The sequence below is a fragment of the Podarcis liolepis genome (genome assembly GCF_965112155.1).
Source record: "Podarcis liolepis genome assembly, chromosome: W".
Taxonomy (NCBI): Eukaryota; Metazoa; Chordata; class Lepidosauria; order Squamata; family Lacertidae; genus Podarcis; species Podarcis liolepis.
In genome coordinates this window covers 34,340,571-34,911,314 of record NC_139568.1, presented here as the reverse complement: position 1 = coordinate 34,911,314, position 570,744 = coordinate 34,340,571, and the positions used below count along the sequence as shown (strand labels likewise).

The 570,744-nt window shown below is 50.3% G+C and overlaps 2 protein-coding genes and 1 long non-coding RNA gene across 3 annotated transcripts; 2 read left to right on the top strand and 1 right to left on the bottom strand.

Annotated features, from left to right (window-relative positions):
• Positions 1–127,749: 127,749 nt before the first annotated feature.
• On the top strand, positions 127,750–302,380 carry LOC310697843 (putative helicase senataxin; the record flags this gene model as incomplete). Its single annotated transcript, XM_083484467.1, has 9 exons — positions 127,750–127,889; positions 180,706–180,883; positions 200,306–200,510; positions 202,597–202,706; positions 218,426–218,645; positions 219,518–219,637; positions 261,823–261,994; positions 299,112–299,202; positions 299,714–302,380. The coding sequence occupies exons 2-9, from the start codon at positions 180,707–180,709 to the stop codon at positions 302,378–302,380; spliced, it is 3,762 nt and encodes a 1,253-aa protein (XP_083340593.1). The 5' UTR covers positions 127,750–127,889; position 180,706.
• On the top strand, positions 300,755–421,546 carry LOC310697666 (putative helicase senataxin). Its single transcript, XM_083484343.1, has 18 exons — positions 300,755–302,580; positions 305,635–305,737; positions 316,352–316,510; positions 316,961–317,184; positions 328,623–328,790; positions 381,151–381,298; positions 382,166–382,267; positions 384,288–384,403; positions 385,045–385,116; positions 386,129–386,281; positions 389,069–389,176; positions 390,287–390,474; positions 391,508–391,600; positions 400,941–401,105; positions 415,458–415,556; positions 417,620–417,707; positions 419,886–420,039; positions 420,187–421,546. Exons 1-18 carry the CDS (start codon positions 302,440–302,442, stop codon positions 420,189–420,191), a joined length of 2,286 nt encoding a protein of 761 aa, XP_083340469.1. The 5' UTR covers positions 300,755–302,439; the 3' UTR covers positions 420,192–421,546.
• On the bottom strand, positions 372,167–378,929 carry LOC310697731. The gene is made up of 2 exons (XR_014521172.1): positions 378,602–378,929; positions 372,167–378,317 (listed from the first exon to the last, which is right to left on the bottom strand). It is a non-coding gene; the product is annotated as an uncharacterized lncRNA (long non-coding RNA).
• Positions 421,547–570,744: the final 149,198 nt, after the last annotated feature.

The following is a 570,744-nucleotide window of genomic DNA, read 5'->3' as shown; positions in this document are numbered from 1 at the left end:
CTCTTAAGCTGTGGCGGTGAGTGCAGGCTCCGCCCCCTAGGCCAGATGGAGTTGCCAGGCCGCGGAGCGGCCCACCCAGCACTCAGTCGACCAGCAGCAGTGTCCCGGAAGCCTTCCTCAGGCCTCTTAATCTGTGGCGGTGAGTGCAGGCTCCGCCCCCTAGGCCAGATGGAGTTGGCAGGAAAGGGAGCGGCCCACCCAGCACTCAGTCGACCAGCAGCAGCATCAGTGTCCTGGAAGCCTCCCTCAGGCCTCTTAAGCTGTGGCGGTGAGAGCAGGCTCCGCCCCCTAGGCCAGATGGAGTTGGCAGTTAAGAGAGCGGCCCACCCAGCACTCACTAAAGCAGCAGCAGCAGTGTCCCAGAAGCCTCCCTCAGGCCTCTTAAGCTGTGGCGGTGAGTCCAGGCTCCGCCCCCTAGGCAAGATGGAGTTGGCAGGAAAGGGAGCGGCCCACCCAGCACTCACTAGTGCAGCAGCATCAGCAGTGTCCCGGAAGCCTCCCTCAGGCCTCTTAAGCTGTGGCGGTGAGTGCAGGCTCCGCCCCCTAGGCCAGATGGAGTTGGCAGGAAAGCAAACGGCCCACCCAGCACTCACTAGTGCAGCAGCAGCTGTGTCCCGGAAGCCTCCCTCAGGCCTCTTAAGCTGAGGTGGTGAGTGCAGGCTCCGCCCCCTAGGCCAGATGGAGTTGGCAGGAAAGGGAGCGGCCCACCCAGCAATCACTAAAGCAGCAGCAGTGTCCTGGAAGCCTCCCTCAGGCCTCTTAAGCTTTGGCGGTGAGTGCAGGCTCCGCCCCCAAGGCCAGATGGAGTTGGCAGGAAAGGGAGCGGCCCACCCAGCACTCACTAGAGGAGCAGCAGCAGCAGTATCCCGGCAGCCTCCCTGAAGCCTCTTAAGCTGTGGCGGTGAGTGCAGGCTTGGCCCCCTAGGCCAGATGGAGTTGCCAGGCCGGGGAGCGGCCCACCCAGCACTCAGTCGACCAGCAACAGCAGCAGTGTCCCGGAAGCCTTCCTCAGGCCTCTTAGTCTGTGGCGGTGAGTGCAGGCTCCGCCCCCTAGGCCAGATGGATTTGGCAGGAAAGGGAGTGGCCCACCCAACACTCAGTCGACCAGCAGCAGCATCAGTGTCCTGGAAGCCTCCCTCAGGCCTCTTTAGCTGTGGCGGTGAGTGCAGACTCCGCCCCCTACGCCAGATGGAGTTGGCAGGAAAGGGAGCGGCCCACCCAGCACTCACTAAAGCAGCAGCAGCAGCAGTGTCCCGGAAGCCTCCCTCAGGCCTCTTAAGCTGTGGCGGTGAGTGCAGGCTCCGCCCCCTAGGCCAGATGGAGTTGGCAGGAAAGCGAGCGGCCCACCCAGCACTCACTAGTGCAGCAGCAGCAGTGTCCCGGAAGCCTCCCTCAGGCCTCTTAAGCTGAGGTGGTGAGTGCAGGCTCCGCCCCCTAGGCCAGATGGAGTTGGCAGGAAAGGGAGCGGCCCACTCAGCACTCACTAGGGCAGCAGCAGTGTCCCGGAAGCCTCCCTCTGGCCTCTTAAGCTGTGGTGGTGAGTGCAGGCTCCGCCCCCTAGGCCAGATGGAGTTGGCAGGAAGGGGAGCGGCCCACCCAGCACTCAGACGAGCAGCAGCAGCAGTATCCCAGAAGCCTCCCTCAGGCCTCTTAAGCTGTGGCGGTGAGTGCAGGCTCCGCCCCCTAGGCCAGATGGAGTTGGCAGGAAACGGAGCGGCCCACCCAGCACTCACTAGAGCAGCAGCAGTGTTCCGGAAGCCTCCCTCAGGCCTCTTCAGCTGAGGTGGTGAGTGCAAGCTCCGCCCCCTAGGCCAGATGGAGTTGGCAGGAAACGGAGCGGCCCACCCAGCACTCACTAGAGCAGCAGCAGTGTCCCGGAAGCCTCCCTCAGGCCTCTTAAGCTGAGGTGGTGAGTGCAGGCTCCGCCCCCTAGGCCAGATGGAGTTGGCAGGAAAGGGAGCGGCCCACCCAGCAATCACTAAAGCAGCAGCAGTGTCCTGGAAGCCTCCCTCAGGCCTCTTAAGCTATGGCGGTGAGTGCAGGCTCCGCCCCCAAGGCCAGATGGAGTTGGCAGGAAAGGGAGCGGCCCACCCAGCACTCACTAGCGTAGCAGCAGCAGTATCCCGGAGGCCTCCCTCAAGCCTCTTAAGCTGTGGCGGTGAGTGCAGGCTTGGCCCCCTAGGCCAGATGGAGTTGCCAGGCCGGGGAGCGGCCCACCCAGCATTCAGTCGACCAGCAACAGCAGCAGTGTCCCGGAAGCCTTCCTCAGGCCTCTTAGTCTGTGGCGGTGAGTGCAGGCTCCGCCCCCTAGGCCAGATGGATTTGGCAGGAAAGGGAGCGGCCCACCCAACACTCAGTCGACCAGCAGCAGCATCAGTGTCCTGGAAGCCTCCCTCAGGCCTCTTTAGCTGTGGCGGTGAGTGCAGAATCCGCCCCCTACGCCAGATGGAGTTGGCAGGAAAGGGAGCGGCCCACCCAGCACTCACTAAAGCAGCAGCAGCAGCAGCAGCAGTGTCCCGGAAGCCTCCCTCAGGCCTCTTAAGCTGTGGCGGTGAGTGCAGGCTCCGCCCCCTAGGCCAGATGGAGTTGGCAGGAAAGCGAGCGGCCCACCCAGCACTCACTAGTGCAGCAGCAGCAGTGTCCCGGAAGCCTCCCTCAGGCCTCTTAAGCTGAGGTGGTGAGTGCAGGCTCCGCCCCCTAGGCCAGATGGAGTTGGCAGGAAAGGGAGCGGCCCACCCAGCACTCACTAGGGCAGCAGCAGTGTCCCGGAAGCCTCCCTCTGGCCTCTTAAGCTGTGGTGGTGAGTGCAGGCTCCGCCCCCTAGGCCAGATGGAGTTGGCAGGAAGGGGAGCGTCCCACCCAGCACTCAGACGAGCAGCAGCAGCAGTATCCCAGAAGCCTCCCTCAGGCCTCTTAAGCTGTGGCGGTGAGTGCAGGCTCCGCCCCCTAGGCCAGATGGAGTTGGCAGGAAACGGAGCGGCCCACCCAGCACTCACTAGAGCAGCAGCAGTGTTCCGGAAGCCTCCCTCAGGCCTCTTCAGCTGAGGTGGTGAGTGCAGGCTCCGCCCCATAGGCCAGATGGAGTTGGCAGGAAACGGAGCGGCCCACCCAGCACTCACTAGAGCAGCAGCAGTGTCCCGGAAGCCTCCCTCAGGCCTCTTAAGCTGAGGTGGTGAGTGCAGGCTCTGCCCCTAGGCCAGATGGAGTTGGCAGGAAAGGGAGCGGCCCACCCAGCACTCACTAGAGCAGCAGCAGCAGTGTCCCGGAAGCCTCCCTCAGGCCTCTTAAGCTGTGGCGGTGAGTGCAGGCTCCGCCCCCTAGGCCAGATGGAGTTTGCAGGAAAGGGAGCGGCCCACCCAGCACTCACTAGCGTAGCAGCAGCAGTATCCCGGAGGCCTCCCTCAAGCCTCTTAAGCTGTGGCGGTGAGTGCAGGCTTGGCCCCCTAGGCCAGATGGAGTTGCCAGGCCGGGGAGCGGCCCACCCAGCACTCAGTCGACCAGCAACAGCAGCAGTGTCCCGGAAGCCTTCCTCAGGCCTCTTAGTCTGTGGCGGTGAGTGCAGGCTCCGCCCCCTAGGCCAGATGGATTTGGCAGGAAAGGGAGCGGCCCACCCAACACTCAGTCGACCAGCAGCAGCATCAGTGTCCTGGAAGCCTCCCTCAGGCCTCTTTAGCTGTGGCGGTGAGTGCAGACTCCGCCCCCTGCGCCAGATGGAGTTGGCAGGAAAGGGAGCGGCCCACCCAGCACTCACTAAAGCAGCAGCAGCAGCAGTGTCCCGGAAGCCTCCCTCAGGCCTCTTAAGCTGTGGCGGTGAGTGCAGGCTCCGCCCCCTAGGCCAGATGGAGTTGGCAGGAAAGCAAGCGGCCCACCCAGCACTCACTAGTGCAGCAGCAGCAGTGTCCCGGAAGCCTCCCTCAGGGCTCTTAAGCTGAGGTGGTGAGTGCAGGCTCCGCCCCCTAGGCCAGATGGAGTTGGCAGGAAAGGGAGCGGCCCACCCAGCACTCACTAAAGCAGCAGCAGCAGCAGCAGTGTCGCGGAAGCCTCCCTCAGGCCTTGTAAGCTGTGGCGGTGAGTGCAGGCTCCGCCCCCTAGGCCACATGGAGTTGGCAGGAAAGGGAGCGGCCCACCCAGCACTCACTAGAGCAGCAGCAGGAGCAGCAGTGTCCCGGAAGCCTCCCTCAGGCCTCTTAAGCTGAGGTGGTGAGTGCAGGCTCCGCCCCCTAGGCCAGATGGAGTTGGCAGGAAAGGGAGCGGCCCACCCAGCAATCACTAAAGCAGCAGCAGTGTCCCGGAAGCCTCCCTCAGGCCTCTTAAGCTATGGCGGTGAGTGCAGGCTCCGCCCCCAAGGCCAGATGGAGTTGGCAGGAAAGGGAGCGGCCCACCCAGCACTCACTAGAGGAGCAGCAGCAGCAGTATCCCGGCAGCCTCCCTGAAGCCTCTTAAGCTGTGGCGGTGAGTGCAGGCTCCGCCCCCTAGGCCAGATGGAGTTGGCAGGAAAGGGAGCAGCCCACCCAGCACTCACTAGAGCACCAGCAGCAGCAGCAGTGTCGTGCAAGCCTCCCTCAGGCCTTGTAAGCTGTGGCGGTGAGTGAGGCTCCGCCCCCTAGGCCAGATGGAGTTGGCAGGAAAGGGAGCGGCCCACCCAGCACTCACTAGGGCAGCAGCAGTGTCCCGGAAGCCTCCCTCTGGCCTCTTAAGCTGTGGTGGTGAGTGCAGGCTCCGCCCCCTAGGCCAGATGGAGTTGGCAGGAAGGGGAGCGGCCCACCCAGCACTCAGACGAGCAGCAGCAGCAGTATCCCAGAAGCCTCCCTCAGGCCTCTTAAGCTGTGGCGGTGAGTGCAGGCTCCGCCCCCTAGGCCAGATGGAGTTGGCAGGAAACGGGTGCGGCCCACCCAGCACTCACTAGAGCAGCAGCAGTGTTCCGGAAGCCTTCCTCAGGCCTCTTCAGCTGAGGTGGTGAGTGCAGGCTCCGCCCCCTAGGCCAGATGGAGTTGGCAGGAAACGGAGCGGCCCACCCAGCACTCACTAGAGCAGCAGCAGTGTCCCGGAAGCCTCCCTCAGGCCTCTTAAGCTGATGTGGTGAGTGCAGGCTCTGCCCCTAGGCCAGATGGAGTTGGCAGGAAAGGGAGCGGCCCACCCAGCACTCACTAGAGCAGCAGCAGCAGTGTCCCGGAAGCCTCCCTCAGGCCTCTTAAGCTGTGGCGGTGAGTGCAGGCTCCGCCCCCTAGGCCAGATGGAGTTTGCAGGAAAGGGAGCGGCCCACCCAGCACTCACTAGCGTAGCAGCAGCAGTATCCCGGAGGCCTCCCTCAAGCCTCTTAAGCTGTGGCGGTGAGTGCAGGCTTGGCCCCCAAGGCCAGATGGAGTTGCCAGGCCGGGGAGCGGCCCACCCAGCACTCAGTCGACCAGCAACAGCAGCAGTGTCCCGGAAGCCTTCCTCAGGCCTCTTAGTCTGTGGCGGTGAGTGCAGGCTCCGCCCCCTAGGCCAGATGGATTTGGCAGGAAAGGGAGCGGCCAACCCAACACTCAGTCGACCAGCAGCAGCATCAGTGTCCTGGAAGCCTCCCTCAGGCCTCTTTAGCTGTGGCGGTGAGTGCAGGCTCCGCCCCCTAGGCCAGATGGAGTTGGCAGGAAAGGGAGCGGACCACCCAGCACTCACTAGAGGAGCAGCAGCAGCAGTATCCCGGCAGCCTCCCTGAAGCCTCTTAAGCTGTGGCGGTGAGTGCAGGCTCCGCCCCCTAGGCCAGATGGAGTTGGCAGGAAAGCGAACGGCCCACCCAGCACTCACTAGTGCAGCAGCAGCATTGTCCCGGAAGCCTCCCTCAGGCCTCTTAAGCTGAGGTGGTGAGTGCAGGCTCCGCCCCCTAGGCCAGATGGAGTTGGCAGGAAAGGGAGCGGCCCACCCAGCACTCACTAAAGCAGCAGCAGCAGCAGCAGTGTCGCGGAAGCCTCCCTCAGGCCTTGTAAGCTGTGGCGGTGAGTGCAGGCTCCGCCCCCTAGGCCACATGGCGTTGGCAGGAAAGGGAGCGGCCCACCCAGCACTCACTAGAGCAGCAGCAGGAGCAGCAGTGTCCCGGAAGCCTCCCTCAGGCCTTGTAAGCTGTGGCGGTGAGTGCAGGCTCCGCCTCCTAGGCCAGATGCAGTTGGCAGGAAAGGGAGCGCCCCACCCAGCACTCACTAGAGCAGCAGCAGCAGTGTCCCGGAAGCCTCCCTCAGGCCTCTTAAGCTGTGGCGGTGAGTGCAGGCTCCGCCCCGTAGGCCAGATGGAGTTGGCAGGAAAGGGAGCAGCCCACCCAGCACTTACTAGAGCAGCAGCAAAAGTGTCCTGGAAGCCTCCCTCAGGCCTCTTAAGCTGAGGCGGTGAGTGCAGGCTCCGCCCCGTAGGCCAGATGGAGTTGGCAGGAAAGGGAGCAGCCCACCCAGCACTTACTAGAGCGGCAGCAGTGTCTCGGACGCCTCCCTAAGGCCTCTTAAGCTGTGGCGGTGAGTGCAGGCTCCGCCCCCTAGGCCAGATGGAGTTGGCAGGAAAGGGAGCGGCCCACCCAGCACTCACTAGAGCAGCAGCAGTGTCCCGGAAGTCTCCCTCATGCCTCTTTAGCTGTGGCGGTGAGTGCAGGCTCCACCCCCTAGGCCAGATGGAGTTGGCAGGAAAGGGAGCGGCCCACCCAGCACTCACTAGAGCAGCAGCAGTGTCCCGGAAGCCTCCCTCAGGCCTCTTCAGCTGAGGCGGTGAGTGCAGGCTCCGCCCCTAGGCCAGATGGAGTTGGCAGGAAAGGGAGCGGCCCACCCAGCACTCACTAGAGCAGCAGAAGTGTTCCGGAAACCTCCCTCAGGCCTCTTAAGCTGTGGCGGTGAGTGCAGGCTCCGCCCCCTAGGCCAAATGGAGTTGGCAGGAAAGAGAGCGGCCCACCCAGCACTCACTAGAGCAGCAGCAGTGTCCCGGAAGTCTCCCTCATGCCTCTTTAGCTGTGGCGGTGAGTGCAGGCTCCACCCCCTAGGCCAGATGGAGTTGGCAGGAAAGGGAGAGGCCCACCCAGCACTCACTAGAGCAGCAGCAGCAGCAGTGTCCCGGAAGACTCCCTCAGGCCTCTTAAGCTGTGGCGGTGAGTGCAGGTTCCGCCCCCTAGCCCAGATGGAGTTGGCAGGAAAGGGAGCGGCCCACCTAGCACTCACTAGAGCAGCAGCAGGGTCCCGGAAGCCTCCCTCAGGCCTCTTAAGCTATGGCGGTGAGTGCAGGCTCCGCCCCCTAGGCCAGATGGAGTTTGCAGGAAAGGGAGCGGCCCACCCAGCACTCACTAGAGCAGCAGCAGCAGCAGTATCCCGGACGCCTCCCTCAGGCCTCTTAAGCTATGGCGGTGAGTGCAGGCTCCGTCTCCTAGGCCAGATGGAGTTGGTAGGAAAGGGAGCGGCCCACCCAGCACTCACTAGGCAGCAGCAGTGTCCCGGAAGCCTCCCTCTGGCCTCTTAAGCTGTGGTGGTGAGTGCAGGCTCCGCCCCCTAGGCCAGATGGAGTTGGGAGGAAACGGAGCGGCCCACCCAGCACTCACTAGAGCAGCAGAAGTGTCCCGGAAACCTCCCTCAGGCCTCTTAAGCTGTGGCGGTGAGTGCAGGCTCCGCCCCCTAGGCCAGATGGAGTTGGCAGAAAAGGGAGCGGCCCACCCAGCACTCACTAGAGCAGCAGCAGTGTCCCGGAAGCCTCCCTCAGGCCTCTTCAGCTGAGGCGGTGAGTGCAGGCTCCGCCCCTAGGCCAGATGGAGTTGGCAGGAAAGGGAGCGGCCCACCCAGCACTCACTAGAGCAGCAGAAGTGTCCCGGAAACCTCCCTCAGGCATCTTAAGCAGTGTCGGTGAGTGAGGCTCCGCCCCCTAGGCCAGATGGAGTTGGCAGGAAAGGGAGCGGCCCACCCAGCACTCACTAGGGCAGCAGCAGTGTCCCGGAAGCCTCCCTCAGGCCTCTTAATCTGTGGCGGTGAGTGCAGGCTCCGCCCCCTAGGCCAGATGGAGTTGGCAGGAAAGGGAGCGGCCCACCCAGCACTCAGTCGACCAGCAGCAGCAGCATTGTCCCGGAAGCCTCCCTCAGGCCTCTTAAGCTGTTCCGGTGAGTGCAGGCTCCGCCCCCTAGGCCAGATGGAGTTGGCAGGAAAGGGAGCGGCCCACCCAGCACTCACTAGAGCAGCAGCAGCAGTATCCCGGACGCCTCCCTCAAGCCTCTTATGCTGTGGCGGTGAGTGCAGGCTCCGCCCCCTAGGCCAGATGGAGTTGGCAGGAAAGGGAGCGGCCCACCCAGCAGTCACGAGAGCAGCACCAGTATCCCGGACGCCTCCCTCAAGCCTCTTAAGCTGTGGCGGTGAGTGCAGGCTCCGCCCCCTAGGCCAGTTGGAGTTGGCAGGAAAGGGAGCGGCCCACCCAGCACTCACTGGAGCAGCAGCAGGAGCAGCATCCCGGAAGCCTCCCTCAGGCCTCTTAAGCTGTGGCGGTGAGTGCAGGCTCCGCCCCCTAGGCCAGATGGAGTTGCCAGGCCGGGGAGCGGCCCACCCAGCACTCAGTCGACCAGCAGCAGCAGCAGTGTCCCGGAAGCCTTCCTCAGGCCTCTTAATCTGTGGCGGTGAGTGCAGGCTCCGCCCCCTAGGCCATATGGAGTTGGCAGGAAAGGGAGCGGCCCACCCAGCACTCAGTCGACCAGCAGCAGCAGCAGTGTCCCGGATGCCTCCCTCAGGCCTCTTAAGCTGTGGCGTTGAATTCAGGCACCGCCCCCTAGGCCTGATGGAGTTGCCAGGCCGGGTAGCACCCCACCCAGCACTCAGTCGACCAGCAGCAGCATCAGTGTCCTGGAAGCCTCCCTCAGGCCTCTTAAGCTGTGGCGGTGAGAGCAGGCTCCGCCCCCTAGGCCAGATGGAGTTGGCAGTTAAGAGAGCGGCCCACCCAGCACTCACTAAAGCAGCAGCAGCAGTGTCCCAGAAGCCTCCCTCAGGCCTCTTAAGCTGTGGCGGTGAGTGCAGGCTCCGCCCCCTAGGCAAGATGGAGTTGGCAGGAAAGGGAGCGGCCCACCCAGCACTCACTAGTGCAGCAGCATCAGCAGTGTCCCGGAAGCCTCCCTCAGGCCTCTTAAGCTGTGGCGGTGAGTGCAGGCTCCGCCCCCTAGGCCAGATGGAGTTGGCAGGAAAGCAACCGGCCCACCCAGCACTCACTAGTGCAGCAGCAGCTGTGTCCCGGAAGCCTCCCTCAGGCCTCTTAAGCTGAGGTGGTGAGTGCAGGCTCCGCCCCCTAGGCCAGATGGAGTTGGCAGGAAAGGGAGCGGCCCACCCAGCAATCACTAAGGCAGCAGCAGTGTCCCGGAAGCCTCCCTCAGGCCTCTTAAGCTATGGCGGTGAGTGCAGGCTCCGCCCCCAAGGCCAGATGGAGTTGGCAGGAAAGGGAGCGGCCCACCCAGCACTCACTAGAGGAGCAGCAGCAGCAGTATCCCGGCAGCCTCCCTGAAGCCTCTTAAGCTGTGGCGGTGAGTGCAGGCTCCGCCCCCTAGGCCAGATGGAGTTGGCAGGAAAGGGAGCAGCCCACCCAGCACTCACTAGAGCACCAGCAGCAGCAGCAGTGTCGCGCAAGCCTCCCTCAGGCCTTGTAAGCTGTGGCGGTGAGTGAGGCTCCGCCCCCTAGGCCAGATGGAGTTGGCAGGAAAGGGAGCGGCCCACCCAGCACTCACTAGGGCAGCAGCAGTGTCCCGGAAGCCTCCCTCTGGCCTCTTAAGCTGTGGTGGTGAGTGCAGGCTCCGCCCCCTAGGCCAGATGGAGTTGGCAGGAAGGGGAGCGGCCCACCCAGCACTCAGACGAGCAGCAGCAGCAGTATCCCAGAAGCCTCCCTCAGGCCTCTTAAGCTGTGGCGGTGAGTGCAGGCTCCGCCCCCTAGGCCAGATGGAGTTGGCAGGAAACGGAGCGGCCCACCCAGCACTCACTAGAGCAGCAGCAGTGTTCCGGAAGCCTCCCTCAGGCCTCTTCAGCTGAGGTGGTGAGTGCAGGCTCCGCCCCCTAGGCCAGATGGAGTTGGCAGGAAACGGAGCGGCCCACCCAGCACTCACTAGAGCAGCAGCAGTGTCCCGGAAACCTCCCTCAGGCCTCTTAAGCTGAGGTGGTGAGTGCAGGCTCCGCCCCTAGGCCAGATGGACTTGGCAGGAAAGGGAGCGGCCCACCCAGCACTCACTAGAGCAGCAGCAGCAGTGTCCCGGAAGCCTCCCTCAGGCCTCTTAAGCTGTGGCGGTGAGTGCAGGCTCCGCCCCCTAGGCCAGATGGAGTTTGCAGGAAAGGGAGCGGCCCACCCAGCACTCACTAGCGTAGCAGCAGCAGTATCCCGGAGGCCTCCCTCAAGCCTCTTAAGCTGTGGCGGTAAGTGCAGGCTTGGCCCCCTAGGCCAGATGGAGTTGCCAGGCCGGGGAGCGGCCCACCCAGCACTCAGTCGACCAGCAACAGCAGCAGTGTCCCGGAAGCCTTCCTCAGGCCTCTTAGTCTGTGGCGGTGAGTGCAGGCTCCGCCCCCTAGGCCAAATGGATTTGGCAGGAAAGGGAGCGGCCCACCCAACACTCAGTCGACCAGCAGCAGCATCAGTGTCCTGGAAGCCTCCCTCAGGCCTCTTTAGCTGTGGCGGTGAGTGCAGGCTCCGCCCCCTAGGCCAGATGGAGTTGGCAGGAAAGGGAGCGGCCCACCCAGCACTCACTAGAGCAGCAGCAGTGTCCCGGAAGTCTCCCTCATGCCTCTTTAGCTGTGGCGGTGAGTGCAGGCTCCACCCCCTAGGCCAGATGGAGTTGGCAGGAAAGGGAGCGGCCCACCCAGCACTCACTAGAGCAGCAGCAGTGTCCCGGAAGCCTCCCTCAGGCCTCTTCAGCTGAGGCGGTGAGTGCAGGCTCCGCCCCTAGGCCAGATGGAGTTGGCAGGAAAGGGAGCGGCCCACCCAGCACTCACTAGAGCAGCAGAAGTGTTCCGGAAACCTCCCTCAGGCCTCTTAAGCTGTGGCGGTGAGTGCAGGCTCCGCCCCCTAGGCCAAATGGAGTTGGCAGGAAAGAGAGCGGCCCACCCAGCACTCACTAGAGCAGCAGCAGTGTCCCGGAAGTCTCCCTCATGCCTCTTTAGCTGTGGCGGTGAGTGCAGGCTCCACCCCCTAGGCCAGATGGAGTTGGCAGGAAAGGGAGAGGCCCACCCAGCACTCACTAGAGCAGCAGCAGCAGCAGTGTCCCGGAAGACTCCCTCAGGCCTCTTAAGCTGTGGCGGTGAGTGCAGGTTCCGCCCCCTAGCCCAGATGGAGTTGGCAGGAAAGGGAGCGGCCCACCTAGCACTCACTAGAGCAGCAGCAGGGTCCCGGAAGCCTCCCTCAGGCCTCTTAAGCTATGGCGGTGAGTGCAGGCTCCGCCCCCTAGGCCAGATGGAGTTTGCAGGAAAGGGAGCGGCCCACCCAGCACTCACTAGAGCAGCAGCAGCAGCAGTATCCCGGACGCCTCCCTCAGGCCTCTTAAGCTATGGCGGTGAGTGCAGGCTCCGTCTCCTAGGCCAGATGGAGTTGGTAGGAAAGGGAGCGGCCCACCCAGCACTCACTAGGCAGCAGCAGTGTCCCGGAAGCCTCCCTCTGGCCTCTTAAGCTGTGGTGGTGAGTGCAGGCTCCGCCCCCTAGGCCAGATGGAGTTGGGAGGAAACGGAGCGGCCCACCCAGCACTCACTAGAGCAGCAGAAGTGTCCCGGAAACCTCCCTCAGGCCTCTTAAGCTGTGGCGGTGAGTGCAGGCTCCGCCCCCTAGGCCAGATGGAGTTGGCAGAAAAGGGAGCGGCCCACCCAGCACTCACTAGAGCAGCAGCAGTGTCCCGGAAGCCTCCCTCAGGCCTCTTCAGCTGAGGCGGTGAGTGCAGGCTCCGCCCCTAGGCCAGATGGAGTTGGCAGGAAAGGGAGCGGCCCACCCAGCACTCACTAGAGCAGCAGAAGTGTCCCGGAAACCTCCCTCAGGCATCTTAAGCAGTGTCGGTGAGTGAGGCTCCGCCCCCTAGGCCAGATGGAGTTGGCAGGAAAGGGAGCGGCCCACCCAGCACTCACTAGGGCAGCAGCAGTGTCCCGGAAGCCTCCCTCAGGCCTCTTAATCTGTGGCGGTGAGTGCAGGCTCCGCCCCCTAGGCCAGATGGAGTTGGCAGGAAAGGGAGCGGCCCACCCAGCACTCAGTCGACCAGCAGCAGCAGCATTGTCCCGGAAGCCTCCCTCAGGCCTCTTAAGCTGTTCCGGTGAGTGCAGGCTCCGCCCCCTAGGCCAGATGGAGTTGGCAGGAAAGGGAGCGGCCCACCCAGCACTCACTAGAGCAGCAGCAGCAGTATCCCGGACGCCTCCCTCAAGCCTCTTATGCTGTGGCGGTGAGTGCAGGCTCCGCCCCCTAGGCCAGATGGAGTTGGCAGGAAAGGGAGCGGCCCACCCAGCAGTCACGAGAGCAGCACCAGTATCCCGGACGCCTCCCTCAAGCCTCTTAAGCTGTGGCGGTGAGTGCAGGCTCCGCCCCCTAGGCCAGTTGGAGTTGGCAGGAAAGGGAGCGGCCCACCCAGCACTCACTGGAGCAGCAGCAGGAGCAGCATCCCGGAAGCCTCCCTCAGGCCTCTTAAGCTGTGGCGGTGAGTGCAGGCTCCGCCCCCTAGGCCAGATGGAGTTGCCAGGCCGGGGAGCGGCCCACCCAGCACTCAGTCGACCAGCAGCAGCAGCAGTGTCCCGGAAGCCTTCCTCAGGCCTCTTAATCTGTGGCGGTGAGTGCAGGCTCCGCCCCCTAGGCCATATGGAGTTGGCAGGAAAGGGAGCGGCCCACCCAGCACTCAGTCGACCAGCAGCAGCAGCAGTGTCCCGGATGCCTCCCTCAGGCCTCTTAAGCTGTGGCGTTGAATTCAGGCACCGCCCCCTAGGCCTGATGGAGTTGCCAGGCCGGGTAGCGCCCCACCCAGCACTCAGTCGACCAGCAGCAGCATCAGTGTCCTGGAAGCCTCCCTCAGGCCTCTTAAGCTGTGGCGGTGAGAGCAGGCTCCGCCCCCTAGGCCAGATGGAGTTGGCAGTTAAGAGAGCGGCCCACCCAGCACTCACTAAAGCAGCAGCAGCAGTGTCCCAGAAGCCTCCCTCAGGCCTCTTAAGCTGTGGCGGTGAGTGCAGGCTCCGCCCCCTAGGCAAGATGGAGTTGGCAGGAAAGGGAGCGGCCCACCCAGCACTCACTAGTGCAGCAGCATCAGCAGTGTCCCGGAAGCCTCCCTCAGGCCTCTTAAGCTGTGGCGGTGAGTGCAGGCTCCGCCCCCTAGGCCAGATGGAGTTGGCAGGAAAGCAACCGGCCCACCCAGCACTCACTAGTGCAGCAGCAGCTGTGTCCCGGAAGCCTCCCTCAGGCCTCTTAAGCTGAGGTGGTGAGTGCAGGCTCCGCCCCCTAGGCCAGATGGAGTTGGCAGGAAAGGGAGCGGCCCACCCAGCAATCACTAAGGCAGCAGCAGTGTCCCGGAAGCCTCCCTCAGGCCTCTTAAGCTATGGCGGTGAGTGCAGGCTCCGCCCCCAAGGCCAGATGGAGTTGGCAGGAAAGGGAGCGGCCCACCCAGCACTCACTAGAGGAGCAGCAGCAGCAGTATCCCGGCAGCCTCCCTGAAGCCTCTTAAGCTGTGGCGGTGAGTGCAGGCTCCGCCCCCTAGGCCAGATGGAGTTGGCAGGAAAGGGAGCAGCCCACCCAGCACTCACTAGAGCACCAGCAGCAGCAGCAGTGTCGCGCAAGCCTCCCTCAGGCCTTGTAAGCTGTGGCGGTGAGTGAGGCTCCGCCCCCTAGGCCAGATGGAGTTGGCAGGAAAGGGAGCGGCCCACCCAGCACTCACTAGGGCAGCAGCAGTGTCCCGGAAGCCTCCCTCTGGCCTCTTAAGCTGTGGTGGTGAGTGCAGGCTCCGCCCCCTAGGCCAGATGGAGTTGGCAGGAAGGGGAGCGGCCCACCCAGCACTCAGACGAGCAGCAGCAGCAGTATCCCAGAAGCCTCCCTCAGGCCTCTTAAGCTGTGGCGGTGAGTGCAGGCTCCGCCCCCTAGGCCAGATGGAGTTGGCAGGAAACGGAGCGGCCCACCCAGCACTCACTAGAGCAGCAGCAGTGTTCCGGAAGCCTCCCTCAGGCCTCTTCAGCTGAGGTGGTGAGTGCAGGCTCCGCCCCCTAGGCCAGATGGAGTTGGCAGGAAACGGAGCGGCCCACCCAGCACTCACTAGAGCAGCAGCAGTGTCCCGGAAACCTCCCTCAGGCCTCTTAAGCTGAGGTGGTGAGTGCAGGCTCCGCCCCTAGGCCAGATGGACTTGGCAGGAAAGGGAGCGGCCCACCCAGCACTCACTAGAGCAGCAGCAGCAGTGTCCCGGAAGCCTCCCTCAGGCCTCTTAAGCTGTGGCGGTGAGTGCAGGCTCCGCCCCCTAGGCCAGATGGAGTTTGCAGGAAAGGGAGCGGCCCACCCAGCACTCACTAGCGTAGCAGCAGCAGTATCCCGGAGGCCTCCCTCAAGCCTCTTAAGCTGTGGCGGTAAGTGCAGGCTTGGCCCCCTAGGCCAGATGGAGTTGCCAGGCCGGGGAGCGGCCCACCCAGCACTCAGTCGACCAGCAACAGCAGCAGTGTCCCGGAAGCCTTCCTCAGGCCTCTTAGTCTGTGGCGGTGAGTGCAGGCTCCGCCCCCTAGGCCAAATGGATTTGGCAGGAAAGGGAGCGGCCCACCCAACACTCAGTCGACCAGCAGCAGCATCAGTGTCCTGGAAGCCTCCCTCAGGCCTCTTTAGCTGTGGCGGTGAGTGCAGACTCCGCCCCCTACGCCAGATGGAGTTGGCAGGAAAGGGAGCGGCCCACCCAGCACTCACTAAAGCAGCAGCAGTGTCCCGGAAGCCTCCCTCAGGCCTCTTAAGCTGTGGCGGTGAGTGCAGGCTCCGCCCCCTAGGCCAGATGGAGTTGGCAGGAAAGGGAGCGGCCCACCCAGCACTCACTAAAGCAGCAGCAGCAGCAGCAGTGTCGCGGAAGCCTCCCTCAGGCCTTGTAAGCCTTGGCGGTGAGTGCAGGCTCCGCCCCCTAGGCCAGATGGAGTTGGCAGGAAAGGGAGCGGCCCACCCAGCACTCACTAGAGCAGCAGCAGGAGCAGCAGTGTCCCGGAAGCCTCCCTCAGGACTTGTAAGCTGTGGCGGTGAGTGCAGGCTCCGCCTCCTAGGCCAGATGCAGTTGGCAGGAAAGGGAGCGCCCCACCCAGCACTCACTAGAGCAGCAGCAGCAGTGTCCCGGAAGCCTCCCTCAGGCCTCTTAAGCTGTGGCGGTGAGTGCAGGCTCCGCCCCCTAGGCCAGCTGGAGTTGCCAGGCAGGGGAGCGGCCCACCCAGCACTCAGTTGACCAGCAGCAGCAAAAGTGTCCTGGAAGCCTCCCTCAGGCCTCTTAAGCTGAGGCGGTGAGTGCAGGCTCCGCCCCGTAGGCCAGATGGAGTTGGCAGGAAAGGGAGCAGCCCACCCAGCACTTACTAGAGCGGCAGCAGTGTCTCGGACGCCTCCCTAAGGCCTCTTAAGCTGTGGCGGTGAGTGCAGGCTCCGCCCCCTAGGCCAGATGGAGTTGGCAGGAAAGGAAGCGGCCCACCCAGCACTCACTAGAGCAGCAGAAGTGTCCCGGAAGCCTCCCACAGGACTCTTAAGCTGTGCCGGTGAGTGCAGGCTCCGCCCCCTAGAGCAGATGGAGTTGGCAGGAAAGGGAGCGGCCCACCCAGCACTCACTAAAGCAGCAGCAGTGTTCCGGAAGCCTCCCTCAGGCCTCTTAAGCTGAGGCGGTGAGTGCAGGCTCCGCCCCCTAGGCAAGATGGAGTTGGCAGGAAAGTGAGCGGCCCACCCAGCACTCAGAGGAGCAGCAGAAGTGTCCCGGAAGCCTCCCTCAGGCCTCTTAAGCTGTGCCGGTGAGTGCAGGCTCCGCCCCCTAGACCAGATGGAGTTGGTAGGAAAGGGAGCGGCCCACCCAGCACTCACTAGGCAGCAGCAGTGTTCCGGAAGCCTCCCTCTGGCCTCTTAAGCTGTGGTGGTGAGTGCAGGCTCCGCCCCCTAGGCTAGATGGAGTTGGCAGGAAGGGGAGCAGCCCACCCAGCACTTACTAGAGCAGCAGCAAAAGTGTCCTGGAAGCCTCCCTCAGGCCTCTTAAGCTGAGGCGGTGAGTGCAGGCTCCGCCCCCTAGGCCAGATGGAGTTGGCAGAAAAGTGAGCGGCCCACCCAGCACTCACTAGAGCAGCAGCAGTGTCCCGGAAGCCTCCCTCAGGCCTCTTCAGCTGAGGCGGTGAGTGCAGGCTCCGCCCCTAGGCCAGATGGAGTTGGCATGAAAGGGAGCGGCCCACCCAGCACTCACTAGAGCAGCAGAAGTGTTCCGGAAACCTCCCTCAGGCCTCTTAAGCTGTGGCGGTGAGTGCAGGCTCCGCCCCCTAGGCCAAATGGAGTTGGCAGGAAAGAGAGCGGCCCACCCAGCACTCACTAGGGCAGCAGCAGCAGCAGTGTCCCGGAAGACTCCCTCAGGCCTCTTAAGCTGTGGCGGTGAGTGCAGGTTCCGCCCCCTAGCCCAGATGGAGTTGGCAGGAAAGGGAGCGGCCCACCTAGCACTCACTAGAGCAGCAGCAGGGTCCCGGAAGCCTCCCTCAGGCCTCTTAAGCTATGGCGGTGAGTGCAGGCTCCGCCCCCTAGGCCAGATGGAGTTTGCAGGAAAGGGAGCGGCCCACCCAGCACTCACTAGAGCAGCAGCAGCAGCAGTATCCCGGACGCCTCCCTCAAGCCTCTTAAGCTGTGGCGGTGAGTGCAGGCTCCGCCTCCTAGGCCAGATGGAGTTGGTAGGAAAGGGAGCGGCCCACCCAGCACTCACTAGGCAGCAGCAGTGTCCCGGAAGCCTCCCTCTGGCCTCTTAAGCTGTGGTGGTGAGTGCAGGCTCCGCCCCCTAGGCCAGATGGAGTTGGCAGGAAGGGGAGCGGCCCACCCAGCACTCACTAGAGCAGCAGAAGTGTCCCGGAAACCTCCCTCAGGCCTCTTAAGCTGTGGCGGTGAGTGCAGGCTCCGCCCCCTAGGCCAGATGGAGTTGGCAGAAAAGGGAGCGGCCCACCCAGCACTCACTAGAGCAGCAGCAGTGTCCCGGAAGCCTCCCTCAGGCCTCTTCAGCTGAGGCGGTGAGTGCAGGCTCCGCCCCTAGTCCAGATGGAGTTGGCAGGAAAGGGAGCGGCCCACCCAGCACTCACTAGAGCAGCAGAAGTGTCCCGGAAACCTCCCTCAGGCCTCTTAAGCTGTGGCGGTGAGTGAGGCTCCGCCCCCTAGGCCAGATGGAGTTGGCAGGAAAGGGAGCGGCCCACCCAGCACTCACTAGGGCAGCAGCAGTGTCCCGGAAGCCTACCTCAGGCCTCTTAATCTGTGGCGGTGAGTGCAGGCTCCGCCCCCTAGGCCAGATGGAGTTGGCAGGAAAGGGAGCGGCCCACCCACCACTCAGTCGACCAGCAGCAGCAGCATTGTCCCGGAAGCCTCCCTCAGGCCTCTTAAGCTGTGGCGGGGAGTGCAGGCTCCGCCCCCTAGGCCAGATGGAATTGGCAGGAAAGGGAGCGGCCCACCCAGCACTCACAAAGGCAGCAGCAGTGTCCCGGAAGCCTCCCTCAGGCCTCTTAAGCTGTGGCGGAAGTGCAGGCTCCCCCCCCCCAGGCCAGATGGAGTTGGCAGGAAGGGGAGCAGCCCACCCAGCACTCAGACGAGCAGCAGCAGCAGCACTATTCCAGAAGCCTCCCTCAGGCCTCTTAAGCTGTGGCGGTGAGTGCAGGCTCCGCCCCCTAGGCCAGATGGAGTTGGCAGGAAAGGGAGCGGCCCACCCAGCACTCAGTCGACCAGCAGCAGCAGCAGTGTCCCGGAAGCCTCCCTCAGGCCTCTTAATCTGTGGCGGGGAGTGCAGGCTCCGCCCCCTAGGCCAGATGGAATTGGCAGGAAAGGGAGCGGCCCACCCAGCACTAACAAAGGCAGCAGCAGTGTCCCGGAAGCCTCCCTCAGGCCTCTTAAGCTGTGGCGGTAGTGCAGGCTCCCCCCCCCCAGGCCAGATGGAGTTGGCAGGAAGGGGAGCAGCCCACCCAGCACTCAGACGAGCAGCAGCAGCAGCACTATTCCAGAAGCCTCCCTCAGGCCTCTTAAGCTGTGGCGGTGAGTGCAGGCTCTGCCCCCTAGGCCAGATGGAGTTGGCAGGTAAGAGAGCGGCCCACCCAGCACTGACTAGAGCAGCAGCAGTGTCCCGGAAGCCTCCCTCAGGCCTCTTTAGCTGTGGCGTTGAGGGCAGGCTCCGCCCCCTAGGCCAGATGGAGTTGACAGGAAAGGGAGCGGCCCACCCAGCACTCACTAGTGCAGCAGCATCAGCAGTGTCCCGGAAGCCTCCCTCAGGCCTCTTAAGCTGAGGTGGTGAGTGCAGGCTCCGCCCCTAGGCCAGATGGACTTGGCAGGAAAGGGAGCGGCCCACCCAGCACTCAATAGAGCAGCAGCAGCAGTGTCCCGGAAGCCTCCCTCAGGCCTCTTAAGCTGTGGCGGTGAGTGCAGGCTCCGCCCCCTAGGCCAGATGGAGTTTGCAGGAAAGGGAGCGGCCCACCCAGCACTCACTAGCGTAGCAGCAGCAGTATCCCGGAGGCCTCCCTCAAGCCTCTTAAGCTGTGGCGGTAAGTGCAGGCTTGGCCCCCTAGGCCAGATGGAGTTGCCAGGCCGGGGAGCGGCCCACCCAGCACTCAGTCGACCAGCAACAGCAGCAGTGTCCCGGAAGCCTTCCTCAGGCCTCTTAGTCTGTGGCGGTGAGTGCAGGCTCCGCCCCCTAGGCCAGATGGATTTGGCAGGAAAGGGAGCGGCCCACCCAACACTCAGTCGACCAGCAGCAGCATCAGTGTCCTGGAAGCCTCCCTCAGGCCTCTTTAGCTGTGGCGGTGAGTGCAGACTCCGCCCCCTACGCCAGATGGAGTTGGCAGGAAAGGGAGCGGCCCACCCAGCACTCACTAAAGCAGCAGCAGTGTCCCGGAAGCCTCCCTCAGGCCTCTTAAGCTGTGGCGGTGAGTGCAGGCTCCGCCCCCTAGGCCAGATGGAGTTGGCAGGAAAGGGAGCGGCCCACCCAGCACTCACTAAAGCAGCAGCAGCAGCAGTGTCGCGGAAGCCTCCCTCAGGCCTTGTAAGCTGTGGCGGTGAGTGCAGGCTCCGCCCCCTAGGCCAGATGGAGTTGGCAGGAAAGGGAGCGGCCCACCCAGCACTCACTAGAGCAGCAGCAGGAGCAGCAGTGTCCCGGAAGCCTCCCTCAGGCCTTGTAAGCTGTGGCGGTGAGTGCAGGCTCCGCCTCCTAGGCCAGATGCAGTTGGCAGGAAAGGGAGCGCCCCACCCAGCACTCACTAGAGCAGCAGCAGCAGTGTCCCGGAAGCCTCCCTCAGGCCTCTTAAGCTGTGGCGGTGAGTGCAGGCTCCGCCCCCTAGGCCAGCTGGAGTTGCCAGGCAGGGGAGCGGCCCACCCAGCACTCAGTTGACCAGCAGCAGCAAAAGTGTCCTGGAAGCCTCCCTCAGGCCTCTTAAGCTGAGGCGGTGAGTGCAGGCTCCGCCCCGTAGGCCAGATGGAGTTGGCAGGAAAGGGAGCAGCCCACCCAGCACTTACTAGAGCGGCAGCAGTGTCTCGGACGCCTCCCTAAGGCCTCTTAAGCTGTGGCGGTGAGTGCAGGCTCCGCCCCCTAGGCCAGATGGAGTTGGCAGGAAAGGGAGCGGCCCACCCAGCACTCACTAGAGCAGCAGAAGTGTCCCGGAAGCCTCCCACAGGACTCTTAAGCTGTGCCGGTGAGTGCAGGCTCCGCCCCCTAGACCAGATGGAGTTGGCAGGAAAGGGAGCGGCCCACCCAGCACTCACTAAAGCAGCAGCAGTGTTCCGGAAGCCTCCCTCAGGCCTCTTAAGCTGAGGCGGTGAGTGCAGGCTCCGCCCCCTAGGCAAGATGGAGTTGGCAGGAAAGTGAGCGGCCCACCCAGCACTCAGAGGAGCAGCAGAAGTGTCCCGGAAGCCTCCCTCAGGCCTCTTAAGCTGTGCCGGTGAGTGCAGGCTCCGCCCCCTAGACCAGATGGAGTTGGTAGGAAAGGGAGCGGCCCACCCAGCACTCACTAGGCAGCAGCAGTGTCCCGGAAGCCTCCCTCTGGCCTCTTAAGCTGTGGTGGTGAGTGCAGGCTCCGCCCCCTAGGCCAGATGGAGTTGGCAGGAAAGGGAGCGGCCCACCCAGCACTCAGTCGACCAGCAGCAGCAGCATTGTCCCGGAAGCCTCCCTCAGGCCTCTTAAGCTGTGGCGGGGAGTGCAGGCTCCGCCCCCTAGGCCAGATGGAATTGGCAGGAAAGGGAGCGGCCCACCCAGCACTCACAAAGGCAGCAGCAGTGTCCCGGAAGCCTCCCTCAGGCCTCTTAAGCTGTGGCGGAAGTGCAGGCTCCCCCCCCCCAGGCCAGATGGAGTTGGCAGGAAGGGGAGCAGCCCACCCAGCACTCAGACGAGCAGCAGCAGCAGCACTATTCCAGAAGCCTCCCTCAGGCCTCTTAAGCTGTGGCGGTGAGTGCAGGCTCCGCCCCCTAGGCCAGATGGAGTTGGCAGGAAAGGGAGCGGCCCACCCAGCACTCAGTCGACCAGCAGCAGCAGCAGTGTCCCGGAAGCCTCCCTCAGGCCTCTTAAGCTGTGGCGGTAGTGCAGGCTCCCCCCCCCCCAGGCCAGATGGAGTTGGCAGGAAGGGGAGCAGCCCACCCAGCACTCAGACGAGCAGCAGCAGCAGCACTATTCCAGAAGCCTCCCTCAGGCCTCTTAAGCTGTGGCGGTGAGTGCAGGCTCTGCCCCCTAGGCCAGATGGAGTTGGCAGGTAAGAGAGCGGCCCACCCAGCACTGACTAGAGCAGCAGCAGTGTCCCGGAAGCCTCCCTCAGGCCTCTTTAGCTGTGGCGGTGAGTGCAGGCTCCGCCCCCTAGGCCAGATGGATTTGGCAGGAAAGGGAGCGGCCCACCCAACACTCAGTCGACCAGCAGCAGCATCAGTGTCCTGGAAGCCTCCCTCAGGCCTCTTTAGCTGTGGCGGTGAGTGCAGACTCCGCCCCCTACGCCAGATGGAGTTGGCAGGAAAGGGAGCGGCCCACCCAGCACTCACTAAAGCAGCAGCAGTGTCCCGGAAGCCTCCCTCAGGCCTCTTAAGCTGTGGCGGTGAGTGCAGGCTCCGCCCCCTAGGCCAGATGGAGTTGGCAGGAAAGGGAGCGGCCCACCCAGCACTCACTAAAGCAGCAGCAGCAGCAGTGTCGCGGAAGCCTCCCTCAGGCCTTGTAAGCTGTGGCGGTGAGTGCAGGCTCCGCCCCCTAGGCCAGATGGAGTTGGCAGGAAAGGGAGCGGCCCACCCAGCACTCACTAGAGCAGCAGCAGGAGCAGCAGTGTCCCGGAAGCCTCCCTCAGGCCTTGTAAGCTGTGGCGGTGAGTGCAGGCTCCGCCTCCTAGGCCAGATGCAGTTGGCAGGAAAGGGAGCGCCCCACCCAGCACTCACTAGAGCAGCAGCAGCAGTGTCCCCGAAGCCTCCCTCAGGCCTCTTAAGCTGTGGCGGTGAGTGCAGGCTCCGCCCCCTAGGCCAGCTGGAGTTGCCAGGCAGGGGAGCGGCCCACCCAGCACTCAGTTGACCACCAGCAGCAAAAGTGTCCTGGAAGCCTCCCTCAGGCCTCTTAAGCTGAGGCGGTGAGTGCAGGCTCCGCCCCGTAGGCCAGATGGAGTTGGCAGGAAAGGGAGCAGCCCACCCAGCACTTACTAGAGCGGCAGCAGTGTCTCGGACGCCTCCCTAAGGCCTCTTAAGCTGTGGCGGTGAGTGCAGGCTCCGCCCCCTAGGCCAGATGGAGTTGGCAGGAAAGGGAGCGGCCCACCCAGCACTCACTAGAGCAGCAGAAGTGTCCCGGAAGCCTCCCACAGGACTCTTAAGCTGTGCCGGTGAGTGCAGGCTCCGCCCCCTAGACCAGATGGAGTTGGCAGGAAAGGGAGCGGCCCACCCAGCACTCACTAAAGCAGCAGCAGTGTTCCGGAAGCCTCCCTCAGGCCTCTTAAGCTGAGGCGGTGAGTGCAGGCTCCGCCCCCTAGGCAAGATGGAGTTGGCAGGAAAGTGAGCGGCCCACCCAGCACTCAGAGGAGCAGCAGAAGTGTCCCGGAAGCCTCCCTCAGGCCTCTTAAGCTGTGCCGGTGAGTGCAGGCTCCGCCCCCTAGACCAGATGGAGTTGGTAGGAAAGGGAGCGGCCCACCCAGCACTCACTAGGCAGCAGCAGTGTCCCGGAAGCCTCCCTCTGGCCTCTTAAGCTGTGGTGGTGAGTGCAGGCTCCGCCCCCTAGGCCAGATGGAGTTGGCAGGAAGGGGAGCGGCCCACCCAGCACTCAGACGAGCAGCAGCAGCAGCAGCAGCACTATCCCGGAAGCCTCCCTCAGGCCTCTTAAGCTGTGGCGGTGAGTGCAGGCTCCGCCCCCTAGACCAGATGGAGTTGGCAGAAAAGGGAGCGGCCCACCCAGCACTCACTAGAGCAGCAGCAGTGTCCCGGAAGCCTCCCTCAGGCCTCTTCAGCTGAGGCGGTGAGTGCAGGCTCCGCCCCTAGGCCAGATGGAGTTGGCAGGAAAGGGAGCGGAACACCCAGCACTCACTAGAGCAGCAGAAGTGTTCCGGAAACCTCCCTCAGGCCTCTTAAGCTGTGGCGGTGAGTGCAGGCTCCGCCCCCTAGGCCAAATGGAGTTGCAGGAAAGAGAGCGGCCCACCCAGCACTCACTAGAGCAGCAGCAGTGTCCCGGAAGTCTCCCTCATGCCTCTTTAGCAGTGGCGGTGAGTGCAGGCTCCACCCCCTAGGCCAGATGGAGTTGGCAGGAAAGGGAGAGGCCCACCCAGCACTCACTAGGGCAGCAGCAGCAGCAGTATCCCGGACGCCTCCCTCAAGCCTCTTAAGCTGTGGCGGTGAGTGCAGGCTCCGCCTCCTAGGCCAGATGGAGTTGGTAGGAAAGGGTGCGGCCCACCCAGCACTCACTAGGCAGCAGCAGTGTCCCGGAAGCCTCCCTCTGGCCTCTTAAGCTGTGGCGGTGAGTGCAGGCTCCGCCCCCTAGGCCAGATGGAGTTGGCAGGAAGGGGAGCGGCCCACCCAGCACTCACTAGAGCAGCAGAAGTGTCCCGGAAACCTCCCTCAGGCCTCTTAAGCTGTGGCGGTGAGTGCAGGCTCCGCCCCCTAGGCCAGATGGAGTTGGCAGAAAGGGAGCGGCCCACCCAGCACTCACTAGAGCAGCAGCAGTGTCCCGGAAGCCTCCCTCAGGCCTCTTCAGCTGAGGCGGTGAGTGCAGGCTCCGCCCCTAGGCCAGATGGAGTTGGCAGGAAAGGGAGCGGCCCACCCAGCACTCACTAGAGCAGCAGAAGTGTCCCGGAAACCTCCCTCAGGCCTCTTAAGCTGTGGCGGTGAGTGAGGCTCCGCCCCCTAGGCCAGATGGAGTTGGCAGGAAAGGGAGCGGCCCACCCAGCACTCACTAGGGCAGCAGCAGTGTCCCGGAAGCCTACCTCAGGCCTCTTAATCTGTGGCGGTGAGTGCAGGCTCCGCCCCCTAGGCCAGATGGAGTTGGCAGGAAAGGGAGCGGCCCACCCAGCACTCAGTCGACCAGCAGCAGCAGCATTGTCCCGGAAGCCTCCCTCAGGCCTCTTAAGCTGTGGCGGGGAGTGCAGGCTCCGCCCCCTAGGCCAGATGGAATTGGCAGGAAAGGGAGCGGCCCACCCAGCACTCACAAAGGCAGCAGCAGTGTCCCGGAAGCCTCCCTCAGGCCTCTTAAGCTGTGGCGGTAGTGCAGGCTCCCCCCCCCCCCAGGCCAGATGGAGTTGGCAGGAAGGGGAGCAGCCCACCCAGCACTCAGACGAGCAGCAGCAGCAGCACTATTCCAGAAGCCTCCCTCAGGCCTCTTAAGCTGTGGCGGTGAGTGCAGGCTCCGCCCCCTAGGCCAGATGGAGTTGGCAGGAAAGGGAGCGGCCCACCCAGCACTCAGTCGACCAGCAGCAGCAGCAGTGTCCCGAAAGCCTCCCTCAGGCCTCTTAATCTGTGGCGGGGAGTGCAGGCTCCGCCCCCTAGGCCAGATGGAGTTGGCAGGAAAGGGAGCGGCCCACCCAGCACTCACAAAGGCAGCAGCAGTGTCCCGGAAGCCTCCCTCAGGCCTCTTAAGCTGTGGCGGTAGTGCAGGCTCCCCCCCCCCCAGGCCAGATGGAGTTGGCAGGAAGGGGAGCAGCCCACCCAGCACTCAGACGAGCAGCAGCAGCAGCACTATTCCAGAAACCTCCCTCAGGCCTCTTAAGCTGTGGCGGTGAGTGCAGGCTCTGCCCCTTAGGCCAGATGGAGTTGGCAGGTAAGAGAGCGGCCCACCCAGCACTGACTAGAGCAGCAGCAGTGTCCCGGAAGCCTCCCTCAGGCCTCTTTAGCTGTGGCGTTGAGGGCAGGCTCCGCCCCCTAGGCCAGATGGAGTTGGCAGGAAAGGGAGCGGCCCACCCAGCACTCACTAAAGCAGCAGCAGCAGCAGTGTCCCGGAAGCCTCCCTCAGGCCTCTTAAGCTGTGGCGGTGAGTGCAGGCTCCGCCCCCTAGACAAGATGGAGTTGGCAGGAAAGGGAGCGGCCCACCCAGCACTCACTAGTGCAGCAGCATCAGCAGTGTCCCGGAAGCCTCCCTCAGGCCTCTTAAGCTGTGGCGGTGAGTGCAGGCCCCGCCCCCTAGGCAAGATGGAGTTGGCAGGAAAGCGAGCGGCCCACCCAGCACTCACTAGAGCAGCAGCAGCAGCAGTGTCCCGGAAGCCTCCCTCAGGCCTCTTAAGCAGTGGTGGTGAGTGCAGGCTCCGCCCCCTAGGCCAGATGGAGTTGGCAGGAAAGGGAGCGGCCGACCCAGCACTCACTAGAGCAGCAGCAGCAGTGTCCCGGAAGCCTCCCTCAGGTCTCTTAAGCTGTCGCGGTGAGTGCAGGCTCCGCCCCCTAGGCCAGATGGAGTTTGGAGGAAAGGGAGCGGCCCACCCAGCACTCACTAGAGCAGCAGCAACAGCAGCAGTGTCGCGGAAGCCTCCCTCAGGCCTTGTAAGCTTTGGCGGTGAGGGCAGGCTCCGCCCCCTAGGCCAGATGGAGTTGGCAGGAAAGGGAGCGGCCCACCCAGCACTCACTAGAGCAGCATCAGTGTCCCGGAAGCCTCCCTCAGGCCTCTTAAGCTATGGCGGTGAGTGCAGGCTCCGCCCCCTAGGCCAGATGGAATTGGCAGGAAAGGGAGCGGCCCACCCAGCACTCACAAAGGCAGCAGCAGTGTCCCGGAAGCCTCCCTCAGGCCTCTTAAGCTGTGGCAGTAGTGCAGGCTCCCCCCCCCCCCCCAGGCCAGATGGAGTTGGCAGGAAGGGGAGCAGCCCACCCAGCACTCAGACGAGCAGCAGCAGCAGCACTATTCCAGAAGCCTCCCTCAGGCCTCTTAAGCTGTGGCGGTGAGTGCAGGCTCCGCCCCCTAGGCCAGATGGAGTTGGCAGGAAAGGGAGCGGCCCACCCAGCACTCACTAGTGCAGCAGCAGCAGTGTTCCGGAAGCCTCCCTCAGGCCTCTTAAGCTGAGGCGGTGAGTGCAGGCTCCGCCCCCTAGGCCAGATGGAGTTGGCTGGAAAGGGAGCGGCCCACCCAGCACTGACTAGTGCAGCAGCAGTGTCCCGGAAGCCTCTCTCAGGCCTCTTAAGCTGTGGCGGTGAGTGCAGGCTCCGCCCCCTAGGCCAGATGGAGTTGGCAGGAAAGGGAGCGGCCCACCCAGCACTCACTAGAGCAGCATCAGTGTCCCGGAAGCCTCCCTCAGGCCTCTTAAGCTGTGGCGGTGAGTGCAGGCTCCGCCCCCTAGGCCAGATGGAGTTGGCAGGAAAGGGAGCGGCCCACCCAGCACTCACTAGAGCAGCAGCAGCAGCAGTGTCCCGGAAGCCTCCCTCAGGCCTCTTAATCTGTGGCGGTGAGTGCAGGCTCCGCCCCCTAGGCAAGATGGAGTTGGCAGGAAAGGGAGCGGACCACCCAGCACTCACTAGAGCAGCAGCAGCAGTGTCCCGGAAGCCTCCCTCAGGCCTCTTAAGCAGTGGTGGTGAGTGCAGGCTCTGCCCCCTAGGCAAGATGGAGTTGGCAGGAAAGGGAGCGGCCGACCCAGCACTCACTAGAGCAGCAGCAGCAGTGTCCCGGAAACGTCCCTCAGGCCTCTTAAGCAGTGGCTGTGAGTGCAGGCTCCGCCCACTAGGCTAGATGGAGTTGGCAGGAAAGTGAGCGGCGCCCCCAGCACTCACTAGAGCAGCAGCAGCAGTGTCCCGGAAGCCTCCCTCAGACCTCTTAAGTTGCGGCGGGGAATGCAGGCTCTGCCCCCTAGGCAAGATGGAGTTGGCAGGAAAGGGAGCGGCCCACCCAGCACTCACTAGAGCAGCAGCAACAGCAGCAGTGTCGCGGAAGCATCCCTCAGACCTTGTAAGCTGTGGCGGTGAGTGCAGGCTCCGCCCCCTAGGCCAGATGGAGTTGGCAGGAAAGGGAGTGGCCCACCCAGCACTCACTAGAGCAGCATCAGTGTCCCGGAAGCCTCCCTCAGGCCTCTTAAGCTGTGGCGGTGAGTTTAGGCTCCGCCCCCTAGGCCAGATGGAGTTGGCAGGAAAGGGAGCGGCCCACCCAGCACTCACTAGAGCAGCATCAGTGTCCCGGAAGCCTCCCTCAGGCCTCTTAAGCTGTGGCGGTGAGTGTAGGCTCCGCCCCCTAGGCCAGATGGAGTTGGCAGGAAAGGGAGCGGCCCACCCAGCACTCAGACCAGCAGCAGCAGCAGCAGTGTCGCGGAAGCCTCCCTCAAGCCTCTTAATCTGTGGCGGTAGTGCAGGCTCCCCCCCCCCAGGCCAGATGGAGTTGGCAGGAAGGGGAGCAGCCCACACAGCACTCAGACGAGCAGCAGCAGCAGCAGTGTCGCGGAAGCCTCCCTCAGGCCTTGTAAGCTGTGGCGGTGAATGCAGGCTCCGCCCACTAGGCCAGATGGAGTTGGCAGGAAAGGGAGCGGCCCACCCAGCACTCACTAGACCAGCAGCAGCAGTGTCCCGGAAGCCTCCCTCAGGCCTCTTAAGCTGAGGCGGTGAGTGCAGGCTCCGCCCCGTAGGCCAGATAGAGTTGGCAGGAAAGGGAGCGGCCCACCCAGCACTCACTAGACCAGCATCAGTGTCCCGGAAGCCTCCCTCAGGCCTCTTAAGCTGTGGCGGTGAGTGCAGGCTCCGCCCCCTAGGCCAGATGGAGTTGGCAGGAAAGGGAGCGGCCCACCCAGCACTCACTAGAGCAGCAGAAGCAGCAGTGTCCCGGAAGCCTCCCTCAGGCCCCTTAATCTGTGGCTGTGAGTGCAGGCTCCGCCCCCTAGGCAAGATGGAGTTGGCAGGCAAGGGAGCAGACCACCCAGCACTCACTAGAGCAGCAGCAGCAGTGTCCCGGAAGCCTCCCTCAGGCCTCTTAAGCAGTGGCGCTGAGTGCAGGCTCTGCTCCCTAGGCCAGATGGAGTTGGCAGGAAAGGGAGCGGCCGACCCATCACTCACTAGAGCAGCAGCAGTGTCCTGGAAGCCTCCCTCAGGCCTCTTAAGCTGTGGCGGTGAGTGCAGGCTCCGCCCCCTAGGCCAGATGGAGTTGGCAGGAAAGGGAGCGGCCCACCCAGCACTCACTAGAGCAGCAGCAGCAGCAGCAGTGTCGCGGAAGCCTCCCTCAGGCCTCTTAATCTGTGGCTGTGAGTGCAGGCTCCGCCCACTAGGCCAGATGGAGTTGGCAGGAAAGTGAGCGGCGCCCCCAGCACTCACTAGAGTAGCATTAGCAGTGTCCCGGAAGCCTCCCTCAGGCCTCTTAAGCTATGGCGGTGAGTGCAGGCTCCGCCCCCTAGGCCAGATGGAATTGGCAGGAAAGGGAGCGGCCCACCCAGCACTCACAAAGGCAGCAGCAGTGTCCCGGAAGCCTCCCTCAGGCCTCTTAAGCTGTGGCGGTAGTGCAGGCTCCCCCCCCCAGGCCAGATGGAGTTGGCAGGAAGGGGAGCAGCCCACCCAGCACTCAGACGAGCAGCAGCAGCAGCACTATTCCAGAAGCCTCCCTCAGGCCTCTTAAGCTGTGGCGGTGAGTGCAGGCTCCGCCCCCTAGGCCAGATGGAGTTGGCAGGAAAGGGAGCGGCCCACCCAGCACTCACTAGTGCAGCAGCAGCAGTGTCCCGGAAGCCTCCCTCAGGCCTCTTAAGCTGTGGCGGTGAGTGCAGGCTCCGCCCCCTAGGCAAGATGGAGTTGGCAGGAAAGGGAGCGGCCCACCCAGCACTCACTAGCGCAGCAGCATCAGCAGTGTCCCGGAAGCCTCCCTCAGGCCTCTTAAGCTGTGGCGGTGAGTGCAGGCCCCGCCCCCTAGGCCAGATGGAGTTGGCAGGAAAGCGAGCGGCCGACCCAGCACTCACTAAAGCAGCAGCAGTGTCCCGGAAGCCTCCCTCAGGCCTCTTTAGCTATGGCGGTGAGTGCAGGCTCCGCCCCCTAGGCCAGATGGAGTTGGCAGAAAAGGGAGCGGCCCACCCAGCACTCACTAGAGCAGCAGCAGCAGCAGTGTCGCGGAAGCCTCCCTCAGGCCTTGTAAGCTGTGGCGGTGAGTGCAGGCTCCGCCCCCTAGGCCAGATGGAGTTGGCAGGAAAGGGAGCGGCCCACCCAGCACTCACAAAGGCAGCAGCAGTGTCCCGGAAGCCTCCCTCAGGCCTCTTAAGCTGTGGCGGTAGTGCAGGCTCCCCCCCCCCCCAGGCCAGATGGAGTTGGCAGGAAGGGGAGCAGCCCACCCAGCACTCAGTCGACCAGCAGCAGCAGCAGTGTCCCGGAAGCCTCCCTCAGGCCACTTAATCTGTGGCGGTGAGTGCAGGCTCCGCCCCCTAGGCCAGATGGAGTTGGCAGGAAAGGGAGCGGCCCACCCAGCACTCAGTCGACCAGCAGCAGCAGCAGTGTCCTGGAAGCCTCCCTCAGGCCTCTTAAGCTGTGGCGTTGAGTTCAGGCACCGCCCCCTAGGCCTGATGGAGTTGCCAGGCAGGGAAGCGGCCCACCCAGCACTCAGTCGATCAGCAGCAGCATCAGTGTCCTGGAAGCCTCTCTCAGGCCTCTTAAGCTGTAGCGGTGAGTGCAGGCTCCGCCCCCTAGGCCAGATGGAGTTGGCAGGAAAGGGAGCAGCCCACCCAGCACTCACTATCGCAGCAGCATCAGCAGTGTCCCGGAAGCCTCCCTCAGGCCTCTTTAGCTATGGCGGTGAGTGCAGGCTCCGCCCCCTAAGCCAGATGGAGTTTGCAGGAAAGGGAGCGGCCCACCCAGCACTCACTAGAGGAGCAGCAGCAGCAGTATCCCGGCCGCCTCCCTCAAGCCTCTTAAGCTGTGGCGGTGAGTGCAGGCTCCGCCCCGTAGGCCAGATAGAGTTGGCAGGAAAGGGAGCGGCCCACCCAGCACTCACTAGACCAGCATCAGTGTCCCGGAAGCCTCCCTCAGGCCTCTTAAGCTGTGGCGGTGAGTGCAGGCTCCGCCCCCTAGGCCAGATGGAGTTGGCAGGAAAGGGAGCGGCCCACCCAGCACTCACTAGAGCAGCAGAAGCAGCAGTGTCCCGGAAGCCTCCCTCAGGCCCCTTAATCTGTGGCTGTGAGTGCAGGCTCCGCCCCCTAGGCAAGATGGAGTTGGCAGGCAAGGGAGCAGACCACCCAGCACTCACTAGAGCAGCAGCAGCAGTGTCCCGGAAGCCTCCCTCAGGCCTCTTAAGCAGTGGCGCTGAGTGCAGGCTCTGCCCCCTAGGCCAGATGGAGTTGGCAGGAAAGGGAGCGGCCGACCCATCACTCACTAGAGCAGCAGCAGTGTCCTGGAAGCCTCCCTCAGGCCTCTTAAGCTGTGGCGGTGAGTGCAGGCTCCGCCCCCTAGGCCAGATGGAGTTGGCAGGAAAGGGAGCGGCCCACCCAGCACTCACTAGAGCAGCAGCAGCAGCAGCAGTGTCGCGGAAGCCTCCCTCAGGCCTCTTAATCTGTGGCTGTGAGTGCAGGCTCCGCCCACTAGGCCAGATGGAGTTGGCAGGAAAGTGAGCGGCGCCCCCAGCACTCACTAGAGTAGCATTAGCAGTGTCCCGGAAGCCTCCCTCAGGCCTCTTAAGCTATGGCGGTGAGTGCAGGCTCCGCCCCCTAGGCCAGATGGAATTGGCAGGAAAGGGAGCGGCCCACCCAGCACTCACAAAGGCAGCAGCAGTGTCCCGGAAGCCTCCCTCAGGCCTCTTAAGCTGTGGCGGTAGTGCAGGCTCCCCCCCCCAGGCCAGATGGAGTTGGCAGGAAGGGGAGCAGCCCACCCAGCACTCAGACGAGCAGCAGCAGCAGCACTATTCCAGATGCCTCCCTCAGGCCTCTTAAGCTGTGGCGGTGAGTGCAGGCTCCGCCCCCTAGGCCAGATGGAGTTGGCAGGAAAGGGAGCGGCCCACCCAGCACTCACTAGTGCAGCAGCAGCAGTGTTCCGGAAGCCTCCCTCAGGCCTCTTAAGCTGAGGCGGTGAGTGCAGGCTCCGCCCCCTAGACCAGATGGAGTTGGCCGGAAAGGGAGCGGCCCACCCAGCACTCAGTCGACCAGCAGCAGCAGCAGTGTTCTGGAAGCCTCCCTCAGGCCTCTTAATCTGTGGCGGTGAGTGCAGGCTCCGCCCCCTAGGCCAGATGGAGTTGGCAGGAAAGGGAGCAGCCCACCCAGCACTCACTATCGCAGCAGCATCAGCAGTGTCCCGGAAGCCTCCCTCAGGCCTCTTTAGCTATGGCGGTGAGTGCAGGCTCCGCCCCCTAAGCCAGATGGAGTTTGCAGGAAAGGGAGCGGCCCACCCAGCACTCACTAGAGGAGCAGCAGCAGCAGTATCCCGGCCGCCTCCCTCAAGCCTCTTAAGCTGTGGCGGTGAGTGCAGGCTCCGCCCCGTAGGCCAGATAGAGTTGGCAGGAAAGGGAGCGGCCCACCCAGCACTCACTAGACCAGCATCAGTGTCCCGGAAGCCTCCCTCAGGCCTCTTAAGCTGTGGCGGTGAGTGCAGGCTCCGCCCCCTAGGCCAGATGGAGTTGGCAGGAAAGGGAGCGGCCCACCCAGCACTCACTAGAGCAGCAGAAGCAGCAGTGTCCCGGAAGCCTCCCTCAGGCCCCTTAATCTGTGGCTGTGAGTGCAGGCTCCGCCCCCTAGGCAAGATGGAGTTGGCAGGCAAGGGAGCAGACCACCCAGCACTCACTAGAGCAGCAGCAGCAGTGTCCCGGAAGCCTCCCTCAGGCCTCTTAAGCAGTGGCGCTGAGTGCAGGCTCTGCCCCCTAGGCCAGATGGAGTTGGCAGGAAAGGGAGCGGCCGACCCATCACTCACTAGAGCAGCAGCAGTGTCCTGGAAGCCTCCCTCAGGCCTCTTAAGCTGTGGCGGTGAGTGCAGGCTCCGCCCCCTAGGCCAGATGGAGTTGGCAGGAAAGGGAGCGGCCCACCCAGCACTCACTAGAGCAGCAGCAGCAGCAGCAGTGTCGCGGAAGCCTCCCTCAGGCCTCTTAATCTGTGGCTGTGAGTGCAGGCTCCGCCCACTAGGCCAGATGGAGTTGGCAGGAAAGTGAGCGGCGCCCCCAGCACTCACTAGAGTAGCATTAGCAGTGTCCCGGAAGCCTCCCTCAGGCCTCTTAAGCTATGGCGGTGAGTGCAGGCTCCGCCCCCTAGGCCAGATGGAATTGGCAGGAAAGGGAGCGGCCCACCCAGCACTCACAAAGGCAGCAGCAGTGTCCCGGAAGCCTCCCTCAGGCCTCTTAAGCTGTGGCGGTAGTGCAGGCTCCCCCCCCCAGGCCAGATGGAGTTGGCAGGAAGGGGAGCAGCCCACCCAGCACTCAGACGAGCAGCAGCAGCAGCACTATTCCAGATGCCTCCCTCAGGCCTCTTAAGCTGTGGCGGTGAGTGCAGGCTCCGCCCCCTAGGCCAGATGGAGTTGGCAGGAAAGGGAGCGGCCCACCCAGCACTCACTAGTGCAGCAGCAGCAGTGTTCCGGAAGCCTCCCTCAGGCCTCTTAAGCTGAGGCGGTGAGTGCAGGCTCCGCCCCCTAGACCAGATGGAGTTGGCCGGAAAGGGAGCGGCCCACCCAGCACTCAGTCGACCAGCAGCAGCAGCAGTGTTCTGGAAGCCTCCCTCAGGCCTCTTAATCTGTGGCGGTGAGTGCAGGCTCCGCCCCCTAGGCCAGATGGAGTTGGCCGGAAAGGGAGCGGCCCACCCAGCACTCAGTCGACCAGCAGCAGCAGCAGTGTTCTGGAAGCCCCCCTCAGGCCTCTTAAGCTGAGGAGGTGAGTGCAGGCTCCGCCCCCTAGGCCAGATGGAGTTGGCAGGAAAGGGAGCGGCCCACCCAGTACTCACTAAAGCAGCAGCAGCAGCAGTGTCCCGGAAGCCTCCCTCAGGCCTCTTAAGCTGTGGCGGTGAGTGCAGGCTCCGCCCCCTAGGCAAGATGGAGTTGGCAGGAAAGGGAGCGGCCCACCCAGCACTCACTAGCGCAGCAGCATCAGCAGTGTCCCGGAAGCCTCCCTCAGGCCTCTTAAGCTGTGGCGGTGAGTGCAGGCCCCGCCCCCTAGGCCAGATGGAGTTGGCAGGAAAGCGAGCGGCCGACCCAGCACTCACTAAAGCAGCAGCAGTGTCCCGGAAGCCTCCCTCAGGCCTCTTTAGCTATGGCGGTGAGTGCAGGCTCCGCCCCCTAGGCCAGATGGAGTTGGCAGAAAAGGGAGCGGCCCACCCAGCACTCACTAGAGCAGCAGCAGCAGCAGTGTCGCGGAAGCCTCCCTCAGGCCTTGTAAGCTGTGGCGGTGAGTGCAGGCTCCGCCCCCTAGGCCAGATGGAGTTGGCAGGAAAGGGAGCGGCCCACCCAGCACTCACAAAGGCAGCAGCAGTGTCCCGGAAGCCTCCCTCAGGCCTCTTAAGCTGTGGCGGTAGTGCAGGCTCCCCCCCCCCCAGGCCAGATGGAGTTGGCAGGAAGGGGAGCAGCCCACCCAGCACTCAGTCGACCAGCAGCAGCAGCAGTGTCCCGGAAGCCTCCCTCAGGCCACTTAATCTGTGGCGGTGAGTGCAGGCTCCGCCCCCTAGGCCAGATGGAGTTGGCAGGAAAGGGAGCGGCCCACCCAGCACTCAGTCGACCAGCAGCAGCAGCAGTGTCCTGGAAGCCTCCCTCAGGCCTCTTAAGCTGTGGCGTTGAGTTCAGGCACCGCCCCCTAGGCCTGATGGAGTTGCCAGTCAGGGAAGCGGCCCACCCAGCACTCAGTCGATCAGCAGCAGCATCAGTGTCCTGGAAGCCTCTCTCAGGCCTCTTAAGCTGTAGCGGTGAGTGCAGGCTCCGCCCCCTAGGCCAGATGGAGTTGGCAGGAAAGGGAGCAGCCCACCCAGCACTCACTATCGCAGCAGCATCAGCAGTGTCCCGGAAGCCTCCCTCAGGCCTCTTTAGCTATGGCGGTGAGTGCAGGCTCCGCCCCCTAAGCCAGATGGAGTTTGCAGGAAAGGGAGCGGCCCACCCAGCACTCACTAGAGGAGCAGCAGCAGCAGTATCCCGGCCGCCTCCCTCAAGCCTCTTAAGCTGTGGCGGTGAGTGCAGGCTCCGCCCCGTAGGCCAGATAGAGTTGGCAGGAAAGGGAGCGGCCCACCCAGCACTCACTAGACCAGCATCAGTGTCCCGGAAGCCTCCCTCAGGCCTCTTAAGCTGTGGCGGTGAGTGCAGGCTCCGCCCCCTAGGCCAGATGGAGTTGGCAGGAAAGGGAGCGGCCCACCCAGCACTCACTAGAGCAGCAGAAGCAGCAGTGTCCCGGAAGCCTCCCTCAGGCCCCTTAATCTGTGGCTGTGAGTGCAGGCTCCGCCCCCTAGGCAAGATGGAGTTGGCAGGCAAGGGAGCAGACCACCCAGCACTCACTAGAGCAGCAGCAGCAGTGTCCCGGAAGCCTCCCTCAGGCCTCTTAAGCAGTGGCGCTGAGTGCAGGCTCTGCCCCCTAGGCCAGATGGAGTTGGCAGGAAAGGGAGCGGCCGACCCATCACTCACTAGAGCAGCAGCAGTGTCCTGGAAGCCTCCCTCAGGCCTCTTAAGCTGTGGCGGTGAGTGCAGGCTCCGCCCCCTAGGCCAGATGGAGTTGGCAGGAAAGGGAGCGGCCCACCCAGCACTCACTAGAGCAGCAGCAGCAGCAGCAGTGTCGCGGAAGCCTCCCTCAGGCCTCTTAATCTGTGGCTGTGAGTGCAGGCTCCGCCCACTAGGCCAGATGGAGTTGGCAGGAAAGTGAGCGGCGCCCCCAGCACTCACTAGAGTAGCATTAGCAGTGTCCCGGAAGCCTCCCTCAGGCCTCTTAAGCTATGGCGGTGAGTGCAGGCTCCGCCCCCTAGGCCAGATGGAATTGGCAGGAAAGGGAGCGGCCCACCCAGCACTCACAAAGGCAGCAGCAGTGTCCCGGAAGCCTCCCTCAGGCCTCTTAAGCTGTGGCGGTAGTGCAGGCTCCCCCCCCAGGCCAGATGGAGTTGGCAGGAAGGGGAGCAGCCCACCCAGCACTCAGACGAGCAGCAGCAGCAGCACTATTCCAGAAGCCTCCCTCAGGCCTCTTAAGCTGTGGCGGTGAGTGCAGGCTCCGCCCCCTAGGCCAGATGGAGTTGGCAGGAAAGGGAGCGGCCCACCCAGCACTCACTAGTGCAGCAGCAGCAGTGTTCCGGAAGCCTCCCTCAGGCCTCTTAAGCTGAGGCGGTGAGTGCAGGCTCCGCCCCCTAGGCCAGATGGAGTTGGCCGGAAAGGGAGCGGCCCACCCAGCACTCAGTCGACCAGCAGCAGCAGCAGTGTTCTGGAAGCCTCCCTCAGGCCTCTTAATCTGTGGCGGTGAGTGCAGGCTCCGCCCCCTAGGCCAGATGGAGTTGGCAGGAAAGGGAGCGGCCCACCCAGCACTCAGTCGACCAGCAGCAGCAGCAGCAGCAGTGTCCTGGAAGCCCCCCTCAGGCCTCTTAAGCTGAGGAGGTGAGTGCAGGCTCCGCCCCCTAGGCCAGATGGAGTTGGCAGGAAAGGGAGCGGCCCACCCAGTACTCACTAAAGCAGCAGCAGCAGCAGTGTCCCGGAAGCCTCCCTCAGGCCTCTTAAGCTGTGGCGGTGAGTGCAGGCTCCGCCCCCTAGGCAAGATGGAGTTGGCAGGAAAGGGAGCGGCCCACCCAGCACTCACTAGCGCAGCAGCATCAGCAGTGTCCCGGAAGCCTCCCTCAGGCCTCTTAAGCTGTGGCGGTGAGTGCAGGCCCCGCCCCCTAGGCCAGATGGAGTTGGCAGGAAAGCGAGCGGCCGACCCAGCACTCACTAAAGCAGCAGCAGTGTCCCGGAAGCCTCCCTCAGGCCTCTTTAGCTATGGCGGTGAGTGCAGGCTCCGCCCCCTAGGCCAGATGGAGTTGGCAGAAAAGGGAGCGGCCCACCCAGCACTCACTAGAGCAGCAGCAGCAGCAGTGTCGCGGAAGCCTCCCTCAGGCCTTGTAAGCTGTGGCGGTGAGTGCAGGCTCCGCCCCCTAGGCCAGATGGAGTTGGCAGGAAAGGGAGCGGCCCACCCAGCACTCACAAAGGCAGCAGCAGTGTCCCGGAAGCCTCCCTCAGGCCTCTTAAGCTGTGGCGGTAGTGCAGGCTCCCCCCCCCCAGGCCAGATGGAGTTGGCAGGAAGGGGAGCAGCCCACCCAGCACTCAGTCGACCAGCAGCAGCAGCAGTGTCCCGGAAGCCTCCCTCAGGCCACTTAATCTGTGGCGGTGAGTGCAGGCTCCGCCCCCTAGGCCAGATGGAGTTGGCAGGAAAGGGAGCGGCCCACCCAGCACTCAGTCGACCAGCAGCAGCAGCAGTGTCCTGGAAGCCTCCCTCAGGCCTCTTAAGCTGTGGCGTTGAGTTCAGGCACCGCCCCCTAGGCCTGATGGAGTTGCCAGGCAGGGAAGCGGCCCACCCAGCACTCAGTCGATCAGCAGCAGCATCAGTGTCCTGGAAGCCTCTCTCAGGCCTCTTAAGCTGTAGCGGTGAGTGCAGGCTCCGCCCCCTAGGCCAGATGGAGTTGGCAGGAAAGGGAGCAGCCCACCCAGCACTCACTATCGCAGCAGCATCAGCAGTGTCCCGGAAGCCTCCCTCAGGCCTCTTTAGCTATGGCGGTGAGTGCAGGCTCCGCCCCCTAAGCCAGATGGAGTTTGCAGGAAAGGGAGCGGCCCACCCAGCACTCACTAGAGGAGCAGCAGCAGCAGTATCCCGGCCGCCTCCCTCAAGCCTCTTAAGCTGTGGCGGTGAGTGCAGGCTCCGCCCCCTAGGCCAGATGGAGTTGGCAGGAAAGGGAGCGGCCCACCCAGCACTCACTAGAGCAGGAGCAGCAGCAGCGGTGTCCCGGAAGCCTCCCTCAGGCCTCTTAAGCTGTGGCGGTGATTGCAGGCTCCGCCCCCTAAGCCAGATGGAGTTTGCAGGAAAGGGAGCGGCCCACCCAGCACTCACTACAGGAGCAGCAGCAGCAGTATCCCGGCCGCCTCCCTCAGGCCTCTTAAGCTGAGGTGGTGAGTGCAGGCTCCGCCCCCTAGGCAAGATGGCGTTGGCAGGAAAGGGAGCGGCCCACCCAGCACTCACTAGCGCAGCAGCATCAGCAGTGTCCCGGAAGCCTCCCTCAGGCCTCTTTAGCTATGGCGGTGAGTGCAGGCTCCGCCCCCTAAGCCAGATCGAGTTTGCAGGAAAGGGAGCGGCCCACCCAGCACTCACTAGAGCAGCAGCAGCAGCAGCAGCAGTGTCCCGGAAGCCTCCCTCAGGCCTCTTAAGCTGTGCCGGTGAGTGCAGGCTCCGCCCCCTAGGCCAGATGGAGTTGGCAGGAAAGGGAGCGGCCCACCCAGCACTCACTAGAGCAGCAGAAGTGTAACGGTAGCCTCCCTCAGGCCTCTTAAGCTGTGCCGGTAAGTGCAGGCTCCGCCCCCTAGACCACATGGAGTTGGCAGGAAAGGGAGCGGCCCACCCAGCAATCACTAGGGCAGCAGCAGTGTCCCGGAAGCCTACCTCTGGCCTCTTAAGCTGTGGTGGTGAGTGCAGGCTCCGCCCCCTAGGCCAGATGGAGTTGGCAGGAATGGGAGCGGCCCACCCAGCACTCACTAGAGCAGCAGCAGTGTCCCGGAAGCCTCCCTCAGGCCTCTTAAGCTGTGGCGGTGAGTGCAGGCTCCGCCCCCTAGGCCAGATGGAGTTGGCAGGAAAGGGAGCGGCCCACCCAGCACTCACTAGTGCAGCAGCAGCAGTGTCCCGGAAGCCTCCCTCAGGCCTCTTAATCTGTGGCGGTGAGTGCAGGCTCCGCCCCCTATGCGAGATGGAGTTGGCAGGAAAGGGAGCGGACCACCCAGCACTCACTAGAGCAGCAGCAGCAGTGTTCCGGAAGCCTCCCTCAGGCCTCTTAAGCAGTGGCGGTGAGTGCAGGCTCCGCCCCCAAGGCCAGATGGAGTTTCCAGGCAGGGGAGAGGCCCACCCAGCACTCAGTCGACCAGCAGCAGCAGCAGTGTCCCGGAAACGTCCCTCAGGCCTATTAAGCTGTGGCAGTGAGTGCAGGCTCCGCCCCCTAGGCCAGATGGAGTTGGCAGGAAAGGGAGCGGCCCACCCAGCACTCACTAGAGCAGCAGCAGTGTCCCGGAAGCCTCCCTCAGGCCTCTTAAGCTGTGGCGGTGAGTGCAGGCTCCGCCCCCTAGGCCAGATGGAGTTGGCAGGCAAGGGAGCAGCCCACCCAGCACTCACTAGAGCAGCAGCAGTGTCCTGGAAGCCTCCCTCAGGCCTCTTAAGCTATGGCGGTGAGTGCAGGCTCCGCCCCCTAGGCCAGATGGAGTTGGCAGGAAAGGGAGCGGCCCACCCAGCACTCACTAGAGCAGCATCAGTGTCCCGGAAGCCTCCCTCAGGCCTCTTAAGCTGTGGCGGTGAGTGCAGGCTCCGCCCCCTAGGCCAGATGGAGTTGGCAGGAAAGGGATCGGCCCACCCAGCACTCACTAGAGCAGCAGCAGCAGCAGCAGCAGTGTCCCGGAAGCCTCCCTCAGGCCTCTTAATCTGTGGCTGTGAGTGCAGGCTCCGCCCCCTATGCGAGATGGAGTTGGCAGGAAAGGGAGCGGACCTCCCAGCTCTCACTAGAGCAGCAGCAGCAGTGTCCCGGAGGCCTCCCTCAGGCCTCTTAAGCAGTGGCGGTGAGTGCAGGCTCCGTCCCAAAGGCCAGATGGAGTTGCCAGGCAGGGGAGTGGCCCACCCAGCACTCAGTTGACCAGCAACAGCAGCAGTGTCCCGGAAACGTCCCTCAGGCCTATTAAGCTGTGGCAGTGAGTGCAGGCTCCGCCCCCTAGGCCAGATGGAGTTGGCAGGAAAGGGAGCGGCGCCCCCAGCACTCACTAGAGTAGCATTAGCAGTGTCCCGGAAGCCTCCCTCAGGCCTCTTAAGCTATGGCGGTGAGTGCAGGCTCCGCCCCCTAGGCCAGATGGAATTGGCAGGAAAGGGAGCGGCCCACCCAGCACTCACAAAGGCAGCAGCAGTGTCCCGGAAGCCTCCCTCAGGCCTCTTAAGCTGTGGCGGTAGTGCAGGCTCCCCCCCCCAGGCCAGATGGAGTTGGCAGGAAGGGGAGCAGCCCACCCAGCACTCAGACGAGCAGCAGCAGCAGCACTATTCCAGAAGCCTCCCTCAGGCCTCTTAAGCTGTGGCGGTGAGTGCAGGCTCCGCCCCCTAGGCCAGATGGAGTTGGCAGGAAAGGGAGCGGCCCACCCAGCACTCACTAGTGCAGCAGCAGCAGTGTTCCGGAAGCCTCCCTCAGGCCTCTTAAGCTGAGGCGGTGAGTGCAGGCTCCGCCCCCTAGGCCAGATGGAGTTGGCCGGAAAGGGAGCGGCCCACCCAGCACTCAGTCGACCAGCAGCAGCAGCAGTGTTCTGGAAGCCTCCCTCAGGCCTCTTAATCTGTGGCGGTGAGTGCAGGCTCCGCCCCCTAGGCCAGATGGAGTTGGCAGGAAAGGGAGCGGCCCACCCAGCACTCAGTCGACCAGCAGCAGCAGCAGTGTCCTGGAAGCCCCCCTCAGGCCTCTTAAGCTGAGGAGGTGAGTGCAGGCTCCGCCCCCTAGGCCAGATGGAGTTGGCAGGAAAGGGAGCGGCCCACCCAGTACTCACTAAAGCAGCAGCAGCAGCAGTGTCCCGGAAGCCTCCCTCAGGCCTCTTAAGCTGTGGCGGTGAGTGCAGGCTCCGCCCCCTAGGCCAGATGGAGTTGGCAGGAAAGGGAGCGGCCCACCCAGCACTCACTAGTGCAGCAGCAGCAGTGTTCCGGAAGCCTCCCTCAGGCCTCTTAAGCTGAGGCGGTGAGTGCAGGCTCCGCCCCCTAGGCCAGATGGAGTTTTCCGGAAAGGGAGCGGCCCACCCAGCACTCAGTCGACCAGCAGCAGCAGCAGTGTTCTGGAAGCCTCCCTCAGGCCTCTTAATCTGTGGCGGTGAGTGCAGGCTCCGCCCCCTAGGCCAGATGGAGTTGGCAGGAAAGGGAGCGGCCCACCCAGCACTCAGTCGACCAGCAGCAGCAGCAGTGTCCTGGAAGCCCCCCTCAGGCCTCTTAAGCTGAGGAGGTGAGTGCAGGCTCCGCCCCCTAGGCCAGATGGAGTTGGCAGGAAAGGGAGCGGCCCACCCAGTACTCACTAAAGCAGCAGCAGCAGCAGTGTCCCGGAAGCCTCCCTCAGGCCTCTTAAGCTGTGGCGGTGAGTGCAGGCTCCGCCCCCTAGGCAAGATGGAGTTGGCAGGAAAGGGAGCGGCCCACCCAGCACTCAGTCGATCAGCAGCAGCATCAGTGTCCTGGAAGCCCCCCTCAGGCCTCTTAAGCTGAGGAGGTGAGTGCAGGCTCCGCCCCCTAGGCCAGATGGAGTTGGCAGGAAAGGGAGCGGCCCACCCTGCACTGACTAGTGCAGCAGCAGTGTCCCGGAAGCCTCTCTCAGGCCTCTTAAGCTGTAGCGGTGAGTGCAGGCTCCGCCCCCTAGGCAAGATGGAGTTGGCAGGAAAGGGAGCAGCCCACCCAGCACTCACTAGCGCAGCAGCATCAGCAGTGTCCCGGAAGCCTCCCTCAGGCCTCTTTAGCTATGGCGGTGAGTGCAGGCTCCGCCCCCTAAGCCAGATGGAGTTTGCAGGAAAGGGAGCGGCCCACCCAGCACTCACTAGAGGAGCAGCAGCAGCAGTATCCTGGCCGCCTCCCTCAAGCCTCTTAAGCTGTGGCGGTGAGTGCAGGCTCCGCCCCCTAAGCCAGATGGAGTTTGCAGGAAAGGGAGCGGCCCACCCAGCACTCACTAGAGGAGCAGCAGCAGCAGTATCCCGGCCGCCTCCCTCAAGCCTCTTAACCTGTGGCGGTGAGTGCAGGCTCCGCCCCCTAGGCCAGATGGAGTTGGCAGGAAAGGGAGCGGCCCACCCAGCACTCACTAGAGCATCAGCAGCAGCAGCGGTGTCCCGGAAGCCTCCCTCAGGCCTCTTAAGCTGTGGCGGTGATTGCAGGCTCCGCCCCCTAAGCCAGATGGAGTTTGCAGGAAAGGGAGCGGCCCACCCAGCACTCACTACAGGAGCAGCAGCAGCAGTATCCCGGCCGCCTCCCTCAGGCCTCTTAAGCTGAGGTGGTGAGTGCAGGCTCCGCCCCCTAGGCAAGATGGCGTTGGCAGGAAAGGGAGCGGCCCACCCAGCACTCACTAGCGCAGCAGCATCAGCAGTGTCCCGGAAGCCTCCCTCAGGCCTCTTTAGCTATGGCGGTGAGTGCAGGCTCCGCCCCCTAAGCCAGATCGAGTTTGCAGGAAAGGGAGCGGCCCACCCAGCAGTCACTAGAGCAGCAGCAGCAGCAGCAGCAGTGTCCCGGAAGCCTCCCTCAGGCCTCTTAAGCTGTGCCGGTGAGTGCAGGCTCCGCCCCCTAGGCCAGATGGAGTTGGCAGGAAAGGGAGCGGCCCACCCAGCACTCACTAGGGCAGCAGAAGTGTAACGGTAGCCTCCCTCAGGCCTCTTAAGCTGTGCCGGTAAGTGCAGGCTCCGCCCCCTAGACCACATGGAGTTGGCAGGAAAGGGAGCGGCCCACCCAGCAATCACTAGGGCAGCAGCAGTGTCCCGGAAGCCTCCCTCTGGCCTCTTAAGCTGTGGTGGTGAGTGCAGGCTCCGCCCCCTAGGCCAGATGGAGTTGGCAGGAATGGGAGCGGCCCACCCAGCACTCACTAGAGCAGCAGCAGTGTCCCGGAAGCCTCCCTCAGGCCTCTTAAGCTGTGGCGGTGAGTGCAGGCTCCGCCCCCTAGGCCAGATGGAGTTGGCAGGCAAGGGAGCAGACCACCCAGCACTCACTAGAGCAGCAGCAGTGTCCTGGAAGCCTCCCTCAGACCTCTTAAGCTATGGCGGTGAGTGCAGGCTCCGCCCCCTAGGCCAGATGGAGTTGGCAGGAAAGGGAGCGGCCCACCCAGCACTCACTAGAGCAGCATCAGTGTCCCGGAAGCCTCCCTCAGGCCTCTTAAGCTGTGGCGGTGAGTGCAGGCTCCGCCCCCTAGGCCAGATGGAGTTGGCAGGAAAGGGATCGGCCCACCCAGCACTCACTAGAGCAGCAGCAGCAGCAGTGTCCCGGAAGCCTCCCTCAGGCCTCTTAATCTGTGGCTGTGAGTGCAGGCTCCGCCCCCTAGGCCAGATGGAGTTGGCAGGAAAGGGAGCGGACCTCCCAGCTCTCACTAGAGCAGCAGCAGCAGTGTCCCGGAAGCCTCCCTCAGGCCTCTTAAGCAGTGGCGGTGAGTGCAGGCTCCGTCCCAAAGGCCAGATGGAGTTGCCAGGCAGGGGAGTGGCCCACCCAGCACTCAGTCGACCAGCAGCAGCAGCAGTGTCCCGGAAACGTCCCTCAGGCCTATTAAGCTGTGGCAGTGAGTGCAGGCTCCGCCCCCTAGGCCAGATGGAGTTGGCAGGAAAGGGAGCGGCCGACCCAGCACTCACGAGAGCGGCAGCAGTGTCTCGGATGCCTCCCTCAGGCCTCTTTAGCTATGGCGGTGAGTGCAGGCTCCGCCCCCTAAGCCAGATGGCGTTTGCAGGAAAGGGAGCGGCCCACCCAGTACTCACTAGAGGAGCAGCAGCAGCAGTATCCCGGCCGCCTCCCTCAAGCCTCTTAAGCTGTGGCGGTGAGTGCAGGCTCCGCCCCCTAGGCCAGATGGAGTTGGCAGGAAAGGGAGCGGCCCACCCAGCACTCACTAGAGCAGCAGCAGCAGTGTCGCGGAAGCCTCCCTCAGGCCTCGTAAGCTGTGGCGGTGAGTGCAAGCTCCGCCCCCTAGGCCAGATGGAGTTGGCAGGAAAGGGAGCAGCCCACCCAGCACTCACTAGAGCGGCAGCAGTGTAACGGAAGCCTCCCTCAGGCCTCTTAAGCTGTGCCGGTGAGTGCAGGCTCCGCCCCCTAGGCCAGATGGAGTTGGCAGGCAAGGGAGCAGCCCACCCAGCACTCACTAGAGCAGCAGCAGTGTCCCGGAAGCCTCCCTCAGGCCTCTTAAGCTGGGGCGGTGAGTGCAGGCTCCGCCCCCTAGGCCAGATGGAGTTGGCAGGAAAGGGAGCGGCCCACCCAGCACTCACTAGAGCAGCAGCAGCAGCAGTGTCCCGGAAGCCTCCCTCAGGCCTCTTAATCTGTGGCTGTGAGTGCAGGCTCCGCCCCCTATGCGAGATGGAGTTGGCAGGAAAGGGAGCGGACCACCCAGCACTCACTAGAGCAGCAGCAGCAGTGTCCCGGAAGCCTCCCTCAGGCCTCTTAAGCAGTGGCGGTGAGTGCAGGCTCCGCCCCAAAGGCCAGATGGAGTTGCCAGGCAGGGGAGTGGCCCACCCAGCACTCAGTCGACCAGCAGCAGCAGCAGTGTCCCGGAAACGTCCCTCAGGCCTATTAAGCTGTGGCGGTGAGTGCAGGCTCCGCCCCCTAGGCCAGATGGAGTTGGCAGGAAAGGGAGCGGCCCACACAGCACTCACTAGAGCAGCAGCAGCAGTGTCTCGGAAGCCTCCCTCAGGCCTCTTAAGCTGTGGCGGTGAGTGCAGGCTCCGCCCACTAGGCCAAATGGAGTTGCCAGGCAGGGGAGCGGCCCACCCAGCACTCACGAGAGCGGCAGCAGTGTCTCGGATGCCTCACTAAGGCCTCTTAAGCTGTGCCGTTGAGTGCAGGCTCCGCCCCCTAGGCCAGATGGAGTTGGCAGGAAAGGGAGCGGCCCACCCAGCACTCACAAAGGCAACAGCAGTGTCCCGGAAGCCTCCCTCAGGCCTCTTAAGCTGTGGCGGTAGTGCAGGCTCCCCCCCCCAGGCCAGATGGAGTTGGCAGGAAGGGGAGCAGCCCACCCAGCACTCAGACGAGCAGCAGCAGCAGCAGCACTATCCCAGAAGCTTCCCTCAGGCCTCTTAAGCTGTGGCGCTGAGTGCAGGCTCCGCCCCCTAGGCCAGATGGAGTTGGCAGGAAAGGGAGCGGCCCACCCAGCAATCACTAGAGCAGCAGCAGTGTTCCGGAAGCCTCCCTCAGGCCTCTTAAGCTGAGGCGGTGAGTGCAGGCTCCGCCCCCTAGGCCAGATGGAGTTGGCCGGAAATGGAGCGGCCCACCCAGCACTCACTAGAGCAGCAGCAGTGTCCCGAAAGCCACCCTCAGGCCACTTAAGCTGTGGCGGTGAGTGCAGGCTCCGCCCCCTAGGCCAGATGCAGTTGGCAGGAAAGGGAGCGGCCCACCCAGCACTCACTAGAGCAGCAGCAGTTTCCCGGAAGCCTCACTCAGTTCTCTTAAGCTGTGGCGGTGAGTGCAGGCTCCGCCCCCTAGGCGAGATGGAGTTGCCAGGCAGGGGAGCGGCCCACCCAGCACTCAGTCGACCAGCAGCAGCAGCAGTGTCCCGGAAGCCTCCCTCAGGCCTCTTAAGCTTTGCCGGTGAGTGCAGGCTCCGCCCCCTAGACCAGATGGAGTTGGCAGGAAAGGGAGCGGCCCACCCAGCACTCACTAGAGCAGCAGCAGTGTCTCGGACGCCTCCCTAAGGCCTCTTAAGCTGTGTCGGTGAGTGCAGGCTCCGCCTCCTTGGCCAGATGGAGTTGGCAGGAAAGGGAGCGGCCTACCCAGCACTCCCTAGAGCAGCAGAAGTGTCCCGGAAGCCTCCCTCAGGCCTCTTAATCTGTGCCGGTGAGTGCAGGCTCCGCCCCCTAGGTCAGCTGTAGTTGGCAGGAAAGGGAGCGGCCCACCGAGCACTCACTAGGGCAGTATCAGCAGCAGTGTCCCGGAAGTCTCCCTCAGGCCTCTTAAGCTGTGGCGGTGAGTGCAGGCTCCGCCCCCTAGGCCAAATGGAGTTGGCAGGAAAGAGAGCGGCCCACCCAGCACTCACTAGAGCAGCAGCAGTGTCCCGGAAGTCTCCCTCATGCCTCTTTAGCTGTGGCGGTGAGTGCAGGCTCCACCCCCTAGGCCAGATGGAGTTGGCAGGAAAGGGAGAGGCCCATCCAGCACTCACTAGAGCAGCAGCAGCAGCAGTGTCCCGGAAGACTCCCTCAGGCCTCTTAAGCTGTGGCGGTGAGTGCAGGTTCCGCCCCCTAGCCCAGATGGAGTTGGCAGGAAAGGGAGCGGCCCACCTAGCAGTCACTAGAGCAGCAGCAGGGTCCCGGAAGCCTCCCTCAGGCCTCTTAAGCTATGGCGGTGAGTGCAGGCTCCGCCCCCTAGGCCAGATGGAGTTTGCAGGAAAGCGAGCGGCCCACCCAGCACTCACTAGAGCAGCAGCAGCAGCAGTATCCCGGACGCCTCCCTCAAGCCTCTTAAGCTGTGGCGGTGAGTGCAGGCTCCGCCCCCTAGGCCAAATGGAGTTGGCAGGAAAGAGAGCGGCCCACCCAGCACTCACTAGAGCAGCAGCAGTGTCCCGGAAGTCTCCCTCATGCCTCTTTAGCTGTGGCGGTGAGTGCAGGCTCCACCCCCTAGGCCAGATGGAGTTGGCAGGAAAGGGAGAGGCCCATCCAGCACTCACTAGAGCAGCAGCAGCAGCAGTGTCCCGGAAGACTCCCTCAGGCCTCTTAAGCTGTGGCGGTGAGTGCAGGTTCCGCCCCCTAGCCCAGATGGAGTTGGCAGGAAAGGGAGCGGCCCACCTAGCACTCACTAGAGCAGCAGCAGGGTCCCGGAAGCCTCCCTCAGGCCTCTTAAGCTATGGCGGTGAGTGCAGGCTCCGCCCCCTAGGCCAGATGGAGTTTGCAGGAAAGGGAGCGGCCCACCCAGCACTCACTAGAGCAGCAGCAGCAGCAGTATCCCGGACGCCTCCCTCAAGCCTCTTAAGCTGTGACGGTGAGTGCAGGCTCCGCCTCCTAGGCCAGATGGAGTTGGTAGGAAAGGGAGCGGCCCACCCAGCACTCACTAGGCAGCAGCAGTGTCCCGGAAGCCTCCCTCTGGCCTCTTAAGCTGTGGTGGTGAGTGCAGGCTCCGCCCCCTAGGCCAGATGGAGTTGGCAGGAAGGGGAGCGGCCCACCCAGCACTCACTAGAGCAGCAGAAGTGTCCCGGAAACCTCCCTCAGGCCTCTTAAGCTGTGGCGGTGAGTGCAGGCTCCGCCCCCTAGGCCAGATGGAGTTGGCAGAAAAGGGAGCGGCCCACCCAGCACTCACTAGAGCAGCAGCAGTGTCCCGGAAGCCTCCCTCAGGCCTCTTCAGCTGAGGCGGTGAGTGCAGGCTCCGCCCCTAGGCCAGATGGAGTTGGCAGGAAAGGGAGCGGCCCACCCAGCACTCACTAGAGCAGCAGAAGTGTACCGGAAACCTCCCTCAGGCCTCTTAAGCTGTGGCGGTGAGTGAGGCTCCGCCCCCTAGGCAAGATGGAGATGGCAGGAAAGGGAGCGGCCCACCCAGCACTCACAAAGGCAGCAGCAGTGTCCCGGAAGCCTCCCTCAGGCCTCTTAAGCTGTGGCGGTAGTGCAGGCTCCCCCCCCCCCAGGCCAGATGGAGTTGGCAGGAAGGGGAGCAGCCCACCCAGCACTCATACGAGCAGCAGCAGCAGCACTATTCCAGAAGCCTCCCTCAGGCCTCTTAAGCTGTGGCGGTGAGTGCAGGCTCCGCCCCCTAGGCCAGATGGAGTTGGCAGGAAAGGGAGCGGCCCACCCAGCACTCACTAGAGCAGCAGCAGCAGTGTCCTGGAAGCCTCCCTCAGGCCTCTTAAGCTGAGGTGGTGAGTGCAGGCTCCGCCCCCTAGGCCAGATGGAGTTGGCAGGAAAGGGAGCGGCCCACCCAGCACTCACTAAAGCAGCAGCAGTGTCCCGGAAGCCTCCCTCAGGCCTATTAAGCTGTGGCGGTGAGTGCAGGCTCCGCCCCCTAGGCCAGATGGAGTTGGCAGGAAAGGGAGCGGCCCACCCAGCACTCACTAGAACAGCAGCAGCAGCAGCAGTGTCCCGGAAGCCTCCCTCTGGCCTCTTAATCTGTGGCTGTGAGTGCAGAGTCCGCCCCCTGGGCCAGATGGAGTTGGCAGGAAAGGGAGCGGCCCACCCAGCACTCAGACGAGGAGCAGCAGCAGCAGTGTCGCGGAAGCCTCCCTCAAGCCTCTTAATCTGTGGCGGTAGTGCAGGCTCCCCCCCCCCCAGGCCAGATGGAGTTGGCAGGAAGGGGAGCAGCCCACACAGCACTCAGACGAGCAGCAGCAGCAGCAGTGTCGCGGAAGCCTCCCTCAGGCCTTGTAAGCTGTGGCGGTGAATGCAGGCTCCGCCCACTAGGCCAGATGGAGTTGGCAGGAAATGGAGCGGCCCACCCAGCACTCACTAGACCAGCAGCAGCAGTGTCCCGGAAGCCTCCCTCAGGCCTCTTAAGCTGAGGCGGTGAGTGCAGGCTCCGCCCCGTAGGCCAGATGGAGTTGGCAGGAAAGGGAGCAGCCCACCCAGCACTTACTAGAGCGGCAGCAGTGTCTCGGACGCCTCCCTAAGGCCTCTTAAGCTATGGCGGTGAGTGCAGGCTCCGCCCCCTAGGCCAGATAGAGTTGGCAGGAAAGGGAGCGGCCCACCCAGCACTCACTAGAGCAGCAGAAGTGTCCCGGAAGCCTCCCTCAGGCCTCTTAAGCTGTGGCGGTGAGTGCAGGCTCCGCCCCCTAGGCCAGATGGAGTTGGCAGGAAAGGGAGCGGCCCACCCAGCACTCACTAGAGCAGCAGCAGCAGCAGTGTCCCGGAAGCCTCCCTCAGGCCCCTTAATCTGTGGCTGTGAGTGCAGGCTCCGCCCCCTAGGCAAGATGGAGTTGGCAGGCAAGGGAGCAGACCACCCAGCACTCACTAGAGCAGCAGCAGCAGTGTCCCGGAAGCCTCCCTCAGGCCTCTTAAGCAGTGGCGCTGAGTGCAGGCTCTGCCCCCTAGGCCAGATGGAGTTGGCAGGAAAGGGAGCGGCCGACCCATCACTCACTAGAGCAGCAGCAGTGTCCCGGAAGCCTCCCTCAGGCCTCTTAAGCTGTGGCGGTGAGTGCAGGCTCCGCCCCCTAGGCCAGATGGAGTTGGCAGGAAAGGGAGCGGCCCACCCAGGACTCACTAGAGCAGCAGCAGCAGCAGCAGCAGTGTCGCGGAAGCCTCCCTCAGGCCTCTTAATCTGTGGCTGTGAGTGCAGGCTCCGCCCACTAGGCCAGATGGAGTTGGCAGGAAAGTGAGCGGCGCCCCCAGCACTCACTAGAGCAGCATTAGCAGTGTCCCGGAAGCCTCCCTCAGGCCTCTTAAGCTATGGCGGTGAGTGCAGGCTCCGCCCCCTAGGCCAGATGGAATTGGCAGGAAAGGGAGCGGCCCACCCAGCACTCACAAAGGCAGCAGCAGTGTCCCGGAAGCCTCCCTCAGGCCTCTTAAGCTGTGGCGGTAGTGCAGGCTCCCCCCCCCCAGGCCAGATGGAGTTGGCAGGAAGGGGAGCAGCCCACCCAGCACTCAGACGAGCAGCAGCAGCAGCACTATTCCAGAAGCCTCCCTCAGGCCTCTTAAGCTGTGGCGGTGAGTGCAGGCTCCGCCCCCTAGGCCAGATGGAGTTGGCAGGAAAGGGAGCGGCCCACCCAGCACTCACTAGTGCAGCAGCAGCAGTGTTCCGGAAGCCTCCCTCAGGCCTCTTAAGCTGAGGTGGTGAGTGCAGGCTCCGCCCCCTAGGCCAGATGGAGTTGGCCGGAAAGGGAGCGGCCCACCCAGCACTCAGTCGACCAGCAGCAGCAGCAGTGTTCCGGAAGCCTCCCTCAGGCCTCTTAATCTGTGGCGGTGAGTGCAGGCTCCGCCCCCTAGGCCAGATGGAGTTGGCAGGAAAGGGAGCGGCCCACCCAGCACTCAGTCGACCAGCAGCAGCAGCAGTGTCCTGGAAGCCCCCCTCAGGCCTCTTAAGCTGAGGAGGTGAGTGCAGGCTCCGCCCCCTAGGCCAGATGGAGTTGGCAGGAAAGGGAGCGGCCCACCCAGTACTCACTAAAGCAGCAGCAGCAGCAGTGTCCCGGAAGCCTCCCTCAGGCCTCTTAAGCTGTGGCGGTGAGTGCAGGCCTCGCCCCCTAGGCCAGATGGAGTTGGCAGGAAAGCGAGCGGCCGACCCAGCACTCACTAAAGAAGCAGCAGTGTCCCGGAAGCCTCCCTCAGGCCTCTTTAGCTATGGCGGTGAGTGCAGGCTCCGCCCCCTAAGCCAGATGGAGATTGCAGGAAAGGGAGCGGCCCACCCAGCACTCACTAGAGGAGCAGCAGCAGCAGTATCAGGGCCGCCTCCCTCAAGCCTCTTAAGCTGTGGCGGTGAGTGCAGGCTCCGCCCCCTAGGCCAGATGGAGTTGGCAGGAAAGGGAGCGGCCCACCCAGCACTCACTAGAGCAGCAGCAGCAGCAGTGTCGCGGAAGCCTCCCTCAGGCCTTGTAAGCTGTGGCGGTGAGTGCAGGCTCCGCCCCCTAGGCCAGATGGAGTTGGCAGGAAAGGGAGCGGCCCACCCAGCACTCAGTCGACCAGCAGCAGTAGCAGTGTCCCGGAAGCCTCCCTCAGGCCACTTAATCTGTGGCGGTGAGTGCAGGCTCCGCCCCCTAGGCCAGATGGAGTTGGCAGGAAAGGGAGCGGCCCACCCAGCACTCAGTCGACCAGCAGCAGCAGCAGTGTCCTGGAAGCCTCCCTCAGGCCTCTTAAGCTGTGGCGTTGAGTTCAGGCACCGCCCCCTAGGCCTGATGGAGTTGCCAGGCAGGGAAGCGGCCCACCCAGCACTCAGTCGATCAGCAGCAGCATCAGTGTCCTGGAAGCCCCCCTCAGGCCTCTTAAGCTGTAGCGGTGAGTGCAGGCTCCGCCCCCTAGGCAAAATGGAGTTGGCAGGAAAGGGAGCGGCCCACCCAGCACTCACTAGCGCAGCAGCATCAGCAGTGTCCCGGAAGCCTCCATCAGGCCTCTTTAGCTATGGCGGTGAGTGCAGGCTCTGACCCCTAAGCCAGATGGAGTTTGCAGGAAAGGGAGCGGCCCACCCAGCACTCACTAGAGGAGCAGCAGCAGCAGTATCCCGGCCGCCTCCCTCAAGCCTCTTAAGCTGTGGCGGTGAGTGCAGGCTCCGCCCCCTAAGCCAGATGGAGTTTGCAGGAAAGGGAGCGTCCCACCCAGCACTCACTAGAGGAGCAGCAGCAGCAGTATCCCGGCCGCCTCCCTCAAGCCTCTTAAGCTGTGGCGGTGAGTGCAGGCTCCGCCCCCTAGGCCAGATGGAGTTGGCAGGAAAGGGAGCGGCCCACCCAGCACTCACTAGAGCATCATCAGCAGCAGCGGTGTCCCGGAAGCCTCCCTCAGGCCTCTTAAGCTGTGGCGGTGATTGCAGGCTCCGCCCCCTAAGCCAGATGGAGTTTGCAGGAAAGGGAGCGGCCCACCCAGCACTCACTACAGGAGCAGCAGCAGCAGTATCCCGGCCGCCTCCCTCAGGCCTCTTAAGCTGAGGTGGTGAGTGCAGGCTCCGCCCCCTAGGCAAGATGGCGTTGGCAGGAAAGGGAGCGGCCCACCCAGCACTCACTAGTGCAGCAGCATCAGCAGTGTCCCGGAAGCCTCCCTCAGGCCTCTTTAGCTATGGCGATGAGTGCAGGCTCCGCCCCCTAAGCCAGATGGAGTTGGCAGGAAAGGGAGCGGCCCACCCAGCACTCACTAGAGCAGCAGAAGTGTAACGGTAGCCTCCCTCAGGCCTCTTAAGCTGTGCCGGTAAGTGCAGGCTCCGCCCCCTAGACCACATGGAGTTGGCAGGAAAGGGAGCGGCCCACCCAGCAATCACTAGGGCAGCAGCAGTGTCCCGGAAGCCTCCCTCTGGCCTCTTAAGCTGTGGTGGTGAGTGCAGGCTCCGCCCCCTAGGCCAGATGGAGTTGGCAGGAATGGGAGCGGCCCAGCCAGCACTCACTAGAGCAGCAGCAGTGTCCCGGAAGCCTCCCTCAGGCCTCTTAAGCTGTGGCGGTGAGTGCAGGCTCCGCCCCCTAGGCCAGATGGAGTTGGCAGGAAAGGGAGCGGCCCACCCAGCACTCACTAGAGCAGCAGCAGCAGTGTCCTGGAAGCCACCCTCAGGCCTCTTAAGCTGAGGTGGTGAGTGCAGGCTCCGCCCCCTAGGCCAGATGGAGTTGGCAGGAAAGGGAGCGGCCCACCCAGCACTCACTAAAGCAGCAGCAGTGTCCCGGAAGCCTCCCTCAGGCCTATTAAGCTGTGGCTGTGAGTGCAGAGTCCGCCCCCTAGGCCAGATGGAGTTGGCAGGAAAGGGAGCGGCCCACCCAGCACTCAGACGAGCAGCAGCAGCAGCACTGTCGCGGAAGCCTCCCTCAAGCCTCTTAATCTGTGGCGGTAGTGCAGGCTCCGCCCCCCCCAGGCCAGATGGAGTTGGCAGGAAGGGGAGCAGCCCACACAGCACTCAGACGAGCAGCAGCAGCAGCAGTGTCGCAGAAGCCTCCCTCAGGCCTTGTAAGCTGTGGCGGTGAGTGCAGGCTCCGCCCCGTAGGCCAGATAGAGTTGGCAGGAAAGGGAGCGGCCCACCCAGCACTCACTAGAGCAGCAGCAGCAGCAGTGTCCCGGAAGCCTCCCTCAGGCCCCTTAATCTGTGGCTGTGAGTGCAGGCTCCGCCCCCTAGGCAAGATGGAGTTGGCAGGCAAGGGAGCAGACCACCCAGCACTCACTAGAGCAGCAGCAGCAGTGTCCCGGAAGCCTCCCTCAGGCCTCTTAAGCAGTGGCGCTGAGTGCAGGCTCTGCCCCCTAGGCCAGATGGAGTTGGCAGGAAAGGGAGCGGCCGAACCATCACTCACTAGAGCAGCAGCAGTGTCCCGGAAGCCTCCCTCAGACCTCTTAAGCTGTGGCGGTGAGTGCAGGCTCCGCCCCCTAGGCCAGATGGAGTTGGCAGGAAAGGGAGCGGCCCACCCAGCACTCACTAGAGCAGCAGCAGCAGCAGCAGTGTCGCGGAAGCCTCCCTCAGGCCTCTTAATCTGTGGCTGTGAGTGCAGGCTCCGCCCACTAGGCCAGATGGAGTTGGCAGGAAAGTGAGCGGCGCCCCCAGCAGTCACTAGAGCAGCATTAGCAGTGTCCCGGAAGCCTCCCTCAGGCCTCTTAAGCTATGGCGGTGAGTGCAGGCTCCGCCCCCTAGGCCAGATGGAATTGGCAGGAAAGGGAGCGGCCCACCCAGCACTCACAAAGGCAGCAGCAGTGTCCCGGAAGCCTCCCTCAGGCCTCTTAAGCTGTGGCGGTAGTGCAGGCTCCCCCCCCCCAGGCCAGATGGAGTTGGCAGGAAGGGGAGCAGCCCACCCAGCACTCAGACGAGCAGCAGCAGCAGCACTATTCCAGAAGCCTCCCTCAGGCCTCTTAAGCTGTGGCGGTGAGTGCAGGCTCCGCCCCCTAGGCCAGATGGAGTTGGCAGGAAAGGGAGCGGCCCACCCAGCACTCACTAGTGCAGCAGCAGCAGTGTTCCGGAAGCCTCCCTCAGGCCTCTTAAGCTGAGGTGGTGAGTGCAGGCTCCGCCCCCTAGGCCAGATGGAGTTGGCCGGAAAGGGAGCGGCCCACCCAGCACTCAGTCGACCAGCAGCAGCAGCAGTGTTCCGGAAGCCTCCCTCAGGCCTCTTAATCTGTGGCGGTGAGTGCAGGCTCCGCCCCCTAGGCCAGATGGAGTTGGCAGGAAAGGGAGCGGCCCACCCAGCACTCAGTCGACCAGCAGCAGCAGCAGTGTCCTGGAAGCCTCCCTCAGGCCTCTTAAGCTGTGGCGGTGAGTGCAGGCCCCGCCCCCTAGGCTAGATGGAGTTGGCAGGAAAGCGAGCGGCCGACCCAGCACTCACTAAAGAAGCAGCAGTGTCCCGGAAGCCTCCCTCAGGCCTCTTTAGCTATGGCGGTGAGTGCAGGCTCCGCCCCCTAAGCCAGATGGAGATTGCAGGAAAGGGAGCGGCCCACCCAGCACTCACTAGAGGAGCAGCAGCAGCAGTATCAGGGCCGCCTCCCTCAAGCCTCTTAAGCTGTGGCGGTGAGTGCAGGCTCCGCCCCCTAGGCCAGATGGCGTTGGCAGAAAAGGGAGCGGCCCACCCAGCACTCACTAGAGCAGCAGCAGCAGCAGTGTCGCGGAAGCCTCCCTCAGGCCTTGTAAGCTGTGGCGGTGAGTGCAGGCTCCACCCCCTAGGCCAGATGGAGTTGGCAGGAAAGGGAGCGGCCCACCCAGCACTCAGTCGACCAGCAGCAGCAGCAGTGTCCCGGAAGCCTCCCTCAGGCCACTTAATCTGTGGCGGTGAGTGCAGGCTCCGCCCCCTAGGCCAGATGGAGTTGGCAGGAAAGGGAGCGGCCCACCCAGCACTCAGTCGACCAGCAGCAGCAGCAGTGTCCTGGAAGCCTCCCTCAGGCCTCTTAAGCTGTGGCGTTGAGTTCAGGCACCGCCCCCTAGGCCTGATGGAGTTGCCAGGCAGGGAAGCGGCCCACCCAGCACTCAGTCGATCAGCAGCAGCATCAGTGTCCTGGAAGCCCCCCTCAGGCCTCTTAAGCTGTAGCGGTGAGTGCAGGCTCCGCCCCCTAGGCAAAATGGAGTTGGCAGGAAAGGGAGCGGCCCACCCAGCACTCACTAGCGCAGCAGCATCAGCAGTGTCCCGGAACCCTCCATCAGGCCTCTTTAGCTATGGCGGTGAGTGCAGGCTCCGACCCCTAAGCCAGATGGAGTTTGCAGGAAAGGGAGCGGCCCACCCAGCACTCACTAGAGGAGCAGCAGCAGCAGTATCCCGGCCGCCTCCCTCAAGCCTCTTAAGCTGTGGCGGTGAGTGCAGGCTCCGCCCCCTAAGCCAGATGGAGTTTGCAGGAAAGGGAGCGTCCCACCCAGCACTCACTAGAGGAGCAGCAGCAGCAGTATCCCGGCCGCCTCCCTCAAGCCTCTTAAGCTGTGGCGGTGAGTGCAGGCTCCGCCCCCTAGGCCAGATGGAGTTGGCAGGAAAGGGAGCGGCCCACCCAGCACTCACTAGAGCATCAGCAGCAGCAGCGGTGTCCCGGAAGCCTCCCTCTGGCCTCTTAAGCTGTGGTGGTGAGTGCAGGCTCCGCCCCCTAGGCCAGATGGAGTTGGCAGGAATGGGAGCGGCCCAGCCAGCACTCACTAGAGCAGCAGCAGTGTCCCGGAAGCCTCCCTCAGGCCTCTTAAGCTGTGGCGGTGAGTGCAGGCTCCGCCCCCTAGGCCAGATGGAGTTGGCAGGAAAGGGAGCGGCCCACCCAGCACTCACTAGTGCAGCAGCAGCAGTGTCCCGGAAGCCTCCCTCAGGCCTCTTAATCTGTGGCGGTGAGTGCAGGCTCCGCCCCCTATGCGAGATGGAGTTGGCAGGAAAGGGAGCGGACCACCCAGCACTCACTAGAGCAGCAGCAGCAGTGTCCCGGAAGCCTCCCTCAGGCCTCTTAAGCAGTGGCGGTGAGTGCAGGCTCCGCCCCCAAGGCCAGATGGAGTTTCCAGGCAGGGGAGAGGCCCACCCAGCACTCAGTCGACCAGCAGCAGCAGCAGTGTCCCGGAAACGTCCCTCAGGCCTATTAAGCTGTGGCAGTGAGTGCAGGCTCCGCCCCCTAGGCCAGATGGAGTTGGCAGGAAAGGGAGCGGCCCACCCAGCACTCACTAGAGCAGCATCAGTGTCCCGGAAGCCTCCCTCAGGCCTCTTAAGCTGTGGCGGTGAGTGCAGGCTCCGCCCCCTAGGCCAGATGGAGTTGGCAGGAAAGGGAGCGGCCCACCCAGCACTCACTAGAGCAGCAGCAGCAGCAGTGTCCCGGAAGCCTCCCTCAGGCCTCTTAATCTGTGGCTGTGAGTGCAGGCTCCGCCCCCTATGCGAGATGGAGTTGGCAGGAAAGGGAGCGGACCTCCCAGCACTCACTAGAGCAGCAGCAGCAGTGTCCCGGAAGCCTCCCTCAGGCCTCTTAAGCAGTGGCGGTGAGTGCAGGCTCCGCCCCAAAGGCCAGATGGAGTTGCCAGGCAGGGGAGTGGCCCACCCAGCACTCAGTCGACCAGCAGCAGCAGCAGTGTCCCGGAAACGTCCCTCAGGCCTATTAAGCTGTGGCAGTGAGTGCTGGCTCCGCCCCCTAGGCCAGATGGAGTTGGCAGGAAAGGGAGCGGCCGACCCAGCACTCACGAGAGCGGCAGCAGTGTTTCGGATGCCTCCCTCAGGCCTCTTTAGCTATGGCGGTGAGTGCAGGCTCCGCCCCCTAAGCCAGATGGAGTTTGCAGGAAAGGGAGCGGCCCACCCAGTACTCACTAGAGGAGCAGCAGCAGCAGTATCCCGGCCGCCTCCCTCAAGCCTCTTAAGCTGTGGCGGTGAGTGCAGGCTCCGCCCCCTAGGCCAGATGGAGTTGGCAGGAAAGGGAGCGGCCCACCCAGCACTCACTAGAGCAGCAGCAGCAGCAGTGTCGCGGAAGCCTCCCTCAGGCCTTGTAAGCTGTGGCGGTGAGTGCAAGCTCCGCCCCCTAGGCCAGATGGAGTTGGCAGGAAAGGGAGCAACCCACCCAGCACTCACTAGAGCGGCAGCAGTGTAACGGAAGCCTCCCTCAGGCCTCTTAAGCTGTGCCGGTGAGTGCAGGCTCCGCCCCCTAGGCCAGATGGAGTTGGCAGGCAAGGGAGCAGCCCACCCAGCACTCACTAGAGCAGCAGCAGTGTCCCGGAAGCCTCCCTCAGGCCTCTTAAGCTGGGGCGGTGAGTGCAGGCTCCGCCCCCTAGGCCAGATGGAGTTGGCAGGAAAGGGAGCAGCCCACCCAGCACTCACTAGAGCAGCAGCAGTGTCCCGAAAGCCTCCCTCAGGCCTCTTAAGCTGGGGCGGTGAGTGCAGGCTCCGCCACCTAGGCCAGATGGAGTTGGCAGCCAAGGGAGCAGCCCACCCAGCACTCACTAGAGCAGCAGCAGTGTCCTGGAAGCCTCCCTCAGGCCTCTTAAGCTATGGCGGTGAGTGCAGGCTCCGCCCCCTAGGCCAGATGGAGTTGGCAGGAAAGGGAGCGGCCCACCCAGCACTCACTAGAGCAGCATCAGTGTCCCGGAAGCCTCCCTCATGCCTCTTAAGCTGTGGCGGTGAGTGCAGGCTCCGCCCCCTAGGCCAGATGGAGTTGGCAGGAAAGGGAGCGGCCCACCCAGCACTCACTAGAGCAGCAGCAGCAGCAGTGTCCCGGAAGCCTCCCTCAGGCCTCTTAATCTGTGGCTGTGAGTGCAGGCTCCGCCCCCTATGCGAGATGGAGTTGGCAGGAAAGGGAGCGGACCACCCAGCACTCACTAGAGAAGCAGCAGCAGTGTCCTGGAAGCCTCCCTCAGGCCTCTTAAGCTATGGCGGTGAGTGCAGGCTCCGCCCCCTAGGCCAGATGGAGTTGGCAGGAAAGGGAGCGGCCCACCCAGCACTCACTAGAGCAGCAGCAGTGTCCCGGAAGCCTCCCTCAGGCCTCTTAAGCTGTGGCGGTGAGTGCAGGCTCCGCCCCCTAGGCCAGATGGAGTTGGCAGGAAAGGGAGCGGCCCACCCAGCACTCACTAGAGCAGCAGCAGCAGCAGTGTCCCGGAAGCCTCCCTCAGGCCTCTTAATCTGTGGCTGTGAGTGCAGGCTCCGCCCCCTATGCGAGATGGAGTTGGCAGGAAAGGGAGCGGACCTCCCAGCACTCACTAGAGCAGCAGCAGCAGTGTCCCGGAAGCCTCCCTCAGGCCTCTTAAGCAGTGGCGGTGAGTGCAGGCTCCGCCCCAAAGGCCAGATGGAGTTGCCAGGCAGGGGAGTGGCCCACCCAGCACTCAGTCGACCAGCAGCAGCAGCAGTGTCCCGGAAACGTCCCTCAGGCCTATTAAGCTGTGGCAGTGAGTGCTGGCTCCGCCCCCTAGGCCAGATGGAGTTGGCAGGAAAGGGAGCGGCCGACCCAGCACTCACGAGAGCGGCAGCAGTGTTTCGGATGCCTCCCTCAGGCCTCTTTAGCTATGGCGGTGAGTGCAGGCTCCGCCCCCTAAGCCAGATGGAGTTTGCAGGAAAGGGAGCGGCCCACCCAGTACTCACTAGAGGAGCAGCAGCAGCAGTATCCCGGCCGCCTCCCTCAAGCCTCTTAAGCTGTGGCGGTGAGTGCAGGCTCCGCCCCCTAGGCCAGATGGAGTTGGCAGGAAAGGGAGCGGCCCACCCAGCACTCACTAGAGCAGCAGCAGCAGCAGTGTCGCGGAAGCCTCCCTCAGGCCTTGTAAGCTGTGGCGGTGAGTGCAAGCTCCGCCCCCTAGGCCAGATGGAGTTGGCAGGAAAGGGAGCAACCCACCCAGCACTCACTAGAGCGGCAGCAGTGTAACGGAAGCCTCCCTCAGGCCTCTTAAGCTGTGCCGGTGAGTGCAGGCTCCGCCCCCTAGGCCAGATGGAGTTGGCAGGCAAGGGAGCAGCCCACCCAGCACTCACTAGAGCAGCAGCAGTGTCCCGGAAGCCTCCCTCAGGCCTCTTAAGCTGGGGCGGTGAGTGCAGGCTCCGCCCCCTAGGCCAGATGGAGTTGGCAGGAAAGGGAGCAGCCCACCCAGCACTCACTAGAGCAGCAGCAGTGTCCCGAAAGCCTCCCTCAGGCCTCTTAAGCTGGGGCGGTGAGTGCAGGCTCCGCCACCTAGGCCAGATGGAGTTGGCAGCCAAGGGAGCAGCCCACCCAGCACTCACTAGAGCAGCAGCAGTGTCCTGGAAGCCTCCCTCAGGCCTCTTAAGCTATGGCGGTGAGTGCAGGCTCCGCCCCCTAGGCCAGATGGAGTTGGCAGGAAAGGGAGCGGCCCACCCAGCACTCACTAGAGCAGCATCAGTGTCCCGGAAGCCTCCCTCATGCCTCTTAAGCTGTGGCGGTGAGTGCAGGCTCCGCCCCCTAGGCCAGATGGAGTTGGCAGGAAAGGGAGCGGCCCACCCAGCACTCACTAGAGCAGCAGCAGCAGCAGTGTCCCGGAAGCCTCCCTCAGGCCTCTTAATCTGTGGCTGTGAGTGCAGGCTCCGCCCCCTATGCGAGATGGAGTTGGCAGGAAAGGGAGCGGACCACCCAGCACTCACTAGAGCAGCAGCAGCAGTGTCCTGGAAGCCTCCCTCAGGCCTCTTAAGCTATGGCGGTGAGTGCAGGCTCCGCCCCCTAGGCCAGATGGAGTTGGCAGGAAAGGGAGCGGCCCACCCAGCACTCACTAGAGCAGCAGCAGTGTCCCGGAAGCCTCCCTCAGGCCTCTTAAGCTGTGGCGGTGAGTGCAGGCTCCGCCACCTAGGCCAGATGGAGTTGGCAGGCAAGGGAGCAGCCCACCCAGCACTCACTAGAGCAGCAGCAGTGTCCTGGAAGCCTCCCTCAGGCCTCTTAAGCTATGGCGGTGAGTGCAGGCTCCGCCCCCTAGGCCAGATGGAGTTGGCAGGAAAGGGAGCGGCCCACCCAGCACTCACTAGAGCAGCATCAGTGTCCCGGAAGCCTCCCTCATGCCTCTTAAGCTGTGGCGGTGAGTGCAGGCTCCGCCCCCTAGGCCAGATGGAGTTGGCAGGAAAGGGAGCGGCCCACCCAGCACTCACTAGAGCAGCAGCAGCAGTGTCCCGGAAGCCTCCCTCAGGCCTCTTAAGCAGTGGCGGTGAGTGCAGGCTCCGCCCCAAAGGCCAGATGGAGTTGCCAGGCAGGGGAGTGGCCCACCCAGCACTCAGTCGACCAGCAGCAGCAGCAGTGTCCCGGAAACGTCCCTCAGGCCTATTAAGCTGTGGCGGTGAGTGCAGGCTCCGCCCCCAAGGCCAGATGGAGTTGCCAGGCAGGGGAGTGGCCCACCCAGCACTCAGTCGACCAGCAGCATCAGCAGTGTCCCGGAAACGTCCCTCAGGCCTATTAAGCTGTGGCGGTGAGTGCAGGCTCCGCCCCCTAGGCCAGATGGAGTTGGCAGGAAAGGGAGCGGCCGACCCAGCACTCACTAGAACAGCAGCAGTGTTCCGGAAGCCTCCCTCAGGCCTCTTAAGCTGTGGCGGTGAGTGCAGGCTCCGCCCCCTAGGCCAGATGGAGTTGGCAGGCAAGGGAGCAGCCCACCCAGCACTCACTAGAGCAGCAGCAGTGTCCTGGAAGCCTCCCTCAGGCCTCTTAAGCTATGGCGGTGAGTGCAGGCTCCGCCCCCTAGGCCAGATGGAGTTGGCAGGAAAGGGAGCGGCCCACCCAGCACTCACTAGAGCAGCAGCAGCAGTGTCCCGGAAGCCTCCCTCAGGCCTCTTAAGCAGTGGCGGTGAGTGCAGGCTCCGCCCCCAAGGCCAGATGGAGTTGCCAGGCAGGGGAGTGGCCCACCCAGCACTCAGTCGACCAGCAGCATCAGCAGTGTCCCGGAAACGTCCCTCAGGCCTATTAAGCTGTGGCGGTGAGTGCAGGCTCCGCCCCCTAGGCCAGATGGAGTTGGCAGGAAAGGGAGCGGCTGACCCAGCACTCACTAGAGCAGCAGCAGTGTTCCGGAAGCCTCCCTCAGGCCTCTTAAGCTGTGGCGGTGAGTGCAGGCTCCGCCCCCTAGGCCAGATGGAGTTGGCAGGAAAGGGAGCGGCCCACCCAGCACTCACTAGAGCAGCAGCAGCAGTGTCCCGGAAGCCTCCCTCAGGCCTCTTAAGCTGTGGCGGTGAGTGCAGGCTCCGCCCACTAGGCCAGATGCAGTTGCCAGGAAGGGGAGCGGCCCACCCAGCACTCACGAGAGCGGCAGCAGTGTCTCAGATGCCTCACTAAGGCCTCTTAAGCTGTGCCGGTGAGTGCAGGCTCCGCCCCCTAGGCCAGATGGAGTTGGCAGGAAAGCGAGCGGCCCACCCAGCACTCACAAAGGCAACAGCAGTGTCCCGGAAGCCTCCCTCAGGCCTCTTAAGCTGTGGCGGTAGTGCAGGCTCCACCCCCCAGGCCAGATGGAGTTGGCAGGAAGGGGAGCAGCCCACCCAGCACTCAGACGAGCAGCAGCAGTAGCAGCACTATCCCAGAAGCCTCCCTCAGGCCTCTTAAGCTATGGCGCTGAGTGCAGGCTCCGCCCCCTAGGCCAGATGGAGTTGGCAGGAAAGGGAGCGGCCCACCCAGCAATCACTAGAGCAGCAGCAGTGTTCCGGAAGCCTCCCTCAGGCCTCTTAAGCTGAGGCTGTGAGTGCAGGCTCCGCCCCCTAGGCCAGATGGAGTTGGCCGGAAATGGAGCGGCCCACCCAGCGCTCACTAGAGCAGCAGCAGTGTCCCGAAAGCCTCCCTCAGGCCTCTTAAGCTGTGGCGGTGAGTGCAGGCTCCGCCCGCAAGTCAGATGCAGTTGGCAGGAAAGGGAACGGCACACCCAGCACTCACTAGAGCAGCAGCAGTGTCCCGGAAGCCTCACTCAGTTCTCTTAAGCTGTGGCGGTGAGTGCAGGCTCCGCCCCCTAGGCCAGATGGAGTTGGCAGGAAAGGGAGCGGACCACCTAGCACTCACTAGAGCAGCAGCAGCAGTGTCCCGGAAGCCTCCCTCAGGCCTCTTAAGCAGTGGCGGTGAGTGAAGGCTCCGCCCCAAAGGCCAGATGGAGTTGCCAGGCAGGGGAGTGGCCCACCCAGCACTCAGTCGACCAGCAGCAGCAGCAGTGTCCCGGAAACGTCCCTCAGGCCTATTAAGCTGTGGCGGTGAGTGCAGGCTCCGCCCCCAAGGCCAGATGGAGTTGCCAGGCAGGGGAGTGGCCCACCCAGCACTCAGTCGACCAGCAGCAGCAGTGTCCCGGAAGCCTCCCTCAGGCCTCTTAAGCAGTGGCGGTGAGTGCAGGCTCCGCCCCCAAGGCCAGATGGAGTTGCCAGGCAGGGGAGTGGCCCACCCAGCACTCAGTCGACCAGCAGCAGCAGCAGTGTTCCGGAAACGTCCCTCAGGCCTATTAAGCTGTGGCGGTGAGTGCAGGCTCCGCCCCCAAGGCCAGATGGAGTTGGCAGGAAAGGGAGCGGCCCACCCAGCACTCACTATAGCAGCATCAGTGTCCCGGAAGCCTCCCTCAGGCCTCTTAAGCTGTGGCGGTGAGTGCAGGCTCCGCCCCCTAGGCCAGATGGAGTTGGCAGGAAAGGGAGCAGCCCACCCAGCACTCACTAGAGCAGCAGCAGTGTCCCGGAAGCCTCCCTCAGGCCTCTTAAGCTGGAGCGGTGAGTGCAGGCTCCGCCACCTAGGCCAGATGGAGTTGGCAGCCAAGGGAGCAGCCCACCCAGCACTCACTAGAGCAAAAGCAGTGTCCTGGAAGCCTCCCTCAGGCCTCTTAAGCTATGGCGGTGAGTGCAGGCTCCGCCCCCTAGGCCAGATGGAGTTGGCAGGAAAGGGAGCGGCCCACCCAGCACTCACTAGAGCAGCATCAGTGTCCCGGAAGCCTCCCTCATGCCTCTTAAGCTGTGGCGGTGAGTGCAGGCTCCGCCCCCTAGGCCAGATGGAGTTGGCAGGAAAGGGAGCGGCCCACCCAGCACTCACTAGAGCAGCAGCAGCAGCAGTGTCCCGGAAGCCTCCCTCAGGCCTCTTAATCTGTGGCTGTGAGTGCAGGCTCCGCCCCCTATGCGAGATGGAGTTGGCAGGAAAGGGAGCGGACCACCCAGCACTCACTAGAGCAGCAGCAGCAGTGTCCTGGAAGCCTCCCTCAGGCCTCTTAAGCTATGGCGGTGAGTGCAGGCTCCGCCCCCTAGGCCAGATGGAGTTGGCAGGAAAGGGAGCGGCCCACCCAGCACTCACTAGAGCAGCAGCAGTGTCCCGGAAGCCTCCCTCAGGCCTCTTAAGCTGTGGCGGTGAGTGCAGGCTCCGCCACCTAGGCCAGATGGAGTTGGCAGGCAAGGGAGCAGCCCACCCAGCACTCACTAGAGCAGCAGCAGTGTCCTGGAAGCCTCCCTCAGGCCTCTTAAGCTATGGCGGTGAGTGCAGGCTCCGCCCCCTAGGCCAGATGGAGTTGGCAGGAAAGGGAGCGGCCCACCCAGCACTCACTAGAGCAGCATCAGTGTCCCGGAAGCCTCCCTCATGCCTCTTAAGCTGTGGCGGTGAGTGCAGGCTCCGCCCCCTAGGCCAGATGGAGTTGGCAGGAAAGGGAGCGGCCCACCCAGCACTCACTAGAGCAGCAGCAGCAGCAGTGTCCCGGAAGCCTCCCTCAGGCCTCTTAATCTGTGGCTGTGAGTGCAGGCTCCGCCCCCTATGCGAGATGGAGTTGGCAGGAAAGCGAGCGGACCACCCAGCACTCACTAGAGCAGCAGCAGCAGTGTCCTGGAAGCCTCCCTCAGGCCTCTTAAGCTATGGCGGTGAGTGCAGGCTCCGCCCCCTAGTCAGATGGAGTTGGCAGGAAAGGGAGCGGCCCACCCAGCACTCACTAGAGCAGCATCAGTGTCCCGGAAGCCTCCCTCAGGCCTCTTAAGCTGTGGCGGTGAGTGCAGGCTCCGCCCCCTAGGCCAGATGGAGTTGGCAGGAAAGGGAGCGGCCCACCCAGCACTCACTAGAGCAGCAGCAGCAGTGTCCCGGAAGCCTCCCTCAGGCCTCTTAAGCAGTGGCGGTGAGTGAAGGCTCCGCCCCAAAGGCCAGATGGAGTTGCCAGGCAGGGGAGTGGCCCACCCAGCACTCAGTCGACCAGCAGCAGCAGCAGTGTCCCGGAAACGTCCCTCAGGCCTATTAAGCTGTGGCGGTGAGTGCAGGCTCCGCCCCCAAGGCCAGATGGAGTTGCCAGGCAGGGGAGTGGCCCACCCAGCACTCAGTCGACCAGCAGCAGCAGTGTCCCGGAAGCCTCCCTCAGGCCTCTTAAGCAGTGGCGGTGAGTGCAGGCTCCGCCCCCAAGGCCAGATGGAGTTGCCAGGCAGGGGAGTGGCCCACCCAGCACTCAGTCGACCAGCAGCAGCAGCAGTGTTCCGGAAACGTACCTCAGGCCTATTAAGCTGTGGCGGTGAGTGCAGGCTCCGCCCCCAAGGCCAGATGGAGTTGGCAGGAAAGGGAGCGGCCCACCCAGCACTCACTATAGCAGCATCAGTGTCCCGGAAGCCTCCCTCAGGCCTCTTAAGCTGTGGCGGTGAGTGCAGGCTCCGCCCCATAGGCCAGATGGAGTTGGCAGGAAAGGGAGCAGCCCACCCAGCACTCACTAGAGCAGCAGCAGTGTCCCGGAAGCCTCCCTCAGGCCTCTTAAGCTGAAGCGGTGAGTGCAGGCTCCGCCACCTAGGCCAGATGGAGTTGGCAGCCAAGGGAGCAGCCCACCCAGCACTCACTAGAGCAAAAGCAGTGTCCTGGAAGCCTCCCTCAGGCCTCTTAAGCTATGGCGGTGAGTGCAGGCTCCGCCCCCTAGGCCAGATGGAGTTGGCAGGAAAGGGAGCGGCCCACCCAGCACTCACTAGAGCAGCATCAGTGTCCCGGAAGCCTCCCTCATGCCTCTTAAGCTGTGGCGGTGAGTGCAGGCTCCGCCCCCTAGGCCAGATGGAGTTGGCAGGAAAGGGAGCGGCCCACCCAGCACTCACTAGAGCAGCAGCAGCAGCAGTGTCCCGGAAGCCTCCCTCAGGCCTCTTAATCTGTGGCTGTGAGTGCAGGCTCCGCCCCCTATGCGAGATGGAGTTGGCAGGAAAGGGAGCGGACCACCCAGCACTCACTAGAGCAGCAGCAGCAGTGTCCTGGAAGCCTCCCTCAGGCCTCTTAAGCTATGGCGGTGAGTGCAGGCTCCGCCCCCTAGGCCAGATGGAGTTGGCAGGAAAGGGAGCGGCCCACCCAGCACTCACTAGAGCAGCAGCAGTGTCCCGGAAGCCTCCCTCAGGCCTCTTAAGCTGTGGCGGTGAGTGCAGGCTCCGCCACCTAGGCCAGATGAAGTTGGCAGGCAAGGGAGCAGCCCACCCAGCACTCACTAGAGCAGCAGCAGTGTCCTGGAAGCCTCCCTCAGGCCTCTTAAGCTATGGCGGTGAGTGCAGGCTCCGCCCCCTAGGCCAGATGGAGTTGGCAGGAAAGGGAGCGGCCCACCCAGCACTCACTAGAGCAGCATCAGTGTCACGGAAGCCTCCCTCATGCCTCTTAAGCTGTGGCGGTGAGTGCAGGCTCCGCCCCCTAGGCCAGATGGAGTTGGCAGGAAAGGGAGCGGCCCACCCAGCACTCACTAGAGCAGCAGCAGCAGCAGTGTCCCGGAAGCCTCCCTCAGGCCTCTTAATCTGTGGCTGTGAGTGCAGGCTCCGCCCCCTATGCGAGATGGAGTTGGCAGGAAAGCGAGCGGACCACCCAGCACTCACTAGAGCAGCAGCAGCAGTGTCCTGGAAGCCTCCCTCAGGCCTCTTAAGCTATGGCGGTGAGTGCAGGCTCCGCCCCCTAGTCAGATGGAGTTGGCAGGAAAGGGAGCGGCCCACCCAGCACTCACTAGAGCAGCATCAGTGTCCCGGAAGCCTCCCTCAGGCCTCTTAAGCTGTGGCGGTGAGTGCAGGCTCCGCCCCCTAGGCCAGATGGAGTTGGCAGGAAAGGGAGCGGCCCACCCAGCACTCACTTGAGCAGCAGCAGCAGTGTCCCGGAAGCCTCCCTCAGGCCTCTTAAGCAGTGGCGGTGAGTGCAGGCTCCGCCCCCAAGGCCAGATGGAGTTGCCAGGCAGGGGAGTGGCCCACCCAGCACTCAGTCGACCAGCAGCATCAGCAGTGTCCCGGAAACGTCCCTCAGGCCTATTAAGCTGTGGCGGTGAGTGCAGGCTCCGCCCCCTAGGCCAGATGGAGTTGGCAGGAAAGGGAGCGGCCGACCCAGCACTCACTAGAGCAGCAGCAGTGTTCCGGAAGCCTCCCTCAGGCCTCTTAAGCTGTGGCGGTGAGTGCAGGCTCCGCCCCCTAGGCCAGATGGAGTTGGCAGGAAAGGGAGCGGCCCACCCAGCACTCACTAGAGCAGCAGCAGCAGTGTCCCGGAAGCCTCCCTCAGGCCTCTTAAGCTGTGGCGGTGAGTGCAGGCTCCGCCCACTAGGCCAGATGGAGTTGCCAGGCAGGGGAGCGGCCCACCCAGCACTCACGAGAGCGGCAGCAGTGTCTCGGATGCCTCACTAAGGCCTCTTAAGCTGTGCCGGTGAGTGCAGGCTCCGCCCCCTAGGCCAGATGGAGTTGGCAGGAAAGCGAGCGGCCCACCCAGCACTCACAAAGGCAACAGCAGTGTCCCGGAAGCCTCCCTCAGGCCTCTTAAGCTGTGGCGGTAGTGCAGGCTCCACCCCCCAGGCCAGATGGAGTTGGCAGGAAGGGGAGCAGCCCACCCAGCACTCAGACGAGCAGCAGCAGCAGCAGCACTATCCCAGAAGCCTCCCTCAGGCCTCTTAAGCTATGGCGCTGAGTGCAGGCTCCGCCCCCTAGGCCAGATGGAGTTGGCAGGAAAGGGAGCGGCCCACCCAGCAATCACTAGAGCAGCAGCAGTGTTCCGGAAGCCTCCCTCAGGCCTCTTAAGCTGAGGCGGTGAGTGCAGGCTCCGCCCCCTAGGCCAGATGGAGTTGGCCGGAAATGGAGCGGCCCACCCAGCGCTCACTAGAGCAGCAGCAGTGTCCCGAAAGCCTCCCTCAGGCCTCTTAAGCTGTGGCGGTGAGTGCAGGCTCCGCCCGCTAGGCCAGATGCAGTTGGCAGGAAAGGGAGCGGCACATCCAGCACTCACTAGAGCAGCAGCAGTGTCCCGGAAGCCTCACTCAGTTCTCTTAAGCTGTGGCGGTGAGTGCAGGCTCCGCCCCCTAGTCCAGATGGAGTTGGCAGGAAAGGGAGCGGCCGACCCAGCACTCACTAGAGCAGCAGCAGTGTTCCGGAAGCCTCCCTCAGGCCTCTTAAGCAGTGGCGGTGAGTGCAGGCTCCGCCCCAAAGGCCAGATGGAGTTGCCAGGCAGGGGAGTGGCCCACCCAGCACTCAGTCGACCAGCAGCAGCAGCAGTGTCCCGGAAACGTCCCTCAGGCCTATTAAGCTGTGGCGGTGAGTGCAGGCTCCGCCCCCAAGGCCAGATGGAGTTGCCAGGCAGGGGAGTGGCCCACCCAGCACTCAGTCGACCAGCAGCATCAGCAGTGTCCCGGAAACGTCCCTCAGGCCTATTAAGCTGTGGCGGTGAGTGCAGGCTCCGCCCCCTAGGCCAGATGGAGTTGGCAGGAAAGGGAGCGGCCGACCCAGCACTCACTAGAGCAGCAGCAGTGTTCCGGAAGCCTCCCTCAGGCCTCTTAAGCTGTGGCGGTGAGTGCAGGCTCCGCCCCCTAGGCCAGATGGAGTTGGCAGGCAAGGGAGCAGCCCACCCAGCACTCACTAGAGCAGCAGCAGTGTCCTGGAAGCCTCCCTCAGGCCTCTTAAGCTGTGGCGGTAGTGCAGGCTCCACCCCCCAGGCCAGATGGAGTTGGCAGGAAGGGGAGCAGCCCACCCAGCACTCAGACGAGCAGCAGCAGCAGCAGCACTATCCCAGAAGCCTCCCTCAGGCCTCTTAAGCTATGGCGCTGAGTGCAGGCTCCGCCCCCTAGGCCAGATGGAGTTGGCAGGAAAGGGAGCGGCCCACCCAGCAATCACTAGAGCAGCAGCAGTGTTCCGGAAGCCTCCCTCAGGCCTCTTAAGGTGAGGCTGTGAGTGCAGGCTCCGCCCCCTAGGCCAGATGGAGTTGGCCGGAAATGGAGCGGCCCACCCAGCGCTCACTAGAGCAGCAGCAGTGTCCCGAAAGCCTCCCTCAGGCCTCTTAAGCTGTGGCGGTGAGTGCAGGCTCCGCCCGCAAGTCAGATGCAGTTGGCAGGAAAGGGAGCGGCACACCCAGCACTCACTAGAGCAGCAGCAGTGTCCCGGAAGCCTCACTCAGTTCTCTTAAGCTGTGGCGGTGAGTGCAGGCTCCGCCCCCTAGGCCAGATGGAGTTGGCAGGAAAGGGAGCGGCCCACCCAGCACTCACTAGAGCAGCAGCAGCAGCAGTGTCCCGGAAGCCTCCCTCAGGCCTCTTAATCTGTGGCTGTGAGTGCAGGCTCCGCCCCCTATGCGAGATGGAGTTGGCAGGAAAGGGAGCGGACCACCTAGCACTCACTAGAGCAGCAGCAACAGTGTCCCGGAAGCCTCCCTCAGGCCTCTTAAGCAGTGGCGGTGAGTGCAGGCTCCGCCCCAAAGGCCAGATGGAGTTGCCAGGCAGGGGAGTGGCCCACCCAGCACTCAGTCGACCAGCAGCAGCAGCAGTGTCCCGGAAACGTCCCTCAGGCCTATTAAGCTGTGGCGGTGAGTGCAGGCTCCGCCCCCAAGGCCAGATGGAGTTGCCAGGCAGGGGAGTGGCCCACCCAGCACTCAGTCGACCAGCAGCAGCAGTGTCCCGGAAGCCTCCCTCAGGCCTCTTAAGCAGTGGCGGTGAGTGCAGGCTCCGCCCCCAAGGCCAGATGGAGTTGCCAGGCAGGGGAGTGGCCCACCCAGCACTCAGTCGACCAGCAGCAGCAGCAGTGTTCCGGAAACGTCCCTCAGGCCTATTAAGCTGTGGCGGTGAGTGCAGGCTCCGCCCCCAAGGCCAGATGGAGTTGGCAGGAAAGGGAGCGGCCCACCCAGCACTCACTATAGCAGCATCAGTGTCCCGGAAGCCTCCCTCAGGCCTCTTAAGCTGTGGCGGTGAGTGCAGGCTCCGCCCCCTAGGCCAGATGGAGTTGGCAGGAAAGGGAGCGGCCCACCCAGCACTCACTAGAGCAGCAGCAGCAGTGTCCCGGAAGCCTCCCTCAGGCCTCTTAAGCAGTGGCGGTGAGTGCAGGCTCCGCCCCCAAGGCCAGATGGAGTTGCCAGGCAGGGGAGTGGCCCACCCAGCACTCAGTCGACCAGCAGCAGCAGTGTCCCGGAAGCCTCCCTCAGGCCTCTTAAGCAGTGGCGGTGAGTGCAGGCTCCGCCCCCAAGGCCAGATGGAGTTGCCAGGCAGGGGAGTGGCCCACCCAGCACTCAGTCGACCAGCAGCATCAGCAGTGTCCCGGAAACGTCCCTCAGGCCTATTAAGCTGTGGCGGTGAGTGCAGGCTCCGCCCCCAAGGCCAGATGGAGTTGGCAGGAAAGGGAGCGGCCCACCCAGCACTCACTATAGCAGCATCAGTGTCCCGGAAGCCTCCCTCAGGCCTCTTAAGCTGTGGCGGTGAGTGCAGGCTCCGCCCCCTAGGCCAGATGGAGTTGGCAGGAAAGGGAGCGGCCCACCCAGCACTCACTAGAGCAGCAGCAGCAGTGTCCCGGAAGCCTCCCTCAGGCCTCTTAAGCAGTGGCGGTGAGTGCAGGCTCCGCCCCCAAGGCCAGATGGAGTTGCCAGGCAGGGGAGTGGCCCACCCAGCACTCAGTCGACCAGCAGCAGCAGTGTCCCGGAAGCCTCCCTCAGGCCTCTTAAGCAGTGGCGGTGAGTGCAGGCTCCGCCCCCAAGGCCAGATGGAGTTGCCAGGCAGGGGAGTGGCCCACCCAGCACTCAGTCGACCAGCAGCATCAGCAGTGTCCCGGAAACGTCCCTCAGGCCTATTAAGCTGTGGCGGTGAGTGCAGGCTCCGCCCCCTAGGCCAGATGGAGTTGGCAGGAAAGGGAGCGGCCCACCCAGCACTCACTATAGCAGCATCAGTGTCCCGGAAGCCTCCCTCAGGCCTCTTAAGCTGTGGCGGTGAGTGCAGGCTCCGCCCCCTAGGCCAGATGGAGTTGGCAGGAAAGGGAGCGGCCCACCCAGCACTCACTAGAGCAGCAGCAGCAGTGTCCCGGAAGCCTCCCTCAGGCCTCTTAAGCTGTGGCGGTGAGTGCAGGCTCCGCCCCCTAGGCCAGATGGAGTTGGCAGGAAAGGGAGCGGCCCACCCAGCACTCACTAGAGCAGCAGCAGCAGTGTCCCGGAAGCCTCCCTCAGGCCTCTTAAGCTGTGGCGGTGAGTGCAGGCTCCGCCCACTAGGCCAGATGGAGTTGCCAGGCAGGGGAGCGGCCCACCCAGCACTCACGAGAGCGGCAGCAGTGTCTCGGATGCCTCACTAAGGCCTCTTAAGCTGTGCCGGTGAGTGCAGGCTCCGCCCCCTAGGCCAGATGGAGTTGGCAGGAAAGGGAGCGGCCCACCCAGCACTCACAAAGGCAACAGCAGTGTCCCGGAAGACTCCCTCAGGCCTCTTAAGCTGTGGCGGTAGTGCAGGCTCCACCCCCCAGGCCAGATGGAGTTGGCAGGAAGGGGAGCAGCCCACCCAGCACTCAGACGAGCAGCAGCAGCAGCAGCACTATCCCAGAAACCTCCCTCAGGCCTCTTAAGCTATGGCGTTGAGTGCAGGCTCCGCCCCCTAGGCCAGATGGAGTTGGCAGGAAAGGGAGCGGCCCACCCAGCAATCACTAGAGCAGCAGCAGTGTTCCGGAAGCCTCCCTCAGGCCTCTTAAGCTGAGGCGGTGAGTGCAGGCTCCGCCCCCTAGGCCAGATGGAGTTGGCCGGAAATGGAGCGGCCCACCCAGCGCTCACTAGAGCAGCAGCAGTGTCCCGAAAGCCTCCCTCAGGCCTCTTAAGCTGCGGCGGTGAGTGCAGGCTCCGCCCCCTAGGCCAGATGCAGTTGGCAGGAAAGGGAGCGGCCCACCCAGCACTCACTAGAGCAGCAGCAGTGTCCCGGAAGCCTCACTCAGTTCTCTTAAGCTGTGGCGGTGAGTGCAGGCTCCGCCCCCTAGGCCAGATGGAGTTGGCAGGAAAGGGAGCGGCCCACCCAGCACTCACTAGAGCAGCAGCAGCAGCAGTGTCCCGGAAGCCTCCCTCAGGCCTCTTAATCTGTGGCTGTGAGTGCAGGCTCCGCCCCCTATGCGAGATGGAGTTGGCAGAAAAGGGAGCGGACCACCCAGCACTCACTAGAGCAGCAGCAGCAGTGTCCCGGAAGCCTCCCTCAGGCCTCTTAAGCAGTGGCGGTGAGTGCAGGCTCCGCCCCAAAGGCCAGATGGAGTTGCCAGGCAGGGGAGTGGCCCACCCAGCACTCAGTCGACCAGCAGCAGCAGCAGTGTCCCGGAAACGTCCCTCAGGCCTCTTAAGCTGTGGCGGTGAGGGCAGGCTCCGCCCCCTAGGCCAGATGGAGTTGGCAGGAAAGGGAGCGGCCGACCCAGCACTCACTAGAGCAGCAGCAGTGTTCCGGAAGCCTCCCACAGGCCTCTTAAGCTGTGGCGGTGAGTGCAGGCTCCGCCCCCTAGGCCAGATGGAGTTGGCAGGAAAGGGAGCGGCCCACCCAGCACTCCCTAGAGCAGCAGCAGCAGTGTCCCGGAAGCCTCCCTCAGGCCTCTTAAGCTGTGGCGGTGAGTGCAGGCTCCGCCCACTAGGCCAGATGGAGTTGCCAGGCAGGGGAGCGGCCCACCCAGCACTCACGAGAGCGGCAGCAGTGTCTCGGATGCCTCACTAAGGCCTCTTAAGCTGTGCTGGTGAGTGCAGGCTCCGCCCCCTAGGCCAGATGGAGTTGGCAGGAAAGGGAGCGGCCCACCCAGCACTCACAAAGGCAACAGCAGTGTCCCGGAAGCCTCCCTCAGGCCTCTTAAGCTGTGGCGGTAGTGCAGGCTCCACCCCCCAGGCCAGATGGAGTTGGCAGGAAGGGGAGCAGCCCACCCAGCACTCAGACGAGCAGCAGCAGCAGCAGCACTATCCCAGAAGCCTCCCTCAGGCCTCTTAAGCTATGGCGTTGAGTGCAGGCTCCGCCCCCTAGGCCAAATGGAGTTGGCAGGAAAGGGAGCGGCCCACCCAGCAATCACTAGAGTAGCAGCAGTGTTCCGGAAGCCTCCCTCAGGCCTCTTAAGCTGAGGCGGTGAGTGCAGGCTCCGCCCCCTAGGCCAGATGGAGTTGGCCGGAAATGGAGCGGCCCACCCAGCGCTCACTAGAGCAGCAGCAGTGTCCCGAAAGCCTCCCTCAGGCCTCTTAAGCTGTGGCGGTGAGTGCAGGCTCCGCCCCCTAGGCCAGATGCAGTTGGCAGGAAAGGGAGCGGCCCACCCAGCACTCACTAGAGCAGCAGCAGTGTCCCGGAAGCCTCACTCAGTTCTCTTAAGCTGTGGCGGTGAGTGCAGGCTCCGCCCCCTAGGCCAGATGGAGTTGGCAGGAAAGGGAGCGGCCCACCCAGCACTCACTAGAGCAGCAGCAGTGTTCCGGAAGCCTCCCTCAGGCCTCTTAATCTGTGGCTGTGAGTGCAGGCTCCGCCCCCTATGCGAGATGGAGTTGGCAGAAAAGGGAGCGGACCAACCAGCACTCACTAGAGCAGCAGCAGCAGTGTCCCGGAAGCGTCCCTCAGGCCTCTTAAGCAGTGGCGGTGAGTGCAGGCTCCGCCCCAAAGGCCAGATGGAGTTGCCAGGCAGGGGAGTGGCCCACCCAGCACTGAGTCGACCAGCAGCAGCAGCAGTGTCCCGGAAACGTCCCTCAGGCCTCTTAAGCTGTGGCGGTGAGTGCAGGCTCCGCCCCCTAGGCCAGATGGAGTTGGCAGGAAAGGGAGCGGCCCACCCAGCACTCACTAGAGCAGCAGCAGTGTCCCGGAAGCCTCCCTCAGGCCTCTTAAGCTGTGGCGGTGAGTGCAGGCTCCGCCCCCTAGGCCAGATGGAGTTGGCAGGAAAGGGAGCGGCCCACCCAGCACTCACTAGAGCAGCAGCAGCAGTGTCCCGGAAGCCTCCCTCAGGCCTCTTAAGCTGTGGCGGTGAGTGCAGGCTCCGCCCACTAGGCCAGATGGAGTTGCCAGGCAGGGGAGCGGCCCACCCAGCACTCACGAGAGCGGCAGCAGTGTCTCGGATGCCTCACTAAGGACTCTTAAGCTGTGCCGGTGAGTGCAGGCTCCGCCCCCTAGGCCAGATGGAGTTGGCAGGAAAGGGAGCGGCCCACCCAGCACTCACAAAGGCAACAGCAGTGTCCCGGAAGCCTCCCTCAGGCGTCTTAAGCTGTGGCGGTAGTGCAGGCTCCACCCCCCAGGCCAGATGGAGTTGGCAGGAAGTGGAGCAGCCCACCCAGCACTCAGACGAGCAGCAGCAGCAGCAGCACTATCCCAGAAGCCTCCCTCAGGCCTCTTAAGCTGTGGCGCTGAGTGCAGGCTCCGCCCCCTAGGCCAGATGGAGTTGGCAGGAAAGGGAGCGGCCCACCCAGCAATCACTAGAGCAGCAGCAGTGTTCCGGAAGCCTCCCTCAGGCCTCTTAAGCTGAGGCGGTGAGTGCAGGCTCCGCCCCCTAGGCCAGATGGAGTTGGCAGGAAAGGGAGCGGCCCACCCAGCACTCACTCGAGCAGCAGCAGTGTCCTGGAAGCCTCCCTCAGGCCTCTTAAGCTGTGGCGCTGAGTGCAGGCTCCGCCCCCTAGGCCAGATGGAGTTGGCAGGAAAGGGAGCGGCCCACCCAGCGCTCACTAGAGCAGCAGCAGTGTCCCGAAAGCCTCCCTCAGGCCTCTTAAGCTGAGGCGGTGAGTGCAGGCTCCGCCCCCTAGGCCAGATGGAATTGGCAGGAAAGGGAGCGGCCCACCCAGCACTCACTCGAGCAGCAGCAGTGTCCTGGAAGCCTCCCTCAGGCCTCTTAAGCTATGGCGGTGAGTGCAGGCTCCGCCCCCTAGGCAAGATGGAGTTGGCAGGAAAGGGAGCGGCCCACCCAGCACTCACTAGAGCAGCAGCAGCAGCAGTGTCCCGGAAGCCTCCCTCAGGCCTCTTAATCTGTGGCTGTGAGTGCAGGCTCCGCCCCCTATGCGAGATGGAGTTGGCAGGAAAGGGAGCGGCCCACCCAGCACTCACTAGCGTAGCAGCAGCAGTATCCCGGAGGCCTCCCTCAAGCCTCTTAAGCTGTGGCGGTGAGTGCAGGCTTGGCCCCCTAGGCCAGATGGAGTTGCCAGGCCGGGGAGCGGCCCACCCAGCACTCAGTCGACCAGCAACAGCAGCAGTGTCCCGGAAGCCTTCCTCAGGCCTCTTAGTCTGTGGCGGTGAGTGCAGGCTCCGCCCCCTAGGCCAGATGGATTTGGCAGGAAAGGGAGCGGCCCACCCAACACTCAGTCGACCAGCAGCAACAGCAGTGTCCCGGAAACTTCCCTCAGGCCTATTAAGCTGTGGCGGTGAGTGCAGGCTCCGCCCCCTAGGCCAGATGGAGTTGGCAGGAAAGGGAGCGGCCGACCCAGCACTCACTAGAGCAGCAGCAGTGTCCCGGAAGCCTCCCTCAGTCCTATTAAGCTGTGGCGGTGAGTGCAGGCTCCGCCCCCTAGGCCAGATGGAGTTGGCAGGAAAGGGAGCGGCCCACCCAGCACTCACTAGAGCAGCAGCAGTGTCCCGGAAGCCTCACTCAGTTCTCTTAAGCTGTGGCGGTGAGTGCAGGCTCCGCCCCCTAGGCCAGATGGAGTTGCCAGGCAGGGGAGCGGCCCACCCAGCACTCAGTCGACCAGCAGCAGCAGCACTGTCCCGGAAGCCTCCCTCAGGCCTCTTAAGCTTTGCCGGTGAGTGCAGGCTCCGCCCCCTAGACCAGATGGAGTTGGCAGGAAAGGGAGCGGCCCACCCAGCACTCACTAGAGCAGCAGCAGTGTCTCGGACGCCTCCCTAAGGCCTCTTAAGCTGTGGCGGTGAGTGCAGGCTCCGCCTCCTTGGCCAGATGGAGTTGGCAGGAAAGGGAGCGGCCTACCCAGCACTCCCTAGAGCAGCAGAAGTGTCCCGGAAGCCTCCCTCAGGCCTCTTAATCTGTGCCGGTGAGTGCAGGCTCCGCCCCCTAGGCCAGATGGAGTTGCCAGGCAGGGGAGCGGCCCACCCAGCACTCACGAGAGCGGCAGCAGTGTCTCGGATGCCTCACTAAGGCCTCTTAAGCTGTGCCGGTGAGTGCAGGCTCCGCCCCCTAGGCCAGATGGAGTTGGCAGGAAAGGGAGCGGCCCACCCAGCACTCACAAAGGCAACAGCAGTGTCCCGGAAGCCTCCCTCAGGCCTCTTAAGCTGTGGCGGTAGTGCAGGCTCCACCCCCCAGGCCAGATGGAGTTGGCAGGAAGTGGAGCAGCCCACCCAGCACTCAGACGAGCAGCAGCAGCAGCAGCACTATCCCAGAAGCCTCCCTCAGGCCTCTTAAGCTGTGGCGCTGAGTGCAGGCTCCGCCCCCTAGGCCAGATGGAGTTGGCAGGAAAGGGAGCGGCCCACCCAGCAATCACTAGAGCAGCAGCAGTGTTCCGGAAGCCTCCCTCAGGCCTCTTAAGCTGAGGCGGTGAGTGCAGGCTCCGCCCCCTAGGCCAGATGGAGTTGGCAGGAAAGGGAGCGGCCCACCCAGCACTCACTCGAGCAGCAGCAGTGTCCTGGAAGCCTCCCTCAGGCCTCTTAAGCTGTGGCGCTGAGTGCAGGCTCCGCCCCCTAGGCCAGATGGAGTTGGCAGGAAAGGGAGCGGCCCACCCAGCGCTCACTAGAGCAGCAGCAGTGTCCCGAAAGCCTCCCTCAGGCCTCTTAAGCTGAGGCGGTGAGTGCAGGCTCCGCCCCCTAGGCCAGATGGAATTGGCAGGAAAGGGAGCGGCCCACCCAGCACTCACTCGAGCAGCAGCAGTGTCCTGGAAGCCTCCCTCAGGCCTCTTAAGCTATGGCGGTGAGTGCAGGCTCCGCCCCCTAGGCAAGTTGGAGTTGGCAGGAAAGGGAGCGGCCCACCCAGCACTCACTAGAGCAGCAGCAGTGTCCCGGAAGCCTCCCTCAGTCCTATTAAGCTGTGGCGGTGAGTGCAGGCTCCGCCCCCTAGGCCAGATGGAGTTGGCAGGAAAGGGAGCGGCCCACCCAGCACTCACTAGAGCAGCAGCAGTGTCCCGGAAGCCTCACTCAGTTCTCTTAAGCTGTGGCGGTGAGTGCAGGCTCCGCCCCCTAGGCCAGATGGAGTTGCCAGGCAGGGGAGCGGCCCACCCAGCACTCAGTCGACCAGCAGCAGCAGCACTGTCCCGGAAGCCTCCCTCAGGCCTCTTAAGCTTTGCCGGTGAGTGCAGGCTCCGCCCCCTAGACCAGATGGAGTTGGCAGGAAAGGGAGCGGCCCACCCAGCACTCACTAGAGCAGCAGCAGTGTCTCGGACGCCTCCCTAAGGCCTCTTAAGCTGTGGCGGTGAGTGCAGGCTCCGCCTCCTTGGCCAGATGGAGTTGGCAGGAAAGGGAGCGGCCTACCCAGCACTCCCTAGAGCAGCAGAAGTGTCCCGGAAGCCTCCCTCAGGCCTCTTAATCTGTGCCGGTGAGTGCAGGCTCCGCCCCCTAGGCCAGATGGAGTTGCCAGGCAGGGGAGCGGCCCACCCAGCACTCACGAGAGCGGCAGCAGTGTCTCGGATGCCTCACTAAGGCCTCTTAAGCTGTGCCGGTGAGTGCAGGCTCCGCCCCCTAGGCCAGATGGAGTTGGCAGGAAAGGGAGCGGCCCACCCAGCACTCACAAAGGCAACAGCAGTGTCCCGGAAGCCTCCCTCAGGCCTCTTAAGCTGTGGCGGTAGTGCAGGCTCCACCCCCCAGGCCAGATGGAGTTGGCAGGAAGTGGAGCAGCCCACCCAGCACTCAGACGAGCAGCAGCAGCAGCAGCACTATCCCAGAAGCCTCCCTCAGGCCTCTTAAGCTGTGGCGCTGAGTGCAGGCTCCGCCCCCTAGGCCAGATGGAGTTGGCAGGAAAGGGAGCGGCCCACCCAGCAATCACTAGAGCAGCAGCAGTGTTCCGGAAGCCTCCCTCAGGCCTCTTAAGCTGAGGCGGTGAGTGCAGGCTCCGCCCCCTAGGCCAGATGGAGTTGGCAGGAAAGGGAGCGGCCCACCCAGCACTCACTCGAGCAGCAGCAGTGTCCTGGAAGCCTCCCTCAGGCCTCTTAAGCTGTGGCGCTGAGTGCAGGCTCCGCCCCCTAGGCCAGATGGAGTTGGCAGGAAAGGGAGCGGCCCACCCAGCGCTCACTAGAGCAGCAGCAGTGTCCCGAAAGCCTCCCTCAGGCCTCTTAAGCTGAGGCAGTGAGTGCAGGCTCCGCCCCCTAGGCCAGATGGAGTTGGCAGGAAAGGGAGCGGCCCACCCAGCACTCACTCGAGCAGCAGCAGTGTCCTGGAAGCCTCCCTCAGGCCTCTTAAGCTGTGGCGCTGAGTGCAGGCTCCGCCCCCTAGGCCAGATGGAGTTGGCAGGAAAGGGAGCGGCCCACCCAGCGCTCACTAGAGCAGCAGCAGTGTCCCGAAAGCCTCCCTCAAGCCTCTTAAGCTGTGGCGGTGAGTGCAGGCTCCGCCCCCTAGGCCAGATGGAATTGGCAGGAAAGGGAGCGGCCCACCCAGCACTCACTCGAGCAGCAGCAGTGTCCTGGAAGCCTCCCTCAGGCCTCTTAAGCTATGGCGGTGAGTGCAGGCTCCGCCCCCTAGGCAAGATGGAGTTGGCAGGAACGGGAGCGGCCCACCCAGCACTCACTAGAGCAGCAGCAGTGTCCCGGAAGCCTCCCTCAGTCCTATTAAGCTGTGGCGGTGAGTGCAGGCTCCGCCCCCTAGGCCAGATGGAGTTGGCAGGAAAGGGAGCGGCCCACCCAGCACTCACTAGAGCAGCAGCAGTGTCCCGGAAGCCTCACTCAGTTCTCTTAAGCTGTGGCGGTGAGTGCAGGCTCCGCCCCCTAGGCCAGATGGAGTTGCCAGGCAGGGGAGCGGCCCACCCAGCACTCAGTCGACCAGCAGCAGCAGCACTGTCCCGGAAGCCTCCCTCAGGCCTCTTAAGCTTTGCCGGTGAGTGCAGGCTTCGCCCCCTAGACCAGATGGAGTTGGCAGGAAAGGGAGCGGCCCACCCAGCACTCACTAGAGCAGCAGCAGTGTCTCGGACGCCTCCCTAAGGCCTCTTAAGCTGTGGCGGTGAGTGCAGGCTCCGCCTCCTTGGGCAGATGGAGTTGGCAGGAAAGGGAGCGGCCTACCCAGCACTCCCTAGAGCAGCAGAAGTGTCCCGGAAGCCTCCCTCAGGCCTCTTAATCTGTGCCGGTGAGTGCAGGCTCCGCCCCCTAGGCCAGATGGAGTTGCCAGGCAGGGGAGCGGCCCACCCAGCACTCACGAGAGCGGCAGCAGTGTCTCGGATGCCTCACTAAGGCCTCTTAAGCTGTGCCGGTGAGTGCAGGCTCCGCCCCCTAGGCCAGATGGAGTTGGCAGGAAAGGGAGCGGCCCACCCAGCACTCACAAAGGCAACAGCAGTGTCCCGGAAGCCTCCCTCAGGCCTCTTAAGCTGTGGCGGTAGTGCAGGCTCCACCCCCCAGGCCAGATGGAGTTGGCAGGAAGTGGAGCAGCCCACCCAGCACTCAGACGAGCAGCAGCAGCAGCAGCACTATCCCAGAAGCCTCCCTCAGGCCTCTTAAGCTGTGGCGCTGAGTGCAGGCTCCGCCCCCTAGGCCAGATGGAGTTGGCAGGAAAGGGAGCGGCCCACCCAGCAATCACTAGAGCAGCAGCAGTGTTCCGGAAGCCTCCCTCAGGCCTCTTAAGCTGAGGCGGTGAGTGCAGGCTCCGCCCCCTAGGCCAGATGGAGTTGGCAGGAAAGGGAGCGGCCCACCCAGCACTCACTCGAGCAGCAGCAGTGTCCTGGAAGCCTCCCTCAGGCCTCTTAAGCTGTGGCGCTGAGTGCAGGCTCCGCCCCCTAGGCCAGATGGAGTTGGCAGGAAAGGGAGCGGCCCACCCAGCACTCACTAGAGCAGCAGCAGTGTCCCGAAAGCCTCCCTCAGGCCTCTTAAGCTGAGGCGGTGAGTGCAGGCTCCGCCCCCTAGGCCAGATGGAATTGGCAGGAAAGGGAGCGGCCCACCCAGCACTCACTCGAGCAGCAGCAGTGTCCTGGAAGCCTCCCTCAGGCCTCTTAAGCTATGGCGGTGAGTGCAGGCTCCGCCCCCTAGGCAAGATGGAGTTGGCAGGAAAGGGAGCGGCCCACCCAGCACTCACTAGAGCAGCAGCAGCAGCAGTGTCCCGGAAGCCTCCCTCAGGCCTCTTAATCTGTGGCTGTGAGTGCAGGCTCCGCCCCCTATGCGAGATGGAGTTGGCAGGAAAGGGAGCGGCCCACCCAGCACTCACTAGCGTAGCAGCAGCAGTATCCCGGAGGCCTCCCTCAAGCCTCTTAAGCTGTGGCGGTGAGTGCAGGCTTGGCCCCCTAGGCCAGATGGAGTTGCCAGGCCGGGGAGCGGCCCACCCAGCACTCAGTCGACCAGCAACAGCAGCAGTGTCCCGGAAGCCTTCCTCAGGCCTCTTAGTCTGTGGCGGTGAGTGCAGGCTCCGCCCCCTAGGCCAGATGGATTTGGCAGGAAAGGGAGCGGCCCACCCAACACTCAGTCGACCAGCAGCAACAGCAGTGTCCCGGAAACTTCCCTCAGGCCTATTAAGCTGTGGCGGTGAGTGCAGGCTCCGCCCCCTAGGCCAGATGGAGTTGGCAGGAAAGGGAGCGGCCGACCCAGCACTCCCTAGAGCAGCAGAAGTGTCCCGGAAGCCTCCCTCAGGCCTCTTAATCTGTGCCGGTGAGTGCAGGCTCCGCCCCCTAGGTCAGCTGTAGTTGGCAGGAAAGGGAGCGGCCCACCCAGCAATCACTAGGGCAGCAGCAGTGTTCCGGAAGTCTCCCTCTGGCCTCTTAAGCTGTGGTGCTGAGTGCAGGCTCCGCCCCCTAGGCCAGATGGAGTTGGCAGGAAGGGGAGCGGCCCACCCAGCACTCAGACGAGCAGCAGCAGCAGCAGCACTATCCCAGAGGCCTCCCTCAGGCCTCTTAACCTGTGGATGTGAGTGCAGGCTCCGCCCCCTAGGCCAGATGCAGTTGGCAGGAAAGGGAGCGGACCACCCAGCACTCACTAGAGCAGCAGCAGTGTCCTGGAAGCCTCCCTCAGGCCTCTTCAGCTGAAGCGGTGAGTGCAGGCTCCGCCCACTAGGCCAGATGGAATTGGCAGGAAAGGGAGCGGCCCACCCAGGAATCAGTCGAGCAGCAGCAGCAGCAGTGTCCCGGAAGCCTCCCTCAGGCCTCTTAAGCTGTGGAGGTGAGTGCAGGCTCCGCTCCCTAGGCTAGATGGCATTGGCAGGAAAAGGAGCGGCCCACCGAGCACTCACTAGGGCAGTATCAGCAGCAGTGTCCCGGCAGCCTCCTTCAGGCCTCTTAACCTGTGGCGGTGAGTGCAGGCTCCGCCCCCTAGGCCAGATGCAGTTGGCAGGAAAGGGAGCGGCCCACCCAGCACTCACTAGAGCAGCAGCAGTATCCCGGAAGCCTCACCTAGTTCTCTTAAGCTGTGGCGGTGAGTGCAGGCTCCGCCCCCTAGGCCAGATGGAGTTGCCAGGCAGGGGAGCGGCCCACCGAGCACTCAGTCGACCAGCAGCAGCAGCAGTGTCCCGGAAGCCTCCCTCAGGCCTCTTAAGCTTTGCCCGTGAGTGCAGGCTCCGCCCCCTAGACGAGATGGAGTTGGCAGGAAAGGGAGCGGCCCACCCAGCACTCACTAGAGCAGCAGCAGTGTCTCGGACGCCTCCCTAAGGCCTCTTAAGCTGTGGCAGTGAGTGCAGGCTCCGCCCCCTAGGCCAGATGGAGTTGGCAGGAAAGGGAGCGGCCCACCCAGCACTCCCTAGAGCAGCAGAAGTGTCCCGGAAGTCTCCATCTGGCCTCTTAAGCTGTGGTGCTGAGTGCACGCTCCGCCCCCTAGGCCAGATGGAGTTGGCAGGAAGGGGAGCGGCCCACCCAGCACTCAGATGAGCAGCAGCAGCAGCAGCACTATCCCAGAAGCCTCCCTCAGGCCTCTTAACCTGTGGCTGTGAGTGCAGGCTCCGCCCCCTAGGCCAGATGCAGTTGGCAGGAAAGGGAGCGGCCCACCCAGCACTCACTAGAGCAGCAGCAGTGTCCTGGAAGCCTCCCTCAGGCCTCTTAAGCTGAGGCGGTGAGTTCAGGCTCCGCCCCCTAGGCCAGATGGAATTGGCAGGAAAGGGAGCGGCCCACCCAGGAATCAGTCGAGCAGCAGCAGCAGCAGTGTCCCGGAAGCCTCCCCCAGGCCTCTTAAGCTGTGGAGGTGAGTGCAGGCTCCGCTCCCTAGGTCAGCTGTAGTTGGCAGGAAAGGGAGCGGCCCACCCAGCAATCACTAGGGCAGCAGCAGTGTCCCGGAAGTCTCCCTCTGGCCTCTTAAGCTGTGGTGCTGAGTGCAGGCTCCGCCCCCTAGGCCAGATGGAGTTGGCAGGAAGGGGAGCGGCCCACCCAGCACTCAGACGAGCAGCAGCAGCAGCAGCACTATCCCAGAGGCCTCCCTCAGGCCTCTTAACCTGTGGATGTGAGTGCAGGTTCCGCCCCCTAGGCCAGATGCAGTTGGCAGGAAAGGGAGCGGCCCACCCAGCACTCACTAGAGCAGCAGCAGTGTCCTGGAAGCCTCCCTCAGGCCTCTTCAGCTGAAGCGGTGAGTGCAGGCTCCGCCCACTAGGCCAGATGGAATTGGCAGGAAAGGGAGCGGCCCACCCAGGAATCAGTCGAGCAGCAGCAGCAGCAGTGTCCCGGAAGCCTCCCTCAGGCCTCTTAAGCTGTGGAGGTGAGTGCAGGCTCCGCTCCCTAGGCTAGATGGCATTGGCAGGAAAAGGAGCGGCCCACCGAGCACTCACGAGGGCAGTATCAGCAGCAGTGTCCCGGCAGCCTCCTTCAGGCCTCTTAACCTGTGGTGGTGAGTGCAGGCTCCGCCCCCTAGGCCAGATGCAGTTGGCAGGAAAGGGAGCGGCCCACCCAGCACTCACTAGAGCAGCAGCAGTATCCCGGAAGCCTCACCTAGTTCTCTTAAGCTGTGGCGGTGAGTGCAGGCTCCGCCCCCTAGGCCAGATGGAGTTGCCAGGCAGGGGAGCGGCCCACCGAGCACTCAGTCGACCAGCAGCAGCAGCAGTGTCCCGGAAGCCTCCCTCAGGCCTCTTAAGCTTTGCCCGTGAGTGCAGGCTCCGCCCCCTAGACGAGATGGAGTTGGCAGGAAAGGGAGCGGCCCACCCAGCACTCACTAGAGCAGCAGCAGTGTCTCGGACGCCTCCCTAAGGCCTCTTAAGCTGTGGCAGTGAGTGCAGGCTCCGCCCCCTAGGCCAGATGGAGTTGGCAGGAAAGGGAGCGGCCCACCCAGCACTCCCTAGAGCAGCAGAAGTGTCCCGGAAGTCTCCATCTGGCCTCTTAAGCTGTGGTGCTGAGTGCACGCTCCGCCCCCTAGGCCAGATGGAGTTGGCAGGAAGGGGAGCGGCCCACCCAGCACTCAGATGAGCAGCAGCAGCAGCAGCACTATCCCAGAAGCCTCCCTCAGGCCTCTTAACCTGTGGCTGTGAGTGCAGGCTCCGCCCCCTAGGCCAGATGCAGTTGGCAGGAAAGGGAGCGGCCCACCCAGCACTCACTAGAGCAGCAGCAGTGTCCTGGAAGCCTCCCTCAGGCCTCTTAAGCTGAGGCGGTGAGTTCAGGCTCCGCCCCCTAGGCCAGATGGAATTGGCAGGAAAGGGAGCGGCCCACCCAGGAATCAGTCGAGCAGCAGCAGCAGCAGTGTCCCGGAAGCCTCCCTCAGGCCTCTTAAGCTGTGGAGGTGAGTGCAGGCTCCGCTCCCTAGGCTAGATGGCATTGGCAGGAAAAGGAGCGGCCCACCGAGCACTCACTAGGGCAGTATCAGCAGCAGTGTCCCGGCAGCCTCCCTCAGGCCTCTTAACCTGTGGCGGTGAGTGCAGGCTCCGCCCCCTAGGCCAGATGCAGTTGGCAGGAAAGGGAGCGGCCCACCCAGCACTCACTAGAGCAGCAGCAGTGTCCTGGAAGCCTCCCTCAGGCCTCTTAAGCTGAGGCGGTGAGTGCAGGCTCCGCCTCCTAGGCCAGATGCAGTTGGCAGGAAAGGGAGGGGCCCACCCAGCACTCACTCGAGCAGCAGCAGTGTCCTGGAAGCCTCCCTCAGGCCTCTTAAGCTATGGCGGTGAGTGCAGGCTCCGCCCCCTAGGCCAGATGGAGTTGGCAGGAAAGGGAGCGGCCCACCCAGCACTCACTAGAGCAGCAGCAGCAGCAGTGTCCCGGAAGCCTCCCTCAGGCCTCTTAAGCAGTGGCGGTGAGTGCAGGCTCCGCCCCAAAGGCCAGATGGAGTTGCCAGGCAGGGGAGTGGCCCACCCAGCACTCAGTCGACCAGCAGCAGCAGCAGTGTCCCGGAAACGTCCCTCAGGCCTATTAAGCTGTGGCGGTGAGTGCAGGCTCCGCCCCCTAGGCCAGATGGAGTTGGCAGGAAAGGGAGCGGCCGACCCAGCACTCACTAGAGCAGCAGCAGTGTCCCGGAAGCCTCCCTCAGGCCTCTTAAGCTGTGGCGGTGAGTGCAGGCTCCGCCCCCTAGGCCAGATGGAGTTGGCAGGAAAGGGAGCGGCCCACACAGCACTCACTAGAGCAGCAGCAGCAGTGTCCCGGAAGCCTCCCTCAGGCCTCTTAAGCTGTGGCGGTGAGTGCAGGCTCCGCCCACTAGGCCAGATGGAGTTGCCAGGCAGGGGAGCGGCCCACCCAGCACTCACGAGAGCGGCAGCAGTGTCTCGGATGCCTCACTAAGGCCTCTTAAGCTGTGCCGTTGAGTGCACGCTCCGCCCCCTAGGCCAGATGGAGTTGGCAGGAAAGGGAGCGGCCCACCCAGCACTCACAAAGGCAACAGCAGTGTCCCGGAAGCCTCCCTCAGGCCTCTTAAGCTGTGGCGGTAGTGCAGGCTCCGCCCCCCAGGCCAGATGGAGTTGGCAGGAAGGGGAGCAGCCCACCCAGCACTCAGACGAGCAGCAGCAGCAGCAGCACTATCCCAGAAGCTTCCCTCAGGCCTCTTAAGCTGTGGCGCTGATTGCAGGCTCCGCCCCCTAGGCCAGAAGGAGTTGGCAGGAAAGGGAGCGGCCCACCCAGCAATCACTAGAGCAGCAGCAGTGTTCCGGAAGCCTCCCTCAGGCCTCTTAAGCTGAGGCGGTGAGTGCAGGCTCCGCCCCCTAGGCCAGATGGAGTTGGCCGGAAATGGAACGGCCCACCCTGCACTCACTAGAGCAGCAGCAGTGTCCCGAAAGCCTCCCTCAGGCCTCTTAAGCTGTGGCGGTGAGTGCAGGCTCCGCCCCCTAGGCCAGATGCAGTTGGCAGGAAAGGGAGCGGCCCACCCAGCACTCAATAGAGCAGCAGCAGTGTCCCGGAAGCCTCACTCAGTTCTCTTAAGCTGTGGCGGTGAGTGCAGGCTCCGCCCCCTAGGCGAGATGGAGTTGACAGGCAGGGGAGCGGCCCACCCAGCACTCAGTCGACCAGCAGCAGCAGCAGTGTCCCGGAAGCCTCCCTCAGGCCTCTTAAGCTTTGCCGGTGAGTGCAGGCTCCGCCCCCTAGACCAGATGGAGTAGGCAGGAAAGGGAGCGGCCCACCCAGCACTCACTAGAGCAGCAGCAGTGTCTCGGACGCCTCCCTAAGGCCTCTTAAGCTGTGGCGGTGAGTGCAGGCTCCGCCTCCTTGGCCAGATGGAGTTGGCAGGAAAGGGAGCGGCCTACCCAGCACTCCCTAGAGCAGCAGAAGTGTCCCGGAAGCCTCCCTCTGGCCTCTTAAGCTGTGGTGCTGAGTGCAGGCTCCGCCCCCTAGGCCAGATGGAGTTGGCAGGAAGGGGAGCGGCCCACCCAGCACTCAGACGAGCAGCAGCAGCAGCAGCACTATCCCAGAAGCCTCCCTCAGGCCTCTTAACCTGTGGATGTGAGTGCAGGCTCCGCCCCCTAGGCCAGATGCAGTTGGCAGGAAAGGGAGCGGCCCACCCAGCACTCACTAGAGCAGCAGCAGTGTCCTGGAAGCCTCCCTCAGGCCTCTTAAGCTGAGGCGGTGAGTGCAGGCTCCGCCCCCTAGGCCAGATGGAATTGGCAGGAAAGGGAGCGGCCCACCCAGCACTCACTCGAGCAGCAGCAGTGTCCTGGAAGCCTCCCTCAGGCCTCTTAAGCTATGGCCGTGAGTGCAGGCTCCGCCCCCTAGGCCAGATGGAGTTGGCAGGAAAGGGAGCGGCCCACCCAGCACTCACTAGAGCAGCAGCAGCAGCAGTATCCCGGAAGCCTCCCTCAGGCCTCTTAATCTGTGGCTGTGAGTGCAGGCTCCGCCCCCTATGCGAGATGGAGTTGGCAGGAAAGGGAGCGGACCACCCAGCACTCACTAGAGCAGCAGCAGCAGTGTCCCGGAAGCCTCCCTCAGGCCTCTTAAGCAGTGGCGGTGAGTGCAGGCTCCGCCCCAAAGGCCAGATGGAGTTGCCAGGCAAGGGAGTGGCCCACCCAGCACTCAGTCGACCAGCAGCAGCAGCAGTGTTCCGGAAACGTCCCTCAGGCCTATTAAGCTGTGGCGGTGAGTGCAGGCTCCGCCCCCTAGGCCAGATGGAGTTGGCAGGAAAGGGAGCGGCCGACCCAGCACTCACTAGAGCAGCAGCAGTGTCCCGGAAGCCTCCCTCAGGCCTCTTAAGCTGTGGCGGTGAGTGCAGGCTCCGCCCCCTAGGCCAGATGGAGTTGGCAGGAAAGGGAGCGGCCCACCCAGCACTCACTAGAGCAGCAGCAGCAGTGTCCCGGAAGCCTCCCTCAGGCCTCTTAAGCTGTGGCGGTGAGTGCAGGCTCCGCCCACTAGGCCAAATGGAGTTGCCAGGCAGGGGAGCGGCCCACCCAGCACTCACGAGAGCGGCAGCAGTGTCTCGGATGCCACACTAAGGCATCTTAAGCTGTGCCGTTGAGTGCAGGCTCCGCCCCCTAGGCCAGATGGAGTTGGCAGGAAAGGGAGCGGCCCACCCAGCACTCACTAGATCAGCAGCAGTGTCCCGGAAGCCTCCCTCAGGCCTCTTAAGCTGTGGCGGTAGTGCAGGCTCCCCCCCCCCCGGGCCAGATGGAGTTGGCAGGAAGGGGAGCAGCCCACCCAGCACTCAGATGAGCAGCAGCAGCAGCAGCACTATCCCAGAAGCTTCCCTCAGGCCTCTTAAGCTGTGGCGCTGAGTGCAGGCTCCGCCCCCCCCAGGCCAGATGGAGTTGGCAGGAAGGGGAGCAGCCCACCCAGCACTCAGACGAGCAGCAGCAGCAGCAGCACTGTCCCAGAAGCCTCCCTCAGGCCTCTTAACCTGTGGATGTGACTGCAGGCTCCGCCCCCTAGGCCAGATGCAGTTGGCAGGAAAGGGAGCGGCCCACCCAGCACTCACTAGAGCAGCAGCAGTGTCCTGGAAGCCTCCCTCAGGCCTCTTAAGCTGAGGCGGTGAGTGCAGGCTCCGCCCACTAGGCCAGATGGAATTGGCAGGAAAGGGAGCGGCCCACCCAGGAATCAGTCGAGCAGCAGCAGCAGCAGTGTCCCGGAAGCCTCCCTCAGGCCTCTTAAGCTGTGGAGGTGAGTGCAGGCTCCGCTCCCTAGGCTAGATGGCATTGGCAGGAAAAGGAGCGGCCCACCGAGCACTCACTAGGGCAGTATCAGCAGCAGTGTCCCGGCAGCCTCCCTCAGGCCTCTTAACCTGTGGCGGTGAGTGCAGGCTCCGCCCCATAGGCCAGATGCAGTTGGCAGGAAAGGGAGCGGCCCACCCAGCACTCACTAGAGCAGCAGCAGTGTCCTGGAAGCCTCCCTCAGGCCTCTTAAGCTATGGCGGTGAGTGCAGGCTCCGCCCCCTAGGCCAGATGGAGTTGGCAGGAAAGGGAGCGGCCCACCCAGCACTCACTAGAAGCATCAGTGTCCCGGAAGCCTCCCTCAGGCCTCTTAAGCTGTGGCGGTGAGTGCAGGCTCCGCCCCCTAGGCCAGATGGAGTTGGCAGGAAAGGGAGCGGCCCACCCAGCACTCACTAGAGCAGGAGCAGCAGCAGTGTCCCGGAAGCCTCCCTCAGGCCTCTTAATCTGTGGCTGTGAGTGCAGGCTCCGCCCCCTAGGCAAGATGGAGTTGGCAGAAAAGGGAGCGGACCACCCAGCACTCACTAGAGCAGCAGCAGCAGTGTCCCGGAAGCCTCCCTCAGGCCTCTTAAGCAGTGGCGGTGAGTGCAGGCTCCGCCCCCAAGGCCAGATGGAGTTGCCAGGCAGGGGAGTGGCCCACCCAGCACTCACTAGAGCAGCAGCAGCAGTGTCCCGGAAACGTCCCTCAGGCCTATTAAGCTGTGGCGGTGAGTGCAGGCTTCGCCCCCTAGGCCAGATGGAGTTGGCAGGAAAGGGAGCGGCCGACCCAGCACTCACTAGAGCAGCAGCAGTGTCCCGGAAGCCTCCCTCAGGCCTCTTAAGCTGTGGCGGTGAGTGCAGGCTCCGCCCCCTAGGCCAGATGGAGTTGGCAGGAAAGGGAGCAGCCCACCCAGCACTCACTAGAGCAGCAGCAGCAGTGTCCCGGAAGCCTCCCTCAGGCCTCTTAAGCTGTGGCGGTGAGTGCAGGCTCCGCCCCCTAGGCCAGATGGAGTTGCCAGGCAGGGGAGCGGCCCACCCAGCACTCACGAGAGCGGCAGCAGTGTCTCGGATGCCTCACTAAGGCCTCTTAAGCTGTGCCGGTGAGTGCAGTCTCCGCCCCCTAGGCCAGATGGAGTTGGCAGGAAAGGGAGCGGCCCACCCAGCACTCACAAAGGCAACAGCAGTGTCCCGGAAGCCTCCCTCAGGCCTCTTAAGCTGAGGCGGTGAGTGCAGGCTCCGCCCCCAGGCCAGATGGAGTTGGCAGGAAAGGGAGCGGCCCACCCAGCACTCACTAGAGCAGCAGCAGTGTCCCGGAAGCCTCCCTCAGGCCTCTTCAGCTGAGGCGGTGAGTGCAGCCTCCGCCCCCTAGGCCAGATGGAGTTGGCAGGAAACGGAGCGGCCCACCCAGCACTCACTAGAACAGCAGCAGTGTCCCGGAAGCCTCCCTCAGGCCTCTTAAGCTGAGGCGGTGAGTGCAGGCTCCGCCCCTAGGCCAGATGGAGTTGGCAGGAAAGGGAGCGGCCCACCCAGCACTCACTAGAGCAGCAGCAGCAGTGTTCCTGAAACCTCCCTCAGGCCTCTTAAGCTGTGGCGGTGAGTGCAGGCTCCGCCCCCTAGGCCAGATGGAGTTGGCAGGAAAGAGAGCGGCCCACCCAGCACTCACTAGAGCAGCAGCAGTGTCCCGGAAGCCTCCCTCATGCCTCTTTAGCTGTGGCGGTGAGTGCAGGCTCCGCCTCCTAGGCCAGATGGATTTGGCAGGAAAGGGAGCGGCCCACCCAGCACTCACTAGAGCAGCAGCAGTGTCCCGGAAGCCTCCCTCAGGCCTCTTAAGCTATGGCGGTTAGTGCAGGCTCCGCCCCCTAGGCCAGATGGAGTTTGCAGGAAACGGAGCGGCCCACCCAGCACTCACTAGAGCAGCAGCAGCAGCAGTATCCCGGACGCCTCCCTCAAGCCTCTTAAGCTGTGGCGGTGAGTGCAGGCTCCGCCCCCTAGGCCAGCTGGAGTTGGCGGGAAAGGGAGCGGCCCACCCAGCACTCACTAGAGCAGCAGCAGCAGTGTCCAGGAAGCCTCCCTCAGGCCTCTTAATCTGTGGCTGTGAGTGCAGGGTCCGCCCCCTAGGCCAGATGGAGTTGGCAGGAAAGTGACCGGCCCACCCAGCACTCACTAGAGCAGCAGCAGCAGTGTCCAGGAAGCCTCCCTCAGGCCTTTTAAGCTGTGGCGGTGAGTGCAGGCTCCGCCCCCAAGGCCAGATGGAGTTGGCAGGAAAGGGAGCAACCCACCCAGCACTCACTAAGGCGTCAGCAGTGTCTCGGACGCCTCCCTCAGGCCTCTTAAGCTGTGGCGGTGAGTGCAGGCTCCGCCCCCTAGGCAAGATGGAGTTTGCAGGAAAGGGAGCGGCCCACCCAGCACTCACTGGAGCAGCAGCAGCAGTGTTCCGGAAACCTCCCTCTGGCCTCTTAAGCTGAGGCGGTGAGTGCAAGCTCCGCCCCCTAGGCCAGATGGAGTTGGCAGGAAAGGGAGCGACCCACCCAGCACTCACGAGAGCAGCAGCAGCAGCATTGTCCCGGAAGCCTCCCTCAGGCCTTTTAAGCTGTGGCAGTGAGTGCAGGCTCTGCCCCCTAGGCCAGATGGAGTTGGCAGGAAAGGTAGCGGCCCACCCAGCACTCACTAGAGCAGCAGCAGCAGGAGCAGCAGCAGCAGCAGTGTCGCGGAAGCCTCCCTCAGGCCTCTTAATCTGTGGCTGTGAGTGCAGGCTCCGCCCCCTAGGCCAGATGCAGTTGGCAGGAAGGGGAGCGGCCCACCCAGCACTCAGATGAGCAGCAGCAGCAGCAGCACTATCCCAGAAGCCTCCCTCAGGCCTCTTAACCTGTGGCTGTGAGTGCAGGCTCCGCCCCCTAGGCCAGATGCAGTTGGCAGGAAAGGGAGCGGCCCACCCAGCACTCACTAGAGCAGCAGCAGTGTCCTGGAAGCCTCCCTCAGGCCTCTTAAGCTGAGGCGGTGAGTTCAGGCTCCGCCCCCTAGGCCAGATGGAATTGGCAGGAAAGGGAGCGGCCCACCCAGGAATCAGTCGAGCAGCAGCAGCAGCAGTGTCCCGGAAGCCTCCCTCAGGCCTCTTAAGCTGTGGAGGTGAGTGCAGGCTCCGCTCCCTAGGCTAGATGGCATTGGCAGGAAAAGGAGCGGCCCACCGAGCACTCACTAGGGCAGTATCAGCAGCAGTGTCCCGGCAGCCTCCCTCAGGCCTCTTAACCTGTGGCGGTGAGTGCAGGCTCCGCCCCCTAGGCCAGATGCAGTTGGCAGGAAAGGGAGCGGCCCACCCAGCACTCACTAGAGCAGCAGCAGTGTCCTGGAAGCCTCCCTCAGGCCTCTTAAGCTGAGGCGGTGAGTGCAGGCTCCGCCTCCTAGGCCAGATGCAGTTGGCAGGAAAGGGAGGGGCCCACCCAGCACTCACTCGAGCAGCAGCAGTGTCCTGGAAGCCTCCCTCAGGCCTCTTAAGCTATGGCGGTGAGTGCAGGCTCCGCCCCCTAGGCCAGATGGAGTTGGCAGGAAAGGGAGCGGCCCACCCAGCACTCACTAGAGCAGCAGCAGCAGCAGTGTCCCGGAAGCCTCCCTCAGGCCTCTTAAGCAGTGGCGGTGAGTGCAGGCTCCGCCCCAAAGGCCAGATGGAGTTGCCAGGCAGGGGAGTGGCCCACCCAGCACTCAGTCGACCAGCAGCAGCAGCAGTGTCCCGGAAACGTCCCTCAGGCCTATTAAGCTGTGGCGGTGAGTGCAGGCTCCGCCCCCTAGGCCAGATGGAGTTGGCAGGAAAGGGAGCGGCCGACCCAGCACTCACTAGAGCAGCAGCAGTGTCCCGGAAGCCTCCCTCAGGCCTCTTAAGCTGTGGCGGTGAGTGCAGGCTCCGCCCCCTAGGCCAGATGGAGTTGGCAGGAAAGGGAGCGGCCCACACAGCACTCACTAGAGCAGCAGCAGCAGTGTCCCGGAAGCCTCCCTCAGGCCTCTTAAGCTGTGGCGGTGAGTGCAGGCTCCGCCCACTAGGCCAGATGGAGTTGCCAGGCAGGGGAGCGGCCCACCCAGCACTCACGAGAGCGGCAGCAGTGTCTCGGATGCCTCACTAAGGCCTCTTAAGCTGTGCCGTTGAGTGCACGCTCCGCCCCCTAGGCCAGATGGAGTTGGCAGGAAAGGGAGCGGCCCACCCAGCACTCACAAAGGCAACAGCAGTGTCCCGGAAGCCTCCCTCAGGCCTCTTAAGCTGTGGCGGTAGTGCAGGCTCCGCCCCCCAGGCCAGATGGAGTTGGCAGGAAGGGGAGCAGCCCACCCAGCACTCAGACGAGCAGCAGCAGCAGCAGCACTATCCCAGAAGCTTCCCTCAGGCCTCTTAAGCTGTGGCGCTGATTGCAGGCTCCGCCCCCTAGGCCAGAAGGAGTTGGCAGGAAAGGGAGCGGCCCACCCAGCAATCACTAGAGCAGCAGCAGTGTTCCGGAAGCCTCCCTCAGGCCTCTTAAGCTGAGGCGGTGAGTGCAGGCTCCGCCCCCTAGGCCAGATGGAGTTGGCCGGAAATGGAACGGCCCACCCTGCACTCACTAGAGCAGCAGCAGTGTCCCGAAAGCCTCCCTCAGGCCTCTTAAGCTGTGGCGGTGAGTGCAGGCTCCGCCCCCTAGGCCAGATGCAGTTGGCAGGAAAGGGAGCGGCCCACCCAGCACTCAATAGAGCAGCAGCAGTGTCCCGGAAGCCTCACTCAGTTCTCTTAAGCTGTGGCGGTGAGTGCAGGCTCCGCCCCCTAGGCGAGATGGAGTTGACAGGCAGGGGAGCGGCCCACCCAGCACTCAGTCGACCAGCAGCAGCAGCAGTGTCCCGGAAGCCTCCCTCAGGCCTCTTAAGCTTTGCCGGTGAGTGCAGGCTCCGCCCCCTAGACCAGATGGAGTAGGCAGGAAAGGGAGCGGCCCACCCAGCACTCACTAGAGCAGCAGCAGTGTCTCGGACGCCTCCCTAAGGCCTCTTAAGCTGTGGCGGTGAGTGCAGGCTCCGCCTCCTTGGCCAGATGGAGTTGGCAGGAAAGGGAGCGGCCTACCCAGCACTCCCTAGAGCAGCAGAAGTGTCCCGGAAGCCTCCCTCTGGCCTCTTAAGCTGTGGTGCTGAGTGCAGGCTCCGCCCCCTAGGCCAGATGGAGTTGGCAGGAAGGGGAGCGGCCCACCCAGCACTCAGACGAGCAGCAGCAGCAGCAGCACTATCCCAGAAGCCTCCCTCAGGCCTCTTAACCTGTGGATGTGAGTGCAGGCTCCGCCCCCTAGGCCAGATGCAGTTGGCAGGAAAGGGAGCGGCCCACCCAGCACTCACTAGAGCAGCAGCAGTGTCCTGGAAGCCTCCCTCAGGCCTCTTAAGCTGAGGCGGTGAGTGCAGGCTCCGCCCCCTAGGCCAGATGGAATTGGCAGGAAAGGGAGCGGCCCACCCAGCACTCACTCGAGCAGCAGCAGTGTCCTGGAAGCCTCCCTCAGGCCTCTTAAGCTATGGCCGTGAGTGCAGGCTCCGCCCCCTAGGCCAGATGGAGTTGCCAGGCAAGGGAGTGGCCCACCCAGCACTCAGTCGACCAGCAGCAGCAGCAGTGTTCCGGAAACGTCCCTCAGGCCTATTAAGCTGTGGCGGTGAGTGCAGGCTCCGCCCCCTAGGCCAGATGGAGTTGGCAGGAAAGGGAGCGGCCGACCCAGCACTCACTAGAGCAGCAGCAGTGTCCCGGAAGCCTCCCTCAGGCCTCTTAAGCTGTGGCGGTGAGTGCAGGCTCCGCCCCCTAGGCCAGATGGAGTTGGCAGGAAAGGGAGCGGCCCACCCAGCACTCACTAGAGCAGCAGCAGCAGTGTCCCGGAAGCCTCCCTCAGGCCTCTTAAGCTGTGGCGGTGAGTGCAGGCTCCGCCCACTAGGCCAAATGGAGTTGCCAGGCAGGGGAGCGGCCCACCCAGCACTCACGAGAGCGGCAGCAGTGTCTCGGATGCCACACTAAGGCATCTTAAGCTGTGCCGTTGAGTGCAGGCTCCGCCCCCTAGGCCAGATGGAGTTGGCAGGAAAGGGAGCGGCCCACCCAGCACTCACTAGATCAGCAGCAGTGTCCCGGAAGCCTCCCTCAGGCCTCTTAAGCTGTGGCGGTAGTGCAGGCTCCCCCCCCCCCGGGCCAGATGGAGTTGGCAGGAAGGGGAGCAGCCCACCCAGCACTCAGATGAGCAGCAGCAGCAGCAGCACTATCCCAGAAGCTTCCCTCAGGCCTCTTAAGCTGTGGCGCTGAGTGCAGGCTCCGCCCCCCCCAGGCCAGATGGAGTTGGCAGGAAGGGGAGCAGCCCACCCAGCACTCAGACGAGCAGCAGCAGCAGCAGCACTGTCCCAGAAGCCTCCCTCAGGCCTCTTAACCTGTGGATGTGACTGCAGGCTCCGCCCCCTAGGCCAGATGCAGTTGGCAGGAAAGGGAGCGGCCCACCCAGCACTCACTAGAGCAGCAGCAGTGTCCTGGAAGCCTCCCTCAGGCCTCTTAAGCTGAGGCGGTGAGTGCAGGCTCCGCCCACTAGGCCAGATGGAATTGGCAGGAAAGGGAGCGGCCCACCCAGGAATCAGTCGAGCAGCAGCAGCAGCAGTGTCCCGGAAGCCTCCCTCAGGCCTCTTAAGCTGTGGAGGTGAGTGCAGGCTCCGCTCCCTAGGCTAGATGGCATTGGCAGGAAAAGGAGCGGCCCACCGAGCACTCACTAGGGCAGTATCAGCAGCAGTGTCCCGGCAGCCTCCCTCAGGCCTCTTAACCTGTGGCGGTGAGTGCAGGCTCCGCCCCATAGGCCAGATGCAGTTGGCAGGAAAGGGAGCGGCCCACCCAGCACTCACTAGAGCAGCAGCAGTGTCCTGGAAGCCTCCCTCAGGCCTCTTAAGCTATGGCGGTGAGTGCAGGCTCCGCCCCCTAGGCCAGATGGAGTTGGCAGGAAAGGGAGCGGCCCACCCAGCACTCACTAGAAGCATCAGTGTCCCGGAAGCCTCCCTCAGGCCTCTTAAGCTGTGGCGGTGAGTGCAGGCTCCGCCCCCTAGGCCAGATGGAGTTGGCAGGAAAGGGAGCGGCCCACCCAGCACTCACTAGAGCAGGAGCAGCAGCAGTGTCCCGGAAGCCTCCCTCAGGCCTCTTAATCTGTGGCTGTGAGTGCAGGCTCCGCCCCCTAGGCAAGATGGAGTTGGCAGAAAAGGGAGCGGACCACCCAGCACTCACTAGAGCAGCAGCAGCAGTGTCCCGGAAGCCTCCCTCAGGCCTCTTAAGCAGTGGCGGTGAGTGCAGGCTCCGCCCCCAAGGCCAGATGGAGTTGCCAGGCAGGGGAGTGGCCCACCCAGCACTCACTAGAGCAGCAGCAGCAGTGTCCCGGAAACGTCCCTCAGGCCTATTAAGCTGTGGCGGTGAGTGCAGGCTTCGCCCCCTAGGCCAGATGGAGTTGGCAGGAAAGGGAGCGGCCGACCCAGCACTCACTAGAGCAGCAGCAGTGTCCCGGAAGCCTCCCTCAGGCCTCTTAAGCTGTGGCGGTGAGTGCAGGCTCCGCCCCCTAGGCCAGATGGAGTTGGCAGGAAAGGGAGCAGCCCACCCAGCACTCACTAGAGCAGCAGCAGCAGTGTCCCGGAAGCCTCCCTCAGGCCTCTTAAGCTGTGGCGGTGAGTGCAGGCTCCGCCCCCTAGGCCAGATGGAGTTGCCAGGCAGGGGAGCGGCCCACCCAGCACTCACGAGAGCGGCAGCAGTGTCTCGGATGCCTCACTAAGGCCTCTTAAGCTGTGCCGGTGAGTGCAGTCTCCGCCCCCTAGGCCAGATGGAGTTGGCAGGAAAGGGAGCGGCCCACCCAGCACTCACAAAGGCAACAGCAGTGTCCCGGAAGCCTCCCTCAGGCCTCTTAAGCTGAGGCGGTGAGTGCAGGCTCCGCCCCCAGGCCAGATGGAGTTGGCAGGAAAGGGAGCGGCCCACCCAGCACTCACTAGAGCAGCAGCAGTGTCCCGGAAGCCTCCCTCAGGCCTCTTCAGCTGAGGCGGTGAGTGCAGCCTCCGCCCCCTAGGCCAGATGGAGTTGGCAGGAAACGGAGCGGCCCACCCAGCACTCACTAGAACAGCAGCAGTGTCCCGGAAGCCTCCCTCAGGCCTCTTAAGCTGAGGCGGTGAGTGCAGGCTCCGCCCCTAGGCCAGATGGAGTTGGCAGGAAAGGGAGCGGCCCACCCAGCACTCACTAGAGCAGCAGCAGCAGTGTTCCTGAAACCTCCCTCAGGCCTCTTAAGCTGTGGCGGTGAGTGCAGGCTCCGCCCCCTAGGCCAGATGGAGTTGGCAGGAAAGAGAGCGGCCCACCCAGCACTCACTAGAGCAGCAGCAGTGTCCCGGAAGCCTCCCTCATGCCTCTTTAGCTGTGGCGGTGAGTGCAGGCTCCGCCTCCTAGGCCAGATGGATTTGGCAGGAAAGGGAGCGGCCCACCCAGCACTCACTAGAGCAGCAGCAGTGTCCCGGAAGCCTCCCTCAGGCCTCTTAAGCTATGGCGGTTAGTGCAGGCTCCGCCCCCTAGGCCAGATGGAGTTTGCAGGAAACGGAGCGGCCCACCCAGCACTCACTAGAGCAGCAGCAGCAGCAGTATCCCGGACGCCTCCCTCAAGCCTCTTAAGCTGTGGCGGTGAGTGCAGGCTCCGCCCCCTAGGCCAGCTGGAGTTGGCGGGAAAGGGAGCGGCCCACCCAGCACTCACTAGAGCAGCAGCAGCAGTGTCCAGGAAGCCTCCCTCAGGCCTCTTAATCTGTGGCTGTGAGTGCAGGGTCCGCCCCCTAGGCCAGATGGAGTTGGCAGGAAAGTGACCGGCCCACCCAGCACTCACTAGAGCAGCAGCAGCAGTGTCCAGGAAGCCTCCCTCAGGCCTTTTAAGCTGTGGCGGTGAGTGCAGGCTCCGCCCCCAAGGCCAGATGGAGTTGGCAGGAAAGGGAGCAACCCACCCAGCACTCACTAAGGCGTCAGCAGTGTCTCGGACGCCTCCCTCAGGCCTCTTAAGCTGTGGCGGTGAGTGCAGGCTCCGCCCCCTAGGCAAGATGGAGTTTGCAGGAAAGGGAGCGGCCCACCCAGCACTCACTGGAGCAGCAGCAGCAGTGTCCCGGAAACCTCCCTCTGGCCTCTTAAGCTGAGGCGGTGAGTGCAAGCTCCGCCCCCTAGGCCAGATGGAGTTGGCAGGAAAGGGAGCGACCCACCCAGCACTCACGAGAGCAGCAGCAGCAGCATTGTCCCGGAAGCCTCCCTCAGGCCTTTTAAGCTGTGGCAGTGAGTGCAGGCTCTGCCCCCTAGGCCAGATGGAGTTGGCAGGAAAGGTAGCGGCCCACCCAGCACTCACTAGAGCAGCAGCAGCAGGAGCAGCAGCAGCAGCAGTGTCGCGGAAGCCTCCCTCAGGCCTCTTAATCTGTGGCTGTGAGTGCAGGCTCCGCCCCCTAGGCCAGATGGAGTTGGCAGGAAAGGGAGCGGCCCACCCAGCACTCACTAGAGCAGCAGCAGCAGTGTCCCGGAAGCCTCCCTCAGGCCTCTTAACCTGTGGCGGTGAGTGCAGGCTCCGCCCCCTAGGCCAGATGGAGTTGCCAGGCAGGGGAGCGGCCCAACAAGCACTCAGTCAAACAGCAGCAGCAGTGTTCCGGAAGCCTCCCTCAGGCCTTTTAAGCTGTGGCGGTGAGTGCAGGCTCTGCCCCCTAGGCCAGATGGAGTTGGCAGGAAAGGTAGCGACCCACCCAGCACTCACGAGAGCAGCAGCAGTGTCCCGGACACCTCCCTCAGGCCTCTTAAGCTATGGTGGTGAGTGCAGTCTCCACCCCCTAGGCCAGATGGAGTTGGCAGGAAAGGAAGCGGCCCACCCAGCACTCACTAGAGCAGCAGCAGCAGTGTCCCGGAAGCCTCCCTCAGGCCTCTTAAAATGTGGCGGTGAGTGCAGGCTCCGCCCCCTACGCCAGATGGAGTTGCCAGGAAGGGGAGCGGCCCACCCAGGAATCAGTCGAGCAGCAGCAGCAGCAGTGTCCCGGAAGCCTCCCTCAGGCCTCTTAAGCTGTGGAGGTGCGTGCAGGCTCCGCTCCCTAGGCTAGATGGCGTTGGCAGGAAAGGGAGCGGCCCACCGAGCACTCACTAGGGCAGTATCAGCAGCAGTGTCCCGAAAGCCTCCCTTAGTCCTCTTAAGCTGTGGCGGTGAGTGCAGGCTCCGCCCCCTAGGCCACGTGGAGTTAGCAGGAAAGGGAGCGGCCCACCCAGCACTCACTAGGGCAGCAGCAGTGTCCCAGAAGCCTCCCCCTGGCCTCTTAAGCTGTGGCGATGAGTGCACGCTCCGCCTTCTAGGCCAGATGGAGTTGGCAGGAAAGGGAGCGGCCCACCCAGCACTCACTAGATCAGCAGCAGTGTCCCGGAAGCCTCGCTCAGGCCTCTTAAGCTGTGGCGGTGAGTGCAGGCTCCGCCCCCTAGGCCAGATAGTGTTAGCAGGAAAGGGAGCGGCCCACCCAGTACTCACTAGGGCAGCAGCAGTGTTCCAGAAGCCTCCCTCTGGCCTCTTAAGCTGTGCCGGTGAGTGCACGCTCCGCCTCCTAGGCCAGATGGAGTTGGCAGGAAAGGGAGCGGCCCACCCAGCACTCACTAGAGTAGCAGCAGCAGCAGTGTCCCGGAAGCCTCCCTCAGGCCTCTTAAGCTGTGCCGGTGAGTCCAAGATCCGCCCCCTAGGCCAGATGGGGATGGCAGGAAAGGGAGCGGCCCACCCAACACTTACTATAGTAGCAGCAGTGTCCCGGAAGCCTCCCTCAGGCATCTTAAGCTGTGGCGGTGAGTGCAGTCTCCGCCCCCTAGGCCAGATGGAGTTGGCAGGAAAGGGAGCGGCCCACCCAGCACTCACAAAGGCAACAGCAGTGTCCCGGAAGCCTCCCTCAGGCCTCTTAAGCTGAGGCGGTGAGTGCAGGCTCCGCCCCCAGGCCAGATGGAGTTGGCAGGAAAGGGAGCGGCCCACCCAGCACTCACTAGAGCAGCAGCAGTGTCCCGGAAGCCTCCCTCAGGCCTCTTCAGCTGAGGCGGTGAGTGCAGCCTCCGCCCCCTAGGCCAGATGGAGTTGGCAGGAAACGGAGCGGCCCACCCAGCACTCACTAGAACAGCAGCAGTGTCCCGGAAGCCTCCCTCAGGCCTCTTAAGCTGAGGCGGTGAGTGCAGGCTCCGCCCCTAGGCCAGATGGAGTTGGCAGGAAAGGGAGCGGCCCACCCAGCACTCACTAGAGCAGCAGCAGCAGTGTTCCTGAAACCTCCCTCAGGCCTCTTAAGCTGTGGCGGTGAGTGCAGGCTCCGCCCCCTAGGCCAGATGGAGTTGGCAGGAAAGAGAGCGGCCCACCCAGCACTCACTAGAGCAGCAGCAGTGTCCCGGAAGCCTCCCTCATGCCTCTTTAGCTGTGGCGGTGAGTGCAGGCTCCGCCTCCTAGGCCAGATGGATTTGGCAGGAAAGGGAGCGGCCCACCCAGCACTCACTAGAGCAGCAGCAGTGTCCCGGAAGCCTCCCTCAGGCCTCTTAAGCTATGGCGGTTAGTGCAGGCTCCGCCCCCTAGGCCAGATGGAGTTTGCAGGAAACGGAGCGGCCCACCCAGCACTCACTAGAGCAGCAGCAGCAGCAGTATCCCGGACGCCTCCCTCAAGCCTCTTAAGCTGTGGCGGTGAGTGCAGGCTCCGCCCCCTAGGCCAGCTGGAGTTGGCGGGAAAGGGAGCGGCCCACCCAGCACTCACTAGAGCAGCAGCAGCAGTGTCCAGGAAGCCTCCCTCAGGCCTCTTAATCTGTGGCTGTGAGTGCAGGGTCCGCCCCCTAGGCCAGATGGAGTTGGCAGGAAAGTGACCGGCCCACCCAGCACTCACTAGAGCAGCAGCAGCAGTGTCCAGGAAGCCTCCCTCAGGCCTTTTAAGCTGTGGCGGTGAGTGCAGGCTCCGCCCCCAAGGCCAGATGGAGTTGGCAGGAAAGGGAGCAACCCACCCAGCACTCACTAAGGCGTCAGCAGTGTCTCGGACGCCTCCCTCAGGCCTCTTAAGCTGTGGCGGTGAGTGCAGGCTCCGCCCCCTAGGCAAGATGGAGTTTGCAGGAAAGGGAGCGGCCCACCCAGCACTCACTGGAGCAGCAGCAGCAGTGTCCCGGAAACCTCCCTCTGGCCTCTTAAGCTGAGGCGGTGAGTGCAAGCTCCGCCCCCTAGGCCAGATGGAGTTGGCAGGAAAGGGAGCGACCCACCCAGCACTCACGAGAGCAGCAGCAGCAGCATTGTCCCGGAAGCCTCCCTCAGGCCTTTTAAGCTGTGGCAGTGAGTGCAGGCTCTGCCCCCTAGGCCAGATGGAGTTGGCAGGAAAGGTAGCGGCCCACCCAGCACTCACTAGAGCAGCAGCAGCAGGAGCAGCAGCAGCAGCAGTGTCGCGGAAGCCTCCCTCAGGCCTCTTAATCTGTGGCTGTGAGTGCAGGCTCCGCCCCCTAGGCCAGATGGAGTTGGCAGGAAAGGGAGCGGCCCACCCAGCACTCACTAGAGCAGCAGCAGCAGTGTCCCGGAAGCCTCCCTCAGGCCTCTTAACCTGTGGCGGTGAGTGCAGGCTCCGCCCCCTAGGCCAGATGGAGTTGCCAGGCAGGGGAGCGGCCCAACAAGCACTCAGTCAAACAGCAGCAGCAGTGTTCCGGAAGCCTCCCTCAGGCCTTTTAAGCTGTGGCGGTGAGTGCAGGCTCTGCCCCCTAGGCCAGATGGAGTTGGCAGGAAAGGTAGCGACCCACCCAGCACTCACGAGAGCAGCAGCAGTGTCCCGGACACCTCCCTCAGGCCTCTTAAGCTATGGTGGTGAGTGCAGTCTCCACCCCCTAGGCCAGATGGAGTTGGCAGGAAAGGAAGCGGCCCACCCAGCACTCACTAGAGCAGCAGCAGCAGTGTCCCGGAAGCCTCCCTCAGGCCTCTTAAAATGTGGCGGTGAGTGCAGGCTCCGCCCCCTACGCCAGATGGAGTTGCCAGGAAGGGGAGCGGCCCACCCAGGAATCAGTCGAGCAGCAGCAGCAGCAGTGTCCCGGAAGCCTCCCTCAGGCCTCTTAAGCTGTGGAGGTGCGTGCAGGCTCCGCTCCCTAGGCTAGATGGCGTTGGCAGGAAAGGGAGCGGCCCACCGAGCACTCACTAGGGCAGTATCAGCAGCAGTGTCCCGAAAGCCTCCCTTAGTCCTCTTAAGCTGTGGCGGTGAGTGCAGGCTCCGCCCCCTAGGCCACGTGGAGTTAGCAGGAAAGGGAGCGGCCCACCCAGCACTCACTAGGGCAGCAGCAGTGTCCCAGAAGCCTCCCCCTGGCCTCTTAAGCTGTGGCGATGAGTGCACGCTCCGCCTTCTAGGCCAGATGGAGTTGGCAGGAAAGGGAGCGGCCCACCCAGCACTCACTAGATCAGCAGCAGTGTCCCGGAAGCCTCGCTCAGGCCTCTTAAGCTGTGGCGGTGAGTGCAGGCTCCGCCCCCTAGGCCAGATAGTGTTAGCAGGAAAGGGAGCGGCCCACCCAGTACTCACTAGGGCAGCAGCAGTGTTCCAGAAGCCTCCCTCTGGCCTCTTAAGCTGTGCCGGTGAGTGCACGCTCCGCCTCCTAGGCCAGATGGAGTTGGCAGGAAAGGGAGCGGCCCACCCAGCACTCACTAGAGTAGCAGCAGCAGCAGTGTCCCGGAAGCCTCCCTCAGGCCTCTTAAGCTGTGCCGGTGAGTCCAAGATCCGCCCCCTAGGCCAGATGGGGATGGCAGGAAAGGGAGCGGCCCACCCAACACTTACTATAGTAGCAGCAGTGTCCCGGAAGCCTCCCTCAGGCATCTTAAGCTGTGGCGGTGAGTGCAGGCTCCGCCCCCTAGGCAAGATGGAGTTTGCAGGAAAGGGAGCGGCCCACCCAGCACTCACTGGAGCAGCAGCAGCAGCAGTGTCCCGGAAGCCTCCCTCCGGCCTCTTAAGCTGAGGCGGTGAGTGCAGGCTCTGCCCCCTAGGCCAGATGGAGTTGGCAGGAAAGGTAGCGACCCAACCAGCACTCACGAGAGCAGCAGCAGTGTACCGGAGGCCTCCCTCAGGCCTCTTAATCTGTGGCGGTGAGTGCAGGCTCTGCCTCCTAGGCCAGATGGAGTTGGCAGGAAAGGGAGCGGCCCACGCAGCACTCACTAGAGCAGCAGCAGCAGTGTCCCGGAAGCCTCCCTCAGGCCTCTTAAAATGTGGCGGTGAGTGCAGGCTCCGCCCCCTACGCCAGATGGAGTTGCCAGGAAAGGGAGAGGCCCACCGAGCACTCACTAGGGCAGTATTAGCAGCAGTGTCCCAGAAGCCTCCCTCAGTCCTCTTAAGCTGTGGCGGTGAGTGCAGGCTCCGACCCCTAGGCCAGATGGAGTTGGCAGGAAAGGGAGCGGCCCACCCAGCACTCACTAGATCAGCAGCAGTGTCCCGGAAGTCTCGCTCAGGCCTCTTAAGCTGTGGCGATGAGTGCACGCTCCGCCTTCTAGGCCAGATGGAGTTGGCAGGAAAGGGAGCGGCCCACCCAGCACTCACTAGAGCAGCAGCAGTGTCTCGGACCCCTCCCTCAGGCCTCTTAAGATATGGCGGTGAGTGCAGGCTCCGCCCCCTAGGCCAGATGGAGTTTGCGGGAAAGGGAGCGGCCCACCCAGCACTCACTAGAGCAGCAGAAGTGTAACGGAAGCCTCCCTCAGGCCTCTTAAGTTGTGGCGGTGAGTGCAGGCTCCGCCCCCTAGGCCAGACGGAGTTGGCAGGAAAGGGAGCGGTCCACCCAGCACTCACTAGATCAGCAGCAGTGTCCCGGAAGCCTCGCTCAGGCCTCTTAAGCTGTGGCGGTGAGTGCAGGCTCCGCCCCCTAGGCCAGATGGTGTTGGCAGGAAAGGTAGCGGCCCACCCAGTACTCACTAGAGTAGCAGAAGTGTAACGGAAGCCTCCCTCAGGCCTCTTAAGTTGTGGCGGTGAGTGCAGGCTCCGCCCCCTAGGCCAGACGGAGTTGGCAGGAAAGGGAGCGGCCCACCCAGCACTCACTAGATCAGCAGCAGTGTCCCGGAAGCCTCGCTCAGGCCTCTTAAGCTGTGCCGGTGAGTGCACGCTCTGCCTCCTAGGCCAGATGGAGTTGGCAGGAAAGGGAGCGGCCCACCCAGCACTCACTAGAGTAGCAGCAGCAGCAGTGTCCCGGAAGCCTCCCTCAGGCCTCTTAAGCAGTGGCGGTGAGTCCAAGATCCGCCCCCTAGGCCAGATGGGGATGGCAGGAAAGGGAGCGGCCCACCCAACACTTACTAGAGTAGCAGCAGTGTCCCGGAAGCCTCCCTCAGGCCTCTTAAGCTGTGGCGGTGAGTGCAGGCTCCGCCCCCTAGGCAAGATGGAGTTTGCAGGAAAGGGAGCAGCCCACCCAGCACTCACTGGAGCAGCAGCAGCAGCAGTGTCCCGGAAGCCTCCCTCCGGCCTCTTAAGCTGAGGCGGTGAGTGCAGGCTCTGCCCCCTAGGCCAGATGGAGTTGGCAGGAAAGGTAGCGACCCACCCAGCACTCACGAGAGCAGCAGCAGTGTACCGGAGGCCTCCCTCAGGCCTCTTAATCTGTGGCGGTGAGTGCAGGCTCTGCCTCCTAGGCCAGATGGAGTTGGCAGGAAAGGGAGCGGCCCACGCAGTACTCACTAGAGCAGCACCAGTGTCCCGGAAGCCTCCCTCAGGCCTCTTAAGCCGTGGCGGTGAATGCAGGCTCCGCCCCCAGGCCAGATGGAGTTGGCAGGAAAGGGAGCGGCCCACCCAGCACTCACTAGAGCAGCAGCAGCAGTGTCCCGGAAGCCTCCCTCAGGCCTCTTAAAATGTGGCGGTGAGTGCAGGCTCCGCCCCCTACGCCAGATGGAGTTGCCAGGAAGGGGAGCGGCCCACCCAGGAATCAGTCGAGCAGCAGCAGCAGCAGTGTCCCGGAAGCCTCCCTCAGGCCTCTTAAGCTGTGGAGGTGAGTGCAGGCTCCGCTCCCTAGGCCAGATGGAGTTGGCAGGAAAGGGAGCGGCCCACCGAGCACTCACTAGGGCAGTATCAGCAGCAGTGTCCCGAAAGCCTCCCTCAGTCCTCTTAAGCTGTGGCGGTGAGTGCAGGCTCCGCCCCCTAGGCCACGTGGAGTTGGCAGGAAAGGGAGCGGTCCACCCAGCACTCACTAGGGCAGCAGCAGTGTCCCAGAAGCCTCCCCCTGGCCTCTTAAGCTGTGGCGATGAGTGCACGCTCCGCCTTCTGGGCCAGATGGAGTTGGCAGGAAAGGGAGCGGCCCACCCAGCACTCACTAGAGCAGCAGCAGTGTCTCGGACCCCTCCCTCAGGCCTCTTAAGATGTGGCGGTGAGTGCAGGCTCCGCCCCCTAGGCCAGATGGAGTTTGCGGGAAAGGGAGCGGCCCACCCAGCACTCACTAGAGCAGCAGAAGTGTAACGGAAGCCTCCCTCAGGCCTCTTAAGTTGTGGCGGTGAGTGCAGGCTCCGCCCCCTAGGCCAGACGGAGTTGGCAGGAAAGGGAGCGGCCCACCCAGCACTCACTAGATCAGCAGCAGTGTCCCGGAAGCCTCGCTCAGGCCTCTTAAGCTGTGGCGGTGAGTGCAGGCTCCGCCCCCTAGGCCAGATGGTGTTGGCAGGAAAGGGAGCGGCCCACCCAGTACTCACTAGGGCAGCAGCAGTGTTCCAGAAGCCTCCCTCTGGCCTCTTAAGCTGTGCCGGTGAGTGCACGCTCCGCCTCCTAGGCCAGATGGAGTTGGCAGGAAAGGGAGCGGCCCACCCAGCACTCACTAGAGTAGCAGCAGCAGCAGTGTCCCGGAAGCCTCCCTCAAGCCTCTTAAGCAGTGGCGGTGAGTCCAAGATCCGCCCCCTAGGCCAGATGGGGATGGCAGGAAAGGGAGCGGCCCACCCAACACTTACTATAGTAGCAGCAGTGTCGCGGAAGCCTCCCTCAGGCCTCTTAAGCTGTGACGGTGAGTGCAGGCTCCGCCCCCTAGGCAAGATGGAGTTTGCAGGAAAGGGAGCGGCCCACCCAGCACTCACTGGAGCAGCAGCAGCAGCAGTGTCCCGGAAGCCTCCCTCCGGCCTCTTAAGCTGAGGCGGTGAGTGCAGGCTCCGCCGCCTAGGCCAGATGGAGTTGGCAGGAAAGTGAGCGGCCCACCCAGCACTCACTAGAGCAGCAGCAGCAGTGTCCAGGAAGCCTCCCTCAGGCCTTTTAAGCTGTGGCGGTGAGTGCAGGCTCTGCCCCCTAGGCCAGATGGAGTTGGCAGGAAAGGTAGCGACCCACCCAGCACTCACGAGAGCAGCAGCAGTGTACCGGAGGCCTCCCTCAGGCCTCTTAATCTGTGGCGGTGAGTGCAGGGTCTGCCTCCTAGGCCAGATGGAGTTGGCAGGAAAGGGAGCGGCCCACGCAGTACTCACTAGAGCAGCACCAGTGTCCCGGAAGCCTCCCTCAGGCCTCTTAAGCCGTGGCGGTGAGTGCAGGCTCCGCCCCCAGGCCAGATGGAGTTGGCAGGAAAGGGAGCGGCCCACCCAGCACTCACTAGAGCAGCAGCAGCAGTGTCCCGGAAGCCTCCCTCAGGCCTCTTAAAATGTGGCGGCGAGTGCAGGCTCCGCCCCCTACGCCAGATGGAGTTGCCAGGAAGGGGAGCGGCCCACCCAGGAATCAGTCGAGCTGCAGCAGCAGCAGTGTCTTGGAAGCCTCCCTCAGGCCTCTTAAGCTGTGGAGGTGAGTGCAGGCTCCACTCCCTAGGCTAGATGGCGTTGGCAGGAAAGGGAGAGGCCCACCGAGCACTCACTAGGGCAGTATCAGCAGCAGTGTCCCGGAAGCCTCCCTCAGTCCTCTTAAGCTGTGGCGGTGAGTGCAGGCTCCGACCCCTAGGCCAGATGGAGTTGGCAGGAAAGGGAGCGGCCCACCCAGCACTCACTAGATCAGCAGCAGTGTCCCGGAAGTCTCGCTCAGGCCTCTTAAGCTGTGGCGGTGAGTGCAGGCTCCGCCCCCTAGGCCAGATGGAGTTTGCAGGAAAGGGAGCGGCCCACCCAGCACTCACTAGAGCAGCAGCAGCAGCAGGGTCCCGGAAGCCTCCCTCAGGCCTCTTATTCTGTGGCGGTGAGTGCAGGCTCCGCCCCCTAGGCCACGTGGAGTTGGCAGGAAAGGGAGCGGCCCACCCAGCACTCACTAGGGCAGCAGCAGTGTCCCAGAAGCCTCCCCCTGGCCTCTTAAGCTGTGGCGATGAGTGCAGGCTCCGCCCCCTAGGCCAGATGGAGTTTGCGGGAAAGGGAGCGGCCCACCCAGCACTCACTAGAGCAGCAGCAGTGTCTCGGACCCCTCCCTCAGGCCTCTTAAGATGTCGCGGTGAGTGCAGGCTCCGCCCCCTAGGCCAGATGGAGTTTGCGGGAAAGGGAGCGGCCCACCCAGCACTCACTAGAGCAGCAGAAGTGTAACGGAAGCCTCCCTCAGGCCTCTTAAGTTGTGGCGGTGAGTGCAGGCTCCGCCCCCTAGGCCAGACGGAGTTGGCAGGAAAGGGAGCGGCCCACCCAGCACTCACTAGATCAGCAGCAATGTCCCGGAAGCCTCGCTCAGGCCTCTTAAGCTGTGGCGGTGAGTGCAGGCTCCGCCCCCTAGGCCAGATGGTGTTGGCAGGAAAGGGAGCGGCCCACCCAGTACTCACTAGGGCAGCAGCAGTGTTCCAGAAGCCTCCCTCTGGCCTCTTAAGCTGTGCCGGTGAGTGCACGCTCCGTCTCCTAGGCCAGATGGAGTTGGCAGGAAAGGGAGCGGCCCACCCAGCACTCACTAGAGTAGCAGCAGCAGCAGTGTCCCGGAAGCCTCCCTCAGGCCTCTTAAGCAGTGGCGGTGAGTCCAAGATCCGCCCCCTAGGCCAGATGGGGATGGCAGGAAAGGGAGCGGCCCACCCAACACTTACTATAGTAGCAGCAGTGTCCCGGAAGTCTCCCTCAGGCCTCTTAAGCTGTGGCGGTGAGTGCAGGCTCCGCCCCCTAGGCAAGATGGAGTTTGCAGGAAAGGGAGCGGCCCACCCAGCACTCACTGGAGCAGCAGCAGCAGCAGTGTCCCGGAAGCCTCCCTCCGGCCTCTTAAGCTGAGGCGGTGAGTGCAGGCTCCGCCGCCTAGGCCAGATGGAGTTGGCAGGAAAGTGAGCGGCCCACCCAGCACTCACTAGAGCAGCAGCAGTGTACCGGAGGCCTCCCTCAGGCCTTTTAAGCTGTGGCGGTGAGTGCAGGCTCTGCCCCCTAGGCCAGATGGAGTTAGCAGGAAAGGTAGCGACCCACCCAGCACTCACGAGAGCAGCAGCAGTGTACCGGAGGCCTCCCTCAGGCCTCTTAATCTGTGGCGGTGAGTGCAGGCTCTGCCTCCTAGGCCAGATGGAGTTGGCAGGAAAGGGAGCGGCCCACGCAGTACTCACTAGAGCAGCACCAGTGTCCCGGAAGCCTCCCTCAGGCCTCTTAAGCCGTGGCGGTGAGTGCAGGCTCCGCCCCCAGGCCAGATGGAGTTGGCAGGAAAGGGAGTGGCCCACCCAGCACTCACTAGAGCAGCAGCAGCAGTGTCCCGGAAGCCTCCCTCAGGCCTCTTAAAATGTGGCGGTGAGTGCAGGCTCGGCCCCCTACGCCAGATGGAGTTGCCAGGAAAGGGAGAGGCCCACCGAGCACTCACTAGGGCAGTATCAGCAGCAGTGTCCCGGAAGCCTCCCTCAGTCCTCTTAAGCTGTGGCGGTGAGTGCAGGCTCCGACCCCTAGGCCAGATGGAGTTGGCAGGAAAGGGAGCGGCCCACCCAGCACTCACTAGATCAGCAGCAGTGTCCCGGAAGTCTCGCTCAGGCCTCTTAAGCTGTGGCGATGAGTGCACGCTCCGCCTTCTAGGCCAGATGGAGTTGGCAGGAAAGGGAGCGGCCCACCCAGCACTCACTAGAGCAGCAGCAGTGTCTCGGACCCCTCCCTCAGGCCTCTTAAGATGTGGCGGTGAGTGCAGGCTCCGCCCCCTAGGCCAGATGGAGTTTGCGGGAAAGGGAGCGGCCCACCCAGCACTCACTAGAGCAGCAGAAGTGTAACGGAAGCCTCCCTCAGGCCTCTTAAGCTGTGGCGGTGAGTGCAGGCTCCGCCCCCTAGGCCAGATGGTGTTGGCAGGAAAGGTAGCGGCCCACCCAGTACTCACTAGGGCAGCAGCAGTGTTCCAGAAGCCTCCCTCTGGCCTCTTAAGCTGTGCCGGTGAGTGCACGCTCTGCCTCCTAGGCCAGATGGAGTTGGCAGGAAAGGGAGCGGCCCACCCAGCACTCACTAGAGTAGCAGCAGCAGCAGTGTCCCGGAAGCCTCCCTCAGGCCTCTTAAGCAGTGGCGGTGAGTCCAAGATCCGCCCCCTAGGCCAGATGGGGATGGCAGGAAAGGGAGCGGCCCACCCAACACTTACTAGAGTAGCAGCAGTGTCCCGGAAGCCTCCCTCAGGCCTCTTAAGTTGTGGCGGTGAGTGCAGCCTCCGCCCCCTAGGCAAGATGGAGTTTGCAGGAAAGGGAGCGGCCGACCCAGCACTCACTGGAGCAGCAGCAGCAGCAGTGTCCCGGAAGCCTCCCTCCGGCCTCTTAAGCTGAGGCGGTGAGTGCAGGCTCCGCCGCCTAGGCCAGATGGAGTTGGCAGAAAAGTGAGCGGCCCACCCAGCACTCACTAGAGCAGCAGCAGCAGTGTCCAGGAAGCCTCCCTCAGGCCTTTTAAGCTGTGGCGGTGAGTGCAGGCTCTGCCCCCTAGGCCAGATGGAGTTGGCAGGAAAGGTAGCGACCCACCCAGCACTCACGAGAGCAGCAGCAGTGTACCGGAGGCCTCCCTCAGGCCTCTTAATCTGTGGCGGTGAGTGCAGGCTCTGCCTCCTAGGCCAGATGGAGTTGGCAGGAAAGGGAGCGGCCCACGCAGTACTCACTAGAGCAGCACCAGTGTCCCGGAAGCCTCCCTCAGGCCTCTTAAGCCGTGGCGGTGAGTGCAGGCTCCGCCCCCAGGCCAGATGGAGTTGGCAGGAAAGGGAGCGGCCCACCCAGCACTCACTAGAGCAGCAGCAGCAGTGTCCCGGAAGCCTCCCTCAGGCCTCTTAAAATGTGGCGGTGAGTGCAGGCTCCCCCCCCTACGCCAGATGGTGTTGCCAGGAAGGGGAGCGGCCCACCCAGGAATCAGTCGAGCTGCAGCAGCAGCAGTGTCTCGGAAGCCTCCCTCAGGCCTCTTAAGCTGTGGAGGTGAGTGCAGGCTCCGACCCCTAGGCCAGATGGAGTTGGCAGGAAAGGGAGCGGCCTACCCAGCACTCACTAGATCAGCAGCAGTGTCCCGGAAGTTTCGCTCAGGCCTCTTAAGTTGTGGCGGTGAGTGCAGGCTCCGCCCCCTAGGCCAGATGGAGTTGGCAGGAAAGGGAGCGGCCCACCCAGCACTAACTAGATCAGCAGCAGTGTCCCGGAAGCCTCGCTCAGGCCTCTTAAGCTGTGGCGGTGAGTGCAGGCTCCGCCCCCTAGGCCAGATGGTGTTGGCAGGAAAGGGAGCGGCCCACCCAGCACTCACTAGAGCAGCAGCAGTGTCCCGGAAGCCTCCCTCAGGCCTCTTAAGCTGTGGCGGTGAGTGCAGGCTCCGCCCCGTAGGCCAGATGGAGTTTGCAGGAAAGGGAGCGGCCCACCCAGCACTCACTAGAGCAGCAGCAGCAGCAGGGTCCCGGAAGCCTCCCTCAGGCCTCTTATTCTGTGGCGGTGAGTGCAGGCTCCGCCCCCTAGGCCACGTGGAGTTGGCAGGAAAGGGAGCGGCCCACCCAGCACTCACTAGGGCAGCAGCAGTGTCCCAGAAGCCTCCCCCTGGCCTCTTAAGCTGTGGCGATGAGTGCACGCTCCGCTTTCTAGGCCAGATGGAGTTGGCAGGAAAGGGAGCGGCCCACCCAGCACTCACTAGAGCAGCAGCAGTGTCTCGGACCCCTCCCTCAGGCCTCTTAAGATGTGACGGTGAGTGCAGGCTCCGCCCCCTAGGCCAGATGGAGTTTGCGGGAAAGGGAGCGGCCCACCCAGCACTCACTAGAGCAGCAGAAGTGTAACGGAAGCCTCCCTCAGGCCTCTTAAGTTGTGGCGGTGAGTGCAGGCTCCGCCCCCTAGGCCAGACGGAGTTGGCAGGAAAGGGAGCGGCCCATACAGCACTCACTAGATCAGCAGCAATGTCCCGGAAGCCTCGCTCAGGCCTCTTAAGCTGTGGCGGTGAGTGCAGGCTCCGCCCCCTAGGCCAGATGGTGTTGGCAGGAAAGGGAGCGGCCCACCCAGTACTCACTAGGGCAGCAGCAGTGTTCCAGAAGCCTCCCTCTGGCCTCTTAAGCTGTGCCGGTGAGTGCACGCTCCGCCTCCTAGGCCAGATGGAGTTGGCAGGAAAGGGAGCGGCCCACCCAGCACTCACTAGAGTAGCAGCAGCAGCAGTGTCCCGGAAGCCTCCCTCAGGCCTCTTAAGCAGTGGCGGTGAGTCCAAGATCCGCCCCCTAGGCCAGATGGGGATGGCAGGAAAGGGAGCGGCCCACCCAACACTTACTATAGTAGCAGCAGTGTCCCGGAAGTCTCCCTCAGTCCTCTTAAGCTGTCACGGTGAGTGCAGGCTCCGCCCCCTAGGCAAGATGGAGTTTGCAGGAAAGGGAGCGGCCCACCCAGCACTCACTGGAGCAGCAGCAGCAGCAGTGTCCCGGAAGCCTCCCTCCGGCCTCTTAACCTGTGGCGGTGAGTGCAGGATCCGCAACCTAGGCCAGATGGAGTTGGCAGGAAAGTGAGCGGCCCACCCAGCACTCACTAGTGCAGCAGCAGCAGTGTCCAGGAAGCCTCCCTCAGGCCTTTTAAGCTGTGGCGGTGAGTGCAGGCTCTGCCCCCTAGGCCAGATGGAGTTGGCAGGAAAGGTAGCGACCCACCCAGCACTCACGAGAGCAGCAGCAGTGTACCGGAGGCCTCCCTCAGGCCTCTTAATCTGTGGCGGTGAGTGCAGGCTCTGCCTCCTAGGCCAGATGGAGTTGGCAGGAAAGGGAGCGGCCCACGCAGTACTCACTAGAGCAGCACCAGTGTCCCGGAAGCCTCCCTCAGGCCTCTTAAGCCGTGGCGGTGAGTGCAGGCTCCGCCCCCAGGCCAGATGGAGTTGGCAGGAAAGGGAGCGGCCCACCCAGCTTCACTAGAGCAGCAGCAGCAGTGTCCCGGAAGCCTCCCTCAGGCCTCTTAAAATGTGGCGGTGAGTGCAGGCTCCGCCCCCTACGCCAGATGGAGTTGCCAGGAAAGGGAGAGGCCCACCGAGCACTCACTAGGGCAGTATCAGCAGCAGTGTCCCGGAAGCCTCCCTCAGTCCTCTTAAGCTGTGGCGGTGAGTGCAGGCTCCGCCCCCTAGGCCAGATGGAGTTGGCAGGAAAGGGAGCGGCCCACCCAGCACTCACTAGATCAGCAGCAGTGTCCCGGAAGTCTCGCTCAGGCCTCTTAAGCTGTGGCGGTGAGTACAGGCTCCGCCCCCTAGGCCAGATGGAGTTGGCAGGAAAGGGAGCGGCCCACCCAGCACTCACTAGGGCAGCAGCAGTGTCTCGGACGCCTCCCTCAGGCCTCTTAAGCTGTGGCGGTGAGTGCAGGCTCCGCCCCCTAGGCCAGATGGAGTTGGCAGGAAAGGGAGCAGCCCACCCAGCACTCACTAAGGCGGCAGCAGTGTCTCGGACGCCTCCCCCTGGCCTCTTAAGCTGTGGCGATGAGTGCACGCTCCGCCTTCTAGGCCAGATGGAGTTGGCAGGAAAGGGAGCGGCCCACCCAGCACTCACTAGAGCAGCAGCAGTGTCTCGGACCCCTCCCTCAGTCCTCTTAAGCTGTGGCGGTGAGTGCAGGCTCCGACCCCTAGGCCAGATGGAGTTGGCAGGAAAGGGAGCGGCCCACCCAGCACTCACTAGATCAGCAGCAGTGTCCCGGAAGTCTCGCTCAGGCCTCTTAAGCTGTGGCGGTGAGTACAGGCTCCGCCCCCTAGGCCAGATGGAGTTGGCAGGAAAGGGAGCGGCCCACCCAGCACTCACTAGGGCAGCAGCAGTGTCTCGGACGCCTCCCTCAGGCCTCTTAAGCTGTGGCGGTGAGTGCAGGCTCCGCCCCCTAGGCCAGATGGAGTTGGCAGGAAAGGGAGCAGCCCACCCAGCACTCACTAAGGCGGCAGCAGTGTCTCGGACGCCTCCCCCTGGCCTCTTAAGCTGTGGCGATGAGTGCACGCTCCGCCTTCTAGGCCAGATGGAGTTGGCAGGAAAGGGAGCGGCCCACCCAGCACTCACTAGAGCAGCAGCAGTGTCTCGGACCCCTCCCTCAGGCCTCTTAAGATGTGGCGGTGAGTGCAGGCTCCGCCCCCTAGGCCAGATGGAGTTTGCGGGAAAGGGAGCGGCCCACACAGCACTCACTAGAGCAGCAGAAGTGTAACGGAAGCCTCCCTCAGGCCTCTTAAGTTGTGGCGGTGAGTCCAAGATCCGCCCCCTAGGCCAGATGGGGTTGGCAGGAAAGGGAGCGGCCCACCCAACACTTACTAGAGTAGCAGCAGTGTCCCGGAAGCCTCCCTCTGGCCTCTTAAGCTGAGGCGGTGAGTGCAGGCTCCGCCGCCTAGGCCAGATGGAGTTGGCAGGAAAGTGAGCGGCCCACCCAGCACTCACTAGAGCAGCAGCAGCAGTGTCCAGGAAGCCTCCCTCCGGCCTTTTAAGCTGTCGCGGTGAGTGCAGGCTCTGCCCCCTAGGCCAGATGGAGTTGGCAGGAAAGGTAGCGACCCACCCAGCACTCACGAGAGCAGCAGCAGTGTACCGGAGGCCTCCCTCAGGCCTCTTAATCTGTGGCGGTGAGTGCAGGCTCTGCCTCCTAGGCCAGATGGAGTTGGCAGGAAAGGGAGCGGCCCACGCAGTACTCACTAGAGCAGCACCAGTGTCCCGGAAGCCTCCCTCAGGCCTCTTAAGCCGTGGCGGTGAGTGCAGGCTCCGCCCCCAGGCCAGATGGAGTTGGCAGGAAAGGGAGCGGCCCACCCAGCACTCACTAGAGCAGCAGCAGCAGTGTCCCGGAAGCCTCCCTCAGGCCTCTTAAAATGTGGCGGTGACTGCAGGCTCCGCCCCCTACGCCAGATGGAGTTGCCAGGAAGGGGAGCGGCCCACCCAGGAATCAGTCGAGCTGCAGCAGCAGCAGTGTCTCGGGAGCCTCCCTCAGAACTCTTAAGCTGTGGAGGTGAGTGCAGGCTCCACTCCCTAGGCTAGATGGCGTTGGCAGGAAAGGGAGAGGCCCACCGAGCACTCACTAGGGCAGTATCATCAGCAGTGTCCCGGAAGCCTCCCTCAGTCCTCTTAAGCTATGGCGGTGAGTGCAGGCTCTGACACCTAGGCCAGATGGAGTTGGCAGGAAAGGGAGCGGCCCACCCAGCACTCACTAGATCAGCAGCAGTGTCCCGGAAGTCTCGCTCAGGCCTCTTAAGTTGTGGCGGTGAGTGCAGGCTCCGCCCCCTAGGCCAGATGGAGTTGGCAGGAAAGGGAGCGGCCCACCCAGCACTAACTAGATCAGCAGCAGTGTCCCGGAAGCCTCGCTCAGGCCTCTTAAGCTGTGGCGGTGAGTGCAGGCTCCGCCCCCTAGGCCAGATGGTGTTGGCAGGAAAGGGAGCGGCCCAGCCAGCACTCACTAGAGCAGCAGCAGTGTCCCGGAAACCTCCCTCAGGCCTCTTAAGCTGTGGCGGTGAGTGCAGGCTCCGCTCCCTAGGCCAGATGGAGTTTGCAGGAAAGGGAGCGGCCCACCCAGCACTCACTAGAGCAGCAGCAGCAGCAGTGTCCCGGAAGCCTCCCTCAGGCCTTGTAAGCTGTGGCGGTGAATGCAGGCTCCGCCCCCTAGGCCAGATGGAGTTGGCAGGAAAGGGAGCGGCCCACCCAGCACTAACTAGATCAGCAGCAGTGTCCCGGAAGCCTCGCTCAGGCCTCTTAAGCTGTGGCGGTGAGTGCAGGCTCCGCCCCCTAGGCCAGATGGTGTTGGCAGGAAAGGGAGCGGCCCACCCAGCACTCACTAGAGCAGCAGCAGTGTCCCGGAAGCCTCCCTCAGGCCTCTTAAGCTGTGGCGGTGAGTGCAGGCTCCGCCCCCTAGGCCAGATGGAGTTTGCAGGAAAGGGAGCGGCCCACCCAGCACTCACTAGAGCAGCAGCAGCAGCAGCAGTGTCCTGGAAGCCTCCCTCAGGCCTCTTAAGCTGTGCCGGTGAGTGCAGGCTCCGCCCCCTAGGCCAGATGGAGTTTGCAGGAAAGGGAGCGGCCCACCCAGCACTCACTAGAGCAGCAGAAGTGTAACGGAAGCCTCCCTCAGGCCTCTTAAGTTGTGGCGGTGAGTGCAGGCTCCGCCCCCTAGGCCAGATGGAGTTGGCAGGAAAGGGAGCGGCCCACCCAGCACTAACTAGATCAGCAGCAGTGTTCCGGAAGCCTCGCTCAGGCCTCTTAAGCTGTGGCGGTGAGTGCAGGCTCCGCCCCCTAGGCCAGATGGAGTTGGCAGGAAAGGGAGCGACCCACCCAGGACTCACTAGGGCAGCAGCAGTGTTCCGGAAGCCTCCCTATGGCCTCTTAAGCTGTGGCGGTGAGTGCAGGCTCCGCCCCCTAGGCCAGATGGAGTTGGCAGGAAAGGGAGCGACCCACCCAGGACTCACTAGGGCAGCAGCAGTGTCCCGGAAGCCTCGCTCAGGCCTCTTAAGCTGTGGCGGTGAGTGCAGGCTCCGCCCCCTAGGCCAGATGGAGTTGGCAGGAAAGGGAGCGACCCACCCAGGACTCACTAGGGCAGCAGCAGTGTCCCGGAAGCCTCCCTCTGGCCTCTTAAGCTGTGGTGGTGAGTGCACGCTCCGCCTCCCAGGCCAGATGGAGTTGGCAGGAAAGGGAGCGGCCCGCCCAGCACTCAGTAGAGTAGGAGCAGCAGCAGTGTCCAGGAAGCCTCCCTCAGGCCTTTTAAGGTGTGGAGGTGAGTGCAGGCTCTGCCCCCTAGGCCAGATGGAGTTGGCAGGAAAGGGAGCGGCCCACCCAGCACTCACTAGGGCAGCAGCAGTGTTCCGGAAGCCTCCCTCTGGCCTCTTAAGCTGTGGCGGTGAGTGCACGCTCCGCCTCCCAGGCCAGATGGAGTTGGCAGGAAAGGGAGCGACCCACCCAGGACTCACTAGGGCAGCAGCAGTGTCCCGGAAGCCTCCCTCAGGCCTCTTAAGCTGTGGCGGTGAGTGCAGGCTCCGCCCCCTAGGCAAGATGGAGTTTGCAGGAAAGGGAGCGGCCCACCCAGCACTCACTGGAGCAGCAGCAGCAGCAGTGTCCCGGAAGCCTCCCTCCGGCCTCTTAAGCTGAGGCGTTGAGTGCAGGCTCCGTCGCCTAGGCCAGATGGAGTTGGCAGGAAAGTGAGCGGCCCACCCAGCACTCACTAGAGCAGCAGCAGGAGTGTCCAGGAAGCCTCCCTCAGGCCTTTTAAGCTGTGGCGGTGAGTGCAGGCTCCGCCCCCTAGGCCAGATGGAGTTGGCAGGAAAGGTAGCGACCCACCCAGCACTCACGAGAGCAGCAGCAGTGTACCGGACGCCTCCCTCAGGCCTCTTAATCTGTGGCGGTGAGTGCAGGCTCTGCCTCCTAGGCCAGATGGAGTTGACAGGAAAGGGAGCGGCCCACGCAGTACTCACTAGAGGAGCACCAGTGTCCCGGAAGCCTCCCTCAGGCCTCTTAAGCCGTGGCGGTGAGTGCAGGCTCCGCCCCCAGGCCAGATGGAGTTGGCAGGAAAGGGAGCGGCCCACCCAGCACTCACTAGAGCAGCAGCAGCAGTGTCCCGTAAGCCTCCCTCAGGCCTCTTAAAATGTGGCGGTGAGTGCAGGCTCCGCCCCCTACGCCAGATGGAGTTGGCAGGAAGGGGAGCGGCCCACCCAGGAATCAGTCGAGCTGCAGCAGCAGCAGTGTCTCAGAAGCCTCCCTCAGGCCTCTTAAGCTGTGGAGGTGAGTGCAGGCTCCGCTCCCTAGGCTAGATGGCGTTGGCAGGAAAGGGAGAGGCCCACCGAGCACTCACTAGGGCAGTATCAGCAGCAGTGTCCCGGAAGCCTCCCTCAGTCCTCTTAAGCTGTGGCGGTGAGTGCAGGCTCCGCCCCCTAGGCCAGATGGAGTTGGCAGGAAAGGGAGCGGCCCACCCAGCACTCACTAGATCAGCAGCAGTGTCCCGGAAGTCTCGCTCAGGCCTCTTAAGCTGTGGCGGTGAGTACAGGCTCCGCCCCCTAGGCCACGTGGAGTTGGCAGGAAAGGGAGCGGCCCACCCAGCACTCACTAGGGCAGCAGCAGTGTCCCAGAAGCCTCCCTCTGGCCTCTTAAGCTGTGGCGATGAGTGCACGCTCCGCCTCCTAGGCCAGATGGAGTTGGCAGGAAAGGGAGCGGCCCACCCAGCACTCACTAGAGCATCAGCAGTGTCTCGGACCCCTCCCTCAGGCCTCTTAAGCTGTGGCGGTGAGTGCAGGCTCCGCCCCCTAGGCCAGATGGAGTTTGCAGGAAAGGGAGCGGCCCACCCAGCACTCACTAGAGCAGCAGAAGTGTAACGGAAGCCTCCCTCAGGCCTCTTAAGTTGTGGCGGTGAGTGCAGGCTCCGCCCCCTAGGCCAGATGGAGTTGGCAGGAAAGGGAGCGGCCCACCCAGCACTAACTAGATCAGCAGCAGTGTCCCGGAAGCCTCGCTCAAGCCTCTTAAGCTGTGGCGGTGAGTGCAGGCTCCGCCCCCTAGGCCAGATGGAGTTGACAGGAAAGGGAGCGGCCCACCCAGCACTCACTAGGGCAGCAGCAGTGTTCCGGAAGCCTCCCTCTGGCCTCTTAAGCTGTGGCGGTGAGTTCACGCTCCGCCTCCCAGGCCAGATGGAGTTGGCAGGAAAGGTAGCGACCCACCCAGCACTCACTAGAGCAGCAGCAGCAGTGTCCAGGAAGCCTCCCTCAGGCCTCTTAAAATGTGGCGGTGAGTGCAGGCTCCGCCCCCTACGCCAGATGGAGTTGCCAGGAAGGGGAGCGGCCCACCCAGGAATCAGTCGAGCTGCAGCAGCAGCAGTGTCTCGGAAGCCTCCCTCAGGCCTCTTAAGCTGTGGAGGTGAGTGCAGGCTCTGCTCCCTAGGCTAGATGGCATTGGCAGGAAAGGGAGCGGCCCACCCAGCACTCACTAGGGCAGCAGCAGTGTTCTGGAAGCCTCCCTCAAGCCTCTTAAGCTGTGGCGGTGAGTGCAGGCTCCGCCCCCTAGTCCAGATGGAGTTGGCAGGAAAGGTAGCGGCCCACCCAGCACTCACTAGAGCAGCAGCAGCAGCAGTGTCGCGGAAGCCTCCCTCAGGCCTCTTAATCTGTGGCTGTGAGTGCAGGCTCCACCCACTAGGCCATATGGAGTTGGCAGGAAAGGGAGCGGCCCACCCAGCACTCACTAGAGCAGCAGCAGCAGCAGTGTCCCGGATGCCTCCCTCAGGCCTCTTAAGCTGTGGGGTGAGTGCAGGCTCCTCCCCCTAGGCCAGATGGAGTTTGCAGGAAAGGGAGCGGCCCACCCAGCACTCACTAGAGCAGCAGCAGCAGTGTCCCGTAAGCCTCCCTCAGGCCTCTTAAAATGTGGCGGTGAGTGCAGGCTCCGCCCCCTACGCCAGATGGAGTTGGCAGGTAGGGGAGCGGCCCACCCAGGAATCAGTCGAGCTGCAGCAGCAGCAGTGTCTCAGAAGCCTCCCTCAGGCCTCTTAAGCTGTGGAGGTGAGTGCAGGCTCCGCTCCCTAGGCTAGATGGCGTTGGCAGGAAAGGGAGAGGCCCACCGAGCACTCACTAGGGCAGTATCAGCAGCAGTGTCCTGGAAGCCTCCCTCAGTCCTCTTAAGCTGTGGCGGTGAGTGCAGGCTCCGCCCCCTAGGCCAGATGGAGTTGGCAGGAAAGGGAGCGGCCCACCCAGCACTCACTAGATCAGCAGCAGTGTACCGGAAGTCTCGCTCAGGCCTCTTAAGCTGTGGCGGTGAGTACAGGCTCCGCCCCCTAGGCCAGATGGAGTTGGCAGGAAAGGGAGCGGCCCACCCAGCACTCACTAGAGCATCAGCAGTGTCTCGGACCCCTCCCTCAGGCCTCTTAAGCTGTGGCGGTGAGTGCAGGCTCCGCCCCCTAGGCCAGATGGAGTTGGCAGGAAAGGGAGCGGCCCACCCAGCACTCACTAGAGTAGCAGCAGCAGCAGTGTCCCGGAAGCCTCCCTCAGGCCTCTTAAGCAGTGGCGGTGAGTCCAAGATCCGCCCCCTAGGCCAGATGGGGATGGCAGGAAAGGGAGCGGCCCACCCAACACTTACTATAGTAGCAGCAGTGTCCCGGAAGTCTCCCTCAGTCCTCTTAAGCTGTCACGGTGAGTGCAGGCTCCGCCCCCTAGGCAAGATGGAGTTTGCAGGAAAGGGAGCGGCCCACCCAGCACTCACTGGAGCAGCAGCAGCAGCAGTGTCCCGGAAGCCTCCCTCCGGCCTCTTAACCTGTGGCGGTGAGTGCAGGATCCGCCCCCTAGGCCAGATGGAGTTGGCAGGAAAGTGAGCGGCCCACCCAGCACTCACTAGTGCAGCAGCAGCAGTGTCCAGGAAGCCTCCCTCAGGCCTTTTAAGCTGTGGCGGTGAGTGCAGGCTCTGCCCCCTAGGCCAGATGGAGTTGGCAGGAAAGGTAGCGACCCACCCAGCACTCACGAGAGCAGCAGCAGTGTACCGGAGGCCTCCCTCAGGCCTCTTAATCTGTGGCGGTGAGTGCAGGCTCTGCCTCCTAGGCCAGATGGAGTTGGCAGGAAAGGGAGCGGCCCACGCAGTACTCACTAGAGCAGCACCAGTGTCCCGGAAGCCTCCCTCAGGCCTCTTAAGCCGTGGCGGTGAGTGCAGGCTCCGCCCCCAGGCCAGATGGAGTTGGCAGGAAAGGGAGCGGCCCACCCAGCTTCACTAGAGCAGCAGCAGCAGTGTCCCGGAAGCCTCCCTCAGGCCTCTTAAAATGTGGCGGTGAGTGCAGGCTCCGCCCCCTACGCCAGATGGAGTTGCCAGGAAAGGGAGAGGCCCACCGAGCACTCACTAGGGCAGTATCAGCAGCAGTGTCCCGGAAGCCTCCCTCAGTCCTCTTAAGCTGTGGCGGTGAGTGCAGGCTCCGCCCCCTAGGCCAGATGGAGTTGGCAGGAAAGGGAGCGGCCCACCCAGCACTCACTAGATCAGCAGCAGTGTCCCGGAAGTCTCGCTCAGGCCTCTTAAGCTGTGGCGGTGAGTACAGGCTCCGCCCCCTAGGCCAGATGGAGTTGGCAGGAAAGGGAGCGGCCCACCCAGCACTCACTAGGGCAGCAGCAGTGTCTCGGACGCCTCCCTCAGGCCTCTTAAGCTGTGGCGGTGAGTGCAGGCTCCGCCCCCTAGGCCAGATGGAGTTGGCAGGAAAGGGAGCAGCCCACCCAGCACTCACTAAGGCGGCAGCAGTGTCTCGGACGCCTCCCCCTGGCCTCTTAAGCTGTGGCGATGAGTGCACGCTCCGCCTTCTAGGCCAGATGGAGTTGGCAGGAAAGGGAGCGGCCCACCCAGCACTCACTAGAGCAGCAGCAGTGTCTCGGACCCCTCCCTCAGTCCTCTTAAGCTGTGGCGGTGAGTGCAGGCTCCGACCCCTAGGCCAGATGGAGTTGGCAGGAAAGGGAGCGGCCCACCCAGCACTCACTAGATCAGCAGCAGTGTCCCGGAAGTCTCGCTCAGGCCTCTTAAGCTGTGGCGGTGAGTACAGGCTCCGCCCCCTAGGCCAGATGGAGTTGGCAGGAAAGGGAGCGGCCCACCCAGCACTCACTAGGGCAGCAGCAGTGTCTCGGACGCCTCCCTCAGGCCTCTTAAGCTGTGGCGGTGAGTGCAGGCTCCGCCCCCTAGGCCAGATGGAGTTGGCAGGAAAGGGAGCAGCCCACCCAGCACTCACTAAGGCGGCAGCAGTGTCTCGGACGCCTCCCCCTGGCCTCTTAAGCTGTGGCGATGAGTGCACGCTCCGCCTTCTAGACCAGATGGAGTTGGCAGGAAAGGGAGCGGCCCACCCAGCACTCACTAGAGCAGCAGCAGTGTCTCGGACCCCTCCCTCAGGCCTCTTAAGATGTGGCGGTGAGTGCAGGCTCCGCCCCCTAGGCCAGATGGAGTTTGCGGGAAAGGGAGCGGCCCACACAGCACTCACTAGAGCAGCAGAAGTGTAACGGAAGCCTCCCTCAGGCCTCTTAAGTTGTGGCGGTGAGTCCAAGATCCGCCCCCTAGGCCAGATGGGGTTGGCAGGAAAGGGAGCGGCCCACCCAACACTTACTAGAGTAGCAGCAGTGTCCCGGAAGCCTCCCTCTGGCCTCTTAAGCTGAGGCGGTGAGTGCAGGCTCCGCCGCCTAGGCCAGATGGAGTTGGCAGGAAAGTGAGCGGCCCACCCAGCACTCACTAGAGCAGCAGCAGCAGTGTCCAGGAAGCCTCCCTCAGGCCTTTTAAGCTGTGGCGGTGAGTGCAGGCTCTGCCCCCTAGGCCAGATGGAGTTGGCAGGAAAGGTAGCGACCCACCCAGCACTCACGAGAGCAGCAGCAGTGTACCGGAGGCCTCCCTCAGGCCTCTTAATCTGTGGCGGTGAGTGCAGGCTCTGCCTCCTAGGCCAGATGGAGTTGGCAGGAAAGGGAGCGGCCCACGCAGTACTCACTAGAGCAGCACCAGTGTCCCGGAAGCCTCCCTCAGGCCTCTTAAGCCGTGGCGGTGAGTGCAGGCTCCGCCCCCAGGCCAGATGGAGTTGGCAGGAAAGGGAGCGGCCCACCCAGCACTCACTAGAGCAGCAGCAGCAGTGTCCCGGAAGCCTCCCTCAGGCCTCTTAAAATGTGGCGGTGACTGCAGGCTCCGCCCCCTACGCCAGATGGAGTTGCCAGGAAGGGGAGCGGCCCACCCAGGAATCAGTCGAGCTGCAGCAGCAGCAGTGTCTCGGGAGCCTCCCTCAGAACTCTTAAGCTGTGGAGGTGAGTGCAGGCTCCACTCCCTAGGCTAGATGGCGTTGGCAGGAAAGGGAGAGGCCCACCGAGCACTCACTAGGGCAGTATCATCAGCAGTGTCCCGGAAGCCTCCCTCAGTCCTCTTAAGCTATGGCGGTGAGTGCAGGCTCTGACACCTAGGCCAGATGGAGTTGGCAGGAAAGGGAGCGGCCCACCCAGCACTCACTAGATCAGCAGCAGTGTCCCGGAAGTCTCGCTCAGGCCTCTTAAGTTGTGGCGGTGAGTGCAGGCTCCGCCCCCTAGGCCAGATGGAGTTGGCAGGAAAGGGAGCGGCCCACCCAGCACTAACTAGATCAGCAGCAGTGTCCCGGAAGCCTCGCTCAGGCCTCTTAAGCTGTGGCGGTGAGTGCAGGCTCCGCCCCCTAGGCCAGATGGTGTTGGCAGGAAAGGGAGCGGCCCAGCCAGCACTCACTAGAGCAGCAGCAGTGTCCCGGAAACCTCCCTCAGGCCTCTTAAGCTGTGGCGGTGAGTGCAGGCTCCGCTCCCTAGGCCAGATGGAGTTTGCAGGAAAGGGAGCGCCCACCCAGCACTCACTAGAGCCAGCAGCAGCAGCAGTGTCCCGGAAGCCTCCCTCAGGCCTTGTAAGCTGTGGCGGTGAATGCAGGCTCCGCCCCCTAGGCCAGATGGAGTTGGCAGGAAAGGGAGCGGCCCACCCAGCACTAACTAGATCAGCAGCAGTGTCCCGGAAGCCTCGCTCAGGCCTCTTAAGCTGTGGCGGTGAGTGCAGGCTCCGCCCCCTAGGCCAGATGGTGTTGGCAGGAAAGGGAGCGGCCCACCCAGCACTCACTAGAGCAGCAGCAGTGTCCCGGAAGCCTCCCTCAGGCCTCTTAAGCTGTGGCGGTGAGTGCAGGCTCCGCCCCCTAGGCCAGATGGAGTTTGCAGGAAAGGGAGCGGCCCACCCAGCACTCACTAGAGCAGCAGCAGCAGCAGCAGTGTCCTGGAAGCCTCCCTCAGGCCTCTTAAGCTGTGCCGGTGAGTGCAGGCTCCGCCCCCTAGGCCAGATGGAGTTTGCAGGAAAGGGAGCGGCCCACCCAGCACTCACTAGAGCAGCAGAAGTGTAACGGAAGCCTCCCTCAGGCCTCTTAAGTTGTGGCGGTGAGTGCAGGCTCCGCCCCCTAGGCCAGATGGAGTTGGCAGGAAAGGGAGCGGCCCACCCAGCACTAACTAGATCAGCAGCAGTGTTCCGGAAGCCTCGCTCAGGCCTCTTAAGCTGTGGCGGTGAGTGCAGGCTCCGCCCCCTAGGCCAGATGGAGTTGGCAGGAAAGGGAGCGACCCACCCAGGACTCACTAGGGCAGCAGCAGTGTTCCGGAAGCCTCCCTATGGCCTCTTAAGCTGTGGCGGTGAGTGCAGGCTCCGCCCCCTAGGCCAGATGGAGTTGGCAGGAAAGGGAGCGACCCACCCAGGACTCACTAGGGCAGCAGCAGTGTCCCGGAAGCCTCGCTCAGGCCTCTTAAGCTGTGGCGGTGAGTGCAGGCTCCGCCCCCTAGGCCAGATGGAGTTGGCAGGAAAGGGAGCGACCCACCCAGGACTCACTAGGGCAGCAGCAGTGTCCCGGAAGCCTCCCTCTGGCCTCTTAAGCTGTGGTGGTGAGTGCACGCTCCGCCTCCCAGGCCAGATGGAGTTGGCAGGAAAGGGAGCGGCCCGCCCAGCACTCAGTAGAGTAGGAGCAGCAGCAGTGTCCAGGAAGCCTCCCTCAGGCCTTTTAAGGTGTGGAGGTGAGTGCAGGCTCTGCCCCCTAGGCCAGATGGAGTTGGCAGGAAAGGGAGCGGCCCACCCAGCACTCACTAGGGCAGCAGCAGTGTTCCGGAAGCCTCCCTCTGGCCTCTTAAGCTGTGGCGGTGAGTGCACGCTCCGCCTCCCAGGCCAGATGGAGTTGGCAGGAAAGGGAGCGACCCACCCAGGACTCACTAGGGCAGCAGCAGTGTCCCGGAAGCCTCCCTCAGGCCTCTTAAGCTGTGGCGGTGAGTGCAGGCTCCGCCCCCTAGGCAAGATGGAGTTTGCAGGAAAGGGAGCGGCCCACCCAGCACTCACTGGAGCAGCAGCAGCAGCAGTGTCCCGGAAGCCTCCCTCCGGCCTCTTAAGCTGAGGCGTTGAGTGCAGGCTCCGTCGCCTAGGCCAGATGGAGTTGGCAGGAAAGTGAGCGGCCCACCCAGCACTCACTAGAGCAGCAGCAGGAGTGTCCAGGAAGCCTCCCTCAGGCCTTTTAAGCTGTGGCGGTGAGTGCAGGCTCCGCCCCCTAGGCCAGATGGAGTTGGCAGGAAAGGTAGCGACCCACCCAGCACTCACGAGAGCAGCAGCAGTGTACCGGACGCCTCCCTCAGGCCTCTTAATCTGTGGCGGTGAGTGCAGGCTCTGCCTCCTAGGCCAGATGGAGTTGACAGGAAAGGGAGCGGCCCACGCAGTACTCACTAGAGGAGCACCAGTGTCCCGGAAGCCTCCCTCAGGCCTCTTAAGCCGTGGCGGTGAGTGCAGGCTCCGCCCCCAGGCCAGATGGAGTTGGCAGGAAAGGGAGCGGCCCACCCAGCACTCACTAGAGCAGCAGCAGCAGTGTCCCGTAAGCCTCCCTCAGGCCTCTTAAAATGTGGCGGTGAGTGCAGGCTCCGCCCCCTACGCCAGATGGAGTTGGCAGGAAGGGGAGCGGCCCACCCAGGAATCAGTCGAGCTGCAGCAGCAGCAGTGTCTCAGAAGCCTCCCTCAGGCCTCTTAAGCTGTGGAGGTGAGTGCAGGCTCCGCTCCCTAGGCTAGATGGCGTTGGCAGGAAAGGGAGAGGCCCACCGAGCACTCACTAGGGCAGTATCAGCAGCAGTGTCCCGGAAGCCTCCCTCAGTCCTCTTAAGCTGTGGCGGTGAGTGCAGGCTCCGCCCCCTAGGCCAGATGGAGTTGGCAGGAAAGGGAGCGGCCCACCCAGCACTCACTAGATCAGCAGCAGTGTCCCGGAAGTCTCGCTCAGGCCTCTTAAGCTGTGGCGGTGAGTACAGGCTCCGCCCCCTAGGCCACGTGGAGTTGGCAGGAAAGGGAGCGGCCCACCCAGCACTCACTAGGGCAGCAGCAGTGTCCCAGAAGCCTCCCTCTGGCCTCTTAAGCTGTGGCGATGAGTGCACGCTCCGCCTCCTAGGCCAGATGGAGTTGGCAGGAAAGGGAGCGGCCCACCCAGCACTCACTAGAGCATCAGCAGTGTCTCGGACCCCTCCCTCAGGCCTCTTAAGCTGTGGCGGTGAGTGCAGGCTCCGCCCCCTAGGCCAGATGGAGTTTGCAGGAAAGGGAGCGGCCCACCCAGCACTCACTAGAGCAGCAGAAGTGTAACGGAAGCCTCCCTCAGGCCTCTTAAGTTGTGGCGGTGAGTGCAGGCTCCGCCCCCTAGGCCAGATGGAGTTGGCAGGAAAGGGAGCGGCCCACCCAGCACTAACTAGATCAGCAGCAGTGTCCCGGAAGCCTCGCTCAAGCCTCTTAAGCTGTGGCGGTGAGTGCAGGCTCCGCCCCCTAGGCCAGATGGAGTTGACAGGAAAGGGAGCGGCCCACCCAGCACTCACTAGGGCAGCAGCAGTGTTCCGGAAGCCTCCCTCTGGCCTCTTAAGCTGTGGCGGTGAGTTCACGCTCCGCCTCCCAGGCCAGATGGAGTTGGCAGGAAAGGTAGCGACCCACCCAGCACTCACTAGAGCAGCAGCAGCAGTGTCCAGGAAGCCTCCCTCAGGCCTCTTAAAATGTGGCGGTGAGTGCAGGCTCCGCCCCCTACGCCAGATGGAGTTGCCAGGAAGGGGAGCGGCCCACCCAGGAATCAGTCGAGCTGCAGCAGCAGCAGTGTCTCGGAAGCCTCCCTCAGGCCTCTTAAGCTGTGGAGGTGAGTGCAGGCTCTGCTCCCTAGGCTAGATGGCATTGGCAGGAAAGGGAGCGGCCCACCCAGCACTCACTAGGGCAGCAGCAGTGTTCTGGAAGCCTCCCTCAAGCCTCTTAAGCTGTGGCGGTGAGTGCAGGCTCCGCCCCCTAGTCCAGATGGAGTTGGCAGGAAAGGTAGCGGCCCACCCAGCACTCACTAGAGCAGCAGCAGCAGCAGTGTCGCGGAAGCCTCCCTCAGGCCTCTTAATCTGTGGCTGTGAGTGCAGGCTCCACCCACTAGGCCATATGGAGTTGGCAGGAAAGGGAGCGGCCCACCCAGCACTCACTAGAGCAGCAGCAGCAGCAGTGTCCCGGATGCCTCCCTCAGGCCTCTTAAGCTGTGGGGTGAGTGCAGGCTCCTCCCCCTAGGCCAGATGGAGTTTGCAGGAAAGGGAGCGGCCCACCCAGCACTCACTAGAGCAGCAGCAGCAGTGTCCCGTAAGCCTCCCTCAGGCCTCTTAAAATGTGGCGGTGAGTGCAGGCTCCGCCCCCTACGCCAGATGGAGTTGGCAGGAAGGGGAGCGGCCCACCCAGGAATCAGTCGAGCTGCAGCAGCAGCAGTGTCTCAGAAGCCTCCCTCAGGCCTCTTAAGCTGTGGAGGTGAGTGCAGGCTCCGCTCCCTAGGCTAGATGGCGTTGGCAGGAAAGGGAGAGGCCCACCGAGCACTCACTAGGGCAGTATCAGCAGCAGTGTCCTGGAAGCCTCCCTCAGTCCTCTTAAGCTGTGGCGGTGAGTGCAGGCTCCGCCCCCTAGGCCAGATGGAGTTGGCAGGAAAGGGAGCGGCCCACCCAGCACTCACTAGAGCATCAGCAGTGTCTCGGACCCCTCCCTCAGGCCTCTTAAGCTGTGGCGGTGAGTGCAGGCTCCGCCCCCTAGGCCAGATGGAGTTTGCAGGAAAGGGAGCGGCCCACCCAGCACTCACTAGAGCAGCAGAAGTGTAACGGAAGCCTCCCTCAGGCCTCTTAAGTTGTGGCGGTGAGTGCAGGCTCCGCCCCCTAGGCCAGATGGAGTTGGCAGGAAAGGGAGCGGCCCACCCAGCACTAACTAGATCAGCAGCAGTGTCCCGGAAGCCTCGCTCAAGCCTCTTAAGCTGTGGCGGTGAGTGCAGGCTCCGCCCCCTAGGCCAGATGGAGTTGGCAGGAAAGGGAGCGGCCCACCCAGCACTCACTAGGGCAGCAGCAGTGTTCCGGAAGCCTCCCTCTGGCCTCTTAAGCTGTGGCGGTGAGTGCACGCTCCGCCTCCCAGGCCAGATGGAGTTGGCAGGAAAGGGAGCGGCCCACCCAGCACTCACTAGAGCAGCAGCAGCAGTGTCCAGGAAGCCTCCCTCAGGCCTCTTAAAATGTGGCGGTGAGTGCAGGCTCCGCCCCCTACGCCAGATGGAGTTGCCAGGAAGCGGAGCGGCCCACCCAGGAATCAGTCGAGCTGCAGCAGCAGCAGTGTCTCGGAAGCCTCCCTCAGGCCTCTTAAGCTGTGGAGGTGAGTGCAGGCTCTGCTCCCTAGGCTAGATGGCATTGGCAGGAAAGGGAGCGGCCCACCCAGCACTCACTAGAGCAGCAGAAGTGTAACGGAAGCCTCGCTCAGGCCTCTTAAGCTGTGGCGGTGAGTGCAGGCTCCGCCCCCTAGGCCAGATGGAGTTGGCAGGAAAGGGAGCGGCCCACCCAGCACTCACTAGAGCAGCAGCAGCAGCAGTGTCGCGGAAGCCTCCCTCAGGCCTCTTAATCTGTGGCTGTGAGTGCAGGCTCCACCCACTAGGCCATATGGAGTTGGCAGGAAAGGGAGCGGCCCACCCAGCACTCACTAGAGCAGCAGCAGTAGCAGTGTCCCGGATGCCTCCCTCAGGCCTCTTAAGCTGTGGGGTGAGTGCAGGCTCCGCCCCCTAGGCCAGATGGAGTTTGCAGGAAAGGGAGCGGCCCACCCAGCACTCACTAGAGCAGCAGCAGCAGTGTCCCGGAAGCCTCCCTCAGGCCTCTTAAGCTGTGGCGGTGAGTGCAGGCTCTGCCCCCTAGACCAGATGGAGTTGGCAGGAAAGGGAGTGACCGACCCAGCACTCACGAGAGCAGCAGCAGTGTCCCGGACGCCTCCCTCAGGCCTCTTAAACTGTGGCGGTGAGTGCAGTCTCCAACCCCCTAGGCCAGAAGGAGTTGGCAGGAAAGGGAGCGGCCCAGCCAGCGTTCACTAGAGCAGCAGCAGCAGCAGTGTCCCGGAAGCCTCCCTCAGGCCTCTTAAGCTGTGGCGGTGAGTGCAGGCTCCGCCCCCTGGGCCAGATGGAGTTGGCAGGAAAGGGAGCTGCCCACCCAGCACTCACTAGAGCAGCAGCAGTGTTCCGGAAGCCTCCCTCTGGCCTCTTAAGCTGAGGCGGTGAGTGCAAGCTCCGCCCCCTAGGCCAGATGGAGTTGGCAGGAAAGTGAGCGGCCCACCCAGCACTCACTAGATCAGCAGCAGCAGTGTCGCGGAAGCCTCCCTCAGGCCTCTTAATCTGTGGCGGTGAGTGCAGGCTCTGCCTCCTATGCCAGATGGAGTTGGCAGGAAAGGGAGCGGCCCACCCAGCACTCACTAGAGCAGCAGCAGCAGTAGTGTCCCGGAAGCCTCTCTCAGGCCTCTTAAGCTGTGGCGGTGAGTGCAGGCTCCGCCCCCTAGGCCAGCTGGAGTTGGCAGGAAAGGGAGCGGCCCACCCAGCACTCACTAGAGCAGCAGCAGCAGTAGTGTCCCGGAAGCCTCTCTCAGGCCTCTTAAGCTGTGGCGGTGAGTGCAGGCTCCGCCCCCTAGGCCAGATGGAGTTGGCAGGAAAGGGAGCGGCCCACCCAGCACTCACTAGAGCAGCAGGAACAGCAGCGTCACGGAAGCCTTGATGGAGGCCCTCAAGCTGTGGAGGTGAGTGCAGTCTCCGCCCCCTGGGCCAGATGGAGTTGGCAGGAAAGGGACCGGCCCACCCAGCACTCTCTAGAGGAGCAGCAGCAGCAGTGTCCCGGAGGCCTCCCTCAGGCCTCTTAAGCTGTGGCGGTGACTACAGGCTCTGCCCCCTAGGCCAGATCGGGTTGGCAGGAAAGGGAGCGGCCCATCCAGCACTCACTAGAGCAGCAGCAGCAGTGTCCCGGAGGCCTTGATGGAGGCCCTCAAGCTGTGGCGGTGAGTGTAGGCTCCGGCCCCTGTGCCAGATTGAGTTGGCAGGTAAGGGAGCGGCCCATCCAGCACTCACTAGAGCAGCAGCAGCAGTGTCCCGGAGGCCTTGATGGCGGCCCTCAAGCTGTGGTGGTGAGTGCAGGCTCCGCCCCCTAGGCCAGATGGAGTTGGTAGGAAAGGGAGCGGCCCACCCAGCACTCACTAGAGCAGCAGCAGCAGCAAAGAGCAAGATGATCCATGAGGATACGTGCTTCAAAAACATGTTTTTGGGCCATGGTATGGTCAGGAAGCCGTGGATCCATTTTGTTTGTCGTACAGGCTGTGCTCCTGGCTATGACGTGTGATTTTTACGATGAGTTATGGGTGGCCCAATGCAAAAAGCATGAGGATCCATGAGGAGCTGTGCTTCAAAACCCCCTTTTTGGGTCTAGAACGGCCAAGAAGCCATGGATCTGTGTTTTTTCTGGTGCAGGCTGTGCCCCTAGCTATCATGTGTAATTTGACGGTGAGTTTGGGTTGCCCCAATGCAAAAAACATGAGGATCAATGCGGATCCGTGCTTAGAAACAACGTTTTTGGGTCTATAACGGCCACATTTTTGGGCCATGGAGCAGCCAGGAAGCAGTGGATCATAGATTTTTGTGGTGCAGGCTGTGCCCCTGGCTGTGACGTGTGATTTGACATAGAGTTTGGAATGGCCCAATGCAAAAAGAGTGAGGATCCATGAGGATCCGTGCTTCGAAACCCCGTTTTTGGGCCATAGAGCGGCTAGGAAGTCGTGGATCCGGTTTTTTTGTGGTGCAGGCTGTGCGCATGACTATGATGTGTGATTTGACGGTGAGTCAGGGGTGACCCAATGCAAAAAGTGTGAGGATCCATGAGGAGCCATGCTTCGAAACCCCGTCTTTGGGTCTAGAAGGGCCGGTTAGCTATCATGTGCCCCTAGCTATCATGTGTAATTCGACGGTGAGTTTGGGTTGGCCCAATGTAAAAAGCGTGAGGATTCATGAGGATACGTGCTTCAAAAACATGTTTTTGGGCCACGGTATCACCAGGAAGCTGTAGATCCATGTTTTTTGTGGTATAGGCTCTGCCCCTGGCTATGATTTGTGATTTGACGGTGAGTTGGGTAGGCCCAATGCAGAAAGCGTGAGGATCCATGAGGATCAGTGCTTCGAAACCCCGTTTTTGGGCCATGGAGCGGCTAGGAAGCCGTGGAAGTGGTAGATTTCTGGATTTTTGTGGTGCAGGCTGTATGTATGATTTGACGGTGAGTTTGGTTTGACCCAGTTCAAAAAGCATGAGGAAACCATGTTTTTGGGCCATGGTTTAGCCAGGAAGCTGTAGATCCTTGTTTTTTGTGGTGCAGGATGTCTCCTGGCTACGATGTGTGATCTGGCAGTGAGTTATGCGGGGCCCGATGCAAAAAACATGAGGATGTATGAGGATCCATGCTTCGAAACCATGTTTTTTGGGCCATGGTTTGGCCAGGAAGCTGTAGATCCTTGTTTTTTCTGGTGCAGGCTGTGCCCCTGGCTATGATGTGTGATTTGATGGTGAGTTTGGGGGGCCCAATGCAAAAAACCTGAGGCTCAATGCGGATCCATGAGAATACGTTCTTCAAAACCATGTTTATGGGCCTAGAATGGCCAAGAAGCCGTGGATCTGAGTTTTCCGATGTGTGATTTCACGGTGAGTTGGGGTGGCCAATGCAAAAAGGAAGATCATCCATGAGGATACGTGCTTCAAGAACAGGTTTTTGGGCCATGGTATGATCAGGAAGCGGTGGATACTAGATTTTTGTGGTGCAGGCTGTGCCCCTGACTACAATGTGTGATTTGACCGTGGGTTTGGGGTGGGCAATGCAAAAAACAAGATGATCCATGAGGGTCCGTGCTTCGAAACCACGTTTTTGGGCCATAGAGTAGCCAGGAAGCCATGAATCCGAGTTTTCTGTGGTGCAGGCTATGCCCCTCCTGGCTATGATGTGTGATTTGATGGTGAGGTAGGGGTGTCCCAATGAAAAAAGCGTGAGGATCCATGAGGATCCGTTCTTTGAATCCACGTTTTTGCGCCTAAAATGGCAAGGAAGTCATGGATCTGAGTTTTTTGTGGTGCAGGCTGTGCCCCTCGCTATGATGTGTGTTTTGACGGTGAGTTATGGGGGCCCCAATGCAAAAAACATGAGGATGTATGAGGATCCATGCTTCGAAACCACGTTTTTTGGGCCATGGTTTGGCCAGGAAGCCGTAGATTCTTGTTTTTTGTGGTGAAGGCTGTGCCCCTGGCTATGATGTGTGATTTGACGGTGAGTTTGGGTTGGCCCAATGTAAAAAGCGTGAGGATCCATGGGGATACGTGCTTCAAAAACATGTTTTTGGCCCACAGTATGACAAGGAAGTGGTGGATTCCTAGTTTTTTGTGGTACAGGCTGTGCCCCTGGCTATGACGTGTGATTTTTACGGTGAGTTATGGGTGGCCCAGTGCAAAAAGCGTGAGGATCCATGAGGATCTATGCTTCGAAACCACGTTTTTGGGCTATGGAGTGGCGAGGAAGTTGTGGATCTGAGTTTTTTCTGGTGCAGGATGTGCCCATGGCCATGATGTTTGATCTGATGGTGACTTCGAGCTGATCTAGTGCAAAAACCATGAGGATCCGTGTTTTTTAACCATGTTTTTGCGCCATTGAAACAGTGGATGCGTGATTTGTTTGGTTCTGCCTACAGACTAAGATGTGGTCTGGAGTATCATGTTGTTTTTATTTTGTTTCAATATAAAAATCATATGAATTCATGAGGATCCATGCTGTGGATCCATGTTTTTGTGGTGCTGCAAAGTGTTGGATCCACGTTTTTTATAGTCCAGTCTGTATCCAGGTGTGATTTGACACTGGATTTGTTGGAGTTATTTTTTAAAAAGTGGAGGATCCGTGTAGATCCGCCTTTAACCCAGTCCCCCTACAGAGTAAGACATGGCCTACAGTATCATGGTGTTTTTATTTAATTTGAATGAAAAAATCATATGAATTCATGAGGATCCGTTTAAAATCAGCTGGATCCGCCTTTTACCCTTTTCCTGTGAGGACTCTGCCGCCCAATCACCGCCGTGCTCAAGTCCCGTATTCCCGCCTCGCTTTACTTCTGCCTCAGTCTAATCATATCGCGCAGCCGCAGTGTGTGAGCAAGGCATTTCCTAGATAACTCGGAAGTCTCGTCTCTAGAATGAGAACAATCATACATTTCTAAGTCTATGCAGAGTCCGTAAGGAGACCGAGAAGCGGGAAGCAGAGCCGGAAGTGGCTCCGGGGTTCTTCCTAATACTGGTCTAAAATTTACTCTTTCCGGTCAGAGGCGGGACAGAAGGAGAGCGGGGCCACCTCCTAGGATGAGTATTTTCTGTTGCGGAGTGGGATGGGCCACTCCGACCGGAAATGCCTGGAGGGAGCGAGGCAAAGCCCCAGAACAGGAGAACGGGCTGGCGGTGTGAGGGTTGGGAAGGAGTGAGAGAGCGCAGCTGACTGCCTCGGAGACTCCTGCCCGGAGAAGCAGGTAAGGGGCGGTGGTGAAGGGGGAGTACAAAAAAATCATCATCATAACAACAGTTAATTATCATGAATTATTGTTATGGGGTGCTGGTGCTTCTATTCTCCTTCTCTCTCAGCTACTCCTCACAACTTTTTTTTTTCTTCCTCTCCCGTCATTTCTATCACATCCCAGAAGGTGCCTTTGCTTCTCCTCTCCCCCATGCCAGGAGAGGGGTGCTCTCCTTATATATGGCTGTTTCTCTCCTGACTAGAGATGGGAAGGCCTGGGGGGGGGAATGGGGAAAACCCCCAGGTATTTTCTGTTTTTTCCCAAAGCCGCTTTTTCCGGAAAAATGGAAAAAAAAGTTTGATATAGGTTGAATATTCCACACACTCTTCCCCCCCAATTTTTTCCTGAAAAAAAATGGCTTGGGGGGGGGGACTGAAAAAAACTGTTCCCTCCCCCCAATTATCCCACCCCCCAGGCCTTCCAGCACCCACACTTTGGTGCCCCGTGCCAACTGACACCAGGCAGGTGCTCTCACTGTACTCTTTCTGGGTGCTGCTCAAAACATTTTCGTTAGGGCCAGCCCATCTGAACACGTAGAAGCTGCATGTCATTTACCACTGCTGACTTTAAAGATCTTTTGAATACTCTTAAATACCTGCTTTTAACTGTGTTTTATCAATCATTTTAATATTCCGTTGTATATTTTTGTAAACTGTTTAGAAAGCTCTCTTACCATCATGCAGTTTATAATAAAGGTAAAGGGACCCCTGACCATTAGGTCCAGTCGTAGACGACTCTGGGGTTGTGGCGCTCATCTCGCTTTACAGCTTCCGGGACATGTGGCCAGCATGAGTAAGCCGCTTCTGGCGAACCAGAGCAGCGCACGGAAATGCCGTTTACCTTCCCGCCGGAGCAGTACCTATTGATCTCCGCTAACCCAGAAATAGTACCTCGGGTTAAGAACTTTGCTGAGTGGGATGAGAACAGAAATCGTGCTCCGGCGGTGCGGCAGCAGCAGGAGGCCCCATTGGCTAAAGTGGTACCTCAGATTAAGAACAGTTTCAGGTTAAGAACAGACCTCTGGAACAAATTAAGTACTTAACCCAAGGTACCACTGTACTTGCACTTTGACGTTCTTTCAAACTGCTAGGTGGGCAGGAGCAGGGACCGAGCAACAGGAGCTCACCCCGTCGCGGGGATTTGAACCACCGACCTTCTGATCGGCAAGTCCTAGGCTCTGTGGTTTAACCCACAGTGCCACCCGCATCCGGTTTATAATATATAATAACAAATTCAATAAAAAAACCACAAAAACGCCTTTTCCTTTCAGAGTTTAAGCCGTAGTGCAACATACTATTCAGTAACTGGATGTTGGTTACTTCTTGGCCTGGCATGCAGAAAAATTGCCTTATGCTTTGCGCTGCCTGTGGTCAAGTAGAGATTGAAAGACCTGGGGGGAAACGGGGAAAAACAGGTGTCCCCCCATTTTTCCCCAAAGCCTTTTTTTAGAAGTCCATGAGAAAAATGACAAAGAGGAAGAGGAAGAAGAAATGGAAAATGATAGCAGTAGTTCAAAAAATGAGATAGAATAAACTGTATATGTTGTTTCTTCTGGTTTTGTTTTTGTTTTGGATTTTGTTTTGGATTATTTTTTTAAGCACTACTCAAAGGGTAGACCTTCTATGGAGCTTAAATACTGAGGTGGACCTTAAATTTATTTGCTGTTGGTTCTAAGGGGCAAATCTGATTATTTTTAATGTTGATGGTTTCTTGCTTTTTTTGTTGCTTTTGAGGAAAAGGGGTTGGTTACCTGTTTTATTGCAAGCATAATACTTTTATCTACACTGTGTTTTATGCAATTTGTAAAACTACTCCACACTGACCTTTTTTTCAATTTTTCCAAAATTTCCATTTCCCCCCCGGGAAAAAACAGAGGGGAAACGTTTTTTTCTCGTGGCTTCAAAATTTCCGGAAATTTTACATCTCTACTCCTGACGGACACGCAGAGACCCCGTCCCCCCACTGCATGTGTTTGACTTTTTGCCCCTCACCATGGGCGTAGCCAGGATTTATGGGGGGGGGGCGCGGAACCTCATCTAAGTATTTTGTATGGACTTACTTGATTTAGGGGGACAGCTGCCCCCCTTAGCTGTGCCTTGTTGCCTCGACCATCCACGTGCTACCACTTGTTGGAAACTGGCCCCCTTGGGAAGGCTGGCTCATCTTCCCAGGCTTGTTGGGGCCTGTTTGCCGGTGACCTACCCTGGCTGGCATCCCGGCAGACCAGGGAGATCTTGATAGGTGACACCTCCCTGATGAAAGGTGCACACCCCCTTCCCCCTTGCATAGCAGCAGGAGAAAGAAAACAGTCAGAAAGTAGACTATTTCATCTCTACTTTATTCATGACTGTACACTGTACAAAAAGCATGTCTGCTTACTCAGTCTCCTCCGAGCAACTGCGCTAGACTTCCTCGACACAAACAACAGGAAGGTCGCATATTAGACAGAGAACAAATCCCTGAGAATTGCTTGGAACATCCTGTCCCACGGTTAGACCCATCATGAGATGTAAACATCGAACTGCTTGTTCGCAGCTGCGTAGTACTCATATCCCAACAGGCTACGCCCATGCCCTCAACGGACATATTTTCTCACCTCATTTGTTCTCCATGCAACTCAGTTTCCCCCTCACAGCAGGCACACAGGAGCCCCCCTTTCTGCATTTTCTTCCCATATGATTGTTTTCCCCACTAAACAGCACAGAAGAGTCTCCCCGCCATTTTTTTTATCTCTCTTGCGCCCGCGCACACACACACAAAAACAACAACACCCCATGCACTTGCTGCTTCCCTTCTAATACACACCTGGGGAGAGCCCCCAAATATGTGACTTTCCTTCTTGATCTGCACACACACAGGAGAGGGGTCTTGTGTGTTTGACCTCCTATGACACATACTTCAACCCACCAGAGAACTGCCCATTTATATTTCCCCACCCCCATCCCCACTGCAACCACCTAGGCTGAAATAATTTCCTGGTAGAGCATATACAGTATTTCACATGCAGAAGGTCCCAGTTTAAATCCCCAGCATCTCCAGGTGGCCCTGGAAATGTCCTCTGTGTGAAACTCTGGATGGTTGATGCTAGTCTGTGTAAACAGTGGTCTGAATTGGTTTAAAGGAGAGCCTGATGGGACAGGCTATGACCCTGTCACTTGCTGGGGATTGGAGTGGGGAGCGTTTTAGATAGTGTCAGGGGTTTAGGAGCAGAGGCAAGGGCAAGGGAGGAAACAGAGAGCGAAGGGGAGGAGGCAGAAGAAAAGATGAGTGATGACGACGACCCGAGATCTCCGAGTCTTTCCAGTGAATCAGAGGATTCACAGAAAGGAGCACCAGTGGCCAGGGCAAGGGGGGAGTCTAGGGGGGCACCCCAGGAAGATAGAGCCAGAGGGGACTCAGAGGAGAGCAGTTGGAAATCGGGACCAGCGTCACCGCCAGAGAGCAGGGAAGAGGAAAGGAGCCAGGGGGCAAGCGCTGGCAGCTCACCACAGGAGGGAGGGCACGAGTCAGGAGTGGCCACACCTCCATCGGGGAGCGAAGAAACGGTTAAGCGGAAAATGGAAGGTTGGGCGCGCGCGCCAAGTTCAAATGCAGAGGAAGGTGGCGCAGTAAGCAGCCCGGAAAGGGAGCCAGGTCCTAAAGCCCGGCGCAAGGAGACAGGAGGGTCCGGGGGGTCAGCGTCAGAAGAATCCCGGAAGGAAGAGACCCCGGGGGGTAGAGGGACCCAGAGGAGGACAGTCAGGCGGAAAAGGTGGAGCCGGGCTAGGATATTAAGTTGGTGCACACGGGGCGGAGACTCAGACGGAGCTTCGCCGATCTAGCTACTAGACGTAGAGTTGCGCGCAGCAGCGTGAGAATGGAAACTGTAACTCAATAAAGACTTTTACTTAATGATCGCTGGCTAGCGTGATCCTCTGTGAGCTAGGATCTCCAAGCAGCTCTGACAGATAGTATCCTAAATACAGAGCTATATTGTATCGTTGCACAATTGGGGTTTTTTATACTGTAACTTAAGCATGCAAGGGCGTCTACTTGAATAAAACATGGGGGGGGGGTTAGCCCCACCACCAATCTTAGCAAAGGTAGTACCTAGTGCTGGTGAAGGTTTATTCCCTCCTCACCCCACTTTTTATCCACCAAACAGCTCTGTGAGATTGACTGGTCTCAGAAACAGTGACCGATCCAGGGTTACTCTGAATTTTTAAAGTTAAAAAGGGACTTGAATCCATTTCTCCCCATCTGGTTGCCTCCACCCCCCCCCCAAAAAAAAAAATCAACAAGGGTTGGCTGGCTGCAAAATTATGCATTTGCCTGCTTGGGCATATTTTTAGAAGCCACCTTATTTCTGTGACAGTAAATTGTTTCAAATTCCTTTTAAATAATTGTGTTTTAACTGTTGTAACAGTCCATGGACCTTGGATGAATGAATAACAATAATAGTCATTCCATTGGGGTCTCTATGCGGGTTATCTCATTTGACAAAATGATTGGCTTTTGTAAAATCCTTCAATTGGAACATCTTTATTTAATTGCTCTGACTCTTTTAATAATATTGGAAGGTCGAACTCTTGAAGAGTCTCCTGAGAAGAAACATCAGGTAGATGCAAGTTTTTCTTTTGGCCATGTAGCTGTTCTTGCCGAGCAGGAAATATTTGCACAGCAGTTTCTTGCTCACCATTCTCTAGAAGTTCTTGTGCCAGATATTTAAGGTTTGCAGATTCCTGATGCTCGCTGCTGTGGTGTGATTTGTATAACGTGCACAGGTCTACTTCATAGTCCACACAGCCTGTATGCATATGTGGTGTAAGTTCTTTCATGTCACCATTATGGTCTGTCTGATGTTCATCCGGGACTGTATTCAGAGTCTCTCTTAATAAATGCTCTCTATCTGAGCCAAGTTGAATTAGTGGATCAAGTCTTTCTGATGGTTCATCCACTGATGAACATGTGTGAGGATTCCAAGGTCAGCATAGAGGCAAAGGAGCAGCATGATACTACGTTATGAGCCTTTGTGCCTGTCAGTGGGAAGTTTTCCCTAAGTCCCATAGCTTCCACACTATCTGCAGCATCTTTGTTTTGTTGGTCCATCTTCTGTTCTAAGGACCGTTTATTCTGGATCTTTTTTGAAGTCTGGGGAGAGTCTTGTAAGTCTACTTACTGACTCCCTCAACTGAGTCATAGTCCCCTTTTTCTGTGAGGTATGTAAATCTGGTCTTGTTGCTATGGAGACGGAGCCTCTGTTCCTCTGGCTTTGCTGTTCTTGGCTGAGCTCTTTATCTCACCAAGGTCATTGCTTAAACACAAGTAGCTCTGGAGGGGAGGGGAGGTGTGGGGGTGGGCTGAAAAAACCAGCTGCTCTGCTGTTTTTTCTACAGCAGACCAGCAGACAATTTGCTTTGCAGCTCTTGCAAACAGTAGCAGAATGGAATCAGATTTCTTCTTCCTGCGTATCTAAAGGCTTCTTGCAGAGTGCCTTAAGCTCAACAACCTGGTAACAGGTTTTCAGCTTTTGTCCTTGCTCTTAGGGATGTTGCCCTTGCTGGAGATTTTAGTCGCAACATTGCAACAGGAAATCTAAACTTGGTTGCAAGGTGGCGCTATTGAATTGCAAAAAGCACGTGTTCGTTTTGAACCCTGGGCCGAATGTACCTCGACCCCAAGGAGTTGGCTCCAATGAGTGATACCCAAGTGAATGTGATATGGACATCAGTGCTTCTGGAGATGTAAGCCTTTGTAGTTTTCAGTGGTGCCCTCAGGGAAGTGGTTCAGTGTAGCTAATACTCTGCCCTCCAACATTCCACATCCTCACCCGTTCTCCAGCAGCCGCTATGAGCTACCCAAGGGAGGGGGTTGGTGGCGGCGGCGGCAATGGCCATGGAGAGTCCACAGGATGCTCCCTCACCGCCGCAGCTCAGGACAAGTGCCGGCTCCTCCCTGAGTTTGGTGGCGGCAGCACTGACACGGGGAAACAGGGACATTCCCAGATCAAATCAGAAGCCAGGATGGCTTTCGTAATTCTGGGACTCTCCCTGGAAAATAGGGATACTTGAAGGGTGTGCAAGGGTATGCAATACTGAGAAAGTTGGGCCAATGGTCCTCAGCAGCACAAGGCAACTTCCTATGTCCTCTCTGTCACTTATACTTCCAAACAGACAAGTATATGAAATTGAGCCCCAGTCCTGACTTGGTTTCTAGGTTGCTCCCCGCTGCCTCTGCGTATCTTCCTCTGCTACTGCATTCCCACCAGCCTCTGTCTGGGCTCTGACCCTCCTAACTACCCCCATAGCAGCAGAGCATGTCTCTCCCCCTCCCCTTCACCACCCTCTCAAGTCCCCTACGTGGGAAGCAGAATGCCTTCCAAATGTTGGTGTGGGACTCTGGGAGAAAAAGGGGGCCACTGCCTCCATACAAGGCAAGTGAGTGTTACTGTGGCACCTATAAAATTCCGGTGAAGCAGTGAGGTGGCTGCTCCTGTGTTCACCATCTGGATGACCCCTGGAAGATTGAAAGAGCAGGTGTGGAGTGGACAGTGGCAGCAGTAGCAGGATACTCTTGGTGATGGGCTCTGGGAAGCCATTCTGGGATGCTCTGCATGTTGCCTCTTCTCTGTACACTGCCCAAAGCAAAGGTGTGTGGCAGATGGGCAAATCCTTTATCACCTTTGTGGGAAGCTTTTGCTGCTTTGCCTGTCTGTGTTCTCTGTACAGTAAATCATAAATAACTTGTCTGCAAAGACAAAAAGATTTCTGGGGCTGGGTCTTCCAATCACTTTGCTACGAGATGGTGCTTGCTTGCCGGTGTAGGGAATCAGTCACTGTTTGTTCCAAACAAGTCTCCCCGTTACGTTACTTGCTCTCACTTACAGAATCTGGTTTTCTTTTCTTTAATGCTGCTCTCCCTTTATCTGTCCCCATATGATGTCTGCACTCTGTGGTGCCCATGCTGCCCAATGTGAAATTCATAGTTACACACAGCAAAGCAAGCTTTTCTTGAATGAAAAGTTTACTTTCTGTGAGGAATGTAGGAGGCACTCTGTATACACTAGTGGCCAAAATTGTGGAAACCTTTTGGAAAAAGTGTATCTCCGAGGTTTGATGGCTCATAACACCACTATTTTTTGGAGTAATACCATAAAATTATATATCAATGGAAAGATAATTTAATGAAGAAGGTAATGCAATAAATTTTATGAAGGATTATTTATTACAACAGCAGTCATCAAGAAGAAACATGAAACACATAGAAAAAATGAGATATACAAAAATTCTCACCATGTCAGTTAATACTTAGTTGGGTAACCTTTAGCTTTAATTACGGTCTTACAACGCCTTCCCATGGAGTGGACCAAGTTTCTTTAGTTCTGCAGTTATAATAATGTGAAACCCAGATTGAATTATTGCCTCTATTAATTGGGTTTTATTGCTGAGTTGCTTCTGACTAACAAGGTTCTTTAGTCGGCTCCATAGATTTTGGATTGGGTTAAGGCATGGGTAGGCAAACTAAGGCCCGGGGGCCAGATCCGGCCCAATCACCTTCTAAATCTGGCCCGCGGGTGGTCCGGGAATCAGCATGTTTTTACATGAGTAGAATGTGTCCTTTTATTTAAATTAATAATAATAATAATAATAAATAATTATTTATACCCCGCCCATCTGGCTGGGTTTCCCCAGCCACTCTGGGCGGCTTCCAAAAGAATATTAAAATACTATGATACATCAAACATTAAAAGCTTCCCTAAACAGGGCTGCCTTCAGATGTCTTCTAAAAGTCTGGTGGTAGTTGTTCTCTTTGACATCTGGTGGGAGGGCGTTCCACAGGGAGGGCGCCACTACCGAGAAGGCCCTCTGCCTGGTTCCCTGTAACTTGGCTTCTCGCAGTGAGGGAACCGCCAGAAGGCCCTCGGTGCTGGACCTCAGTGTCCGGGTAGAACGATGGAGGTGGAGACGCTCCTTCAGGTATACTGGACCGAGGCCGTTTAGGGCTTTAAAGGTCAGCACCAACACTTTGAATTGTGCTCGGAAACGTACTGGGAGCCAATGTAGGTCTTTCAACACCGGTGTTATATGGTCTCGGCGGCCGTTCCCAGTCACCAGTCTGGCTGCTGCATTCTGGATTAGTTGTAGTTTCCAGTTCACCTTCAAAGGTAGCCCCACGTAGAGCGCATTGCAGTAGTCCAAGCGGGAGATAACCAGACCATGCACCACTCTGGCGAGGCAGTCCGCGGGCAGATAGGGTCTCAGCCTGCGTACCAGATGGAGCTGGTACACAGCTGCCCTGGACACGGATTTAACCTGTGCCTCCATGGACAGCTGTGAGTCCAAAATGACTCCCAGGCTGCGCACCTGGTCCTTCAGGGGCATGGTTACCCCATTCAGGACCAGGGAATCCCCCACACCTGCCCGCCTCCTGTCCCCCAGAAACAGTACTTCTGTCTTGTCAGGATTCAATCTCAATCTGTTTGCCGCTATCCATCCTCCAACCGCTTCCAGACACTCACACAGGACTGTCACCGCCTTCACTGGTTCTGATTTGAAAGAAAGGTAGAGCTGGGTATCATCTGCATACTGATGAACACCCAGCCCAAACCCCCTGATGATCTCTCCCAGCGGCTGCATGTAGATGTTGAAAAGCATGGGGGAGAGGACAGAACCCTGAGGCACCCCACAAGTGAGAGCCCAGGGGTCTGAACACTCATCCCCCACCACCACTTTCTGAACACGGCCCAGGAGGAAGGAGCGGAACCACTGTATGACAGTGCCCCCAGCTCCCAGCCCCTCAAGACGGTCCAGAAGGATGTTATGGTCGATGGTATCAAACGCCGCTGAGAGATCCAGCAGAACTAGGAAACAGCTCTCACCTTTGTCCCTAGCCCGCCGGAGATCATCAACCAGTGCGACCAAGGCAGTTTCAGTCCCGTGATGAGGCCTGAATCCCGATTGGAAGGGATCCAAATGGTCCGCTTCTTCCAGGCGTGCCTGGAGTTGTTCAGCAACCACTCGCTCAATCACCTTGCCCAAGAATGGAAGATTTGAGACTGGGCGATAGTTGGCCATCGTGGCTGCATCTAAAGATGGTTTTTTAAGAAGCGGTTTAATAACCGCCTCTTTCAGCGGGTCTGGGAAGGCTCCCTCACGGAGGGAAGCATTCTCCACCCCACGAAGCCCATCGCCCAGTCCTTCCCGGCTAGCTTTTATAAGCCAGGATGGGCAAGGATCAAGGAGACAGGTGGTTGGTTTCACTCGTCCAAGCAGCCTGTCCACATCCTCGGAGGTAACAGATTGGAATTGATCCCACGCAATTTGACTAGACAGGACTCTAGCACTCTCCCGCCCCGGCCCTGCTCCCACGGTGGCGTCTACCTCTTCCCGAATCTGAGCGACTTTATCTGCAAAAAACTTTGCAAAATCATTGCAGGAGATCATGTGGCCCGTACTGGGCCCCGATGTAGCAGGTGGTTCCGCTAAACTGCGGACCACCTGAAAGAGTCTCCTGCTGCTGTTTTCTGCAGATGCAATAGAGGCAGCGAAGAAAGCCTTCTTCGCCGTCGCTACCGCCACTTGGTAGGCTCGACACTGAGCTCTAACCTGTGTCTGGTCAGCTTCAGAATGGGTCATCTGCCACCGGCGCTCTAGCCGTCTCAACGATTGTTTCATTGCCCTCAGATCCGTGGAAAACCACGGGGCTGTCCGGGCTCCATGCAATCGGAGAGGGCGCTTCGGAGCCAAACAGTCAATAGCCCTGGTTAACTCCACATTCCAGCGGGCCACCAGGGAATCAGCTGAAAGGCCATCAACATGGGATAAAGCATCCCCTACCACTCTCTGGAAACCATTTGGATCCATTAAGTGGCGGGGCGGACCATCCGAATCGGTCCCACCTCCCTGCAGAGGGGATGGGTCGCAGAGAAGTCCAGTTGCACCAGGAAGTGATCTGACCATGGCACTTCTTTTGTTTTGCTTTTACTTAGTGTCAGAACACCAACATCCATGGAGGTAAACACCAGGTCCAAGGCATGTCCGCGGCTATGGGTTGGGCCAAACTTATTCAGGGACAGCCCCATGGAGGCCATGCTTTCCACGAAGTCCCGAGCGGCCCCTTGTAAGGTCATGTCGGCATGGATGTTAAAATCCCCCAGGACAACCAAGCTAGGTGTCTCCAGGAGCATATCCGCCATGACCTGAAGCAGCTCGGGCAGGGAATCCTTGGTGCAGCGGGGAGGTCGGTACACCAAAAGGAATCCTGTACTGCCCCTATTGCCCAACTTCCAGAACATGCACTCAGAGAACTGGGTCTTCCCAATAGGACGCCTGGTGCAAACTAATGACTTCCTAAAAATCACTGCAACCCCCCCTCCCCGCCCACAAGGCCTGGGTTGCTGTGCGTAAGAGAAACCTGGTGGACAAGCAGCGGCAAGAACAGGCCCATCTGCTTCATCCAACCAAGTCTCTGTTATACAAGTCAGGTCAAATCCATCTCTGGGTTATTTGTGGGGCCTGCCTTGTGTTTTTACATGAGTAGAATGTGTGCTTTTATTTTAAATGCATCTCTGGGTTATTTGTGGGGCATAGGAATGCATTAATTCCTTTTTTTCAAAATATAGTCCGGCCCCCCACAAGGTCTGAGGGACAGTGGACCGGCCACCTGCTGAAAAAGTTTGCTGAGCCCTGGGTTAAGGTCTCTAGGCTATGTATTTTGGTGTATTTACATTCCCATTAATGATGCAAATTCTGCTCACACCTTTTGCTGTCACACAACCCCAGATCATAACACTAACTGGGTGTTTCATGGTAGGTGTAATGCAAGTAGGATGTAAATCTCCTCTGATTCTTCTCACATATTTCATGCCATCACTACTAAGCAAAGAGATTTTGGTTTCATCACTCCAAATAGCACTGTCCCATTGTTCCGCTGTCCAGTTAACATGGGTTTTAGCCCAGTTTAATCTTTTCAACCTTTGTTTGAGAGATAACAATGCCTTTTTAAAAAACAATGGTGACAGGGAGCGGCCGCCGAGACCACATAACACCAGTCTTGAAAGACCTACACTGGCTCCCAGTACGTTTCCAAGCACAATTCAAAGTGTTGGTGCTGACCTTGAAAGCCCTAAATGGCCTCGGTCCAGGATACCTGAAGGAGCGTCTCCACCCCCATCGTTCTGCCCGGACACTGAGGTCCAGCCCAGAGGGCCTTCTGGCAGTTCCCTCACTGTGAGAAGCCAAGTTACAGGGAACTAGGCAGAGGGCCTTCTTGGTAGTGGCGCCCGCCCTGTGGAACGCCCTCCCATCAGATGTCAAAGAAATAAACAACTATCTGACATTTAGAAGACACCTGAAGGCAGCCCTGTTTAGGGAAGTTTTTAATAACTGATGTTTTAATGTATTTTTAATCTTTTGTTGGAAGCCTCCCTGAGTATCTGGGGAAACCCAGCCAGATGGGCGGGGTAGAAATAATAAATTATTATTATTATTCCATGGAATTCTAGCATTTAGACCATATTCCTGTGAAGAGAACCTGAGCTTACAGGGTTAAACAGCTCAGAGTGTACGCCCTGCCTACTGTTGGGAGGAGGGAGACTGCGTCATTTCTGAGTCTCTCAAGTCTTTGTTTCTCTCTACTTTCGCTTTTGAGGAGAGTGGACGTGTTTTCACGATGCTGTTCGACAATGGATAGTCTGCTGTAAATAAAACTGCTTTTAGCTGCTAAGATCCTGCGTGGACTTTATTTAGCACACTGAAGAAAGCACTTAAGCTTACAGCTTTCTCTAACCGCTGCTGCTTAACTCTGCGTTTGCTCAGAGCATCGGAATGTGGCCTTTGAAGTCCGAGGCCTGGCCGAGGGGGTGCACAGCCGAAGCGGGCCGGACGCCAATCTGAGCAATAAATCAATCACCTTATCTAAGAGGTTATGGACGTCAGTTACTGCAATTAGAGAAAGCTTTGAAGTGCTGTGTGTAAAGGCTGTGAAGTTGAGAAGCTGCTGTTTTTTGCTGCCGGAGGAAAACGTCCTGCTTTGAGGCTCTGCCTGGGAGAAAGCAGGGAGGCTGACTGCAAGCTGTGTGCTGCAAGCTGTGTGCTGCAAAGGGACGCCGGAAGCCTATCCTCTGAAGCTGGCTGGTACGCGTGAGTACTTCAAAGCCCCAATGGGAGCACTGGGGGAGGAGATGGCTGAGCTCCAGGACTTTTATGATGTCCCATTTGAAAAACTCACAACCCAGTCCTGGGAAATCTGGGTTAGAAGAGTAAGGGGGTGGTTTTTGGCCACAGGGCTCTGGAGTATAGCCCAGAAGGAGCCGGCCCCACCCATGCCTGTTGCTGCTGAAGATGGCGCAGCAGACCTGGAGGCTGCTTTGCTGGAAGATAGAGAGCAGAGAATGCAAAGAGAGCTCTGCATGTTGAGAGCAAGCGTGGACGCTATGCTGTTGCCCCACCTGGAGGGCGTTGAGTCTGCTCAGGCCGCCTGGCAGGTGCTGAGGAGTCTGTGTGAAAGCTCAGCAGGAGCCCAGGGCCGGGAGAAAGCCGAGAGCAGGGAGGAAGCTGAGAGCCCAGAGGGGGCTGCTGGCCATGTTCCTGAAGTTACAGCTGGGAGTAGCTGCTTTGTCTCCGAGGGGCCGTGTGATGTTGAGGCCTACAACCAGAGTGCTGGGGAGCGTGCAGGCCCAGGCTGTGCACCCAAAGGTGGGGGTGCTGGGAACGCAGAAATGGCTGAAGAGGGAGCTGTGAGAGCTTTTGCTACACGTCGCTGTTATCGCTGTGGCTCCCCCTCCCATCTGGTGAGAGAATGTCCAGTGGAGGCACAGGAACAGCCGAAGGCCGTCTCCCGTAGCAACCAGATAAAGGGCTCTTCTTCAAAGTGTGGGAAAGGCAAGCCGAAGGCAGCTGGCGGAGACACTGAACATAAACATTTGGCAGCATCTATGGCTACAGTCAAGAGTTGTCAACAGGATGCTGTGCTGACTTTCGTCATAGACAGTGGAGCTTCCCATCATCTCGTGCCATCTGCAGGATTTCTGGAGAACTGCACCTCTGTAACTTCTGGGAAGACTGTCTGTTTAGCAGATGGGACTCGACACCCACTCACGCAGACTGGCTCACTGTTTTGTTCTTTCTTACAGGATTCAATCCAGGCTTTTGTTGTTCCAGGACTGTCCTGCGCATTGCTGTCTGTCAGCGCACTTCTTGCTGAGAACTACAGAGTGTGTTTTGAAGACAATAAGTGCTCTATTTCTAAGAATGGACAGCACCTAGTTAGTGTTGAATGTAAAGACAGGTTGTTTGTATTGAATGCTGCTTTTGCAGGTCCAGGTGACACGGAGGAGGCTCAAGCACAGTGTGCCAACGTTCCAGTTCATGATGCGTGTGCTCACCTCTGGCACAGACGCATGGCACACGTGTCCTGGGGGTCAGTGAAAAAGATCCCAGAGTGTACGCAAGGGTGCAAAATGAAATCATGTGCTAAGTTTCTAGATTGCAGAGCGTGCAAGTCCGCAAAGGTGAAAACGTGCACATACCCTAGGTCTGAGAGGGTGACCACTAGGGCTTTTCAGTTAATTCATGCAGATTTGTGTGGGCCGATGTCTGTGACCAGTATGGGAGGAGCCAAATATGCGCTGGTTCTGATTGATGACCATACGCGCAACTCCTGGACCTTCACGATCGGACACAAAAGTGAAGCTGCACCGCTAATCAAAGACTGGATTGCGGCTGTGGAACTGCAGTTTTCCACACGGGTGCAAAACTTTCAGAGCGATCGCGGTGGGGAGTTCACCGGGTCTGCACTGCAAAGTTTCTTCCGCAAAAAGGGGATTCAACACAGGTTGACTTCTCCGCACAGTCCCCAACAGAATAGGATTGCAGAAAGACGGAACAGGACTCTAGGGGAGATGTCCACAGCTCTTTTGTTTGATGCCGGGCTCCCACAGCATTTTTGGGGGGAGGCTTGGCGAACGGCCAACTTTGTTTTGAACAGGTTGTTCAATTCAGTGGTAGGTGACACCCCATACTTTTTGCTGCATGGAAAGCAACCGAAACTGCACTACTTCCGTGTATTCGGTTGTGAAGCGTGGGTTTTGATACCAAAAGCCAAACGCAAGAAAGGTGAACCCAAGTCCCAGAAGATGATTTTTTGTGGGTATGAGCCAGGGACCAAGGGGTGGAGGTTTGCGTATCCGTCAGGGAATCAGTCCAGGATTCTGCTCAGCAACAGTGCTGAATTCTGTGAGCAGAGTGGCTGGGCAAGGATACATGGGAATCCTGACATCCTGTCAGAGAGTCTGCTTGACTCTGCTGATGAAGAAGAGGAAGAGGTTGAACCTGCTACTGAGGCTCAGAGTCCAGACCCAGTGCAGGCAGAGGGGAGAACTTCTCCCAAGGCTGTGAAGATTGAGCAACGCAGTGCTCCATCTTCCCCCACAGGTTCGGCTGAGAAGTCCAGAAGGCGCAGTAAGTCAGAGGGGGAGCTCTCTGATGCCAAGGACGTTCTGGCTGGCCCTAGTGGGTCAGAGGGGGTTCCTGAAGTAGTGCTGCGTCGATCAGCTCGGACGACCAAGGGGAAACCTCCTGATAGGTTTGCCGTCACTAGCGTGTGGGTCGGAATGGCACAGTGTGAACCCGAGAGTTTTGAAGATGTTCAGAAACTGCCTCAGGAAGAAGCCAGAAAATGGCATGAGGCGATGCAGAAGGAAATGAACTCAATGGAGTCTCTAGGTGTGTTCTCCCTCACGAAGTTGCCGGTGGGCAAAAAGGCCGTGGGTAGCCGCTGGGTTTACCGACTTAAGCCCACAGCGACAGGAGAACCGCAGTATAAGGCCAGATTAGTGGCGAGAGGATTCACGCAGCGCAGGGGGTTGCATTATACGGAAGTTTATGCTCCCACCTGTAGGAGTGAATCTCTACGTTTGCTCTTGGCCATTGCTGCACAAAGAGGGTTGCTGGTGCATCACTTTGATGTGGATGTTGCTTACTTGAACTCAGACCTCCAGGAGGATTTGTACATGCTTCCTCCTCCAGGGTTTGAGGGCAATGAGCAAGGTACTGTGTGGAAACTTCACAAGTCAATTTACGGCCTGAAGCAGTCGGCCAGGAATTGGAACTTGTGCCTGAATGAAGCTTTGGAGAAGCTAGGTTTCAGGAAGAGTCTTGCTGACAGTTGCCTGTTCCTTAGAGGATCAGGAGACTCACAGGAACTGGTTTTGTTTTATGTTGATGACATCATCCACATTGGAAAGGCAGACAAACAGGTGCAGAAGTTTGCCAAAGAGCTTGGGAAGCGGTTTCAGCTCAAGAACCTGGGTGCAGTAAAGATCTACCTAGGCGTCCAGATAGCGAGAACTGAGGATGGTAGCTTCTTGCTCAGTCAGAAAGGCAAGATTGAGCAGTTGCTTGAGAAGTTCAGAATGTCCGATTGTGCAGGAGTTCGGACACCCATGGAGACGAACTTCGTGAAAGAGAGCCAGCAAGCAGATAGTGCCGAGTTCGAGAATGCTGAGCTCTTTCAGTCAGCTCTAGGTAGTCTGTTGTATCTATCCCAATGGAGCAGACCAGACATTGCCTTTGCTACCAACCTGCTAAGTAGGGAAGCGTCAAAGCCCAGTGTGAGTGCTTGGCACGGTATCAAGCGGGTACTGCGCTACCTGCAGCATACCAAAGACTTCTGTCTTAAGCTGCCAGCTGAAGGTGAGTCGAAGCTCACATGCTATGCGGACAGTGACTGGGCGAATTTGCAGGACCGCAAGTCTGTGTCTGGGTTGGTGGTAAAGTTTGGGAAGTCACTAATTGGGTGGAAGTCCCGGAAGCAAAGTCTCATTGCGCTGTCTTCTACTGAGGCTGAATTCAGTGCACTGTCAGATTTGTGCCGGGAACTAGAGTTCTATAGATGCTTGGTGCAAGAGATCTATGGAGATTGTAGCTTGCCCATCACGGTTTGGGAAGACAATCAACCTTGTTTGAAATTGGCTGAGTCTGCGCAATTTAAGGCCAGAACCAAGCATCTGGACATACGTTTCCAAAATGTGTGTCAGAGTGTTCAGTCAGGTTTGATCCGGTTGAAGTATTGTGCCAGTCACAATAACTTGGCCGATGGATTTACCAAACCTTTAAGCTTCCAGCGTCATGGGGAGTTTTGTGGTGGTTTGGAGTTGGGGGTAAGTTCTGTACATACTTTCCCCACAGTAGCGCAGGACGAGAGGGGGTGTGAAGAGAACCTGAGCTTACAGGGTTAAACAGCTCAGAGTGTACGCCCTGCCTACTGTTGGGAGGAGGGAGACTGTGTCATTTCTGAGTCTCTCAAGTCTTTGTTTCTCTCTACTTTCGCTTTTGAGGAGAGTGGACGTGTTTTCACGATGCTGTTCGACAATGGATAGTCTGCTGTAAATAAAACTGCTTTTAGCTGCTAAGATCCTGCGTGGACTTTATTTAGCACACTGAAGAAAGCACTTAAGCTTACAGCTTTCTCTAACCGCTGCTGCTTAACTCTGCGTTTGCTCAGAGCATCGGAATGTGGCCTTTGAAGTCCGAGGCCTGGCCGAGGGGGTGCACAGCCGAAGCGGGCCGGACGCCAATCTGAGCAATAAATCAATCACCTTATCTAAGAGGTTATCTAAGAATTCCTTCAATCTGCGCTGAACAGTACTAGCAGTCAACTTCACATTACGTTGCGCCATGTCATCTTGTATACACCCAGATGATTTTCTTCTGTCACGTAGGTACAGTCTCTCAGTTCTTCTATCGTCACTTGCTGTTGTGCACCTTTTCCTGCCTTTACCAGTCTGATTTTGTAGTGACTAAGTCTCCTTCTTGTTGTTTAGTCGTTTAGTCGTGTCCGACTCTTCGTGACCCCATGGACCAGAGCACTCCAGGCACTTCTGTCCTCCACTGCCTCCCGCAGTTTGGTCAAACTCATGCTGGTAGCTTCGAGAACACCATCCAACCATCTCGTCCTCTGTCGTCCCCTTCTCCTTGTCTAAGTCTCCTTACACCTCATCAAAAATGTAGGAATGCCACCTTTGGTTAAGTTTTCACCATTTTTTATTCTAATTTCTTCATAACTGTTCACTTGATAGTACTATTTTACATCACTTTCTGGGTGACCAGTCAACTCTTTGTGCCATTCCTTTAATTTTATTACATTTTACAAGCTCACTAAATGAAAGAACACACACAAAAATAATCAACTTGATAGCAATCACATAAAAACACTGACAAATGTCCTCCTCTCAGCTCCAGTACATAACATCAATAGCTGAATCCTCCTCCTCCTTCTTCTTTGGCAATCACTCGTAGCCGAGTAAGATTATCTTCCATAAACACGGATTTAACAATGAGTCCGTAAGTGACTATGGAAGCCAATTCTGGACCCATAAGTCCTTCCACAGTGGGGACACTGGTTTCCGGGCGGGAGTTGATCACAGTGTGGATTTGCCAAGTGTGCCTTCCTCTTAGCACGTTTCTCCCTTGCGTCCTGAGTTTGAGTGTCTTCAAAGCCCAGGACACCTTTGGTAAAGGCTGTTCTCCAATTGGAGCGCTTGCAGGCCAGTGTTTACCAGATGTCTGCGTTTATACTACATTTTTAAAGATTTGCCTTGAGACAGTCTTCAAACCTCTTTTGTTGACCACCAGCATTACGCTTTCCATTTTTAAGTTCAGAATAGAGTAGTTGCTTTGGAAGACGATAATCAAGCATCCACACAACATGACCAGTCCAACGAAGTTGATGTTGAAGAATCATTGCTTCAAGACTGGTGATCTTTGCTTCTTCCAGTACACTGATATTAGTTCTCCTGTCTTCCCAAGTGATGTGTAAAATTTTTCGGAGACACTGTTGATGCTATCTAAACACTCATGCTCATTGGCTACCTTCCAATGAAGGAAAGCTACAGCATATCAACCTAAGCAAGTTGTGCTTCCTTTTTCTGGTTATTTGGCTATAACCTTTGATAGAATACAGATAATTGAACAAAGTTTCTTGTATTACATTCTTCGTAAAATTATCTTTCCATTGATATATAATTATATATATATATATGTGCTTGTAAAAAATAAACATCCTGTGGTCGTCATAGTGCAGGGTTCACTAACCCATAACCCTTCCTGGACTACAACTCCCACCATAGGAAACCTAGGAAGCTGTCTTATACTGAATCAGACCTTTGGTCCATCTAGCCAAGTATTGTCTACACTGACTGGCAGCAGCTCTTCAGGGTTTCAGGCAGGGTTACCTGGCAGTTTTACCTGGAGATGTTGGAGATTGAACCTGGGACCTTCTGCATGCAAAGCATGTGCTCTAACCACTGAGATACAGCCCTTTCCTACCATTGGCCATGCTGACTGGGGCTAATGGATACTGGAGTCCCAGCAACAGTGTTAGAAACTGGGATAGGAAAGCTAGGAGCCATGTGGCTTCTGGGACCTAGGTTGTGGGTGCCAAAACAAAATGTCTAGGTGCCATTTTTTTTTAATTTTTACTGCCGTGCCACCCCGCAGAACACCTGATTTGGTTTCAGGAATATTGGGGAAGAAGCAAAAAGGTTACAGATGGTGAATAAATGAGGCTGTATTAAATAATTCAGAAGTAGTAACCAAAGGGAAGGCGATTCTAAGATAACAATTTGAACTCAACAAAGACGTAGATGCAAATGTGGTGTGGGACACAGGCACGGTGGTCATGAAGGGGATATATGATCCAACAGAATGCATACCAAAAAATAAGAGAGGCAATTATTCAAGGTATTTTAAAGGAACTAACAAAAAGAAAGAAAGAGATTAGTAAGAAATCAGGTAATAGAGTTAGAACAAGAGATAAAAATATTACAAACACAATACTCTGTTAATTAACCAAGACATAGAATCAGGTGGTCTGCAGAGTCTTGTGCAGCCACGCTAACCCACAAAACACCTGATTCTCCCAGAGGCGCTGCATCAGAGAAAAGAGGCATCTTGCATATTTTGCTGCTGTGGTGCCCGGCAAACCAGCTGACTGTAGCCAGGCAGGTGGAGATACTAGGCCCCAAGGGTGGCGCCCGGACATCTCCATCCAGTCACAAAAGGCCGGTTGCCAGTTGCAAAATGCGACTGGCGCCCGGCTAATTTTGAACGCTGCTATTATGGTGCTTGTTGATATATGGCAGGCATGTCCAACTTCAAGTAGCCTGTGATCTACATCTACCATCCATTATCAAAAACTGGCAGTGATCTACCACACTCTTCCATTGGCATTCTTCAACTGTGAGAACAGGATGCTGGACTCGGTGGGTACTTAGCCTGAGCCAACAGGCTCTTCTTATGTTCTATTTTCTCCACCACTTAGGCTGGGTTCAAACCTTGGAGGTGTGAGAGACACAGCAGCAATGCTCCTTCCCACTTCACCCCAGAAAGGCCAGGGAAGAGCCCATGCTGTGGCTTCCCACTGTGCCACAGTTTGACCCACTTTCCTGAGGTTTAGGCTTGCTGTGGGGGGAGGTGACCTTCTCTGGCCAGCTCCTATAGCACCAAGATAACTTGAAGGATTTTAAAAACACTGAAAAGAGAGGAGTAAAAGCTGAGATGTAATACTAGTTCCTGAATGATATTAAGATAACTCCTTGGTTGCCCATTACCTATCAGTGCCCTGAGATAGCAGGAGCAAAGGTATGCTTCACTTCTGCCAGGAAGTGTGCCATGCCTTGAGGCAGAATCCCCAGCCTGCTGCCACCCAGCTGCTTGGGAGCACAATACTCACCAGCCAGTGTCCTGCCTGGAGGAAGGCTGCCTTAAGGCAGAAGTGCACAAGCTACAAAGGTTGCCGTGAGTGCATTAAATAAAGACATTTGCAAGTCTGAGAGACCCAAACTTCTGTGGCCTGATGAAATTCTTCACCTTTTTCTGACACTTGCCAAAGAAAGCACTATTTTGTTTTTACATGTGGTGGGCTCATTGCAGGCAGGGCTCCTTCCCTTCCTCCTCCAAGACATTTGCAGCTCAGTATTGTCTGTGAAGATGAATGAACTAAGACCCACTTGGCAGAGGACTCAGAAACCCACCACTTTTGAGGTGCCTGTATGTATCTCGCAAGGTCCATTCCCTTCCTCCCTGTCAAAGGGAGCCGTGCAGCTGATGCTGTTTCTGGTCCTGATCCTGCCTTCCCTTGGCAGAGATGCGGCTCCTCATCGTGCCTGGATGAAGTCCCTCCCTCGCCCCACCTGCTTCTCATTGCTGCCTCCATTTCCTGTGCTCCTGCCTCACACATGCCTCAGTTTTTCTCCCCTTATACCACCTCGCAGATCATTTCTATATATGTTTTCACACTGTGTTCAGGAGGGCTTCCTCCCCAGTAAATGTACCTATATATTTTTTTTTAAAAAATCATTAATAACAATCCAATGGAGGCCACATCAATACAATATCAAATCATGCCAAATCACATACACTCAAAAAAGCCAATTAATCAATTCCGAATTCAATGTTTTTGGATGACTTCCCGTGTTCCGGTTATCTGGAGTTGATGTTAATCCTTGGTCCTGCTCCAATTCTCTTAATTAGTCCAAATTCCACAATTCCGATCTTAATCCTTGGTTTTAGCAGCCACTGGTGTGCTGACTTTCATTTGTAATAATAATAATAATAATTTATTATTTATACCCCGCCCATCTGGCTGGGTCCCCACAGCCACTCTGGGTGGGTTCCAACAAAACATTAAAATACAATAACCTATTAAACATTAACATCTGTGGGCCTGACAAGATGTCTCGGGAAGTGTGCTGTCTCCCCGGGGCTAAGATCCAAGATGTAACTGAAGGACTGCAAGGAATCATAAAACCCACTGACAAATACCCCTTCCTCTTGGTTCATGTGGGAACCAATGACACTGCAAGCAATAGCCTCCAGAAGATCCAAAGAGACTACAAGGCTCTGGGCAGGAAATTGAAGCAACTAAATGCACAAATTGTCATCTCATCTGTCCTCCCAGTTGAACGACGTGGCCCAGGGAGAGAGGGAAAAATAGTGGAAGTAAACAGCTGGCTTCACAAATGGTGTAAACAGGAACGGTTTGGATTCTTAGATCACAGACTGCAGTTTCTTGAAGATGGACTTCTGGCAAGCGATGGGCTGCACCTCACAACGGTTGGGAGGAATGTTTTTGCCAAAAATCTCAGAAACCTCATCAGGAGGGCTTTAAACTGACTAATGTGGGGGAGGGAGACAGTGCTCCTGAAGGTAGGAGTCTATCAATTGATGAAGATGATCATCCAAATGTCATAGACCAAATGGAGCAAACAGCACGCAGACCTAGTGGTGGGAGGAAAAAATCCTTAAATAAGAGACACGGGGGAATGATTAATGGACTTCAATGTCTGTACACTAATGCGCAAAGCATGGGAAATAAACAAGATGAGCTTGAGCTCTTGGTACAGCAAACTAAATATGACATAATAGGCATCACTGAAACCTGGTGGGATAAGTCCCACGATTGGAATGTAATAATGGGGGGATACAATCTATTTCAGAGAAACAGACCAGACAAGAAAGGAGGAGGAGTGGCGTTATATGTCAGGGATGTGTATACCTGTGAAGAGATCCAAGATTTAGAACCTCAAAGCCAAAGTGAGAGCATTTGGGTCAAAATTAAGGGAGAGAAGAATAACAGAGACCTCATTGTGGGAGTTTACTATAGATCCCCAAGCCAAACGGAGGACATAGATGATGCCTTCCTGGAACAGATGGCCAAGCATGCAAAAGGAAGGGAGATAGTAGTAATGGGGGACTTCAATTACCCGGATATTTCTTGGATGTCAAACTCAGCCAAGAGCATAAGGTCAAACAGATTGCTCACTGGCCTTGCAGACAACTTCATTGTCCAGAAAGTGGGAGAAGCAACAAGAGGAACAGCCATTTTAGATCTGGTCCTAACCAATGTTTTGTTTTTTATTTTTTTTATAAATGTTTTTATTGCTTTTTTCCAGGTACAGATGTTAACAGAGATAACAGAAAAAGAAGAAAAAGTAGAAAAAGAAAAAGAAATCCATCTTTCCAGAACATTTTTTCATAACCAATTGGACTTCCCCACATCTCCCTCACCCTGCATTCTTTACAATAAAAGTTTCAGCAAATTGTTACCTTGTTTCATGCATTCTTTTTGTACTTTCAGATAGTTGTATTTTGAGTTTAAAACACTTATTGTCAATTTACTTTACCCTAAAATAAATATAATGTCACTTTAAACATTAGTCCTTTCATAATTATAACTTAATTTTCCATATCACCGAACCTTATTGCAGAAGCTTAATTTTCTAAATAATGCAAACTCTTAACATTCATATAACTTATAAAATTTTTGTAAATAATCCTTAAATTTTTTCCAATCCTCCTCCATTGTTTCTTCTCCCAAATCTCGGATTTTGCCAGTCATTTCAGCCAGTTCCATATAGTCCATCAATTGCGTCTGCCACTCTTCCAGTGTGGGTAAATCTTGTGTCTTCCAATATTTTGCGATAAGAATTCTTGCTGCTGTCGTTGCATACATGAAAAAAAGTTCTATCCTTCTTTGACACCTTCTGGCCGACAATGCACAGGAGGAAGGCCTCTGGTTTCTTGGGAAAGGTGTACTTAAACACCTTTTTTAACTCATTATAAATCATTTCCCAGAAGGCCTTCACTTTTGGACAGGTCCACCAGAGGTGAAAGAATGTCCCTTCAGCCTCCTTACATTTCCAACATTTATTATCAGACAAATGATATATCTTAGCAAGCTTGACTGGGGTCATGTACCACCTGTATATCATTTTCATAATATTCTCTTTCAAGGCATTACATGCCGTAAATTTCATACCAGTGGTCCATAACCTTTCCCAGTCTTCAAACATAATGTTGTACCCAATGTCCTGAGCCCATTTTATCATTGCTGATTTAACTGTCTCATCCTGAGTGTTCCATTTAAGCAGCAAGTTATACATTCTCGAAAGTACTTTAGTCTTTGGTTCTAACAGTTCTGTCTCTAGTTTCGATTTTTCCACCTGGAAGCCTGTCTTTTTGTCCAACTTAAAAACCTCTTGTATTTGAGCATAGTGAAACCAATTTTGCACCTTATTCTTTAATTTTTCATAACTCTGCAGCCTCCAATTTTCTCCAACTTTTTCTAAGATTTCCCCATATTTCGGCCAACCGACCTCCATATTGGGTTTTTTCCAGGCCTTAGCCTCTGCTGGTGATAGCCACCTCGGGGTCTTACCTTCTAATAAGTCTTTGTATTTTGTCCAGACCATAAATATTGCTTTTCTGACAATATGGTTTTTGAACATTTTATGAACCTTTGCCTTGTCGTACCACAAATATGCATGCCAACCAAAAGCATTGTCAAACCCTTCCAGATCTAGGACATCAGTGTTCTCAAGGAGTAACCAATCCTTCATCCAGCAGAAGGCTGCAGCTTCATAATATAATCTCAAGTCCGGCAGGGCAAACCCCCCTCTTTCTTTCGAGTCAGTTAGTATTTTAAACTTTATCCGGGGCTTTTTGCCCTGCCAAACAAACTTAGATACATCCTTCTGCCACTTTCCAAAACATTCCACTCTGTCCACAATCTGTAGGGTTTGAAACAGAAATAACATTTTCGGCAATACATTCATTTTTATAGCTGCGATTCGACCCAACAAGGAAAGTTTCAGCCTTGACCAAATTTCCAAATCTTTTTTGATTTCCGACCAACATTTTTCATAATTGTCTTTAAATAAATTCAAATTTTTAGCAGACAAATGAACCCCTAGGTTTTTCACTTTTTTTACCACACTTAGTTCTGTCTCCTTCTGAAACCCATCTGTTTCTGAAGATGTCAAGTTTTTCCCCAAAACCTTGGTTTTTTGCTTATTCAACTTAAATCCCGCCACCCGACCAAACTCGTGAATCAGTTCTAAAACTCTTTTTGTACTAGATTCTGGCTCCTGTAATGTTAAAACCAAGTCATCTGCAAAAGCTTTCAGTTTATATTGTTTCACTCCGACCTGTATTCCTTGTACCAACCGGTCCTCCCTAATCATGTTCAACAGCACCTCCAGGACTGAAATAAATAAAAGAGGGGATAGGGGGCACCCCTGTCTTGTTCCTTTTTCAATTTTGAACTCTTCTGTCACCACATTGTTCACTATCAATTTAGCTTTTTGCTCTGAATAGATTGCTTCTATACCATTTTCAAACCCCCGTCCCACTCCCATCCCTTCCAAATTTTTCTTCATAAACTTCCAAGAAATATTGTCAAAGGCCTTCTCCGCGTCAATGAAAATTAACACTGCTTTAGTATTAATGTTAGTTTGCAAAAGTTCCAAAATATCAATAATGTTCCTAGTGTTATCAAACAAATGTCTGCCTGGGAGAAAGCCTGCCTGGTCCTTGTGAATTACCTCATTTAGCACTTTTTTAAGTCTGCTTGCCAAAATATCTGCAAAGATTTTGTAATCCACATTTAGGAGTGAGATGGGACGGTAGTTCTTAAGTTGAGTCTTTTCAGTTTCCAGTTTAGGTATCAATGTGATGAAAGCTTCTTTCCACGTTTCCGGTGCCCTCCTCCCCTCCATAATCTGATTGCAAACCTCCATTAGTGGTTGTATCAAGTAGTCTTTTAAAGTCTTATAATACTTGGAGGTAAGTCCATCTGGGCCTGGAGATTTGCCTAGTTGCATATTCTGGATGGCACCTTCAATTTCCTGTTGTGTTATTCTGTAATTCAAGATTGTTCTCTTCTCTTGAGATAGTTTTGGTAATCCATTAACTTTTAAAAATTGGTCTATCTCAGTCACTTCCTGAGGCCCTTGCGTATAAAGTTTTTTGAAATATCTCTGGAAGCACTTTCTAATTTCTTCTGGTTTCTGTATATTTCTCCCTTCAACCTCCAGATTGGTAACAAAGTTCAATTTTTGTCTCTTTTTCAACTGCCATGCTAGCAGTTTTCCACATTTGTTCGCCGATTCAAATGATCTTTGTTTCATTTGCTTAATTTTCCATTCCACTTCTTGATTTATCAATTTCGCATATTGTGCTTGATGGAACTTAATTTCTCTTAAAATCTCTTTTGATTTGGGTTTTAGTCTCAATTTTTTCTCTCCATCTCTTATCTTCTCTAATATCTTGTCCTTTTTTCCATTCCAGAGTTTTTTCTTGATCGTATTCTGTTGTATCAGAAACCCTCTCATTACTGCTTTGCTTGCGTCCCAGATTGTTCTCTTTTCCACCGAAGTGTTCAAGTTGATTTCAAAATAATCTTTTAAAGTTTTTTGGGCCTTCTTTACGATCTCCTGATCTCTTAATAAGGCGTCATTCATTTTCCATCTGAAGGAACCGATTGGAGTAAGTCTGAATTCCACTTTCAAAGCGTTATGGTCGGAGCAAGTCTTTGGGCAGATTTCCACTTTTCTAGTCTTAGGAGCCAGCCCTCTAGTTGTCCATATTTGGTCGATTCGTGTCCATGACAGGTGAGCCTCAGAAAAGAATGTTCCTTCTTTACCTAAGGGGTTCTTTGTCCTCCAAATGTCAATCAAATCCATACTGTCAGTTAGTTCAAAAAAAGTCTTAGGTAGTTTGCCATCCTTGGTTAAATTTTGGTTCTGTGACTTATCCATATAGGTAGAGACCACTCCATTCATGTCTCCCATCATAATGATGTTGGTATAGTCCAGATAGTCCAGCATTGTCTCATGCAGCTTCCTGTAAAATTCCGATTTCCCCTCATTTGGTGCATAGATTCCAACTATTAAAAATTTTTCTCCTTGTGTTTGTATCTCAATTTCCAAAATTCTTCCTTGTTCGTCTTTGAATAAAAATTTCGGTGACAGGTTCTCCTTTGCGTAGATCACTACGCCTCTTTTCTTAACTTTGTCTGATGAGATAAATTCTTGGCCTAATCTTTTGTTAATTAACACTTTTCTGTGGAGCCTAGTCACATGTGTTTCCTGCAAGCAAATAATGTCCAATTGTTCTTTTTTCAATATATGAAAGATCCTCCTTTTTTCCGGGGAATTCCCGCCATTTATATTCCAACTAAGGAGCTGCAGAGACATCCTGGATCAATCTATAAATCCTATAGAGATGTGTCTTCCTTTTCGTCCAGAGATGGCGCAGGTGTTGATTCAGGCTGAGGTGGTGGCCAAGCTCCTGCTATTCCTTTCTGAAGGTCCTCCCCGTGGTCGTTTAAAAACTTATGTTGGTCCTCTGCTGTTCTAATTTTAACCTTCTTTCCTTTAAGGTTAAAAGATAATCCTTGGGGGAACTCCCACCTATAGGAAATTGAGTTGTTTCTCAGTAGTCTTGCTAGATCTGTATATGTAGCTCTTAAATCCAAAAGTTGTTTCGGTATGTCTCTGTAGATTTCTGCTTTCTTATCTTGAATCACCAGTGATTTTTTAAAATGTAGGCCTAGTATTTTGTCTCTTTCTTGCCTAGATCTCAAAATGATCAGGCAATCTCTAGATCTGTCCTTCCTCACCACTCTTCCCAATCTGAAAGCGGTGACAATTTTAAAGTCCTTATCTTCTTCTATGCCCCAGAACTTTGATAGTTCTGATGTCAAATAACCAATCAAGTCTTCTTGTTCAAGTTCTGGAATTGCTCTTAGTCTAAGATTATTTTCCCGATTTTTCAATTCCACCATAGACAGGTAGGCCTGCTGTTCATTGATTTGTCTGCATAGTGGCCTTACTTCCCTTTTAACTTCCTCGGCCTTCTTGTTAGCTTGTTCTGCTTTTTGATTCGCTTGCTCAGCCAATTTACGATTTTCTGAAATTGTTGTTTGAAGATTCCCAATTACTTGTGTATTTTGGGAGACCTGCTCAGTCAGTTTATTAATAGTAGTTGTGACTTGATCAAATTTTGTGTTTAGAGCTGCCAGCTGTTCCAAAATTTGTTTAGAAATTGGGTCAGTTCCCTCCTGAAGCCATATCCTCTGAAGCTAACTCTTGGACTGGCTGAGCAGTTTCTCTTTCTTGCAATGTTAAAACAGTAGGGACAGATGATCTACGTGGCTGAACAGTTAACTTTGTTTGTAACAATTGCTGTACAGTTTGTTTTGCTTTCGTCTTGGCTGCCCTTGTTTTCCCTGTGCCACTCATTCCACAGCTGTCTATGTGTCAAGGTCAAATTGTAGGTCCCATGGGAAAGACAGTCCAAAAATGTAAACAACCACCAAGTAGATAATCCAAATAATATACAGTTCCCAGAGACTTATTGGTCACAAATCCACTAGAGGGAGCTCCCCTGTAGTTCAGAAGAAAGAAGAAACTTTTTCCGCCATTAATCCAGCAATCTGAAAAGAGAAGTTACAGAGGAACTTTCATTGTCCCTTTAAAGTTGCAGAGTTTCCCCCAAATAAAACAAGGTTTCAATAATGATGCAAGTAACAGTTTCTTAATACAGTTTCCGCAATTTGACAGTTCTTTTGTATCCTGGCAGCCCAGCGATTTGGATTTTAAACTTTTGTAATCCACTAAATAGAGGAGAGGTTCCAGTTCAAATCCAATCAATTTACCCCAAACTGTTCCTTTCCCCTTCTAAGTAACCAGTTCAAGCTTTGCACGAAAAAAGCACTTTCTTTTTAAATTCCCTTTCAAAGCGCTTCTCGCTTGTCAGAGTCTTTGCTTTGATCTTTAAGCAGAATCGGAAGACGGACTTCCTGTTTCTCGTCTCCCGTTTTCAGCCGAATTTAAAGGTTTTAGTCCCAAAAAGATTCTTATAATCCTTACTCACGAGTATGTAGTTTTGGAGCCTGATGTTTCAGAAAGAAAGGACAGCGCTCATCAGCAGCAGCCGCGCAATGTTTTGTTTTTTAAAAAAGATATTTTATTAGAGTTTTCCAAGTTATAACAAGAAAAGTAAAAACTGCACAAAAAAGAAAATACAAAAAAGAAAAACATACAAAATAAAAACAATTAAAAGCACATTAATTTTCATAACATATCTTCCATACACTTATTTTCCCAGACCTCCTCAAACCTCCCTTTTTTGTATTCCAGTTCAATTTGTTAGTTCAGCAAATCCTTACCATCAAGTTTTTACCCTATTCTAATCTTTCATTACATTGCCTTACTCTATTCTCCTCATTGTCCTATAAAAACCTTAACCTAAATCTTATTTTTAGTAACTTCTCTTAACCATTATATTCTTTCCTAATCCCTTAAACTTTTATACCAGAGCCAAGCAATTTCATTTCATCCATCCATCTAGTATTCATCAATTATGTAGAATAATCCTAATAACAAAAAATAGGAAAAAGAAAAAGAAAATCTTCATCCAACGTCCCATCCCCCAGGTCCCGGGTTTGTCAGTCCATTTATCCCATTAAACTGGCACATTAACCTGGTGACCTAATATCCGAGGGTCTTAAATCTCTTCCACGTCCCTTCCACTGTTTTTCTTCATATTTTCTTTTCACTCGTGTAATCTCCAATTTAGTAATGCTTTTGCCTCCTTCCAGCCAAAAGGTCCCTTTTCCACAGTCCAAACTGAGCTCCATGTAGTACTTAAAAGCATGTTTCAAAGCCCCCCCCCCCGACTTTAGAATTCCCATTTCTCCAAGCCTCTCACAGTCCACTACCAGACTCGGAAAGTCCATATGTCCTTGCTCAGGGGGGTCAATCCAACCCCCCATTTCCAGTTCGATCCAAACTTCTTTCCGAGTCTGATTTTTTCGAAAGCCAGTTGCCAATTCCAAAGATTCATGTTCCTGCAGGGCTGCAACCTCCGTCTGTGGCTCCATTTCTGACTCCCCAGGTTCAGCAGAATCCTCTTCTTTCTTCTGTTCTAACAAGGCACAATCTTGTTATAAATCCTGGGTAAACTCCATACTTTTTTCTACTGCCTGTCCAAGATTTCCCACAGTCTGCTTAAGGTTCCCAACCAAGTCAGTCATCAAATTCATTCCCTCATGAAATTCTTCCAGTAGAGCATTTGTTTTGAGAAAAGCACACAACAACATTTCTGAGTACATTGTCCTTCAAGGTTAGCATTCAATTCCCACAGGCTATATTGTAACGGCTGGAAAATCCTTAGTTACAGTTTCACTATCTCCCCCTAGAGGGAAAACTTCTGTTACAAATCCAACCCCAAAGTTTCTTTTACTTTTAGATACTTTGTCAATCGTTGTTAGTTTAAAGTTACAAAAAGAAACAGTGGAATCGCAGCTTTTTTTCTTTCTTTTAGCTATCTGTCAAACAGCTTCTGTCGTGGTCAATGAGCTTCAAACGTCAGTCCTGACACCCCGCTCCCTGGGTCAGGACGGCGGAAAATTACTTTATTTTAAACTTCTGCAGGAATAAAACAGTCCAAAGAAAGCACCCCCTTCTCCTGCTGCTGAAGGGGGGGGTTCAGCTATTTTAGATGATGAAATCCACTCCTTTAAAATAGTTTTCAAAACGCTAGTTTACTTTGTCTTTGCTTTGTTCAAACTACAAAAAAAGGAAGGTTGACTTCCTGTTAGACCTTTCCGTTTCAGTACCAAATTGTAATGCCTTTTTGAATCCAATTCCTTTCTTTTCCCAGTTCCTTAAATTGTGGCTCAATTTTCCCGAGTTTAGGTACTCACGGTGGTTATTTTTAAAATCCAAACTGTCCAAGAAGAAGGCAGCGCTCTCCGGCAACGGCTGTGCGGCTTCGCTCCACGGAAATAGCGGTAGACTCTCAGCACCGCGCCACTTCCCCCTCTTCGCTTCGGGGCCCGTTATTGGGCTCCTTTGCGGGTTGGGGGGGCGCTAAGGGTGCCCGCCGAGTCCCAGGGTCACAGGCTTCATCCGCCTGTGATTTCTATAGGGTCCTCGCTTCGCCATAGCGGGAAAGACCCGTTTTGTGCGGAGCTTGTCCCTCTGTTTCAGAGGGAGTCCGCCATCGCCGGAGGCGCCATCCCGGAAGTCCCCTAACCAATGTTGATGACCTGGTTAGTGGGGTAGAAGTGGAAGGATCATTAGGCGCAAGTGATCATGCTCTTCTGAAGTTTACTATACAGCGGAAAGGAGCAGCCACGCATACTAGGACTCAATACTAAAATACTAGAAGGAAAGGGAGTTCATGATGGCTGGGAGTTTGTTAAGAGGGAGATATAGTAAAAGCACAACGTCAGGCAATACCAATGAGACGGAAACATGGAAGGTGTCTAAAGAAGCGAGGGTGGCTATCTAAAGAACTTTTAAGTTTTGGGCTGGGCTGCCATCAGTATGCTGATGACACCCAACTCTATCTGTTGATGGATGGCCATCCTGACTCGGCCCCAGACACACTGATCAGATGCTTGGAAGCTGTGGCTGGATGGTTACGTGGGAGCCGGTTGAAGTTAAATCCTTCGAAGACAGAGGTCCTCTGGCTGGGACAGGACGATATGGGATTGAGGGGGCAACTCCCATCTCTTGCGGGGGTGCAATTAGTGCCAGCACCGTCCGTCAAGAGTTTGGGTGTAATCTTCGATACCTCCCTTTCTATGGAGGCGCAGATTACAGCTATAACAAAGGCGGCATTTTTTCATCTCCGCCAAGCTAAGCAGTTGGCCCCTTACCTCTCTCGCCCTGACCTAGCCACTGTGATCCACGCGACGGTCACCTCCAGACTGGATTATTGTAACTCGCTCTACGTGGGGCTGCCCTTGAGACTGACCCAGAAACTCCAGCGGGTGCAGAATGCCGCAGCGAGACTCCTTACGGGGTCCTCGCTGCGAGATCACATTCATCCGGTGCTATACCAGCTGCACTGGCTCCCGGTGGAGTACAGGATCAGGTTTAAGGTGCTGGTTTTAACCTTCAAAGCCCTATACGGCCTAGGACCCTCGTATCTACGGGACCGCCTCTCCTGGTATGCCCCACAGAGGAACTTACGGTCCTCAAATAAAAACATCTTGAAGGTCCCAGGCCTCAGAGAGGTTAGGTTGGCCTCAACTAGAGCCAGGGCTTTTTCGGCTGCGGCTCCAACCTGGTGGAACGCTCTGTCACAAGAGACAAGGGCCCTGCAGGACTTGACATCTTTCCGCAGGGTCTGCAAGACAGAGCTGTTCCACCAGGCCTTTGGTTAGGGCACAGCCTGACTCCCTCCTTTGGCAATCTTTACAGTACTTTAGTTCATGGTTGCCATCAATTCTGATTTTAATTAATTCTTATGATGTTTTTATAATGTTGTACTATTTTAGTGTTGTTAGCCGCCCTGAGCCCGGCTTCGGCTGGGGAGGGCGGGATATAAATAAAATTTATTATTATTATTATTATTATTAACTGAGTTAAGATTAAAAAAGGATGTGTACAAAAAATGGAAAAGGGGGGAAACCACCAAAGAGGAATTCAAACAAATAGCCAAATGTGGAATACACAAGATGAAACAGTTAAATCGGCCATGATTAAGTGGGCACAGGACATTGGTCATAACATTATGTTTGCTGACTGGGAATGGTTGTGGAACACCGGTATAAAATTTACGGCATGTAATGCCTTAAAGGAAAATATCATGAAAATGATTTATAGGTGGTACATGACCCCAGTCAAGCTAGCAAAAATTTACCATGTGCCTGACAATAAGTGCTGGAAGTGTAAGGAATCTGAAGGTACTTTCTATCACATTTGGTGGACGTGCCCGAAGATTAAGGCTTTCTGGGAAATGATATATAATGAAATGAAAAAGGTACTAAAATGTACCTTTCCTAAGAAACCAGAGGCCTTTCTCTTGGGCATTAGTAACCAATTGGTGTCGAAGAAAGATAGAATTTTTTTTATGTACGCTACTACAGCAGCAAGAATACTCGTCGCAAAGCATTGGAAGACCCAAGATCTACCCACCTTGGAAGAATGGCAGATGAAGGTAACAGACTATATGACATTGGCTGAAATGACCGACAGAATCCGTGAACAGGGGAAAGAGACGGCGGATGAAGACTGGAAGAAATTTAAAATTTATCTTAAGAAATATTATAAAATTAATGAATGCTAGAATGTTGAGGTTCTTAGTAAGGAAAGGAGATTACAGTGACAAAAGACTAAGTAAAAGAAAAGAACAAACAAGGAACTAAATTTGATAAAAACAATCTGGGAATTGGGATGTAGAAAGGGGAGGTTTGGGGGAGTCAGAGAAACGAAGTTTATGAAAAAAGGAGATGAATTTATACATGTTTGTTTTGTCTTTTTATTTGTTTGTATTGTTCATAAAAACTTTGTAAAATCAATAAAAATTTTATAAAAAAAATAAATAAAAGCAACAAAAAAGGCTTTTATGGGTATGTCCGTAGCAAAAGGAAGAACAAAGAAACAGTGGGGTCACTCAGAGGAGAAGATGGTGAAATGCAAACGGGGGACACAGAGAGGGCTGAACTCCTCAATGCCTTCTTTGCCTCAGTCTTCTCCAATAAAGAAAACAATGCCCGACCTGAAGAATTTGGAGCAAATGATTCAGCAAAGGAAACACAGCCCAGAATAACTAAGGAGATAGTACAAGAATGCTTGGCTAGTTTAGATGTATTCAAGTCTCCAGGGCCAGATGAATTGCATCCAAGAGTATTAAAAGAACTGGCAGATGTGATCTCAGAACCACTGCAAGTCATCTTTGAGAATTCCTGGAGAACAGGCCAAGTCCTGGCAGACTGGAGGAGGGCAAATGTTGTCCCTATTTTCAAAAAGGGGAAAAGAGAGGACCCAAATAATTATCGCCCAGTCAGTCTGACATCAATACCAGGGAAGATTCTGGAGCAGATCATTAAGCAAACAGTCTGTGAGCACCTAGAAAGAAAAAAATATTCTAAACGAAACAGTGGATGTATGATTTTTGTGGTTCATGCTGTGGCCACAGACATGTGATCTGACGGTGGGTTTGGGGTAGCCCAATGCAAAAATCCTGAGGATCCATGTGGATCCGTGCTTTGAAACCACGTTTTAAGTGGGGAGGGAAGGAAAAGCACTCAAGGGACAAGGAGCACACGTGGGGGGTGTGGAGAAGGGTGCTGCTAATAATGCAGAAGAGGCTCCTCTCCGGCTTTGCTCCTTTAGAACAAGCAGGCTCTGCGTCTCTCCCTCCTCCCCAGCAAGGAAACCACGATAGTAACCACTCTGAGACAAATCAAGAAAAATTGCGACCAACACTCTCCCCCAACAAGTGCAGTGAGGTCAACACACACACACACACACACACACAGAGAGAGAGAGAGAGAGAGAACTGGCCCTAAAGTCGCAGGGCGCTGGAAGTCGCAGGGTCGCTGGGGGAGTGAACGGGAAGCAGAGAACGATCCCTCACACACACAGACACACAGAGTGTCAATTCTAAAGTCGCAGGGGCGCAGGGAGAGCGCAGGGGCGCAGGGAGAGTGAACGGGAAGCAAGGGGAGAAGGAGCCCACACACACACACACACACACACACACACACACACACACATAGTGTCAATTCTAAAGTCGCAGGGGCACAGGGAGAGTGAAGGGGAAGCAGGAGGAGGAGAACGATAGCTCAAGCACACACACACACACAGCCCCTACAGTGCCTAATCCAAAATCGGACAGCAAAAAACTGCAGGCAGGGACAGAGAGCAGGGGTTGTTTTAAAGCAGCTAACTCCCGCTCTGCTTCTCTCTCTCCTCCCCGGCTCCGCTAGCTGACAGGAGCCGCTTACACCTGCTTTGCTGTTTCAAAGCGAGCCACGGACTGCTCACGACTGCAGCAGATTCCCCCGCCATCTGTAGGCATTCGCTCCATAACACGCACAGACATTTCCCCTTACTTTCTAGGAGGAAAAATCTGCGTGTTATGGAGCGAAATTTACGGTACTTTTGTCTCCAAATTGCTAACCTTATCTCCCAATATCCCAAACTCTTCTTTTAGAACTTTGTTTGAGTTCTCAATATCTCTATGTACTTGTTCCTTCAATGATAAATTAGATTTTTCCATGTCACTACGGACCTGTTGTGTAAATTCTTGCATTGATTTCATCATCTCTTTCCTAAATTCTAAAAGCTGCAGTGCAAAAGGGTCTGTCTGTTTTTTGTCGCCTTTCCCCCCATTATCGCCCTGTACACTGACCCATCTTGCAGCTGCAGCAGCAACCGAAGCTGCTGTTTTACGTGTTGTTATTCTGTCTGGCCCCGACATTTCTTATCTGTTGGTTCCAAGTATTGTATGAGTTGTTCAAGGTCACACCTGCCAGCTCTGAATCTGTTCGGCTGTACAGCTATCACCCCCTCCCAGCTTTCTCCCGGTTTCCCTTTCCCTTTTGTCAGCTATCTCTCTCCCCGTCACACTTTCACATTCACTTTTATCCCCTAAGCAAAGGAAGATAAAAAAAGAAAAAAGGGGAAACTTTCAATAAAACATGTAACATAGAATATGTAAATACAATATTTAACAATAAGGGGGGGGGACCAGTTAATATTCCAAGAACAAGGGAGGTAAATTAAAAGATATATTAGGCCAGTCCAATTTCCAATATTGTCTTGGAACAAAAGGTATGCACAAAACAAATAAAAAACCAGCAGAGAAGAAATTATTCTTTAAATTATACTTATCTACTTATAGTCTCTCAAATGGTGGTGGTTTGCAATATTTCCATAACTTGTAGGTCCTTTTAGTTAGTTCTTATTTTTAATCCCATGGCTGTAGTCTTGTTTTCCAAATCGCAAATTCACAGGCAACTAAAGTTCCAGTTATCAAGCAGCTGAGGCTTTGATTAACAAATCTTATTTGGAGACCTCTCCCATTTCTTCTTTTTTCTTTTTAAAGGGACGCGGGTGGCACTGTGGCACTGTGGGTAAAACCTCAGTGCCTAGGACTTGCCGATCGTATGGTCGGCAGTTCGAATCCCCGCGGCGGGGTGAGCTCCCGTCTTTCGGTCCCAGCTCCTGCCCACCTAGCAGTTCGAAAGCACCCCTAAAAAGTGCAAATAGATGAATAGGTACCGCTATATAGCGGGAAGGTAAACGGCGTTTCCGTGTGCTGTGCTGGTGCTGGCTCGCCGGCTGCAGCTTTGTCACGCTGGCCACGTGACCCGGAAGTGTCTCCGGACAGCGCTGGCCCCTGGCATCCTAATTGAGATGGGCACACAACCCTAGAGTCGGACACGACTGGCCCGTACGGTACCTTTACCCATTTCTTTTTGGGGTACTTTAGAGTACTTGGGAAGCTGTTCCAGGCTCTTTTCTACTTTTATTTTGGAGGTTGCCCCCCCAAATGTGCAAGAGTTCCCTGCAGGCTTCCTGTCTTTACTTCCCCCTTTCTTCTTTAGCTCTTCCAATTTTTTTTATAAAGTTGCTTAAACCTCCAGCTGTGTAGATTTTCACTTATATCTCACTGGGTAACTGGATACAGTTAAAGTTGCAAGCCATTAGAATGTAACCATCCTTCCAGTCAAAGTTAGCTGTAGCAATTCTCCATAGCAATAAACAAGGTCTGAGTCCCATTCACAAAAAAGTTCCCTTGCAGAGCCTGTCCGCAAAGATCGGAAACTGGCTTCCTATTTTGTTTCCGTTTCGCCAAATTGAAGTTTTATGGTCTAACTGCGCCTTTAAATTGTTTTATTGGCTTTTACCTCTAATTGGCTTTTACCCCTTCCAATCTGCGCCCCATCCCGAGGGACGAGGGTAGGGTGAGCAAGGATTACTCACCTCCGTCACTGGTGCTGTGCAATGCCAGGTCTATAGGCAATAAAACCGCCACCCTGCGAGATTTCTTTATCTCGCAGGGGGTCGACCTGGCTTGTGTGACGGAGACCTGGGTGCGCGAAGGGGCAACAGTTACCTTACGAGAGATGGCGCCCCCGGGTTTCTCCGTCCTCCACCAGTCGCGGACTGTGGGCCGGGGGGGAGGGGTGGCATTATTAATCCGGGAAGATTGTCCTTTCAGGGCTCTACCATCGCCATCGATCCCCGGCATTGAATGTGTTGGCCTAGTGTGGGGCTCCGAGGAGAGCTTGGCTGTCTGGCTGGTGTACCGGCCACCTAGCGCACCAGCAGCCACCCTGTCAGGCCTATTGGAAGCGGTGGCCGGCTGGGCCTTGGAGTTCCCTAACCTATTGGTACTGGGGGACTTCAACATCCATGCTGATGCCACTCCTCCTCACAGGCTCTGGACCTGGTGTCTTCCATGGCGACACTAGGGCTCTCCCAGTTTGTTTCGGGCCCCACGCATCAAGCAGGCCACACGCTGGATTTGATCTTTGGCGTAGGTATAGATGTGATCATGTCTCCTTCGATGAAGGTGCCATGGTCTGATCACTACGCTCTGAAAGCCAGGATTGACTTTCCGCCCCCACCCTGCTTAGGTGGCAAGCCAATTTGGGCTCGCCCGCGGAGGCTGATGGACCCTGATAGATTCCGTCAGGCCTTGCGGGACCTTGCTCCCCCTGGCGACTCATTGACTGAGCTTGTCGAGGGCTGGAATATCCAGCTCCTGGCAGCCATCGATGAGATCGCACCTAAGCGCCCTCTGCGACCCCGCAGAAACCGGGCTCCCTGGTTTACCGAGGAGCTCCGGAAAATGAAGCGGGACCTCAGACGGCTAGAGCGAGTATGGCGGGGTGCCCGTGACGGAGCCTCAAGAACATCTTATAGGGCTTTTATGAAAACCTACGAGATGGCGGTGAAGGCTGCTAAGAAGTCATACTTCTCGGCCTCCATTGCATCCGCTAGCTCTCGCCCAGCGCAATTATTTAGTATAATCAGGTCTTTAACGTCCCTTGTGGGACAGCCAAATTTAAATAACAATTTGACACTTAGCTGTGAGGCATTTGCGAGCTTTTTTGCGGAGAAGGTCTTGTTGCTCCGCCATGACCTCCCTGCCAATTTGGATACAATAAAGGAACTGGAGGCCCCTCGACTGTCCTCGGGTCCAGTATTGGACCACTTCGACCGGATATCCCCAGCCGATGTGGACAGACTCCTCCGAGCTGGAAAGCCCACCACCTGTCCTCTCGACCCGTGCCCGTCTTGGCTGATTAGAGCGTGTCCAGACGAGGTGCGGGCCCTCCTGGGGGATATCATCAATTTGTCCCTTGGCACGGGGACATTCCCAGGGGAACTGAAGGAGGCAGTAGTGCGCCCGCTCTTAAAGAAAACATCATTAGATCCTTTAGATCTATCCAATTACCGCCCGGTCTCGAATCTTCCGTTCCTGGGTAAGGTGATTGAGAGAGCGGTTGCCGAACAGCTTGGTGGGTTTCTGGATGAAACATCGGCTTTGGATCCATTCCAGTCCGGCTTCCGCACTGGTCATGGGACCGAGACGGCTCTGGTCGCCCTAACAGATGATCTTCGTAGACAGCTGGATCGAGGCGGGTCGGGGCTGCTGATTCTTCTAGATCTATCAGCAGCTTTCGACATGGTCGATCACGAACTTCTGGACCACCGCCTTGCCGACGTGGGGATCCAGGGCACAGTCCTTCAATGGCTGCGCTCGTTTCTCTCTGGTCGGGGACAGAGGGTGGCGCTTGGGGGGGAATTGTCATCGCGCCACTCCTTGGTGTGTGGAGTACCTCAGGGTGCGATACTCTCCCCGATGCTTTTCAACATCTTTATGCGCCCCCTCGCCCAGCTTGTTCGGAGTTTTGGGCTGGGTTGCCATCAGTATGCCGATGACACCCAACTCTATCTGTTGATGGATGGCCATCCTGACTCGGCCCCAGACACACTGACCAGATGTTTGGAAGCTGTGGCTGGATGGTTACGTGGGAGCCGGTTGAAGCTAAATCCTTCGAAGACAGAGGTCCTGTGGCTAGGGCGGGGCGATATGGGATTGGGGGGGCAACTCCCATCTCTTGCGGGGGCGCAATTAGTGCCAGCACCGTCTGTTAAGAGTTTGGGTGTAATCTTCGACGCCTCCCTTTCCATGGAGGCGCAGATTGCAGCTATAACAAAGGCGGCATTTTTCCATCTCCGCCAAGCTAAGCAGTTGGCTCCTTACCTCTCTCGCCCTGACCTAGCCACTGTGATCCACGCGACGGTCACCTCCAGATTGGATTATTGTAACTCGCTCTACGTGGGGCTGCCCTTGAGACTGACCCAGAAACTCCAGCGGGTGCAGAATGCCGCGGCGAGACTCCTTATGGGGTCTTCGCTGCGAGATCACATTCATCCGGTGCTACACCAGCTGCACTGGCTCCCGGTGGAGTACAGGATCAGATTTAAGGTGCTGGTTTTAACCTTTAAAGCCCTATACGGCCTAGGACCCTCGTACCTACGGGACCGCCTCTCCTGGTATGCCCCACAGAGAAACTTACGGTCTTCAAATAAAAACATCTTGAAGGTCCCAGGCCACAGAGAAGTTAGGCTGGCCTCAACTAGAGCCAGGGCTTTTTCGGCTGTGGCTCCGATCTGGTGGAACACTCTGTCACAAGAGACCAGGGCCCTGCGGGACTTGACATCTTTCTGCAGGGCCTGCAAGACAGAGTTGTTCCGCCAGGCCTTTGGCCAGGGCACAGCCTGACTCCCTCCCTCGGCAATCTTCGCGGAGCTCTGGCCCAATGGTTGCCAGTGGCCTGAATTAATTAATTTTACAATGAATGATTTTAGAGTGTTGTTTATGTTATACTTTTATACTGTTTTATTGTTGTTAGCCGCCCTGAGCCCGGCTTCGGCTGGGGAGGGCGGGATATAAATAAAATTTATTATTATTATTATTATTATTAGGAAGGTCTGCTGCTTCTGGTGACGGATCGTAGCTTCAGCAGGAGGTTGCGTTGTTGCCTGGAGCGTTCTCAAGCCTCTTCCTCTTTCCTCCCGTGTGCTAAACAGCAGCCGGGGGGTGCTCGGGGGGGGGGGAAGAATTCTTGCTCTGCAGGAACCCTTGGGTCCCCACACTCCTGTGGGGTTTTTTTGGGGGGTGCGCTGAGCTCTGGCGCTGCCCTCAAAGCCTCTCCGCCGGCTCTGTGTCACAGACGACACTCAGCACACCGACATTTTCCTCTGCAGCAGCCGGAACTGAAGTCTGTTTTCATATAATTTAGTTTATTGGATTTTTTACTTTGGTTTATTTTTGTTTAGTTAGAAATTATAAGAAAAGAGTACAGTGGTGCCCCGCAAGACGAATGCCTCGCAAGATGGAAAACTGGCTAGACGAAAGAGTTTTCCGTTTTGGAGGTGCTTCGCAAAACGAATCTCCTATGGGCTTGCTTCGCAAGACGAAAATGTCTTGCGAGTTCCTGCGGTTTTTTTCCCCTTCCCCCCCTTTTTCTAAGCCGCTAAGCCGCTTATCTGCTTATCCGCTAAGCCGCTAAAAGCCGCTAATAGCGCTAATCCGCTAATCTGTCAATGGGCTTGCTTCGCAAGACGAAAAAACTGCTAGACGAAGAGACTCACAGAACGGATTCTTTTCCTCTTGCGAGGCACCACTGTATGTACAAATACAAGTTTAAATCAATATTTCATGGTATAACTATTTAAGGCTGTACATGTACCTAAGATCGTGTATGGATGTAAATTAATTAAAAAAAGAGAGAGATCGGCCCTTGGGGAGGATTGCGGCACCAGCAAACTATTAAAATACAATAGTCTTTCAGATATTAAAAGCTTCCCTAAACAGGGCTGCCTTCAGATGTCTTCTAAAAGTCTGGTAGTTGTTTTTCTCTTTGACATCTGCTGGGAGGGCATTCCACAGGGCGGGCGCCACTACCGAGAAGGCCCTCTGCCTGGTTCCCTGTAACTTGGCTTCTTGCAGTGAGGGAACCACCAGAAGGCACTCTGGGCTGGACCTCAGTGTCTGGGCTGAACAATGGCTTTGACAGGGGCGCCAGTCATATCAGCCGAAAAATCCCCCAGACCTGTTTGAAATCCCACTGGATCCATCAGCCTCCGAGGGCGGACCTTCCTAATAGATCCCCCTCTGCGGAGGGGGAAAGGTGCTGACATCCTAAATCTCAACAGGAAGTGATCTGACCACGACAAGGGACTGATGTCAATGTCCCCCACCTTCAAATCACCCTCTTCCTGTCCAGTCCAGAAAACAAGGTCCAGAGTGTGGCCTGCCTTGTGTGTTGGGCCGGTGACATGTTGGAACAGCCCCATGGTTGTCATGGCAGCCATTAAGTCCTGAGCCGCCCCAGAGCCAGCTGTCTCAACATGGATGTTGAAGTCTTCCAGAACCAGTAGTCTAGGAGTCCCCAACACTGCCTCCAAGACCAACTCTGTCATCTCAGGCAGGGAGACTGCTGGGCAGTGAGGCGGGTGGTAAACTAGCAGAATCCCTAATCTGTCCTGATTGCCCAACGCCAGGAACAAACACTCTAGGTCCCCCCCCCCCCAAAAAAAAACTGGACAGAGAGCCTGGAGATAGAGAATCTCTATGTTGTTGTTGTTTAGTCGTTTAGTCGTGTCCGACTCTTCGTGACCCCCTGGACCAGAGCACGATGTTAGGATATTTCCGTTCCACCTTAAAAGGGAGCAGGCTTTTGTAAGCAACAGAGTCTGCGCATGTCCTATTCACAGGATGTTTATGCTTGCTGTTTTTCCTTTCGTTTTCTCAGTTGGCCAGAGATGCTGACACAGAACGGTCACATTTTCTTTTGTTCTGTTAAACGCTAATAAAGTCTGTAAATTATGCTCTTCTGTGATGCAAGCTTCTGGCTGTGTTTCTGCTGAAGGAGGGTGCACCAAGCCCTGGAATGTGGCTAGGAATTTCTAAGGCTTTGTGCCCCTAACTGTTGGATCTGCGTGACTACGGGAGGCCGATGGAATCTCTGAACTCCGGCTTGGGGGCCATGATGGACGTTATCTCCCTGGCAGTTTCCCAACAACAAGGTTTCGGGCCCAGATTCACGGCACCTACAGGAGAGTAAAGCTGCAACAGACTGCGTTTAAGAGGTATGGTGGGAAAAGCGAAAGAAATGCGGGAGGCATTTGGCTTTTCTGTTTTACCTCTTTGATCTCCGGCAGATTAATTGGCCTGGGAGCCGAGCCAGAAAGGCTTCGTGATTAATGGCTGCCAAGATAAGGAGTCTTTCAAGTTAAAATAGACTCGCGGCTAAAATAAAAAGCCGGAATGGAATTTTTCCAAGCTTATGGAAATGCTGAATGCCCTAAGTTGAATGGGCAGAATTATGAATCCTGGGCAAAATGGTGTGAATCTTTGCTGCGTCAGTTTGGGGTCTGGCATGTTGTTTCTCAAGCCCCCCCAGTTCCTCTGACAGAGAAATGGAAATCGCATGATTCGAGAGCGATGGACGTAATAGTCCTATCCGTATCTCTTGAGGAAATTAAGACGCTGGCTGGCAACACCACTGCACGTGGAATGTGGACTGCTTTAAAAAAAAGCTCATTTGCCAATAATCCCAGCCCAGAGTTTGACAGCATCGGAGGTCCTAGCTGTTTCCCAGAATGTGATTGAGTGCAGGGATGCTGAGGGCACCGGTTGCAAGCTGCAGGGGGAGCTGACCGTCACGTCATCCCAGGCAGCATTCCAGCCTCCAGGGGGAGCCAAGGAGTCGGCAGCTGAGAGCTCTGGTTCTCGTGAGAACCAAGGCCATTGCCTTTGCAGAGGCCGGAAAGGCAAAGGTAAACAGATGCCTACAGATGGCCAGGAGCAGAGGGAGGGTGAAGAGCCCGCGGCGCCAGGGAAAAACAAAGCGTTGTTTACTGGCACAGCTTCACCAAAGGCTAAAGGCACGTCTGCTGACCAGCAGCAGGGGGGCAAGCTGCAAAAGCCCAAACCGCTGGAAAACAAGGGTTTGCTTGCTGTAAAGACTGCTCCAACAGCCAAAGGCAGGTTTATTGTGGACTCAGGTGCCAGCCGCCATATTTCCAAGGACAGGCATCTCTTTATCTCCTTCAAGCCCCAAGAAGGTGAGATCCACCTGGCTGATGGAAGGACGTTGCAAATTGCTGGAGAAGGGACTGTGAAACTTGCAAGTTTGCACACAACCATCAGTGGTGTACTATATGTTCCAGGCGCTGCGAGCAACTTGTTGAGCGTCCCACAGCTTACTGGGCGTGGTTTTCAGATTTCCTTCAAGAGGAGCGTCTGTGTCATCAGTAAAGGCAAAGAGGACTATTTGCATGCAAAGTTTATGGATGGTTTGTTCCATATAACTTATGATGACACTGTTGTTGTATCTAATGCTGATTCTTGTTGTGTTGCACAAACTAACAAAGTTCTTCATGCAGGTTGCATTCACGATGCGCATCGAAGGTTTTGTCACCTCTCTTGGAAGGCGCTGGCCAAGATGCCAGAGGTGGTTGAGGGTTTGAACATCAAACCCTGTAAATTTCACATGAAATGTGTATCTTGTGCAGAGAACAAGGTGAAGGTTGCTCCAAAAGGCAAGGAGTCTAGCAGGCAGGCTTCCAAACCCTACCAGCTAGTGCATGCAGACCTGGTTGGGCCACTTGCGCCCTCTTTAGGAGGAGCAAGGTACTTCATGATTCTGATTGATTCTTTTTCCAGGTACATTCATGTGTTTTTGCTCGAACAGAAATCGCAAGCGTTTCCAAAGTTTAAGGAATTCTGTGCTTGGTTGGAGAATGTGCACGGTAAACGTATTTCTTGTTTTTTTACTGATCGGGGCGGGGAGTTTACTTCTCAGCAGTTTGAAGCTTTCCTGACTGAGAAGGGAATCCAGCATGACATATCAACGCCCAGATCGCCATGGATGAATGGGCTTGCGGAGAGAGCAAATCAAACATTGCTGCAAGGAATCAAAACCTTGTTGCATGATGCCAATCTCCCTGATAAGTTTTGGGGGGAGGCTCTGGGGAATTTGGTTTATACCGTTAATCGCAGATTGTCATCACCCATTGGTTGTACCCCCTATGAGAAGATGTTTGGCAAGAAACCCAACACCAAACACATGAGAATTTTTGGTTCTGACATGTGGGTACGCACACAACAAACCAACAAGCTTGGGAAGCGTGGGGCACACGGTTTGTTCATGGGGTACGAAAAAGGTGCATACAGGGTATGGATGACTGACTCTAAATCCATTAAGTTCACAAGGAGTGTTGAGTACAATCCAAAGTGGGGGGAAAATGTGGGAATTTTCCAGAGTTACCCAGAGGAGGATGAAGGTGATGTCAAGCAAGCAGCTAAAGATGAGAAAGCTGCTGCTGATGAGGATGAGGATGATGATGATGAGGATGATGATGTTGATGATCAGAGTTCGGATTCCAGTTCAGTGGGCGGCGCTGCTGCTGCTGCTGATGTCAGTGACAGTGATGACACAGCAGACTACCAGAGCGCAAAGGCCTCAGTCAGACCATCTGATGCGTCTGACAATGAACTGGAGGAACCACTGTTCACCATTGGTCACTTTTCTCCTAAGAAAGAGGAGATGAGTCCAGAAGACTTGCGTCTAGTACGCAGATCTGAAAGGGCGACCAAAGGCAGACCTCCAAAGAGGTATGCTGATGAGTTTGCTAAGACAGCAACTGCTGTTCTTAGTAGCTCAGAGAAGGTGTGGGAACCTTCAAGCTTCAAAGAGGTTCAGGAGTTAACCTCTAAAGATGCTGAGCCTTGGCTTAATGCCATGAAGGCTGAAGTTGATTCCTTGAACAGGAACCAAACTTGGGAACTGGTACCGGTAGTCCCAGGAATGAGACTGGTTGGCAGCAAATGGGTCTTCAAGGCCAAGACAGACCAGAATGGCAAGGTAGTCAGACACAAAGCCAGATTGGTTGCCAGAGGTTTTTCACAGGTACCAGGACAGGATTACCACGAGACCTACTCACCCACAGTCAAATATGAGAGCATTCGGCTGATGCTCAAGGTCGCTGCGGAGGAGAAACTGCATGTTTCCCACCACGACATTAATACAGCTTTTTTGTACGGGATTTTGAATGAACAGCTGTTCATGCTTCCACCTGATGGGATGGAGATACAGAAGGGTATGGTCTGTAAACTGCAGAAATCCTTATATGGTCTCAAGCAGAGTGCCAGGTGTTGGAACACAAAACTCACTGAGACATTGCTTTCTCTAGGTTTTCACCAGGGCAAAGCTGATCCATGTGTGTTTGTCAAGGAGGAGGGGCAAAACAAACTGTATTGTTTATGTTTCGTTGATGATCTTCTGATGTTTTGGAAGAATCAGGCTTTTTACCAAAGCACCCTAGCTCAACTGAAGGAGCACTTTGACATGAAGGATCTTGGTGAGGTATCCAACTATCTTTCTCTGCAGGTGGAGAGGGACCAAGCAGGTAATTTTCTGGTACACCAAACACAGAAAATTGCTGATGTATTAACCAGGTTGAATTTGGTTGATGCAAACCCAGCAGACACACCGATGGTGACAGGTTACCAGGTAGACAGTACTGCTGAAGCGTTTTCTGACACAACGCTATACAGATGCATTCTAGGCAAGCTGAATTTCATTGCCAGATGTTCAAGACCTGACATAGCTGTAAGCTGTAATCTGCTTAGCAGACATGCCAACAATCCTACGGTTCAGGATTGGAAAGCTCTGAAGCGCATAGCCCGCTATTTGAAAGGGACTATGCACTACAGGCTGAGGTTCACCAGTCAGAAGACTGGAGGTCTTGAAATCTTTGCTGATGCAAGTTTTGGAAGTGACACCACGGATGGTACAAGCACTTCTGGAGTATGCTACATGTACAACCACTGCCTGTTTGACTGGTTGTGCAAGAAGCAGACAACAGTGAGCCTAAGTTCCTGTGAAGCAGAACTCAACGCTCTGTCATTTTCACTCATGGATTGTGAATGGTTGATGCAACTGTTTAAGGACATCAGGGTGTCTGTGAAATGTCCTATACAAGTGTATCAAGACAATAGATCGTGTTTGGCTTTGCTGAACTCCGAGAGTTGCAAGCAGAGAACCAAGTACTTGCAGATTAAGCTACATCGTGCAAGGGAGTGTATCCAGAAAGGACTGATTCAGGTGTCCTACATGGCAGGAAATGAAATTCCTGCTGATCTGTTGTCTAAGGTTGTTAACAGAGAACAACTTAAGGTTTACACACAAAGGTTGCAATTGGGTGAACCACAGGTACAACAGGTTACACGGAAAGGGGGAGGATGTTAGGATATTTCCGTTCCACCTTAAAAGGGAGCAGGCTTTTGTAAGCAACAGAGTCTGCGCATGTCCTATTCACAGGATGTTTATGCTTGCTGTTTTTCCTTTCGTTTTCTCAGTTGGCCAGAGATGCTGACACAGAACGGTCACATTTTCTTTTGTTCTGTTAAACGCTAATAAAGTCTGTAAATTATGTTCTTCTGTGATGCAAGCTTCTGGCTGTGTTTCTGCTGAAGGAGGGTGCACCAAGCCCTGGAATGTGGCTAGGAATTTCTAAGGCTTTGTGCCCCTAACTGTTGGATCTGCGTGACTACGGGAGGCCGATGGAATCTCTGAACTCCGGCTTGGGGGCCATGATGGACGTTATCTCCCTGGCAGTTTCCCAACACACACCAGGCACTCCTGTCTTCCACTGCCTCCCACAGTTTGGTCAGACTCATGTTTGTAGCTTCGAGAACACTGTCCAACCATCTTGTCCTCTGTCGTCCCGTTCTCCTTGTGCCCTCCATCTTTCCCAACTTCAGGGTCTCTTCCAGGGAGTCTTCTCTTCTCATGAGGTGGCCAAAGTATTGGAGCCTTAGCTTCAGGATCTGTCCTTCCAGTGAGCACTCAGGGCTGATTTCCTTCAGAATGAAGAATAGGTTTGATCTTCTTGCAGTCCATGGGACTCTCAAGAGTTTCCTCCAGCACCATAATTGAAAAGCATCAATTCTTCGGCGATCAGCCTTCTTTATGGTCCAGCTCTCACTTCCATACATCACTACTGGGAAAACCATGGCTTTAACTATACGGACCTTTGTTGGCAAGGTGATGTCTCTGCTTTTTAAGATGCTGTCCAGGTTTGCCATCACCTTTCTCCCAAGGAGCAGGCGTCTTTTAATTTCGTGACTGCTGTCACCATCTGCAGTGATCATGGAGCCCAAGAAAGTGAAATCTCTCACTGCCTCCATTTCTTCCCCTTCTATTTGCCAGGAGGTGATAGGCCCAGTCGCCATGATCTTCATTTTTTTGATGTTGAGCTTCAGACCATATTTTGTGCTCTCCTCTTTCACCCTCATTAAAAGGTTCTTTAATTTCTCCTCACTTCTGCCATCAAGGTTGTGCCATCTGCATATCTGAGGTTGTTGAAAAAAAACCCCACAATTTAAAAGGCTATCGAAACAGTTTAAAAACAGTTTTTTAAAAAAGAGGTCCTCTCTGCTGAGCAGCAGTCCTCATGGGCCTGTCAGGCCCCGCTCTAGGCCAGGTGGAGAGAGGCAGGAATGGGGCCCTCAGGCACTCAGCAGAGGAGTCCTCTGGTTGAAACCCAGATATCGCCCAGCCCTACTATTGCATAGCTCTGTCCAAGTGCTAAGTACTTTTATGCTGCTTTACAAATGTGTCCACCACCTAGTTGATTTGTGCAGTATATTTGCCTGTAAAATAAATATAAAGAAAGTAGTGGGGGTTATTGGGAATGTTTGATGTTTTATTGTGTTCTTTATCTGCAGGAAGCTGCCTAGAGTGGCTGGGGAAACCGAGTCAGATGGGCAGAGTACAAATAATAAAATTATGATTACTATTATTTGGTTACAAAGAACAGGAAGTAAGTGACACAGGGTGGCGTCACTAGAAAGTTATCTGTGATTAAGCCAAGAGTAAATGCAAACATGGGAAAAGTGAGACCCACTAAAAACCACAGGCGGGAGAAGCCTGTGGACGTGGGTGAATACCTATACAGAAACTACTCAGGAATCGATTCAGGAATCTACTTTGACATGGCAAGCTGTGGAGAAGACGAGGGAGAAAGCTGTTGTTAAATCTCAAGTAACACAAGTGGAGAGAGCCCCAGCCTTACAGAGGCAATTTGATGAATATAAGCTGTTGCCTTTTACGATTGAATTTAGAGAAAGCTGTGAAGAGAATCAGAACTTACAGGGTTAAACAGTTCTGAGTGACGTCTCACATTCTGAGGCGTGGTTATGTTCACATACGGGAGTGGTTTCTCTGTGTGTGAGTCTTTTTTCGGTTTGACCGAGAGGCGAAAGATGTGTGCTATTTCGCCGGGATGATTTAAGATGTTTTGCTACACGAGTAAAGACTGTTGGAGATAAGCAACAAGCCTGCGTACAGTCTGATTTATTACCCACACACTGCAACAGTTTCTACCGCTGCGGAGACTCTGCTGAGACCAAGCTACGAGAGGGCTAGGCACAGGAACGCAGTGGCGCAGCAGAATGTGCCGGACGCCATCATAAAGCCACAGGTTATGGGAGGTCAGCCAAGCTTTGGAAGCTGTTGCCAAGTCGTGCTGGTGTGTGTGGGAGCCAGCTGGAGTCCTGCCTAATGTTTGAGGCAGCAGAGCTCGCTGGGGAGGATCTCATCTCCAGGACCGGGTGCCAGGAGGAGCGGCTGTTATGTGAGTAGGCTCAGCCCCGGGGAGGAAGGCAAATGGCTCAGCCCCAAGAACATGGCTTTGAGCTTAAGCTGCCATGTCAGAAACTGGATAGCCAAAATTGGCTGCAGTGGAGCTTTCAAGCAGAGCTGTTATTGGTGGGGGAGCAGCTGTGGGACGTTGTCGAGCCACCACCGAAGGCAGCTGGAAAAGCAGAGGCTAAGAGAGCTGCAGAGCAAAGTGAAGTTGAGAAGCGTGTGCTTGTTTTTTTGGCAGAGAATGTGGATGCTCATCTGGTGCCTGTTGTCCTGGGTGCAAGAAGGCCAGAGGCCGCTTGGCTAGCACTCCAAGAAGCTTGTGGAGCTGGAGTGGGAAGCAAGGGCCGAGAGGTGGCTGCATCCGAAGGGGAGAGGCAAGATGGCGCCGGCCACATTCTTGAGAGCCGATACACAGCTGGGAGGAGCTGGGAGCCCCCACAGGGGGGCGAAGGGACTGTTACTGCTGCTGCTGCTACTGTTGCTGTTGCTGAGTCTGAGGGCTGTGTGGATGCTGCAACGTGTCTGTGTGAGGAGCCTGGAAAGAGGCCAAGTGCTGGGAGCCCTTTACCCACCAGAGGGGGTGCAGGAAAGCATCCTGGGAGCCTCGTGAGAAGAGGGGGGGCCAGGCCAGCAGAAGACACAGTTCAGGCTTTTTCCACTTGTCGATGTTTTGTCTGTGGGTCAGTCAACCATCTGCGTCGATCCTGTCCGCAGAGAGCCAGAGAGGCCGGGCAGGATGTCTCCAAGGTCGCTTCCCATGGCAGTCAGCCAGGTTCCCATGGCAGCCAGTCCAGGAGAGGAGGCCAGCGTGGGAAAGCGAAGGGAGGACGTGACTCAGGGAGTGAAGAAGGTTCTTATCACCTAGCTGCCTCCATGGCAACGCTACGGGACAACTCCAGTGAGGACAGAATGATGCGTTGGGTCATCGACTCAGGAGCCAGCCATCACCTGATGCCAGCGCCACCTAGTGGCGAAATGCTGAACTGCAGAGCTGTTTCAGCTGGGAAAACTGTTGTTTTTGCTGATGGATCACAGAGGCCTTTATCTAACGTGGGAAATGTGTTTGTTTCTTTTTTACAGGCGGAGCTGGAAGTCTACGTTGTGCCAGAGATGCATTGTTGTCTTTTATCTGTACCTGCTCTTGTAAAGGAGGGTTATAAGGTTTGCTTTGAAAATGATGCTTGTTCCATTTCCAGGGGTGGGAGACAACTGGTCAGTGTTGCATGTCAGAACAACCTCTTTGTTCTGGAGACACCTCTGGAGGGTAAGGGAGATGCCGAGACAGCACAGGCGAAGTGTGCTAATGTTCCCATTCATGATTCTTGTGTTCACTTGTGGCACAGGAGAATGTCGCACAGCAGTTTGGAAGATGTCCAGAAGTTGCCCCAATGCACTAAAGGTTGCAAACTGAAAGCATGTGGTAAATCCCTGGTTTGTAGGGCATGCAGAAGGGCAAAGGTACAAAGGTACAGTTATCCCAGAAAGGAGAGGGTAACCACAAAACCTTTTGAGCTTGTGCACACAGACCTTTGTGGGCCCATGCCAAGTCCGAGTCTGGGCGGGGCCAGGTATGTGCTGACGCTGATAGATGATTTTAGCCAGAATGGCTGGTTCTTCTCGCTGAAGCAGCGAAGCGAGGCAGCGCAACTGATTAAAGACTGGGTTGCGGCGGTGGAACTACAGTTCTCCACCAAGGTTCAGGGGTTCAAGAGCGACCAAGGTGCAGAGTTTACTGGGTCTGCTCTGCAGAGTTTTTTCAGCCAGAAGGGAATACGTCACAGGGTGACGGGTGCTACTTCTCCTCAGGAGAGGGGCGTGGCGGAGCACAAGAGTAGAATACTGGCTGCAGTTGCTGATGTTCTACTGTGTGACTCCGGTTTGCCTCAGAGTTTTTGGAGCGAAGCTTGGAGGGCGGCCAACTTTACGATGAACAGGTCCTATAACTCGGTTACAGGTGACACACCGTTTTTCTTGTTGCACCGGAAAAAACCGCAAGTGCATTTCTTCCGTGTGTTTGGTTGCGAAGCCTGGGTGCTTGTGCCAAAGGCTCAACGGAAGGAAGGTGATCCGAGGTTCCAGAAAATGATCTTCTGTGGATATGAGCCTGCAACAAAGGGGTGGAGGTTTGCATATCCAGAAGGTGATCAGACCAAGCTTCTGATCAGCAAGCATGTTGAGTTCTGTGAGCAGAATGGTTGGTCAAGACTCAATGAGGGTCCTGACGTTCTCTCAGAATGTCTGTCTGATTCTGAGGAGGAGGGAGAGCCAGAAGCTGAACCTGTTGCTGAGGACCAGGTCTCTGAACAGGGTCAAGAACAGGGTTGGGCATCTCCACAGGTTGTTAAAAGAGAGCCCAAGAGTGAGCCTTCGTCTCCTGTTAGCAAAGTGCAGAAAGCCCGAAGACGCAGTAAGTCAGAGGGGGAGTCTTCTGATGTAGGAGACACACTGGCCCCAGTGGGTCAGAAGGAGCACCTGAGACTGTGCTCAGACGATCCGCACGCACAACAAAGGGGGTGCCACCTGAGAGGTTTCAAGTCACCAGCGCGTGGGTTGATTTCGCGCAGTGCGAACCTGGGAGTTTTGAGGAGGTTCAACAGTTGCCTCAGACAGATGCCAGAAAGGGGCAAGAGGCAATGGGAAGGGAGTTGAACTCAAATAGGTCTGTAGATGTGTGTTCGCAGTTTCCCTCAGGATGCGAGACGAGAGGGGGTGTGAAGAGAATCAGAACTTACAGGGTTAAACAGTTCTGAGTGACGTCTCACATTCTGAGGCGTGGTTATGTTCACATACGGGAGTGGTTTCTCTGTGTGTGAGTCTTTTTTCGGTTTGACCGAGAGGCGAAAGATGTGTGCTATTTCGCCGGGATGATTTAAGATGTTTTGCTACACGATTAAAGACTGTTGGAGATAAGCAACAAGCCTGCGTACAGTCTGATTTATTACCCACACACTGCAACAGTTTCTACCATTGCGGAGACTCTGCTGAGACCAAGCTACGAGAGGGCTAGGCACGGGAGCGCAGTGGCGCAGCAGAATGTGCCGGACGCCATCATAAAGCCACAAAAGCCAGATTTGGAGGGGTGGAGTCCCGCTTGGATTGGAGAAGGAAAGTTGGATAGATCCCCTTATGCAGGGATGTTCTGGCTTTTGGGATTTGGATTTGGGTCAGGGGGAGATTGGAGTTGTGGGGGCCTTTACCTTCGGATGGATTTTGAAACACGCTCTGAAATATCTCTTGGACTTTAGTTCTGACTATGGAGAATGGGCTGACCTGTCGAGAAGGAATAAAGACATTGTTAGGTTGGAGTTTCCCCGAGATCTACTCCTCAGAGCCAAAGGAAGGAAATTAAGAACAAGATCAGCAGAAGATAAGGTAAAGTGCATGTATAAATATGAAGAAGATCTGCAGAAGGGACATGGAAAAGAGTTAAGAGCCTCGGACAGAAGATCACCAGGTTGATGGACCATATGGAATTGATAGAAAGGACTGACAGAATCCGAGACCAGGGAGAAGAGACGGTGGAAGAAGATTGGAGAAAAGTTTAAAATTTATTTAGAGAAATATTGTAAAATTAATGAGTGTTAGAAAAATGTTGGAATGAAATTACATGGCTTTAGTAGAAACGTTATAAGGAGTTAAGTATAAATAAGTTTTAGGGTTTTAATGGTAAGATAAGGTTAAAATAAATTAAGACAATTAAATGACAGAAAACAGTGAAAGATGGAAAGGATTTGCTGAAATAATTAATAACTAGAACACAAAAAGGGAGGTGTGAGGAGGTCGATGAAACAAGTTAATGAAGGACAAAGATATGGAAATATTGGATGTGTTTTTAATTGTTTTTGCTTTTGTTTCTGTTTTGATGTATTGTGACTTGTGTTTTTTTATGTATTTTTACTTTTTCTCTTTCTCTCTCTTTTTTTTTACTTCTTTCGGTAATCCTTAAACTTTTAATAAATATTATTTTTAAAAAAGTGAAAGTGAAAATTTCACTAGCCTTTATCTGCTTTAATGTTTATTTGAGGTAAATATTTATATTTTATTAGAGAGAAATTTTGAATTGTCTTAAAACAAGCCTATCCAAGAAGCAGAGAACAGTTTGCGTATTAAGGATCCATAGCTAAAGCTGAAGTTTGCGCATCCCATTTCTTGTGATCTTGTGGAATTTATTTATCACTTCAAATTTCTAAACTGCTTCTCCTCTCCAAAAGGAAACTGGGGAGCTAACAACCATCAAACTGCTACATGTAAAAACCTGGAAGACATCAACTGAACCACAGGAAGCTATAGCTGTTAATGCATTCACTCTAAAACTTCCCTAAACTGCATTTCAAAGGCCTTGAGAAATAATAATAAAAAGTGTTAACAATCTTCCTGGGTGCAACTATAGTATGAGACTGCCCAATTTCCCCTGGGAACATAGGAGGGTTGTGCATATATTATCTTCAAGCATTGGCAGATTCCTTGTTCATTTTCTCGGTAGTGGTACCCGCCCTGTGGAACGCCCTCCCACAAGATGTTAACGGAAAAAACAACTACCAGACTTTTAGAAGACATCTGAAGGCAGCCCTCTTTAGGGAAGCTTTTGATGTTGAACAGACCACTGTATTTTAATACTTCGTTGGAAGCCGCCCAGAGTGGCTGGGGAAACCCAGCCAGATGGGCGGGGTATAAATAATAAATTATTATTATTATTATTATTATTATTATTATTACAACCATTTTGGATTACAACCACGTCAAACCCGGAACCTGTTTTGGTTTACAACCAGACCTCCAGAACGGATTATGGTTGTAAACCAAGGTACCACTGTATTGGTAGTTCTTGTATGTACAAGTATGGGTTTGTGTATGGGAGCTTCTCCCTGAGATAACTTGGGAAGGGCTGTAGCTCAGTGGTGGACCATCTACTTTGAATTTAAACAGTCCCAGAGTCAGTTCTCAGTATCTCCAGGTAGGGCTGGGTGTTGTCCTCTGTAGGAAACCCTGGAGAGCTGGTGCCAGTCAGTGCAGACAATATTGTGTTAGATGGAACACAACGATCCAACAGGAGGCAATGATGGCCACCAAATCAGATGGCTTTAAAAGAGGTTTGGGCAAATTCAAGGAGCATAATGCCGTCAATGACTACTAGCTATGACAGCTATGCTCTGCCTCCATGGTTGGAGGCAATAATACTTCTGGATGCCAGTTTCTGGAAACAGCAGGAGGGGAGAGTGCAGTTGTGCTTGGGTGTTGCTTGTCAGTCTCCCACAGGCATCTGGTTGGCAACTGAGAACAGGGTGCTGGACTAGATGGGTGATTGGCCTGATATGTCAGGCTCATCTGTGTTCTTTTGTGTGGCTCGATATAAAGCAGCTTTCTATGTTGTTGAACTTTACTCAGAACATTTCTGTGTTCGTGTTTTCAAATAATTACAAATAATTATTTCTCTTTCTCTTTTTATTTTTGTGTTTATCTGCAGAATGGGTGCATGTCGTTGGTGCACCTCTGATGATTCAGTCGTCAACCTGCTAAAAAGTTATGCTTCCTCTACATTGCCTGCAAATGAATTTGCTTCAGCCAATAATGATCTCTGTTACTGCATAGAGTGTGTGGATGAGTACCATAAAGCAAAGGATGAGTTGCCATCCTTCCATGAGGTAATTTGCTTTGATTGATAGCCCACTATATCCTGGCTGTGTTGGGGCTGGCTGATGACAGAGACAGTCATAGCAGATTTGGGCAGGCAGAAGGCCAGTAGTTATTTGATAGCTTCAGGGGTGGGTAGCTTGATTCAGCTGGTGGTAGAGGTTGGTGGGGTTGCTCACCTGAAGTCGCAGTGATGTCATCAGGTGTCTCATTCCCTCATCCCCTATGTGATGTGCAGCACTTTGAAGCAGCAGCAACAACAAAATATTGGGGGTGCCAAACAAATCTCTTCCTTACCTTCCTCCTGCCTGCTGAAATCTGCTTTGGGCTGTAAAGTGGGTGGTAGCCACCCTGGTGTATGATCCTAAGAACTGGCTTAAAATAAGATCTCCAATTAAAAAAAGACAGCCCACATGACTGCCCCCTGGAGAGCTGATGGTCAAGCAGAGCAGGCAATACTTGGATAAATGGGCCAGTGATACAAAGCTGGTTTATATGTAAGAAATAGGACCTGTAAAGGTGCCCTTAGGAATGTAAGCACTGCGCAGTTCCAGCTCACTTAGAATAATAATAATAATTTATTAAAAACACAATACAGCATTAAACATTAAAAACTTCCCTAAACAGGGCTGCCTTCAGATGTCTTTTCCTTGACCTCTGATGGGAGGGCGTTCCACAGGGCAGTCACCTCTACTGAGAAGGCCCTCTGTCTGGTTCCCTGTAACCTCACTTCTCACAGTGAGGGAACCGCCAGAAGGCCCTTGGCGTTGGATCTCAGTGTCCGGGCTGGAAACCCAGCCAGATGGGTGGGGTATAAATAATAAATTGTTGTTATTATTATTATCGCCCTGTCCTTCCCGGCTAGCTTTTATAAGCCAGGATGGGCAAGGATCCAGGAGACAGGTGGTTGGTTTCACTTGTCCAAGCAGCCTGTCCACATTCTCGGAGGTAACAGATTGGAATTGATCCCATATAACATGACTAGACAGGACTCCAGCACTCTCCCACCCTGGCCCTGCTCCCACGGTGGAGTCTACCTCCTTCCGAATCTGAGCGACTTTATCTGCAAAAAATTTAGCAAAAGCATTGCAAGAGACCTTGGGGTCTCTACCAGGCCCCGGTGACGAAGGTGGTTTCAATAGATTGCCAACCACCTGAAAGAGTCTCCTGCTGCTGTTTTCTGCAGATGCAACAGAGGCAGTGAAGAAGGTCCTTTTCGCCGTCGCCACTTGGTAGGCTTGACGTTGAGCTCTAACCTGTGTCCGATCCGATTCAGAATGAGTTTTCCGCCACCGTCGCTCTAGCCATCTCAACGATTGTTTCACTGCCCTCAGATCCGGGGAAAACCACAGGGCTGTCTGGGCTCCATGCAATCGGAGAGGGCGCTTTGGAGCCAGGCAGTCAATAGCCCTGGTTAACTCCGCATTCCAACGGGCCACCAGGGAATCAGCTGAAAGGCCATCAACATGGGATAAAACATCCCCTACCACTCACTGGAAGCCATTTGGATCCATTAAGTGGTGGGGGCGGACCATCCAAATTGGTCCCACCTCCCTGCAGAGGGGAAGGGTCGCGGAGAAGTCCAGTTGCACCAGGAAGTGATCTGACCATTGGCACAGAATAAAAGTGTGGTGTAGCTTTTTCTGGGGGTGATGCACTTGCTCACTTAAACTTAATGGAGGGGGAAACACAGGGATTTGGACCAGGGAACAGCAATGTGAAAGGAGGGCAGGGATCTGTGAGTGGACAGAAATCTGTTAATGTTAATACATAACATAGCATACATTTAATATTACAGATAGGTAGCCGTGTTGGTCTGCCATAGATATCTGAAGAAGTGTGCATGCACACGAAAGCTCATACCAAGAACTAACTTAGTTGGTCTTTAAGGTGCTACTGGAAGGAATTTTTTTTATTTTGACATTTAATATTGTTTCAGTTGTGTGTCACAAGCACATTAGCTATATAGCTTGCTGGGTTCTAGCCAACAATGTTTTCCAGGTAGACCCATTGAAATATATATCTGCCTAAATTAGTCATGCCCATTAATCTAAATCGGACTTCAGTTCAAAGAACACTAGATACAATCAACTGCATTTTTTTAAAGTTGCACTCATAAGCTGGCTGCAGCAATTATGAAAGTAAATTTTCTGCATTTAACTCACTTTGTAAATGAGTGTTTCCTTGTGTGAAAAATAAAATTGCCTGCAAGTTGCAAGTCCTTTTCTTCCCCTTGCAACCCTAATGTTTCTCTGTCTCTGTCTGTCTGTTTGTCTGTCTCTCTCTTCCTCTCTCCCTCTCCTTAAAAAGAAACGCCTGAGTTCCTCTTTGCTCTGAAAACAGAGCTCAAATTAACTGTTGCTGTTTAGACTTTCAAGTGGGAGCAGCTACTTAGTTTTGTTTTGTCCCAGTCACCCTTGGTGTAACTCAAAATCTGAATTGCACGAAGCATGATCTAACTAATTAAGTCTGCTTAAGTGTACTATACACAAAGCTATTACCAGCTGCAAACTTTGGAGGAGTTTTTTCACCATGCCCAGCTTTTTCCTCTCCTCTGTCTCATTCTTCTGGCATACACATTTTAATACTTATCTAACCCTGAAAAAGAGTTCCGGGGAGTGCCAAGACTTGCTGACTACATTCTGACATTTCAGCTTCTTCTAACAACAAGACTAAACTAATGAATATAAGAAGAGCCTGATGAATCAAGCCAAAGGGGGCCCACCTAGTCCAACATCCTGTTCTCACAGTTAGTTGTGTGAAACCCATCAGCAGGGCCCGAGCACAAGAGCCCCCTACCAGTGGCGGAGCGGAGAGCAGGCGGGGGTGGGGCTGGCATGCGCCACCCGCAGCGGTGTGGTACGCCCAGTGCAGGCGGGGGGGCAGGTGCGATGGCACCCTGCCGGGATCGCGCTGCCGGGGGCGGTGCGCTCCCCCCACACTCCTCTTCCTCCACCAGTGCCCCCTACCCTCCTGTAGTTTCCAGCAACTGGTATTCAGAAGCATTACTTCCTCCCAACTGTGGAGACAGATCATAGTCATCATGGCTAGGAGCCATTGATAGCCTTCTCCATGAATTTATCTAATCCTTCTTTTAAAGTCATCCAGGTTGGTGGCAACCACTGCCTCCTGTGAGAGCAAGTTCAATAGTTTAACTATGTGCTGCATGAAGAAGACCTTTCTTTTATTTGTCCTAAATCTTCAAGCATTCAGCTTCATTGGAAGTCCATGAATTCTAGTGTTATCAGAGAGGTAGGAAAACTTTTTTCCATGTCATGCAAACATTTATAAACTCCTACCATGTCACCCCTTACTCGCCTTTTCTTTAAACCAAGAAGTCCCAAACATTGCAACCTTTCTTCATAGGGGAGTCACTCTATTCTTTTCATCATTTTGGTGGCCCTTTTCTGAAGGTTTCCAAACTTTACAATATCCTTTTTGAGGTGAAGCAACCAGAGCTGTGCACAGTACAGTGGTACCTTGGTTTAAGAACAGCTTAATTTATGAACAGCTTGATTAAGAACGCTGCAAACCCAGAAGTAGGTGTTTTGGTTTGTGAACTTTGCTTTGGAAGCAGAACATGTTCCGCTTCCTGTTGAGTGTAAATTGAGTCCCCTGCTGCTATGGGAAAGCACGCCTTGGTTTAAGAACGGACTTCCGGAACGGATTAAGTTTGTAAACCAGGGTACCACTGTATTTGGAATGTGGTTGCTCCATAGATTTGTATTGGTGTGCTTGGAATTTTTTTTCTCTTAATGGACTAACACTATGCCCTCGTTATTTTAACAATTTTCAAAGAGGTAGCCATGTTACTCTGTTGCAGCCTAAGCAACTAATTTCTTGGTCTTTAGGTGCCACCGGGCTTTCTGGGTTACTGCAGTTTTCTGTTTTTCTTTTGTCTGCCACCTCTTTGCCTTTCTGTTGTATTGCTTCCTTTCCTGTTTGGTTTAATGCTTAAGCGTCTTTTCAGTATTTTGTCTGGCCAGTTAGCCTGACTCATAAAACAGTTTGTTCTTCCTTGCCTGGATCTTCCAGGATCTTGGCTATATATCTTTTCTAAAACCTTGCACAGTTATTGAGAGTCCAAATGTGTGTTTGAAGACTGTGATTGAATTACAAGATGGCCAGGGATATGTTTGTGTGGCTGCTGAATAGACTCCATGTAAGTAAAGTACACAGCACCATTTGCCAGTGCTGAGCTCCATTCTGTCTTGACCCTTCCATTTGCAGCATTTTTGTGTTGGCACAGCTTTTAAATTTCATTTCTTATTTAAAAATGTCTTCTCTGCCTTTGAAATTGTTACAAAGGAAGCTGTCTTGTAGATAATTAGACCACTGGTCAATATAGCTCAGTATTGAGAGTCTCTCCCAGCCCTGCCTGGAGATTCCTGGGATTGAACCTGGGACCTTGTGCATGCAAATCAGGTGCTCTGAGCTGCATCCCTTCCCCTTACAGCCCCTGCTGGGAATCTGAGGTGAGAGACCCACATAGCCCATAGTTGCCCCCAGTTCCAGTCACCACCACACAGAGGCAGCTGAAAGTCCAAAAAGTTTACTGGTGCAGGCGATATTACAGTTCTGGACAGTGCTATATACATACAGCTTGTAGGCTTTCCAGATACTATTGATGTCTGGCAACTTTAACCTGTTGCAGGATCTTAGCCAGACCCAGTTGAATATAGCAGAGCATATGCAGACTTCCAGAAGCAATCAGTTGCAGGCAGGTAGGATCCTCTGTTGGGAAAAAGCACCAATGCAAAAGCCAGCTGCAAGTGGCTGGAATGCAAAACAGGATGTTGTTGTCTCAAACTGTACTGTTGGAGAAAAGGGGGAGTCTATTCTCTGTACTGAGCACCGGATGTTAGCTCAGAGTGTCATCTGACCTGTGCTGGAAGTACAGGGGTGGAGTTGTGACTCTTCTGATGGAGTCTGAAGGGTGCAGTCACGTTTCTATGTACTGCTGAATGACAGGAATAAAAGACATGTAAATAGACTCCTGTCTGTCTCATTTCCCCTCCCTGGGGGGAAAAGCTGGGAGAGAGAAGCAGAGGGTGTGTTCTTCTCACATCTGAGGAGAATCGCCGGTTTACGACCTAGCCTGCCGGGAGACGCAGACGGAAGGTAAACAAGTATCTCACTCAGTTTGCCTCGGGGGAGGCCAGTTACCTCTGACTGAGCTGAGATACTGACATATATGGCAGCATTCGGTGGTTGCGATTCATCGAACATCTGCATGAGAGGCTGGTGGATTGTCCTCCTCTGCTCCAAGGGAGAAGATAAACGTCTGAGAGCAGCCAGAAGCTGAACAGACGGCTGGACCCAGAGGAAAGTGTTTTCCAAGCAACGGAGCTCAAGGTATGCTGCATTTCGGGCTAAAAGTGTGAATGCAGAATGATTTATTCTCTGGTTCACGGGAGCTGCGTTTGAAAAAAACAACAGCTCCGGAAAGAGAGGCCTGCAGCTCACAGGCTCAGCCTGCATTCCACGAATTCTTGTGGTTGAGATAAGCTTTCCTGCTTGCACAGTTGCTAAGCGACGCCCGTCAGAGACGTGGAAATTTACTGGCTGCGCAGATGGCTCTGAGAGAGGGCCTGGGAAGCGAAAGTTTGTTTTGACTATGTTTTCGATGCTGTGCAAGGTCTGAGAAACAGCTTGCAGTTTGCCTGGAAAGGCAGTAAACAAATCCAGCAAAGGCTATTGGAGTTTTAGCAAGGCTGGAGAGTGAGAGAGAGGCTTGGCTTCAAGATGGATGCCAAGAAGGGGGGGAGCTCTGCCTTACCCACCTCCCTTAACTAATGACAATTATTCATCTTGGTCTGTAAAGATGAAGGCCCTGCTGCAGAATCAGAGTCTCTTTGAGGTAATTGAAAACCCCATCCCTGCAGCACCAACCAGAGGTTGGGAATCTCAGAACGTGAGGGCCAGGACTGCTATAATTCTGTGTGTCTCAGATTCCCAATTGGTGCATATTCAGCATTTAGAACATGCGAAAGAGGTTTGGGAAACGCTACGTAGAACACATCAGAGAGATGCTGGTTCTTCAGCGTTGCTGTATTTTGAGAAATTGACCAATCTGAGACTAGCGCCTGATGGAGATGTTCAAGTGCACCTAACAGAAATGAAGTTTCTGCGTCAACAGATGGTGGAACGCAATTTCAATCTACAGGAGGAAGTGTTTTGCTTCATGATGATAAACAGCCTGAATCGGACTTACAAGGTTGTTGCCAGTCAGCTTGGTTCCCTACTGGCTGCGCAGCTGACCGCGGAGAGGGTGTGTGCCGTCGTCCTGAATGAACACGACAGACTTGCTGCACTGGAAGTGAAGGACAGGGGGAGGATAGAACAGAGTTCAAGTCTCCCCGCTGCTGGTGCTACTGCAGAGCATGGTATAGCATTGAGCGCTGTCCGATGTTACAATTGTGGACAGACTGGGCATCTACAGCGAAACTGTAGAAAGCCACGCCAGTCAAAAGGAGCCAAGAGCAGCTCTACGAAGCCTGAGGCGTCAGGCAAAAACCGTACCAAGTGCCAGGTGAAACCTGCAAAGGCTATGATGGCGAAAGGAACCACGCCAGATGTTGGGAACACGTTCATAATTGACACTGGAGCGACAAAACACATGTGCCCGCACAGAGAACTGTTTTCGACGTTTAAGAAGCAAAGCTTCGCTGTGAAACAGGCCAACGGTCAAGAGCTGAAAGCGACCGGGATTGGGACTGTGTATCTTGAGAGTCTGAACTTGACTATAAGCAATGTTTACCTGGTTCCAGAACTGAGATTTAATCTGCTGAGTGTGTCGCAGATTGCAAGGAAAGGACTGAAACTGACCTATGATGCTAAAAGCTGCAAGATCTACAAAGATGGAGAACTGTATCTTACTGCCAGAGAGAAAGATGGACTGTATTTGTTGGCTTTTGATGAAAGTGATTACATGAAATGTAATTCTTCTGATTCTAACGAAATCTCTCTTGCAGGTGTGACCAACACGAGCACCAGGAAGGTGACCAAGAAGGTCGACAGAGCATTTCAGCGGGTGTATGCTGATGTGATTGGTCCTCTAGAACCATCTAGGGGCGGTGCACGATATTACCTTGTGTGTGTGGATTGTTTTACTAATTATTCTTGGGTTTTTGTGATGGAAAAACCACAAGAGACCTTAGAAAGGTTTCAGGAGTTTTGTGACAAGGTTAAAAATATGCACAATGCTAACATTGATTGTCTCTTCACAGATTACAAACAAGTTTTTCTGTTACAGAAGTTTCAGAAGTTCCTGGATGGAAAAGGGATAGACCACAAAGTTGCTGTTTCAGCCGAAGCGTGGAACAAGGGGGTCTGTGTGAGGGTGAACAAAGAATTGCGAAAGGGGATGCATGCGCAATTGCTGAGTTCACATTTGCCACATGAATATTGGGCCGAATCGCTAGCGTCCTATCTTCACGTGTGGGTGAGAAAAGTCTCAAAAGAGTTGGGATGTTCTCCTTTTGAGAAGCTGTTCCATAGAAAACCTTCTGTTGCCTATTTCAAGGTTTTCGGGTCTCATGTGAGAACAGAAGCTCCAGGTGGAGTAAAGAATGCCAGAGGCATTTTTATGGGATATGAAAAGGGTCTCTACAGAGTAATTTTGTCTGAATCTGGTCAGGTGATTCTCACAAAGTTTCTAGAGAGTGCTCCAGAACAGGAGCGGGTAGTAGTACACACATTTCCCACAGATGGCAATTCAGATGATGATGATTTTTCTGATTACACAGATTACAGTGGTACTGATGATGACAGTGATAGCTCAGAGAGTTCAGTTGTAACAGTCATTGAGAGAAAATCTCACACAATGGATAGACCTTCACAGGTGAAGGAGGAACCACAGTTTGCAATTGCTACTGGTTCTCAACAAAGTCCAGAGGATGAACCAGTGAGAACAGAGGATCAGCACCTCATACGCAGGTCTGAGAGAGTTACAAAGGGTATACCACCAAAGAGGTACTCAAAAGAGTTTGCTAACTTAGCTGTTGCATGTGTTGCTATTGTTAACAACTCAAAGCAGGTTAAAGCAGTGTCTAAGTCAGAGACAAAGACACAACAGAGAGTAGCTAGCCAAGGTAATGCAGAAGCACTCATTCCTTGGAAGCCAGACAACCAGAGAGGTATACTGGTGAAACCAGTGGTGGGGAGTTCCAAGGGTGGAACTGAAACAACAGGGGACTGTTATGTGTATAACAACTGTTTGTTCTCTTCTCTGGATCATGTTTTGCCTATTGATGCTTTTGGGGGAGGTTGTTGGGAAAAAGCACCAATGCAAAAGCCAGCTGCAAGTGGCTGGAATGCAAAACAGGATGTTGTTGTCTCGAACTGTACTGTTGGAGAAAAGGGGGAGTCTATTCTCTGTACTGAGCACCGGATGTTAGCTCAGAGTGTCATCTGACCTGTGCTGGAAGTACAGGGGTAGAGTTGTGACTCTTCTGATGGAGTCTGAAGGGTGCAGTCACGTTTCTATGTACTGCTGAATGACAGGAATAAAAGACATGTAAATAGACTCCTGTCTGTCTCATTTCCCCTCCCTGGGGGGAAAAGCTGGGAGAGAGAAGCAGAGGGTGTGTTCTTCTCACATCCGAGGAGAATCGCCGGTTTACGACCTAGCCTGCCGGGAGACACAGACGGAAGGTAAACAAGTATCTCACTCAGTTTGCCTCGGGGGAGGCCAGTTACCTCTGACTGTGAGCTGAGATACTGACATCCTCTACATGGATCACTGCCTTGCCGTGGCAAAGGGGCTTGAATAACTCAGAGAAGCTATGAACTATGCCGAGCAGGGCACCCAAGATGAACAGGTCATAGTGGAGAGGTTTGACCAAACGTGATCCACCTGGAGCAGGAACCGGCAAGCCACTCCAGTATTCCTGCCAAGAAAACTTCATGGACAAAGACAACAGGCACATAAAAGTTATGATGCTGGAAGATGAGCCCCTCAGGTTGGAAGGTGCCAAGGAAGAGGAATGCTACTGAGGAAGAGCGGAGGATAAGTACAAGTAGATTCAGAGCTGATGAAGCAGCTGGGCCAAAGCCGAAAGGATGCTCAGTTGCGGATATGCCTGGAAGCGAAAGGAAAGTCCAATGCTGTAAAGAAAAATATTGCATAGGAACCTGGAACGTAAGAACCATGAACCTGGGTAAGTTGGATGTGGTCAAAAATGAGATGGCAAGAATAAATATTGACATCCTGGGCATCAGTGAACTAAAATGGATGGGAATGGGCGAATTCAGTTCGGATGACCATCCTATCTACTACTGTGGGCAAGAATCCCGTAAAAGAAATGGAGTGGCCCTCGTAGTCAACAAAAGAGTGGCGAAAGCTGTACTGGGATGCAATCTCAAAAATGATAGAATGATCTCGATACGAATCCAAGGCAGACCTTTTAACATCACAGTAATCCAAGTTTATGCACCAACTACTGGTGCTGAAGAAACTGAAATTGAGCAATTCTATGAAGACTTACAACACCTTATAGAAGTGACACCAAAGAAGGATGTTCTTCTCATTATAGGGGATTGGAATGCTAAAGTAGGGAATCAAGAGATAAAAGGAACAACTGGCAAGTTTGGCCTTGGAGATCAAAACGAAGCAGGGCAAAGGCTAATAGAGTTCTGTCAAGAGAACAAGCTGGTCATCACAAACACGCTTTTCCAACAACACAAGAGACGACTCTACACGTGGACATCACCAGATGGGCAGCATCGAAATCAGACTGATTATATTCTCTGCAGCCAAAGATGGAGAAGCTCTATACAGTCAGCAAAAACAAGACCTGGAGCTGACTGTGGCTCAGATCATCAGCTTCTTATAGCAAAATTCAAGCTTAAACTGAAGAAAGTAGGAAAAACCACTGGGCCGGTAAGATGCAATCTAAATCAAATCCCTTATGAATACACAGTGGAAGTGAGGAACAGGTTTAAGGATTTAGATTTGGTGGACAGAGTGCCTGAAGAACTATGGATGGAGGCTCGTAACATTATACAGAAGGCAGCAACGAAAACCATCCCAATGAAAAGGAAATGCAAGAAAGCAAAGTGGCTGTCCAACAAGGCCTTACAAATAGCGGGGGAGAGAAGGCAAGCAAAATGCGAGGGAGATAGTGAAAGATACAGGAAATTGAATGCAGATTTCCAAAAAAATAGCAAGGAGAGACAAGAACGCCTTCTTAAACGAGCAATGCAAAGAAATAGAGGAAAACGACAGAATGGGAAGAACCAGAGATCTGTTCAAGAAAATTGGAGATATGAAAGGAACATTTTGTACAAAGATTACCATAATAAAAGACAAAAGTGGAAAGGACCTAACAGAAGCAGAAGACATCAAGAAGAGGTGGCAAGAATACACAGAGGAATTATACCAGAAAGATATGGATGTCTTGTACACCCCAGGTAGTGTGGTTGCTGACCTTGAGCCAGACAGCCTATGGCAAGTTCTTAAAGAACTGGGAGTGCCTCATCTGTCTCCTGAGAAATCTCTATGTGGGACAAGAAGCTACAGTTAGAACTGGATATGGAACAACTGATTGGTTCAAAATTGGGAAAGGAGTACGACAACGCTGTACATGGTCTCCCTGCTTATTTAACTTACATCCAGAATTCATCATGCGAAAGGCTGGGCTGGATGAGATTGCCGGAAGACATATAGAATCATAGAATCATAGAGTTGGAAGAGACCACAAGGGCCATCGAGTCCAACCCCCTGCCAAGCAGGAAACACTATCAGAGCACTCCTGACATATGGTTGTCAAGCCTCTGCTTAAAGACCTCCAAAGTAGGAGACTCCACCACACTCCTTGGCAGCAAATTCCACTGTCGAACAGCTCTTACTGTCAGGAAGTTCTTCCTAATGTTTAGGTGGAATCTTCTTTCTTGTAGTTTGGATCCATTGCTCCGTGTCCGCTTCTCTGGAGCAGCAGAAAACAACTTTTCTCCCTCCTCTATGTGACATCCTTTTATATATTTGAACATGGCTATCATATCACCCCTTAACCTCCTCTTCTCCAGGCTAAACATGCCCAGCTCCCTTAGCCGTTCCTCATAAGGCATCGTTTCCAGGCCTTTGACCATTTTGGTTGCCCTCCTCTGGACACGTTCCAGTTTGTCAGTGTCCTTCTTGAACTGTGGTGCCCAGAACTGGACACAGTACTCCAGGTGAGGTCTGACCAGAGCAGAATACAGTGGCACTATTACTTCCCTTGGTCTAGATGCTATACTCCTATTGATGCAGCCCAGAATTGCATTGGCTTTTTTTAGCTGCCGCGTCACACTGTTGGCTCATGTCAAGTTTGTGGTCAACCAAGACGCCTAGATCCTTTTCACATGTACTGCTCTCAAGCCAGGTGTCCCCCATCTTGTATTTGTGCCTCTCATTTTTTTTGCCCAAGTGCAATACTTTACATTTCTCCCTGTTAAAATTCATCTTGTTTGTTTTTGCCCAGTTCTCTAATCTGTCAAGGTCGTTTTGAAGTGTGATCCTGTCCTCTGGGGTGTTAGCCACCCCTCCCAATTTGGTGTCATCTGCAAATTTGATCAGGATGCCCTTGAGTCCATCATCCAAGTCGTTGATAAAGATGTTGAATAAGACTGGGCCCAAGACAGAACCCTGTGGCACCCCACTAGTCACTCTTCTCCAGGATGAAGAGGAACCATTGATGAGCACCCTTTGGGTTCGGTCAGTCAGCCAGTTACAAATCCACTGAGTGGTAGCATAGTCAAGACCGCATTTTACCAGCTTCTTTACAAGAATATCATGGGGCACCTTGTAAAATGCCTTGCTGAAATCAAGGTAAGCTACACCCACTGCGTTCCCTTCATCTACCAGGCTTGTAATTCTGTCAAAAAACGAGATCAGGTTAATCTGACATGACTTATTTTTCAGAAATCCATGCTGACTATTGGTGATCACAGCAATTGGAAGTCCCCCATTACTACTATCTCCCTTCCTTTTGCATGCTTGGCCATCTGTTCCAGGAAGGCATCATCTATGTCCTCCATTTGGCTTGGGGATCTATAGTAAACTCCCACAATGAGGTCACTGTTATTCTTCTCTCCCTTAATTTTGACCCAAATGCTCTCACTTTGGCTTTGAGGTTCTAAATCTTGGATCTCTTCACAGGTATACACATCCCTGACATATAACGCTACTCCTCCTCCTTTCTTGTCTGGTCTGTTTCTCTGAAATAGATTGTATCCCTCCATTATAACATTCCAATCGTGGGACTTATCCCAACAGGTTTCAGTGATGCCTATTATGTCATATTTAGTTTGCTGTACCAAGAGCTCAAGCTCATCTTGTTTATTTCCCATGCTTTGCGCATTAGTGTACAGACATTGAAGTCCATTAATCATTCCCCCGTGTCTCTTATTTAAGGATTTTTTCCTCCCACCACTAGGTCTGCGTGCTGTTTGCTCCATTTGGTCTATGACATTTGGATGATCATCATCATCAGTTGATAGACTCCTACCTTCAGGAGCACTGTCTCCCTCCCCCACATTAGTCAGTTTAAAGCCCTCCTGATGAGGTTTCTGAGATTTTTGGCAAAAACGTTCTTCCCAACCGTTGTGAGGTGCAGCCCATCGCTTGCCAGAAGTCCATCTTCAATAAACTGCAGTCCGTGATCTAAGAATCCAAACCGTTCCTGTTTACACCATTTGCGAAGCCAGCTGTTCACTTCCACTATTTCCCCCTCTCTCCCTGGGCCACGTCGTTCAACTGGGAGGACAGATGAGATGACAATTTGTGCATTTAATTGCTTCAATTTCCTGCCCAGAGCCTCGTAGTCTCTTTTGATCTTCTGGAGGCTATTGCTTGCAGTGTCATTGGTTCCCACATGAACCAAGAGGAAGGGGTATTTGTCAGTGGGTTTTATGATTCCTTGCAGTCGTTCAGTTACATCTTGGATCTTAGTCCCGGGGAGACAGCACACCTCCCGAGACCTCTTGTCAGGCCCACAGATCACTGCTTCTGTTCCCCTCAGTAGGGAATCCCCTATCACCACTACACGCCTCCTCTTAGGTTTGGTCGGGGTTCTTCCGTGAGCTGTCCGTTCCAAGGTCGCCTGCACATTCCCTGAGGACTGACTTTGCTGCTCGTCTTCATATACCTGATCGACTGTAATGAGGGAGAGATCCTCAAATGGAGTCTGTTCTTCGTCTTCCATGCTAGGGGAGAGGACCTCAAAGCGATTGTGTATTTCTAAACAATCAGAGCAAACCCTGGGCCTCCTACTTCTTTGAGTCACGTTTCTCCATATATCTGGCTCCTGTGTTGGTGAACTAGCCTCCTTCTCAGGGGAGTCCCCTGTCTCCTCCTTGGTGGAGACGGTGTGCTCTGTTGCTTCCAAGAAGAGCTCCAGCTCTCTAATTCTTTGGAGCGTAGCTACACGTTCCTCCAGTTGCTGGACTTTGTCTTTTAAGAGGGCAATCAACATGCAATTGCTGCAGGTAAAGCTGCCTGCAACCTTTGGCAAGATGGCAAACATTGCGCAGGAACCGCAGGCGACTGCAGCTGTTCCCTCCCCCTCCATCTTGAGAACGTGTCGTTGGGGGTGGCTACAGCGGTCCTCCATCATAAAAAGCGTGAAGACAGGACAAATAACTCCTCCCCCCACAAAAAACCCTAGGTTTCCTCCAACAAACGTTTGAGACTAGCTCCCCTAAATCTAAAAGATGGATCAAACTACCCTGCAAGCTCTGATAAGCTCCTCCAACAGCTAATCACCTGCCTCAACAGAAATCCTGTCCCCTCTGACCTTTGCACAGGGAGAACAGCTAATCAGCCACAAAGAAACACACACACACACACACACACACACACACACACGAAAACCCTTTTTGCTCCTTCTTCAACTGCTGCCCTCAACAACCTCAGATATCAGGTTACATACGCTTCAGGTTATTGACTCCGCTAACCCAGAAATAGTGCTTCAGGTTAAGAACTTTGCTTCAGGATGAGAACAGAAATTGTGCTACGGCAGTGCGGCGGCAGCAGGAGGCTCCATTAGCTAAAGTGGTGCTTCAGGTTAAGACCAGTTTCAGGTTAAGAACGGACCTCTGGAACGAATTAAGTACTTAACCCGAGGTACCAATATACAAGGCTGAGATGCTTCCTTTCTCCCAACAGCTTCACGGGCCCAGAGTGTTCCTGATAAGCATCACCAGTCTCCTCCTCAAAATACCCAAACAGAGAGACAGTCTTTAGACAGTCAGGGATTTGAGGTTAGAGTAGGAAAAGGTTTTTGGTTGCTGCACTTCTGCATTGTTACTTGATTTAACTTTTGGCCCAGTATTTAGTTCTAGTTTTTCTGGTATACTGCTGCATTATTTCCTCTTTCTAGTCCCAGCTTTTGCCTTCTCTTTGAGAGAAGATAGAATTTAATGATTTCAAACACCCATCCCTTCATTATTTTGTTGCTCAGTCTAACTTTTGAGCTGCCATCCTGTGTTGGGGATTGGCTTAGGAACAGTTGTATTTCATTTTTTTTCAGTCTCTCTTTTCTCATTACAGAAGTCAGGTTAATTTTGTTTTTTGATTTCATTTTGTTTCCTTTGTTCTCTGGTGATGCTCAGACAAAACTATTTTCACTTTTAAAGCTATTTTTTACTCTAATGTATTAACGGGATTAATTTTCCCTGGGCTTCCTTTGCTGGATTGATTTAAACTTCTGCTTTGAATAGTTAGCTGTTTTTCTTTTTCTCCCTTTGGAAACCTAATATACTTTTAGGGGGGTGGTGGAGGAGGAAGGCCAGGAGCAGAATTGTCTCAGCAATAACTAATTTTGCCTGCTCTAATCAATGCATGTCACCATATGCTTTAATACAGTTTTATTTCACATTTAATTCACAGGCTAATTATTGTACTCTTCTTTTCTGTGAAGATGCTGTTCCTTAATTTTTCTTACCCCTAAATTTCATTGGGCTGTAGCCAATGTTAGTCCCACTCAGAGTAAACCCATTGAACTTTATGAACATGACTGGTGTACATTAATTTAAATGTGTCTACTCTGAGTAGAGTGAAGTCAAGTGGGCCTTAGAAAGCACTGCAAATAACAAGGCCAGTGGAAGTGATGGTATTCCAGCTGAACTATTTAAAATTTTAAAAGATGATGCTGTTAAGGTGCTACACTCAATATGCCAGCAAGTTTGGAAAACTCATCAGTGACTAGAGGATTGGAGAAGATCAGTCTACAGTGGTGCCTCGCAAGACAAAATTAATTCGTTCCGCAAGTCTCTTCGTCTTGCGAGTTTTTCGTCTTGCGATGCACGGTTTCCCATAGGAATGCATTGAAAATCAATTAATGCGTTCCTAGGGAAACCGCCTTCAGACCAGGTCCGGGGACAGTCTGTCCTCGGACCTCTTCTGAAGGCTGGGGGGGGGGGGGACAAGGGCTTTTCTTCCCACCCCCAGCATTTTAAAAAACCCCGGGACAGCGGAGGACTTCTCCGCTGTCTGGGCGATCTTAAAATGCTGGCGGGCGGCATTTTAAAATCGCCCCGGGACAGCGGAGGACTTCTCCGCTGTCCGGGGCGATTTAAAAGCCCCTGGGAAGGCAGGCAGGGGGGACAAAGACTTTTGCCCCCCGCCCGCCTTCAGAAGAGGTCCTGGACCTCTTCTGAAGGCGGGCGGGGGGCGAAAGTCTTTGCTCCCCCCCGCCTGCCTTCAAAAGCCCTCCGGGACAGGCAGGCAGGGGGGAGCAAAGACTTTCGCCCCCCGCCCGCCTTCAGAAGGTGTTCCCGCCCCGCCGCCCGGCTTCGGAGCACCGTTCCGAAGCCGGGCAGCGGGAGGAGGTGTTCCCTCCCCGCCGCCCGGCTTCGGAGCACCGTTCCGAAGCCGGGCGGCGGCGGGAGGTGTTCCCTCCCCACCGCCCGGCTTCGGAGCACCGTTCCGAAGCCGGGCGGCGGCGGGAGGTGTTCCCTCCCCACCGCCCGGCTTCGGAGCACCGTGTTATGTTGTCCCGGCGGCCACTCCCAGTCACCAGTCTAGCTGCCGCATTCTAGATTAATTGCAGTTTCCGGGTCACCTTCAAAGGTAGCCCCACGTAGAGCGCGTTGCAGTAGTCCAAGCGGGAGATAACTAGAGCATGCACCACTCTGGCGAGACAGTTCGCGGGCAGGTAGGGTCTTAGCCTGCATACCAGGTGGAGCTGGTAGACAGCTGCCCTGGACACAGAGTTAACCTGCGCCTCCATGGACAGCTGTGAGTCCAAAATGACTCCCAGGCTGCGCACCTGGTGCTTCAGGGGCACAGTTACCCCATTCAGGACCAGGGAATCCTCCACACCTGCCCGCCTCCTGTCCCCCCAAAACAGTACTTCTGTCTTGCCAGGATTCAACCTCAATCTGTTAGCTGCCATCCATCCTCCAACCGCCTCCAGGCACTCACACAGGACCTTCACCGCCTTCACTGGTTCTGATTTGAAAGAAAGGTAGAGCTGGGTATCATCTGCATACTGATGAACACCCAGCCCAAACCCCCTGGTGATCTCTCCCAGCGGCTGCATGTAGATGTTGAAAAGCATGGGGGAGAGGACAGAACCCTGAGGCACCCCACAAGTGAGAGCCCAGGGGTCTGAACACTCATCCCCCACCACCACTTTCTGGACACGGGCCAGGAGGAAGGAGCGGAACCACTGTATGACAGTGCCCCCAGCTCCCAGCCCCTCAAGACGGCCCAGAAGGATGTTATGGTCTATGGTGTCAAAGGCCGCTGAGAGATCCAGCAGAACTAGGAAACAGCTCTCAACTTGGTCCCTAGCCCGCCGGAGATCATCAACCAGCGCGACCAAGGCAGTTTCAGTCCCATGGTGAGGCCTGAATCCCGATTGGAAGGGATCCAAATGGTCCGTTTCCTCCAGTCGTGCTCCAAAGAATGCTCCAACTACTGCACAATTGCACTCATTTCACACGCTAGCAAGGTTATGCTTAAAAATCTACAAGGAAGGCTCAAGCAGTATGTGGACCAAGAACTGCAAGCTGGATTTCGAAGGGGCAGAGGAACCAGAGACCAAATTGCAAACATGCGCTGGATTATGGAAAAAGCTAGAGAGTTCCAGAAAGACATCTACTTCTGCTTCATTGACTATGCAAAAGCCTTTAACTGTGTCGACCACAGCAAACTATGGCAAGTTCTTAAAGAAATGGGAGTGCCTGATCACCTCATCTGTCTCCTGAGAAATCTCTATGTGGGACAAGAAGCTACAGTTAGAACTGGATATGGAACAACTGATTGGTTCAAAATTGGGAAAGGAGTACGACAAGGCTGTATATTGTCTCCCTGCTTATTTAACTTATATGCAGAATTCATGCGAAAGGCTCGGCTGGATGAGATTGCCGGAAGAAATATCAACAACCTCAGATATGCAGATGACACAACCTTGATGGCAGAAAGTGAGGAGGAATTAAAGAACCTTTTATTGAGGGTGAAAGAGGAGAGCGCAAAATATGGTCTGAAACTCAACATCAAAAAAACGAAGATCATGGCCACTGGTCCCATCACCTCCTGGCAAATAGAAGGGGAAGAAATGGAGGCAGTGAGAGATTTTACTTTCTTGGGCTCCATCACTGCAGATGGTGACAGTAGCCACAAAATTAAAAGACGCCTGGATACAACCTACCGTAATTTTCGCTCCAAAACACACACTTTTTTGCTCCTAGAAAGTAAGGGAAAATGCCTGTGCGTGTTACAGAGCGAATGCACGGATCGGAGCCATGGCTGCCGTCAGTCAGGCAAAGCGGGAGCCGCTTACACGCTCTACGAGGCTCTCACTTTGCTTGCTTTAAAGCGACCTGGAGCAGGGGAGGAGGGAGGGAAGGAGAGCCATGGCAGCAAAGCCGGCAGCAGCCGCTTACACGGGAGGAGGGACAGACGCTAAGCAAAAGTCCGCGTGCTCTCTAAACAGAGCAATGAGGCTGCAGAGGGACTGCAGGAAAGATAAAATTTAAGCAAGCAGCAGCAAAATAAAACCAACCTCGAGCTCTGAGCCAGCGCAGTGAAAACCAGGAAGTAAAAAAAAAAAAGGCTGGGGAGGGCTTGAGGGAGAGGGGAAAACTTTGTCTCAGCTGATCGGCTGGGACAGAGCAGCTTGTTTTCAGGCAGGATAGATTTGAGCATTGTCTGGGTCCTAGTGCCCCTACCGCTTTTTTGTGCTCCATTCTATTGCTGCTGGTGGCTGCTTATCGTTCAGGCTGCAAGGAGGAGCGCTTTTACACAGCTAATGGCGAATCCAAGTCCTCCTCACTTGCTCAAATCTATTCTGCCTCAAAACAAGGAGCGGAAGGAAAAGGCTGCAAACTGTTAAATGGAAAAACCCCCAGGCACAGGGCAAATACCTTAAGTATACCTTTAAAGCAACAGTGCTCTTTCCCTCCCTCCTCCCCGCTCAGCTCACCGAAAAGCTCCTTCTCCACGCGTGCTCCTTGTCCCTTGAGTGCTTTTCCTTCCCTCCCCACTTAAAACGTGGTTACAAAGCACGGATCCACATGGATCCTCAGGATTTTTGCACTGGGTCACCCCAAATTCACCATCAGATCACATAGCATTTCCATGGCTACAGCCTGCACCAAAAAACACACACGCACCCACTGTTTCATGGGGCCGCAATGGCGCAAAAACGTGGTTACAAAGCATGGATCCACATGGATCCTCAGGATTTTTGCATTGGGCTACCCCAAACTCACCGTCAGATCACATGTCTGTGGCCACAGCATGAACCATAAAAATCATACATCCACTGTTTCGTTTAGAATATTTTTTCCTTGTTTTCCTCCTCTAAAAACTATGTGCGTGTTATGGTCAGATGCGTGTTATAGAGCGAAAAATACGGTAATTATGCATAATGTACTTTTGCTTTCTTTTATCCTATATAATTCCTTGTGATTCCAGTTACAGATAGGTAGCCGTGTTGGTCTGCCAGTCAAAATAAAAAAAATCCTTCCAGTAGCACCTTAAAGACCAACTTTAAGGCCTTTAAGACCTTTAAGGTGCTACTGGAAGGAATTTTTTTATAATTCCTTGTGAGTTATACTTCTATAGCCAAGAAGCTTGAATGCAGTCATTTGTTATCTGTTGTGGTATCTTTCTATATATATATAAAATAAATGATTCTGATTTATTCCTTCTTAAAACTGACGTGTTCTCTCTGGTTGTTGCCACTTGACCATTTAAGGCTTTTAAACAGAGATCTTCCTCAGTCTGCATCTCTACTGGAATAGCTTTTAGATCTTTTAATTATTTTATCACTTGTGTGTTTGGTGCCCTGGGTTCCTTTTGGGAGGAAGAGGGGGATATAAATTTAATAAATAATAATCTACAGATTCTGTTGTTTTCAGCTGGTGTCTTCTTAGGACAGCAGAGTCAGTTGCTCTCTCTGTTCTAGAATTTTATAAGGTTCCCCCCCACACACCAATTGCAGATCCTGTGCAAGCTTGAAATCACTCGCCTTATTACCCACTTGGAGAAATCAATGCAGGAGGAAGATGACAGTGACCTCTTCATTGTAGACAAAGATGGGGAAACGCAACTGTGCCATTATACGGATTCCAACTTTGAGGAGAACCTCAGAGTGCCATTGTTGGAAATGCTGAAGTACCCCTACCTGTTACTTCATGAACGTCTCAGTGAGTATCTGGTGGCACCTGAACATGATCCAGTTCTCCCCCTGCATTAGTAGTTCAATAAAAGCAGCTATGGAAAGTCTTCTCAGAATACAGCTGGAGGTGATATGTTGACTGGGATTTGTTTTTTTGTTTTACTATCCCCCCCCAAAAAAAACCTATTACAAAAGGAGTATTATTTTTATTTATAGAATATATATTCTGCTGCTCATCTAGGGTTGTCACCTTTGGTTGGGCAAAATATGGGACTGGGGGGGGGGGGGCTAAAATTACTTTACCTGATGCAGAATGAAATGACTTCAAAGCAATCAATCAATGTTATTACGGCAAACAGCCAGCATACTAAACCAGAATTTCTGCATAATTCTCTACATAAGCAATAAAAATGATAAATATGGGGTTTAACAATCAATATACTAATTGAATGTACTTAAAAAGTGTGTTTAGAGGAATAAAATACCATAAAAGTTTAAAAGAATAGGAGTTTTAACTAAGAACTGTAGCGGTTTATAACATTTTATGCAGCTGTGTAATCTTTTGCTTTCTTTGACTTATGGCTATTGCATAAAATCTAGCTACATTTCCAATGCTGGTCATACTCATAGGGAAGACCCAATGAAATTTATAGATCTAAGTTAGCAATGCACATTAATTTCAATGACTCATATCCTCCACACATGCTGATATACTGGGCCAAGGGTGTTTAGGGCTTTAAAGGTCAGCAACAACTCTTTGAATTGTGCTCGGAAACGTACTGGGAGCCAATGCAGATCTCTCAGGACCGGTGTTATGTGGTCCCGGCGGCCACTCCCAGTCACCAGTCTAGCTGCCGCATTCTGGATTAATTGCAGTTTCCGGGTCACCTTCAAAGGTAGCCCCACGTAGAGCGCATTGCAGTAGTCCAAGCGGGAGATAAGCAGAGCATGCACCACTCTGGCGAGACAGTCCGCGGGCAGGTAGGGTCTCAGCCTGTGTACCAGGTGGAGCTGGTAGACAGCTGCCCTGGACACAGAATTAACCTGCGCCTCCATGGACAGCTGTGAGTCCAAAATGACTCCCAGGCTGCGCCCCTGGTCCTTCAGGGGCACAGTTACCCCATTCAGGACCAGGGAGTCCCCCACACCCGCCCGCCCCCCAAACCGTACTTCTGTCTTGTCAGGATTCAACCTCAATCTGTTAGCCGCCATCCATCCTCCAACCGCCTCCAGGCACTCACACAGGACCTTCACCGCCTTCACTGGTTCTGATTTAAAAGAGAGGTAGAGCTCGGTATCAGTAGAGCTGGGTACTATTTCTGGGTTAGCGGAGTCTGTAACCTGAAGCGTCTGTAACCTGAAGCTTCTGTAACCCGAGGTACCACTGTATTGGGCAAACCAAGTCCTGCCTATTTGAACAGACAGGAATAGCTTCCCTAAGCAGGTCACCATTTGGAGTTTCACCATTTGTCTAGAGGAAAGTAACTCAGTTATAGCGATTCTGCCAGTCTCTGCTTCCTCTTCCTCCATTTGTAATCTAAGGGGTAGCAAGGTTGGTCTGCAATACAGGGGTATAAGAAGTGCTGGAAAAAATGATGACTTTTTAAAAATCCCACAACCAGTTCTAACAATTGTAGGCGACATGTGCCATCATAAAATATGCATTTAGTTCTGTGTGTGAGAAGGGCGGGGGGAAGCATCTTTCAAAAACAATTAATTGGCAGGATTAATAGAGGACACCTGGATTAACAGAAGACATCAGTGATCACTTGTATTCACACAGACCAGAGCTGCTGCTTTTGGGACAAAACACTAATAATAAAAAGGTAGTGCATCAAAACAAAGAAAGCCCCCTTCCCCAAATGCCTGACCATGTGATTCATTTTGCAAACAAAACAAAGCGAAGCTAAACACACTCCTTTCTGAACTTCATGAAAAGGCGAGTCAGGTATCTCCCTTAAGACGCTTTATAGGATAAAACCATCTGCTTAGTGACTGTTCCTGTTCTATGATTCTTTGAGGATGACTTTCATCTTATGCAGGGATCATTTGCCTTCATATTATGGTGGTTCCAACAGCCCTAACATTTGGCGTTCTCTTTTTTAAATTGTTAGGTGAGCTGTGTGTGGAGGCTCTTTGTAAAATGGAGGAAATCAACTGCTCCTACCAGGTGGCTGGGAAACACCCTGGGATCTATCTGTTCATGGTACATCCTAATGAAGTGGTGAGCTGCTTTAATTTCCTTTTTCCGGTTATTCTTTTCATCCTTTTCAGTTTTGCTACGTAGGATTAAGCTGTCCTAAACAGATGACAGATGAAATAGATCCTCCTTGACACAGTGCACAGTTAAACTATGGAACTTGCGGGACTAGGCTAGTCCCCTAAATCAGAGGTTTTCAACATGTGTGCCTTCATAATCTGAAGCAGTAATGCTTCTGATTGCCAGTTGCTGGAAACCACAGGAACGTGGATGCTCTTGTGCTTGGGTCCTGCTTGTGGGTTTCCCACTGGGGCATCTGGCTGGACACTCTGAGAAGAGGTTATAACAACAACAACAATTGATTGTTGTTGTTGTTATTATTATTATTATTATTATTATTATTATTAATAATAATAATATTTATACCCCACCCATCTGGCTGGGTTTCCCCAGCCACTTGGGACGGGTCCCAACAGAATATTGAAAACATGATAAAACATCAAACATTAAAAACTTCCCTAACAGGGGTGCCTTCAGATGTCTTCTAAAAGTCAGATAGTTGTTTATTTCCTTGACATTTGATGGGAGGGCATTCCACAGGGTGGGCACCACCACTGAGAAGGCCCTCTGCCTGGTTCCCTGTAACCTCACTTCTCGCAAGGAGGGAACCGCCAGAAGGCCCTCGGAGCTGGACCTCAGTGTCCAGGCTGAAAGATGGGGGTGGAGACGCTCCTTCAGGTATACTGGACCAAGGCCGTTTAGGGCTTTAAAGGTCAGCACCAACTCTTCGAATTGTGCTCCAGAACATTCTGGGAGCCAATGTAGGTCTTTCAGGACCAGTGTTATTTGGTCTCGGCGGCCGCTCCCAGTCACCAGTCTAGCTGCCGCATTCTGGATTTGTTGTAGTTTCCGGGTCACCATCAAAGGTAGCCCCACATAGAGCATATTGCAGTAGTCCAAGCAGGCGATAACTAGAGCATGCATCACTCTTGCAAGACAGTCCACGGGCAGGTAGGGTCTCAGCCTGCGTACCAGATGGAGCTGGTAGGCAGCTGCCCTGGACACAGAAATGACCTGTGCCTCCATGGACAGCTGTGAGTCCAAAATGACTCCCAGGCTGTGCCCCTGGTCCTGCAGGGGCACAGTTGCCCCATTCAGGACCAGGGAGTCCTCCACACCCACCCACCCCCTGTCCCCACAAAACCGTACTTCTGTCTTGTCAGGATTCAACCTCAATCTGTTAGCCGCCACCCATCCTGCAACCGCCTCCAGACACTCACACAGGACCTTCACTGCCTTCACTGGTTCTGATTTGGAAGAGAGGTAGAGCTAGCTAACATTTGCATACTGATGAACACATAGCCCAAACCCCCTGATGATCTCTCCCAGAGGCGTCATATAGATGTTAAAAAACATGGGGGAGAGGACAGAGCCCTGAGGCACCCCACAAGTGAGAGCCCAGGTTTCTGAACACTCATCCCCCAACACCACTTTTGTGGACACGGGCCAGGAGGAAGGAGCAGAACCACTGTATAACAGTGCCCCCAGCTCCCAGCCCCTCTAGACGGCCCAGAAGGATGTCTTGGTTGATGGTATCAAAGTTTGCCCTGCGCCTTTGGGGGAAGCAGCCAGCGCCTGCGCGCCCACCCTGAACCCATCCCAGGGTGGTAGATTACTGCCAGTTTTTTATATTGGATCGTAGATCACAGCCTACTTGAAGATAGACATTCCTGCCCTAGGATAACCAAACTAGGTGTCTCCAGGAGAACATCTGCTACGACTTGAAGCAGCTTGGGCAGGGAATCCTTGGTGCAGCGGGGAAGTTGGTACACCAAAAGAAATCCTGTACTGCCCCTATTGCCCAACTTCCAGAACATGCACTCAGTAAACTGGGTCTTCCCAATAGGACGCCCGGTGTACGCTAATGACTTCCTAAAAATCACTGCAACCCCCCCTCCCCACCCATATGACCTGGGTGGCTGTGGGTAAGAGAAACCTGGTGGACAAGCAGCGGCAAGGACAGGCCCATCTGCTTCATCCAACCAAGTCAGGTTACACATGCCAGGTCAAGTCCTCCATACTGGAGTAGATAGATGGGCCTGTTAGAACACGCTTCCAGCAAAAGGATGGTTGCTTCAAGATTGCATTACTACAATGCACTCTGTGTGTGACATTCCTTGCGCTTGATCCAGAAGCTGCAGTTTGTGCAGAATGGTGCATCATGGTTGCTGACAGGAATGAGACCGTGTCAGCATATAACACCTATGCTCACATACCTGCACTGGTTGCCCATTTGGTATATAAAACACTGAACAGCTTGCAACCAGTTTACTTGAGAGATGGCCTTACCCCATATATGCCCATTTGACTGCTTCAGTCTGCAGAACTGACACCGATACAGGTGTCACATAATACTCGTTCTGCCGTTGAAGGAAATCAATCTTTTAGCATGGCAGCACCTACACTTTGGGGCTCCCTGCCTACTAACAATACTGTACTCTTTTCAGCACCTGCTAAAAGCCAAGTAGAACACCATTCCAAAAATGAGTTTGACGATTCCCTTGCCTTTGATGAAAAGAGACACTTAAACTCTTTTTTAGCCCTCTCTTACCAGTCACAGGAAGAAATCATTAGCAGAATGACTTCCTTACAATACACCCTTATTCACTTTCGGCCTCCAGAGAAAGCTAATACAATCACGGATCAAATTATGGAAATAATGTCTAACCAACACAGAGGTAAACAAAGGGAAGAGGTGGAGAACCCCCCCCCATAAACAAAGATAATCAAATTGATAAGGAACACCCTCCTATCAGAGAGTATAACTATGCTGTCCCTTCAAGTTATTCTATAACCTCTGTTGAATGGCTCCAAAGAAGATTTCTTAATCTGGAAGAATTAGCTCTCCCTGACCTGAAATCAACAACCCAAATTCTAACTACTAAAAAGGAGTTCTCTAACCCTTTGATAGGAGGCGGGTCTGTGTTTGTGGACAAAGTTGGGGAATCAAATCAAATTGTAGAACTGGATTGATATAATGATTCTAGTAATGATAAGTTCAATAGAGTTTTCAGCACCCAGTGCCACACAAACCTGGGGGGGGGGGAGACACACATGAAGTTCAAGCCTTGTCTGACTATGAAGTTATAACTCCAATAAGGAATTCAGCAGGCCAGACGCACAATCAACCTGTCCTCAACAATACATGCAAGGTCTTATCATGGAATGTGGCAGGATGGTCCCCCAAGTTAGAAGATATGAATTTTAAAGAATTCTGCATAAATTTTGATATTCTCTGCCTACAAGAAACTTAATAAAAACATTCCTTCCAGTAGCACCTTAGAGACTAACTAAGTTAGTTACTGGTATGAGCTTTCGTGTGCATGCACACTTCTTCAGAACATTATCTGTTGCTGGAATTCAGAAGCTGACAAAGACTTGACCAGCAATGAACTTTTTATTGCTTCACACACAGAGATAGCCAGATACACTCCACATTAGTAAGTTGCAGGATTGAGTTTCCGACTTCTCCTTCCCTCATTTAAGCCTCCCTCCCGGCAGCCTTCTGAGACTCAGCTCTAAATTGCTTTGCCCTTTTCTCTGCTCTACCCTCTCAAGCTCTGAAGGGGAGAGGGAAAGGGGCTGGAACAGAACTGTCTTGCAGAGCAGGAGACGTAGCCCTGGCAGAGTCTGTGCCCACACTGAGCCAGTGTCAGGAACTGGCTAGATAAGTAGTGCTGGCAGCCAGTTATCCAGGAGGGACCAGGGAGTGACACTGGGGAAGAAGAGGATTTTGAGCCTGGTTCAGACTGGTGGGACATGGAAGAGCAATCCACGGAGGGAACTAGCAAGGAAGCATCAGAGCTGGAGAGTTTGGGGGAGGGGGGTCCTCTGATTTCCAGCAACAGATGGCGGCCAACGCCTTCGCCAAAGAGAATTTGGCTGCGCCGAGGGAGTGAAGCACCAGGATGGAGCTTTTTTCAGAGAAAGATGGCCAAGTTCTACGTCAGTGCCACGACAGCTCGCTTCGGACAGCATAAAACCTTGTATCACTTGATGTGGCAGGTTTTGGTTTTTCAAAAAATCATTTTTATTGGTTTTCCAATAAAAACAGCCAATCAACATATCCGGATCATAATCCAATTAAAAATAATAAACTAGAATTTTTTAAAATGACAGAGCTTGCAGGGCAGCAGCTGAAGAAGGAGCAAAAGAGTTTTCTTGTGTGTGTGTTTCTTTGTGGCTGATTAGCTGCTCTCCCTGTGCAAAGGTCAGAGGGGGCAGGGTTTCTGTTGAGTCAGGTGATTAGCTGTGGGAGGAGCTTATCAGAGCTTGCAGGGCAGCTTGATCCATCTTTTAGATTTAGGGGAGCTAGTCTCAAACGTTTCTTGAGGGAGACCTAGGTTTTTTTTGGGGGGGGTTATTTGTCCTGTCTTCACGCTTTTTAAGATGGAGGACCACTGTAGCCACCCCCAACGACACGTTCTCAAGATGGAGGGGGAGGGAACAGCTGCAGTCGCCTGCGGTTCCTGCGCAATGTTTGCCATCTTGCCAAAGGTTGCAGGCAGCTTTACCTGCAGCAATTGCATGTTGATTGCCCTCTTAAAAGACAAAGTCCAGCAACTGGAGGAACGTGTAGCTACGCTCCAAAGAATTAGAGAGCTGGAGCTCTTCTTGGAAGCAACAGAGCACACCGTCTCCACCAAGGAGGAGACAGGGGACTCCCCTGAGAAGGAGGCTAGTTCATCAACACAGGAGCCAGATATATGGAGAAACGTGACTCAAAGAAGTAGGAGGCCCAGGGTTCGTTCTGATTGTTTAGAAATACACAATCGCTTTGAGGTCCTCTCCCCTAGCATGGAAGACGAAGAGCAGACTCCATTTGAGGATCTCTCCCTCATTTCAGTCGATCAGGTATATGAAGACGAGCAGCAAAGTCAGTCCTCAGGGAATGTGCAGGCGACCTTGGAACGGACAGCTCATGGAAGAACCCCGACCAAACCTAAGAGGAGGCGTGTAGTGGTGATAGGGGATTCCCTACTGAGGGGAACAGAAGCAGTGATCTGTGGGCCTGACAAGAGGTCTCGGGAGGTGTGCTGTCTCCCCGGGACTAAGATCCAAGATGTAACTGAACGACTGCAAGGAATCATAAAACCCACTGACAAATACCCCTTCCTCTTGGTTCATGTGGGAACCAATGACACTGCAAGCAATAGCCTCCAGAAGATCAAAAGAGACTACGAGGCTCTGGGCAGGAAATTGAAGCAATTAAATGCACAAATTGTCATCTCATCTGTCCTCCCAGTTGAACGACGTGGCCCAGGGAGAGAGGGAAAAATAGTGGAAGTGAACAGCTGGCTTCGCAAATGGTGTAAACAGGAACGGTTTGGATTCTTAGATCACGGACTGCAGTTTATTGAAGATGGACTTCTGGCAAGCAATGGACTGCACCTCACAACGGTTGGGAAGAATGTTTTTGGCAGAAATCTCAGAAACCTCATCAGGAGGGCTTTAAAATGACTAATGTGGGGGAGGGAGACAGTGCTCCTGAAGGTAGGAGTTTATCAATTGATGAAGATGATCATCCAAATGTCATAGACCAAATGGAGCAAACAGCACGCAGACCTAGTGGTGGGAGGAAAAAATCCTTAAATAAGAGACACGGGGGAATGATTAATGGACTTCAATGTCTGTACACTAATGCGCAAAGCATGGGAAATAAACAAGATGAGCTTGAGCTCTTGGTACAGCAAACTAAATATGACATAATAGGCATCACTGAAACCTGTTGGGATAAGTCCCACGATTGGAATGTAATAATGGAGGGATACAGTCTATTTCAGAGAAACAGACCAGACAAGAAAGGAGGAGGAGTGGCGTTATATGTCAGGGATGTGTATACCTGTGAAGAGATCGAAGATTTAGAACCTCAAAGCCAAAGTGAGAGCATTTGGGTCAAAATTAAGGGAGAGAAGAATAACAGAGACTTCATTGTGGGAGTTTACTATAGATCCCCAAGCCAAACGGAGGACATAGATGATGCCTTCCTGGAACAGATGGCCAAGCATGCAAAAGGAAGGGAGATAGTGGTAATGGGGGACTTCAATTACCCGGATATTTGTTGGATGGCAAACTCAGCCAAGAGCATAAGGTCAAACAGATTCCTCACTGGCCTTGCAGACAACTTCATTGTCCAGAAAGTGGGAGAAGCAACAAGAGGAACAGCCATTTTATATCTGGTCCTAACCAGTGTTGATGACCTGGTTAGTGGGGTAGAAGAGGAAGGATCATTAGGCGCGAGTGATCATGCTCTTCTGAAGTTTACTATACAGCGGAAAGGAGCAGCCAAGCATACTAGGACTCAATTTCTTGACTTTAAGAAAGCCGACGTCATAAAACTTAGGGAAGTGCTGGGTGAGATCCCATGGACAGTAATACTAAAAGGAAAGGGAGCTCATGATGGCTGGAAGTTTGTTAAGAGGGAGATAGTAAAAGCACAATGTCAGGCAATACCAATGAGACGGAATCATGGAAGGTGGCTAAAGAAGCCAGGGTGGCTATCTAAAGGGGGTTGGACTCGATGGCCCTTGTGGTCTCTTCCAACTCTATGATTCTATGATTCTATGAAATATATAAAAGGATGTCATATAGAGGAGGCAGAAAGTTTGTTTTCTTCTGCTCCAGAGAAGCGGACACGGAGCAATGGATCCAAACTACAAGAAAGAAGTTTCCAACTAAACATTAGGAAGAACTTCTTGACAGTAAGAGCTGTTCGACAGTGGAATTTGCTGCCAAGGAGTGTGGTGGAGTCTCCTCCTTTGGAGGTCTTTAAGCAGAGGCTTGACAACCATATGTCAGGAGTGCTCTGATGGTGTTTCCTGCTTGGCAGGGGGTTGGACTCGATGGCCCTTGTGGTCTATTCCAATTCTATGATTCTATTATTATAGTCCAGATTGTAATTATTAATTTTCCCGGGCTCTCCATAGTCTGGACCTTTGAAGCATATCTCCAAATCTTTGTTCCTGCCTTTTCTCGTTTTCATATTTTCCGCCTTCTGATCTTAACGCTTTAAAGTTCTCCGTCCCTGACTCTGCGATTCTCAGTCATGTCAGAAATCATATATCCTTTCATCTGTTGAATACAGCTTTATTTGTGTATATATATTTTTTCAACTGTCTATTTGCCTTTGCAGCTTTCACTGACTCCGTTCCAATCTTCCAATCCGGGCTGTTGTCCAAGCTTTTTGTTTGAGATTTAATAACATAGTAGCTTCCACATTGTTAAGTTATTACTGTAAATTGTTAAGCATACTGTTTGTAATAATGCAATGTAAATGAGCTGTATTCCACAGATATAAGTCATTTGGCGATCAATCAGTCTCTCGGAGACCACACAATTCCCCCCCTCTGTGCCCTATGGGTGGGGCTGCTAGAAATCCATCAGCCTTCTCTCTCGCTCATAATGCAAAAAACTTCTGCAAACAGCTGCACTATATGTTGTCCCAAATTGTTATCTCCAGTCATTACAAAGTCAGCCAGCAAATATTTCCCGCTTCTCTCGAAAAGGGAGGAATTCTCATTTTTCCGTGCTGGGTCATATTAACAAGCGCCATCTTGTTTCTACATTTATCTTTATCAAGTCTTTCAAGTCTAAGTAAAGCTGTGCAATTGAATACTTGTTGTGCTCTGGGACCCAGTGTCCTGCTGCGTGCACCTTGATGCAAGCTGACAATCTCAGATGCGGCAGTTTTGGTGGCTGTGGGTGCCTGAGGACGTCAAGGAGTAGGTTCACGCCTGCAAAAGCTGTCAGTGTGCCAGAGAGGAGCCAAGATGGCGACGGACACAGCAGCCTAGTCAGACTCCTCTGTTTTTAGTTAAGCTTTTAAGTAGTTTTTAAAGTAGTTTTTAGCCACCTCCTGGTTTTAAACTCTCAGTTTTAACGTCTTATCAGCTGTTTTATCACCTCCTCGCTTCCCTTTGCTTTTAGTTTATTGTTTTATTGTTTTTATTGTTTTATTGTTTTACTGGAGTACGGCGGAGCAGAGCAGGTCGAGGGAAGCCACTATCTACCTCCGAACAGAGTGCTGGCCAAACAGAGGAAGAAAGTCAAACCAACACTACTGGTGAGGCCTTCGGGAGTTTCCCTTTTATCTGAGAACGACCCGCGGTGGGCCCTGCGATAAGCTCCGAAGGAGAATTTTTTATATTAGTCTTAGTCCTGGTGGGAGTAGGACTTCAAAGGAATGGTCTGTGTTGCTTACCGGTAGTCTCCTTGTCGAACTAAATTGCCGGACTGTGAGGGTGAAGGTGAAGACGCCGACTTTCATATGAACAGGCAGTGAAATACACCCCCACTGCAAGTGCTGGCAGGCTTGAAGGAAATATTTAGTTGACGTTAAAATACTATCCCCCCTCTACTCGATATCTGAAATATGGGATATGGGAAACGTCTTAGAGATTCGGAGGAGACAGTCCCCATTCCCTTTCCGAGATCAAAGCAAACAAGGGTGGAACCATGTCACTTTAAGGAAGGGAGTAATCTACTGGATTGTTCCTACACGGTAGAAACTCAGAACCGTTTTAACCCTCTGATTGATTGCGTGTCAGCACTTAAAGATGAAGAGCGAATAATACCTCAAATAACAAGCAATGTGGGCAACAGTAAGAGTGTAGTCTCTCCTCAGAAGGAGGAACTGGTCCTTGGCACAGCCAATCATATGACATTTGAACAGTCCCATTTAATAATCAAAACCTTGCACTGTATATTCAAAAGACTAGATGATCTTTCGTCCCAGCTGCACAGCCTCCAACAAAAGCTAGTTACTACTTCTCCAGCGTCAGCCAGTGTCAAGTCTCTTGAAGAGAGGAAGGGGACGAGGAGTTTGTCCTTAAATAACAAACGTACTGACAAATTTAAATACAACCTTAACCTTCATTTAGGTCATCAATCCTTGATTTTAACACCAAGGAAAGTGTGCCTAACTATACAAAATGGGGACCCAAGATGGAGAACTCTGGGCGGTGCCAAGGAACTCCTAATGGTGCTTTTAAATATGGAGGCAACACAAATTGACCTCTGTGCAGTCCTCCCCCTTGTCTATCATCATAAATCACAGAGAGTCCTGCTTGCGTTCCAATCCACAAAAATTCCCACTATCATATTACGAAGGAAAGCATTTTTGTTTCGCTGTGGGATAGCACCAACGAGAGCCTTTATAGACCCTTCACCTAAACCCCTACTGTTGGAGGCAATAACCAAAGAGGGCTTAAAATCTGCTAAACCCGATCCACCAGTGGACACCGGAGTGGGTGTTCTACCCCAGGAGATGAGTTATGTGGCCTCCACTCCCCTAGCAAAGAACAATGACCATCCGGAAAGTGGCCTGACACCACCAGAAGAGATCGAACTCATTGCCTCCTTTGCAGATTTACCAGCGGTGGAACAAAAAGAAATTATTAATAGGCTCGAATCGCTTAAAACCCAACTTATCAGGAAGCTCAGCACCAGAATACCCATGTACAGCGATCATGACATCCTAGAAGAACCAGTTCATATGGATATCACAATATCTAATGCTAAATGTATGTCGGTAATGGAGGATAAGATACATCCCCAAGAAGCAACTACCAGTCCTTCCCTCCAACCAGAACAACCCTCCGTGCTCTTAATAGATTTACATGACCGTCCCTTGATAAACATACCTGAAGAAAGCAGCACACAACAGGAAAAATCCCCTTCTACACATTCATCGATGCCAGACCTGGAACCTTCTTATAGCACTGACCAATCAAGAGAAGAGGTGCCTTTGCCAACCTTCCCAAATAGCCCACTCGCCCAGCCTTATTCCTCTTTGCGGAGTATTATGGATTCAACAGCAAGACCAGTGACGGAACTGATTGAAGATCCAACAGGCCACATAAATCAAGTAGCCCAAAAGACCAGTAGCAGGCTACAGAGAGACCAAACTTCTGACGAGATAGATGGACCACACCGGGTGGCCCTCCAAACTCTTTTGGAAAAGGGGGCCGCCCCTGCTCAAGGTCCTTCTCCTAGTAGATTGAGTGGCCAAGTTCAACAGTCAGACAACCTTGTAAATCCTCCCACTCAGCCCTTACGAGAGGTTTTTCATCAGAGGAAGATAACTGATTTCTTTATTGGCTCCCCTCTTCCCGTATTAAAGTTGAGCCAACCTTCCGAATGACAGTCAATTGGAGGAACGAGGAAACCCCAGCCTTCAATATTAAGTTGGAACATTGCTGGCTGGAAAAGTAAAAAATCAGATCCAGAATTCCAAAAATATATTAATTCCTTTCTTATCATACTATTACAAGAAACTTGGGTGGAGGAGGAAATTGAGTTAAATGGCTTTGAGTTTATATGTCTGCCTGCTAGCCCGTCAATGAATGGTGGCCGCCCTAAAGGTGGCCTTACAATTGGTATCTCCCTTAAACTTCGGGCTAAACTTTCACTAGTGCACGCATTTCCGCCTTATGCTATTACCGGACTGATCTCTGGTGGAAACTTCTCTTTATTGGTTACAAATGTTTATCTCCCCCCGGGAGGGTTAGCAGCTGATCTTACTTCTAGATGGGAATCCCTAGAGGATTTTTTACTTTCTTGTTATCTTAAATATCCTAATGTCCCCTCCATTACCGGAGGCGATTTTAACGCTCGGATAGCCTCTAATCGGGAGGCTCTTATAAAGTCTAAATGGTGGGTCGACCCCGGCGCTCAAACCTACGATCTAATATATATCCCCACTAGAATATCAAAGGATGTAAAAGTCAATAAGGCGGGAGTGATGCTTTATCAGATGGCTTTACGCCTTAATTTAATTATATTAAATGGCAGGTGTCCTCCAGATATACCAGGAGAGTTCACCCACCTGGGGTTAAATTCAAACAGTGTTCTTGACTATGTATTGGTTTCCCGGGATCTATTTTTGAATGTCACCTCTTTTAAAATTGATAATGCCCAATTTAGTGACCATCTTCCCCTGACAACCAAGTTATGTGTTGACTGGCACCTGCTCGAGCGCTCCCACCCAATCCCGGTGATTGTGGAGCCGTCCACTAAAATAAAGGGGATTAGATGGTCCCCTGCCCTCGCCCATAGATATACGGATTTTATCCGAGCAAAGTTTCCTGGTGATCAGCCGGACATAGGAATAGTCCCGTGTGATCCTATTACCTGTATGAATTTTTTCTCTTCCCTGATAGAAGTTTTAACTCGCTTTTTTACTTCTCCAAGCTATAGAGTTAAAAACGATTATTTTAAATTTGGCGCCCCTTGGTTCAACTCTGCTTGTAAACTAGCCAGACTCCATCTACATACAATATATAATGACTATAAACTTTCCGGCGCTCTGGCCTTACCTCCATCTTATTCCCTAGCTAAAAAAGCATACAAACAGGCCCAGAAATCGGCCAAACGGGAATGGCATTTAAATCGCTGGCAGACTATAATTTCTGCCTCAAAATCTCATAACTCCCGGAAATTTTGGTCCTTAATAAAGGGAAGAAACACGAAATACCCCTTAACGGTGATCCCGGCCCCTACATGGGAGCAGTTCCTGAGAAAATATTTCTCAGTGGCAGAAGCTCCGGCCACTCACTGGAGACCTTCTAATCCCCTTCCCGTCTGGCCCAATACCGACCCTGCTGAAATCCTAGAATTGATAGCTGAGCTGAAAACTGGTAAGGCCCCTGGGCCAGATTTGGTCCCTGTTGAGGCTATAAAGTTACATTCTACATGGTGGGCAGGGATTTTAGCTAAAACGTTTGACGCAATAAATGCCACGGGCTTAATACCAGGAACGTGGAAGGAGGCCATTATAATTCCTATCTACAAAAAAGGCCCTCCCGGTGACCCAGGGAATTACCGGAATATCAGCCTGCTATTGTCCATTGGGAAAATATATGCCCGTTTTTTGCTGGCAAGGTTGATGAAGTGGTCAGTTGAGGCTGACCTGATTGGGCATGAGCAAGCTGGATTTAGATCAAACCGTTCCACAACAGACCAGGCAATTATTCTTTATCACTTAGCCCGGAAATACTCGACACCTCGACGGGGCCAACTTTGCGCAGCCTTCATAGATTTGAAAGCTGCGTTTGATAGTATTCCGAGGCAATTACTATGGGATAAACTTGCCTGCTGGGGAATAGACAGAAGGCTCCTGTGGCTTATCTCCCAACTTCATGCCGGGTCCGTGGCCAGGGTAAGAATATCCCCTGCTGGAGACCTAACTAACCCAGTGCCAGTAAATAAGGGTGTACGCCAGGGTTGTATTTTAGCACCTCTTCTTTTTAACTTATTTATCAGTGATATGAGGAACCCATTAATCGACTCACAAAAATTTATCCACACCCCCCGTATAGCAGATTATCGTTGTCCTTTACTTCTCTATGCAGATGATGCGGTACTACTCTCCTACTCCAGAGTGGGTTTAAGGAGGGCACTAAAGATTTTTGTGTCATATTGCCATTCTAATCATCTGTCTATCAACCATTCCAAGTCCAAAGTACTGATATTTTCAAGGAGTCGAAAATTATATTCATGGAAATTGGAGGGCACGAAAATCGAACAAGTACATAAATTTAAATATTTAGGAATTTATTTTCAATATAATTTAGGGTGGAAAGCGCACGTTGAATATCTTCAAAACAAGACAAAAGCCCTATCACACTCCCTCCTCCGTTTTTTCTACTCTGAGGGGGCCTTATTCATCCCTGCGGCCTTGAAAGTGTATAGCATCAAAGTGATGGCCACAATGGCCTATGCTGCACCTTTATGGGCTGCCTTTGCAAACCTCTCACCTTTAGAGTCGCTTCAAAGCCAATTCTTACGCCGACTTTTAAAACTACCAACATGCGTAAGTAATGCGGCTATTCGCTTAGAAATGAAGATCCCCTCAGTGGAGTTAGTTTTATGGAGGAGAGTTTTGATTTATTGGATATCCCTATGGCATAAACTCCCGAACCACTATCTCATTCAAAGCATGTGGCGGGATGACTTCACAAATTTGTGGTCAGGAAAAATCCATGCCAAATTGCTGTCCTATGAGATCTCGCCCACGGAATTGCTCAAACTGGATCTAAACGCGGCAAAAAGGTGTATAAATCAAAGGCTGGATGATGTGGAGCTATACCAAAATTTCTTAGCTGGTGGTGGAGCCTGCTCGCCATTAAATCTCGGCATAACCCCTATCTATCGTGCTCCGTCCTACTTAACATCGCTTATAGCCGCATCTCACCGATATGCCTTCATTAGAGCCAGGTTCAATGTTTTTCCAACAAACGTGCTGAGACATAGATTCACTAAGGGCCAAGTCCCTTCAATGTGTGCTTGTGAAATGAAAACATCTGAATCTTTACATCATGTTATGTTTATCTGCCCTATGTACAGTTCAGCTCGTGCTAGTATACTAAACTCCATAATCCAGCCTATGGCTGCCAAACCAGTAGACCTACAGCTTGCCTGGGTTCTTCAAGATGTAGATCCTTATATTACTCTACAGGTTGCTAAATTCCTAACAGCCGTCCTCTCGTACAAGAGACGGAATGGAATGTTAGCTGATTATTGATAGTTATAAGAATTTTTGATAATGACATCAGATATTGATTTTAGCGTAGTGCCTAAATTTTTAACTTTAATCTTAAATTTTTTGTTTTGATTTGCCAATATTTGTCCTTGCGAGCTGTGAATTGTGCTATATTACTTGAGGCTTGTACGAGACCGCTGTTTTATTTGATTTGTTTTGTGTGTTGTGCTTTATGATGGGCGTAAAGCCGAATAAACATTTTGATTTGATTTGTCAGTGTGCCAAGCGGCCTCAGGAAGCCCTGGTGGGGCTACTGCAACCCCTGCCTACACCGCAGGGGCCCTGGGAGACCATAGCCATGGACTTCATTACTGAACTGCCGTCCTCGTGACAGCAGACTGTGATCTGGGTGGTGGTGGACCTGTTTACCAAGATGGCACATTTTGTGTCTTGCAAGGGGCTTCCAACAGCCTAAGAGACAGCCCAGTTCTTCATAGATCATGTCTTCAAGCTGCACAGTCTGCCACAGCGAATTGTGTCTGAAAGAGGAACCCAGTTCACCTCCCAGTTCTGTAAGAAGGTCATGCAACTTCTGGACATGGAACTGTGCCTCTCTTCAGCTCATCATCCGGAGACCAACAGAGAGGCAGAGAGAACCAGCAACACACTGCAGCAGTACCTGTGCTGTTACGTCAGTTACCAGCAGGATGACTGGGTGGCCTTGCTCCTTTTGGCCGAGTTTGCGTATAAAGAAGTCTGACCCATCTTCTTTAACTTTCCATATGCTGGTGGAATCCCACCACTCCAAATGGTTGGCTCGCATTGAAAGCAGAATCAGAACATGTGGCCTATCACTCGAGTCGCTGCTTATGCTCCCATAATTGCAAGCATTCCAGACAATCAAGTGCAGAATCCTAGAGATTGAATTCCAAGCCCTTAGCAGTACAGCCAATAAAACCTGTTCCCCATTGGGGTTGGGAATTCTACCCTCATTTGGCCAGGGCCCTCCATATTTACATTACCTTTATGCTCCCCACCTAAGCAGAGCTATTTCCCTCTCAAGATTTCACATCTTGCCATCTAGTAAGATGTTAGATTCTTGAAAATCCCTTATTCTGAAAGGTACTGCCCTTGTGGCACAAAACAGGCTGTATCTATCACACACGTTTTGTTTCATTGCCCAGTTTATGCAAAAATAAATGATTAGTATTTGGCCCCCTTATTGAAGGAGGGGATCTTCCAGGGTGACCTATCTGTTGAATAACTGTAGGAATGACTTGGAGAATGCGGCAAGATTTTGGAGTGACGCCATGAAATTACGTCACCATAGGTCCTAAGAGCCACCTTTGTATCTCACAACGTCTGGACAGTTTTATCCTAACTCACAACGTTTTCCAATCCATGTATACGACATACTCTTACTATGCCAATAAAGGAGATTGATTGAGAACTAACTTATACTTAAGAGTACACCCATTGAAGTTAACAAACCTAAGTTGATCGTGCCTGTCAGGGGACTGCCATCAAAAGGGGGGAGGGAGGCAGGAACGATAGGGAAACAGACATGCAGCTTCCGCCGCCTAGTTTTCGCAAGGGAATCAAACATAAGGAAAAGAGGAGGAGATTGGGGGTGTCCAGCTTCTTATGATGGGGGGCGGAAGAACCCACTCTTGGAATCTGCTACTGACTGAGGCAGACATGAACTTTGGACTTCTGCACTGTACATAGTTTGCACCAAATAAAACCTATAAAAAGGCAGGTCGGAGTCCTGGCTGTTTACTCGTGAGCAACCATACGCATCCTTGACAGCGCCCATCAATTTCAGTGGTCCTGCTCTGCATAGGACTGACACAGGATACAACCCAAAGTAACATCCAAACTGTTCTACATTGTTATTAACACAGTTCTATTTTTAGTAATTCTGCCCAGAATCTTTTTTTAAAAAGGTTGTTGTTAAAAGGTGGTCTCTTGTCCCTCAGTGTCTAGGGTGGTTGGGAAGTGAGGAGGCTAGGATGTTCACAACCTTCAAATAAGCATTTCTAGAAATAGATATCTAGGCTGTCTGGTTTGGAATTTGAACCTTTATCTTACGCTTTATAATAGTTGCTTTTCATGCCAACTTGCTTCCTGCCCCAATTTGTCTTAACAATTACTGTTGTGATTCCTTACTGTAGTAATTCCTAGTGTCCCTCCAAACCCACAGATTCGTCAGTGGGCCATCCTGAAAGCCAGGAGCCTGGGGAAGGTGGACAGGGACGACTATTACAACATCCAGGAAGTGTTGACGTGCTTGTTCAGAGTCATAGAGCTGGACCACTTTGAAAACTCTGATACTTATAACCTTGCAATAGTTGAGAAGGGGAATCTTATCTTGTTGCCTCGCCATCTGTATGATACCACCAGTTACAAAAACTACTGGCTAGGTGAGTAGAAGCAAGCTGAGATGTTAGGCTTGAACCATTCTATAGAGAGTGGTAGCATTGTAGTACAGCAGAGATGGCTAAACCTTTTTGTCTTTTGGCGCATGGGCAACATTGGCTCATAACAAAACCTCTGAGGGCTTCATGCCAGCACTGTGTGTGCCCCCAAAATGGGCATGGGGTGAGCATGGGTACAACCACCCCACACTCAGTCTGTGTGTCTTCCCCTCCAGTGCATGCATGCACGCACACACACACACACACACACACACACACACACACGGGAAGCTACCTTACACTGAATTTGACCATTGGTCCATATAGCTAAAAGCTTACTAGCCTGTGGTCTTAGATGTTGCTGGAATATGTTTCTCATAATCTTGGACTATTAGCTTGCCAGTTGGGGCTGATGGGAATCGTAGTCTAATAGAATTTAGAGGGCTGCAGGCTTGCGCCCTGAGGCTCCTTTGCTCCTGTTCCTTGTAGAATGAAAACTTTCCTTCCTTTACCTGTATCAGACATTTTTTGTGACATTTAACTGTTGCATATATCATTTTTAAAAATTACACCATCTCAACTATGTTTGTGCAACCTGTTCAAAGAAATGTGTAATGAAAAACAGGGGAAGCTAACATGATGCCCTCCAGATGTTGTTGGACTCCCAACTCCCATCAGCCCTAGTCAATATGGTCTGCTGCCAGGGATGATGGGAGTTGTATTTCCAAGCTCTAGAGGGCTCCAGAGATTAAAAGTTTGAGTGGCATGCTAGCAGGTGCAATTACAAAAGTAGGTTTTGTTTTGGTTGTGGATTAAGATCGGGAGTTAAGCCAACACCCAGTGATAGCTCCTGAACTTTCTCATTTTCATTGTTGTAGGTATCTGTATGTTGTTGATGGTGCTGGAAGAACATGCCATGGATTTGTTGTTGTTTGGCCCAGACAAGCAGATTGACTTCATGCCGTGCATAATGAAAGCCATGAAGAAACCAACGGAGGGTAAGTAACTAATAATCATTGGGGGCAGCGATACAAGCAAATTAAAAACAGTCTGAGTGTCCACTCTCTTAAGGTAAAATCATTCCTTTCACAGAACTTGTACGCCAAGTAACTTACTTAACATGGAAATGTTATGGTATAGTACGGGGGTCGGCAACCTGCGGCTCCGGAGCCGCATGCGGCTCTTTAAAGCCTTTGCTGCGGCTCCGGGGCGGTGGCGAGGGGAGGAGGCGAGGCGCGGAGGCGAGGGGAGGAGGCGAGGGGCGGAGGTGAGCAGCCTGCCGCCCGGCCGGCGGGGCGCCCTAAAGCAGAGCGCCCCCCTCGCCAGGCAGACATCCGCAGCGTGGGGAGCCTTGCCGGACTTCCCGGCAAGGCTCCCGACGCTGCGGATGTCTGCCTGCCGCCCGGCCGGCGGGGCGCCCTAAAGCAGAGCGCCCCCCTCGCCAGGCTGCTATCCGCAGCGTGGGGAGCCTTCCCGGCAAGGCTCCCGACGCTGCGGATAGCAGCCTGCCGCCCGGCCGGCGGGGCGCCCTAAAGCAGAGCGCCCCCCTCGCCAGGCAGACATCCGCAGCGTGGGGAGCCTTGCCTGACTTCCCGGCAAGGCTCCCGACGCTGCGGATGTCTGCCTGCCGCCCGGCCGGCGGGGCGCCCTAAAGCAGAGCACCCCCCTCGCCAGGCAGACATCCGCAGCGTGGGGAGCCTTGCCGGACTTCCCGGCAAGGCTCCCCACGCTGCGGATAGCAGCCTGCCGCCCGGCCGGCGGGGCGCCCTAAAGCAGAGCGCCCCCCTCGCCAGGCAGACATCCGCAGCGTGGGGAGCTTTGCCTGACTTCCCGGCAAGGCTCCCGACGCTGCGGATGTCTGCCTGCCGCCCGGCCGGTGGGGCGCCCTAAAGCAGAGCGCCCCCCTCGCCAGGCAGACATCCGCAGCATGGGGAGCCTTGCCGGGCTTCCCGGCAAGGCTCCCGACGCTGCGGATGTCTGCCTGCCGCCCGGCCGGCGGGGCGCCCTAAAGCAGAGTGCCCCCCTCGCCAGGCAGACATCCGCAGCGTCGGGAGCCTTGCCGGACTTCCCAGCAAGGCTCCCCACACTGCGGATAGCAGCCTGCCGCCCGGCCGGCGGGGCGCCCTAAAGCAGAGCGCCCCCCTCGCCAGGCAGACATCCGCAGCGTGGGGAGCCCGCAAGGCTCCCGACGCTGCGGATGTCTGCCTGCCGCCCGGCCGGCGGGGCGCCCTACAGCAGAGCGCCCCCTCGCCAGGCAGACATCCGCAGCGTGGGGAGCCTTCCCGGCAAGGCTCCCAACGCTGCGGATGTCTGCCTGCCGCCCGGCCGGTGGGGCGCCCTAAAGCAGAGCGCCCCCCTCGCCAGGCAGACATCCGCAGCATGGGGAGCCTTGCCGGACTTCCCGGCAAGGCTCCCGACGCTGCGGATGTCTGCCTGCCGCCCGGCCGGCGGGGCGCCCTAAAGCAGAGCGCCCCCCTCGCCAGGCAGACATCCGCAGCGTGGGGAGCCTTGCCGGACTTCCCGGCAAGGCTCCCGACGCTGCGGATAGCAGCCTGCCGCCCGGCCGGTGGGGCGCCCTAAAGCAGAGCGCCCCCTCGCCAGGCAGACATCCGCAGCGTGGGGAGCCTTGCCGGACTTCCCGGCAAGGCTCCCCACGCTGCGGATAGCAGCCTGCCGCCCGGCCAGCGGGGCGCCCTAAAGCAGAGCGCCCCTCGCGCGGGGCAGACATCGGCCAGCCCCACAAGCTCGGGGGACAGCAGGGAGGCGCAGCGCCGCCATCCCGCTGTTCCTCGACCTGGTTCGGTTTCCCCGACCTGCTTTTGGGGGGGAAATAAAGGGAAAATTTTTCCCTTTATTTCCCCCCCAAAAAACTAGGTGCGTCCTATTGGATGGAGCGTCCTATGGGGCGAAAAATACGGTATTTTTATAATGACGAATGCCTCATTATTAATTATTATTTACATCAGGCACTGATTATGATTTATGGTACACTGGGGCCCTGATTAATTTTCTATGGCATTTTGGGGCATTGATTATTGGGCATAGCAAGTCGCGGTCGCGTGGAATTTGTGCTTTGTGACCGTTTGAAGTGGGGTTTTTTTCTTGGGAGGCTGGGCGGCACGAAGAGAGGGATTATTTTTATAATGACGAGGATGACATTGGGCCCTCATTATTACACCAGGCACTGATTATGATTTATGGTTCACTGGGGCCCTGGTTAATTTTCTTTGGCATTTTGTGGCATTGATTATGCAGTCGCGGTCGCGTGGAATTCCACGTGGAGTTAGTTGCCTGAAGCCCCTTTTTAGTTGCTTGAAGCCCCTTTTTAAACTTAAGCAGGTGAAAGTTTGGTGAATTGCTGCCAAGGAGTGTGGTGGAGTCTCCTTCTTTGGAGGTCTTTAAGCAGAGGCTTGACAAAGACTCTCCTCCCTGAAAGAGAGGGGAGGGGTTGTGGTCGGGAGCCTGAGCCCCGCCTAGCAGGGGGCGTAGCCCCCTGCCTTCAGCTCACCTGGCTGGCGCTCACGCCCCCTCGGAGGGCCACCCAACCAGGTGCCACAGAGGGGGCGTGTTCAGAAGCTTTTGCTGCAGCGACAGCCTTTCCCCGGCCTCATTCTCCGTCGTCGCCTCTTCGGGAAGTCACTCAGCGAGTCATCAGCTAGGAGTCATCTCAGTTATCACAGGGAAGAGCCATGAGGTTTGGAGTCGGGGGAGGGGTCTGTGTGTGTGGAGGCTGCCTGGTTCCTGGCTTGCCTTTTAACTTTAAAAACCCAGGCAGCCAGGTTTGCCTTGCTGTGTCATCTTTTCAGGGTAAAAACCTACATTTAACCTTCTATTTCCCCCCCACTCCTGGTGCCTGATTTGTTTGTGCAGCCTGAGTGCGAATTAACCTTTCTTAAGCTGCAGCTTGTTCCCTTGCCCAGCACATGCCCCCAGCGAGGTCTGAGTGTGAGTGTGGCTCCGTCTTTCTTTCTTCCTCGTATCCTCGCTTTCCTTCCCCTGCCTCTGCCTTGGTGGCTGTGCGTTTTTATTTAATTTTTGGCCAGCGTGCTTGTACGTTTTCCCCTCTATTGCCCTTGCCTGTCCAATTGCATGGCTGGTCTGGGTGACTGAGTGGGTTTGCCTTACATTTTAATTTGTTGGCCAGGGTGCTGGTGCGTTTCCCCCCTCCATTGTCCTTGAGAGCCTGGATAGCTCAGTTGGTTAGAGCATGGCACTGACAATGCCTAGGTTGCAAGTTCGATCCCTGTTTGGGACAGCTGAATATTTCTGCATTGCTTGGGTTGGACTAGATGATCCTCAGGGTTCCCTTTCCTCTTCCTCTCTAATTTTAAGTTGTGTGTGTGTGTGTGTGCTTGCAGCGTGTGTTTGTGCTTGCTGTTTATTGTGCCTGCCGTTTATTTATTTATTACTCTTCTAGTGTGGGTTTAATTTACCCTGCCATCCCTTCCATTGGTAGCACTTGAAGCGGGAGCCCCCTGTAAAATTTTAAAGGCTGCCGGGGCTTGGAATAGGCTGTGCGCTTAAACCTCACCCCTCTTGGTTTCTCTAAGTCACCCCCCCTTCGCTTGATGTTTGGGGGAAGAAATAGGGCAGGGCTTGGGGTAGACAACTCAGGGTTTTCTGATCAGGGAACCATTCCTCAGCACTCCATGTCTATACGTTTAAAACCTTTGAGGGTGTGCCTTGGCCTGGTTCTTGTCATTGGCTTCACTTGCCAGTACAGGCTCCCTAAAGAAAACCACTTTTACACAACAACAACAACAACAAAAGTTTTCGGCTTATAGTACCTTACTGAAAAGTCCAGGTTAACCCACGGTTTATATTTCCATTTCTTTTTGGCTCACTGTAAAGGACAGCTATTTTCCTTTTCTTCAAAAACTTCCTTGCCCAGCATGTTCATTTTACTCCCCCCACCCCTCACCCCTCCCAACTCCCCCCCCACGCTTTCCTCCTCCCTCCCCCCATCCTCCCTCCCTCCCCCCACCCTTTCAGGAGATACATCGGGGTCTTGGGAGTTCCCTTTGCTTCTTGCCAGAGTCATCACAGTTGCCAGACAGGTTTTTCAACTCTCTGCTCTTTCAGCAGCTCTAGTTGCATTGTCAGTTTAACTATCCAGCAGTTTGACCAATTGCAGTCTTTTGTCTGTTTAAGTACCCTTATTTCAATCAACTGGTATTGAGCCGACCTTGTGGGCAAAGATTTATTTTTCTTTGTTTGGCAAAGTTTCCTTTGTTTCAAAGAAGTTTCCCCAGCAGTGGGATATTAAGAGCAACCCCACCCCTCCTTTTCTGAGGGCCGCTGGTGTGGGCCTGGAATCTTATTGATTTCCTTTTCTCTTAATTTGGCTGCAGCTTCTGAGCATCTCCTTGTAAGCAGTTATTTTCAATTCTGTTTGATTACTTGGCAATGCTTTGTGCCTAGATTTGCCTATCATTTAAAAGGGGCAACTCTTATTATAGGCAACTATCTTCTAATTCTGGCTGACTGGAGTTGGGGTTGCTCTGTGTATGGTATTGTTCCTTGGAGCCAGGTGCTAATATGTAGTTGAGCGCTGCTGCAGTGCAGTTAAGTGACGTATAGCTTGTTCATTTTGTCAGCAGTTACGCAGAGCAACTGATAATAGTAATTCCTACTCATAGCTATAAATCCATTGGCTATTAATTGAGATACTATCGATTAATAATTAATCCCTCAACAGTGCTCTGAACTTTATTGATGCACAATAATTGTATACTAGCATTTAATTACAGTTAAGTTATTAATCGAGTGATGATATTAATACTAATTAAAAAATAACAACAATAATAAAATAAAGTAATAAAATAAAATAAATTCAAAATATAAATAATTAATAATTAATAATAACAATAAATAAATAATTATAATTATAAATAATAACTAAAATAATAATAATAATTAATATTAAAATATAAATAAATGAATAAAAATTAAATAAAATAATAATAATAATAATAATAAGTGACAAAATAAATAGTAGGCACATTTTTCTAGTGCACAGAGCAGGCACGGGTGCAGTACCAGCACACACTGCAGTTGTCAACCGTCATAATAATAAACCCAAACCTATTTCGCAGTTCCTTAATGCCTTCAGATCATTCATTGTTGACTATGAATAGCGCTTTCTCTTAGCTATTCTTTAGTTCAATTTGCCTTGCGTTTCTTACTTCCTTGTTTTGCAAACCAGTGGCCAGCCTTTAAACTACCCAGGTGCAGGCCCAAGCCCTCAGACAGGAACAGCGGCTGTGCAAACTAGGTCTCAGGCTTGCTCGCCGACTTTGAGAACTGCACCAGGGCGCCTGCATGGAGACTGCCGGCCCGTATCAATAACCCGGTTGCTTCCAGTTCTTCTAGTTCTTTGCAGAATAAGCAGCCCAGGGTCCAGCTTCCAGAATCAGGCACCTCATCAGCCAGTGATGATGAGTCAGAATGGCTTACGCCCTTTCTGGGGAGGCCGCCGCTATTAGCATCTGGCAGTTAGCCCGTATGTCGAGAAGAAGCCATCAGAGGTGTATCGCACTGGAAAGCTGGGCCTTAGAAAGGATTTAAAACGTAAGGTGTGCTGGTAATTCAATAAAGGGCAATGCCAAAGGCAGTCTTGTAAGTACCCGCATGAGTGTGAGAGATGTGGGGGGGCTCACCCAGCCACAGCGTGTTACAAAGGGAAGCGGCCCTTTTGGGGAGGTCAGGGCTTCCACCACTCTAGTTCCAGACAAGCCCCCAAAGCAGGGAACCATCGATAAAGTCCTTCTGGGTCTAGCATTTTCTTCAATTCAGCTTTCTCCTCTCCTCAACCTCTTGTCTATCCATCCGGACGGAAGTGCAGCATCCTATCTTTGGAAGGGTTTCTCAGAGGGTTGCAGAATCCCAGTAGTGGCTCCTTAACCGCGAAGGACTCTCCTAATCAGAAGTCAGTAAGGGGAAGGACGCTCGCCTCACCCAACGGGCAGCTACAAAATGTATCATTCCATAACACCTCATACAGGAATTATTTATTTATTTATTTATTTATTTATTTATTTATTTATTTATTTTCCCCTGGGTAACCTGCCTTTTTCTCCCAGATCAACTACAAGAGCAAGACCACAGCTTTAACAAAATGACAGCCCAAACAGGAAGACACATGGGAGCAATGATACTGCTTTGAAGTGTTCCAGATCCATTTCCTGTTCTCCCAATTAGCAGGGCAGCTGTGGGCAAAATTGCAAAGAAGTACAATAATGATTTAGCCCTTAGTCCTATAATCTAGTAAGCCTTTAAGCCCAACAGGCGAAATCACATAATTTCAATGCTTTAACTATATTAGGGAACATGTATAGTTAGTAAACAAATTGCTAGTTTGGTGAGAAATAACACTTCACTGAAGTGGATAACGCTTTGGCCAAGAGCTCACCTTTGGCAATCTTCTAGAACATGTTGCATATGTAGCAGTTTTTTCTAGCTTGAGTGAAACTCAAACCTGACATTTACAGTACCAGATAGAAGTGTTCTGGAATGTCCTGGCTGTGTCTGTAGTACAACAGTTTTGGGAAATCTGTAGGAGAGCATCCCACCAATCTCTTGTCATACTAACAACCGTGTTATCAGTTAACAATCAAAAGTGCTAAAATTTTAGCTACATTGGCAACAGGATGTTGGATAGAAGCAACTGGTTTTCTGAAGCTAAAACTTACAATTTTGTTCTAGGAGTTACTTGATCACAATATAGAACTATTTGTTTATTCATTATGAGTTTTACACATGATGAAAACATATACTCAAGCAGATATTCTATAATCACTGTACTATACTATGATACAGTGCATAATGGACATCCACATTCAACTAGTCTGTGTGTCAGCCCCCTTCAGATTCAGCACAGAGAGCACCAAGTGACTCAGAAACAAATCAGAAGTTTAAAAGTCATGATACAAAATGAGGCTTGGGGCCTATGTGCATATCTAACCTTAAAAATAAAACAAAATAACAAAAACAAACAAACAAACCGCACCACAGGGTAAGACTCCCAAAATCAGTTAAGACAGACCTTGAGATCTGGATCACGTTTCTGCAACGCTTCAATGTAGTCTCCTTATGGCAGGAAATCCTCAACCTGTCCTCAAATTGCCAGGTTCACTGATGCCGCTGGGTCCTTGGGCTTCAGTTTATTCTTTAGGGGACGCTGGTGATTAAGGGAGTATTAGCGTCTGTCGCACCCTCCACCCTCAGGTCTTACAAGAAGGCCTGGTGCGATTTCTTGGGCTTCAGGTTTGGATCTTCGGGGCTTTCTGCTAGCGCACCTCCCACCACCAATGACGTTTTTGCAATACCTTTCACACCTTGATGAACTAGGGCGCACACCTAAAACATTAAAAATACATGTAGCCGCCATTAGCTTCTTTGCTACGGTCACGTTCTCCGATCCATGCAGTGACTTCCTGGCCTTCCTAGAAAATTACAATGGGGTATCTCTATGGCAGGACGTTTTAAATCTGTCCTCAGACTTCCAGGTACAATCGGACGCGGCCGGATCCATAGGCTTCGGCCTGTACTTCAAGGGGCGTTGGTGTGCTCAGCGTTGGCCGACGGCTTGGTTAGGCCAGGCCATCACACGGGATCTCACCTTTCTTGAGTTCTTTCCTATAGTGGTGGCCGTTCACATTTGGACGGAGGAGTTCCGGGACCACCGTGTGTGCTTCAGGACCGACAACCTGGCGGTGGTGAACATTCTTGCCAGGCAGTCATCTCGGTCTGAGAGGGTTTCCTCCCTTTTGCGGGCCTTCGTCCTCCGTTGCCTTGAGTACAATATAATATTTTCAGCCAAATTTGTACCTGGAGCCAATAATGATATAGCCGATGCCTTGTCTCGATTCCAGATTCCTCGCTTCCGGTCGCTTGCACCTGGAGCACAACAGTTGCCCGAACCCTTTCCGGAGTACCTGTGGAACGTTGGAGACGCAAAGTGATACAGGGAGTATTAGCGTCCGTAGCACCTTCTACGCTCAGGTCATACAAGAAGGCCTGGAGTGATTTCATGGGTTTCAGGTTTAGGTTATCCGGGCTCTCATATAATGTGCCTCCCACCACAGACGACGTTTTACAGTATCTTTCGCATCTCGACGACTTGGGACGTGCCCCAAAAACTTTAAAGATTCATGTAGCAGCTATCAGTTTCTTTTCAAAAGCTACATTTGCTCATGACCCGTGTAGCGACTTCATGATACGTAGGGCTATCGAGGGTTGGAGCAGGTTACAGCCTCCCAGGGACGAAGGCCGTAAGCCGATTTCCTACGGGTTGTTGTCCCAAATTCGCAAAAAACTCAGGTTGATTTGCTGGTCCAGGTTCGAAGCACGCCTTTTTTCTGCGGCATATTCTATCGCCTTTTTCGGCGCACTAAGGGTTGGGGAGGTTGTGTTTGAAGTTAGTGCACGGGGTTCAAACCGCGGACTCCAGTGCGAGGATGTGCAGCTGTCTAGCTCTTCTGTGTCAGTGCTCATACGACAGTCCAAGACCGATCAGGCTGGCAAGGATGTCCTGGTCAAACTCTCAGCGTCAACATAGCAGGGCCCATGTCCGGTAAAGGACACTAGGCGGTATCTCGACCTTAGGCCACCTGGCCCAGGTCCGTTTTTGATTCACGAGGATGGGTCGCCCATGTCGAGATACCAATTCACCAGGGTGCTGCGCAAGGCGATTGAGGCCTGTGGGCTATCTGCCCAGGAGTACGCTGCTCACTCTTTTAGGATTGGTGCCGCAACCACGGCTGCGCACTTAGGGCTACCGGCGGATAGGATCAAAGAAATGGGCCGTTGGAGATCAAATGCTTATAAGTCTTACATTCGCTAGTACGCCTCCAGTCGCTGGGCCCCACTCACCTGCCGTCTTTCTGTCTTTACTCCTAGTGTTGCTCAGAAGAAATGTGTGGATCTGCGGCCACAGTATTGTTCATTGGGCCCGCGTACGTGCAGCAAGTTGCGGCCTGGCACCTAACCTTGGCCTCCCAAATGATGTCCGAGTTTCCTGGTTTGCGAGAAGAGGCATGCGATGGGAGGAGCTGATGCCCTTGCTCCGGGAGAAAGTAGCCAATTGTGGCCCTCCCGACGCCATCGTGATACAGTTGGGAGAGAATGACCTAACCAGCAGAAAGAGTGTGGACTTATTGGGGAGCATTAAAAGAGACTTGAATACTTTGGCAGCCTTGTGCCCCAGAACGATGGTGTTCTGGTCCTCCTTCCTGAAAAGACTCGAGTGGCGCGGAGCGCAAAATTGTTTGGCCATTGAAAGAACCAGGAAACTCGTAAATCGGGCGGTAGCCCGTTGGGTGCGCTTTATGTCTGGCCGTGTCATCCGGCATGATCGTATTCGTATTAGCGACCAAGCGCTATACCAGGAAACTCGTAAATCGGGCGGTAGCCCGTTGGGTGCGCTTTATGTCTGGCCGTGTCATCCGGCATGATCGTATTCGTATTAGCGACCAAGCGCTATACCGGAATGATGGTGTCCACTTATCGGACTTGGGGAGCGACATTTGGCTAGCTAGTGTCAGCAAAAGCATCTGGGATTGGTTGCAGCAGTGAGGGTATTGGCGGCGAGCCTTTGGCTCGGGTGGCGGTTAGGCATTGGAATAATGTGTTGTGGTGTGTCGAAGTGCTAGGTGTGGCCATCGCCTATGCCTTCAATTTTTTAGGGGTATTCCGTTAAAGGAATCTGGGGGTCGTGTATCCGTCCGATGCCTGCTTGGCGGGAGGCCTTGGCACGACCCTCGGTGACAACAGGGGTGAGCCTAGAGTCGGATCAGCATCGACAGGCTCCACCTACTGGTTGAATAACCCATCGTCCAATGCCTAAGCCAATACCTTTTCCATTGCTGTAACCAATAAAGTTGTGGCCTTTTCTTGCCCATTAACCATATATCACGTGTCCTTGTGTCTTTATTTCACCACACGGGGGTCGGGTCCTCGAACCACAAAGACTCTCCTCCCTGAAAGAGAGGGGAGGGGTTGTGGTCGGGAGCCTGAGCCCCGCCTAGCAGGGGGCGTAGCCCCCTGCCTTCAGCTCACCTGGCTGGCGCTCACGCCCCCTCGGAGGGCCACCCAACCAGGTGCCACAGAGGGGGCGTGTTCAGAAGCTTTTGCTGCAGCGACAGCCTTTCCCCGGCCTCATTCTCCGTCGTCGCCTCTTCGGGAAGTCACCCACCCTCCACTCCCTATTAGTCAGGGCTTAGGTTTTTTGGCCTTGCTATGGACCTTAGGTTGGTCGCCCCGGTTGCTTGGGGGGCCTGGTAGGAGTTTTTCCACTTGGCACTAGGCTATTTGGTTTTTTCGCCTACCTCGTAGCAATCGTCACAACTTTTTGCGGTATTGGTGGGTAGGTTAGGCATTGGAATAATGTGTTGTGGTGTGTCGAAGTGCTAGGTGTGGCCATCGCCTATGCCTTCAATTTTTTAGGGGTATTCCGTTAAAGGAATCTGGGGGTCGTGTATCCGTCCGATGCCTGCTTGGCGGGAGGCCTTGGCACGACCCTCGGTGACAACAGGGGTGAGCCTAGAGTCGGATCAGCATCGACAGGCTCCACCTACTGGTTGAATAACCCATCGTCCAATGCCTAAGCCAATACCTTTTCCATTGCTGTAACCAATAAAGTTGTGGCCTTTTCTTGCCCATTAACCATATATCACGTGTCCTTGTGTCTTTATTTCACCACACGGGGGTCGGGTCCTCGAACCACAACCATATGTCAGGAGTGCTCTGATGGTGTTTCCTGCTTGGCAGGGGGTTGGACTCGATGGCCCTTGTGGTCTCTTCCACATATGTATGTGAGCAGGTCTTCTCCAACATGAACTATATTAAAAACAAACACCGATCACGCCTCACAGATGACAGCTTGCAAGCCTGTGTGAAAATGAAGGTGACGTCTTACAGCCCTGATGTGCAGACACTGAGCACTGAGGTTCAGGAGCAAAAGTCCCATTAACCTGGTTACCTGGTTGTAAATTAAATATTTTAATTAGCTATTAATTTGTCCTTTTTTCTTGAGATTGACAGCTGACTGCACCATCCTGTATATATAGCATTAAGGCCAGAAACAATATATGCAGTGTTATATTTGTTTTAAATGTTGCAATGTTTTTGCGGCTCCCAGTTGTTGTTGTTTTTTCGGAAACGGGTCCAAGTGGCTCTTTTTGTCTTAAAGGTTGCAGACCCCTGGTATAGTATATGATGGCTGACAGATAGTTTATTTTTTAAAAAAACTTTTTTATTTATTCAAAATGAAAAAGTAAAAGAAAAATCATTATTCCATTTTGCATATCATACTTTGGAAAAAAACAAAACCAAACCCATATACACAAAAATAAAGAAATACTAAAACTTCCACCCGTGTAGCTTCCCTCCACCACAACTTGACATCCTTTGTACTATAAATAGTTTAACATTGTGTCTTGTATTATCCAATATATATCCATTATTAATTTTACCTTAGTTTGATTCATCTTTACATACGTATTCTACGCATAGCAATATATTATTCTTAGAGCAGTGTTTTTTCATATAGTCCTCAAAACATTGCCATTCCTTCCTTACATTTTGGTTGGACTGATTTCTTATGGCTGCCGTTAATTTGGCCAATCTTATAAATTCACATAATTTAATTATCCAGTCTTCTTTAGTGGGAATGATGTCTCCTTTCCAATTTCTAGCAGGTAGCAATCTGCCTGTGACTGTGGCATATAAAAACATCCTTTTCTTATCCTGTGGGATGTCATTTCCTAAAATACCCAATAGGAATGCCTCCAGTTTCTTCTCTCTAGAAATTTCGAACTTTTTTTTCTTTAATTCTTCATGGATACATCCCCAGAAGTTCTTAACTTTCTCACATCCCCACCATACATGGAACATTGTCCCCTCAATTTTATTACATTTCCAACACAGGTTGGATTTTAGTTTATATACCTTGACTAATTTAGAGGGTGTCATATACCACCTATATAACATTTTTACCAGATTTTCCATAATGGTGTAACAGGCGGTAAATCTGATGTCTGGTCTCCAAAGTTTTTCCCACTGCTCCATCTGCATTGTGTGGCTGATGTCCTGGGCCCATTTTACCATAACATCTTTTACTTGCTCATCTTTCAGGTCCCATTCAAGTAATAGATCTTAAATTTTAGATAATAATAATTTCTTATTGTTCTTTAATAATATAATTTGTAATTTGGATTCTTCTTTTCCGAAACCTATTTTTTTATCTGAATTAAATACATTATTTAAATGGTGGTATTGTAGCCAATCGGTGAGATAATGCCTTATCTCTTCAAATGATTTCAATTTCATTTGCCCTTGATCTTCTTTTAGTAGTTGTCTGTAAGTTCCCCAATTGCTATTCATATTTATATTTTTAACTGCGAAGGCCTTTAATGGGGACAGTCACCATGGCATTTGAGGTTCAAGTAATGGTTGGTATCAGTCCACACCTTATAGAGGGCATTCCTAACTATATGATTAGTAAACCCACTGTGGACTTTGACTTTATTGTAGCCAAGGTAGGCATGCACACTGACAACTGGGAAATACTGGCCTGTGAGCGCTCCAGTTGGAGAACAGCCTTTACCAAAGGTGTCCTGGGCTTTGAAGACACTCAAACTCAGGATGCAAGGGAGAAACGAGCTAAGAGGAAGGCACGCTTGGCAAATCCACACCGTGATCAACTCCTGCCCGGAAATCAATGTCCCCACTGTGGAAGGACGTGTGGGTCCAGAATTGGCCTCCACAGTCACTTACGAACTCATTGTTAAAACCGTGTCTATGGAAGACAATCTTACTTGGCTACAAGTGATCACCAAAGAAGAAAAAGAAGAAGCCACCCATATCTGTTGTTGTAACTCTCCAAGTCCAGTAAATCTGTCTTCTCTAACAAGATCCAATCCTTAATCCACGTCAGGAACGCTGCCTCGTAATACTTTCTTAAATTTAGAAGTGCAAAGCCCCCTCTCTCTTACCCATCAGTAATTCATTATTTATACGGGATTTCTTACTCAGCCAGATAAACATTGTCAAATCTTTTCTCCACCTATCTAAACATTCAATTTTCCCTATAATCGGGATCATTTGAAAAAAGGAAGATCATTTTGGGGAGCACATTCATTTTTATTACCAAGATTTCCCCCCCAAATGAAAGTTTTAGTTTGGTCCAAATTTCCAATTTTTAAAAAAATTCTTTCCAAAATTTATTATAATTATCATTTAAAAAGGTTAATATTTTACACTGTTATTTCAATTCTGAGATATTTTGCTTCTTTCACTATCATCAAACCCGTTTTATCCTGTAGCTCCTTTTTCTCCTAACCCCTTAAATTTTTAATCATTAGTTTTGTTTTTGATCTGTTGAGTTTAAATCCAGTAGAATCATAGAATCATAGAGTTGGAAGAGCCAGTTACAAATCAGCCAGTTACAAATCCACTGAGTGGTAGCATAGTCAAGACCGCATTTTACCAGCTTCTTTACAAGAATATCATGGGGCACCTTGTCAAATGCCCTGCTGAAATCAAGGTAGGCTACATCCACTGCGTTCTCTTCATCTACCAGGCTTGTAATTCTGTCAAAAAACGAGATCAGGTTAGTCTGACATGACTTATTTTTCAGAAATCCATGCTGACTATTGGTGATCACAGCATTCCTTTCTAGGTGCTCACAGACTGTTTGCTTAATGATCTGCTCCAGAATCTTCCCTGGTATTGATGTCAGACTGACTGGGCGATAATTATTTGGGTCCTCTCTTTTCTCCTTTTTGAAAATAGGGACAACATTTGCCCTCCTCCAGTCTGCCGGGACTTCGCCTGTTCTCCAGGAATTCTCAAAGATGACTGCCAGTGGTTCTGAGATCACATCTGCCAGTTCTTTTAATACTCTTGGATGCAGTTCATCTGGCCCTGGAGACTTGAATACATCTAAACTAGCCAAGTATTCTTGTACTATCTCCTTAGTTATTCTGGGCTGTGTTTCCTCTGCTGAATCATTTGCTCCAAATTCTTCAGGTCGGGCATTGTTTTCTTTATCGGAGAAGACTGAGGCAAAGAAGGCATTGAGGAGTTCAGCCCTTTCTGTGTCCCCTGTTTGCATTTCACCATCTTCTCCTCAGTCTGTGAGCACCTAGAAAGGAATGCTGTGATCACCAATAGTCAGCATGGATTTCTGAAAAATAAGTCATGTCAGACTAACCTGATCTCGTTTTTTGACAGAATTACAAGTCTGGTAGATGAAGGGAACGCAGTGGATGTAGCCTACCTTGATTTCAGCAAGGCATTTGACAAGGTGCCCCATGATATTCTTGTAAAGAAGCTGGTAAAATGCGGTCTTGACTATGCTACCACTCAGTGGATTTGTAACTGGCTGACTGACCGAACCCAAAGGGTGCTCATCAATGGTTCCTCTTCATCCTGGAGAAGAGTGACTAGTGGGGTGCCACAGGGTTCTGTCTTGGGCCCGGTCTTATTCAACATCTTTATCAACGACTTGGATGATGGACTCAAGGGCATCCTGATCAAATTTGCAGATGACACCAAACTGGGAGGGGTGGCTAACACCCCAGAGGACAGGATCACACTTCAAAACTACCTTGACAGATTAGAGAACTGGGCCAAAACAAACAAGATGAACTTTAACAGGGAGAAATGTAAAGTATTGCACTTGGGCAAAAAAAATGAGAGGCACAAATACAAGATGGGGGACACCTGGCTTGAGAGCAGTACATGTGAAAAGGATCTAGGCGTCTTGGTTGACCACAAACTTGACATGAGCCAACAGTGTGACGCGGCAGCTAAAAAAAGCCAATGCAATTCTGGGCTGCATCAATAGGAGTATAGCATCTAGATCAAGGGAAGTAATAGTGCCACTGTATTCTGCTCTGGTCAGACCTCACTTGGAGTACTGTGTCCAGTTCTGGGCACCACAGTTCAAGAAGGACACTGACAAACTGGAACGTGTCCAGAGGAGGGCAACCAAAATGGTCAAAGGCCTGGAAACAATGCCTTATGAGGAACGGCTAAGGGAGCTGGGCATGTTTAGCCTGGAGAAGAGGAGGTTAAGGGGTGATATGATAGCCATGTTCAAATATATAAAAGGATGTCACATAGAGGAGGGAGAAAAGTTGTTTTCTGCTGCTCCAGAGAAGCGGACACGGAGCAATGGATCCAAACTACAAGAAAGAAGATTCCACCTAAACATTAGGAAGAACTTCCTGACAGTAAGAGCTGTTCGACAGTGGAATTTGCTGCCAAGGAGTGTGGTGGAGTCTCCTACTTTGGAGGTCTTTAAGCAGAGGCTTGACAACCATATGTCAGGAGTGCTCTGATGGTGTTTCCTGCTTGGCAGGGGGTTGGACTCGATGGCCCTTGTGGTCTCTTCCAACTCTATGATTCTATGATTCCCAAAACTTTCTAATTACCTCACACGACCACCACATGTGATAAAAATTGCCTTCCTTAATCTTACATTTCCAGCATGATTTGTCTCCGGTTTTGTACATTTTTTCTAGTTTTACAGGCGTGATGTACCACCTGTACATCATTTTATCCATGTTCTCTCTAAGTGTTGTACATGCCGAGAATTTCATACCTTTATTCCAGAGTTTCTTCCACTTATCAAACTCTATGTTGTATCCAAAGTCTATTGCCCATTTCACCATTACTTCCTTTATTTCTTCATCTTTGGTGTCCCATTCAAGCAACTGGCTGTACATTTTTGATAGGAGTTTTGATTTGTTTTCTAATATTTCTACCTGGAATCTGGATTTTTTTTTTGTTCATCCCATTCTTTTTATCTTCAGTCCACATAGCATTAATTTGGTGAAATTGGATCCAACCTGTCAGTTTATTCTTTATCTCTTCATATGGCCTAATCTTCCATCCATTTTCTGTTTTTACTAGCAGATCTTCATAAGTCCATCTTTCTCCTTCAATGTTTGTTTTTTTTATTGTTAAGATATCGATTTGTGATAACCACCTAGGGGTATTTTTTCCCAATAATTTTTTGTTTCTCTCCCATACTTCCAACAGTGGCCCTCTAATAATATGATTAGAAAATCCTTTGTGGACCTTTTCCTTATTACGCCACAAATAAGCGTGCCAACCAAATCTTATATTGAATCCTTCTAAATCTAACAGATCTGTGTTTTTGATGACAATCCAATCTTTAACCCAGCAAAGGCACGAGGCTTCATAATACAGCTTCAAATTTGGAACCGCAAATCCTCCCCTATCTCTTTGATCTGTGAGTAATTTGAATCTAATTCTTGGCCTTTTTCCTTGCCAAATAAATTTAGAGAGTACTTTCTGCCAATCTTTGAATACTGAGGTTCCCCTGATTATCGGTATGTTTTGAAATAAGAACAGCAATTTCGGTAATAAACTCATCTTAATTGCTGCCATTCTTCCCGACCAAGAGAGTTTTATTCTGTTCCAGGTATCCAGGTCCTTCCTTATTTCTTTCCATGTGTTTGTGTAGTTGTCTTCCATTAAATTTATATTCTTCATCGTTAGCCAAATTCCGAGGTATTTTACTTTTTTAGTTGCTTTGATCCCCGTCTGTAATTCAAGATGGTTTTTTACCTCTTCTTTCATATTTTTAGTCATCATTTTAGTTTTTGTTCTATTTAATTTAAAGCCGGATAACTTTCCAAATTCTTCTAGCAAATCTAACACTTTACCGACACTTTTTTGGGGATCTTCCAGCGACAACATAAGATCATCGGCATATGCTTTCAATTTATATTCTTTCACTCCAATTCTTATTCCGCATATCTCTGAAGTTTTCCTTATCTTATTTGTAATTATTTCTAACACCATAATAAACAAAAGAGGTGACAGAGGGCACCCCTGTCTTGTACCCTTCGAAATTTCAAAGGATTCTGTTAAGTTGTTATTAATAATTAATTTAGCACTTTGTTGTGAATAAATTGCTTTTATTCCTTCCAGGAATGTGCCCTCTATCCCTGTCATTTCCAAACATTTTATTAGAAAATGCCAGGATACATTGTCAAAAGCCTTTTCGGCGTCAATAAACATTAATACCGCGGGAATTTCATTTTTGCATTCTAGGTATTCAATAAGGTTTATTATATGTCTTATGTTGTCTTTTATTTGCCTGTTAGGTAGAAAACCAGCTTGATCATTATGAATGAGATTGGCGAAGCACTTTTTAAGTCGACTCGCCATTACATCTGCAAAGATCTTATAATCATTATTTAATAATGAAATCGGTCTGAAGTTCTTAATATTAAGTTTATCCGAGTCAGGTTTCGGTATTAGCGTAATGTATGCTTCTTTCCAGGACTCTGGTATTCTTCCTCCTCTTAAAATCTCATTCATTACTTCACAAAGTTAAAAGTTCTTCTAGGACTTTGTAATACTTGGCCGATAAGCCATCTGGCTCCGGAGCTTTCCCCAGTTTCATCTTCTTTATCACCTCCTGAATTTCCTCTACTTTTATGGGTTTATTTAATAGACTTCTTTCCTCCTCCGATATACTGTTAATTCTGTTTTCTTCTAGATATTTTCCTATTTCTATTACATCTTCTTCTTCTCTTTTATATAGATTTTCATAGAATTTAAGGAAGCTCTTTTTTATTTCATTAGGATCCTCCAAGACTTGTTCTTCTACTTTTACTTTATTGATCACATTTTGTTTTCTCCTTTTTCTTAATTGCCACGCCAAGAATTTTCCAGTTTTATTTGCAGACTCGAAATTTTTTTGTTTCATTAACTTAATTCCCCATTCCACCTCTTGATTTATTAATATTGAATATTGTGTTTGTAACATCTTATACAATTGCTTATTACTTTCATCATTCGGTTTCTCTATCAAGTTCTTTTCACATTCTCTTAGTTGGGTAATTAACTCTTCTTTTTTTGTTCTCTCACCTTTTTTCTATAACTATTTTGTTGTATCAAAAAACCTCTTAGCACTGCCTTACTAGCATCCCAGACTATATCTATATTTGTTTCTTTATTAATGTTTAGATCAAAGTAGTCTTTCAAGGTGGTTTTAGCCTTTTTAATCACTTCCTCTTTTTCAAGTAAATAATCGTTCATTCTCCATCTGTACATACCCTGGGTCTCCCATTTTAAATGTAACATTATTGAACTATGATCAGATAGTGTTCTGGGTTGTATCTCGCATTTCGACACTCTTATTGTTAATTCTCTTGAAATCCAAATCTGATTCAGCCTGCTCCAACTCTGATGTGGCTCTGAAAAGTGGGTGAATTGTTTTGTCATGGGGTTTTTATTGTGGCTTGTTTATGGAGTCCGGCACTGTCAGCGTCCTTCAGCAGAGTCTCCGCAGCGGTAGAAAACTGTTGCAATGTGTGTGTGATAAATCAGACTGTACGCAGGCTTGTTGCTTATCTCCAACAGTCTTTAATCGTGTAGCAAAACATCTTAAATCATCCCGGCGAAATAGCACACATCTTTCGCCTCTCGGTCAAACCGAAAGAAGACTCACACACAGAGAAACCACTCCCGTATGTGAACATAGCCACGCCTCAGAATGTGAGACGTCACTCAGAACTGTTTAACCCTGTAAGTTCTGATTCTCTTCACATTTATGTCTCCATATGTCTATTAAATCTAAATTTTCCTCAAGGTCATTAAACAATCTTGGAAGTTTCCCTTGATTTAAATTCTTCCTTTTCGAGCTTCTGTCTAATTCTGGTGTAGGCACTCCATTTAGATCTCCAAGTAAAACCAATTTATTTTTCTCTAGATCCAGTAAAACTTGTTCCAATTTCTTAAAAAACTCCGTTTTGTTTGTATTTGGCGCATAGACCGTTACCACATTGAGTTTTTCTCCCTGGTAGTTAATTTGTACTCCTAGGATTCTTCCTTCCTCGTCCTTGCATACTAATTTAGGTTCTAATTTCTCCTTCACATAAATTACTACCCCTCTTTTTTTCTTAGAATCTGAATTGATAAACTCTGTTCCCAACTTTTTGTTTATTAAATATGTTTGTGTTTTTTGGCGACATGTGTTTCTTGGCAGCAAATCACATCAATATTTTTTTTCTTTACAATTTTCTCAGATTTATTTCTCTTAGACTTTTCGTTAAGACCGTTCACATTCCAAGACAGAAACTTAAGGGTCATTTCAATATTTAACTAGCGTACGCTTTATCCTAATTTCTGATTTAAATTCTGGTACTTCTATTTCCAATGGTTTCCTCGTCTTCCCCCTCCTCCTCCTCCCCCGATTCCGCCTCTTCTGCTTCATCCTCTGCCTCTCTTCCCCTCCTCTCTGTCCCTTCAGCCTCTTTCCCCCCTCTTCCCCTCCTCTCTTCTATGCCCATCTCTCCTCCTCTAGGTCTTTTTTCTTCTTTTCCAAGATCCTTTTCATATCTTCTCAGAAACTTTTCCACTTCTTGTATGTCTGTCAATTTGAAACTTTTGTTCTTGTAAAAGGAGGAAATCCCTTCTGGGAATTCCCATTTATACTGTATTGTATTTCTCTTCAGGACACCTGTTAATTGTCTATATCCTTCCCTTTTGCGCAGAATCCTAATTGGAATTTCTTTAAAAATAATAATTGGGCAGCCTCCAATCATTAATTTTCTTTTGTAGCTTGTTCTTAATATTGTGCTCTTCATTTCAATTGAGTTAAATATGACTAAACAATCACCGGGAATTTTTTTTTACTTAGTTTGTTGGGATTTCACTCTTATTCTGAACGCATTTTCTATCGTGTATGCTACTTGTTCTTTTATCTCCAACCATTTTGCAAGTTCTTTGATCATTTTTTCTCTTATATTCTCGTTTACTTCTTCTGCTACACCTCTAAATTTTAAATAGAGTTGTTTCTGATGCATTTCTGTCATGGCTAGATTGTCCCATAATTGATCTTGCGTTTTATTTAAGTCTTTTATTTCTTCCTTTAATTTTTCTGTCTCTTTCTTTTGGTCCCTCAATTCTTTTTGGGTTCTTTTATTTGTTTCTTCAATTATTTTTGACTTGACTGTCAAGTCTTGTATCTTACTAGAGAGTTCTCTTACAGCACCTTCTATTTTCCTGTCTATCTGTTCCTGTATCTCTCCCAATTTGCTTTCCATATGTAATTCACTTTGCTTAAATTCATTTTTAATCTTTAACCGTAAAAAGTCTAAATCTCTAAATTATTCTTGTCGGGATGCCTTTCTCTCTCCTGGCGTCCCTCCTACCTTCCCCCCGTTTTTTCCCAACATTTTGCGGTTTATTTCTCAGTAATCAACTTTGATTTCAACTCTCTCCCCTAGGGGGCGCACAATCTCTCTTTTACCCTTTCTATATTTTCAACACTTTTATCTATCTATTCTTATATCACTTCCTTATATCTCTTTGTTTTCCTTAATAACGTGTCCCCTTTAATTTCAATCCAGACTTTATGCCCAAAGGAAAAGAGAAATCTTTCAGTAACTTGTTCAATATTATCCAATCCCACTAGCCTTATCAATAACTTTGTGCCATCATATATTTGATTTTATTAGTATGTTAGTTCCAAAAACAGAAGAACGAAGAACAAAAATAAAGACAAAAATCAAAGATGGTAATCTCTTTTTACAGTCCAAAAAAGGTTGTTCAGTCTCTATCAAAATCTGTGATTTTCAGCCACTTGTCGGCCTGGTCCAGTTCACAAAGGATGTTTCAAACATTCATTGCCGTCTAATTCCTCTGGTCCCAAGTTCTGTTAAGTCGATCTTTATAAACCTAGGGGGGATGTATATATTTAAATAAGTCCTCAATAGATGAATCGGATGACGCCCAACTTTCAGGGCCTGAAGTTATTCAATATATTTCTAAGTTGTTAGAGTTCAAATGATTATTCAACTCGGGATGTGGGAAGACGTCTTGGATTGGGTACAAGTCCTGCCGATGTTGGTGAGGTCAGGTTAATTTTTTCTCAAGACGGGGGGGGGTAGGAAAGATGAGTTGTTAATTGTATTATTATGATAGAAAACAAAAGGGGGAAGAAAAGAAGGCAGAAAGACTTCCGGAGGCGGTGCGAAACCGTGATGGCGGTCCTCTTCGAGCTGTGAAGAGGGGCACCGCAGAAAAGGGTTGGTTCGCTACGGCACAGCGGCAACCCATCAAGACAAACCACGGGTAGAGTGAGCCCGTGGCCGTGGGACTCGGCGGGCACCTGGAGCGACCCTGAATTCGCGGAAAGAACCCCGTAAGGGGCTCCGGAGTGAAGGAGGGGGAGCGGTGCTGTGAGTTCATCGCTCTTTCTGCGGAGGCAAAGCCGCGCGGCTGTCACGGATGAGCGCCGACCTTTCTTCCTGGAAACATCTGGCTGAAACAACAAACCCGTGAGTAAGGATTTGAAATTCGGCGGAATAAATTTAAAAATTTGGCTGAAACCGGGAGACGAGAAAAAGGAAGTCCGCCTTCCGGCACTGCTTTCAAGAACAAAGCAAAGGACATGAGGAGCGGAAAGCGCTGTGAATAGGGAAGCGTTAAAGTGGGACTTTCGTGCACTTTTGAACTTACACCTAAAGAAGAAATACGGAACCATAAGTAAGTAAACGTTTAAAATTAAATTGGAGCGGCCCCCTCGTTTAGGTGACCACTGAGATCTTAATCCCAAATCGTCGGGCTGCCGGGGGGAAGCTGTTTAACTGCGGAACTGTTACAAACTTCCAGATACTTTTGGATATTAAAGTGATATTTTTGAGCTCAATCAGTTGGACTGGATATTGTTGCAGGCACCTTGTTGGAACTTTGTTAAAGTTTAAAAGTGCTCTGCAGGACTTTTTTATTTAGTGCTTTGGGACTATGGTGTTTTTAAAACTGGAACAATAGGGATTTTAAATGGCGGAGAATCTGTCTTCTTCTTACTGAATTTTAGTGGCACTCCCCCTAGAGGATATTGGGAATACAAAGGCCTGGGAACAGCTTTATTTGTTTACTTTCTCTCACTGGATTGTTTTTAAATTGGACTTGCCTTTCCCATGGGACTACAATGTTTGACCTTGAATATTGACTGATGAGTGCCACAGGAAAGACAAGAGCAGCCAAAGCTAAGGAAGCTAAGGAAAAAGAAAAAGAGAAAAAGCAGGCACAGCTTGTACAAACAACTTTGACTCAGGGACGCAGATCATCGGCTCCAGCTGTGCCTGTGACACAAAAAGTAGAAGTTGAAAAGCCTAAAAAATCTGAAGAGGAAGATATGGCATTAGGAGGATCTGAGGCAGTTCTGAAACAAATTTTGGAACAATTGTCAACCTTAAATCAAAAGGTAGATAACCAATCAATAAAAATTGACCAAGCTACATCCTCGATCCAAAAATTGACGGATCAGGTTTCCCAACACACACAAGCAATTGAAAAATTGCAAGGAGCAACAGAAGAGAATCGTAAACTAGCTGGAGAAGCCATTCAAATAGCAACCTCAGCTAAGAAAGAGGTCGAGGAAGTTAAAGCAGAAGTTAAGCCCCTGCATAAACAGATTGGGGACCAGCAAACCTATCTCTCTTTGGTGGAATTGAAAAATCGTGAGACTAACCTTAAATTGAGGGCAATTCCAGAAATTGAACAAGAAGATTTGATCGGATTTTTGACAACAGAATTTTCAAAGTTCTGGGGTATAAAAGAAGAAAGTGATTTTAAAATAGTATCGGCTTTTCGACTGGGAAGATTGGTAAGAAAGGACAGATCCAGAGACTGTTTGATAGCTTTGAGATCAAGGGAAGAGAGAGACAAAATATTAGGCCTACATTTTAAAAACTCACTGGAGATACAAGATAAAAGGGTGGAAATTTACAGAGATATACCCAAACAGTTATTGGACTTGAGAGCCACCTACTCAGAATTGGCAAAGTTGCTGAGACTTAACACAATTCCTTATAGGTGGGAGTTCCCACAAGGACTATCATTTACCTACAAACAGAAGAAGGTTAAAATAAGAACTCCAGAGGATCTACAAAAGTTCCAGCACGACCACGGAGAAGATCTCCAAAAAGAAGCAGCAGCACATTGGCCTCTACCCCAACCTGGGCTTATACTGCCTGGAGGCGGAGCAACGTCTATACCTTTGGGACCAGAGGACAAAGAAGACACACCACTCCAGGTGTAACAAAATAGTACAGGATGTCTTTGCAGCTACTTAGTTGGAATATAAATGGCGGAAATTCCCCGGAGAAAAGAAGGAGGATATTTCATATATTGAAGAAAGAACAATTGGACATTATTTGCCTACAAGAAACTCATGTGACCAGGCTCCACAGAAAAGTTTTGGTTAACAAAAGATTAGGCCAAGAATTTATTTCATCAGATAAGGTTAAGAAAAGAGGTGTGGTGATATATGCTAAGGAGAGCCTGGCACCAAAATTTCTATTTAAGGATGAACAAGGAAGAATTTTGGCGATTGAAATTCAGACACAAGGAGAAAAAAATTTGATATTAGGAATATATGCGCCAAACGACGGGAAATCAGAATTTTTCAAGAAGCTGCATGAGATTCTGCTGGACTACATGGACTATGCTAACATCATAATGATGGGAGATATGAATGGAGTGGTGTCTACACATATGGATAAGTCTCAAAGTCAAAACTTAACATCAGACGGCAGACTGCCTAAAACTTTTTTTGAACTGACTGACAATTTGGATTTGATTGACATATGGAGGACAAAGAACCCCCTAGGTAAAGAAGGAACTTTCTTCTCTGAGGCCCACCTGTCCTGGACAAGGATCGACCAAATCTGGACGTCTAGAGGGCTGGCACCTAAGACCAGAAAGGTGGAAATCTGCCCAAAAACATGCTCCGACCACAACGCTCTGAAATTAGAATTCAGATTAACTCAATCCGGTTCTTTCAGATGGAGAATGAATGACACCCTACTAAGAGACCAAGAGATTGTGAAAAAGGCCCAAAAAACGCTAAAGGACTATTTTGAGATAAATCTGAATACTACAGTAGAAAAAAGAATGATCTGGGACGCAAGCAAAGCTGTTATGAGAGGGTTTCTGATACAACAGAACACAATTAAGAAAAAGCTCTGGAATGGAAAGAAGGATAAAATATTGGAGAAAATACATCAAGGAGAGAAAAAATTGAGAACAAAACCAAAGTCAAAGGAGGTGCTGAGAGAAATCAAATTCCACCAAGCACAATATTCTAAATTGATAAATCAAGAGATTGAATGGAAAATTAAACAGATGAAGCAAAGATCGTTTGAATCAGCAAATAAATGTGGAAAGCTGCTAGCTTGGCAGCTGAAAAAAAGACAAAAGTTAAATACAGTTACAAATCTAGAGATTGAAGGAAGAATGGTTCAGAAACCAGAAGAAATTAGGAAGTGCTTCCACAGATATTTTAAAGAACTCTACGCACAGGGGCCTCAGAAAGAACTTGAGATAGACCAATTCTTAAAGACAAATGGACTATCAAAAATAACTCAAGACAAAAGATCAATCTTGAACTCTACAATAACTCCACAGGAAATTGAAGGTGCCATTCAGAATATGCAACTAGGTAAATCTCCAGGCCCGGATGGGCTTACCTCCAAATATTACAAGACTTTGAAGGATTATTTGACACAACCTTTGTTGGAGGTATGCAACCAGATCATGGATGGGAAGAGGGCACCAGAAACGTGGAAAGAAGCTTTCATCACATTGATACCTAAGACAGAATCTGAAAAGACTCAGCTTAAGAACTACCGTCCCATCTCACTCCTGAATGTGGATTACAAAATATTTGCAGACATTTTGGCAAGTAGACTTAAAAAGGTTTTAAATGAGGTAATTCACAAAGACCAAGCAGGCTTTCTCCCTGGTAGGCATTTATATGAAAATACCAGAAACATCATTGACATTTTGGAACTTTTGCAAACCAAAAGGAACACAAGGGCGGTGTTAATTTTTATTGATGCGGAGAAAGCATTTGACAACATATCTTGGATGTTTATGAAGAAAAACTTGGAAGGGATGGGAGTGGGACGGGGGTTTGAAAATGGAATAGAAGCAATCTATTCAGAACAGAAAGCTAAATTAATAGTGAACAATGTGGTGACGGAGGAATTTAAAATTGAAAAAGGGACACGACAAGGGTGCCCCCTATCCCCTCTTTTATTCATCTCAGTCCTGGAGGTGTTACTGAACATGATAAGGGAGGACCGGTTGGTACAAGGGATAGAGGTCGGAGTGAAACAATACAAACTGAAAGCTTTTGCAGACGACTTAGTCCTGACATTACAGGAGCCAGAACCCAGTACAAAAAGAGTTCTAGAACTTATATCTGAGTTTGGTCGGGTTGCGGGATTTAAGTTGAACAAACAAAAAACTAAGGTTTTGACCAAGAATTTGACACTTACAGAAACAGAGGGGTTTCAGAGAGAAATAGAATTAAATGTGGTTAAAAAAGTGAAATACCTAGGGATCTATTTGTCTTCCAAAAATTTGAATTTATTTAAAGATAATTATGAGAAATGTTGGTCGGAAGTTAAAAAGGATCTAGAAATTTGGTCAAGATTGAAACTTTCCTTGTTGGGAAGAATCGCAGCCATAAAAATGAATGTATTGCCGAAAATGTTGTTTTTGTTTCAAACCCTACAGATCGTGGACAGACTGGAATGTTTTGGAAAATGGCAGAAGGATATATCCAGGTTTGTTTGGCAGGGCAAAAAGCCCCGAATAAAGTTTAAAATATTAACTGACTCGAAAGAAAGAGGGGGGTTTGCCCTGCCAGACTTGAGGTTGTACTATGAAGCTGCAGCCTTCTGCTGGTTGAAAGATTGGTTTTTGTTGGAAAACACTGATGTCCTAGATCTGGAAGGTTTTGACAATGCTTTTGGTTGGCATGCATACCTATGGTATGACAAGGTTAAAGTTCATAAATTGTTCAAAAACCACATTGTCAGAAAAGCAATTTTTGCAGTCTGGATGAAATACAAAGACTTATTAGAGAGCAAAACCCCGAGGTGGCTATCACCGGCGGAGGCCAAGGCTCGAAAAAGACCCAATATGGAGGCCTACTGGCCGAAATATTGGGAATTAATTGAAAAAATTGGAGACAACTGGAAGTTGCAGAGCCAGGATAAACTAAAAAACAAGGTGCGAGATTGGTTACACTATGCTCAAATTCAAGAGGTTTTTAAAATGGACAAAAAAGTTGGTTTCCAGGTGGAAAAATCGAAACTAGAGACAGAATTGTTAGAACCAAAGATCAAGACTTTATCGAGAATGTATAACTTGCTGCTTATGTGGAACACACAGGATGAGATAGTTAAATCTGCCACGATAAAATGGGCACAGGATGTTGGACACAACATTATGTTTGAAGACTGGGAAAGGTTATGGAACACCGGAATGAAATTCACGGCATGTAGTGCCTTGAAGGAAAACATTATGAAAATGATATACCGGTGGTACATGACCCCAGTCAAGTTAGCTAAGATATATCACCTGTCTGACAATAAATGCTGGAAATGTAAGGAGGCAGAAGGGACATTTTTCCATCTCTGGTGGACCTGCCCAAAAGTGAAGGCTTTCTGGGAAATGATCTATAACGAATTGAAAAAGGTATATAGGTATACCTTTCCTAAGAAACCAGAGGCCTTCCTCCTGGGCATGGTGGACCAGAAAGTGTTAAAGAAAGATAGAACTTTGTTTATGTATGCCACTACAGCAGCAAGAATTCTCATTGCAAAGCACTGGAAGACACCAGATTTACCCATGCTGGAAGAATGGCAGACGCAGCTGATGGACTACATGGAACTGGCTGAAATGACTGGCAGAATCCGCGATTTGGGAGAAGAAGTAATGGAGGAGGACTGGAAAAAATTTAAGGACTATCTGCAAAAATATTACAAGCTGTATGAATCCTAAGATAGTGCATGATTAGGAAATGTTATGCTTTAGCAAATATGATTAAGTAAATGGTAAAATAAGTGATAAAAGAGAAAAGGAGATAATTTGAATCAAACATGTTATGTTTATTTTAAAGGCATTAAAATTGAGATACAACACATTGAATTTGAACACATAACAATTGAAAGTTACAATAAGGTATGAAACAAGGTAACAACTTGCTGACACTGTTAATTTAAAGAACGCAGACCCGGAAGGTGTGGGGAAGTCCAAACAGGGATTTATTGAAAGTTGAATAGTTAAATATCTATAACCTTTTTTTTCTTTCTTTTTGTTAAAAAAAAAAAATTGTTTCTTGTGTTACTTTTTCTGTGTTGTGTGGAATGTACAAACTATGGAAAGAAACGCAATAAAAAATTTATATAAAAAAAAGAAAAGAAGGCAGAAAGTAGAAAGCAAACAGATAGAAAAAAGAAAAGGGTAAGATGGCAAAATAGTTCTCAAATTTAAGACCAAAAAAAAAAAAAAAGGACCAAAAGAGGAGAAAACCTCTAATTTAGAGATGAGAATAACATGAGGAAACGTGGGGGAAAAGAGAGTAGGAAGAGAGAAAACCAAGATTTTATAGGCAAAACATGAATGCAAACTTTGCGAAGAGTTCTAAAATTCAAAGGGTACTAAAGTTCTTAAGTTTAAAGTTCCAGATGTTTTAGATTCTTAGGTTTACCCTCCAAGCCGTTCCAACATACGTAGAAAAAGTCCCAGAGTGAGGAGCGAGGAAAAGTTCTTTTCAGGGTTTCTCTTTTTGTCTCTTTGAGCCGTTTTTCAAAGTGTCTTTCTACTCTCCTTCTAATCTCTTCTCCCCCCCCCCCCTTACTCCTTCCAACTGTCCTTTTATGCGGCTCTAAAAGGTTTCATTTTAAACGGGTCTGTAAAGTTTCCTTTCTCTTTCTTATTCCCCAAAAAGGTACACAGAGTTCCCAAGCAATGAAATGTTTCAGATTCTTTAATCTCGACAGTAAAGTCCGAGACGTTTACTTTGTATTCACTCAGTCAGGCAAAGGGATACTTCCTTCCTCAACCTTGTGACTTTGTAACCTGTGCCATTTTAATCCTCTGCCGAGGTGAATTCCTGAGTTAAATCGTCTAACATCCGACGTTCTCTTAGTGTATTTTTGGATTTTATAGCATAAGAAAGTCTACTCACACTAAGGGTTCCGTTCTTGCAGTTTTGGAGGTTCGTCGCATTCTTCAGTGAGAGCCAGAGGCATCGTAATACAGGGTCGGTGCTTTCCCTTTTGCGCTTGCAGTCTCGCCGCTCTCGAGATCTTCCCCCCAAAAAACAAACCCCGAAAAAACAGCGAAACCGCTTCCACATGGCTGGGTATCTTATCCCTCAAGGGTCTCCCCCTTGAGATTTTTTGGGGGGCGCAGTGCCTTTGCAGCTCCCCCAAGCCCGTGTATTACTTGGAAAACTCCTCCAAGGGTTTTCCGCGCTCCCTTTCTGCTCGCGACGAAAACCTGAAGTCATTTCCAAAGTCAATATGAATAATAAAGGAGAGAGTGGAATAGCTGTCAACTTTTCCCTTTTCTTGCAAGGAATCCTATTCGGAATAAGGGAATTTCCCTTAAAAAAAGGGAAATGTTGACAGCTATGGAGAGTGGGCAGCCTGGTCTTGTGCCTTTTTCTATTGATATATATTCTGTTTCTGCATTATTGATTATTAGGTTGGCTTTTTGTTTTTCATAAATAGCTTTTATGCCTTTGGTAAATTGTTCTCCCATTATAGCTAGGGCAATAGCTTTCTTTAAAAATTTCCATGATAAATTATCGAAAGCCTTCTTGGCATCCACTAACATGAAAGGAGCTTTCTTATTTGGCTTTAGGTCTAAATACTCAATTAAATCTATCACTACTCTCACGTTAGCTTTCATGTGATGGTCTGGGAGGAATCCGGCCTGATCTTGATTAATTACATCCTTTAGTACCGATTTCAGTCTGTTGGCCAGAATTCCTGCGTACAATTTGTAATCGTCATTTAAAAGTGAGATAGGCCGATAATTGGTAACAGATTCATAAGGCGATTTATTGTTTATGGATTAGAATTATGTTCGCTTCTTGCCATGAATCTGGGATTTTACCATCTTAGATTATTTTGTTCATAAGTGATTTCATTGGTATGGCTAATGTCTCTTCCAATTTCTTATAATGGATTGCTGGTAGCCCGTCTGGATCAGGTGATTTGCCCAACTTTGAATGCGAAATAATCTGGTGTATCTCCATCATGGTAATTGGCGAATTTAGTTGGTCAATCTTCTCTTCTGGTATTTTGGGAATTTCTTTCCCTTGGAAATACTTTATTATGTCCTGTTCTTCTGCTATTCCTGCCTTATATAAATTTCAAAAGTATCCTAAAAAAGAATTGGTTATTCCTTCTTGGTTGTCAAGGTAAGTGTGGCTAAGCCCCAAGGAGCAGAAATCAATTTGGTTGCACCTTCTTCAGATTGCTATTCTATGAATTAATTTCTGCAACTCTCATTCATTTATCCATAGTACATTTGTTGTAGCTGCTCCATGAGAAAAGCATCCAGTTCAGCAACATTAACCCCCCCATTATAACATTGCCTCATATATATTTACTTCTGCTTAAAATCTTCTGTCAGCACAGTTAATTCTTAAAATCATTAGGTTTTCAGACTTTCTTCATTTCTTACTGTTTGTTAAGCGGTGCTGTTGTATTGCATTCACCACTTGGGAGCACCATAACCATTCAAATGCAGTCATAACAGTGAAAAATTTCCTATTATCTGTTACTTTGTCAGTTGCCAGCTCTGTGGGAGGAGGCCGTTACATATTAAAACACAGAGATAAGGAAGCCAGCCAAGCAAAGGCAAGACATGTAGCAACATCCAGTTAAGGAGAGTGTTAAAATTGATTGATTGATTATATTTCTATCCTGCTTTTCACTCAAATGAATCCCAAAGCGGCTTACAAGCAATAAATAATAACAACACGATAGAACATAAAAGAACATCACAGATGCAGGATAAATCATACAGAATAATTAACAAATTGTCAGTGAAACATCACAATTAAAGCAAAAGTCATATATATGCTTAAAAAATCAATGCAGCATTTATAATAAAAATCACTATTAACAATAAAAATGTTGCAATCAAAAGATAAACTAAGCACTGTTAAATTCATACAAACACTCTCCCCACCTCCATGACTCATAATCATGACTCGATTCAGCTCACTAAAATACAAGTGCCTTGCACCACCCTCCATCCCAATAAACCTTCAGAATGGAGGTTTATTGGACATTAGGCGGATGTGCAAGGCAGGTGGAAAAAGCCATTACTTACTGGACAAAATACCATATTGGCCCAAATATAAGCCACACTCTCCCCCCCCCCAATTCTGACAGTGAAAAGTTAAAGTGTGGCTTATATTCACAACTTTACATCGTCAACAAAGCAGCGTGGCTCCCCCCCCCCCCCCAGGAAGCAGCCCGGGTATTGTCTTTTTTTCTCCCCCCCCCTTTCAATTTTAAAGGTGCAGCTTATTTGCGGGTGCGGCTTATATTCGGGCCAATACGGTACAGCTCTGAATCTCAAGTGAGTTCTTTTCAAGCTTTCTACCTTCAACTTTCCCCATTAACCTGGCGCCAGATTCACCCTTCATGTCCTGTTAAATAGTGTATGGTCCATTATGGAAAATTCTGTGGCATCTTCTAGAATCCATGTGTGTATGTGTACACACACACACACACATGGCTACCACCCCTTTGCCTTTCCCATACACCTGACCACCACACCTCCCTTCACCCCTCCCTCCCTTATCCCCCTCACAGAGCAGTTTGCTAAACCGCTGTGTGAATAAATATGGATACTGTTTGGCAGAAATTTGCTGGTGATTAGAAATCCTATCAAGTCAAAAGTTGGATGTGTTTTGGCAGTTAATTAAACCAAAGTTCAGTTCTCCCCAATTTCCAAAACAAGACGGGCATTGTTCTGGAATGAAAACGGCTAACATGAAAAGTAAAGTTGAAAACCACTTAAGAGTGGCATTGCGGCAAAACAATCACTGTAAAAGCATAAGACAAATGGGAAAAAAGCAGAAAGTTGGCGCTGTAAAACATCATCCGGTAATACATGGCATGGAAGACTTGCAGGGGTTACAAGTTGCCCATGAATTCAGCATCAAGTCAGTTCTCCACCCCATTATATGTATTATAATTATATTATACATTATATGGAAAGGAAATATTTATTACAATTTATCCGTCCAATCTCCTGTGTGTGGGTTAAGCAGAGTATTAAAACCCCGTATTTGGCAGCAAAATGTAGAAGCTTTGGAACTAGGCTGCAAAACCTTATCTCTTCTGAGCAATTCCAGCTTATAAACTGTCTTCCCTTTGGTTTCCCTCTTAAAAAAAGAATAGGGTAACAACTTATAATCTTATAAAATAAACTTAAAATATAGTGTTTACTTACTTAACAGTCTTGCATTGGATCACAGGAATGAGTGAGCCTTTTTGTTGTTGTTTTTGCTGACTGTATAGAGCTTCTCCATCTTTGGCTGCAGAGAATATAATCAATCTGATTTCGATGCTGCCCATCTGGTGATGTCCATGTGTAGAGTCGTCTCTTGTGTTGTTGGAAAAGCGTGTTTGTGATGACCAGCTTGTTCTCTTGACAGAACTCTATTAGCCTTTGCCCTGCTTCGTTTTGATCTCCAAGGCCAAACTTGCCAGTTGTTCCTTTTATCTCTTGATTCCCTACTTTAGCATTCCAATCCCCTACAATGAAAAGAACATCCTTCTTTGGTGTCACTTCTATAAGGTATTGTAAGTCTTCATAGAATTGCTCAATTTCAGTTTCTTCAGCACCAGTAGTTGGTGCATAAACTTGGATTACTGTGACGTTAAAAGGTCTGCCTTGGATTCGTATCGAGATCATTCTATCATTTTTGAGATTGCATCCCAGTACAGCTTTCGCCACTCTTTTGTTGACTACGAGGGCCACTCCATTTCTTTTACGGGATTCTTGCCCACAGTAGTAGATAGGATGGTCATCCGAACTGAATTCGCCCATTCCCGTCCATTTTAGCTCACTGATGCCCAGGATGTCAATATTTATTCTTGCCATCTCATTTTTGACCACATCCAACTTACCCAGGTTCATGGTTCTTACATTCCAGGTTCCTATGCAATATTTTTCTTTGGAAAAGAAAGCATTGGACTTTCCTTTCGCTTCCAGGCATATCTGCAACTGAGCGTCCTTTCGGGTTTGGCCCAGTCACTTCATCAGCTCTGAATCTACTTGTACTTGTCCTCCGCTCTTCCTCAGTAGCATGTTGGGCGCCTTCCGACTTGAGGCGCTCATCTTCCAGCGTCATAGCTTTTATATGCCTGTTGTCTTTGTCCATGAAGTTTTCTTGGCAGGGATACTGGAGTGGCTTGCCGGTTCCTGCTCCAGGTGGATCACGTTTGGTCAAACCTCTCCACTATGACCTGTTCATCTTGGGTGCCCTGCTCGGCATAGTTCATAGCTTCTCTGAGTTATTCAAGCCCCTTCGCCACGGCAAGGCAGTGATTCATGACACAAATTTTCACGGCCCTCTAATGGCTATGGTGACTGATTTACCAGAAGTAATGTATTTAGAAGTAATTTATTTAGAATTCACCTCTATACCACCACTGTTTGTAACCCAGGTGAGGGACCACCTTTTAAATAAACCACTGGCACTTGGTAAGTGTGGCTAAGCCCCAAGGAGCAGAAATCAATTTGGTTGCACCTTCTTCAGATTGCTATTCTATGAATTAATTTCTGCAACTCTCATTCATTTATCCATAGTACATTTGTTGTAGCTGCTCCATGAGAAAAGCATCCAGTTCAGCAACATTAACCCCCCCTCCGATTATAACATTGCCTCATATATATTAAAGGTAAAGGGACCCCTGACCATTAGGTCCAGTTGCGGACGACTCTGGGGTTGCGGCGCTCATCTCGCTTTATTGGCCGAGGGAGCCGGCGTACAGCTTCCGGGTCATGTGGCCAGCATGACTAAGCCGCTTCTGGGGAACCAGAGCAGCACACGGAAACACCGTTTACCTTCCTGCCGGAGCGGTACTTATTGATCTACTTGCACTTTGACGTGCTTTCAAACTGCTAGGTGGGCAGGAGCTGGGACCGAGCAACGGGAGCTCACCCCATCGCGGGGATTTAAGTATATTGAGGTATAAGATCATAAAAATAAGACAAAAATTAAGCAGAAGTAATAAATATTTAAAGAACCGGAAGGGGAAGTTGAGGGAAGTCATGAGGAAGGTTTTTGTGTGTGTGCGTTTTATATGACAAATGTTACATTGTGTTATTTGGTTGAATATAAAATTGTAAAATCCAATAAAATTTATTTTTAAAAAACAGCATCATTGACCATATTACATGTATGGGAAACAAAACAGCTTTGACCATATCATTGCTGTCAGGGGTTTAGGAGCAGAGGCAAGGGCAAGGGAGGAAACAGAGAGCGAAGGGGAGGAGGCAGAAGAAAAGATGAGTGATGACGACGACCCGAGATCTCCGAGTCTTTCCAGTGAATCAGAGGATTCACAGAAAGGAGCACCAGTGGCCAGGGCAAGGGGGGAGTCTAGGGGGGCACCCCAGGAAGATAGAGCCAGAGGGGACTCAGAGGAGAGCAGTTGGAAATCGGGACCAGCGTCACCACCAGAGAGCAGGGAAGAGGAAGGGAGCCAGGGGGCAAGCGCTGGCAGCTCACCACAGGAGGGAGGGCACGAGTCAGGAGTGGCCACACCTCCATCGGGGAGCGAAGAAACGGTTAAGCGGAAAGTGGAAGGTTGGGCGCGCGCGCCAAGTTCAAATGCAGAGGAAGGCGGCGCAGTAAGCAGCCCGGAAAGGGAGCCAGGTCCTAAAGCCCGGCGCAAGGAGACAGGAGGGTCCGGGGGGTCAGCGTCAGAAGAATCCCGGAAGGAAGAGACCCCGGGGGGTAGAGGGACCCAGAGGAGGACAGTCAGGCGGAAAAGGTGGAGCCGGGCTAGGATATTAAGTTGGTGCACACGGGGCGGAGACTCAGACGGAGCTTCGCCGATCTAGCTACTAGACGTAGAGTTGCACGCAGCAGCTTGAGAATGGAAACTGTAACTCAATAAAGACTTTTACTAAATGATCGCTGGCTAGCGTGATCCTCTGTGAGCTAGGATCTTCAAGCAGCTCTGACAGTAAGCTCCGTCTCGCAATTGTGGGCATCTACAGCCTCGAGGAGGGGAGAGAAGCAGGTGCCTACCAGCGAGCTCACGAACGGCAGCCGACATGACGGCTGAGCAGCAGATAGCGGAACTCAGAGAAGCAGTGTCACAACTGAATGCAGCGGCTCTCGCATCCAGGAAGAGAGAGGAGGAGGCAGCTGCCACCTGCAGGGATCTCCAGGTCAGGTTAGACGTGCTTACAAAGCAGACACCCAGGCAGGAGGGAATTGGGTTGGCGAGACGAACAGGCGGTCTGGTCTCTCACTTCGATGGGAACCTGCAACAGTATCCCAACTTTAGAGCAGACGTACTGTGCGCACTGCAACTGCTGAATAAAGACTTTAGAGATGAGCAAGAGAAAGTGGGATTCATCATGTCCCATTTGCATGGGGATGCTAAAGCATGGCTGCGCAATTTATGGAGAGATAAGGATCCGGCGCTCCAAAATGCGGATGCCTTTATTAAAGCGATGGATGGGTGTTTTTTATCAAGCATTGACGTGGATCTTGCCCGGAAGGAGGTGCATGGACTAAGGCAAGGGAGGGCCAGCGTGAGGCAGTACCATGCCCGCTTTTTCGCTTTGGTCAGTGCCCTGGAATGGGACAGAGATTCGGCCCCTGTAAGAGACCTCTTTTGGGAGGGGTTACACAGCTCGATTAAAGATGAAATCGCGAGGGGGGAGAGACCCCGGACCACCCAGGAGGTCGTTCAGAGGGCACTGGCAGTGGGGGTGCGGATGGAAGAACGTCCGTGGAGCAGGGACGAAGGGCGTGGAGGGCGCGAACCAGCCAGGGGCTCCTCCTTCCTTCCCAGAGAAGCAGCGCGTGCGCAATCCACGCCTCCGCCAGGAGGAGGAGCGGAACCTATGGAGGTTGGAGGTGCAAGGGCTCAGTCAGCAACCAGAGCCCTAGCACCGGCGGCAGTGAAAGCGAAGCCTCCTAGAGGGAACAGGAAGTGTTACGTCTGTGAGGAGCCAGGGCATATGGCGAAAGAGTGTCCCCAGAGGCTCCACAAGCTCACTGCAGCCTCAGCAATGGTGACTGCAGCAACGCAGCAAGGAGGACCACAGCAGGGAAACGACGCAGTCTGGCTGGAGGAAGAGGCCCTGGGGCCCAGCCAGACGTGTTAGTGACGCAGTCCCCAGAGATTTTACAGCCCGTGAACCCCCTCCCGCCCAAACCAGTAGTGAGGCTCACCGCATCTCTCCAGCTGCCCAATGGAATCACCATGGACGTGCCAATCACCATTGACTCAGGCAGCAATGCGGACTTTATAGGGCAGGACTTTGTCGACAAACACGCTATACAGTTGCTGCCGGCCACACTGCCCCTGCAGGTTGTCACGGTGGATGGCAGGGAGCTGCTCGGGGGGCAAGTGGTGAAGCAGACGCCACCAATGGTGATGCGACTGGGGAATCACAAAGAAATCATCAGCTTCAATGTCACTCAACTATCGGATACGCCCATTGTATTGGGAATGAGTTGGCTGGACAAGCACAGCCCAACGCTGGCTTGGTACCAGAGGCAGCTGACCTTCGGCTCTTCCTTTTGTGCTGAACACTGCATCGTGCCCCGGCAGGAAGGAGAGGAAGAGGAGTCACAGCTGCTGCTAGGCACGCTGCAAGCGATTCCCCACAAGTACGCAGAATTTTTGGAAGTTTTCTGCGAGAAGGAGGCAGACAGGCTACCCCCTCACAGACCATATGACTGCAAAATTGACCTGCTGCCGGGGGCGGCGCTGCCTAAAGGGAAACTGTATTCCATGTCAGAGGACGAACTGCAAGAACTCAAAGAGTTCATAGATCATAATTTGGAGCGCGGTTTCATCCGAGAGTCCAAGGCAGCGGGGGGCAGTCCTGTATTCTTTGTTAAAAAGCGGGACACGCCCCAAAAAAGACTGGTAGTGGACTATCGCATTTTAAACAATGGGACCAAGCCATCGGACTTCCCCATGCCCCGAATCGACGACCTCCTCGCAAAGGTACGCAAGGGAAAGGTGTTCACCAAGTTAGACCTGCGAGGGGCGTACAACCTCATTCGCATGCGGGAAGGAGATGAGTGGAAGACGGCCATGTTCACGCCACTGGGTACCTACGAATATAGAGTTATGCCTTTTGGATTGCAAAATGGCTCCCACGTTTTTCAAGCTTTCATGCATCACGTGTTGGCGGGACTTCTCTACAAGACGTGCGTCTGTTTCTTAGATGACATCCTGATCTTTTCGGAATCGCAGCAGGAGCATGACGGACACGTCAAGGAAGTGCTGAGCAGGCTAAAGCAACATAGGCTCTACGCCAAGCTGGAGAAGTGCCAATTTGACGTGACGGAGGTGGATTTTCTGGGCTACAAGCTGTCTGACAAGGGGCTCGCCATGGACAGTGCCAAGGTTCGAGCGGTGTTGGATTGGAAGAGCCCACGCAACCGGAAGGAGGTCCAACGGTTTGTCGGCTTTGCGAACTTCTATCGCAAGTTTATCAAGGGCTTCGCTATGCAGACAGCGGCCATCACAGACACGCTTAGCTCCAAGAAAAAGAAGTTCATTTGGACAGAGCAGGCGGAGCAGTCCTTTCAGGCACTCAAGCGTCTCTTCGCGTCGGAAGAGCAGCTGCTTCATGTCAACCCCAGCAGGCCGATGAGGGTGGAGACAGACGCCTCGGACAGAGCCGTGGGGGCGGTCCTGCTGCAGAAGGACCCGCAGGGGGTTTGGCGGCCGGGAGCGTTTTACTCCAGGAAGCTCAGCAAGTCCGAGCAGAACTACACCATCTGGGACAGGGAGTTGCTGGCCATTCATGCAGCGTTCAAAGCGTGGAGGCACTTCCTGATCGGCGCCAAGCACACGGTGCAGGTTTGCATGGACCACAAGAATCTGGAGCACTGGCGCACGGCACAGTTCCTAAACCAGAGGCAGATCCGTTGGGCTGAGTTTTTTGCGAACTTCGACTTCCGCATAGAGTATGTCCCGGGGGACACTAACATCATGGCGGACGCTCTCTCCCGTAAGCCACAGTATCTGGAGGACGCAACGCCAGCGGCCGCCATGCACATCTTCGCACCAACAGTGTGGGCGTGCGCCGCGGCAACCGTGGACCTGGAGGCGGTGCGACGAGCGTTGCAGGATGACTCCTTCGCGCAAGCAAAGATGGCAGAGGTGCAAAGGGGCAAGGCAGCGGCCGACGGTTTCCAGCTGAGAGATGGATTGCTCATCCGTAAAGGGGCCATCTACGTGCCGGGAGACGACCTTCGCGCCAAGGTGCTGCAGCAGCTGCACGACGCGCCCACTGCCGGGCACTTTGGCAAGGAGAAGACGGTGGAATTAGTCGCCAGGGATTTCTGGTGGCCTGGAATGAGAGGGGAGGTCGCAGACTACGTGGCGAGGTGTGACACCTGCCAGAGGGCCAAGCCAGTGCACAGACCGCCGGCCGGACTGTTGGAACCGCTGCAAACTCCGGTCGAACCTTGGGAAAGGGTGGCCCTGGACTTTGTCACGGATCTGCCCAGCTCGAGGGGCAAGACGGCAGTGCTGGTGGTGGTGGACCTGTTTTCCAAGATGGCACATTTCATTCCGTGTGCTAAGGTGGCCACGGCGGAGCAAACCGCCAAACTGTTCATAGACCACGTGTTCAAGGTTCACGGTCTGCCACGGTCTATTCTGTCCGACCGGGGGCGGCAGTTCATCTCGAATTTCTGGCAGAAGCTGATGGGCTTCCTGAACGTCAAGATCAACCTGGCGTCGGCGAGACACCCGCAGACCAACGGGCAAGCGGAGCGGGTCAATGCCATCATGCAGCAGTACCTGAGATGTTATGCAAATCAACAGCCTGCGACGTGGGTGGATTACCTGCCGCTTGCCGAGTTCGCCTACAACAACACGAAGCACGTGTCCACGGGGGTCACGCCGTTCTTCGCCAACAACGGGAGGCACCCCAGAACCTTCCCGGGACTGGAAAGAATGGGGGAGGGGGAGCCGCAGACAGCAGATGCGTTCGCGTCGGAGCTGCAGGAAGTCCACGATCAGCTGAGGCGCCACCTGGAGCTGGCCAAGCACGCATACAAGGTACAAGCGGACAAACACAGAAGGGTTGGCGAAGAGCTCCACGTGGGTGACTGGGTCTGGTTAGCAGCCCACGCAGTGCCGGCCAGGTCGTTGGCCAAGAAGAAACTAGGGCATAAACAACTGGGGCCCTACCTAGTCGAAGAGCAGGTCAACCCGGTAGCTTTCAGACTGGCACTTCCGGAGGGTTCCAGAATGCATCCGGTGTTCCACAGATCGGTGCTCACTCCCTACAAGGCACCGCACAGGTTCCAGGAACCCGGAACGGCGCCGAGTCCGGTCAGAGACAGAACAGGGCACGCGGGAGTGGCACAGAAGGAGCGCATCAACGAAGTCATGGAGATTTTGGACTCCAGATTGGGGGAAGAGGGGGTAGAATACTTTCTCGCCAAGGAGGGCACCCCGGCCAGTGCGAACAGCTGGGTGCCGGGCTACGCCTTGGACGAACCTCTGCTCAAAGACGAGTTTCATGCCCTCTTCCCACATAGACCAATGCCAGCAGACTTTTTCGACGACTGGCTTTTCACGCCCACGCTTTCGGCCAGCACGTTCCGGGGGTTCGACTCGGACGAGGACCCGACACGAGACGTCCGTTCCCCGGAGGGGTCACCCTCGGGATCTGCCTCAGAACCCTCGTATTGGTGGGACGATAGACCAGAGGAGCAGTTCCGCAGAAAGTGGCTGGAATGCCCAGGACGAGCAACGCCGCCAGGAGGAAGTGAGGGAGAGACGGACATGGACGTTTTCGGGGACGACCCTGGTTTCGAGCACGGCGGCACAGAGATGGAAGCGGAGGTGACCGTCGTCGACGAGAGCAGGGAGGAAGACCCGGGAGACTTCAGATGGAGGCCCGCCACGGGAAGCGAACGATATCCGACGTTCGTCCCTTTGCAACAGCAGCACCCAGCTCCAGCACCGGAAGGAGGGGAGGGGGGAATGGGGGGCTTCGAGGGGGGGATGGATGTCAGGGGTTTAGGAGCAGAGGCAAGGGCAAGGGAGGAAACAGAGAGCGAAGGGGAGGAGGCAGAAGAAAAGATGAGTGATGACGACGACCCGAGATCTCCGAGTCTTTCCAGTGAATCAGAGGATTCACAGAAAGGAGCACCAGTGGCCAGGGCAAGGGGGGAGTCTAGGGGGGCACCCCAGGAAGATAGAGCCAGAGGGGACTCAGAGGAGAGCAGTTGGAAATCGGGACCAGCGTCACCGCCAGAGAGCAGGGAAGAGGAAGGGAGCCAGGGGGCAAGCGCTGGCAGCTCACCACAGGAGGGAGGGCACGAGTCAGGAGTGGCCACACCTCCATCGGGGAGCGAAGAAACGGTTAAGCGGAAAGTGGAAGGTTGGGCGCGCGCGCCAAGTTCAAATGCAGAGGAAGGCGGCGCAGTAAGCAGCCCGGAAAGGGAGCCAGGTCCTAAAGCCCGGCGCAAGGAGACAGGAGGGTCCGGGGGGTCAGCGTCAGAAGAATCCCGGAAGGAAGAGACCCCGGGGGGTAGAGGGACCCAGAGGAGGACAGTCAGGCGGAAAAGGTGGAGCCGGGCTAGGATATTAAGTTGGTGCACACGGGGCGGAGACTCAGACGGAGCTTCGCCGATCTAGCTACTAGACGTAGAGTTGCACGCAGCAGCTTGAGAATGGAAACTGTAACTCAATAAAGACTTTTACTAAATGATCGCTGGCTAGCGTGATCCTCTGTGAGCTAGGATCTTCAAGCAGCTCTGACAATTGCAAAAGTGTTTTACACAATAAAATGAACAAGGGCTCTGAGACGTATTTTGTTTTTATTAAATAATCAATAAAACTTATTTTTTTAAATATATCAGATGACATTGTAACATCAGAGGGTACAATTTTAACTATTCTCACGAATGTGTGAGTGTACCGTATTTTTCACCCTATAGGACGCACTTTTTCCCCTCCAAAAATGAAGGGGAAATCTGGGTGCGTCCTATGGGGCGAATGCAGGCTTTTGCTGAAGCTTGGAGAGCGAGAGGGGTCAGTGCGCACCGACCCCTCTCGCTCTCCAGGCTTCAGCAAGCTATCAGCAAGCCTGGGGAGCCCGTGGGAGTTCCCGCAGGGCTCTCTGCAGCCTGCTTCCCGGAGCGCGGGGCACGCTGAAGCAGAGCGCCCCGCGCTTCGGGCAGACATCGGGCAGCCCCACAAGCTCGGGGGACAGCGGGGAGGCGCAGCGCCGCCATCCCGCTGTTCCCCGACCTGGTTTGGATTCCCCGACCTGGTTTTTTGGGGGGGGAATACAGGGGGAAAATTTTTCCTTTATTTCCCCCCCAAAAAACTAGGTGCGTCCTATGGGTCGGTGCGTCCTATGGGACGAAAAATACGGTATTTCAGGCTCAAAGAGACCTTAAACCTGTCCAAAAAAACACACCTTCAAAATCAATTTATTTTATAACCACAAAAAACACCCTCCTTATTTTTACAGCATAATAAGTACATGGTTAGCCCATTCTACAACAAAAGTATGATACACGTGTTAGTTGTTGTCAGAGCTGCTCCCAGATCCTAGCTCACAGAGGATCACGCTAGCCAGCGTTCACTTTATAAAAGTCTTTATTGAGTTACAGTTTCCATTTCCAAGCTGCCGCGTGCAGCTCTACGTCTTATAAGCTAGACCGGCGAAGCTCCGTCTGAGTCTCCGCCCCCTGTACACCAACTTAATACCCTAGCCTTACTCCACCTTTTCCGCCTGACTGTTCTTCTCTGGGTCCCTCTGCCCCCCGGGGTCTCTTCCTTCCGGGATTCTTCTGACGCTGACCCCCCGGACCCTCCTGTCTCCTTGCGCCGGGCTTTAGGACCTGGCTCCCTTTCCGGGCTGCTTACTGCGCCACCTTCCTGTGCATTTGAACTTGGCGCGCGCGCCCAACCTTCCACTTTCCGCTTGACCGTTTCTTCGCTCTCCGATGGAGGTGTGGCCACTCCTGACTCATGCCCTCCCCCCTGCTGCGAGCTGCCGGAGCTCGATACCTGGCGCCTTTCCTCCCCACTGCGCTCTGTTGGTGACGCTGGCCCCGATTTCCAACTGCTGCCCTCTGAACCCTCTCTGGACCCTTCTTCCTGGGGTGTCCCCCTAAGCTCCCCCCTTGCTCTGGCCACTGGCGCTCCTTTCTGTGAATCTTCTGATTCACTGGACAGGCTCGGAGATCTCGGGTCGTCGTCGTCACTCATCTTTTCTTCGGACTCCTCCCCCTCGCTCTCTGTTTCCTCCCTTGCCCTCGCCTCTGCTCCTGAACCCCTGACAGTTGTGGTTTGTGCGCTATGGCTTATTGAACATACCGGGAATAAAATGACAAAAAATCACTTTGAATGGTTGGTGACCTTTTTCTGTGGCACCTAATACCATTTTTATACCTTATTTTGAAAGAGACCACAATTAGCTTTATTTTGATACAAAAATAAGCCCAATTGGTTGAAAAATAAGTGAAATGAGGTTTTTTCTAAACTGACACAGAAATTGCATTAGCCTAAATTGCACAAAAATTGAAATTTTCAAAAAATTCTCCTGTGCCCAATTTTGGACCAAAAATCTTTTAAAATTTATTTGAGGTTATCTCATAGTGGTGATGGCTTGTGAATGCTCTTCGCAATAAGTACCTCTGATCACTCAGAGATCAGATCACTCTGATCACTCAATCGCCACTTCCTGCCCACCTCCCTCTGCCTGTTCCTGCTCCTCCCTGGCATTCTCCGGCAGTACCATGACACATTAAAAAAACTGAAGAAAATCTGAGTTGTGAGAGCACGGTCAAATATTAAAATCAGGTGATTTGTGATTTGGCGTGGAATGATCCTCGGTTGAAATTCAATCTGATGGAGCCTTCCAAAGAACTTGTTCACTTATTTTTTGGAAGTTTTGGTTGGTCTGGATAAAAGGTGTTGCCTGATACTGGAGTTTTACATTTTTTCTCTTGTACCCAACAAGTTTTTCTTTACTGTTTTTAAATGTACATGTTTTTATTGTCTTCTAAGTGCTATTTCCCATCTAAGCATGTTTTGATTTGTTTTGGGTTTTTTTTTAGATGAAAGCATCAATCCTTTCTGGCCTGCGCTCCACTGTTTCATGGTGATCCTGGATAAGCTTGGGTCTAAAGTATGGGGACAGGTCATTGATCCAATCCAGGCATTTCAAACTATTGTCAACAATGCGAGCTATCAGAAAGCAAGAGAGACTATTCGCCAAAGTTGCATCAGGTTGGTCCTTTATCCTTTTATTATTATTTTTAAAATACAGCACTTTGCACATTCTCTTTTCACAGAGGTAAATAATTCAGGTAAAATCCCAGTTAGCTGGAAGTATACAATTGTGGTGCCAATTTACAAGAAAGGACAACCTATAGATCTTGGCAACTATAGGCCAATTAGTTTGCTTTCCATAATGGGGAAATTATATGCCCATTTCATTTGCTTTAAATTAGCAACATTTCTTGAGGATAATAACATAACCTTTGAAGCCAAGGCTGCTTTCCGTATGAAGTACTCAACATCTGACCACTGTCTTGTGCTGTCACACCTAGCAGAGAAATATACTAGGACCACTCCAAGGCCATTTATATATGGCCTTTATGGACCTAAAATCTGCCTTTGACTCCATGCCTAGATCCAAATTATGATCAAAGTTGTATTCAGTGATGGAGGACAAGAGACTCCTATACCTTATAAAAGCCTTATATAGTGATAGCAATATGTAGGTTGCTGGGGCAACTCTCTAACAAAATCACAATGTTAAGAGGGGTCAGATAGGGTTGTATTCTGCCCCCCCCCCATTGTTTAATCTTTTTGGAAATGACTTAGAGGAAGTCTTAATGGGTCCAGAAGGACACTGTCCAAAGATGGGGGCAAGAAGCACCCCACTTCTGTTTGATTTGTATCTGAATAGAATGTGAAGTCTTTTTCAGTTGGATTTCTCACTCTCCATATGTCAAAAAAAACTTTGGTAATCTGCCAGCATTCATTACTTTCTGTGTCTGTGTTTTATCCATAAGCGTTGATGCAACTCCATTCAGGCCCCCATCCAAATCATTTTATAATCCAAATAGTCCAGAAGTCTTGTTTCCAAGTTCTTAAAAAATTCTGCTTTGCCATCATTTGGTGCATAAATTCCCAACAGCAAATATTTTTCGCCTTGTGCATTGATTTCTACTGCAATATATCTTCCCTAATCTTTGAACATCATTTTGGGATTCCATTTTTCTTTCACGTAAACGACCACTCCTCTTTTCTTCACTTTGTCAGATGAAATGAATTCTTGACCAAGTCTCTTATTCTGAAGGAATTTTCTGTGTAATCTAGTAACACGAGTTTCTTGCAAACAAATTATGTCCAAATTCTGTTTTGCTAACACATGGTATACTTGGTTCCTTTTTGGTCGTGAGTTCAAACCATTAACATTCCATGAGTATATTCTCAATACCATCTTAAACTATTCAGGAGCTCCTGCCCCTGGCGTCTGCTCACTTTCCAATCCCAGATCCTTGGCATTTTCCCCCAGGAACCCTGTTTTTTCTTCGACGGTCCTAATTCTTTGTTTCCTTCCTTGAAATTTAAAGGAGAGGCCTTCTGGAAATTCCCACCTAAAAAAGATGTTCTTCCTTCTCAGAGTTCCAGCCAAGTCTGCGTAGTTATTCCTTAGGTTCAAAAAATGCTTTGGAATTTCCTTAAACAAAACAATTGGCTTATCTTTAATCTTCAAGCTTTTTTTGTAATGTAGACCCAATGTCAATCCTTAAGATTATCTTGTTCCAATTGGGGTGCGCCTCTTACTCTCAGTTGATTCTCCCGTTCCTTCATCTGTAAAAAAGCAATTGCATTGAGCGCATCCTGTTGAATCTTCTCCACGTCAGGCACTCTCACTGTTTCCAATTCCCTCAGTCTTGTTTCGTGGGCAGCAACTTCCTCCCTGACCTCTTGAATGCCTTTTTTCACATCTACAGATTCTTGTTTCAACTCCTGTACAGTCTGCTGAGTTCCTCTCACACCTGCTCTTATGTCTGTTAACATTTGCATCACCTCCTCTTCAAAAGTTGGTGCTTTAGAAGGTCTTCTATCTTTACTTTTACTTTTCTCAGACTTATCTACCCCATTAGCCATAGCTATTCCAAAGTTTCAAGGTCAGCTCACCCAGTCAGAGTCCACCAGATTTTTAGTGCGCAGGCAGCAGCAGGCAGCCCAACAGCTTCCCTCTTTCAAAGTCTTATTCATTTTTATAATGAATGATTTTAGAATGTTGTTTATGTTGTACTTTTGTACTGTTTTATTGTTGTTAGCCGCCCTGAGCCCGGCTTCGGCTGGGGAGGGCGGGATATAAATAAAATTTATTATTATTATTATTATTTCCTTATTTTATTTTATTTTTTAATTTTTTTTAATTTTATTTTTTTGGAACCACAAAATTAGTTCAAACACTTATATCCAGTTCAAGGAGGGTAAAAGAAAATCTGTGTGCTATTTTAACAATCTCAGATAGCAGCAGTTACTTTGTAATCCCCAAAGAGGAGAACGAAAGTTGAATGTATCTGCTCCCTTTGTGACATAATAATGGAGTCTACCCTTCCCCTGCCGGGAGAACCGCTTCTAAAAAGAAAGAGTCTAATCCACTGTCAAGTCTATCTCAAGCAGGGTCTCAAATCAATCAAATTCTCCCCCCTTCCCCCTGCAGAAAGAGGGGTTTGACATATTTTCTTGGAAGTTTTGACAGGTCTTTTAAAGTTACGGCTTCGGTTAGTGGTAACTGCTTTCACTTTTACTTCAGTGGAAGGGATCGACCTCCGTAATTTAAATCCCTTTCGTTCCAATTAACTGTCCAAATTAAAATCTTTTTTACTCACAATTGTCCAATCCTTGATAATTTGGTCGGAGAAATTGGTCGCTCACAATTGCCGGACTTGGAGCTTTGCGTTATGAAGAAAGTGAGTAAATTCCACAGCACCCGCGTCTCCAACCCCGCTCGCTCTCGGGGCTCTTATTAGAGCTTACCGGGGAGCAGAGGAGTCACTAAGGGTACCTGCCAGAACACCAGGTCCTCAGAAAGCCCGAGCTGAGGTTTTTTGGGGGCTCTGCGACACTCTTGCGGTCGCCCCAATCTTCAAAACACTGGGGCTCTTTCTTCCGAAAGAGCTCCCATCTGCCATTAATCGCACGGCCAACCAGAAGCCTTTTCTTTTTTTTCCTTATTATTTACTGAAATTTTATTGATGTTAGCTGCCCTGAGCCCGGCTCTGGCCGGGGAGAGCAGGGTATAAATAAAATTTATTACTATTATTATATCATTTGCTATCTGTACTCCTAGCTCTTTACTCCATTTTTGTCTTTCATATTCTAAATCGTATTTCTTCCTGTTAAGTAAAGTTTTATATAGGGCAAGTGTAGGATTTTTTGTTTTTGTTGCAGAGACTAAATCTTGTAACAGCATGGGTGTTTCCGATGCTGCTACAGCATCAGGGCCAAACTGCTTTTCCAACATATGTTTTAATTGGATATATTGCCAGTGTATTTCACTGGTTAATCCATACTTTACCTGCAAAGTCTTATATTCCACAAATTTGTAGTTCTCATCAATTAAATGATTCAGTGTCAAAATACCTTTTTCATCCAGTTTTGCCAAATTATTACAGTGGTACCTTGGGTTAGGAACTTAATTTGTTCTGGAGGTCCGTTCTTAACCTGAAACTGTTCTTAACCTGTGATGCCACTTTGGCTAATGGGGCCTCCTGCTGCCGCCACACGATTTCTGTTCTCATCCTGAAGCAAAGTTTTTAACCTGAAGTACTATTTCTGGGTTAGCAGAGTCTGTAATCTGAAGCGTATGTAACCCGAGGTACCACTGTACTAGATTTCCAATTTTTAGTTTTGGGTTGGCCCATATTGTTAATTTCTCATGCTGGTAAGGGTCATCCTTATTATTTTTATATATCTTCATCGAAATTTTTATGGGTGCTTTAATAGTCTCCAGATTAATGGGATATTTCTTATAGTTGTAGCTGAGATTGGTCCACCCCACAAGAGATTCAATGAAACTATATTTGAGAGTAGCCCAACTGGGATTCCTGCTTGCTCTCCAACAATTTGTCTTGCTCAGCAGGTAGGCCTGGTGATATAATTCCAGATTTGGGAGTCCAAAACCACCTTCCTTAGTTGGAAGTTGCATTTTGTGTAATGATATTTTTGGTGGCTTTGTACCCCACAGGCACAATCTAAATATTTGATTTATTTTTTGAAAATATAAGTTGGGAATATATATTGGTAATCCTCTAAGAATGTATAAAAGCTTTGGAACAATAGTCATTTTGAGGACATTAACCTTTCCCCAAAGGGAAAGGTTTGGAGGTCCCCACCTTTCAGTATCAAAATAAATTTCTTTTATAATTTGATTCAAATGTAATTTTACGATTTGGTTAACATCTGATGAAATCATTATGCCCAAATATGTAATAAAGTCTTTGCACATCCAAAATTGATGGTTTTTATACAATGTAGCCTATTTGTATACAATGCCCTATTGGCAAAATCTCTGATTTTGTCCAATTTATGGAATAGCCCAATATTCAGCCAAAGGTTTTTATTTTCTCCATAATTATTGGAATTGTATCTTCTGGTTTTGTAATAAATAGAAGGATGTCATCTGCAAATAATACAATTTTGTAATTTTCTTTCTTGTGTTTCACCTCCTTGATATTACTCTTGTTAGTGGTTCCAGGCATAGATTAAATAGTAATGGAGAGAGAGGGCATCGTTGTCTTGTTCCTCGTTTTAGATTAATCACATTAGATATTCTACCATTTGTAACAGTCCGAGATGTTGGATTTTTGTAAATCATTTTAATCCAGTTACAGTATTCTGTAGGGAAGCCAAATTTACATAACACGATCCCTATGAATTCGTTATAGATTCTATCGAAAGCCTTTTCTGCATCTAGTGACATTATCATAAACTCCTCTTGTTCTTTAAATTTATCAAATCTATTGTTAATCTTACATTATCTGTGGCTTGTCTTGTTTTTATAAAACCTGTTTGATTATTAAGTACCAAGTCTTGGATGACTTTTTGTAATTTTTCAACCAGTATTGCATTCAGAATCTTTGCATCGACATTCATTAATGAAATTGGTCTGTGATTTGCACATTCAGTGGGGTCTTTGTTAGGTTTTGGTATAATTATTATGAAAGCTTCATTAAATGTTGCAGCATAGACACCTTTATACCTCATAAACTCATATTGCTTCCTCATAAACTTCTAGAAGTCTGGGGACTAATAAATTTTTGAATATTTTATACTATTCTATAGGAAAACCATCTGGTCCAGGTGATTTTCCATTACCCATTGTTTCTATTTCATTCTCAATATCAGGGGGGCTGATAGCATATCTTTGTGATATTCTTCAATGGTTGGTAGTTTGATATCCTGAAAAAAGTTTTCCACCTCATCCTCTGGTATATTTTCTGGCCCTTCATATAGCTTTTTGTAGAATTTTAAAAAATCGTTATTTATATCTGTTGATGAGGTCGCTGTGACCCCCCCCCCTTTCTTATTAAAGGTATTATTTGGTTCATTTTCTTCTGCTTTAGATGATTAGCTAGAATTTTTGTCGGTCTTTCTCCCTGTTCCCAATATGTTTGTCTTAGACATAATAAGCTGAACTCAATTTTTTGAGCTAGTATATTATTCAGTTCTAGTGTTTGTTGTTGTATTCTTTCATATGTAACCCTAGATGGGTTATTTGCCATATTGCCCCATAATGTTTTAAAAGATTTTTTTAGGTTATTTTCTTTTAATTTTTGCATCTTGACCTTGTTGGCAGAGAAAGATATTTTCTTCCCTCTGATATAAGCTTTGTAGCCTTCCCATTCCTTCAGTCTTGGCATTAATGATTTGGAGTTATTTTTAAAATATATTTGCGCATCTTGCGTTATATATTGAATGAAGTTTTTATCATTTAGTAATGATATATTAAGATACCATCTCCTCATACCTTCCTGGGTATTGGATAGATTACATTCCAATATTACTGCTGAGTGATCAGCTATAATGGGAATATCAATGTCACATCGGCTAGTAAAGGAGTGTAGTGATGCTGATGTTAAAAAAAAATCAATTCTGTGCTGGGTATTGTGAATTCCTGCAAAATATGTATAGGATTTTTCCTTAGGATGGTGTAGTTTCCATGGATCCACTAAATTCCAGTATATCATATAATAATTAATTGTCTCTCTCTAACCTTCGTCATTTTTTTCCTAGCTGTAGAAGTGCCGTCCATCTGCAGGTCTAAAATTTCATTAAAGTCTCCACCAATTATCAGATACTGATACGATAAAGAGCTGAATCTCTTAAAACAGTTGTGAATAAATTTAATGGTCATCAGTATTAGCGGCATAGACATCGACTATTGCTATTTCTATCCCTTCTGTTTTAATTACAGTTATTAAACACTGACCATCTTCCTCTCTTATTATATCTTGCGTTTCATAAGACCAGCCTTTCCTAAATAGAATCGTGAGTCCCTTTGCATTTTCATCTAGATTTGTTGAAAAAACTTCTTTTACCCATTGACTTTTCAAAGTTTGTGCCCCTTGTTCTGTCAAATGTGTTTCTTGTAATAGTCCTATATCAGCCTTTAATGACTGAAAATAGTTAAGTGTTAGGATCTGTTTTTTCCTTTCCTTTAATCCCTTGGCATCCATACCTATAATTCTCATATTATAAATTGCAGCTTTTATCTATAGGGTCTCTTGTCCTCTATTTTTATCTTTGGCAAAGTCTTGGGAAGGCTTAGTATGAACCAAATATATTGCAAATTATTATCACTCTAATTAGAGACATCTATTAACCGTGCTTGTATATGGATATACATATGGATTGTGAAACAAAGTTAATTCACCTTCTTACATATCTAAATATATATAGAGCAGATACTACCCGATCAATTTAATACACCCTGTAATTAAATTTTAAGTATTTCCAATCAAATAATTAGTATTTGAAAATATTCAAAGAGGGATAGAGAGAGAAAAGAGAGGAAACTAGGAAATAGCTCTAGCTACAAATAGGAAGAGTTCTGAAAAGGTAGGCACAAATATATACAAATGACCAACAATTTATAATAATAGTAACAGTACTAACGATAAAAAAGGAAAAAGAAAACTACTTAGTGTGAAATATTGCTCAGGGTAAAGGTCCTGCAGGCTTCCGTGGTTCATATCTGCTTTCCCCGGACCTCTGAGCACAGCAGAGTAAACACAGCGTATTTAGCCTTTTAGCCTTCTGCCCTCTGTGCTTGCCTTTAGCGTGCAGAAATCAAAAGTCCAGTCAGCTTCTCTAATCTAGAAGCGTTTATTTACAGCAGTATAAATCATCACCCAGTGTCTGGTAAAAAGTACATCTCTGTTCCGTACAAAAACGAAGCCAGAATAACAGAACAAAGAAACAGATCCCGGATGTGTGACGTAGGATCTCTCCGCCCCCTCAGAAGGCAGGACATACGAACTGAGCTGTTTAACCCTGTAAGCTCAGGTTCTCCTCACACTTAGTACACTTAACAATAAAACACAAATAGATAACAAAAGAAAAAAAGAAAAAATGCATGACTTCCGCTCTGTAGAAGACGCAAACATTCACCCCTTCGAGCTCCTAATTTCACCAATATAATGATTGGGAGCTTTTGACTTAGCACATAAGGATTTAAAGGAATTGTCGATTTGCTTCATTTCCCCCTTTTGATTATCAACTTACCGTATTTTTCGCTCTATAGGACGCACATTTCCCCCTCCAAAGATGAAGGGGAAATGTGTGTGCGTCCTATGGAGCGAATGCAGGCTCCTTGGCTTCGCGGCGACGCACCTGACCTGGAAGCCGGAGGAGGAACAGAAGGGACTCCTTCTGTTCCTTCTCCAGCTTCGCTGAAGGGGCGCTGCGCCTTCTCTCTCTCTGCGCAGCGCCCCTTGAGCGACGCGCCTGTCATGCGAAGCCGGAGGAGGAAGAGAAGGGACTCCTTCTGTTCCTTCTCCAGCGACGCGCCTGTCCTGGCTTCTGTCTTAGCCCTGCACAGCCTCTTCGGGCAGGGGAAGCCTTCATCCCGCTGCCCTGAAGAGGCTTGGCGCGGTTATCCCAGAAGCCAGAACAGCCACACGTTATCCCAGAAGCCAGATCCCTCTTGCTGTTCTGGCTTCTGGGATTCAGAATAATTTTTTCTTGTTTTCCTCCTCCCAAAACTAGGTGCAACCTATGATCCGGTGCACCCTATGGAGCGAAAAATACGGTATATACATAAGTAAACAACATATAATTACATGGTTTGAGACTTATTGAATGACAAATCAATATTTCCACGGCATTTCGACTTTAATAGTGGTATAAAACCAGTTGACTATTAACCCGAGGGTATATAGAATTCCACCATTATTAAATTACTAATATATCTAGAGTTTCATGGCTCTATGCCAAAGATACTTTGTTCAGATGGTGAGTCAACATGAGTTGGAGGTTCTTCAAGCAGAAAGGTCAGGTCAAAGAAGAGCTTCAAAATGGAGGGCATTACCCCCACACCATTTTCAATTAGAGTAGGAGAAAAAGGAAAAGCCCCCCTACCCTTCACCATGGCTCTTTATCCACAATTTATTGCTTGGAGGTAGGCTATCGCATTATCATGGTTTTGAAAACGGCGCAGTTCATCATTTATCTTTAAGCAGAAAGTAGCTGGGTATATTGTAAAGTGTTGTATTTTTAATTCCCTTGCTAGCTTGTGAGCAGGAGCAAATAGTCGTCTCTTTTCTGCCACCATTGTAGCATAGTCCGGGAAAATAGAAATTATATTTCCCCTCCATTCAAGGGGTTTAGCATTCGACTTTTCCCGGAAAGTTTTAAGGATATAATCTCGCACCCTTGTGCACGCAAATTGAATTATTGTTATATATGTTTCCCCTCTTGCTTTCTTGGTTTTCAGTGGAAAACTTTTAACACCATTTATCTCCACCTTTAAATCCAGCTGTAGCTCCAGCATTTCCATTAAACAGCTCTCTATATATTCAGTTACCTGAATTCCTTCAGGAGGAAGGTTTTTAAGACCTAAAATTTTAAGGTTTTTCCTTCGATATCAGATTCCAACTGGAGTAAGCATTTGTCCATCAGGCTTTATGTTGCAAATGACATTTTCTCCAAGACATTAACACGCTGTTCAAGTGTGTTCATATGAGATGTTAAAACTTGTAGATCTATTCTCATTTGTGATGTATCCTGTTTAATCACTGACATTTCTGTCTTAAGCTCCCCAATGTCTTCTTTAATAGACCGTAATAAGTGAATCATCTCATGTGACTCTGACAATATTTGGCCTTCCTGCATTTCCGTTGCTCTTTTGTCAAAGCTCTTCTTTCTTTCTGTGGCTTTTGGGGGAGTTAGAGCTGATGCGTCTCGCTTTGTTTGTTTTGAGACTGTATTATTTTTTTGACATGCTCTTCTAGCCCTCAGCAAGCCCTCCGCGTCTTTTTGACGTTTGATATTGCCCAGCTGCTAAAATGCTGATAAGCTCAGATATAATTGTTCTTAAGTTCCCTCCAAAACCTTCCTCCAGTCCATAAATCCTTAAATAGGTTTTAATCACCTTTAATTTATACTTCTCCTTGCATTCATGCTGCGGAGCTTCTCAGCGTGTCTGCTCACGCCTCCTTCCCAAGACCAGAAGTCCTCAGGACCCCAGCTATGTCACCCCTTGTCTGCAGAGCCGGCAGCCTCTCACCCTTTTTCAAACACCCTCCCTTGAGGAGTGTTCCCTCAGCCTCCTTTCCCCTCTCCTTGGGAGTTCTCCAGGCAGCTGCTGCCGCCGCCCCGGTCTTTGAGCTGCCCCCCTGCCCCAAAGAGAGATGCCTTCTCACACTGCCCCACAGAGGCCTGGGAAGTACCCCCCGGCTAGCTCCAGAGGCACCATTTGCCTGGGGAGCTTGTAGCCAGGGCTGCTGCAACAAACAGCTCTGCAAGCCTATGGGAGGCAGAGATGCGAGGGAGTGAAGGAAAGAGGGATAGAGGCCCATGTTGCTCTCTGCACCCCTGACCATCATCCAAGGCACCCCAGGGTGTCACAGCACATTGTTTGAAATCACTGCAGTAGACCAACATTGTTGTTGTTGTTTTGTCGTTTAGTCGTGTCCGACTCTTCGTGACCCCATGGACCAGAGCACGCCAGGCACTCCTGTCTTCCGCTGCCTCCCACAGTTTGGTCAAACTCATGTTAGTAGCTTCGAGAACACTGTCCAACCATCTCGTCCTCTGTCGTCCCCTTCTCCTTGTGCCCTCCATCTTTCCCAACATCTGGGTCTTTTCCAGGGAGTCTTCTCTTCTCATGAGGTGGCCAAAGTATTGGAGTCTCAGCTTCAGGATCTGTCCTTCCAGTGAGCACTCAGGGCTGATTTCCTGAAGAATGGATAGGTTTGATCTTCTTGCAGTCCATGGGACTCTCAAGAGTCTCCTCCAGCACCAGAATTTAAAAGCATCAATTCTTTGGCGATCAGCCTTCTTTATGGTCCAGCTCTCACTTCCATACATCACTACTGGGAAAACCATAGCTTTAACTATACGGACCTTTGTTGGCAAGGTGATGTCTCTGCTTTTTAAGATGCTGTCTAGGTTTGTCATTGCTTTTCTCCCCAGAAGCAGGCATCTTTTAATTTCATGTCTGCTGTCACCATCTGCAGTGATCATGGAGCCCAAGAAAGTAAAATCTCTCACTGCCTCCATTTCTTCCCCTTCTATTTGCCAGGAGGTGATGGGACCAGTGGCCATGATCTTCGTTTTTTTGATGTTGAGTTTCAAACCATGTTTTGCGCTCTCCTCTTTCAACCTCATTAAAAGGTTCTTTAATTCCTCCTCACTTTCTGCCATCAAGGTTGTGTCATCTGCATATCTGAGGTTGTTGATATTTCTTCCAGCAATCTTAATTCCGGCTAGGGATTCATCCAGTCCAGCCTTTCGCATGATGAATTCTGCATATAAGTTAAATAAGCAGGGAGACAATATACAGCCTTGTCGTACTCCTTTCCCAATTTTGAACCAATCAGTTGTTCCATATCCAGTTCTAACTGTAGCTTCTTGTCCCACATAGAGATTTCTCAGGAGACAGATGAGGTGATCAGGCACTCCCATTTCTTTAAGAACTTGCCATAGTTTGCTGTGGTCAACACAGTCAAAGGCTTTTGCATAGTCAATGAAGCCGAAGTAGATGTCTTTCTGGAACTCTCTAGCTTTCCCCATAATCCAGCGCATGTTTGCAATTTGGTCTCTGGTTCCTCTGCTCCTTCTAAATCCAGCTTGCACTTCTGGGAGTTCTCGATCCACATACTGCTTGAGCCTTCCTTGTAGAATTTTAAGCATAACCTTGCTAGCGTGTGAAATGAGTGCAATTGTGCGGTAGTTGGAGCATTCTTTGGCCCTGCCCTTCTTTGGGATTGGGATGTAGACTGATCTTCTCCAATCCTCTGGCCACTGCTGAGTTTTCCAAACTTGCTGGCATATTGAGTGTAGCATCTTAACACCCCTTCATGGATCACAGACCAACATAGAAGCAGATAAAAACAGTAGATAAAAACACATAAAACATGTAAATCAAGCCCTTTGTTTTAGACCTGTGCGGCACATACCATCCTCTGACGTATGTAAGGAGCAGTAAGGAGATATTGAACTGCCTTGTGTGTCCTGGGAATTTGTGTATGATTGGCAGAATAAAACTAACACGTATGTTTGTGTAATACTGGCAGTGGAGGAAAACATGGTCAATTGTTTCTATGTGTACAGAACTGCAGGGGCATTTTCTCTCCTCATAAGGTGTCAGAGTGAAAGCTCTTCACTGTTTTGGTATTTCAAGATTGGTTAAATATGCTATTGGATGAGGTGTTCCCAAAGCAAAGGAAGGATTAGACTCTGATAATAAAATACACACAGAGGCTTGAACCAGCAAGACTCTGGGAGGAGTGTGTATCTCACCGTTTTTTATTTATTTAAAATTTATTTATTTTTTAATTTTATTTTTTTTTGTAAGAAGAGTTTAAGATAGTAGAGGTTAAGGTAGCAGGGGTACTGTGTTCTCTTCATGTTCATGTATGTGTTCTTGTATCACATAACGATGTCTAGCAGATATTCCTAAAGGAGAGCGTAACATCCTCTGCCTATTCTTTTCTAAAATTGAGCAACGAGGCAGGACCCATGCCAGTCTGCTGAGGCAGCACTGAGTATCAGATAAATTTGCAGGAATGTAATTATAACTTCTTTGATTACACGTGAAAAACCAGCTATCTGGTAAGCGCACATGAGCATAATTAAAAGTAATCTGTTGAACACGTGAGCAAGTCCAAGTTGGCCTTCCTGTGTCCAGACAGCGAGTTGCTTTCTCACTGCAATTCACAATCTGAGCACAAGAGGTGTCTGGTGGTGCTGCAACTCTAGGTGTGTATAACAATATTGCATCCAGAGGTAACTTTTTTGTCACTGTTCCCCAATCATGGAGATTAGTATAACCAATGATACCTTTAGAAAGGCAGCCAGAAAACCACTTTCCCATGTTTGTGGCATGTGCCATATGGAAAGGCTGTGTACAAACAGGGAGTATACAATTTCCTAAGGTAGTGTGCATATCATATGTTTCACTCAGACAAAAATGAGAGACGTTAGCCACTTTAGCTAAACGCATCCACCAGTTATAGCTACGACTAGAATGGCGGAAGATCGCCAACTTGGAAAAATTCCTACCAGGCCCCTTGCGGCGACCAACCGAAGTCCATAGCAAGGTCATGACTACCTACGGCTACCTAAACGTCTAAGGGTGGGTGGGATGGGAAAACCTCTCAGCTGGTCGGGAGTGAAGAGGGCGGACCCTGGGCGTGCCCGGCTTAAAATACCTTAAGCCACGCCTCCCCCCGGCCCGCCGATAGGCGGGTGGGGTCGCGAGCACGCCCAGGGATTCCCCCAACTCTCGCGGGGGCCAAGGTTAGCCCCCGCGCTTGGGGAGGAGGGGCTAGACCGCAACCCCCTCTCCTCCCCATAGTCGGAAATGGCTTTGCGTGTCAAAACCCCTCCCCCAGAAAGAAAGACACAGGACACAATGTTTAAGTTTAATGGGCATGAAATGGCCACAACTTTATTGATTAGAGAATTGAAGGTATTGGCCCTAGGCATTGGCTCCTATCCGCTACCCGGCATGATGTCCGGGAAGGGTTAACACTAACCGTGGGAGGCCCCCGTTGGAGTACGCCAACTAGGATCCCACGGGTGTCACCGCTTGGGGCGTGCCGGGGGCCCTTACCTAGGTAGGTTTCGGACAAGACAACGCCCCTCGGAGTCCTGTACCGGACTACCCCATTTCCTGGGGGAAGGTGATGGCGTTCCTCCCCCCCCCATCCATTTGCATAACAATTGAACCCCAGCCAATGCCTAACCGCCACTCGAGCAAAGCTCGCCGCCAATACCTTCAAACCTGTAACCAACTCCTACGCCCTGCTATGGAAACCCCTGAACCCAGGACCTAATCCCCGCTATGATATCACCCAACCATAGATCGTTCCCTGCATCTGACAGATGCACGCCATCCCTTCTGTAGAGGGCCTCGTTGCTGAACTGGATGCCCGGGTGTCTGATGACGAACCCGCCCAGAGCCGCCACTCTACGTTCCACCGCTCGTTCCAAAACCTTTCTCGCCTTGTTGACTCCTACTGGGCTCACGCAATCTCTCCATGTCCTCCTCTCAAGCAACGAGGACCAAATTATTGTGATATGCGGGTATGCAATTACCAACTCGGTCAGATCATCAAAAATGTGCCACCTCAGATCGATCGCCTTGCGATAAGCGAGATCGTTTTCCCCCAATTGAATCACTAGGGCGTCAGGCGGACCCTCGGCCGCAGCCCTGGCCATCACGGCTGGTTTGAATTCACTCCAGCGCATCCCTCTACGCGCTATCCAAACCAGCTCCACCCTGGGATGTAAACTCAGGTTGCCGCCCAGACCGCTTCTCAAGGCATGAAACTTGGCCCAGTGCAAGATGCTGTGGCCCACCAACCAAATGCGCAATCTCGTGGGTTCTGAAAGGCAAATAGAAAAGTGGGCGGAGGTCAGGGGTGTAACACGCAGTCACAAGTTGCTTCTCACATAGGCCTTGTACGCGTTAGATTTCCACCTCCCCAAGTCTTTAATCCTCTCCGTGGGGAGCCCCATATGTACTGCAGTGGTGGCTGCGCCAATACGGAAGGAGTGAGCAGCAAATTCTGATGCCGGGAAACCACAAGCCGACAATGCCGACCGCATAACCCTAGTGAACTGGTGTCTAGTAAGGCGGGATCCGTCCGCATGTATCAGAAGCGGACCGGGTCCGCTAGGCCTTAGGTAAAGAAAACGCCTCGTGTCCCGAACCGGACAAGGGCCCTTCCCGAGAGCTGCCGGCAGCCAGAGCAGGGCCCCCTTGCCCTGCTGATCTGTCTTTGAGCTCCGCACCCGCACTATGAGATCGGTTCTAGAAAGGGTCAGGTCGCTCATCAAAATTCCCCTCTGAGACTGGGTGGCATCCCCTTCACATACTACCTCGCCTACACGTAGGGCGCCGAAGAAAGCTATGGAAAACGCTGCTGAGAATAAACGCGCTTCGTGCTTTGACCAGCAAATTTCACGAAGAACTTTGTGAATCTTAAACAGAATTTCATAAGTTACGGGCCGCCTCCTGTCCGCACATGGGGGTTGCTGTCTGCGCCATCCCTCCAGAGTTTTGCGCACAATGAAGGCTGCGCAGGGGTCTTTCTCGAAAAATGTTTTACAAAAATACGAGATCCCTGCTGAGTGAATATTGAGTGTCTTAGGAGCCCGGCCTAACTCCCTCATGCGTGTCAAGTAGCGGAGGACCTCCCTGGTTGAGGGAGTGGTGTGACTACTAGAGCCAGGGATGCGTGCGCGAAATCTTAAAAAATCGACCCAAGCCTTCTTATACGATCTCATTGTGGACGGGGCCACTGCACCGAATACTCCCTTCATTATGTCTCGCTCCCAATCCTCCAGAGATGCTCCGGGAAAGGCATCGATGATTGGTCCGCTTCTGGCGCTAACGAGCGGAAGCGCTCCATCTGAAAACGAGATAGAGCGTCCGCGATGTCATTATTAATGCCAGGCACGAATTTGGCTGAAAAGTAAATATTCTGTTCTAAACACAGAAGGACAAAAGCGCGCAATAGGTTACCCACTCTGGTGGACCGTGCAGATTGCCTAGCAAGGACCGCTACCACTGCTTGATTGTCGGTGTTAAAACAAACCCTGCGATTACGAAATTGATCCGCCCACAAATGCACCGCTACAACAATCGGGAAGAACTCCAAGAAGGTAAGATCCCTGGTGATGGGCTGCCCTTGCCACTCCGCAGGCCACCTTTTGGCACACCACTGACCGCGAAAATAAACACCGAAACCAGAGGACCCGGCTGCATCTGATTGAACTTGGAGGTCAGCATTAAGGAGCAGGGTATCCTGCCATAATGAAATCCCGTTGTACTTTTCTAGGAATTGCAACCAAACCCCCAGGTCAGCTTTTACCTGCTTGGAGAGGCGCACCCTGTGTTGAGGGGCTCTGAGGCCCGCCACCAAACGAGCCAGACGGCCGCAAAATGGCCGCCCTGGGGCAACAACCCTGCAAGCGAAATTCAAATGGCCTAGCAGGGATTGGATCTGTCTCAATGTTATTTTCTTAAGAGGCAAGAGCTGTTGTATGATTGTCTTGAGCGCCACCAATTTTTCAGCGGGTAAGCGGGAAGTTTGGGCCACGGTGTCCAACTCGATACCCAAATAGACTAGGGATGTGGCTGGGCCCTCTGTCTTGCCGGCGGCTAGGGGTACCCCTAATTCGCCGGCTAGGGATGTAAAAGCCTTTAGCATAGTGGAGCACCGTATTTTACTGTCTGCGGCCAAAATAAAATCGTCAAGATAGTGTGATACGCCAAAAGACCCTGTTCTGTTGCGTAGGGCCCAGTCCAGGAATGTGCTGAAAGATTCAAAGGCTGCACATGCAACGGAGCAGCCCATGGGCATAGCCTTGTCAATGAAATACGCGCCGTCAAATTTAAAGCCCAGCCATTTAAAGTCGTCTGGGTGAACTGGGAGAAGGCGGAAGGCGGACTCGATGTCGCATTTTGCTAGGAACGCCCCCTGACCGAATCGACGGATCATTTTTACAGCCTGATCGAAGGAGGCGTATTTCACTGTACAAAGCTCCTGAGGAATCGCATCATTAACAGAACCCCCTCTCGGGTAAGAGAGGTTGTGAATCATGCGGAATTCCCCCGGTGCCTTCTTTGGCACGATGCCCAGCGGGGAAAGGTGAAGCCCCTGAAAAGGCGGTTCAAGAAAGGGACCTGCAACCCTGCCTGCCCTGATTTCTTTCTCTATTTTCTTTCTGACTATGTCGGGCCGTTCCCTAACAGATTTTTGGTTATCCGCCTCCCTGGAGTTGGGTGGGGTGGCCACCGGGATCCTAAATCCCGTAGAAAACCCCTCCCAGAGGTATTTCCCCGCGGTTTTATCTGGGTATTGTTCCAATAGGACTTTGAGGGGCTGCAGGCGAATAGGGGAGAATGCCAAAACTAGGTCAGTGTTACTGGCGATTGCCGGGCCCTTGACGGGATGCACCGGGGGCACCTCTGGGATTGTTAAGGAAGTACCCCCTGCCCCCCCGAAAGGGCTGAGGCTTATTTTTGAAGCACGCGGAAGCGGGGTGATTACCCCAGCATTGCTCGCATTCATGTAGATACTTACAAAAGGGGCGAGAGCACACGCCCCTGTTGAACTCCCAGCATTGTCGACGCTTCTTTGGCTCAATCTTACCCACTTTTGCTGCCTCCTGACTCTTCTTCTCGATGTAAGGGTTTACATCCTCGCCCCAGTAGTTAGGATCTGTGAGGTCCCATTGAGTGGTGGGGTGGAGAGAGGCATTCCTCCGGAAGTTCTCGTCGTACGTCAAAGCAGCGATTTCACCTGCCAGGGCCCGAGCTCGCCTCACATGAGCCTGGTAAGCTACTAAATCCATGGCGCGGTGGGGGTAAGCTGCGCAAACTACACCCATGAAAACCTGGTACCCGTCTAACCAGTTCTCAAATGTGCGCTCCGCCCTGGGCGATCTATATTTCCTTCTACCATAAGAGCGTCTTTTTTCACCTTTTCCTGTTATTTTTGTTGGGGGGAGCAGGGTAAACATATCCACGTAATCCCCGTTGAGGATCTTATTCCTCTTCCTATGTGACAAGTGGTTTCCCAGAATGAAGTCTGTGGGCTGATTGGTAGCAACCTTAACGTCCTCTACCAATGTCCCATCCTTCCAATACAAAACCCCGTTAAAAACCTTTCGGTGGGAATTGGCCCTCCTTTCATGAGCCCAAAGGGGGATCCCATGGTTGGACTCCCCAATACCCCAATAGCCGTCCATTGGCCCTTCAGAATCAGAATCTGAAGAGGACGTACCTGATTCCTCCTCCTCGGTGTCTGAATGCCTGCTCCTCTTCTTTTTTGCCGACGTGTGCTTCTTTTTGGACTTCCTCTTACCCCCTTGTGGCACGCCGGGAGTGGCGTCGGCCAATGGCTGAGATGGCTGATTCTCCCCCAGTTCCCCTTCGGAACCAGAACCCGCGCTGTCCTCAGTGGAACTGCGCGCCTGCTGCTCCTGAAAGGCACTTGGTATACCTATAGCTTGAGAGATGGTGTTACTGCCGCTCCCTTTTTTGGGTGCCTTCCCCTTACCTTTGCCCTTTGCTGGGGCCTTGGCTTTACTGGTAGCTTGTGTTGCTTTTTTAGAGCGGGCGGACTGCGCCCGCGTACCGGGTCGGCCACTAGCTACGGCAACGGGCTGAGCACCGGCTGTCGATGCAGTCGCCTGGGCACCGGCTGCTGGTGGGACCGATTGTGCCCCAGCCGTCACTGTAGCCGAGGGCCCTGACAGCCCCTGGTTGGAGGGGGGAGTATCAGGTATTACGTCCTGCGAAGGCTCTAGAGCGGGCAGCGCCGAGGACCCTGGTCTACATTGCCTATAAAGAGTTTCGAACATCCTGAAAAACTGTTGTAAAGATTGAGGATCATAAGGTACGGCTGAAGCCTGCGCGCCCCCATTACTTGTGGAGGGGACCGGCTGGTCGCCGCCAGTGGTGGACTGCTGATTTCCTCCGGAATCCATGACTGCTGAGCAACTTTAGAATGCGTAAGCAAATCAGATACTATCCGCAAAACCTGAGGGTGTATGTGGCTGCAGGGATATTATTAGCTAACTGCCTCCCGCAGATGGGAGTCTGTCAAGTTCAGTACGTTCTACACTGGCAGGAATTTGGGAGAAGGGATCCGACTTCTAAACAATTTCAACTTGTTTATTTATTTATTTATTTTTTATTTATTTATTATTATTATTTTTTATTATTATTTTTTATTTTTATTTTTTATTTTTTATTTATTTATTTTATATATATATATATATATATATATATATATATATATATGCAGGTTTTGGTGTCTTCGGGTGTCTTCCCGTGTAAGAGTTGGGGTGTCTAGGCGACGTTTCGACGAGGTCTCACTCGTCATCTTCAGGCTGGTGCTTTCGGCTTCTTGTTACTGGAACAGAGCAGGATCTCAGTGTTTGAGTTCCTATAAATACTGTTGAGGGGGTGTGGTATATAGCCTCCAACGTTCTGGGCAGAGGGGAAGTTCCCAGGTTAGTGTGTCTTTTCTTCTTTTGTTCCTTAATTACTTGAGGGATATCTTGAGTGATTTCTTGAGTGATATTCTGAGTACCACTTAGGTGGGTCATTAAGTGTGGATTAGTTGCTAAAGCTTTCGTGTCTTGACCTCTTGAGCTTGTGAAGAGTTTTTCTGAGAAGATGGCTGTACTGCACTTAGTTGTGCAATGACCCACCTAAGTGGTACTCAGAATATCACTCAAGAAATCACTCAAGATATCCCTCAAGTAATTAAGGAACAAAAGAAGAAAAGACACACTAACCTGGGAACTTCCCCTCTGCCCAGAACGTTGGAGGCTATATACCACACCCCCTCAACAGTATTTATAGGAACTCAAACACTGAGATCCTGCTCTGTTCCAGTAACAAGAAGCCGAAAGCACCAGCCTGAAGATGACGAGTGAGACCTCGTCGAAACGTCGCCTAGACACCCCAACTCTTACACGGGAAGACACCCGAAGACACCAAAACCTGCATTCCTGTACCCGTGAAAATCTACGAAAGCAAATATATATATATATATATATATGGAGGTTTTGGTGTCCTCGGGTGTCTTCCCGTGTAAAAGTTGGGGTGTCTAGGCGACGTTTCGACGAGGTCTCACTCGTCATCTTCAGGCTGGTGCTTTCGGCTTCTTGTTACTGGAATATATATATATATTTAGTATATTAACCCTAAATGTTATTGTCAGGGCTGCCGCCCAGTCCCAGCTCACATAGGACCAAGTCAGCCAGCGTTCAGTTTCAAAGAGTCTTTATTGGATTACAGGTTCCATTTCCAAACTGCAACGTGCAGCCCTACTTCTTCTAGGTCAGAACGACGAAGACCCGTCTGAGTCTCCGCCTCTAGCGCACCAGCTTAATACCCTAGCCTTGCTCCACCTCCTGCGCCTTTCCTTCCGTCTCTGGGTCCTCCTGCCCCCCTGGGTCTCTCCCTTCCTACTCTCTTCTGACGCGGACCCCCCTGACCCTTCCGCCTCCTTGCGGCGGGCTTTGGGACCCGGTTCACTCTCTGGGCTGCTGACTGCGCCAGCTTCCGTTACATTTGAACTTGGCGCGCGCGCCCAACTCTCCACTTTCCTCTTGATCGTTTCCTCGCTCCCCGAGGTGGGCGTGACTACTCCTGACTCATGCCCTCCCTCCTTCTGAAAGTTTCCGGAGCCCGATATCTGGTCCCCTTTCTCCCCGCTGCTCCCGGCTGGGAACGTGGGTCCTGATCTCCAACTGCTGCTTTCTGATCCCTCTCTGGACCCTTCTTCCTGGGGTGTCCCCCTGCTCTCCCCCCTTGCTCTGGCTGCTGGCGCTCCCTTCTGGGAATCCTCGGACTCGCTAGACAGGCTCGGTGATCTCGGGTCGTCATCCCCACTCATCCTTCCTTCGTATTCCTCCCCCTCGCTCTCTGTCTCCTCCCTTCTCTGCGTCTCTGCTCCTGAACCCCTGACATCCATCCCCCCCTCGAAGCCCCCCCTTCCCCCCTCCCCGCTTTCAAGGGTGGTTGGTGGGTGCTCCGTCATCACGGGAGTGAATGTCGGATACAGTTCGCTCCCCGTTGCTGGCCGCCAACTGAAGACCTCCGAGTCTTCCTCCCCGCGTTCGTCAACGGTGGTCTCCTCCGCCTCCATTTCGGTGCCGCCGTGCTCGAAACCAAGGTCCTCCCCGCAAACGTCCATGTCCGTCTCTGCGTCTGTCGCTGGACCTGGTGTCTCCTGCCACTTCCGGCGCCACTGCTCCTCTGGCCGATCGTCCCACCAATACGAGTTGTCGGACGCCGAACCCTCCGGTGACCCCTCTGGGGAACGTGTGCGCGGTGCGGGTTCCCCTTCCGAGTCGAAGCCATGGAACGTGCTGGAGGAAAGCGTGGGCGTGAACAACCAGTCGTCGAAGAAGCCCGCTGGCATAGGTCTGTGTGGGAAAAGGGCATGAAACTCATCCTTGAGCAGGGGTTCCTCCAAGGCGTAGTCCGGCACCCAGCTATTAGTACTGGCCCGGGTGCCCTCCCTTGCTAGTAGATATTCTACTCCGTCTTCCCCCCATCTGGAGTCCAAAATCTCCGTGACTTCGTTGATGGGGTCCTGCTGTGGCAATCTCCCCACCTCCGTCCGCTCCGGAGACTGACTCGGTGCCGTTCCTGGTTCCTGGAACCTGTGCGGTGCCCTGTAGGGAGTGAGCACCGACCTGTGGAACACCGGATGCATCCTGGAACCCTCTGGTAGCACCAGCCGGAAAGCCACCGGGTTGATCTGCGCTTCGACTCGGTATGGACCGAGTTGCTTGTGCCCTAGCTTCCTCTTGGCTAACGATCGGGTCGGCACCGCGTGGGCTGCCAACCAGACCCAGTCTCCCACTCGGATCTCCTCGCCAACTCGCCTGTGCTTGTCAGCTTGGACCTTGTATGCGTGCTTCGCCAGCTCCAGCTGCCGTCTGAGTTGATCGTGGACCTCTTGCAACTCAGATGCGAAAGCGTCCGTCGTCTGTGGTTCCCCTTCCCCCACTCTGTCCAGTCCCGGGAAGGTTCTGGGATTCCTCCCATTGTTGGCGAAGAACGGCGTCACCCCTGTGGATACGTGTTTCGTGTTGTTGTAGGCGAATTCGGCGAGCGGCAGGTAATCCACCCACGTCGCAGGCTGTTGATTGGCATAGCATCTCAGGTACTGCTGCATGATGGCATTGACCCTCTCCGCTTGCCCGTTGGTCTGCGGGTGCCTTGCCGATGTCAGGTTGATCTTGACGTTCAGGAAGCCCATCAGCTTTTGCCAGAAATTCGAGATGAACTGGCGTCCGCGGTCGGACAGTATAGACCGCGGCAGCCCGTGCACTTTGAACACGTGATCTATGAACAATTTGGCTGTTTGCTCTGCCGTGGCCACCTTCGCACACGGTATGAAATGTGCCATCTTGGTGAACAAGTCCACCACCACTAGTACAGCTGTCTTGCCTCTCGAGCTGGGGAGATCCGTGACAAAGTCCAGGGCCACTCTCTCCCATGGTTCAAACGGCGTTTGCAGCGGTTCCAGCAGTCCCGCCGGTGGTTTGTGCACCGGCTTGGCCCTCTGGCAGGTGTCGCACCTCGCGACGTAGTCCGCGACTTCCCCCCTCAGTCTGGGCCACCAAAAGTCTCTTGCGACCAATTCCACCGTTTTTTCTGTGCCAAAGTGCCCGGCCGTGGGTGCGTCGTGCAGCTGCTGCAGTACCCGGGCGCGAAGTTCGTCTCCCGGCACGTAGACGGCCCCTTTACGTAAGAGCAAGCCGTCTCGTATCTGGAACTCGTCGCCCTTCGCCGTGCCCTTGTGCACCTCTGCCATCTTCGCCTGCGCGAATGAGTCGTCCGTCAACGCCCGTCGCACCGCATCCAGGTCTACTGTGGCTGAAGCGCACGCCCACGCTGTTGGCGCGAAGATGTGCATGGCCGCCGCTGGCGTCGCCTCTTCGAGGTACTGCGGTTTTCGGGACAGGGCATCCGCCATGATGTTGGTGTCGCCCGGGACGTACTCAATTCGGAAATTGAAGTCAGCAAAGAACTCCGCCCAACGGATCTGCCTCTGGTTCAGGAACCGAGCCGTGCGCCAGTGCTCCAGATTCTTGTGGTCCGTGCAGACCTGCACCGTGTGCTTGGCGCCGATCAGGAAGTGCCTCCACGCCTTGAAAGCTGCATGAATGGCAAGCAGCTCCCTATCCCAGATGGTGTAGTTCTGCTCCGACTTGCTGAGCTTTCTGGAGTAGAACGCCCCCGGCCTCCAGACCCCCTGCGGGTCCTTCTGCAGCAGTACCGCTCCCACTGCTCTATCGGACGCGTCTGTCTCCACCCTCAGCGGTCTGCCGGGGTCGATATGCAGCAGTTGCTCTTCCGACGCGAAGAGACGCTTGAGTGTCTGAAAGGACCGCTCCGCCTGCTCCGTCCAGATGAATTTCTTTTTCTTGGAGCTTAGCGTGTCCGTAATAGCTGCCGTCTGCATCGCGAACCCCTTGATGAACTTGCGATAGAAATTGGCGAATCCGACAAACCTCTGGACCTCTTTCCGGTTGCGCGGGCTCTTCCAATCCAACACCGCACGAACCTTGGCGCTGTCCATGGCTAGCCCCTTGTCCGACAGCTTGTAACCCAAGAAATCCACCCCCGTCGTGTCGAACTGGCACTTCTCCAGTTTGGCGTACAGTCTATGCTGCTGCAGCCTCTTCAGCACCTCCCGAACGTCCTGGTCGTGTGCTTGCTGCGAGTCAGAGAATATCAGGATGTCATCCAGAAAGCAGACGCACTTCTTGTAGAGGAGTCCCGCCAACACGTGATGCATAAAAGCTTGAAAACAGTGAGAACCGTTTTGCAAACCAAACGGCATCACTCTGTATCCGTAGGTGCCCAGAGGCGTGAACATGGCTGTCTTCCACTCATCGCCCTCCCTCATGCGGATGAGATTGTACGCTCCTCGCAGGTCCAACTTGGTGAACACGCGTCCCTTGCGCACCGTCGCCAGCAGGTCGTCAATCCTGGGCATAGGGAAATCGGAGGGCTTGGTCATTCTGTTTAAGAGGCGGTAATCCACGACCAATCTTTTTTGGGGCGTGTCCTTTTTCTTCACGAAGAAAACAGGACTGCCCCCTACTGCGCTGGACTCCCGGATGAAACCGCGCTGCAAATTGTGATCGATGAACTGTTTGAGTTCCTGTAGTTCGTCCTCAGACATGGAATATAGCTTCCCCTTCGGCAGCGTCGCCCCTGGCAGGAGGTCAATCTTGCAGTCATATTGCCTGTGCGGTGGTAGCTTGTCTGCCTCTTTCTCGCAGAAGACCTCCAGAAAGTCCGCGTATTTGTGGGGAACTGCTTGCAACGTTCCCAACTGCAGTTGTGAGTCCTCCTCCTCCCCCTCCTGCCTGGGCAGGATGCAGTGTTCTGCGCAGTAAGAGGAGCCGAAAATCAGCTGTCTCTGGTACCAAGCCAGCGTTGGACTGTGCCTGTCCAGCCAACTCATGCCCAACACAATGGGCGTGTCCGACAGTCGGGTGACATTAAAACTGATGACTTCCCTGTGGTTACCAAGTTGCATCACCATTGGTGGCGTCTGCTTCACCACCTGCCCCCCTAGCAACTCTCTGCCATCCACTGTGACGACTTGCAGGGGCAGAGTGGCAGGCAGCAGCTTTATAGCGTGCTGCTCCACAAAATCCTGTGCTATAAAGTCTGCGTTGCTTCCAGAATCCACAGAAAGCGGCACTTCGATGGTGACTCCATTGGGTAGCTGGAGAGACGCTGTGAGTTGCACTACTGGTTTGGGTGGGAGGGGGTCCGTGGGTTGCAATATCGCTGGGGACTGCTTCACTGATGCGTCTGGCTGGGCCCCAGTGCCTCTGTCTCCAGCCAGACATCGTCGTTTCCCTGCTGAGCTTCGCTGCATTGCGTGGCCACTTTCACCGTTGCGGAGGCTGCAGTGTGCTTGGAGCTCCTCTGGGGACACTCTTTCGCCAAGTGTTGAGGGCTCTCGCATAAGTAACACTTCCTGGTCCCTCTAGGAGGTTTAGTCTTGACTGCTGTCGGTGCAGAGGCTCTGCTAGCTGACTGAGCCCTGGCGCCTCCCACTTCCATAGGTTCCACTCCCCCTCCTGGCGGAGGTGTGGATTGCGCACGCGCTGCTTCCCTTGGAACGAAAGAGAAACTTCTCGCTGCTTCGCGCCCTCCACGTCCTTCATCTCTGCACCATGGACGTTCTTCCAGCCTCACCCCCACAGTCAGCGCCCTTTGGACCACCTCCTGCGTGCTTCGGGGCCTCTCCCCCCTCGCAATTTCATCCTTCACAGCAGAGCTGAGACCCTCCCAGAACAGGTCCCTGACTGGGGGCGAGTCCCGGTCCCATTCCAATGCACTGACCAGCGCAAAAAAGCGGGCGTGGTACTGCCGGACGCTCGCCCTCCCTTGTTTCAGTCCATGAATCTCCCGTCGGGCAAGATCCACATCAATGGTAGACAAAAAACATGCATCCATCGCTTTGATAAAGGCATCTGCACTCTGAAGCGCCGGATCTTTATCCCTCCACAAATTGCGCAGCCACGCTTTCGCATCCCCATGCAAATGGGACAGTATAAACCCCACTTTCTCTTCCTCATCTCTAAAGTCTTTTGCCAGCAGTTGCAGTGCGCACATCACATCTGCTCGAAAGTTGGGGTACTGTTGTAAATTCCCATCGAAGTGAGCCACCAGCCCTCCTGCTCTCCGTGCCAACCCAACCCCCTCCGGTCTGGGTCCTGGCTGCCCATGCTTAACCCATGCTTCAAACCTGGCGTGGAGATCTCGGTAGGCGGCTGCCGCATCCTCCTCCCTTTTCTTGGATGCCAGTACCTCCGCATTCAATTGGGTAACTGCCTGTTGCAGCGCTGAAACTTTCTCTGCTTCCGTCATCTTTGCCAACCGTCGTGAGCTTGCTCCCACACACCGATCCCCTCCTCCAGCTGCTTCTGTCTCCGCTGCGAGGTATCAGGTGTCAGAAGCTTGAGGGACGGGTCTTACTGTCAGGGCTGCCGCCCAGTCCCAGCTCACATAGGACCAAGTCAGCCAGCGTTCAGTTTCAAAGAGTCTTTATTGGATTACAGGTTCCATTTCCAAACTGCAACGTGCAGCCCTACTTCTTCTAGGTCAGAACGACGAAGACCCGTCTGAGTCTCCGCCTCTAGCGCACCAGCTTAATACCCTAGCCTTGCTCCACCTCCTGCGCCTTTCCTTCCGTCTCTGGGTCCTCCTGCCCCCCTGGGTCTCTCCCTTCCTACTCTCTTCTGACGCGGACCCCCCTGACCCTTCCGCCTCCTTGCGGCGGGCTTTGGGACCCGGTTCACTCTCTGGGCTGCTGACTGCGCCAGCTTCCGTTACATTTGAACTTGGCGCGCGCGCCCAACTCTCCACTTTCCTCTTGATCGTTTCCTCGCTCCCCGAGGTGGGCGTGACTACTCCTGACTCATGCCCTCCCTCCTTCTGAAAGTTTCCGGAGCCCGATATCTGGTCCCCTTTCTCCCCGCTGCTCCCGGCTGGGAACGTGGGTCCCGATCTCCAACTGCTGCTTTCTGATCCCTCTCTGGACCCTTCTTCCTGGGGTGTCCCCCTGCTCTCCCCCCTTGCTCTGGCTGCTGGCGCTCCCTTCTGGGAATCCTCGGACTCGCTAGACAGGCTCGGTGATCTCGGGTCGTCATCCCCACTCATCCTTCCTTCGTATTCCTCCCCCTCGCTCTCTGTCTCCTCCCTTCTCTGCGTCTCTGCTCCTGAACCCCTGACAGTTATAACTTATAAATCCCACTTATAAATGTAAATCACAGAAATAACTATGTGCAGATATTATACTTTGCAGTAAAACAGTAAAATGAAATATATTCCACCTTTTTCTAGCAATCTGATGTTTGACTTTTTAACACCTGGTCTCCCATCCAATTTGAGACCACGTCGGACCCTGCTTAGCTTTGCAAATGTGCTAGCAGTTTTATTGCTGCACCACCAGGGGGACTCTCCAATCTTGAGGGAAACAGTTACAGAAATAAAGTGAACATCTGCAATAAGTTGGCAATAGGAAGGCAAAGAACTTGCCCCTCAAACCCCCAAACAAAAGGCAGTCAAAGACACAATAACGAATCGATCTAGCTAACTAGGGACAAAGAATTACCCTGGGGGTGCAGCTACAGTATGGCTGCCTCTTACAAAGGAGAAGGCTCAGGGACAAAAGCTCTTAACTACCGATCGTTAGCTACTAAGCTTCTGCCCCCCAGGCAGCAACTGCTTCTATGGCAACAGAATGAGTTACTTGCAATAAGATTCAGCAGACGAAGTGAGCAGAATAAAATAAATGAATAAGGAAGGGGCAGGGAATGCCCACTATTTCTATTTCTAAGACTAAAATGATTTTAAAATGAGATAAGCAGGGAGAGCTTTGAGAGCTGGTGATTTTTAGGGCAACTTTGCCTGAATAAACGCTGTCCCTTACAAATGAGAAGGCTGTGGGACAAAGCCCTTTGCTATCGCTCTTTTACCCCCTTTGCCCTAAGCAGCAACAGGAAATAAAGCGACTCTCCCTCTAGGCGAGGGGAGGGGGAAATGAAAACAATGTCTAAAAAAAAAAAAAAATACTAAGCTGACGGGGAATGGGGGGGAAGCAGGATCACTGAATCAAAGGGACTGCAAAAAACAATTCACTCAGCTGGATAGTGGGCAAGGGGAACGGCAAATAATAGGGACAGCAGAAACGCACGTGGTGGCTTGAATACACTGAGCCGGCTAGCTGATACCAAAACAAAGGAGACACACACGTGCTGTAACGCACACCTTCAAACAGGCTCTATAATCTGTTCCCCTGCTTCCTAGCTTTACGTGGCAGTATTTAAAAGAGTAAACAAGCCTGCAAAGGCTGGCTGCCACTCGCAATACCCAAGGTGCTCCTCACAGAGAACCGATACACCAATCAAACGCGCGCACACATGTCAGAGGAGCTTTAAGGGAGAAATCACGGACGGAAGGGAGGAAGGGAGGTAGCGGCAGAAGGCAGGAGGAAGGGATCGTACAGGGATAAAGAGGAGACACAGGAGCAAGGGACGTCAAGGGCAACAGGCAGAAGAGCGCACAGCACGAGAATAAAGCTACGAGCCACTTCCCTGCTAGAAGGTCCCTTTCTGTTGATCCACGTGGTCGCAGCGATGAGAAGGACGACCTGACCTCTCAGCTGGTCGGGAGTGAAGAGGGCGGACCCTGGGCGTGCCCGGCTTAAAATACCTTAAGCCACGCCTCCCCCCGACCCGCCGATAGGCGGGCGGGGTCGCGAGCACGCCCAGGGATTCCCCCAACTCTCGCGGGGGCCAAGGTTAGCCCCCGCGCTTGGGGAGGAGGGGCTAGACCGCAACCCCCTCTCCTCCCCATAGTCGGAAATGGCTTTCTGGCAAGGCTTACTCATTTGAGCAATCTCTGTTTCTGACTTCTGGTATATCACTTTAAGAGCAGTCTTGCAATCAGCATTTTCATAAGCCAATTGTTGCATTGAAACTTCAGAGGCTTCAAGGTTTGGAATTAAAGTACTGGCTGCTCTTAGCCCATCAAGAATGCCATCCAAGCCATTTTCTGCCACACTTCGCTTCAATTTGTTAAAAACTGCGAAGGGCAATGATTCATGGGCTCTCTGTCCCTGTGCATTCTGAGCAACAGGACAGACTGCTAATAATGGCAATGTAACAGCTTCTTCACTGCTTCCTTCTGCCATAATTTGGAATAGTCAATTTTTGCACTGTAGTCTGAGCCCTTTATGGCGCATTGCCCACTAAATAAGTAGGTGACATGGCATTTACAGTCGACCCAGGCAAATGAAGGTGCCGATGGCAATGGAATTACCTTTGGCATGACCTCAGAGAGAGGCTGAGATGGGAGGAACAATATTACAGCATTTTTAAAGGCAGCTAGGGTGACAGCAGCCACAAAATTAAAAGACGCCTGCTTCTTGGGAGAAAAGCAATGACAAACCTAGACAGCATCTTAAAAAGCAGAGACATCAGCTTGCCGACAAAGGTCCGTGTCAGGGAACTGCCATCAGTACTGGAGGGGGAGCGCAAAAGCCAGAGGGATTCCAGAGAGCGTCCAGGGATCGGGAGAAGCAGCCCATCTTCTGGGGAAGAGAATCAGCGTAGCACCAGTGGAGAAGGGGGGCAGGTGGGGGAAGTGGCAAGGCGGTCCCATGACTCCTTGCCTGGGACCAGCGGAGAGAGTAGGGGTCCTCCGTTGCCCACGCCCTCCCTGCGCAGAAGGCTTTTGCGCAGAGAGGGTAGGCGGAGACTAGGCGTCAAAGAACTTCTTTGCTGGAAGAAGTTTAAGAAACGCCCACTCACGGATTCTGCCAGCGATTGAGTCAGCCACGGGTGAGTGGCTGTCCGGACAGAAGAGGTTCACTTTGGCAGCCCAGCCAGGTGTTTGCACCCAGCCAGGGAGATAGGCACCTGCTTACACACAAGCAACCCCTACAACCATTGCAGCAATCCGTGAGTCCCTGACGTTGCTTGTGCGCAGCCCGGGGGAGACAGCATGATGAGCCAGACAGGACCAGCCGGAGAGACAGAGCAAGAAGCCATGGTGCGAGGTCTGGTCGAGAGGAATCGAGACCTGGAGGCACATATCGCTACCCTGTCAGCGCGGCTGGAGGAGAGGCGGGCTCAGGATGCGCAGGTCAGAGCCACCCCGATAGGGAGGAAGGTCCCCGGGCTGGTAAATAAGTTTGGAGGAAAGCCCCAAGACTACAGTGCTTTCCGAACGGAAATTCAATACGCTTTGGAATTGCAGAAAAATGACTTTGCTGATGACGGGGAGGGGGTGGCGTACATTATTGGACATCTGCAGGATGGGGCGCGCGAATGGATCAGGCCCTTGATGGCAATGGGGAATGATGCATTAAAAGATCTTAACAAACTAATAAAAAATTGTTGTTGCTTTTAAAAAAAATTAAAACAGAACTCCACTCTGGACTTGTGTAGGCCTTTTCGTCTCCTGAAGATGTTCTGCAAGGCAGCAGAGGTTTAGGATCAGAGTTTTCCTTCTCCTAGATGGGCTACCTTCCCAGGTTGACGAGCCCCATCTGACCCTCACTTCCCTCTACAGCACATGCAGAAATTGCCTTCTTGACCATTGGACCTACTATTTGTCTTGTCCGCTCAATCTGTTGCAGCCTGTCTTTGCATGCAAGGGAAGTCCCTTACTCACTCTGGGTTTGAGACCCATCAGCTACTCTTACCTCATTTAGCTGGCCAGTGAAAGCCAGCTCCGTATTGCTCTCCTTTACTTTGGATCACATCAGCACTTTACATTCTTGGCACAATTTGAATTCCAATAGATATTGGGGAAGTTGAAGTCTCCCATGACTACTATACCTCTCTACCTCTCTTTTTAATTGGAACCAGTGAAGGCAGTGAATGTCCTGTGTGAGTGTCTGGAGGCGGCTGGAGGATGGATGGCGGCTAACAGATTAAGGTTGAATCCTGACAAGACAGAAGTACTGTTTTGGGGAGGCAAGGAGCAGGCGGGTGTGGGGGACTTTCTGGTCTTGAACAGGGTAACCGTGCCCCTGAAGGACTAGGTGCGCAGCCTGGGAGTCTTTTACTTTTTCATCCTTAACCTCCCATTCCAATAATGTTCCATACATTCTTGAGATCACCTTGTTCTTATTTTGTAATAACTCTGTCTAGTAATGAGATTTCATTTTTAAAACCGTTTTTCTTGTCTGCCTCAAACACTTCATTTAGTTGGTGATACTGAATCCACCCTGTTAGGTGATGTCTTATTTCCTTGTACTCTTTTAATATCAAATTACTATCTTTTTCTTTTAGTAAATCCTTATATGTAGCCCAATTTAATTCCATGTTTTTCTTTTTTACCGTTATCGCTTCTAAGGGTGGAATCCACCAGGGTGTCTTAGGCTCCAGTAATTCTTTGTATTTTACCCATACTCTATATATCAATTTTCTTATGATAGTATTAAGAAATCCCCTGTGGACCTTCACCTTTTTGTATCCTAAATACTCATGCCACCCATAGCAGTTATTAAACCCTTCTAGGTCTAATAAGTCCCCGTCTTGTAATATTATCCACTCTTTTAAGTCTCTGACCCACTCTTAAACCTTTAATTTCTTGATTACATCTTATTATTTATGCTAATACTTCTAAAATAATCATTGTTTAATAAAGATACTGGTCTGAAATTCTTTGGGTATGGGGTTCCTTGATCCTGTTTGGGGATTAGTGTTATATATGCTTTTTCCCATGAAGATGGAATTTCTTCCCCTTGAAGAATTCGGTTCATTACCTCCATCAATGGCAATGCCAATGTTCCTTGGAATACTTTGTAATACACCAAGGATAGTCCATCAGGTTCTGGCGATTTCCCTAATTTGGCTTGGGTCACTGCCGTATTGCTTACATGTGATGGTTTGTGTATGCTATTCGCAATAAGCACCCTCTGCTCACTCAGAGAGGTATTTACAGTTCTTTATTTTGCATGTGTAAAAGCAGCACAGTACAATCATGCATCCGAATCGTCTGGTTCAGATTCGGGGAGTGGTCTTGTCCTGCTTCTCCTCCAACAGAAGAGGCGGCTGGAATGTTCATGGGACGTCTCTGATCCCTGCGCTTTAACCCTCTCCTTTCCTGTGCCGAAGGCACAGGCATAGGCTCCCCGTCTGTACCTGAGCTCCCTGTGCGGTGCTGGGGCTCTGCTTCAGCATCGGAGAGCCTTGCCTCCTCCTGGCTCTCCCCCTCTTCCCCTTCCGTCATCTCCCTTCATCTTTCCTTCTGACTGTTCCCGCTCTGACTCTTTTCTTCCCCGACTCCAAGGCGTCCCTTGCCAGTCCCGTGACATTCCATTCCATCAGAGTTTGTTCTCTCAGTGTACCAGGACACTGGGCACACATAACTTCTTGGTTAAAAATAATGTTTTTTCTCTGTTAGAATAGGTTAGTCAAAGTTCATACACAGATGATAAAACTAATACAGCATATGGAGTCCTAAAGGCTCAAAATGGATCCTGACAAGATGAAGGAAAATGGAAATTTCTCCTTCACGTAAACTATATCTTAGTGTTAAATTTGAAGCAGGCATTTGAGCAGAACCTGGGTCTCAGTTTAAGTTTGAGAATAATTTAAGTGCTCCTTGTGACAAATTACATTGTAAGACCATAATCATTCCCATAGCCTCGGGACTCCAAGTCAGTGAGGAAATAACACTGAGCTTAATTACATTTTATTCTGTTCTTTTCTGCCCCCCCGCCCCCCCCATCTCGAGCTTTCAGAATAGTGTGTACTACACATTTAAATAAGTAGCTAATGGTTTATTATATATATATATATATATATGCTTTCGTAGATTTTCACGGGTACAGGAATGCAGGTTTTGGTGTCTTCGGGTGTCTTCCCGTGTAAGAGTTGGGGTGTCTAGGCGACGTTTCGACGAGGTCTCACTCGTCATCTTCAGGCTGGTGCTTTCGGCTTCTTGTTACTGGAACAGAGCGGGATCTCAGTGTTTGAGTTCCTATAAATACTGTAGAGGGGTGTGTCCTCTGCCCAGAACTTTTGAGGCAATACACCACACCCCTCTACAGTATTTATAGGAACTCAAACACTGAGATCCCGCTCTGTTCCAGTAACAAGAAGCCGAAAGCACCAGCCTGAAGATGACGAGTGATACCTCGTCGAAACGTCGCCTAGACACCCCAACTCTTACACGGGAAGACACCCGAAGACACCAAAACCTGCATATATATATATATATATATATATATATATATATATATATATATATATTATTAAGTTTTAACAATAAAAGAAATTTCAAGAAAAATACAAAAACAAGAAAAATACAAAGTCACAAAATACAATACAAAAATACAAACATTAAACACAGCGAAAGAAGAAAAAAGAAAAAAAAGATAAAAGATAAAGGAACAAAAATTCCCTCTTTCTTAATTTTCATCTTCAATTAACTTATTTTCCCGACTTCCTCACGTCTCCCGTTCTTGTATCCCTTTTTAGAAATTTATTCAGCAATTTCATATTCTAACAATTTGTCTATTATTATTTCAATCTTACATTTTACTTTGTTGCTAAAGCCCCTGAAATCGTTTCAATGACTTTAACATTCATAAATTTTACAGTGTTTCTGCAAATAAATTTTAAATTTTCTCCAATCTTCTTCCACTGACTCTTCCCCCTGGTCTCGGATTCTGCCAGTCAATTCCGCCATCTCCATATAGTCTATTAGTTGCATCTGCCAGTCTTCCAAGGTGGGTAGGTCTTGTGTCTTCCAATGCTTTGCAATGAGAATTCTTGCTGCTGCTGTAGCATACATAAAGAAAGTTCTGTCCCTCTTTAACACCGTTTGGTCCACTATGCCCAGGAGGAAGGCCTCTGGTTTCTTCGGGAAAGTATATTTAAATGCCTTTTTTAGTTCATTATATATCATTTCCCAGAAAACCTTGATCCTTGGGCACGTCCACCAAAGGTGAAAGAATGTACCTTCAATTTCTTTGCACTTCCAACATTTATTATCGGGCAAATGATAGATTTTTGCAAGCTTAACTGGGGTCATGTACCACCTATACATCATTTTCATAATATTCTCTCTTAAGGCATTACATGCAGTGAATTTAATCCCGGTGGTCCACAACTTCTCCCAGTCAGCGAACATGATGTTGTGGCCTATGTCTTGTGCCCATTTTATCATTGCCGATTTTACAGTTTCTTCCTCAGTATTCCATTTCAACAGCAGATTATACATTCTCGAAAGTGTCTTTACATTGGGTTCTAACAATTCTGTTTCTAACTTCGATTTTTCCACCTGGAAACCAATTTTTTTATCCAAGTTGTAAACCTCTCTTATTTGAAAATAGTGTAACCAGTCTCGCACCTTTTCCTTAAGTTTGTCATAACTCTGCAGTTTCAATTTGTCACCTTCCTGTTCTAGAATTTCCCAGTATTTTGGCCATTTGGCTTCCATATTAAGTTTTTTCAAGGCTTTCGCCTCCATAGGTGATAGCCACTTTGGAGTTTTGGTCTCCAAAAAGTCTTTATACCTTATCCAGACATTAAACAGTGATTTCCTGACAATATGGTTTCTAAATGCCTTATGAGCTTTAACCTTGCCATACCAAAGATATGCATGCCACCCAAATACATTATCATACCCTTCAAGATCCAACACATCTGTGTTCTCAAGAAGCAGCCATTCCTTTAGCCAGCAGAAGGCTGCTGACTCGTAATAAAGTTTTAAGTCTGGCAGGGCAAGCCCCCCTCTGTCTTTAGCATCTGTAAGAATTTTAAATTTTATTCTGGGCTTTTTGCCCTGCCAGACAAATCTAGATATATCTCTTTGCCACTTCTTGAAACAATCCATCTTGTCAATAATTTGCAGTGATTGGAATAAAAATAACATTCTCGGCAATACATTCATCTTAATGACAGCAATTCGACCCAGCAAGGAAAGCTTCAGATTCGTCCAAATTTCTAGATCTTTTTTCACCTCTGACCAGCATTTCTCATAGTTATCTTTAAATAAGTTCGCATTCTTAGATGTCATATTCACCCCCAGGTATTTTACCTTCTTCACTAATGTTAAGTCTGTCTCTTTCTGAAACCTCTCTTTCTCTATCGGTGTCAAATTTTTCTCCAAAACCTTAGTTTTCAGTTTGTTCAATTTAAAACCTGCCACTTGACCAAAATCCTGGATTACTTCTAAGGCCCTCTTAGTACTGGATATCGGCTCCTGTAATGTCATAACGAGGTCATCTGCAAAAGCTTTAAGTTTATATTGTTTAACTCCGACCTGGATACCCTGAATCAGTTGGTCCCTTCTAATCATATTTAGTAAAACCTCCAGGACTGAAATAAAAAGCAATGGGGAAATTGGGCAACCTTGTTGTGTCCCTTTCTCTATTTTAAACTCTTCTGTAACCATATTGTTCACTATCAGTTTGGCTTTCTGTTCTGAGTATATCGCACCTATACCATTTTCAAAGTTCTGACCAACCCCCATCCCTTGAAGATTTTTCTTCATAAAACTCCAGGATATATTGTCAAAGGCTTTCTCCGCATCTACAAAAATCAAGACTGCTTTTGTGTTAATGTTCACCTGCAGTTTTTCTAGAATGTCAATTACATTCCTCGTATTGTCCGATAAGTGTCTTCCTGGAAGAAAGCCAGCCTGGTCTTTATGTATCACTTCTGCCAAAACTTTTTTCAATCTTTTGGCCAAAATGTCTGCAAATATTTTGTAATCCACATTAAGTAGGGATATAGGGCGGTAGTTCTTTAGTTGTGTCTTTTCAGACTCAGTTTTCGGTATAAGTGTGATGTATGCTTCTTTCCACGTTTCCGGTGCCTTTTTCCCTTCCATAATTTCATTACAAACCTCCATCAAGGGTTGAATTAGACAATCTTTCAGAGTTCTATAGTACTTGGAGGTTAGTCCTTGAATTGCGCCTTCCACTTCTTGTTCAGATATTTTATGATTCAATAAGTCTTTGTTTTCTTGAGAATTTTTTTGTAATCCATTGGTATTCAAAAATTGGTCAATTTTCGACTCCATCTGCGGCCCTTGTGTATAAAGTTCTTTAAAAAATCTCCGAAAACAGTTTGTAATCTCCTGTGGCTTCTGGATGTTTTTTCCGTCCACTTCAAGATTAGTGACTGTATTAAGTTTTTGTCTCTTCTTCAACTGCCATGCTAGCAACTTTCCACATTTATTAGCTGATTCGAAGGTCTTTTGTTTCATCTGTTTGACTTTCCATTCAATATCCTGATTTATCATTTTCATATATTGAACTTGGTATAACTTGATTTCTCTCAGGATCTCTTGAGATTTTGGTTTAGCTCTTAGTTTTTTCTCTCCTTCTCTTATTTTCTCCAAAATCTTCTCTTTTTTCTCATTTTGGATTTTCCTTTTTATTGAATTTTGTTGTATCAAAAACCCTCTCATTACAGCTTTGCTTGCGTCCCAAATTGTTCTTTTTTCCACTGTAGTCTTCAAATTTATCTCGAAGTAGTCTTTTATTGTTTTTTGGGCCTTCTTAATAATTTCTGGATCTCTAAACAAGGCGTCATTCATCCTCCATCTGAAGTATCCGGTCAATATTTGTTTCATTTCCATCTTCACAGGGTTGTGGTCGGAGCAAGTTTTTGGGCAGATTTCTACTTTTCGAATCTTGGGAGCCATTCCTCTGGTTATCCAGATTTGGTCAATCCTTGTCCATGTCTTTTGGGCTTCAGAAAAGAATGTCCCTTCTTTATCTAGGGGGTTCTTAGTTCTCCAAATGTCAATTAAGTCCATATTGTCCGTCAGTTCAAAAAAAGTTTTCGGTAGTCTTCCATCTTTTGTCACCACTTGTCTTTCTGACTTATCCATATTTGTCGACACCACTCCATTCATATCTCCAAGCATAATAATGTTTAAGTCCATAAAGTCCAACAATGTCTCATGCAGTTTCTTGTAAAATTCTGATTTCCCCTCATTTGGTGCATATATTCCTACTATCAAAAATTTCTCACCTTGATATTGTATTTCAGTAGCCACAAATCTTCCTTGATCATCCTTAAAAATAAATTTAGGTGATAGACTTTCTTTTGCATAGATCACAACTCCTCTCTTTTTAACTTTATCTGATGAGATGAATTCTTGTCCTAATCTTTTGTTGATTAAAACTTTCCTGTGTATTCTAGTAGCGTGAGTTTCTTGCAGGCATATCAAGTCCAATTTTTCCTTTTTCAATAGGTGAAAGATTTTTTTTCTCTTGTCTGGGGAATTCAAACCTCGAATATTCCAACCTAATACTTGCAGAGACATTGTGAAGTTATTCTGCTTCTCCTCCAACTGCTCCCAATGTTTGTTCTTGGACTGTGGGTGGTGTCGCTTTTGATTTATCCTCCAGTAATGGCTTTGTTGGGTCTAGAATTCCTGGTCTCGGCCTTTGTTCTCTGCTGTCCACTTCCTTATATAGATCTTCCTCATGCACCTTCAAAAACTTCTCTTTATCCTCTTCCGATTTTATTTTAACTTTTTTCCCTTTGTAAGTGAAGGACAGCCCCTGTGGGAACTCCCACTGGAAAACAATGCTGTTTCTTCTTAATAGGGTCACCAAATCACTATATTTCGCTCTAAGATCCAGCAGGTGTTTTGGGATATCTTTGTAGATCTCTATCCTTGAACCCTCTATTTCAAGTGGTTTCTGGTAGTGTAGGCCTAATATTTTATCTCTCTCTTCTTTAGATCCAAGTGTTATTAAACAGTCTCTTACCTTGTTCTTTCTTCCCTCTTTCTTCCCTCTGCCAAGTCTAAAGGCTGTCACTATCTTAAAGTCTTTCTCTGGATCAAGGCCCCAGAAATCTTCGAATTCCTGTGTGAGAAATTCAGACAAGTTACCTTCTTCTGATTCTGGTACCGCCCTGATCCGCAAATTTAAGTAGCTAATGGTTTAAACCTGTCATGGACTGTCTGGATGCGGGGGAGTGGTGGGAGGTGCCAGCTGGAGAACCCCCAAGGGATCCTCCAGGGGAAGAAGGCTCAGAGCCAGGGGACTGATGGTGGGATGCTGAAGAGTGGTCAGAGGAAGAAGAGGGAGCGGACTGGGAGTAGGTGGTGTTGGAAGCTGAAGAGGTAACAGGGTTTAGTGAACAGGAAGAAGCTGGGGCAGAAAGTCATAATTCAGAGGCTGGAGAGGAAGGGGGCCAGTAGACCAAGAAGAGGCAGGCTGCTGAAGGACTAAGGAGTGTCTCCCTTCTATGACCAGCTCCGCTCCCCCCGGCCTCCCAGAACATGCAGAGAAATGAAAAGAGCAGAGGAGAGATTGGTTGCGTGCAGACGTAGTCTCCGACTGCTTGGAAAAACCCCTGGAGAGGAGAGACCATAGGCAGCTGTGGGAGGGCAGGGACCTTCAGTCCTTGCAACTTCTGCATTGGGCCAAGACCTACTGGGAAGAGTTGCTGGGATCACTAGGCCTGCACTGTTTTTGTTTCCTTGAATAAAGAGTTAACTTCACTGACACCAGTGTTTTTTTATTGCTGACCTTCACATGACTGGCTCCTGACAAAACCCTTGGCTTTCTTAATATTTTTGAAGGACTAAATCTGAGCCCATGTCGCACTATGGAGATGAATTTGTCACTTGCAGCCAACTGGCGTATGACTACCACATTGAAAAGCCCCACAAGGTAACTTGCTTGTTGATCTGTCTTACTGTCTTCTTCCATGCTTGAAACATGGCTATATGGACGGTTCTGGATTATAGTTATAGAGAAGTATCAAATTACATCTGTCCTCTAGAACAGAAGCAGTCTCCCTCCTCCATGTTTGTTTGAAGGGTGGTTTTTTATTGGCGACAGAATTCACCCCCTTGAAAACCTTGTCTTTTTTTCATTTTTTAAAAAAATGTTTCTAGCCTTGTTGGCTGGCAATACCCCCCCCCCCGCAAAAAAAAAAGATCACTGTATAGTGACTAGTATAGGGACAGGGGACCTGTGGCTACAACTCCCATAATTTCTGATTGTTGGCCATGCTAGCTGGGGCTGGTGGAATTTGAAGTCCAGCAACACTTGAAGGGTGACAAATCCCCCTTTCCCATCCTCGTGAAATCCTTGAAGTGAGGCGGGTTGTTGTTGGATATGCAGAGCAGGAAAGTTGAGAACATGCTGCTAAACATTGACTTCCTGTTTCCTGTTTCAGGATACCATTTGTCCTGATTACTGCCTCTACTTGTACAAAGATATGCAGACCCTGTCCGACCTGTTACATTCTGACATCGGCCAAGACATGCAGTTGCACAACAGCACTTTTTTATGGTTCATCCCTTTTATCCACTCCCTTATGGACCTGAAGGACCTGGGGATTGCCTACAGCATAGTGGTCATTCATCACCTGTGTTTGGAAATCCAAAATGTCCTCAGTGGCACTGTTGAGACTTGTGACAAAGTGTCTGAGTTCTTCATCTGGATCTTGGTGACTGTTGTTGAGTGCAGCCTTAAGAAAAATTGCCTTCATTTTCTGTGGATCAGCTCAGAAATGTGGGTGTGGATAGTGGTGAAATGTGTCATGCTTCCAAGTACAGTGTTCATGCCTGGCATTGAGAGAAGAGTAGTCAGGAATAGCTTAAGAAGCACAGTGACATCACCATCTTGGGAACCTGAGCCCATACAGTTTGCCTGCATGAAACTGATCCGTAACATCCTGAAGGAAGGGTATCAGGTTGTGCAGTCACCCACTTGTAAGCAGTTCCTTGATGAACTCAACTTGCTTCGCCGTAGCCACAAGCACTGGGAGCTGAGTTCCCTGCAGGCTCTAGAATTACAGAACACTCTGAAGGAAATCATATGGAGCATCATGAGCAAATCGTTAAATCCTTCCTCCCTTGTGAAGAGCCCTCCTGTTTGTGTAACTTCACCTACTTTCCTGATGAACCACAAAAGGCAGGAAGACAGGTGTCCAATGAATATGGACAATGAGCACCTACCCTGCTTGTCTGTGTTAGCAAAAAGACACATGGATGCCCAGAAAAATGTGGTGTCTCATCAATGGCCAGGGGTCCAAAACAAGCAAGATCCCTTCTACAAAAGCTTTGGCCTCGGTTTTCAAGACCTGGAGACCAAAGACTTCAGCACAAAGGAGAAGCCCAGTTCTTCCAGATCTCTTACAGAAAAGAATGGTAACAGCAGCAGTGCTTCAGAGAGAAAGGTTGGTCTAAATGACATTACAAGCAAAATCAGATCTCTGAAACCAGGCAGCACCCTGCAATTAAAACTGTTACCTGAAAGCAGTAGGAGAGGAAATACCAATCTGGAGCCAGGAACCGAAAAGCTGCAGTTGGTCAGAGACAGAACAAAGAGCCAGGAAGGGCAGAGGAGTGAAATCATTGTAGCCAGAGGCAGCACATCAGACACATTGCCTTGCAAATCAGAGGCAAGCTCAGGCAAGGCCTCTGTTGTGTGTGCTAAAGGAACCAGTTTACCCATTGACTCTAGCCAGGAAAGCATCATCCGTCACCAAAAATGCATTAAGAGGAAAGCTAAAGGCGCTGTTAAAACTTTGTCTGCCCGAGAGAGCAACAAGTTGTCTGCTGGTGCAGATGATTCCCCAAACCAAGTCATTATTTCTGACGCTTCTTCAGATGAGGATGAAAACAAAATGAAAGCTGGTAGAGAGAGCAGGAAAGGGCAAGTGGACGTGTGCCTTGAGAAGAAATTCAGTGCCCCAGAGAAAGAGCCATTGACTACTCCAGACCTCATACATCATACAGCAGCTCGTGAAGGCCACATCGGCAAGGGAAATGCAGTGGTATGCTCAAATTTCACAGGGATATGTGCTGGCAATGGAAGCTGTTCCAGGTGCACAGATCCAGTTCTGCCCAGTACATCAGCATCTGCCAGTCCTTCAGGGTCAGCACCTGCTGTCAAAGAATCCACTATTCAGCCAGGGAAGAGCTCTGCAGAATATGGGCAGGTTAAAACAGCTAGAGAAAGTCCCAAGGGAAGCATCAAGCCAAGCATGCACAGTAAAAAACCACTGCTGGCAAAACTGGCAAGATCTACTCCTGCTCTGGTCCCACCCAACGAAATCCAACATATGCCAGCCCCAACCTTAGTGACAGAAAAACATGGCCTATCAGAGAAAGTCCAAAGAGCAGCCGAACTTGCTCAGTGCACACAGGACAGTCTTGCTGAGTTGCGCAGTTACAGGGAAATTGTTGGCGAGGTGGATGTTCCCCAGGAAAGGACATCACAATTAGTAAATGCTCAGCAACTAACTACTAGAAATAAGAACAATTTTGCCTGCCAAAAACGTCAGCTCTATAGGCAGACAAACCCCAAAGAGAGAGAGAATTGTCAGTGTACTCACGGAGAAACTCAGGAGGCTCAGCCAGCCAAAAAACCCAAGGCGGCAGAGCTAAGACCTGTGCAGTCTGCCAGTATGGTGGGGGTGGAAAATCAGAAGGAAAGTTCTGCTGGAGCTAGTAAAACCAATCATTTGACCTTTCCAGAACCCTCCTCTAGCCCATGTGACGAGGATGTGGCTTTGAAAAAGAGAGAGCCCCAATTGAATGAGAACAAAGATGGTGACGGCTTCTTTCTTACACAGTTGGATCCAGTGGACATGGAACTGTGTTCACAAATAGAAGATGGCAGTTACCTCTCAAACATGGAAGTCAATATATCTGCAAGCCCACTGCAGGGTAGTAATGATGACTTGCAGTTCAAGACCCCGACGCTGAGCAGCATTCTCCAGCCTCGGATTTCAAACAACACCCCTCAGTTGCTGAATGTGCAAAATAACCATATTGTCATGGCGCTGCCCACCCCCAGAGCTGGTTCTTGGACAATGCACAAGCAAACATTGTGAATGCCCAGCAGAGAGACCATGGGATTTTCACCAGAGAGGTGCTGAAGTGGAACTATGACATGTTTGCAAACTTTAAACTGTTTGGGCCACCAAGCCATCTCCTTCAGTCTATTGTTGCCCCTGTCACAGCCAAGTTTGAGGATTACAATGACTACTTCAATACTTTCTTCCCCTTAATGATGCTAAATGCATTTGAAACGGTAAGCTGGCAACAGACCACCTCATTTTTCTCTTTCCTCCTCAAAGGAAATCCTCCCACTAGCTGCAATTAAACACTCTCTCTCTCTCTCTCTCTCTCTCTCTCTCTCTCTCTCTCTCTCTCTCTCTCTCAAGTTGACACATGTTTCCAAATACACATCCATTTTGTGTTCAACTTCCCCGCCCCCCTCCATGGTTTTCCCCCGTAATTTTTAAATTTGCTGCATATTATCAATATTCTATACCTTGTCTTTTCCACACTGTACTCAACAACAAGTATTCAGTTGCTGTTCTTCATTCAAATCCTACCTACGTTTTAACATGTTTACAATAATTCTTTAAATATTCAACAAAAGGTTTCCACTCCTCCTTAAAACCTACCTCTTCTTGATCTCTAATTTCCATAGTTAAGTTTGCCAATTCGGCATATTCTGTCAGTTTAAACTGCCACTCTTCTTTAGTAGGTGTTTCCTGATTTCGCCATTTTTGTGCATAGAGTACTCTTGCTGCTGTTGTAGCATACAATTGGTTCATCTGTCTTCTTGAAACATCTGACCCAATTATCCCTAAGAGAAATGCCTTGGAGTTTTTTGGGAGCATCACCTTATGTAATTTTTTAACCTCATTATAAACCATCTCCCAAAAACTCTTAGCCACTTTACATGTCCACCACATATGGTAAAAAGTGTCTTCTGCTTCTTTACATTTCCAACATAAGCCTGACTCTGATTTGTACATTTTTGCTAGCTTACTCGGTGCCAAGTACCATCTGTGAGTCATTTTCATAAAGTTTTCTTTCAAAACATAACACACTGAGAATTTTATATTCAATTTCTACAGTTTTTCCTATGCCTTCGTCTTTATATTGTGCCCACATCGCTAGTTCAGTGGATCATAGCAGATTTATCTATTTCAATCTTTAGTTTCTCATCCTAAAAGCCTCTTATACACCTTTGAAATTAGTTTTCCTCTGTTCTCTAAAAACTCTTTTTCAAACTGAGAGCTTTGATTAATAAACCCATGCTTCTTACCTTGTTTAAATACTTCAATCAGTTGATAGTATTGCAACCAATTGATCAACCAATCCTTTTTATCCTCTAACTTCTTAAGCAGGCATAGGCAAACTCGGCCCTCCAGATGTTTTGGGACTACAATTCCCATCATCCCTAGCTAACAGGACCAGTGGTCAGGGATGATGGGAGTTGTAGTCCCAAAACAGCTGGAGGGCCGAGTTTGCCTATGCCTGTTCTTAAGCATCACACCCTCTTCTGTGAGGTCCAGTAGGTCCCTATAGGTCACCCATTTCTTTTCCATGTTTTGTTTTTTTCTGTGAAATTGCTTTTTTAATTACATTTTTCAAAAATATTTTGACAAAAATACAGATCCAATATTTTCAAACAAATACCGTATTTTTCGCCCTATAGGACGCACCGCCCTATAGGACGCACCTAGTTGTTTTTTTGGGGGGGGGGATAAAGAAAAAAAAAATCCCCCCAGGCACAGGGCTGGCGCGGGGGGAGCCCAAGCTTCCCCCCACCCCAGCCCCCAGAACAGCCTGCTATCCGCAAGCCTAGGGAGCCGTGCCAGTCTGTTTGGTTTAAGTTAATCCTGCTAATGAGCTTACATGTGTACAATAACATTTCCAGTAAGTCTTTATACTTCTCTCAGACTCTATATAAGTTCTTCCTGAGTACATGATTTGAGAACTTTTTATATATCGTCGCTTTACCATACCATAAACATACGTCCCAGCTAAATTCATTACCGTATCCTTCTAGATCTAGCAATTGTGTATTATCAATACAATCAAAAGTCTGGCATTGCAAAGCCACCTCTATCTTTAGTATCCATCAAAATGTTATGCTTTAATCTTGGCTTTCTCCCCGCCAGACAAATACTGAAATATCTCTTTGCCATTCCTTAAAGCAGCTTGTGTTATTTATTAATGGTATTGTTTGGAATAAGAATAACATCTTAGGTAAAATATTCATCTTTATGGCTGAATCCTTCCTAAAAATGAAAGTTTCGTCCTCCCCAATTAAACTTAAGCCACACCTGCACATACATTTAAATCAGTATTGTACCACTTTAAACAGTCTTGGCTTCCCCCAAAGCATCTTGGGAACTGTAGTTCATTAACGGTGTCAAGAAGAGGCTCCTATTGCTTGATTGTTAAACCACTCTAGAAATTGTAGCTCTGTGTGAGAGGAAAAGGGCTCTCCTAACAACTCTCAGCATCCTTGACAAACTCCATTTCCCAGGATGCCTATGTCAAGGACATGGCTGAATCGAATGCCGGGGAAGAGTCCGACTCTGGAGACCAAAGATCGCAGACAGAGCAGGAGGAGGTGGGCTCGACCCCCTTTCATCAAGACTCAGCTAGAGAAACTGTTGCACTAGTGTAGTAGTGGACTCTAGGGTTTTTTTGGCAAGGGGGAGCGGGGTTAAAAGTGTCCCATTTGGGTTTTTTTTGGATGGGGCAGGTGTTGAATGTTTTTATTTAGTTTTACAAATGTATGTATCAAAATTATGCTAATACATCAATAGACATTTTTTTTAAGAAATACAGTCCTCCCTCCCAATCCCACTAAGTGAAAGCATGTGTATTTAACAAAATATATTGCATCACAATTGTCCATGAGTAGATGGAGGCTGCTAATTCGATGGATTCCCAAACAGGAAAGTAATAACAGAACATCATATGTCCATAAAATGGTTGGAGTCTTATGTTCAATATAGAGCTTTCAGATATTTGGTAAGTTTCTTCATTAATATCACTGTCCATACCTTTTGTCCTCATAAGAAAAGTTGCAAGTTTTCTAAATTTCCCCAGTTTTGTGCCACCAGTTGTTGGGCTGCTGCAAGCAGGGATTTTATTATTTCCTTAGACTGTAACTCCTTTTGCTCTCTGTGAAAATCAGTCAATAAAGTTAACTGTGGTGAGCCACAGACTCTCTGGGCCCCATTTATGAGCAGGGAATCCTGCCCAATGCTTTTAGCAGCCCACATGTGGTGGAAGAGCAGTCTCTTAAGCCTATGCTTCCATTTCCCTGCAGATGGCACAGGAGTGGCTAGAGAACCAGAAATCAAAAGAGCAAAGGCCTTTTGAGTTGAATTTGCTGAACTTCAACGCAGACACAAATGAAGCAGATTTTACAAGTGAGTGAGAATTTCACTGCATATAAACAAATGGGAAGTAGAAATGCAGTCCTGTTTTTAATGGTGGTTGTAGTGTAGCACCCTGCTTGTGGTTAACGCTTAGCTGGAATGAAATATTCAACGCAGCAATAGAGAAATTAAAATAATTATTTATTTGTCAGACAAATAAATGAGAGACACAGTGGTATATGGTTACCAATGCTCTGCCTGCCAGCCCTCATGGCCAGCACTTATATTCCCTCAGCCCAGTCCCCTTGCTCCTCCTTTGGCTGCCTCTGTCCAATCAGCCTGGTTGAATTTCCTATTGGCTGATTGCTAGAACCAATCATATCAGATACACCCATTTCCTATTACCTTTTATGGGAGACAGAGAGCTATATTTTCTTCTATTTATAAATGGCAAACAAGTAGCCATTAACCTCTACAAGGCACCTTAATTACCAGATAACCTTTGGCCTCTCTTTCCCTATTCCCTACAAACCAGATGGTTTTTAATTTCATTTTTAAACAGAGGCTCGGCAACCAGATGTCAGGAGTGCTCCGATAGTGCCTCCCGTTTGGCATGGGTCTGTGGTCTCTTCCAACTCTAGGACTCTATGTCTCTATGAAATAAGAATCTAACATCTAAATTTCATGCTTTCTAAATCCTTTGCATAATTACATTTAAGCCTATATATTTAATACATTAATATATATATACATTTAGAAGAAAGGGAACTTAGTAAAAAAACAGTTTCCAAAAGCAACTTCCGAGAGAAGCCTCTTAGTTTACAGCCCCCTTTTGCTGCTAAAACAGCTGCTGTTCTAAAAGCAACTTCTTCAATTTACCCTTTGGGCTTAAGTCTAAAATGGGAGGCATAATAATTGTTTTTGCAACTTGATTATTCTGTAATTTGTAAGGTCAGTGACCTCGCTTCTCAGCCTTTTTATGACCGCAATAAACCAGGGGCCCTCTTTAAGATGAGCACATCTGCCGATGCACTCACTGCTTGGCATGAGAGATGCTGCCTGGCATGAGAGATACAGATATTTTAAAATATATTTTAAGCTCATTTTAAGAATACAGGTGTTTGATCAAAATATAAGCCTTGATTAAAATGCAGACTATGAACAGATGCCTCATTCCCCCCTTTCAAGCTCAAGGACCTTCATCCCAAGTGTCCTTGATAGCTTGACCTTCATCATATTCCTGAGGTAAAGCTCTGTATAGGGCCATGATATGAGGTAGAGTTTCATTTGAAATCATCTTGCTAATTGTACTTCTAAAACATGAAATGATACATGGCACCATACATAAAACCATTACTACTACCGTCAAGAAAAACAAGCAAGACAATAATATCCCTTTGAGTCCCGCAACATTAGGTAACCAGTTGGTGAGCCATCCCATATCCCATCCTTCCCATGTTTGTACTGGGACATGTGCTATATTCTCCATTTTTGTGGCCAACACACGGATTGCCTCACCATTATCAGAAATGTTAAAGCAACAGGCATTCCCTGTCAAGTTCAAGACTCCACATAGGCCTCCCTGCTTGGCAAGTACATAATCCATTCCCATTTTCAGCTGCAAAATGGCGGCTCTACTTTCATCCAACTGTTGTGCAATAAGTCTCAAACTCCGGGCCGTTGCATTGGTTACAAGTTCCACTACTGCTTGCAATCGAATTATTCTGTTTAGATTATAAATAGGATCCCGTGCCCCTTGTATGAGCTCACCAGGATTCCAGGAGGCAGGATCATAATAGGCTATAATGCGCTCTGGTGGCCAATCATCAGTACCGCTCCAACTTTGGGTACTTCCTCCTGCTATATGAGAAATATCAGCGTTTCTTCGTGTACGCTTGGGCAAATTAGTAGGCATAATCCACATTGGTGGTAATACCCATCCCAGGAAACAAGTCCCACTCCATTTGGAGGGGAGTTTCTTGTATGCCCATTCTCCACATATCCACCACAACCATCGGGTCTGAGGTTTTTGGTATGTGGAGGACATAAGGCGAAATAGTAAAAGAGGTAGAGAGTTCACAGTGCAGTATGTTAGATTGCCTTTTTCTGTCACAGTTATGTTCCATACCACTTTCCATGCATGAATAAAAGGAGGTGCACAGGGCAAGGCATCCCGAGTTCGATAGGTAGTATCGTGTGCCCAGGTATTCTTAATATTATCCCAAGTATAGTGACAATGAGAAGAGCCTATCATGGTAGAATCAGCTGCATCTGATGATTTATGTACACAGAATTCCCCTTGTACAGGTATAACTCGTAATGGTTTAGTTGAGTTCCATCCGGGGAAATTCTGTACTTCTGTTTGGTTTGGTATTTCGCTTACCATACCAATGGCATCTAATGGTATCGGTAATAAGGGCATACCTCCCTCTGAATCATCTGGCCCAAGAGAGCAAACAAGGCAATTGGTCCTATTTGCAACATTGGCTACCATTTCAGCTAACCCTACCCACATATTGTGGTCATGGTGGAATCCATATTTAGTCAATTTGGCCAGATTCAAGGACCCTTCCCCTTCCCAAGGGATCAGGATTAATAATAAAATCATGTTGATGTCTAGCATATGCATTCCTTCCACAAAAGATTACCTTATAGTGATAGCAAATAAATATTAGTCCCAATATAATTCCCCCAGTGACAGAAATGGGGAACCACCAAGACCAAAACATATATCCCGAGGATCCCCAATGAGTAATATCTCTGATAATTGTTCCACAAGGGGGTGGGCAGTCAATTAATTGTATAAGAGAATCTTTCCTTTCACAATTGCTGGTTCAGATGCTCCTCAAGCTTCAGGCGTGCGCAGGTCAGCCAGCTTCCAGGTTGTGGCTGCAGCAGGCCGGTCGTCTAATGTTGCCCGTGACCTAGCCCGTTCCCGGTAGGGCTAGATACAGGGGTTTTTGGAGAGAGTCAGTTTAAGAGGGTTAGAGGGGTCACCTTTGCACGTCCAACTGCCTTCGGACTTCTTCAAACGGGAGTGATGAATCCAGGGGGTCACCTCAGCTACCTTCACCGCTGTTGGAGTAGAGAGCAAGACGGTGTAAGGTCCACGCCACTTAGGTGCAAGTGGATCTCGTTTCCACTCTTTCACCCATACGCTATCGCCAGCCTGGAACTGATGAATCGGCTCGGCAATGCTGCACGGCGTGCGCTCGAGGGCCCACCTGTTAAGAGAAACAAAAACACGGGAGAGAGATTGCACTTGTTCCTGTGTCACATGGTCTCCTATTTGTTTGAGGTCAGCTGGAATATCCTGAACAAAGGAGGGCGGTCTCCCATACAGGAGCTCAAAAGGTGACAATTTAAGTCTTTTGGTGGGTGCACACCGAACACGAAACAGTGTTATGGGTAACACATCTACCCATCCCAATCCTGTTTCCTGGGTTAACTTTGCCAATTGGGTTTTCAGAGTCCTATTCATTCTTTCAGTTTTCCCTGAACTCTGAGGCCTATATGCTGCATGCAGTCTCCATTTTACTTGTAGGACTCGACATACTTCTTGTACTACTTGATCAATGAACGCTGGCCCATTATCACTTCCAATGCATCTAGGTAATCCAAACCTCGGGATCAATTCAGTCAGGAGTCTCTTAGTTACCTCTCGTGCCTTTTCAGTTCGGGTGGGAAAAGCTTCAACCCATCCGGTAAGAGTATCTACAAACACAAGGAGATACTTGAATCCCTTAGAAGGGACCAGCTCTGTGAAGTCCACAATTAGGCTTTCCATGGGGACGTATCCCACATGTTGGATTCCAGGAGGTTGTACCGGTCCCTGCCTGGGATTGTTTTTAGCACAAAGAACACATTTCTGTGAAATGCAAGTTGCTAATTGTGATAGATTAATAATATACAACTTCCGACTGAGACTCTCTCTGGTTGCAGTACCGCCAAGGTGAGTAGATTCATGATAATTTCTTACAATTGTGCCTGCTAGGTGATGAGGTACATAAATCCTATTGTCCGGCAGGATCATCCAACCGTCCTTCACAACTGCTCCTTCCTGTTCAGCCCACTTCCTCTCTTCTGGGGTATAGTGAGGTTTAACTTCTTCTGGAACTACCTCTGGTATGAGGGCTGCTATAAATCCTCCCACAGGCTTTTGGGCTGCCTCTCGGGCTGCTTTGTCAGCAGCATGATTTCCTCTGGTTATTGGATCCCTTCCTCGTCCATGACCTTTGCAGTGCATTACAGCAATCTGTTCTGGAGCCCATACTGCCTCCAACAGGATTTCTACTTCAGGTCCATATTTCAAGGCCTTCCCGTGGGCTCCTATTAGACCTCTTTCTTTCCATAGAGCACCATGTGCATGCAGGGTTAAGAAGGCATATTTAGAATCAGTATAGATGTTTGCCTTACATCCGGCTGCCAATTGCAGAGCTCTAGTTAAACCTATAAGTTCAGCTTTTTGTGCTGAGGTGCCAGCAGGCAAAGCTTCAGCTTCCACAACTTCCTCATTGGTGACCACAGCATATCCTGCTCGTCTGGCACCTTCATGCAGGTAACTGCTACCATCAGTATAATATACAACATCTGGATTTTTCAATGGTTCATCTTTCAGATCAGGTCTACTGGAATAAACTTCATCCATTATTTGGAGACAATCATGTGATTCTTCATCATCTACCTCTGGTAGGGGCAGCAAAGTTGCTGGATTGAGCATATTCACTACTCGTAGATGAATCCTGGGATTTTCACACAATAGGCCTTGGTATCTAGCCATCCTTGGGTTCGTTAGCCAATAACTACCCTTATATTCCATGAGTGTCAGAACAGCATGAGGTACATTCACATACATCGTCTGGCCGAAGGTAAATTTGTCAGCTTCTTTGACAAGGCTTGCAGTGGCCGCTACTGCCCTTAGGCATGGAGGCCATCCTTTTGCTACTGAGTCCAATTGTTTTGACAAATAAGCTACTGGACGGTTCCAACTTCCTAATCTCTGGGTCAGGACTGCCGCTGCAATCCCATTCTGTTCATGTACGTACAGCTGAAAGGGTTTTTCCGAATTAGGCAGTCCAAGGGCTGGGGCCTCCATAAGTCGTTGTTTGATAACTAAAAAGGCTTGTTGCTGCTCAGGTCCCCATACGAATGGGTCCTTTTCTGCACCTCGAGTGCTTTCATGTAAGGGTTTGGCCAGACTGCTGAAATCAGGTATCCATAGTCTACAAAACCCTGCTGTTCCCAGGAATCCTCTGAGTTGTTTCCTTGTGGTAGGTTCCTTGATAAGGCAAATAGCTTCTTTCCTCTCTGGTCTCAATGCTCGTTGTTGGTGTGAGATGTCAAAGCCCAAATATTTGACCTTTTCTAAACATAACTGTGCCTTTTTCTGGGAAACTCGGTAGCCAGCTTGCCAGAGCAAGTGGAGCAGTTCCTCTGTCCCTTCTTTACAGGTCTCAAAATCCTTTGCTGCTAGTATAAGGTCATCTACATATTGCAGAACCACCTTTTCTCCAGGTATTGAGGGGTAACTTGTTAGATCCTTCGCCAAGGCAGTGCCAAATAAAGTTGGGGAATTTTTGAATCCCTGTGGCAATCTCGTCCAAGTTAGCTGGCCTTTTGTTCCTGTTAAAGGGTCTTCCCACTGGAAGGCAAATATAGGTTGGCTCTGTGGTGCCAGCCGGCAACAGAAGAATGCATCTTTCAAGTCCAATACAGTAAAAAATGTTGCTTCTGGTGGGATCAAACTCAGCAAGGTATATGGGTTTGGTACATTTGGGTGCAAGGTCTCGATAGCCTGGTTTACGAGCCTCAAGTCCTGCACTGGCCTGTATTCATCTGTCCCAGGTTTTCGAACAGGCAAAAGGGGTGTGTTCCATTCTGATTGGCAGGGCTTAAGCAGACCATATTTTAATAGGCGGTCCAAATGTTTCTGGATGCCCTCTGCTGCTCGCCGGGGTAAAGGATATTGCTTTACAGATACAGGGGTAGCCATAGGTTTTAGGGTTACTACAATTGGAGCTATATTCTTGGCCATTCCTGGTGGGCTATTTTCGGCCCATACTCCTGGTGGCACCTGTAGGGTTCGGAGGAGCTTGTTTAACTCTGTATCCAATGTGGGTTGGACTTGCAGGGCTGACATTAGGCGCCATGATTGTTCCTTAGGTACTGAGAGGGAAATTATTCCTGCTGCCTTTGATGGCAGTTTCATTTCTGGACCTCGAGGAGTGAAGGTGATTTGGGCCTGCAATTTGGACAGCATATCTCTACCTAAGAGAGGTATTGGACACTCAGGTATATACAAAAACTGATGGGTTAAACGATGTCCCCCAATCTGGCATTCCAAAGGTTGGAGGAAAGACCTCTTAGCTGACTGACCAGTGGCACTTTTAATGACTACACTCTTGGATGCCTTTTTCTGCAATAGTTCTGGGAGTACTGAGTATTCAGCCCCAGTATCAATCATAAAGTCTATTAAATGGCTCCCTAATTGAATCGTGACCGTGGGCTCCTGGAAGCCTAACTTTATGGAGTCCGGTCGTTCCTAGTCTTGGGTAAAATCCTCCTCTGCCAGTCCAATGACATTGTCCCTACCCCGTCCTTGTCCAGGTCTCTGATATCTTCCATCTCGGGTCATTCCCCGTCCCCGTCCCTGGTTTCTTGGGCCGGAGCCTGGGCCTGGGCCTGGGCGTACTTCTTCCAACCTCAGGGGTTCAGGACACTCCCGCTTCCAATGACCCTCCTTCTTGCAATTCGCACATTGATTCCTTCCCAGTGGTGGATTCCTTCCCCTCCCTCTCCCTCCATTTAAGGGGCGGTAGTCTTGCTTCACTGCTGTGGCTAGCATTACCATCTTTTCCTTCTGCCACTTCTTCTTCTCTTGTTTCTCAGCCTCATCCCTATTCCGATAAACTCGGCGTGCAATGGCCATAATTTGGCTCATCAGCATCCCTTCCCATCCTTCTGATTTCTGAATTTTCTTACGAATGTCAGAAGCGCACTGGGCCACAAAAGTAGCAGTAATCATTCTGCTGTTTTCAGGGGCTTCAGGGTCAAAAGGAGTCCATATACGATAGGCTTCCTGCAGCCTCTCTAAAAAGTCTCCTGGACTCTCATTTGGTCTCTGTTCTACTTCTGAGACTTTAGACATATTAGTGGGCTTCTGGCATGCCCTGCGGATACCTTGCACAAGCGTCTGGCGGTAGGTGGTAAGTCTGGCCAGGTGAATTACATTGTTTGGATCCCAATTAGGATCTTCCAAGGGAAAGTTGTCTTGGAGATGACGGTCAATATTAAAAATATTTCCCACTCTGGCCTGCTCACGCAAATATATCTGTGCCTTTTCAATTATGTCTCTCCTTTCCTCAGTGGTGAACAGAGTATTCAGGAGCTGGCGGCAATCTGTCCAAGTAGGACTATGAGTATTTATTATTGAAGTCACCAAGTCCATCATAGCCTGAGGTTTTTCTGCAAAAGATGGGGTGTGTGTTTTCCAATTCATCAGATCCGTAGTTGTGAATGGAATGTACTGGAGGGTCGAGGTTCGAGGTGGCCGTGGTCCGGGTTGCCCGTTAACCAGCACAGGCTCCTCAAGTGCATCAAATACTCTTCTGAGAGGGGCTACTACGTGATCTTTCTCTTCGCTTTGCTCTAGGGGCCTCAAATCATAGGGGATGGTATTTGTCCCAAGGCGTTCTTTTAGCAGCCTTATACGCCTGGCTGTATTGCTTGCTGACCGATTAAGGTCTCCCTGTAACTTCTGTAATATTTCTCTAGGACTTGGATGTACAGGGGTTTGGGGTGGGCAATCAGTTGTTTCACTAAAGGAGACTGTAGATGGAGTTCTACTGGGACTCACAGATGGAATAACCACTTCTGCTTGGGCTTTATTATAGGCCTCCAATGCCTCCTGAAGATATTTATCATAATCTATCAAGGAATCAAGTTCTGTGACTCCAGCCCCATTATTCATTCCACTTTCTTGCCTTGGGGTTACAACTGGTGGAGTGTTTGGATTAGGCTCCCTTCGATGTGGAGCATAGGGTGGAGGTGGAAGCACCTCTTCCTCTGGTCCCTCAAAAATGGGTTTGAGTTTATTTGGCAAGATTCCTTTCCTAGCTTCGGCTTTTACAGCCAATAATTTGCATTGTTGGACTTTGCATTCCCTTATCCATGGAGGATTTTTATTTAATGTGCTCAGCCAAGAATCTATATATGAAAATTGTTCTGGGCACCCTCCAGTTTCTTTGGCGATGTTAGACCAAAGTTTACTTACTAAATTTATATCAAAGGTTCCCTGAGATGGCCATCCAGTATTTTGTTTTGGCCACTCTAATTCACATAACGTTCTCAAGTGCTCTGGCGTCATTTTGACTCCATATGCCCCTGAGAAGGCTTTCTTAAAATTATTTAACATACATTCAAGAGGTGTATTTTCCCCCTTTGAACCTCCAACTCCCATTGTATGGCCCTGTGAAGTATCCACTCAGTCACTCACACACTCGTTTTCACACTCAGGTCAGCTGCAGACTGTACTTTCTCACACATACAATGCGCTGAATACTTTACCACACACTACCTCCCAACTTTCCTTTCCCTACACCAGATCAACATCTGATGTACCCAACCACCTAGCGTACTCAGTTCCCACTTACTGAGACGCAGAAGTTTGATCAAGACTTCTCTTCCTCCCAATTAATTGGAGGGCCAAAAACCCCTTTGTGCACTTACCCTTGGTTGGTTCCGTTTCCCCCCGGTCCGTCGCCGTCAGTGGGCAGGGTATCAGACAGACGAGACTTCTGCGTTCCCCTGGAAAAAGACTTTCCAGTGCGCGCTGGGTAGGCAGTGAGTGGTCCTCTCTCTTGTACCCCGCCCAGTAAGGCGAAGGGGCTGCGTTCCAGCAGACCACTTATCCGAGTCACAAGAGCACCATAAAATGTAGCACCCTGCTTGTGGTTAACGCTTAGCTGGAATGAAATATTCAACGCAGCAATAGAGAAATTAAAATAATTATTTATTTGTCAGACAAATAAATGAGAGACACAGTGGTATATGGTTACCAATGCTCTGCCTGCCAGCCCTCATGGCCAGCACTTATATTCCCTCAGCCCAGTCCCCTTGCTCCTCCTTTGGCTGCCTCTGTCCAATCAGCCTGGTTGAATTTCCTATTGGCTGATTGCTAGAACCAATCATATCAGATACACCCATTTCCTATTACCTTTTATGGGAGACAGAGAGCTATATTTTCTTCTATTTATAAATGGCAAACAAGTAGCCATTAACCTCTACAAGGCACCTTAATTACCAGATAACCTTTGGCCTCTCTTTCCCTATTCCCTACAAACCAGATGGTTTTTAATTTCATTTTTAAACAGAGGCTCGGCAACCAGATGTCAGGAGTGCTCCGATAGTGCCTCCCGTTTGGCATGGGTCTGTGGTCTCTTCCAACTCTAGGACTCTATGTCTCTATGAAATAAGAATCTAACATCTAAATTTCATGCTTTCTAAATCCTTTGCATAATTACATTTAAGCCTATATATTTAATACATTAATATATATATACATTTAGAAGAAAGGGAACTTAGTAAAAAAACAGTTTCCAAAAGCAACTTCCGAGAGAAGCCTCTTAGTTTACAGCCCCCTTTTGCTGCTAAAACAGCTGCTGTTCTAAAAGCAACTTCTTCAATTTACCCTTTGGGCTTAAGTCTAAAATGGGAGGCATAATAATTGTTTTTGCAACTTGATTATTCTGTAATTTGTAAGGTCAGTGACCTCGCTTCTCAGCCTTTTTATGACCGCAATAAACCAGGGGCCCTCTTTAAGATGAGCACATCTGCCGATGCACTCACTGCTTGGCATGAGAGATGCTGCCTGGCATGAGAGATACAGATATTTTAAAATATATTTTAAGCTCATTTTAAGAATACAGGTGTTTGATCAAAATATAAGCCTTGATTAAAATGCAGACTATGAACAGATGCCTCAGTAGTAGATAACAGAAGTGTTTGTGTTAACACTAGACTGTTGGGGTGAGCAGTCAAGGGCTATTATACTTTATTCTGCCTGTATCTTTTTTGCTTTTCTGCCCAACACAGAATGTTGATGTGTATTTTAGCCTGTTTTCAGTTTCTCGTTGATTTGATTTTTTAAAAATGTTTTAAATAATTTTTTTACCAATTATTTTATTATTTTAATCTTTTGGTAAACTGCTTTGAAGTTGTGAAAAACCAAACAAGCGGTGTATAAATTTTATGAAATAAAATAAACCAATATCTGTGACAAACAAACTGATATCCAGGTGCTGCAAATGATTAAATGAATAATGAATAAAAATCAATTTTATTTGATTAAAATAAAAAGAAAAAAAACGAGGATTGAGGCAAGGTGTGCCTGCTTTATCTCAATACCCAGAATGATTTCTCTCTCCAAAATGGACCTCAGCAGGTCTCATCTCACCAATGAAAAAGCTCATACAACTAAATTGAGTGAATATTTATTAGAATGTGCGACTGGGTAACCAAAAACATCTGGAATTCAAAGTTCAGCTGTAGCAACTTGTGCTCGACATGCCTACTGTTTTATTAAGAGCTTTTGGTAACAACGTAGTTGTATCTGTATGTGGCTAAATGCTTGCATATTTTTGTTCTGTGTTCAAATTACTTCTCCAGTTAACATCTCAAGAAGCAATTTAGAGAAACAGCTGCACCCAAAGGAATGTGACTTGGTGTTCTTAATATTGTCTGAAAAGCAAAACTTCTATAGCAAAGAAGGCAAGGCAGAGAGCTGTCCATTACGCCATGTGGGCTATGTGACTCGGTTTTATACTGGTAGGTTTTTTTAAAAAAACCAACTAATAAGTAAGTGTACAAGACAATTATGTTAGCCAACCCTTGGTGTCAGTAAGTTATTTGATTTGGGATGGGGGACCCATTTCTGCTATTTCAGCATGAAATTCTGGCTCAGTCCAGGTATTGCACCAAGCTTTGTGGTTAAGAAAGCTTATCTATAGTTTGGCATGAAGTTTTGAGTCGACAAACCATGGTTTATCATCCACTGGCAAGCCAAGAAGCCATGGATTGAGACCAGAAGCCATTGTTTGAAGTGGGGTTACAAGCCACAGTTTTGGGAAATGGAAGCAGGCAAAGAACTCTAAACAATGTACAGTCTGTTAATATGTATGCTAGAAAAGCTCTCAAATCATGATTTGAATGCTAGATGATAATGAATGCATACACCGTGGTTTCTGAATTGTACCCCTGTGTATCTCTCTCTCTCAGAGATGAAAGAGCAGGATGCCTGTCTCCTGTCTGTCAAGACACAAGGAAATTTGTCCGGTGTTGATAAGAATGTCAGGTGTGTGGTGGTCAGTTCTTTGGTGACAACGGAGCAAATGTTCAAGGCCCTCCTTCTTCTGAACCGAAGCCCTCTAGCCAAAGCCATAATCAGCCCACAAAACTCTGACTTCTGTCTGACAGGCTCAACTGTGGACTTGGAGACTTCTGTAAGTGTTTGTTTTAAAAGGCAATATAACCCAGTTCTGACTTGGGGAGGTATAAGATATTTTGCTACCCATTACACAAATCGTATGCCAATGAGCCAGGTGTTAAGCTGAAACTCCCTCAGAGATGGGCAGAGAAGACCAGAGAGAGGCAAGAGAATATTTCTACTCCAGCAGCCAACTTTCCGGAGGTGGAGGCAGGGGATAGGAGGAGAGACAGTTAGCTGTTAAGATTAGCAGCAGATGGAAGCTTTCTCCTGCCATCTCCAGGGAAGCCTTCGGAATTATGGTTCACACACCGCCGCTTTTCAAGTGTTGCCCGTAACATGTGGCCACAAATCTGCATCTCTTGGGAACATGGTCTTTTAGATGTGAGACAAGGGTGGGGACCTCAGTCCCAGGGACCAAATGCCACCCTCCAGGCCTCTCTGTTTTGTTTTGTTTTAATCTTTTTTATTAATTTTCCAACACAAATAAACAATCATATCAGAATTTCCACAAATTTAACTCTATTTGGACTTCCTTCAGCTTCTCTGACAATCATCCATATTTGCCTCCCAGTTACGCATTTCTTCTGATTATATTGCCATTAACCTTCCCTCCCACTTCTATTTCTTTCAAACAATATATCTCAACTTTCACAGTGCTTCTTGGAACCCCACTAGCGTTGTTTGCACATCACACGTTCTTTTCAGATATTCAACAAATTTCCCCCAGTCCTCGATGAACTTTTGGTCTCGAAGATATCTGATTTTCCCAGTTAGTCTGTCCAGTTCTGCATAGTCTGTCAGCTTCGGTCTCCATTCTTCTACCGTCGGTATTTCCTCTTGTTTCCATTTCTGGACCAGTAGAATTCTTGCTGCTGTAACTGCATATTGGAAAGGTTTACAGTCCTTTCTTCTTATTTCCTTTCCTGTAATTCCTAAAAGAAATATCTCTGGTTTCTTTGCAAATGTACATTTTAACATCTTTTTCATTTCATTGTATATCATCTCCCAAAATCCCTTCACTTTCTTACACTCCCACCACATGTGATAAAACGTTCCTTCTGTTTCCTTACATTTCCAACACTTATTACACGTCTTATACATTTTTGCTAATTTTACCGGTGTAAATATCTTTCATAGAGTTGGAAGAGACCACAAGGGCCATCGAGTCCAACCCCCTGCCAAGCAGGAAACACCTTCAGAGCACTCCTGACATATGGTTGTCAAGCCTCTGCTTAAAGACCTCCAAAGGAGGAGACTCCACCACACTCCTTGGCAGCAAATTCCACTGTCGAACAGCTCTTACTGTATATCAAAGGATGTAAAAGTCAATAAGGCGGGAGTGATGCTTTATCAGATGACTCTACGCCTTAATTTAATTATATTAAATGGCAGGTGTCCTCCAGACATACCAGGAGAATTCACCCACCTGGGGTTAAAATCAAACAGTGTTCTCGACTATGTATTGGTTTCCCGGGATCTATTTTTGAATGTCACCTCTTTTAAAATTGATAATGCCCAATTTAGTGACCATCTTCCCCTGACAACCAAGTTATGTGTTGACTGGCAGTTGCTCAACCGCTCCCACCCAATCCCGGTGATTGTGGAGTCGTCCACTAAAATAAAGGGGACTAAATGGTCCCCTGCCCTCGCTCACAGATATACGGATTTTATCCGAGAAAAGTTTCCTGGCGATCAGATGGACATAGGAATAGTCTTGCGCGATCCTATTACCTGTATGAATTGTTTTTCTTGCTTGATAGAAGTTTTAACTCGCTTTTTTACTTCTACAACCTATGGAGCTAAAAACGATTATTTTAAATTTGGCGCCCCTTGGTTCAACTCTGCTTGCAAACAAGCCAGACTCCATCTACATACAATATATAATGACTATAAACTTTCCGGCGCTCCGGCCTTACCTCCATCTTATTCCCTGGCTAAAAAAGCATACAAACAGGCCCAGAAATCGGCCAAACGGGAGTGGTACTTAAATCGTTGGCAGACTATAATCTCTGCCTCAAAATCTCATAACTCCCGGAAATTTTGGTCCTTAATAAAGGGAAGAAACACGAAATACCCCTTAACGGTGATCCCAGCCCCTACATGGGAGCAGTTCCTGAGAAAATATTTCTCAGTGGCAGAAGCTCCGGCCACTCATTGGAGACCTTCTAATCCCCTTCCCATCTGGCCTAATACTGACCCTGCTGAAATCCTAGAATTGATATCTGAGCTGAAAACTGGCAAGGCCTCTGGGCCAGATTTGGTCCCTGTTGAGGCTATAAAGCTTCATTCTGCATGGTGGGCAGGGATTTTAGCTAAAACGTTCGACGCAATAAATGCCACGGGCTTAATACCAGGAATGTGGAAGGAGGCCATTATAATTCCTATCTACAAAAAAGGCCCTCCCGGTGACCCAGGGAATTATCGGAATATCAGTCTGCTATCGTCCATTGGGAAAATATATGCCCGTTTTTTGCTGGCAAGGCTGTTGAAGTGGTCAGTTGAGGCTGACCTGATTGGACATGAGCAAGCAGGATTTAGATTAAACCGACCCACAACAGACCAGGCAATTATTCTTTATCACTTAGCCCGGAAATACTCGACACCTCGACGGGGCCAACTCTGCGCAGCTTTCATAGATCTGAAAGCTGCGTTTGATAGTATTCCGAGGAAATTACTATGGGATAAACTTGCCTGTTGGGGAATAGATAGAAGGCTATTGTGGCTTATCTCCCAACTTCATGCCGGGTCCGTGGCCAGGGTGAGATTATCCCCTGCTGGAGATCTGACTAACCCAGTGCCAGTAAATAAGGGTGTACGCCAGGGTTGTATTTTAGCGCCTCTTCTTTTTAATTTATTTATCAGTGATATGAGGAACCCATTAGCCGACTCACAAAAATTTATCCACTCCCCTCGTATAGCAGATTACCTCTGTCCTTTACTTCTCTACGCAGATGATGCGGTACTACTCTCTTACTCCAGAGTGGGTTTAAGGAGGGCACTAAAGATTTTTGCGACATATTGCCATTCTAATCATCTGACTATCAACCATTCCAAGTCCAAAGTACTGATATTTTCAAGGAGTCGAAAACTTTATTCATGGAAACTAGAGGGCACAAAAATCGAACAAGTACATAAATTTAAATATTTAGGAATTTATTTTCAATATAATTTAGGGTGGAAAGCGCACATTGAATATCTTCAAAACAAGACAAAAGCCCTATCACACTCCCTCCTCCGTTTTTTCTACTCTGAGGGGGCCTTATTCATCCCTGCGGCCTTGAAAGTGTATAGCATCAAAGTGATGGCCACAATGGCCTATGCTGCACCTTTATGGGCTGCCTTTGCAAATCTCTCACCTTTAGAGTCACTTCAAAGCCAATTCTTACGCCGACTTCTAAAATTACCAACATGCGTAAGTAATGCGGCTATCCGCTTGGAAATGAAGATCCCCTCAGTGGAGTTAGTTATATGGAGGAGAGTTTTGATTTATTGGATATCCCTATGGCATAAACTCCCGAACCACTATCTCATTCAATGCATGTGGCGAGATGACTTCACCAATTTGTGGTCAGGAAAAATCCATGCCAAATTGCTGTCCTATGAGATCTCGCCCACTGAATTGCTCAAACTGGATCTAAATGTGGCAAAAAGGTGTATAAATCAAAGGCTGGACGATGTGGAGCTATACCAAAATTTCGTAGCTGGTGGTGGAGTCTGCTCACCGTTAAATTTCGGCATAACCCCTATCTACCGCGCTCCGTCCTACTTAACATCGCTTACGGCCGCGTCTCACCGATATGCCTTCATTAGAGCTAGGTTTAATGTCTTTCCAACAAACGTGCTGAGACATAGATTCACTAAGGGCCAAGTCCCTTCAATGTGTGCGTGTGAAATGAAAACATCTGAATCTCTACATCATGTTATGTTTATCTGCCCTTTGTACAGTTCAGCCCGTGCTAGTATACTAAACTCCATAATCCAGCCTATGGCTGACAAATCAGTAGACCCACAGCTGGCCTGGGTTCTTCAAGATGTGGATCCTTATATTACCCTACAGGTTGCTAAATTCCTAACAGCTGTCCTATCGTACAAGAGACGGAATGGAATGTTAGCTGATTATTGATAGTTATAAGAATTTTCTATAATTACATCAGATATTGATTTTAGTGTAGTGCCTATTTTTTTAAAAAAAATCTTAATTTTTATACTTTTCTTGTGAATGACTAATATCTGTCCTTCTGAGTTGAGAACTGTGTTGTACTGCTTGTGGCTTGTACGAGTCCGCTGTTTTATTTGATTTTATTTGTTTTGATTTGTTTTGCTGTGTTGTGTTATATGATGGGCGTAAAGCCGAATAAACATTTTGATGTTGAGCTCTTACTGTCAGGAAGTTCTTCCTAATGTTTAGGTGGAATCTTCTTTCTTGTAGTTTGGATCCATTGCTCCGTGTCCGCTTCTCTGGAGCAGCAGAAAACAACCTTTCTCCCTCCTCTATGTGGCATCCTTTTATATATTTGAACATGGCTATCATGTTCTCTAACTTGTTCGTATGGCTTTAGTTTCCATTTTCCTCCTTCTTTGATTATCAATTGACCATATATAATCCAGTTACCTCTCATATTTATTTTCTTTACACTCATAACCTCTAATGGAGACAACCAGTGTGGAACTCTGGGTTCTAATAGGTTTTTGTACCTATCCCATATTTCTATTAGTGAGCTCCGAAATATGTGGTTCCCGAAACCTTTATGAATTTTATTCTTTTCACACCATAAATACGCGTGCCATCCAAATCTGTTGTCAAATCCTTCTAAATCTAATAACTCCTTATTCTCTAATTTTATCCATTCTTTCAACCAGCAAAGACATGCTGCTTCGTAGTATAGTTTCAAGTCCGGCAGGGCGAAGCCTCCTCTTTCCTTTGCATCTGTTAATAACTTAAATTTAATTCTCGGCTTCTTACCCTGCCAGATATACCTTGAGAGCACTCTTTGCCACTCTTTAAAAATTACTACCCCCTTTATTATGGGGATAGTCTGAAACAAAAATAACATCTTTGGAAGAACACTCATTTTAACCATAGAGATTCTACCCCAAAAAGATAACTTCAATCTTCCCCACATCTCCAAATCTTTCCTTATTCCATTCCAGACCGGTGTATAATTATTCTGAAACAAATCAATATTTTTAGGAGTTAACCAAATTCCTAAATATTTTACCCTTTTCACCACCTCTATCTCTATTCTTTGTTGCATTATTTCTATCATACTTTGATCCATATTTTTAGCAATTATTTTAGTTTTCTTCTTGTTTAGTCTGAACCCTGCCACATTTCCAAATTTCTCAATCTCTTCCAATACTTCTTTTACACTTTCTAATGGTTCTTCAATCGTAATTACTAGATCATCTGCAAAGGCTTTCACTTTGTATTCATTCTGACCAACTGTTACCCCTTTTATTAATTCATTTTGTCTCATCGACCTCAAAAAAACCTCTAGGACCTTTATAAATAGCAGTGGTGAGAGTGGACATCCCTGTCTAGTTCCTTTTGTTATTTTGATATCTTCTGTAATCACATTATTAACAATTAATTTTGCTTTCTGCTCTGTATAAATTGCCTTTATCCCATTAAAAAACTCTATCCCCACATCCATATATTCCAAGTTCTTCAACATAAAATCCCAAGCAATATTGTCAAAGGCCTTTTCTGCATCTACAAACATTAATATAGCTTGTTTCTCATTCCTGGCAGTCAGATACTCCAAAATATTAATTACATTTCTTATATTACCTTTCATCTGCCTGCCTGGAAGGAAACCCGCTTGATCTTTGTGAATAATTTCTTGCAATATCTTTTTCAATCTGTTCGCTAAAATCCATGCAAATATCTTATAGTCTGTATTAAGCAGTGAAATAGGCCTGTAATTTTTAACTTGTGTTAAATCTGAGTCCTGTTTAGGGATAAGTGTAATAAATGCTTCTTTCCACGTTTCAGGGATGTCTCTTTCTTTTAAAATATTGTTCATGACTTCTTTCAATGGTGTCATTAAAGCATCTCTCAGTTCTTTATAGTAGCCTGATGTAAATCCATCTGGTCCAGGGGCTTTCCCCCTTTTCAGTTCCTTTATGGCCTCTTTTATCTCCTTGTTTCCTATTGGGGCATTCAGTTGGTCTTTCTTTTCTGCCGGGATCTTCTGCACCTTTTTTCCCCCAAAAATCGTTCTATTTTCCTCATATTATTTCTTTCTCTGTTTTTATATAGTTGTCTATAAAAGTCCAAAAATCCTTTTCTAATTCCTTTCGGATTGTCAACCTCTTCTCCGTTTACAATAATTTTATTAATTGTATTTTGCTCTTTTCTCTTTTTGGTTTGCCACGCAAGCCATTTACCAGATTTGTTCGCAAATTCAAAGTTTTTTTGTCTTAACCTTTTAATATTCAGTTCTATTTCTTTATTTATGATCATTGCAAATTGTGTTTGTAAAGTCTTAATCTCTTGTTTTATTTTTAAATTATTTGGTTTTTTAATTATTTTTTGTTCATTGTCCATAATCTGCTTTAGGATTTCTTTTTCCCCTTTTTCTCTATTCTTATTCTTCAAACAATTCTGTTGGATAAAGAAACCTCTCATCACTGCCTTGCTTGCATCCCATACTACACTCATCTTTGTTCCTTTATTGCTGTTGTCCACAAAATACTCAGTTAGTTTCTTTTGTGCTTTTTCAATGATTTTTTGATCGTCGAAGAGGTAATCATTGATTCTCCATCTAAAGGTCCTTTCCTCAAATCCTTTCAATTCCATTTTTATTGGATTATGGTCTGAAATTATTCTTGGTTGGATCTCAATTTGAAGAATTCTTGGAGTCAAATCGTTCGACACCCATATTTGATCTATTCTTGACACTGACTGATTCGGTTCAGAGAAATAAGTGAATTGTTTTTCCAATGGATATCTGAGTCTCCAAATATCGATCAAATTATAATTCTTTACCATTGCGAAAAAAGTCTTAGGCAATTTTCCTTCTTTGCTTGATCCATCTCTTAGTCTGTCCATTTCCAATGAGACCACTCCATTCATTTCTCCCATTACTATGATTTTCTGGTCCATATATTCAAATAGTTTTTCTTCTAAAGATTTATAAAAATCTGTCTTGTTTTCATTAGGTGCATAGATCCCGACAATTATCAAATTTTCGCCCTGCCATTTGATCCGTACTGCAATCATCCTTCCTTCTTCATCTTTGAAGATTTGTTGTGATTCAATTTTACTTTTGATATATAGAACTACCCCTCTTTTTTTCTCTTTATCTGAAGATACAAATTCGTTTCCTAATCTTTTGTTAATCAAAATTTTCCTATGTTTCCTTGCGACGTGTGTCTCTTGTAAACATATAATGTCCAGATTGTTCTTTTTTAAAAATTGTTCAGTTTTATTCCGTCCCCCCCCCCCTCATTCATCCCATTAATATTCCAATTCCATAATTTTAGTGCCATGGTGATTTCCAATTGAATAAATTTAGTTTGCTTTTTATGCTTTTATAATTTATCTGACTCTTCTTCTTCCTCTTCTTTTTCTTCTTCTACCTTTTCCTCATTCTCTTCTTCTTCTTCTTCCCCCGATTCTAATTCATCCTGGGCACCTGCTCCTTTTTCTGCTCCTTTGACTTCTCCAATTTCTCCATCTTCTACTTTTAGTTCCTTATACCTTCTCAGAAACTTCCGTGTTTCTTCTGGACTCGTCAATCTGCGCTTTTTGGTTTTGTAGAAAAATGAAATTCCCTCCAGAAATTCCCACCTGAATTCAATGTTGTTTTTCTTAAGGACCTTAAAGGTGATTAGACAGTCTCCTGGGAATTTTCTTGTTTTTGATGTTCTTACTCTCATTCTAAATGCATTTTGTACTGTTTTAGCTACCTCTTCTATTGGTAATTCCATCCATTGGGCTAATTCCGATATCAGTCTCTCTTTAATATTTTCATTCTGTATTTCCGGAATAGCTCTCAACCTCAGATTAACTTCCCTCTGTCGCAATTCATTCATAGCAATCAAATCTTTAATTTCTTCTTGTGATTTATTTAATTCCAACATCTCCACTCTAATCCTCTCTTCCTCTCGCTTCACTTCCTTCATTTCTTGTTTCGTCCTCTTAAATCCTTCCTCCAGCGATTGAGTTCTCTTAGATAACTCTTTTAATTGTCCTTTAAGTTCATTAACTGTCTCATCAATTTTTTTATCCATTTTCCCAATCTTATTATCTACTGATTCTAGTTTTGATTCTAAATTCTTTTCACTTTGTTTTATTTTGGCAAACATTCTCAAAATTTCTGCTTTAAACTCTGTTTCTTGTTTGGACCCCTTCCTCTCTACTGGTGTCCCCCCATCTGCCCCTTTCTTTTGCTGGTGTGACATCTTTATTAATTATTCCTTATTATTCAAACAATCTTCAAATATTGATTGAACCAATTTTTACACTTTTACACTTTGTCAATTTTCCAATTTTTAATTATATCATATAGTTCAACCGTAGTTTGGGGGTGATGAGGATGATGAAGAGTATAAGATCAGAGTAGAAACCGGAACAAAACAAACTAAATCTTCTTGCCACCAATTAGGCTATTCCTCAGAAAAAATTGCTTCCCAGATAAATCCAATACCTCGCCCAAAGGAAAAGGAATTTCCAAAAATTTCCAAAAATCTTCCCACAAGGCTTCCCAGAAATCTTCCCATAAAAAACCCTTTCCAAGATTATATCCAATTAATCACGTTCCAAAAAAATTATATCCAAATGACAAAGGTCCAAAATTATATCCAAGTGACAAAATCTCAGAGGCAAAATTCCCAAAAAGATGAAGAAAGAAACAATAAAAACAAACGCAGAACCCTTCACTGGACTAAAAAGGCACAAGTCACTTCTCAGTATTATATCCCTCAGTATTATATTCCTTCGCCAGGAAAAAAATCAGAGAAAAACAAATTGTAGTATCTCGTTCCTTCCACTAGGGTAACAGACAGTTCCCTTAATATACGCAGTTTTAGACTTAAAAGTTCCCAATTCATAAAAAGGAAAGAAAAAAAAGGGGTTTCCCAATTGTAATTAATATGCTTAAGTGACAGAGGCAGCTATAATCCTATTTAGCATTAAGGATTCCCATAATAAAGTCTAAAAAGACCTTTATCCGCTGTTTCCACCTAACCGTCGTTCCAATAGAGTTTTAATAATGGAGTCGGAAGCTCCTTTTCCATTTCACTGTTCTTTGTTCTTTTAAAAGTGAAAGTAACAAAGCACTTCAGCCTTCTATGTTTCCCTCCGTTGCATCAAAGACCACAAACTTCTTCAATCTTAACTTTCTGCTCTCCCTTTCTAACTTTAGCAGTCTTAAAACTTTGTAGCTTCTTAAAGAGTTACTTTTAAATAAAGTTCTAGGAGAGAAAGAAAACAGTAACCGCCTGTGGCAACTCACTTTCCCTTTCCAGCTCTGCGCGCCGCGTTACGTCTATCCTGATTCCAGATGACAGCTGAACTCCATATTTTTCTCTTTATATTTCGAATCTTTACTTGATTTGTTACCATGAAATTATAATCCAATTAGGTCCGAATTTCTTCTATTTGAGAATGGAGCGCTTCTCTTGCAAGCTCGGGGCTTCGCTATTTGGGTGTAGAAAATGGCTTCCCGTAGTCCGCAGCCCCGCTCCGCCGTTCTCTTCGCTCCTTTTGGAGTTACCTGATGGCCGGGCGGGCTGCTCCTGGCTTCGCTGGGAACCTGTCACTCCGGGTGACCCCCCCAGAGATTAAATTTGGGGGCTACTGCGCCCTGTAGCACCCCTTTTTGCCCGAAATAGCACAGGATTCTCCTCACAGAAAAATCCTTGCTTGCGGCAGGATCGCGCTCCACCAGAAGTCCCTCCAGGCCTCTCTGACTGGCACTTGCAAGTCTGCCTAGGCCACACACACTGTCCCCAGTGTGCGTACATTCCTCTGTACGCAGGAGAACTGCGACATACATCCAGTGGAGCTGTATGCATGCTTAGCAGAGTTCTGCAAGAAGCGAGGCTGTGTAGGCGTGTGACATCACAAAATTTATTAATTTACAACAAATCAAAACAACAAAACATGACTGGTGTGAGCAGTGTCTCTCACACACGTCTTCTCTGTCCAAAAGCAGAGAACAAAGAGCAGAAAAATACAAACACACAGAACGGAAGTTCTCTTGTCTGAGTTTATGTTCCCACACTTCCAGCAGTGTGGAATGTAGATAAGGATCACATGATCCAGCAATGCGAGAATGAATTAGAGACACCCAGGCCTTGCCCTTCACTGGCCTTGCTTTGCACCCTCCTTGAGTGGTGGTGGTGTTATCTGCCTGGTTGGGATGTGTCCTTGAGCTCTGATCAAGCCTCTTGCTTGCCTGAATTTGGGAGGAGAGTGGTGTCTTGAATGTGAAGAAAGGTAAAACCCACCATGTTTGCGTTGCTCACTTTTGTCCCTGCCATGTGGCCCTCAGAATGTTGTTCTGGAAGGAATGTGGCCCTTGGACTGAAAAGGTCCCCCTGCCACTACCCAGTGCATAATTCCATCTACACCTTTTTTGTCTCCTGTTTGGCTGTATCTCACATGGATGTGAAATTTAGCTGCTTGGGAAATTCACTAAGTCCCACCTGTCTTTCCATAGCCAAAATTAAGCTTGAGCGCACATTAGCCAACCTTCCCCCAGCCTGACACTCCCCAGGTGTTTGGGGCTACAACTCCCATCACCTCCAACCATTGGCCGTGCTGGCCAGGGCTGATGGGACTGGTAGTCCAAAACATCTGGTTGGCACAAAGCTGATGAACATCAGCAGCAGTCTTCCACAGTCTCCTCCTTCCTCTTCATTTATTTATTCAATTTATATCCCACTCTTCCTCCTGAAAGTTGAACTTGGGCCTTAGGAGAGAATGACATTGTGATAACATTCCTGTGGCAATTTTCTGCAAAATGAGAGGTCCATTGAAGAGAGACTTCCAAATCCTTGGGGCTTTTGTACCTCTGAAGTGAGGACAGATAACGCAGGGTCAGTTTGCACAAAATGCTAAACCAAACCATGGCTTAGTGCAAACTTGCAGGTGCTCAAAGAGGAGATGGTGGCTAGTTTGATTCGCCTTGAGGTCCTGCTACTGTGAGCTAAACCATGGTTTGGCTTGCATGTGTCTTCTGGACTTGGACATGTGGTTCAAACTTTAAGTGAGGCAAACCACAGGCTTAAGTTTGGGAAACTTGCTGTAGCCCAAACCAAGACCTAGCTCACAGCAGTAGAATACTGTAAGCAAAGCCATCACAGTCTCCTGTTCTGCGAACCCACATGCTCACACTAAGCCATGGTTTGGCATTGTATTAGTGTGAACTAGGTCACAGAAATCTCGGAACGGTCTGTTCTGGTGAGAGATGCACCTTTGTCCTCTCCTTTGCCCCACAGTCTTCGTACATGAAGGAGCTTAATGAAGATCAAAGGACAGCTATTGAAACTGCTTACACCTTCGTGATGAAGCTGCCTTCATTGCCCAAAGTTTGCTTGATCCATGGGCCACCTGGGACTGGGAAATCTAAGACTATCCTTGGGCTCCTTTACCGAATCCTCAGCAAGGTAGGTCAGGTTAGTAACACCCTGCATGTGCTGGTCCTTGTAAGATGTGTGAGAATATCGAGAAGGCTGGACAACAAATGGCATTCCAGTAATAATAATAATAATAATAATAATAATAATAATAATAATAATAATAATAATAATAATAATAATAATAATAATTTATTTGTACCCTGCCTTCCATATGCAGCTTCCAGCGTATATAAAGACGTAGTAAAACATTAAGCCTTAAAAAGCTTCCCTATACAGGGCTGCCTTCAGATATCTACTGAAGGTAATATAGTTACTCATCTCCTTGACATCTGATGGGAGGGCGTTCCACAGGGCGCCACTACTGAGAAGGCTCTCTGTCCTGTTCCCTGTCACTTCACTTCTCGCAGTGGGAACCGCCAGAAGGCCCTCGGTGCTGGTTCTCTGTGTTCATGCTGGATGATGGGGGTGGAGACGCTCCTTCAGGTATACTGGGCCAAGGGTGTTTAGGGATTTAAAGGTCAGCACCAACACTTTGAATTGTATTGGGAAACATACTGAGAGCCAAGGTACATCTTTCAGGACCAGTGTTATATGGTCTCGGCAGCCACTCCCAGTCACCAGTCTAGCTGCTTTCAAGAAGGGCATCTGTGTCATCAGGAATGGCAAAGAGGACATTTTGCATGCAAAGTTTGTTGATGGCTTGTTCTTGATAACTTATGATGACAAAGCTGTTGGTGTATCTAATGTTGAATCTTGTTGTGTTGCACAAACTAACAAAGTTCTTCATGCAGGATGTATTCACGAGGCGCACCGAAGATTTGGTCACATGTCTTGGCAGGCACTGGCCAAAATGCCTGGGTTGGTTCAGGGTTTGAACATCAAGCCCTGTAAGTTTCACATGAAATGTGTATCTTGTGCAGAGAACAAGGTGAAGTTTGCTCCAAAAGGCAAGGTGTCTAGCAGACAGGCTTCCAAACCCTACCAGCTAGTCCACGCAGACCTGGTTGGTCCACTTGCTCCCTCTTTGGGTGGAGCAAGGTACTTCATGGTTTTAATTGATTCTTTTTCCAGGTACATTCATGTGTTTATGCTCCAGCAGAAGTCAGAAGTGTTTCCTAGGTTCAAGGCGTTCTGTGCTTGGTTGGAGAATGCTCACAGTAAATGCATTGGCTGTTTGTTTACTAATCGAGGGGGTGAATTCACTTCTCAGCAGTTTGAAGCTTTCCTGACTGAGAAGGGACTCCAGCACGACCTCTCAAGTCCCAGATCTCCATGGGAGAATGGACTTTGCGAGTGGGCAAACCAAACTTTGCTGCAAGGCCTAAAAACCTTGTTGCATGATGCCAATCTCCCTGAGAAATATTGGGCGGAGTCTTTGAATACTTTTGTTTATACGTATAATAGGAGACTGTCATCGCCTATTGGTTGTGCTCCCTATGAGAAGATGTTTGGTAAGAAACCTTATGTCAAGCACATGAGAATCTTTGGTTCTGACATGTGGGTCCGCACCCCACAGAGCAGCAAGCTTGGGAAGCGTGGGGCACATGGTTTGTTCATGGGGTACGAAAAAGGTGCATACAGGGTATTCATGACTGTCCATTAGGTTCACAAAGAGTGTTGAGTACAATCCTAAGTGGGGGGGGGGGAATGTGGGAATTTTCCAGAGTCACTCAGAGGAGGATGGAGATTATGAGGAAGCTGAGGATGATGATCAGAGTTCGGATTCTAGTTCAGTGGGCGGCGCTGCTGCTGCTGTCAGCGACAGTGATGACACAGCAGACTACAAGAGCGCAAAGGCCTCAGTCAGACCATCTGATGCGTCTGACATTGAACTGGAAGAGCCACTGTTCACCATTGGCCACTTTTCTCCTAAGAAGGAGGAGATGAGTGCAGAAGACTTGCGTCTAGCACGCAGATCTGAAAGGGCCACAAAAGGCAAACCTCCAAAGAGATTTGCTGATGAGTTTGCTAAGACAGCAACTGCTGTTCTTGGTAGCTCAGAAAAGGTGTGGGAACCTTCAAGCTTCAAAGAGGTCCAGGAGTTAACCTTGAAGGATGCTGAACCATGGCTTAATGCCATGAAGGCTGAAGTTGATTACTTGAATAGGAACCAAACCTGGGAGCTGGTGCCAACAGTCCCAGGAATGAGGCTGGTTGGCAGCAAATGGGTCTTCAAGGCCAAAACAGACCAGAATGGCAAGGTTGTCAGGCACAAAGCCAGACTGGTCGCCAGAGGTTTTTCACAGATACCAGGACAGGAATACCACGAGACCTACTCACCCACCGTCAAGTATGAGAGCATTAGACTAATGCTCAAGATTGTTGCAGAGGAGAAACTGCACGTTTCTCATCACGATGTGAACACAGCTTTTTTTGTACGGGATTTTGGGGGAGGAGCTGTATATGCTTCTACCTGATGGAGTGCAGGTACAGAAGGGAATGGTCTGTAAACTACGGAAGTCCCTATATGGCCTCAAGCAGAGTGCCAGGTGTTGTGACACAAAACTCACTGAGACATTGCTTTCTCTAGGTTTTCACCAAGGCATGCGTGCTTGTCAAAGAGGAGGGGCAAAACAAATGGTATTGTTTATGTTTTTTTGATGATCTTTTGTTTTGGAAGAATCAGGCTTTGTACCAAAGCACCCTAGCTCAGCTGAAGGAGCACTTTGACATGAAGGATCTTGGTGAGTGTAATGTGTATGGGTTGCTCGTGCGTACGTTGCCGCCTCTCCAGGCTTTGTTGCCTTGCTAAACCTTTCAGTCTGGGCAGCCCTTCACTTTGTGGCTGCCTCAGTCGCTAGCAGAATCCGTCAGTGGGCGTTTCTTAAATCTTTTCCAACATAAAAGTTGTTTGACGCCCAGTCTCTTCCTACTCTCTCTGCGCGGAAGTCTTCTGCGCAGGGTGGGCGTGGGTAGCGGAGGACCCGTGCTCTCCCCGCTGGTGTCCGGTGAAGAGTCCTGGAGCCCTCTCACCGATTCCCCCATCAGCCCCTCTATATCCCTGGTGTTGCGCTGATTTGCTTCCCCATCTGCGGAGCTGCCTCTCTCCCTGCTGGGCCCTTCTCCAGCATCATTTGAGAGCCTTCCCTCTGCCTCTAGCTCCGATGTCAGTTCCCTGACATCCACCTCCCCCCCAGGACCCCCTCCACCCCCGGCCCGACCTGTTGACCCAACTTCGTCCCTTTCTTCGGCCGACGATGCGGGGAACCCCCGGAAGGAGCTGTCGCCATCCTCTGAGGATTCAAAACCCGCTTCCCACCCGCTCTGCTCCCTTCCCGCGGGGTGGGCCTCCCAGTCTGATTCTTCTTCCTACGAAGCCTCTTCTCCTTCCCCTTCGGAGACAGAAAACTCCACAAAATCCTCTTCATCGTCTGTGGTTCCAAATTGCTCCTCCCAGAATCTCGCTAGTGGTTTGGGTTTGGCCGGGAACAGGCGGTGGAATTCCTCCACCAGATACCCGTCAGTGATTGCCTCCGCGGGAACCCACGTGTTTTCCGAACCGGGTTCTCCCTCCCAAGCCACCAAGTACTCCACTTGGCGCCCTCGCCACCTTGAATCAAGTATTTCCGTGGCCAAGTTGTGGTGCTCCCTCTCTTCTACCTGCGGGTTTGTGGTGACTTCTCCCTCTCGCCCCGGGAATCCCCTTCCTTCCCTGTACGGCGAGAGTAGGGACCTATGGAACACCGGGTGTATCTTCATGCTGTCTGGCAATTTGAGCTTGAATGCCACGGGGTTCACCTGCTGTGTTACCTCAAACGGTCCCAACTGCCTGGGTTGCAACTTTTTGCACCCCCCCCTTAAAAGGTAACCCTTGGGTTGACAACCACACCCGATCTCCCACCCGTATGGTCTCCCCTTCCCTACGGCGCTTGTCTGCCTGCCTCTTGTAAATTTCCTTGGCCCGCTCCAAGTTCATCTTAAGTTGCTGGTGCAGGGCTTCCATTTCTTCCACAAACTGCTCTGCTGCCGGTACACTCCAACCTTCCTCCCCACTCCCCGGGAAGGCCCTGGGGTGACACCCATAATTGGCCATGAACGGGCTCATTCCCGTTGACACATGTTCAGCGTTATTGTACGCAAATTCAGCCAGCGCTAGTTTTTCTACCCAATCGTTCTGCCTCTCGCTGACGTAGCAGCGTAGGTATTGCTGGAGAATACTGTTCGCTCTTTCTGCTTGCCCGTTGGTTTCCGGGTGTCTCGCCGTCGAGAAGCCCACTTCGACCTGCAGCAAGGTCATGAGCTTCCTCCAGAAACGGGAAGTAAATTGTTTCCCGCGGTCGGAGATGACCCTCGAAGGAGCCCCATGCAACCGGAAGATGTGATCTACAAACAACCTGGCTGGTTCCTCTGCCGTGACTGCATGTGAGCAAGCTATAAAATGGCACATTTTTGTTAGTAGATCGACCACTACCATGACCGCTGTCTTCCCCCGGGACTTGGGCAAATCGGTCATAAAATCAATGGATACCACCTCCCAAGGTTTCCCCGGCATGGGCAAGGGTTCCAGTAATCCTGCTGGGGCGGTCCGCTCCCCCTTTGGCAGCGGTCGCAACCCCGTACATATTCCCGTACAGCCTCCCTCACCCTGGGCCACCAGAACTGCCTGGTGACAAGCATCATGGTTTTGTGCTGTCCAAAGTGCCCCGCTGTGGGGTTGTTGTGGAGTTGTTTGAGTACCTTCCCTCGTAGGGTCTCCCCCGGTACATACAGCGCCCCCTTATAGTACAGCACCCCTTCCTTCTCCTCAAACCCTCCTTGGGTTTCTCTTCCGTCTCGGAGTTCCCGGATTTTAGTTTGTGCAAACACGTTGTTTCTAGTAAGTCCAGCCAGTTCTCGTTGCCCCACCAAGGTTCCCCCCCACACCCATCGGTCCTCGGGGATCACGTGTCGCATCTCCGGTGGCCCCTCTCCTTCCAAGTACTCCGGTTTCCGGGAGAGAGCATCTGCTCTCATGTTTTCCTCTCCTGGCACGTATCGGATTTCGAAGGAAAACTTGGAGAACTCCTGTGCCCATCAAATCTGTCTCTGGTTGAGCACTCGTGCGGCCCTCCAGTATTCCAAGTTCTTGTGATCTGTGCAAACCTGGATCTTGTGCTGCGCCCCTATTAGTAGATGTCGCCATCGCCGAAACGCCGCATAGATCGCAAGCAGTTCACGGTCATACACCATATAGTTTTGCTCCGACTTGTTCAGCTTTCTTGAGAAGAAGGCACACAGTCTCCATTCCTGCTTGCTCCTCCCTGGCTGCAAAAGAACCGCCCCAATGGCTCTGTTGGATGCGTCGGTCTCTAGCCTCATGGGTTTCTCCAGATCCACGTGCAGGAGCTGCTCTTCCGATGCGAACGCCTTCTTCAGTTTTTCAAAGGATTGTTGGGCCTCCTCTGTCCAGGCGAACTTCCTTTTGCTACTGAGACAGTCTGTGATGGGTGCTGTCAAGTGGGCGAAGTTCTTGATGAACTTCCTGTAGAAGTTGCTGAACCCTAGGAACCTCTGCACGTCCTTCCGGGTTTTGGGAGCCTTCCACTCCAGCACTGCCTGCACCTTGCTTGGGTCCATCGCTAAGCCTTTGTCTGACAACTTGTACCCCAAAAACTCAACTTCTCTGGCGTGAAACTGACATTTCTCCAGCTTGACCCACAACTGGTGCTTCTGCAGTCTCTTCAGCACTTCCCTGACGTCTCTGACATGTTGCTTCTCATTGTCCGAATAGATTAAGACATCGTCCAAGAAGGCTACGCAGTTCTTGTACAGCAGGGACCCCAACACGTGGCGCATGAAAGCTTGAAAACAGGCGGAGCCTGACTGTAATCCAAATGGCATAACTAAGTACTCAAAGGCCCCAGGGGGGTGAACATTGTGGTCTTCCATTCGTCCCCCTCCCTCATCCTAATCAAATTGTAGGCTCCCCTGAGGTCCAGCTTGGTAAAAATCTTCCCCTGCCTCACCCGTGTTAAAATGTCGTCAATCCTGGGCATTGGGAAGGTCACGGGTTCTGATACCAAATTTAACGCCCTAAAATCTACGACCAATCTGGGCTGGTTAGTCCCTTTTTTGTCCACAAAGAACACCGGACTGCCCCCCACCGCCTTTGATTCCCTTATGAACCCCCTCTTCGGGTTCTTGTCAATAAACTGCCGCAACTCCTTCATCTCCCTGTCCGACATGGCATACAGTTTACCCACTGGTAGCTGCGCCCCAGGGAGCAAGTTGATTTGGCAGTCAAAGGGCCTATGAGGGGGTAGTCTATCTGCCTCCTTCTCGCTGAAGACCTCCTGCAGGTCAGCATATTATGGTGGCACCTCCCCTTTCGGCTCCACAGCTATCCCAGCCACCCTGGCCACGGTCATCCTTGGGGTTTCTCCCCCTAGACAGTGTTCCAAGCAGTAAGCGGACCCAAAGGTGACCGTTCTCTGATGCCATGCCACCACTGGATCATGTTGTGCTAGCCAACTCATCCCTAATATTATTGGGGGCCCTGCCAGTGAGGCTACGTGAAAGGCGATGGTCTCTGTGTGCCTGGAAACCCTCATTCTCATTGGTGGGGTCTGGTGCGTCACTTCCCCTCCCAGAAGCTCCCTGCCATCAATGGTGGTTACTTGCAAGGGGAAATCCAGGGCTGGTGCTCTAGTGCAAAGTCCTTGCTGAAGAAATTGCAGGAACTGCCTGAATCCAACAGCCCTTTCACCTTGACTGGGTGCCCATTTGGGAGTTCTAGCACCACTTCTATGGCTATAGCCGCCCTGGGGGGGGGTCTGGTTTGGGCACTTCTATTGGTTGCTGGCCTGGCTGCTGTGCCTGCTGAGTGGCAGCCAAGCTTTGGCGTTTCCCTGCTCCTTTACCATCTCCTCCTCACCCCCTGCAGCTCCCACCATCCCTTGCCAGGCCTTTCTTTGCGGGCAGACCCTGGCAAAATGTCCTGGCCGCTGGCAGAGAAAACACTTCTTGGTGGTTTTCCCATCCTTTCCCTCTCTCTTGCGACCTTCACTGGAGTTTGAAATCTCCCCCCCCCCCCCGCACGCCCCATCTATTTCCATGGGCTCCGCCGGCGGGGAAGGCTGCCTTGGTATTTCAGGAATGCGGTGGTCATGGTAATGTTGCTCTCTCCCTTCCCGCTTCTCCTGGGCCCGCGCTTCCTGCCTTACACCAATTGCAAGCGCAGCCTTGGTCAGCTGATCCATCGACTGCGGGCAGGGTGCGCGGGAAAGCTCGTCCTTCACCGTTGGGGACAACCCCTCCTCGAACAGCATTTGGATAGGTTCTGAGTCCAAATCCCACCCGAGCCGGTGGACTAACATGGCAAAGTGTGACCAGTAGTCTCTAACTGACTGGTTCCCCTGTTTGCAACCCATCAGTTCCCGCCGAGTCACACTTTGCTGTACATCACTGGAATACATCGCATCCATCGCCCGGAAGAATTTCCTCAGGTCTTTCAAGGCGGTATTCTGCGTTGCCATTAGGGGCCTGATCCAATCTCTGGCCCCATCCTGCAGATGTCCAACAATATAGGCAACCCTCTCCCCATCGTCTGCAAAATCATTCTGTTGCAGTTCCAAAGCGTACTCTATTTCCGTTTGGAACGCACTGTAGTCCTTGGGTTTCCCTCCAAACTTGTGTACCAGTCCCGGTACCTTCCTTGCTACGGGGGTGGGTCTGACCTGAGCATCCTGAGACCGCCTTTCGTCCAGCCGCGCCGTCAGCAGAGCCACATTCTGTTCCAAATCTCGGTTCCTCTCCACCAGATTTTGCCCTCCAGCTGCTCCCTTCGTGGCGCCAGCTTCTCCGGTTTTGCTCATGATGCTGCCTGCCTGTTGCTGTGCACGAGCGACGTCAGGAACTGACGGATTGCTGTAATGTGTATGGGTTGCTCGTGCGTAAGTTGCCGCCTCTCCAGGCTTTGTTGCCTTGCTAAACCTTTCAGTCTGGGCAGCCCTTCACTTCGTGGCTGCCTCAGTCGCTAGCAGAATCCGTCAGTGGGCGTTTCTTAAATCTTTTCCAGCATAAAAGCTGTTTGACGCCAAGTCTCCTCCTACTCTCCCTGCGCGGAAGTCTTCTGCGCATGGAGGGTGTGGGTAGCGGAGTTCCCTGACATCCACCTCCCTGTCTTCCCCCTTGACTTGGGCAAATCTGTCATAAAATCGATGGATACCACCTCCCAGGGTCTTCCTGGCGTGGGTAAGGGTTCTAGTAACCCTGCGGGGGCAGCCCTCTCCCCCTTTGCCCTCTGGCAGCGGTCACAACCCCGTACATACTCTCGTACATCTTCCCTTACCCTTGGCCACCAGAACTGCCAGGTGACAAGCAACATGGTTTTGTGTTGACCAAAGTGCCCCGCTGTTGGGCTGTCGTGGAGTTGTTTGAGTACCCTTCCCCTCAAGGTCTCCCCCGGTACGTACAGCCCCCCCTTGTAGTACAGTAGCCCTTCCTTTTCCTCAAACCCTCCATGGTTTTCCCTTCCTTCCCGGATTTCCCGGATTTTGGTTTGAGCGAATTCGTCGCTTCTAGTAAGCCCGGCCAGTTCTCGTTTCCCAACCAACACCCCCCCACACACCCATCGGTTCTCGGGGAACACGTGTCTGACTTCCGGCGGTCCCTCTCCTTCCGTGTACTCCGGCTTTCGGGAGAGAGCATCTGCTCTTACGTTTTCCTTTTTTTAAATAAATTTTTTTATTGATTTTACAACATTTTTATAGACAATACAAACAAATAAAAAGACAAAACAAACATGTATAAATTCATCTCCTTTTTTCATAAACTTCGTTTCTCTGACTCCCCCAAACCTCCCCTTTCTACATCCCAATTCCAAAAAATATTTCAGCAAGTCCTAAAATTAAATTTTTATCAAATTTAGTTCCTTGTTTGTTCTTTTCTTTTACTTAATCTTTTGTCGCTGTAATCTCCTTTTCTTACTAAGAACCTCAACATTTTAGCATTCATTAATTTTATAATATTTCTTAAGATAAGTTTTGAATTTCTTCCAGTCTTCATCCGCCGTCTCTTTCCCCTGTTCACGGATTCTGTCGGTCATTTCAGCCAATGTCATATAGTCTATTACCTTCATCTGCCATTCTTCCAAGGTGGGTAGATCTTGGGTCTTCCAATGCTTTGCGACGAGTATTCTTGCTGCTGTAGTAGCGTACATAAAGAAATTTCTATCTTTCTTCGACACCAATTGGTTACTAATGCCCAAGAGAAAGGCCTCTGGTTTCTTAGGGAAGGTACATTTTAGCACCTTTTTCATTTCATTATATATCATTTCCCAAAAAGCCTTAATCTTCGGGCACGTCCACCAAAGGTGGTAGAAAGTACCTTCAGATTCCTTACACTTCCAGCACTTATTATCAGGCATATGGTAGATTTTTGCTAGCTTGACTGGGGTTATGTACAACCTGTAAATCATTTTCATAATATTTTCCTTTAAGGCATTGCATGCCGTAAATTTTATACCGGTGTTCCACAACCATTCCCAGTCAGCAAACATAATGTTATGACCAATATCCTGTGCCCACTTAATCATGGCTGATTTAACTGTTTCATCTTGTGTATTCCACTTAAGCAACAAGTTATACATTCTTGACAAATTCTTAACATTGGGTTCTAACAGTTCAGTTTCTAGTTTTGATTTCTCCACCTGGAAGCCAATTTTCCTGTCTTGTTTGTATACCTCCATTATTTGAAAATAATGGAGCCAATCTCGTACTTTTGTTTTTAATTTCTCGTGACTCTGTAATTTCAGTTTATCTCCATCTTGTTCCAAAATTTCCCAATACTTTGGCCATTTGACCTCCATATTGAGTTTTTTCACCGCTTTAGCCTCCAAAGGTGACAACCATCTAGGGGTTTTGTTTTCCAGCAAATCCTTATATCTAATCCAAACATTATATAGTGCTTTTCTAACAATATGATTTTTGAAGGCCCTATGCACTTTAACTTTGTCATACCACAAATATGCATGCCACCCAAATGCATTATTAAAACCTTCTAGGTCCAAGATATCTGTATTCTCGAGGAGCACCCACTCTTTCATCCAGCAGAACGCTGCTGCTTCATAGTACAATTTTAAGTCCGGCAGGGCAAATCCCCCTCTTTCCTTAGCATCCGTTAGTATCTTAAATTTTATTCTGGGCTTTTTGCCCTGCCAGACAAATTTTGAAATGTCTTTCTGCCACCTCTTGAAACAGTCCATCTTGTCAAGAATTTGCAATGTTTGAAATAAAAATAACATTCTAGGCAATACATTCATTTTTATAGCTGCAATTCGGCCCAACATTGAAAGCTTCAGATTTGACCAAATGTCCAAGTCCTTTTTAACCTCTGACCAACATTTCTCATAATTATCTTTAAATAAATTCAAATTCTTTGATGTCATGTAAACACCTAAATATTTCACCTCTGCTGTTACGTTTTCCTCTCCCGGTACATACCGGATCTCGAAGGGGGAGATCCGGTGGGGGAGGGAGACAGTGCTCCTGAAAGTAGGAGTCTATCAATTGATGAAGATAATCATCCAAATGTCATAGACCAAATGGAGCAAACAGCACGCAGACCTAGTGGTGGGAGGAAAAAATCCTTAAATAAGAGTCATGGGGGAATGATTAATGGACTTCAATGTCTGTACACTAATGCGCAAAGCATGGGAAATAAACAAGATGAGCTTGAGCTCTTGGTACAGCAAACTAAATATGACATAATAGGCATCACTGAAACCTGGTGGGATAAGTCCCACGATTGGAATGTAATAATGGGGGGATACAATCTATTTCAGAGAAACAGACCAGACAATATAGGCAACCCTCTCGCCATCGTCTGCAAAATCATTCTGTTGCAGTTCCAAAGCGTACTCTATTTCCGTTTGGAACACATTGTAGTCCTGGGGTTTCCCTCCAAACTTGTGTACCAGTCCCGGTACCTTCCTTGCTACGGGGGTGGGAAGAACAAAGAAACAGTGGGGTCACTCAGAGGAGAAGATGGTGAAATGCAAACAGGGGACGCAGAAAGGGCTGAACTCCTCAATGCCTTCTTTGCCTCAGTCTTCTCCGATAAAGAAAACAATGCCCGGCCTGAAGAATTTGGAGCAAATGATTCAGCAAAGGAAACACAGCCCAGAATAACTAAGGAGATAGTACAAGAATACTTGGCTAGTTTAGATGTATTCAAGTCTCCAGGACCAGATGAACTGCATCCAAGAGTATTAAAAGAACTGGCAGATGTGATCTCAGAACCACTGGCAGTCATCTTTGAGAATTCCTGGAGAACAGGCGAAGTCCCGGCAGACTGGAGGAGGGCAAATGTTGTCCCTATTTTCAAAAAGGGGGAAAGAGAGGACCCAAATAATTATCGCCCAGTCAGTCTGACATCAATACCAGGGAAGATTCTGGAGCAGATCATTAAGCAAACAGTCTGTGAGCACCTAGAAAGGAATGCTGTGATCACCAATATTCAGCATGGATTTCTGAAAAATAAGTCATGTCAGACTAACCTGATCTCATTTTTTGACAGAATTACAAGCCTGGTAGATGAAGGGAACGCAGTGGATGTAGCCTACCTTGATTTCAGCAAGGCATTTGACAAGGTGCCCCATGATATTCTTGTAAAGAAGCTGGTAAAATGCGGTCTTGACTATGCTACCACTCAGTGGATTTGTAACTGGCTGACTGACCGAACCCAAAGGGTGCTCATCAATGGTTCCTCTTCATCCTGGAGAAGAGTGACTAGTGGGGTGCCACAGGGTTCTGTCTTGGGCCCGGTCTTATTCAACATCTTTATCAACGACTTGGATGATGGACTCAAGGGCATCCTGATCAAATTTGCAGATGACACCAAACTGGGAGGGGTGGCTAACACCCCAGAGGACAGGATCACACTTCAAAACGACCTTGACAGATTAGAGAACTGGGCCAAAACAAACGCTGAATTTTAACGGAGAAATGTAAAGTATTGCACTTGGGCAAAAAAAATGAGAGGCACAAATACAAGATGGGTGACACCTGGCTTGAGAGCAGTACATGTGAAAAGGATCTAGGAGTCTTGGTTGACCACAAACTTGACATGAGCCAATAGTGTGACGCGGCAGCTAAAAAAGCCAATGCAATTCTGGGCTGCATCAATAGGAGTATAGCATCTAGATCAAGGGAAGTAATAGTGCCACTGTATTCTGCTCTGGTCAGAGGCCTGGAAACGATGCCTTATGAGGAACGGTTAAGGGAGCTGGGCATGTTTAGCCTGGAGAAGAGGAGGTTAAGGGGTGATATGATAGCCATGTTCAAATATATAGAAGGATGTCACATAGAGCCTCCTTCCTTTGCTTTGTCCTGAGCACATTTGGTACACCTGACCATCTTCGTGTCAGACACCAGCAATCTGGAAAACCCATACACACATCCTGCATGAAAAAGATGTTTATCAGACATAGCATCACTTGTCTCTCCAACTTTCCCACCATCCCCCATGTTAACATCACAACATAGTAAGAACAAGCCATTTATAATGTCGCTTTCGTTCTTCTGGATGGTTGCACGCTGTTTGTTGACATAAACAGAACATCCAGGCTGCATCAGCTGGGCTTCTCAACCTGGAATGAAAAACACATTAGACATCACAACTTTACAGCTTTTCAGTTCCACGATCCCGGTGCTATGTACCTCCAAGAAGTCTCCACCCGACTCTTGGATCAGACCCTTTTGTGGTGTACACGCGGTGAACCAGTTCCATCTTCCACAAAGGTGTTTCTTCGCCTCAGAATCTAGCACAAAAGATTATTGCATCTCTGTACTGGAACAGCTAGTCACCATATCTGCGCTGCATCTTTGCATCTCTGGCCTTGCTTCATGTCACCTGACGGAAACGCTGCAAATGTTCCTGACTTTTGAACTCTGTCCAAACTTCTCACAGGAAAAACTTTCCACTGCTTCAAACACAGCAGTGCCACCTGCTGGTTGCAGTGAAGATTGGGATGACATGGCAGTCAACTCCCCTTGCTACTCCTGCTTTGGAGATTTCTCGCCCTTAACAGGAACAGGAAACACCCCCCTTGTGCATTCTTCCTTCAAAAGCCTCTCTTCTGTGAAGCTTTCAGTGTCAGGAACACAACCCTCTCTGGGATACTGTATCAGCTTTCCCTGGGGTATTACTTCTGGCAGTCCGCTCAGCAATTGCCTCCCACTGCGTGTGGGCGTCGGAGACAGCAAATCTAGCCCTCCGAACCTCTCTGTCATCCCGTTTAGCAGCCCCCGCCATCTTGAAGTGTCCATCGTGTGACGCAGCTTCAATTCCTGCTGAACATACACACTGTCTGGCATAAGACACAGCCTTTGTCTCAAACTGCCTTTTCAGTTCCGGGAACAAAACAACCCGCCCGCCGCCCCCCCCATTCTTCCCAGGCTTTTTGCCTTGTCTGCTATTATGCAGCTTCATCGGGGGACTTACTCCCCCATATCTTCACAAGTCTTGCCGCAGCACTCCTCCAGCTTTCACTTTCTGCCGCTACCCATTCTCTGCTCAGGGAATGATTCAGAAGCATTGGGAAATGTCCTCCCTTTGTAGCACATAAATCAGGGCTACATTCTTGGCAAAGGCTTGCAGCACCAAGCAGCTTTTCTCTCTCTGTCGAAAAGCAGCTTTTCCTATTTCCCCTACGTAACTTAGGGAGTGGGATTTTTGCCCCTTCTAGAAAGGTCTATTCCACAGCTTAGTTCAAGCTGAAACTACCTTTTTACAGTCCTTATCAGACGGCCACTATAAGTCAAGCCTACTTCTGCTTCTGCCAGCTGTAATTAGTGCCTGGCAAGAACTTCAAAGGGCTCTCGCCTTCTTCTGTGCACGGGCACAAAAACAGTCCAGCCTGTCTTTAGTTTCACTTTTAGGCATTTGCTATACTCACAGACTGTCTCCTTCTGCCTTCACTCTGCCAGTTCCAGGAGACTCCAACTGGGACAAAAACAGCCCCCGGTCCTTCCTCTGCAGGCACTGGGTCTGTGGCCCCGATCCCTGGGCCCATGACCATGTTAGGATCATCCTACTCGCGTGTAGGACCCTGGCAGAGACACATGCCCGACTGGCATTTTCTCTCCCTCCTGGTCGGTCGTTCGGGAGCTTCAAAAGCTTTCTTCAGACGGAACATCACAGCGACTGATACCAAGAAGCATCAGCACACTTAGGGATCCTGCAGAGTATTTGCAGTTTGCGTAACAGAACTCAGCAGCACAGCATTTTGGCTAATCTACTTTTATTTACATATAATACACTTGGAGCATTCAGACTTAGCTGCTTCCTCTTTCTCATCAGACGGCAAACAGAAAAAGAACAAAAGACAATAGTCCCACTTCACGGAGCACAGTAACATAAACATCCTGTCTCCGTCACTTCCCACACTGTGGGATGAAAACACACCGTCATGTGATAGACAACAATCCCAAGACTTCAAACATGGAGTAAGAATCCTAACACAGACTACAGCATAATGGCGTCCGTTCTCTCCAGCGCCGAGAGAACAGAAGAAGTGAAAGTACAGTCCAAAGTACATACAATGAAAGAGAGATAAGGCTGTCTTCCGTTCCCACAGTCTTCTCAGACAGGCATGTGATTTACAACAAACTCAAATGCAGCGTCGGTGGAGTGAAATGTTAACACTCCCCCATTTCAGGTAACCAATGCTGCATAGGCTAACACAGCAGTAAGTGAAGTGAACATACTGTTGTCATACACATAATATACCCCTGTAGTACCCGTCCCACGTTTGGAACTCCCTGCAGCTGGACTGGCCTTGTGCCTGACCATTTTGCACTTCTGGTTACCTTCCTTCCATGGGACTAGAGCCTTAGCTCTGTTCCTGTCTGAAGAAACAGTGTTGACCCTTGCAGCCTTTGAGTGTGGTTTCGCATCCTTTGAGGACAAACCCTGTACCCCTTGCAAGACCTCAGGCTCTGAAACCTGTCCTGAGCTGCTAGCCACAGCTATATTTGCAACAGCAGTGTTAGCAAACTCATGAGCATACCTAGTGGTCTTTCCCCCCATAGCTCTTTCAGATCTGCGCATCAGGCACAGGTCTTCTTTATAGGGCTTCCCTTCTTTGAGAGAATAGTGACTCATAGTGAACAGTGGTTCCTCCAATTCTCGATCAGTCTGTTCTGATGGTCTGAGCGATGTAATTGCACTCTGGTAATCTGCTGCATCAGTGGAACTTCTACCTGTGCTCCCACTGTCACTGTCATTATCAGATTCCCCATCTGAGCCATCATCAATGGGATAAATTTGGAAAATGGTTACATTTGTTGGGAGATAACGCCGAGGCCTTGTGCCTCCCCCCAATGCAGCGTCGCCCAGGATTTATCACTCCAGTCTTCCGTCACGCTGATGCAACCCATACCCTCCTGGGACATGAGCACACGACCAGCAGAGTCCAAAATAGACACGTTAGCCTTGAGGTGTAACATCTAATCCTTATTTATTGTAACAAAATCAAACATAACAGTACAAACACTACAAAATAAACATGGTTCCTCTTTCTCTTCCTCGGAGAGAATGCTGAAACAAAACATCACTGTGAGAAAACAGTGGGAGGAAGGGAGCAAACAGTGCATCTCCCTTTCTGCTTATATAGCTGTAACAATCAGCAGCTGAAATGCATTACATACAGACACGTGATCCAACAATCCTATAACTGCAGCATAGGGAGGGGTGAAATCCTAACATCCTCCCCCATTTCAAGTAACCCGTAGCTGCAGTGTTTCAGCCTAACTGCAACCGCTGTATATAAATCTGAAGTTGTTCCCTGTTAACAACTTTTGATAACAGATCGGCTGGAATTTCATTTCCCAGCATGTAGGACACTTGAATAAGTCCTTTCTGAATACACTCCCTTGCACATTGTAATCTTAATTGTAAGTGTTCTTTGCTTACATCCCTCTGTAGCGAGTAAAGACAAACATGCTCTATTGTCCTGATACATTTAAATAGGACATTTCACATTCACTCTTAGGTCTTTAAACAGCTGTAATAACCATTCACAATCTAGAAGTGCATATGACAGTGCATTCAATTCAACCTTGTAAGAATTTAGGCTTACTGTTGTCTGCTTTTTACATGACCATTCGAAAATACATTGGTTATACATGTAGCACACTCCAGAATTGCTCTTGCTGTCTGTGATGTCACCTCTGAAACTTGCATCTGCAAAAATCTCAAGACCTCCAGATTTTTGGTTGGTAAATTTTAGTCTGTAGTGCATAGACCTCTTTAGATAGCGTGCTATGCGTTTCAGTGCCTTCCAGTCTTTAATCGTAGGATTGTTAGTGTGTCTGCTCAGCAAATTAGTGCTGACAGCTATATCAGGCCTCAAACACCGGACAATAAAATTTAGCTTGCCTAGAATACATCTGTACAGAGCAACATCAGAAAATGCTTTGTCAGTGTCATCTAACAGCCTGTCACCATTGGTGTATCTACAGGGTTTGCGTCAACCAAATTCAGTTTGGTCAATACATTAGCAATTTTCTGTGATTGGTGTACCAAGATATCACCTCCCTGGTTTCTTTCTACCTCCAGAGAAAGATAGTTTGTTATATTGCCAAGATCTTTCATATCAAAATGCTCCTTCAGTTGAGCTAGGGTTATTTTGTACAAAGCCTGATCTTTCCAAAAGAAAATATCATCAACAAAGCATACACAATACAGTTTGTTTTGATAAACAAACATGGATCTGCTTTGCCTTGATGAAAGTCTAGAGAAAACAATGTCTCTGTTAATTAAGTATTCCAACACCGGGCACTTTGTTTGAGACCATACAAGGATTTTTTTAGAACACAAATCAATCCTTTCTTTACCTATATTCCGTCAGGTGAATGCATATAAATCTGTTCACCCAGGTCCCCGTACAGAAATGCAGTGTTGACATCATGATGAGAAACGTTTAGTTTCTCCTTTACAGCAATTTTGAGCATAAGCCTAATGCTCTCATACTTCATGGTGGGAGAGTAGGTCTCGTGATAATCTTGACCTAGTACCTGTGAAAATCCTCTTGCGACCAACCTGGCCTTATGTCTCAGTACCTTGCCACTCTGGTCTGTCTTGGCCTTAAAGACCCATTTGCTATCAATTAGCTTCATTCCTGGTACCATTGGAACTAGTTCCCATGTTTTGTTTCTCTCTAAGGAATTTAGCTCAGCCTGCATGGCATTTAACCATGGTTCAGCATCCTTCGAGGTTAACTCTTTGACCTCTTGGAAGCTTGAAGGCTCTTGAATCTTCCCTGAGTTATTTATAACAGTTGTAGCTGTCTTTTCAAACTCATCAACAAATCTTTTAGGTGGTCTGCCCTTTGTGGCTCTTTCAGATCTGCGAATTATGCACAAGTCTTCAGGACTAATCTCTTTCTTAGGAGAATTGCGGCCAATAGTAAACTGTGGCTCCAGACCCCAATCAGTGTCAGACTCTTCGGATGGTCTGAGTGAGGCCTTTGCACTCTTGTAGTCTGCCGTGTCATCGCTGTCATCAGCAGCACTACCACCTCTCACTGAACTGGTGTCTGAACCTGTGTCATCATCAGATTTCTCATCATTATTAGTATCAGGATAACATTGGAAAATTCCTACATTTTCTCCCCACTTTGCATTATATTCAACACTCCTAGTGAATCTCACTGTCTTCGTGTCAGACATTAATACTCTGTAAGCACCTTTTTCGTATCCCACGAATATTCCATGCATACCACGTTTGCTCAGCTTGGTGCTCTGAGGTGTGTGAACCCACATGTCAGAACCAAAAATTCTCAACTGTTTAACAAATGGTTTCCTGCCAAACAACTTTTCATAAGGTATGCAACCTATTGGTGAAGAAATTTTTCTGTTATGCACATAAGTAAAACAATTGAAAACTTCGGCCCAATATGAATCAGGCAAATTAGCATCACTCGAGAGATTTCATGCCCTGCTGGAGCGTTTGATTTGCCCTTTCACAGAGACCATTTTGCCATGGAGCTCTGTTGGATTCCTTTCTCAGCTAGAAAAGCTTCAAACTGCTGAGAAGAGAATTCTGCCGTCAGTGAAAAGACAACCCACTTGTCTCTTGTGGGCATTCTGCAGCCAAGCGCAGAATTCCTTGAACTTAGGAAACGCTTCTGACTTCTACTTGAGCAAGAAAACATAAATATATCTTGAAAACTGATCTATCCATACTGTCAGGGAACTGACATCGGAGCAGAGGGGGGAGGCGGTGCTTCCAGACTCTGCAGAAGAGGGAACGAGTAAGGGTAGAGAGAGAACGTCATCTGGGGAAGAATGTCCAGGTGACACCAGGAAGAAGGGAGAGGGAGAAAGCATCTCGGAGGAGAGGCTCCGAGACTCTGGCAGTGAAGTCAGTGAGGAGGGTGGAGGGGCACCACTAGGCACGCCCACTCTGCGCAGAAGGGTTACGCGCAGAGAGGCGAGGCAAAGGTTGTCCGTCAAGGAGTTCTTATGCTGGAGGAAATTTAGGAGACACCCACTCACGGATTCGTCGAGCGACTGAGCAGCACCACCCAAGCTGCTCAGTCAGGGAAAGACACAACCGCCCCTAAGCAGTTTGGAACAGATAGAGGTTTACACACAAGCAACCCCAATTCCCGTGACAGCAATCCGTGAGTCTCTTACGTTGCTTGTGCGCAAGAGGACTGGGGAACAGTCATGAGTCAAACCGGAGGAGCAGGCGCAGGAGAGGGAGCCAGAGGCGGACAGAGTCTGGAGGAGAGAAACCGAGACTTGGAGCAGCAACTGGCTCTACTAGCGGCGCGGCTGGATGAAAGGAGGACACATGACGCCCAGGGGAAGATTACCCCCATCGCAAGAAAGGTACCGGGACTTGTGCAGTCATTTGGGGGCAACCCCAGAGACTATAACGCTTTTAAGACAGAAGTGCAGTATGCGCTGGATCTGCAGCATGATGACTTTGCCGACGATGGGGGAAGAGTCGCTTTCGTGGTGGGGCACCTGCAGGGGAGGGCCAGAGATTGGGTTCGACCCCTAATGGCGGCAGAGAACGCTGCCTTGAAGGACCTGCGAAAGTTCTTTTCCGCGATGGATCACATGTTCTCGAGCGATGTAGAACTGAGTGTGACGCGCAAAGAACTGATGGGGTGCAAACAAGGAAACCAGTCAGTGAGAGAGTACTGGTCGAGATTTGCTATGCTGATCCATAAACTTGGGTGGGATCTGAGTTCGGAACCAGTACAAATGTTATTCGAGGAGGGCTTATCCCCTTGGGTGAGAGGCGAACTTTCCCGCTCACCCCGCCCGCAATCGGACCAGCTGACCAAGTTGGCGCTCTCTGTGGGAGTCAGGCAAGAGACGCGCGCTCTGGAAAGGCGGGAAGGGAGAGCAGAGCGTTGGCATGACAATCGCATTCCAGACATGCCAGCGTCTACTGTGCCGCCTGAGGAGCCAATGGAGATTGGAGGAGTGAGCGCGCGCGGATTTTCAAACTCCAGCGAGGTGCATAAGAAGGAGGGGAAAACCAGTAAGAGGTGTTTCCTATGCCAGCAGCCAGGACATTTTGCCAGAGCATGCCCTCAGAAGAAGGCGTGGCAAGGAATGGTGGGGGCAGTGGGGAGTGAGGAGGAAAAGAAGGAGGCGCCGGGAAACGGCAAGGCTTGGCTGCAGGAAGGCGGGCACAGCAGCCAGGCGAGCAACCAGTAGAAGTGCCCAAACCAGACCCTCCCCGAGCAGCCATCGCCATAGAGGTGGTGCTAGAACTCCCAAACGGACACCCCATCAAAGTGAAGGTGCTGCTGGATTCAGGCAGCTCTTGCAACTTCTTTAGCAAGGATTTTGCGCTAGAACACCAGCTACAGGTGGTGCCTCTAGAACATCCCCTGCAAGTAACCACGATTGATGGGAGAGAACTTTTGGGAGGGGAGGTGACCCACCAGACCCCTCCTATGAAGATGACAGTTTCTAGACACACAGAGACAATTGCCTTTCACGTAGCCACCTTAGCAGGACCACCCATCATACTGGGAATGAGTTGGCTGTCACTGCACGACCCAGTAGTAGGGTGGCACCAGCGAACAGTCACCTTTGGGTTGGCCCACTGCGTAGAGCACTGCCATGGAGTAGAAAGCCCGAGGATGGCAGTAGCCAGGGTGGCAGGGGTGGCAGCAGGGGAAAGAGGGAAGGTACCACCTCAGTATGCGGACTTGGAAGAAGTCTTCAGCGAGAAGGAGGCAGATCGGTTACCACCCCACAGGCCCTTTGATTGCCAGATCAACTTGCTCCCAGACGCTCAGCTGCCAGTGGGTAAGCTGTACGCCATGTCAGATAGGGAGATGCAGGAATTGCGGAAGTTTATTGACAAGAACCTGAAGCGAGGGTTCATAAGGGAATCGAGGGTGGTGGGGGGTAGTCCAGTGTTCTTTGTGGACAAGCGAGACTCCCTGGAGCCCAGACTCGTGGTAGACTTTCGCGGGTTGAACAGGGTGTCGGAACCAGTGACCTTCCCAATGCCCAGAATTGATGACATTTTGGCCAGGGTAAGGAAGGGGAAGATTTTTACCAAGCTGGACCTTCGGGGGGCGTACAACTTGATAAGGATGAGGGAGGGGGATGAATGGAAAACCACCATGTTCACCCCTCTGGGAGCCTTTGAGTACTTAGTTATGCCCTTCGGATTACAATCGGGATCCAGCACATTTCAAGCTTTCATGCACCACGTGCTGGGGTCCTTGCTGTACAAGAATTGCGTGGCTTTCCTGGACGACATACTCATCTACTCAGAGAATGAGGAGCAGCATGTGAAAGATGTCAGAGAAGTGCTGAAAAGGCTGCAGGAGCATCAGCTGTGGGTCAAACTGGAGAAATGCCAATTCCATTCACGAGAGGTGGAGTTCCTGGGCTACAGGTTGTCAGACAAAGGTCTGGCAATGGACCCAGGCAAGGTGCAGGCTGTGCTAGAATGGCAGCCTCCCAAGAACCGGAAGGACGTGCAGAGGTTCTTGGGGTTTGCAAATTTCTACAGGAAGTTTATCAAGAACTTCGCCCATCTAACAGCACCCATAACGGATTGTCTCAGTAGCAAGAAGAAGTTCGTATGGACGGAGGAGGCCCAAAGTTCCTTTGAAAAGCTTAAGAAGGCGTTCGCGTCGGAAGAGCAGCTCCTACACGTGGATCTGCGGAAGCCGATGAGGCTAGAGACGGACGCATCAGACAGAGCTGTAGGGGGGATATTGCTCCAGCAGGCAAATGGGGAGTGGAAACCGTGTGCCTTCTTTTCCAGGAAGCTTAACAAGTCAGAGCAAAACTACACAGTGTACGATCGAGAACTGCTGGCAATTCACGAGGCTTTTCGACGGTGGAGACATTTTCTTATAGGCGCACAGCACAAGGTCCAGGTGTGTACTGACCACAAGAACCTGGAATATTGGAGAACGGCAAGAGTGCTTAACCAACGACAGGTGCGTTGGGCTCAGGAGTTTTCCAAGTTTAATTTTGAAATTAGGTACGTGCCGGGGAAGGAAAATGTCAGAGCAGACGCCCTCTCCCGCAAGCCCGAATACGAGGAAGGGGAGGGAGGGCCAGAAGCACGTCATGTCATTCCCGAGGACAAATGGGTGTGTGGGGGAGTGTTCGTAGGGAGGCAAGAGCTGGCCGGGTTGACGAGGGATGATCAATATGCACAAACCAAAATCCGAGAAATTGGTATCACTGGGGAAACTCGGGGGGGGGGTTTGAAGTAAAGGACGGAGCACTGTACTATAAGGGGGCATTGTACATACCTGAGGGGGATTTGAGAAGCAGAATACTCAAACAGATGCATGACAACCCCACGGCAGGACATTTTGGCCAACATAAAACAATGCTACTGGTCACCAGGCAGTTTTGGTGGCCACGAGTGAGAGAGGATGTGAAGCAGTATGTACGAGGGTGCCAGTGCTGCCAGAGAGCGAAGGGGGAGAGGTCAGCACCTGCGGGGTTACTGGAGCCCTTACCAACACCAGAGAGGGCCATGGGAGGTGGTATCAATTGACTTTATGACGGATTTACCCAAAGCCAGGGGGAAAACGGCAGTAATGGTGGTAGTTGATTTGATGACAAAAATGTGCCATTTTATTGCGTGCTCGCATGCGGTGACTGCAGAAGAAACGGCCAAGTTGTTTGTAGAGCATGTTTTCAGGTTGCATGGCGCCCCCTTGAGGATTTTATCCGACAGAGGCCGGCAATTCACGTCCAGATTCTGGAGGAAGCTTATGAGTCTGCTGGACGTTGAGGTGGTTTTCTCAACGGCCCGGCATCCAGAGACCAACGGACAGGCAGAGAGAGCGAACAGCGTGCTGCAACAATATCTACGCTGCTACGTCAACAAGAGGGAGAAGGATTGGGTGGACAAATTAGCGCTGGCTGAGTTTGCATACAATAACGCAGAACATGTGTCCACAGGGATGAGCCCGTTTATGGCAGATTACGGATGTCACCCCAGGGATTTCCCAGGGGAAGGGGAGGGAAGTTGGAGTGTTCCCGCAGCGGAAAAGTTTGTGGAAGAGATGGAGGCTTTACACCAACAGCTTAAGTTAAACCTGGAGAGAGCCAAAGAAGAGTACAAGAGGCTTCTTTAGCCCCGCACGCGCTCTCCCAGGTGGAGAGGTGACGCGCGGCTATAGAGGCTCCTGCCATAGCCGCGCGTCACCTCTCCAGCCGGGAGAGGGTCGCGGGGCTATGGCGTCTTTGCTCCATAGGACGCACACACATTTCCCCTTCATTTTTGAAGGGGGAAAAGTGTGCCCTATAGAGCGAAAAATACGGTACATTTCATGTGAAATCTGCAGAGTTTAATGGTCATCCCCTTTACCAGATCAGGCATCTTGGCAATGGCCTGAAAATTTAGATGACCGAGCCTCCTGTGATGGTCATGGAAACAATTTGCATGCGAAATTTTGTTAGTAGACATTGCACAACACATCTCATTACTTTGCATATCAACATCAGTATCAACATCATCATAGGATAATAAGAATAAGCCATTCACACAGTCAGCATATAGAAGATCTCTTCTGTTCTTCCTGATGATACATTTCTTCCTGCTGACGGAAATGTTCAACTCTTGCACTGTGAGCTGAGAAATGCTCAGCAAGTTGTCCACCAAACCTGGAACAAAAAGAACATTACAAATCGTGGTCTGCCGATTCCTTCCATTTTGCAGTGTACTCAATATCCCTAGTGAGAAGAACTATGTTGGTGTCAGACATCAATACTCTGTACTGGCCTTTTTTGTAACCCAGAAATATACCGTGTGCACCACATTTGCCGAGCTTCTTGCTCTGTGGTGTCTCCACCCACACGTGAGACCCGAAAATCCAAAGGTGTTTGACATAAGGTACCTTCTGGAACAGTTTCTCATAGGGTGTGCATTTCATAACTTTGGAGAAAACTTTGGGAAAATTAATCCTGCGTCCAGTCAGGCTTCCCCTGTGCGGCTCTGATCGGGAACTGACCTGGCAGGAAGAGCAGAGTAGCAGCGGTCCTGCGTCCGTGTGAGATGAGGGATAAATCAATTCCAGAGACAGTTCGTTGCTATCTCTAAAAAGCGTTTATTTACAAGCCATAAATCGGTCACATTCCATCGGAGCTTTCCGGCATCTTTCCCGTGCTAAAAGCACACACACGCAGCCTCTGAGCTGAGCTGCGTCTCAGGCAGAAGCGAAAGCACTTCTGAACAGTGACACAGACTGTGACGCACTTCTCTGCGACAAGCTCCTCCCAGATACAGGACACCACGGAGTTTTAACCCTGTCAGTTTCAAACTCCACATCTCCTGTTATGAGTTTAAATATAACAATTCAGCAGTTCAGTCCAAAACTCATTTGGCAAGCCTGCACTAAGCAGTAACGCTTTCATGTCCTGTTGCAACACCTGGTTTATCCTTACACACAAACCGTCGTTCCATGAAGACTTCTGGGTAGCAGCTTTGTGCTTCACCCCTTGTTCAGCCAGGAAACTCCCAAATTCCTGTGAAACAAAATCCTGTCTCTGATCTGTGAAAAGACAATAAATTTTCACATCATGAACAGATTTTACCCATGCACAAAATTCTTTGAACTTTGTTAGAATCTGATTCTTTCTTTTTAACATATAAATCCATGCATATTCAGAATAGGAATCAACCACAATCAGGTAGTACTTGGCATTGCCTCTAGAGGGTGATAGAGGACCAATTACATCAGCATGCACCTGCTGAAAAGCTCTTTTGACTATTTTACTAGGCTTTCTGCCCTTTTGAGCCACAGTGACCTTTGTTTCTACACATCACACGTGTCACATCATTATCAACATCATCATTACATTCATTACTGTCAAATGAAAGTAAATACAGCCCGTCCTCATTGTAGGCAAACAGAAGATCATCTCCATCCTTTGCGATGATGCACTTCTCCCTGTCAAAAGAAACACAGAAATCTTGTGCAGTTAGCTGAGAAACACTGAGCAAATTATAAGTCAGTCCCGGAACATATAGTACATTTTGTACTGAGGTCTGGATGCTTTCAAGGTATATTTTCCTAATACCTTCACTTCGCAGACAACGTCCATCTGCCTGTTTGATGGTGTCATTCTGCTCCTTAAAGGTAACAAACAAACCTTTCTGACTACAGAGATGAAATGTCGCCCCTGTATCTACCACAAAAGCATTATGAGTAGGTGAGGTGGTGCATTGCATGATCAAAGCAAGTGCCTGGGTAGAGCTGGGCTTGGCACAATTCTTGCCTCCGACCCCTCCGCTCCTTGTAGCTTCCTTGGGCTTCTGGCGCTTCCTGCAGTCACGTTGCAGGTGGCCTTTCTCCCTACACTTGAAACACGACAGGGCTTTCAAAGCAACGGCCCCCTCTGCACCTTGCGCCGCCGACAGGGGTGCTTTTGAGGCTTCGGCCTCCCCCTCATCAGCTACAAGTGCCATTTGGCGGTCAGACTCATTCAGAAGCATTGAACAGACTCTCTGGACTGTTAAATCAGCAGCTGGCAGAGCTCCAAGCTGCGATGCAACAACCGCATATGACGTATCCATGCTGTTGATTATCATAAAACAGAAAAGGGACTCCGGAAGCAGGAACTCCCTCTGCTCCAACTGGTCACACCAAAACTTCATCTGTGTAAGATGTTTTTGCAAATCTCCCCCAGTTCTCAGCTTCATATTGGAAAGCTTCTGGAAATATAATAGGGCGGATCCTGCGGCGATGTGAAGATGCGCTTCTCTTAGAGCAAGCCAGACTGCCTGTGCTGTCACCAAACCCTGGATATGGATCAGTTGGTTATCTGATACATGCAACATGATCACAGCCCTCACCTGTTTATTGGCATCACACCACCGTCTGGTTGGTACCTGTGGCATTGGGTCATCTATAACAAACCACAGTCTTTGTCGAAGCAAAAGCGCTTCCATTTTTACACACCATCCTGAATAATTATTGCCCATCAGAAGCAGACAGGACATCGTTCCGATTCCGTGCTTGGAATCCATCTCGGCTTTTACTTTATAGCCAAAAGCCTCTGCAGCATCAAACAGCAGCTAGCAGTCAGCAGTCATCAATTTCAACAAGCAGCTCGCTAATTCCAGTGGCAGCGCTCACTTTCCGAGGTTTTAATTGCCTCATAAATCACAGTACTCGCAGCTCCCCACTCCTGGCTGGAATGCAGGTCTCTTTCTCTCTCTCTCTTTTTTCTAATGATATTTATTAAGAATTTTAAAATTACAAGAAAAACAAAAAGAAAGAGAAAAAACAAAAGAAAAACAAACCACAATCAAGCAATACCAATTAATAAAAATCAAAATCAAAAAGTAACAACAAAGCACGTAACACAAGACAATCAAAAAGCAAAAATAAATGACAAAAATTTAAAAACAAATCCAATATTCCAAAAACCTTAACTGTCATTGCCTTATTTCATCGACCTCCTCACTCCTCCCTTTTTTGTATCCTAGTTGTTAATTATCACAGCAAATCCTTTCCATTTTTCATAATATTCTGTCATTAAATTACCTTAATCTGTTTTAACCTTATCTTACTATAAAATAATAATAATAATTTATTATTTATACCCCGCCCATCTGGCTGGGCTTCCCCAGCCACTCTGGGCGGCTTCCAAAAGAATATTAAAATACTATACTACATCAAACATTAAAAGCTTCCCGAAACAGGGCTGCCTTCAGATGTCTTCTAAAAGCCTGGTAGTTGTTCTCTTTGACATCTGGTGGGAGGGTGTTCCACAGGGAAGGCGCCACTACCGAGAAGGCCCTCTGCCTGGTTCCCTGTAACTTGGCTTCTCCTAGTGAGGGAACCACCAGAAGGCCCTCGGTGCTGGACCTCAGTGTCCGGGTAGAACGATGGGGGTGCAGACGCTCCTTCAGATATACTGGACCAAGGCCGTTTAGGGCTTTAAAGGTCAGCACCAACACTTTGAATTGTGCTCGGAAACGTACTGGGAGCCAATGTAGGTCTTTCAAGACCGGTGTTATGTGGTCTCTGCGGCCGCTCCCAGTCACCAGTCTAGCTGCCGCGTTCTGGATTAGTTGTAGTTTCCGGGTCACCTTCAAAGGTAGCCCCACGTAGAGCGCATTGCAGTAATCCAAGCGGGAGATAACCAGAGCATGCACCACTCTGGCGAGGCAGTCCGCGGGCAGATAGGGTCTCAGCCTACGTACCAGATGGAGCTGGTAAACAGCTGCCCTGGATACAGATTTGACCTGTGCCTCCATGGACAGCTGTGAGTCCAAAATGACTCCCAGGCTGCGCACCTGGTCCTTCAGGGGCACAGTTACCCCATTCAGGACCAGGGAATCCTCCACACCTGCCCGCCTCCTGTCCCCCAAAAACAGTACTTCTGTCTTGTCAGGATTCAACCTCAATCTGTTAGCCGCCATCCAACCTCCAACCACCTCCAGGCACTCACACAGGACCTTCACTGCCTTCACTGGTTCAGATTTGAAAGAGAGGTAGAGCTGGGTATCATCCGCATACTGATGAACACCCAGCCCAAATCCCCTGATGATCTCTCCCAGCGGCTTCATGTAGATGTTGAAAAGCATGGGGGAGAGGGCAGAACCCTGAGGCACTCCACAAGTGAGGGCCCAGGGGTCTGAACACTCATCCCCCCCCACCACTTTCTGAACACGGCCCAGGAGGAAGGAGTGGAACCACTGTATAACAGTGCCCCCAGCTCCCAGCCCCTCAAGACGGTCCAGACGGATGTTATGGTCGATGGTATCAAACGCCGCTGAGAGATCCAGCAGAACTAGGAAACAGCTCTCACCTTTGTCCCTAGCTCGCCGGAGATCATCAACCAGTGCGACCAAGGCAGTTTCAGTCCCATGATGAGGCCTGAATCCCAACTGGAAGGGATCCAAATGGTCCGCTTCTTCCAGGCGTGCCTGGAGTTGTTCAGCAACCACTCACTCAATCACCTTGCCCAAGAATGGAAGATTTGAGACTGGGCAATAGTTGGCTATCGTGGCCGCATCTAAAGATGGTTTTTTAAGAAGCAGTTTAATAACCGCCTCTTTCAGCGAGTTTGGGAAGGCTCCCTCACGGAGGGAAGCATTCACCACCCCACAAAGCCCATCGCCCAGTCCTTCCCGGCTAGCTTTTATAAGCCAGGATGGGCAAGGATCAAGGAGACAAGTGGTTGGTTTCACTCGTCCAAGCAGCCTGTCCACATCCTCGGGGGTAACAGATTGGAATTGATCCCACACAACTTGACTAGACAGGACTCTAGCACTCTCCCGCCCTGGCCCTGCTCCCATGGTGGAGTCTACCTCTTCTCGAATCTGAGCGACTTTATCTGCAAAAAACTTTGCAAAGTCATTGCAGGAGATCATGTGGCCCCTACTGGGCCCTGATGGAGCAGGTTGTTCCTCTAAATTGTGAACCACCTGAAAGAATCTCCTGCTGCTGATTTCCGCAGATGCAATAGAGGCGGTGAAGAAAGTCTTCTTCGCCGTCGCTATCGCCACTTGGTAGGCTCGACGTTGAGCTCTAACCTGTGTCCGGTCAGATTCGGAATGAGTTATCCGCCACCGGCGCTCTAGCCGTCTCAACGATTGTTTCATTGCCCTCAGATCCGTGGAAAACCACGGGGCTGTCCGGGCTCCATGCAATCAGAGAGGGTGCTTTGGAGCCAAACAGTCAATAGCCCTGGTTAACTCCACATTCCAGTGGGCCACCGGGGAATCAGCTGAAAGGCCATCAACATGGGATAAAACATCCCCTACCACTCTCTGGAAACCATTTGGATCCATTAAGTGGCGGGGGCGGACCATCTGAATTGGTCCCGCCTCCCTGCAGAGGGGAAGGGTCGCGGAGAAGTCCAGTTGCACCAGGAAGTGATCTGACCATGGCACTTCTTTGGTTTCGCTTTTACTTAGTGTCAGATCACCAACATCCATAGAGGTGAACACCACTAAAACTTAAAACTTAGATCTTATTTATACCAGTTTCTTATAACCATAACATATTCTTACATACTAATTTTAACATTTTTACTAAAGCCAAATAATTTCGTTCCAACATTTTTCTAACATTGATCAATTTTATAAAACAATCCTAATAAAAATTTTTTTAAAAAAAACTTTCTTCCAATCTTCATCCAGCGTCTCTTCCTCCTGGTCCCGGGTTTTGTCAGTCCTTTCTATCCCATCAATCTAGCTCACTAACCTGGTAATCTTATGTCCGAGGCCCTTAAGTCTCTTCCATGTCCCTTCCGCAGCTCTTCTTCATATTTATACCTGTACTTTACTTTGTCTCCTGCTCCTTTCACTCGTGGAAACTCCAACTTGACAGTGTTTTTGACCCTTCTCAACAAATCAGCCCCTTTTCCATAGTCCACACTAAGCTCCATGTGTTATTTAAAGACATGTTTCAAAATCCCTCCAGAATTAAGAGCCCCCACAACCCCAAAGATCTCACGGCCCATTGCCAGACTTGGAAAGTCACAACATCCCTTCATAGGGGGGTCTATCCAACCCCCCATTTCCAAACCAAACAAAACTCTATCTCTCCAAGCCTGGCTTTTTCCAAGTTCATTTGTCAAGTCCAACCACTCATGTTCCTGCTGGGCCACAGCTCCCTCCATCTCTGGCACCCAAGGTCCAGCAACATCCTCTTCCCTCATCTGATCTGTCAGAGCACGCTCCTGATTTGATTCCTGGGTGGGTTCTATATAGTTACCCACTACCTGTCCAAAATTTCTGATCGCAGCAGTCATCAAGTCCGTCTTCTCATGTAACTGTTCCAATAGAGCACTTGTTTTGCAGAAAGCACGCACCAGAGCTTCTGAATACATTGTTATACAAGGTCAGAAGTCTGTTCCCACGATCGTAATCTGTTACAGCTGCAGAGCTCCCTGATTTAGATTTAGTAACAGTTTCACAGGCTCCCTCTAGGGGATGAACTTCTATTTGATCTTTTCTTTTAAAAGTAGATCTGGCAACAAAGTTTCTTTTTTCAGATATTTTGTCAATATTTGTTCCTTTAAAATGCGAAGGAGAACGATGGAATCACTATGTTTCTCTTCTTTTAACTGTCTGTCAAAGACGTTTGTCTATGGTCAATGAACTTCCCAAAGAACGTCAGTCCTGACACCCCGCTCCCAGGTCCGAGATGGTGGGAAATTACCTTTCTTTACACTCTCTTCTGCAGGTTTAACCAGTCCGGAAAAAATCCCCCCTCTTCTCCTGCTTCCGAAGGGGGTTCAACAATTTTAAATGATGAAAGTTAATCCTTTACAAACAATTTCCTGATCTCTAGTTTGCCATGTCTTTGCTTTAATCTATCTACAAGAAACGGAAGGCTAACTTCCTGTTTAGACCTTCCCGTTTCAGTGCCAAATTGAGAAGAATTTCTTAGTGCAATTTTTCTTTCTACTCGCAGGTCATTATTTAAACTCCAATTGTTCGAAATTGAGCTACTCACGGGTAATTGTTTTAAAAGCCAAATTGTCCCAGGAAAAAGGCAGCGCTCTCCGGCAACGGCTATGCGGCTTCGCTCCACGGAAGAAGCAATTGACTCTCAGCATCGCGCCACTAGCCCCTCTTCGCTCCAGAGCCCGTAACTGGGTTCCTTTACGAGTTGGGGGGGCGTGAAAGGTGCCTGCCGAGTCCCATGGTCACAGGCTTCATCCGCCTGTGATTTTTCAAAGGGTCCCCGCTTCGCCGTAGCGGGAAAGACCCGTTTTCCGTGGAGCCAGTCCCTCCGGATCAGAGGGAGTCCGCCATTACCGATGGCGCCATCCCGGAAGTCCCTGGAATGCAGGTCTCTTTCTCATGGCTCATTGCAGCTTCACACCGTGCTTCTGTGCCGATCGGCAGGCTCCCCCCGGATGCAAAACCGGCATCGCTGCTCCAGAGTGCGATGACCCGGAACCATCCTCTGCTACCAATGTTGGAATTCGCCCTGGGGCTGCCTGCAAGCCCCCGAAACTCCAAACGTCCTCCGATGTGTGCAGCACTGGAAAAGGCATCTCCCTTCTTCTCCAGGGTGCTCCAGCGACATAAATCAGCTTGATTTATGCACACTATACTTCTAGCGTTACACAGCAACAAGCGTGGGACATTGTAGATCTAAGCTACTATTTATTTACACTCTATATACAGACTACAGCATAATGGTGTCCGTTCTCTTCCGAGAGAACAGAAGAAGTGAAAGTACAGTCCAAAGTACATACAATGAAAGAGAGATAAGGCTGTCTTCCGTTCCCATAGTCTTCTCAGACAGGCATGTGATTTAAAACAATCTCAAATGCAGCGACGGTGGAATCCATGAGCCACCATTCATCCTCCAACCACCTCCAGACACTCACACAGAACATTCACTGCCTTCACTGGTTGTGATTTAAATGAGAGGTAGAGCTGGGTATCATCTGCATAGTGGTGAACACCCAGCCCAAACGCCCTGATGATCTCTTCTAATGACTTCATATACAGTTGCAATTGAAATTATTCAATCCCCATTGCTCATCAGGTTTATTATCAAAATTTACAGACTTTAAACTGTTTGCAATGAGCAAATAAAACAAAAGCAATTGAAATAGCTCAACACTACAGATTCTTCAAGTGGTTTTCCCAAGTTCAGCTGACATTGTAACTTATACTGCAACTTGTGGGGGACAGAGCCCTGAGGCACCCCACAAGTGAGCACCCAGGGATCTGAACACTCATCCCCCAACACCACTTTCTGGAGACGGCCCAGGAGGAAGGAGCGGAACCACTGTATAACAGTGCCCTCAGCTCCCAACCCCTCTAGACTGTCCAGAAGGATGTCATGGTCAATGATCTCAAAGGCTGCTGAAAGATCCAGCAGAACTAGGAAAAAGATTTCACCTTAGTCCCTAGCCTGGTGGAGGTAATTGACAAGCGCAACCAATGTAATTTCAGTCCCCTGATGAGGCCTGAATCCTGACTAGAAGGGATCCAAATTGTCCACAACCTCCATACATTGTTCAGCAACCACCCATTCAGTTTCCTTGCCGAAGAATGGAAGATTTGATACTGGGCAATAGTTGGCCATATGGGCTGAGTCCAAAGATGTTTTTTAAAGAAGCGGTTTAATAACCACTTCTTTCAGTGGGTCTGGGATGATTCCCTTACAGAGGGAAGCATTCACCACCCCGCAGAGTCCATCGCCCAGCCCTTCCCAGCTCTCTTTTATTAGCCAGGATGGGCAAAGATCAAGGAGACAGGTGGTCGGTTTCACTTGTCCAAGCAGCCTGTCCACATCCTCGGAGGTAACAGATTGGAATTGATCCCATGCAACTTGACTAGACAGGACTTTAGCACTCTCCCGCCCCAGCCCTGTTCCCACGGTGGAGTCTACCTCTTTCCGAACCTGAGCAACTTTATCTGCAAAAAAACTTTGCAAAAAACCATTGCAGGAGATCTTGGGGTCCTCACCAGGCCCCAATGGTGAAGGTTGTTCCGTTAGATTGCAAACCACCTGAGTCTTCTGCTGCTGTTTTCTGCAGATGCAATAGAGGCGGCTAAGAAAGGCTCGATGTTGAGCTCTAACCCATGTTCTGTCTGATTCGGAGTGGGATTTCTGCCACTGGCTCTCTAGCTGTCTCAACGATTGTTTCATTGCCCTCAGATCCGTGGAAACCCATGGGGCTGTCTGGGTTCCATGCAATCTGAGAGGGCGCTTTGGAGCCAGACAGTCGATAGCCCTGGTTAACTCCGCATTCCAGCGGGCCACCAGGGAATCAGCTGAAAGGCCATCAACATGGGATAAGACATTCGCTGCCACCCTTTGGAAACCATTTGGATCCATTACGTGGTGGGGCAGACCATCCAAGTAGGTCCCACCTTCCTGCAGTGGGGAAGGGTCATGGAGAAGTCTAGTTGCACCAGGAAGTGATCCAGGCTGTCTTATTTCAACGGCAAATAACAAGAACCACATATATTATGTTACGTAAAATGTGGGGTGCTGGGTTATTGTTGTTAATTAATGGGAAGGGACATAGCTAAAGTGGTAGAGCATCTGATCTGCATGCAGAAAGGGTCCCGTGTTCAATCCCTGGCATATTCAGATAGGAAAGGCTTCCCGCTTAAAACCCTGGAGACCTTCTGATTATTATTATTATTATTATTATTATTATTATTATTATTATTATTATTATTATTATTATTATTTATTAGATTTATATGCCGTCCTTCCTCACAATATCTCAGGGCTGTTCACAGGATGAAAATGCAAGGTAAATAGTTAAAATAAAAACAAAACAATACGCCCCCCTCCCACAAACACATTTAAAAGGCTGTAAAATAGTCTTATAAAACCAAAAAATACAAAAACAAAATACAAATTAACATGTAACACATAACATTTAAGAACAACTAAAAACAACCCTACCCCTCAAATAAGCAACACCCACCCAAGTTAAAATCCCATCCCCATTAACACCATTATTTTTTCAAAAGGGGGTTGGCCCACACCCTCATTGGCCCCCACCCTTTGGTGTTGCCCTGCTGGAGGCATCCTTGCTGATGCCAGTCAGTGTACACAATATTTAAGGAGTTCGGCCAGTATAAGGACGCTTCCTATGTTTCCATATAAACAGTTGTCAGAGCTGCTTGAAGATCCTAGCTCACAGAGGATCACGCTAGCCAGCGATCATTAAGTAAAAGTCTTTATTGAGTTACAGTTTCCATTCTCACGCTGCTGCGCGCAACTCTACGTCTAGTAGCTAGATCGGCGAAGCTCCGTCTGAGTCTCCGCCCCGTGTGCACCAACTTAATATCCTAGCCCGGCTCCACCTTTTCCGCCTGACTGTCCTCCTCTGGGTCCCTCTACCCCCCGGGGTCTCTTCCTTCCGGGATTCTTCTGACGCTGACCCCCCGGACCCTCCTGTCTCCTTGCGCCGGGCTTTAGGACCTGGCTCCCTTTCCGGGCTGCTTACTGCGCCACCTTCCTCTGCATTTGAACTTGGCGCGCGCGCCCAACCTTCCACTTTCCGCTTAACCGTTTCTTCGCTCCCCGATGGAGGTGTGGCCACTCCTGACTCGTGCCCTCCCTCCTGTGGTGAGCTGCCAGCGCTTGCCCCCTGGCTCCTTTCCTCTTCCCTGCTCTCTGGCGGTGACGCTGGTCCCGATTTCCAACTGCTCTCCTCTGAGTCCCCTCTGGCTCTATCTTCCTGGGGTGCCCCCCTAGACTCCCCCCTTGCCCTGGCCACTGGTGCTCCTTTCTGTGAATCCTCTGATTCACTGGAAAGACTCGGAGATCTCGGGTCGTCGTCATCACTCATCTTTTCTTCTGCCTCCTCCCCTTCGCTCTCTGTTTCCTCCCTTGCCCTTGCCTCTGCTCCTAAACCCCTGACATCCATCCCCCCCTCAAAGCCCCCCATTCCCCCCTCCCCTCCTTCCGGTGCTGGAGCTGGGTGCTGCTGTTGCAAAGGGACGAACGTCGGATATCGTTCGCTTCCCGTGGCGGGTCTCCATCTGAAGTCTCCCGGGTCTTCCTCCCTGCTCTCGTCGACGACGGTCACCTCCGCTTCCATCTCTGTGCCGCCGTGCTCGAAACCAGGGTCGTCCCCGAAAATGTCCATGTCCGTCTCTCCCTCACTTCCTCCTGGCGGCGTTGCTCGTCCTGAGCATTCCAGCCACTTTCTGCGGAACTGCTCCTCTGGCCTATCGTCCCACCAATACGAGGGTTCTGATGCAGATCCCGAGGGTGACCCCTCCGGGGAACGGACGTCTCGTGTCGGGTCCTCGTCCGAGTCGAACCCCCGGAACGTGCTGGCCGAAAGCGTGGGCGTGAAAAGCCAGTCGTCGAAAAAGTCTGCTGGCATAGGTCTATGTGGGAAGAGGGCATGAAACTCGTCTTTGAGCAGAGGTTCGTCCAAGGCGTAGCCCGGCACCCAGCTGTTCGCACTGGCCGGGGTGCCCTCCTTGGCGAGAAAGTATTCTACCCCCTCTTCCCCCCATCTGGAGTCCAAAATCTCCGTGACTTCGTTGATGCGCTCCTTCTGTGCCACTCCCGCGTGCCCTGTTCTGTCTCTGACCGGACTCGGCGCCGTTCCGGGTTCCTGGAACCTGTGCGGTGCCTTGTAGGGAGTGAGCACCGATCTGTGGAATACCGGATGCATTCTGGAACCCTCCGGAAGTGCCAGTCTGAAAGCTACCGGGTTGACCTGCTCTTCGACTTGGTAGGGCCCCAGTTGTTTATGCCCTAGTTTCTTCTTGGCCAACGACCTGGCCGGCACTGCGTGGGCTGCTAACCAGACCCAGTCTCCCACGTGGAGCTCTTCGCCAACCCTTCTGTGTTTGTCCGCTTGTACCTTGTATGCGTGCTTGGCCAGCTCCAGGTGGCGCCTCAGCTGATCGTGGACTTCCTGCAGCTCCGACGCGAACGCATCTGCTGTCTGCGGCTCCCCCTCCCCCATCCTTTCCAGTCCCGGGAAGGTTCTGGGGTGCCTCCCGTTGTTGGCGAAGAACGGCGTGACCCCCGTGGACACGTGCTTCGTGTTGTTGTAGGCGAACTCGGCAAGCGGCAGGTAATCCACCCACGTCGCAGGCTGTTGATTTGCATAACATCTCAGGTACTGCTGCATGATGGCATTGACCCGCTCCGCTTGCCCGTTGGTCTGCGGGTGTCTCGCCGACGCCAGGTTGATCTTGACGTTCAGGAAGCCCATCAGCTTCTGCCAGAAATTCGAGATGAACTGCCGCCCCCGGTCGGACAGAATAGACCGTGGCAGACCGTGAACCTTGAACACGTGGTCTATGAACAGTTTGGCGGTTTGCTCCGCCGTGGCCACCTTAGCACACGGAATGAAATGTGCCATCTTGGAAAACAGGTCCACCACCACCAGCACTGCCGTCTTGCCTCTCGAGCTGGGCAGATCCGTGACAAAGTCCAGGGCCACCCTTTCCCAAGGTTCGACCGGAGTTTGCAGCGGTTCCAACAGTCCGGCCGGTGGTCTGTGCACTGGCTTGGCCCTCTGGCAGGTGTCACACCTCGCCACGTAGTCTGCGACCTCCCCTCTCATTCCAGGCCACCAGAAATCCCTGGCTACTAATTCCACCGTCTTCTCCTTGCCGAAGTGCCCGGCAGTGGGCGCGTCGTGCAGCTGCTGCAGCACCTTGGCGCGAAGGTCGTCTCCCGGCACGTAGATGGCCCCTTTACGGATGAGCAAACCATCTCGTAGCTGGAAACCGTCGGCCGCTGCCTTGCCCCTTTGCACCTCTGCCATCTTTGCTTGCGCGAAGGAGTCAACCTGCAACGCTCGTCGCACCGCCTCCAGGTCCACGGTTGCCGCGGCGCACGCCCACACTGTTGGTGCGAAGATGTGCATGGCGGCTGCTGGCGTTGCGTCCTCCAGATGCTGCGGCTTACGGGAGAGAGCGTCCGCCATGATGTTGGTGTCCCCCGGGACATACTCTATGCGGAAGTCGAAGTTCGCAAAGAACTCAGCCCAACGTATCTGCCTCTGGTTTAGGAACTGTGCCGTGCGCCAGTGCTCCAGATTCTTGTGGTCCGTGCAAACCTGCACCGTGTGCTTGGCGCCGATCAGGAAGTGCCTCCACGCTTTGAACGCTGCATGAATGGCCAGCAACTCCCTGTCCCAGATGGTGTAATTCTGCTCGGACTTGCTGAGCTTCCTGGAGTAAAACGCTCCCGGTCGCCACACGCCCTGCGGGTCCTTTTGCAGCAGGACCGCCCCCATGGCTCTGTCCGAGGCGTCTGTCTCCACCCTCATCGGCCTGCTGGGGTTGACGTGAAGCAGCTGCTCTTCCGACGCGAAGAGACGCTTGAGTGCCTGAAAGGACTGCTCCGCCTGCTCTGTCCAAACGAACTTCTTTTTCTCGGAGCTAAGCGTGTCTGTGATGGCCGCTGTCTGCATAGCGAAGCCCTTGATAAACTTGCGATAGAAGTTCGCAAAGCCGACAAACCGTTGGACCTCTTTCCGGTTGCGTGGACTCTTCCAATCCAATACCGCTCGAACCTTGGCGCTGTCCATGGCGAGCCCCTTGTCAGACAACTTGTAGCCCAGAAAATCCACCTCCGTCACGTCAAATTGGCACTTCTCCAGCTTGGCGTAGAGCCTATGTTGCTTTAGCCTGCTCAGCACTTCCTTGACGTGTCCGTCATGCTCCTGCTGCGATTCCGAAAAGATCAGGATGTCATCTAAGAAACAGACGCACGTCTTGTAGAGAAGTCCCGCCAACACGTGATGCATGAAAGCTTGAAAAACGTGGGAGCCATTTTGCAATCCAAAAGGCATAACTCTATATTCGTAGGTACCCAGTGGCGTGAACATGGCCGTCTTCCACTCATCTCCCTCCCGCATGCGAATGAGGTTGTACGCCCCTCGCAGGTCTAACTTGGTGAACACTTTTCCCTTCCGCACCTTCGCCAGGAGGTCGTCGATTCGGGGCATGGGGAAGTCCGATGGCTTGGTCCCATTGTTTAAAATGCGATAGTCCACTACCAGTCTTTTTTGGGGCGTGTCTCGCTTTTTAACAAAGAATACAGGACTGCCCCCCGCTGCCTTGGACTCTCGGATGAAACCGCGCTCCAAATTATGATCTATGAACTCTTTGAGTTCCTGCAGTTCGTCCTCTGACATGGAATACAGTTTCCCTTTAGGCAGCGCCGCCCCCGGCAGCAGGTCAATTTTGCAGTCATATGGTCTGTGAGGGGGTAGCCTGTCTGCCTCCTTCTCGCAGAAAACTTCCAAAAATTCTGCGTACTTGTGGGGAATCGCTTGCAGCGTGCCTAGCAGCAGCTGTGACTCCTCTTCCTCTCCTTCCTGCCGGGGCACGATGCAGTGTTCAGCACAAAAGGAAGAGCCGAAGATCAGCTGCCTCTGGTACCAAGCCAGCGTTGGGCTGTGCTTGTCCAGCCAACTCATTCCCAATACAATGGGCGTATCCGATAGTTGAGTGACATTGAAGCTGATGATTTCTTTGTGATTCCCAAGTCGCATCGCCATCGGTGGCGTCTGCTTCACCACTTGCCCCCCTAGCAACTCCCTGCCATCCACCGTGACAACCTGCAGGGGCAGTGTGGCCGGCAGCAACTGTATAGCGTGTTTGTCGACAAAGTCCTGCCCTATAAAGTCCGCATTGCTGCCCGAGTCAACTGTGATTGGCACGTCCATGGTGATTCCATTGGGCAGCTGGAGAGATGCGGTGAGCCTCACTACTGGTTTGGGCGGGAGGGGGTTCACGGGCTGTAAAATCTCTGGGGACTGCGTCACTAACACGTCTGGCTGGGCCCCAGGGCCTCTTCCTCCAGCCAGACTGCGTTGTTTCCCTGCTGTGGTCCTCCTTGCTGCGTTGCTGCAGTCACCATTGCTGAGGCTGCAGTGAGCTTGTGGAGCCTCTGGGGACACTCTTTCGCCATATGCCCTGGCTCCTCACAGACGTAACACTTCCTGTTCCCTCTAGGAGGCTTCGCTTTCACTGCTGCCGGTGCTAGGGCTCTGGTTGCTGACTGAGCCCTAGCACCTCCAACCTCCATAGGTTCCACTCCTCCTCCTGGCGGAGGCGTGGATTGCGCACGCGCTGCTTCTCTGGGAAGGAAGGAGGAGCCCCTGGCTGGTTCGCGCCCTCCACGCCCTTCGTCCCTGCTCCACGGACATTCTTCCAGCCGCACCCCCACTGCCAGTGCCCTCTGAACGACCTCCTGGGTGGTCCGGGGTCTCTCCCCCCTCGCGATCTCATCTTTAATCGAGCTGTGCAGCCCCTCCCAAAAGAGGTCTCTTACAGGGGCCGAATCTCTGTCCCATTCCAGGGCACTGACCAAAGCGAAAAAGCGGGCATGGTACTGCCTCACGCTGGCCCTCCCTTGCCTTAGTCCATGCACCTCCTTCCGGGCAAGATCCACGTCAATGCTTGATAAAAAACACCCATCCATCGCTTTAATAAAGGCATCCGCATTTTGGAGCGCCGGATCCTTATCTCTCCATAAATTGCGCAGCCATGCTTTAGCATCCCCATGCAAATGGGACATGATGAATCCCACTTTCTCTTGCTCATCTCTAAAGTCTTTATTCAGCAGTTGCAGTGCGCACAGTACGTCTGCTCTAAAGTTGGGATACTGTTGCAGGTTCCCATCGAAGTGAGAGACCAGACCGCCTGTTCGTCTCGCCAACCCAATTCCCTCCTGCCTGGGTGTCTGCTTTGTCAGCACGTCTAACCTGACCTGGAGATCCCTGCAGGCGGCAGCTGCCTCCTCCTCTCTCTTCCTGGATGCGAGAGCCTCGGCATTCAGTTGCGACACTGCTTTTCTGAGTTCCTCTATCTGCTGCTCAGCCGTCATGTCGTCTGCCGTTCGTGAGCTCGCTAGTAGGCACCTGCTTCTCTCCCCTCCTCGAGGCTGTAGATGCCCACAATTGTGTGACGGAGCTTACTGTCAGAGCTGCTTGAAGATCCTAGCTCACAGAGGATCACGCTAGCCAGCGATCATTAAGTAAAAGTCTTTATTGAGTTACAGTTTCCATTCTCACGCTGCTGCGCGCAACTCTACGTCTAGTAGCTAGATCGGCGAAGCTCCGTCTGAGTCTCCGCCCCGTGTGCACCAACTTAATATCCTAGCCCGGCTCCACCTTTTCCGCCTGACTGTCCTCCTCTGGGTCCCTCTACCCCCCGGGGTCTCTTCCTTCCGGGATTCTTCTGACGCTGACCCCCCGGACCCTCCTGTCTCCTTGCGCCGGGCTTTAGGACCTGGCTCCCTTTCCGGGCTGCTTACTGCGCCACCTTCCTCTGCATTTGAACTTGGCGCGCGCGCCCAACCTTCCACTTTCCGCTTAACCGTTTCTTCGCTCCCCGATGGAGGTGTGGCCACTCCTGACTCGTGCCCTCCCTCCTGTGGTGAGCTGCCAGCGCTTGCCCCCTGGCTCCTTTCCTCTTCCCTGCTCTCTGGCGGTGACGCTGGTCCCGATTTCCAACTGCTCTCCTCTGAGTCCCCTCTGGCTCTATCTTCCTGGGGTGCCCCCCTAGACTCCCCCCTTGCCCTGGCCACTGGTGCTCCTTTCTGTGAATCCTCTGATTCACTGGAAAGACTCGGAGATCTCGGGTCGTCGTCATCACTCATCTTTTCTTCTGCCTCCTCCCCTTCGCTCTCTGTTTCCTCCCTTGCCCTTGCCTCTGCTCCTAAACCCCTGACAACAGTGTTCAATAAATTAATGAATGAATGCTCCTCTATTATATACTGGTTTTAGACTGGTGCTGTTTTTATATTTTAGATAGGGTTGAAATAATCTAATCTGGACCCCATTAAAGGTAAAAAGGTAAAGGACCCCTGGACAGTTAAGCCCAGTCAAAGGCGACTATGGGGTGTGGCGCTCATCTCGCTTCAGGCTGAGGGAGCCGGTGTTTGTTCACAGACAGCTTTCCGGGTCATGCGGCCAGCATGACTAACCACTTCTGGCGCAACGGGACACCGTGATAAGTGCCAGAGCGCATGGAAACACAATTTACCTTCCTGCTGCAGTGTTATCTACTTATCTACTCACGCTGGTGCACTTTCAAACTGCTGGGTTGGCAGGAGCTTGGACAAAGCAATGGGAGCGCAGAGGCTCAGTGGTTTAGACCACAGCGCAACCCACATCCCTTGGACCCCATTTGTTGGGATGTGAATAGATGCTAGGAAAGGACAATATCTAATAAATATATCCTCTGCTAGCATCTATTCACACCCCAACACTTTCTTCTCTTTTAATTGGGCCTGTTCTTGTCCATTTTGTACTTGCAAGGAACCAATTCTTCCAGGACGCAGCACCTACTCTCTGGAATCCCCTGCCCACTGAAATTAAGCAGGTGCCTTCCTTGTACCATTTTATTTATTTTTATTTTTTTAAAAAATAATTTTTATTAACCAACCAATCAAATCAAATCACATCACATAAATTCCGAATTACAAAGCCGAATTTTATTTTTTTTGTTGGGGGGACCCATATTTCAAGTTCCGAAGGGGATTCCAATCATCTTCTTGCTGCTGCGTTAACATCCACAAATCTGTCCAAATAATGTTCATAATTCTATCCAGTCCTATCTTGCTGTTCTCACATCTCATCTTGTTCGTATATTTTTCTTTTTTTCTTTATGATCTCTTCTGATAATCTCCTTAAGCAGGTAAACACCAGTTACCTGCCAACAAAATGGCTGGGACCAGGGTCCCAGCCAACAAAATGGCTGGGGCATGTTCCACAGAGGGGGATGCGCTGGGACAACCGATCTCAGTGATCACGGGTAGGAGGAGGAGTTACGCTAAGACCAGACCATGTCATTACAGAGGAGGCAGGTTTAGTCGTCTGAGGACTATCCCTGCCTCCGGGTCTGGTCCTGACCGGACAGATACTAGAATCAGCAAGGGATACCCACATGCCCTGAAGGTGCTGCTGTGCAATGCCAGGTCAATGATTCATAAGACCACTGCCATCCATGACTTGATCATGGATGGAGGATTTGACCTGGCATGTGTAACAGAGACTTGGTTGGGTGAAGCAGATGGGCCTGTCCTTGCTGCTGCTTGTCCACCAGGTTTCTCTTACGCACAGCAACCCAGGCCTTGTGGGCGGGGAGGGGGGGTTGCAGGGATTTTTAGGAAGTCATTAGTTTGCTCCAGGCGTCCTATTGGGAAGACCCAGTTCTCTGAGTGCATGTTATGGAAGCTGGGCAATAGGGGCAGTACAGGATTCCTTTTGGTGTACTGACCTCCCCGCTGCACCAAGGATTCCCGGCCCGAGCTGCTTCAGGTTGTGGCGGATGTTCTCCTGGAGACACCTTGTTTGGTTGTCCTAGGGGATTTTAATATCCATGCCGACACGATCTTACAAGGGACCGCTCGGGACTTCGTGGAAAGCATGGCCTCCATGGGGCTGTCCCTGAATAAGTTTGGCCCAACCCATAGCCGCGGACATGCCTTGGACCTGGTGTTTACCTCTATGGATGTTTGTGATCTGACACTAAGTAAAAGTGAAACGAAAGAAGTGCCATGGTCAGACCACTTCCTGGTGCAACTTGACTTCTCCGCGACCCTTCCCCTCTGCAGGGAGGTGGGACCGATTCAGATGGTCCGCCCCCGCCACTTAATGGATCCAAATGGTTTCCAGAGAGTGGTAGGGGATGCTTTATCCCATGTTGATGGCCTTTTCAGCTGATTCCCCGGTGGCCCGCTGGAATGTGGAGTTAACCAGGGCTATTGACTGTTTGGCTCCGAAGCGCCCTCTCCGATTGCATGGAGCCCGGACAGCCCCGTGGTTTTCCACGGGATCTGAGGGCAATGAAACAATCGCTGAGACGGCTAGAGCGCCGGTGGCGGATGACCCATTCTGAAGCTGGCCGGACACAGGTTAGAGCTCAACGTCGAGCCTACCAAGTGGCGGTAGCGACGGCGAAGAAGACTTTCTTCACCGCCTCGATTGCATCTGCAGAAAACAGCAGCAGGAGACTTTTTCAGGTGGTCCGCAATTTAGCGGAACCACCTGCTACATCGGGGCCCAGTACGGGCCACATGATCTCCTGCAATGATTTTTTGCAGATAAAGTCGCTCAGATTCGGGAAGAGGTAGACGCCACCGTGGGAGCAGGGCCGGGGCGGGGGAGTGCTAGAGTCCTGTCTAGTCAAATTGCGTGGGATCAATTCCAATCTGTTACCTCCGAGGATGTGGACAGGCTGCTTGGACGAGTGAAACCAACCACCTGTCTCCTGGATACTTGCCCATCCTGGCTTATAAAAGCTAGCTGGGAAGGGCTGGGCGGTGGGCTTCGTGGGTTGGTGAATGCTTCCCTCCGTGAGGGAGCCTTCCCAGACCTGCTGAAAGAGGCGGTTATTAAACCGCTTCTTAAAAAACCATCTTTAGATGCGGCCATGATGGCCAACTATCGCCCAGTCTCAAATCTTCCATTCTTGGGCAAAGTGATTGAGCGAGTGGTTGCTGAACAACTCCAGACACGCCTGGAAGAAGCGGATCCATTTGGATCCCTTCCAGTCGGGATTCAGGCCTCATCACGAGACTGAAACTGCCTTGGTCGCACTGGTTGATGATCTCCGGCGGGCTAGGGACAAAGGTGAGAGCTGTTTCCTAGTTCTGCTGGATCTCTCAGCGGCGTTTGATACCATCGACCATAACATTCTTCTGGACCGTCTTGAGGGGCTGGGAACTGGGGGCACTGTCATACAGTGGTTCCGCTCCTTCCTCCTGGGCCGTGTTCTGAAAGTGGTGGTGGGGGATGAGTGTTCAGACCCCTGGGCTCTCACTTGTGGGGTGCCTCAGGGTTCTGTCCTCTCACCCATGCTTTTCAACATCTACATGCAGCCGCTGGGAGAGATCATCAGGAGGTTTGGACTGGGTGTTCATCAGTATGCGGATGATACCCAGCTCTACCTCTCTTTCAAATCAGAACCAGTGAAGGCGGTGACGGTCCTGTGTGAGTGCCTGGAGGTGGTTGGAGGTTGGATGGCGGCTAACAGATTGAGGTTGAATCCTGACAAGACAGAAGTACTGTTTCTGGGGGACAGGAGGCGGGCAGGTGTGGAGGATTCCCTGGTCCTGAATGGGGTAACTGTGCCCCTGAAGGACCAGGTGCGCAGCCTGGGAGTCATTTTGGACTCACAGCTGTCCATGGAGGCACAGGTTAAATCCGTGTCCAGGGCAGCTGTTTACCAGCTCCATCTGGTACGTAGGCTGAGACCCTATCTGCCTGCGGACTGCCTCGCCAGAGTGGTGCATGCTCTGGTTATCTCCCGCTTGGACTACTGCAATGCGCTCTACGTGGGGCTACCTTTGAAAGTGACCCGGAAACTACAACTAATCCAGAACGCAGCAGCCAGACTGGTGACTGGGAGCGGCCGCCGAGACCATATAACCCCGGTCTTGAAAGACCTACATTGGCTCCCAGTACGTTTCCGAGCACAATTCAAAGTGTTGGTGCTCACCTTTAAAGCCCTAAACTGCCTCGGTCCAAATCAAATCAAATTTTATTAAACGGTCACAGACCAGATTAACTCGTACAGCTAGTCAGCGAAGCATAACACCGGAAAAAACAAAGGACAATTTCGGTACATAACTGCAATTTAAAATTAGACAGCATAAATAAAATTAAGTATTTGCCTTCGCCTGCATTTTGACATTGGAAAGCTCTTGTTTCCTGCGCCTAATAGCAGCTACACAAAATTTGGCCACATTGATCGTAATTTCAGGAACCTTATCTTCTACCAAGGCTCTCATACGTTGGAGTTCTGGTTCATTTTTAAGCTTTTGTAGAACTGGGGCAATAAAGGTCAAACGTAGATCCTCGTAGTAACTACAGTGCAGCAATACATGCAGACTTGTTTCCACTTCCGATGAGCCACATGGGCAAACACGTGACTCATATGGTTTGCCTTCATATCTGCCTAGCAACAGGGCAGAGGGCAGAACGTTAAATCTGGCCAGGGTAAAGGAGTGTCTGTACTTAGGTATTTGTAAATCAGCCAAATAATTTGCGGGTGAGAACCCTCTCCCAAAGTCTCTAATTATGGCATGTTTATCCATTTTGCCCATATGACATTGCAGCTCTATGTCCCTAATGCGTTGGAGCACTTGACTTCTGGCTCTCTCATATCCTGCCGCTATCAAGATCTGCGGGGAGAATCCCAAGCTTCTTATCTTTTCAAACAGGGAAGCTTTCCAGGTGGAATGAAAGGTGTCTAAGAGTGTTAAAGGAGCCAAACCGGCCGGGGAAAAAATAAGTTTTAACCAGTAGTGTATCTTTAGAATCCACAGCCGTGCATTAACGGGTGGTTGTCCAACTTCTAAGCGGACAGCTATATTAGATACACAGGGGGGGATCCCCAATAAACACCGATAGAATTTTGTTTGAAATGCCTCCATAGGCGCAAAATTTTTAAAACTGCAAACCTGGGATCCATAAGTGAGTTGTGGGAGTATTTTTGCAGCAAAAACCTGGGAGGCCGCCGGAACGTATTTACCCCCTTTCCCGTGAAAAAATCTTGTAAGGGCTTTATTGGCCCTTCCTGCGTTGGCAATGGCGTTTTTCATCTGTTGGTGCCACGAGACCCTTTCCTGAAAAGTTATTCCCAGATATTTGAAAGTTGCTACCTGGTCAATAGGTTGACCATTAATTCTCCATTTGTGTTTCCTTCTTTTTTTTGAAAACACCATAATTTTAGATTTGCTGTAATTTATTGATAGTTGTTCCGCTTGACAATAGTCAGCAAGTGATCTCAAAAGCTTCCTCAGGCCAACGCAGGAAAAGGAGAGTAGGACTGCGTCGTCCGCATACAGAAGCACCGGGATGGGAATACCTGCCAGTTTGGGAGGGTGGGCATTTTCTTTCGCCATTTTTACTGCTAGAGAGTTGATATAGAAATTAAATAGCGTTGGCGCGAGGACACATCCTTGTTTAACCCCATAGTGCGTTTGAATTTCTTTAGTTAGATGGCCTGACCGATCGCATCTTACCCTCACCCTGGTGTTTTCATATAGACCACGGATAAGGCGTAATAAGCGTTTATCTATGTTTGTAGCGCCAAGCTTTTCCCAGAGTCTATCCCTTGGTATTAGATCAAACGCCGATTTAAAATCCACGAATGCTGCATATAAAGACCCCCCTTTTCTAGAGTATTTGTCTGCCAGGTGTTGAAGGGTAAGGGCCTGGTCTATAGTTGAACGCTTTGCTCTAAAACCAGCTTGAGCTTCTGATAGAATATGCTCTCTTTCCATCCACTCCACTAATTTATCACATAAATGAGCAGCATACAGTTTGCTAATAATACTTAATAGACTGATTGGTCTATAGTTAGCTGGCTCAGTTCTGTTTCCTTTCTTAAATATTGGAATGATGATGGCTAAACCCCAGTCCTCGGGGATAATAGCCGCTTGATTTATACTAGTGAACAAGGCAGCTAGCACAGGGGCCCACCATTCGACATTTGCCTTAAGAATTTCTGGTGGGATATTGTCAGCACCCGGAGCTTTCCCTGATTTAAGAGCTTGAATAAGGCCAGTAATTTCTTCTGTGGTTACAGGGGGCCATTCATTACCAAGTTCACTTGAAGCAGGAAGCAGAACTGGGGCCAGTTGATTTGATGAATATAATGAGAGGAAATAGGCCTCCCATGCTCCAGCGGGTATAGAGTATTCGATTTCAATCGGGGAGTCTCTCCAGCTTTTTGCAATTATTTTCCAAAACATGGCAGAATCTTTCCTTTGGGAGGCCTCCACTAGGCACTGCCATTCCTCTCTTTGTGCCTGGAGCTTTTTCTTGCTAATCAAAGCTTTATAACTGCGTTTTGACTCAAACCAGTCTAATGGAAGCGAAGGTAAGTTCGCTGTTCTATAGTTCCTGTACTTATCCAGCAGGAGGCGTTTCATAGCCATGCATTCTTGGTCAAACCAAGGTTTGGATTTATTAAAGTGTAGAGATTGCCGTGGCGTTTTTTTGTTGGTCAGATAAGGTTGTAACGACGAAATCAGTTCCCGGGACATGTCTAATCTAGCCTCAGGAGTTGGGGAATTAACGAGGTTCTCCTTTCTAGCAAGAAAAATATCTGAGTGAAGTCTTTCCGATATTTCATCACTCAATTTGCTGGACCATTTAATACGTGAGTATCTTAGCTCCATGTTTTCGAAGCATGGGGCTACAAGTTTATCAGAGCAAAATAAATCTTTTCTTACATCCAGTATTAAACAGAGCAGTAGATGGTCGCTGTCAACCCTCTCCACCACTTTACATTCCCGTGCTCTGCTCAAAAGGTTAGATGACACCAGGACGTAATCGATAGTGGAGGCTCCCATGTTGGATATAAATGTAAATTCCCCACTGGGTTCTCTGTCGACACGACCATTTAATACAGTCAGATCCAGATTATTGGAAAAACGTAGAAGGCATAGGCCTGCGTAATTGCAGCCCTTGTCTTTTGAGAGCCTTGGGGGAATAGAATGGGCTTCTTCAGAAATGGGAGGTACGTCGTGAAAATGAGCATATAACGCTTCGTCTGATTGGCCAATTCTGGCATTTAAATCCCCAGCCAGCAGCACTGCCGCAGCAGGAGTTTGATTCATTAGCTCATCGACATAAGATTCTATCCTATGCCAGAGATTTTTGATAAGCTGCTTGCCTCTTTGGGGAGGGGCATATATATTAATCAATAGAAGTGTGCAATATCTGCATTTCATTAATAATGCCATGGCCACACTGCTCAGAGGCTCCAGCTCGACGAAAGATGCTCTCAGCCTTGTGGATATTAGAATGCCTAGCCCACCCTTAACTCGTCCCCCTTTGTTGCTTGGTGAACCTGCGAGCGAAAATGAGGCAAAACCATTTACATCTAAATCCCCTGTTAGCCATGTCTCTTGCAAGAAGACTATATCATGATCTTGAATAAAATTGACAAATGATTGATCAGTCGCCTTGTTGAGCCAACCAGCAATGTTCCATGATAAAAAATTAAGATTGGTTTTATCACAATCGAATCTTTGTCAATTATTAGCTAACGTACTTTTAGGGTTTGTCGCTTTATGTATCGGACGCCTATCGTCTTTGTATGGCGGGCTATCCAGCCGCTCTATGATTTCAATAGGTGGATGCAAAGTGCTCACGTTTGTGAACACCAGATCTTTATTATGCATAAATTCCTTCTGTTGATAGTCTGTTTTAACCTGATTTTGGCCCAATTCTGTTTCGTCTAGGTATCTCATTTTGTCCCATACGTCTTGTGGGGTCACCTTGGGGATATTTCTCCTTCGGGGGGGGGGTGATGGAGCACTCTCCTTGAAGGGTGGCACATTCTCTCTTGGTGGAAAGTTAATCTCCGCTTTGATCTGAAGGTTACGTGTTGTGGACTTTTTTTGGTCCCCCTTAATAACCTCGTTGCCTGAAGCTCTCTCGGCCAGCTTATCTCTTAGCTTATCTAGTCTTCCCAAGATGTCAGTTTGTATTAATGCTGGGAACATCCAGAATTGGTCAATTAGGATATTTTCTTCCATAGTAAAGAAATCCTCACCTTTGCTTGCAAGGCCTTGCGGGTTCTGTTTGTCAGGCCAGAATTTGGAGAGTTGTTTCCCCTTTCTGAGATTTGCCTGCTTAGTTTTCAAAAGGGGGCTCAAAGGAGCCTTATTTTCAAAGAGCCTAAGTATTGTTGTCCGTGCTTTTAAAAAGGCAGGTCTTGACCTAAAAATATACTTGGCCAGGTTCTGATCCCTAAAAGTGGTCAGTGCTCTCACTGAGTGACCATCATAATGTAAATATTCCACTGAGGTGATATCATTAGCATTAACCATTCCTGGCAGTATGTCATTTAGACTAGATACAAAGTTCATTATTCGCTGTTTCCCTGTAAGGAAGCCCTTAGGCTTCGGGAAGTTCGTGAATACCAGTTTTTGGGGATTTAGGATCAAATTCCAATCTCTTTCCTGACTGGAGGCTTGCCAGGTCTGAAGGGGGGTATCATCTCTACTAAACGCTTCCTCTTCCCCGCTGTTCGATTTGCTAAGTGTTTTATTGCCTTCATAGGAAGAGGCCTCTACTTCCGCAGCATCAGGTTTATTAAAAAGTTGGTTATCCAAGGACTGAGTTGTTACTTCTGCCTTCTCACTTGCTACTGGAGTCAGCCTTGGCGAGTCCTCCTTAGCCGGTTGCTGTGTAACTATCTTTGTTTCTCTCTTTTTACCCTTCTTTTTGCTGCCCCGTGTGGTCGATTTATTTGGGGCCGAGGGAAGAAGTTTGAACAATTTCTGCCAATGTATGTTTCGATTACTGCGGGTATACTTGGCTTTCCTTGTTGTTTTAATATTTTTACTTTTCTTCACTTTTACCTTTGAGTTATGCCTTTGCAGATTCTTATTTATTACTGGTTTGTTCGTCGACGCTAGCTCAACTGTTTTATGTTCTTGTGGCATATCATTTAATTTTAACTCTTTTAATTGAGATGTGAAATTTTCTACTAACGTCAGCAGTAGCCCGTTTGTTATTGTTAGATAATTTTTTATGTTGGCTAAATCAGAGCTTATTGCTAGGGAATAATCCAAAGGGCGACCGTCACTCAATTCTGTTTGAGAGTATTTTGGAGTAGGTATCTGGTTTTGATTGGTTGATGTAATTTCTTCCGTGGGCAGCTGTTCCTTAGTAATAGAGGTATTTCCCTCCTGAAGTTCCTCGGCTAAAGCTAGTTCTTGCGCTAGGCTGCATGGGGAGTTAATATTTCCAGTATCTTGGTATATCTCTTTAAAATTAGACGTCCAATCAAGAACAGTAAGAGAGGGGGGTATTACTTCATCAAGAATTAACTCTTTTTGTGGACTCTTACCCTCCTCCATCTTAGGAAAGTAATTTGTGATTTTGCTTTGTCTTTTACCAGGGCCCGAGGGGCTGATTGCCGAGTCAGGCAGTATACCCAACTCCTTGTATTTTCTTCTAGTAAAAACCATGGTAAAAGTGGTCTTGGTATAGAGAGAGGGCAGTTTACCCCAGGTGCAACTGCCTTAGATTGGGGGGCAAGTGGGGGTATCAGTCTATATTCCCACCTGCTCACTGCAACAGCTTCCTGATGTGCTCATCAACAGCCTCAATATATTTCTCTATTTTGAGTTCTCTGCTTTTAGATCTTGGCAATTGTCCTAAGCCTGTAGTTTTCACCTCAATCATGCGACCAGCGCTGTTTCACAAATGCTGCAACCTAGTCAGAATATAATAATAAAACAATGCTGCCAAAGAGACAGCAGTAATAAAACGGCTAAAAACTACATTAAAATTAAAATTGCCTTATTTAGGCAATTTATGTGCAGCTGGGAAAGGATAATAGTGGAGTTTGGCTATAGCGCATGTACAGCTATGATAACCTTGTATTTCGGGTCCTAGCTTAGCCTTTAGAGGCCTAGCTTAGTCTTTAGAGGCCATCATCCACCGCCCTATACTGAACGAAGGATATCCAAGAGCCCCAGAAGGGAAACTTTCTGTGGGCTGGTTCGCTGATTCCTTCTAGGTAGTCTTTCAAAGGCCTACCACATAAGGCAGGGCACAGAACGATATCTTGCTGAAGCCAGTTTTCCAAACCTCCAGAGGGTCCTATCCGATACACTGTTGTGGAGTTATTGTGTAGATTAAAAACTTCCTGTAAAAAACTCAGGGTGCCTTCACCAGGAGTCTCTGAGAATATAAAAGCTGGTCTCCTCGAAAGAGTTTATTAAAATGAAGAGTCTTTCCAGCTACAGCACCTCCTCTTCAACTAAGCAGGAATGTTGTCCCCAGCTAGTTCACACAGCCCCCCAGCTGGGCGGGGGTCAGTCAGTTCAGTTAACCCCCGAATCTCCAAGCTTTATCTTTCTCTGTGTTCAGCAGAGCTGGGTGTCTATGGGCCAATCTCAAAGCAAAGCTCACAGTCGTATCTCTCCTTACCCTCCTTCTCCAGGCACCGTTGGTCGGGTAAGCAGTTCACAGTTCTGTCTTTAGACCTCTTCTGTCTCTCTGCTCTCAGTTCAGGCAGCAGCGTTCTCTCCTCTCTGGCAACCTTGACCGGGCAGCTGATAAGGAGGGAGGGAGCAGGCTGGGACAAGCTGAAGCTCGCAGAGCCGACAGGAGTTATAAAAATGTTCAGAGTCTTTAAAATGTTTTCCGTTTGTTAAAAATTGGCATCCGGAGGGCAATTAAGATAAGGTTTTTAAAAATAAAAGTGAGCGCCGGAGAGCGTGACTTGCCTCGGCGCCATCTTGGTCAACCCCCCACCTAAGTCCAGTATACCTGAAGGAGCGTCTCCACCCCCATCGTTCTACCCAGACACTGAGGTCCAGCACCGAGGGCCTTCTGGCGGTTCCCTCACTGCGAGAAGCCAAGTTACAGGGAACCAGGCAGAGGGCCTTCTCGGTAGTGGCACCCTCCCTGTGGAACGCCCTCCCACCAGATGTCAAAGAGAACAACAACTACCAGACTTTTAGAAGACATCTGAAGGCAGCCCTTTTTAGGGAAGCTTTTAATGTTTGATGTAGCACAGTATTTTAATATTCTTTTCGAAGCCACCCAGAGTGGCTGGGGAAACCCAGCCAGATGGGCGGGGTATAAATAATAAATTATATTATTATTATTATTATAATCCTGTGTGAATTTTCCGTTCGTCCAATCATCATGTCGAGATGGTTTCCATATATCATCACTTTCATAAATAAAAGCACTCTTTCCATCATCAGTCTTGCAGATCTGTCGCCCTTCCTTGTACCATTTTAGACGTACTCAAAACATTTCCATTTAGGCAAGCCTACCCATCTGTACAATTTTATTATGTACATTTGTTCTTTTTTAAAAAATGTTGATTTTTATCTCTTTTATTGCTTTATTATTTTACTATTTTTAAAGTCTGATTTTTTTGCTATTTTGTATGAATGTTTTATTTCACTCTATGTATATATTTTTAATTAAGCAGTATATAATACATGTTAAATAAAAAAAACAGAAAATATGCAGGCACTGTTTTTCTTTGGACAGAAATGCAGTGGTAGCTCGGGTTACATACGCTTCAGCTTACATACGCTTCAGGTTACAGACTCCGCTAACCCAGAAATAGTGCTTCAGGTTAAGAACTTTGCTTCAGGATAAGAACAGAAATTGTGCTACGGCAGCAGGAGGCCCCATTAGCTAAAGTGGTGCTTCAGGTTAAGAACAGTTTCAGCTTAAGAAAGGACCTCCGGAACAAATTAAGTACGTAACCAGAGGTAGCACTGTAAAATGCTGGAGAATACTAAGGCTTCTAAGTTGCTATGTATTGGGTCACACAAGGACACAAAAGATGCAAGAGGAGGGGGGAAAGTGACAACTCTAAATGGTTAAGGACTCCTTTTTTGTGTCATTTTCCTTTAAAAATAAATTTCAGAGTGCACATCTGGGGTGTATCTATAGGAGGCAGTGATGTTAAAAGAGGATTGGATAAATTCATGGAAGGGCAATCAATGGCTTCTTGCCATGATGGCTAGGCTATGCTCTGTTTCCATTGTCAGAGGCAGTAATCCTTCTGAATACTAGTTTCTTGAAACCATAGGAGGGGAAGGTGCTCGTATGCTCTCTGGTTTTGCTCTCTGGTTTCCCACAGGCATCTGGGTGGCCCCCATGGGAACAGGATGCTGGACCAGATGGGTCATTGGAGTAGTCCAGCAGGCTCTTTTTAGTCCTACTTGGAATAGACCCTTTGAAATTACTGTGCATGAGTAACATAGGCCCCATAATTTTAATGTGTGCACTTTGAATAAAACTTAGTTGGTGTTATGTACTGAGTTGAATAGGATCCAAAATGCAGCAGTCTGATTGGTCCGCAGGAGCCACCCAATCCAGCTCCAGGTGGAAGTGAATCCGCAACCTGATTGGCCTACAGGAGAATCCCAGAATTAGCCAATCACGTGCGACCCATTGTTTAAATAATGTATATAAAGCAGACAGTTTGGGGGAACTTCCATTCCTCCTCACCACTATGAGCTGAATAAAGAGCATGAAATCCACACTCGACTCCGAGTATATTTCAGTTGGATATGACCCTTGGGCTTTAAAAAGGGACTTTGATCTGAAAAGGTGGAAGACGACTGCCCTGCATTATTGCACTTAACTTTTTCTCAGTCTTCTTTATGCCCAGAGTGCAGAACTAGAACTAATGGCTAAATATTAGAGGGTACTTCACAGGGGCAGGAGCTTTTCAAAAGTGCACAGGACTGCCTCTGGAGGTGGGCAGGCTTTCCATTACAGTGGGTCTTTTACCCAGCTCTTTTTTCAGGGATGCTGTGGTTGCATCCTGCATTTTAGACCCTTTGCCCGGCAGGGGATTGGACTAGATGACCTCTGAAAGACCCAACTTCAATTACCGTATGCACTCCTAGTCTGGGCATGACTATATGGTTGATTTGTTTCAATGGGTATTTCCTAGGTATATTTTACAACCCTATGACTTTTTTTTCTCTTTAAATCTCCAGAGATCTGGGAAAGAGAATCCTGTAGAAAGCAAGATCAAGAGGAACCGTGTGCTGGTCTGTGCTCCGTCCAACGCTGCTCTAGATCACCTCATGAAAATAATGATTGTTGAGTTCAAGGAAAAATGTCAGGACAAGGAAAAGCCTTTGGGTATGATGAGTTCTTGGCCAGTTCTCATCTGTGGAATTCATAGCTGGAGGGAGCAATTGGCTTGGCCATAACGGAAGAATAAGACATTATTCCGTGTTTAAGTTACTTAGACCCTCCCCCACCTGCCAGTATAGGTAGTGGGTGCTTTGCTTTTCCTAAGGCATTTGTCCTTGCAGAGAATCCATCTGAAATCCTTTGGGACAGGGTTGGATCTTGGTGGTGGACCATGTGTTTGGAATGCTGAAGGCCCCCAATCTAATCTCCCTGATGCCCTCTGTTTATCCTGTAGACTCCAAGCAAAGCCTTTCTTGTACATCCTCACACTTTTTAAAGGTTCTTTGGGATCCTTTTAGTGCTGCACTTACCTACTAAAAGCTTTGCTGCACTTATTTTTACTGGTTTTAGTGTTGTATTTTTATTTTGTTGTTTTGTCTTGTTTTCTGTAAGCTGCCCTAAGGGTGTCTGCAGCAAAAGAACCTTGACGAGGAACGAGTTTCATAGTTAACTGTGCACTGTGTGAATAAGTAATTTAGTTCCAGTGTTATGAGACAGAGGGAGAAACTTTTCTGTAGCCACTCTCTCCATGCCTTGCATAATTCTATAAACATCTGGCTTGTTGCCTCTTGCCTTTTCTCTAAACCAAAAAGTCCCAAATGTTACAACCTTTCCTTGTAGGGGAGTTGCTGTATCCCCTTGGTCATTTTGGTTGCCATTTTTTGAACTTTTCTAACTCTTATTGAGGATGTGCAAGATACAGATTTCAGGATTTGCTAAGCAGATCAAAAGTATTTATTTGCCAAATGTCTTTCTAGTTTAAAAAAGCTAGCTGTACTTCAGCAGGGCTCTAAGTGTCTGTTTCACACCCAGGAAACTGTGGTGACATCAACCTGGTGAGGCTGGGGGAAGAAAAATTGATCAGCAAGGACGTACAGAAATTCAGTCTGGATGCCCAGGCCAATCGCAGAATGAGTGAGTAGTTTGTAAAGGGTTCCTCCCTCACACCATTTGCTGTCTCCTAATTAGTCTGCTTAACAGTGGGGTTCAAAAGTTGGTTCTTCATAGCCCCCAGTCTCTGTTCTATCTGGGACAGACCTTTCCCAGATTGTGAGCAGGGATGAAATCCCGTAACACCATCCTATCCCTCCCATCCTATCTTGGTCTGCCGCCAAAGATGTTTATTTTATCAAATATATACTCTGGCTTTTACTCTGGCTTTATCTAAGCATAATTAAACAATAAAGCATCACACACAAAACAAAAAATATAACTGAAATCACTTCAGCTATAAAGTCTTCTTAAAAGTCATTCCCAGCAGTTTTAAATCAGTTTCGTAATTGGGGTTTAACAGGAACCTCTGGGTTGTAATGTTAGTAGACCCATTGAAATCAATGGAGCTGACTGGCACTGGATATTGTTATAAAGGTTGGGTGTCACCCCCCACTCTGCTAAGCAGTAGCAAAATTCTAGGCAGTGTTCCAGGTGCTCACCCAGGATCTGTGTTCCTTTGAGAATCAAGGTGCGGCAGAGGCTTGTGTAGCTTTAAGAAATATGATTTATTCACATATTTACACCTGAGTTTAGATAAAGGGAGTCCAGATCTTACAGCATGGTCATCTCAAGAAGGGCTTGTTCCCTGTTCTCCCAGCCTGCCTGCTCAAGATGGAACTTTCTCTCTCCCCCTCCCTTTCTTCTTCCCAGCACACCTTGCTAAAGGCACTCTTTTCATGTTACCTCAAATACAGTCACCCAGGGAAGCCTTCTAAATCCCTGGTTACTGTTCACACCTCAGGACAGTGGGGAAGGACAGCTCTCTTGCATTGCCAATGGCCCTTAATGGCCCTGTATTGTTCATCATGCGAAAGGCGGGGCTGGATGAATCCCTAGCCGGAATTAAGATTGCTGGAAGAAATATCAACAACCTCAGATATGCAGATGACACAACCTTGATGGCAGAAAGTGAGGAGGAATTAAAAAACCTTTTAATGAAGGTGAAAGAGGAGAGCGCAAAATATGGTCTGAAGCTCAACATCAAAAAAACGAAGATCATGGCCACTGGTCCCATCACCTCCTGGCAGGTAGAAGGGGAAGAAATGGAGGCAGTGAGAGATTTTACTTTCTTGGGCTCCATGATCACTGCAGATGGTGACAGCAGCCACGAAATTAAAAGACGCTTGCTTCTTGGGAGAAAAGCAATGACAAACCTAGACAGCATCTTCAAAAGCAGAGATATTACCTTGCCAACAAAGGTCCGTATAGTTAAAGCTATGGTTTTCCCAGTAGTGATGTATGGAAGTGAGAGCTGGACCATAAAGAAGGCTGATCGCCGAAGAATTGATGCTTTTGAGTTATGGTGCTGGAGGAGACTCTTGAGAGTCCCATGGACTGCAAGAAGATCAAACCTATCCATTCTTAAGGAAATCAGCCCTGAGTGCTCACTGGAAGGACAGATCCTGAAGTTGAGACTCCAATACTTTGGCCACCGCATGAGAAGAGAAGACTCCCTGGAAAAGACCCTGATGTTGGGAAAGATGGAGGGCACAAGGAGAAGGGGACGACAGAGGACAAGATGGCTGGACAGTGTTCTTGAAGCTACGAACATGAGTTTGACCAAACTGCGGGAGGCAGTGGAAGACAGGAGTGCCTGGCGTGCTCTGGTCCATGGGGTCACGAAGAGTCGGACACGACTAAATGACTAAACAACAACAAGTGTTTCTTAATGGCCATAGCTTGGCTAGGTCGTTTTGCATAGGCTAGCCCAGGAATTCCTCTGCAGCTTGTATATTCCCTTCATATCCCAAATAATCAAAACCTTACCATTTATTAATTTCTAGGGATCCCCCCACCATATAACAATATAACAGTATAAACCCATAGTTTAATGAATGTCAGAAGCATTGAATTTCAGTGTGAGAATGGTAAGCAACCAAAGTTCCATTTTGAAAGTGGGATATAAAATTCTAAATTAAAAGCATTTGGTTGGATTCCTTAGGCCGAGCAGCCCTTGGGAAAGATCAAGACATCCACAAGCGGAAGAAAGAGATAGATCAACGACTGGATGCTCTTTCTTGCCAGTGTGCTATAGACGAAAGCCAAAGCAAAGAGAAGGTACTTGTTAGTTGCCATGTGTAATTTGACCAGGATTATTATATCCTACTCAGTCTGTCTGGTAGGCTGTGGTCTGAAACTGTAGTTCAGACATGCTCTTCAGTTAAAAGTGTGAAGGCTTGGAGGCACAGCGGATGGGCCGAAACCTGATGTGGGGTAGTGGGGAGACACATGTTTTACTTGCTCAAATGCTCAGTCTTCAGTTAAAGTGGGGATCAAGTAGCAGGGAGGCTGTTCAGAACTTTTTCTTTCTTTCCGTAAGCAGCCCTATATTGAGTCAGAAAATAGATCCATCTAGCTCAGGCTTCCTCAAGCTCGGCCCTCCAGATGTTTTGAGACTACAATTCCCATCATCCCTGACCACTGGTTCTGCTAGCTGGGGATCATGGGAGTTGTAGGCCAAAAACATCGGGAGTGCTGAGGTTCAGGAAGCCTGATCTAGCTCATTATTGTCAACATTGACAGGCAGCAACTCTCCAGGGTTTCAGGCAGCCCTACCTAGAGATACCATTGGGGATTGAATCTGGGACCTTTTGCATCCAAAGTAGATGCTCTACCACTGAGCTATGCCCTTCCCCATGATTGGTTGAGTATTCATGTCAAAAACGAGTAAATTCCCACCCACCTCATCTTTCTTTCAGAAACAACAGTTAGAGCAGGAAACTCAGAGGCTTGCAGAAGAGAGCAAGAGGCTCACTGTTCAACTGAAGGAGGTATGAGTTTCATCACTAAGATGCTCTTAAAAACAACCTTGGTGAACTGCTTCATCTCATCATGCAAAGAAGTGCTTGTGTCTTGGATTAGCTTCAGCTAGGAAATCAGAATATCTCTCCTGTTAGTACAGATCACTGATTGTGCTGCTACTCTGTTGCACATCAGCCACGTGCCATTATCTCAGCCAAATCATAGACTAGGGTTGCCATAGGTCTAGGAAATCCTGGACATGTCATCTTTTGTTGGGCCAACATGCCCACCTGGGGGATTTTTACATTTTAAAGGAAATGTCTGGGTTGGGGGGGGGCTGGTTTGCTTGTTTGTTTGTGTTTGGCTTGGGCATGAGAGGCTTGGGCGCTGGTGGCTTTCTCCCACTTCCTCTTTCAGCTCTATGGACTGCATACAATTAATTTTTACCCACTTAGATTAATGAGCCTAATGGGCTTGTCATGTTCATTCACTGGATTGGATACAACCCTATGTGCTTTCCAAGCTGGGTTAGGGTAACTTTCCTCACCACCTCATGCCATAGAAGGTGAGGCTGTGGCTTGGTGGGCACCGAGAGAAATTCTAAGGGGCACTGTTGCATTCCTGAGCACCACATGGGTGAACACATACACCTTCATACGGACTCTAAGCAGGTATTTGGCTGTGTTTATCCTGAGTCATAGGAGCATTGGGAAGCTGCTTTATACTGAGTCAGGCCATTGATCTAACTTGGTCAGTATTGTTTGGCCTATCTGGAGATATTGGCGATTGAAGCTGACACCTCCTGCATGCAAAATGGGTACCCCTTCACAGAACTATGGCCTGTCATTTTAGCATCCAATCCAGTTCTTCTTCTAAAAGCAGCTGACTTCATCTTCAACCACACACTGAGCATGGACTTGTTTTGCCTGCCTGACCATGGCTGCTGTTGCAAAAACAAAACAGGCAGCTGAAAGAAAACTGGTCTCTGTCTAAAAATTAGGTGCTCTTAAAAAGGAAGTTCCTGGCTCTTGTGTTTCCCAGGTTTGTGGGCGATCGCAAAGCAACATGAAAACGAACATCATCCTGGAGTCTCACATCATCTGCTGCACACTGAGCACCAGTGGGAGCAGCCTGCTGGGTGCAGTATTCCAGCGGCTGGACTGTGATCCTCTGAGCTGCGTCATCGTGGACATGGTTAGTGGGGGATATAGGCACTACAGTAGCAAGGGCATATTTGGGGCAGGAGGATGGAGGGTGTCTTTAGTACCTTTTACAGATTGCAGAAACAGCCCTGTTCACTATGGCTGCCTTGTTTTGTATTTATACAAATGTTTCCCCACCACCAGCACCCTCTTCTGACATTAAAAGCCCTCAAGGCAGCTTTTTTGTTTGATGTGTTTTGACTGTTTTTAGTGGTGTTGCCTGCTTTTTTATTTCAAGGCGTGCATAGGTGGTTTGCCAAAGGGGGGTGGGTGGGAAGACGGGGGAGTCAGATCATTGCCAGTTTTTCTTTTGTGAAATGAGTATTTTCTTGTGTCCTTAACTGTTACTTACCGTATTTTTCGCTCCATAGGGTGCACCTAGTTTTTGTTTTTTTTTTGGGGGGGGGAATAAAGAAAAAAAATTATCCCCCCCCCCCAGCTCCAAAGAGCAAAGAAGCCAAGACAGCGAGTGGGATCCAACCCGCTGGCTGTCTTGGCTTCCTCTTTAGCCACGTGCAACCTCTCCAGCCGGGAGAGGCTGTGCGCGGCTTTGTTTTTAGCCGTGGGGCTGGGGCGGGGGAAGCCCCCAAAACAGGTCCAGGAGCGGCGGCAAGATTGCGCGCAACCTCGCTGCCACTCCTGGAGCTTGCGGGGCTGGGGGCAGGGGAAGCTCGAGCTTCCCCCGACCCCAGCCCCCAGAACAGACAGCTATCCGCAAGCTTTCCGAGCGCAGCGGGAGTTCCCGCCGGGCTCCGAAGGCTTGCGGATAGTTGCCTGAAGCCGGGGGAGCGCAGCGGGAGTTGGCACTGCACTCCCTGGGTTTCAGGCTGCCTGAAGCCTGCATTCGCTCCATAGGACGCACACACATTTCCCCTTCAGCCCAAAAAGGTTGGGGACTCCTTAGGAACATAGGAATGTGCCTTATACTAAATCAGACCATTGGTCCATCTTGCTCAGTATTGTCCACACTGACTTACAGCAGCTCTCCAAGGTTTTAGGCAGGAATCTCTCCCAGCCCTACCTGGAGATGCCAAGGACTGAACCTGGGACCTTCTGCACACCAGACAGCTGCCTTCTGGAGGACATCATGTCAGCTACCCATGAGTAGCCTTAGGCAAGCCCCTCTCTGCAAGAACCTTTTACATAATTACAGAAAGCTCTTTGAATGCTTATGGAAAATCGCTACATAAGTACTAAATAACATTTATGTCAGCGAAGCAGCTCCAGTCAAGCTCTAAGCTTGGGAGGCCATGAACCACTTGATCCAACCAGATGATCACCTGCTAATTCACCTGACCAGCCTAACCCTAATAGCATGTCACAGTGGGGAAAGCATCTCACCTAAATCCCTGATTGGCACTTGTTCTGTAGAGGTGGGTACCGTGGGCCTGGTGTGTGCATGAAGACAAAAAGAGAGAAAGAGGAGGCGAGCTGCTGTGCTTACTGATTAAATGTATTTTTACTGTTGCTGCTCTATACGTTTCGGAGTACATAACTCCCTTCAGGAGCTTTAAATGCTTACAAATTCCTTAGACCCAGAAACAATCTCTTCTGTAAACCTGAGCTCAGAAAACAGCTCTGAATAATCTGCAAAGCAACCTTTTTTCTTTCTGCACCTCTACAATGAATCAGGTTTACAGTTTGTTGTTGGGGTTGTTTTGGTTTTGTTGTTTTAAAACTTTAATCAGTAAGCACAGTAGCTTGCCTCCTCTTTCTCTGACCCTGGGCCTAATCACTACATTGAAAGCCTTCCTTTTGCTGTTCATCCAGCCCAAGCATGTTGGTGCTGAGCAGCATGCCCCTCATTGAAAATTCTTCCAGAGGAGTCATACCCAAAGATACCTGGGGCAGGAAGGGGTGAGCATGGAATTTTATAGAACTATATTAACAGCTTTATAGAATTATATGGACAGGTGTAGGCTGCCAAGACACGCTTCTCACCTGACAGCCTGATGCCTAAATTAAGTGTCCGCATTATAAATGTAGGCCATCAGTTGAAAGCACTCGGTCTTCAACCATGCAGGTTCCCAGTTGTACCATTTAGTGAAAGTTGACACCATCCCTAGCCCTGGTCATGAGTGCTTTGCACATTTTGAGGGTGGAAATTGTGACTTCCATGCCTAGGTATCTTAAATCTCAAGTTGAAGAAGCTGCTGCCACCCTTTAAAAACAAAAACAGAAACAGAAACACCCCCCCACACACACACACACTTCAGAATTCAGTTGCTGTACTCCAGGGGTGGCCAACTCCCAAGAGACTGCGATCTACTCACAGAGTTAAAAACTGGCAGTGATCTACCCCATTTTGGGGGGTTCAGCCAGTGTTCTACTAGTCTTGTTTGCACGCTAACATTAAGATGTGTGGTTTAGCATTATGTGATACAGCTTCAGTTGATGGAACTTGTCGTTCCAACATTTTTTGAAGGCACCATCTGGGGTGGGAAAGCTGAACTATATCAAAGTAATCATACAGGGAAAGCAAATTGTATTGAAGCTGGAGGCAACCAAATAAATGTTGGAGAGCTAGGAATTTATTTTTTTTAAGCAAGATCCTTGAGTAGCTCCCTGCTATGGATTGGATCGAAAGATCCTGGCCTCTTCCCTTCCACCCCAGACTCCTGAAAACTGGATCCAGAGGGTCAGGGGAGGCTATTATGTCAGAATGGATGAGTTGCAGATGTGGTATAGCAGGATTTGATACAAGGCGACTTGTGCGGCGAGATCTTAAGATCTCTCTCGATCGCTCTCATTTAAACTGGTCCCTTTGTCTTTTTAAAAGGCCATGCAGGCTTGTGAGGTTGAAACTATCATCCCACTCATTCATGGCTGCAAAAAGCTGGTCCTGGTTGGAGACCCAAAGCAGCTCCCTCCTGCAGTTAAATCTATGGTGAGTATGTCAACAAGGTGTTTTGACTATCCCAGAAAGAAGTTGTAGAGCTGAAAACTGACAGGCTGTTTATAGGCATCTAATGACATCTATCAGGTCCTTAATGGTGTATGAGCTGCCTACGGTGAAAATGATTCAATTAGTTTATCGGATCAAATTATTTACACAATTCTGTGAGTTTCTGTGAAATCAGCCTGTGTGATTACCATGTTAGTAGACAACATCCCTTTTGGTTAAAAAGAAATGTATATACCAAGTACTGTTTTTCTGGGAGACACTCCAATGGCTGGTAGGGCAGAGGCAAGAGTAGATAGGGCCAATGCTTTAAGAATGTATTTTTGTATATGTATATCAAGGGATATTTCCATAGCAGTAGTCTTTGAGAGACTTTTATTTTTCTCAAGCACCACCATTTCTCTTAGTTCTGATATGCAGCAAAGTGCATAAGGAGAGGGGAGAAGTTCCTGACCCTCTTACGCTGCCATCTTTCCCACTTTCAAATAAATAAAAGATTGGGTTGTTTTGTGGGACTGTTTCCCAAGCCTCTTGGGTAGCCCAGAATAGTTCACTCATTCCTAATCTCTAGTTCAAATACAGGTGAAACTCGGAAAATTAGAATATCGTGGAAAAGTTCATTTATTTCAGTAATTCAACTTAAAAGGTGAAACTAATATATGAGATAGACTCATGACATGCAAAGCGAGATATGTCAAGCCTTGATTTGTTATAATTGTGATGATCATGGCGTACAGCTGATGAAAACCCCAAATTAACAATCTCAGAAAATTAGAATATTAAATGAAATCAGCAAAACAAGGATTGCAAATAGAGCAATATTGGACCTCTGAGACATGAGACCAAGCAATGCAGAAGAGCTGAAGGCTGCTGTTGAAGCATCCTGGTCTTCCATAACACCTCAGCAGTGCCACAGGCTGATAGCATCCATTCCACGTCGCATTGAGGGAGTAATTGATGCAAAAGGGGCCCAGACCAAGTACTGAGTACATATGCATGCTTCTACTTCTCATCTCTTGTTCTTTAATTGTTGCTGCCTGTGCTTAACCCATTCCCTGAAAGTTTCACTCCTCCTCCCCTCCCTTGCTTTGGCAGAAAGCTGAGGATTACAGCTACAGGCAGTCTCTGATGGGCCGACTCTGCAGACACCTGAATGGGCAAATCCAAGAAAAACACAGTGACAGGCTTCCAGTCCTGTGCTTGAGGACTCAGTACAGGATGCACCCAGAGATCTGCCTCTTCCCTTCCAATTACATCTACGACCATGCCCTGAAAACTGACCGGTGTGTAGACATCTTACTAATTGTTTTACCTTGCCTCAAGGCAACAGGCATTTCATGAAAAGGTGACCTAAGTGTGGACATCGGTTCCATATTACCCTGGAATTTTGGCTGGTGGTCAGGGATGGTGGGGGTTGTATTCCAGCAACACCTGGAGGGTCCTGCTTTAGCTCATCATATCTGGTGTGTTTGTGTGAATGAATGTACTTGCTCTGACACTACTGGTGAGTACCTAGTTGAATGAAAATTCTGTGCATGATCATAGGCCTCAAACCTGACTCTTTCCAGCAACCTAATTTGATACTTTAATTTTTTTCTTCCATTCTAAGCACTTTCTTGTTCTTTCTTTTTTAATATACTGTATATTAAAAATGATGGTGTTAAATTCCACCCATGTACAATTTTTAGTGAACGTTCCCTAATAGTTGCTGACAGAAATTTATATGGTGCTTTTGTCCATAAATTGTTCTGTTTAACCTCTTCAGTGTTTATATCCCAATTTGCTTCCCACCAGCTTTTTAGATTTTGTTAGGGGCAAAATTGGTTCTCAATAAGTGTTTTGTATAAAAGGGAAATGCTATCTCTTATTACCATATTTTCATATTCTGTTAGTTTACTTGTAGCTTCATTTTTAATCTGTGTATTTGTAAGAAATGATCTCTGCTGATATCCTAACAGCCATGAAATTTGATTATTTTCTAAACGTACTTGCATTTCTGCTATTGTAAGAGGTTGTATAAGCCTCTGGATTTTTCTGTATAAGCCTCTGGATTTTTTGCCCTTCCACTGCTATTCACTGAATATGTTTGTCATGCTGTTTGAATATTCCCCTTCATGTAGAAAACGATGACATCAGGGAGAACAGTTTCTGTCATCCCCCACACCACCTCCCTGACATGCTAGTTTTCTCTATGTGGGGAACATCATGTGAATGATTATGTGACGGATAGTGTTTCCTCCTGCAGTGAAGAATTGAGCAAATAGACCTCAGCACACTGCTTTTTAAAAGCTATTATGATTTCTCATTGCATTATAGGTGGACAGAAGAGAGCCGATTCTCTTTGGAATGGCCCTTCCTACCGTACCTCCTCTTTGATGTTTTGGATGGCCAGGAAGAACAGGAGAGCAAGTAAGTTTTTCATTTATTTGCTTTGTGAATTTGTAGTCGCACTTTTCAAAGTGGCTAGCAGGAGTAAAATAAAGAAACAAAATTTAAAATCCCACATAAAGCCAACACTGTTTTTTATTAAGTACATTTGTTAGCTGCTTTTTACACAAACAAATCTCTTTTTTAATAATATTTTTATTAATTTTCACCAAAAGAAAAATAGATAAACATTTCAACTTAACAAATTTTCTCATTTTTGGACTTCCATCAGCCATTCTGACAATCATCCGAATTAAACTTTTTAGTTACACATTTCCTGAATTTCCTGTTGCCTTTTAACATACCCATCCACACCTGTTTTTCTTTCTTACAATATTTCTTAAGTTTTTACAGAGCTTCTTTAAATGCCACTAACGTTATTTCGTTATCACTTATACCTCCCCAATACTCGACTAATTTTCCCCAGTCCTCGATAAACCTTTGATCTCGTTGGTATCTGATCTTCCCTGTCATTTTATCAAGTTCTGCATAGTCCATCAGCTTCATTCTCCACTCCTCCAAAGTAGGTACTTGTTCCTGTTTCCATCTCTGGGCCAATAATATTCTTGCCGCTGTTACTGCATATTGGAAAAGTTTACAGTCCTTTCTGTTTATTTCATTTCCTATGATTCCTAAAAGAAAAGCCTCTGGTTTCTTAGCAAATGTATATTTCAACATTTTTTTCAATTCTTTATATATCAATTCCCAGAAGCTCTTCACTTTCTTACATTCCCACCACATATGGTAAAAAGTGCCATCCTTTTCTTTACATTTCCAACATTTCTTACATGTTTTATACATTTTTGCAAGTTTTACCGGTGTAATATACCATCTATAAATCATTTTCATAACATTTTCCTTTAATGCAGTACATGCGGTAAATTTAATGTTTTCATTCCATAGTTTAATCCAATCTTTAAATTGTACAGTGGTGCCTCGCAAGACAAAATTAATTCGTTCCGCAAGTTTTTTCTTCTTGCGAGTTTTTCGTCTTGCGAAGCACGGTTTCCCATAGGAATGCATTGAAAATCAATTAATGCGTTCCTATGGAAACCGCTTGCCAGGCTGGCGGTGCGGAGAAAGGCTTTTCTCCCCACCACAAGCCTTCAGGACAGGTACGGGAACAGAGGGGAAGGGGCGCAGCGCTTCTCCTCTGTTCCCGGGGCTTGTGGTGGGAGGAGGGTTTTTCCTCCCCACCGCCAACATTCAGAACAGCCTTCCGAAGGCTGGCGCGGGGAGAAGGGCTTTTCTCCCCACCGCCAGTCTTCGGAGGAGCCTTCCGAAGGCTGGCGCGGGGAGAAGGGCTTTTCTCCCCACCGCCAGCCTTCGGAGGAGCCTTCCGAAGGCTGGCTCAGGGAGAAGGGCTTTTCTCCCCACCGCCAGCCTTCGGAGGAGCCTTCCGAAGGCTGGCGCGGGGAGAAGGGCTTTCCGCCCCACCGCCAGCCTTCGGAGGAGCCTTCCGAAGGCTGGTGCGGGGAGAAGGGCTTTCCGCCCCACCGCCAGCCTTCGGAGGAGCCTTCCGAAGGTTGGCTCGGGGAGAAGGGCTTTTCTCCCCACCGCCAGCCTTCGGAGGAGCCTTCCGAAGGCTGGCGCGGGGAGAAGGGCTTTCCGACCCACCGCCAGCCTTCGGAGGAGGTCCGAGGATAGTGGGGAAGACGTGCTGCGCTTCCCCGCTGTCCCAGAGATTTCCCTATGGGCTTTCGTCTTGCGAAGGGAAATTCGTTTTGCGAAGCGCCTCCAAAACGGAAAACCCTTTCGTCTAGCGGGTTTTCCATCTTGCGAGGCGTTCGTCTTGCGGGGCACCACTGTATATTGTACCCAAAATCTCTGGCCCATTGTATCATAACTGTCAGGGGTTTAGGAGCAGAAGCACGGGCAAGGGAGGAAACAGAGAGCGAAGGGGAGGAGGCAGAAGAAAAGATGAGTGACGACGACGACCCGAGATCTCCTAGTCTTTCCAGTGAATCAGAGGATTCACAGAAAGGAGCACCAGTGGCGAGGGCAAGGGGGGAGTCTAGGGGGGCACCCCAGGAAGACAGAGCCAGAGAGGACTCAGGGGGGAGCAGCTGGAAATCGGGACCAGCGTCACCGCCAGGAAGCAGGGAAGAGGAAGGGAGCCAGGGGGGAAGCGCTGGCAGCTCACCACAGGAGGGAGGACATGAGTCAGGAGTGGCCACACCTCCACAGGAGGGAGGACATGAGTCGGGGATGGCCACACCTCCATCGGGGAGCGAAGAAACGGTTGAGAGGAAAGTGGAAGGTTGGGCGCGCGCGCCAAGTTCAAATGCAGAGGAAGGCGGCGCAGTAAGCAGCCCCGAAAGAGAGCCAGGTCCTAAAGCCCGGCGCAAGGAGGCAGGAGGGTCTGGGTCAGCGTCAGAAGAATCCCGGAAGGAAGAAGCCCCGGGGGGTAGAGGGACCCAGAGGAGGACAGTCAGGAGGAAAAGGTGGAGCAAGGCTAGGATATTAAGTTGGTGCACACAGGGCGGAGACTCAGACGGAGCTTCGCCGACCTAGCTACTAGGCGTAGAGTTGCGCGCAGCAGCGTGAGAATGGAAACTGTAATTCAATAAAGACTTTTACTTAATGACCGCTGGCTAGCGGGATCCTCTGTGAGCTAGGATCTTCAAGCAGCTCTGACAATAACAGATTTAATTTCTTCATCTTTTGTATGCCATTCCAACAATATCTTATACATTTTAGATAAGATCTTATATTCATTATTTATTATTTCTATTTGAAATTTTGAATCTTTCTCTGTATATCCATATTCTTTAAGATCCTTTTTAAACAATTCAGTTATTTGAAAATAATGCAACCAATCATATACATACTCATAGGGTTTCATTTTCCATTTCCCCCCTTCCTTAACAATCAATTTTCCATATGTAATCCAATTCCTTCTCATATTGATTTTTTTAACACTCATAACCTCTAATGGAGATAACCAGTGCGGGATTTTTGGTTCGAGTAGGTTTTTATACCTATCCCATATTTCTATCAACGATCTTCGGAAAATGTGGTTCTCAAAACCTTTATGGATTTTCTTTTTTTCAAGCCATAAGTAGGCGTGCCACCCAAATCTGTTATCAAATCCTTCTATGTCTATCAACTCTGTATTTTCTAATTTTACCCATTCCTTTAACCAACAGAGACATGAGGCTTCATAATATAGTTTCAAGTCTGGCAGGGCGAAGCCTCCTCTTTCTTTAGCATCTGTTAATAACTTAAACTGAATTCTTGGCTTCTTACCCTGCCAGATATACCTTGAAATTACTCTTTGCCACTCTTTGAAGGTCACAGTCCCCTTGATTATTGGAATTGTCTGAAACAAAAATAACAATTTTGGCAGCACGCTCATCTTTATAGATGAAATCCTTCCCCACAACGATAACTTCATTTGTCCCCACACCTCCAGATCTTTCTTTATTCCGTTCCACACTGGTAAATAGTTATTCTGGTACAAATCAATATTCTTTTGGGTTATCCAAATACCCAAATATTTCACCTTCTTCACCACTTCTATACCCATTTGTTGTTGCATTGTTTCTATCGTATCTTGATCCATATTCTTAGCAATTATTTTAGTCTTTTTCTTATTCAATATAAATCCTGCCACTTGACCAAATCTTTCCACCTCTATAAGTATCTTTTTAACACTTTCCAAAGGTTCTTCCACCGTTAAGACCAGATCATTGGCAAAGGCTTTAACCTTATATTCATTCCGGCCTACTGCCACCCCTTTTATTGCCTCATTTTCCCTTATAGTTTTTAGAAAGACTTCCAGGACCATGATGAATAACAGTGGTGAAAGTGGACACCCTTGTCTTGTACCCTTGGTTATCCCCATTTCTTCCGTAATCACATTGTTAACAATCAATTTAGCCTTCTGTTCAGTATATATTGCCTTTATATATACACAAACAAATCTCAAAGCAAGTTAACAGATAAAAACAATGAAAACTTAAAACACAATGTGTAATTTCATACACTTCTATCATGTCGCCTGTTTTCTAAAGTAAAAAGTCCCAAATGCTGCCACCTTTCCTCATAGGGGAGTCACTCCATCCCCCTCATCATTTGGGCTGCCCTTTTCCTGATCCTTTTCCTTTTTGGGGAGGCGACCAAAACTCTACATAGTATTCCAAATGCAGTCTCACTGTAGATTTGTGTAACTGCATTGTGATGTTGGCAGTTTTATTTTTCATTCCTTTCCTAATGTTCCCTAGCCACACACTGGCCATCTAATCCAGCCCTCAGAAAAAGCTAAAGAGTCCTGCTTAGCCCCCCACCCCAAGGGTCCCTCTCTCATCCTAGAGTAAGGAGCTCATGGCTGGTCTGCAATCTCTTACCATCCCCACCCTGAGCTATGAGAGTTGGGAGTCCCAACAAAAGGTGCACCACCCCTGATTTAGTCCTGAACTCTATTGTAGGACAGGAATGGGGAAACCTGTTTCCCTCCCAGAGGTGCTGTTATAAACCCAGATTGTTGCTGGACTACAGGTATATGGTGTCATCCCTGCTACATTTGAAAGGTCTGCTGTGTGGTGTGGAACTCTGGCTTGGTGGACAATTTGGGTAACTTGTTGTTGTTGTTGTTTAGTCGTGTCCGACTCTTCATGACCCCATGGACCAGAGCACGCCAGGCACGCCTGTCTTCCACTGCCTCCCGCAGTTTGGTCAAACTCATGTTCGTAGCTTCAAGAACACTGTCCATGTGAAGAGAATCAGAACTTACAGGGTTAAACAGTTCTGAGTGACGTCTCACATTCTGAGGCGTGGTTATGTTCACATACGGGAGTGTTCTCTGTGTGTGAGTTTTCTTTCGGTTTTGACCGAGAGGCAAAAGATGTGTGCTCTTTCGCTGGGCTGATTTATGTTGTTTTGCTGCACGATTAAAGACTGTTGGAGATAAGCAAGAGGCCTGCGTACAGTCTGGTTTATTACCCACACACTGCAATAGTTTCCACCGCTGCGGAGACTCTGCTGAGACGAAGCTAAGAGAGAGCTAGGCACAGGAGCGCAGTGGCGCAGCAGAATGTGCCGGACGCCGTCATAAAGCCACAGGTTATGGAAGTCAGCCAAGCTTTGGAAGCTGTTGCCACGTCATGCCGGTGTGTGTGGAAGCCAGCTGGAGCCCTGCCTAACGTTTGAAGCAGCGGAGCTCGCTGGGGAGGATCTCATCTTCAGGACCGGGTGCCAGGAGGAGCTGCTGTTACGTGAGTAGGCTCAGCCTCGGGGGAGAAGATGGCGGACAGCCAGGAATCATACACCGTCCCTTTCGAAAAATTAAATGGGAAAAATTGGGAGGAGTGGAGCAGGAAGCTGAAGGCCTGGCTGGTAGCCAAGGGTCTGTGGGGTGCAGTCCAAGAGCTCCCACAGCAAGCTGCAGCCGGTGCAGCGGCAGCAGACGTAGCAGCTGCTCAGGCCTCACAGAGGCGAAACCAGAAAGCCCTGGGAGCTATAGTGCTCAGTTTGGAGGGCTCACAGCTACCTTTGGTGGAAGGGCTTGAGACTGCTCATGAGGCCTACCAGGCACTAGAGAGAGTGCACCACAGGACCACAGCTGGGGCAAAGATCCATACCACTGGACGCTTGTGTGACGAACAGGAACGCCGTGTCAGAGAGGGCCGAGCTGGCACAGAGAGCCCTGCCGGTTGCAGGAAAGGGGGGGCCAGGCCAGCAGAAGACACAGTTCAGGCTTTTTCCATTCGTCGATGTTTTGTCTGTGGATCAGTCAACCATCTGCGTCGTTCCTGTCCGCGGAGAGCCAGAGAGGCCGGGCAGGATGTCTCCAAGGTCGCTTCCCATGGCAGTCAGTCAGGTTTCCATGGCAGCCAGTCCAGGAGAGGAGGCCAGCGTGGGAATGCGAAGGGAGGACATGACTCAGGGAGTGAAGACGGTTCTTATCACCTAACTGCCTCCATGGCAACGCTACGGGACAACTCCAGTGAGGGCAGAATGCTGCGTTGGGTCATCGACTCAGGAGCCAGCCATCACCTGATGCCAGCGCCACCTAGTGGCGAAATGCGGAACTGCAGAGCTGTTTCAACTGGGAAAACAGTTGTTTTTGCTGATGGGTCACAGAGACTTTTGTCTTCCGTGGGAAATGTGTTTGTTTCTTTTTTACAGGCGGAGCTGGAAGTCTACGTTGTGCCAGAGATGCATTGTTGTCTTTTATCTGTACCTGCTCTTGTAAAGGAGGGTTATAAGGTTTGCTTTGCAAATGATGTTTGTTCCATTTCCAGGGGTGGGAGACAACTGGTCAGTGTTGCATGTCAGAACAACCTCTTTGTTCTGGAGACACCTCTGGAGGGTAAGGGGGACACCGAGACAGCACAGGCGAAGTGTGCTAATGTTCCCGTTCACGATTCTTGTGTTCACTTGTGGCACAGGAGAATGTCGCACAGCAGTTTGGAAGATGTCCAGAAGTTGCCTCAATGCACTAAAGGTTGCAAACTGAAAGCATGTGGTAAATCCCTAGATTGTAGGGCATGCAAAAGGGCAAAGGTAAAAAGGTGCAGTTATCCCAGAAGGGAACCTTTTGAGCTTGTGCACACAGACCTTTGTGGGCCCATGCCAAGGCCGAGTCTGGGCGGGGCCAGGTATGTGCTGATGCTGATAGATGATTTTAGCCAGAATGGCTGGTTTTTCTCGCTGAAGCAGCAAAGCGAGGCAGCGCAACTGATCAAAGACTGGGTTGCGGCGGTGGAACTACAGTTCTCCACCAAGGTTCAGGGCTTCGAGAGCAACCGAGGTGCAGAGTTTACTGGGTCTGCTCTGCAGGGTTTTTTCCGCCAAAAGGGAATACGTCACAGGTTGACGGGTGCTACTTCTCCTCAGGAGAGGGGCGTGGCGGAGCACAGGAGTAGAACACTGGCTGAAGCTGCTGACGTTCTACTGTTTGACTCCGGTTTGCCTCAGAGTTTTTGGGGGGAGGCTTGGAGGGCGGCCAACTTTACGATGAACAGGTCCTATAACTCTGTTATAGGTGACACACCGTTTTTCTTGTTGCACCGGAAAAAACCGCAGGTGCAGTTCTTCCGTGTGTTTGGTTGTGAAGCCTGGGTGCTTGTGCCAAAGGCGCAACGGAAGGAAGGTGATCCGAGGTTCCAGAAAATGATCTTCTGTGGATATGAGCCTGCGACAAAGGGGTGGAGGTTTGCATATCCAGAAGGTGATCAGCCCAAGCTTCTGTTCAGCAAACATGCTGAGTTCTGTGAGCAGAATGGTTGGTCAAGGCTCCAAGAGAGTCCTGACGTTCTCTCAGAATGCCTGTCTGATTCTGAGGAGGAGGGAGAGCCAGAAGCTGAACCTGTTGATGAGGACCAGGTCTCTGAACAGGGTCAGGAACAGGGTTGGGCATCTCCACAGGTTGTTAAAAGAGAGCCCAAGAGTGAGCCTTTGTCTCCCGTTAGCAAAGTGCAGAAGGCCCGAAGATGCAGTAAGTCAGAGGGGGAGTCTTCTGATGTAGGAGACACACTTGCTGGCCCCAATGTGTCGGAAGGAGCACCTGAGACTGTGCTCAGACGTTCCGCACGCACAACAAAGGGGGTGCCACCTGAGAGGTTTCAGGTCACCAGTGCGTGGGTTGGATTCGCACAGTGTGAACCTGGGAGTTTTGAGGAGGTTCAACAGTTGCCTGAGACAGAAGCCAGAAAGGGGCAAAAGGCAATGGGAAGGGAGTTGAACTCAAAGAGGTCTGTAGTTGTGTGTTCACAGTTTCCCTCAGGATGCGAGATGAGAGGGGGTGTGAAGAGAATCAGAACTTACAGGGTTAAACAGTTCTGAGTGACGTCTCACATTCTGAGGCGTGGTTATGTTCACATGCGGAAGTGTTCTCTGTGTGTGAGTTTTTTTTCGGTTTTGACCGAGAGGTGAAAGATGTGTGCTCTTTTGCCGGGCTGATTTATGTTGTTTTGCTACACGATTAAAGACTGTTGGAGATAAGCAAGAGGCCTGCGTACAGTCTGGTTTATTACCCACACACTGCAATAGTTTCCACCGCTGCGGAGACTGTGCTGAGACGAAGCTAAGAGAGAGCTAGGCACAGGAGCGCAGTGGCGCAGCAGAATGTGCCAGACGCCATCATAAAGCCAGAGTCCAGCCATCTCGTCCTCTGTCGTCCCCTTCTCCTTCTGCCCTCCATCTTTCCCAACATCAGGGTCTTTTCCAGGGAGTCTTCTCTTCTCGTGAGGTGGCCAAAGTATTGGAGTCTCAGCTTCACGATCTGATCTTTGGGTAACTTACCTGCCACAGATTGAATTGATCAAGAACATAAGAAGAGCTTGCTTGCTGGATCAGGCCAGAATCCCATCAAATCCCACATCCTGTCCTCACAGTGAGCAACCAGATGTCCCAATAAGAGCATGTGGCAGCTTTTGTGGCCATGTTCTCCTTAGCTGTTGGTGGGTGGGCACACTTAAGAGTTTTTAAAAATGCTAAGATTGAAGCAATCTTTGAGGTTATCTAGCACTGTTCAGGGCACAAATATAAGATGGGGGACACCATCTTATATTACTAACAAGGCATTGTTAGTAGTATGTGTCTTAGTAGATCACAAGCTTAACATGAGTCACCAGTGTGATGCAGCAGCAAAAAAATATAATGATCTTCTAAACTGCATCAACAGAAGTCTAGTGTCCAGGTCAAGGAAAGTAATAGTACCACTCTATTCTGCCTTGGTCAGACCACACCTGGAATACGATGTCTCGTACTGGGCACCACAATTTAAGAAGGGTGATGACAAGCTGGAACGTGCAGAGCAGGGTGACCAAGAAGATCAAGGGTCTGGAAACCAAGTTTTATGAGGAACCATTGAGGGAATTTGGTATGTTTAGCCTGGTAAAGAGGAGACTGAGAGGAGATATGACCCTCATCTTCAAATATTTCAAGGGCTGTCCCATGGAGGATGGAGCAAGCTTGTTTTCTCCTTCTCTGGACGGTAGGACTCAAACCAATGGCTTCAGGTTACAATAAAGGAGACTCCAACTATATACCTGGAAGAACTTTATGACAGTAAGAGCTGCTTGACAGTGAAATGGACTCCCTCAGGTGACTGGTGGACTCTCCTTCCTTGGAGGATTTTAAGCAGAGGTTGGATGGCCATCTGTCATGAGTGCTTTAGTTGGAATTCCTGCATTGCAGGGGGGTTGGACTAGATTACCCTTGGGGTCCCTTCCAACTCTACAGTTCTTTGAGTGTATGTCCCAAAAGAACCCTAAGAGAGAGAATCTGTGATAACTTTTAAAATGAGGCACACATCCAAATACAAGGCCTTCAGCTCATCCCTTTCTCCCTCCCCTTCTATTTCTTTCTTGTTCAGTTCCTTCATTAATCTCCAGGAAGTTAAGCTGGTAATAGAATTAATGAAGTTAATTAAGAGCAAAAAGAGAGACATCAGCTTTCGCAACATTGGGATCATCACCCCATGCAGTGCTCAGAAAAGAAGGATCCTGAGCCAGCTGGAGAAAGAATTTGGAGAAAATAGGTAAGAATTTCACAAGCCTTGAACGGCATTAAAATCCCTTTAACTGGGCCTCTTGATTCAGCAGAGTGTCAGTCAAGTTACTGGAGGTGAAGTTTACTCTCAATTGAGTCATGATTAAGTTGTTGAAATACTGCATTCAGTGTGCAATAGGCCCTCCAGATGCTGCTGGACTTCAGCTCCCATCAGTCCCAGGCAGTATGGCCTGTTGGCAGCGATGATGCGGGATACCGTCCAGCATCATCTGGAGGACCATGGGTTTCTCATTCCTGGTGTACAAAAGCACTGTAAGTATCCCCCCTGTCTTCCTCCAAAAGTGATGTCGCTTGTGAGGCCTTGCATGCTGCTGCAGTACATCCCAAGCAAATGAGACTACGCTTGTGCGTAGTCATCCCTTGTTAGCCTTATCTCTCACTTCCCTGAACTTATTATTTAATGAAATAAAAACTTCCCTCTGTTGTTTCCCTGTTGCTAAAATGTACGGTACATTGTTGGTTCCCTGGGGCAGGGATCTTCCCTATTTGTTGATGGTAGTCAGTAAAGCGTCTGTATACTGATAGCTCAGCACAATATCCCTGTGGGATGTAATCCATTGGTGCAGTCAAATGCAACATTCCTTATTTCCCTAGCGTGGGCACAGGCAGGGGGACATCCAGTCAGGGTAACGTCCTCTTCCACTGGTGTGGAGCATCCCTCCCCTGCATGTGACCTAGGAGATGGGCATCGCTCTGGCTGACTCCATAAAAGTGCCGAGTCATGCAGCCATTTTCTCAGTCTTGTTTGTCTTGCTTCACTTGCTTTCTATTCTCTTGTTTATCTTTTGCTGCCATGCTGCTCTCCTCCATCCATTTTGTTGTCTTAATGTAATTTTGCTGTCTGCTGGCTCTCAGCCAGCAGCACATGAGTTCAGTCTCCATATGAGATGAACTCAGACTCTTTATTGTGTAACTACCAAGTAAAGCCTGCCTTTCAGGGATCAAATGAACTGAAATGTGAGTAAACATTTTGTTACTTTACTCAGAAAGACTCTTGTGTCTTTATTCTTTGAAGAGGGATTAAAGGGGACACCAGGAAGGATAAAGTCACTCAGATTCGGGAAGAGGTAGACTCCACCGTGGCAGCAGGGCCGGGGCGGGAGAGTGCTAGAGTCCTGTCTAGTCAAGTTGCGTGGGATCAAGTCCAATCTGTTACCTCCGAGGATGTGGACAGGCTGCTTGGACGAGTGAAACCAACCACCTGTCTCCTTGACAGCCCATCCTGGCTCATAAAAGCAAGCCGGGAAGTGCTGGGCTGGGAGATGGGTGGTGAATGCTTTCCTCTGTGAGGGAGCCTTCCCAGACCCACTGAAAGAGGCAATTATTAAACCGCTTCTTAAAAAAGCATCTTTGGACCCAGCCCATATGGCCAACTATTGCCCAGTCTCAAAACTTCCATTCTTGGGCAAGGTGATTGAGCGGGTGGCTGTGTTAGCATTTCACTCCACCGTCACTGCATTTGAGATTGTTGTAAATCACATGCCTGTCTGAGAAGACTATGGGAACAGAAGACATCCTTATCTCTCTTTCGTTGTATGTACTTTGGACTGTACTTTCACTTCTTCTGTTCTCTCGGAAGAGAATGGACATCATTATGCTGTAGTCTGTATATAGTGTGTAAATAAATAGTAGATTAGATCTCTGTTGTTTCACGCTTCTTGCTGTGTTATGCCAGAAGATTAGTGTGCATATGCCAGCTGGTATATGTCCCTGAGTTCCCTGGAGATGAAGGGAGATGCCTTTTCCAGTGCTGCACACATCGGAGGATGCTCGGAGATACGGGGGCTTGCAGGCATCCCCAGGGCGTTTTCCTTCCCCCCCCAAAAAAAATTTTTTTAATTGGTTTTCTCAATATTATAAACAAACACAACAAACATAAATCATAGCCTTATTGAAAATTACACTTATTAACTTTGTTAAGTGACTTCCTCACTTCCCCTTGGTTGAATTTCATTGCATGTCCTTTTAACAGTTTTCCAAATCCCAATTCTTATGAAATTTAACTTCAACATTAACATCCTTAGATCCTAACCTTATGGAATTAAACATATTAATTCATCACTTAACATAAATAAAATCCTAAGCCAATCAAGTATCTGCAATCTGTTTTCAGTTAATTTAACTTAACAAATTTAACTAGATAATCATTAAATTTAATCCACTCTTCCTGATACTCCTCCTCCTTCTGGTCGCAGACTCTTCCGGTTAGGTTGGCTAGCTCCGAAAAATCCATCATCTTCATCTGCCATTCTTCTATCATTGGTAATTCTTGGGTTTTCCACTTTTTAGCTAACAAAATATGAGCAGCAGTTGTGGCATACAAAAATAATTTAACATCTTTCTTGGGCAATTCCAAACCTGTTATTCCAAGAAGAAAGGCCTCTGGTTTCTTTATAAATGTATATTTCAACATTTTTTTTCAATTCATTATAAATCTTTTCCCAGAAGTCTTTCACCTTGGGACAGGTCCACCACATATGATAAAAAGTTCCTTTCTTTTCTTTACATTTCCAACATATATTGTCACAATTATGATATATCTTTGCTAATTTTACAGGAGTCAAATACCATCTATACATCATTTTCTTTTTTTTAAGATATATTTATTAGATTTCATAAACAAATTTTAAACCGGTTTTAAACATAAAATACATAGCACAGAAAAAAAAGAATTCAAGAGTAATAAGAAATACAAAGCAAAACAGAGATTCAACAAAAAGATAGTTACCAAAAAGAAAAGGAAGTCATAACAAGCACCAACCCACCCCAAGAAAAAAGAAAAATTATACCTCCAAATATTGTATCTTATTCACTAGTTTTTTGACCTCCTCACACCTCCCTTTCTGTATTCCAATTCAGATATTTAGTTCAGCAAGTTCTTGCCCTCTGTCATTTAACCTTATTCAGCATCATAAACTATGATAAAAATATAATTCCCTTCATTATCAATCCAAGTTTACATATTTTTATTAATCTTCTTATTAACACCACTTATTTCCAATCCAACGTCCTTTTAACATTCATTAATTTTACAGTATTTCTGTAGATAGTCTTTAAATTTTTTCCAATCTTCTTCCACCGACTCTTCTCCCTGGTCTCGGATTCTGCCAGTCATTTCTGCCAGTTCCATGTAGTCAATCACCTTCGTCTGCCATTCTTCTAGAGTGGGTAGATCTTGCGTCTTCCAGTACTTTGCGATGAGTATTCTTGCTGCTGTTGTTGCATACAGAAAAAAAGTTCTATCCTTCCTTGGCACCAAATGGCCGGCAATACCCAAGAGAAAGGCCTCTGGTTTCTTCGGGAAGGTATATTGAAATACCTTTTTCAATTCATTATATATTATTTCCCAGAAAGCCTTAATCTTTGGGCACGTCCACCAAAGGTGAAAGAAAGTACCTTCTGTCTCTTTACATTTCCAACATTTATTATCAGGCAAGTGATAAATTTTTGCAAGCTTGACTGGGGTCATGTACCACCTATAGATCATTTTCATAATATTCTCTCTCAGGGCATTACATGCCGTAAATTTTATACCAGTGGTCCACAACTGTTCCCAGTCAGCAAACATAATGTTATGTCCACCATCCTGTGCCCATTTAATCATAGCAGATTTGACTATTTCATCCTGAGTATTCCATTTTAGCAGCAAGTTATACATCTTTGACAAAATCTTAGTTTTAGGTTCTAACAGTTCTGTTTCCAGTTTTGATTTTTCCACCTGGAAGCCAATTTTTTTATCTAGATTAAAGGCCTCTCTTATTTGATAATAATGAAGCCAGTCTCGCACTTTATCTTTTAGTTTCTCAAAACTCTGCAACTTCAATTTGTCTCCTTCCTGCTCCAAAATTTCCCAATATTTCGGCCACTTGGCCTCCATATTGAGCTTTTTCTGAGCCTTCGCCTCCATTGGTGACAACCACCTTGGGGTTCTATTTTCAAGTAAGTCTTTGTATCTTGTCCAGACATTAAACAATGCTTTCCTGACAATATGGTTTTTAAATGCTTTATGGGCTTTAACCTTGCCGTACCACAAATATGCGTGCCACCCAAAGACGTTGTTGAAACCTTCTAAATCCAAAATGTCAGTATTTTCAAGAAGTAGCCAATCTTTCAACCAGCAGAAAGCTGCTGATTCGTAATAAAGTTTAAAGTCTGGCAGGGCAAACCCCCCCCTCTTTCTTTAACATCAGTTAATATTTTAAATTTTATTCTGGGCTTTTTGCCCTGCCAAACAAATCTAGAAATATCTTTCTGCCACTTCTTGAAACAATCCATCTTGTCTACAATTTGTAATGATTGAAACAAAAACAACATTCTTGGCAATACATTCATCTTTATAGCAGCAATTCGACCCAGCAAGGAAAGCTTCAAATTTGACCATATCTCTAAATCTTTTTTAACCTCTGTCCAACATTTTTCATAGTTATCTTTAAACAAATTCCCGTTTTTAGCTGTCATGTTAATCCCCAAGTATCCATCTATACATCATTTTCATTATATTTTCCTTTACATGCGGTGAACTTGACCCCTTTCTTCCACAATCTTTCCCAGTCCTCAAACATTATATTATTTTCTTCATCTCTTGCCCAATCTATCACCACAGATTTAACTTGTTCATCTTTTGTGTGCCACTCCAACAATAGCTTGTAGATTTTAGATAAATTTTTATCTTTAGTATCCAACAACTCGGTCTCCAACTTAGATTTTTCATAAGCAAAACCATTTTTCTTATCCAATTTATACAATTCATTGATCTGGTGGTAATGTAACCAATTTAGCTTATCTTTAACTTGATCAAATGGTTTAAATTTGTAACCTCCTTCTTCTTCTATTAATAAATCATAATATCTCAACCATTTGGTGTCCATATTTAGTTTTTTCTGGGCCTTTGCCTTCATTGGTGAAAGCCATCTGGGCGTCTTTCTTTCTAAGAGTTCTTTATATTTTATACAAACATTATACAAAGATTTCCTAATTGCATGGTTTTTAAATGCATTATGGGCCTTTACCTTGTCATACCATAAATATGCATGCCAACCGAACACATTGTTGAATCCCTCCAAATCTAATAGATCTGTGTCTTCTAGTTGCATCCATTCTTTAATCCAGCAAAGTGCAGCAGCTTCAAAATAGATTTTTAAATCTGGCGGGGAAAATCCCCCTCTCTTTAGAATCCGTAACTAATTTATATTTAATTCTGGGTTTCCTCCCCTGCCAGATAAATCTAGAGAGTGCTTTCTGCCATTCTTTAAAGCATTTTGCATATTATCTATAATTGGGAGGGCTTGAAACAGGAAGATCATCTTTGGCAGCACATTCATCTTAATCACAGAAATCCGGCCCAAAATGACCATTTTAAATGTGACCATATCTCCAAATCTCTCTTAATTTCATTCCATAATTTCTCATAATTATCTTTGTACAAGTTCAGATTTTTCCCAGACAGGTTCACGCCCAAATATTTAACTTTTTTCACAAAATCTAGGCCCGTTTTTTCTTGTAATAGTTTTCTTTCTTCATTATCCAGATTTTTCTCAATTACTTTGGTCTTGCTCTTGTTTAATTTAAATCCTGCTACCTGACCAAACTCTTGTATCAGCTCCAGTGCTTTGACTGCACTGGAATCTGGATCTTGTAATGTCAGAACTAGATCATCAGCAAAGGCTTTTAATTTATATTGTTTCGAACCTACTGTAATACCTTTGACTTGTTCATCTTTTCTAATCATAGACCTCCAGGACTGAAATAAACAGCAGAGGGGAAAGTGGGCACCCTTGCCTGGTTCCTTTCTCAATTCTAATTTCCTCTCAAACCACATTATTTACAATAATTTTGGCTTTTTGTTCTAGATAGATCGCTTTAATACCATTTAAAAAATCATGACCTATCCCCATACTCTCTAAATTATGTAACACAAAACTCCAAGAAACATTGTCAAAGGCTTTCTCTGCATCAATAAACATTAACATTGCTTTACAACTCTTTCTTGCTTCTAACTTTTCCAAAATATCTACAACATTTCTAATGTTGTCTTTCATATGTCTTCCAGGCAGAAATCCTGCCTGGTCTTTATGAATATACTCAGATAAAACCTTCTTTAGCCTGTTGGCCAGTATGTTTGCAAAAATTTTATAATCCACATTGAGTAGGGAGATTGGTCTGTAGTTTTTAACATTGGATCTATCTTGACCCTGTTTAGGAATCAGAGTAATAGAAGCTTGCTTCCAGGTTTCAGGTGCTTTGCCCCCTCCCAAAATCGAATTAGATACTTCTACCAGAGGTTGAATGAGCCAGTCTTTCAATGTCTTATAAAATTTCACTGATAGACCATCAGGTCCTGGTGTCTTGCCAAGTTGCATTGAATTTATTGCCTGTTCCACTTCCTGGTTTGTAATTAAACCTTTTAGTAGATTCTTTTTATCCTCTGGAATCCGTTGCAACCCATTAGTCTTTATAAATTGCTCGATTTTCCCTATATCTTCTTTATCCTTCTTATACAGTTGTTTATAATAAAGCATTTTCTAATGTCTGCAGGGTTCTCTACAGATTTTCCTTCTGCATCAATGTTTGTAATAGTACTTTCTTTTTGTCTCTTCTTTAGTTGCCAGGCTAATAATTTCCCACATTTATTTGCAGATTCAAAATTTCTTTGTCTCATAGAATCATAGAATCATAGAGTTGGAAGAGACCACAAGGGCCATCGAGTCCAACCCCCTGCCAAGCAGGAAACACCATCAGAGCACTCCTGACATATGGTTGTCAAGCCTCTGCTTAAAGACCTCCAAAGTAGGAGACTCCACCACACTCCTTGGCAGCAAATTCCACTGTCGAACAGCTCTTACTGTCAGGAGTTTCTTCCTAATGTTTAGGTGGAATCTTCTTTCTTGTAGTTTGGATCCATTGCTCCGTGTCCGCTTCTCTGGAGCAGCAGAAAACAACCTTTCTCCCTCCTCTATATGACATCCTTTTATATATTTGAACATGGCTATCATATCACCCCTTAACCTCCTCTTCTCCAGGCTAAACATGCCCAGCTCCCTTAGCCGTTCCTCATAAGGCATCGTTTCCAGGCCTTTGACCATTTTGGTTGCCCTCCTCTGGACACGTTCCAGTTTGTCAGTGTCCTTCTTGAACTGTGGTGCCCAGAACTGGACACAGTACTCCAGGTGAGGTCTGACCAGAGCAGAATACAGTGGCACTATTACTTCCCTTGATCTAGATGCTATACTCCTATTGATGCAGCCCAGAATTGCATTGGCTTTTTTAGCTGCCGCGTCACACTGTTGGCTCATGTCACGTTTGTGGTCAACCAAGACTCCTAGATCCTTTTCACATGTACTGCTCTCAAGCCAGGTGTCACCCATCTTGTATTTGTGCCTCTCATTTTTTTTGCCCAAGTGCAACACTTTACATTTCTCCCTGTTAAAATTCATCTTGTTTGTTTTTGCCCAGTTCTCTAATCTGTCAAGGTCGTTTTGAAGTGTGATCCTGTCCTCTGGGGTGTTAGCCACCCCTCCCAGTTTGGTGTCATCTGCAAATTTGATCAGGATGCCCTTGAGTCCATCATCCAAGTCGTTGATAAAGATGTTGAATAAGACCGGGCCCAAGACAGAACCCTGTGGCACCCCACTAGTCACTCTTCTCCAGGATGAAGAGGAACCATTGATGAGCACCCTTTGGGTTTGGTCAGTCAGCCAGTTACAAATCCACTGAGTGGTAGCATAGTCAAGACCACATTTTACCAGCTTCTTTACAAGAATATCATGGGGCACCTTGTCAAATGCCATGCTGAAATCAAGGTAGGCTATATCCACTGCGTTCCCTTCATCTACCATCCTTCTTATCTTCCATTCAATTTCTTGATTTACTAACTGTGAATATTGAACCTGTAGGGCTTTAATTTCTTTTTGGATCTGCAAATTCTTTGGGTTTCCTCTAAGCTTCTTCTCTTTATCGTTTAGTTGTTCCATAATTTTATCTTTTGTCTCATTCTGTGACTTTCTCCTAATTGTGTTTTGTTGTATCAGAAACCCTCTCATTACCACTTTGCAGGCCTCCCAAATAACCCTTATTTCCGTTCCTTGATTCATATTAAGTTCAAAATAATCCTTTAGGGTTTGGGGGGCCTTATTAACAATTAATGAACTTCTCAACAGATCATCATTCAGTTGCCATCTGAAGGAGCCTCCCCAGGGCGTTTTCCAACAGGTTGCGGAACAACTCCAGGCACGCCTGGAGGATGCGGACCATTTGGATCCCTTCCATTTGCGATTCAGGCTTCATCATGGGACTGAAACTGCCTTGGTCGTGCTGGTTGATGAGCTTGCAGGGCAGCAGCTGAAGGAGGAGCAAAAGGGTTTTCTTGTGTGTGTGTTTCTTTGTGGCTGATTAGCTGCTCTCCCTGTGCAAAGGTCAGAGGGGGCAGGGTTTCTGTTGAGTCAGGTGATTAGCTGTGGGAGGAGCTTATCAGAGCTTGCAGGGCAGCGGCGCACGCCGCTAGGCGTGCGCAGTTTCATCCATCTTTTAGATTTAGGGGAGCTAGTCTCAAACGTTTGTTGGGGGAGACCTAGGTATTTTGGGGGGGTTAATTGTCCTGTCTTCACGCTTTTTAAGATGGAGGGCCACTGTAGCCACCCCCAACGACACGTTTTCAAGATGGAGGGGGAGGGAACAGCTGCAGTCGCCTGCGGTTCCTGCGCAAGGTTGCAGGCAGCTTTACCTGCAGCAATTGTATGTTGATTGCCCTCTTAGAAGACAAAGTCCAGCAACTGGAGGAACGTGTAGCTACGCTCCAAAGAATTAGAGAGCTGGAGCTCTTCTTGGAAGCAACAGAGCACACCGTCTCCACCAAGGAGGAGACAGGGGACTCCCCTGAGAAGGAGGCTAGTTCACCAACACAGGTGCCAGATATATGGAGAAACGTGACTCAAAGAAGTAGGACACCCAGGGTGTGCTCTGATTGTTTAGAAATACACAATCGCTTTGAGGTCCTCTCCCCTAGCATGGAAGACGAAGAACAGGCTCCATTTGAGGATCTCTCCCTCATTACAGTCGATCAGGTATATGAAGACGAGCAGCAAAGTCAGTCCTCAGGGAATGTGCAGGCGACCTTGGAACGGACAGCTCACGGAAGAACCCCGACCAAACCTAAGAGGAGGCGTGTAGTGGTGATAGGGGATTCCCTACTGAGGGGAACAGAAGCAGTGATCTGTGGGCCTGACAAGAGGTCTCGGGAGGTGTGCTGTCTCCCCGGGGCTAAGATCCAAGATGTACCTGAATGACTGCAAGGAATCATAAAACCCACTGACAAATACCCCTTCCTCTTGGTTCATGTGGGAACCAATGACACTGCAAGCAATAGCCTCCAGAAGATCAAAAGAGACTACGAGGCTCTGGGCAGGAAATTGAAGCAATTAAATGCACAAATTGTCATCTCATCTGTCCTCCCAGTTGAACGACGTGGCCCAGGGAGAGAGGGAAAAATAGTGGAAGTGAACAGCTGGCTTCGCAAATGGTGTAAACAGGAACGGTTTGGATTCTTAGATCACAGACTGCAGTTTCTTGAAGATGGACTTCTGGCAAGCGATGGGCTGCACCTCACAATGATTGGGAGGAATGTTTTTGCCAAAAATCTCAGAAACCTCATCAGGAGGGCTTTAAACTGACTAATGTGGGGGAGGGAGACAGTGCTCCTGAAGGTAGGAGTCTATCAATTGATGAAGATGATCATCCAAATGTCATAGACCAAATGGAGCAAACAGCACGCAGACCTAGTGGTGGGAGGAAAAAATCCTTAAATAAGAGACACGGGGGAATGATTAATGGACTTCAATGTCTGTACACTAATGCACAAAGCATGGGAAATAAACAAGATGAGCTTGAGCTCTTGGTACAGCAAACTAAATATGGCATAATAGGCATCACTGAAACCTGGTGGGATAAGTCCCACGATTGGAATGTAATAATGGAGGGATACAATCTATTTCAGAGAAACAGACCAGACAAGAAAGGAGGAGGAGTGGCGTTATATGTCAGGGAGTTCATGATGGCTGGGAGTTTGTTAAGAGGGAGATAGTAAAAGCACAACTTCAGGCAATACCAATGAGACGGAAACATGGAAGGTGCCTAAAGAAGCCAGGGTGGCTATCTAAAGAACTTTTAACTGAGTTAAAATTAAAAAAGGATGTGTACAAAAAATGGAAAAGGGGGGAAACCACCAAAGAGGAATTCAAACAAATAGCCAGCATGTGTAGACACAAAGTCAGAAAAGCTAAAGCACAGAATGAACTCAGGCTTGCTAGAGAGGTTAAAAGCAACAAAAAAGGCTTTTATGAGTATGTCCGTAGCAAAAGGAAGAACAAAGAAACAGTGGGGTCACTCAGAGGAGAAGATGGTGAAATGCAAACAGGGGACACAGAAAGGGCTGAACTCCTCAATGCCTTCTTTGCCTCAGTCTTCTCCGATAAAGAAAACAATGCCCGACCTGAAGAATTTGGAGCAAATGATTCAGCAAAGGAAACACAGCCCAGAATAACTAAGGAGATAGTACAAGAATACTTGGCTAGTTTAGATGTATTCAAGTCTCCAGGGCCAGATGAACTGCATCCAAGAGTATTTCTATTGTGGTGGAGTCTCCTTCTTTGGAGGTCTTTAAGCAGAGGCTTGACAACCATATGTCAGGAGTGCTCTGATGGGGTTTCCTGCTTGGCAGGGGGTTGGACTCGATGGCCCTTGTGGTCTCTTCCAACTCTATGATTCTATGATTCTATGAAAGGAACTGGCAGATGTGATCTCAGAACCACTGGCAGTCATCTTTGAGAATTCCTGGAGAACAGGCGAAGTCCCGGTAGACTGGAGGAGGGCAAATGTTGTCCCTATTTTCAAAAAGGGGAAAAGAGAGGACCCAAATAATTACCGCCCAGTCAGTCTGACATCAATACCAGGGAAGATTCTGGAGCAGATCATTAAGAAAACAGTCTGTGAGCACCTAGAAAGGAATGCTGTGATCACCAATAGTCAGCATGGATTTCTGAAAAATAAGTCATGTCAGACTAACCTGATCTCGTTTTTTGACAGAATTACAAGCCTGGTAGATGAAGGGAATGCAGTGGATGTAGCCTACCTTGATTTCAGCAAGGCATTCGACAAGGTTTTCTATGATTTTCCTTAGCTTCCTCTGCAGTCTGTCTAGTTGAGTTAGATTCCTTAACTAGTGTCTCTATAGCTTCTGTGTTAGAATTAACTTTTTCTTCCAAGCTTTTTATACTTTGTGTATTTTGGTCCAATTTCTGTGAATTTTGGTCCAATTTTTTATTCATTTGTTCCAAAGAATTGTTAATTTTGCTTAAAACAAGAGCCCAATCCTCTTCCGATGGCATTCCTCCTTTTGATTTGGTATACATTGACACAGCTGCAGAGGGAGCAGGTGGGCCAGATGTAGAAGCTCTCCGAAAGGTCCTGCCGTGAAGGGAAATTCTGCTTCTCCACATAACTGTGGCATTATGGGAAGTTCTTGCTTCTTTTCTCTTGCATTCTGGGAAGTCTCGCTTATAAGCTTTTCTCTGCTTCTGCACACACTGTACAACCTGTTCTAAATACCAAGACATTCCCTCATTTCCCTAGACTGCTCAGTTCATCTTAAGTTCATGAAAAACACTATGACCTGTACTTAATGCACAGCTGACCACATCTACGGAATTCACTTATTATATTCTTTCATGTTATGATCAATCATTAGTAATTGTTTTAGTCATGTTATATCAATCTTTAGTTATAATTTAATTAGGAGGTTTCATGCCTGTCTAGTTCCAGCTTCGTTTCCCAGCCTTTAATCTATCGGTGATTAATGTTCACATGTAATTCCCGCCTTGTACTTATGTTAACCAATCAGCAACAAGTTGCTTTGTGTTTGTATCAACCAATCAGCCACAAGCACACCTGTGGCAATGTTTGTAATATTCAATAAAAGAGAGTTCCCGGGGTTCGCCCCGGCAGACACCTCTCTCATGACACCTGCTACTCGTCTGTTGTGGTTTCATTCCAACATCTGGTGACCCCGACGTGATTCATTCCAACACTGCCGGATCTAGTTGTCTTTTCCTGTAATGAGTCTATTTTTTCCTTCCCATCTGCCATAACACTCAAAGCTTCTCAAGGTCAGATACAGTCCCAGAGTTTTATCTTTAAAACTGGAAAATTCCACTCCTTATGACAGTTTCAAAAACCTCCTCTAGAGGGAAGCAATTGTTGTTTATCTTATATTAGTCCAAAGTATCCTTTTCTTTTTGTCTTTCTCTTTAAAGTTACTCTAACAAGTTATGCCAGTATATTTAATATCAAACTTTAGTTCAGAAACATAGTTGAAACTTTTAAGCCAAGAGAAAATAATTGCAACAGAGTTTCACTCACTGACAGTCAAATGGTCTATTCGCAGACAATGCGGAGCTCCACAATGCAGCTATTTTAATGGCTGCCGTTCCCAGGTTCCGAGCGGTAAAAAGTTAACTTTTCCTCTTTTTCTGCAGGCAAATAATGTCCAAAAATCCCCCCCCTTTTCCCCTGCAACCAAGGGGGGGGGGTCGCTATTTTTATACTGAAGATTTAGATGTCAAAAGCAGTCTCTCAGGCTTTAGTTTAAAACTCCTTGCTTCCCACTATTTACAAAAAAAGGAAGGCGGGCTTCCTGTTTTACGCCTCCCCCGTTCGTGGCCAAATTCAGCTTGTTTAAAGTCCAATTTCTTCACTTTACTCACAGGTAGTTACTTTAGATCCAAATGTCCACAGGAAAAAGGTCAGCGCTCCCCGGCAATGGCTGTGCGGCTTCACTCCGTGAAAGTAGCATTCCGTTCACAGCACCGCGCCTCTCACCCCACTTCGCTCTGGAGCCCTTAAAAAGGATTCCCCGTGAGTAGGGGGCGCTCCAGGTGCCCTGCCGAACCCCCACATTCCCAGGCTTCCTCCACCTGAGATTTCTAACGGGTCCCCGCCTTCGCTGTGGTGGGCGACCCAGTTTTCACGGAGCTAGTTCCTCCGCTTAGAGGAGCTCCGCCATTAGCCGCTGGCGCTGTCCCCGGAAGTCCGACACCTCCCTTTCCATGAAGGCGCAGATTGCAGCTATAACAAAGGCGGCATTTTTTCATCTCCACCAAGCTAAGCAGTTGGCTCCTTACCTCTCTCGCCCTGACCTAGCCACTGTGATCCACGCGACGGTCACCTCCAGACTGGATTATTGTAACTTACTCTACGTGGGGCTGCCCTTGAGACTGACCCAGAAACTCCAGTGGGTGCAGAATGCCGCGGCGAGACTCCTTACAGGGTCCTCGCTGCAAGATCACACTCCCCCGGTGCTATACCAGCTGCACTGGATCCCGGTGGAGTACAGGATCAGGTTTAAGGTGCTGGCTTTAACCTTTAAAGCCCTATACGGCCTAGGACCCTCATACCTACGGGACCGCCTCTCCTGGTATGTCCCACAGAGGAACTTACGGTCTTCAAACAAAAACATCTTGGAGGTCCCGGGCCACAGAGAGGTTAGGCTGGCCTCAACTAGAGCCAGGGCTTTTTCAGCTGTGGCTCCGATCTGGTGGAACGCTCTGTCACAAGAGACTAGGGCTCTGCGGGACTTGACATCTTTCCGCAGGGCCTGCAAGACAGAGCTGTTCCACCAGGCCTTTGGCCAGGGCACAGCCTGACTCCCTCCTTTGGCAATCTTCACAGAACTCTAGCCCAATGGTTGCCATCAATTTGATTTGAATTAATTTTAGAATGAAATGGTTTCCAATGTTGCATTATTTTATTGTTGTTAGCCGCCCTGAGCCCGGCTTTGGCTGGGGAGGGCGGGATATAAATAAAATTTGTATTTCAAACGAATCCGCAAGCTAGCTTCCAGGTATATTGAGGGGAATCTGCTCTGCTACATCACTTACTAGCATGAGTGAAGGAAGGATAATACTTATTCAATATATCCTTGCCTACTATCCTTAACATTCCCACAACCCCCCCCCCATCTCATTTGTTCTTGCAACAGCAGTGTGTAAAATACAGGTTATATTCCCATTTTACATATGAGAAAAGTGAGGTGCAACAGCCCACCTACTGACTCAAGTAATCTCTCCAATCTACCATGTGCTCCCTCGCTTGCTCTCTCACTGTTTACATAGTTTTCTATTTCAGACAAGAAGCGTGGAGTTTTCTTTAACTTCATAAAAGTGTGGTTTGTTTCCTTCTCAATCAGTTTCACCTCTCTTTTGGGGATGAGTGGTGGTGGTAAAGAGAGAAGTGTATTTAGGATGGCACCATACGACATTCCTTTTCTCTACAGAGTCGGGGAAGTTGACCTTGTGGATGGGTTCCAGGGCCGTGAGAAGGACTGCATCATTGTGTCCTGTGTTCGAGTGAACAGCATGCAAGGATCAGTTGGGTAAGACTTTGCTGTCACAGTGCGAGGTGACAACTGAGGTGCCTCAACTTGGCAATTCTGACACTTAAGATGTGATCCTTGGGGTGGTCAAGTATGTGGGCCACTGTCCACAATTCAAGGTTGGAACAAGGGGTGTTGGAGCCCCTATGGTGGTCTTGTACTCCACTCTTGACCACCTGTGATGCCCATAAGGGATCTTATGAGAGGAGTTCCCAAAGTGTGGCACTCTGGCAGGGCCAAGGCTGTGTTAGCTTCCTCATTTCACCTCCCTTATCCCAATGAATTTACAATTCCTTATGTTGGTGAATCTGGGTGGGGGCTTCCACTGTGTCTAGCTGGGGGGGGGGGAGAAGAGGGGGCCTCTAACCAGTGGTAGCAACTCTTCTGGCTCTTCCAGAAAAAAGTAGCAGGATGTGAAAGTGCCTGCCTGTCCCACAACCCAAAAACTGTGTGTATGTGCCCTTCTGTCAAACTGCCTGGAAGGAACCTAATGGCAGTCTAGGGTAGCACACAATAAAAGCCAGATCTTGAAGCCAGAAGTTCATATTGTAAGTGGAGGTGCAGTGTGTGTTGAAGGTGAGGGGCACTTTGTCAGCTTACAACTGAACTATATATCTGGGAGGTGCAGGGAAGTTGAGGGGTTGGCAAGGCCAGAAGGAAGCATTGGGCTTTGGGGCAGAATGGAGGGCAGAGTGCCTCTCTTGCCTCTCCTCTTCTGTAGCTTCAGATGGGTCACAAAATGGGGAGCCCCTATCAGAGGGCTCCTGGCTTCGATGGGTCCAGTGCTTTTAGACGCGCCCCAGAAGAACTGCTGTTCAACTGTCAAGGTGGGAGTCGAGAGCAGGTCAGGAATAACTCACAAGGGGCTGAAATCAGGCAAGCAGGGTTGGACTTCTTTTTATTATTTTATTTAACAGTGGGGGGGGGGTTAGAAGGAGAAAAAATTTCACTGTTGTGCTAACGATGCATTTCTGTTTTTCAAGTCACCTGAATCACAACAAATAGTATTACAGTGGTGCCCCGCAAGACGAATGCCTTGCAAGACGGAAAACTCGCTAGACGAAAGAGTTTTGGAGGTGCTTCGCAAAACGAATTTCCTATGGGCTTGCTTTGCAAGACGACAATGTCTTGCGAGTTCCTGCTGGTTTTTCCCCCCTTCCCCCCCTTTTTCTAAGCCGCTAAGCCGCTTATCAGCTGATCCGATCATCAGATAAGCCGCTAAAAGCCGCTAATAGCGCTAATCCGCTAATCCTTCAATGGGCTTGCTTCGCAAGACGAAAAAACCGCTAGACGAAGAGAATCACAGAACGGATTCTTTTCGTCTTGCGAGGCACCACTGTACTCCACCAACAGGTTGTTCTGGATAGGCAGCTGAAGGTCCTGACATGGAATGAAGCTGGTTTCCACCACCAGCCCACTTCCTTTCCACATGTGTTTTTTTTTTATGGTGGTGGGGGTGTCTGCGCTTGGAAGCCACATGGTAGTGGGTAGGGAGCAGCTGAAATTGCAAAAGCAGAGCATGGACTGATTTTAAGATTTATTCCTCCTTGGTGGGAATGCCTGAAACTGTTTTAATGCCTTTGAAATTTAAACAGGGATTTAGTTGAACCCCACAGTGGTAGCTAGTAGGGCACTGTGGACATAGCTGCCCATCCTGAGCCAGCCTTACATACAGGGTTTTTTCCCATCCCTAGGTGTCAGAGGCTTTATGCTGTCAAGACGGCATAGATAAAACTCCGGGCTCACGGTCAGTTCCAATCTATTTGATTTATTGACAAAGTTCAAAAGTACATCTCCAGTGTTTCAATTAACGTCCGACCCCTTTGGCACAGTTGCCGCGTCTGCTCCCCCCCCCCTTTATTTTTACCCAGCATGCAAGTCTGCGGAAACCCCGCCCCTGACTTCCTCTGTGTACAGAATGACTTGTTCCAGGCTCCTCCTCCCCCCCCCCCCCGCCTCTGACTCGCTGTCAGATGACAGGCTGCTAATGATCTCTTTAGGCTCTCTATAAGTGCTGGTTTCTGTTCTTAAATCTTCTCCCGTCTTCCTCTCCCTGACACTAGGTTTCTGAAGAGTCTGCAGCAATTGAATATCACCATCACCCGAGCCAAGTACAGTCTCTTCATCCTTGGACACCTGCAAACGCTCATGGTACGTGGAAGAAGAAATAAAGACCTTTGTGGAGGGTTAATGGTGGTGTCCTGGGCTTGGCCCAAAGACACCTGGATTTATACACACACACAAACTCCCCATATCACCTCCAAAAGCTATAAATCAAGCCTACTTCATAGGGTTGTTTGGAAGGAGAGCATAACAGGATTCAGGGGTGCCCACAGGATTTTCTGAGCACAGTACCCTGTATAGATTGGGCCCTCTGCCCACACTTGCAAAAGAGGGCACACGTTGGCTCTGCTGGCTGTGGCAAGTGGGAGTTGTAGTTCAAAACATCTGGAAAGCATCAGGCTGGCCAAAAGGTGTCGTAAGTAAGTATGTATTTTGAACCAGCAGTGTTAGGGAAAATATTGGGCAGCATTTGCTTATTTATTGAATTTATGTTCTGCCCAAATGAGCCCAGTGTAGTAAACATGCCACACACAGAATAAATGTTAAAGCATTCTAAAAACAGCTACGATTAAAAATCGGGGGGGGGGGGGCTTTCTCTCATCCAGTGATCTCAGCATTGCTAGGAACAGTGTTCTTCAACCACCAAAAGTGCCTGGCTAAACAAACATGTTTTCAAATGCCTCCTGAAAGGCAATGATGAGGGAGAAAGGCATAGCTCCCCAGGGAGGGCATTCCACAAAGAGGGAGCCACCACTGAGAAGGCCCTGTCGCTTGTGGGTGCCCAGAGGAACCTGAAACTCAGGTTTCATAAATTATAAAACAATTAGGTTACTTTAGGTCTTTCCACAATTGAGCTTAAACTGGCAATACTATATTCCAGAGCTAAGGAAGCTCTGCTGCCTCCCAGTGTTGCTGGACTACAACTCCCGTCTTCTGACCTTTAGCTATGCTGGCTGGGGCTGGTGGGAATTGGAACCCAACAACACAGCTTCCCCACCACTCCTATTTTTCATGCAAGACCAAGCATGGCACTTCAGGGGGTGGACCATTTGATCTGATCCACCAAGGTTGTTCGTGAGAGGCTGTAAGGGCAGGGACTGGGAATCCTACAGCCCTACAGATGTTGTACAACTCCCATCAGCCACAGCCAGCATAGCCAATGGTCAAGGGATGGTGGGAGATGTACTTAAGCAGCATATAGAGGGCCACAGAAGTTCTCCACTCGTCTCAGTGTTTTAAAATGCCAAACTGTGTGGTGGGGAGGGTTTATTTCAAGCAGAGAAAGGGATCGGGTTCTCTACCATGCCACTTGCTTCTGCGCCATCAGACTCTTCTCTATCCTGACACTTTTCTCCCAGTCAGGCTCTTGGACTGGGAGTGAGCCCTGTCGGGAGAAAAGTAAGTGGAGTGGGGGAGACCTCAGCACCCTCTTTCCCATCCTGCCACTTTTCTGTGTGAAATCACAATCACTCACATACGTATGCACTCAGTCTTATTATGGTCACTTTTGTCAGTCTTGTACTGCAATGACTTTGCCACTAGAGGGCCTCCAATCCAGATTTATCCATTTGGAAGTCCTGGTGATGATGGTTTGCTGATGCTCCTGTAAAGTGGCAGAGTTGTTAGTGGACTTGCATTAAACAATATTTGTTTCTCTGTCACTGGTGGTTCTATAGCTGCAGTGAGGAGGGAAGGATAATTGTAGCCTATGTACAAATGAATTGGAGGGATTCTCTGTTGTGTGTTCAGAAGCCACTGTTTACCAGTGAGTGCAATCCAAAGGAAGTTCTGTGTCCTAATTTCTACTGACACCCATTATTAGTGGTCTTTAGTATTTCAGATTAATTTAGCCAGTCTTTTTCAAGCTAAGGTCTCCTCCATTTTTCCTTGTGGAATGCTGTTGAGAGGCATACTCCAAAAGCAGATGGAGCCAGAGACCCACACAATCACACTCGCCCTCTCCTGCAGTGCAACAGAAGTTAGAAGAATCTCCTTAGAGGGAGCAGGTGGGATTGACAAGTTGAAGGGTGGTGGGCTGACTGGGAATGCTGGGGGGGACTGATTTGGTCACCAGGTTCCTGTCCCTGCCTTCGAAGAAAAGAGAACTGGGAGCAAGCTACAACAGCCTCTACTTTGAGGCAGCAGGATTAACTTCGAATCCATGAATTTTCCCAACTCTTGCTTATAAACCGTCACTACCGCACCTGCCCAGTCTCCTGTCCTAATAATTTATTGTTTCTTAAAATAAAATAAAAACCATTGTAGGAAAATGAAGATTGGAATGCTTTGATTCAAGATGCTCAGAAAAGAGGTGCCATCATCAAGACCTCCAGTGCCAAATACAATGTTCCTTGCTATGCAAGTGATGCTAAGAAGATCTTGAAGCCCATGGCAGTCCAGCAGAGCCAAACAAGGACAGGTGAGTGCAGCATCTGAGTTGCATGGAGCTCCTGGACAACATACCTGGCAATACTCAGCTGGTGCTCCTGCTCCAGGAAACAGTGAGGCATGGCCCTTGCCAGTATCTCAGGATTCCTCTTCCCTAAAGCCATTCTTTCCTACACAGGCTAAACCTGTCCAAGAGCTGGCCAAAAGATCCAGCAATGAAAGTGAAGGCCTCAGATGAATTGCTGGAAATCTAGGCCCCCCTTGATGCCAAGCGACAGAGGACAATGCAGTAGCCCCACAGTCCCTCCCGTATACTCAGAACCTTTTATTGTGGCTGCTGGTGTACTTTGCTCCACAGCCTTTTCCTGGATTGCAAGGTCATCTGCCTGAAAGATAATGCATAGTGATTGTTTTCTATATCATGGAGAGTTAGGCAGCCTGCGTCCTGTGCTGTAAACTTCAAGAAATCACACACTGTAAATGTTGGGTGTAGTGTATATTTGTACGGCATGTAGAGAAACTTATCTTTTAGAGGTGAAACAGGCCTGGCTGTGGCCACAGTTAAATCACATGCCACCGGGGCGAGTGTCCTGACATGTGCCTTGTCACATGCAAACAGCTCACCATGAGAGTTTGGCTTGCTGGTGTCTCAGGTTAGCATGTCCACCCCTCATTGGGCCAGCACGCCTGGGTGAGTGCTGAAGTTGTTCCTGCTGCCATATTTCTTTCTGGCCCTAAAATTTAATTTGGCGAGAGCGACACCACTTATTTCTTAGTTCACATTTTTATTCTTTTGTATACATGATAAAAATATTTATAGATAATAATTTGAAAAGAAGGCACTGTGTACATAATGTTGCAACAGGGAACATAGCAGGCATTTCATAGAAGTGATTTGTGCGGATTTCTGCAAGTGTAAAAGATGAAGATTTCCTTTTGCATTGGATCTGCTGCCACTTATGAGCCAAGGAGCCATGGGCCAAGTGCATCCTCACATTGCAGCCTCCCCGACAAATTGACATCCAGCAGTCTGGCAAGATGAGCTTTGGCAGGAGAGACTGTAATCTAACCTGGTGCCTTCCAGATGTTTTGGGCTACAATTCCCATCAGCCCTGGCCAGCTGTATGACGCTGAAACTGATGTGAGAGCGCAAAACCTTCACTGACTGGGGCTGATGGGAGTTGTAGTCCAAAACATCTGGACAGCATCTGGTTGGAGAAGTTTGCAGGCTGGAGAGGACTGTTGTTATGATTATCACTGATGTTTTGGAATGTGTTTCTAATGTACATCGCCCTGAGATCTTTTGATAAAGGGCAGTATATCGATCAAATCATTATTATTACTACTACTCTGACAGTTAATTCTTGGTTTCCTTCACATAGAACAGGAGATCAAAAAATGCTATTCAGCAAAGTGTTCGAGCAGCATTAACATTTTGGTACAACTGTCTGCTTCTTCAGTGTAATAGCTGAAATGTAAATTTAAAAGTACATTTACATTTTTTGAGAAAAATAAAACCGAAAGTAATGAAATACAAATTGTTTTCACAATATGTTCTGCTTTTTCTGAATTGTATGTGTGTTGGCCTCAGAGATGATTTTTAATAGAGAGGAGTTCCCTTCAGCTATTTCCCTCATGCTCTCTCTTGTGTCCAACTTGTGAAGTAACCTCAGTGGCCTTACAACTGTTTAGTGTGCTGTACCCAAGGCGGTAAGGTCAAAGGAAAGGAGCTAGACAAAGAATGATCCAATAAGTCCTCAACAGCAGAACAGGCGGATGATAATGGTATGCTACAATGGCTGTGAGGGCGGATGAAGGCTGCAGCAGATAAGAATCTACTGGTTGTCGTGATTACTCAGGCCATCAGAATAGAGGCTTACTGCGAAGACTGCACGTTGGTCAGCGTGCACTGATCTACACACACACAAAACAAATTCACAAACAGGCATCTTTCAAAAGCCAGTCCCAAACCTGTTATGACCAATTAGGTCCTTTTAATCTGTTTACATGTTTAGCATAGATGAGACCCAGTACACTCTAGGAAGGCACAAGTAAACCCCAGACAACCAATACTGGATTTTCTCTATAACATTGCTTTATTGATCAACAAACATGACAAGACAGGGAACATGCACTCAGTCATATACGCATCCATACATCTCCCAAACTCACCACTCTTCACTGAATGGGCCAGATTCAGTAAGAGTCACGGGTGACCAGACGCCAGCGCTGTCAAATGTCTGGCACGCAACTGAGGCTGGAGAGCTTTGTCATTTATACACCTTGTTCATTTGATGTGTGGCATTACACAACTCCTTGCTCCTTGTTTTTAGCATCTCATATCCTTGTCCTTGGCATCATCTCACAACTCTTATCTGAATGTTGTGTAAAGTTTTGCAGCCCACCTCCAAGCCTCCTTGCTGTACTGTTCCCGGCACACACAGTTTTTGCCAAAACAATGTGATGTTTTCCACATTCCATTAGCGCTTATACATTTTTGTCTACTTGAAGAAGCCATGGTCCGATCTGAAAAATACAAATATTTAGGTTACAAAGCTATAAAAAATAAAGAAAAATTAAGTTTGCAAATCAATAATTACCATGTGCTTAGGGTAGATCTGTTGGGAAACTGCCAGGGAGATAACGTCCATCTGAGCCCCCAAGCCGGAGTTCTGGACGTCCATCAGCCTCCCGTAGTCACGCAGATCCAACAGTTAGGGGCACAAAGCCTTTGGAAATTCCTAGCCACATTCCTAGGCTGGTGCACCCTCTTTCAGCAGAAAGCACAGTCAAAAGCTTGCACCGCAGAAGAGCAGAAGAGCATATTTACAGACTTTATTTAGAACATGAACAGAACAAAAGAAAACACGTCCATTCTCAGTCAGCGTCTCTGACCATCTGAAAACGAAAGGAATATCAGAACATAAACATCCTGTGAATAGGACATGCGCAGACTCTGTGACTCCCAAAGCCTGCTCCCTTTAAGGTGGAACGGAAATGTCCTAACATCCTCCCCCTTTCCGTGTAACCTGTAGTACCTGTGGTTCACCCAATTGCAACCTTTGTACATAAACCTTAAGTTGTTCTCTGTTAACAACCTTAGACAACAGATCAGCAGGAATTTCATTTCCTGCCATGTAGGACACCTGAATCAGTCCTTTCTGAATACACTCTCTTGCACGTTGTAGCTTAATCTGCAAGTACTTGGTTCTTTGCTTGCAACTCTCGGAGTTCAGCAAAGCCAAACACGATCTATTGTCTTGATACACTTGTACAGGACATTTCACAGACACCCTGATGTCCTTAAACAGTTGCATCAACCATTCACAATCCATGAGTGAAAATGACAGAGCATTGAGTTCTGCTTCACAGGAACTTAGGCTCACTGTCGTCTGCTTCTTGCACAACCAGTCAAACAGGCAGTGGTTGTACATGTAGCATACTCCAGAAGTGCTTGTACCATCCGTGGTGTCACTTCCAAAACTTGCATCAGCAAAGATTTCAAGACCTCCAGTCTTCTGACTGGTGAACCTCAGCCTGTAGTGCATAGTCCCTTTCAAATAGCGGGCTATGCGCTTCAGAGCTTCCCAATCCTGAATCGTAGGATTGTTGGCATGTCTGCTAAGCAGATTACAGCTTACAGCTATGTCAGGTCTTGAACATCTGGCAATGAAATTCAGCTTGCCTAGAATGCATCTGTATAGCGTTGTGTCAGAAAACGCTTCAGCAGTACTGTCTACCTGGTAACCTGTCACCATCGGTGTGTCTGCTGGGTTTGCATCAACCAAATTCAACCTGGTTAATACATCAGCAATTTTCTGTGTTTGGTGTACCAGAAAATTACCTGCTTGGTCTCTCTCCACCTGCAGAGAAAGATAGTTGGATACCTCACCAAGATCCTTCATGTCAAAGTGCTCCTTCAGTTGAGCTAGGGTGCTTTGGTAAAAAGCCTGATTCTTCCAAAACATCAGAAGATCATCAACAAAACATAAACAATACAGTTTGTTTTGTCCCTCCTCCTTGACAAACACACATGGATCAGCTTTGCCCTGGTGAAAACCTAGAGAAAGCAATGTCTCAGTGAGTTTTGTGTTCCAACACCTGGCACTCTGCTTAAGACCATATAAGGATTTCCGCAGTTTACAGACCATTCCCTTCTGTATCTCCATCCCATCAGGTGGAAGCATGAACAGCTCTTCATTCAAAATCCCGTACAAAAAAGCTGTATTAATGTCATTATGGGAAACATGCAGTTTCTCCTCCGCAGCGATCTTGAGCATCAGCCGAATGCTCTCATATTTGACTGTGGGTGAATAGGTCTCGTGGTAATCCTGTCCTGGTACCTGTGAAAAACCTCTGGCAACCAATCTGGCTTTGTGTCTGACTACCTTGCCATTCTGGTCTGTCTTGGCCTTGAAGACCCATTTGCTGCCAACCAGTCTCATTCCTGGGACTACCGGTACCAGTTCCCAAGTTTGGTTCCTGTTCAAGGAATCAACTTCAGCCTTCATGGCATTAAGCCAAGGCTCAGCATCTTTAGAGGTTAACTCCTGAACCTCTTTGAAGCTTGAAGGTTCCCACACCTTCTCTGAGCTACTAAGAACAGCAGTTGCTGTCTTAGCAAACTCATCAGCATACCTCTTTGGAGGTCTGCCCTTGGTCGCCCTTTCAGATCTGCGTACTAGACGCAAGTCTTCTGGACTCATCTCCTCTTTCTTAGGAGAAAAATGACCAATGGTGAACAGTGGTTCTTCCAGTTCATTGTCAGACACATCAGATGGTCTGACTGAGGCCTTTGCGCTCTGGTAGTCTGCTGTGTCATCACTTTCACTGACATCAGCAGCAGCGCCGCCCACTGAACTGGAATCCGAACTCTGATCATCATCATCATCATCCTCATCATCAGCAGCAGCAGCTTTCTCATCTTTAGCTGCTTGCTTGACATCACCTTCATCCTCCTCTGGGTAACTCTGGAAAATTCCCACATTTTCCCCCCACTTAGGATTGTACTCAACACTCCTTGTGAACTTTATGGATTTAGAGTCAGTCATCCATACCCTGTATGCACCTTTTTCGTACCCCATGAACAAACCATGTGCCCCACGCTTCCCAAGCTTGTTGGTTTGTTGTGTGCGTACCCACATGTCCGAACCAAATATTTTCATGTGTTTGGTGTTGGGTTTCTTGCCAAACATCTTCTCATAGGGGGTACAGCCAATGGGTGATGACAATCTGCGATTATAGGAGTAAACCAAATTCCCCAGAGCCTCCCCCCAAAACTTATCAGGGAGATTGGCATCATGCAACAAGGTTTTGATTCCTTGCAGCAATGTTTGATTTGCTCTCTCCGCAAGTCCATTCATCCATGGCGATCTGGGCGTTGACATGTCATGCTGGATTCCCTTCTCAGTCAGGAAAGCTTCAAACTGCTGAGAAGTAAACTCCCCGCCCCGATCAGTAAACAAACAAGAAATACGTTTACCGTGCACATTTTCCAACCAAGCACAGAATTCCTTAAACTTCGGAAACGCTTGCGATTTCTGTTCGAGCAAAAACACATGAATGAACCTGGAAAAAGAATCAATTAGAACCATGAAATACCTTGCTCCCCCTAAAGAGGGCGTAAGTGGACCAACCAGGTCCGCATGCACTAGCTGGTAGGGTTTAGAAGCCTGCCTGCTAGACTCCTTGCCTTTTGGAGCAACCTTCACCTTGTTCTCTGCACAAGATACACATTTCATGTGAAATTTACAGGGTTTGATGTTCAAACCCTCAACCACCTCTGGCATCTTGGCCAGTGCCTTCCAAGAGAGGTGACAAAACCTTCGATGCGCATCATGAATGCAACCTGCATGAAGAAGTTTGTTAGTTTGTGCAACACAACAAGAATCAGCATTAGACACAACAGCAGTGTCATCATAAGTTATATGGAACAAACCATCCATAAACTTTGCATGCAAATAGTCCTCTTTGCCTTTACTGATGACACAGACACTCCTCTTGAAGGAAATCTGAAAACCACGCCCAGTAAGCTGTGGGACACTCAACAAGTTACTCGCCGCTCCTGGAACAAAAAGTACACCGCTGATGGTTGTGTGCCAACTTGCAAGTTTCACAGTCCCTTCTCCTGCAATTTGCAACGTCCTTCCATCAGCCAGGTGGATCTCACCTTCCTGAGGCTTGAAGGAGATAAAGAGATGCCGATCCTTCGAGATGTGGCGGGTACAGCCTGAATCAACAACAAAACTGCCTTTGGCTGTTGGAGCAGTCTTTATCGCAAGCAAACCCTTGTTTTGCAGTGGTGTGGGCTTTTGCAGCTTGCCCCCCTGCTGCTCCTGGCCACCAGATGTGCCTTTAGCCTTTGGTGAAGCTGTGCCAGCAAGCAAAACCTTGCTTTCCACTGGCGCGGGCTTTTGCAGCTTGCCCCCCTGCTTCTGGCCAGCAGACGTGCCCTTAGCCTTTGGTGAAGCTGTGCCAGCAAACAACGCTTCACCCTCCCTCTGCTCCTGGCCATCTGCAGACGCCTGCGTCTGGCTCTGTTTACCTTTGCCTTTCCGGCCTCTGCAAAGGCGATGACCTTGGTTCTCACGAGAAACAGAGCTCTCAGCTGCCGACTCCTTGGCTCCCCCTGGAGGCTGGAATGCTGCCTGGGACGACGTGACGGTCAGCTCCCCCTGCAGCTTGCAACCGGTGCCCTCAGCATCCCTGCATTCACTCGCATTCTGGGAAACAGCTAGGACCTCTGATGCAGTCAAACTCTGGGCTGGGATTATTGGCAAATGAGCTTTTTTCAAAGCATTCCACATTCCACGTGCAGTGGTGTTGCCAGCCAGCGTCTTAATTTCCTCAAGAGATACGGATAAGACTATTACGTCTATCGCTTTCGAATCAGCTGATTTCCATTTCTCTGTCAGAGGAACTGGGGGGGCTTCACTCACGGTATGCCACACCCGAAACTGACGCAGCAAACTTTCACACCATTTTGCCCAGGTTTCATAATTCTGCCCATCCAACTTAGGGCACTGAGTGGCCTCTGAAGCTTCAAAAGCGTGGAAATACTCCATTCCAGCTTTTTACTTTAGCCTGTGAGTCTTTTTTTAACTTGAGAGACTCCTTATCTTGGCAGCCATTAATCACGAAGCCTTTCTGGCTCGGCTCCCAGGCCAATTAATCTGCCGGAGATCAAAGACTCCTTGCGAGGTAAACAGAAAAGCCAAAAGCCTCCCTCATTTCTTTCGCTTTTCCCACCATACCTCTTAAACGCAGTCTGTTGCAGCTTTACTCTCCTGTAGGTGCCGTGAATCTGGGCCCGAAACCTTGTTGTTGAGAAACTGCCAGGGAGATAACGTCCATCTGAGCCCCCAAGCCGGAGTTCTGGACGTCCATCGGCCTCCCATAGTCACGCAGATCCAACAGTTAGGGGCACAAAGCCTTTGGAAATTCCTAGCCACATTCCTAGGCTGGTGCACCCTCTTTCAGCAGAAAGCACAGTCAAAAGCTTGCACCGCAGAAGAGCAGAAGAGCATATTTACAGACTTTATTTAGAACATGAACAGAACAAAAGAAAACACGTCCATTCTCAGTCAGCGTCTCTGACCATCTGAAAACGAAAGGAATATCAGAACATAAACATCCTGTGAATAGGACATGCGCAGACTCTGTGACTCCCAAAGCCTGCTCCCTTTAAGGTGGAACGGAAATGTCCTAACAAGATCAACGTGTCAGTGTCCACTTATCCCCATTGTAAATATGACATATTGGCAAAAGTTGGAAATTGAAAGATAACTATAGCACGTGCACAAAAATCGATTTCAAATTTGAAATCAGCATTGAAAGAACATAAAAGAACAGTTGAAAAATCTCATGAAACAGAAAATGGAAAAAAAATGTTCCCCAGTATACTGTGTATCCCAAGGGAATACATTTTTTTGCATACCTCCAACTGTACATAGATATACATATTCAATGCTATATAAGTCACTTACATTTATACTCATATTGTACTACTTTGGCTATGTGTTTAATAAAATATTGAATTCTTGCATTGTGAAAAACAAAGCTTATGGTGAAAAGTGAAAAACATGAATTAAACTAGAGCTTACAGAACAAAACCAACTTCAGATATGAAAACAGCACGTCATCTTTGCAGAGGCCGGAAAGGCAAAGGTAAACAGAGGCAGACGCCTGCAGATGGCCCGAAGCAGAGGGAGGGTGAAGAGCCCGCGCCAGGGAAAAACAAAGCATTGTTTGCTGGCACAGCTTCACAAAAGGCTAAAGGCACGTCTGCTGGCCAGGAGCAGGGGGGCGAGCTGCAAAAGCCCACACCGGTGGAAAACAAGGGTTTGCTTGCTGTAAAGACTGCTCCAACAGCCAAAGGCAGATTTATTGTCGATTCAGGTGCAAGCCGCCACGTCACGAAGGATCGCCACCTGTTTATCTCCTTCAAGCCTCAGGAAGGTGAGATCCACCTGGCTTACGGAAGAACGCTGCAAATCGCAGGAGAAGGGACTGTGAAACTTGCAAGTCTGCACACTACCATCAGTAATGTACTTTATGTTCCGGGAGCTGCTAGCAACTTGCTCAGTGTCCCACAGCTTACTGGGCGTGGTTTTCAGATTTCCTTCAAGAGGAGCGTCTGTGTCATCAGTAAAGGCAAAGAGGACTATTTGCATGCAAAGTTTATGGATGGTTTGTTCCATATAACTTATGACGACACTGCTGTTGTATCTAATGCTGATTCTTGTTGTGTTGCACAAACTAACAAAGTTCTTCATGCAGGTTGCATTCACGATGTGCATCGAAGGTTTTGTCACCTCTCTTGGAAGGCACTGGCCAAGATGCCAGAGGTGGTTGAGGGTTTGAACATCAAACCCTGTAAATTTCACATGAAATGTGTATCTTGTGCAGAGAACAAGGTGAAGGTTGCTCCAAAAGGCAAGGAGTCTAGCAGGCAGGCTTCCAAACCCTACCAGCTAGTGCATGCGGACCTGGTTGGTCCACTTACGCCCTCTTTAGGGGGAGCAAGGTACTTCATGGTTCTAATTGATTCTTTTTCCAGGTACATTCATGTGTTTTTGCTCGAGCAGAAATCGCAAGCGTTTCCGAAGTTTAAGGCATTCTGTGCTTGGTTGGAGAATGTGCACGATAAACGTATTGCCTGTTTGTTTACTGATCGGGGCGGGGAGTTCACTTCTCAGCAGTTTGAAGCTTTCCTGACTGAGAAGGGAATCCAGCATGACATGTCAACGCCCAGATCGCCATGGATGAATGGGCTTGCGGAGCGAGCAAATCAGACATTGCTGCAAGGATTGAAAACCTTGTTGCATGATGCCAATCTCCCTGATAAGTTTGGGGGGGAAGCTTTGGGGAATTTTGTTTACTCCTTTAATCGCAGATTGTCATCACCCATTGGCTGTACCCCCTATGAGAAGATGTTTGGCAAGAAGCCCAACATCAAGCACATGAAAATTTTTGGTTCTGACATGTGGGTACGCACCCCACAAACCATCAAGCTTGGGAAGCGTGGGGCACATGGTTTGTTCATGGGGTACGAAAAAGGTGCATACAGGGTATGGATGACAAACTCTAAGTCCATTAAGTTCACAAGGAGTGTTGAGTACAATCCTAAGTGGGGGGAAAATGTGGGAATTTTCCAGAGTTACCCAGAGGAGGATGAAGGTGATGTCAAGAAAGCAGCTAAAGCTGAGGAAGCTACTGAGGATGATGATGATGAGGAGGAGGAGGAGGATGATGATGTTGATGATCAGAGTTCGGATTCCAGTTCAGTGGGCGGTGCTGCTGCTGGTGTCAGTGACAGTGATGACACAGCAGAATACAAGAGCGCTAAGGCCTCAGTCAGACCATCTGATGCGTCTGACAATGAACTGGAAGAACCACTGTTCACCATTGGTCATTTTTCTCCTAAGAAAGAGGAGATGAGTCCAGAAGACTTGCGTCTAGTACGCAGATCTGAGAGAGCCACGAAGGGCAAACCTCCAAAGAGATTTGCTGATGAGTTTGCTAAGACAGCAACTGCTGTTCTTAGTAGCTCAGAGAAGGTGTGGGAACCTTCAAGCTTCAAAGAGGTTCAGGAGTTAACCTCTAAAGATGCTGAGCCTTGGCTTAATGCCATGAAGGCTGAAGTTGATTCCTTGAACAGGAACCAAACTTGGGAACTGGTACCGGTAGTCCCAGGAATGAGACTGGTTGGCAGCAAATGGGTCTTCAAGGCCAAGACAGACCAGAATGGCAAGGTAGTCAGACACAAAGCCAGATTGGTTGCCAGAGGTTTTTCACAGGTACCAGGACAGGATTACCACGAGACCTATTCACCCACAGTCAAATATGAGAGCATTCGGCTGATGCTCAAGATCGCTGCGGAGGAGAAACTGCATGTTTCCCATCATGACATTAATACAGCTTTTTTGTACGGGATTTTGAATGAAGAGCTGTTCATGCTTCCACCTGATGGGATGGAGATACAGAAGGGAATGGTCTGTAAACTGCGGAAATCCTTATATGGTCTTAAGCAGAGTGCCAGGTGTTGGAACACAAAACTCACTGAGACATTGCTTTCTCTAGGTTTTCACCAGGGCAAAGCTGATCCATGTGTGTTTGTCAAGGAGGAGGGACAAAACAAACTGTATTGTTTATGTTTTGTTGATGATCTTCTGATGTTTTGGAAGAATCAGGCTTTTTACCAAAGCACCCTAGCTCAGCTGAAGGAGCACTTTGACATGAAGGATCTTGGTGAGGTATCCAACTATCTTTCTCTGCAGGTGGAGAGGGACCAAGCAGGTAATTTTCTGGTACACCAAACACAGAAAATTGCTGATGTATTAACCAGGTTGAATTTGGTTGATGCAAACCCAGCAGACACACCGATGGTGACAGGTTACCAGGTAGACAGTACTGCTGAAGCGTTTTCTGACACAACGCTGTACAGATGCATTCTAGGCAAGCTGAATTTCATTGCCAGATGTTCAAGACCTGACATAGCTGTAAGCTGTAATCTGCTTAGCAGACATGCCAACAATCCTACGGTTCAGGATTGGAAAGCTCTGAAGCGCATAGCCCGCTATTTGAAAGGGACTATGCACTACAGGCTGAGGTTCACCAGTCAGAAGACTGGAGGTCTTGAAATCTTTGCAGATGCAAGTTTTGGAAGTGACACCACGGATGGTACGAGCACTTCTGGAGTATGCTACATGTACAACCACTGCCTGTTTGACTGGTTGTGCAGGAAGCAGACGACAGTGAGCCTAAGTTCCTGTGAAGCAGAACTCAATGCTCTGTCATCTTCACTCATGGATTGTGAATGGTTGATGCAACTGTTTAAGGACATCGGGGTTTCTGTGAAATGTCCTATACAAGTGTATCAAGACAATAGATCTTGTTTGGCTTTGCTGAACTCGGAGAGTTGCAAGCAGAGAACCAAGTACTTGCAGATTAAGCTACATCGTGCAAGAGAGTGTATTCAGAAAGGACTGATTCGGGTGTCCTATATGGCAGGAAATGAAATTCCTGCTGATCTGTTGTCTAAGGTTGTTAACAGAGAACAACTTAAGGTTTATGTACAAAGGTTGCAATTGGGTTGAACCACAGGTACTACAGGTTACACGGAAAGGGGGAGGATGTTAGGATATTTCCGTTCCACCTTAAAAGGGAGCAGGCTTTGTGAGTCACAGAGTCTGCGCATGTCCTGTTCACAGGATGTTTATGTTTGCTATTCCTTTCGATTTCTCAGTCAGTCAGAGACGCTGACTCAGAATGGTCATGTTTTCCTTTGTTCTGTTCAATGCTAAATAAAGTCTGTAGAATATGCTCTTCTGCGGTGCAAGCTTTCTGGCTGTGTTTTTCTGCTGAAAGAGGGTGCACCAGCCTAGGAATGTGGCAATCTATTTCTAAGGCTTTGTGCCCCTAATTGCTGGATCTGCGTGACTACGGGAGGCCGATGGATCGTCCGGCAGCCGGCTTGGGGGCTCAGATGGACTATATCTCCCTGGCAGTATCCCAACAAAAATTAGGTTAGAACAACTGCAGCTGTCAATGCAAAAAAAAAAAAAAAAAATGTTTCCCAGTGTTAATACACTCCATGATGGCTATCAAGATTATACCTCAATGCAGGCTTCAAGGAAGGAAACCAAGGCGTAAAATGAACACTCAAGCCCTTCAAGATCCTATTAAGCAGGATTGCTTCCAAACAACTCTTAAGGACCATCTGTTTTCAGAATTCCCTGATAACATCAAGGAACACTGGGCCAAGCTAAAAACATCCATTAGTGCAGCCTGTGAACAAATTATTGGATGCTGTAATGGTTCTAAGGGGTTGCTTGTGCGTAAGCAGGTGCCTATCTCCCTGGCTGGGTGCAAACACCTGGCTGGGCTGCCAAAGTGAACCTCTTCTGTCCGGTCAGCCACTCACTTGTGGCTGACTCAATCGCTGGCAGAATCCGTGAGTGGGCGTTTCTTAAACTTCTTCCAGCAAAGAAGTTCTTTGACGCCTAGTCTCTGCCTACCCTCTCTGCGCGAAAGCCTTCTGCGCAGGGAGGGCGTGGGCAACGGAGGACCCCTACTCTCCCCGCTGGTCCCAGGCAAGGAGTCATGGGACCGCCTCGCCGCTTCCCCCACCTGCCCCCCTTCTCCACTGGTGCTACGCTGATTCTCTTCCCCAGAAGATGGGCTGCTCCTCCCGATCCCTGAACACTCTCTGGAATCCCTCTGGCTTTTGCGCTCCCCCTCCAGTACTGATGGCAGTTCCCTGACAGATACCAAACCAAGAAACACCAGGACTGGTTTGATGAGAATAACAGTGAGATTGAACGCCTTATGAACAAGAAAAGGGAGGCCTTTCAGATCTGGCAAAGAGATAGAAACTATGCCACTAAGTAAAAACATGCCAACACTAAGGCCGAGGTTCAAAGAAGAACCAGAGAACTAAAGAACACCTGTTGGATAAAAAAAAGCTCAAGAGATCCAGCACTTAGCCGACACTCATGATGCACAGACTTTCTTTAAGCCACAAAGACCATCTATGAACCAATAAATCATGGCATATGCCCCCTATGCTCAACAGACGGTACCACACTTCTAAAAGATAAAAGAAGCTATTGCACTGCGCTGGAAAGAACATTACCAACATCTCCTTAACACCAACTCCCCCGTAGCTGCTGAGCTGCTCTCACAAATTCCGCAAAACCAAGTTAGAGATGAGCTTGTACACACATCAACACTACCAGCTTTCTCTAACCAACCCACAACACAACACTAACATTGACCATTCTATATATACAGGTAGAATTAGGTGAAAGGTTTATATTTATATTTTTATTTATTTATTTATTTATTTATTTATTTACGGCTATTAGCCCATAAAATATGTACAAACATAAAAGCACAGGGGCATAAGGGCCGATATATTCGACACTGGAGGGTGAACACCACGATGCAAGGGTGGGCCAGTGAGCAGAGCCAAATAACAGCTTGGGGCCCGAAGAGCTCCAAGGGACGGATCACAGAAAAAGGAAGACTGAAGACGAGGTCCGACATGCACTCTCATCGTAACTGTCCGATTAGTTTTGGTGTTGTTGTTGTTTTTTGGTTGTTTTTGTGTGTGAGATAACCGCGTTCAGGAATCTCGCCACCTGCAGAGTTACCGAAGGATCTGTATCCTGCAAAAGTAGTGCGGCGTGTGACTCAACAGGCCTGCCCACCAAGCGCAGTAAAGCAGGGCCTAGGAATTTAGTCCTGGCTATGCTATGTAGGGGGCAGTTGAACATTATATGTGGGAGAGATTCAACAGTTTTCCCGTCACACGCATAGCGGAGACACCAAACCCTTGGAAAATCTGTGGCTCAGCAGGTTCGATGGAAGGACATTGAACCTTGCACGAATAAATGCAAGTCGGTGTGGTACAGATGAAAGAGATGACATGTATGATGGAAGGCCGAGTGGTGGGGTTATTCCATGATACCTGGGGGAGCAAACACCCCCACCCCAGGCGAGGTTGTGTTGATTTTCAATGTCTGCTAATCTTTGCTCTATAAGGCTTTTGGCTGAGCATAAGTTCATCTTTAGGGAGTCCACTGGGGAAATTCCGATGCTCAGAAGTTTGGCATGGATTTTTCCTACCCACGGATTGACAAAGTCGTCTCGCCAGAGGCACTGAAAAAGGTAATGGTCGGGAAGCCTATGCCAGCTGGACAGCCAATAGCCAAAAACTCGCTTCCAGATGACGGTCTCCAATGATGCAATCCTTAACTCCAGACATATGGCTGCGTTGCTCACACACATGGGGAGTTTCAGGAGGCGACGGAGAAACTGATTCTGCAATGTCCCAAGCGATGTTAAATTGGACCCTGAGGCCCAGAGCGAGGCAGCATAACAGAGGGTGGAAACCACTTTTGCGTGGTATACCTTCAAAGCAGAAGGGATGTGGGAGGCTCTGTCGGCCGCAAAAAATTGGAGTAGAGTATAGAGTATTGTTTTCCCTTTGTTTAGTAGATACTGAATCTGTGGCTTCCAGCTTAGATTGTAGTGAAAAAAGACTCCCAGGTATTTAAATTTGAAAACCTGTTCTAGTTGGACTCCATCTAACTTCCAGCTGTAAGTTTTCCGAGACCTGGTAAAGACCAGGACTTTAGAGTTCCCATGATTAATAGTCAGCTGGTTGAGTTTGCAGTAAGCCGCAAAAATCTTTAGAGCTCTGCATAAACCGACTCTAGAGTAGGAAAGGATCGCTGCATCGTCGGCATATAGAAGCAGAGGGCAGCGAAAATCAGCTACACGAATGTTGGCTTGAGACTCATTCAGAAAGAGCCTCATATCGCTAATAAACAAGTTGAAGAGGAGTGGGGCCAAAATGCAGCCTTGGCGCACACCTCTATTTATTGGGACCTCGTTGGATAGGTTTCCCGCCGGTGTGAGTCTCACTCTAGCTGACGACCCATGGTGTAATTGAGTTATAAGCCATAACAGCCTTCTATCTATGCCCCATCTCTCTAATTTCTTCCATAGACAGTTTCTTGGGATACTGTCAAAGGCGGCCTTTAGGTCTATGAAAGCGACACATAGGCGCCCCCGACTCGGGGCAGAATATTTTCTGGCAAGATGATACATAATTACCATATGGTCAGTGGTTGAATAATTGTTCCTAAAGCCCGCTTGCTCATGGCCGATCAAATTTGAGTCGTTTGCCCAATGGGACAGCTTAGACAGCAAAAATTTTGCGTAGATTTTCCCGATGATAGACAAAAGGCTGATGTTCCGATAGTTCTCCGGGTCAGCAGGGGGACCCTTTTATGGACTGGCACGATCACGGCCTTCTTCCATGACCTAGGGATAAGCCCCGTAGAATTAATCGCATCAAAGACTTTGGCCAGGATTTCAGCCCACCACCTCGGTTGCGCAACAATAGCCTCCGCAGGGACTAGATCCGGCCCGGGGGCTTTGCCCGTTTTCAGATCTAATATCAAGTCCATTATCAGGTCTGGGTCGGTAGAGGGCCACAAAGGTAGATGGTCGGCTCGGAATTCCGTGGATGAGTTGGATTCCTCTGCCAAGGAGAAATATTTACTCAAGAATTGTTCCCATGTGGGCGCAGGGATAATCGTCAGTGGGTACTTCCTTCCTCTTTTGTTTATCAAGGCCCAAAATTCCTGTGATCTGCGGGATCTAGAGGCCGCAATCAAGGCTCGCCAACGCTTTAAATACCACTCACGTTTGGCCAGCTTTAAAGTCTGTTTGTATGCTCTTTTGGCTTGTAAATAGGAAGATGGTAAAGCTTGGGCATTAGAGTTTTTATATTCATTATAGATGGAGCGAAGAAGGGATCTTGCTTGTTTGCAAGAGGTGTTAAACCAAGGGGCCCCAGCACTGCAATGTGCCACTTTCGCCTTCTGAGGAGGTGATGTAAAAAAAGTGGTAAGGTTTGTTATAAGAAAGTTAAAAAGTTTCAAAACCGAACTGGAATCATGTAAATCAGTAGTTATTTGAGGTAGATAGGCAGTGATTTCCCTATGGAAAAAATCCTGGTATTTTTGGGCCACAGCCTCGGACCATTTGATCCCTCTTATTTTGATCGCTGATGAAGTTTCCAGAGGGACTGAGTGTTTATAGTCCTTCTGGCACCGGAACAATGACAAAGTGGTCACTATTGGGAGGTGATCACTGAAATGTTGGTTTTCAACTTGGAAGGAAAGTACACTGACGGCCAAATTTGCGGAGATCAAGAAGTAATCGATAACACTGTTAGATGCTAGTCCCAGGTGAGTGAACTCCCCCGGAATATCGGGGGGGAAGGTGCCATTCAAGAATACTAAATTCAGGCGAATGGCCATTTGATAAAGGGTCACTCCAGCTTTGTTTACTCTGTTGTCCTTTGAAGTTCTAATTCTAGTATGTTCCAAGTCAAAGTTGTCCAAACATGGGGGAGTCCACCATTTGGACTTGGTTAGTAGGTCCCAATTTGTGGCAATTCGAGCATTAAAGTCTCCCCCAATTAAGGAGTACGAGTTTGGGCATTTGGTATGACATGACAATAGGTGATTTTCAAATGATTCCCATCTCCAATCAAGATCAGGTGCTGAGCCTTCGGGGGGGAGATAAACATTAGTAATTAGTAATGAGGACTTCCCTTCTACGATCAGTCCAGATAGAGCAAAAGGCGGGGAAGCCCGTACCAGAGTGAATTTGGCACGAAGTTGGAGTGAGATCCCAATCAGAAGACCCCCTTTGGGGCGACCACCTTTCAAGGAAGGGGAGGCCAGAAGTGTTAGAAGATCGAAACCGTCTATGGTAATCTCTTCCTCATCCCATGTTTCTTGGAATAGGATGATGTTAAATGAATTTATGTACTTCCTGAATTCGGGGTCTGATTTTTTGGATCTCCAACCAGCAATGTTCCAGCTAAGTACTGATAATGTCGGGTCCTTATGCTGTCCCGGTAATTGTCACTTTGGGTTGTTTAATGGGTTCTTGGGGGTAGAACGAGGACCCATAAGGAAATCAGTAATTTTAGTTTGTGCGGGTAAAGTCTTCTTCTGTGTTGATTGGATCCATGATTTGGTAACATTAACAGGCAGGAAGGGCTTTGCCGAGGAGGAAGAATTAGACAAAGTTGGTAAGGTCGGATGCTGTTCATTAAGGTGAGTAGTAGCAAGTCTTTGATGGGCTATACTAGTAGATCCATTAGAGTTGTCAGTCTTAACCAGGGTAGCGCTAAGAGGTGTTCCAGCCATCACTTGTAGTTGCTGCGCAGATGGAGAAGAATTGTCACGCAGATGTATAGAAGAACATGAACGTGGGGATGGTACATGCATAGTCATTTCCTGGTGATCTTCAGACAGGGTAGATTCTGGCTCAGGCATTGAGGCAAAGGAATCATCAGCTTCCCTGCTTTGATTAGGCTTAAGGTCTAAGACGGGAGTATTAAGTTTATCGACTTCCTCCACGGTGGAATGGTGCTGTTGGTCAACTGGTGACTGCTGATTCAGATCAGTAGGGGGTAACAAAGTAGCAGGTTGAGAGATTATCAAGGCATTTGATGGAGACACCTTGTGAGACGTGGAGCGCCTGCTCTCCCCTCTCATCGGCATAGAGGGGTCCACTTGCGATAGGAGTCTTTGTTTGAGTAGATCCAATCTATCGAGAATAACCTGCTGTTCTTCTGAAGGGAGTTTTCGATAAGAGAAGATAAGATTTCTCTCTTCAGGGATATTCCAATCTCCTCTTGCAATTGAATCATTCCTCAACGTAGCTAGATGGGCACTTGAGAACGCAGATGGAACAGGGAGTACCCGGCTAGGTGTTTTCCCCATTAATATAGGAATAGAAGGAGGAAACGAGCGTTCATTGCCGGTTAAAATGTTGGCAAAAAGAGGTTTAACACTCGTGTCCTTAAAGACTCTTGTTACAATCTCCCAGGGTGCCAGCCGATCTTTCTGTCTTGCAAGAAGATGTGGGATCCTTGCAGACTGGAAGGAGAGCATAAATTTCCTTGGCCAGGGCATGGCATTTAGGGGTACTACAGATATAAAATCTATCTGGGAAAAAGGAATATTTAACAAGTCACGTAGGTACCTGTGAGGGTTTGATTAGCTGCTTGTGCGTGAAAACGCGCTCCCTCAGAGTTTGTGCGACCCCACAAACCTCCGTGTGTGACGGAGCTCCTCAGACATGTCTGCTCTAGTCACTAGTAGAGTCCGACAGTGGCTGTCTGCGGAAGCGTTTCCAGCAAAGAAGTTCCTTAACGGAAACGCGTCTCCTGGACTCACGGCGTGACAGTTTCCTGCGAGGTGTGGGTCTCCCTATGGGAGACTCCGATACCTCCCCACTGTTCTCGCTGGAAGCCTCCCTGAGCCCTCCCTCCTGCTCGCATTCCCTCAGAGACCCACTCCTCCCCCTGCTGGTCCCTGCTTCAGCAGTTGAGTCTCTTTCATCCTGCCTGAGTCCCTCCACCACCTGATGCTCTGATGGCAGTTCCCTGACATCCACCTCCCCTCCAGGGCCCCCCTCACCCCCTCCCAATTCCTCCCCCCTGGGAGGTGAAGGGCTAAAACCCCGAAACGAATCTTCCTCATCTTCTGACGTCTCGAACAATTCTCTCCATCGATCGTCGTCCTGGCCAGCTGAATCCTCCTCCTCTTCAGAATCTGGGAACCCCTCCAACTCCTCTTCCTCGTCGGTGGTGGCAAAGTATTCCCTTCGGAACCTCGCTACAGGCTGAGGTTTACGTGGGAACCTCTGATGAAAAGTCTCTATTAAAACCTCGTCATTGACATCCTCTGCCCTAACCCAGGTGTTTTCCGACTCCGGTTCCCCTTCCCACATTACCAAATACTCTACTTGATCTCCCTTCCACCTGGAATCGAGGATCTCCGCTACATGGTAGCTGTGTTCCTTCTCCTCCATTGCTGGTCCCCTAGTGACCCTCCCCTCACTGTCTCCTCTATACGGTGACAGCAACGACCTGTGAAACACTGGGTGCAGCTTCATGTGGTTCGGTAACCGGAGCCTGAAAGCCACTGGATTGACCTGCTGTATTACTTCAAACGGACCCAGCCTTTTGGGTCTTAATTTCTTACAACCTCCTTTGAATGGCAACCCTTGGGTTGACAGCCACACCTGGTCCCCCACCCTGATGCTTTCACCTTCCCTTCTGTTTTTGTCTGCCTGCCTCTTATATTCCTCCTTAGCCCTGTTTAAGTTGAGTTGGAGCTGGCGATGGATCGCTTCCATTTCTTCCACGAACTGTTCTGCAGCTGGAACGCTCCAGTTCTCCCCCTCCCCCCCTGGGAAGGCTCTGGGATGGCACCCGTGATTAGCCAAAAAGGGGCTCATCCCCGTGGACACGTTCTCTGCATTGTTGTAGGCAAATTCTGCCAACGCCAGCTTCTCCACCCAATCATTCTCTCTGTCATTAACATAACACCTCAAATATTGTTGGAGAACCCCATTTGCTCTTTCCGCCTGCCCGTTGGTTTCAGGATGACGGGCCGTCGAGAAATTAACCTCTACATGCAGTAAGCTCATGAGCTTCCTCCAGAACCTGGAAGTAAATTGTTTCCCTCGGTCTGAAACCACCCTCAAGGGGGCGCCATGCAACCTAAACACATTCTCTACAAACAATTTGGCGGTTTCTTCTGCTGTAACCGCATGTGAGCAGGCTATGAAGTGGGCCATTTTAGTTAACAGGTCTACTACAACCATGATGGCTGTTTTCCCTCTAGACCTTGGCAGATCAGTCATGAAATCTATTGCCACTGCTTCCCACGGTCTCTCAGGTGTGGGCAGTGGTTCTAATAAACCAGCCGGCGCCTGCCTCTCCCCCTTGGCTCTTTGGCATTGTTCACACCCTCTCACATACTCCCGCACATCTTCCCTGACCTTGGGCCACCAAAATTCCCTGGTAACCAGCCACATGGTTTTGTGTTGCCCAAAGTGCCCTGCTGTGGGGCTATCGTGCAGCTGCTTGAGTACCTTCTCCCTCAATTCCCCTTCAGGTATATATAACGCTCCCTTATAATACAATGCCCCATTTCTCTCCTCAAAACCACCGGATTTGCCTTCCTCCCCTCTGAGATCCCTGAGTTTCCCCTGGGCGTATGCATCCTGCACCGTACCCTCTACCAATTCCCTTTGCCCCACCAAAGTCGCCCCACACACCCAGCGGTCCTCTGGAATGATATGGGTTTCTTCGGGTGCTCCCTCCCCCTCCAAATATTCAGGTTTGCGTGAGAGAGCGTCCGCCCTAACATTCTCTGGGCCTGGCACATAACAAATCTCAAAGTTAAATTTGGAGAACTCTTGGGCCCATCTCAACTGCCTTTGGTTGAGCACTCGCGCCGTTCTCCAGTACTCTAGATTTTTATGGTCCGTGCACACTTGCACTTTATGTTGTGCACCAACTAGCAGATGCCTCCATCTCCGGAACGCCTCATGAATAGCAAGCAGTTCTCGGTCGTACACCGTGTAGTTCCTCTCGGATTTGTTCAGCTTCCGCGAGAAGAAGGCACACGGACGCCACTCTGACTCCTCCTTCCCCGGCTGCAGAAGAAGCACCGCCCCTATGGCTCTGTCAGATGCGTCTGTTTCAACCCTTAGCTTCTTTCGTAAATCCACATGCAGAAGTTGTTCTTCAGAGGCGAAGGCCCTTTTCAGTTCCTCAAACGCTCGCTCCGCCTCCGCCGTCCATACAAACTTCTTTTTACTGCTGAGACAGTCAGTGATGGGCGCCGTCAGATGGGCGAAGTTGCGGATGAACTTACGATAAAAGTTTCCAAACCCTAGGAACCTCTGCACATCCTTCTTGGTTTTGGGTGTTTTCCATTCCAGCACTGCCTGTACCTTGCCGGGATCCATGGCCAATCCCTTGTCTGACAGGCGGTACCCCAGGAATTCCACCTCCTTGGTATGGAACCGACACTTCTCCAGTTTGACCCACAGCCTGTTGGCTTGCAGTCTGCTCAACACTTCTCTGACGTCTCTCACATGTTGCTCCTCATTCTCAGAATACACCAACACATCATCTAGAAAGGCAACGCAATTCTTGTAGAGCAAAGGGCCCAGCACGTGGTTCATAAAAGATTGAAAACACGCGGAGCCGGCTTGTAATCCAAATGGCATAACGAGGTATTCAAACGCCCCCAAAGGGGTAAACATGGTGGTTTTCCATTCATCCCCTTTCCTTATGCGTATCAGGTTGTACGCCCCCCTTAGATCCAGCTTTGTGAAAATCTTTCCCTTCCTCACCCTGGTCAAAATATCATCAATTCTGGGCATAGGGAACGCCACCGGTTCAGTCACTGCATTCAGCCGCCTAAAATCACATACAAGTCTCGGCTTGTCCGCATTTTTTTTGTCCACAAAGAACACTGGGCTCCCCCCTGCTGCTTTGGACTCTCTGATGAAGCCTCTCTTCAGGTTCTTGTCAATGAACCCTCGCAACTCCTGCATTTCCCTGTCTGACATGGCATACAACTTGCCCACGGGAAGCTGTGCTCCAGGGAGTAAATTGATCTGACAGTCAAAGGGTCTATGAGGTGGTAGTTGGTCAGCTTCCTTCTCGCTGAACACGTCGCTGAGATCTGCATACTGTGGTGGTACCTTCACCTTCCCCATTACTTCAGTCCCTGCTAGGGTGGCTTGGGCCCCTGCTGAACCCTTCTCCCCTTTGCAGTGTTCTAGGCAATGTGCTGAACCAAAGGACACCACTCTTTGATGCCAGCCAACCAGCGGATCATGTAGAGCTAGCCAGCTCATTCCCAAAATAATGGGAGCGCCTCCCAGGGTGGCCACATTAAACGCTATCAGTTCTGTGTGCCTTGCCACCCTCATTATCATTGGGACAGTCTGCAAGCGGACTCCTCCTCCCAACAACTCCCTGCCATCAATCGTGGTCACCTGCAGGGGGTTGCTTAAAGGGATGGTCTGTATCTGGTGTTCAGCAGCAAACTCCTTGCTCATAAAATTGCAGGAGCTGCCTGAGTCCAATAGCGCCTTTATTTTTAGGGGGTGCCCATTCTGCAGCTCTAGCGACACTTCAATCACTAGAGCAGGTCGAGGAGCTTCTGGCACGGGCACTTTCACTGCTCTTTGGCCTGGCTGCAGTGCCCCAATTGTGGCAACCAGGCGTTGGCTTTTACCTGCTCCGCTCCCCCTTCTTCTCCCCCCTCAACAGCTCCCACCATCCCTTGCCATTCCTTCCTCTGGGGGCAGACTCTGGCAAAGTGGCCTGGCTGTTGGCAGAGATAGCATTTCCGGGGGCCCTTTCCCTCCTTCTTAGCTCCCTTGCTGGTTTTTGAAAATGCGCGCGCGCGCGCTGTTCCGATTTCCATCGGCTCTGCCGGCGGGAAAGCTGGCTCAGGAATGTCTGGAATGCGGAACTCCTTCCAACGTTCCCCTCTCCCTTCCCGCCTCTCCAAGGCTCTTGCCTCCTGCCGCGCTCCTATGGTCAGCGCAGATTTGGTCAGCTGATCCATAGACTCCGCCCTGGGGCTCCGTGCCAGCTCGTCTTTCACCCCCGAAGAAAGACCTTCTTCAAATAGCATTTGAACGGGTGCCGCCGATAAATCCCAACTCAGTCTGTGAATCAGCATGGTAAACTCAGTCCAATATTCACGGACAGATCGACTTCCCTGCTTACACGCCATTAGCTGTCTGCGCACCACCCCTTCCTCAATATCGCTGGAAAACATGATATCCATTGCACGAAAGAACTTCATTGTGTCCTTTAGTATGTCATTGTGCGTTGCCATTAGGGGTCGAACCCAGACTCTAGCCCCTTTCTCAAGATGCCCAATTACAAAAGCAACTCGCGATTCCTCATCAGGGAACTCATCGAACTGCACATTAAGGGCATATTGCATCTCTGTCCTAAAAGCATGGTAGTCCTTGGGGTCCCCCCCAAATTTCTGCACCAATCCTGGTACCTTTCTGGGGAATTGAGTGGCTCTCCCCTTCTTGTCTGCATCCTGAGCCCTTCTCTCCTCCAGCCTCGCCGTCTGCAGGGCCAGTTGAACCTCCAACGCTCGGTATCTATCTTCCAAGCTTGGACCAGCTCCAGCCCCTGCTCCTCCGGTTCCGGTTGGTTCGCTCATGATGCCTTCTCTTGCACAGGCAGCGTACAAAGACTGTCGGACTGCTGTGAGGGTTTGATTAGCTGCTTGTGCGTGAAAACGTGCTCCCTCAGAGTTTGTGCGACCCCACAAACCTCCGTGTGTGACGGAGCTCCTCAGACATGTCTGCTCTAGTCACTAGTAGAGTCCGACAGTGGCTGTCTGCGGAAGCGTTTCCAGCAAAGAAGTTCCTTAACGGAAACGCGTCTCCTGGACTCACGGCGTGACAGTTTCCTGCGAGGTGTGGGTCTCCCTATGGGAGACTCCGATACCTCCCCACTGTTCTCGCTGGAAGCCTCCCTGAGCCCTCCCTCCTGCTCGCATTCCCTCAGAGACCCACTCCTCCCCCTGCTGGTCCCTGCTTCAGCAGTTGAGTCTCTTTCATCCTGCCTGAGTCCCTCCACCACCTGATGCTCTGATGGCAGTTCCCTGACAGTACCCTTTAGCCATCCTCAGGTTATTCCACCTAAGTCTGGGGGCGTCACGGGAGAAAATGGATAGACATATTTTATTAGGTTGAAAAATCAAGGATTGCTTATTCCTTTGGGGCAGTGGCGGCCAGCGTCTTGAGCTCTTAAAATGAGATTTCTGATCAGGTTGTCTCTTTAAGGCACTTACAAGATGCACAGGAGATTGATGCAAATTAGATAGCTCAGTTGAGGAAGGTAAATGGGCCAGAAGGGCCCGTGAAAGATTATTCAATGACAAAGAAATCCCCTCCAATTCCTTGAAAATGAAGCTTAAAGTCCTGATTACCAGTTGTATTTGATTAGGTACTAATTCATGGCAGGTTGCCCTAATGCGTCCCGTTTCAATGGCGGAGATGTAATTGAGTTGTCGGGGAGGAGGGCTTCCCTATGGCTTCCACCCCCCGCTGGATCAGCTAGCTTTTCCAACTCTCCTTGATCATACAGAGGCCAAAAGCGGTTGTATGTTTCGACCGTAGAAACAATTACTTGCTCTGTTTTGCAGTTATTGTTAGTAGATGGTGGGGGAGATTCAAGCTTCGACTGCTTTACTCTTGGAGGTGAGCAACCTTTCTCAGCAGATCTTGGTCGCTTGCCATGACCCATTTGTCGCTGTCTCACTAACTACGGGGGTTCAAAGTAGAGATAAACAGAGATAAAAGAGAACTTATCTTTTATGGGCGCAACTCCTCTACTACTCCTCCTCCACTCTCAACATAATCCAGTCTTCAAGGCGGCGTTACTAATCAGCTGCGGGCTTTCTCAGCAGAAGGTTTGAATATCCTTGTTGATACGTATATTGACCCCCAACAGGCCAGCCGTGGAAGTAAAACGATTAAAAACTTCTAACAGAGGTAAAATAATTTGAAAGTCTAATAAAAACAGCTATAAAGACGGCTGTAAAAAGCTGTAAAGGCTATAGAAGGTTTGTAATCCGGAGGGTTCACGAAGGAGAAGTTGTTACAGCCGCCATCTTCTTGAGCCACACCGCTCTGTCTAGGTGAAAGGTTGCATGAGTCATTGTAGGCCGTTGACTCATGCTGACTTAGTTCTTTTAGCATTAAAGAAAAAGCGGCCAATTTTTAGCCGTGACACCCCTTCTGCTTCATGCAAAAAACCCCAACAGAAAACAAAACATACATACACTATATACATAAACCCAGTTTTGTCATCAGTTCATTATGACATGTTGCTGGCAAAGGCTTGGTAAACAAATCAGCAATATTATCTTGTGATTGACAATACTCCAGTTTGATTACCCCATTCTGTACGCAATCTCTAACATTTGCATGACGGATAGCAATATGCTTTGATGCAGACTTCGTTATTTCTGAGCCCACTAATTCAGTGCACAATTGACTATCTTCATACGCTTGGATAGGCAAATCTACTTTACAATCTAGCTCTTTTAGTATCTGTATAAACCACATGATTTCATTGCATGCTAGCGACAGGCTCCCATATTCTGCCTCACAGGATGAGGTTGCAACAAATCCTTGTTTCTTTGACCTCCATCCAATTATGGAATTGGCAAATATCATAACCATTCCACTTGTAGGTTTTCTGGTAGCTACATAGCTTTCCCAGTTCGCATCAACAAATACTTCTAGTTTTTCATCTTGTGTACTAGATATCTTCAAACATACATTTAATGTCCCCTTTAGATATCTGATAAGCCTTTTCAAAGCACACCAATCGGCAGTACTGGGTTTAGATACACGTTGGCTCAGAACATTTGCAGCACATGCAATGTCTGGCCTTGACCACTGGCTCAAATATAACAGTGATCCTATTTTTGAGTGATACAACTCAGGCTGATCAAATTCATCATCACACACTGTCTTTGGGAAATCTGGTGTCATGGGAGTCTGAACTGGCTTGCAGTTTTCCATGCCAAACTGCTCTATCAAATGAAGAATTTTCTCCTTCTGGCTCAATAGGAAGCTTCCATCAGCTTCCTGCCTTACTTCTACTCCCAAGTAATTGCTTACAGGCCCTAAGGCTTTAAGCTTAAACCTCTTTTCCAGCTGACTTGTTAGCTTCTGGATCTCATCTGTGGAACTCCCTGCCACAAGCAAATAATCAACGAAGACTAAGAGCATTAGATATTTGTTGCCTGTCCCCTTGGTGTAGAGGCATGGATCAGCCACACTCCTTTTAAAACCAAGTTTTACAAGGGCTTCATTTAAACGCTGGTTCCAACACCTTCCACTTTGTTTGAGACCATAAACAGCCTTTTTCAAATGCCAAACTGCACCATTCCCCTCTTCAAACCCAGGGGGTTGTCTCATTAACACTTCATGGTCTAAATCTGCATGCAGATATGCAGCATCAACATCAAAATAGTGCACTGCTAATTGTCTTACAACAGCAATGGAAAGCATTAAATGAAAGGTTTCACTCTTTACAGTGGGATAAAACACTTCATCATAACTCTCCCCTTTAATCTGAGTGAACCCTTTGGCTACTAATCTGGCTTGAAAACATGGTTCCCCAGATGCAAGGGTTTTCCTTTTATAAACCCACTTGCATGACACCACTCTGCCACCAGGTGGCGGCATTATGACCTCAAACACTTACATTTAAAAGAGTCCATTTCTTCTTTCATAGCTTGTTCCCACAAAGCACGTTCCCCAGGGGGTAAGTCTAAGACTTCATTATAACTTTGTGGTTCCACACAACTCACATTGCATACTTTCACTCCTCCTAGGGTCAAACGTTGAGGAGGTACACCCTTGTTTGAACACTGAGAGCGTCTAGCCACAACTACTTCCTGCTCCCTTATCTCTGGCTCTTCTTCCTCTACCTCTAGAGAAATATTATCTATTGCCACATCTTTTGGGAAAACCTGCCTTCTCCTGCTCCTGTGTTGCCAATGGCTGAGAAGAAACCTCTTCTCTTACTTGCAGGAGCAGTAGGTAATCTGGGTTGGCATGGATCGTAGTCCATCTGTCCTGGTCAGCAAAGTCTGCACTTCGTGACAAAACCAAGCATCCTGGGAGTAAATTGAAAAACCACCCTTTGCCATGGGACTGATACCCCACAAACCGCAGTTTCTGCAATCTAGCACCCCCTTTTTGGTGCTGAGCTTTGGGGAAGAACTTCCTGACAGTAAGAGCTGTTCGACAGTGGAATTTGCTGCCAAGGAGTGTGGTGGAGTCTCCTTCTTTGGAGGTCTTTAAGCAGAGGCTTGACAACCATATGTCAGGAGTGCTCTGATGCTGTTTCCTGCTTGGCAGGGGGTTGGACTCGATGGCCCTTGTGGTCTCTTCCAACTCTATGATTCTATGATATTTACATGTTCCCAAGAACCCCAGTTATGATCATCAACCACTCTGGTTCTTTCCCAAACAACACACGATAAGGAAAATCCTTTATAGAGCTTGACCAGGTTCTAGTAATCAGAAAGTTTGCTGTAAGGAAAGCCTCACCCCACAGCCTATGGTTGTGACCTGATCCTGCATCCACTAGCAGGCAATCCTTTACTGACTTTATTACAGCCCCACGTCTTTCACACAGGCCATTTTCAGCAGGGCTATAAGGCTTAGTCAAATGATGAGTGACACCCTTACGTCGCAACCATGCCCCAAATTGTTTGTTCAGAAATTCTCCGCCCCTATCTGTTTGCAACTGCACAACAGGGTGAGCGAAGAGCTTTTCAGCTCGGGCAACCCATTCTCTGAATGTGGGGAAACACTCTGATTTCTGTTTTAACAACAGCAACCAACTAAAACGTGATTTATCATCTATTACCAGAAAAGCATATCTGGTGCCCCCTTCAGTCTTCTGTGGGAAAGGACCTATCATGTCACAATGGACAAGTTCTAAAACTTCTTTAGATACTCTGTCACTTTTAGAAGCCACAGGCTTCCTCTTAGATTTGGCCATTTTACATACATTGCAATCTAGGAAACAGTTACAGCTATTTACTTTTAGGTTCTTGCACCTTTTGCATCTTTGAAAGCACACGAAAATTTGCATGACCCACTTTCCTATGTAATTCACGTACACACCCCTTATGAACTGGCAAATTATCCTGAACCACCTAGGCTGCTTTAACAGGCTTGTCCTGCATTACATATAACCCATTTTCCATCTTTGCATGGCCACATACCTGTGTTCCATTCTTTATCAGACAACCATCCTGCGTGAACTTAACACTATTTGTTGTTGTTTAGTCTAGTCATGTCCGACTCTTCGTGACCCCATGGACCAGAGCACGCCAGTCTTCCACTGCCTCCCGCAGTTTGGTCAAACGCATGCTGGTAACTTCGAGAACACTGTCCAACTGTTAGGATATTTCCGTTCCACCTTAAAAGGGAGCAGGCTTTGTAAGTTACAGAGTCTGCACATGTCCTGTTCACAGGATGTTTATGTTTGCTATTCCTTTCGATTTCAGTCGGTCAGAGACGCTGACTCAGAACGGTCATGTTTTTCTTTGTTCTGTTCAATGCTAAATAAAGTCTGTAAATTATGCTCTTCTGCGGTGCAAGCTTTCTGGCTGTGTTTTCTGCTGATAAACAGTGTGCACAAGCCTAGAATGTGGCAATCTATTTCTGAGGCTTCGTGTCGCTAACTGCTGGATCTGCCTGTCTACGGGAGGCCGATGGATCGTCCGGCAGCCGGCTTGGGGGCTCAGATGGACGTTATCTCCCTGGCAGTATCCCAACACCAACCATCTCGTCCTCTGTCGTCCCCTTCTCCTTGTGCCCTCCATCTTTCCCAACATCAGGGTCTTTTCCAGGGAGTCTTCTCTTCTCATGAGGTGGCCAAAGTATTGGAGTCTCAGCTTCGGGATCTGTCCTGCATATATACCCTGCATTAACCAAACAGCTTACAGAGAGTAAACAATCGTCCAGACTGCTGACAAACAGAATCTCTGGTAGTGTTCAAGCACTGCAGGAAACATATTCCCTGGCCATCAATCTTGCTCCTACGACCATCAGCAAGATAGATCGAGTCTTTTCTGTCGACTGGCTTCTCGAGGGTCCTAAAGTCCTCCTTATTGTTGCAGATAACCCTGCTACTGCCAGAGTGCAGCAACCACATTCCTTGAGGTATCCTCTGCTCTCGAGAAAATGCAGACCCAAGCTGAGCAGAACGCGTGTTCTTCTTCCCTGAAGAGAACCCCTTCTGCTTACACTTCTGTGTCGGTTGCTGTCTCTGCTCCATGTCGTCTCCTGGAAGTCTTGCCCTGCATTGACGCTGGAGATGCCCAGGTTGGTTGCATCTATAGCACCTCCTCAATGCCATGGCCAAGTCCAAACCTTGGCGTTGCTCCATTGGCAGATTCTGCTGCTGGCCCCCTTGGCTGTAACTCCTTCGCTCTTGGAGTTCAGCCTGTCTATCTGGCCTCCTTTCTGCTTCTTTGGTCAATCTTCCAACCACATACTCAAGGGTCAGATCTCAGGGACGCATACTCTCCATGCTGTTAATCACGGGCAACCAGCTTTCAGGCAAACTTGAAAGGATAATGTACGTTTGGTCAGTCTCATCATAACGCTTACCTCTTTGCTGCAGTTGAAGAAACAGATTTCAGCATTTGAAGAGTTACAATCCCCACAGATCTCTTGTACCAGGCATCTATAGAACTCCAGTTCCCGGCACAAATCCAACAGTGCGCTGTCCTCAGTAGAGGACAGCGCAATGAGACTTTGCTTCCAGGACTTCCACCCAATAAGAGATTCCCCAACCTTTATTACCATCCCAGATACGGACTTCCCGTCATCCAGATTCGCCCAGTCGCTGTCTGTCCAGCACGTGAGCTTCGTCTCACCAGCAGCTGACAGTTTGAGACTGAAGTCCTTGGTATCCTGCAGGTACCACAGTACCCGCTTGATACCATTCCAGGGACTTACACTGGGCTTCGTAGCTTCCCTACTGAGCAGATTGGTAGCAAACGAAATGTCTTGTCTGCTCCATTGGGACAGATACAACAGACTACCCAGAGCTGACTGAAAGAGCTCAGCGTTCTCGAACTCAGCATGTTCTGCTAGCTGACTGTCTTTCATGTAGCTTGTCTCCATGGGTGTCCTGACAATGAGACATTCTGAACTTCTCAAGCAACTGCTCAATCTTGCCTTTCTGACTGAGCAAGAAGCTACCATTTTCAGTTCTAACTATTTGCACACCTAAGTAGATCTTTACTGCGCCTAGGTTCTTGAGCTGAAAACGTTTACCAAGCTCTTTGACAAATTTCTGCACCCGTTTGTTTGCCCCTGAGAAGTGAATGATGTCATCAACAAAGACCAAAACCATTTCCTGTGACTCTCCTGACCCTTTAAGGTACAGGCAGCTGTCAGCAAGACTCTTCCTGAAACCTAGCTTCTCTAAGGCTTCATTCAGACACAAGTTCCAATTCCTGACTGATTGTCTTAGCCCATAAATCGATTTGTGCAATCTCCACACAATGCCTTGCCCCTCGCCCTCAAACCCTGTAGGAGGGAGCATGTACAACTCCTCCTGGAGGTCTGAGTTCAAATAGGCTACATCCACATCAAAGTGATGCACCTGCAAACCTCTTTGTGCAGCAATGGCTAAGAGCATGTGCTGTGATGGCCTGGGAATCCGATTCAGAGGCTGAACCAGAGGAATCCCAGCCTGCACAGGAGTCCCCGCCTCCAGGGCCAGCTGAACTGGGGCAGGGCCTTGATTCTGAAGCGCCTGCACCTGTGCCGGATCCTCAGGAGCAGGCACCAGGTGAATCCACTCTGGCTCCGGAGGTGGTTGAGGACTCAGTGCCTATGTGCTGGTCCCGGGGGGGGGGAGGTACTAATACCGTAGCCGAGGTTCAGTCCAGAGTCACTAGCAGGGTAGACGATCACTAGATGAGACGCGAGGTCCGAAACAGGGAGCCGGGCAGGGGAACAGGAATGCTGGTAGGGCAGCAGCAGGAAGCCAGGCGGGGAACAGGAACACTGGTAGGGCAGAAGCGTGCAGCCGGGCGAGGAACAGGAACACCGGAGAGTCAGAAGCAGGAAGCCGGGCGAGGAACAGGCACACCGGGAGTGCAGATCTAGGTCTGGGTAAAAGCAGGTACTCCACAACGACGTTGCTCCCGCAACCTGGGACCGGGCTGCCTGACCTTTATCTTCTTCTAAGTCTGGGGGCGGTCCCGGCCCCCAGGAGACCCGCCTCTCCTGGCCATAAGGCAAGCACTCCTCCTGGGAGAGACCAGTTCCCTTCGCCTCTCTGCTCTAAGCCTCTGCAGTTCAGGAGAGGCTGAAGGGTTTCTGGGCCCCGGGGGAGGCTCACCTGTAGACACTGAGTCCTCCAGCACCTCTGGGGCCAGAATGGTTTCACCTGGTGCCTGCCCCTGAGGATCTGGCACAGATGCAGGCTCCTCAGCATCTAGGCCTTGCCCCAGTTCAGCCGGCCCTGGAGGCGGGGACTCCTGTGCTGGCTGGGATTCCTCCGGTTCACTCTCAGACTCGGAATCCCAGGCCATCACACCATCCCCCCTCCCAGGCCCCCCCCTCAATTGAGGGTCCGGACCCGGCTTGTTGGGGTACGCCGCATGAAACTCTCGGAGGCAGGCAGGCGCGTGGACGTTGGCCGCTGGTTCCCAGGAACGGTCCTCCGGCCCATACCCCTTCCAGTCTATGAGATACTGCAGCTTTCCCCTGCGGTATCGGGAGTCCAGAATGCATTCCACCTCGTACAGTGCTCCTGAAGGTAGGAGTCTATCAATTGATGAAGATGATCATCCAAATGTCATAGACCAAATGGAGCAAACAGCACGCAGACCTAGTGGTGGGAGGAAAAAATCCTTAAATAAGAGACATGGGGGAATGATTAATGGACTTCAATGTCTGTACACTAATGCGCAAAGCATGGGAAATAAGCAAGATGAGCTTGAGCTCTTGGTACAGCAAACTAAATATGACATAATAGGCATCACTGAAACCTGGTGGGATAAGTCCCACGATTGGAATGTAATAATGGGGGGATACAATCTATTTCGGAGAAACAGACCAGACAAGAAAGGAGGAGGAGTGGCGTTATATGTCAGGGATGTGTATACCTGTGAAGAGATCCATGATTTAGAACCTCAAAGCCAAAGTGAGAGCATTTGGGTCAAAATTAAGGGAGAGAAGAATAACAGAGACCTCATTGTGGGAGTTTACTATAGATCCCCAAGCCAAACGGAGGACATAGATGATGCCTTCCTGGAACAGATGGCCAAGCATGCAAAAGGAAGGGAGATAGTAGTAATGGGGGACTTCAATTACCCGGATATTTGTTGGATGTCAAACTCAGCCAAGAGCACAAGGTCAAACAGATTCCTCACTGGCCTTGCAGACAACTTCATTGTCCAGAAAGTGGGAGAAGCAACAAGAGGAACAGCCATTTTAGATCTGGTCCTAACCAATGTTGATGACCTGGTTAGTGGGGTAGAAGTGGAAGGATCATTAGGCGCGAGTGATCATGCTCTTCTGAAGTTTACTATACAGCGGAAAGGAGCAGCCAAGCATACTAGGACTCAATTTCTTGACTTTAAGAAAGCCGACTTCATAAAACTTAGGGAAGTGCTGGGTGAGATCCCATGGACAGTAATACTAAAAGGAAAGGGAGTTCATGATGGCTGGGAGTTTGTTAAGAGGGAGATAGTAAAAGCACAACGTCAGGCAATACCAATGAGACGGACACATGAAAGGTGCCTAAAGAAGCCAGGGTGGCTATCTAAAGAACTTTTAACCAAGTTAAGATTAAAAAAGGATGTGTACAAAAAATGGAAAAGGGGGGAAACCACCAAAGAGGAATTCAAACAAATAGCCAGCACGTGTAGACACAAAGTCAGAAAAGCTAAAGCACAGAATGAACTCAGGCTTGCTAGAGAGGTTAAAAGCAACAAAAAAGGCTTTTATGGGTATGTTCGTAGCAAAAGGAAGAACAAAGAAACAGTGGGGTCACTCAGAGGAGAAGATGGTGAAATGCAAACAGGGGACACAGAAAGGGCTGAACTCCTCAATGCCTTCTTTGCCTCAGTCTTCTCCGATAAAGAAAACAATGCCCGACCTGAAGAATTTGGAGCAAATGATTCAGCAAAGGAAACACAGCCCAGAATAACTAAGGAGATAGTACAAGAATACTTGGCTAGTTTAGATGTATTCAAGTCTCCAGGGCCAGATGAACTGCATCCAAGAGTATTAAAAGAACTGGCAGATGTGATCGCAGAACCACTGGCAGTCATCTTTGAGAATTCCTGGAGAACAGGCGAAGTCCCGGCAGACTGGAGGAGGGCAAATGTTGTCCCTATTTTTAAAAAGGGGGAAAGAGAGGACCCAAATAATTACCGCCCAGTCAGTCTGACATCAATACCAGGGAAGATTCTGGAGCAGATCATTAAGCAAACAGTCTGTGAGCACCTAGAAAGGAATGCTGTGATCACCAATAGTCAGCATGGATTTCTGAAAAATAAGTCATGTCAGACTAACCTGATCTCGTTTTTTGACAGAATTACAAGCCTGGTAGATGAAGGGAACGCAGTGGATGTAGCCTACCTTGATTTCAGCAAGGCATTTGACAAGGTGCCCCATGATATTCTTGTAAAGAAGCTGGTAAAATGCGGTCTTGACTATGCTACCACTCAGTGGATTTGTAACTGGCTGACTGACCGAACCCAAAGGGTGCTCATCAATGGTTCCTCTTCATCCTGGAGAAGAGTGACTAGTGGGGTGCCACAGGGTTCTGTCTTGGGCCCGGTCTTATTCAACATCTTTATCAACGACTTGGATGATGGACTCAAGGGCATCCTGATCAAATTTGCAGATGACACCAAACTGGGAGGGGTGGCTAACACCCCAGAGGACAGGATCACACTTCAAAACGACCTTGACAGATTAGAGAACTGGGCCAAAACAAACAAGATGAATTTTAACAGGGAGAAATGTAAAGTGTTGCACTTGGGCAAAAAAAATGAGAGGCGCAAATACAAGATGGGTGACACCTGGCTTGAGAGCAGTACATGTGAAAAGGATCTAGGAGTCTTGGTTGACCACAAACTTGACATGAGCCAACAGTGTGACGCGGCAGCTAAAAAAGCCAATGCAATTCTGGGCCTCATCAATAGGAGTATAGCATCTAGATCAAGGGAAGTAATAGTGCCACTGTATTCTGCTCTGGTCAGACCTCACCTGGAGTACTGTGTCCAGTTCTGGGCACCACAGTTCAAGAAGGACACTGACAAACTGGAACGTGTCCAGAGGAGGGCAACCAAAATTGTCAAAGGCCTGGAAACGATGCCTTATGAGAAACGGCTAAGAGAGCTGGGCATGTTTAGCCTGGAGAAGAGGAGGTTAAGGGGTGATATGATAGCCATGTTCAAATATATAAAAGGATGTCACATAGAGGAGGGAGAAAGGTTGTTTTCTGCTGCCCCAGAGACGCGGACACGGAGCAATGGATCCAAACTACGAGAAAGAAGATTCCACCTAAACATTAGGAAGAACTTCCTGACAGTAAGAGCTGTTCGACAGTGGAATTTGCTGCCAAGGAGTGTGGTGGAGTCTCCTTCTTTGGAGGTCTTTAAGCAGAGGCTTGACAACCATATGTCAGGAGTGCTCTGATGGTGTTTCCTGCTTGGCAGGGGGTTGGACTCGATGGCCCTTGTGGTCTCTTCCAACTCTATGATTCTATGATTCTATACTCAGGCTCTCCCCGAACCAAAACTGGCTGCGGTCGGGCACGGTTCGGGTGGAACTCGTCGGGTGGGGCCACCGGACTCAGAAGGGACCTGTGGAATACCGGGTGAACCTTCAGGGTTGCTGGGAACTGGAGACGGAATGCCACAGTTGAGACCTGGTTCACGATAGGGAACGGGCCGGTGAGACAGGCGTCCAGCTTCCGCGAAGGTCGAGAAGGGTGGAGGTTGCGAGTGGAGAGCCATACCAGGTCACCGACGTGGAGTTCCGGCCCCACCTGGCGGTGGCGGTCGGCCTGGACCTTGTACACCTCCTTGGCCTGGCGCAGCTGCTCCATCAACAGCTGTTGCTGGGACTGGAGCTCCTGAAGCCACTCTGTCACCGCAGGGACCGCAGATGCCGGCAGCACATCCGGAAATAACCGTGGATGAAAACCGTAGCTGGCCTGGAACGGGGTCTGCTGGGTGGACGCATTCACCGCGTTGTTATAAGCGAACTCCGCCAAGGCTAGGTGGTCGACCCAGTCATCCTGCTGGTAGGTGCAGTAACACCGGAGGTACTGCTCCAGCACCGCGTTCGCCCGTTCCGTCTGGCCATCAGTCTGTGGGTGGTAAGCAGATGAGAGACAGACCTCCGTTCCGAGGGCCTGGTGCAAAGCACGCCAAAACCGGGATGTGAACTGAACGCCACGGTCGGACACCACACGCTCAGGTAGGCCATGTAGGCGGAAGACATGCTGAAGGTACAGCTGAGCGGTTTCCTTAGCTGAGGGTACGGCTGGGCAGGGGGCACAGTGCACCATCTTCGTGAAATGGTCAGAGAAAACTAGAAGGCAGGTGCAGCCCCGAGACGGGGGTAGCTCCACTACAAAGTCCAGAGAAACTGTGTGCCAAGGACGTGGTGGAACCGGCAACGGCTGAAGAAGGCCGGGGGGGTCGCCCGGTAGGCCCCTTGGCCCGCCTGCAGACATCACAACCAGCGACGTAGCGAGCCACGTCAGCCTTCAGACGGGGCCACCAAAACTCACGGCTTACCAGATGGGTGGTCCGATACCGCCCAAAGTGCCCCGCTGCTGGAGCATCATGGGTCATCCGGAGAACCTCAGCCTGCAGCGGCCCTGGTGGGATGTACAGACGCCCATGGTGCAGCAGAAGACCCTGATGCAAGACCAGCCCTGGATACTGAGGGCATGACCCTTCAGCCAGTTCCCGGAGTCGTTCCTGGGCCCAAGCGTCGACCCGCTGCTGTTCCCGCACCCGAGCCTGCAGTGGCTCAACCTCCTGGGTGGCCAGGAATGCAGCTGGTGGTAGAATCGTGGTGGGTACTGCTTGCTGTACCGTGTCTGCGTTGTCTTCAGGTTTCCGGGACAGGGCATCCGCCTTCTGGTTTTGGGAGCTAGGGATGTAGCGGATCCGGAACTGGAACCGGGAAAAGAACAACGCCCACCGGATCTGCCTTTGGTTCAGCTTGCGGGTGGTCTGGAGGTACTCCAGGTTCCGGTGGTCGGTTCTCACCTCCACCGGGTGTCGTGCCCCCTCAAGATGGTGGCGCCACACCTCAAAGGCCACCTTGATGGCCAGTAGTTCCCGCTCCCACACGGTATAGTTACGCTCCGCTGGAAGGAGCTGGCGGGAATAGAAGGCGCAGGGTAAGAGTGGCGCTTCCGGTCCGCACTGCTGAGACAAGACGGCACCGAGAGCCGTACTGGAGGCGTCAGTCTCTACCACAAAGGGTCGAGAAGGATCCGGATGTTGCAGGATTGGCGCTCTCTGGAAACAGGCCTCCAACCCTTGAAATGCCTCCTCTGCCTCCTTGTCCCAGGAAAACGGCGTCTTGGGGCGCAGTAGTCGGGTCAACGGGGTGGTGCGATGAGCATAATCCGCAATGAAGGTCCGGTAATAGTTGGCGAACCCCAGGAAACGCTGTAGGTCCTTGCGGTTCCGGGGTGCCGCCCATTCTCGAACCGCTGCCACCTTCCCAGGATCCATCTGCACCCCACCTGGTGAGAGTCGGTGACCCAGGAAGTCCACTGACCGCTGATGGAACTCGCACTTGCTGAGCTTTGCATACAGACGGTGCTCGCGCAAGCACTGCAGCACGGTCCGGACATGACCCTCGTGGCGCGCCGGGTCACGGGAGTAAACCAGAATGTCATCCAAGTACACCACCACGTACTTGTCTAGCAAGTCCTGGAACACGTGGTTGATGTACCGTTGGAACACAGCAGGTGCGTTGCACACACCGAAGGGCATAACCAGGTATTCGAACTGCCCGTACCGGGTCCCGAATGCTGTCTTCCACTCATCCCCGGCTCGGATCCGAATCAAATTGTAGGCACCCCGGAGGTCTAGCTTGGTGAACACCTGCGCCCCTTGCACCCGCTCCAGTAACTCCGAAATAAGGGGCAAGGGGTACCGGTCTGGGATGGTAATTTTGTTCAGGGCCCGGTAATCATGGCAAAGGCGGAGCTCCCCACATTTCTTTTTAACAAAGAGCACTGGCGCAGCAGTGGGCGAGGTAAAGGCCTAATGAACCCACGCTCCAGGTTCTTGCGCAAGAAGTCCTGCAAAGCCTCGCGCTCTGGCTCTGTTAAAGAGAATAAGCGACTCACCGGTAGGGGCGCTCCGGGCTGGAGGTCTATGCCGCAGTCAAAGGACCGATGCGGCGGCAGCTGGTCTGCCCCCCGTTCCTCGAACACGTCGTGATAGTCCCGGTACTCAGCGGGGAGCGTTGCAGCAGCCTCCTCAGTGGGCGCAGCTGCTAGCATCTCAGTCTCAGCAGAAGAACTTGGGTCTGAGAAGTGTACAGTCTGTTTGACCCAGTCAATCTGCACATTGTGAGCCTCCAGCCAGTCCATCCCAAGCACCAGGGGGAACCGGGGCATGGAGGCAATATCCAAAGTTCGCATCTCACGGTGCTGCTGGAGGCACAGGACCAGGGGCTGGGTCTCCTGAGTAACGGCACCCGAACGCAGGAGCCGTCCGTCGATTGCCTCCACCTGTACCGGTTCTGGCTTGTTCCGAAGTGGCACCCGATGATGGGCAGCAAAAGCAGCGTCCATATAGGAGCGGGTTGCCCCCGAATCCACTAGAGCATGGGTAAGAATCCAGGGTCCACCTGGAGGCTATAGACGTACCGGAACCATAAGGTGTTGTAGTTCAATTGGTGCGGCCCCATTCTGTGCTGTTTGGGACCCCAGGTAGCCAGGGCCATCAGCTACTGGGGTTGGCGGTTTCCCCTGTGGCTGGCGTTTCTCAGGACAGGACCGGGCATAGTGTCCGCTTCCGCCACAATAGAGACATAGATTCCCCTCCCGACGCCGCGACTTCTCTGCGGGGGAGAGGCGTGGCTGCACTGCCCCAAGCTGCATAGATTCCTCCAATGACTCAGCTGTGCCTGTGGGGCTGCTGGTAGAAACTGGTGCCGAGAACTGGAAGTGCCGGCGGCCCCGAGCCTGACGACAGTCCTCTAGCCGATCGTCTATCAGTAGACTCCGTTGAATGAGGGTGTCTAGCGTGGTGGGGCGTTCCATTGTGGCCAGCTGGTCCAGTATCTCGTCTGAAAGCCCCTCGAGATACTGGTCCCGAAGAGCAGAGTCATTCCAGGTCAAGTCCTGTGCCAGCAGCCGGAATTCCGTGGTGTATGCGGCCACCATGGACTTGCCCTGTTTCAACCGCCGAATCGCCCGGTTGGCTTGACTCCCCTTCTGGGGGTTGCTGAACGCGGCCTCCAACAGATTGCAAAACCCCACATAGTCCGCCAGCAAGGGGGAGTCTTGCCTGAGTAGCGGCAACGCCCACTTGGCCGCCTGGTCCTTTAACAAACTAATCAAAAAGTGCACCTTGGTACGGTCGTCAGGGAAGTTCCGGGCGCGCCCCTGAATATACAGCTTGGCCTGGGCAAGAAACATGGGAAAGCTGGCCGGGGCCCCATCAGATTTCTCAGGCAAGGCCACTGGGTACTTGCCAGGAGCCGGGGCGTCGGCCCCAGGAGCTGGTAGGGCGTCCAACCGCTGCTGAAGTGCCATAACCGCGTTACTGAGCTGCTGCACGGTGTGCGTCAAGGCCTGGTTCTCCTGGGCTATTGCCAACAGTGTAGCCGCTTGGTCGGCCATGGCCTCTGACTCTTCCCGAACGCACCCCAACAAAGAGGGAGTGCGGGTGTGGCGGGAGCAAACTGTGCTGGTCCCGGGGGGGGGGGGGAGGTACTAATACCGTAGCCGAGGTTCAGTCCAGAGTCACTAGCAGGGTAGACGATCACTAGATGAGACGCGAGGTCCGAAACAGGGAGCCGGGCGGGGGAACAGGAACGCTGGTAGGGCAGCAGCAGGAAGCCAGGCGGGGAACAGGAACACTGGTAGGGCAGAAGCGTGCAGCCAGGCGAGGAACAGGAACACCGGAGAGTCAGAAGCAGGAAGCCGGGCGAGGAACAGGCACACCGGGAGTGCAGATCTAGGTCTGGGTAAAAGCAGGTACTCCACAACGACGTTGCTCCCGCAACCTGGGACCGGGCTGCCTGACCTTTATCTTCTTCTAAGTCCGGGGGCGGTCCCGGCCCCCAGGAGCCCCGCCTCTCCTGGCCTTAAGGCGAGCACTCCTCCTGGGAGAGACCAGTTCCCTTCGCCTCTCTGCTCTAAGCCTCTGCAGTTCAGGAGAGGCCGAAGGGTTACTGGGCCCAGGGGGAGGCTCACCTGTAGACACTGAGTCCTCCAGCACCTCTGGGGCCAGAATGGTTTCACCTGGTGCCTGCCCCTGAGGATCTGGCACAGATGCAGGCTCCTCAGCATCTAGGCCTTGCCCCAGTTCAGCCGGCCCTGGAGGCGGGGACTCCTGTGCCGGCTGGGATTCCTCCGGTTCACTCTCAGACTCGGAATCCCAGGTCATCACAGCCTACAGGTGAGTCTCCCCCTGGGTCCAGTAACCCTTCAGCCTCTCCTGAACTGCAGAGGCTCAGGGCAGAGAGGCGAAGGGAACTGGTTTCTCCCAGGAGGAGTGCTCGCCTTAAGGCCAGGAGAGGCGGGTCTCCTGGGGGCCGGGACCGCCCCTGGCCTCAGAGAAGATAAAGGCCAGTCAGCCCGGTCCCAGGTTGCGGGAGCAACGTTGTTGATGAGCTGTTTCGGCCAGCATCCAGTCCTGTTCCCCCAGAGTTCCTGTCCTTGCCCGGCTTCTCGCTGTGGACCCTGCTTTGCCCGAGGAGGACTGTCTGGCGACCCTCAACTCAGGTCCTGGACCTCGCCCCATGGTAACCTCCCCCCTGGACCAGCACAATGTGCAAAGTTTCACTTCTGGAAGTAGGAGCATATACTTCAGTATAATGCAGTCCCTTCCACTGCGTGAACCCTCTGGCTACTAGCCTAGCCTTGTACTGCGGTTCTCCAGTTGCTGTGGGTTTAAGACAGTAAACCCAGCGGCTACTCACAGCCTGTTTGCCAGCCGGCAACGTTGTGAGGGAGAACAGACCTAGAGACTCCATTGAGCTCATCTCCTTCTGCATTGTCTCATGCCATTTCCTGGCTTCTTCCTGAGGCAGTTTCTGAACATCCTCAAAACACTCAGGTTCACACTGTGCCATACCAACCCACACACTTGTGACTGTAAACCTGTCAGGAGGTTTACCTTTTGTTGTCTGAGTTGAAAGTCTCAACTCAACTTCAGGTACCCCCTCTGACTCACTAGGGCCAGCTAGAACGTCCTTGGCATCAGAGAGCTCCCCCTCTGACTTACGGCACCGTCTAGACTTCTCAGCTGAACCTGTGGGAGAGGAAGGAGCACTCCTCTGTTCAAGCTTCACCGCTTTAGGAGATGTTCTCCCCTCTACCTAGAATCATAGAGTTGGAATAGACCACAAGGGCCATCGAGTCCAACCCCCTGCCAAGCAGGAAACACCATCAGAGCACTCCTGACATATGGTTGTCAAGCCTCTGCTTAAAGACCTCCAAAGTAGGAGACTCCACCACACTCCTTGGCAGCAAATTCCACTGTCGAACAGCTCTTACTGTCAGGAAGTTCTTCCTAATGTTTAGGTGGAATCTTCTTTCTTGTAGTTTGGATCCATTGCTCCGTGTCCGCTTCTCTGGAGCAGCAGAAAACAACCTTTCTCCCTCCTCTATATGACATCCTTTTATATATTTGAACATGGCTATCATATCACCCCTTAACCTCCTCTTCTCCAGGCTAAACATGCCCAGCTCCCTTAGCCGTTCCTCATAAGGCATCGTTTCCAGACCTTTGACCATTTTGGTTGCCCTCCTCTGGACACGTTCCAGTTTGTCAGTGTCCTCCTTGAACTGTGGTGCCCAGAACTGGACACAGTACTCCAGGTGAGGTCTGACCAGAGCAGAATACAGTGGCACTATTACTTCCCTTGATCTAGATGCTATACTCCTATTGATGCAGCCAGGGACTTCCGGGATAGCGCGAACGGGTAATGGCGGATTCTCTCCGAGCTCCGGAGGGAATCGGCTCCGTTGAGGACGGGTCTTGCCGTGCCGGCGACACGGGGGCCCTTAAAAACCGCAGGCGCGGAAGCCTGCGGACTTGGTGACTCGGTGGGCACCCTAAGCGCCCTCCCCGACCCGCGAAGAGCCTTTTTAAAGGCTGCGGAGTGGACTGGGGAGCGGCGTGGTGCTGAGAGTCCATCGCTACCTCGGCGGAGCGAAGCCGCGAGCCATGACCGAAGAGCGCTATCTTTCTTCCTGAAATTGGACTGGAAAATGTAACCCGTGAGTAGAAGGAAATTTCGGCACTAAAAGATTTTATCCTTGAATTTAAGTACGATCGGGGGGACGTGTTAAAAAGGAAGTCCACACTCCCCCCCCCCCCACTAAAGGACTTAAAGCAAAGAGAGGACCACTAGGTCGGAAAAGACGCTGGTGTTTAAATAGATAACTTTCATAAATTGGATTAAGAAGTATTTGTGCTGGAGTGGAAGAGAGAGGAATTTCAGAGGTTTCTTTTTTGGTTGACCCCCCCCCCTAGACCCGGGAAGTGCCCTGTGTGTGAGCCCGAGAAAAAGAACAAGGAGTTTGACAGCTGTCAAAAGAGCTGTCAAACGGGAGACTAAAGATTGGAACTGTGTTAATAATATCTTTTTGGATTAAAAGTGTTACACTAAAAGTGAACTGATTGGAAACAAGGTGACTGTGAACAACAAAGTAACGGATTGTTGGAAAAGAATTGATGGAAACCCCCCTGGAGGGAACTAAAGACATTGCAATGGCTGCAGAAGGAAAAGTATGGGCGGAGATAGAAAGAATGTTTTGTCTTGTGGGAATTCTACAAGAGCACAGTATTCTTATGAGTGAACAATTGATGACCTTCAATCTTGAACTAAACAACTCTGTCGATGACACAAAGTGGATGGAAAAAAACTCTGCAGCTGCAGAAGAAAAGATAATTTTGGAGTTGGGGGAAAAAGAAGAAGAGAGAGGAGAGGAAACGCAAGTGGAAAAAACCAACCAAGAGCCTGCAACCTTTGGAAACAAAGGAAATAAAGAAGATGACCAGTGGATTACAAATCTGCAGAAGGAGAGAAAGATAAAGGAAGAAGCCCCTGGAATAACTCGAATATTGGATTATAAAAAAACAGACAACTATGATTGGGACTTCTTCTTTAGGTTGGAGTATGGGAGACTGATTGATCCTGGCCAGAAACTGCTCTTGGCTGATTCGGAAAGAGGGAAATACGAGGGGTGGGTGGCAGAACCCCCTCGAGAAGAGAAGGCCAACAAAATGGACTGCCAACAAAACTGGTGGAGAGGGACCAACTGGGGCTTAAGGGCCTCGGATGTGAGAAATCCGGGCTAAAACGGTTTCTTTTCTTTAAGGACATTGGTTTGGGAAGGGACGGAAACCGGGGAAGGGGGGAGGGGAGAGTAGAGTAGTGAAAATCTGAGATTTAGAATGCGAATATAATGATTTTGGGTTTAACATTTTAAGGAGGGAATTTGTGGGAGAGAATTTAGGCCGACTCTAGGGAAAGTATTTAATGTATAAAGCTGGATAAGTAAAATTGGGCCAAGAAAAAGCAATAAACTTTAAGAAAAGACAAGAATAACATTTAAGAGATGGGAGAAAATAATTTGCTGAGACAATTAATGAAATTGGAAGGTGGAAAGGGGGGTGTGGGGAAGTCAAGGAAAGAAGGGAATGAAAGTAAGTTTATGAAATTATACGTGTTTTGTTGTGTCTTTTTATGTTTGTATGTCTATTAAAATGTGAAAATCCAATAAAAATTTTATAAAAAAAAATAAATAAAATAAAAGTGACAGAGTATCTAAAGAAGTTTTAGAACTTGTCCATTGTGACATGATAGGTCCTTTCCCACAGAAGACTGAAGGGGGCACCAGATATGCTTTTCTGGTAATAGATGATAAATCACGTTTTAGTTGGTTGCTGTTGTTAAAACAGAAATCAGAGTGTTTCCCCACATTCAGAGAATGGGTTGCCCGAGCTGAAAAGCTCTTCGCTCACCCTGTTGTGCAGTTGCAAACAGATAGGGGCGGAGAATTTCTGAACAAACAATTTGGGGCATGGTTGCGACGTAAGGGTGTCACTCATCATTTGACTAAGCCTTATAGCCCTGCTGAAAATGGCCTGTGTGAAAGACGTGGGGCTGTAATAAAGTCAGTAAAGGATTGCCTGCTAGTGGATGCAGGATCAGGTCACAACCATAGGCTGTGGGGTGAGGCTTTCCTTACAGCAAACTTTCTGATTACTAGAACCTGGTCAAGCTCTATAAAGGATTTTCCTTATCGTGTGTTGTTTGGGAAAGAACCAGAGTGGTTGATGATCATAACTGGGGTTCTTGGGAACATGTAAATATCATAGAATCATAGAGTTGGAAGAGACCACAAGGGCCATCGAGTCCAACCCCCTGCCAAGCAGGAAACAGCATCAGAGCACTCCTGACATATGGTTGTCAAGCCTCTGCTTAAAGACCTCCAAAGAAGGAGACTCCACCACACTCCTTGGCAGCAAATTCCACTGTCGAACAGCTCTTACTGTCAGGAAGTTCTTCCCCAAAGCTCAGCACCAAAAAGGGGGTGCTAGATTGCAGAAACTGCGGTTTGTGGGGTATCAGTCCCATGGCAAAGGGTGGTTTTTCAATTTACTCCCAGGATGCTTGGTTTTGTCACGAAGTGCAGACTTTGCTGACCAGGACAGATGGACTACGATCCATGCCAACCCAGATTACCTACTGCTCCTGCAAGTAAGAGAAGAGGTTTCTTCTCAGCCATTGGCAACACAGGAGCAGGAGAAGGCAGGTTTTCCCAAAAGATGTGGCAATAGATAATATTTCTCTAGAGGTAGAGGAAGAAGAGCCAGAGATAAGGGAGCAGGAAGTAGTTGTGGCTAGACGCTCTCAGTGTTCAAACAAGGGTGTACCTCCTCAACGTTTGACCCTAGGAGGAGTGAAAGTATGCAATGTGAGTTGTGTGGAACCACAAAGTTATAATGAAGTCTTAGACTTACCCCCTGGGGAACGTGCTTTGTGGGAACAAGCTATGAAAGAAGAAATGGACTCTTTTAAATGTAAGTGTTTGAGGTCATAATGCCGCCACCTGGTGGCAGAGTGGTGTCATGCAAGTGGGTTTATAAAAGGAAAACCCTTGCATCTGGGGAACCATGTTTTCAAGCCAGATTAGTAGCCAAAGGGTTCACTCAGATTAAAGGGGAGAGTTATGATGAAGTGTTTTATCCCACTGTAAAGAGTGAAACCTTTCATTTAATGCTTTCCATTGCTGTTGTAAGACAATTAGCAGTGCACTATTTTGATGTTGATGCTGCATATCTGCATGCAGATTTAGACCATGAAGTGTTAATGAGACAACCCCCTGGGTTTGAAGAGGGGAATGGTGCAGTTTGGCATTTGAAAAAGGCTGTTTATGGTCTCAAACAAAGTGGAAGGTGTTGGAACCAGCGTTTAAATGAAGCCCTTGTAAAACTTGGTTTTAAAAGGAGTGTGGCTGATCCATGCCTCTACACCAAGGGGACAGGCAACAAATATCTAATGCTCTTAGTCTTCGTTGATTATTTGCTTGTGGCAGGGAGTTCCACAGATGAGATCCAGAAGCTAACAAGTCAGCTGGAAAAGAGGTTTAAGCTTAAAGCCTTAGGGCCTGTAAGCAATTACTTGGGAGTAGAAGTAAGGCAGGAAGCTGATGGAAGCTTCCTATTGAGCCAGAAGGAGAAAATTCTTCATTTGATAGAGCAGTTTGGCATGGAAAACTGCAAGCCAGTTCAGACTCCCATGACACCAGATTTCCCAAAGACAGTGTGTGATGATGAATTTGATCAGCCTGAGTTGTATCACTCAAAAATAGGATCACTGTTATATTTGAGCCAGTGGTCAAGGCCAGACATTGCATGTGCTGCAAATGTTCTGAGCCAACGTGTATCTAAACCCAGTACTGCCGATTGGTGTGCTTTGAAAAGGCTTATCAGATATCTAAAGGGGACATTAAATGTATGTTTGAAGATATCTAGTACACAAGATGAAAAACTAGAAGTATTTGTTGATGCGAACTGGGAAAGCTATGTAGCTACCAGAAAACCTACAAGTGGAATGGTTATGATATTTGCCAATTCCATAATTGGATGGAGGTCAAAGAAACAAGGATTTGTTGCAACCTCATCCTGTGAGGCAGAATATGGGAGCCTGTCGCTAGCATGCAATGAAATCATGTGGTTTATACAGATACTAAAAGAGCTAGATTGTAAAGTAGATTTGCCTATCCAAGCGTATGAAGATAGTCAATTGTGCACTGAACTAGTGGGCTCAGAAATAACGAAGTCTGCATCAAAGCATATTGCTATCCGTCATGCAAATGTTAGAGATTGCGTACAGAATGGGGTAATCAAACTGGAGTATTGTCAATCACAAGATAATATTGCTGATTTGTTTACCAAGCCTTTGCCAGCAACATGTCATAATGAACTGATGACAAAACTGGGTTTATGTATATAGTGTATGTATGTTTTGTTTTCTGTTGTCTCCCCCATGTCTCTTATTTAAGGATTTTTTCCTCCCACCACTAGGTCTGCGTGCTGTTTGCTCCATTTGGTCTATGACATTTGGATGATCATCTTCATCAATTGATAGACTCCTACCTTCAGGAGCACCGTCTCCCTCCCCCACATTAGTCATTTTAAAGCCCTCCTGGTGAGGTTTCTGAGATTTTTGGCAAAAACATTCCTCCCAACCGTTGTGAGGTGCAGCCCATCGCTTGCCAGAAGTCCATCTTCAAGAAACTGCAGACCATGATCTAAGAATCCAAACCGTTCCTGTTTACACCATTTGTGAAGCCAGCTGTTCACTTCCACTATTTTTCCCTCTCTCCCTGGGCCACGTCGTTCAACTGGGAGGACAGATGAGATGACAATTTGTGCATTTAATTGCTTCAATTTCCTGCCCAGAGCCTCGTAGTCTCTTTTGATCTTCTGGAGGCTATTGCTTGCAGTGTCATTGGTTCCCACATGAACCAAGAGGAAGGGGTATTTGTCAGTGGGTTTTATGATTCCTTGCAGTCGTTCAGTTACATCTTGGATCTTAGCCCCGGGGAGACAGCACACCTCCCGAGACCTCTTGTCAGGCCCACAGATCACTGCTTCTGTTCCCCTCAGTAGGGAATCCCCTATCACCACTACACGCCTCCTCTTAGGTTTGGTTGGGGTTCTTCCGTGAGCTGTCCATTCCAAGGTCGCCTGCACATTCCCTGAGGACTGACTTTGCTGCTCGTCTTGAGGGAGAGATCCTCAAATGGAGTCTGTTCTTCGTCTTCCATGCTAGGGGAGAGGACTTCAAAGCCATTGTGTATTTCTAAACAATCAGAGCGAACCCTGGGCCTCCTACTTCTTTGAGTCACGTTTCTCCATATATCTGGCACCTGTGTTGGTGAACTAGCCTCCTTCTCAGGGGTGTCCCCTGTCTCCTCCTTGGTGGAGACGGTGTTCTCTGTTGCTTCCAAGAAGAGCTCCAGCTCTCTAATTCTTTGGAGCATAGCTACACGTTCCTCCAGTTGCTGGACTTTGTCTTCTAAGAGGGCAATCAACATACAATTGCTGCAGGTAAAGCTGCCTGCAACCTTTGGCAAGATGGCAAACATTGCGCAGGAACCGCAGGCGACTGCAGCTGTTCCCTCACCCTCCATCTTGAAAACGTGTCGTTGGGGTGGCTACAGTGGTCCTCCATCTTAAAAAGCGTGAAGAGAGGACAAATAACCCCCCCAAAAAAACCCAGGTCTCCCCTAACAAACGTTTGAGACTAGCTCCCCTAAATCTAAAAGATGGATGAAGCTGCCCTGGAAGCTCTGATAAGCTCATCCCACAGCTCATCACCTGACTCAACAGAAACCCTGCCCCCTCTGACCTTTGCACAGGGAGAGCAGCTAATCAGCCACAAAGAAACACACACACAAGAAAACCTGTTCTGGGTCAGGACTCTGTGCCTCAGCAGCAGGTTCAACCTCTTCCTCTTCTTTATAAGCAGAGTCAAGCAGACTCTTTGAAAGAACATCAGCTTTCCCATGTATGCGTGTCCACCCACTCTGCTCACAGAATTCAGCACTGTTGCTGAGCAGAATCCTGGACTGGTCGCCTGTTGGATAGGCAAATCTCCACCCCTTGGTCCCTGGCTCATACCCACAGAAAATCATCTTTTGAGACCTAGGGCCACCCTTTCTGCGTTTGGCCTTTGGTATAAGGACCCAAGCCTCGCAGCCAAAAGCACGGAAGAAGTGCACCTTCGGCTTCTTGCCGTGCAGCAGAAAATAGGGTGTGTCCCCTACAACAGAGTTAAAACAACCTGTTCAAAGTGAAGTTGGCCGTCTTCCAAAATTCCCCTCAAAAGCGCTGGGGAAGCCCGGCATCAAACAGCAACGCTGCAAACATTTCCTGCAGTGTTCTGTTCCGGCATTCTGCAACGCCATTCTGTTGGGGACTGTATGGTACTGTCAACCTGTGTTGTATTCCCTTCTGGTGGAAGAAACTTTGCAGAGCAGACCCGGTGAATTCCCCACCACGGTCACTCTGAAAGTTCTACACACGCATGGAGAACTGCAGTTCCACTGCCGCAATCCAGTTTCTGATCAGTGGCGCAGCCTCACTCTTATGTTTAAGCATGAAAACCCAGGAATTTCTTGAGAAATCATCTATCAGCATGAGCACATACTTGGCCCCGCCCAGACTGGCTACTGACATAGGGCCACACAAATTTGCATGCACCAGCTGAAAAGGTCTAGTGGTCACCCTTTCAGACCTTGGGTAGGTGCACATTTTCACCTTTGCGGGCTTACACGCTCTGCACTCAAGAAAAGTAGCATATGACTTCATTTTGCACCCCTCAGTGCACTCTGGGATCTTCTTCATGTAACCCCACAACACGTGAGCCATTCATCTGTGCCAAAGATGTGCGCATGCATCATGTATTGGAACGTTGGCACATTGCGCTTGAGCTGTTTCCGTGGTACCTGGACCTGCAAGAGAAGCTTCTAGCACAAACAGCCTGTCTTTACATTCCACACTGACTAGTTGTTGCTCATCCCTGGAAATAGAGCACGTTATTCTCAAAACAGACTCTATAATTATCAGCAATAAGAGCGGCGACGGATAGCAGCCCGCAGGACAGTCCAGGAATGACAAACACCTGTATCGAGTCCTGTAAGAAAAAGCAAAACAGTGAGCCAGACTGTGTCAGAGCACGTTTAGTCCCATCTGCAAGACAGACGGATTTTCCAGAGACTACAGAGGTGCAGTTCTGCAAAAAACCACCAGAGAGCACAAGGTGGTGTGAAACTCCTGAGTCAATCACGAAGGTCAGCACAGTGTCCTGTTTACAGCTCTTGACTGTTGCCATGGAAGCTGCCAAGTGTTTATGTTCAGGGCCATCCCTGCCAGTTGCTTTTGGCTTTGGTTTCCCACGTCTCACAGCTGTGGAAGAGCCTCTAATCCGGTTGCCACGGGAGACAACCTTGGGCCCTTCCTGTGCCTCTACCGGGCAGTCTCTCACGAGATGGGAGGGGGAGCCACATTTGTAGCAGCGTCTCAAAGCAAATGCTCTGTTCGGGTCTGGTACGTTTCCACAGCTCCAGAATTCCCGGACTTGTAGCAGAGCGGCACAGCGAGTGCTTCTTGTGTGAGTGAAGAAAGAGTCCACACTGTTGTTCTTCTAAACTAACAGCTTTATTTACATCAGACAGATAAAATAAACAGACCATCAGAGACAGCCGACATGGCTCCTCCATCTCAGAAAAGTGAAAGTAACTCACAGACAAAGAATTCAGCTTCCCGGATGTAGGGATAGCTCCTCCCCAGATGCAGGACACGCAGAGATGTTAACCCTGTAAACTCCAAACCTCACACCCCCTCTTGCCCTGCACTGGGGAGTGTAAGTGTAACCACTTACCCCAAACACAGACCTTCACAGAACTCCCCATGATGCTGGAAGGTCAGCGGTTTCGTGAACCCATCTGCCAGGTTCTTCGAACTGGGACAGTATTTCAGTTCCACTAATCCGAACCGAACACTCTGACACACATTCTGGAAATGGATGTCTATGTGTTTGGTTCTGGCCTGAAACTGCCCAGACTCTGCTAACTTCAGACAGGGTTGATTGTCCTCCCAAACCGTAATGGGCAAGCAACACTCTCCGCAGATCTCTTGAACCAAGCACGCGTAGAACTCCAGTTCCCTACAAATCTCAGACAGCGCACTGAACTCAGCCTCAGTAGAGGAGAGCGCTATGAGACTTTGCTTTCGGGACTTCCACCCAACCAAAGAGTCCCCGAGCTGCACTACCATACCAGAAACAGACTTCCTGTCTTACAAATTCACCCAATCGCTGTCTGCCCAGCACGACAGCTTGAGACAGAAGTCTGGTATCTTGCAGGTAACAAAGCACCCGCTTGACACCATTCCAGGCTTGTACACTTGGGTTTGTAGCTTCCTGGCTGAGCAGATTGGTAGCAAAAGCTATGTCAGGTCTGCTCCACAGGGACAGATACAACAGACTACCCAGGGCTGACTGAAAGAGCTCAGCATTTTCGAACTCAGCGCGTTCTACTTGCTGACTGTCTTTCACGTAGCTTGTCTCCATGGGTGTCCTGACCCCTGCACATTCAGACATCCTGAACTTCTCAAGCAACTGCTCAATCTTGCCTCTGACTGAGCAGGAAACTTCCATCTTCAGTCCTAATTATCTGCACGCCTAGGTAGATCTTTACTGCACCTACGTTCTTGAGTATAAAACGTTTACCAAGCTCTTTGGCAAATTTCTGCACCCGTTTGTTTGCTTTGCCCCTGAGAAGTGAATGATGTCATCAACAAAGACCAAAACCATTTCCTGTGACTCTCCTGACCCTTTAAGGTACAGGCAGCTGTCAGCAAGACTCTTCCTGAAACCTAGCTTCTCTAAGGCTTCATTCAGACACAAGTTCCAATTCCTGACTGATTGTCTTAGCCCATAAATCGATTTGTGCAATCTCCACACAATGCCTTGCCCCTCGCCCTCAAACCCTGTAGGAGGGAGCATGTACAACTGTTCCTGGAGGTCTGAGTTCAAATAGGCTACATCCACATCAAAGTGATGCACCTGCAAACCTCTTTGTGTAGCAATGGCTAAGAGCATGTGCAGAGTTTCACTTCTGGAAGTAGAAGCATATACTTCAGTATAATGCAGCCCCTTCCGCTGCGTGAACCCTCTGGCTACTAGCCTAGCCTTGTAGTGCAGTTCTCCAGTTGCTGTGGGTTTAAGGCGATAAACCCACCTGCTGCTCACAGCCTGTTTGCCAGCCGGCAACGTGAGGGAGAACAGACCTAGAGACCCCATTGAGCTCATCTCCTTCTGCATAGCCTCTTGCCATTTGCTGGCTTCTTCCTGAGGCAGTTTCTGAACATCCTCAAAACTTTCAGGTTCACACTGAGTCACCCCAACCCATACACTTGTGGCCTCAAACCTGTCAGGAGGTTTACCTTTAGTGGCCCGAGTTGACCGTCTTGGCGTGAGCTCCGGTACCCCCTCTGACCCACTAGGGCCAGCTAGACCATCCTTGATGTCAGAGAGCTCCCCCTTTGACTTGCTGCACCTTTTGAACCTCTCAGCTGGACCTGTGGGTGAGGATGGTTCACTTTTTGGCTCTGACCTGACAGTTTTAGGAGAGGTTTTAGGCTGCTCCTGCTCTGGACTCTGTTCCTTAGCAGCAGGATCAGTCTCCACCTCTTCCTCATCAGCTGAGTCAAGCAAACTCTCTGAAAGTACATCTGGGTTACCATGTATGCGTGTCCATGCACTTTGCTCACAGAACTCAGCACTTTTGCTGACTATAAGTCTGGACTGATAGCCTTTTGGATAGGCAAATTTCCACCCCTTGGTCCCTGGTTCATACCCACAGAAGATCATCTTCCTGGACCTTGGTCCACCCTTTCTGCGCTTGGCACAAGAACCCAAGCCTCATAACCAAAAACATGGAAGAAATGCACCTTGGGCTTCTTGCCGTGCAGCAGAAAATAGGGTGTGTCCCCTACAACAGAACAATAGGAGCGATTCTGAGAAAATGAAGCACACTGCCAGGCTTCGGCCCAAAAGCGTTGTGGGAGCCCAGAATCAAAGAGCATAGCTGCAACAGCCTCTTGTAGCGTTCTGTTCTTGCGTTCAGCAACGCTATTCTCTTGAGGACTGTGTGGGACTGTCAACCTGTGGCGTATTCCCTTTTGGCGGAAGAAATTCTGCAGCGAAGACCCGGTGAACTCTGCACCACGATCAGACTGAAAGCTCCGGACCTTTGAAGAGAATTGCAATTCTACAGCAGAGATCCAGTCTTTCACCAATGTTGCACCTTCCCCCCCTTTTTTAAGCGGGAAGACCCAAGAATTCCTTGAAAAATAATCCAAAAGCAAAACAATGTGTTTTGCCCCACCCAGACTGGCTACTGGCATAGGGCCACACAAGTCTGCATGCATCAGCTCAAAAGGCCTGGTTGTCACTCTGTTAGACGTGGGGTAAGAGCACGTTTTTACCTTGGATTGCTTACAAGCTCTGCTATCTAAAAACTTATCACATGTCTTCATTGTGCACCCTGGGACGTTCTTACCGTAACCCCAATTCACATGTGCCATATGTCGATGCCATAAATGCTGACAGCCATCATGTGTTGGAACATTGGGTGTAATCTTCGACACCTCTCTTTCCATGGAGGCGCAGATTACAGCTATAACAAAGGCGGCATTTTTTCATCTCCGCCAAGCTAAGCAGTTGGCTCCTTACCTCTCTTGCCCTGACCTAGCCACTGTGATCCACACGACGGTCACCTCCAGACTGGATTATTGTAACTTGCTCTACGTGGGGCTGCCCTTGAGACTGACCCAGAAACTCCAGCGGGTGCAGAATGCCGCAGTGAGACTCCTTACGGGGTCCTCGCTGCGAGATCACATTCACCCAGTACTATACCAGCTGCACTGGCTCCCGGTGGAGTACAGGATCAGGTTTAAGGTGCTGGTTTTAACCTTTAAAGCCCTATACGGCCTAGGACCTTCGTACCTATGGGACTGCCTCTCCTGGTATGTCCCACGGAGGACCCTTACGGTCTTCAAACGAAAACATCTTGGAGGTCCCAGGCCACAGAGAGGTTAGGCTGGCCTCAACCAAAGCCAGGGCTTTTTCGGCTGTGGCTCTGATCTGGTGGAACGCTTTGTCACAAGAGACTAGGGCCCTGCGGGACTTGACATCTTTCCGCAGGGCCTGCAAGGCAGAGCTGTTCCACCAGGCCTTTGGTCAGGGCGCAGCCTGACTCCCTCCTTTGGCAATCCTCACAGAACTCTAGCCCAATGGTTGCCATTAATCTGATTTGAATTGATTTTATAATGAAATGATTTTAGAATGTTGTATCATTTTACTGTTGTTAGCCGCTCTGAGCCTGGCTTTGGCTGGGGAGGGCGGGATGTAAATAAATTATTATTATTATTATTATTATTATTATTATTATTATTATTATTCCATCCTCACTAGCTTTGCAGGATCCGTCTCTTTCATCCTTCCTGAGGAGTCAAGGAGCCAATACAAGCTGCAGGGTCCTGGGAGAGAGGAAGAAGCAAAGGGAGCCTCAGAGGCCCTGCAGGGATTCTCCTACTCTTGATATTCCCCTGCCCCTGGAGAAGCACAAATGGGGCAGCCCCTTCCCAACAGAAGCCCCATTTCTAAACATCTCCAGAGGTTCCAATTTCATCTGTTTGCTCCTGACCCCACTTCATAAGGCTGGCATGGTCTGCACAGTAGTGACCTGAAAGTAGATCCCGTTGAACTCAGTGGTTCTTATGGACAGAACTTGGTGCCAAAACCAGTCGCCGTCCTGTCCCCAAGCCTGAAAACTGCAACACCAGGCATGCTTATCTATGGTATCATAAGGCAAAAGTTCATAAAAGTTTTTATAATCATAATTATAATTGATTCTTAAAGTTTTGGAGAACTATAAAGCTTCATTAGAACAGAAAACACCATTGTGACTTTCCCCATTAGAAGCAATATCTTTGGATAAAGTAAATATGAGAATAAATTGGCCGACATATAGAGAGCTGTTAACAGAAATTGACAACCAGTTAAAATTAACAGACTTTGAAGAAGAGAAAAGGTAATAGATGGGTTACAATATTTCCAACTAAAACTTTTAAAAATGACAAAAAGAATTTAGATATGAAGTGTAAGATTTCAGAGAGAAATAATAATAACAACAATAATAACAATTTTTTATTTATACCCCGCCCTTCCCGGTTCAGGAAACCGGGCTCAGGGCGGCTAACAACAAATTTAAAACAATTGATGCTACGAAAAACAACAACAACAGCATAAAATACAGTATAAAGCGTAAATAACAATAAAATCAGAAATCAATTTAGAGGGGAAATCCATCCAATAAACATTAGATGATCACCAGGGCTAGCTGGCTAAATTAGTCCCACTTGGGCCAGCGAGGAGAGCAGGGGAGAACCAGCTGTGGGATCCCAGAGCGGGCAATCTTCACAAAAAGGGGAGGCGGAAGGAAGGAAGGGGAACAAAAGATCAGGCTGAGTTCAAATGGAAAGCCAGGCGGAATAGCTCTGTCTTACAGGTCCTGCGGAAGGAAGTTAAATCCTGCAGGGCCCTGGCCTCATGGGACAGAACATTCCACCAGGTTGGAGCCATCACTGAGGCGGCCCTGGCCCTGGTGGAGGATAGTCTGACTTCCTTAGGGCCCGGGACCTCTAAACTATGATTATTCATGGACCTTAACAATAGTAGAAGGTAGTACAAAACTGCTGTCAAAAATGAACAATCTGCTTTTGGAATGGGACACTGAAGAGGAACAGGTCAAATGTATTACGATAAAATGGGCAAAGGATGTGGGACATAATATATTAATGATGGATTGGGAAAGGCTTAGATTTGACATTTTCTGCATGTAATTTACTGAAAGAGAACTACATGAAAATGATGGTATAGGTGGTATTTAAGCCCGGTTAAATTAGCAAAAATGTACTTCTCACAGCACCTTCCCCCTCGTCACAGAAGGAGACACAGTTACAACCATCTCAACCATCACCCAATGCGCAGCTATTGCTCCTGCAAAAATTACCCACCCAGGCCCTGGTTCACAATGCAACTGCTTGACAACCAAGTGACCAGCATAAGGTCACCCTTTTATCCTGGAATGTGGCCAGGTGGTTTGCTCCCACCAGAGATCCTTGTTTTAAAGACTTTCTCTCCCATCATGACATCCTAATGATCCAGGAAACATGGACAGCGGATGAGCTGTTACTCAATGGATTTCATTCATTCTCAACTGGGGCAGATCTAGGGTAAAGCGTGGAAGAGCGAAAAGGGGCATGGTGGGTCTCCACTACCCTACATGCCATTTCAAGCCCTCTCCCCTCATTCAAGTCATAAGCCAGGGCAGTGTTAATCCAATTCAGCCACCAGGCCTTGTTGGTAATTAACGCTTACATGCCCCCAATGAGGCAGAAATATCAGATCAGAACCTTGTGGGCTGAACTTTAAATTTATACCACTGACCTTCTTTTGCTTAATCCAAATGCACCTGTAGTTTTGGGAGGGGACCTCAATGCCAGATTGGGCTCTAATGATCATGCCCTTTATGCACAGCACAAATGTTCTCCTCCCAACCTTGAAGCCGATGGATTCCTCCTCACCCGTTGTTCAAAAGATCAGAACTCAAACTTTGCAGGCACCTGCTTGGCTCAAACAGCATTTAGGCTAAACCTCTACATCTTAAATGGTGCCTTTGAAAGTGACTACCTAGCTGAATTCTGGCTCCAGAAGGCGTGCTATAGACCAGGGACATCCAACTCCCAAGAGACTGTGATCTACTCCCACAAAGAAAAAGAAAAAAGCAGTGATCTACCCATGGGGTAGCCAAAGCCAAAGCTGTTGAGCTTTTTTAAGGGGGAGACACCATAGTTATGCTCGCCAAGGTACCAACCCCAGCAGCGATAACTCCGTCTTCTGTTTTTGCAATCACACGCGAATGACACAGCAAGGGGGTAATACTCTCCCCCCCCCCGTGGGGGATTTTTTTTTTAAAAAAAATAATTTTTATTGAATGGTTTTATGTGACAAAAAGCAATACAGCCATACTACCACAAAATATGATTAAGAAATAAAAATTACATACATCAATATTTAGTTTGTTATTTGTTATTTACTGTCTTATTTCCTCCCAAACATTGCATACAACAACACACATATGTGCAGACAGACACCCACACCCGCACAGAAAATGATAATAATGAAAGTAAATATTTTCCCCCTTTTATCTTCCAAAATCTTTTCTTCCTGTCAAGTCCCTTTGCATAGGATTTATCTTACATTTGAATGTACACAAAACAATAAACCTTTCTATATAATTTTTCTAATACATTCTGAAAACATATTAAATCCTTAATTATAGTCCACCTCCTTTTAGTTCCTTTATCACTCGAATGCTAGCACGGAGTCAAAACTATTATTGTATTTTTGAACATATTTTTTATAAACATCCCATTTTTTCGCTAATTTTTGCTTTGAGTTTCCTCTGAGTTTACTAGGCAGTTGAGCCGTCGCCACCAATTCCTGTAATTTGATTTGCCAATCTGTTATTTTTGGAGCCTCGTGATCTTTCCATCCCTTGGCCACAAGTATACGAGCTACTGCGGTTGCATACAAAAATACCTCTCTTAGATTTTTGGGGATCTCTTTATCTAAAATACTTAATAGAAATGCCTCCGGTTTTTTGGTAAAAGTTATCCCCATCATCTTTTTTAATTCATCGTATATTTCCCCCCAAATAATCTTAATCTTTCCACATGTCCACCACATGTGGATCATGTCACCGTTATTTCCTCCACATCTCCAACAAGCATTCACCAAATTATTATACATTCTTGATAATCTGGAAGGAGTGAGGTACCACCTATGAGCCATTTTCATCATGTTCTCTCTTATATTATAGCTGGCTGTAAATTTCAAATTTACCTTCCATAAGTTTTCCCAATCTTTTAGCATAATTGAACGGCCCACATTCCACATCTTGGGCCCACTTTATCATTGAAGCCTTAACCTCCTCATCCATTACTTCGTAGTCTAAAAGAAGTCTATACATTTTTGCGATTATTTTAGTTTTACTATTCGGTAATTCTCTTTCAAATTGTCAGGGAACTGACATCAGAGGCACGGGAGAAGGAGAGGGTCTCTGATTCTGCAGGAGAAGGGCCCAGCGCTAGGGGGAGACTCAGCTGGGAAGAAGGGGAAGGGAATAAGTGTAACACCAGGGATCCAGGAGAGCAACGGGACAGGGAGGTGCAGGGGCTCCAGGACTCTTCGTTGGAAGTTAGTGAGGAGAGCCCAAGCACCCCGCTGCCCACGCCCACCCTGCGCAGGAGACTCCCGTGCAGTGAGAGGCGGAGACGCTTGGGCGTCAAACAGCTCTTATGTTGGCAGCGCTTTAAGAAACGCCCACAGACAGATTCTACGAGTGACTAAGGCCAGCCACGCTAAGATGGGCTGTGCAGTCCGGAGGGTTTAACCAGGCAATCTAATGCTCAAACGGGGCAGGATTACGCACGAGTAACTCCCAACCACTACAGCAATCTGTCTGTCACTGAAAGTTGCTCGTGCGCAACAAGCAGAAGGGGGCATCATGAGTAAGACCGGAGAAGTCGGAGCCACGAAAGGGGCGGCTGGAGGCCAATCGCTGGAGGAGAGAAACCGCGACTTGGAAGAGCACATAGCCATCCTGACGGCGAGGCTGGACGAACGACGGTCTCTGGGTGCTCAGGGGAAACCCACCCCCATAGCGAGGAAGGTACCGGGGCTGGTGCATAAGTTTGGGGGAAAGCCTCAAGAGTATGGGGCGTTTAGAACAGAAATAGAATATGCCTTGAAGCTGCAGCAAAGCGATTTTGAAAATGACGCAGCGAGAGTTGCTTATATTGTGGGGCACTTGCAGGACGGGGCTAGAGAGTGGATTCGACCGCTTATGGCGACGCAGAATGACGCCATGGAGGATCTACAGAAATTCTTCCAGGCAATGGACGCAATGTTCAGTAGCGATGTGCAACAGAGTGTAACCAAACGGGAACTGCTGAGCTGTAAGCAGGGAGAAGGGTCAGTTAGAGACTATTGGTCACGTTTTGCGATGATCGTTCACTGCCTGGGGTGGCAGCTGGACCCATACAAATGCTATTTGAGGAGGGGTTGTCACCAACGGTCAAAGATGAGCTTTCGTGTGCACCCCGCCCACAGTCTATGGATCAGCTGACCAAAGCAGCCCTTGCGATTGGCGTAAGACAGGAAGCGCGGGCTCAAGAGAGGCGGGAAGGGAGAGAGCAGCGTTGTCATGACTACCGCATTCCTAGAATACCTAGGCAGCCTTCCCCGCCGGCGGAGCCAATGGAAATAGGCGGTGCGCGCGCCCAGGAGGTTTCAAACTCCAGCGAGAGTAGCAAAAAGGAGGGAAAGGATGTAAAAATGACCAAGAAATGTTTCCTTTGCCAACAGCCAGGACATTTTGCCAGAGTCTGCCCACAAAGAAAGGCCTGGCAAGGAATGGTGGGGGCCGTGGGGGGCGAGGAGGAGGAACCCCAGACCCCGGAGCAGGGAAACGGAAACGCTTGGCTGCCAATCAGCGGGCACAGCAGCCGAGCCAACAACCAATGAATGTGCCCAAACCAGATTCTCCAAGAGCCACAATTGCCATTGAGGTGGTGCTTGAACTCCCAAATGGGCACCCAGTGAAGGTTCAGGGTATGCTGGACTCAGGAAGCTCATGCAACTTTTTTAGCAGGGACTTTGCCTTAGAGCATCAGCTTCACCTGCTACCTTTGGATGCACCTCTGCAAGTCACCACCATTGATGGGAGGGAACTGACTGGGGGGGAAGTTACCCACCCCACCCCACCGATGAGAATGAGAGTGTCTAGGCACTCAGAGACAATCGCCTTCCACGTTGCCTCATTAGCGGGTCCCCCAATAATATTAGGGATGAGCTGGCTAGCGCAACATGATCCGGTGGTGGCGTGGCATCAGAGGACCGTCAGCTTTGGGTCTGACTACTGCCTGCAGCACTGCCTAGGCGGGGAAACGCCAAGGATGAGCGTAGCCAGAGTGGCAAGCACTGCAGTGGAGGGTAAAGGGAAGGTGCCACCACAATATGCTGATCTGAAGGAGGTTTTTAGTGAAAAGGAGGCAGATAGACTGCCGCCCCACAGGCCGTTCGATTGCCAGATCAATTTGCTCCCTGGGGCGCAGCTGCCTGTGGGTAAGCTGTATGCCATGTCAGACAGGGAGATGAAGGAGTTACGGGACTTTATCGACAAGAACCTAAAGAGAGGGTTTATAAGAGTCAAAGGCAGTGGAGGGTAGTCCAGTATTTTCTGTGAACAAAAAGGACACTGATAAACCGAGGCTTGTAGTGGACTTCAGGGCGGTAAATTTGGTGTCAGAACCTGTGACTTTCCCTATGCCCAGAATTGACGACATTCTGACGAGAGTGAGGAAGGGAAAGATTTTCACCAAGCTAGACCTTAGGGGGGCTTACAACTTAATCCGGATGAGAGAGGGAGATGAATGGAAGACCACCATGTTCACACCCCTGGGGGCCTTTGAATATCTCGTTATGCCTTTCGGATTACAGTCAGGCTCCGCCTGTTTTCAAGCGTTCATGCACCACGTGTTGGGGTCTCTGCTGTACAAGAACTGTGTAGCATTCCTGGACGACGTCTTGATATATTCAGAAAATGAGGAGCAACATGTGAGAGATGTCAGGGAAGTGCTACAACGATTGCAGAAACACCAGTTGTGGGTCAAGCTAGAGAAATGTCAGTTTCATGCCCGAGAGGTGGAGTTCCTGGGGTACAAGTTATCTGACAAAGGCTTAGCGATGGACCCAAGCAAGGTGCAAGCAGTATTGGAGTGGAAAACCCCAAAGACACGAAAGGATGTGCAGAGGTTCCTAGGTTTTGGCAATTTCTACAGGAAGTTCATCAAGAACTTTGCACACTTGACAGCCCCAATCACGGACTGTCTCAGTAGTAAAAGAAAGTTTGTGTGGACGGAGGAAGCCCAGCGATCCTTTGAAAGATTGAAGAAGGCGTTCGCGTCGGAAGAACAATTACTACATGTGGATTTGGAGAAACCACTGCGGTTGGAGACTGACGCGTCAGACAGAGCCATAGGGGCGGTTCTGTTGCAGCCAGGACTGAACAAGCAAGAATGGAAACCGTGTGCCTTTTTCTCAAGGAAGCTGAGCAAGTCGGAACAAAAGTACACCGTGTACGACCGAGAACTGCTAGCAATTTACGCCGCCTTTCGTCGGTGGCGCCATTTGCTGATAGGGCAAGCGCAAGATCCAGGTCTGTACAGATCACAAGAACTTGGAATATTGGCGGACAGCACGAGTGCTCAACCAGAGACAGATTCGATGGGCGCAGGAGTTTTCCAAGTTTTCCTTCGAAATCCAGTATGTGCCAGGAGAGCAAAACGTGAGAGCAGACGCTCTCTCGCGGAAACCAGAGTACTTCGAAGGAGAGGGGCCGCCGGAGACCCGACACGTCATACCTGAGGACCGATGGGTGTGTGGGGGAACTCTAGTGGGCATGAGAGAACTGGCAGGACTCACAAGGGACGATGAATTCGCCCGAACAAAAATCAGGGAGCTCCAAGAGGGGAGGGGAGCACCAGAGGGTTTCGAAGAGAAGGAAGGGGTGTTGTACTACAGGGGGCGATGTACGTACCGGGGGAGGCTCTAAGAAGAAGGGTACTCAAACAACTACATGACACCCCCACAGCGGGGCACTTTGGGCAACACAAAACCATGATGCTGGTGACCCGACAATTTTGGTGGCCACGGGTGAGGGAAGATGTACGCGAATATGTAAGAGGGTGTGACCGCTGCCAGAGGGCCAAAGGGGAACGCATGGTACCAGCGGGTTTGCTGGAACCCTTACCCACACCAAACAAACCCTGGGAGGTGGTGTCAATTGATTTCATGATGGATTTGCCCAAATCAATGGTAGTAGTCGACTTGCTAACCAAAATGTGCCATTTCATCGCCTGTTCACATGCGGTGACGGCGGAAGAAACGGCACGGTTGTTTGTAGAACACATTTTCAGGCTGCATGGCGCCCCCTTGAGGGTTCTCTCAGACCGCGGAAAACAATTTACTTCCCGGTTCTGGAGGAAGCTCATGAGCCTACTGCAAGTCGAGGTCAGCTTCTCGACAGCGAGACACCCAGAAACCAATGGGCAAGCAGAAAGGGCAAACAGCGTACTCCAGCAATACTTACGCTGCTACGTAAGCGAGAGGCAGAATGACTGGGTAGAGAAACTAGCGTTAGCAGAATTTGCATACAATAACGCTGAACATGTGTCCACAGGAATGAGTCCATTTTTGGCCAATTATGGGTGTCATCCCAGGGCATTTCCGGGTAATGAGGAACAGAGCTGGAGTGTGCCCGCAGCTGAGCAGTTTGTGGAAGAAATGGAAGCGTTACATCAACAGCTCAAGATGAACCTAGAAAGGGCCAAGGCCAGTTACAAGAAGCAAGCAGATAAACACCGAAGGGAAGGGGAAACCATAAGGGTGGGGGATTGTGTGTGGCTGTCCACTCAAGGGTTACCCTTTAAGGGAGGGTGCAAGAAGTTGCAGCCCAGATGACTGGGGCCATTTGAAGTTATACAACAGATAAACCCCGTGGCGTTCAAGCTCAGGTTGCCCGACAACATGAAAATACATCCCGTGTTCCACAGGTCCTTACTCTCACCACAAAGAGAGGGGTGGGAATTCGAGGGGCGGGAGGTAGAAGTCATGCCACAACCACAGGTAGAAGAAAGGGAACACCAAAGTTCGGCCGCAGAGATAGTTGATTCAAGGTGGTGAGGTCGGCAAGTGGAGTACTTGGTGGCGTGGGAAGGAGAGCCCTGGTCGGAAAACACGTGGGTGCCAGCAGAGGCAGTTGGCGACGAGCATATGGTGGAAGTGTTCCACCGACAGTTCCCAAATAAGCCCCAGCCCTTAGAGAGATTCTGGGAGGAACAATTCGGTACCACAGAGGAGGAAGAGAGTTTCGAAGGGTTTTCAGAATCCGAAGAAGAATCTGATTGGGAGGGTCATGGGAACCTTAGCAGGTGGGAAGAGGTTTTTGCACCCACAGATGAGGAGGACAGCTCATTCCGGGGTTTCCTTGGCTCACCGACCAGAGAAGAGGCTACAATAGAGCCCACAGGTCGGAGGGGGAATGAAGGGGGCCCTGGGAGGGAGGTGGATGTCAGGGAACTGACATCAGAGGCACGGGAGAAGGAGAGGGTCTCTGATTCTGCAGGAGAAGGGCCCAGCGCTAGGGGGAGACTCAGCTGGGAAGAAGGGGAAGGGAATAAGTGTAACACCAGGGATCCAGGAGAGCAACGGGACAGGGAGGTGCAGGGGCTCCAGGACTCTTCGTTGGAAGTTAGTGAGGAGAGCCCAAGCACCCCGCTGCCCACGCCCACCCTGCGCAGGAGACTCCCGTGCAGTGAGAGGCGGAGACGCTTGGGCGTCAAACAGCTCTTATGTTGGCAGCGCTTTAAGAAACGCCCACAGACAGATTCTACGAGTGACTAAGGCCAGCCACGCTAAGATGGGCTGTGCAGTCCGGAGGGTTTAACCAGGCAATCTAATGCTCAAACGGGGCAGGATTACGCACGAGTAACTCCCAACCACTACACAAATCTTGAAGGCTCCTTTTCAAAACCTATCTGCTTATCCTGTCTGAACATTTCATTCACCTGGAAGTAATCTAGCCAACTAGAAAAGTGATCTTTTATTTTCTCATAACTTATCAATATTATTTGACCCTCCTCCCTTAATATTGCGTTATACGTTATCCAGTTCTCTTTGATGTTGTTTTTTTTTTTTAACAGTGATTGCTTCTAATGGAGAGTTCCATCTTGGGGTTTTCTGTTCCAAATATCTTTTGTATTTTTCCCACACCTTATATATAGCATTTCTTATTATATGATTTGAAAAACTCCGGTGCACCTTTATTTTCCCATAATTAAGATAGCCATGCCATCCAAAACGTGTGTCATGACCTTCTAGATCTAAAGTATCCCAATTTTTTAATAAACACCAATCTTTCAACCAGAAAAGACATGAGGCTTCTTAATATAGCTTCAAATCTGGTAACCCGAAGCCACCTCTTTCTACAGTATCTATTAATATCTTATGCTTTATTCTTGGTCTTTTACCCTTCCACAAAAAGTTAGAAATTTCTTTTTGCCACTTGTCAATACTGCTGGTCTTTCCTATAATTGGAATCGTTTGGAATAAAAAGAATAGCTTCGGTAAGACTATCATTTTAATTACTGAAATACGGCCCAGGAATGATAAGTTTAGGCTTGTCCATGTCTCCAACTGTCTTTTGATATCTTTCCAACAATTAATCTAATTATCTTCATACTAGTTAATATTCTTTGGTGTTATCCATAATCCTAAATACTTGATTTTGGGGTAGATTTTAATTTGTATTATTTTTTTCTAATTCTGCTTTTTCACCTGGCGACAAATTTGTAACTAATAGTTTTGTCTTGTTTAAATTCAGTTTGAACCCCTCAACTTTACCGTAGGCATATATTATTTCCAACGCCTTTGTTAAACTGTTTTGGTTGCTCCGTAGTTATAATTAGATCGTCAGCAAATGCCCTCATTTTGTAACTTCTATTTCCCAGCATAATCCCTTTTATTTCTTTTTCCTCCCTAATTCGTTTACATAAGACTTCCAATGTTAGTATGAAAATTAGGGGGGATAGTGGGCAACCTTGTCTGACCCCTTTACTGATTTCACACTCCTGTGATAAATTTCCATTTATTATGATTTTAGCTTTTTGTTTTGAATATATTGCTTCAATCCCTTTTATATACTGTATACCAAAATCCATATGGTGTAATAGACCTTTCATAAATTTCCAGGAGACCCTTTCGAAAGCTTTCAAATCCGTCTTCTGACTTAACTGATCCAATAGGGCATTTATTTTACAGAAAGCACCCAACAGTGCTTCTGAAAACATTGTCCTGCAAGGTCACAAGTCCTTTCCCACGGGTAATCTGTGGCAGCTGCAAGCTCCCTAGAACTTGTTACAGTTTCACAGTCCCCCTCTAGGGGGAAAACTTCTGGTTGTTCTTTCTTTTAAGGACAATAGCAACACAGTTTCTTTTTAGATATTTTGTCAATATTTGTTCCTTTAAAATGCGAACGGAAACAGTGGAATCACAATGTTACTCTTCTTTTAACTATCTATCAAAAACATTTGTCTCTGGTCAATGAGCTTCAAAACGTCAATTCTGACACCCCGCTCCAGGGTCAGGACGGTGGAAAGTTACTTTACTTTAAACTCACTTCTGCAGGTTTAAACAGTCAAAAAAAAAAAAAAAAGGATCCCCCTTCTTCTCCTGCTACCGAAGGGGGGGTTCAACAATTTTAAATGGTGAAAACCAATCCTTTAAAAGTGATTTTCTAAGCTCTAGTGTATGTTATCTTTGCTTTCTTCTGACTACAAGGAAACGGAAGGCTGACTTCCTGTTTAGACCTTCCCGTTTCAGTACCAAATTAAGGTGAATTTTTAAGTCCAATTCCTTTCTAATCGCCAGTTCTTATTTGAAGTCCAATTGTTCAATGTTTAAGTACTCACGGGTGCTTATTTTAGAAGCCAAATTGTCCCAGGAAAAAGGCAGCGCTCTCCGGCAACGGCTATGCGGCTTCGCTCCACGGAAAAAGCAGTTGACTCACAGCACCGCGCCACTTCCCCCTCTTCGCTTCAGAGCCCGTTAGTGGGTTCCTTTGCGGGTTGGGGGGGCGCTAAGGGTGCCCGCCGAGTCCCATGGTCACAGGCTTCATCCGCCTGTGATTTCTAAAAGGGTCCCCGATTCGCCGCAGCGGAAAGGACCCGTTTCACGCGGAGCTGGTCCCTCTGGTTCAGAGGGAGTCCGCCATTGCCGATGGCGCCACCCCGGAAGTCTAATTTGTAGTATTTTATCTCTAATATCCATATTCACAAAAGTTACCAGACAGTCCCCTGGCCAATTATTAGCTCCTGCAATTCTTGATCTGATTCTAAAGGCTCTCTCAATTTTATTTCTCATTTCCTGTTCTTCTATTCCAATCCATTTGGCTAATTCTGATGATATTTTTTGCTCTATCACTTCATCTGGTTCTTCTGGAATACATCTAAATCTCAATGTTTTTTCTCTTCTGTGCATTTCAATCATAGAGATTGAATCTAGGACTGCCTCATGGGTTTCTTTCATATCTGCCAGCTCTTTCTTAATTTTTTTCTGTTTCCCCTTTTTTCCCTCTGTTCTCCTTCTGTACTTTTCTTAGCCCTTCCTCCAAACTTATCGTTTTCCCTTTTAATTCTTGTACAGTCTTTGTTATTTCCAAATTTTTAACCACCAGATCATTGATTTTAACCATCATTTCTAACACCATTTTTGCATTTTCCTCTATTTTTTGCCCCATCTTATCCAACTTTTGATCTGTTGATCTTATACTGTCGTTCATCTCTTTCTTCATCTCTGAAATGTCTTTTCTCAGTCCCAGGAGAAGATCTCTCATTTCCGAATTCATTTCTGTGTCTTGATTTGCGTTTCTCCTGTTAGGATTTGCAGATAACACCACTCCCGCTAGATTCATAAATTTCTTATTCACATTTGACATAACCAATTGTTATATAATCCGTTAGTACCCGTAGCTACTTCTTTTCCTGACAAATTGTGTTTTATAATACTTCTATATTACACCTCTAATGCACACTGTCTCATCGATGATGATAATAACATAATAATAATAACATTTAACAGGGAAAAGGAGAAAAAATAAATAAATAAATTTTTACTCAGTTACCAGTTTTGTCCACTAGTTGTCCGAAATCCCCTTGTCCATTTCCCTACACATGTAACCAGCCTTTATATAACTTTCCTGTTACTTGCAGAGTAATTTCCTCTTGCCACCAATAGAGGGGAGCCCAGTAACCCCCCCACCCTGTAGGGAGGGGCTTATTTACTTAACAGTTCTTTAAAATCTTCTCTTGGCTTCCCCAGGCTCTTCTCACCACAAAAACTTTTTCCCCCACACCCCCTTCAACAGTCAAGAATAGTGTGAAGTAAATCAGCAAAACTGGTGCGACTTCTGCAAATTTTAACACAAGGAAGTCAGGCCTCCATACTACACAAAAACAAGAGCTTGAATGTCTATTGTCTCTCTCATTCGTCTAAGAAAGAGCTGGCTCAATAAGAATCTCAAGTCCAGAAGTCCAAAGCACCTTTAGCTCTTTCCTCCACCAAGAATCCTTACTTGCTCTGTGGAGTGCAGCACTAGGATTTGGGATGATCTACAGAACCTCAGATGCATTCATCTCTTTCCACCATATCGACTATCAATTCAAATAACTGTCTGGAATTTTTTAACGAAAGGGAGAAAGGCTTTCTGCTGCATAAAAGCCTGTATATCGAATGTCTCTCACACATAAGCTCTCTCAGCAAAACATTTTCAATCACTCCATTAATGTAGCACTGGGGTTTGGGTAGGTCTTTAAGTCTTCAGGCCCATTCATTCCTTTCCTCCATATCGTCCATAATTGCCTCAGACGTTCTCCAATATATTAAAGGGATAGGTCACCTTTTAGTCTTTCCCCCCTTATTTCTTTCTTGATTTGATATTACAGCAGTCCATGCAAGCTGTTGTAAAACAATACAATTGTAATTCTCTTCTCCACCTTGTTTTTTCCTGGATTGTATTTCAAAATGCAATGGGTTTGACCTCCTCTTTCTCTTGCATTAATTAAGCGTCTGGTTAATCTCAGCTATCTTTCCATTCACTTCGGTTGAACTCCCAGTCCTTTGTACAGCTTCCAGCTCAAAGAAGCCTCTAGCTGCCGTAAGATTTATGCTTAATTACCTATGTTTTGATAGCTTTTTCCGGGGGGCCAACCGTGCTTGCAGATACCAGACGCCTCTTTTCTTTGGAGCATCTGCCGCAGGATCACTCCCGAAGTCAGGCTTTCTCTCCGTGGAGAGGGAACGCTGTTTTGGGCGTCTGTGGTCTCCTTCAACTCCGGAGACCCCTCCAACGCCTCAGCGTGTCCTTTTAGATGCAGGAAGCCGTCCTGGATCTTTTGGGAGTTGTGAAGCCTAGCAACCCCCTCTTTCACCCCTTCGGTGAGTGCTCACCCCTCGGAACTCCCGAGATGAGCGTCCAGAAGCAATCAGCAGCAAAGCGGGGGGAAAGTGGAGGAAAATAAGCCCACAATCGACCACAATCTACTGCTATCACCCGGGAATCGACCGGTTGGACATCCCGGCTATAGACTATATAACGGTTTCTAGGGACCTCCTTCCTCATGTTAAGACCCTAGAAGTTATGCCTAAATTTGACACTGAACACTTCTCAATCCTGGTCCAGCTAAAAGCCTTCACTCAAGAGACACATACTGAAGACCAACCCTTCCTAATGCCAGAAGGAAGAACTTACCACACAGCAAAGTTCATCTGTTTGCTCCTGACCCCACTTCATAAGGCTGGCATGGTCTGCACAGTAGTGACCTGAGAGTAGATCCCATTGAACTCAGTGGGGCTTATGGACAGAACTTGGTGCCAAAACCGGTCACTGTCCTGTCCCCAAGCCTGAAAACTGCAACCCCAGAGCATGGGCAGAAAATAGCAGAGTCGCTATTACATATAGGTGCCCCCATGCTAGGTGCTTGGGGACTAAATCTTGGGGAAGCTTTTCATCTCCAATTGGTAGGAAAGGGTTCAGTAACCTGCTGGTGGTGAGGGGAGGGGGGCTTCTCAGCCCATAAATTCAACTCACGGTGGAATATTTGGTGGGCTGGATCTGGAGCACAAAGGGTCAAGTTTTGCTTGCATGAGCCCTTCTGTTCCTTCTTCCAACTTGTCAGGCAGGAACGTAAGAGGTCAAATCTGGAGAGTATTTCATTCTGGGCGTCTTGTGGCAGAGCACAGAAGGCGTGTAATAAATTCTTTTCAGTTCTGTCAAGAAGGTCATTCCCCAGATTCCACAAGTGCAAAGACCCAGGGGTGTCAGAGTTATGGGGGTTCTTGGGGTCCAGGTCAGCTGGCTAGTCAGGATTGTCACCTGCAGAGTCTATGTCAACTCTGCTGCTCTGCCGTGAGTTTGTGGGGAGGACCGCTCCCCCCTGAAGCCCTTTTTCCACCTTGGGCCTGGGGGCGGGCCCCATACTCCACCACAGCATATAAGGCTCCAAGGAGGCCTCGGGACATTGCTGCTGCCGCTTTGCCGGTGAGTCTTGGGGAGGACCGCTCCCCCCTGAAGCCCTTTTTCCACCTTGGGCCTGGGGGCGGGCCCCATACTCCACCTCAGCATATAAGGCTCCAAGGAGGCCTCGGGACATTGCTGCTGCCGCTTTGCCGGTGAGTCTTGGGGAGGATCACTCCCCCCTGAAGCCCTTTTTCCACCTGGGGGCGGGCCCCATACTCCACCACAGCATATAAGGCTCCAAGGAGGCCTCGGGACATTGCTGCTGCCGCTCTGCCGTGAGTTTGTGAGGAGGACCGCTCCCCCTGCAAGCCCATTCTCCACCTTGGGCCTGGGGGCGGGTCCCATACTCCACCACAGCATATAAGGCTCCAAGGAGGCCTCGGGACATTGCTGCTGCCGCTCTGCCATGAGTTTGTGAGGAGGACCGCTCCCCCTGCAAGCCCATTCTCCACCTTGGGCCTGGGGGCGGGTCCCATACTCCACCACAGCATATAAGGCTCCAAGGAGGCCTCGAGACATTGCTGCTGCCGCTTTGCCGTGAGCTTGTGGGGAGGACCGCTCCCCCTTGAAGCCCTTTTCCACCTTGGGCCTGGGGGCGGGCCCCATACTCACCTCCACAGCTTATGGGGCTCCAGGGAGGCCTCGGGTGTGTGGGGTGGGGTGGGTGTTTAGTTGGGTGGGGGAATTTGTTTAATTTAATTATGTTGTTTTTGTAACTTTGTTTTTTGTTTTTATAGTTTTATTGTTCTGCTAGTTTGTTTTTTGTATAGGCTTTAATTTGATTTTAAGGGGAGGGGTCAGGGCTGCCTGGGAGTGGGTCCCAGCAAACAAAATGGCTGGGGCAGGTTCCATGGGGGGGGGGGATGCACTCGGACAACCGATCTCAGTGATCATGGGTAGGAGGCGGAGTTACGCTAAGACCAGACCATGTCATTACCGAGGAAGCAGGCTTAGTCGTTGTCTGAGGACTATCCCTGCCTCCAGGTCTGGTCCTGACCAGAAGGATACTGGAATCAACAAGGGAAACCCACATGACCTGAAAGTGTTGCTGTGCAATGCCAGGTCAATGATTCATAAGACCACTGCCATCCACGACCTGATTGTGGATGGAGGCTTTGACCTGGCATGTGTGACAGAGACCTGGTTGGATGAAGCAGATGGGCCTGTCCTTGCCGCTGCATGTCCACCAGGTTTCTCTTACACACAGCAACCCAGGCCTTGTGGGCGGGGAGGGGGGGTTGCAGTGATTTTTAGGAAGTCATTAGTTTGCACCAGGCGTCCTATTGGAAAGACCCAGTTCTCTGAGTGCATGTTCTGGAAGTTGGGCAATAGGGGCAGTACAGGATTCCTTTTGGTGTACCGACCTCCCCGCTGCACCAAGGATTCCCTGCCCGAGCTGCTTCAGGTCGTGGCGGATGTCCTCCTGGAGACACCTAGTTTGGTTGTCCTAGGGGATTTTAACATCCATGCTGACACGACCTTACAAAGGGCCGCTCGGGACTTCGTGGAAAGCATGGCCTCCATGGGGCTGTCCCTGAATAAGTCTGGCCCAACTCATAGCCACGGGCATGCCTTAGACCTGGTGTTCACCTCTATGGATGTTTGTGATCTGACACTAAGTAAAAGGGAAACGAAAGAAGTGCCATGGTCAGATCACTTCCTGGTGCAACTGGACTTCTCCGCGACCCTTCCCCTCTGCAGGGAGGTGGGACCGATTCGGATGGTCCGCCCCCGCCACTTAATGGATCCAAATGGTTTCCAGAGAGCGGTAGGGGATGTTTTATCCCATGTTGATTGCCTTTCAGCTGATTCCCTGGTGGCCCGCTGGAATGTGGAGTTGATTGAGCGAGTGGTTGCTGAACAACTCCAGGCACGCCTGGAAGAAGCGGACCATTTGGATCCCTTCCAGTCGGGATTCAGGCCTCATCGTGGGACTGAAACTGCCTTGGTCGCACTGGTTGATGATCTCCAGCGGGCTAGGGACAAAGGTGAGAGCTGTTTCCTAGTTCTGCTGGGTCTCTCAGCGGCGTTTGATACTGTCAGGGAACTGCCATCAGAGGGAAGAGGAGAGGAAAGTTGCTCCAGTGATGCAGGGGAGGGAACTAGCAAGGAGAGAGAGAGGGTTTCCACGGGGGAAAGAAATCCAGGGGACACCAGGGAGAAAGGGGAAGCCGAGAGCAAGGCGGAGGGGAGGCTCAGAGACTCTTCCAGTGAAATCAGCGGAGAGAGCACAGGACCTCCGCTTGGCACGCCCACGCTGCGCAGAAGGCTTCCACGCAGGGAATCTAGGCGGAGACTTTGAGTCAAACAACTCCTATGTTGGCGCAAATTTAGGTCCCGCCCACTGACGGATTCTGCCAGTGACTAAGACAGTCGCGTTTCAAGGGCTGTCAACCAGGGAAAGTTTTAGCTACACGGCTAGCTTGGAGCAGTTTGCAGTTTACGCACAAGCAACCCCAATTCCCATTACAGCAATCCGTCAGTCCTTCGTTGCTTGTGCGGAGAGCAGCAGAGGCAGCGTCATGAGTCAGACTGGAGGAGCAGGTGCCGGAGAGGGGGCCAGGAAGGAACCAACGCTCGAAGAGAGAAACAGAGAGTTGGAGCAGGAACTGGCTATACTAGCGGCGCGGCTGGATGAAAGGAGGACTCAGGATGCTCAGGGAAAGCCCACCCCCATCGCAAGGAAGGTACCGGGGCTTGTACAGAAGTTTTCAGGCAACCCCAGAGACTATAATGCATTTAAGACAGAAGTGCAATGTGCGCTGGACTTGCAATATGGGGACTTTGAAGACGATGGGGGAAGGGTCGCTTTTGTGATAGGGCACCTGGAAGGGGGGGGGCAGAGAATGGATTAGGCCCTTAATGGCATCGGAGAATGCCGCCTTAAAGGACTTGAGGAAATTCTTTAGCGCGATGGACCACATGTTTTCAAGTGATGTGGAGCAAAGCGTGACACACAAAGAGCTGATGACGTGCAAACTAGGGAACCAATCAGTGAGAGAGTACTGGTCACAATTTGCAATGCTAATCCACAAACTCGGGTGGGAACTGGGTTCCGAACCAGTACAAATGCTATTTGAGGAGGGCTTATCCCCTTGGGTAAAAGATGAACTTTCCCGCTCACCCCGCCCGCAATCGATGGACCAACTGACTAAAATGGCGCTTGCTGTGGGAGTACGCCAAGAGGCGCGCGCTCTGGAATGGCGGGAAGGGAGAGCGGAGCGTTGGCATGACAATCGCATTCCAGACATGCCTGAGCCACCTGCACCGCCCGCGCCGCCTGCGGAACCAATGGAAATTGGAGGAGTGCGCACGCACGGGGTTTCAAACTCCGGCGAGGTTCGCAAGAAAGAGGGGAAAACGACCAGGAAGTGTTTTCTCTGCCTACAGCCGGGACATTTTGCCAGAGTCTGCCCTCAGAGAAAGGCGTGGCAAGGAATGGTGGGGGCTGCTGGGGGAGAGCAGGAGCAGGGAAACGGCAAGGCTTGGTTGCAGGAGAGCGGGCACAGCAGCCAGGCGAGCAACCAGTGAAGGTGCCCAAACCAGGCCCCCACCCCGGGCAGCCATAGCCATAGAGGTGGTGCTAGAGCTCCCAAACGGACACCCTATTAAGGTGAAGGCATTGCTGGATTCTGGCAGCTCTTGCAATTTCTTTAGCAGGGATTTTGCACTAGAACACCAACTCCAGGTGGTGCCTCTCAAACACCCCCTGCAAGTAACAACTATTGCGTGGCAAGTCCCCTCCCCCATGTGCAATAAAGACACTAGACACGGTATTTAAGGTTAATGGGCATGAAAAGGCCACAACTTTATTGATTACAGAATTGAAAGGTATTGGCCTTAGGCATTGGCTCCTAACGACTACCCGGCATGGGGACCGGGAAGGGTTGTCCACAAGCCGTGGGAGTCCTGTTGAAGTACGCCAACTAGGATCCCAGCGGGTGTCACCGCTCTGGGGCGTGCCGGAGGCCCTTACCTCACAAGGTTACGGACAAGTCAACGCCCCCCCGGAGTCCTCTACCGGACTACCCTTAGCCTTGGGGAAGGTGATGGCTTTTCCTTCCCCCCTTCATTTGCATAACAATTGACCCCTGCCAATGCCTAACCGCCACTCGAGCGAAGCTCACCGCCAATACCTTCAAGCCTGTAACCAACTCCTAATCCCAGCTAAGATGTCCCCCAACCAGATATCGTTTCCCACGTCAGATAGATGCACGCCATCGCATCTGTAGAGGGCCTCGTTGCTGTACTGGATGCCGGGGTGGCCGATGACACACCCGCCCAGAGCCGCCACTCTACGCTCCACGGCCCGCTGCAAGACCTTTCTTGCCTTATTGATTCCAACCGGGCTCACACAATCCCTCCATGTCCTCCTCTCAAGCAACAAGGACCACAAAATAGTCACGTTTGGGTAAACCGCCATCAATTCTGCAAGGTCGTCAAAAATGTTCCATCTCAAGTCAATAGCTTTGCGGTACGCTAGGTCATTCTCCCGCAATTGGATAACCAGGGCATCCGGGGGGCCCTCAGAGGCAGCCCTCGCCATCACAACTGGCAAGAATTCACACCAACGCATGCCTCTTCTCGCCATCCAGGTCAACTGGACACCCGCCGGCAAGTTCAAGTTTTTCCCCAGCCCGGTACTCATTGCACACTGCCTTGCCCAATGCACGATACTATGGCCTACCAGCCAGATGCGTACCCCTCGGCCATCTGAAAATGAAATAAACAGGGAAAGCGAGGTCAGGCGTGCACCTAGTAGTCATAAAGTCCCCCTTACATAAGCTCTGAATGCATTCGACTTCCAGCGGCCCAGATCCTTTATCCTCTCTGTGGAGAGACCAAGATGCGCCGCCGTGGTTGCAGCGCCGATCCGAAAAGAGTGAGCCTCAAATTCACCCGCGGGTAGCCCGCATGCGGCCAAAGCCCTTCGCATCACCCGTGTAAACTGATGCCTGGCCAAAGGTGAGCCGTCGGCGTGAATTAAGAGGGGGCCTGGGCTACCAGGCCTTAGGTAAAGAAAACGCCTTGTATCCCTAACCGGGCATGGGCCAGGGCCTTGCACCGCCGGTAACCTTAGAAGGGCCCCCCTCCCCTGCTGGTCGGTCTTGGAGCTCCTAACTTGGACTATAAACTCGTTTGCTGACAGGGTCAGATCACCTAAGAGGATACCCCTCCGGGCTTGGACGGCCCCTCCATCGCAAACCACCTCCCCTATGCGAAGGGCCCCGAAGAAGGCTATGGAGTAGGCAGCCGAGAACAGGCGAGCCTCATATTTTGACCAGCATATGGCACGTAATGTCAAAGGTTATTGGCCTCCTCATGTCAGCACCAGGTGGTTGCTGCCGGCACCACCCATCTAAAGCCTTACGCACTATAAATTTGGCGCATGGGTCAGTGTCGAAAAATGTTTTGCAAAAATATGAAATCCCTGCAGACTGAATATTGAGAGTCCTAGGGGCCCCGCCCAGCTCCCTCAAGTGAGCTAAATAATGGAGGACTTCCCTCGCTGAGGGAACCGGGTTGTGTTTTGACTTGGGAAACTTATTGCGGAACACTAGGAAGTCGGCCCACGCTTTCTTGTAGGATCTCATTGTGGAAGGGGCGACTGCACCGAATACTCCCTTCAACACTTCTTCCTCCCAAGACTCCAGAGATGCTCCGGGAAAGGCATCGATGACTGATCCGCATCCGGCGCTAATAAGCGGAAGCGCTCCATCTGAAAGCGAGACAGAGCATCCGTGATGTCATTATTAATGCCGGGCACGAATTTGGCCGAGAAATATATATTGTTCTCTAGACACAGGAGGACGAGGCACCGCAACAAGATTCCCACCCTAGGGGAGCGGGTGGCCTGCCTGGCAAGAACCGCTACCACTGCCTGGTTATCTGTGTTGAAGCAGACCCTATGATTGCGAAACTGGTCTGTCCAGAGGTGCACTGCCACCAAGATGGGTAAAAATTCCAAAAATGTGAGGTCCCGGGAGATAGGCTGGCCCTGCCAGTCTTTCGGCCACCTTTCTGCACACCACTGGCCCCTGAAATATACTCCGAAACCTAGGGACCCCGCAGCATCTGACTGAACCTGGAAGTCGGCATCAAGCGTCAAGGAGTCCTGCCACAGGGATATCCCGTTATAATTTTCCAGGAATTGCAACCAGACTTCCAAATCTGCCTTGACTTCTTTTGAGAGGCGAACCCTATGCTGTGGTGCCCTGAGACCTGCTGACAGTCTTGCCAGCCGGCCACAGAAAGGGCGACCTGGGGCCACTACCCTACAGGCGAAATTTAAGTGACCTAGCAGAGATTGAATTTGCCTTAAAGTCACCTTCTTCAGCGGCAAAAGCTGCAGTATTGTTTCTTTAAGGGCACACAGTTTTTCCCGAGGCAGTCTGGACGTTTGGGCTATAGTATCTAATTCAATGCCTAGGTAAACCAAAGAAGTGGAAGGACCCTCGGTTTTTTCTGCGGCTAAAGGCACCCCTAGCTCGCCTGCTAAGGCGGTGAAGGCCTCCAGGAGGGTGGAGCACCACTGTCTGCTATCGGCCACCAAAATAAAATCATCGAGGTAATGGGACACGCCCGATGACCCTGTCCTAAAGCGTAAGGCCCAGTCGAGAAATGTACTGAACGACTCAAAAGCTGAGCATGCCACGGAGCAGCCCATAGGCATTGCTTTGTCAATGAAATACGCCCCCTCGAATCTAAACCCCAGCCAACGGAAGTCAGCCGGATGGACGGGAAGAAGGCGAAACGCCGACTCAATGTCACATTTGGCAAGAAGTGCCCCACGCCCGAACTTGCGGATCATTTTTACTGCTTGGTCAAAGGAGGCGTATTTCACTGTGCAAAGCTCTTGGGGGATCGCGTCATTAACCGACCCTCCCCTTGGGTATGAGAGGTTGTGGATCATGCGGAATTCCCCTGGGGTCTTTTTTGGTACAATGCCTAATGGGGATAGATGAAGACCTTCCACTGGAGGCTCAACAAAAGGACCTGCCACCCTACCTGCACTGATTTCCTTCTCTATCTTTTTCTTTACTACCTCTGGCCTCTCCCTGACTGATTTCTGATTTTGTGGGTCCCCGGTGTTAGGGGGGAAAGATACAGGGATCCTGAAACCCGTGGAGAACCCCTCCCACAGGTACTGCACAGCTTTTCGATCGGGATATTGATCCAACAGGGTTTTGAGGGGCTGAAGGTGGATGGGGGAGAAGGCTAATCCAAGATGCAAGTTACTGGCGGCCACCTGGCCCTTGTTGGGAGGATCCGGGGGCACCCCTGTTATTACCGTGGGAGAACCCCCGGCCCCCACGAAAGGGCTGCTGCTTGTTCTTGAAGCATGCAGAGGCAGGGTGGTTGCCCCAGCACCGCTCACATTCGTGCAGATACTTACAGGAAGTCCGCGAGCATACTCCCCTGTTGTATTCCCAGCAATGGCGGCGCCCACTAGCCTCTGTCTTACCCGCCTTGGCTGAGTCTTGGCCTTTCTTTCCGATGTACGGGTTGACGTCCTCACCCCAGAAATTAGGATCTGTCAGATCCCATCGCGTGGAAGGCAGGAGAGAAGCGTTTCTACGGAAATTCTCATCGTACGTTTGAGCGGCATTTTGCCCCGCGAGCGCGTGGGCCCTCCTCACGTGAGCCAGGTACGCAACCAAATCCATGGAACGCCGCGGATAAGCCGCAGAAACGACTCCCATAAATACCTGGTATCCATCCAGCCAGTTCTCGAAGGTGCGCTCTGCCCTAGGCGTCCTATACCTCCGCCTACAGTAGGAGCGCCTCTTCTCACCTTTACCCGTTATCTTAGTCGGGGGGAGAAGGGTAAACATGTCAACATAGTCACCATTGAGGATCTTATTCCTCTTCTTCTGTGGCAAATGGTTCCCCAAAATATAATCAGTGGGTTGATTAGTAGCGACTTTTACATCTTCCACCAGTGCCCCATCCTTCCATTCTAGCACGCCATTAAAGGTTCTACGATGGGAATTGGCCCTCCTTTCATGTGCCCAAAGTGGAATCCCATGATTCGCCTCACCCAAACCCCAGTAACCATCCAAGGGGCCCTCGCTATCCGAATCAGAGGATGACGTACCTGAGTTGTCCTCCGTCTCGGACTGCTTACTTCTTTTCTTCTTCGAAGAGGTATGTTTCTTCTTGGACTTTCTTTTCCCTCCTTGCACCTCGACGTTGGCTGGGTTCACGCTGGCGGCTGCCTGGACAACTTGGGGCTGCGCGTGCTCCTCCTCCAAGGCGGAGCCCGCACTGTCCTCGGTAGAGCTGTGCTGGGTCTGCTGCTCCTGAAACACACTAGGGATATCTACAACGTGTGAGACCGCGCTGCCACTGGCACCCGTGGCCGTCGCCCTCCCCTTCCCGGTACTTTTTGCAGGTGCCTTTCCTTTACCACTGCTTTGGTTGGCTTTTCTAGCGATGGCTGCCTGGGCACAGGTATTGGGGCGGCTGACGGTAGCCGTGACTGACGGGGTGCTAACTCCGCCCCCCGCTGAGCTGCCCTGCTGCCCTTGACAGCTGGGAGGAGTATCCGGTATCACGTCCTGTGATGGTTCAGGGACCGGCGGGGACAAAGTCCCTCTGGACCTGCACTGTTTGTAAAAAGTTTTGAAAGCTGCCATGAAACATTGGGCAAAAGCTTGGGGATCGCATGGCATGGCCGGCACCTGGGCACCCCCAATGCCTGCGGCGGGTGCGGCTTGATTTCCTGAGGTGGATGGTTGCTGGTCCCCACCGGAAGCCATTTGCTCTCCTGACGTAGCAAGGGTAGGTACTAAGACTATTCGTTCGATAATACAGTGCTGTCCCCCCCTAGGAGGACTGTGTTCCCCGCTAGTCAGTGCTCACTAGGATGACCTAAATTGTGCTCAACTCAGAATTGACTGTGAACTCCCCCCTAGTTCAGTATATCCTAAGCAAACTTACAAACCACCACCGGCCAATGCCCGGCTGTTGGCAACACCACCTAAAGCTGCACCCAGTTCAGTATTGTTTACAATGACTTGGCACAACGTTGAATCTTGAAAGGGCTGGTTGCCCTAGTTCAGAATTATCAACACTGACCAAGCTGTTCCTTTACCTGTGGTACTGGCTGCCAAGTTCAGTACTATCGGCACTGGCTAAGGTTCAACTTAAAATAGAAATGCAAGCTGCAACAAAGTTCGATAATCTCAACACTGGCTTAGCCGTTACTTAACTCTTTAGACGTTAGCAGAACTAATTCTAAGAAATACCTACGCTGGTGCAGCTGTAACTTAAGCCAGTAAAAGCTAGTTCAGAACCACTAGACGTTGGCAGGACCTGTTCTAAAAATACCTACGCCGGTGCAGCTGTGACTTAATTAAATAAAAGCTAGTAAGACCCACTAGCTCTATTAAGTAAAAGAATTACCCAAATCCCAGTGAGTGAGGACGTTTATATATATAGAGGCTATTAGTTCAACTACCTGAATGAAGGAGAGGGCTTAACCAACCACTGCCAAATAATCTCCACTATACCAGGCACTGTGCCCCAACAGCATAAAAGCCACTTAATTATTCCCAACACTCAGCACTTTAGCACCAACAGCATAGAAGCCACTTAAAAATACTAAAGCACACAGCACTTTTTGCCCCCCAGCCGAATGAAAACCAAGCAATCCAAGAATTAACTCCCAATGCCTTCAGACTTACTGCCTAAATCAATGCACCACTATACCCAGAAAAGGAAAGTTCCTAATCAGTATAACTATGAAACCGCATACGTAAAGGTTCTGATTGAACTGTGTGCAAACCTTGCTTGCTCAATTGCTGCTTGCAAAGCTGCTACCTCCGCTTTTTTCAAAGAATACTCTGCTTGTATTCAGAATATGTTCCTAACGCCACACCTAAAATGGCCGCCTGTGCCTCCACAAGTGTCCCTTCCCAAGATGGCGAGCATGATCTCTTCCCCTTCCCTCAACAAAGATGGCCGCTCGCACTACCACCACGTGTGCCCACAAAGATGGCGCCTGTTCTCTGCCCTTAACAAGCCCTTAACAAAAATGGAAGCCTCAGCTTCAAAACCCACACTTAGTGGAGGCGGGGGTTAGAACGGGGGGGGGGGGGGGGCGGACCTGGCGCTAAGAGGGAGAAAAGCAGGAGAACAGCTAAGTGAGGCAGCCAGCCGTTAAAGCCAAGAAAGTAACAAACAACCAAACGCACAAACAAAATAGAAAACTGAAGGGGGAAAGCCAGGAAACCCGAGAGCACAGCAGGGAAGACAAGAAAACAAACAGCTGGCGAGTACCCCCGCGATCCAGCGAGAAGGGGGGGAGCGGAAGGTGGCTGCTCCGTGTACTTTACCCCTCCTGCTCTCCGCCTTCAAACGATAGGCTCCCTGCGTTGCCTGATCGTCGGTGTTGCAGCCACTGCCTGGTCCTCCAAACTAACAAGGTAAGTGTCCTCCACGCGCAGGCAAGCAAATCGGAGAAATCCCCAGGAGCCGCTGGTGCCTCCCAACCTTCTTTCTGCCGTCAAAACACCCCAGCCAAAGTGATTTCAGCTCTAGTGGGGACCGTGGTCTCCTTAGTGATTTAGCTCTGTAGGGGTGAAGCCAAGCACGAGGCAGAAGGTGCGGCACGCAACGGCTCCAAAACAGCGACGAAAACCTCACAGAAAAAACCTGCTCGGCTGGAAGGGGCAAAGAGGGGTGGTCCCCGGGTGTGCCTAGCCTTAAATAGGCTAGACCACGCCTCCCCGGCCCGCTGATTGGCGGGCCGGGTCGCCGACCCGCCCGGGGATTCCCTACTCTCGCGGGGGCAAAGGCTAGCCCCCACGTGAGGATGTGGGAGGATTTCTGCCCGCAACCCCCTCTCCTCTGAAATCGGAAATGGCTTTGATGGGAGAGAACTCTTGGCGGGGGGAAGTGACCCACCAGACCCCTCCCATGAAAATGAGGGTCTCCAGACACACTGAGACAATTGCCTTTCACATTGCCACATTAGCAGGGCCACCAATCATACTGGGAATGAGCTGGCTAGCCCTGCATGATCCAGTAGTGGGGTGGCACCAGCGAACAGTCACCTTTGGGTCAGCTCACTGCGTAGAGTACTGCCACGAAGGGGAAACCCCGAGGATGGCAGTAGCCAGGGTGGCAGGGATGGCGGTGGGAGAAAAGGTGAGAGTACCACCTCAGTATGCAGACCTGGAAGAAGTCTTCAGCGAGAAAGAGGCGGATAGACTACCCCCTCACCGGCCCTTTGACTGTCAGATCAACCTACTCCCAGGGGCTCAGTTACCAGTGGGTAAGCTGTACGCCATGTCAGACAGGGAGATGCAGGAGTTGCGGAAGTTCATTGACAAGAATCTGAAGAGGGGCTTTATACGTGAATCAAGGGCGGTGGGGGGCAGTCCAGTGTTCTTTGTGGACAAAAGAGACTCCAAGGAACCCCGCTTAGTCGTAGATTACAGGTCCGTCAACCGGGTGTCGGAACCAGTGACCTTCCCTATGCCCAGGATTGATGACATTTTGGCCAGGGTAAGGAAAGGGAAGGTTTTTACCAAGTTGGACCTTCGAGGGGCGTACAATTTGATAAGGATGAGGGAGGGGGATGAATGGAAAGCCACGATGTTCACCCCTCTGGGGGCCTTTGAGTACAGTGGTGCCTCGCAAGACGAAATTAATTCGTTCCGCAAATTTTTTCTTCTTGCGAGTTTTTCGTCTTGCGATGCACGGTTTCCCATAGGAATGCATTGAAAATCAATTAATGCGTTCCTAGGGAAACCGACTTCAGACCAGGTCTGGGGACAGTCTGTCCCCCGACCTCTTCTGAAGGCTGGGGGGGGGCTTTTCTTCCAGCATTTTAAAAAACCCCGGGACAGCGGAGGGCTTCTCCGCTGTCCGGGGCGATCTTAAAATGCTGGCGGGCGGCATTTTAAAATCGCCCCGGGACAGCGGAGGACTTCTCCGCTGTCGGGGCGATTTAAAAGCCCCTGGGAAGGCAGGCAGGGGGGACAAAGACTTTTGCCCCCCGCCAGCCTTCAGAAGAGGTCCTGGACCTCTTCTGAAGGCTGGCGGGGGTGAAAGTCTTTGCTCCCCCCGCCTGCCTTCAAAAGCTGTCCGGCCCAGGCTTCCCGGACCTTTCCGCCAGCAGCGGCAGCGCTGCCGCTGCTGGCGGAGACTTGCCGGCATGCCGAAGCCTGCGCGCAGCGCGCCCAGGCTTTGCGGACCTCTCCGCCAGCAGCGGCAGCGCTGCCGCTGCTGGTGGAGACTTGCCGGCATGCCGAAGCCTGCGCGCAGCGCGCCCAGGCTTCGCGGATCTCTCCGCCAGCAGCGGCAGCGCTGCCGCTGCTGGCGGAGACTTGCCGGCATGCAGAAGCCTGCGCGCAGCGCGCCCAGGCTTCGCGGATCTCTCCGCCAGCAGCGGCAGCGCTGCCGCTGCTGGCGGAGACTTGCCGGCATGCAGAAGCCTGCGCGCGCTGACATCAGCGCGCCCAGGCTTCGCGTATCTCTCCTGCCTTTAAAAGCCGTCCGGGATAGCAGGAAGCGCTTCCCTGCTATCCCGGACTGCTTTTAAAATGCTGGCGCTGGGGAGCAAAGCCTTTCGGCCCCCGCCAGCCTTCCTGGACCTCTTCTGAAGGCCGGAGGGGGGGGGAAGGCTTTGCTCCCCACCGCTAGCATTTAAAAGAGGTCCCCGGAGATTTCCCTATGGGCTTTCGTCTTGCGAAGCAAGCCCATAGGGAAATTCGTTTTGCGAAGCGCCTCCAAAACGGAAAACCCTTTCGTCTAGCGGGTTTTCCGTCTTGCGAGGCGTTCGTCTTGCGGGGTACCACTGTATCTCGTTATGCCCTTCAGATTACAATCGGGATCCAGCACATTTCAAGCATTCATGCACCACGTGCTGGGGTCCCTGCTGTACAAGAATTGCGTGGCCTTCCTGGACGACGTGCTTATCTACTCAGAGAACGAGGAGCAGCATGTGAAAGATGTCAGGGAAGTGCTGAAAAGGCTGCAGGAGCATCAGCTGTGGGTCAAATTGGAGAAATGCCAATTCCATGCCCGAGAGGTGGAGTTCCTGGGCTACAGGTTGTCAGACAAAGGTCTGGCAATGGACCCAGGCAAGGTGCAGGCAGTACTAGAATGGAAGGCTCCTAAGACCCGGAAGGACGTGCAGAGGTTCCTGGGGTTTGGCAACTTCTATAGAAAGTTCATCAAGAACTTCACCCACCTGACGGCACCCATAACTGATTGTCTCAGCAGCAAGAAGTTCGAATGGACAGCAGCAGCTCAGGAGTCTTTTGAAAAGCTAAAGAGGGTGTTTGCTTCGGAGGAGCAACTCTTACATGTGGATCTGCAAAAGCCTATGAGGGTGGAATATTTGGTGGCCTGGGAAAGGGAACCAGAGTCGGAAAACGCTTGGGTTCCTGCGGAAGAAATCAGGGATGAGTACCTCCAGGAGGAGTTTCATAGCAGGTTCCCAAGGAAGCCCAAATCCCTTGGTAGGTTCTGGAGAGAGCAATTTGGCACCACGGAGGATGAAGAAGAGTTTGAGGGGTGGCCAGCCTCAGAAGAGGAGGAAGGAGGGGGAGCCGAGGAAGAGGAATCCGACTTGGGAGATTGGGCAGTGGAAGGAGATAGCAACAGATGGAGAGCGGTGTTTGAATCCTCTGAGGAAGGGGAGAGCTCTTTCCAGGGGTTTCCCCCGTCACCGTCGGAGCAACGGAGGGGAGAGGGGGAGGGCCCTGGGAGGGAGGTGGATGTCAGGAAACTGCCATCAGAGGGAAGAGGAGAGGAAAGTCGCTCCAGTGATGCAGGGGAGGGAACTAGCAAGGAGAGAGAGAGGGTTCCCACGGGGGAAAGAAATCCAGGGGACACCAGGGAGAAAGGGGAAGCCGTGAGCAAGGCGGAGGGGAGGCTCAGAGACTCTTCCAGTGAAATCAGCGGAGAGAGCACAGGACCTCCGCTTGGCACGCCCACGCTGCGCAGAAGGCTTCCACGCAGGGAATCTAGGCGGAGACTTGGAGTCAAACAACTCCTTTGTTGGTGCAAATTTAGGTCCCGCCCACTGACGGATTCTGCCAGTGACTAAGACAGTCGCGTTTCAAGGGCTGTCAACCGGGGAAAGTTTTAGCTACACGGCTAGCTTGGAGCAGTTTGCAGTTTACGCACAAGCAACCCCAATTCCCATTACAGATACCATCGACCGTAACATCCTTCTGGACCGTCTTGAGGGGCTGGGAGCTGGGGGCACTGTTATACAGTGGTTCCGCTCCTTCCTCCTGGGCCGTGTTCAGAAAGTGGTGGTGGGGGATGAGTGTTCAGACCCCTGGGCCCTCACTTGTGGGGTGCCTCAGGGTTCTGTCCTCTCCCCCATGCTTTTCAACATCTACATGAAGCCGCTGGGTGAGATCATCAGGGGATTTGGGCTGGGTGTTCATCAGTATGCGGAGCCAGTGTGGTGTAGTGGTTAAGAGCGGTAGTCACGTAGTCTGGGTAACCGGGTTCGCGTCTCCGCTCTCCCACATGCAGCTGCTGGGTGACCTTGGGCCAGTCACACTTCTTTGAAGTCTCTCAGCCCCACTCACCTCACAGAGTGTTTGTTGTGGGGGAGGAAGGGAAAGGAGATTGTTAGCCGCTTTGAGACTCCTGAAGGGGAGTGAAAGGCGGGATATCAAATCCAAACTCTTCTTCTTCTTCTTCTTCTTCTCTACCTCTCTTTCAAATCAGAACCAGTGAAGGCAGTGAAGGTCCTGTGTGAGTGCCTGGAGGCGGTTGGAGGTTGGATGGCGGCTAACAGATTGAGGTTGAATCCTGACAAGACAGAAGTACTGTTTTGGGGGGACAGGAGGCGAGCAGGTGTGGAGGATTCCCTGGTCCTGAATGGGGTAACTGTGCCCCTGAAGGAGCAGGTGCGCAGCCTGGGAGTCATTTTGGACTCACAGCTGTCCATGGAGGCACAGGTCAAATCTGTATCCAGGGCAGCTGTTTACCAGCTCCATCTGGTACGCAGGCTGAGACCCTATCTGCCTGCGGACTGCCTCGCCAGAGTGGTGCATGCTCTGGTTATCTCCCGCTTGGATTACTGCAATGCGCTCTACGTGGGGCTACCTTTGAAGGTGACCCGGAAACTACAACTAATCCAGAACGCGGCAGCTAGACTGGTGACTGGGAGTGGCCGCAGAGACCACATAACACCGGTCTTGAAAGACCTACATTGGCTCCCAGTACGTTTCTGAGCACAATACAAAGTGTTGGTGCTGACCTTTAAAGCCCTAAACTGCCTTGGTCCAGTATATCTGAAGGAGCGTCTCCACCCCCATCGTTCTACCTGGACACTGAGGTCCAGCACCGAGGGCCTTCTGGCGGTTCCCTCACTGCGAGAAGCCAAGTTACAGGGAACCAGGCAGAGGGCCTTCTTGGTAGTGGCGCCCGCCCTGTGGAACGCCCTCCCACCAGATGTCAAAGAGAACAACAACTACCAGGCTTTTAGAAGACATCTGAAGGCAGCCCTGTTTCGGGAAGCTTTTAATGTTTGATGTATTATAGTATTTTAATATTCTTTTGGAAGCCGCCCAGAGTGGCTGGGGAAGCCCAGCCAGATGGGCGGGGTATAAATAATAAATTATTATTATTATTATTATTATTATTATTATTATTATTATTATTATTATTATTTATTATAAAGCAAGATGGTCTGCTTTGTACTGAGGGCTTATTGGAGGTGTTGCTGTATGTGGAAGCAGAGGAGCTTGTGATGCCACACTCTTGGGGGTCTCTCCGCCCAGCTGAAGTAGGGCGGTACCTTCAGGTGCCAGTGCTCATGGGGCGTCCTTCCTGCCATGATGGCTTGGCCTCCACAGGGCAGCCTCTCTCCTCGCCATGTTGGCCCAGTGGAGGAGGCCTCTCCTTTGGGATATGCCAGGCAAGCGGCCTTGGGGGATACGCCAGGTTCTCCACTAGGACAGGTGAAGGGCGCGAGGAGGGAAAGCCCCTCTCTGTCTCTGAGGCCTAAGAAGGAGAATAATAATATAATAATAAGGGCTTTATCTCCTCAGAGGTGGATGGTTCCCTCAGGGGAGTTTGACCCCCCCGGACCAACTTCCTTCGTCACCTCAAGAGTCAGCGCTAGGAGAAGGGCTCCACCTGCAGGCCTAGGGGAAAGGGGGGCTCTTCCCCAGACAAGGCTGGAGGCTCCCCTTCTGGCCCCTCGGGGTCCCAGGAGTCCTTTCTGGACGGCCCTCGCTTGCCTCCAAAATGGGCCAAGACGTCTGTTCCTCTCCCTCAGGCGGTATTTCCACAGGAGAAGTCGCTCCCCCTCCAAATCCCTGCAGGTCTCAGGGGGCCACTGGAGCCCAGTGGGGGGACTCTGGGGAACTGGCTTAACTGGGGTCCTCCCAGTACAGCCCAGACGAGAAAGAGAGGGAGCTCTCAGAAGAAGAAGCCATTGCAGAGAAGAGCTGGACTTGGCTGTTCTCTGCTGAGGGTCTCCTGCCTTTCTGAAAAGGCTTCCTGGGGGCTGCAATGCCTTGAAGGAACCTTGGGGTGTGGAATGAGGAACCCCAAATGGAGCTCAGGCTCCTGGCAAATGGGGAAAGGAACTTCATATGGCATCTTTCCAGATGAGTCTAGGAATCTAGTTGTGTGTGTATGGAAACCCACAAAGACCACTAGATGATCTAATTTCTGTTTTTCACCCATGGGTGTTTTTGAGATACCGCTTACTTTATCACACTTGCCTGTACTATCTATTACACTATCAAGCATTCTAAGCACACTATAAACATGGGTACAGTTTAAACTTCTGTTGACTTTAAGCACCCCACCCGCTTTTAGCCAACAGCCTACTTTGTACTAAGTCAGGGGTCTGCAACCTTTAAGACAAAAAGAGCCACTTGGACCCGTTCCCGAAGAAAAAAAAACTGGGAGCTGCAAAACCGGGAAGGTGACGTCGGGATGGTGCGTGACTAATGCACGCACCGCCCCCATGCGACGTCACAGCCAGTACAGCGCCCGCCACAGTGGGGAGTGTCGGGGCGCACAATGCGCCTCCTCCCCTCGCTAGTATCCGCCCCGGAGCCGCAGCAAAGGTGTAAAAGAGCCACATGCGGCTCCGGAGCCGCGGGTTGCAGACCCCTGTACTAAGTGAAGCTTGCAGTTACTGAAGCAGATGAGCAGATAAACAGATTCCTTGCTAGTTTCTTATTTTTCATTGATCCACGTTGTTAGATTATTCATAGGCTTAATGGCTATCTGATTTATTATTTGTCAGCTTTGGCTATTGGCTTTCTGTTAGCCCTGCTTTTATGGTCATATCACATTTTTCCTACACATAGAAACTAGGGAGCTAAAGATGCTTTTCTGGCAGTGGGACGAATGTCATGGCTAAAGTCTTGAGGGCAGAAACCAGAAAATTCCTTCCAGAAGGTTCTGTTCTTTTCTGCTGAGGCAGCTGGATATATTATGATTTGCCTGAGAAGGGCTGGAAGGGCCCCGCCTTGCCTCTTTCCACCTGGCTTGGGGAGGGGTCTGACAGGCTTCACAAAGGCTGCAGCAGCTACTCAGCAGGGAGGACTCCTTTTTTTAATTGGTTTTAAGTTATATTTTATCTGTGTCATTTTAAGTGGTGGGGGTGTTTTAAATTTTGGTTTACGATTTGGTTTTTACTGTGTTGGGGTGGTGAAATATACTCAGAGTCGCAAAGTGATTTCATGCTCTTTATTCAGCTCATAGTGGTGAGGAGGAATGAATGAATGTCCCCTCACAGTATCTGCTTTATATACATTATTTACACAATGGGCTGCACATGATTGGCTAATTCCGGAATTCTACTGTAAGCCAATCAGGTTGTGGATTCACTTCTATCTGGAGCAGGATTGGGTGGTTCCTGCCAACCAATCATACTGCTGCATTGTTCTAGGACCAATCAGACTGCTGCATTCTCAATCCTATTGTTCTAGGACTAATCAGACTGCTGCAATTTGGATCCTATTGTTCTAGGACCAATCAGACTGCTTCAGTTTGGATCCTATTCAACTCAGTACATAACACCCCTCCCCTCTAAGTTCCAGTCCTGCCCGGGAGGTCGCATTCATAGTCCTCAAGGTATGCCGGCGGCCTACGTGTGCGTTGCGGCCTGGAGTGTTCCCTGGTCCGGGCTCCAGGTTCTGGCTCGTGTTCCAAGGATACTGGCTGTGATGGGGCTGTTTGGTCTGGTGCAACCGGCTCGCTGAGTCGTGGTTCTGGTTCCGGTGTCCTTCCGGCCTCACGGGTCCTCTCTGTATTTACTGATTCTGCCTCTCCTGCTGGCCCCTCCTGCTCTATGGGCCTCACTGCCCCGCTGTTCCCTTGGGACTCCTCTGACCTGTCCTCCTCCTGGGTTTCTCCCAGGAATCGTCGCCGTATCTGGTCGCAGTGGCGGCGCCAGCATTGCCCCCCATCCGTTAGCACCTCGTACGACACTGGGCCAGTGACCCTGGTGACTGTGGCGGGTACCCATGCTGGGCCTGCCCCAAAATTCTTTGCGTACACTGGGTCCTGGGCCCTGAAGGTCCGGGGGTTCCTGCCTTCCCCCACCACTACTTCATCCTGAGCTCTATCGGGGTGAAGGCGGTCCAATCTGATTGCAAGGCGCCGACCCATTAGTAGTTCAGCGGGGCTCCGGCCAGTCGTTGAGCTGGGGGTGCTGTGCTGTGCTAGAAGGAATGTGGCAAGGCGGTACTCCCAGTCCCCTTGTGTCATGCGGTGGAGGGTGTCCTTGGTGGTCCGCACCATGCGTTCTGCTTGGCCATTGGTGGCAGGGTGGAACGGCGCCGAACGGATGTGGCGGATGGCGTTCTGTGCTGTGAAGGTTTGGAATTCTCCTGACGTAAATGCAGTCCCGTTGTCTGAGACGAGAGTGTCAGGGAGCCCGTGGGTTGCAAACAGCCTGCGTAGTACCCGGATGGCTGCGGACGTGGAAGTGGACGGTACCAGTGCGACTTCCAGCCATTTGGTGTAGGAGTCCACCACTATGAAGAATGTTTTCCCCTGAAAGGGGCCAGCGAAATCCACATGCAGGCGTGACCATGGTGCTCGGGCGGACTCCCAGGACTGGACTGGGGCCCTTGGGGGATCTGGGCGGGATTCTTGGCAGGCCTGGCAGTGTTTGACCCAGGCCTCTATCTCTCCATCGATCCCCGGCCACCACACATAACTCCTGGCCAGGGCCTTCATTCTTACTACCCCTGGATGTGTCTCGTGTAGGGCTGTGAGGACCCTTTTGCGGAGGGGCTGGGGAACAACGACCCTGCTTCCCCATAACAGGCACCCCTTGTGGGCCGACAGTTCATGTTTGCGGGTTGTGTAGCCGGCGAATTCTGGCCTTGGGCTGCTGCTGGGCCATCCCCTCCACACCCAGTCCAGGACCCGGGAGATGACCCTATCTGTGATGGCCTGGGATTCCGATTCGGAGGATGAAACAGAGGAATCCCAGCCTGCACAAGAGTCCCCGCCTCCAGGGCCGGCTGAACTGGGGCAAGGCCTAGATGCTGAAGAACCTGCACCTGTGGCAGTGCATCAGGAGCTGGCCCCAGGTGAAACCCTTCTGGCCCCAGAGAGGCTTGACGACTCAGTGGCCACAGGTGAGCCTCCTCCAGGGCCCAGTAACCCTTCGGCCTCTCCTGATCTGCAGAGGCTTAGGGCGGAGAGGCGAAGGGAACTGGTTGCCCCCAGGAGGAGTGCTCGCCTTAAGGCCAGAGGAGGCGGGGCTCCTGGGGGCCGGGACCGCCCCTGGCCTTAGAAGAGGATAAAAGCCCAGTCAGCCCGGCCCCAGGTTGCGGGAGCAACGTCGTTGTTGGCTTCGGACCTTCCTGTGTTCCTGATCCCTGCTCGGCCTCCTGTTCCTGACTATCCGGTACTCCTGTTCCCTGCTCGGCTTCCTGTTCCTGACTATCCGGTACTCCTGTTCCCTGCTCGGCCTCCTGTTCCCGACCATCCGGTGTTCCTGCTCCCTGCACAGCCTCTTGTTCCAGCATTCCTGTTCCCCGTCCGGCTCTCTGCCTCGGACCTCGCCCCTCTTCGTGTGGACTCTACTACACCCAAGGTACCTTACCCCCGGGACCAGCACAGTTTGCTCCCGCCACACCCGCACTCCCCCTTCGTAGGGGTGCGTTCGGGAAGAGCCAGAGGCCATGGCTGAACAGGCGGCTGCACTGGTGCCTTTGGCCCAGAAGAACCAGGCCTTGACTCACACCGTGCAGCAGCTCAGTGACGCGGTTGTGGCACTTCAGCAACGCTTGGAAGCCCTACCGGCTCCTGGGGCCGACGCCCCGGCTCCGGGCAAGTACCCAGTGGCTTTGCCTGAGAAGTTTGATGGAGCCCCGGCCAGCTTTCCCATGTTCCTGGCCCAGGCCAAGCTGTATATCCAGGGGCGAGCCCGGAACTTTCCTGACGACCGCACCAAGGTGCACTTTTTGATTAGTTTGTTAAAGGACCAGGCGGCCAAGTGGGCGTTGCCGCTACTCAGGCAGGACTCCCCCTTGCTGGCAGACTATACGGGGTTTTGCAATCGTTTGGAGGCCGCGTTCGGCAACCCCCAGAAAGGGAGTCAAGCCAACCGAGCGATTCGGCGTTTGAAACAGGGCAAGTCCACGGTGGCTGCATATACCACGGAGTTTCGGCTGTTGGCACAGGACTTGACCTGGAATGACTCGGCACTGCGGGACCAGTATCTCGAAGGGCTTTCGGACGAGGTACTGGACCAGTTGGCCACAATGGAACGCCCCACCACGCTGGACACCCTCATTCAACGGAGTCTACAAATAGACGACCGGTTGGAGGATCGTCGCCAGGCCCGGGGTCGCCGACACTTCCAGTTCACGGCACCAGCTTTTTCCGGCAGCCCCACAGTCACAACTGATTTAATGGAGGAGCCTATGCAGCTCGGGGCAGTGCGGCCACGCCTTTCCCCCGCAGAGAAGGCGTGGCGTCGGGAGGGAAATCTCTGTCTTTACTGTGGCGGAAGTGGACACTTCGCTCGGTCCTGCCCTGAGAAACGCCAGCTGCAGGGAAACCGCCAACCCCAGTAGCTGATGGCCCTAGCTACCGGGGGTCCCAAACCGTACAGAATGGGCCCGCACCAATGGACTTGCAACATCTTATGGTTTCGGTACGTTTATACCCTCCAGGGGGGCCCTGGATCCTCACCCATGCTTTGGTAGATTCAGGGGCAACCCGCTCCTATATGGACGCTGCTTTTGCCACCCATCATCAGGTGCCACTTCGGAACAAGCCAGTACCGATCCAGGTGGAAGCGATTGACAGACGACTTCTGCGTTCAGGTGCTGTTACTCAGGAGACCCAGCCCCTGGTCCTGTGTCTCCAGCAGCACCGGGAGTTGCGAACTTTGGACATTGCCTCTATGCCCCGCTTCCCCCTGGTGCTCGGGATGGACTGGCTGGAAGCCCACAACGTTCAGATTGACTGGGTCAAACGGACCGTGCACTTCCCAGACCCATGTTCCCGTGCTCAATCCGGAACGCTGGCGGCCGCGCCCTCAGAGGAGGCAGCACCCACGCTCCCAGCCGTGTACCAGGACTACCAGGACGTGTTCGAGGAACGGGGGGCAGACCAGCTGCCGCCGCATCGGCCTTTTGACTGCGGCATAGACCTCCAACCCGGAGCGCCTTTACCAGTGAGTCGCTTATATTCCCTAACAGAGCCAGAGCGCGAGGCTTTGCAGGACTTCTTGCGCAAGAACCTGGAGCGTGGGTTCATTAGGCCTTCCACCTCGCCTACCGCGGCACCAGTGCTTTTCGTTAAGAAGAAATGTGGGGAACTCCGCCCTTGCCATGATTACCGAGCCCTGAACAAAATTACCGTCCCAGACCGGTACCCCTTACCCCTTATCTCGGAGCTGCTGGAGCGGGTGCAAGGGGCACAGGTGTTCACCAAGCTGGACCTCTGAGGGGCCTACAACTTGATTCGGATCCGAGCCGGGGATGAGTGGAAGACAGCGTTTGGGACCCGGTACGGGCAGTTCGAATATTTGGTTATGCCTTTCGGTTTGTGCAACGCGCCTGCTGTGTTCCAACGCTACATCAACCACGTGTTTCAGGACTTGTTAGACAAGTACGTGGTGGTGTATTTGGATGACATACTGATTTACTCCCGTGACCCGGATCACCATGAGGGACATGTCCGGACCATGCTGCAGCGCTTGCGTGAGCACCGTTTGTACGCAAAGCTCAGCAAGTGCGAATTCCATCAGCGGACTGTGGACTTCCTAGGTCACCGGCTCTCTCCAGATGGGGTGCAAATGGACCCGGGGAAGGTGACAGCGGTTCGAGAATGGGCGGCACCCCGGAACCGCAAGGACCTACAGCGTTTCCTGGGGTTCGCCAATTACTACCGGACCTTCATCGCTGATTATGCTCATCGCACCACCCCGTTGACCCGGCTACTGCGCCCAAAGACGCCGTTTTCCTGGGACAAGGAGGCAGAGGAGGCGTTTCAGGGGTTGAAGGCCTGTTTCCAGAGGGCACCAATCTTACAACATCCTGACCCCTCTCGACCCTTTGTGGTGGAGACCGACGCCTCCAGTACGGCTCTCGGTGCCGTCTTGTCTCAACAGATTGGGCCTGAAGCGCCACTCTTACCCTGTGCCTTCTATTCCCGCCAGCTCCTACCAGCGGAGCGTAACTATACTGTGTGGGAGCGGGAACTACTGGCCATCAAGGTAGCCTTTGAGGTCTGGCGCCACCATCTTGAGGGGGCACGACATCCGGTGGAGGTGAGAACCGACCACCGGAACCTGGAGTACCTCCAGACCACCCGCAAGCTGAACCAAAGACAGATCCGGTGGGCGTTGTTCTTTTCCCGGTTCCAGTTCCGGATCCGCTACATCCCTAGCTCTCAGAATCAGAAGGCGGATGCCCTGTCCCGGAAACCTGAAGACAACGCAGACACGGTACAGCAAGCAGAACCCACCACGATCCTACCTCCGGCTGCATTCCTGGCCACCCAGGAGGCGCAGCCACTGCAGGTTCGGGTGCGGGAACAGCAGCGGGTCGACGCTTGGGCCCAGGATCGGCTCCGGGAGCTGACTGAAGGGTCCAGCCCACAGTATCTGGGGCTGGTCCTGCATCAGGGCCTTCTGCTGCATCACGGTCGCCTGTACATCCCGCCAGGGCCACTACGGCTGGAGGTTCTCCGGATGGCCCATGATGCCCCAGCAGCGGGGCACTTTGGACGGTATCGGACCACCCATCTGGTCAGTCGTGAGTTTTGGTGGCCCCGCCTGAAGGCTGACGTGGCTCGCTATGTTGCTGGTTGTGATGTCTGCCGGCGCGCCAAGGGACCTACCGGGCGACCCCCCGGCCTCCTTCAACCATTACCAGTTCCACCGCGCCCTTGGCACACGGTTTCATTGGACTTTATAGTGGACTGATGTTAGGATATTTCCGTTCCACCTTAAAAGGGAGCAGGCTTTTGTAAGCAACAGAGTCTGCGCATGTCCTGATCACAGGATGTTTTTGTTCTGATATTCCTTTCGTTTTCAGTCGGCTCAGACACGCTGACAGAATGGACGTGTTTTCTTTTGTTCTGTTAAACGCTAAATAAAGTCTGTAAATTATGCTCTTCTGCTCTTCTGTGATGCAAGCTTTCGGCTGTGTTTCTGCTGATAAAGAGGGTGCACCAGCCTAGGAATGTGGCTAAGAATTTCCAAAGGCTTCGTGTCCCTAACTGTTGGATCTACGTGACTACGGGAGGCCGATGGATGTCCAGAACTCCGGCTTGGGGGCTCAGATGGACGTTATCTCCCTGGCAGTTTCCCAACAACAAGGTTATGGGCCCAGATTCACGGCACCTACAGGAGAGTAAAGCTGCAACAGACTGCGTTTGAGGTATGTTGTGGGAAAAGCGAAAGAAAGAAGGGACGCTTTTCTTTGATCTCTGGCAAGGCAGATTAATTGGCCTGGGAGCCGAGCCAAAAAGGCTTCGTGATTAATGGCTGCCAAGATAAGGAGTCTTTCAATTAAAAAATAGACTCACGGCTAAAGTAAAAGCTGGAATGGAGCTTTTCCAAGCTGATGGAGGTGCTCAGTGCCCTAAGTTGGATGGGCAGAATTATGAAACCTGGGCAAAATGGTGTAAATCTTTGCTGCGTCAGTTTGGGGTCTGGCATGTTGTTTCTGAAGCCCCCCCAGTTCCTCTGACAGAGAGATGGAAAAGCCAGAATTCGAAAGCGATTGACGTAATAGTCCTATCCGTATCTCTTGAGGAAATTAAGACGCTGGCTGGCAACACCACTGCACGTGCAATGTGGTATGCTTTGATGAAAGCTCACAAAGCAAAAATCCCAGCCCAGAGTTTGACTGCATCGGAGGTCCTAGCTGTTTCCCAGAATGCGAATGAGTGCAGGGATGCTGAGGGCACCGATTGCAAGCTGCAGGGGGAGCTGACCGTCACGTCATCCCAGGCAGCATTCCAGCCTCCAGAGGGAGCCAAGGAGTCGGCAGCTGAGAGCTCTGTTTCTCATGGGAACCAAGGTCATCGCCTTTGCAGAGGCCGGAAAGGCAGAGGTAAACACAGGCAGCCGCCTGCAGATGGCCAGAAGCAGAGGGAGGGTGAAGAGCCCGCCGCGCCAGAGAAAAACAAAGCGATGTTTGCTGGCACAGCTTCACCAAAGGCTAAAGGCACGTCTGCTGACCAGAAGCAGCAGGGGGGCAAGCTCCAAAAGCCCACACCGCTGGAAAACAAGGGTTTGCTTGCTGTAAAGACTGCTCCAACAGCCAAAGGCAGGTTTATTGTGGACTCAGGTGCCAGCCGCCATATTTCCAAGGACAGGCATCTCTTTATCTCCTTCAAGCCTCAGGAAGGTGAGATCCACCTGGCTGATGGAAGGACGTTGCAAATTGCAGGAGAAGGGACTGTGAAACTTGCAAGTTTGCACACAACCATCAGTGGTGTACTATATGTTCCAGGCGCTGCAAGCAACTTGTTGAGTGTCCCACAGCTTACTGGGCGTGGTTTTCAGATTTCCTTCAAGAGGAGCGTCTGTGTCATCAGTAAAGGCAAAGAGGACTATTTGCATGCAAAGTTTATGGATGGTTTGTTCCATATAACTTATGAGGACACTGCTGTTGAATCTAGTGCTGATTCTTGTTGTGTTGCACAAACTAACAAAGTTCTTCATGCAGGTTGCATTCATGATGCGCATCGAAGGTTTTGTCACCTCTCTTGGAAGGCACTGGCCAAGATGCCAGAGGTGGTTGAGGGTTTGAACATCAAACCCTGTAAATTTCACATCAAATGTGTATCTTGTGCAGAGAACAAGGTAAAGGTTGCTCCAAAGGGCAAGGAGTCTAGCAGGCAGGCTTCCAAACCCTACCAGCTAGTGCATGCGGACCTGGTTGGTCCACTTGCACCCTCTTTAGGAGGAGCAAGGTACTTCATGATTCTGATTGATTCCTTTTCCAGGTACATTCATGTGTATTTGCTCGAACAGAAATCGCAAGCGTTTCCAAAGTTTAAGGCATTCTGTGCTTGGTTGGAGAATGTGCACGGTAAACGTATTTCTTGTTTTTTTACTGATCGGGGCGGGGAGTTTACTTCTCAGCAGTTTGAAGCTTTCCTGACTGAGAAGGGAATCCAACATGACATGTCAACGCCCAGATCGCCATGGATGAATGGGCTTGCGGAGAGAGCAAATCAAACATTGCTGCAAGGAATCAAGACCTTGTTGCATGATGCCAATCTCCCTGATAAGTTTTGGGGGGAAGCTCTGGGGAATTTGGTTTATACCGTTAATCGCAGATTGTCATCACCCATTGGTTGTACCCCCTATGAGAAGATGTTTGGCAAGAAACCCAACACCAAACACATGAAAATTTTTGGTTCGGACATGTGGGTACGCACACAACAAACCAACAAGCTTGGGAAGCGTGGGGCACATGGTTTGTTCATGGGGTACGAAAAAGGTGCATACAGGGTATGGATGACTGACTCTAAATCCATAAAGTTCACAAGGAGTGTTGAGTACAATCCTAAGTGGGGGGAAAATGTGGGAATTTTCCAGTGTTACCCAGAGGAGGTTGAAGGTGATGTCAAGCAAGCAGCTAAAGCTGAGGAAGCTGCTGAGGATGATGATGAGGATGAGGATGAGGATGATGATCAGAGTTCGGATTCCAGTTCAGTGGGCGGCGCTGCTGCTGATGTCAGTGAAAGTGATGACACAGCAGACTACCAGAGCGCAAAGGCCTCAGTCAGACCATCTGATGTGTCTGACAATGAACTGGAAGAACCACTGTTCACCATTGGTCATTTTTCTCCTAAGAAAGAGGAGATGAGTCCAGAAGACTTGCGTCTAGTACGCAGATCTGAAAGGGCGACCAAAGGCAGACCTCCAAAGAGGTATGCTGATGAGTTTGCTAAGACAGCAACTGCTGTTCTTAGTAGCTCAGAGAAGGTGTGGGAACCTTCAAGCTTCAAAGAGGTTCAGGAGTTAACCACTAAAGATGCTGAGCCTTGGCTTAATGCCATGAAGGCTGAAGTTGATTCCTTGAACAGGAACCAAACTTGGGAACTGGTACCGGTAGTCCCAGGAATGAGACTGGTTGGCAGCAAATGGGTCTTCAAGGCCAAGACAGACCAGAATGGCAAGGTAGTCAGACACAAAGCCAGATTAGTTGCCAGAGGTTTTTCACAGGTACCAGGACAGGATTACCACGAGACCTACTCACCCACAGTCAAATATGAGAGCATTCGACTGATGCTCAAGGTCGCTGCGGAGGAGAAACTGCATGTTTCCCACCACGACATTAATACAGCTTTTTTGTACGGGATTTTGAATGAACAGCTGTTCATGCTTCCACCTGATGGGATGGAGATACAGAAGGGTATGGTCTGTAAACTGCGGAAATCCTTATATGGTCTCAAGCAGAGTGCCAGGTGTTGGAACACAAAACTCACTGAGACATTGCTTTCTCTAGGTTTTCACCAGGGCAAAGCTGATCCATGTGTGTTTGTCAAGGAGGAGGGGCAAAACAAACTGTATTGTTTATGTTTTGTTGATGATCTTCTGATGTTTTGGAAGAATCAGGCTTTCTACCAAAGCACCCTAGCTCAGCTGAAGGAGCACTTTGACATGAAGGATCTTGGTGAGGTATCCAACTATCTTTCTCTGCAGGTGGAGAAGGACCAAGCAGGTAATTTTCTGGTACACCAAACACAGAAAATTGCTGATGTATTAACCAGGTTGAATTTGGTTGATGCAAACCCAGCAGACACACCGATGGTGACAGGTTACCAGGTAGACAGTACTGCTGAAGCGTTTTCTGACACAACGCTGTACAGATGCATTCTAGGCAAGCTGAATTTCATTGCCAGATGTTCAAGACCTGACATAGCTGTAAGCTGTAATCTGCTTAGCAGACATGCCAACAATCCTACGGTTCAGGATTGGAAAGCTCTGAAGCGCATAGCCCGCTATTTGAAAGGGACTATGCACTACAGGCTGAGGTTCACCAGTCAGAAGACTGGAGGTCTTGAAATCTTTGCAGATGCAAGTTTTGGAAGTGACACCACGAATGGTACAAGCACTTCTGGAGTATGCTACATGTACAACCACTGCCTGTTTGACTGGTTGTGCAAGAAGCAAACAACAGTGAGCCTAAGTTCCTGTGAAGCAGAACTCAATGCTCTGTCATTTTCACTCATGGATTGTGAATGGTTGATGCAACTGTTTAAGGACATCAGGGTGTCTGTGAAATGTCCTATACAAGTGTATCAAGACAATAGATCTTGTTTGGCTTTGCTGAACTCCGAGAGTTGCAAGCAGAGAACCAAGTACTTGCAGATTAAGTTACATCGTGCAAGAGAGTGTATCCAGAAAGGACTGATTCAGGTGTCCTACATGCCAGGAAATGAAATTCCTGCTGATCTGTTGTCTAAGGTTGTTAACAGAGAACAACTTAAGGTTTATGTACAAAGGTTGCAATTGGGTGAACCACAGGTACAACAGGTTACACGGAAAGGGGGAGGATGTTAGGATATTTCCGTTCCACCTTAAAAGGGAGCAGGCTTTTGTAAGCAACAGAGTCTGCGCATGTCCTGATCACAGGATGTTTTTGTTCTGATATTCCTTTCGTTTTCAGTCGGCTCAGACACGCTGACAGAATGGACGTGTTTTCTTTTGTTCTGTTAAACGCTAAATAAAGTCTGTAAATTATGCTCTTCTGCTCTTCTGTGATGCAAGCTTTCGGCTGTGTTTCTGCTGATAAAGAGGGTGCACCAGCCTAGGAATGTGGCTAAGAATTTCCAAAGGCTTCGTGTCCCTAACTGTTGGATCTACGTGACTACGGGAGGCCGATGGATGTCCAGAACTCCGGCTTGGGGGCTCAGATGGACGTTATCTCCCTGGCAGTTTCCCAACAACTTACCCTCGTCTCGTGGCTGTACCTGCCTTCTGGTTTTCTCCGACCATTTCACCAAGATGGTGCACTGCGCTCCCTGTCCATCTGTACCCACAGCCAAGGAAACTGCTCAGCTGTACCTTCAGCATGTCTTCCGCTTGCATGGCCTACCTGAGCGCGTGGTGTCCGACCGGGGCGTTCAGTTCACATCCCGGTTCTGGCGAGCATTACACCAGACCCTCGGGACAGAGGTCTGCCTCTCGTCAGCCTGCCACCCACAGACCGATGGCCAGACGGAACGGGCGAACGCGGTGCTGGAGCAGTACCTCCGGTGTTACTGCAGCTACCAGCAGGATGACTGGGTCGACCACCTGGCATTGGCAGAGTTCACCTATAACAACGCGGTGAATGCGTCCACCCAGCAGACCCCGTTCCAGGCCAGTTATGGTTATCATCCACGGCTGTTTCCAGAGGTGCTGCCGGCGTCCGCGGTCCCGGCGGTGACGGAGTGGCTTCAAGAGCTCCAGTCCCAGCAACAGCTTTTGGTGGAGCAACTGCACCAGGCCAAGGAAGCGTACAAAGCCCAGGCCGACCGCCACCGCCAGGTGGGGCCGGAACTTCGCGTCGGTGACCTGGTTTGGCTCTCCACTCGCCACCTCCACCCCTCTCGACCTTCGCGGAAGTTGGACGCCCGCTTCACCGGCCCGTTCCCTATCGTAGACCAAGTCTCTCCTGTGGCATTTCGTCTCCGGTTACCCGCAACCCTGAAGGTTCACCCGGTCTTCCACAGGTCCCTTTTGAGTCCGGTGGCCCCACCCGACGAGTTCCACCCGAACCGTCCCCGACCGCAGCCAGTGTTGGTTCGGGGAGAGCCTGAGTACGAGGTGGAACGCATCCTGGACTCCCGATACCGCAGGGGAAAGCTGCAGTATCTCATTGACTGGAAGGGGTATGGACCGGAGGACCGTTCCTGGGAACCAGCGGCCAACGTCCACGCACCTGCCTGCCTCCGAGAGTTCCATGCGACGTACCCCGGCAAGCCGGGTCCGGACCCTCGGTTGAGGGGGGGGCCTGGGAGGGGGGATGGTGTGATGGCCTGGGATTCCGATTCGGAGGATGAAACAGAGGAATCCCAGCCTGCACAAGAGTCCCCGCCTCCAGGGCCGGCTGAACTGGGGCAAGGCCTAGATGCTGAAGAACCTGCACCTGTGGCAGTGCATCAGGAGCTGGCCCCAGGTGAAACCCTTCTGGCCCCAGAGAGGCTTGACGACTCAGTGGCCACAGGTGAGCCTCCTCCAGGGCCCAGTAACCCTTCGGCCTCTCCTGATCTGCAGAGGCTTAGGGCGGAGAGGCGAAGGGAACTGGTTGCCCCCAGGAGGAGTGCTCGCCTTAAGGCCAGAGGAGGCGGGGCTCCTGGGGGCCGGGACCGCCCCTGGCCTTAGAAGAGGATAAAAGCCCAGTCAGCCCGGCCCCAGGTTGCGGGAGCAACGTCGTTGTTGGCTTCGGACCTTCCTGTGTTCCTGATCCCTGCTCGGCCTCCTGTTCCTGACTATCCGGTACTCCTGTTCCCTGCTCGGCTTCCTGTTCCTGACTATCCGGTACTCCTGTTCCCTGCTCGGCCTCCTGTTCCCGACCATCCGGTGTTCCTGCTCCCTGCACAGCCTCTTGTTCCAGCGTTCCTGTTCCCCGTCCGGCTCTCTGCCTCGGACCTCGCCCCTCTTCGTGTGGACTCTACTACACCCAAGGTACCTTACCCCCGGGACCAGCACACTATCTTTCTTGGAATGGTGTGCAACTTCTTGTGCCTGAATGGGGCGGTCGGGAAGCAGCTCCAGGGTCATAACCTCTTGTGCAGGTGCTGGGTCGGGGCCTGTTTCCGGTAGTGGTAGCCTGCTGAGGGCGTCCGCATGGCCCATCGCCTTCCCAGGTCGGTGAATCAGTGCATACTGGTAGCTGGCAAGGAAAATTGACCACCTGAGGACGCGAGGAGACAGCACTTGGGGGGTCTGCTTTTCGGGAGCAAACAAGCCAAGCAACGGCTTGTGGTCAGTCACCACGGTGAAGGGCCGCCCGTACAAGAAATCATGGAATTTTTTTACTCCCTTCACGATTGCCAGACCCTCCTTGTCGATTTGCGAATAGTTCCGTTCAGTTGCGTTGAGTGTCTGTGAAAAGTACGCCACCGGTACCTCTCTTCCATCCGGGAGTTGGTGCCCCAGGACAGCGCCAATGCCATAGGGTGAGGCGTCGCATGCTAGCACCACCGGCAGCCTCTCGTCGAAGTGTGCCAAGACAGAGTTTGAGACAAGCAAGTCCTTGACTGCCTGGAATGCGGCCTCCTGGCGCTGGCCCCACACCCAAGGGGCCCGCTTGTCCAGGAGTCTGTGTAGGGGCTCCGCTACTGCCGCCTTGTGGGGAAGGAAGGAATGGTAAAAGTTCAATAGTCCCAAGAAGGCCTGAAGTTCAGTCTTGCTCTTGGGTACTGGGGCATCACAAATGGCCCGTACCTTGTCCCCAGTCGGGTGGACCCCTTCTGCGTCCACCATAAATCCCAGAAAGTCCACCTGAGGCACTCCTAGTAGACATTTTTCCCGCTTCACCTTGAGACCCGCCGTCTGGAAACGGTGCAGAACTGTGCGGAGGCGGTCCTCAAACTCCTCTGGTGTGGGCCCGGCAATCAACACATCATCGAAGAAGGGGGTGACGCCAGGAATCCCTTTAAGGAGAGAGTCCATTAGATTCTGGAATATGCCTGGTGCCACGCTGACCCCGAATTGCAGCCGCTTTACCCTGAACGCTCCTCTGTGCGTCACAATCGTCTGTGCCTCTGCTGTGGCCTCATCTACTGGCAGCTGTTGATATGCTTGGGCCAAGTCCAGCTTGCCAAAAATTTTCGACCCAGCCAGGGTGGCAAGGACATGGCTGACCACTGGCACTGGGTATGCGTGGGCCGTGAGGGCCTTGTTTATGGTACATTTGTAGTCTGCGCAGATGCGGACTGAACCATTAGGCTTGACGGGTGTGACGATTGGGGTTTCCCAGGGGGCATTAGGCACCGGCTCCAGCACTCCTTGCTCCACGAGTCGGTCCAATTCCTCGTCTATACGGGGTTTCAAGGCGAACGGGACCCGGCGGGCCTTGAGCCTGACCGGTCGTACTGCGGGGTCAAGCTGTAGCGCAATGGGGGGGCCCGTATACTGTCCCAATTTCCCGTCAAAAACCCCTGGAAATTCCTTGCATATGGCATCCACGTCCACTTGTAAGCTAGTGTGGTTCACCCCCGTGACAGCTAGCCCCAATGGTCCAAACCATGCCAATCCCAGTAAGCTAATGTAGGGGCCCTTGACCACAAGCAAGTCCAGTTGCCGCGTCCGCCCTCGGTATTGCACCCTGAAGGTCCCCACCCCCATTGTGGGGACCTTACGTTTCTGGAAGTCCCGTAGGGTGAATGGGGCCGGCCTGAGTTTGGGACCCCCAGTAGGACACAGTTTCCTTAAGGTCCTTGCCGAGATTATGGATAGAGTTGAACCCGTGTCAAGCTCCATGCGGCATGGGGCCCCCTCTATCTGTACCTCTACATAAATTTTCTCTACGTTGGGGTGGGGCAACTGGTATACCTGGCAGTCCGTGAGCTCCGTCGAGTTGCCTTGGTGCGTTGGGCCCCGGGACCTGGGGGTCTTGGGTTGGTCATCTGATGCCTGGTGTCGGGTGGGCCGAGCCCGACACACCCGGGCGATGTGTCCCAATTTTCTGCACTGCCTGCACTCTGCGTTGCGGAAACGGCAGGTCCTCCTCTCGTGATTCTCCCCGCAGCTTGCGCAGTTTCCTCCTTCTCGTCGAGGCAGCTGTGGTCTGTGCGCTGCTTGAGTGCGCTGCTGTACTCGGTGCACCTCCTCCCTGTCGGATCCTGAGTCGTCGGTGAGGTCTTCGTGGTGGACCCTCGGTTGGGATGGCAGGCTCGGCCGTGCCTCTTGCGTCGACCTCTCGGCAGCTTCCGTTGCCAGGGCCTCCTCCAGAGCGACCTGGAACGTTAGGTCCTTCTTGGCATAGAGGCGTCGTTGCAGCTTCTCATCCTTCAGGCCACCGACGAGGCGGTCACGAAGCATGTTCTCCAGCTCTGAGAAGTTACAGAACCGGGCGGCTTGGCGGAGAGAGGTCACAAACCCAGTTATGGTTTCCCCAGGGGCTTGTCGCTTTGCGTAGAAGGCATTTCGACAAGCCACCACTGAGGGCTGCGGTGAAAAGTGCCCCTTCAGCTGTTCCATTATTGTTTTGTATGGAACAGTAGCGACGTCTTCAGGCGCAAGGAGAGCCCGGGCGATTTCAAACGTCTCCTCTCCGCAGACGCTGAAGAATATCGCCCTCTTCTTGGCGTCTTCTTCGTCGGTGACCCCTTTGGCTTCTAGGAGGAAGGTGAAACGGGAGGCATACGCTTCCCAGTCTCCAGATGCTGGGTTGAATGGCGAGAAGCTGCTGTTGGCTGCCATTCTGAGTTCCTTGTGTCCCGGAGCTGAAGCCTGGATACACAGTGCGAGGCAGCGGTGCGGCAGGTGGCGGTGCTGCGGTGCTGTGTGTGGCAGTCAGCTCAGCGGGATCCCACCTTCGTCGCCAGTGAAATATACTCAGAGTCGCAAAGTGATTTCATGCTCTTTATTCAGCTCATAGTGGTGAGGAGGAATGAATGAATGTCCCCTCACAGTATCTGCTTTATATACATTATTTACACAATGGGCTGCACATGATTGGCTAATTCCGGAATTCTACTGTAAGCCAATCAGGTTGTGGATTCACTTCTATCTGGAGCAGGATTGGGTGGTTCCTGCCAACCAATCATACTGCTGCATTGTTCTAGGACCAATCAGACTGCTGCATTCTCAATCCTATTGTTCTAGGACTAATCAGACTGCTGCAATTTGGATCCTATTGTTCTAGGACCAATCAGACTGCTTCAGTTTGGATCCTATTCAACTCAGTACATAACAGGTGGGATTAATGTCTAGATGGGGCTGGGGGTTCGTTCATTTTTAATATAATTGTGAATTGTTTTTCTTTTTGGTTCTTTGGTTTGCTGGGGTTTTTTTTCTATTGTTTTATATCGTTTGTATCTGGTTCTTAAGGGGAGAGGGTCAGGGCTGCTGGGGAGTGGGCCCCAGCCAATAGAATGGCTGGGGCAATTTCCACAGGTGAAGATGTCCGGAGACACCAGATCTCTGTGATCACAGGTAGGAGGAGGAGCTATGCTAAGACCAGACCACACCATTACCGAGGAGGCAGGTTTAGTTGTTCTCCGAAGACTATCTCTGCCTCCAGGTCTGGTCTTGACCGGATGGATATTGGAATCAACAAGGGAGACCCACATGACCTGAAGGTGTTGCTGTGCAATGCCAGGTCAATGATTCATAAGACCACTGCCATCCACGGCTTGATTGTGGATGGAGGACTTGACCTGGCATGTGTGACAGAGACTTGGTTGAATGAAGCAGATGCGCCTGTCCTTGCCGCTGCTCGTCCACTAGGTTTCTTGTACGCACAGCAACCCAGGTCATGTGGGCAGGGAGGGGGGGGTAAAGTGATTTTTAGGAAGTCATTAGTCTGCAAAAGGCGTCCTATTGGGAAGACCCAGTTTTCTGAGTGCACGTTCTGGAAGCTGGGCAGTAGGGGCAGTACAGGATTCCTTATGGTGTACCGACCTCCCCGCTGCACCAAGGATTCCCTGCCCAAGCTGCTTCAGGTCGTGGCGGATATGCTCCTGGAGACACCTAGCTTGGTTGTCCTGGGGGATTTTAGCATCCATGTCAACACAACCTTACAAGAGGCTGCTCGGGGCATTGTGGAAAGCATGGGCTCCATGGGGCTGTCCCTGAAAAAGTTTGGCCCAACTCATAGCCGCAGACATGCCTTAGACGTGGTGTTCACCTCTAGTGACATGGGTGAACTGACACCAAGTAAAAGTGAAACAAAAGAAGTGCCATGGTCTGATCACTTCCTGGTGCAACTGGACTTCTCTGCGACCCTTCCCCTCTGCAGGGAGGTGGGAGCGATTTGGATGGTCCGCCCCCAAATGGTTTCCAGAGAGTGGTAGGGGATGTTTTATCCCATGTTGATGGCCTTTCAGCTGATTCCCTGGTGGCCCGCTGGAATGCGAAGTTAACCAGGGCTATTGACTGTCTGGCTCCAAAGCACCCTCTCCAATTGCATGAAGCCTGGACAGCCCCGTGGTTTTCCCCGGAGCTGAGGGCAATGAAACAATAGCTGAGAAGGCCAAGGAGTACTATCAGGCAAAATCAGCTTATAAATATGTGCAAAAAAAGGCCAAACAGGAATGGCAACTGAACCGCTGGCAAGCACTTATAGCTGCCTCAAACACCCGTAATTCCCGAAAATTCTGGCTGTTGGTTAACAGAAAATCTAAAAGATACCCCTTAACGGTTATTCCTGCCCCAATTTGGGAATCCTTTCTAAGGAACTATTTTGCCTTACCTGACCTTAATATTAATACAATCAATGGAGTCTATGAGCAGCTCCCTCTTTGGCCACCCACTGACCCGGAAGAAATCCATGGACTCATTTCTAATCTTAAAATCGGAAAAGCCCCCGGTCCTGACCTAGTCCCGGCGGAAGCTATAAAACTTCATGCAGACTGGTGGGCGAAAATCCTGACCGCTACTTTTGATGCCGTAAATAACAGTGGGAAGGTACCAAGAATATGGAAGGATGCGATTATTGTTCCAATTCATAAAAAAGGCTCGACAGATGATCCGGGAAATTACAGGAATATCAGTTTATTGTCATTAATTGGGAAAATATATGCACGGTTCTTGTTAACTAAGCTTACTAAGTGGGTCGAAGAGAACAACCTGATTGGGCCTGAACAGGTTGGTTTTAGACCGAATCAGTCAGCGGTTGATCAGGTCTTAGTTTTATACCACCTTGCCCGGAAATATTCCTCCCCAAATAGAGGCCAACTTTGTGCGGCCTTTATTGATTTAAAGGCTGCTTTTGACAGCATCCCCAGAGGATTACTTTGGGGGAAATTAGCCCGATGGGGAATAGACAAAAGACTTTTGTGGCTAATAACTAAATTGCATGACGGATCGGCCGCTAGGGTGAGAATCACTCTGGCCGGAGACCTCTCAAATCCAGTAACTATCAATAGAGGTGTTCGTCAAGGATGTATCCTTGCTCCGACCCTTTTTAATCTATAAGTGATATGAGGGCGTCTCTGATAGAGTCTCAAGAAACGATCCACGCCCCCCGTCTTGCCCAATATCGTTGCCCCCTTCTATTCTACGCAGACGACGCAGTGATCCTATCCTTCTCAAGAGTCGGCCTCAGGAGGGCATTAAAAATCTTCGATGTTTACTGCAAATCAAATTTTCTTACAATTAACCATGTTAAGTCCAAAGTCCTAATTTTCACCAAGAGTCGAAAAACCTAAAATTGGAGAATAGACGGAAAAGCTATTGACCAAGTCTTTAAATTTCAGTACTTGGGAGTCTTTCTCCAACACAACATGGGCTGGAAGGCCCATATTGCATATGTATTAAACAGAGCTAAAGCCTTTTCCTATGCGTTATTGCGTTTTTTCTTTTCAGATGGGGCTTTCCATATTCCATCAGCGTTAAAAGTTTTCAAGGCAAAGGTGATTGCAACAATAGCATATGCAATCCCATTATGGGGGTCCTTTGTTAACCTAACCCATTTGGAGGTAATCCAAAGCCAGCTTCTAAGAAGGTTGCTAAAATTACCCAGGTGTGTAAGCAACACTGCTATACGACTGGAACTAAATGTTACATCTCTAGAAACCACATTATGGAAATGCATCCTCTGTTACTGGTTGGCATTATGGCATAAACTTCCAAATCTCCACTTGATACAGTGTCTCTGGAGAGATGACTTCCCTAGCCCCTGGGAAAAAAATAATACATGGGAAACTTGTGTCCCTAGGACTATCTCCATCTGAACTATTAAAATTGGATTTAATTTCTGCTAAAAGAATTATAACTCACAAATTAGAGGAGATGGATTTTCAAAGGCCTGGAAACGATGCCTTATGAGGAACGGCTAAGGGAGCTGGGCATGTTTAGCCTGGAGAAGAGGAGGTTAAGGGGTGATATGATAGCCATGTTCAAATATATAAAAGGATGCCACATAGAGGAGGGAGAAAGGTTGTTTTCTGCTGCTCCAGAGAAGCGGACACAGAGCAATGGATCCAAACTACAAGAAAGAAGATTCCACCTAAACATTAGGAAGAACTTCCTGACAGTAAGAGCTGTTCGACAGTGGAATTTGCTGCCAAGGAGTGTGGTGGAGTCTCCTACTTTGGAGGTCTTTAAGCAGAGGCTTGACAACCATATGTCAGGAGTGCTCTGATGGTGTTTCCTGCTTGGCAGGGGGTTGGACTCGATGGCCCTTGTGGTCTCTTCCAACTCTATGATTCTATGATTCTATGAATTTAATATTGCAACAGGTGGTGGCACCTGTTCACCGATAAACCTTGGCTTAACACCACCAACGAAACTTCCATCTTACTTAACTACCTTATCGGTGGTGACGCACAGGTATGCCTTTATAAAGGCTAGATTCAATGTTTTCCCATCAAACGTGTTGGGTAACAGACTCTCCAACGGACAGATCTCACTCCTCTGTGACTGTAAAAGTGGATCTATAGAATCGTTATATCATATAATCTTCTGTTGTCCATTACATTCGGCAGCACGATCCAAGTTTCTGGCCCCATATTTATCGAGAATTGCTGACGGTCCTCAGGAAGCCCAAATAATACACTTATTAAACGACGAAGATACAAGTAGATCCCTTGCAGTCGCTAGATACCTGATTTATGTTTTATTTCAAAAGAGGAGAAAGGGATCGCTGTATGTCTCTGACAGCTTAGCTAAATTTAAGAACCATCAATAAGTGCCAGAACTAAGACATATACCCCCCAAAATCTGATGGATCTGAACTGCGGTTTACATAGAGGGAGCTTATTGTGTATAGTGTTTACTTAACTGAAGTAAAATTGGTTCTATATGGGGGTTTTAACTTGGAACTGTTTAAACTGTATTGTTTATGGATAAATTCTGATGTATTGTTTTCGATATGGGCCAATGGCCGCAATAAATCTATCTATCTATCTATAGCTGAGAAGGCTAGAGCACTGGTGGCGGAAAACTCATTTTGAATCAGACTGGACACGGGTTAGAGCTCAACGACGAGCCTACCAAGTGGCGATAGCGACGGCGAAGAGGGCTTTCTTTTCTTTCTTTTTTTAAAAAAATTTTTATTCAGTTTTCCTTTTATAAGTATTAATTACAACCATAATTACAAATTTACAGTTTTTAAACTTCCACCAGCACCTCCCTCAATCATCCATTTTTCTTATTTTCCCGCATTTTCTATATAATATTGCCAATTTACCATTAACCTTTCACCTCTAATTCTGTCTTGCAATATACCTTAAAATATTACAAAGTCTCTTTAAAACCCGCTAGCGTTGTTTGTTCATCACATATAGTTTCCAGATATTCCGTAAACTTTCCCCAGTCCTCGATAAATTTTTGATCTTTCTGATATCTTATTCTTCCAGTCATTTTATCCAACTCTACATAATCCATAAGTTTCATCCTCCATTCATTCAAAGTCGGTAATTCCTCTTGTCTCCACCTCTGGGCCATCAATATTCTTGCCGCTGTAACAGCATACTGAAACAGTTTATAATCCCGTCTTTTTATCTCTCTTCCTGTTATTCCTAGCAAAAAGGCTTCTGGTTTCTTAACAAACGAATATTTAAGCATCTTTTTCAACTCACTGTATATCATTTCCCAGAACCCTTTCGCTTTCCTACAATCCCACCACATATGAAAGAGAGATCCTTCTTTTTCCTTGCATTTCCAGCACCTATTACATATCTTGTACATTTTTGCCAGTTTTACCGGTGTGATATGCCACCTGTATACCATCTTCATTATATTTTCCTTTAGTGCCGTACAGGCAGTAAATTTCATGTTTTCGTTCCATACCTTTTCCCAATCCTCCAGTTGTATATTATAACCGAAATCTCTGGCCCATTTAATCATGACCGACTTTATCTCCTCATCTTTTGTTTGCCATTCCAAAAGTATTTTGTACATTTTTGAGATTATCTTAACATCATTATCAATTATTTCAGATTGAAATTTAGATACCTTCTCTGTATAGCCCCTCTCTTTAAGATCTTTGTTAAACATTTCATTTACCTGAAAATAGTGCAGCCAATCATAAACATGCTCCTTAACTTGTTCATATGGCTTCAATTTCCATTTCTCGCCCTCTTTCATAACCAGTTCACCATATGTTATCCAATTTGCCCTCATGTTAATTTTCTTTACCGACATTACCTCTAATGGTGATAACCAGTGTGGGACTTTAAATTCCAAAATATTTTTATACCTGTCCCAAACCTCTATTATGGAACTCCTAAAAACATGATTAGTGAAACCCTTATGGACTTTCTTCTTCTCCGACCACAAATAGGCGTGCCATCCAAATCTATTATCGAAACCCTCTAGATCTAATAGTTTGTTGTTGTTTAGGTTTATCCACTCCTTTAACCAGCAAAGACAGGACGCTTCGTAATATAGTTTTAAATCTGGCAGGGCAAAACCACCTCTTTCCTTGGCGTCTGTTAGTAACTTAAATTGTATTCTTGGCTTTTTGCCCTGCCAGATATATTTCGAAATCGTTCTTTGCCACTCTTTGAACACACTTGTTCCCCTGATTATAGGGATCATTTGAAACAAATATATCATCTTTGGAAGCACACACATTTTGATCGTTGATATTCTGCCCCAAAAGGACAGTTTCATTCTGCCCCAGGTTTCTAGATCCTTCTTAATTCCGTTCCAAACCGGGATATAGTTGTTCTGATATAAATCGATGTTTTTTGGGGTCAGCCAAATTCCCAAATATTTTACCTTTTTAGCCACATCAATCCCTGATTCTCCTTGCATTTCGTCCGTTAATCTCTGGTCGATATTCTTAACCATTATTTTAGTTTTCTTCTTATTTAACGTAAATCCAGCCACTCTACCAAACTGATCAATTTCATTCAATACCTCATTTAAACTAATTTTGGGGTCTTCCATCGTTATTACAATATCATCAGCAAAGGCTCTAACCTTGTATTCATTTTTACCGACTGTCACTCCTCTTATTTTATCATTTTTCCTTATTGTTTTTTTAAAAAAATATTTTTATTGCATTTTTTCCAGATACAGATCAGATATATAAAGAAATAACAGAAAAAGAAAAGAAGAAAGAAAAAGAAAATCATCCTTCAAAAAAAACATTTTTCCGTAACCAACCGGACTTCCCCACGTCTCCCTCACCCTGCATTCTTTACAATAAATATATCAGCAAATTGTAACCTTGTTTCGTGCGTTCTTTTGTTCTTTCAAAAAATTATATTTTAAGTTTAAAATACTAATTATCAATTTACTTTTGCTCTAAAACAAATATAGTGTTATTTTAAACATTAATCCTTTCCTTAATATAACTTAATTTCCCATACCATAAAATCTTGTTGCTGGAGCTAAATTTTCCAAATCATGCAAATTCTTAACATTCATATAACTTATAAATTTTTTGTAAATAATCCTTAAATTTTTTCCAATCCTCCTCCGTTGTTTCTTCACCCAAATCTCGGATTCTGCCAGTCATTTCGGCCAGTTCCATATAGTCCATCAATTGCGTCTGCCACTCTTCCAGTGCGGGTACATCTTGTGTCTTCCAGTATTTTGCGATGAGAATTCTTGCTGCTGTAGTTGCGTACATAAAAAAAGTTCTATCCTTCTTTGACACCTTCTGGCCGACAATGCCCAGGAGGAAGGCCTCTGGTTTCTTAGGAAAGGTGTACTTAAACACCTTTTTTAACTCATTGTAGATCATTTCCCAGAAGGCCTTCACTTTTGGACAGGTCCACCAGAAGTGAAAGAATGTCCCTTCAGCCTCCTTACATTTCCAACATTTATTATCAGACAGGTGATATATCTTAGCAAGCTTGACTGGGGTCATGTACCACCTGTACATCATTTTCATAATATTTTCTTTCAAGGCATTACATGCCGTGAATTTCATACCAGTGGTCCATAACCTTTCCCTATCATTTTTCCTTATTGAACACAAAAGGACTTCCAGGACTGTTATAAATAACAACGGCGAAAGAGGACACCCCTGTGTGGTACCTTTCAATATCTTAAATTCTTCGGTAAGTATATTATTCACAATCAATTTGGCTCGTTGTTCCGAGTAAATTGCCCTTATTCCATTATAAAAATCATTCCCCACCTCCATCATTTCTAAATTTTTTAACATAAATTCCCACGATATATTATCGAAAGCCTTCTCTGCATCCACAAACATTAATAAGGCTTGCTTCTCATTCCTTGCAGACAGATATCCCAAAATATTTATTATGTTTCTAACATTGTCTTTCATCTGTCTGCCCGGGAGGAAGCCTGCCTGATCTACATGTATTACTTCCTGCAATATCTTCTTTAATCTTTTTGCTAGTATTCCAGCAAAAATCTTATAGTCTGTGTTCAGCAGAGATATTGGCCTATAATTCTTTACTTGTGTCAAATCAGAATCTTGCTTGGGGATGAGTGTAATAAAGGCCTCTTTCCACGTTTCGGGGATATCCTGTTGTTTCAATATATTGTTCATAACTTCCTTCATTGGTACTATTACGGCGTGCCTCAGTTCCTTATAATAACTAGATGTTAAACCATCTGGTCCTGGTGCCTTTACTTTCTTCAGTTCTTTTATTATTTCAGTTATTTCCTCATTTACAATTGGAGCGTTCAGTCTGTCTTTCTTATCTGTCGGGATCTTTTGCACCTTTTTTCTCTCTTAAAAACCTTTCTATTTTCTTCATGTTATTCTTTTCTCTATTATTATATAAATGATTGTAAAAGTCCAAGAATCCTTTCCTGATAGCTTTTGGATTTTCTACTTCTTCTCCATCTAAGATAATTTTGTTAATTGTGCTTTGTTCCTTCCTTTTCCTAATTTGCCACGCAAGCCATCTGCCTGGTTTGTTAGCAAACTCAAAGTTTTTTTGTCGAAGCCTTTTGATGTTCCATTCCACCTCTTTATTTATAATCATTGCAAATTGTGTCTGCAGGACTTTGATGTTCTCTTTTATTTTTAAGCTGTTTGGATTCTTGATTAATTTTATTTCGTTGTCCATTATTTGTTTTATAATTTCCTTCCTCCATTTCTCCCTGTTCTTGTTCTTAATCACATTCTGTTGAATGAAGAATCCTCTTATTACGGCTTTGCTTGCGTCCCAGACTGTACTCATTTTTGTACCCTTATTCATATTGTCCATAAAATATTCCGTCAGTTTTTTCCTTGCCTCTTGAACGAGCTTTTGGTCATCCAAGAGATAATCGTTAAGTCGCCATCTAAATGATCTTTCTTCATATCCTTTAACCTCCATTTTTATTGGATTATGGTCTGATATTGTTCTTGGTTGAATCTCAATCTGACGGATTCTTGGAGTTAACTCATTAGAGACCCAAATTTGATCAATTCTTGATAGTGACTGATTTGGTTCCGAATAAAACGTAAACTGCTTCTCCAGCGGGTGTCTGAGTCTCCATATGTCAATTAAATTAAAGTTTTTTATCATAGAAAAGAAAGTCTTAGGTAATTTTCCTTCTCTGCTTACATCTTTTTCTCTTAGTCTATCAATTTCCAATGAAACTACCCCGTTCATATCTCCCATAAGTATCATTTTTTGGTCCATATATTGAAACAACTTTTCTTCCAGATTTTTATAAAAATCAGTCTTATTTCCATTGGGTGCATAGATCCCGACAATTATTATTTTTTCGCCTTGCCATTTGATTTGTATTGCAATTATTCTTCCTTCTTCGTCTTTGAAAATTTGTTGAGCCTCGATGTTCTTCTTTACATATAGTACAACCCCTCTCTTTTCCCCTTTATCCAAAGATATAAATTCATTTCCCAGTCTATTATTAATCAGAATTTTCCTGTGCTTTCTTGCCACATGTGTTTCTTGAAGACAGATGATATCGAGATTTTTCTTTTTTAGGTATTGTTCGATTTTATTTCGTTTTTTCCTATCGTTCATTCCATTAATATTCCAATTCCATAATTTAAGCGCCATCTTTCCTTCCCAATTAAAAATTTATCTAATTAGTTATAATCTGGCTTCTTCTTGTTCTTCTCCTTCTTCTTCTTCTTCTTCTTCTTCGTCCGACTCTCCGTTTTTCCTTTCTTTTTCTTCCAGATGCTTCCTCCCCAATGGACCAACTCCTCCTACTGCTCCTCTTTCTTCTTCCTCTTCTTCCATCAACTCCTTATAGCGCCTCTGGAATTTACTTGTTTCCTCCGGACTAGTAAGTCTGTGTTTCTTACTTTTATAAATAAAGGAGATCCCTTGAGGGAATTCCCATTTGAATTCAATCTTGTTCTTCTTGAGAATTTGGACCAATGGCTTATATGGGTCTCTTCGTTTCAACAATCTTACTGGAATGTCTTTAAAGATAATTATATAGTTCCCATCGATGTTTAATCTTTTTTCTCTATTTCTTTGCAGAATTAAATTTCTCATATCTTTGTCTTTAAAAGTAATCAGACAGTCTCCAGGCATTTTCTTTGTTCTAGTTGTTCTTATTCTCATTCTAAATGCGTTTTGAACTGATCTTTCAACTTCTTCTTTTTGTATTGCCAGCCATTGTGCTATTTCTATTATCAGTTTCTCTCTGATATTTTCACCTTGAGTTTCAGGGACTGCTCTCAGCCTAAGATTCACCTCCCGTTGCCTCAATTCGTTCATCGCGATTGCGTCCCATACTTCTTCCTGTATTTTGTTGACTTCCGATAATCCTGCTTTTAATTTCTCTTCTTCCCGTTTCACTTCCTTCATTTCTACTCTTGTTTTTTTCATTCCTTCTTCCAGAGATTGTGTTCTTTTGGAGACATCTTTAATTTGGCCTCTTAACTCTTTTACCGTTTCATCAATCTTTTGGTCCATTTTCCGAATTCTCGTATCCACCTGTTCTATTCTTGTATTCACGTGCTCCAATTTATCCTCCATATTCTTTTCACTCTGTCTAATTTCCGCAAACATTTTCAGAATTTCTGCCTTAAAGTCTGCATCTGGTTTTGATCCTCTTCTATCTCCTGGTGTTCCACCCTCCCCACCTTTCTTGGGTACGTGAGACATCCTCCCAATATAGCCTTCAGCTTAAAGTTAACACCTCCCTAATGTCACTTCGACCTTATAAGGGTTCAAACCTTATTCACTTACAGCATTCAAAATCAGATTCAAATTCACTGATTCATATAAATCTAGCTTAAGAGCATCAACATTAAATCCTTTGCCAAGAGTTTTCAGGTTTCACCCCCTCTAGGATCAAGGGAGGATGGTTAATTGAATCCAGGAGACTTCAGAAAGTGTCTTCTTGCCACCAATTAGGCTATTCCATTTAGAGGTCAAAGTTTTCCCCAGTTATAATCCAGTTGTATCGCAAAAAAGAAACAGCAAAAATAAAAAAAGAAAAAGAAAAGAAAAAAGAAGAAATTCAAAGTTCCAGTCGCAGAAAAAAAAAATCCCTTCTGCCCCCAATTGGGCTAATCCTTATAAGTTCTTATGGAGTAATTATAAGATCAGAATCAGTCAAAACTCCAAACGAAGAAGTCAAATGGAATACAAACAGCAAGTAAAAAACAGGTTGACAAGAAGAAAAAGGGAAGCAGGTTGTAATTGTCCTTCTGACCACTAGGTGCCCAGAATCTCTGAAAGTTAGCTGTGTGGCATGCAAGAAAAAAAGAAAAGGAACAATAAAAATGAAAAATATTTCCAACTACCGAACCAGATTCTCAATTCTCCAATGCCAGTTAAGTGTCAAATGTTATAATTTTAGTCCAAATAAACTATCTGGAGGGCACCAGAAAAAGGAATCTCTTAAAAAGAAGGAAGAGACAAGAGAAACAAACAAACAAACAAAAAAACCCGGAAGGCTGGCCAAGCAATGGAGTCGAAAACACTTCCTCTGTTGCGCAGTCTTTTTTTTTTAAGAGTGAGATCACAGTTAGACTTCAGTTTCCCCTTTCGAATTTCCAAAGAGGACCTTTAGTATAGCAATTTTTAACCCTCCGTTCCCCCTTTTAGCTTGAATTCTTCTTTTACAATCAAAGAGTTAGTTTGTATCTATTAGTTTGTAACAGCATAAAAGGGGAAAAGAAACAGTAGCCGCGAGCGGCAGCTCACTTTCGCTTTTAACAACTTTGCTTCCCGAATGCGCACAAGTTGATTGTAGATAGTGCCAGTCTCGTAATTACTTATTTTTCATCCGGTACTTTCCTTTAAAGTCCTGGTTATCTTTGAAGATATTCTAAGCCCGAATTTCTCAGTTTCGAGAGTTGGGAGCTCCCCCGGCAAGCTCGGGGCTTCGTTTTCCGGAGTTAGCTATGGCTTCCGTTCAGCCCGCTTCTCCTCCCCGCCGCTCTCTTCGCTCCCGTTGGGAGTTACCTGGCGGCCGGGTGGTCTGCGTTGTGGCTCTCCGCGGGAACCTGAGTGTCCGAACACCCTCCAGACACTGCTTCAGGGGGTCACTGCGCCCAAAGACCCCCCTAAATCCTCCGAAAAACCCGGGATTCTCCGCTAGGAAGAAATCCCCGCTTGCGATGGCGTCGCTCACAACCGGAAGTCTCTTAAGAGGGCTTTCTTCACTGCCACTATTGTATCCGCAGAAAATAGGAGCAAGAGACTCTTTCAGGTTGTAGTGAAGTTGGGAAATTTTGGTATGTCAAAACGTTGGTTCACGCAGGTGTGAGGCATTGTGGGAGAGTTAAAACTGTGGCCTTCTGGGGAAGGGGTGTCTGGTCTCTTTAACTGTAAAACTCCCTGTCTTTAGAAGTGTGAATCAATTACATCCTGACTTTAGGCAGGATGGGATGTTATCTGATTTGCAGATCCTGGCAGCTGGGGGCTTGAATGTGGATTGGGTGTGAAAAGGTACAAAAGGCTATCAAGTAATTTACAAGTCAAGAGCCTGGTACCTGTCAGAGAGAGCTGGGAACAGAGCGGGAGCCTTTTGATCTCAAGGCCTCTGAGTCTAAACAAAGTTCAGCTGTGCTGGTCTCCTGACAATCAAGAGATATTGTCTCATCATACAACCATTGGTAAATTGGTAATTAACCTAAAGAAATGATTGGTCCCTAAACCTGTCCTCCCCGTGGGGTTTTCAAGGATAAAGGTTTGGGGAATTCAGATGCAAATTGCAGAACATCTTGCCCTGCTGTTTCACCTGAGGGAGTTTGACCAGTGAAAGGACTTTGACTACTCGCTGTGCTTTGAACTGTTACTGTGTGAGTATGATTTTAGTTAGCTATATTTTTCAACGTTTTTATTTTCTGTTTGTAACCCTTTCAAGAACTGTGCAAACTTTTTGAGTGGCTTTTTCAATAAACCTGGAAAAGGACTTTTGCCTTTTGTATTTTGTGCCTTTGCTAGGAGAAGCCTTACCGTTTGGACACCTACCTGTTGAATTTCTGTCTGCGTCACGGTAAAGTGACTCAGGCCTGTGCAACCTGGTAAATATCGAAGGGGGGTTCTCCTCCTTGAACCCCATTTGAGGGTGGCCCAGGAAAGGAGGTGGTGGTAGCTTTACTGTTTGGGCTTGTGACTTGCAACACCTAGCGAACTCTCCCTCTTCCTGCCAGGTCCTGCCGGTGTCTAGAGGACTGGTCGGGGGGGGGGGAATAGTCCCTGCTATTGCTACACAGGTGGTTCGCAATTTAACAGAACCACCTTTGACATCGGAGCCTGGCAAAGACTCCAAGATCTCCTGCAGTTTTTTGCAGATGAAATCGCTCAGATTCAGAGAGAGGTGGACTCCACTATGGGATCAGGGCCAGGGTGAGAGAGTGCTAGAGTCCTGTCTAGTCAAGCTGCATCGAATCAATTCAAATCTGTTACCTCCTAGGATGTGGACAGGCTGCTTGGACGAGTGAAACCAACCACCTGTCTCCTTGATCCTGGCTAATAAAAGTGATCTGGGAAGCCACTGACAGAGACCCACTGCTTCTTAACAAACATCTTTAGACCCGGCTTAGCTTCATGCCAAAGCTGCCTTCTCTCTCCCTACCCCTACCCCTTTTCTTTTTGGCTCAGAGTCCTGCTCCCTCCATTTTATCATTCCCTTGGAGGAAATGGAGAAAGAAAGAAAGAAAGAGACAAGCAAGGAGCCACACAGGCGTCCGCCCCCCGCCGTGTGCAGCCGCTGGCAGGGAAGTGCCTCCTTCCCTGTCAACCAGCGGGGAAAGAAGCAAGCAGCAGTGTGCTGGTCCCGAGGGTTATCCGTGCGGCTAGGTCCAAGTCCAGTCCAAGGTCGAGGGTGCAGTATGGAGGCAGTCCATCAAAGCTGAAGCTGGGTCCAAGGCAGGGAGTCGGGTGAGGTCAGGAACTCTGGCAGAAGAGCAGGACAGGGTGCAGGCAGGAACAGGCTACCAACAACGTTGCTCCCGCAACTTGGGACTGGGGCTGGTTGGCTTTTATCTGCCCCGAGGCATAGGGCGGCCCCGGTCCACAGGTGACTTGCCTCTCCTAGCCTGGAGGCGAGCACTCCTCCTGCAAGAACTTAGTTCCCTCCGCCTCTCTGCCCTGAGCCTCTGCAGCCCAGCAGAGGCTGGAGGGTTACCGGACCCAGAGGCAACCTCAGCTTCCCCTGACAGGGCTGAGAGTGGAGCACCTGCAGGCAATGGGTCCTCCATCACCTCAGGAGCCAGAGCAGACTCAGCTGGTGCCTGCACCTGAGGATTCGGCACAGGTGAGGACCCTTCAGGCTCAAGCCCCAGCCCCGGCTCAGCTGGTTCTGGAGGCAGGGAGTCCTGTGCAGGCTGGGATTCCAGAGGTTCAGCCTCCGAGTCCGAATCCCAGGCCATCACAAGCAGCCTTGGAGGCAGGCGGGACGTGGCGAGAGCAAACAGCTACACACGGGCGCTCCAAATGCATGTGTGCCCGCCCCTTGAAGCCGGCTGTGAGGTCCCTCCTCTCTCCAGCCTCTGCCTGAGCCCAAACTGGAGGCACGTTCACGGTCCAAGGCAACACGTGCGTAGCTGGCCGGTGAGGTGTCCTCCCTGAGAAGAGGAGGAGGCAGAGCCACGGCCGGGCTCGAGGGCCAGTGTCCTGGAGTTTTGGGCTCGTGCTGACCTCTCCTCACCCTCACCCTCCACCCCCACCCCGCCCCACTTCTCCTTTCCCACCAGGGCAACTGGTGGCAGCCGAAAGAACGTGGCAGCATTGTTCACCCGAAGCCACTGCTTTCTTTCGGGGCCGGGAACGTTGAACATTTTGTCTCCCCCCTCATGATGGCACCCAGGGCGGCTTGCCCCCACCCCCCTTTCTCCACCACTGCCTGGTACCTGATCCTTCTCCAGTCTGGTCTACTAATCCTATTTTAAACATGCATGGAACCACACAATCATGGCATTTTGACGCTAAATTACTAACCAGCCAATTAGCTGTGGAAGCCATCTCCACAACCATCTCGGAACATTTTGAACCTATTGCAGATACAGATTTACCAGAAAAAATGATGTGTGGTACTATGAAAGCAGCAGTATGGCAGGAAAGAATAAGATATGTAAACAACATGAACAAACAGCAACATCCTTACATATTGAATTGCAACAATTAGAACAGCACCATAAACCAATTGGTTCTATAAAAATTAGGAAGCAAATCAAAGTTACATGTCAGAAATCGGAAACTATAGAAATTCAACAAATAACAAAAAGCCTGCTGTATCTGAAACAAAAATAAATATGGGAAAAGGAATCAAAATTTAAATTATTTGCCAATAATTTAGGCCACTACAAAGGCCACTACACTGTCTCCCTGCACCTCCAAATGCTCCCTCTAAGATGAGTGCAATGATGGGAGGGACTGCCAACTCCTCCAGCCCCCAACACCCACCCCGTGTTTATTTTTACCCCCCTCCCCCAGCCAAGTGCATAAAGCTGATTTTGTACAAATTAAGTTGTGAGTTGTCCATACAGATATTTGGAGAAACAGTAAAGAGGTGTTTCTTGGGACCCAACTTCTGAGTCTGTTTCCTCCACAGACCTCCGTCAGCCTCCAGATTGTACTACTGCCTACAGGTGTCATGGAACTCCTCCAGTGTCCAAAAGTCCCGCCATGTGGGTGGTAGACCATCTTGCAGATACCTTCCGCAGTGCTGGCATGGAGCCTGGAACAGCTTCATGTAGCTTCTTAACCAGGTCTTTAAAAGTCGGAAAGAAAAAGAAAGAAGGGAGGAAACTTAATATGGACACTCCCAAGGTCATCACTTATGTCAAGACCAATGATGCAGAGGATGGGAAATGTATCTTGGCTTGAGTCCAGAGAGAGGCAGACTTTAGAAGGAAGTATACCAAAAACCCACAAGGTCACAGTATAGCTGATAGTCTATTTTATTGGAATGCCTGTCCTCTCTCAATAAGCAACAACATAAACAGAAATTCCTGTAGTGACAAGCAGGTATTTGTAACTGAAGGGTCACCATGGACAGCCAGGACTTCCTTGCAGCTAGACCAAAATCAAATTCAGCTCATAAAAAGTGACCTTTTCATTATGAGATGCTGGAGTCTGCCTCTTGCATCCAAACGATATCTATCCAAGAGCCACATGCTTCAGGAATGTGAAATCATACAGAAACATTTCTAAAACCAGTTTCACAGCTATCCTTTCAAACACGTGCCTTAAGTCTCAGCAAGAATATATGCAGATATCTTTTGTTCATGGCCAACATGGATTTAAATCTTGATCAGAAAGGAGGGCCATGACTAGGCATGAAGAGTTGCCAATTTTAGGGCAGGTCTGTTTGGCAGCGCTGCCTTTGTTGGGGAAATATATAATCTGATATTTACCATCTCTCTTGTCTTTGGCACCTAATGAAAACCATCCTCTTTCAACAACCATTTTAAATAGAGGTATTTCCCAGTCTGTTTCTGTATTGGGGATGTTTTTAGATGATTAAACTGTTAATCACTCATGTATCTGCCACCCTGGGCTCCTTAAGGAGGGAAAGCAGAAGAAGAAGAAGAAGAAGAAGAAGGAGCAGGAGAAGGAGAAGGAGAAGGAGAAGGAGAAGGAGAAGGAGAAGGAGAAGGAGAAGGAGAAGAGGAGGAGGAGGAGGAGGAGGAGGAGGAGGAGGAGTTTGGATTTGATATCCCACTTTATCATTACCCGAAGGAGTCTCAAAGCGGCTAACATTCTCCTTTCCCTTCCTCCCCCACAACAAACACTCTGTGAGGTGAGTGGGGCTGAGAGACTTCAGAGAAGTGTGACTGGCCCAAGGTCACCCAGCAGCTGCATGTGGAGAAGCGGAGACGCGAACCCGGTTCCCCAGATTACGAGTCTGTTGTTCCTAACCACTACACCACAGGATATAATAAATTTAATAAATAAATATGATCAGGTCCATTTTGGCTGCAGTGATAAAAAACATACCAGTTTCTGCGACTCCTGGGCACAGAAGGGAACAAAAACACACGAAGCTGCCTACTGCTGAATCACATTATTGGTCTGTATGTTTTGCTATTGTCATAGGGAACCTGCAGCCCTCCGGGGGTTAGAAGATTGGGAAAGGTTGTGGAAGAAAGGGGTTAAGTTTACTGCATGTACTGCATTAAAAGAAAACATTATGAAAATGATGTATAGATGATACTTAACCCTGGTAAAATTAGCAAAGATTTACCACACAAATGATAATTTATGTTGGAAGTGCAAAGAAAAAGAAGGCACCTTTTATCATATGTGGTGGACATGTCCCAAGGTGAAGGACTTCTGGGAAAAGATTTATAATGAGTTGAAAAAAATGTTGAAAAATACATTTGTTAAGAAACCAGAAGTCTTTCTACTTGGAATAATAGGATTGGAATTGCCCAAAGAAGATGTTAGGTTGTTTTTGTATGGCACTACAACAGCAAGACTGCTATTAGACAAAAACTGGAAATCGCAAGAAATACCAACAGTAGAAGAATGGCAGATGAAGCGATAGAGATGAATCCCAGGACAGCGAGGAAGAGGATGACAATGACTCAAGGGATTCTATGAGTCTCTCCAGCGAATCAGAGGATTCCCAGAAGGGGGCGCCGGTGGTCAAGGCAAGGGGAGCCCCAGGGGGAAAGTGTCAGGAGCAGGGGGCCAGCAGGGGATCCCAAAGTGGCAGCTGGGCGTCAGGACCAGCCTCCCCGCCAGAACGCAGCGAAGGGGGTGGAGGTTCCATTGTATCAGAGGAAGCAGCTCCGGCAGCAGAGAAGGAAGGGAGGTCGGAGCAAGCCACCCTCCCGGAAGGGGAGGGGAGTAGTGGAGGGAGTAGTATAACTGTCAAAAGGAAGGTTAGAGGTTGGGCGCGCGCGCGCCAAGTTCAAATGTGGAGGTGCGCGGAAGAACAGGGAGCCCGGAGGAGGAGCCAGGTCCCAAAGCCCGCAGGAGGGGGGAAGAGCAGTCTGGGGATTCCGCGTCAGGGGAATCCAGGAGGGGCGAAACCCCAGCGGGCAGAAAGACCCTGCGGAAAAGGAAAGAGAGGAAGAGGTGGAGCAGGGTAAGCCTCTTAAACTGGTGCAGGGGAGGGACTGATTCAGAGGGGACTTCAACGGTCTAAGGCTAACAGACGTGGGGCTGCGCGCCTCGGTTGTGGAACTAATAATGAACTGCAATAAACATCCTTGTATATAAGAAGAACTTGGCGTTGGTCTTTTGTGAGCTGAGACCTGAGGCAGCCCTGACAGTAAGTCCCCTCTCAAAAGAACGCAATTTTTTTTTTTGCAAAGCTCACGAAGTTTGGCGGACATGAGTATGGAGGAGCAGATAACAGCCCTGCGTAACGCAGTCACCGAGCTTTCCACTGCGGTAGTGGTCTCCCAGCGGAAGGGTGAAGAAGCAGAAAAGTGGTGCCAGGATCTGCAAGCCAGGTGGGACCATGCATGCAAAGAGGGGTTCCCGGGGTCCAGATCAGAGGGAATCGGACTCGGACGGCGGGGGGGCAGTTTAGTAGCCCACTTCGATGGGAACCTGAAGCAGTATCCCAGTTTCAGAGCAGACGTCGTATATGCGCTGCATTTGCTTCGGAAAGACTTTAAAGATGAGGAGGAGAAAGTGGGTTTCATTGTGTCCCACTTGCATGGGGAAGCTAGAGCCTGGTTACGCAATTTGTGGTGCGAAGATGGTCCTGCCCGCAGGAATTCTGATGAATTTATCAAAGCCATGGACGCTTGCTTCCAATCTACCGTGGACGTGGATGTGGCGCGACGGGAGATGCATGGATTGCGGCAGGGCAAGGCTACAGTGCGTCAGTACCATTCTCGCTTTTTTGCATTGCTGAATGTGCTGGGCTGGGAAAAAGACTCCCTGGCAGTGAGAGATTTGTTCTGGGAGGGGCTCTCTGGCTCCGTAAAAGATGAATTGGCCAGGGGGGACAGACCTCAAACCCTAGCAGACGTCGTGCAGAGGGCACTCACAATAGGAGTGCGCCACGAAGAACGCCCTTGGCACAGTGAGGAGGGTCGCCAGGTCCGCGCACCAGCTAGGGCACCTCCTTTTCTTCCCAGGGACCTGGGACGTACGCATCCCTCGCCTCGGCTGAGGGAGGGGGAGGAACCGATGGAACTGGGTGGTGCAAAGGCTCAGACAGCTGCCGGAGCCCCAGCGTCCGGAGCAGTCAAGACGAAGCCTCCTAGAGGGAGCAGGAAGTGTTACATCTGTGACAGTACAAAGCACATGGCCAAAGAGTGTCCCCAGAGGCTCCAGAAGCACACTGCAGCCTTAGCAACAGTAACAGAAACAGCGCTCCACGGAGAGCAGTTTCAGGGAAATGACAATGCCTGGCTGGAAGCAGAGATGCTGGGGCTCAGCCAGGCGAGTCAGTAAAGCAGTCCCCAGCGCTTTTGCAGCCTACAGATCCCTTACCACCCAAGCCAGTGGTGCAGCTCACTGCAACTCTCCAGCTACCTAATGGACTCACCCTGGAAGTCCCCATTACAATTGACTCTGGGAGCAACGCAGACTTCATGGGGGTGCAGTTCGTCAAGCAACATCGCATAGCACTTCTACCAGCCACGCTGCCCTTAAACGTCGTCACGGTCGATGGCAGGAAGCTGCTGGGCGGGCAGGTGGTGCAACAGACGCCACCCATGGTGCTGCAGATTGGGAATCATCACGAGGTCATCAGTTTCAACGTCACCCGCCTGTCAGACACGCCTATAGTGTTAGGCATGAGTTGGCTGGATAGACACAGCCCTTCCTTAGCGTGGTACCAGCGACAGCTCACCTTTGGCTCATCCTACTGCGCGCAACATTGCATCCAGACCGGCCAGGAGGAGGAGGGCCAGGAGGAAGGGCAGCAGTTGCACCTCGGCATGGTGCAGGCAGTGCCCCACAAGTACAAGGGGTTTTTGGAGGTCTTCTGCGAAAAGGAAGCTGACCAGCTGCCACCCCACCGGCCCTACGACTGCGCAATTGATCTCTTGCCAGGGACAACGCTGCCAACTGCGAAGCTGTATTCCATGTCTGAGGATGAGATGCAAGAACTCAGGGAGTTCATAGATCACAATTTGAAGCGGGGATTCATCCAGGAATCCAAGGCAGAGGGGGGCAGTCCGGTGTTTTTCGTGCAGAAGAAGGACACGCCCAAAAAAAGACTCATTGTGGACTATAGGGCCATAAACTCGAAGACAAAGACAAGATTGACGACCTGCTCGCGACGGTGAGGAAGGGGAGGATCTTCACCAAGTTCGATCTGCGCGGAGCATACAATCTCATACGCATGCGGGAGGGTGATGAGTGGAAGACGGCCATGTTCACGCCGTTGGGCACCTATGAGTACAGAGTTATGCCGTTTGGTCTCCAAAATGGCTCCCACTGTTTCCAGGCTTTCATGCACCACGTGCTAGCGGGACTCCTCTACAAGAAATGCGTGTGCTTCCTCGACGACATCCTGATCTTCTCGGAATCGCAGGAGGCTCACGAGAGGGACGTAAAGGAGGTCCTGCAGAGGCTACGGGAGCACAGGCTCTACGCCAAACTGGAGAAGTGCCAGTTCGACGTGACGGAGGTGGATTTCCTGGGCTACAGGCTGTCCGACAAGGGACTGGCCATGGACAGCGCCAAGGTCCACGCGGTGTTGGACTGGAAGAGCCCGCGCAATCGGAAGGAGGTCCAGAGGTTCGTCGGCTTCGCCAACGTTTACCGCAAGTTCATCAGGGGTTTCGCGAAAGAGACGGCAGCGAGCACGGACACCCTCAGTTCCAAGAAGAAGAAGTTCACCTGGACGGACCAGGCAGAGCAGTCCTTTCGGAAACTTAAGAGCCTCTTCGCGTCCGAGGAACAGCTGCTACACGTGAATCCTGGCAGGCCCATGCGGGTTGAGACTGACTCATCAGACAGAGCGGTGGGGGCCGTCCTCTTGCAGGAAGATCCGCAAGGGAACTGGAGGCCCTGCGCTTTCTATTCCCGGAAACTCAGCAGGTCGGAACAGAACTACACCATCTGGGACAGAGAGTTGTTGGCCATTCACGCGGCTTTCAAGGCGTGGAGGCACTTCCTCATCGGAGCCAAACACACCGTGCAGGTCCGCACGGACCACAAGAACCTAGAGTATTGGCGCACGGTGAAGCTCCAGAGCCAGAGGCACATACGCTGGGCGGAGTTCTTTGCGGATTTCGACTTCAGGATAGAGTACATCCCGGGAGACAACAATGTCATAGCAGATGCGCTTTCCAGGAAACCGCAGTATCTCGAGGAAGCGGCACCAGTGGCGGCCAAGCACATTTTCGCACCGCAGGCATGGGCATGCGCTTCAGCAGCCGTGGACCTGGACGCGGTGCGTCGCGCGCTGCAGACGGATCCGTTCGCGCAATCCAAGATGGAGGAACTGCGGAGAGGCACAGCGAAGGACAACGATTTCCAGATACGAGACGGTCTGCTAACCCGCAAAGGTGCTCTCTACGTGCCGGGGAACGATCTCCGCGCGAAAGTCCTGCAGCAGTTGCACGACGCGCCCAGCGCGGGTCACTTCGGCAAGGAAAAGACGGCAGACTTAGTAGCCAGGGACTTTTGGTGGCCCCAGATGCGAGGAGAGGTCGCGGATTACGTCGCCAGGTGTGACACTTGCCAGAGATCCAAACCAGTGCACAAGAAGCCAGCGGGACTGCTGGAACCGCTGGAGACGTCACTACAACCGTGGGAGAGGGTGGCGCTGTACTTTGTTACTGATCTGCCCAGTTCGCGAGGCAAGACGGCGGTGCTTGTGGTTGTAGACCTGTTCACCAAGATGGCGCATTTCATTCCTTGCGCGAAGGTGGCGACAGCGGAACAGACCGCCAGGCTGTTCATAGACCACGTGTTCAGAGTGCACGGCTTACCACGGTCCATCCTGTCCGACCGCGGTCGCCAATTCATTTCCAGTTTCTGGCAGAAGCTCCTGGGTATCCTGAACGTCAAGATCAACTTAGCGTCGGCGAGACACCCGCAGACCAACGGCCAAGCGGAGAGGGTCAACTCCATCATGCAACTCCAACACCTGCGATGTTACGCCAATCAACAGCCTGCGACTTGGGTGGACTACCTGCCGCTGGCCGAGTTTGCCTACAACAACACGAAGCACGCGTCAACGGGGGTGACACCGTTCTTCGCCAACAATGGGCGGCATCCCAGAACCTTCCTGGGGTTGGAGATGACGACGCAGGGGGAGCCGCAGGGAGCTGAGCACTTAGCAGCAGAATTGCAGGAGGTCCACGAGGAACTCCGACGGCACCTGGAGCTAGCTAAACACGCATACAAAGTGCAGGCAGATAGGCACAGGAGGGCAGGGGAAGACATCCAGGTGGGGGACTGGGTATGGTTAGCGGCCCAGGCGGTGCCGGCCAAGTCGCTAGCTAAGAAGAAGCTAGGACACAAGCAGCTAGGGCCATACCAAGTTGAGGCCAGGATCAATCCCGTAGCTTTTAGGTTGACCCTCCCAGAAGGTTCCAGAATGCACCCGGTCTTTCATAGGTCGGTGCTCACACCCTACAAGGCCCCACACAGATTTCAGGAGCCAGGGATGGCACCAGACCCACGCAGAAAGTCACCAGAGGGGGGGAAGTCACCGAGGGCCACGACACTCAACGAGGTCACGGAAATTCTGGACTCGAGATGGGGGGAGGAGGGAGTAGAATACCTCCTCGCCAGGGAAGGTACCCCGGCCAGCGCCAACAGTTGGGTGCCGGACTATGCTCTGGAGGAACCTCTTCTTAAAGACGAGTTCCATGCACTCTTCCCACACAGGCCCATGCCAGCGGATTATTTCGACGACTGGCTCTTTACGCCCACACTTTCAGACAGCACGTTCCGGGGGTTCTCCTCCGCGGAGGAGACGCTGCCGGAATCGAGTCCTCCAAGGGGATCGTGTTCGGGGGTGGACACGGACCGCTCTTACTGGTGGGACGATCAACCAGAGGAGGAGTGGCGCAGGAGGTGGCTAAGGGGGCCTTGGCAAACAGCATCGTCCGAAGTAACAGGGGGAGGGGAGGACATGGATGTGTTGGGGGAGGAGCTCGGTTTCGAGCACACATACACTCAACTGGAAGCAGAGGAGATCGACGTCGACGAACTGTATCCAGCATCTACCCCTGCAACTACGGAGCTCCCGGAACCTGCACCCGAGCAGCGGGAGGGGGGAAGGGGGGGCTTTGAGGGGGGGATGGATGTCAGGGGTTCAGGGACAGAGGCACAGGGGAGGCAGGAAATGGAGAGCGATGGAGATGAATCCCAGTACAGCGAGGAAGAGGATGACAATGACTCAAGGGATTCTATGAGTCTCTCCAGCGAATCAGAGGATTCCCAGAAGGGGGCGCGCCGGTGGTCAAGGCAAGGGGAGCCTCAGGGGGAAAGTGAGGGGGCCAGCAGGGGATCCCAAAGTGGCAGCTGGGCATCAGGACCAGCCTCCCCGCCAGAACGCAGCGAAGGGGGTGGAGGTTCCATTGTATCAGAGGAAGCAGCTCCGGCAGCAGAGAAGGAAGGGAGGTCGGAGCAAGCCACCCTCCCAGAAGGGGAGGGGAGTAGTGGAGGGAGTAGTATAACTGTCAAAAGGAAGGTTAGAGGTTGGGCGCGCGCGCCAAGTTCAAATGTGGAGGTGCGCGGAAGAACAGGGAGCCCGGAGGAGGAGCCAGGTCCCAAAGCCCGCAGGAGGGGGGAAGAGCAGTCTGGGGATTCCGCGTCAGGGGAATCCAGGAGGGGCGAAACCCCAGCGGGCAGAAAGACCCTGCGGAAAAGGAAAGAGAGGAAGAGGTGGAGCAGGGTAAGCCTCTTAAACTGGTGCAGGGGAGGGACTGATTCAGAGGGGACTTCAACGGTCTAAGGCTAACAGACGTGGGGCTGCGCGCCTCGGTTGTGGAACTAATAATGAACTGCAATAAACATCCTTGTATATAAGAAGAACTTGGCGTTGGTCTTTTGTGAGCTGAGACCTGAGGCAGCCCTGACAACAATGAAAGTTAAATGGGGTTTTAGAAGTAATAAGTGTTTATATTTTTGTTTCTTTTTTTCTTTAGTATTGTAATGTGTTTTCTTTTGTGTGTTTTATGTTATGTCTGTTATAAATGTGGAAAATTAATTTAAAAAATTGGAAAAGAGAAACACATTATTGCTCTGTATGTTTTGCTATTGTCATAGGGAACCTGCAGCCCTCCAGATGTTGTTTGACTACAACTCCCATCATCTCTGAGCATTAGTGATACTGGCCAGGGCTGATGGGAATTGGAGTCCAACAGCACCAGGGTAGGAAGATTGGCTGACAAAAACTGGCAGCTGCCCCCCCCCCATGTTTCAGGCAGGAGTATTTTCTGCACTTTCAGTATACAAAGCATCTGGTTCATAGCCTTATCTCTACAGAGATACTTTTTTACTATATTGACCCCAAATGCCTACTTGCAGGTGCGCAGACTGAATTTTAGTTGCATCTACTTATGGAAAGTAGTGGGACTGCAGAGTATATAGGGAAAGGCCCATAGCTTGGTATTGATCATCTGCTTTGCATGGAAAAGGTCCCAGATTCAATGCTCAATGGCATCTCCAGGTAAGGCTTGGAAAGACCCCTGCCTGTGTATGGGTTTCTTGAAGACATATTATATCAGCTCCTTGTTCTCTGGCTAGCCTGGATAACCTATATCGTTTACGGTTGGATGTAAGACCATTGACATTCAGTGAAATAATTTTGATTGAATTAACCATATTCTTTGTTGCTTTGAATTTTGTGTACGTTAAGCTGAGGATTTCTCCCCCCCTTATAATTCTTTACCCCCCTCTCCCCCATGGAAGAGAAAATATATCGAGGAAGAATTTTCATCCCCTCTCTTCACATTCCGAAAAAGCACGCATCCCCTCCCTCCCCTTAACCAAATCATTTCAATAAAACAGTTTGTTTGATGGCCTCTTTACTCCTTTAAGACGTAACATCATGCGAGTGTGTTCTTGGTCTTTTCTCTGGTCGTGTTGAAGCTTCACCTGAGTGTCCTTCTCCTGCACCCACCTCTTCCACCTCCTCCTCCTCAATTACCTGTAGTAGTAACTCATCAAGTTCGATTCCCAGCTGCGTCAATAAAATCCCAGCTGCTGTTGGGTTCTCGGCTATAAACCTTTTACCATCTTTAAAAATCAGTATAGAGGCAGGGTATAGCCAGGTAAACCTTATGTTGTTATTATTCAGTTTTTGTGCATAAGGTTTCATTTGGCTTTTTTGCCTTAGAGTAGCCTGGCATATGGGACGCGGGTGGCGCTGTGGGTTAAACCACAGAGCCTAGGACCTGCCGATCGAAAGGTCGGCGGTTGGAATCCCCGCAGCGGGGTGAGCTCCCGTCGTTCGTTCTTAGCTCCTGCCTACCTAGCAGTTCGAAAGCACCCCTAAGTGCAAGTAGCTAAATAGGGACCGCTTTCTAGCGGGAAGGTAAACGGCGTTTCCGTGTGCTGCGCTGGTGCTGGCTCGCCAGATGCAGCTTAGTCACGCTGGCCACGTGACCCGGAAGTGTCTTCGGACAGCGCTGGCTCCCGGCCTCTTGAGCGAGAAGAGCGCGCAACCCTAGAGTCGGACACGACTGGCCCTGATGGGCAGGGGTACCTTTACCTTTACCTAGCCTGGCATATGTCTCGACTCACCCACACTCTTTTCCCTTGGAAACTCAGTTCTTTAATTTTCTTCAAAGTCTTGTATACCTGCTGTTGCAGCTTCTCTCTAGAAAATTTAACTATTACATTCCTGGGGGATTTTCTCCCCTTGGGCCCTCGGCAGCAATGGGCTCGTTCCACATCTTCTGCCTTCAAACTAACTCCTTGAGTACATAGCCAGGTTCTCAAAGTTTCTTCCAACTCTTTAGCCTGTATTTCTTCTGGAATTCCTCCCAAAATCATATTAGCTCTTCTCTGGCGGTCCGACAATTCTGCCACCTGTTTAGATAGAGTAGTTACCTTTTTTTTCATTTTTTCTGGGCTAGCTCTTTAGCTTGAATTGCTAATTGCTTCACCCCCTTAATTTGACTCCTATCCGTAAGGCATCCTCCTTCACCGACTTGATATCTTCTCTAATGTTGTTTTGGGAGGCAAGCATTAAGTCCTGAAAAGTTGCTAGCTGAACTGATAAATTTTTCAACGTTTTTGCCATCCTTAGGCTGTTGAATAGAGTCATAAATAAGAGGGAACTGCTGGGCGTCTCCGTTAGGCTTGAAGTTAATTTAGCGACTTTCTTACCAAGTTTGCAGGCTTGAATTCGGCAACCCCGGTTTCTCTACAACTTCACTCTCTCTCTTTAGTCCTTATTCTCTTTTTTCAGTTTATCTTACATTCCTTTAGGCCATAAATTGTTTAGCTTGGCAGGGGAGTTCCAGGGCAGATGACAGGCTCGAGCTAGAGCATGCACACTCTCTCCACAAGCTGTCTTAATAAGACAACACGTATGGCATGTTATAGGTGACCCCATGCCACAGGTACCGAACAGAGGGTGGCGCGAAGCTGATAAACAAGCGAGAGCTGCGATCACCTTGTCTGTGTTGGACAACCAGCTTATCCATATTCAAGGATTGAATACAGCACAGGAGGTGTGGCTTGCTTTACGAGAAGCACATCTTCATGTCACAGCAAGATCCGCCCTGTTGCACTTCCAGAGGCTTTCCAATTTGAAGCTGAAAGTGGGGGGAGACTTGCAGAAACACCTCACCCAGATGAAGTTTCTGCATGACCAGCTGGTGCAGAGGGAGTTTGAACTTCCGGAGTCGCTCTTTTGTTTTATGATTATCAACAGCATGGATGCATCGTATTTGGAGCTCTGCCAGCTGCTGATTTGACTGTTCAGAGTCTGCTCAACGCTCTTGAATGAGTCTGACTGCCAGGTGGCGCTTGCAGCTGATGAGGGGGAGGCCAAAGCCACAAAAGCACCCCTCTCAGCAGTGGAAGGTACAGGGGAGGCTGTTGCTTTGAAAGCCCTACGGTGGTGGAAGTGTGGGAAAGAGGGCCACCTGCAGAAGAACTGCAGGAACGGCAAGAAGCCCAAGAGCTCCGGGGCACTAGGGGCCAGTGGCAAGAATTATGCCAAGTCTAGCTCTACTCAGGCACTTGCTTTAATCACACCAAGCACCTCCCCAACTACCCAGAATGCCTTTGTCATAGATACTGAGGTGACAGTCCATCTAACTGGACAGAAAGGTTTGTTTGTTACCTTTAAGGAGCAACATGACACCATCAAGCAAGCAGATGGTCTTTGTCTGAGAAGTGAAGGGATTGGGAAAATATTCCTTCAGGGCATCCAGACCACAGTGGACAATGACTTATAATTTCCTCAGTGTGTCTCAGCTAACGGTGCAAGATTATTGTGTTTCTTTTGACAGGCAGAAATGCGTCATTGCCAAAAATGGACATGATCTTCTGTATGCTTACAATGAAGACGGCTTGTATTTACTTTCATTTGATAATGATTAATGTAATGATAATGTGACACAAGAGGTAAGAGTCAATGTGGCTCTGAAAGGCAAAACGACTTTTCAACAGGTGGGTCCTCTATCACCCTCTAGAGGCAATGCCAAGTATTACCTGATTTTGGTTGATTCTCATTCTAAATATGCATGGGTCTATATGCTAGAGAAGAGAAATCAAGTGTTGACAACGTTCAATGAATTTTGTGCATGGGTAAAATCTGTCCATGATGTGCAAATTGATTGTCTTTTCACAGGTCAGAAACAGGATTTTGTTTCACAGGAATTTGGAAGTTTCCTGGCTGCACAAGGGATGAAGCACAAAGTTGCTACCCAGGAGTCTTCATGGAACACCAATTTATGTGTAAGGGTAAACATGGAGTTACAAAAAGCCACGAGAGCGTTACTGCTTAGTGCAGGCTTGCCAAATGAGTTTTGGGTTGAATCTCTGAATTGTTATGTGTATTCTTATAACAGGAGATACTCCAAAGCTGTCAAATGCACACCCTATGAGAAACCGTTCCCGAAAGAGCCTTTTGTCAAACACCTTAGTGTTTTTGGGTCTGACATGTGGGTGGAGACACCACAGAGTGAGAAGCTCAGCAAAAGTGGTGCACATGGTATATTTCTGGGGTACAAAAAAGGCTAGTACAGAGTACTGATGTCTAACACCAACACAGTTCTACTTGATAGAGATGTGGAGTACACTGCAAAACAGGGGTGGGGGGTGGGATGTTGTTGGGATGTTCCATTCCACCGTAAGGAACAGACGTGGGACTGTTGCGTGTCACATGTCTGTAACACATACCAGCATGGGCAACCAAAATGGTCAAAGGCCTGGAAACGATGCCTTATGAGGAACGGCTAAGGGAGCTGGGCATGTTTAGCCTGGAGAAGAGGAGGTTAAGGGGTGATATGATAGCCATGTTCAAATATATAAAAGGATGTCACATAGAGGAGGGAGAAAGGTTGTTTTCTGCTGCTCCAGACAAGCGTACACGGAGCAATGGATCCAAACTACAAGAAAGAAGATTCCACCTAAACATTAGGAAGAACATCCTGACAGTAAGAGCTGTTCGACAGTGGAATTTGCTGCCAAGGAGTGTGGTGGAGTCTCCTACTTTGGAGGTCTTTAAGCAGAGGCTTGACAACCATATGTCAGGAGTGCTCTGATGGTGTTTCCTGCTTGGCAGGGGGTTGGACTCGATGGCCCTTGTGGTCTCTTCCAACTCTATGATTCTATGATTCTATTCAGATACAAATTGAGCATTTTTGAGAACTGACTATTTATGGATATCCAGAGTAACTAAAGTTGAAATTTGCCCAAAGACTTGCTTCGACCATAATGCAGTGTTGTTGGAAATGAAAGTATTTCTGCAGGGATCCTACAGATGGAGAATGAATGATGATTTCTTGAGGAATGAACAGACGATCGGAAAGGCCCAAAAGGCTCTAAAGGATTACTTTGAGACAAATATGATTTCTGAGGTGGAAACAAGAGTCGTTTGGGATGCAAGTAAAGCGGTGATGAGAGGATTCCTCATACAACAAAATTTGATTAAGAAAAAGATACAGAATGAGAAAAAAGATAATATTTTGTCTCAATTAAAAGATAAAGAGAAGAAGTTGAGACACAACCTAAAGAATCAGCAGATCCAAAAGGAAATCAAAGCTTTACAGACTCAGTATTCTCAGATTATAAATCAGGAAATAGAATGGAAATTAAGGATGATGAGACAAAGGAATTTTTAATCTGCAAACAAATGTGGAAAATTGCTCGCTTGGCAATTAAAAAAGAGACAGAAACAAAGTACTATTATTAATTTTGTATCAGAGGGAAAGTCTGTGGAGAACCCTGCAGAGATAAGAAGATGTTTTCAGAAATATTATAAACAGCTGTATAAAAGTGGAAAAGAAGATAAAGAAAAAAATGAGCAATTTATAAAAGTAAATGGACTGCAAAAAATTCCCGAAAATAGAAAGATCCTGCTTAATGGATTGATTACAAGACAAGAGGTTGAGAAGGCAATAAATCAGATGCAGCTTGGCAAAGCCCCAGGGCCAGATGGGTTGTCAGCAAAGTATTATAAGACTTTGAAAGATTGGCTTATTCAGCCATTGGTGGATGTATGCAATAAGATATTAAGAGGGGACAAAGCACCTGAAACCTGGAAGGAAGCATTTATAACCCTGATACCAAAACCAGATCAAGACAGATCCAATATGAAAAATTATAGACCGATCTCATTACTCAATGTGGATTATAATTCTTTTGCTAACATTTTGGCCAATAAGTTGAAGAAGGTGCTAACAGATTATATTCATAAGGACCAGGCAGGATTTCTGCCTGGGAGACATATGAAAGATAATATTAGGAATATAATCAATGTGTTAGAAAGGTTGGAAGTTAAAAAAAATTGTAAAGCAATGTTAATGTTCATTGATGCTAAGAAGGCCTTTGCTAATGTCTCATGGAGTTTTATGAAAAGGAATTTAACATGTATTGAGGTTGGGCAAGAATTTCTAAATGGTATTAATGTGATCTATTTTGAGCAAAAATAAAAAATTATAGTTAATAATGTGGTTTCAGAAGCAATTAGAATTGAGAAAGGAACCAGGCAAGGGTGACCACTTTCCCCTCTGCTTTTTATTTCAGTTCTCGAGGTTTTGCTAAACATGCTAAGGAAAGAGGAAGAGGTTAAAGGTGTAACAGTAGGATCTAAACAATATAAGCTAAAAGCCTTTGCTGATGATTTGGTGATAACTTTACAAGATCCAGATACCAGTGCAGTGAAAGCACTGGAGCTGATTCAGGAGTTTGGGCAAGTAGCAGGATTTAAATTAAATAAGAGCAAAACCAAAGTGTTGGAAAAAATTTAGATAACGAGGAGAAAAAAAATCCTCCAGGAAAAGACAGGCCTTGTTTTTGTGAAAAAAGTGAAATATTTGGGTGTAAATTTATCGCGAAAAAATTGAATTTATATAAAGATAATTATGAAAAATTATGGAATGAAATTAAGAGAGATCTTGACGTCAGGTCAAATTTAAAATTGACATTAATGGGCTGAATATTGGTGGTTAAGATGAATGTATTGCCAAATATGTTGTTTTTGTTCCAAGCTATACCAATTATTGATAATGTAAGATGCTTTAAAAATGGCAGAAAGCATTGTCTGAATTTATCTGGCAGGGGAAAAAACCCCAGAATTAAATATAAAATATTAACAGATTCAAAAAGGGGGGGGGGATTTCCCCTGCCAGATTTGAAAATATATTTTGAAGTTGCGGCTTTCTGCTGGATCAAGGAATGGATTCAACTAGATAATGCTGATGTGTTAGATTTGGAAGGATTTGACAATGACAAATATGGCATGCATATTTATGGTATGACAAAGGTTTAAAAACAATGTAATTAGAAAATCTATATATAATGTATGAATAAGATATAAAGATCTCTTAGAAAGGAGAACACCCAGGTGGCTTTCACCAATGGAAGCAAAGGCACAGAAAAGCTGAATATGGAGACTAAATGGTTGAAATACGCTGATTTATTGTTGGAAGATAATGAAGGATTTAAATTGAGACCATTTGATCAAATTAAAGATAAATTGGATGGATGGTTACAATATTATCAGATTAATGAATTGTGTAAGCTTGATAAGAAAAAATGGTTTTGCGTTTGAAAAATCCAAATTGGAAATGGAACTGTTAGATACCAATGTTAAAAATCTCTCTAAAATGTACAATTTATTGTTGGAATGGCATACAAAGAATGAACAAGTTAAATCTGTGATGATTGATTGCCCAAGAGATGTTGGACACAATATAATGTTGGAAGATTGGGAAAGGCTGTGGAAGAAAGGGTTTAAATTCACTGCATGTACTGTATTAAAAGAAAATATTATGAAAATGATGTATAGATGGTACTTAACCACAAAGAAATTAGCAAAGATCTATCATACAAATGATAATCAATGTTGGAAATGCAAAGAAAAAGAAGGTACTTTTTATCATATGTGGTGGTGAAGGAATGGGTTTCCCAAAACCCAAAAACTGACTGCACCAAAATCCCTATTTTTCCTTAGCTAAAATGCATAAAGTTGAGCCGTTGAGCAAATCCATAACAAGAACAAAGCTCTCTCCCTTATCAGTCCGTGGCGGCAATGAGTGACCTTGCCAAGTTCCAGTACAGCAGGGATGATGCGTGTGTGCCTTACCTTGTGTGCTGACCACAAAGACGCGCAGAGCCACGTCTGGGAATAACGCCAGAGTGTGTTCTCGGAAATGGTGACCCCTGCGCCCCAGATAAAAGTAGGAAGAGGAAGATCCTTTTATGGTCAGAAGTACAGGAAGGAAGATCCTTTTATGGTTGAGAGTACCAGAGCAGGAACATATGTGATGTCAACCTGCGTACGTAGGCCGACGTGGTTGGGCTCCTAGGGGAGGAGTGAGAGGGTGCCTGGAGGATATATATACTGCATGAAACCTGTCATTTCTTTGGACTTGCTGTGGACTTGATCACGCAAGTGCCTTCTGCTATCCGGACAGCAGAAGAAACTCTTTCTTTGAACCAACTCGGTGTCATTTGACTTCCTTCCTCCTGTCCCGGAACAACGCAGACCCAACCGGTGAACTCCAATAAGGCTACATTTCTTGGTGCATTGGCCAGGAATCCGCGTTCTCCGAGGACAGGACAAAGGACCGAGGTGTCACTGCGAAGCAAACAGCTCGGTCGGCGTCGGTGGTTCCAAGTGCACACCCTACCATTTTTAGGGGGAGCCCCCCACCCCGTACCTGAGTGGAGATGCAGCAGAGACGGAAGAAAGACAGCAGCTGCATGGGAAAAAGGGTGCCCAAGGGAAGGGAAAGGTAAGCTCCACAGTTTATTTGTGGGAGCCAGGGGTCTGATCAGCCCCACCCAGTAGGAGCAGTAGAGTGCTGCTGGGTTCAACCAGTAGAGAGCAGCAGAGTGCCACTGGTTTGCCGGTAGAAGAGCAGTAAAGTGCCACCGGTTTTGGGACATTTATGGGTAAAGGGGATTGGGGAGGTGCATGGGGTTTGTGTGTGTATGGGGGCTTGTATGTTCGTATGTGTATGTGTATAGGGACACTCCAGTGAATGTCTTCAGTGGATGAGACATTGGGGCTCAGAGCCACTGACGAAGCGAAGTGTGGTCCTTGTAAGGTGCGGTTCCTAGCGACGCGAGTCCGTCTAGGCCACTGACAGGACGCGGAGAAAGGTGACTGAGTGAATAATTACATTAGGTGGTCAGAGTGTCCCAAAATCATGGGGGGAGCAAGCAGTAAATTGACCCCCTTGCAGTGTTTTATTTTGGGGACAATTGGAAATGTCAAGCTACAGTTGAAAACCCTTGTAAGCTCCTTTCTGTATTTTGGCAATGACCAGCATAGGTGCGTCCAGCTGGCTTGTATTGTATTGCCAACACGTGGGGTCCAGGAAAAAGAGATATGTGCTCTGGCAAGAGGCGCCAGGAATAGAACCCTGCATGAAGGGGTTCCCAATTCTGCCACATCTACTGTGCTGCATCTTAGGGGGTTGGGAAACAGACCTTAAAACACCTAGAATCTTGCAGAGTACAAGTATATATATAAAAAAGGGATTATTTGGTCTTTAACATTAAAAGTGACATGAGTTGCTCATGAGGTCAAATTTTATATTTTCATGTTAAAGGTGGGAAGGTTTCAATTACTAATACAATCATGTAATCATGTACTGGTTTCAGAATTTGAATGTCATCAATTCACTGTGGTTTGTGTGTGCAAACACAGAAAATGGGGCCAAAGAACACTCAGGAAAATTACAAAATTACTAAATATTGCATGGCATGCCAGCCCCCAGAGCATGAGCAAGAGTGCCTGTGTCATTTAAACATATGACCTCTTTTTGTTATCATAGAGGTGGTTCTGTAAATTTGACACACCTTTACATCTTGCAGGTAGCAGCAAAGGGAATTTGCAATATATTTGCAGACCTGTGTAGTGTGCGTACCTCACGAGTCTTTTCAAGATTGCATCTTGCTAACTGTGATTGTATGATGAATCTGTTTCCAAAGACTCCCGTGGAGCATGGGACATTATGTGCTTTAATAATAATTTGCACGTTTTAAAACTTAAAGGGGTGGTGTGCAAATTAGATCTTATTATAAATCTCAGCTCAGTTTAGAATAAGGAATAGCACACTATTTGATACCAAAATTGATTTCTTCTGATATATTTTTGAAATGCGTATAATTTTTATTTGTAAAAGGGATGAACAATTGTGTCCCAAATGTTATGCAGAAGGTGAATTAGAGGTCTGGGCTGGAGAAGGTAGAGGGAAGTAGAAAAGAAGGTGAGAGGTAGAGGGTAGAGAAGTGAGAATGTTGGAACAGGAGAAAAGTTGGGTAATGGGCTGTAAAGACGCTTGAGTGTCTATGCTGATGAGTATTAATGAAAGTAATATATTAAGATGCTATTATTGAGAGAGAGTTTGCTAAATATAGTAAAAGCTGAATTGCATAAAGGCTGTGTGTGACCAGCGACACACTTCGTCAAAGTCTTGCATGTGCTGTTAAAATGCACTCAGATTATTGGTTGAGGTTTTCATGAGTAAAAACCAGCTTTTAAAGAATTCTGAATTAAGAATTAAGAATATAATATATTATGGAGCAGACCTCTTTTTTTGGCTGGCTGGACAGCTAACCATCCATAATTTAACAGCAAGAGTAGGGACCTGGAATGTTGTTTGTGCTCTTTTTAGTATGTCCCTCCCATGAAAGATACTCCTTGGATATCTATTAATTGAAAATTGAGATGGCCCTTTTTGATTTCTAAGTGTACATGCCAGGAGAGGTCTTAGGCAAAATAACTTTTATTTTCCTGTTCACATTAGGCTTCCACTGTGGAAAGTGTCCAATGCTTTGAAATTTTCCTGTTCTGAGACACACATATACTGAGGGTAGTTGCCAGAATCAAAAGGTGTCAAATGCATTAGTGACAGCAGAATCAAGATGTTGATAGACAAAATACCCCAATGCTTATTGATAAGGTGATTCCTCCTAGGTTTCTTTTGGGTGAAAGGCAATATTGAACAAAGTTACCTTATGTTCTGCTCCTTTGGAGGAAAAGAAGTTTGCGTGTGAGTGAATCCATGTAGGAAGAGTGTGTGTGTGGGGGGGGGGGTGAATAGCAAGTGTGTGTGTTGAGAAACTGGGACCTTAATTCATAAAGCAAATAACACCAAGCAAGAGGCCCCACTGCCTGTATTCGTTCGTTTGTGGTTTGTGCCTTTCTTTGTGGTTTCAAATATGGAAGTTATCAGGCACTTCTTATCAGGGCTGCTTGTATGCTGTCGTAGCCTTCTGCGTGGCGTTCCCTAAAATGTTCCTAGTGCTCTAGGTCAGATATTTAGTTTCACATTATGAAAAGGAAGAAGCAGGAACCTTTCCCCTAAATGGTGTCTTTGTACCTGCTCTCTCAGGCCCCCCCCATCTGCTCTACATAGGATTGAATTAAATAGATATGCAAAAAAAAGGTTGGTGTTAAAGAGTTGAGTTGCACTCTGTCTCCTTCTGTGTGTGATATACAGATGCAGAAATGAGTTTATATTTAGTCAGCATGAGTTGCTTATTCCTCCTGTTTAATAGGAATACCCTTTCTGACTGTCATCAGATGTTTTCTTATAAGAAAATTCAGCCATACAGCAGGAAGCATTTAACCTATTGTTGTGCCCTAATTTTAACTGAACCACTGTCCCAAGTCAATTAAGTACGTGAATATGTATATCAAGATTAAATTATTGGCAGATAAATAATAATAGGGGGAAACAGTTTATTTAAAAGGTCAATCAACTTCCAAATGCAGCCCAACAGAACCCCCTTTCACAGTGAATATTCTGCAGAAAGAATTTAAAACAGGAGCATATCTTAAGAGGCAAAGGTAGGATAATCACGGTACTATACTACCTTCCGAGAGGATCTCATTCTTTTGTGATTTGATCTCTGCTAGCAATTTGTGTGTATATGCTACAATCACATTTAGCCCTGGAGGAGAGCCAGCATCTGGTACATGTTTTTTTAAAATGTGTTTTTAAGCTTTCTGTTTGTGTGAATGATTTCAGATGCCAGATCATCACCTGTGTTACCTTGTTAACGTACTTCATCTTTGTGTCAGTGTCACACACAAAAAAAAAGAAAGAAAAGAGAGAGAGAGAGAGAGAGAGAGAGGATGAGAGGGGGGGAAATGATGTTGGGATTGAAGAATTTAGAAAGGACTTAAGAAAAGGAGGTGAAGTGGACAAAAGGACAGTAGAAAAGGGTGTTTCAGTATATAAGATCATATAGCGATAAAGTGGGCGTAGTGCCTTTGGTCCTGAGGGCAGCAAAGTACAGGGATGGGAATTGGCTGAAGAAACAGAAGGCATTAATGGGGTAATGGGGCCCTTTGGATGTCCAGCAGTCCTTTGTTGGGCTCAAATTGTCGTTTCTGTGTGTGTGTTGAATATATGCTATATGGTGATTTGTGGACCTAGTAGGTATCTAAAGGCATTTGCACATGGTGAAATATGTTTTATCAAGGTAATTTTATCAAGGTAATTGTTAGACCCTGATGATGACCAACCCATAGCCTATTTGTCTGAAAAATTAACCACTACAGAACAAGGTTTGCCTCCCTGCATGCGAACAGTAGTGGCGGCTGCCACTCTGACTAAAAGAGAACTGACAGGTTCACCTTTGGACAAGAAACCACGTGTGTCACTCCTCATGCTGTACCAGCATTGGTGAACATGAAAGGAACTTATTTTTCTATCCCAAGCAGAGATGATGAAGCGCCTAGCAGCTGACTTATACTGCTCATACACCCGCAGTTGCAGCTTGGAGTTACTGAGGCTCTTAACCCGGTTACGCTACCACCTATGGGAGAGGATGTGCTTCCAACACCTGACTGCATATATTCCAGCAGGCCTCATTTGAAGGATGAAGCAAACCCCAGGCAGTATCAGATTGGACTGCTGCGATTGATCTACACCAACCCCTTCGACTCACCACATCGGCTCGGCGCCCACCAGACGACCCCTGGAAGCTGGCATCTCTACGCACGGCAAGAGAAAAATCCAGCGTGGACTAAAAGAGGACATTTTCTTTTCTTTCCCTTTGAATATGTAGCTTTGTATATAGCTTTGTGGGAGGTACCCCAGGTATTAGAAGAAGAAGGTATTAGGAAATAGATAGATCCCTGTGCCCAAATGATGCAGGTAGGGCTGTGGGGGGACATGGTATTAGCCGGGATGGTAGTCTTCTGATTTCTGGCTATCGCCGCGCCCACACCACTTAAGGTAACCCAGCGGCTAATGAGAGAATGGGGTGCCCGCAACACGCAGAAATGGAAGCCTATTCTGCAAAACCGAACCAATTGCACGGTCTGCACCCGGAACCTCTCGCACTCTGTGACCTACAGATGCTTTAGGAGGAGTACCCCTCCACCCTGTGCCTTGGAATGAGTCCTCAGTTACGGCCCCAATTTTGGGTTCCACCGGATTTTGGGCTGCGTTAAATTTGACAGAAGGAGCCTGTGGCTTTAACATCTCTGACCATGGTGTAGCTATTTGACACCTGGCAACAGAAATAGAGAAAGTAGCCCATGTTCCTGTCCCATCCTGGAACGGATGGGACATGTCTTGGTTGACTGAGTGGCTTCTGAACCTTGGGTGGCTTAGAGGACTTGTAATGATGTTAATGGACTAATCTTGCTTCTTTTCTGCTCCAATATACCCTGCTTAATGCAATGCTTGCAAAATATGATGCTTAAAATGATGTCACGAATGATTCGGCCCCAGATTACAGCACTGACATGAGAATACCGGCCAGTACCCCGGGACGAGCCGTAAGGCTGTCCAAAAGAAGAGGAGGGAAAGAAGGAATGGGTTTCCCAAAACCCAAAAACTGACTGTGCAGGCAGTTTTAAACTGCACCAAAATCCCTATTTTTCCTTAGCTAAAATGCATAAAGTTGAGCCGTTGAGCAAATCCATAACAAGAACAAAGCTCTCTCCCTTATCAGTCCGTGGCGGCAATGAGTGACCTTGCCAAGTTCCAGTACAGCAGGGATGATGCGTGTGTGCCTTACCTTGTGTGCTGACCACAAAGACGCGCAGAGCCACGTCTGGGAATAACGCCAGAGTGTGTTCTCGGAAATGGTGACCCCTGCGCCCCAGATAAGAGTAGGAAGAGGAAGATCCTTTTATGGTCAGAAGTACAGGAAGGAAGATCCTTTTATGGTTGAGAGTACCAGAGCAGGAACATATGTGATGTCAACCTGCGTACGTAGGCCGACGTGGTTGGGCTCCTAGGGGAGGAGTGAGAGGGTGCCTGGAGGATATATATACTGCATGAAACCTGTCATTTCTTTGGACTTGCTGTGGACTTGATCACGCAAGTGCCTTCTGCTATCCGGACAGCAGAAGAAACTCTTTCTTTGAACCAACTCGGTGTCATTTGACTTCCTTCCTCCTGTCCCGGAACAACGCAGACCCAATCGGTGAACTCCAATAAGGCTACAGTGGACGTGTCCTAAAGTGAAAGACTTCTAGGGAAAGATTTATAATGAGTTGAAAAAAATGGTGAAAAATACATTTATTAAGAAACCAGAAGCCTTTCTACTTGGAATACTAGGATTGGGATTGCCCCCAAAAGATGCTAGACTGTTTTTGTATGCCACTACAGCGGCAAGACTTTTATTAGCCCAAAACTGGAAATCGCAAGAAATACCAACTGTAGAAGAATGGCAGATGAAGATGTTGGACTTTTTGGAGCTGGCCAACCTGAGTGGAAGAATCCGCGACCAGAAAGAAGAGGAGATACAAGAGGATTGGAAGAAATTTAAAGAATATTTAGCTAAATATTGTGATATAAGATAAATAGAAAATTCCTGGAAGTAATAAATGTCGGAATCTGCGTTCGACCGAGCTGATAAAGCTCATCTTCCGGAATCGCCCTCTGACGTGATTAACGACCTGAGCCTTTGACGAGGCGTCAGGCACATTCCCATTCAGCAGAGAATCAAAGCAGCACGCGGAAGTGATGAGATTTATGGCTACATCACTATGCTTTATTTCTTACTACGCAGACAGAAAACACATCCTCTCTCTGTGAGAGCAGAGAGTAACTGGAAAACAAAGGAACAGGAAACCAGTAACTTCACATCCGTCTCCTGTCTTCCGTGAGACTTCCAACAGCCTGGAATGTCTCTGGAATGTAAATTCTTAAATGGTGTTTCCTTTGAACATGTTTGTCTCTATTTCTGTGCTGGAAATAGAATTCAGAAGCACACATGTTTCATAAACTTCCAAAATCATGATAGCATAGGAAAGACCTGATTGTGGAGACTACTGCTACCACATGCGTGGATCAAGCCAATGCCTATTTAATAACATTTAGATACTGCTTAAATAAAAACAGTACCAGCAAATAAAAACAGTACCAGCAACCAGTACTCTAAGCTGTTTACATCAAACATCATAAAATTTTCATTTTAAAAATGCAGATAAAATTAAACGTTAAAAACAACCTGACATAAAATTTAAAACATATATATTTTATTTATTTGATGCCTATCCAATTCCCTGCTCTGAGTTAAATTGAGAACCACCAGACTAAACTAAATGAATGCAAGTTGTGGGCTTACTGTATGTGTTTTATGTTTATATTGTAATGGCCATTGGCTGCAATCAATAAAAATTAGAATCACAGAATTGTAGAGCTGGATGGGGCCCCCGAGGGTCATCTAAGTCCAACCCCCTGCAATGCAGGAATTCTGCCCTCAGACATCCCTGGATGGGCTTAAACCACCAGCCTTCCGGTTAACAGCCTTTGACAAATTAAAAAAAAATCCAGTTGTTGCAGTTTCACAATTCAGCCATGCAGGGTAACAATTCTATAGGCTGACCCTGGAACTGCCCATCACCTGTCCTTGAGCAGATACTGTCAATATATAGTTGACTCATACATGCATTCATTCCACACACCTATTCACAGAGGTTAATGACAGGAATACATCTTCATACATTACAATACTTATGTGCCCTTGTACTGGAGGAAAACGATACTTTAGGACTGCAAACCTTACAGAGAGACAACCTGGATGCAAAACTAGGCCAGGATCATAAGGGGTCCAGGGTGGCTTGTGGTGGCAGCCCCTCTACTTTGAAATTCCTGTCACATTGAGACCTGGCCCAATCTCAAGGCGAGGTGTATTCTGGAAGCAGTGTGAAAATTCTTCATTTAAACTGGGTTTTGGTGGACAGGATTAGAGTCAGTGGGTTTTAACGAATATACATACACTGAAATAGAAATAACAAACAAACAATTGTTACCAATCCCAAGTTATTGGGTTGGGAAACAATTATTGATGACGATGTTACCTGATTCTTTTTCTTTATTTTTAAAGCTATATTCACAATCTGCTCCCAAGCCCTTGGGGTGGGAAGGGAAACAATAATTAATAAATTATGTTATTACAAAAAAAGAAAAATAAAGGCATTCACAAAGATTCTATGATGTACTGTTGGGTCTCCTCCTCAAACAAAACACCCACCCACAATAATGGTTACATTTAAATGCATCATTTTTTCTATATACTGTGGTACCTCGGGTTAAGTACTTAATTCATTCTGGAGGTCCGTTCTTAACCTGAAACTGTTCTTAACCTGAAGCACCACTTTACCTAATGGGGCCTCCTGCTGTCACTGCGCCACTGGAGCCCAATTTCTGTTCTTATCCTGAAGCACTATTTCTGGGTTAGCAGAGTGTGTAACCTGAAGCGTATGTAACCTGAAGCGTATGTAACCCGAGGTACCACTGTAATCTGATGCTTAGCCCTCTGTTGTTGAGAAAGATGTAAGAAGCTTATTCTCATTCGTGTAAAGCATGTCTGGACTTGTGGTTTTTTTAAAAAATAAATTTTTATTAATTTTCCAACAAAATTATACAATTATACAATTTTGTCCAAATTTTAACAAATTAAATCTTTTTTGGACTTCCTTCAGCTTCTCTGGTAATCATCCATAGTTATTCTTCAGTACGCATTCCCTTCATTGTATTGCCATTTGGCATCCCTCCCCCTTCTATTTCTTTTTGACAATACATCTTAACTTTTACAGTGCTTCTTGAAACCCCACAAGCGTTGTTTGCACATCACACACATTTTTCAGATACTCTACAAACTTTCCCCAGTCTTCGATGCACTTTTGTTCTCGCAGATATCTAATTTTCCCAGTTAGTTTGTCCAGTTCCGCATAGTCTGTCAATTTCATTCTCCATTCTTTTATTGTCGGTATTTCCTCTTGTTTCCATTTCTGGGCCAATAAAGTTCTTGCTGCTGTAACTGCATACTGAAATAGTTTACAATCCTTTCTTCTTATTTCTTTTCTTGTAATCCCTAAAAGAAAAGCTTCTGGTTTCTTTACAAAGAAACATCTTTAACATCTTTTTCAATTCATTATATATCGCTTCCCAGAAACTCTTCACTTTCTTACATTCCCACCACATATGATAAAACATTCCTTCTTTTTCTTTACATTTCCAACACTTATTACATGTCTTATACATTTTTGCTAATTTTACCAGTGTGATGTACCATCTATAAAACATTTTCATAACATTTTCCTTCTACGTCATGCATGCAGTGAATTTTAAATTTTCTTTCCACAACTTCTCCCAGTCATCAAATTGAATATTATACCCAAAGTATTCTGCTCCTTTCTCTTTTTAATTTGCCACGCAAGCCATTTCCCTGATTTGTTAGCGAATTCAAAGTTTTTCTGTCTTAACCTTTTGATGTTCCATTCTACTTCTTTGTTTATTATCATTGCAAATTGAGTTTGTAGAATCTTGATTTCTTGCTTTATTTTTAAATTATTGAGTTTTTTGATTAGTTTTTGTTCATTGTCCATAATCTGCTTTAGAATTTCTTTTTTCCCTTTTTCCCTTTTTTTATTCTTCAATGAATTCTGCTGAATAAAAAATCCTCTCATGACTGCTTTGCTTGCGTCCCAAACAATGTTCATCTTTGTACCTTTATTGATGTTATCCATAAAATATTCGGTTAATTTCTTTTGCGCTTTTTCTATGATCTTCTGGTCATCCAACAGATAATCGTTGATTCTCCACCTGAAAGTTCTTTCTTCAAAACCTTTTAGTTCCAATTTTATTGGGTTGTGGTCTGAGATTACTTTAGGTTGTATTTCAATTTGTTGGATTCTTGGAGTCAATTCATTCGAAACCCATATTTGATCAATTATTGACATTGACTGATTCGGTTCTGAATGATACGTAAATTGCTTCTCCAATGGGTGTCTAAGTCTCCAAATGTCAATCAAATTGTAATTCTTGGTCATTGTGAAAAAAAAGTCTTAGGTAATTTCCCTTCTTTGTTCCTTCTCTTAATCTATCCATTTCCAATGAAACCACTCCGTTCATATCTCCCATTATTATGATTTTCTGATCCATATATTCAAATAGTTTTTCTTCCAAAACTTTGTAAAAATCAGTCTTATTTCCATTAGGTGCATAGATCCCGACAATTAAATTTTCGCCTTGCCATTTGATCTGGACTGCTATGATTCTTCCTTCTTCATCTTTAAATATTTGTTGGGATTCAATTTTGTTTTTGAAGTATAAAACAACCCCCCTTTTTTTCTCTTTATCCGAAGATATAAATTCATTCCCAAGTCTTTTGTTGATCAAAATTTTCCTGTTTCCTTGCCACATGGGTTTCTTGTAGGCATATAATGTCCAGATTTTTCTTTTTTAAGAATTGTTCAATTTTATTTCATTTCTTCTTATCATTCATCCCATTAATATTCCAATTCCATAATTTTAGCGCCATGTCAAATTCCAATTAAATAAATTTAGTTTAGTTTCTTTATGACCTATCTACCTCTTCTTCTTCTTCTTCTTCTTCTTCTTCTTCTTCTTCTTCTTCTTCTTCTTCTTCAGACTTCTTTCATTTCTCTTCTTCTTCTTCCCTCGATTCTGAAGATCCTACTCCTCCTTCTGCACCTTTGACCTCTTCTTCTTCCACTTGTAACTCCTTGTACCTTCTTGTAAATTTCCCTATTTCTTCTGGGCTTGTCAATCTGTGCTTCTTAGTTTTGTAGAAAAATGAAATTCCCTCTGGAAATTCCCATTTGAAGTCGATCTTGTTTTTCTTAAGAATCTGCACCAGTGGCTTATTGTCAGGAAAAAGCACCAAGGCAAAAGCCAGCTCCAGATGGCTGGAATGCAAAACAGGATGTTGTGGTTTCTCACTGTTCCGTTTGGAGAAAAGGTGGAGCCTATTCTCTGTACTGAGCACTGGATGTTAGCTCAGTGTGTCATATGACCTGTGCTGGAAGTACAGGGGAGGAGTTGTGACTCTTCTGATGGAGACTGAAGGGTGCAGTCACATTTCTATGTACTGTTGAGTGACAGGAATAAAACATGTAGAAAGGACTCCTGTCTGTCTCATTTCTCCTCCCTGGGAGAATGCAGGGAGGGAGAGAGAAGCAGAGAAGCAGAGGGTGTGTTCTTCTCACATCTAATGAGAAGAATCGCCGGGTTTGTTTACCTAGCCTGCCGGAGGTCGCAGACGGACGGTAAGCACAGTATCTCGCTCAATTGCCTCGGGGGAGGCCAGGTACCTCTGCCTGTGAGCTGAAGATACTAACACTTATATGGGTCTCTTCGTTTCAACAGCCTTATAGGGATGTCTTTAAAAATGATTATGTAGTTTCCATCTATATATAGTCTTTTCTCTCTATTCTTCTGTAGTATCAGATTTCTCATCTCTCTGTCCTTAAACGTAATTAAACAGTCTCCCGGAAATTTTCTTGCCTTAGTTGTTCTTACTCTCATTCTAAATGCATTTTGTACTATTTTTGCAACTTCTTCCACTGGTAGCTCCAACCACTGCGCAATTTCCGTTATCAATCTCTCTTTTATATTTTCATTCTGTATTTCTGGCACATATCTCAGCCCCAGGTTCACTTCCCTCTGTCTCAGTTCATTCATAGCAATTGCATCTTTGATTTCCTCCTGAGATTTATTTAATTCTATCATTTCCGCCTTCATCCTTTTTCCTCTCGTTTCACTTCCCTCATCTCCGATTTTGTCTTTTTCAACCCCTCTTCTAGTGATTGTGTTCTCTTAGATACCTCTTTAATTTGCCCTTTCAGTTCATTAACTGTCTCATCAATTTTTTTATCCATTTTCCCAATTTTACTATCCACTTGTTCTAATTTTGTTTCCAAATTGTTTTCACTTTGTCTAATTTCTGCAAACATTTTCAATATTTCTGCTTTAAAATCTGTTTCTTGTTTAAATGCTCTCCTGTCTGTTGGCGTCCCGCCATCCATCCCTTTCTTCTGTTGATGCGTCATTTTCGACAAAATATCACTTAACACTGATCTCGTAACACGTTCCCCACTTAGTCAAATCACAGCACAGATAAATATAAAATTTAACCAATTTTCCAATTTTAAATTGTAATGTATCACTTTTAGAAAAGACAGAAAAAAGAAAAAGTAAAAAAGAAAAGGGGGTGAAGGGAAGAGTGTCAGAAATAGCAAAAACAGAGTCTTTTTACGAATAGAGATATCTCACAACTTAAACCCCAAAATAGAATTTAATTAATCTCCCTCAATAATTTGGGAGAAATAAAAGTCAAATCAGAATCAAATCCAAAGTTCCAATCTTCTTGCCCCCAATTGGGCTAATCCTTAGTTGGGTTATCTTTCTGGATTTATGCTTGCATCAATTGTAATCCAAATGGGGTTGTAATCCGAACAAATTTGTAATCCAAAAAGAATTGTAAACCAAATAAATAAATTGTAATCCTGATGGGCTTGTATTGTAATCCAGAACACGTCCAACTTGTAGTTTGAAATTAAAATGTATTTAGGAGTGTGCTTATTGAAGTAAAAACAACATTAAAATCCAAGTTCAAATTATGTTGTAATCCAGATGAAATGAAATGACCCCTCCAAAATAGTAATAGTGATGATAAAAAAAAGAACCAGGAGAGAATTAAAGTATCTGCAAAAATTAACCAATACTATTCCAAAGGGAAGCGTTCTGCAAGAATACAGCACAGAAGGGGAGAAAAGCCAAAGTCACTTCATAAATAATCCACTAACCTTGGAATGAACCATGAAAAACAAGTTGTACTGTCCCATTCCATCCACTAGGAGATCAATGTCCAAATTTGAGCGACATAAATTAATAAGTCCAAATATACAAACTCCAACTATTTCCAACTTTCAATTTTAGTATGCCGAATTTATAAATTTAGTTAATAGGGAGAGTGAAAGAAAAATGTATTAATTCCTCTTCACTGCAACTGCAGCCTTTCCGAAGCTTTTACTATTAACAATGGAGTTGGAAACTATCCTTCCGTTTCTCCATTCTTTGTCTTTAAAAGCGAAATTGGAGAGACAAAGAATCTTGTTCTTTATATATCCTCCTTTACATCCAAGACCTCTATATGCCACAATAATAACTTTCTGTTCCCCCTTTTTGTAGTAGCCTTGTACTTCTTTATATCTTCTGCAAAAGTTACCTTTAACGTCTTTACTTTGTTCCTAAAAGTTACGAGGGAAACAGAGACAATAGCCGCTAGCGGCAACTTACTTTCATTTTCGAGCTCTGCATGTATTGCTGCGTCTAAGCTGATTCCAGATAGCAGCTGAACTCAAATAAATCCTTGTTATTTCAGAGCCTTCCTTAAATCCACATCTTCTAATTTGTACTTTAATTGGGTCCAAATTTCTTAGTTTTGAGAGCGGAGTGCTGTTCCTTGCAAGCTCGGGGCTTCGCTATTTGGATGCAGCAATGGCTTCCCGATAGCCCGCTATCCCGTTCCGCCGTACTCTTCACCCCTTTTTGGAGGCTACCTGACGGCCGGACGGGCAGCTTTTTGGGCACTGCCGGGAACCTGAGACCCTGGACACCCTCCAGAGGCTTAATAGGGGGCTACTGCGCCCTGTAGCACCCCCTTTTCCTTCCGAAATAGCCGGGATTCCTCTCACCGAAAAATCCCTCGCTTCCGACGGGATCGCGCTCCACCGGAAGTCCCCATGTCTGGACTTGTGTTGGTCCCACCATGCAGAATGGCGGCTGCCTCCCATGTTGTGTTTCTAGGGGTGATTCATATAGCACCCAGCAGCTGCTGTGTGTAACCCTGAAGGGAGGTGGTCGCCTGTAGCCTCTGACTATGCACTGAAGCACCCTTAAAACTATTTCCCTTTTCCACGAAGGTTTGCCTAGTGTCAACTATGCTGCGTTTTAAGCAAAGATGCTGATGCTGATGATTTGCCTTCCACAATGGAATGTGCAAAGTGGCTGGTTAGGTTTTACTTGTTCTGCGGAGTTTCTATGCTCCTGGTCTGTTTTGTCTGTGTTTTTGTATTTCATTGTAGAAAAGAAAAGAAAAGGTTTTACTATTTCTTTGTATACTGCCCTGGTAGCTTTGCTGAAGGGTGGCGTAAAAACAGAGAAAAGCAAACAAATAAATGAAACATCAGCCTTATTTTCTCTCTCTTCCCAAACCCATCGCATCCTGACAACCAGCCTTGTGCAATAGGTAGGCTGGGAGATGGTGACTGGCCCAAGATCACACATAAAGCTACATGTCTGAGTGGGGATTTGAAGCTTGGTCTCCCAGGTCCTAGTCCAACACTCTAACCAGCACACCATTTATTTCCACTCCAGAGTTCCCATCTTATCTGCTAAGCTAAGGTTACCAGACTTTTTTTCAATGAATCCAGGGACACATTTCAACTTCCTACTAAATAGATGAATTTTGTCAGGGGACTGATTTGTAAATCCAGGGACTGTCCCTGGGAAACGGGGACGTCTGGTAAACTTATGCTAAGCTCTCACCCTCTCTCAGTCTTATGGCTTGACCAATTTTTTCTCAATCATCTGTTAATTCTCACTTGTCTCTCGGGTAACAGACTAACGTACTGTGTTATTCTGCCTCTTAATGCTAGTCAGGGAATGGGCTGATACCTACCTCCCTGAAGCTATTCTATGATCTGGAGGAAGCTGGCATCACAGGTCAAAATTATTTACTTCTGGGTGAACACAGAATCCTGGCACCAAAAGTTTCAAGAGATATCTATACAGGAATTGTAGTGGAATGCCTCCAGGCCAGGCCCAAGCTCAAGAGTCTCCTGCTGGTATTTGTTTGACAAACTTGAGCAATGGCTTTTCGAAACTTTCAACTTTTAGTGAACTATTTTCCACATCTGTTGAAGAACTTCTCCATATGTGGCATTCTAGGATGTCACATAGGATGCTGGACAGGTCCTAGCATGGACAGGCCCCTCAATGTCATTCCATGTGAACCAGGTTCCTTAGCAAGTGTATAACACAGTCAGCCATATATTGGAGGGAAAGATCGGTAATCTTCCTGATCTTCCTGTTTGGATATTCCGTACCACCTTAAGAACAGACGTGTGGATTGTTGCATGTCACATGTCTGTTTACAGTCCAGCACAGCTTGCTGGGAACTTCCGTTTGTGCATTGCTTTTGCTTTAGCTGTCTTGCTTTGGACACAAAGGAGATCAGACATGTTTCCTTTTGTCCTGATGTATGCTGAATAAACTGCTTGTAAATATGCTCACACAACCTCTCCTGTCACTTCTGTTTGCGCATTTACGCTGCTGAGTAGCATGCTCAGTCTTCAAAAGCCTGGGCTCGAGTCACAGATTCATGCTGATCCAAGGACTGGAGATTGCCCGGCACACCGGCCTGTGGGCTGGAGCCAGATGGGGGCCTGCCAACTTTTTTTTTTTAAAGATATTTATTAAGGTTTCCAAAGAGAAAAATTACATATAAAAAAAAGAAAAATAGCAAAAAGAAAAAATACAAAGTACATAAAAAATAAAAAAGACTTAAAAAAGAAATCAATCTTTTCATGCCTTACATTTCATTTACTTGTTTCCCAGACCTCCTCACACCTCCCTTTTTTGTATTCCCGTTCAGTTAATTAATTCAGCAATTCCTTTCCCTCTTTGTTTTTATCTTAATCCTTTAACTTAATATATTATAACTTTAGGCTCTCACCTATTAACAATCCATTTTTACATACGCCTTCTAACATTACTGCTAAAACCACTTAACTTCATTCTGACATCATTCTAGCATTCATTAATTTTACAGTATTTCTGTAAATAGTCTTTAAATTTCTTCCAATCTTCTTCCACCGACTCTTCTCCCTGGTCTCGGATTCTGCCAGTCATTTCCGCCAATTCCATGTAGTCCATCACCTTCATCTGCCATTCTTCCAGAGTTGGTAGATCTTGTGTCTTCCAATACTTTGCAATAAGTATTCTTGCTGCTGTTGTGGCATACATAAAAAAAGTTCTGTCCTTCTTTGGCCAGGACAGATGGGGGCCTGCCAACTGCCCCCGTTTCCTTGGTCACATGCCAACACTTCCTACTGAGAAACCATCAATACACTCTGACGTATCACAAGGTTCTTCAGAACAGTTTGTAAGCCACTGTACCAAAGGGGGGAAATGGGACGGGAAATTATGCAAAGTATATTGGACTTTTAAAGTTCCTTCAACTTAAGGTTTGGATCCCATAAAATGAGAATGGGTTTAGCTTAAACTTGGAATGTCAAGTCATCCCCTTGGGGTTGGGATTAAAGCAGTTGAGGCAAATCTGCTAGTGTCTACCATCTTTGACCTGGTCTCCTTATGGAAGTGATTTTTACTCAACACCACAGACACCATTAGGCAAGTGGTTACTTACACCACATCATCAATAGGTCTTTTAATGCACCAAAAGTCTTGTAATTCTTAGGTCATTCATCAACCCCTAGAACTTGAAATAGTCATAGAAACCAACATTGTATAGGTTCATAGGGGAATGATTTAAGCATTTCTCTCCCTGATGTGTCAAATCACATTTAAGATGGACACTTAAAATAATAATCTTTCTTATTTTGAAGAAAAATAGTAAGTTTAAACATATACATGTAGATGCATGTGTGTGTCTGCCCACACCTGAAACTAGGACCTTCGTCACCAGCACTCTAACTTGCCAGGTAAGCCAGTCAAACAGAGCTCAATGGAATGTAGAACCAGACAGAGTGAATATTATTAGCTGCACAGGTCAAACAGGATCAACAAGGACCTATAAAGCCCCAGGCTCAAAACCAGCTTCTAGGGCCTAAGCAACTTGTCAAGAGTCTGAGTATTTTGCTTTGTCCTGAGCACTGTCTTCTTTACTGTTGTCCCAGTGCCGATGAGATCTCTGCCCTTCCTTGGGTTGACAACCTGTTTCTTGGACGTGGTAAACAACACCTGCTAAAGCCTAACATGTTGTACACACGTGGTAATCTTTACTCACCAACTGTGACCCTGCCAAGCAAGTGGCCATTTACAATACAATTACTACAGTTTCAATAGCTCTTATAATGGAGCAAATGTTTTGTAATGTGTGTGTGTGTGTGTGTGTGTGTGTGTGTGTGTGTATTAGAGAGTATGTATCAATAGCTCAGCTTACATATGAAGTTTAAGAACAGCAACAACAATTCATGCCCCAAATTTACAGAAGCTTAAAATGAAAATTCACATGAAAACTGAACCATCCAACCAATCCTGGTTGTTACATGTTACATTCCTGCATTGCAGGGGGTTGGACTAGATGACCCTTGGAATCCCTTCCAACTCTACAATGTTTACAAACAAAGTTCAAGGCAAAAATGATAATATAGGCTACCTGCTAGGAACAGAATAACCAAAATTAATCTTGACATAAATGTAATATTTAAAAACACTGTAAATCCATGATTATTTTTTAAATATAATTTAAATGTGTTAATTACCCATTGAGACAAGTTCCTATATTTTATCACACCCTTCCTTAATAAATGGTGCTTTTGACAATCCCTATTTTCTGCATATAAAATTCTAGGTGCTGTTACCATTGAAAAACATTTCATACGATTCAACAAAAATAAACAAAAACCGAGTCATAAGAAGTCTCATATTCTAAAACCTTTAGTCGACTATTGTTTTCCAAAACCTTATTGCTTCCAGACATTCCCACCACATGCAGCAAACATCTAATTTATTTTTCTGACATGTGGGTGGATAAATACTTTTTACCAATCATATCTAGTACATGCACACGTACATATGCTTTATATTTTGCTTGGGAATTTAGAAGAGTTGACTACTGGATCTATAGACTCAACATCCTAATACTTCACAGACGTAATACAGAAGACAGAATGAAATTGAGTGTTTTCTTTTACACCAAATTGTGAGCTCTCTGCATATGCAGAGAATTACTTCAACCTGTTCTTAAAATGGCCACCTTTGCCTTCTAGCACATCTGTGAAGCTCCAAGTGTGTTGAGGAAGGTGGAATCCAGAACAGTTGCCAGAACATTTAACTAAACAAGCATTCACTTACTTCAGAATGCATATGTGTCAGGGCTGCCTCAGGTCTCAGCTCACAAAAGACCAACGCCAAGTTCTTCTTATATACAAGGATGTTTATTGCAGTTCATTATTAGCTCCACAACCGAGGCGCGCAGCCCCACGTCTGTTAGCCTTAGACCGTTGAAGTCCCCTCTGAATCAGTCCCTCCCCTGCACCAGTTTAAGAGGCTTACGCTGCTCCACCTCTTCCTCTCTTTCCTTTTCCGCAGGGTCTTCCTGCCCGCTGGGGTTTCGCCCCTCCTGGATTCCCCTGACGCGGAATCCCCAGACTGCTCTTCCCCCCTCCTGCGGGCTTTGGGACCTGGCTCCTCCTCCGGGCTCCCTGTTCTTCCGCGCGCCTCCACATTTGAACTTGGCGCGCGCGCGCCCAACCCCTAACCTTCCTTTTGACAGTTATACTACTCCCTCCACTACTCCCCTCCCCTTCCGGGAGGGTGGCTTGCTCTGACCTCCCTTCCTTCTCTGCTGCCGGAGCTGCTTCCTCTGATACACTGGAACCTCCACCCCCTTCGCTGCGTTCTGGCGGGGAGGCTGGTCCTGACGCCCAGCTGCCACTTTGGGATCCCCTGCTGGCCCCCTGCTCCTGACACTTTCCCCCTGGGGCTCCCCTTGCCTTGACCACCGGCGCCCCCTTCTGGGAATCCTCTGATTCGCTGGAGAGACTCATAGAATCCCTTGAGTCATTGTCATCCTCTTCCTCGCTGTCCTGGGATTCATCTCCATCGCTCTCCATTTCCTGCCTCCCCTGTGCCTCTGTCCCTGAACCCCTGACAATATGCAACCTAAGAGACAGTACAGTCAAACCTCGTCCTGCGTCTGCCTCCGCTTGCGTCCATTCCGGTGAACGTC

Coding starts and splice junctions, on each gene's coding strand:
- LOC310697666 (XM_083484343.1), top strand. CDS start 302,440: ATGTTTGCAAACTTTAAACTGTTTGGGCCACCAAGCCATCTCCTTCAG. Junction 385,117..386,128: donor TCACTGTTCAACTGAAGGAG/GTATGAGTTTCA, acceptor TGTGTTTCCCAG/GTTTGTGGGCGATCGCAAAG. Junction 389,177..390,286: donor CTCCTGCAGTTAAATCTATG/GTGAGTATGTCA, acceptor TTGCTTTGGCAG/AAAGCTGAGGATTACAGCTA.